Below are 430,282 nucleotides of genomic sequence, written 5' to 3'. Positions count from 1 at the left end.
GTAAAGAGTACAAACCCGATTCTGCTACTTAACTGGCTTTGTGTTCTTGCACCCATCACCTTCTTAAGCCTTTGGATTTCCTCATTTATAAAAGGAGGAAAAAACTCTAATTTGAGTTGGAGATCAAACACCCTAGTTTCTGGCCCCTGGAATGATAGAGGGTCAATCTCTGTTGAACACAATAACGTGCAGCCCAAACAGAAGTAATTAAAATAAAGGGTTCCTACATAAAGCAAAACCAAATGCCATCTTAAGAGCTCTGTGTAAAATGCATTTATTTTCCAAAGTTCCCTTGATAAAAATAGGATACGTAACAAACACAAAATGCAAGAACAAAGGGCCTCACTTCGACACACAGCCCATACGCAGCCAGATGTTGCAGGAGTATGAACCATGGGTTAGGGTTGCCCTCCAGACCCGCAGAGATGAGACTGAAGGCAACAAGGGTTCAAGGCTGGTCCTGATGCTGAGGAGAGTGGACTCTCTGGAAATTCATGAGATCAGATGAAACTGAGTCCTTGAGAATCGTAGGTGTCTGCGTCTTCTCCACGTGCAACTTATATCTACTCATTATACACTATAAACACACACACACGTGGGCGAGAGAAAAATATCTATCTTCAGACTCCCTGGAGCTTTCCTTGGGACTAGTCCATGCCCAAGGCCCAAGTGGCCTTTTTAGCATTCAGAAAGTTCTTCTTCTTTCTCCTGGGAGGAACATGCAATGAGATCTCTGGTTCCTTTGGATTTCTGAATATGAAGAGCTTCTCGCCTGTGTTTAATAAATCAATGGTTTCTGCCCCTACAATGGGCACAGCAGCTGGTTCTCCGATGGACTCCAGGGACAGGTGTGGCCAGCTTCCTATTCCAGGCAATATCACTCTCTCTCTGAGAGGGGTACATGTCTTCTTTAATATACTAAGAAAGAAGAGAAGATCAGATGTGACATTTTTGGCAACTGACCCTCCTGAGTATCCTAATGGGAGCCTTACAGGAGAATCCATTTTGGGTCCTTAGCTCTCAATCAGGTGTCATTTTAATGAAAGATTTTTTCCCTGTGGTCGTCAGATTGCCCCTAAAATTAGCTGAAGCCTACAGCAAGTGGTGTCTACAGACCACTCTTCCTGACTTGTGACTTAAATGTGCAGTTTTGCAAACCTGTTGTCATCATGTTGTTAGCTTGAAATAGGCTCTGGTCAGAGTAGGTACACCATGGAAACTGGTAAATGCTACAAATCAGACCATTTCTGTCTCTCTCCCCACCAACCAATGCTCAACATTTACCAGGACATCATTGCCTGTGAACCTCATACCAAAAAAGCAGGCTGATGAGATCTGATTACAAAGCATGAGTTAGAAGTCAGGCAAACTGAAACAGAAGAGCAACACTCTTGGGGGATGTCCCATAAAAGGATTGCTGGACTCCTGTCCATGAGTGGTCCAGCCCTAAATCCCTGGATGCTCTTGGTCATGGCCAGGACTACTTCTAAGAGCCATATACAACCTAAAAGCCACAGGGTTCTCTGTGTCCAATCTGGGCATGATGAGGTCATGTCAGTGGGGGTCACCTCCTGGAAGTCCCGACGGGATCACTGGTCCTTCTGGGGCAAGATGTGGCAGATGGGGCACCACCATCTCCTGCTCTTGCAGCTGGTCTGAATCTGAGCAAGGATTCCATTGCAGCTCTGTGTGATTCAGAGTCTCCTCTTCCTGCATCACTGCACAGTGCCTCCAGGCAGGGTAAAGGCTAGCAGGGTGAGCCAGGGGAGTGGGGCCAGTTCTCCTTCTCACCTGCTCACTCGGCTCACAATCTGCGAGTGCCGTCGCTCCCCCAGCCTGGGGGAACTGATATCTGCTCCTCCGTGGAGGACTTTACAATTTATACAGCTCGAAATTAATTTTCTTGGTTTGGGCTCAGAATCCTGATCTAATTTCTTTGGGACTAAATTCTGACATCCAGACTATTATCGATGGCTCCAGGATTTTTAACACGGACAATTCACGAAGCGTGGCCTCAGCACCTTTACCTTAGCTGAGAATTTATGGAAGGGGCAGGATTCAGGTTACACGCCTCGCTTGGACATGGATTGCTTCCAGAGCACACAGTGGATATTATCACTTCCTACCCTGTTATGAACCTACCTGACCTCACTTTTCCTCCAAAGCTTTTCCAGTGGGAAACACTGGACGCACTTGGTCGACCATGTGTAGCAATCTAAAACCATCCTGGCCTTAGCTCTCTTTGACCTCCAGCTGTGCAAAAACCACAGCTAAAAGAGAAAGGTGCTCGATGGAGTGGAAAGATTACTGGCCTGGAAGTCTAAGGAAAGAAAGGGGTTCGTTCGTCAGATGGTCCCAAATCCCATGGCCGCCATTTCCCAGCTGCAGGCTTGGCGCCTCTTCCTGTGACCTACCGGAGCTGGAGTGTCAGCATCCCTACTTTCTGAAAGGTTGGGAGACTCAGGGCAGTAGATGCCAAATGACTTTGTAAACTATAAACTCCAAATAGAGATACAGATTTACTCTCCCTCTAATGACATCCCTTTTGAAAACAGCCACTAATTAAAATAAATAAAGTGCTAACAAATGATCAAGAATATTCTCCCACTGACAGCAAGAGGCCTATCTTCAGCTCCTAAACTAAGTCCACTGTGAGTAAAGACTGCGGTCTGTCAGGAAGGAATGTGGAGATGCCAGCAGTCACCCTCCCCCAGGTTCCTGGGCCTCTCGCCTCCCGTCCCACTCCCAGGCAGCCAGGCTGACCCTCTTGCCCGGACCACCTGAGCAGGTGCTCAGCATTACCTCTCCTTCCTCTCTCGGGCCCAGAGCATTTTTTCCAGTCCTCTGCTTATCAGTTCTCCTCGCAGTCGGCTTTCCAGGGCTTGCCACCAGGCTTGGTGCTTCCTGAAGGCAAGAAGGGAGGCTCTTGTATTTCCTAGAATAGACTCTTCCTGAAAAGCACGATGGCACTCCATCCCTCAACACGACCTTGGGCTGACAGGAAGAACTCGTTTTCATGGTCTCTCACTCGAGGCACACTGACTGAGCACCTGCTCTGATCAAGACACAGTCTCTGCCCCCAACGGGTTCCCAGTCCAGGGGTCAAAGCCGGGAAACAGGTGACATCAGTCAAGCAGCAGAAGGCTGCCTGCTAGAGGTGGGACACTTGAGGTGAGTCTTGCCTCCCCACAGCAGGGGACCCAGAGCACGTATGGTGGAATGCACCCTGTGTGTTAACTTACGGACTTTCCACCACCCTCCACCCCCAGTGTATGCTCCATGCAGCAGGACTTTGTCTCTTATTCTCTCCCACACACTACTGTCTGTAACAGTGGACATGCAAGAAGCTCAGCAGGGTTTTATGAATATATTAAGAAAGTTGGAATGGCACAGCAGAAGCTTGGAAGGTGGGCTAGGCCGGGAACCCCAATGCTACGTGAAGGACCATGATTCTCTGCTATTGGGGAAGGACACTGCAGTGTCACATAAGGGAGTCAGGGGCTCAGGTCAGTTCAGTAAAGGACAGTGTGGAACCCAGAGTCCTGTCTGTGCTGTGCTCATTCCACACCCTTGCTTCCCGCCTCTCCTTATAAAGAGCCTTTGCTGACCAAATTCACACCTGGAACCTGCTCCCAAAGGAACGTATCTATGCAGCATTATCTATAATTGAGGAAAAAAATGAATCCAAACCAAACGTCCAGTTAGAGGGCACAAGCTGCATACACTAGGCTACACACCTCTGGGGAATGTCACATGGTTGTTAATAATAATACCTATGAAGGGGTTTCAATAACGGTGAAAAGTATGAATTTTAAATTAATAAAACAGCTGAGAATATGGCCTAAATGGCGTGATAATTATTGCATAGGAAGACATCTGCCCATGAACAAGAGTCAGAAGGAAATAAGCAAACTCGCCTGTGCTGTAAAGTTCTGAGGAGCAGGACACAAGGTTGCATCTGCCGGGATTACTACACACGCAGAGACACTCACACATATTTCACACACTCGCATACACTGAACACACTCATAAAGCCCAGTAAGGAAACACCTTCTGGACAAAGAATTGTAAAAAAAATGATCACAGCCCTTTTCTCCAGGTAACAGAACCAGGACATTTCTTTTTCTTCTTTTTCTTTGTATGTACTTTTTACACTTCCTCTAACGTGTGTGTACAGCATTCGTGGCTGGGGAAACATTTTCTTAAGATGCTACTTGAAAAATAAACTGGTGGGGATCCCTGGGTGGCGCAGCGGTTTGGCGCCTGCCTTTGGCCCAGGGCGCGATCCTGGAGACCCGGGATCGAATTCCATGTCGGGCTCCCGGAGCATGGAGCCTGATTCTCCTTCTGCCTGTGTATCTGCCTCTCTCTCTCTCTCTCTCTCTCTCTCTCTCTCTCTCTCTGTGTGTGACTATCATAAATAAATAAAAATTTAAAAAAATATATTAAAAAAAAGAAAAAGAAACTGGTGATGAAGATAAAAGATTGGACAAAATACTCAGGCCTCCCATGACATATCAAGGGTTCATGGCCACCAGTGTGGACGTCCTCTGCTCCCAGAGCCATAAAGTGACGGCCAGGGGAGGTGCGTGTGCCCGGGGCCCACAGGCGTCCTGCTTCGTCCCTGCGTGTGTTCCCCTCATGGAATCTCACTCAAGTGCTCCAATGCAGCCCGGATGCCGCACTCACCTCCTCCTGGCCAGGTCGGCCTGCTCCCCGCCTCCGTCGTTCTCCACCGTGTGGTCAGGATGCTTCTGGGTGCCCGGATTGAGCGCCACCAGGAGCTCAGACTGCAAGGTGGTGGGCAGAGCCACGCTCAGGAGCCGGCGCAGCGTGGCCCCTGGCACCATCGCCAGCCTGGACAGGTACGATGCCAGTCTCAGCTCCTAGAGGGGTGACGGGGAAGCTCATGACCTCACTGCCCTGACCTTGATGAACAACCCGTTTAAATGGATGACAGTCTTAGGACGTTTTGTCCATGGAGAGAACTATCTTAGCATCTTGGTCTTGAAAACACGTCCCCAAATTCACAGAACTGTCAAGAAGAAATCTACTTGGTCAGCAACCCTGGCAAACCGTGACACACCAGAAACCTTCATCCATCCTCCCAACTGCTCCCAACTCATGCAGGATGGCCGCATCTCTGGCCTGCAGTGGGGTGAGCTGGTGACACTTCTCTCCTGCTCATGCACCCTGACGCAGCGTGGCTCAGAGCAAACAGCACAGGATCAGGAAAGAACTGGAATGTCCCCAAACCAGCAGATGGTTGAAGAAGCTGTGTGCTGGGCACACCTGGATGGATGCCACGTGAAAAGAGCCTGTATCCTCAAGTCCCTCCTATAAGATTTCATGTGTCTTTCTTTCCAGAACTGACAAAATGTGGACATGGAGAAGAGTGTAGTGGTTGCCGGGGGTGAAGGATGGGAGAGGGGTGGGTGCACCTGAAAAGGGGTGGCACGAGGCGGGTCTCTGTGCCGATGGAATGGTTCTGTATCTCGATTGTGGAACTGATTACGTGAATTGACACAGAACTTATACACACATTTTGTAATATGTAACCACGGGGGGAAACTGAGTGAAACATGGGGTGGGGTACTGGAACTCTCTACACTAGCTTCAACTTTATGTGAATTTAAAATTGTTTCAAAAGAAAAAGTTAAAGGCGGGGGACTGTCTAGGTTCTGCACTCGGGAAACCCTGGGCTGGCCTCCAGCCCCACTGCACAGAACGGACCCTGTGTGTCCTGGGGCAACCCCCTTCTTTCTCTTTGTGCTCGGGCTTCCTTATTTGTAAACTGGGGTAACTGTAACCCCTCCAGCAGATGTTTCTGTGAGGTCAGAAGGACCTGCCAAGTGGAGAACCATTCGCACCCCATGGAGATCCAGACAGCAGCTCCAAGCAACATGCTTTTCTTCCCCTGCAGTCTGGGGGATGAAAGTCTGAAGTCACTTCCACTGAGCTCAAGTCAACAGAGCTCGTTCCTGCTCAGGCTCAGGGGACAATGCATCTTCCTGTCTCTTTCAGCTTCAGCTGCCACCTGCCTGCCTTGGCTCATGGCCCTTCCTGCATCTTCAAAGCGTGTCCCTCCAACTTCTGCTTTTGTCGCCATCACACGGCCCTCCCTCCTGTGCCTGCTGCTGCCTCCCTAATACCAGGACCCTTTTTCTCCTTCCTGTGTGGATTTCTACTCTTTGTGGGTTTTTGGCGTATTTCATCCTTATCTGTTTTTTGTTGTTGTTGTTGCTGTTAGTCTTTTTGTTTGTTTTTTGTTTTTTACAGATTTTATTTATTTGACAGAGAGAAAGAGAGAGAGTACAAGCAGGGGGAGCGGCAGGCAAAGGGAGAGGGAGAAGCAGGCTCCCCACTAAGCAGGAAGCCTGACAGGGGCCTCGATCCCAGGACCCTGAAATCATGACCTGAGCTGAAGGCAGGTGCTTAACGAACTGAGCTGCCCAGGTGCCCCCTTGTCTTTGTTTTTAAGAAATGTTGCCTATTTTAAGGAATTTAAGCAATGTGATAAAGCACAAAGGTTAATGTTAAAATAATTATCCCAAATGCCATTATCCAGAAGTGATTATCAGTAACATTAGGCAAGCACTGTTCCAAGCATCTTTCTAGACATATACGTGGATGATGGATGGATGGATAGGGGATGGGGGATGAGGGAATGGATGAGTGGATGAATGGATGGGTAAGTGGATGGATAGATGGACAGAACTACAAAAATGAGATCATAATGCACACAAAATACAATTCCATTTATGTATGTATTTTCTTGATTGCCTACTCTCCACACTAGAATATCAGCTCCTGAGGGCATGACATTATCTCTTGTGTTTACTGCTGAAATCCCAGTGGCCAAGACAGCCCCTGTTGCTTACTTTGAAGCATGGTGAGTATTTATTCACGAACAAAGCCTCTTTAGAGGATGTCAGGGTCTTTGAAGTCAAGGGGACTCGAAGTCACACCTTATGTGGTTAAGACAGTATTCCACTTTGTCTACAAACGGCCACAGTCATGCTGGAAACCTCTCGGGGGTAAAGAGAGGAGTTCAGTGAGGAATATGGATGGGGTCCCGGGCTCACCACTGCACGGGGAAGCTTCCTGATGCGCTGGGTCAGTGCCATTCATTTCTTAAGCACCCCTTTCCCATTTTAGTCATGAAGCAACAAGGAAGTCTCTTGCTTTAAAAGGAATGTGCAGTAGCATGAAATGGAATGGCTACAGCATTTAAATAGAGCAAAAGCTGATTTCAGTGGCTAGCTTTGTTTGTAGTGGAACCTCCTGTGTGTTAAACTTGTGCCAGAGAAGAGAAGCATGTCTGGATACCTGGTGAGTCTCAGAAAAGAAGCTGACCAGGGCGGTTACTACTGTCACCATTGCCACCGCTGTGCCTGACAGGAACATCTCCTGCCTGCTGGCCTGGGGCCAGGTGCTTGTCATAAATCCACTCAGCCATCCCCAGGTCCTGTTGCCACCCCGCCCGTGCTACAGGTGAGGACACGTGCACTCTGAGGAACAGGTGACATGACATGTGCTGATGAGGGCTGACCCACAACATGGCTAACGGGTCCTCACCTGGCTGTACAGGGTCGCAAAGGTGTCGAACTCCATGTTCTCCAGCAAATCTTCGAGCACAATGCCATGGTCTCGCTCCTCCCTCCAACTAGCATGCAGACAAAATCTAGGTGAGTCCACTTTAATTACAACATGACCTTAGAAGACCATGTAGTTATTTAAATAACAATCACAAAGGAAGAAGTTTTGTGGCAGCTGTATGGAGACTTTTCTGTACCTTTGCTGGGCCAGCTGTGGTCCTAGTTGGAAAACATTGGTATCAGTAGTCATGCTCAAGAAGACCAAGACCATGTGCCTCATGTGGAAGCAGACCCGGAACCACGTTCCCAGCTTGGTCCTGGCTCTGGCCACAGAGGCTTGGGGGTGCCTTTCCACATGAGGGTTCCCCTCAGGCTCTCTGACTTCCACATGGGAGGATCTGCCTACCTGGTCCCTTAGCTGATGGAGGTGGCACTGTGGGTGATACACCCTGCACTCTTGTTAGCTAACACAACCCCAAATTTATGTCAGAAGCTTTTTTCATGAGTGATCTCCTCCATAAAGCATAAGGCAGACGAGGGTGTCCTATACCCGAAAATCCTGGTGTAAACCAGGTCCTCGTCTCCAAGGGCCGGGCCTTACCCTCTGATCACATACATCCAGCCTCTCCTACGATTAGTTCAGTGGAACAGAACTGCACTTTGATATTGTGTTTCTAGGAAAGCATAACCAAATACATTAAAATAACCCGTAACCTCGCCACCCAGAAGTCACATCTGTTACAACTGGGTCTCAGCACAAACAAATTAGTTTGTGCGCATGTGTTTTAAAAAATGGAATCACACTATGTCTCTAGTTTGTACCCCGTCCTTCCCACATCAACATTATAGTCACAGTGGAACACCATAAAGCTGTTAAAAAGTACATTTGCCAAGAGTTCTTAATGTCTTGGGCAAAGGCTAATTGTTTTTTTTTTTTATAAATTAATTTTTATTGGTGTTCAATTTACCAACATACAGAATAACACCCAGTGCTCATCCCGTCAAGTGTCCCCCTCCGTGCCCGTCACCCATTCACCCCCACCCCCCGCCCTCCTCCCCTTCCACCACCCCTAGTTCATTTCCCAGAGTTAGAAGTCTTTATGTTCTGTGTCCCTTTCTGATATCTCCCACACATTTATTCTCCCTTCCCTTATATTCCCCTTCACTATTATTCATATTCCCCAAATAAGTGAGAACATACACTGTTTGTCCTTCTCCGATTGACTTACTTCACTCAGCATAATACCCTCCAGTTCCATCCACGTTGAAGCAAATGGTGGGTATTTGTTGTTTCTAATGGCTGAGTAATATTCCATTGTATACATAAACCACATCTTCTTTATCCATTCATCTTTCGATGGGCACCGAGGCTCCTTCCACAGTTTGGCTATTGTGGACATGGCTGCTAGAAACATCGGGGTGCAGGTGCCCCGGCGTTTCATTGCATCTGAATCTTCGGGGTAAATCCCTAACAGTGCAATTGCTGGGTCGTAGGGCAGGTCTATTTTTAATTCTTTGAGGAACCTCCACACAGTTTTCCAGAGTGGCTGCACCAGTTCACATTCCCACCAACAGTGTAAGAGGGTTCCCTTTTCTCCGCATCCTCTCCAACATTTGTTGTTTCCTGCCTTGTTAATTTTCCCCATTCTCACTGGTGTGAGGTGGTATCTCATTGTGGTTTTGATTTGTATTTCCCTGATGGCAAGTGATGCAGAGCATTTTCTCATGTGCATGTTGGCCATGTCTATGTCTTCCTCTGTGAGATTTCTCTTCATGTCTTTTGCCCATTTCATGATTGGATTGTTTGTTTCTTTGGTGTTGAGTTTAATAAGTTCTTTATAGATTTTGGAAACTAGCCCTTTATCTGATATGTTATTTGCAAATATCTTCTCCCATTCTGTAGGTTGTCTTTGAGTTTTGTTGACTGTATCCTTTGCTGTGCAAAAGCTTCTTATCTTGATGAAGTCCCAATAGTTCATTTTTGCTTTTGTTTCTTTTGTTTTCGTGGATGTATCTTGCAAGAAGTTACTGTGGCCAAGTTCAAAAAGGGTGTTGCCTGTGTTCTCCTCTAGGATTTTGATGGAGTCTTGTCTCACATTTAAATCTTTCATCCATTTTGAGTTTATCTTTGTGTATGGTGCAAGAGAGTGGTCTAGTTTCATTCTTCTGCATGTGGATGACCAATTTTCCCAGCACCATTTATTGAAGAGACTGTCTTTCTTCCAGTGGATCGTCTTTCCTCCTTTGTCGAATATTAGTTGACCATAAAGTTCAGGGTCCATTTCTGGATTCTCTATTCTGTTCCATTGGTCTATGTGTCTGTTTTTGTGCCAGTACCACACTGTCTTGATGACCACAGCTTTGTAGTACAACCTGAAATCTGGCATTGTGATGCCCCCAGCTATGGTTTTCTTTTTTAAAATTCCCCTGGCTATTCGGGGTCTTTTCTGATTCCACACAAATCTTAAAATAATTTGTTCTAAGTCTCTGAAAAAAGTCCATGGTATTTTGATAGGGATTGCATTGAACGTGTAAATTGCCCTGGGTAGCATTGACATTTTCACAATATTAATTCTGCCAATCCATGAGCATGGAATATTTTTCCATCTCTTTGTGTCTTCCTCAATTTCTTTCAGAAGTGTTCTATAGTTTTTAGGGTATAGATCCTTTACCTCTTTGGTTAGGTTTATTCCTAGGTATCTTATGCTTTTGGGTGCAATTGTAAATGGGATTGACTCCTTAATTTCTCTTTCTTCAGTCTCATTGTTAGTGTATAGGAATGCCATTGATTTCTGGGCATTGATTTTGTATCCTGCCACGCTACCAAATTGCTGTATGAGTTCTAGCAATCTTGGGGTGGAGGCTTTTGGGTTTTCTATGTAGAGTATCATGTCATCGGCGAAGAGGGAGAGTTTGACTTCTTCTTTGCCAATTTGAATGCCTTTAATGTCTTTTTGTTGTCTGATTGCTGAGGCTAGGACTTCCAATACTATGTTGAATAGCAGTGGTGAGAGTGGACATCCCTGTCTGGTTCCTGATCTTAGGGGAAAGGCTCCCAGTGCTTCCCCATTGAGAATGATATTTGCTGTGGGCTTTTCGTAGATGGCTTTTAAGATATCGAGGAAAGTTCCCTCTATCCCTACACTCTGAAGAGTTTTAATCAGGAATGGATGCTGTATTTTGTCAAATGCTTTCTCTGCATCTAATGAGAGGATCATATGGTTCTTGGTTTTTCTCTTGCTGATATGATGAATCACATTGATTGTTTTACGAGTGTTGAACCAGCCTTGCGTCCCGGGGATAAATCCTACTTGGTCATGGTGAATAATTTTCTTAATGTGTTGTTGGATCCTATTGGCTAGTATCTTGTTGAGAATTTTTGCATCCATGTTCATCAGGGATATTGGTCTGTAATTCTCCTTTTTGGTGGGGTCTTTGTCTGGTTTTGGAATTAAGGTGATGCTGGCCTCATAGAATGAGTTTGGAAGTACTCCATCTCTTTCTATCTTTCCAAACAGCTTTAGTAGAATAGGTATGATTTCTTCTTTAAACGTTTGATAGAATTCCCCTGGGAAGCCATCTGGCCCTGGACTCTTGTGTCTTGGGAGGTTTTTGATGACTGCTTCAATTTCCTCCCTGGTTATTGGCCTGTTCAGGTTTTCTATTTCTTCCTGCTCCAGTTTTGGTAGTTTGTGGCTTTCCAGGAATGCGTCCATTTCTTCTAGATTGCCTAATTTATTGGCGTAGAGCTGTTCATAATATGTTTTTAAAATCGTTTGTATTTCCTTAGTGTTGGTAGTGATCTCTCCTTTCTCATTCATGATTTTATTAATTTGAGTCTTCTCTCTCTTCTTTTTAATAAGGTTGGCTAATGGTTTATCTATCTTATTAATTCTTTCAAAGAACCAACTCCTGGTTCTATTGATCTGTTCCACAGTTCTTCTGGTCTCAAATTCGTTGAGTTCTGCTCGAATTTTAATTAACTCTCTTCTTCTGCTGGGCGTCGGGTCGATTTGCTGCTTCTTCTCTAGCTCCTTTATGTGTAAGGTTAGCTTTTGTATTTGAGTTCTTTCCAGTTTTTGAATGGATGCTTGTATTGCGATGTATTTCCCCCTCAGGACTGCTTTTGCTGCATCCCAAAGATTTTGAACAGTTGTATCTTCATTCTCATTAGTTTCCATGAATCTTTTTAATTCTTCCTTAATTTCCTGGTTGACCCTTTTATCTTTTAGCAGGATGGTCCTTAACCTCCACGTGTTTGAGGTCCTTCCAAACTTCTTCTTGTGATTGAGTTCTAATTTCAAGGCGTTATGGTCTGAGAATATGCAGGGGACGATCCCAATCTTTTGGTATCGGTTCAGACCCGATTTGTGACCCAGTATGTGGTCTATTCTGGAAAAAGTTCCATGTGCACTTGAGAAGAATGTGTATTCAGTTGAGTTTGGATGTAAAGTTCTGTAGATATCTGTGAAATCTATCTGGTCCAGTGTATCATTTAAAGCTCTCGTTTCTTTGGAGATGTTGTGTTTAGAAGACCTATCAAGGGTAGAGAGAGCTAGATTGAAGTCACCAAGTATAAGTGTATTATTATCTAAGTATTTCTTTACTTTGGTTAATAATTCGTTTAAGTATTTGGCAGCTCCCACATTCGGGGCATATATATTGAGGATTGTTAAGTCCTCTTGTTGGATAGATCCTTTAAGTATGATATAGTGTCCCTCTTCGTCTCTCACTACTGTCTTCGGAGTGAATTTTAGTTTATCTGATACAAGGATGGCTACCCCTGCTTTCTTTTGAGAACCATTTGAATGGTAAATGGTTCTCCAACCTTTTATTTTCAGGTTGTAGGTGTCCTTCTGTCTAAAATGAGTCTCTTGTAGACAGCAAATAGATGGGTCCTGCTTTTTTATCCAGTCTGAAACCCTGCGCCTTTTGATGGGGTCATTAAGCCCGTTCACGTTCAGAGTTACTATTGACAGATATGAGTTTAGTGTCATCATGATATCTATTTAGTCCTTGTTTTTGTGGATTGTTCCACTGAACTTCTTCTTAAAGGGGAATTTTAAGAGTCCCCCTTAAAATTTCTTGCAGAGCTGGTTTGGAGGTCACATATTCTTTCAGTTCCTGCCTGTCTTGGAAGCTCTTTATCTCTCCTTCCATTTTGAATGAGAGCCTTGCTGGATAAAGTATTCTTGGTTGCATGTTCTTCTCATTTAGGACCCTGAATATATCCTGCCAGCCCTTTCTGGCCTGCCAGGTCTCTGTGGAGAGGTCTGCTGTTACCCTAATATTCCTCCCCATGAAAGTCAGGGACTTCTTGTCTCTTGCTGCTTTAAGGATCTTCTCTTTATCTTTGGAATTTGCAAGCTTCACTATTAGATGTCGAGGTGTTGAACGGTTTTTATTGATTTTAGGGGGGGATCTCTCTATTTCCTGGATCTGAATGCCTGTTTCCCTTCCCAGATTGGGAAAGTTTTCAGCTAGGATTTGTTCAAATACATATTCTGGCCCTCTGGCCCTTTCGGCGCCCTCGGGAACCCCAATTAAACGTAGATTTTTCTTCCTTAGAGTGTCATTTATTTCCCTTAATCTGTCTTCATGGTTCTTTAATTGTTTATCTCTTTTTTCCTCAGTTTCCCTCTTTGCCATTAACTTGTCTTCTATGTCACTCACTCGTTCTTCCACCTCGTTAACCCTCGTCGTTAGGACTTCTAGTTTGGATTGCATCTCATTCAGTTGATTTTTAATTTCTGCCTGATTGGATCTAAATTCTGCAGTCATGAAGTCTCGTGAGTCCTTAATGCTTTTTTCTAGAGCCACCAGTAGCTGTATAATGGTGCTTCTGAATTGGCTTTCTGACATTGAATTGTAATCCAGATTTTGTAGCTCTGTGGGAGAGAGGGCTGTTTCTGATTCTTTCTTTTGAGGTGAGGTTTTCCTTCTAGTCATTTTGCTCAGTGCGGAGTGGCCAAAAACAAGTTGTATTGGGAGAATGAGAGAAAGAGAGAGAAGGAAAGAAAAGAGAAAAAGAAAAAAGAAAAAGAAAAGAAAAAGGAAAGAAGAGAAGAAAAAGGGAAAGAAAAAGAAAGAAAGGTAAAAAAAAAAGGGGGTGGGGGAAGCAATCAGAAATCAAAAAGAAAAGAAAAAAGAAAAGAAAAAAAAAACACGGGGGAGTATTTCTGTAGAGTTTAAGTCCCTTGACTTCCCCTGGAACTGGTCCGTCCAGCTGGTCTTCTGGGGGAGGGGCCTGTTGCGCTGATTTTCAGGTGTTAGCACTTGGGGGAGCTGCTCTGCCCCTGCCTGCTGCAGGGCTCAGCGGGGGTTGTTTACCCCGTGAGGTCTCAGGAGGATCAGCGGCAGTTGCTATGGCAACTCTGGAAGCCTGGATTCAGCCTCCGCAGGAACTACGGGGCTCGGGGCTCTCGGTTCTCCGTCCGCAGGGCCTGGAGGCTCCGGGGCGGGGCCGCTGATCTGCTCAGCTCGGGGCAGGAGCGTCCTTGCTGTCCTGGGCCCTCCCGGCCTCTGCCTGTCCCGGGGGGAGGCCGGATCCTGGGCTGTGTCCCGGCGCCCTGTGCTCCCGGGCCTGTGTTGTTGGATTTGCGCTCCCGCCCCGCAGCTCCCTCCCTGGAGCCGCTCCCGAGCCCCTCCGAACTGCTCCGGTGCGCGCTGCAGCCCTTAGGGAGCTCGGCGCACTCTCCTGCGCTCGCAGGTGTCTGTTAGTGTCCCCGGGAGCCCGAGGGCATCCCCGCCCTCCTGGGTCCTGCTCCAACTCCCTGCGAGCCCCTTTCCGCCCGCCCGGGAAGGTTGGTGCAGCTCCTGCTCCTCCGGGACGGGGCTCTCCTGTCCTGGGGACACTCGCCCCGGCCTCAGCCCGGCTCCTCCGGGGCCCCTCCCCCTCGGAGGCCTTTTGTTCCTTTATTTCTTTTTCCCCGTCTTCCTACCTTGATAGAAGCGTGAACTCCTCTCACTGTAGCATTCCAGCTGGTCTCTCTTTAAATCTCAGGCCGAATTCGTAGATTTTCAGGATGGTTTGAAGGTTATCTAGGTAATTTGTTGGGGACAGGTGATTTGGGGACCCTACTCCTCCGCCATCTTGCCCCTCCTCCAACAGAAAGAATATTTAAATAAAAAGAGAAGAGTCTACCATGTTGTTGGAAAAAATAGAGACCTGATAGAAGCGCGAACTCTTCTCACTGGAGCGTTCCAGGTGGTCTCTCTTTACATCTCAGGCCGAATTCGTAGGTTTTCAGGATGATTTGAAGGTTATCCAGGTAATTTTTTGGGGACAGGTGATTTGGGGACCCTACTCTTCCGCCATCTTGCCCTCCTCAAGGCTAATTGTTAATTAAGAAGAATGCAAAGAACAGCCCTAACAGAAGGTAAGGGCTCTGTCTTGTTTTCTAATTTTATAAAAGCAGGATATGAACTGTTACATTCAAGGTGAGATCTGAGTGAGGCCGGTATTCACTGCATCACACCCCTGTCTGGATAAAGTGCTGTGATTATGTGCGATGCTGGCACCAGGTAAGGCTGGGTGAGGGTGGGGCATGGAATTTCCCTGCACTATTTCTGCAACTTCTTATGAGTCTACAATTATTTGAAAATAAAAAGTTTAAAAAATATGTTCAGCAAAAACCTCAATGATACCAAAAAGAAAATAAATCAAGGCAGGGGTGATGTCAGGGAAGAAGAACATCCCCTCCTAAGTCAGCAGCTGGTGTCTAGGCACTGGGAGGACACCTCAGCCAGCAGGGTGACAGCCGGGGGGCCGGGTCCAGATGAGCCAAGAGGCCAGGTGCCCCCAGGCCTGCAGGGGACCGATACCATACTGTGCCACCACTGGGCAATGGGCTCACCTCTGCTGGTGGCGCTCCAGTAGCTTCCGGCCCTGGCTCAGGGCTTGCTGCAGGACAGCAGACATCTGCCTTTCAGAACCCGTGTCCTCGGGCTCGCCCAGAAGCCCGGGCCCATCGCCAGCCCACTGCTGCCGGCTTGTCAGAGCCCGCTGTAGCTGAGACGCCTCCTGGTGGGCCAGCTTGTCTTCCAGCTTCCTCTCCAGCTCCTGGAGCTCCTGCACACAGAAGGGCAAGGGGTCCACAGATTAAATCAGAGCTCCTGGGCCTGGCATGATCTGTTCTTGCTCACCTCCCCGCTCTAGACGGGCCGAACAGCACAAGGAGGCCACACGAGGACCTCTCACACCTCCCTGCCTTTGCACACACTGCTCCTGCCACCTACAGGGCCCTCCTCTGGTTGCCTGGCCAGTTCTGAGTCTCCTTTCAAGCCCTCAAGGACATCCTCAGTGAGGGGTTCCTCGGGTCCCTGGGACGACACGACACCCACTCCAAAGGTGCCCGCTCGCTTTCCCCTGTCTGTGCCCATTAAAGGCGGAAAGTCTGTGGTCCCTCACACTTCCTATATTGGGGCTTTTATTCACAATGGGATGGTACTTAGGGGAGTGAGTGAGGCTTTGGGGAGGCAAATGAGTTTAGATGAGGTGCCGAAGGTGGAGCCCCAGGATAGGATCAGCATCCTTGTAAGACTGGAAAAGAGACACCTGAGCCCCGGCTCTCTGCCATGTGAGGATTCAACAGGGAAGTGGCCATCTGAAGCCAGGAAAGAAGCTCTCAGCAATGAATGATCAAGGCTGGTACCTTGATCTTGGATTTCCAGCCTCCAGACCTCTGAGAGAAACGTCTGTTGTTTCAGCCCCCCAGGCTCTGGTGTTTGTTATGGAAGCCCAAGCAGGCTGAGACTACCCCATCTCTGTACTGTCTAAAGTCGCCGTACCTTTCTGTTACAGTGTGAGCTCCGGGGGGCAGGGCTGGATCTCCAGCTCACTGTCTGCAGCGCTCAGCACCATGCCTGGAAGCTGGCACCTGTCATCGCTGATGTACAGGACATCAGCACACATTTATCCACCTGGTGGGAAGCCTGTGCCGGAGCACAACAACCAGGGTGGACACCGATGGGACCCACAGCATGCTGGGTGCCCTTCTAAGTGTTCACATATATTAATCTCATGGAGTCCTTGAAACCACCCTATGGAATACATACTCTTATTTCCCCCACTACAGAGGAGGAGATTAAGGCAAAAGAGTTAAAGTAATTTTCTGTCTCATGCAGCTCTTAAGTGGTAGAGCCAGAGCTTGAGGCCAGGCCAGGTCACACTACACTGTCTCTTGTTGGCGAAGGAGAAGAAAGCTGCATTCTTAGGCCACCAGAGTCAGATAATCTGGCTACAGGATTCTGTCCACAGCTGGCTCAGGTTTAAGGAGAGACGGGGGCTGGAAGGTCCCAAGCCTCATAGAATGTAGACACAGACAGGCCAGGACTCTAAGTGGGGGTGGAAGGTGAAGCTGGGACTCAGTCCAGGGGCTTCAGATGGGCTCCAGAGAGGACGGTGGTCCATCATCCTCCTAAAATAAGTGCAAAAGAGCCTGCCGTTCTGAGCGGAGCCATCTAACACACTGAAGTTTCCAATTACGGCCATCCATCTCCTTGCAGCATCCCAAATGTAAACATAACCAAACACAGAGCTTCTAACAGCGCTAATGAGTTTCTGACAGCATGTGCTGTCAGCATGCCTGGAGCCTGCTCGTGGACCAGGCTCTCACTGATCCCACACTCACGCTGGCCAGCCCCAGCCACGGTGTGGGGAACGAAGGCCAGAACCCACAGCTGCCAGTGTCTCCAAAGCAGGAGGAGAGCACAGAGAGTGTCACACTTGTTTTCCAAGACTTGGTGAGCCGTGACTGGGAACAGAAGTGAAATGGGAATGTGTCCTGCAGGTTGTAGCTGCTGATGGCACATCCTTCCAGAGGCCAGCCTGTCCCCCAAATTCCTTCCGCACCCTGACAACCACCTGCCACTTTGCACAACTGGAATCCAAGGCCTGGTTCTGGAACTATCTTCCTTAATACCTGTTCTCCTCCCTAGAGTTTAACTGCTGAGGGTGGAGAGCCAGGGACTGCAGCTGGCCTGTTTACCCTTCTGCCTAGCAGGGACCACAGGGCCTGGCTCGCAGAAGAAAGAACAGTCATGGTCAGCAGCAGCATCTCAATTATTCCTAATAATAATAATGTCAGCTAGCATGTACTGTCAGACTCGATCCAGCACAAAGGAGAAATGTGTTATTATGGGACACCTGGGTGGTTTAGCAGTTAAGCATCTGCCTTCGGCCCAGGGCGTGATCCTGGAGTCCTGGGATTGAGTCTCACATTAGGCTCCCTGCAGGGAGCCTGCTTCTTCCTCTGCCTGTGTCTCTGCCTCTCTCTCTGTGTCTCTCATGAATAAATAAATAAAATCTTTAAAAAAACCCAAATGTGTTATTATGCAATAATATAGATAAGGTGGCTAAGGCATAGAGAGTATTGGTCAATCTCCTGAAGTCACAGAACAGCACAAGTGCCATGAGTGAGGAGGGATTTCAGGTTTCTCGGGCTCTGGGCCCCATGCCTCGGCTCTGTTGTCTCTGGCAAGCACTCTGTAGGTATCAGTTGAATGAATGGTTAGACAGATAGACAATGAGATGAAAGACAGATTGACAGCTCCAGGCCTTTTATTGGGCAGAAGGGGTCAGGGGTGAATGAGATGCAGCCCCTGGACTCTGGGAACTCACAGTCTAGTGTGGATGACAGCTGTGCAGTTACAGTGACAGTAACAGCCACCATCTGCTGTTGCAGAGATTTGGGAGGGACAGGATGTAAACATGAAGCTGAAAGAGACCAACTCTGCCCGAGGGAATCATGGAGGGCTTCACAGAGGAGGCAACATTTGGCTTGACTCAGACTATGGATATGAGCTTGCAAAGGGGTCAAACAGAAGCCAAGCCCATTCAGAGGAATGGGAGTAATTCAGAGGAATGAATTCAGAGCCTGAATGGAATGGATGCTCAAGTGTGCGGAGCAGCAAAGGTCCAGGTTGAAATGCGGGGTCCCTCCGACAGTAGTGAAGGCAGAGATTTGAAATCTAGAGTAGAGGCAGGCTGAGGTTGTCAATGATCATTTCTGTTTTTCAGAGACATCTCAGGCCACAGTGTAGAGGGGACCAGAGTAGGCGGAGGGATGCAGGTGGAAACACATGTGAGGACAGGAGCCAGGCTTTGCGGGAGAAGGTGCAAGCCCTGCTTTCCAGCTGCGGGAGCTTGGGGCAATGCTGTAACCTTCCTGAGCCTCATTCCTGCATCTATAGAATGGGTATAGAAGCATCATGGGCTTGACAGAAGGTTCAAACACTTCTCATGATGCTCTGGACTTACGGAGAGCCCGATTCACATGAGCAAATTACTGTTAGTGTTATTTTTCTTTTTCATGTCTAGATTTGTCCTAGCAGTGAAGCTGGGCACCAAAGTCAGAATCAACAGACTGGGTGATTAGCAGCAAGTGGGCAGAATCAACAGACTGGGTGATTAGCAGCAAGTGGGCAGTAAGCCAGAGGAAGAACAGAGGAAGACACCGGGTTCAGGCTTGGAACAGTGGATCTAGAGCAATCGAACTATGGTGCAGATATAGTGGGTATGGTTGGTCTGGGGTCCCAGGATCTGTTAGGGGGAAGTCCATCCTCTGCAGATTTGCCCATCATGCCTCATGGTCCCGTGATTCAACTGTGCCTTGCCTATGTTCCCATCTCACAAGATGCGTTGGAATCTTTTATCCAAGGTGGTGCCCTTGATATAGTTCTCTTCCAAGTCCTTCCTTCCAAAGGATTTCATTTCATGGTTTTTTAATTCCTCTGAATGTTTAACAGCTTAAGAGCCCATTCACAATGGGAAAGCAGTTTTCACGGAATGATCAAATTGTGGAATGAAAGTCTAGTATCTGGAGCAAAACAACAGGTTTGTCTTCCCTTCAAATGCAAATCAAGAAAACCCTGGCATCTTCACGTTCACTGCCTTTCCACCAGCTGGATAATACATCATGTGACTTATGAGCAGTTGCTTCCATTTCAGGACACATAACTCTTCCAAACACATTCAAGAAGATGGAAACTTTGATGTTACGCAAAAAGGCCGTGAGATGAAACTGAAAATGTAAGCGTCATACTACCCAATGACTAGAGAAGTCAGGGCAGTCTCAAGGTGTCTCAGGGCTGAGCTGAGCGGTTGCCCAGGGCACTCAGGGGGCAGCAGGTGAAATGTGAGCTGAAGGCCACAGGCTCCTAGTGTCTACTCTGCACCTAATCAATACACAACCTTGACTTGTCCCTCCTCTGTAGGCCTCACATCCTTCACCTGTAATTTGGGGCCATGCATACCCCTGCACCCATCATCTCTCTCATTCTTGCTGGGATTTTGGGTAAATACCCAGTGTTGGTTTCCTCCTGACATGAATTTGCTAAGAAATTTTTATCTTAGGTGGGTGTTGAACTTGACAAAATACTTATTCTGTTATACCGAAATGATCATATAAGTTTTTTTCTTTTCTCCTTTAATCCGTTAACCTGGCAAACTTTGTAAATGGATATTTTAAAGTTCAACCAACCTTATATTTCTGGGAAAAACTCAACCTGGCCATGCTGTGCTAATTATTTTATGGATGGCTGGATTAGGTTAGTGGTATTTTGTTTACAAGTTGTATGTCTATGCTCACAAGTAAGGGTGAACTAGAATTGTTCTTATACTACTCCTGTCTGGTTTTCATGTCAGGGTTGTCTAAGCTTCATAAAATGAGGAATATTCCCTATTTTTCTAACATCAGAAATAATTTGTATATGAGATTGGAAAAATTTGTTGGAGCTCACCTATAAAACTATCAGGGTTGGTGCCTTTTTGTGTCAGATTTCCTGACTACTGAATCAATTTCTTTTATGGTAATAAGGCTTTCTACTTGAGTCCATTTTGACAAATTTTCTAGGAAACTTTCCATTTCCTTTCAGTTTTCAAATTCATCTACACGAAATTATTCACAGAGTTTTATTTTCTAAAACTCTATTGCATGTATAGTTAATGATGCTTTTTATTATTTATTAACGCCATATCTCTTTTTCAAATGGTCACTCATATCAGAGCTTTGTGTATTTTATTAGCCTTTTTTCAGAAAATTCAAATTTTCACATTACTGATCCTTTCTGTCATAGTTTGGTTGGTTTTGGGTAGGTTTTTTTCTTATTTTACTTATGTGATCTTCCTTCCTTCTTTCCAGATTTATTTCTCATCATTCTCCTCTAGTTTTTCATATGATCTTAATCATAAGCCTTTCGCCTTTCTTTTTAAATATAAGTTTAGAGCATTAATTTCCCTTAGAGCTAAAAAACTACTTCGGCAAAATTCCACAAATTTTAATATGTTGTATTTATATTATTTTTCTGTTCTACATTAAAAAAAATTTCCATTATCATTTCTTTGACTAATGAATTATTCAGAAGTAAGTTTTAAAACTTTCCAAGCATGGACTGTGAGTAATAATCTTTTCTTAAATGGATTTAAACTTAATTTTCTTTTTCAAAAATTTTCAAATAATATTGTATAACTTAATTGTAACAGTTCCAATGTGTGCACAAGAATAATATGTATTTGTTAATTGCTGGCTGTAAGATTCTGTGGACATACATTAAATACAGGTTGACTGGTTAATCAACTCATTGGTATCTTCACATGTCTTATCTGATCAACCACAGAAAAGGGGTGTGCTGCAATCTCCCACTGCAGTGACAGATTTACCAACTTCTCCCTGCTGTTTTGTCAATTGCTTTTCGTTATTTTGAGTCTTTTATCACATACATGCAAGTTTAGAATCACTCTGCTGTGCTCGTGAATGAAAACTCTAAAGTCATTTCGGTATTACCTTTAATTTTTAAAATAATTTCATAAATCATTATTTTATATTCTATGCTGATCATCTGAGCATCTAACATCTTTAGAGATTTCAGTCTGTTGGGTCTTTATTTATTTATTTTTTGGTTTCTCCCACATATACATCATTTTGTCTTGCTTATGTGTTTGGGGACTTCTAATTTTAACTGAGAACTTATATTTGGCTGGAATTAATCTGTGAAAATCTGGAGATGCCCAGATGGAAAATATTTCCCTCTGGAGAGGATTTGTTTTTGCTCTGGCCAAGCACTAGAGTAGTCAGCCATCCCAGAACCATTGTAATTTAATTTATTGCTTTGGGAGATTTCCTGACTGGAGAGCTGAAGTACTTTTGGATTCCTTCAAACCAGCAGAAGCCTTTGAAAACAAATTCACAGGGGAGAGTCCCCTCCCCTTTCCCCCTCCCCCCACCCCCAGCCCTGGGGAATGGACAGGTCTTCCCAAGAAGGGTGACTCCTTTGACAGCAGGTGGCTTTCTCCTCCCACCCCCTCACTGGGGGTTTTACCTCCTCAGGACACCCCAGCCTCATATCCTATCCCCCCAGATGAACCCCAAATCCCTGGGTTGCAGATCTCAGTTCTTGCCCTGGGATTGGAGCCTTTGGATTGGCCTTCCCTGGGATATCCTTGGCCTCTGGTAATTTTCCACATTCTTTTGTGCACTAACAAAGCATTGCGATGTATGTTTATTTTTACTTATCCACCATCTGAATGTTTTGTTTTGGAATACCAACATTTCCACTTCTTTCTATCCTGAAAAACATCTGACATAATGCAGGCTGCATGATGTTTATGGGAGAAACAGCTCAGGACTCTAATGTTATTCACGACTAATGTTATTTACGACTTCAGAATCTAATGTTATTTACGACTTTAAAAAAGGAATGATGGGAACCCCCACTGGCAAGATCAACAAGGAAGTCCATGAACGTGACCTGGTGGGTTGAAGTCAAAAACAGATTGCGTTCCACTCCTGGCATTTATCAGCCACATGGAGACCTGCCACCTGCCCGAATCTCAATTTCTCCCTGAGAACTGAACATAATAGCAGTGCCCACTTCACAACACAGCTCAATAGTTAAGTAATATAATGTGTGATAGAGGGCATAAAGGTGGAGCAGCATAAGATTGTAACTTATAATCAGTCGTGCTTAAAGGGGCATTTTGAGATGTGTGATTAAGAATGATTAATGCTTACACCAGAGTGTGTCCATTCACAGCCTGTTCGTGCTTGCCTGCACATACCTGGCACCCAGTGAGCAGGGTTCCTTTTCCTCTCTAGCGGTATTATAATAACATATGTAGTTCTAAAATCTTCTCATAAAGGACCTAAAATCAGTCCACAAAACAGCTAATTCCATTACTTCCATTTTATGAATATACCTCCCACACCTTGACACAAAGGCAGCACATAGGCATAATGGTAATAAATGTAATTATAAAAATAAACAACAATCCAGGATTTCATCACGTCTAAGGCCCGTTAACTGAAAGCTATGCTGGTTCCACAGCTCTAGAAGTGATGATCCCGCAACCCGGCTCTTGATGCAAAGTGCATCCCCGTTTCAGAAATGTTAAAAATGTTAAGATTCAAAACATTTGCTCCCCAGGGGGACAATGCAATCCAGCAAGCTTGAGGCCTTTAGGTCACCTCACTTAGCCCTCCCTGCAACCCTGCAGTGTAGACAGGGCAGGCAACCACCTACTGGACAGGGAGGGAGCCAGGGGAGGGCACCGAGATGAACCCATGAGCCTGTGGATGTGGCACAGGCTCCAACCCCCTTCCTTGGCGAGCCCCACACTCACCGGGCTGTGGGACCCCAGGATCTGCTCACAGGCCAACTTTGTCAGGGTCTCAGACTCGCGCAGCTCCTCCAGGAGCAGGTCCTGGGTGCTCAGGAGGGCGGTGTATGCCCACAGGGTCTTGGCCATCCTGGCTGCCTTCTGGAACTGCAGGGAGACCAGCGACTCCGCGAAGCGAGCCTCCTGCTCCTCAAGCCGCTGTACACGTTCCCGGAGGAGCTCTCCACGGACCTGGGGAGCGGGGGCAGGCCAGAAGCCAGGCAGGTAAGTGGAGCACGGTTGGGGCCAGTGGGGAGGACAGCAACGGGGCGGGCAGAGAGGACGTCCCAGCAGCACCCTGCTTGGCTGTGCTCGGTCATTCACTCAAATTGGGAGTATTGGGAAGGTCTCAAATACTCGCATAGAAGCAGCCCTGGAACCTGCAGGGTGCAATTTAGGACCACAGGGCAGCTCTGCTTATTAAGACCCTCTGGGGCTTCTGGACTCTGGCCATTCACTCCACACTGACCACTCTCGAAGGTACAGGGGACTGTGTTCCTACCTGGGGGGAATCCTTCAAGGTATCCCATGGGGAGGATGAAAGTTCAAAGTTTCTAACACGGGCTCTGAGCCCTTCCCACCGTGATCCCAGCTGAAGTATGCCTGGAAGGTCCCATCTGATCCTCTTCCACCAACTCCCTTCCCCCTCCACCCCTCCTGGCCACTCTGGGCATGCTCCTGAGCCTACTGTCAGGGTCCCCCTGTGACTGGCATTCCCTGGCACCCTTGTCTTCCTGAAGGTCTCCTGTTTGTCCTTCGGGTCCCTGGTCCTCACTACTCTCTTTGAAGTGTCCCTATGGGGCATTTGTTTGTCACTTACTCCTCTGTCCTTTGTTCAATGCTCTTCTCCTGTGCTGGCCTTTGCGACACTGTGGACCCCGCAAGGACATGAGCCCTTCCAGGGGAGGGCAGGCCCAGGCACCCAAGGGGCTCTGAATATTCCACAGAAGGGAATCCATCCACTTTACTCAGTCACATGTCCAAGCTGTTCATTCTGTCATCCATGCATCTGCTCTACAACCACTACCTCTTATACTTTCTCCAGAAATGCTGTCATGTGGGGATCCCCGGGTGGCTCAGCGGTTTAGCGCCTGCCTTTGGCCCAGGGCGCAATCCTGGAGTCCCAGGATTGAGTCCCATGTCGGGCTCCCAGCATGGAGCCTGCCTCTCCCTCTGCCTCTCTCTCTCTCTACGTCCATCATAAATAAATAGAATCTTTAAAAAAAAAAAAAAAAAAGAAATGCTGTCATGTGAACAATGGGGTCTAAAGCTTCTCAGGTACCACCCCCTACCTGAGCCCTTGAAGGCAGGTCCTTGTAGATGAGTACATCCTCCCTTCACAGAGAGCTCCAGAAACCACAAGCCTGCTCAAGCATACATCTTGGGAAAGCTTTTCGTTCAATCTTTAGATGTGTGTGGAATCTCACTCACAAAACCAAAGGTAAGAGCAACCCAAGTAACCATTGACAGACGAATGAATAAACACAATGTGGTCTGCCCAGATAGCAGAATATTACACAGCCTTAAAACAGGAGGAGGTTATGACACCTGCTACCATATAGATGAATCTTGAGGACACTCTGCTAAAAGGGAAATAAGCCAGTCCCAAAAGGACAGACATTGTGGCATTCTACTTATATGAGGTACTTGGCGCAGCTGAATTCACACAGACGGAAAGCCATGGTGGGTACTGAGGGGCTGGGGGCCACAGAGGGTGAGTGCTTCATGGGGATGGAGTTCCAGCTTGGAAAGATGAAAGATCTGGAGATGGGGTGGGGATGGTTGCCCAACAGCATCACTGTACTTCACACCTCTGTTACTGTACACACAAGAGTGCTGAAGATGGTAAATGTCATGTTATATATATTTCACCACAATAAAAAAATATTGAAAAAGTTTGTGGAATTTTGTTTTCTGCCATGTAACCATTTTTTAAAAGATTTTATTTATTTATTCATGAAAGACACACAGAGAGAGAGAGAGAGAGAGAGAGAGAGGCAGGGACACAGGCAGAGGGAGAAGCAGGCTCCATGCAGGGAGCCTGATGTGGGACTAGATCCCGGGTCTCCAGGATCACACCCTGGGCTGAAAGCAGGGCTAAACCGCTGAGCCACCCGGACTGCCCAATGTAACCTATTTTTAATCCTGTTTGTATTCAGGGGTTTGGAAATGATTGACATAAGAAAGAATATTTAAATGAATAGGAGGCTGGCAGAGGATGATGACCCTGTTTCTCCCCTGGTGGCACTGCCTTCCTGTCTGGCCATGTGTCCCTTGGAAGAATTGCAAGTCCCAGTTTGAAAAGCTCTGATTTCTTCTCTACAACTTGACCTTCAGGAAAAACTCTGATGGCGGGAAGACAGAAGTGCCCCAAAGAAACAGATGGCTTGTTGGCTGGGGAAGAAAATTTGGTCTAGGGCAAGGTGGGGGGTAGACCTACTAGCGCTTTTTGGAGAGTGGTGCCTTCAACAAGCTTTGAAGAACAAAGAAGAGAGCCAAATGGAATGTAGGGTCTGCAAAAATATAACATATGAGTACTTATGTTTGGTTCACAGGAAAGCTCATAAACCTCAGGGCCAGAGGCCACAATGCACAGAACTGTGGTGAGGAACACAGATACTCTGGAAGACATAGGTTCATTTCCCTGCTTGAATGGGAAAAAGAAGCCTTGTTCTCAAAAGGATGCTATTAGACCCCAGTTTTTTCCCAGCTTGCAGAACCAGGTGACAGCCACCTGCCCACGGATGGGTTTCCATGGTAACTGTGGATCACACCTGGGCCTCCGGCCAGTCACATTCTCTGCACCACTCCAACAGTGGTCCCATGTCCTTCCAAGACTCAGCAGAGCCTCATGAGAGTGGGACCCCAAAAGCGGTGTCTGATGGCTTCCTCCTGGGGATGCAGGGACGCAAGTCTCTAAAGTATTTCCAGGATCTTAGCTGTTTTCCCACAGTTGCTCTCTCACCCCAAGTTTACAAAAAGTATATTTATGCTGCATTCATCCACCCAAAAAATAATTAATGAGCACCAAATATGTATAATATACAGGAATATGTGATGCACCTAGGCGTTGGGGGGTGTAAAGAAGAGGCAAAGATGGATGAGACACACTGAGGACCTTGGGCAAGATCAATGTGCTACCTAGAACTATATTTTCTCATCTGTAAAATGGGAGTAATAATGCTTCCTAACACACGGAATTTTTAAAGAAAGCCTTTTGGGGTTTAATTGCCATACAATAACCTGCACATATTTCAAGGCTACCATCTGATGACTGTGACATATTCACAGACCCTGAGGCAATGGGAACGGCCATGACAAACCTAGGCAAACCCTCAAGGAAAAACGGGAGTACAGGCAGGTAGCCAAGAAAAGGATGCATGGTCCCCTTATCATGCACCTGCCATGAGCTCAGATTTCCACGAGCTCAGATTTCCACGTCACCTCCCCAGGGCTGGATGGGTGGTGGCCCAAATACCCTGTAAAGCTGAGCCCCCTGCAGAGTGCGGGGCAGATCTCAAGTGTCATTTCTGCAAATTCACATCTAAAACATGCGGGCAACGCACGGCAGGGACCGACCGGAGCAGCTCGGAGGGGCTCGGGAGCGGCTCCAGGGAGGGAGCTGCGGGGCGGGAGCGCGAATCCCACAGCGCAGGCCCCGGAGCACAGGGCGCCGGGACACAGCCCAGGATCCGGCCTCCCCCGGGACAGGCAGAGGCCGGGAGGGCCCAGGACAGCGAGGACGCTCCTGCCCCAGGCTGAGATCAGCGGCCCCGCCCCGGAGCCTCCAGGCCCTGCGGACGGAGAACCGAGAGCCCCGAGCCCCGTAGTTCCTGCGGAGGCTGAATCCAGGCTTCCAGAGCTGCCATAGCCACTGCGGCTGTTCCTCCTGAGACCTCACGGGGTAAACAACCCCCGCTGAGCCCTGCAGCAGGCAGGGGCAGAGCAGCTCCCCCAAGTGCTAACACCTGAAAATCAGCACAGCAGGCCCTTCCCCCAGAAGACCAGCTGGACGGACCAGTGATACTCCCCCGTGTTCCAATACAACTTGTTTTTGGCCACTCTGCACTGAGCAAAATGACTAGAAGGAAAACCTCACCTCAAAAGAAAGAATCAGAAACAGCCCTCTCTCCCGCAGAGTTACAAAATCTGGATTACACTTTAATGTCAGAAAGCCAATTCAGAAGCACCATTATACAGCTACTGGTGGCTCTAGAAAAAAGCATTAAGGCCTCACGAGACTTCATGACTGCAGAATTTAGATCCAATCAGGCAGAAATTAAAAATCAATTGAATGAGATGCAATCCAAACTAGAAGTCCTAACGACGAGGGTTAACGAGGTGGAAGAACGAGTGAGTGACATAGAAGACAAGTTAATGGCAAAGAGGGAAACTGAGGAAAAAAGAGATAAACAATTAAAGAACCATGAAGACAGATTAAGGCAAATAAATGACACTCTAAGGAAGAAAAACCTACGTTTAATTGGGGTTCCCGAGGGCGCCGAAAGGGACAGAGGGCCAGAATATGTATTTGAACAAATCCTAGCTGAAAACTTTCCCAACCTGGGAAGGGAAACAGGCATTCAGATCCAGGAAATAGAGAGATCCCCCCCTAAAATCAATAAAAACCGTTCAACACCTCGACATCTAATAGTGAAGCTTGCAAATTCCAAAGATAAAGAGAAGATCCTTAAAGCAGCAAGAGACAAGAAGTCCCTGACTTTCATGGGGAGGAATATTAGGGTAACAGCAGACCTCTCCACAGAGACCTGGCAGGCCAGAAAGGGCTGGCAGGATATATTCAGGGTCCTAAATGAGAAGAACCTGCAACCAAGAATACTTTATCCAGCAAGGCTCTCATTCAAAATGGAAGGAGAGATAAAGAGCTTCCAAGACAGGCAGGAACTGAAAGAATATGTGACCTCCAAACCAGCTCTGCAAGAAATTTTAAGGGGGACTCTTAAAACTCCCCTTTAAGAAGAAGTTCAGTGGAACAATCCACAAAAACAAGGACTAAATAGATATCATGATGACACTAAACTCATATCTGTCAATAGTAACTCTGAACGTGAATGGGCTTAATGACCCCATCAAAAGGCGCAGAGTTTCAGACTGGATAAAAAAACAGGACCCATCTATTTGCTGTCTACAAGAGACTCATTTTAGACAGAAGGACACCTACAACCTGAAAATAAAAGGTTGGAGAACCATTTACCATTCAAATGGGTCTCAAAATATACCCTAAAAACTACAGAACACTTCTGAAAGAAATTGAGGAAGACACAAAGAGATGGAAAAATATTCCATGCTCATGGATTGGCAGAATTAATATTGTGAAAATGTCAATGTTACCCAGGGCAATTTACACGTATAATGCAATCCCTATCAAAATACCATGGACTTTCTTCAGAGACTTAGAACAAATTATTTTAAGATTTGTGTGGAATCAGAAAAGACCCCAAACAGCCAGGGGAATTTTAAAAAAAGAAAACCATATCTGGGGGCATCACAATGCCAGATTTCAGGTTGTACTACAAAGCTGTGTTCATCAAGACAGTGTGGTACTGGCACAAAAACAGACACATAGATCAATGGAACAGAACAGAGAACCCAGAAGTGGACCCTGAACTTTATGCTCAACTAATATACGATAAAGGAGGAAAGACGATCCACTAGAAGAAAGACAGTCTCTTCAATAAATGGTGCTGGGAAAATTGGACATCCACATGCAGAAGAATGAAACTGGACCACTCTCTTGCACCATACACAAAGATAAACTCAAAATAGATGAAAGATCTAAATGTGAGACAAGATTCCATCAAAATCCCAGAGAAGAACTCAGGCAACACCCTTTTTGAACTTGGCCACAGTAACCGGAGAAGGACAAACAGTGTATGTTCTCATTCATTCGGGGAATATGAATAATAGCGAAAGGGAATATAAGGGAAGGGAGAAGAAATGTGTGAGAAATATCAGAAAGGGAGACAGAACATAAAGACTTCTAACTCTGGGAAATGAACTAGGGGTGGTGGAGGGGGAGGAGAGTGGGGGGTGGGGTGAATGGGTGACGGGCACTGAGGGGTACACTTGACGGGATGAACACTGGGTGTTATTCTGTATGTTGGTAAATTGAACACCAATAAAAATTAATTTATAATAAAAAAATAAAAAAAATAAATAAATAAAAAAATAAAAAATAAAAAAAAAATAAAACATGCAGGCAAGCGTGCAGCCTTTCCTATGTCCTGTAAGAATCACGTGGCTAGTGAAATTAAGAAAAGAAAGTTTCTCCAAAATCCTTTTCTTCTTTGGAAAGTTTGATTTATTAATTTCAGCACAGTAAGAATATGCCTCTGGCGAGGGTTTCCATCCTTGTCTAAAAAGAGCCCTGGGAAAGGGTTCAGATTAGCATTTTTGTGACAGGCTTCATTAAATATTCAAGTTATCTAAAGTAATAAAAATTCACTTTCAAAATAATATGCTGTTAAACACTCTTATTTTAAATGGGAAATTCAAACCACTGCCTTACTAATTTCTGACTTGCTTCCCAGTACATTTAAAAAAAAAAAGTTTCTTCTAGGTTCGGTGATGTCCTTTAAATACAAATTAAAATCAACCTCTGTCAGCCAGCAAGAATTACTGGCGCTGAAGCAGTTCAAGACACCGTAGCCTTCCTGCCTAGGTTTGGAAACAAACAACTAGAAACACGAGACAGAGACCAACATTAGCTTTAACAGTGATGAAATCTATGCTAGAGAAGGCAGCTAGGGGTGAGAGGAGTGGGGGACATCCAGAAGAATACACACTCCCCCAAGCAGCGGGTCTCTCCACGGATGGAGAATGGGGGCCTCTTGCAGGCTGCCTGGCTTTGGAAGAGAGCTGAGGGAGCCTCACTGAGCACGCCCAATGCCCTCTTTAATCCCACCAGTCAGAAACGTCCTCCTTGGAGAAAAGTGAGCAAGGCATGGAGAGCAGCCAGGAGGTGGCTAGCCAAGAGCACAGGGAGAGACAGTGGTTACATCAAGAACCTCACCACCTTAATGCCTGTGATGGGATGAGCACTGGGTGATATATGCAACTGATGAATTATGGAACACTACATCAGAGACTAAGTATATAATATACATTGGCTAACTGAATTTAAATTAAAAAATAAAAAATAAAAAAAATCTCATGTCCAAAGGCTGGGAGAGAGGGCTAATGAAATGCTCTTTACATAAAAGCATGCCCTTGCATCCTAGTGGCTGGCCCTGGGAAACCCAGATCAGTTTCACCAATGCTTTGCAGGATGGGTTCAAAACTGATGACTCTCTCCTTCATCTTGCAGCAGACTCAGCAAAGGGGTGTTATTATTTACTAAATGAAATACAACACTGCTAGATAAAAATTATTAGTGCTTACATTTAGACACAGGAAAATTGATTTCTATGATGGTAAAGACACTACCACCCATCATATCAGCTAGATAATCACAGTGCAAAAATCTCAAATATATCAAGGGTACTGCCTTAAACTAGTCAGCACAGTTTTGTTTATGGTTGATCTGTTATCTCTTACACATATATTTTTCATTTAACTAGCTGTGTGACCTAGACAGGTTGTTTAACCTCTCTGAGTCTTAGTTTTGTCTGTGAAAAGAGATAAGATATCTGTTCATCTGGATGCTCCCCAGCCCCCCGTGTGGCTCAGTTGGTTAAGCATCTAACTCTTGATTTTAGCTCAGATCATGATATCAGGGTTCTGGGATCAAGACCCGCATTGGGCTCTGCACTAAGTGGGGAGTCTGCTTCTCCCTCTGCCCCCACAAGTTCACATGCTCTCTCTGAAAAAAAAAATGCACAAGGTAGAAAAATATTAGTAATAAGCTTCCTGGCAAAAGATGGTAGATTTGTAGCATGCATCTACTGTTTTCCTTGAGGTAGAACTGAAAGGTGGGGAAAATGAGAGGAGACAATAGCAGTAAAATTCCAGAAATCTGGAAAGGAGATGACTGAGTAGCAAAGGACTCCACAGACCCCCAAAGGCTGAATTCTAAGCCAGAAATGGGGCTAGCCAAGAAGCAACATAATTTGTGCTGCAAGTTCCCACTAAGTATCACAGAACATAGACACCTCTGGAAGTTAGAGGTAAAAGCTGAAGGTAAACAAGAGGAGAGGTGGAGCCTCTAGAACTCTATACACCCAACTTGCCCCAGCAACAGCTGGAGATTTATTCTCCAGAAGAGTCTATGAACTTGGAGAAACCAGGCTCTATATAGAAGACAGAGGACTCAAGTGAAACTTTACATCCAGACTACAAATATCTCAGTTTTCTTTCTCTGTTTGGTTCCTCAGATAGTGGGCAACCAGGCCTTTACCAAATAGGCAGGAGAATGGTCTTCTCTGGGGATGCCAATCAACCTTAAATAAAGGTCCTAACATTGGGGTTCCCCAAGTAAATGGTCTAGCCTCATCACACCAGGGTGAAAGTCACCATCCACAGGCCCCACTTATAGGCTCAGAGCTTCTGAGGAGCTTTTGAGTACTTCACTCTTAAATACGAGCAGACCAAGGGTGACCACACACTGGGGAAAGCCTCTAAGGAATATACAGGTAACAGTAAATATGCAGAATTAAAAAAAAAAACTTTAAAAAAATGTTCTCAGAGATACAAAAAGTTATAGTAGCCTATATATAATTTCTTTAAGAAGAGAGCATTCAGAGAGGAAAAGAAGCTCTTGATAAATTAGAAGTTAAAAAACTTAAATGAAAATTCAATTAATGGTTTGGAAGATAAAACCTAGGATACAAATACGCCCAGTAAAGTAAAACAAACAAAAAGCAAAAACAAAAACAAACAACTCAAAAAAACAAAACAAAACAAAAAAACAAACTTAAAAAATAAATAATGAAAACAAGAAAACTAATAGATAAGAGGTCTAATTTCTGAATAATTAGAGACTAGAAAAAGTGATTAGAGACGAGAAAGGGTGTTCATAATCAATATAACTCAAGAAAATTTTCCAAAATGCCAAAATTGGTCAAACTACCCATCAACTGTGGGAGCAGAATGAAAACATTTTCAGTCTTACAAAATTTTAAAATACTAAATCTATGTGCCCTTTCCTAAGAAACAAGAAGGTGTGTCTTATTAAAACAAGGAACAGATCAGGCAAGAGAAGAGTGAAAGAAATTCATAGCATGATCCCAAGATGGCAGCTGTACATAAGATGTAAAGTACAACGTCCAGATTGGGGCACAGGAGATGTACAGAGAGGGACATCCTAAAGATTATGAAATTAATAGAAGACATGATTTGTGTGGTGGTCCTCACAGGATAGTTGGTCAACTGTCAAAAAGTGTGTTGAATTAGTGGTAAGTACATAGAAAAGTAACCAAAAAATAAACCAAAGGATAGCATTAACTCCTGGAAAAACAAATAGTTATACAGAAAAGAAAAATGAAATCTGTTTTATATGGCTTGGATGTGAATAACATGTAAATAATCATAATAACAGAAATTGCAAAAATAGATCTAATATACTGAGGAAAATAGAAAAGGCTCATGTGTGTTGCAGATTGAAAGAAGAAAGACAGCTAAATCATATCTTCCATAAAGGTGAATAGATGATACCCAAAGTAAAGAAATCAAGAAATAGCAAGACAAGCATGTTATTTGGAAATATGGAGGTAAATGCCAAAAGATCTAGCTAAAAAATTAGAAGTTTTTACCTCTGGAGATTTGAAAATATATATGTGTGTGATTATAGGGAGTTGCTCTTTTTTTTTTTTAAAGATTGTATTTATTTATTCATGAGAGACACACACACAGAGAGGCAGAGACACAGGCAGAGGGAGAAGCAGGCTCCATGCAGGGAGCCCGACGTGGGACTCAATCCCAGGTCTCCAGGATCACACCCTGGGCTGCAGGCGGCGCTAAACCATTGAGCCACCCAGGCTGCCCAGAGTTGCTCTTTCTTAGCACAAGCTAAGCTTAGCACAAGCATTGTAGAATTATTTGACACTAAAAGAATATGCATTTTATAAAAATGAAGAGTACAATTTAAAAAAATGGACAATGTCAACAAAAGTTAGTACATTCAAACCATCCAAAGACAACTGTGGTAAGCCTTTGGTGTGTGAAAAGCAGAAGTGGAATAGATTAGAAAGGTAAGCTGGAGACAAATTGTGAGGCCTTGAATGCCATATCCAGGAATCTGGATTCTCTTTGGGGATGGTGGGAAGCTATGAAACCTCCCTTAGTATAGTGCTTCGGGAGATGACTTTGACAGAGACTGCCTCAAGGGATAAAACAGGGGCAAGAGTAGACATAAAGAGAACCATCTTCTCAGTCTTTGTGGATGGATAGATTTTCTCTCCCCTTCCTAAAATGCCTTCCTTGTCAATGCACCTTCTCTTCTAAGCTTTATAAGAACCTGTGCCATCAGTATTCTCTCTTTTCAGGTCATCAGAAAACGGGGACATTATTCTCATACTCTAGTCACTTCTGAAATGACAGAGTGTGGAGAGCTATTTCTGACAGAAGTGCCAGCCACCTCTGCATAACTACTGCTGCAGAAACATAATAGGATGCATGGTTGATTGCAGTGTGGGAGTTCCACTCCTGAATGAAGGGACTGCTAATGAACCGTGTGTGCATGGCATGGCAGGAAACCTGGAAGCAGTGAATAAATAATAAATGGGTGAATGGATATATGTGGTAGACATGCCACCCAGACGGAGGATAACATCATTAAAATAACACCAGAAATAATGGGTAAGCAGGAAATAGGATCATGTCACTTTCATTCATATTTAAATGTTTCTACAGAATATTTATGAGAAATTTATTATATACTGTGTGCCAAAACAGCAGTAGAGCACATCAAAGATTAGCTGAAACATTACCTTCATTTCTGGATACATCAAACAGATCTGCTACTGTGACACAGGGATGGCAATCAAGAAGCCTGTGCTTGAGGCTCCACTCTACCACATGCCGGCAGTATGACCTTGGACAAGTCTCTCAACTTTTCAGTCTCAATATTCTCATCTGTGAAATAGGGATCATAATTATTGCTCCATGTGTCTCACTACAGAGTGGAATAGGATATATGAAGAGGATCCAAGGTTGTTTGAAATATCAAGGGATTGAAAAGAACCTACATGTCTATTAGTTGAGGGCTGGGTACATCATTTAAGGGTCACACATACCATAAATGTTATGCTGCTGTAAAAAGCCATGAGGAAACTCTTATGTACCGATATGGAAGGTCTTCAAGTTTCAATGTTAGGTAAAAAGCAGAGACAGGTGAGATAGATAGATAGATAGATAGATAGATAGATAGATAGATAGATAGACAGACAGATAGATACAGATACAGGTGAGACAGGGGAATAGATATATAGGTAGGTAGACAGACAGACAGACAGACCTATCTCTACTAGTTGGAAAATAAAAAAGTGAGTCCCATAATTTGTGCTTTGTGGATTGGCCTAAGCACTGGGGCAGGAGGAACAGATACATTATCAGTCCTGGTCAAGGCATTCAGCAGGTAAGACCTCGGCCAAACACCATGTTGAGTGGCAGCCCTACAGTCCTACAGATCTGATCAACTGCCCCAAGCTGGTGAGAGTTGCCTGGAGGTCAGGGAAGAAGCCCAAATGTCCCTTCATCAATCAGGCACCACCTCTGAGCAGCCCTCCTAGGCTGTCCTCTAGGAGAGGACAGTGTGATTGACATAACTGACCCTTGTAAGGCAACTCTGGCTGTCAAGCCCATGCTGGACCCTTTGCTTGCTGAGGTGTCTAGCCTCAGGGCCCTCCAGTTCACAGAAATCAAGCCATTTCTTAGGGGTGAGGACTACAACCCTAGCTTCTACCTCACCCTCACAGGCAGAAGGAAAAGAGCAGATCAGACTAAGACAAAGCCCACATCCCCTACAGCTACAGAGAGCAGACATCAGGGAAGGAAGAGCAGCCAACAGAGACTTCCTTATAGAACGAGAAATGAATACATCCCCCAAAACATTCTCTACAAAGTTCCTAAATCTTACCAATCTTTCCCCAACAGCTGAGCTCCTCAGTGCAGCCTCCAGGCCTCCCATCCCCTGGCTCCTAGCTGCCTCCTAGGGCTCCCTTCTCTATACCTAACAAAAATAGCCTTTCTGAGGACAGATGAAATATCTTTCAAAACAGACCTGGTATAAAAACAACAGGTAAGCCACAATAAATTCCCAAACATCATTATCATATACACTTACTTTATTCTCTAACTAAAATATAACAAAATTAGAAACCAGTAACCAAAAAAGTTTTCTAAAAGGATAAGTTAAAATTCAAAATCCATGACAAAAAAATAGATAAAAAATTTCTACTTCTGGCCGTGATGGAAGAACTGGGAGCAGATTTACTCTTCAACCAAGAGGCAGCGTAGGACTGGGCTACCTGAAAAAGGAAATAGACAAGGTGACCCCACAGCCGCCCCAGTTTTCTGCTTGAATGCAGCTCTTACGATGTGACATTGGATGAGGACCCAGGGGAAGCCCAACAGGTGCAAAAGGTTAAGTCAGTTTGGGAGGCCACTGTGTCTAGAATTTGTGGGGCAGGGCCCCAAGGAGGAGGGAGCTGCAGAGACAGAGACAGAGACAGCATTTCAAAGGGCTATGGGGTGTCCTCATGGATTTGGCTGCCAGGCATGCTTGGATTTAAAAAAAAAAAAAAAACTATGCCAGACCAGGACAAGAACCACCAAAAATCATAGGCAGAAAGATTGTTGGAGCTCACACAGAGCTGGGAAGTGTCAGTGTTCTCCGTAGCCAGAGTGAACAAAGTACATAGGCCTCAGCAATAGGGATACATTAGCTCTCAACTAAAGGCAGCTCTTGATCTAACCTAACAAAACTTAAAGGAATATCTCAAAAGGGTAAACTTAATCCCAGACAATTTAACCTCCTGTCCAAACTCCTATCCTATTAAAGAAAACACAACAAAATCCAGTACCCAGGATATAAATCCTTCAATGCCCAGCACCTGATCAAAAATTACCATGCACACAAAGAAGCAGGAAAATAGGGTCCACAGCCCAGAGAGCAATCCATCTGTGGAAATGAGAGAGATGATGGATCCAGCAGATAAAGACATGGAAACAGTGCTAAGAAACAGAAATGAGGCAGTGGCTTGGAAGAGAACAAAACAATTGTCTGTGGATATGATGACTATGTAGAAAAGGAAAAAACCCAACAGACAAATCCTCACAACAATCCTAAATGTCGGGTGCTTCTATTATCCACATTTGAAGGATGCCCACACCAGGGCACAAAACAGTTAAGAAGCTTCATCAATGTCACACAGCTGGCAAGAGGCACAATTAGGACTTGACCCAGATGTCTGGTTCCAGGGATAGAATAAGACAGTCTGGAAAGACTTATAAATAAAAACTCATAACATTGCTTTACACCAGTAGCAAGTCAAAAACATAATTGAAAATAGGTTACCATTCACAACTGCAAGAAAACCTACAGTGTATCTAGGAATCACCAGAGAGAGAAATATCTTATGTATAAGGTGACCCTATGGTTTATCACCAGGTCTAGAGTGAAAAGGAGCTAATGGGAGAGATGCTGGGACCATCCCAAGCAAATTGAGATCTATGGTCACCCTACTTATGGAAACAGCTGTTCCAAATAAAGAGACATTCTGCTTTTGGGGGGATGGAATGATAATTTTCAAGTGAATCTGTAAATTTCAAGCAGTCACAACAGAAATTTATTTAGGAATTTAACTTCTAAATGTGGATGCCTTCCAGAGTCTCCCAGGAGTAAAACAATGCTTCTGAGAGCTTACACTGAGCCCATCAGAAGGCCTGGCTGTCCCTGGCTGAGTGTCCTATTTCTGATCACCGGGATACCCCAGCCCCTCAGGCAGCTGCCAGGGACCAGAGCAGATGCCTCACTCCATTCACCTCTCAGCTCTACAGAGAAAGAGGTCAGGCAGGAAGCCCACCCTCGTCTGTCGGTCTCCCTGAATCAGTCACACGACTCTGTGAGTAAGTCACAGAGCCATTTGTCCAAGGTGGAGCTCGGATCAGCCAGGTGGATTTTCCATCTGAAAGCAGGAGGCGAACTTCCAAATGGCTGATGTGCAAAGTGGCTGCTCATCTGAAACTGTGACCATCTCACGAGCAGAAACAGAGACCAGGACCTGGCTCAGAGAAGACAGTCCAAAAAACCATTCCTTAAAGGAGGAAGTGGAAGGAGACAGGAAGACAGGAGAAGAACAATAAAGGCAAGGGAATAAGTCAAAGAAAGGCGATGGGATGTGGGAAGGGCACCAGAGAGCCACCTCGGGAGGCTGAGCCTTCTCATTGTCCCAGCTTGCTGGATCACAACGTCGTGGCAGAAGGACATGGGTGATGGAAGCAGACATGCCTCCTTCCATCCCAGGCTCTAGTATATACGGACGGTGTGACTTTGGGAAATTTTCCCGACCTCTTCAGATGGAACAGTCCACCTGAGGCACATATCAATCCGGAGTTGAGGGTGGCAGGGATCACTGGTGCCTTCTAGTAAAGAAAGGAGGCACCCCATAGGTGCCTCCAGTATGCCTGGCAGCCCCAGCACTGGAGCCAGAGTCCCTCTGGGGACACCACACTGCCAGCGAGATGGAGGCTCTGCCGTGGGTCTCTGACCCAGTCCCTCTCTCCAGCTACACGAGCCTCGAGGGACTTCCAAATCCTGGAACGTGATCACATCATTCTCAGCCACTGGCACACAAACCCAGGGCTGTCATTTATCTCTGCAATTACTCTGCAAATGAAAAATCTGAACAACTGCAGCTCAGATGCTAAGAGACGCAATGGATCAATTTTGGGAGGCACATCAAAGCCGCTGACTTGAGAGTGTGTATTCTATCGGCACTTGCCACGGTGAGATAGCCAGTTGTGAGGATGGCCTGTCATTAAAAGGTTAGAGCTGACAAATGCCTCTTGTCTGCCTTTCTCTGGGTTCTGGCACAGGCACACGGAGCCGCTAGCATGGTAGCCCATTCAAAGCTCAAAAACCCTGCCACCAGTGGATTATCATTGTCACAATCCTCATTTTATCAATGTGGGAGCCAACACCTGTGTGTCCCACGTGGCACGATCACGAGAGATAACCACATTCAGGGAGAACATTCCCTCACTCCCAACCAGGGCACTGGAGATGCAGAGGCAGCCTGGTGACGAGGAGCAGAGGGAGAGCCTTCAGGTTCAGGTGCTGGAGCCATGGCCGCCTGGCTGCAGGAGGCTGGGGACATTTATTAAGCTCTCAGGGCTCAGTTTCCACATCTGTAAAATTAGGGACGTTGGCCGCTCCTACTTTCTAGGGCGATTGGGAGGGTCTGAGCACCTGGATTGCAGGAGAGACTGACGGCCTGGGTGTGACTCCAGAGCTACTTCTTTGTGCTTCAGACTCTTTCTCTAACATAGGGACAGGAGTAAGATACCTTTTACAGGATATGTGATGACAAAGGGCATGAACATGTGTGAGGAACCTGACTCTCAGACTGCTTCAGCTCTTAGTTATCCAACTATAAAATATAGATGTGATATATGTGCCATGTGCCTGTTACACATATGTAATACATATGTGTGTATAAAGTACTGAACCAGGTGCCTGAAGCCACAGGCTGACTCAAAAGCAAACAAAATAAATGAGCACTATTCTTAATAAAGTGCTATTACATCTTAAAGGGGGAGTGATGTTCTTAAATCAGTGCACAGCACAATGAAACGTACACCGCCCCCGAAAATGCCAGTGCTTCCTCCAGAGCTGAGTGGAGGGCTGGCCTTCCACCCTCCCTTGTGAAGGGTCCAGCTCCTGCTCAGGACAAATGCACGCCTCCCACGGAAATGACAGAGGTGAACTCGGGGCAGGAGGGGCTGCTGAGCATGGCTCAGGGAGCTGTGGGGACAGGATGTCATCTGTCACCACTCACTGTCACCTAGCCATTCAGCCTGTCCCACTCCTTCATTGATGGGACCCGCGAGACTCAGCTGGCCTTCGCAGCCTGGCATGTGAGCCCCTTCCACCACAGATGGCTGTTCCTCCCTTGGGACACCCTGCATTCCAGTGAAGCAGCCTTTTCACGGGGCTGCCAATTCTCTGGGCTCCTTTCTTTTTTCTTTTTTTATAAATATTTCATTTATTTATTCATAAGAAAGACAGAGAGAAAGGCAGAGACATAGGCAGAGGGACAAGCAGGCTCCCCACTGGGAGCCTAATGCGGGACCCGATCCCAGGAACCTGGGATCATGACCTGAGCCAAAGGCTGAGCCATCCAGGTGTCCCTCTCTGGGCTCCCCCTGAACCTGCACCGTGCCCCTGGCTGTGGCTTGGGATGCCCATTATCTCTGCTAACACCAATCCCAAGATCCCCCTAAAGTCTGAGGGATTTGGGTCACAAACCGGCACGTGTGGGAGAAAACACCCCACCTGGCCCCCAGGTGGCCATCCTCCTCTGCATCTCTCTCTTCTACACAGCAGGCACCCAGGCAGCGGTAACACGGTGTCAAGGGGGAAGAACACGGATGACACTGTGTTCACGCGTGGTGCCCGCAGCAATGTGAAGTGCATGAGTGTGAGCACTGCAGCGCAGAGCCAGGCACAGAGGTGGTGGCCCCTAGGGCAGCACAGGTGGGGCAGGATGTGGGTCCTGCAGGACGATCCCCAGCTCCGGAGGGGAAGTGCAGGGGTGGGGAGGGTTGTAGGCAGGATCCAGTGGAGAGCCCTGAGGGGCACAGTGGGTTCAGGCTGCAGGATCCCCAACGGAGATGGGCAGTCACGGTCCCGGGGACTATGCACCCTGGGAATGGGGTGGCGTCACTGCTGTGTGGGCAATGAGAACAAATGAAGCAGAGGGACTGACCTTTTCAACCAGGTCTTCGGGGGCCTGTTCCTCAAAGAGCTGAATTTTATCTTCGATGCACTTCCTCAAAAGGTCTATCTTGCTTTTACTCTTGGAGCGCGGCTTTCTCGCCTTGGACTGTTGCTAGAGGGGCAAGAGAACACAGGGCAGGTTTGCACAGCCCCCATGTCTCCCAGAGCCAAGAGGACATCCTGCAGCCCCCAGAGCTGCACGGTGGTCTTAGGTGGACAGAGGGGGTAGGGGTCTGCTTTCCTGAGCAAGCTCAGGTCATGGACCTTCAGTCCACCAAAGGCAGAAGGAGGACTCCGGCTGGCAGAGCCAAAGCTTTGCAGTCAGACAGCACGGCCAGCTCCAGTCCTCCTCCCAGCTGTGGGGCTTCCACCCGTCAGCCTCTTGGAGCCGGGACTTGACAGAAGGGGGCCCCGTCCTAATGACGCTACGTGGAGCGGCTCCCTGCTGGCCGCCAGCAGGCTCCACCACCACCTGCACCTCTGCTTTCCCGGGATGGTCCCCGGGAAGGGAGCCAGGCTCAGCCAATCAGATACCAACCCCTGTCCGCCCAGCCATGTGTTTCTTCTGCAGGGTATTTTGTTTTTATTTGTGTGTGTTGAGAGAGAGAGAGAGAGAGAGAGAGAGAGAGAGACTGAGCAGGGGACAGGCAGAGGGAGAGGGAGAAGCAGACACTCCCCACTGAGCAGGGAGCCCAATGCAGAGATTGATCCCAGGACCCTAAGATCACCCCTGAGCCACCCATGCACCCCTCTTCTGCAGGGTATCAAGCGAGTACATTTCATGCTGGAGGCAGGTGTATCTGACCCTCTGAGGCAGAGTGCAGGGCCAAGTCTATTTCCAAACAGAGCACCTTGAACAATGTTACAATCAGATACTTTTTTAAAAAAAATTGTATTTATCTGATAGAGAGAGAGAGCGCACATGCACACATGCAAGCAGGAAAGTGGCAGAGGGAGAGGGAGATGTAGGCTCCCCACTACCCAGGCAGCCCCATGCAGGATTCGATCCCAGGACCCCAATATCATGACCTTAGCTGAAGGCAAACACTCAACCAGGTGCCCCTGGAATTGGAAACTTAATGCCTGCCAGGATTGGCCCTCAGTCAGCTCAAAAGCAGGGGAAACACACCTCAGTTCACTTTGACGGAAATGTCTTTATTCATGTTCCAAAATTTAAAAAACAAAAAACAAAAACTTTGCTATTTTGTCCCTTACTCTCTAACTACCATCATCTTATAAATCCTGCACTTTTCTAAGAACAGAAATAGAAAAAAAAACCCACTTTTTTAATGTGAAAAAATATAAAAGCTTCTAAGTTGTTTCTGCATCACACTGTTTTTTATTCAGTAAGAAGACGTCTGAAATTTTTTTCTTCCTCTAACGGAAGAGCAGTCAAAAAATACCAGCCCCAAGCCCAATTCTCCTGTCCCCTGCCTGTCTCATTGGTTCGCTTTTCCTGTGCTGGTTGGTTTCTCTTCTGTAAAACTAGCACAGAAACCTCGCTCCTGACACTGCTGTGAACGTGCACGAGATCACGCCAGCTTACGTGCTTCGGATGCGTAACAGAACATCACCTCCAGAGAAGCCCGACACTTTGCATACATTTGGCATTTGGTGGCTGGCTGGCTCTGTCAAGCATACTGCCCACCTACTATGTGCCAGGTACTTTCTAGGTGCTGGGGTCAGGGAGCTTGTCTGCAGTGGGGACACAGAGTGTAAGCAGGCGAAGCAACCAGGACATTTCAGTGACCAATCACGTGAAGACATGGACCACAGCCTCGTGATGAAAGACTGCAGAGGGGGGTCTTCTGGACGGGTGCTCAGGGTAGACCTCTGCAGGGGTCAGTTAAGTAGAGCCTCGAATAGGCCATAAAGATGGCCCTGGATGTTCTGGGGGAAGCGTGTTCCTGGTAGAAGAAATGGCAAGTTCCAAAGGCCTTGTCTTAGGTCGGGTGCCCCAGAGGCAGAAGCAGAGATGGGGATGGGGTGCACATGGTCTCCTAAGAGAGGAGCTCGGAGCAACACGTGGGGAGTGAGGGAACCAGGTGAGGAAGGGGACAAAGGCCATGCAGGGCTGGGGAGGGGGCGCTCAGGTAGGTCTAGCCTTGACTGTTCCATGGGAGGCTCCAGAGCAAACATGGCACCCAAGAATGGTCTGCCTCTCAGGCACCTGATAGGTACTAAAAAAAAAAAACAGCTGTCCATCTTCATGCTACAAGGCCCAGTGTGAGAGGTTCCCTTTCCTGACCCACCTGAGTTGAGGTGAGCATCCTCCTCGTACTACTTACAGAAGGGCCCAGGCTTCTGTATCCAGACTGGGTCACTGGGCATGGCTGAGGGAGCAGGAGGGAAAGAGACCTCTCAGGCCAGGTGGTGCTCATCTGCCTGGGGCCAGGCCCAGGAGGAGGGTGCAGGTGTGAGCTGGGAGCGGCTGAAGTGCAGGGCCTGGGCAGGGGGGTCTGGGCTGGTTAGGACAAGCTTGGCAGTTCCAAGAGTAGCTGGCTGCAGAGCAGAGTGAGAAGAGAGGAGCCCAGGGTGGGCGGCAGGGCCAGAGCCCACAGCGTCAGGGGCAGGGAAATGCCCATGTCTATAATCACTAGCAGCCGGGACGCCCTTCTTACCTGCAGCCCAGGGGCAGCCAGGGCCTGGTCCAGCCTCAGGAACTCTGCTTCTCGCCAGGCAGTCTGAAACTGTTGCAGCAGGACTCGGGCCCGGATTTTGGGCAGAGCCAAGCTCCTGTCCATCTGAGCAAAGCAGCCATGAACTTCCTGCCTCATCCTGAGCAGCTCCTCTTCAGACAGGGAGAAGGCCGAGGAGCAGAGCTTCCTGGACAAACAAGAAAGAGAGGGAGACAAACTATAAGAGACTCTTAATTCTGGGAACACACTAAGAGTCCCTGGAGGGGAGGTGGGTAGGGGATGGGATAACTGGGTGATGGGCATGAAGGAGGGTATGTGATGTGATGAGCACTGGGTGTTATATGCAATTGATGAATCCTTGACTTCTACTTCTGAAACTAATAACGTACTATGTTAACTAAATTGAATTTAAATTAAAAAAATTTCTTTTAATTTAAAAAGGGGTGCCTAGGTGGCTCAGTAGGTTAAGCATCTGCTTTCAGCTCAAATCATGATCCTGGGGTCCTGGGACCAAGCCCCACATTGGGCTTCCAGCTCAGCAGGGACTCTGCTTCTCCCTCTCCCTCTGCCCCTTCCCCCAACTCATACTTACTCTCTCTCTCTCTCTCTCTCTCTCTCAAATAAATAAAATTAAAAAATAAAAATGATGGGACACCTGGGTGGCTCAGCAGTTGAGCGTCTGCCTTGGGCTCAGGGTGTGATCCCAGAGTTCTGGGATCGAGTCCCACATCAGGCTCCCTGCAAGGAGCCCGCTCTGCCTCTGCCTATGTCTTTGCCTTCTCTCTGTGTCTCTCATGAGTAAATAAATAAAAATCTTAAAAAATAAATAAATAAAAAATTAAGATGAAAAATAAAAAGAGGAAACGGGTGGTGGGCAGGGGGTGCCGGGGGTGGAGAAACTGGGAATTCAAAGAGCAAACTCCATTCATTAAATCTACATCTGGAAAAACCCATCATGTCTTTAACCATGATTCCACAGGAATCCCCAGAGCACCTAACGTATCCTGCAAGGGACGCACCACCATGCTGGAGCAAAGTTGCAGCTGGAGGGACGCCTGGGTCGCTCAGCAGTTAAGTGTCTGCCTTTGGCTCAGGGCGTGATCCTGGACTCCCAGGATCGAGTCTCACATCGAGCTCCCTGCATGGAGCCTTCTTCTCCCTCTGCCTATGTTTCTGCCTCTTTCTCTGTGTCTCTCATGAATAAATAAATAAAGTCTTTAAAAAAAAAAGTTGCAGCTGGATGAAACAGGGCTGTGAGGGGGTCTGTGGGCAGGCAAGAGGCCTCCCAGCTGCCCTGACCTGGGAGAGAGCCCACGTTCGCTTTAGACACAGACATGCAAACAAAGCATCATCTACCTAGCCTGCCCAGCACACACTATGTAAGGGCCAGTGGCCTGGAGGAGAGATGCCCGACTCAGCTCAGGAGGACAAGGAGTCAGGGGGGCCTGGCACTGGGTCTTAACGGATCATGACTGACAGCCATCGCTCAGAGAAAACCCATTCCACCCTGGGCATGAGCCAAACGATTTATCGGTAAAGGCTGACCTGTGTCCCCCGAGAGCCCTCAAGTCCTAACACCCAGTACCTGTGGAATGTGATCCTATTTGGAAACAGGGTCTTTGCTGATGTGAAAGTAAGATAAGATGAGATCATAATGGAGTAGGATGAGCCCTTAATCCAACTCATCAGGAGCAAAGACAGACCCAGACACAGGGGACCAGAGAAGCACAGTGTGGGGTGAGGGAGTTGATGGATGCCAAGGCTGGGGGCAGCCCCAGAAGCTAAAAGAGGGACAAGGAACAGATCCTGTCTGAGTGTCTTCAGAGGGAGCCTGGCCCTGTGGACGCCTTGATTTCAGACTTCGGGCCTCCAGAGCATCACGAGAATACTTTCCTGTCATGTGAAGCATCCCTGTTCGTGCTACTTTGTGGTGGCAGCCCCAGGAAACAGATTGCATTTACCTACATCATTGCCGATCCTTTCTGCAACTCGGTCCTCAGTTTACAAATGAGGAGACTGAAGGATCCTCCCACTCTTCCTTTCTGACAAGGTCCACAGCCCACTCTACGGGGGCGGCTGGCACAGGCTCACTGTCCCACCTGTCCAGAGAGATGTAAGGGGACATCTGCTGGGGATCCCTGCACAGAAGTTCCCGCCCGGAGTCAGGAGCAGAGCAAGTCAGGGAGAAGCCCCCTCTCCCCCTCCTGCTTTGGGCCACACGTGTCTGTTCACTTGTTCATCTGACAAATACTCTCTGTAGACAGACACAGATTTGCTTGGTCATTCTGGCAATGTCCAGAATAACAGCATAAAATATGCCCTGTGGCTGCTTTAAATGCAGACATACCTGCAGGATGACCATGGGAGGCCATGGCCAGACCTGTCACGCCCAAATCTCAACATGGGAGTGTGGGACTGGAGCTGAGCTAGAATGTTCTTCCCTGGAAATAGAATAGGACCTTCCAGCTGACAGGACCTCCAGCTAGACATGGTCTGAAGGCCCCAGGCCCATGTCCTGACACCCCATCTTGGGTTTCTCATTATGTGGGGTCCACCAATATTTTTAAAAGAACCTCAGCAAACAGCAGCTGCTCCTTTGTACTTGACCTCTTGGAGAACCATTGCCCCTGTGTTTGCAGGTATGGGGAATCCTATGAGAGCCACTCTGAAATGACTAAGTCATCCTTCCTGCCCATCTTCAAGCCGATGGGCCCTGTGTGGTCTGGCCTCAATCTTCTGCTGGGCAGGCAACCAGGTAAGCCAGAAACACAGAAGATGGGCAGGGTCTTGGCCCCCAAGGAGTTTAAAATCTAGGTAGGAGTTCAGGAAAGAAATCTCAAAGACATGCTTTCCCTAGCAAAAAACATGCATCCCTATTAATTCCTACTTTACCCAATCAGGTTTATAGCAACTCCATCCTGCTTGAAGTCGGAAAGCTTCTAGAAATGTGTTTCAAAAGGACTGTGAAAAGCCATTTTTACCTAATGCCTCAAAAATAAAGGCTGCAACCTTTTGGAATCTCAAATCAGCAAAGTATACGAGCAGATGTACATCGTGGGGATCGTTGCCTGAGCCTCTTTGACCCTTAGAAAAATCACAAAGAGTTTTCTGATAGCAAGATGAGAGCTCTCTTTTCTCGGTGAATGACTAAATCAGCGGCAGCTCTGGTAATATTCTTTGCAAAACGGATCCAAATGGAGTTGCAGAAAATGACCATCTGGTAATGGGAATGTCAAGTCTAATTCACATGCTTCGAAGCAATCCAAAGTGTGTAAAGAGAGACTTTGGTGGAATGTGGGTTGCGCCGAGTCATTACTGCTGAGAACAATTCGTGGGAATAAGAAGTGGTGATGAAGGATCTGATTTTTACGGAAAGAAGATGCATCCTGTGCGCTCAAGAAAACCGAACAGTAACAAAGACCAGGAAGTGAATGACAGAGCCATAAAGACAGAGATGAGAAAGAGCCCAGAGGTGGCACCTTCTCTGCAAACAGAGGGGGACCTGTTCTCCCCGGCGGCCAGCTCAGTCCCGGGGAAGAGCCCTGTGCAGGAGGAGAGGAAATGGTTGAAGCCAGGCAGCTCCTATTCCACCAGAGGTCACTGCCAAGGAAGAGTGCATGTAGCAGGAAGAGGCTCTGGCACCGGTGTCCCCAAAGGGGGCAGGTGGGAGGGACCACCGATGCCCGGCACCCAGCGTGCTGGCCCAGCAGAGAGGGGAGGTGGACCGGCTGGGTGGATAGGCTGGAAAGGACTCACTCTCCTCCTGCTGCCCCTGCCCCGTCCCCCAACATCCCCTGCACACTCCTGTCCATGCAACCTGTGCCAAGAAACAGGGCTCTGGGTTGGTTCAGGATTACGCTGTGCCGAAGGTTCAGCTTAAACTGTGAAGGTGTCTATACCCAGAACAGGATACTAAATGGGCTGCTGTTTTGTTTGCTTCTTTGTTTGAACGGGTTGTTCAGGTCTGTCTGTTTGCTTACATTTCTGGGTTGGCTGGCTGGTTGGTTTGTTGAAGGGAAAAGCAATTTTAAGGGATACTGATTGGAAGGTCTGTTTGGGAAAGGGAGCAGAGGCTCTCTGTCATTGCCAAAGGGGTACAACCGTGTCCTTGGAAGGACTCAGTGACTTCGCTGCTCTAAATAAACAGACTGAGTAGATGGTGGTTATTGGTTACTTCCCCTGTGTTACTCGCAATGGCTCTCAACTTTGTTCCTTCACACCAGTCACACTGGTCTCCCCATGTCACACCCAGATAAGGACCAGGACCTCCTATCAAGGCTGCTCCTCCCTGGGTCTTGCCCCCTTTCAGCAGAGCACCAATGCCCTGTGCCCGCTCATCTCTGGCTCCCAGCACCAGGTTGGTGGCTGGCACACACACAGTGTACGTCCCTGGGAGCCCGGCAATGATCCGGACCCTCCGCTGTACCTGGTACGGTGACCTGCCTGTGTTTCCTTTGTCATGATCACCTCCTTAGGTGTCTGCTCTCCTTCTGATCATCTGAGCTCTCCAGCACAGGAATGATGGCGGTGATGGCAGCAGCTACTACTTATGAACCACATCAAGGGTCATGTTAAAAGATTTAAATATATTAACTCATGCACTCTCTCATCGATGCTGCGAAGGTGGCATCTTGTTAGACATGGCCGACGACCTAACCCAGAGCTACTTCCTTACTCCTAGTAGCTCAGTGCTTGTGTAGAGGGGTTGCCCTCCGACAATGTTGGGGGCAGGACCATCCCTCACAGTCCCGGGGGATGCCACAACTGGTATAAGGCAGGAATTGGCAAACTATGGCCTACAGACCAAATCCAGTCCCCGGCCTGTTTTTGTTAATAAAGTTTTATTGGAACACAGTCAAGTTCATTAGTTTATAGACCGTCTATAGCTGCTTTCTCACTACCATGGCAGAGCTGAGTAGTTTCAAGAGAAACCCTGTAGCCCTCAGAGATTACACTTATCTGCACTTCATTTACTAAGTGTACAGCCCTCTGGTCTGGACAGTCATGGTCCTTTGTTCTCCTTGCTGGTGAATAGTTTATGTAGGGGCCTGTGGTTTAGTCCCAACCAATGGTATCAGATGAGATGATGCCTCAGATGTTAAAAAGAGATGATGAGTGTGATACCTGGAGCCACAGCAGCCATCCTAAAACCATGAGGGGATGAGCCCAAACACCAAGGGGGCACACTGAGGATACTGGAGCAGAAAGACCGTCAGGACTGGTTCCTTGATGGAATCACCAAGCCACTGAATCAAGACTAGAAGCACTTACCCCTTGACCCCTTCTTATAAAATATTTTATTCACCTGTCACCAACCTGACAGTATGGCGTGATGCTAGAAGCACCCTAAATGATTTAGTTCTGTCATTTAAAGCAAGACACATGAGGCTCAAAAGTTAAGTAACTCTCCTATACTCGGACAGTCGGCAGTGACACTGGGATTCAAATCTAGGCGTTCTGGTCAATACTGGCCACATCTCACTCCTCCCTAGAGCCCCATACTAGCCCTGTTTGGAGCTCCTTCAGCTTCCAATCTGATCAGCCAGCCTCAGCTGACTGCCAAAAGCTTTGTCGGTCTCTGTTACACCACAAAAGGTGTCCCATTTGGGCCACACCAATCTCATCCACACAAGAGCTGAGAAATGCTGCCAGGAAGGGCAGGGCTGTGGAGCTCTGGCATGTGACTTCAGCTGTGCCTCACTACTTCCACAGCATGCTTCTATCGTTTTTTCTTTAAGATGTTATTTATTTATATTCATGATAGACATAGAGAGAGTCAGAGAGACACAGGCAGAGGGAGAAGCAGGCTCCCTTCAGGGAACCTGATGTGGGACTTGATCCCAGGATCCCGGGATCACATCCTGAGCCAAAGGCAGATGCTCAACCACTGAGCCACCCAGATGCCCCACCCCTCTGTCTTTAAAAACAGTAGCTGTGCCACTTATCCAATGTTTCCTTGTCACAACACCAGGACAGTTAGCCAGCTGTGGCCCACACATCCTACTCAGAGACAGATGTCATTATGTGGTTCTCTAATCAAAAAAGAAACAATGAGCCCAAGCACCAGATCAGTGAATGAGGGAAGGGGCCAGTGAAGAGAGGGCAAGGGTAAGGCCTCACACTATGGCCCAACATCACATGGTGCTGACAGCTGCGTGGGCTCGGAATGGCCTCACTGCTAGTTCTCCTCCCCACTCTGCTCCCAGGGATAAGGCCCCTCATCAGCTGAACTTCTGATGGCAGGGACCAGACACAGTTTCTGCTGATGCAGGAGCAGCAGGTCCCAGCTCCCCACCAGTCACATCCTCCCGTGGGACCCAGGGCCCCTCCCTGTCTTCTTGCTACAAAGGAAGTAGAGGCTGGACCCCTCCCTGTCTTCTTGCTACAAAGGAAGAGGCTCCCTGCCTCCCACCAGCCCTGGCTGCTCACAGTGACCCTAGGTGGCCCCCTCCCCTGGGCTGTCAGTTCATGGGGCTAAGGAACTGCCATCAACCTCCGCTGGTGCAGTGCCCGCCGTCCCCACAGGTGAGGCCAGGACCCTCCCTCGGGGCAGGCAGGGAGCGTTAGGGCACACGCAGGGTGCTCACGTGAAGATCAGGTGCTCCCAGCGTCTCAGCTCGGCCTGTTCCTCTGTGGAGACCTCCAGAGCATCATCCTTCAGTCTCTGCCGCACGCTCTGGACGCCTTCCTGGTCCCTGTCCCTCTCCTCAGACTCTAGCTGCCGGGCCCGGGCTGCCAGCTCCCGGCTGTGCTCTTCCAGGATCTGCTGCAGGAAGAGCCAGGGCACGCTGCGCTTGAGCAACTCCTGGGTCATCCCCGAGTTCTGCAGGCGCCGCAGCTCCTCCGTGGCCTTCTCGGACAACGAGAGGGTCAGGGTCCTGAGGTCGTCCAGGGCGGCCTGGTCCAGACGCTCCTGCAGCTCCTCCAGCGCAGCGCCATGCTCCGCTAGCAGGTGCCCCCACTGGCCCAGGTACTGGCTAGCGTCCTCAGCGGCTCGGAGGGCCTCCCCAAGGGACAGCTGCTCCTTCCTCTGTTCCTTGTGCTGAGGGGTTTCAGAGAGGACAAGTCAGTGGGGACAGCCCCTGCATGCACAGGCCTCTGGGAAACCCCATGGAAACCTGCGGCGGAGGCAGAGTGCTAGCGGTCTTCTCCCAACCACCTCACACTTAGAAAACTATCCTTAAGAAAGTAACCCAAAATAGGGCTGCTGGGGGGCTCAGCCAGTGGAGCGCGCACCATCTCTTGATTTCGGCTTAGGTCATGATCTCAGGGTCGTGAGCTCCAGCCCCATGTTGGGCTTCCTGCTTAGCGAGGAGTCTGCTTGGGATGCTCTCTCTCCCTCTGCCCACCCCCCCTCTGCTCACACTTGCTTTCGAAAGAAAGAAAGAAAGAAAGAAAGAAAGAAAGAAAGAAAGAAAGAAAGAAAGGAAGGAAAAATAACCCAAAAAAAAGTGAGGGCTCCATTTGTTGAATGTGTATTGAACACACATTTATTGGGCAGGAAAAGCCCAAGAACAGACCACCTGGGTTCCAGCCCTGGCTCCTCCGTGGACAAGATGAGGAACATCTAGCCCTCATCCATAAAACGGGGCCAATGATAGGATCTACCCCACAGAGCAGCTGTGAGGATTGCATGAGTCATTTAGCATGTGTGTAGCTGTGAGAGGAGGGCCCAGTACAGCGTTCATGTCAATGAATGTCTGCAATCATTCTGTGTCCTGGGCACCAAGGACCTGGGGCTTATGAGCTTATAAGGGGAAAAAACATCCTGAGATCTGTGACAGACAATTTAAATGAGAAGGTCAGAGGAGGCCTTTCAGGAAGGAGATCCAGTGAGACCCAAGGGGGAGGTCACACCTCAGGCCAGGCGGGTTGAGATATGGGGAGAGAACACAGGCAGAGGAGGAAATGTGGACACGCATAAAGATATCCATTGCGCTGGTATTTATCATAGCATTTGCAGACAGTCTCTGTTCTGTTCTGTGAGGACATGGGATGGTCCAGGTGGCCAAAGAGTGTCACCATTCTAGCACCATTCATCAGGCACCTACCAGTTGTCCTCCATGCCAGGGAGATGGCGGAAACCTCCGCCTTTGTGGAGCTACACCCTACATCTGTGCTACTCACAGACTGATCAGAAGCAGGAGCAAGAAACGATACTCACAGAGCTGCTAGAGTCTCTGCCGTTCACCCATCCTCCTAGATCTTAACCTTGAATCAGGCCAGATCATAAAAGAAAGGTGGCCTTGGGCCCCACTGATGTCATCCTTCAGCCGGGGGAGATGGACAAGGTGATGGTCAAGGATTGGGTGGTCAGTGGTCAAGGTGAGAATCCTGGCTTTATGTTGGGATCAAAACTTAATCATAAAAAGCAGAGTTTCTAGGGATCAAATTAAAATGTGAATCTGCATCCCTTTCCCTCCATCTGGAATGGGGCCAGACAATACGAAGTATTAGTGCATACACCCCAGAAATCCTCTGGACCTGTCCTGCCATGTTCAGGGCAGTGCTGACGCTCTGGTCAGGTCCCACACCCCAAGCACTAGGGCCTCCCATGGGTTTGGACCTCCAGGCTCCTCCATCTCTACCCCACAGGCTGCTCCTAAATGAGCTTCCTACATCCCACATCTGATTGTTTCCCTCTCTTCCTGAAGACCCTTTACTGTCCCCCACTGAACCCTCAGCCTGGCATGATGGGTCCCCTCGGACCAGCTCCCTCCAGCCCCCACCCCCTTCATCCATTCTAGTTGGTCAAGGCCTCGGTGTCACCCAGCACAGCAGTGGACTCTTGCAAGAGCACTTCCCTTTAAACAAGATGCCTCTCTACCACCTGTGACACCCATCCCAGCCTCCTACACATCAGAGCAGATCAGTTCTTCAGGACTCAGTTTATGGGTGAAGTGAGCCCATGAGCATGCATGTTCATATCTCCCTGTTGGTCTAGCCTCTCCCAAGGTGGGCAAATAGCAGAGGGGGTTAGGGATTGAAGTCACATGGGCTTGGGCTCAACCCCATGTCTACCACTTCCTAGATATTTGGCCAATGGCCATACAGCTTAACACCACAATATGAATATTGGCATCCCTCCCAGGGTTCACACCTTGAAACCTAACACCTGATGTGATGGCATCAGGAGGTGGGGCCTTTGGGGAGGGGGTGTCTGGGTTATAAGAGTGGAGCCCTTGTAGATGGGATTAGTGCCCTTACAACGGAGGCCCCACAGAGCTCCCTCACCCCTTCTACCATGTGTGGACATGGCAGGGAGCCGGCCGTCTGCAGCCCAGAATAGGGTCCTCACGGAGCCCACCATGCTGGCACCCTGACCTCTGGCTTCCAGCCTCCTGAGCTATGGCAGATAAATCTGTTCTTCAGAAGCCCCCAGTCACCTCAAACTGACACACATAATCTCTCTAAACTTCAGTGTCTTCAACAAAACAAAAAAAAAGAAAGGAGAAAACAGTAATAGTGACCTCATGAGGTTAACGTAAGGATAAATGAGACACTGGCTGCAGGGGTGAGTAGGCCCTCTGTGGGCATCAGGGTTCCCCCTGTGGTCATTCTACACTTCCACCTCCCCCTCGCTCCCAGCGCAGACAGACGGGACCAGCGCACCACCACTTGCTGCTTTGCCGAGGCCAGACAGGACCCACGGAACCTTCTGGAGGGTGTGTTCTAGCAACCTCTGCTACTCTCCGTATGTGGCTTGGGGTGACCCTGCCCAGCACCGCTCTGGATCCCAGCTCTCCCAGGGAGAGTCCCGGTGGTGCCAGGCGCCTGGTGGCAGCTCAGGATGATCACCCAAAGCATTGATGGCACCATGGCTTACATACTTTTTGCAGCATCTCTCGTCTTCTCTTAAGGATTAATTTTTGGTGCAGCTTCTTCTTCTCCTGCTTTAAGTCATTGTCCAGCTTCTGTTTGATGGAAAAGACTTCCGTCTGAGCGCGCTCCAGCAGCGCCTCCATCTGCTCTTCATCCAGGTACCCTGCTCTAGGAGAGACATGGGGGCGTTGACACACTCTCCAAACCCTCCCTCAGCCCGATGGCTGCTGTGGCTGGACATTCACCTCTCTATTCCTTTGGTCTGGTCAGAAAGTCTTTCCCCTGAAGGAGCAGGAGCAGAACGGGCAGCTAAGACGTTCCCAGAACACGGTAAGTGTGTCGGCATCACTCCAGACATGCACAGAAAGATTGTCCGAAGCTGCCTGTTTGGGCAGACTGGGCAAGAGTTTTGGGAAAAAGTGGCGCTCCAGGTGTGGCTTGCCAAGAGGAGATGGGTTTGGAATTCCTGGTGACGGGCTTGTCAAAATCCGTCAAAATCCAAGAAGTAAGTGCAGGAAATACTGTGTAGGGTTCATCTCTCACGTTAAGCTGGCTAGCCACAGGGTACCCACATTAAACACTGTGTCTGTTGTGTGTGCCTGAGAGGGTATTTCCAGGAGAGGTGAGCACTTCAATCAGGGGGATTCGGTAAAGCAGACCATCCTCCTCAGTGGGGACCAGGCACCAGGCAATCCAGTAGGGGCCCAAATAGAACAAAAGGTTTTCCTTTTTCTTGTCTCATTTCACCTTCTCCTGCTCTCAGACTGGGATCCCCTGGTTCTCAAGCCTTTGGCCTGAGACTGAACGATACTGCTGGCTTCCCAGAGTCTCTATTATGCACATGGCAGGTGGTGGGAGTCCTCAGCCTCTGTAATTACCTGCACCAATCCCTCCTCTCTACCTTTTTGGTTGTTTTTCTGGACAATCCTGACTGACACAGTCTGGTATTACCACAATTACCACTGCTATTCCCAGTCTGTCTGCATCGAGGGGCTGGGTGGGCCCCCTGCTCGGCATAGAGTAAATGTCCACGGAAGCTTCTTGAAGGAATGAATAAGTAAATGAATGAATGGTGGATATGTGCTTTAGAAATATAAGTCTGTGCCAACTCCTAATTTATTTGATTTTTTAAAGTATTTATTTGAGAGAGAGAGTGAGCACATGGGTGGGTAGAGGGGCGGGGGGGGTCTGAGGGGGAAAGGGAGAGAATCTCAAGCAGATTCTGAGCTGAGCACAGAGCCTAACATAGGGCTTGATCTCACAGCCCCAAGATCACAATTTGGGCCAAAATCAAGAGTCGGATGCTTAACCGACTGAGCCCCCAGGTATCCCTGTACTAACTTTTAAAAATAGAATTTAAAAATGGGAAGTAAACCACACATCCCTGGTAACTGCTCACAACAGTACAACCAGCTGTCGGGTGCTTCAATTCAAGTCAAGGAACTGTTTCTTTCACTTGAGTGAAAATTAATCAGGAATGTCAAAGCAACTGCAGTGACAAATTCATTAGCATCTTTGGGTAGCAAGCGTTCACATAATTTGCACCTCACAGAATCCTCATTAAATAGGGCAAGAGAGCCGCAGAGTCCTAATAAAATTACCAAGGTAGCACAATCAACTCACAAAACCACAGACTGTCCTGGGAAAGACAATGTTGGAGTCATGTATCTATTTATTTAAGAGCTTCTCATAACTGAAAAGAATAAATGTCATTGTCTGCAATTAAGTGCCTCCAAGACAATCTGGGAAGAAATGTCTTAGAGGGGTGGAGGCTGCCCTGATGCCAACCTGCATCACCACCACCCACGTGGTACCCTGGGGCTGCAGAGAAAAACCATGGACAATGCAAGTCAAGAGTCGGTGTATTTAGGCTTCACTCCCAAGGTGAATAAAAGAGCCAGCAGAGTGGCCAAGCTCAAGGAGAAGCGGGCTCTCTCATTACACAGCTCACCTAAGCCTCACCACTGATCTCTCAGTGAAACGCTGGCTATTTGCTTTAAAATAACTCCGGGTGAGGATGTCGAGTGACATCAGGATTGGCCACTGAGGTTGAATGATGGGCACATGGAAGGTTCAATGGATGGCTATCTCAACTATTACGTATGTTTTTAAGATTCTGCAAACACAAAGGGTGCTTACAACTAGAGAATTCTTCTTTTTTTAGGAAATATTTTATTTATTTGACAGAGAGAGAGTGAGTGAGCACAAGCAGGGGGAGCAGCAGAGGGAGAGGGAGAAGCAGACTCCCCCCTGATCATGACCTGAGCTGAAGGCAGACGCTTAACTAACTGAGCCACCCAGGCACCCCTAGAGAATTCTTCTTAAGGAGAAAGTAAGGAGTGACCAGTGCACTCACTGACCGAATGGTAATAGATGGTCTCTGATGAGGACAGTGGGGTAAGGTGGTTCATGTGCAACATCAGGGATGGCTTTTGGGTCTTACCTCTCATGTTTCTGGATGAACAGGGTCAGCTGAGCATCAGCGGCACTCAGAAGGCCTTGTACACGGATCTCTGATGATTGCATGTTCTGAACCAAGTACTCCCTGTGGCCAAACCTTTTACTTAGATGGTATCTCTTACTAGCCTGGAAAAAATCCATCAGCTCTTCTAATTTCTCCTGTTTAAAAAAAAATCAAGAAAATATGCCTAATTAAAATTTAGAGAATATTCTTTTTAGACATATAAAATAATACATTTCCTTCCTAAAGAAAACTCTTAGGCACAGAAGCACGAGGATTAGCACCCAAACAGGCCTACCCTTAACAAAGGCTTAGAAGAAAATTATATACTAATATGAAATGAGAGCTTGGAAAAGTGGATTCTAGACCTAGAGAGTGAGGAGTTGTTCAAACAATTTTACTGCCCTAGGAAAGGGGATGCAAACTTCACGCAGCTGCTCAGCCTTTGCCCATGGGGTTCTTAAAACACAGCACCAGCACAGGTGGTGACATTCTGGGATAAATCAGCCATCAGCCCTGACCCCCAAACTTTCACACTTGTGGAAGGGACAGACGACAAGATGACAAAACCCAACCAAACACAAGACAGTAATAACTTACCTTACCCTGGGTGTATTCTCTGGGCCTGGCATTGGGCTCAGAGTGTTTCTCCCCTTATTTAACTTAATCTAGAGAGACAGTACTGTTATCCCCATTTCACAGATGAGGAAACTGAGTCTGCATTGCACGGCTGGTAGACGGCCGAGCAGGGATTTGAACTCAGTAATCTAATTCCAGGACCTGTGGCTAACATCATAGTAAGCTGCTCCAAAGTGCAGCTGTAACCAGTGGCATAATAATTAGAGCAGCAGTAAATAAAACATTAGCCTAAGTGGCATTATCCCACTGACTGGCTCTGCTGTCTTCTCCCATCCGTGAGAATACCGTCCCTGCAATGGGTCACCAAAAAGATCGATGCTCTGTTCAACAAGATACAGGTGATGCCACAGAGAGTTTTCTCTCCAACCAAAGCTGTGATACCTCCAGTTCTTGACACCTGGGAATGTGCCCTGTCTAGACAGAGAAAGGCGGAATGGTCAGTCAGATGTGGCTGAATGATGGTGTGTCCCTGACTCACTGGCAACAGAAACCATACAACAGGAACACTGAGGCAATACTTGTATTCTCCACGAAACAGTCCATGTGAACTGCTGGCCGACTTGGCGCCCATGACATAAGGAGATGCACAGCTGACATCTTCTAATACTCCAGCAGCTAGAGTCCAAGACACCTGTGCCGGGCTACCATTATCACCCACGCAAGTCTCATTCTTGACTCCATTATTACTAACAATCCACGTACTTCCTAGCTCGCATGCCTGGCATTGAGAGCCAGCCACTGCCCATCATGAGGAGAAAAAACTGACTGCAAAATCCATCAATACCTACGTGATACCTTGGGGTGTGGATGCCTAACTAGGGATAGATTAGGATTCTTCCTCTATTCACTCTCACTGAGGTTTGAGTAGGAAAAACCTAGAGCAAAAGGGAAAGGCTGGCTTATCCTCTTCATGCTCGGGGCGTCCCGAGAGTTGCGCTCTCACCCTGGAAGGCTCACATGCAAGAGGCTTTTGGGGATGGTCGCTTTGTCTCCTCTGGCACCGCCCTGCTCCTCACAGCCCTCACCCACCAGGCCTGTGCCAGGACCAGAGGTCTGCTGCAGGTCTGCACACCAGCAATTTCACTCTGGGTGTGCACATGTGCGTATAAAGTACCCCATGCAGGGCTGAGAAATCCCACAGCAATGGTGATGGCCTCGGATAAACTTTTGGCTGTCATTAACGACATTTATTCCATTTGGATTAATAATCTTCACACTTGGGCTGACACACAAGAACACACACAGGGTCACCGGGGCATATCCAGATGCAGATGCCCACCCCAGGGATATGCTGATGCACACACACACACACACACATACGTATTTTTCATTGCTATGTGTATTAAAGGTATATCGTGCCAAACACAGGCTTTCCTTGCCTCAGCTCTATTATACCCATTTTACAGGAGAGGAACCTGGGGCTGCAGGAAGGCAGGCAGTTTGCCTACATTCACAGAGCTGACATCTGGGGGAACTGGAACTCAAATCCAAGTCGGCTTGAATCCCAGGACTGTGCTTCACACTTCACACTTCAAGGGCAGAAGGAAAAGGTGATTAGCTCACAGGTCCACAACGAGAGGAAGAGAGAACTGACTCCAGGAGAGGAGAACTCACTGGCACCACCCAGGAAAGTTAGGTTCCCGCTGCCGCTGGCCTGATCTGAGGCCTCACCTGGACGTCAGAGTAATCCTGCAGCAGCATTTTAGCAGCTTCTGGCTTCAGTTCCCCTTGGCAAACAGCACTTTTTATCTGGGTAAAGAAGATATTGTGCAGTTCATTTCTCTGGAAGATGGCCAGCTGCCTGTGTGCCTTGGCAAAGTCTTCTTCCTGTTGCAGAGCCAGAGATCGCCTCAAATGCACCTGCTCCAGGCCATGGAGGGTCCTCAGGAGGCCGCTACACTCCACAGCAGACTGCAGGAAGAGGAGGTGGTACATGAGAGATGATACACCCAGGGCATATGCAAGTGCACACACACGCATACATGTGCACACACATGCATACATGCACACAGCAACACAGTGCATACACATGTGTGCACAGGCATACATGCACACATGCATGCACACACTTGCACATGCACACAGCAACACAGTGCATGCACACATGTGCACATGCATATACATCCATGTGCACATGCACACAAATGAACATCCACATACCCACACAGAGCAACATAGAGCATATACACATGCACACATGCACACATATGCATGTGCACAGATGCACATGCACACAGCACCACCAGTGCATATACATACATGCACACACATACGCTCAATGCACACAGTAACAGTGCATATATACATGCACTGTATACATGCACACATGTGCATATATATACATGTAATACACACAGCAAATATAAAAGCACACAGCAACATGGTGCATGCACACATATGCACATGCACACTCATGCATGAACATGTGCACATATACACACACATGCACACAGCAACACAACAGTGCATACACGCACGTGCACACAGCAAATACGCATGCACACAGCAACACAGTGCATACACATGCATGCACACATGTGCACACATATACTATACACAGTAATATACACATTGCACAGTGTATACACATATGCATAACACCACACGCAGAACATGCAAGCACAATGATGTGTACTCACATGGAACACACACACACATGCACACAGGCACACACATGTCCTAAGCTGGCAATAATAAAGCTGCTAAACTCTGGGAGATACTGTTGCAACCTGTCCTTCCCTGTTAATGTTTTCCAGAGCAGTCTCAAACCAGAAAATTCACAGGGATGGAAATTTGCAAATCAAACTGCCTGAAAATAGCCTGCAAAATGGAAACAATAATGGATTGTGCTGTTATACTCTCCTGCTTATTTCCAACATCTTTTGCTCTTAACTTAGTTGAAGAGAAAAATACCAGCAATCAGGCCAAAGTTGAGATGATTTGAGTAAGAAAGGACACAGAGTAGTTAAGAAATGGCTACTGGGTGCCTGCGCTTCACGGCGCTCAGCATGAAGGCAGGAAGGAGGAGACACGTGCACCGAGTTCCCATTGGCGCAGAAGACTCTTCTTGTGACCCAGGAGGGGGAATGTAATTACTTGCACCTGGGGAGGCAGAATTAATTCCAAGACGGCCCCTAGATTCCTGGCCTGTGGTGCACACATCATATAAATCTTCCCTCCTTGAGTGTGGCCATAAAGTCTGAATGTGACAGGTCTGTTGCCCATGATCTGGTTATTTCACAGCAAACGTGAAGAGGTCTTGATGATGGAATTGAGGTACCTAATCAGTTAACTTTGTTAACTGGAGGGGAAATGATCCTGGGCGGGTCTGACTCAAGGAGGACCTGGACCTTCCTTCCTGACCACAGACACCCTCTCCTGCCAGCCTTGAAAAAATGAGCCTCCTCCTGTGAAGAGTCTACAGAGAAGGGATGCCTATAGGAGCTGAGGTCTTGGTGGCAGGAGGGCATAGGCTCGTGGCTGTGTAGGCTAAGTGGGGACCCAGGAAAGGCAAAGGAGAGGGCTGTACCTCCTCCAGCTAATGAGGGACCAGAGCACCACACACCCACTGATGCTCAGTGTTGTCAGTGCCCCACATCGCCAAGTGCGACCTACCACCTCCACCTCCAATCACTCGCAAAAGCTCTAGAAAGGCGACATATGAATTTCCAACTTTCCAGCTCCTTTGTTTTACATTTCAATTTGTCCAGATTCTGGCCCAGAAAAAAGACTGTTACTTTTATAGCCCCTCCCCCCCCGCCCCCCTGGCAAAAGCCCAGCAGCCAACACATCATAGTCCCTGCCCTTGGGGTGCAGCGCAGCCTCACATTTGGGGAGAGCAGCGGCCACAGCACCCAAGACAAGGATTTCCTCCTGGTCACATCCCCAGGGGCCACCCCTCAACATCTATGGATTACCTCAGTCACCAGAAAACAACAGAGTGTTTTTTAAAAGCTGATTTTATAAAAAAGGCCTGGACCAGACTTGTGAGTCACTCTTCTGGAGAGAAGTGGTTGCTCATAGCTTTTATCTGAATTACTGAATGCGGTTCACTCACAGCCAGGTGGGTTCCGGGCCCCTGACTCAGGGACCGCAGGAATGTTCAGCTGCCGGGGGTGGAGCTGGTGCCCAGTTAGGCTGATTCATTCATCTAAGTGACCTTCTTTCTGACAGTATGGAATTTGACAAGCCTCAAACCACCATCTATTTTAATTAAAAGAAATAAAAGATGGGATGAAATCCATATAGATTCTCACAGCCGGGACAAAAAGCTCATGCGCACACAGGGAACTCCCAAAATAAAGTTATCTGTCCTTGTTCAGAATTACATTTCTGAAGAATAAGGCATGAGGCAATGAAATACTTGTGTCATAGTGAAACACTCCCTAAAATGAATCTATGATGGGATCCCCCCACACTTCCATCTACATTGGCCTCTTGAGGGGTCCAGAGACCTGCAGAAACATGTTCAATCCTCCTGGCTTAGTTCAATCCTCCAGGGGCACAGATGAGAAGGCTACACTGTAGAGCAGGGGTGTTCCCTACCAAGGGCCCGCTGGGCAGGGCAGCTCAGGGATGGAAGTGAGTGAAGTGCCCTGGTATGAGAGGCACTAGGGAGTGGTGGGGAGTGGGGTGAAGTGGAGAAGAAGGCCTGCCTATAGGGCCAGCCACCACTCAGCCACCAAAGGGGGGTGCTCTGCAGGAACATAAACACAGTGCAGCACATCTCCCCATGTTTCATGAGAAGCTGGAAGTCAACATTTTTATATGAAGTTTTGTATTTTATTTATTGGCAACAAATGTGCACTTTTAAAGGTATGTTAGAGTCATGGTCACCCACTCCAACTCCGCACTGAACTTTCCACCACAGTGGACTTACTCTGCAAGGGAAATGAGGTATGTTTATCCCATGGTTTTAAGCACCCCCTAAAAAGGAACTTGCCCTGTGGAGAGAACTGGGGGGTGCGGAACATGGACCCATGGAAGACAGCACTTCAATTCTGGTTTGAGAATTGCAGGTCTGGGCCAGGCTCCAGAGCAAGTGCCATTCATAATGTTGACTCTGCACCATCAAAAATGTGAAACCGGGGATCCCTGGGTGGCGCAGCAGTTTGGCGCCTGCCTTTGGCCCAGGGCGCGATCCTGGAGACCCGGGATCGAATCCCACATCGGGCTTCCGGTGCATGGAGCCTGCTTCTCCCTCTGCCTGTGTCTCTGCCTCTCTCTCTCTCTCTCTCTCTCTCTCTCTCTCTGTGACTATCATAAATAAATAAATAAATAAATAAATGTGAAACTGTGACAGAAAATCATGTCTGTACTAAATTATACTCCCTGCCCGCACTTGGTTTAGCAAGATGGGCAAATTGTAAAAATGTTTTATGGAAACAAATCCATCAGAGATGGGTACAATGCACTTAGGGAATCTTTGCCTTTAAGATGCTGATGTGAGGGGCGCCTGGGTGGCTCAGTGGTTGAGCATCTGCCTTTGGCTCAGGGCGTGATCCTGGGGTCCTGGGATGGAGTCCTGCATTGGGATCCTCAGAGGGAGCCTGCTTCTCCTCTGCCTGTGTCTCTGCCTCTCTCTGTGTGTCTCTCATGAATAAATATCCAAAATCTTAAAAAAAAAAAAAAGTAAGAGATTACACAGATGTTTTTGTTTTGTTTTTTTTTCAAGATTTTACTTATTTATTCATGAGATAGAGAGGCAGAGACACAGGCAGAGGAAGAAGCAGGCTCCATGCAGGGAGCCTGATGTGGGACTCGTTCCCAGGACTCCAGGATCACACCCTGGGCCAAAGGCAGGCATTAAACCGCTGAGCCACCCAGGGATCCCCTGGTTACACAGATGTTTAAACGTGAATGGATTTTGCCTCTAATTACTGGAATTCCTAACTTCTACTCAAAAAACCCAACTCTGTTCAGTTTTCTTTTTAAAAAAAACCAATGCTTTGCAGAGTAAGAGTCCAAAATATTGTCATGGATTTTAAAGATGACAGTGATACATGTACAGATAAGTTATGAGGTCATCGGTAGTTCTGTAAGATGGACTGGCTTGCACGGGCTGGAAGAGATAATAGCTCTATTGACTTTTGCCGTTCAGATGCTATTTTTGGAAGCACACTGACTCAAAGAAGGTGACTGATCTCTGATCAGGGGACCCATGGGCCCCAGAGCGATAGTGGCTTCCTGCTGCAAGCTAGCAGACTGGGGAGTGGGGGCAGGTACAGAAGGAAGCAGGAGCACTGTATCCCAGCATCCCTTCTCAAGGCCCTAACTACATGTGCCAACACTGAGGAAATACTTAAAACTATATTGTTCCGGGCAGCCTTTCAGTAGCTAAAGGTAGAAGCTCGGCAGGATGGGCTAACCTGGCCCACAGCAGCGAGGGTGTATGACATGTCATTGCACCACGTGGGTAGGGAGGTGTGGGGTCGGTGCGTGCTCTCTGGGTCCACGTTTTGGCCCCCCTCTGTGTCTTTGGGCAGGGGACCCACTGGGAATCTGCTTCCTCAGCTATAAAAGTGGGATCCTATCAACTCCCACCTCACCAAGGTGGTGTGAAGGTTGGATGAGAAGGTCTGCGTGATGTGCTTAGAACAACGCCTGCATGTGTGTGATGCGTGAGAGTCCTCAATACAATCAGAATATTTATACTATGATATTAAGTGAGAACGAGCAAGATATCCAATTCTCTGAACCGCATACACACACTTGACTTTGTTTTAAAAACATATATAAAGCAAAAGGTCAAAATGTGTGCTGAAACCCAGGGACAAAAGTGGGAGCCACTCAGCATCACTTATCTCCAGAGGCAGGTGCATAGTAGGAACTCAGAAAACAGACCAGATGAATGTCTGTCTGCCTTGGTTGGTGACTGGTTCCACTGATTATTTTTTTTTCTACTGATTATTTTTTCAAGATTTTTCTTTCTATGCTTTGGAGCTAGAGCTGACAATTTTTTCTGCAGAGGGACAGATAAATATTTTAAGGTTTGCAGGCCACCTAAGGTTTGCTGTCACATATTTTTCTACTTTTTTAGTTTTTATTTTTTACAATCCTTTAAAAATCTAAAAACCATTCTAGACCCACGGGTCAGCTCAGGTTCATAGGTCTAGGTTGCTGACTCCCTATTTTCTAGTACTTTCCAAGCATGCACTGTGTTCATAGGAACCAAACATATAACAAATTAAGAAGGGAAAGAAAGAGCATGAGTGGTTTAGGGGCTGAATCACTGCACAGTGAACTCAGCACAGTTTCTGAAGTGCTGGCTCAGGGAGACTCCACATAGACCAGGATAGTCACAGATGGAGACCAGAGAGTGGGGTTTGCCGGCAGAACTCTGGTGGGGGAAGAGTGCCCCCCCCACCTCGAGAGACATAACCACATCCTAACCCAGAGCCTGCAAACGTGCCTCTTTTTAGAATGAGGATCCTTGTGGATGTAATTAAGTTAAAGATCTTATGAGATCACCCTGGATTATCTGGGTGGGCCCTAACTCTAAAGATAAGTGTCCTTATAAGAGACAAAAGAGATGATGGTCCTAGAATGGAGGATGGCCATGTGAAGACAAGAAGTCAAGACCAGAGTGATGCAGCCACAGGCCAAGGAATGCCTGAAGCCAGCAGGAGCCGGAAAAGACAAGAAAGGGCCCTCCCCTAGAGACTTTGGAAGGGGTATGCCCAGTTGACACTTTGATTTAGGACTTCTGGCCCCCAGAATTGTAAAAGAATAAAAATCTGTTGCTTTAAGCCACTAAATCTGTGGTCATTTGTTACAACAGCCACAGAAATGCATATGGGAGTCAAGAAGAACACTAGCCTCCCCCAACATGAGAGATGCATGTTAAGGTGAGGGGGACCAGATGCAAGGGAGTAGATGGGGCCGAGACAGCATGAATCTTGCCTCTTTTTGTCACTGCCCAGTATGCGTGCGGGCTGATGGCAGATGACCACCCGAGAGCCCCGAGCTGTCAGACCTGTGTGGTCAGTAATCTGGGGAATGGATGTTCCTGAACAAGTATTAAGCTCCCCAGGATGACAGATTTCCAGACCAGAAAATGTGGGCTCAAGCGAGGGGGACTGGACAAGCCAGCTCGCTCACAGAGGAAGACAGAAATCAGGCTTGATTTGAAATACTCAGGAAAACACTCTGGCGCAATTCCCTCAAGACAGAAACTGACACATCTCTTAGAAAACTGAGAATTGATCTCTGGTAAACAGAGGTCAGCTCTGGGAAGGCTGTGGGATCAGAACTTTCAGAGCTGAGCACTGTACGCTGAGCCTGGTGCAGCCCACATCCCACGGCTGCTTTTCTTGCACTACCTCTCCTAGCCAGCTGAGAGGGGGCCCCCTCAGCCTTGTGGGTCAGTCGGGCTAATCACAGCTTTCAGAAGAACTGGAATATACTGGACTGGGAGCCCAGGTTTGTTGGATGGGAGCTGGTGCTGGAGGGCTCCTCAATCTAGCACAGTGCAGCCCAGATGGATGGACACACACACACACACACACACACACACACACACACACATTGATATCACAACCTCCCTGAGCCAGGCTCTCTGTGGGTGCACTCTTCCATGAATGAAGCCTTTTCTACTCTTCCCATGATGTCCCACAGCACTGTGAACATATCTTTATTCTAAAATAGTTGAATGAGGTCACATCTTCTATATGTGAAGATCCTTGATTAAAAACTTCTTGAACCCAAGAACCATGTCTCATTTCCTCTGTGCTTCACTGCCTAGCCCAGTGACCTAGAGACAATAAGTGATAAATAAATGCTTTCTAAGTAAATTCTGGATGGATGGATGGATGGATGGATGGATGGATGGATGGATGGATGGACTGTAGATGGATGGACAAGTATATGGAAGGGTGGTATGTGGATAGATAGATGGGTGGATGTATGATGGACAGAAGAGTGGTGGGTAGGCAGATGGATGAGTGAATGGACAGAGGAGTGGTACATAGATGGATGATGGATGTATAGATGGACAGGTGGATGAAAGAGTGGTGGATGAGTGGATGGCTAGATGTGTGGGTGAAAGGACAGGTGGATGAATAGATAGATGGGTGGATGGAAGAGTGGTAGGTAGATGGATGGATAGATGTAGATGGAAGAGTGGTGGGTGAGTGGATGGCTAGGTAGATGGGTGAACGGGTGGGTGAATGGACAGGTAGATGGCTAGATAGGCAGGTGGGTGGAAGAGTGGTAGACGGATGGATAGATGTATAGATGGACAGATAATGGAAAGGTGGTGGGTGGGTAAATGGATGGACTGTAGATGGACAAGTAGATGGAAGAGTGTTGGTAGATGGATGGATGGATGGATGGATGGATGGATGGATGGATGGAGGGACAGGTGGATGGAAGGGTCGTCTGTGGGTAGATGGATAGATGGGTGGTGATGATGGGTGGAAGGATGGGCAGTTGGATAGATAAATGATGAATCCCTGAGAGAAACCAGAGAGGCAAGCCCTCCTTTTGAAGCTGCCTTACCCTCTCACTGACACGTTTCAGCAACTCTTCTGCTTCCTCCATTGCCGCCATCTCCCTCTGATACTGGCTTTCTGTCTTCTTTCTCATTTCTAGGTCACATTCAGCCGTCAAGGCCACCATCTTCCGATCATACTCCTCTTGTATTTCTTTCTCCAGCAAGAGAAACTGCTTTTTGAAAACAGCACTCATCTTCCTCTCTACCTGAGGGGAGAGGTGGCCAGAGCTGGACAGGTTCTTCAGCAGAAGGGCAATGATGTCTCTGCTGATTTGGGTTCGACAAGCCTCCAAGTCTGAGTCTGCCCGATTCAGGGTTGCAATCTCCAGCCTGGGAGACACAAAAGCCAAGAGTATTCCTCTACATGAAGTCACAGCAGAAACTGAAGGTCACTCAGAGATCTGTGGTTTTACATTATTTGTAGGTAAAGGCTTTCTTTTTCCCTCTTCCCTCCTCCTCTTCTTCCCTCCCTCCTGCTCCAGCCAGTTATTGACAACCAGCAACTAAATCAGAAGATTCTTCATCAGTCCATTTGCAGAGTGTCATGCTGGAAACTGTAAGGAATTTAACTAATATAAGGCCTGGTCTTTGTCAACAAGTAACAGTGATGAGGAGGAGGCCAAGGGAAAATGGATAGTTAGTATATTTGGAGGATTTTAAACTAAAATTTATTTTTACTTCTTTCTGATTAAAAAGTAACTTGTCGATATAACAACTAAACATAATATGGTATCCTGGATGGGATCCTGGAACACAAAAAGGACATTAGAAAAACCAGGAAAATCTGAATGAAGGATAGGGTTTGATTAATCATTATGTACCAACACTGGTTCACTGATTGTAATAAGTGCACCATCGTTATATAGCGTGAACAACAGGGGAAACTGAGTACAGGGCACATGAGACCTCTCCACACTAGCTTCTCAGTTTTTCTGTAAATCTGAAACTGTTCTAAAAATAAAATGTACTCAAGAAATATCAGTGAGATGCTTTATAGGGTACCAGGTTCCAGAACTTGATTGTGATGGTGGTTGCACCCCTATACATTTACAATAATGTATCAGACTATACTCTTCAGATGGGTGAATTTTACAGTATGCTAATTATACCTCTATATAGCTATAAAATGAGGTACAGAAAAAATTTATGTTCATGATTTTTTTTAAATCTAGAAAATTCACTGTAAGGCCAACATTTCAACAGAACCAATGAAGGCATTTGGTTGTATTTGCTTCCGGTTTGTTTCTCTATGCCTCCACTTTTCCACAGATGCACACCATTTACACAGATGCAAGGACAATTTTGTCCTTTCCTTTTCAATTAGCAGTGTGACAGGCATCTTCAGGGAGTGTTTAAAAACTGTAAAGGTCGGGCTCCTGGCTGGCTCAGTTAGTTAAGCATCTGCCTTCAGCTCAGGTCATGTTCTCAGGGTCATGAGATCAAGCCCCACGTTGGGCTCCCTGCTCAGCAGGGAGTCTGCTTCTCCCTCTCCCTCTGTCCCTCCCCTCTGCTTGTGTGCACGCATTCTTTCTCTCTCAAATAAATAAATAAATAATTTCCAAAAAACCCTGTAAAGGTTTCCTTTACAGTGGTTGCAAAATGGTTTGCCTTGTGATGTATCATGATTCATTTAAACCATTTTTCTAGTGTTGCATATTTGGGTTACTTGCAAAACTCAAAACCTAAAATAATTCTGCAGTATCTTTGTAAAGAGTTTCTGATATTCACAATGATATGCTCAGTACAATATCCACAAATGAAGTCACTGGATCAAATGTTAGCAACATTTCTAGGCCTTCTAGAACAGCCTGCCAAACTGCTTTCCAGGAAAACTCCCCCAGCAAAGCAGTAGGACCCTTATATCACCCCTCCCTCTGCAATGCTTAAAAATCTTTGATAATTTGATAGGAGAAAGTGGCATCTAATTGAAAAAATATATGGATATTAAGAAAGAATATACGGATATCAGCGGTTTAGTGCCGCCTTCGGCCCAGGGAGTGATCCTGAAGACCCGGAATTGAGCCCCACGTCGGGCTCCCTGCATGGAGCCTGCTTCTCCCTTTGCCTCTCTCTCTCTCTGTCTGTCTCTAATAAATAAATAAAATCTTTAAAAAAATAAAAAATAAAAGTAGAGAGAAAAAAAAAGTAAAGAGAAGTCTCAGACGTAGAGGTCAGTGATGCATCAATAGCATGTAACATCCAGCGCTCATTACATCACGTGCCCTCCTTAATGCCTATCACCCAGTTACCCCATCTCCCCACCCACCTACATGTTAATTGACTTTAAATAAAATTTTTAAAAAATGAGAGAATATGACTCCCAATGTACTTGGTACTCAACCTCAAAAATTGTCACTTGTTAGCAAACTTGTTTTACTCTCTTAATGTTTGCTTGAGCATTTTATGTATTTTTTAAAAGATTATTTATTTGTTTGAAAAAACAGAGAGTGAGTGAGCACAGGAGGAGGGCTAGAGGGAGAAGTAGATTCCCCACCGAGCAGGGAGCCCGACTCTGGGCTCGATTCCAGGACTCTGGGATCATGATCTAAGCCAAAGGAAGACACTTAACAGACTCAGTCACCCAGGCGCCCGGGCTTGAGCATTTTAAAAAGCAAATCCCATGTTTTTCATTTTACTTGTAAACTACTCAGTGTGCATCTTTAATTGTCAAGGATATATGCCTATATACGTATGTGCACATGCATATCTATGTCTGTATATGTCTATTTTATCTAACCTTGATGTCATTATCATATTTAAAATATTAACAATAATTCCAATAATTAATATTAGTCATCAGTCAATAGACTATTTCAAGTATGTCAAATGATTTTTACAATTGGAAGTTTCATTCAAGAACCAAATGAAATCCCCCATGTCAGTTAAGTTCACTTTATCCTGCTCCCCCTCCATTTTTCTTTTATGCCATTGATCTGCTGGGGAAGCCAGGTTATTTATACTGCAGAATGCCTCACATTCTGGATTTGGCAGATTCCTTCTATGGGGTGTCACTGCCCCTCTATCCTCTGTATTTCCTGTAAAGTACTAGTAAGATTGTGTCTTGATTAGAATCAGACTTAATTTGCTTTCCAAAATACCCCATAAGTGGTACCATGTGCTTCCTAAAAGGTCAGACAATGGGTCACTGCTAGGACAGATCAGTAGGCTCACGTGGTACCAACATGATCCCTGCATCAGTAAAATCTATCAACTCTCACCTAATGGTTTTAGCATCCATGTGTAACTATCACTTAGATTCATGATTTCATTAGGAGTTAGAAAATGTACATTTTCTATCACTTCCACATCCTTAAAGCTTAAAGAGATTCTTCAACAATCCAGTTACTTTGACATAAAGTCTGCAGTTGGAATGGATGTTTGACTCTATGCTAATTACCATTGGTTGCCATAGCAACTTCCAGTGATGATAAATGAGTGTGGGGCTATTATTTTGTTGTTATTTATTGCTTTGTTTTATTTTGTTTTGGTATGAGAGCAAAACGTTGATAAAACTTGCCAAATCCCTGAGAGTCTGAGCTCTGGATACCTGGAAAATGCATAAGGGGACAAACATCAAATATGTTACCAGGAAACATGGCTTAGGGGGAAAATGATACCTGATTGGTAGATCACAGCTGGATGGGAGGACCTGTAAACAAACCATGGATATCTGGGGTGCCTGGTGGCTCAGTCTGTTAAGTGTCTGCCTTCGGCTCAGGTCATGATCTCAGGGCCCTGGGATCGAGCCCTGCATCAGGCTCCCTGCATAGCATGGAGTCTGCTTCTCCCTCTCTCTCTCCCCCTCTCCTTGCTCATGCTCTCTCTCTCTCTCTCTCTCTCTCCTCTCTCCTCCAAATGAATCAAATCTTAAAAACAACAACAACAAAAACCATGGGGAAGTTCCTCGAATGAGGTGACTCTGGGAACTGGGCATGTCCCTTCTGGGGACCCTGGATGCTCTGCCTGTGAGTTGTTACAGAACAATCTGTCACCTGTGGGGTAGGAAGCTTTTAAGACAGGAAGCCTCCCACGCCTGCCTGATGGGGATTACATCTCCTTGCACCTGAGTTGTGTCACCTGGGGGAAAAACATGTGCAGTGTGACCTGGGGCAAGGACACCCTTATGGAAGAATGCCTGATGTCCTCACAGCAAACTGTGTTCCTGTCCTTCAGCCATGTGCATACACGGAGTCAAGTGGGGCTCATGGGAGTCTTCCAAGTCCAAGTGTTAAGCTGGACCTAGGAACATTCCCTGCCACTGCACAATATCACTATGAAATTACAGATTTTTATGTATTTGGTGGGTTTCAATCAAATTCAGTCATTATTCTTTTCAGTACCCAAACTTTTCCATCTTAGGTCAGATGAGCTTGTGTGTCCTTTAGACACAACCCAATTAGTCTACTTTTAAGTAACAGCTCATGCATTTTGTCTTTCATTTTCTCAGCAAGTACTTACTGAACACTGCGTGTGCAGAGCATCCTGGGTCACAAAGCAAGAAAGAAGCATAAGAGATGCTCTGGGCAGAGCGTGTTTGGTTAAAACTATCTAATGAACCATATGAGCCCATGTTCCATGGGCTTGGGGGGAAAAATGACTTCTCTGCTGAAACCGACAAAGTAGATTTCACATCTTTAATGATGCTTCTGGGGGCAGGCAAAACAATGGTCCCCTATGTCCACATCCTAATCCCCAGAACCTATGACTATGCTGAGTAACACAGCAAAGGAGAAACAAGGTTGCTGGTTAGCTGACCTTAACCTAACCACACAGTAATGAGTAACAAGGGTCTTTAAAAGTGGGAAGAGGGAGCAGAAGACACGTGGGATGGGAAGAAGTGAGGGAGGAAGCAGGGGTGAGAGGGATGGGATCATCAGCTTCTGAGAGGGAGGCAGAGCCAGGAGCCAGGTGTGGAGGGAGGCAGTCCCCAGGAGCTGGAAGAGACAAGGAAACGGACTGTCTCCTAGAGCTGACATCCTGATTTTTCTTGGTGAGGCCCGTCTTGGACTATGACCTCTACAACTGTAAGATGACGCATTTGGGTTATTTTAAGCCACCAAGTTTGTGGTTATGTGTGACTGCTGAATATGAGACTCATACACCTTGCCCTCCCACCTCCCTCCTTCATCCATTAATTGATTCATTGATTGACTTGCACAAGAAACTCTTGTGGCTGCCCGTTAGGAAAACTGCAAGTGCTTCACCAGGTGCACGGGGATTGGAATGAAAAGAGGGACATCTCCAGAGATCTCTGTTGTCAAACCACCTACTAGCTAAGGGCTCTGGGGAAAGGACTTAGGTCCCCAGCAGCATAAAGGGGAACCACCCTCACAGGGTAATGTTCATGGTTAAAAGAGATAAGAAATATAAAATGCACAGTGTAGACGAGCCTGGATGGCTTAGTTGGTTGAGCATCTGACTCTTGGTTTTGCCTCAGGCAGGTCGTGATCTCGGGGTCATGAGATTAAACTCTGTGCTGGGTTCCGTGTTGGTGCGAAGTCCGCTTGGGATTCTCTCTCTCCCTGTGCCCCTCCTTGCCATGCACGCTCTCGCTCTCTCTCAGATAAATAAATAAATGTTTAAAACACACAGTATAGTGTCTCAAATTTTATCTGTTCTAAGTCATCCCAGTTTCCCTGTTCTAGGCTATCCTCATCCTAGGAGACCGGCTGCAGACTAGAGTATCTTGCACGGCTTGCCCTTCCCAACTGCCTGGGAAGACAATCTCATAAGCACTTTCTGTTTAAACAGTTTTAATGTTAATCACCAGGGATAAACTGTCAGAAGCCACAACAATGAAAACTGCCAGGGCATCCCAAAGCCACAAAAGAAAGAAAAATGTCCCTTTAAACCAATTAAAATATCATGCAGTTAATGAGGCTAACTCTCATCTATTAATTTCCCAAATGACCACAGGAGAGGAAAATAAGTGTTAGGAATTCATTGTCAACCCACACGTCGGGGTCCGTGGCTATGGCAGTAACTCCCACCATCTCCTATGGCATTTTAAATTGTTTATAGTGAAATGCACGTATTTTCCACCTGCACCCCCCCGCCCCCCAAGGCTCTAATGGCTTCATGAGACAGACAAGGCCACTGTGAGTCACACACACTGGGCTGAGACTCTTACTGCAAGTTGGCAGAGTTGGCAGGATTCAAACACTGCTTTCCTAGGGGCTATCCACTTTTTTTCAGGTCACAGGAATGTCCTCTTGTCACCACACTGTGAGATGAGTGTATTTTCTCAGGCCAGTTCTGTGGCACAGACGTCCCCATGCCAACCATATGCCTCTTGTAAATCAGGGCCTTCACACAGGAGTGCAGAACAATGTCCAGCACATAGGAAGCATTTAATAAACAGAAGCCATTCAAGTTTAGTAACAGACTTGCTTATGATAACACATTTCTAAAAGAAAGTGCACAGGGATCCTGGTGGCTCAGTGGTTGAGCGTCTGCCTTTGGCTCAGGTTGTGATCCCAGAGTCCCAAGATCCAGTGCTGCATGGGGCTCCACGCAGGGAGCCCCCTCTGCCTATGTCTCTACCTCTCTCTATATATCCCTCATGAATAAATAAATAAAATCTTTAAAAATAAATAAAAGAAACTGCACAGCTTAAATTACCCCAGATCTGATTTGTACTTTGATTAGCTACTGATGATAAAGAAGAAGGAATGACATTAGTGTCATTTTCCTTATTTATTTCATGTAAAAACTAATCGGGTTCTCATCAGATGGCAAGTAAGGTATCAGAACAAAATTAGGAGAGGGTTTGACACACAAGGCAGAAAATGTTCCCTTGAATGTGAAAAAAACTTCATTAGCATGGAGAATAATTAATTCAGAAGGAATAAGAAGTCTCCCCATCCATTTTTCACAACAGAAGTCTGGCATCTTCCAATTAGCTGGGGTAAGCATAACAGTCCCACAAAAAACAATCAGTAGTAGGGAAACTGAGATTTTCCTCCGAGGAGCCACTGTCCACGGACTGCTGGGGGATTCCATGCCAGGACTGTAAATCATACTTGTACGTGGATTTCAGGGCCTAAGCAATGCAAATTTAGTGGGGAAGATACTTTCTGAATATCTTCACCATCAAAACTGTAGTGAGAGCTTAGATCAGAGTGAAAGTAGTCACCGTCTGTGAATGAGACATTAGTATAAGTTATGCTAAACCATACACTTCTAGTTTGGTATAAACTCAAACACACTGTATGATACAAGAGGCCTGCAAGTGGTCTCCAACCTTCCTCTATGACATTCTTCCTCCTATAGATCCCTTTGTTCAGAAGTTGGTGGGAACTGCCCTCTCCTGGCCTCATGCTGAGGGCGGGGTGGTGGACAACTGAGGCCACCAGCTCCTCATCATTGCCTGCTCCCCGCCCACTTGATGGCCATCCATCAAGTGCAGATGACACATACACTAGTCATCTGCAAAAGACAGAAGAAGTGAGCATCCTTTTGCTCACTTCTAATCTTCCTGGAACGTTCCTCCCAGCTCCCCTTCAGGCACAGAAGGTGTTTCATCATGTCTGAAAGCCCAATGAACTTGGGAGACACAGCAAAGCAGCTCCCAATCTCATCACCCCCCTTCACAGCTGGGTGACTCAGGTGAGTTACCTGACATCTCTGAGCCTACTTTCCAGGTTGGTTAATGAGTCATCCGTGTCCAATGAAAGTCATTAAGAAGATTAATAGCAGTGCCTCTTTTATACAAACTTTGTTTCAATAGCTTTACAAATATCAACCCAGGTAATCCTCACGACAATCTTGTTAGATAGGTGATTAACCTTTTTTATTTTTACAGGTGAAGAAACTGAGGCACAGAAAATTTAGAATACCTTGTTGAAAGCAGCACAGCTATTAAGTGGCAGAGTAGGGATTGGAAGCCATGGCATGTGGCTCCAGAGTCTTCCCTCTACCCTCTGTTTACTGCCTTAGGCACACCAACATGCTCAAAGCACCTAGCTAGTGCCCAGCGCTAAAGAGATGTTAGAAAATGCTATTTCACATTGCTGTTGCTGTGGATACATCTGTAATGGTCTTCCTTGATATCATTCTTTACGGCAGAGAAAAGAAGATGTGAAGGACACATAACATAGAAATGGGTGAATGGATGGATGATGGGTGGATGGATGAGAGAGTAGGTGGATGGAAGGACATATGTATGGATGAATGGATGGATGGGTAGATAGGTGGATGGGTGGGTGGATGGATGGATATGCAGGTAGACGAAGGGTGTGTGTGTGTATAAATAAAAGGATGGATGGCTGGACAGATGGATGGATCAATGGATGAGTGGACAGATGGTTAGATAGACCGATAACTCTTGAAACTCTTATTTGGAAAGGTAGATTTTGTTCTACCTGAAGAGGAACTGAAAGAAACTGTAGGGTGAAACATTTAAAGATGAAATAAACCCTGGATGTCAGCTAAGTCATCTTTCCAACCAATGCTCAGATCTCCTCAACAGCTTCCCACCAGAGTCCCCCAGCTTTTGCTTTGCATATACACACAGTGATGGGGACCTAACCACTTCTCCAGGCAGGCTTCCATCATCAGAGAGCTCGGACAGAAAGATCTTCCTCTTACTCACCTGATATCTGCTTCCTTACGGCCCCCATCATTGTCCTAGTGCCTCTGTCTTCTTCATGACCACCTCACAGAATTCTGGGAATTGTGATCACATGCACACAAAATATCTCCAATCCAGCCTTACCACCTTGGGCAGAGGACCCAGAGCCTTTCAGGCTGTGGTGAGGATTAGGGTTTTACCAAGATCATGCCAGCAAGGGGTTTCCAGCAAATGTCCTAGTCAGGGTCACACTGGATTAGGGCCCGCCTGAATGACCTCACCTCAGCTTGATCACATCTGCAAAGATGCTACTTCCAAATAAGGCCATATTCACTGGTAACTGGAGCTTAGAACTCCAATGTATCTTTTTGGAAGGACACAATTTAACTCATAACAACCTTCAAGGGATGGCGGTCCCTCATGATTAAGGGGATATCCAAGTAGAAACGGACTAGCCACCTATAAGGTGTGCTAGAGAGAATATTTCTGCTCTGACCAATAATTTAGACCAAATGACCTCCAGGATTCTTTTTAGCATCAAGCCTTTGATGTTGTCACTCTTCTCCCAGGGAGGAAGGGACCATCCTCATAGCACCTTCCAGAGCATCCTGCTCCAATGCCACCTTGTCGGGAAAGCTGCTCCCAACATACTGACTTAACACAGAATTCCCTGCTCCCTACTTGGTTATAATCCATCACCTCCTTATATTTCATATTTATTTATTTTATGTCCCCCAACCATGGACAGCGTGTAAACACAAAGACTCTACTATGGTCCCTGCTATATCTAGAGAGAGCCTAGCAAAAGGAATTGCTCCTCAAATGTCTCCTGGATGGATAAAACTGAAATCCTAAATTCACAGGGCCACATCTATCTGGGAGCCTGACTCCCTCCCGATTCCTCTAGCCCCTCTGCCTCCCCGAGCCTACGCCTTCCTGGTGAAGTTTCTTATTTCCCATTTAAGAGCCAGAGTCCGCCCCTCACCCTGTGCAGGGCCCCATCCCATGCCACCTGTACCCCATACCATCTTGCCAGGACTGTCTGAGTCTGTCTTCTCTGTGAACTGTGAGTTTCTGGAGGGTATGGAGCACTCCTGACCCATCTCAGCATCCACGGTGCCCAGAAAATGGCTCTGAGTGAGAAAGTGCTCAGGAAACTGGTTCCATGAGGGAGTAAGTGAGCAAAAGCAGGATCGAGGGCTGTGAAGGGCTAACCTGTCAGCTGGTCTTCTAAACTGCATACTGTGATCACTGCTAATCCAGAATCTTCGGTGACAACCCATCTCCTAGACAGCTGACATCCCCCAGCACCGAAATACTCATGACATTTAGGAATCTCAGGCCAATGCCCCCCTCCAACACCCCCCTGCACAGACCACAGCGATCAGGAGGGAATATCCTCCCTAAGAGATCTGTGTACATGAGTGTCAACTGAGTGTTTTGGGTATTTTCATGTTTGTGAAAAAATAGACAAAAATAGCAAAAACAACAAAGCAAAGATTTTCAAAGTCAAGTCTGAATTAAATCCCTGGGTAAGCAGCACGACACCAAATCAATGAATGCTTGGAAAGAAAGGCACTTTGTAATTCCCACTGAAATTGAACTGGCAAGGGGGCAGGACGTAATTCTGGTGTCAGTGTTGACCTTCTCAAAGGCCAATGGACCCCAATCCAAATCCAAGCTTGAAGCCCACGCCCCAGTCCAGTCTCCACAACCTGTCCAGCCTCCCTCTCCATCCAAACGTCCCCAGCATGCCACCCAGCCACAGGTCAACAACCTGGGATAATCTGATGGCCCGGCGTTTCTGAAGCTCATGCCCCTGCCTGAGTCACTGCTGTGTCCCCAGGTAGTCTCCCTAGTGACTGACCACACACCAAACCTCCAGCCCACAAGCCTCTCTTCACAAGAAGGGCTCTACACGAGGTTGTCAGAGCCCCAGGATCACCTTCATGATGCCCAGCATGGTGTGTAATCATGTATTTTCCCATGTGATTCTCTCATGAAGGCCTGTCCCCCTACCCCACACTACACTATGAGCTCCAGGGGGCCAGGACCCTGCCTGTTGGACTCACAGTAGCATTTCCAGCCTCCCCACTCCACACCCCATGGACTGAACAAGTGCATGACATGCTCGGGTAGAGCAAGGAATTAGACGCTGGGAGTCACTGAGTCACTGTAGCCCATTTCTGCAATATCTCTGAGGCTGAGTCACAGAAAGAAGCCACGGAGTCCAATATGCAGAACAGAGCCAAGAACTAAAGGGTCTGGAAACAGGTGAATCACTTACTGCGAGCCTGGCCAGAGTGCTTATTCTCAGCCCTGGGCAGACACGAGCTCGTTAAACCCTCACCTCCTGCGGGGCACATATCATCACCACCCTGTGTTCAGATGAGGCCCTGGAGGTAACAGACTGTGCTCAAGGTCATCTGATGATTAAATGACAGATCAGGAGTGGAGGGCTAGTACTGCCACTCACGTGGTCCAGCCTAGCCCAGGCCACTAGCTCTGTGTACCAGACATGGGATGCAAACACCTCTTCCATGGGCCAAAGATGGCCAACCTCATACGTTAGAAGGGATTAGAGCTACAGGAAAGTGCCTTGATTTCCTATCAGACTGGCATGGGCAGAATGATCCTGGGGTGGCTGTGACTAGGGTATGTGACAAAGGGATTCTCCTATGCTGGATGGTAAACTGGCCTGCCCTCGATGGAGCCAATCCGACAGCATCTATGAAAAGTATACAATAAGGCAATTCCACTTCAAAGAATTCAAGCTGCAGTTAACTTTGCATGCATGCACAGAGCCCTTGGTTAACTGCCCTATGACCACTGGGGGCTGTGGAGCATGGGGTGACCACGTGGGCTCTGCACTCAGACCACCTGGGCTCACATCTTCCTACTTGCCGTGGGCCTCTGGGCAAGTGACTCACACTCCAAGCTTTAGTCTCCTCATCTGTAAACAGTCCTTAGAATAGAGGCCGCTCTGAGGAGTAGACAGGTTAATGCACATAAAACAGTTAGAAGTGTACTAGCTGATAAGATCCAACAGTACGGGAAAAGGATTATTCACCACAACCAGGTGGGATTTATCCCTGGGCTGCAGGGGTGCTTCAACCTCCACAAATTAATCACATGATAGATCACAATAATAAAAGAAAAGACAAGAGCCATAGGATCCTTTTGATAGGTGCAGAAAAAGCATTTGATAGAATACAGCATCCTTTATCAATTAAAACTCTCCACAGTGTAGGGATAAAAGGAACATACCTCAATATCGTAAAAGTTATATTCAAAAGACCCACAGTGAATATCCTCAATGGGGAAAAACTGAGAGCTTTCCCCTAAGGTCAGGAACATGACAGGGATGTCCACTCTCACCAGTGTTGTTCAACATAGTACTGGAAGTCCTAGCCTCAGCAATCAGACAACAAAAAGAAAGAAAAAGCATTCAAATCAGCAAACACGTCAAACTTTCACTCTTCTCAGACAAGAAATACTCTGTAGAAAACACAGATTCTACCAAAAAATTGCTAGAACTCATATAGGAATTCAGCAAAGTCACAGGATACAAAAACAATGCACAGAAGTCAGTTGCATTTCTATACAGTGATAATGAGATAGAATAAGGAGAAATCAAGGAATCAATCCCATTTACAATTGCACCAAAACTCCATAAGAAACCTAGGAATAAACCTAACCAAGGAGGTAAAAGATCAGTACTCTGAAAACTATCGAACACTTATGAAAGAAACTGAGGAAGACACAAAGAAATGAAAAAACATCCCATGCTCATGGATTAGAAGAACAAGTATTGTGAAAATGTCTATGCTATCCAAAGCAATCTACACATTCAATGCAGTCCCTATCAAAATATCATCAGCATTTTTGAGAAGTGGAACAGTTTTAAATTTGTATGGAACCAAAGACCCCAAACAGCCAGAAGAATGTTGAAAAAGAAAACCAAAGCTGGAGGCATCACAATTCCAGACTTCAAACTGTATTACAAAGCTGTGATAATCAAGACAGTATGGTACTGGCACAAAAACAGACACATAGATCAATGGGACAAAACAGAGAACTCAGAAATGGACCCTCAACTCTATGGTCAACTAATTTTCGACAAAGCAGGAAAGAATATCCAATGGAAAAACGGCAGTCTCTTCAACAAATGACGTTGGGAAAATTGGACAGCCACATGCAGAAGAATGAAACTGGACCACTTTCTTAGACCATACACAAAGATAAATTAAAAATGGATGAAAGACCTAAATGTGAGACAGGGATCCATCAAAATCCTAGAGGAGAACACAGGCAGCAACCTCTGTGACGTTGGCCACCATAACTTCTTGCTAGACACATCTTCAAAGGCAAGGGAAACATAGGCAAAAATGAACTATTAGGACTTCACCCAGATAAAAAGCTTTTGCACAGCAAAGCAAATAGTCAATAAAACTAAAAGAAAACCTACAGAAGGGAGAAGATATTTGCAAGTGACCTATCAGAAGGGGGTAGTATCCAAAAAGGCTAGTATCCAAAATCCATAAAGACTTTACCAACTCAACATCCAAAAAACAAAGAATCCAGTCAAGAAATGAGCAGGAGATGTGAAAAGACATTTCTCCAAAGAAGACGTACAAATGTCTAAAAGACATAAAGAAATGCTCAATATTACTGGGCATCAGGGGTATACAAATCAAAACCACAATAAGGTATCACCTCACATCAGTCAGAATGGCTAAAATAAACAACTAAGAAACAAGAGATGTTGGCAAGGATGCAAAGAAAGGAGAACTCTCTTACACTGTTGGTGGGAATACAAAGTGGTGCAGCCCCTCTGAAAAACAGTATGGAGGTTCCTCAAAAAGTTAATATAGAGCTACCCTATGATCCAGCAGTTGCACTTCCAGGTATTTATTCGAAGGTTACAAACATAGTGATTTGAAGAGGCACCTGCACCCCAGTCTTGATAGCACAATAGCCAAACTGTGGAAAGAGCCCAGATGTTCATCGGCAGATGAATGGATAAAGGAGACGTGGTGTATACATGCAATGGAATATTACTCAGCCATCAAAAAGAACGACATCTTGCCATTTGCAATGATGTGGATGGAACTAGAGTGTTTTATGCTAAGTGAAATAAGCCAGTCAGCAAAGACTGATTGATTTCACTATAAGTGGAATTTAAGAAACAAAACATGAACATAGGGGAAGGGAAGGAAAAATAAAGATGAAATCAGAGAGGGAGACAAACCAGAAGAGATGCTAAATTCTAGGAAACAAACTGAGGGTTGCTGGCGGGGAGGTGAGTGGGGGGATAGGGTAACTGGGTGATGGGCATTAAGGAGGGCACGTGATGGGATGGGATGAGTCCTGAGTGTTCTATGCAACTGATGAATCACTGAACTCTACCTCTGAAACTAATAATACACTATATGTTAACTAAATTGGATTTAATGGCACTTGGGTGGCTCAGTGGTTAGCATCTGCCTTTGGCTCAGGTCGTGATCCTGCATCTTGGGATTGAATCCTGCATTGAGGCTCCCCACAGGGAGCCTGCTATGTCTCTGCCTCTCTCTGTGTCTCTCATGCATAAATAAATAAAATATTTAAAAATAAACAGTTTAAATAAATAATAAATAAAACAATTAGAGCTGCCTCTCACTTATATTGAACTCTCAGTAAATTCAGTAATCATTACTATTATTAGGATATTATGCAGCCACTTAAAGTTAAGAACAGGCTGTTCTATTGTTATAGATGTTGAACAATCTCCAAGACTGCTGAAAAGTGGGGAAAAAGAAGCAAAACAATGTGTAACGTATGCTATTATTTTATGTTTTAGAACAGGAGGATATGTGTATATGCATATGTCCATAAACGATCTCCAAAGATACATGGCATGAGGAATGGATGCCTTCAGGTGCAGGCATGAGAAGACAATTTGATTTTCACAGTACAGCCTTTTATGCCACTCTAATTCTTTGCGACATTCACTATTTAGTATTCAAAAAATTGGCTAAGAGACAGAAAACAAAACACAACAAAATGTGGGCATTAATCAGAGTCGGGGACTATGCGTGTGCTCTTCCCTGGGACACAGGGAGTTTCTTGGTTGCTTTTGACAACCTGTCTCCAGGCCTATCTGTGGCTGGTGCTAGACCTACTATGTATAATAGCAGAGTCAGGGTAGTGGTCCAGGGCAGGACCCCAAAAGTCTGCTAGAAGCACTGCCATCCCCAGAAAAGCTGGCTCTAGTCCTGCCTGCATGCATGGACTTCCTGTTTGTGACTCCTTTCCATGTGGTTGGACTGGCTAATCAAACTGGCCAGTGCTGGCAAGGGCCCATGCATATCTCCCTCTCCTCAGGGCCCCTTCTGGTGGAGGAGCTCTCTGAGGGAATTGATGGGGTCCAGGGGTTGGCACTCGGCACAAGCAGCCACAGCACCTGGTGACTGGGAGCAGGAAGTCTCTGAAATTGGCTTTATTGAGCAGGAATGCAGAGTCTCACTGTGGGGCTCATTATGCCGCACAGAGAGCCACATCCTCCGACCTAGCTTTTCGATGTAATGAAAGTGATGGGCGATTTATTTTTTTGGCCAGGTTGGAGAACATGCCTGATATAGGTCTTATTTCCCAACTGGCTCAGGATTCAATGTTTAAAGGAGATAAGGAGCTCTTTATCGACCCCCTCAGATACTCCAACAGTTGAGGGGATTCCTTTCATCTCCAAGAAACCCCCAAGAGGATGCATGAACCTCATGGCCTGGATGGGGTGGTGTGGATTAGGAGAGATGCTAAGTCAGGGATAATATCACATCATACCCTGCAAAGGTTCACCGGATCAGGTGTAAACCACTTGCACCCGGCAGAGGTGCTTTCATGATTATTCCAGCTTGCACAGTCTCACTGTGCTGTATTTATTCACGTGTGAGTTCTTTCCCTCATAGACGGTGGGCATCTTGGGGGTGCTTGCTTTTCTTGGCTTCCTCTCCAGCACCTCACCTAGCAGAGTGCCAGGCGCTCAGCAGGAACTCAGAAAACACCTGCTGGAAGAAGGAAAGCGTCTCCTCCAAGAAACCCTCACCTTGCTGGGAAGAGGACAGCGAGGGTTGCCATGGAAACCAGATGGAGCATGACTGCTGCGCTGCTCTACCGCAGCTCCTGTTTGGTCCTCCATAAAAATCCCACTCTGGCTTGTCAGCCGCTGGCAAGCACCCAGCACCTCAGGGGAATGGGGCAGCAGGGCACAGGTGTGCGGGCGGGGCTTCGCCTCAGCTGGCCTGGGGTGCTTGCCAGTCGAGCGAGGCTCTAGGTAAATGAACCCTGACATCATCCTTCTGGAAGTCCAGGACTGGTCTAGACATGGGTCACCTGTACAGTGGGTTGGGGTGAGAGGGAGTCATGGGGGCTAGGAGTCCCCTCTTTTGGACACTAAGGCCTTTTCCAGACACCTTTCCATGTGTCCAGGTTTCTGAAACCTCTGCACTTTTTGAGGACATCAGGAGGCCCTATCAGGCTCCCAAGCCCCATACACATGGGGTCCCCTTGCCAAGAATGCCCCCATTCCTTTCCCATCGGTGTCCTAAAGACCTCCCAATACCCAGTGCAAATTTCACCCACAGATTCACTCACAAGGCATTGCTAACACTTAGCTAGTGCTGCTGGACTCGGTCCAAACAAGGGCTTGGGAGTCTAATGTGGGCAACACACACATGGAGCATTACAAAACCACTCAGTGAGGGACCTGACGGAGGCCCAAGGGCAGAGAGCTTACCCGAGTCTGGTTTGTGTCTTTACTGTGTAAATGCCCAGTGCTTGGCATCTACGAAATGCTTTGGTGCTTGATCCAACAGGAAGCAAAAGAAGCAGGCAGCGGGGCACGTGCATGAGAGGGCAGGGGAGGGGGTTGTTTAGAATCTGAGTACATTATCATCAGCTTCCTAAAACCCACATCCACCCCCATGAGAACTTCAGTAGAATATCTGGCAATATGTCATGAGTGCAATTATTCGAGGCCCTACTATGTGCAAGGAGCCCCATGGAGAGATGAGGGACTATGGAACTAGTCACAGAAAGAGCTGCCCCACCTGGACTATGCGCCCTCTCCCTCCCGATGAGCCTCCTCTTACAATCCAAGACGGATCTCCATCCATGGGCTTGGACAGCGAGGAAGCACCAGAGGGTCTTGCTCAGAAGACCCAGCTTTGAGCTCTGCACCAACCACTTCTGAATGGAGAGAAGTGACCATTTCTAATGGCCCTGGTCTGAAAACAACCCTCAGGAATGTTCCAGAAACAACTGTATGACTTACCCAGTCCACAGACCCCCTCAAATCTCTCCTTCTCTCTCATTCTTTTGAGATTTTTCTTTTTTTTTTTTTTTAATGCTTTTTAAAAAAGACTGTGTTTTTTTGAGAGAGAAAGAGATAGGACAGCACAAGCAGGGAAGAGATGGAGAAGGAGACTCCCCCCTAAGCAGGGAGCCTGACATGAGGCTCGATCCCAGGACCCTGGGATCATGACTTGAGCCAAAGGCAGACACTAAACCGACTGAGCCACCCAGGTGCCCCATCTTTTCAGATTTTTCTGATCATTTCCTTAAATAATGGCCACCCAGGTATACCAGGTCCAAATCCCTGGAATCTGGAAATGTGGTCTTATAAAAACAAAGGACCTTTGGAAGTGTAATTAAGTGAAAGATCATGAGGTGTGGAGATCACCTTGGCTTATCTGTGGGCCCTAAACCCGATCACAAATGTCTCCCTAAGGCAGAGGCAGAGGAGACTGGATACGTACTGATGGGGAGGAGTCCACCTAGAGGTGGAGACCGGAGGGACATGGCCACAAGTTGAGGACTGCTGCTAGCAGCCCCAGAAGCTGGAAGAAGAGGGAAGGACTCCACCCTGGAGTGTCTGAAGGGAGGCGGCCCTGCCAACAGCTTGTCTTTAGCCCAGTGAAACCAACTCTGGGCCTCTGGCCTCCAGCCCCATGAGAGAATAACTCTGTTCCTTGGGGCTCCCAAGTGTGTAGTGAGTTATTAGAGCGGCCACAGGAAATACTCCTCCAGCTCACCTACAATGCAGCGTGCGGCCAGCTTCTGTCCTAGCACCCTATGAGGCAGCCACAGTTATCCGTACGTGATAGATATGGCACCTAGAGTCACCTGCTAGTAAGTGGCACTGCTGGGACCCAATCCAGGTAGTCGTGTGTCTCAACCCTATCTCTTAACCCCTGGGCTCTACCACTTGACCTCCAGCAGCCTCTACCTCCCACCAGAGCACCTGCAGAAACGAGTCCTGCATCCAGGCCGCCGGACCTCCAGCCTTGTGTGGGCACTCTCCCTACCTGCTAATTCTTTGGGGTTCTGCTAGAAGCCACCTCCCCCACTCTGGCAGGACTATCCCATACCTTCCTACAGTCCTCCTCTCTTCTTCCCCATGTCATCACCTCGCACTTCATTGGGAAGCATCATATAGGGACGTGCCATGTTCACACCTCCCATCATGCACCTGCAGGCATCTCTGCATGCTCTGGACTTCCCTTCCCAGGACGATGGCCCCGGCCTCTCTCTGGTGCTGACACCAGAGCTCTGGCTTCCAGCCTCTCAGTACCATTTCCTGCAATTGTCCCTGAGCCTCCCCTGTCTGTGGAGGACCATCCCCAGCAGAGCATTCAGAGCCTCTGGCATCACCGTAACTGTCCTTCTCGTGACCCCGGGTTCTCTTTACTCTGATGCTTCCCTGCACAGCAGGCTGGCCGCCCCTTCTTCTAGGACTCCTTTTCTCTCCTGCTCTCACTCCCCTGGTTTCCTGTCACTTTGCTGAGGGTGTAAAGGCTATGGTTCCTGAGGCGCCTTCCCATTCCCCTCCACACCCCTCTCCACTTTCTGGGGTTTTCCCCCTCCTTCCCTGTCCTGCCACCTGTAGTCCCCACTCCTACCCCGCCTGCATCTGAACAGACCTTCGGGCTCCTCCTGACACATCCATCTGGTGTCTGTAGGTATCTCCAACTCGCCCAGCTCAGAAAGGCCTCTAGATCTTTTCCTCAAAACTCAGTCTCCCTCTTTCCTCATCTTAGGAAGCAGCAGCACCTTCCCCCTGGGTGCCGACAGCTCTTCTCCCACAGACCCCACTCCCAAGCCATCAGTGGGTGCTGCTGCTCCTCCTCCCTCATCCATTCCTTGATTCTGCGGACCTCTGTGAGCCTGTGGGAGGGACATCACACAGACCTACCCCCTGGAGGTCCTCCTGGGACATCAGCCCTGAGTGAGAGGCCAGGTGCAGCCCAGCCAAGGGACTAGTGGCTGCCAACCGAGTGTTGCTCTGCGAGGGTGTCCCACCACAGCCCAACCCCCTGGGGCCAACTCTGGGCAGCCTATGAGGCCACGTCAAACCTGAACCTACAGCGCTAACTTCTGGTTGGAGTAACCCTGCCCCTTCTCACCATCTTTCCTGTCCAATTAACCAGAGAGACCCCAATCTACCTGCTGGTGACTCTCCATCAAGCTTGCCACTGTTGTATGGCCCCACCTCCACAAGCACCTACTGTGTGCCAGGCAGTGCTTGAAGCACTCAGAATAAATCAGCACACAAGACAGAAAGTCCCCACCTTTGTGAACTTCCTGCCTAGCTGGGAAGACAGAGTCCAACATTAAAGACAAGACAAGACACCTAAGGTGGCTTCTGACAGCCTTGAGTGACAGGAAGAAAGTCAAGGGCAGGATGAATAATGGAAGCTGCTCCAGGTCATGCTCACACTGGCTCTGCGTGACCCTCCAGCCCACTTCCGTGTGCTACTGCCACGCTGGCCTCATCCCCTTCTAGACCCTAAGTGCCCACGTATGTCCCTCCCTGAGCTCCATCCATGCAGCCCCCACGGGGTGCTCACCACTCAAGTCTCAGCTCTCCTGAGCCTCCCCTAGAGGGCCTCCCGGTACCCCCAGGGGAAAGTGAGCCCCTGCTATTCTGCAACAGAGCATTTTGCTGCTTTATAGCCCCTCCACACCATGGAACTGCAGGGTTATCCACACAGGCCTTCATATTCCGCTTGTGTGCATCCCACGAGGACCACCACCCGGACGATTTGCCAGTGTCGAGCCAGGGCCTCCTGTGTTTTAAAAATGATTGCACACAGGAGCAAATTACCCAGAAAGAACAAACAAACTACCAGAATTTGGGGTGAGCTGCTCCATTACGCTGAGTTCCGGAAATGAGAAACAAAATCACATCTCAACAGCGTTAATATAGAATAAAAATGGTGCAGTTGTAAAAAAATCCTACTACATGGTGGGTGCAGGAAACCACTCCAGGCATGGATCTAAAAGCCTCAATTCAACCAATACTCACCGAATGCCTACTCTGTTCTCCTAGAAACCACAATTTAGAGACAGTCTAGAACAGGATGCTGGCAACATCAAAAGATAGCAATGTGTTGGGGATCCCTGGGTGGCTCAGCAGTTAGCGTCTGCCTTCGGCCCAGGGTGTGATCCTGGAGTCCCGGGATCGAGTCCCACGTCAGGCTCCCAGTGAAGAGCCTGCTTCTCCCTCTGCCTGTGTCTCTGCCTCTCTCTTTCTGTGTCTCATGAATAAATAAAATCTTAAAAAAAAAAAAAAAAAGATAGCTATGAGCTTCCTTTAAATAACAGGAAATAAACACTGGCCTAGACTTAACTTTCTTCTTTCCCTTTGTGTTTCTGGAAAATTCTAAGTGCCAACTTTTTTAAAAGCTGTTTTGTCAATAGAACAGTGGATCTGAAAGGATATGGGCCTGGGGGCAAACCCATCACCGGTCACTTGTGTGACCTTAGGCAAAACCAATCAAACTTTTTAAACATCAGCTTCCCTTCCAGAGCCATTGTGAGAATTACCTAAGGTCACAGGCAAGAGGTGCCTGGCGGTGATCTGGGCCAGAACAATGCTAGAGCTAAGACACTGTGGGGCTCTCTGTGCTTCTAGAAACTTCCAGGAGCAGACAGAGGTACCCAGTTCTCCCAGTTCCTCCTCCCTCTGTCCAGAGCTAAGCTGCCTCCATTATGACAACTGTCTAAGAGCCTGACACAAATCCAAGGAAACCCCTCTCCCTCAGATACTCTCGGTGAGACAGCCCATGAAGAAATGATGTAAAAGATAAACCACCACGCAAACCAGGGAGATGCTCTTTATCAAAGGTAAATCAGCAAAAGAGACCAAGGTCAGGGCTCTGATGGGTCTGAGAAACGAGGCAGCAATCAAGTCACATAATGACATATTTAGAAGCCCAGCTAAACTTTAAACTTCACATAAGAATTATAAATGGGATAAATTATTTGTTAGAGGGAAAAAAAGCTTTTTTTTTTTTTTTTTTTTTGGTGGAGAGACAATCACAGACTTCCATGCATACTAAGCCCCTGACATTCTGAGTGACATTTTCTTTCTGGAAGCTCCAAAGCCCAACTTTAAGTCAAGATGGAAAGATTAAAAGTAACTGACAATGCTATGATTGAAAAAAAAAACAAACAAACAAACACCAGGTCCCTAAAACGAGCATTCAACCACGGAGTCTGAAACACAGCGAATGTTCAATAAATAATGAATGTTGGGATGGGGATGGTGGGGGAGGGGGCGGGGGAAGAGAGGGGGAAGGGAGGAGACCAGGACAAATGCAGCTCTCCAGCTGAGCACTCTCAGGTCATGCTCCACAATCAATGTTAAACACTCCAGGCAAAACAAGAGGGGCTCCCAAGGAGAAATAAATATAAAAGTCCAGAGCTCTGAGGGGATTTACAAGAATAAAATCTTGGTAACCTCAATGTCCTCTGAGCACTCTACACACCAGGACCAGCACATCGCAGCCTGTTCACTTCGTAGAATGTGGGGCTCAAGGAAGCCTGTGCTCCTTATACACCATCACTTCTTGAACTAACAACAAAGACAGGATGATTGATACCTTCCATATGATACTAATGCCGTTCACGTTATACGCTGTTACTATGATATGTTATCACATGTACTGTTGCATATTAGTACACACGTACTGTGTGTGTATGTAATACACACGTATTACATATACACCTATGCTAATTATAACCCTAATTCCTTTGGCCAGAGGTTGCAAAGTACAACCTACCTGCAAATTAAATTTCTAGGTGCTGATCACATGAGCCAAGTCATCTCACTCTACTTTTCCTTTCCATGTTTTGGAAGACAACAGACTTTTAGCTAGGCAACACTTTTATAATCACCTGCGCCTACCATTTAATGTAATGAGAGACATTCATGAATCTAAGCCAGTTGCCAGCCACCCTTCTCTCCACTACCCATCCACTCTTCCCCTCCCTCTTTCCTCTTGGGTAGTGTGGCAAATTCTAATTTGTTGCCCTTGGCATTCTGATTAGGGAATTAAGCTAAAATGAAGGATCACACCTGAATGGCTGTGCAAAGCGCAGTTAGCCACGCCACATGAGCCCAGACCCAGAAACAGATGAACAAGGCCCAATGCCCAGCTGGGTGCAAGGACAGCCCAGCAGGTATAGGCCTGAAGGTCTGACACTGCAGGATGGCACTCGGCTGGGAAGGGACAACCCTCAGGCAGGATGGAAGTCCCTCTGTGCTCAGAACCCCCATAGCTCACAAAGTGCCAAGAATTGGACACGAGAGAGTACTTCTCTCAGACCAGTGACCAGTCACTCTTAAGGAAGTAGAGACAGTGCTCTCCATTTCTTGTGCTCTCTTGAGTCCGTCTCTGCCCGCCACGGGACAGTTTCCAGGCCCCAGGGAGACAGGACCAGAGCTGTTAGATCTTGCTCCCAGGCTCTCCCACAATCAGTTGCTGTTTGCACCGCTCTTAAGACTCCTAGAAGGGATGAGCATCTTGAGTGCTTCTCTTTACCATCTGCTCCTCTCCTGTTAAGTCAGGTCCCAACTCAGAGATGTAAACTCCAGGGAAGACTCTGCCACCAAGTCCCTTTCCCATCATGAAACTTTACAGTATCCCCTGGCACTTCTGGTTTCCCCCACCCAGAGATGAAGAAACCGGGACTCAGAGAATATTTGTGAAACATAACATGGCTGAGATTCTACAGAGAAAGCTCCAGTCCTGTCCTGTCACTTAATAAATGTGTGGCTGTTCTATACCTCTTCACTTAGAAGAGCATCAGATCCTTCAACTAGCAAATAGGAAAAAGAGGATGCCTTACTGAAGAGTATTAGTATGGGGACCAAAGGCACACAATCAAAATGACCCAGGCATACCTCATCAAGATAAAAAGCTTCTGCACAGCAAAAGAAACAGTCAACAAAACTAAAAGACACCCTACAGGATGGGAGAAGATATCTGCAAATGACCTATCAGATAAAGGGCTAGTATCCAAGATCTATAAAAAACTTATCAAACTCAACAGCAAAGAAACAAACAATCCAATCATGAAATGGGCAAAACACATGAGCAGAAATCTCACAGAGGAAGACATAGACATGGCCAACAAGCACATGAGAAAATGCTCCGCACCATTGGCCATCAGGGAAATACAAATCAAAACCACAATGAGATACCACCTCACACCAGTGAGAATGGGGAAAATTAACAAGGCAGGAAACCACAAATGTTGGAGAGGATGTGGAGAAAGGGGAACCCTCTTGCACTGTTGGTGGGAATGTGAACTGGTGCAGCCACTCTGGAAAACCGTGTGGAGGTTCCTCAAAGAGTTAAAAATAGATCTGCCCTATGACTCAGCAATTGCACTATTGAGGATTTACCCCAAAGATACAGATGCAGTGAAACACCAAGACACCTGCACCCCAATGTTTCTAGCAGCCATGTCCACAAAAGCCAAACTGTGGAATGAGCCTTGGTGTCCATCGAAAGATGAACGGATAAAGAAGATGTAGTCTATGTGTACAATGGAATATTACTCAACCATTAGAAACGACAAATACTCACCATTTGCTTCGATGTCGATGGAACTGGAGGGTATTATGCTGAGTGAAATAAGTCAATTGGAGGACAAACATTATACGGTCTCATTCATTTGGGGAATATAAAAATTAGTGAAAGGGAATAAAAGGAAAGGAGAGAAAATGAGTGAGAATATCAGTGAGGGTGACAAAACACGAGAGACACCTAACTCTGGGAAATGAACAAGGAGTGATGGAGTGGTGAAAAGGGAGGTGGGCAGGGGTGGGGTGGGGTGACTGGGTGACGGGCACTGAGGGGGGCACTTGACAGGATGAGCACTGGGTGTTTTTTTTTTTTTTTTTTTTTTTTAGCACTGGGTGTTATGCTACATGTTGGCAAACTGAACTCCAATAAAACAAAACTAAACTAAACTAAAAACTAAAAAACAAAATGACCCAGGCATAGGACAAGACCAGAGCTAGGACCACAACCTAGGAGCAACAATAGAGAGCAGGCACAGGATATGGGAGATAATAAAATTTCAGAAACTTTAAGATAATTATGCTTTATATGTTTTAAGAAGTAAAAGATGAGACAGCATTTTAGAAGACAACTGGAGAAAGGACACGTATAAAGAAGCCCTCTGCAAATATTTGCAAAAGGGACAGGAGGAAAGGCCATGCTGATGAGCCTCATCGAGTGAGTCACTGTGGCCAGTGCAGCAGCATCCTGATCGCAAGCATGCGCCCTGCAGCCAGACTGCCTGGGCTGGAGCCTGGCTCTCTGTTTTCAAGTGTGTGCCCTGGGGCAAGCTCCACAGCCTCTCTCAAATCCTCATCCATGAGGATGAGCAGCATATAAGAGCAGCATAAGAGCAGCAATACCTGCTCCATAGGGTGGCTAAGAGGATTACAAGTTAGTATTCACGAAGTGTTTGGAACTGGGTCTGGCTCTACGTTCTACTGTACACAGGAGGTACATTGTTAAGTATTCGTTAAATAAATAAAAAGAATGGAATTCAGTTCGGCAAACACACTGCCTGGCCTGGCCCCTCTCTCCAGCCTCTTCCTTAATTTCTCTGTACTCAATACCTCAATCCACACGTCAGTTGAACCGAGTTACTGTGCTTCACCAAATGCATCTTGCTCATTTCTTGTCCTCTCATCTGCCCTTTCTTCCCTCTGCCTGAAGTCTTCCTTCTCTTAGTCCACCTGGAAAGCCTCCTTTTAGCAGCATGGTGTTCATCAAACTTTTATGGTCACTTTCGTTTATGTGACTGTCTTTCCCATTAGATCATAGCACAAACTATGTCTTATTCATCCCTTTTCCCAAATACTAAGCATAGCTGTAGTTCCACAATGACCACTGGGTAACACATGAATGAGTAACTGAATGAATGAATGAGTGAATGAATGCAACATACTCAGTGTTTGCTCTCAGGCCAGTGCAGTTAAGCAGTCATCATATCCAAGCAAGTATAATGTGATTGAGAATTCTTACTCTTCTAAGGCTTGAAGCATGCTCCCAGGGTCCTCTGAAGACAGAATGTCAATCATTTGGTCATTCAGCGCAAGGTCCTCATTGACACCATCAGCTGAGGTAAACTGGGAGTGCTCCAACTTGCTCTCATGATGCTGAACCTGCAGGGAAATTTCAAGAACAATGGAGTGGGCCTTCTTATGAATGTCCTGTGCTGAGAAAATCATGGGGGAAAAGCAGGGACCTGCAGTCAGAGAAACTTGCTGGCCCCATCACCTGTGAGGAGGGTAAACTCAGACAAGACACTGCATTGCCCTGGGCCTCCATTTTCTCATCAAAGAAATGGGATCATAATTCCAGTAGCCCTGCATAGGGTTACTGTACATATAAGCAAAACAATGTATGGAAAGGCCTCTGCAACTTGTAAAGACCTATAAAAATATTTCACTCAACAAAAAAATAAAAAATAAAAATAAAAATAAAAATATTTCACCATCATCACCATCACCACCACCATCCTCATAATCATCATTATCACCATCATCACCACCATCATCATCATCACCATTGTCATTATCACTATCACCATCATCACCATCATCATCACCACCATCACCATCATCAAAACCATCATCGTCACCATCATCACCATCATCATAATCATCATCGTACAGAGGGAATTTCCAGTTGGCAGACAGACTTCGACATGCATCTGGCTGGTTTCTAATTAGAATATAGAATTGTCAGATGGAAGTGACATGGAAGATAACTAAGCCCAACCCAATGATTGGATCGTTTTGTCCTTATTATTAATTCTTCAAAGAGGTAATAACTATAGCAAATATTTAAGAATTCCTCTCCCTGTGCCTTGGATATGTTATCATCATGAAACTGTCACCACAAAATAAGTGCTGTTGCCCCCACATTACATACAAGAAACCACAGCTCAGAGGGGTTATCTGCATTCACATAGCCCATGAAGAGTCAGGGTTGGCATCTGGTCCCAAGTCGATCTAACTCATAAGATGGACGGAGCGAAGTGCTAAAAAAGGTGAAGAAGGCTGTCTTGTGTTTTATAGCACACTGTCTCACTGGTGGCCTCGGGCTGGCAAAAATAAAGAAAAATGTGAAAAGAGTTCATTCTGTGAACTTCAAGGGTCTTCAGGCCTTAAATCAACACTTTGCTTTCCTCTCTGCAGGTGTAATGATCAGCCTTTCATCTCCAGGAAATGATTCCTGCTCCTTCATCATAGCAGCAGGGAAGTTTTGTTCTGTGATTGATAGTGGCTCTGGGAGACAAGCTGAAGGTCTGTTAAGAGGGGCCCTTTGTCTCCTCCCTTTCGCCTGCCATAGACACTGTGGGTCCATATCACTTTGAAATGACCAACCTCTCCTCTGGGAAGCAGACACCAAGAGAGCGATGAGACAGGCCCTCCAGCCTCCAGAAATGGCCCCCAGAAGCCAAGTCCAGCCTACATGTGGCCACTTGACCCAAGTGTTTCAACTTCATGGACCTCAGTTTCCTCAATATAGAGTGAAGGGGAGGGATGGCTGATGTTCCCTTCAAGGTGCTGGGCCCCTGGGTGACACTGGGTCACAGCAGCTCCAGCCCTCCATGGCCCTGGAGGGACCAACAACATGCCATGATGCTTATTGCCTCAAGCGTCTTCTCATGGAGCTCATTGCACTCTATGAACTGCGGCTCTGATTTCCTTCCTGTCTGTCCAACCACTGATGGGCTGAAGGCTCGTTCATTCCCACACATTTATTCAGGGCCTTCCAAGCACCAGGTTCTGTACTAAGTAGTGGGGATGGTGGCAGATACCACCTGTTATCTACCCATGTCCCCAAGCCCTTACTGCTCCAGTGTCCACTAGCCCAATATCTCTAAACCAATACCCTCACTTCTTTTCCTAAAGGCTTTTGCTGGCCCTCAGGGCCCATGCCAGGGAAATAAGGTCCCCCTGTGTCCGGCCTCTGCAGGAGCACTGGCAATACTGACTCTATCTGTGGCCCTCCATTTCATTCATGTCGTCTCTTGGGACTATGTGTTCTGGACCCTTGGAGATTAATATACATTCCTTAGAAATGCCCAGGAAGGCCAGAAGTAAGAGGTTTGTTTAGGCCTTCCATAAATTTTTTAAAGATAACATAGTCTTTCCCCCTCCTGATGCACAGATGGTGCCATGAGATCTAATGAAAGGGCAGCTGTCAGTGAGGTGCTCTTGAACCCATGAAGGTGTCAGCGGACCCTTTGATCTCACTACAGTGCCCTCTGCATGTCTCCTCACTCTATAAAATCTGTGGAGTAAGGTCTGGACTCTGTAAGAATAGCTGTTCAGCCCCTGGATCGCCCCTCACCTGATCACCTACCAATTAAGTTACCCTGAATAAAACTCTGTGTAAATAGTATGCAGTGGCCTGCTCTGTTCTCTGGTCTCAAAGTGCCTTCTCAGTGGGAAGGACAGGCCTTCCTCCCCTACCTTCTAACAGTCCCTATGCCCCCATGTCCTTGACTGATGACTAGCGGGGTAGATACTCAGCTCCTTCCCTCCTTGGGTGGAATGATTCTGAGACAAGTTACATACTGTCCCCAGAGGTCCCAGGCAGGGTGAAGCTCTAGGGGCCCACAGCAGTAATCTGACCAGCGGCCTTCCTTCCTGCCTCACTTCCCAACCCCACACCACTACCTCCTGGGATCACTTCCCATACAGGCTACTTGTGTTTGGGTCCTGGCCCTGGGGTGTGCTTCTGTGGGAATCCAGACCAAGGCAGGAATAGAGAGAATAAGACATTCACAGGTGGGCCCAACAGATTAGGAGGTGTGCTGGGTGGGGTCTATAGAAGCTAGTGCGGGAACCCAGAGAAAGGGCCCCCACCCCAGCCAGCACTACACTCACGAAGGGCAGAGAGGATGGGAAAGCATCCAGGGTGAGTATGGTGAGCTGATGATCTCAGGGAACGCTGAGTTACTGCCTCGACTGGGGCTGAGGAGTGAAGTAGAAAATGGCAGCAGAGGTGGGCAGAAGCTGGCCCCGGGGGGCTTCCCACCCAGGCTGACAGATCCACTCTCTCCCTGAGGAGGAAGTGAGTGTGGACCATTGAGGAGTATGGACCAGGACCTGAGTCAGTGTGGCAGGAACACAGAGCCAGCCACCCAGATGGGGGCTCCGTTATTCAGTCAGATCACAAGGGGCCCTCAGCCCTGGCCACTTGCTGGAATCATCCAGAAAGCTTTAAAAACGATGAATGAGGGACGCCTGGGTGGCTCAGAGGTTGGGTGCCTGTGCCTGCCTTCAATTCAGGTCTGATCCCAGGATGTGGGATCAAGTCCCACATCGGACTCCCTGCAGGGAGCCTGCTTCTCCCTCTGCCTATGTCTCTGCCTCTCTCTCTCAGTCTGTGTCTATCATGAATAAATAAATAAATCTTTAAAAATAAATAAATAAAAACGATGAATGACAAGGACACATCCTGGCATGGTTGTTAGAGTCTCTGCAGCTGAGCCCGGACATGAGCATGTGTCTGTCATCTCCCTGGGGATGGGGACATTCATCCAGGGCAGAGACTCACCTAGCTGGAGGATAAACTTCAACCTCACATCTCCTGCCAACCGATCCCCCTCCAGGTACAAAACACATGTGGAGACTCACCTGATGCCTGGCAAACGGGCCTCCCTTTAAACACTGGTATCGAGCCATGAAGAAAAGTGTGACCCAGGTCAGCACAAAGGAGATGACAGAGGCTGTGAAGAATCCTGCTGCATGGAGGCCGTGATTTGGGACAACCTACAGGACGAGAGGAAGAGAAGGGCTTGTCCATGGTCACGCTTCATATCTTTCAGTCAGGTCATAACTAAGAGTTACAACAGAATAAGTACAGAGTCAGCGAGAATGGCCTGGGTTTGGACCCAACTGTCCCCACTGGCTGGTGGTCTGAGACCATCACTGGACCTCTCTGAGCCTGTTTCCTCACAGCGTGGCTTCCACACAGTGCGTCGGAAGCCCTGAGCAGGATGACCACTGCCAGGAAGTCAGTAGGGCCACCCCCCTGCCGAGCCTGGTGTACCACAGGCACTCAAGAACATTAAATTCCCAAACCCACACGTAAGAAACCTAAGGCAGCACTAGGGACCCGTGAGTTGTTTTGAGTCGGGGGCATTTCTGAAGAGGCCAGAGGAAGAATCTGTAATGCCCTTCCCTTCTCCCCATGCTGTCTGCACCCCTCTTCCCAAAAACATCAGAAAGGCAACCCCCCCAGCCCTCTCTGGACTTTAGGACCAGGCTAGAGGATGCACAGGGCAGGGAAGCATCCCACAGCACGAGGTGGCTGGCTGCCAAGCAATCCAAAGACCTGGCTTAACATGCCCAGCCCTCTCTCTCCTCAGAGGCTTTCTCTGGACTCCAGCCAGTGAGAACCTGGGACAAATGTGCATCCGTGACAGGCCAGGAGTGGCTGGCATCAAACAACTGGGAGAAGCTAGTATGTCCTAGACACTCCACCCTGAGCCCCTCCCTCCACCCGTTCCCTAGGTCCTAGACCACAGCAGCAGCTGGCATCTGACAAGCACTCACAATGGGCTGAGACTGCTTGCCGCACACTTATGCATGCATCAGAACCAGGACAGCCTGTGGAAACATGCATCACTGTGCCCCACCTCGAGCTTCCAATTCACAAGACCTGGGGACAGGGCCTCAGGAGAGCCTTTCCAAGTTCCCAGGGGCTGCTGCTGTGCTATTGGTTTGAAAAACACCCTTTGAGAACTGCTGGGCTAAGGGTTTCACAAGACTTAACTCCTTGAATTCTCCCAAAAACACTTTGAACAAGATACGGAGCTCTGGATTTTTAATCCTACAGATCTGGATGGAAATGTCACCTCTGTCAAAACAGCTGTGATACCCCGGATGAGCAACTTGACTTCCGGCAACCTCACTTCTCTCATCTGTAAAATGGGGTAAAATCTCCTCATAGAATGAAGATTAAATAAAGTAGTAATATGGAGATTAGTGCAAAGTTTGGCTCATTTATCAATCAGCAATTATTTATTGAGTATTTACTGTGTACCAGGCTGTAAGCTGGGGTTCTTTGTGTGGTTATACTCTTTGTGTGGGCACTGACTGGGTCTGACCCAGGTCTGCCTCCTATTCACAGGTAAGGCGGACCTGTAAACAGCAGAGTAGGTGAAGCTTGGGCTCAGGACTCAGACACCTGATGTGGCACCATCTCGGCCTTACTGGCCATGTAGTATTGGGCAGATGAGTTCATCTCTCTGCCTCTGCTCCTTCCCTTATAAATTAAGACAGTAGCCCTCCAAGGGTCATACTGAGGATTACACAAGAATGTGAATGAAGGTGAATGTAGTCATTAAAAGAGTGCCTGGCTTTAGTATGTGCTTACTAAACACCAGTGATTCTTGCTGTATCTTCCTTTGTGGGCTGTGTAAAATAAAGGCAAACACCTTTAGTATAGTAATAGAGAAGCTATATGGTGGCCATTAATGAGTCATTTTATCACAAGATGGACTCAAAAACAAACCTGGTCTGAGAGCCTCACATTCTGGTAATACTTTCATCCGTTGGAGTGTTTTCACCAAAATGTCTATACTCAAAAATAAGAGGGACAAAATGTGTGTGTCCATAATATGAGGCTTTATAATGGTCAGCTCTTTAGCTCAGCAACTTCATGCCTAGGATTCTCTCCTTAGGAAATAATTCAAAAATATGCATAAAAGCTTATATACAAGGTTGGTTTGGCCTAGAAATATACACAAAGATTTATTTATTTATATATGACTGTTTTTGCCGAGCACCGTATAAAGTAACACAACTGTGTATGGATCCTAAATGTTCCCAAAACAAAGAATGATTATATTTTAAGTTTCTATAAATTATTCAATCCATATAATGAGCAATAATGTAGCCATTTTGTTACTCTTCAAAAGCACAGTAATGTATGTGTACTAGGGAAAAGGGTTCTTAACAGAGGTCTGTTTAAAAGAAAAGCAAATTTCCTGTTACCTTCCCCTACCCACTCTAACCCAGCTTCCCTGAGGCAAATGTTTAAACAGATACTGTTTTTAGTTTTTATGGCTTCGTTAACCAAAATGGTTAGTTAACTTAAATACTCTAAAAATTAAGCATGTATCTTTATTTCTTGATTCATCAAATTACATATTATTAACTGAATTCCTGCTTTGACAGATGTGGATTTAGGTCATGAATTTTTACCTTACAAATTTATAGGATTTGTAACCTATAAATCTCTCTCTCTCCACACTTCCAATTTTAATGACTATTTTTAGTTTTTCAATTAGCTACCTTTGTAACTTCAAATTAAAAAATTAAACTTCAACTTTCACAGCACTTAGAGACTATTTTTTGTTTTATGCCTTCTTACTAAAAAAGATAATGAAATTAGTGTCCTACACTTGCCTCCAACTTGCCTTTCCTACTTCTTTCTTCCAGCATTTGTTAGACTTATAACATATATATTTCGTTCTGCAACCATAATTCTTTGTGGTTGTTTATAGGTTAATTCCAGAAACTAAAAGTAAAAAAAAATTAAAAGACTTTATTATAATGATGATTAGGAAAATGTTATTCTCTGAAGAATAAAGTAAAAAATATAATCCTACATCTCTATCCATCTGCTCCTCAAAGCAGTATGTTTCTAATTCAGTCCCTTTTCTTATAGTTTATCAATTATTCAAAATCATGCCATATTTTTAGTTTGCTTCAATTTGGACTAGCATTCCTTTTTGTGCAACTTTTTTTTCCTGAGGTTTCTCATTGCCCTTCTTTTTTCTTCCTGTCATATACCATTTCCTTAATGATAGTATCTGTTGCAGGGAGTGGTTTCTTTCTTCTTAAAGTTGTCATTCCCAGAACTCTGCTCTAATCAGGACTGGTTACTTTCCAGGCTTGCTGCACTGCTGTCATTTGGAGCCCTCTCTTTACAGCTTTCAGTATTGTTACACATTATTCCTTAAAGCAAAACTATGTTTCTTAGATCCCATTTCTTTCTATTTCTTGGATGCTTTTTTTTTTTTAAGTTCCATGGAGTATTTTCAGTATTTATTTATTCTCAAGTTAATCTGTTTAGAAATTTTTTTATTTTATAAGTCTTAAAAGTGTTGTTACTTTGTCCTCATTTGATTGATAATCTGGCTAAATCTATAACTCAAGGTCCAAAATCATTTTTCTTCAGCACTGGAGGTACCATCTCACTGCCTTCTGGCATAAAAGTGTCTGATGACTTCTTATAAGGATCTTTTTTTGCTTTTTAGGAATTTTAAGTTTTCCCTTTCCCTCAGAGTTCTGATTATTTAACCATTAAATTTTTTTTTTAGATTTTATTTATTTATTCATGAGAGATACACAGAGAGAGGCAGAGATATAGGCAGATATAGGCAGGCTCCTCTTAGGGAGCCCAATGTGGGATGTGGGACTCGATCCCAGATTCTGGGATCATGCCCTGAGCCAAAGGCAGATAGATGCTCGACTGCTGAGCCACCCAGGCGTCCCACCATTAGAACTCTTTTCCGCATGCTGGTAAACCTATTACACCCCAAATTCTATGACTATCATCATCACCATCACTGGAGAAGCCAGTCTGTGACCAGTTTAATCAGGAATGGCTGCAGATTATGAGAGCATTGAATGTATTACTCAGAGGCTAAAAACACAATAAAGCCAGTCCTTGTCCCTGTGGTAACAATGCGGGCTGTAGTCAAGTTAAATTTTTCTCACAGACCAACAAGGCCAACTTGACCTTCAAGACAGCTAATGTCAAGGTAGGGCAGAAACGGGGGCTTCGGTCCAGACATTTATTGGAACCTGAATCAAAGAGCAATGCCACATATGACTTTTTTGGCTACTGATCAATCAACCTCAATCCAAAGATGCTGTTATCAGAGACAGTCAGGGAACCAGTTCTGTTTCCATATTTGAATATCCTCCTGACTCTAAATCTTACATTTTAATTAACACGAAAATGACATGCAAGTTGTCTATTTGTGCTGGAAATAGTCCTCTGTGCTCTGATATGTATGCTTACTGGATAAGAAAAAAAATCAATACACTGTATAAACATGAACAGCATTGCACAGAGGTTACATTAAATACTAATGGAAAGGAAATAAAAAATCTGTGTCTAAAGAGGACAAAGGGGATATTGATTAGCAATTTGTTTTCAAGATTCTTCTTTCATAGAAGACAAATGCTTTTTTTTTCTTTCAGTTTTAAGAAGAATGGGGAGATAGGGAATTAATGGTATCTGATCACCATCAACTGCCAGTCCCTAGTTTGGATGCATGTAATAGGTTCAATAGTGTCTTCCAAAAGGATATAACAAAGTCTTAATGCCCAGTACCTATAAATGTGATCATATTTGGAAATAAGGTCTTTGCAAACATAATCATGTTGAGTTGGATACTGGTTTAGGGTGGTCCTAAATCTAATGAACGTTCCTTATAAGGACAGAGAAATGCAGAGACAGATTCACACAGAGAGGGCCATGTGGCCATGGAGGCAGAGATTAGAGTGATAGATACAACCATAGATTTTCAGGAGCCACCAGAAGCTAGAAAGAGAGAAGGATTCTTCCCTACAGCCATCAAAGGGAGCACAGCTCTGCCAACACCTTAATTTCAGACTTCCAGCCTTCAGAACTGTGACAGAATAAGATTCTGTTATTCTAAGCTCCCCAGTTTGTGATAACTGCTATGGCATCCCCAGGAAACTAATAAGGTGTGATATATGCTTTATATTATTCAATCTTCAGCAATTCTATTGGGGATGTATTATCCCCATTCTATTTATAATTGGTAAATGTAGATGGAAAGAGATTAAATAATCAAAGTCCACAGCTGAAAAACAGTCCTAACCCTGCTTGGCTCCAAAGTGCGTGTTCCCTCTAATAGATCAAACTGCTTTTGTCCAGGGAGTTGTGTGGTTTTCTAAAAGCATTTTTAGTTCCAACTTCCCATACCATGGTAGAAGTTAACCTGCCTGCTTAATGAAAACCAGAAACAAAGACTAGGACAGAACTACATGCAGGCAGGGTCACTGTACTGCAAAAGGCAGCAACAGATCTGTCTTCTCCTTTCCTACTTCATGAAGTAAAACTGGTCAACTGGATCAGGCCACCATGCTTTTCTTCCTCTTCCCACCTCTACCTTCTCTGAATATCCACCTGGTGTCTTGCCCTCCTTTGGCCATTCACATGGCCAAGAAGAGTCGAGGCAGCATTGCAGGGCATGGGAGCAGGACCTAATACCAATGCAGGAATGAATGCCTATATCTAGGAAGAAGGCAAGGGATAAGGTAAGCTCTACAGATCCTACCATCTTTCTCTCTTCTCTCTTGCAATTCCTACTTTCAGATACCAAGTGATAAGTGCATATAGGTAGAGACTGTCTGCTTGGGACAGGCCCACTCACAACTCACTTTCTTCTTTCATCCTTCATTTCTCAGTGTTGCTAAATTAAGCTAGGTCTTGCTCCCCTGATCTACCCAAAATGCCTCTGCTCTTCAACTTTCCTCCTCCATGTAAATAACTGAGACTAAAATCTCAAGATGTAGCTTTATGGGAAAAGATAGGCTCCACATAATTACTACCTACCACCTTTATCACCATCATTATACTCACCATGATTGCCGTTATGATTATCACCAACATTCTCACCATCACATCACTATCATCACTATCACCATCAGTAGCAGCAGCACTGTCACTATCATCATCATCATCACTTTATCATCACCATGACTATCATCATCACCATCACTATCACCATCATCACTATCATCCATCATCAACCATGCCACTACCATCATCATCACCGTCATTACCATTGTCAGAACCATCATCAGTAACACCATCATCATAGCTGACATGTACTGAGCAGACACTACTCCAGAGATGGTTCCAAGTGCTTTACATGCATTCTTACAATAATACCATAAAATGGACACTGTTTTAGTCTGTGTTTTACAAATTAGAATACAAAAGTACTAGTAAGTTAAATAAGTCACCCAAGATCACAGCACTGGTCAATAGTGAGTGAACCTGGGATTCACATCCAGCAGTCAGGGCTAGTAGCCTTCATTCACAGTGGCCTCTCCAGGGCTCAGGCTCCAGCCTGGCCTTTTACCAGGAGCCCTGCCTTGGGTCATGAGGATCTTGGGTCACTGTGAATGTTGAGATTCCTATTATGAGTATACAGCTCACTCTTCTGGACTGACTGGTAGGGCAGGATTTTCAAAATCTCCCAGTAGCTGGCCAAAATCTGTCACAATCCATTCTTCAAAACTACACTTAACCATCAGTATCTTTATTGAACTGTTTGCCAGTGGCCAGGGCTTACTCCTTTTCTAGTCTTTGAAACCATACTTTAAACTCAGAATTCTTACATCCACTTCATATGTGCTGAAACCAAGCTTTGCTATACCTGTGTTTGCTGAAATTCTCTATTTAAGTGGGCTACCAGGGGTGACTCAGTGTTTGGATGTGGTGATAAACTTTCTTGACATCTAGTTTATTCAGTGGGCCCAGGCTGCATGCTGGAAGGACAAGGGAGAAACAGATACAGGCCCTGCTCTGAGGCCCTCACAATCCTGCAGAAAAACACACAAGCAAGCAGGCTGAAGTGACACGGTGTGACTAGGTTGAAGCTAGAGATGCCTGGAGGAGTGGGGCTGGGAGGAGGGGCAGCCCTTAACCTAGCTCAAAAGACAAAGGAGGCTTTCCATGAGGGGACCCATGGGCAGGGGAGAATGAACCAGGAGGAGATCAAGCCAGGCAGAGAGAACAGCATGAGCAGGATGTGCAGATGGAAGAGATGCAGCTCAGGTCCCAAAGGGCCTTCAAGAGCAGGTTAGTGATTCACGACATCATTCTAAGGGCTTGTGGGGGAATCAATACAGGGTTTTAGGCAAGGAAGTAACATGGTCAGATCAGTGTTTCAGAAAGATAAATCTGGCCACTGCATGACATCAGGCTGGAGGAGCACAAACTGGACATGACGGCCAAGGGAGTGAGGATGAAGACATGAAACAAGGCTGCAGGAAGCAGTAGAATATGCTAGTAAAGACCACGGCCCTAGTTGGGAATTCCGCTCTCAGCTCTATACCCTATCACACTGTGGGACCCTGGGCCTCCCCTTCTGTAAGCTACAATTTCCCCAACTGTAAAATGAGTATTAAAACAGTGCCTATGGTTCCTCGCTAAGTTAAATGCAGAATTGCCATACAACCCAGCAATTCTGCTCCTGGGTGTATACCCCAAAGAACTGAAAACAGGTGCTCAAACAAAAATCTGTACCTGAATATTCACGGTGGCACTATTTACAATAGCCAAAAGATGGGTAAATCCCAGACGTCCACCACTTGAAGAAGAGATAAACAAAATGTGGTCCAGCCACACATGGAATAGGATTCAGCCATAAAAAGGAATGAAGTAGCTACAACATGGATGGAACTCGAAAATATTATGCTAAGGAAAGAAGCTGGACACAAAAGGCCACATTTCATTATATGAAATGGCTGGAACAGACAAATCTATAGAGACAGAAAGCGGATTAGTGGTTGCCAGGGGCTGGGGGTGGAGGGGAGATTGAAGAGCAACTGCTCAATGGGAACAGAGTTCCCTTTTGGGGTGATGGAAATATTCCAGACCTAGATAGTGCTATTGTCTGCTCAACATTGAACATACTAAATATCAATAACGGTAGATTTTACGTATGTGTACTTTACTACACACACAAAATAGGGCCTACTGGCTAGGGATGCAGCACACAGAGGTCAGTCAGTAAATCTGAACTGCTAGTACTACTACTTCCAGCAGCCTGGAGAGAAGGGCAAAAATTAGGGGAATATTTAGGAGACAGAGTCCACAGGATACAGTGAGTGATCACAGAACAAATGTGTGGGATGCCAGAGATAGAGTCAAAAATATCCCTGGATATCTCTCTTGGGAGACTGGGTACTGGTGGGACCCACCACCGCAGTGACAGGTGCAGAAATTTAAGCACTCAGAGCACTAGAAATCAGCCCCAAGTTAATCATACTTTTGAGATTTCCTCCAGAAATCCTGCAGCCAAATTCCACTGATAATCATTAGCAAGTACATATTTCAAAGAGCCTATTTACCATAAACTTCATTAACAAAGAATAGGGAAAGAGAAGCCAGCTCAGTGATCCCAGCCTCCTCATCCCCGGGCCCTAACTTTCTCACTTGTCTGACAAAACTCATGTGCTATTACCATCTCTTTAATCATGTATTAGCTGAGAGCAGATTCCTTTGATGAGTCCCACCGCTGCATTTATGAAGAGCAATGCTGCGTGCGCGCACACACACACACACACACACACAAAAGCCTTTCAAAAGGAATGATTTAAATGCTTTTAATCTAACAGAAGTTACAAAAGCATGAGGAGGAATTGTTTATAGAGTTTGACTTCAATCATGTAATAAATCCACAGATTATAGAAGCAAGAAACCAACATGTTAGCAATAGTCCTCTGACTATGGGATTATGAGGTAATATTATTTTATGCTTCCAACTTTCTCTGTGTGTGTCTATGTGATAGAGAGGGGGCATTTCCTCTAAATGTCCCAATGGACACATATTAAATCCTACCCACCTATCCCCCAAAAGACAGAAAAAGTTTGGAGAAAAGAGAAGATCATACAGAATTTCTCTGGAAGAGATTTTAGGGGTAACTTATTTGGAATCCTTCACTTTGAGCTAAAGATCCAAGAAGCAGAAGGGATTCAGTGACTTGGGGAACTTTGCCCCACAGCTCTTGAAGAACAGCTCTGAGGGCAAAGAGTCTGTGGGGTTCCCAGCTGACAATTCTGAAGAGTGAGAGTTTAGGAGTCATCACTGGTAGAGGGAATAATACTTAAAAATGGAGCTTTGCTAAGGTACCCGTCTAGTGAAGAAGTGGATTTGAGAACAGATTGCACAGCTGGTCTCTGTTCCTTAACATAGGCTTCAAGCTTCAGGACCTCGGCCAGTTCCCACAGCCTCTCCACACCTGATTTTTTTTTTTTTTTTAATCTCAAACGAGAAAGTGAAACTAAATCATCTGTAAATCATTTGCTCTTCCAGGGCAAAAATTCTATTCTGATGTCACAAAAATGTATTAGATGCCAACCAGGAGAATAATCTCAAGAATAATCTCAATGTCACAGAATGACAAGGTTTATCAGATGTCCTGGTGTCATGGGATCCCAGCCAAGGGTGCTATACCAGCATGCCTGGGGGAAGGTTTAGGAATCACAGAGGTGCAGAATTGGTCAGGCTCCTGCAGGATGTTTATGAGTTGTCCAAAGCACAGGTAAGGAAAGAACAGCATATGCAAAACTGGAGCAGCGTGGAAAACCCAGGGACCCAGCAGCACCAGGTGATGGCAGAGGCCAGCTTTTCTGATGGCTCCTGAATATTAACCTGAACTAATTGGGCTTAATCCAGCAGGGAATAGTGAGTCCCTCCAGAAAGAGAAAAGCAAGCAGGTTTGTTTTTTAGAAACATCACTATAGTGAGGACGATGGGCTGGAGGTGAGTAGGATTGGACAGTGGGAGTAGGCTGGTTGGTAATCCACCCAAGAGATGACACAGAGAAGGTAGACATGATGATGTGTGACTGCACAACCTCATCCTCTAAGTGCAACTCAGTGCCATGTGACTCTGCTAACAGTCACAAGCTCCACCCACTGTGGTTGATCAAGGGCACTCACTGTAAATTCCTCTATTTGAGAAATTCTCATGTTGCATATAGCTATCCAAAGACACTTTCTTTTTCTTATTAATAGAAACTCTTTATGTATCAAAGGGTTAATCCTTTTTCATGTCTGTGACAAGCATTTTCCCAAATTTGTCACTTAACCTTTCTTAATGCTGTTTTTTACAGATATTTATTTATTTACTTATTTATTTACTTACTTATTTATTTGAGAGGGAAAGCATGAGCAGGGGGAGCGGCAGGCAGAGGGAGAGGGAGGAGCAGGCTCCCCACTGAGCAGGGAGCCAGATAAGGGGCTCAATCCTAAGACCTAGAGATCATGACCTGAGCTGAAGGCAAATACTTAACCAACTGAGCCACCCCAGGTGCCCCCTCTTAATGCTGTTTTTAAATGTATAATTTTGGGGATGCCTGGTGGCTCAGTGGCTGAATGTCTGCCTTCGACTCAGGGTGTGATCCTGGATCCTGGAATCCCAGGATCGAGTCCCACATCAGGATCCCCACAGGGAAGCCTGCTTCTCCCTTCGCCTGTGTCTCTGCCTCTCTCTGGTCACTCATGAATAAATAAAATCTTTTAAAAAATAAATAAATGTAAATTTTTCAACTATTTGGGCACTTAAATTTATGGTCTTCCTTCATGGTTCTCTTCATATCATATAATAGTAACTATATTTAGCTTTTACAAATTGTTTTACTGAGATTTTAATCTGATGCAGGAATTCATCTTTATTTTTTGTCCAAAAGATCCAACCAGTTGCCCACAAATTTAGGAAAGATATTCTTTTCCCATTGATTTGAAATACCCATCTTACTATAAGTATGTCTGTAGAGTATTACATACTCTATTCTGTTCCATTGGTCTGGCTTTTCTGGAAGAGTGGCATACTACATTAATGTAGCTTTATAATTTTTTAATATCTCCTAGGGCAAATCCTCCCACATCACTTCATTGTCACAATGTTCTCATCTAGTTTCACAAATTTATAGTTTCAGGTGAAACTGATGAATTTGATCACATATCTCCCCCCAAAGCCTGTTGAAATTATTATTGGAACATGCATTTTACATGAATTTGGGGTGATACAACAGTGGTTTTATTTTTTTTTATTTTTTTTAAAATTTTTTTAAATTTTATTTATTTATGATAGGCACACAGTGAGAGAGAGAGAGAGAGAGAGAGAGGCAGAGACATAGGCAGAGGGAGAAGCAGGCTCCATGCACCGGGAGCCCGACGTGGGATTCGATCCCGGGTCTCCAGGATCACGCCCTGGGCCAAAGGCAGGCGCTAAACCACTGCGCCACCCAAGGATCCCACAACAGTTGTTTTAAATGGCTCTCTCTTGATTAGATCTGAGATCCTCATTCTCTGGGTCCCGGCCCTGGCACCCAGCCCTTTTGAGGACACATGGAATCAACACAAGAAGCTGTAGGGAGATCCAGCACAATCTGAACACCAATGTCCAGCACGTACAGTGTGATTTTTCTTTTTCCTCCCAGACACTCGTCAGGCAGCAGACAGAAGGGACAAGAGGATCTCATGATATGAAATGAGAAGCAATTTCCTGGGGCCTTACTTTCCTTGGCTGACACCTGCTAGTTTCACCCTCAGGAACGTAACAGAAAATAAATGAGCCGATGGGGTCTCCTAGGGTTGCAGAGTCTCCCAACCTACATGACGGATACTCTTAATGCCTTTATTTTATGTTTTAGCCGCATGATGGAGTGCCAGGGGAGCCTCTACCCCCACTGCCCTGCTCTTCCTACTCACTCTGGTACTTTCCTAGTGTAATGATGTCACCTCGCAGGTGCCTGAGTAGGCCTGCTAGAACACAAGGTAACTGGCAAGGGACTTGCCTCATCCACATACGTGTATCCATTGGTGCCAGGCACTGGGCTTGCACCCAGGAGACCTGGGTTCACATCCAACCAACAGTCCAACTGGTTCAACTTCAATGTCAGATCCTCAGTGGCATATTTTAGAACACACTTCCTCTATCTTTAACTGTCTTTCCTTTAACTACATCCAGCTGAATTCTTACCTCCTCCATGAAGCCTGCCATCTACCCACCACTCTTTACTGTCACTATCCACAGCATGTGTGGCCTGGATTTTCATAACCTCGCAATTCAATCATGGTATTTGTGTGTTGCTTGACCTTTTTTTTTGTTTGTTTTTCTCATTTAATGTCTCGGTGAGGGCAGGGGGACAGTGGGAGGCGAGTGATCTGAGTCTCCAGGCTGCCCCAGACATCACTACACCCTGAAATTTGCACTGGGCCTGACTCACACACATCTGTATGATCCCCATGGGCATCTGGGCACAAGACCCTGATACTTGAGGTCCATTCATGATTATCACAGGACACCTGCAGGGGGTGGTGTCTGCTTGTACATATAATAATAATACCAGGGACACCTGGATGGCTCAGCAGTTGAGTGTCTGCCTTTGGCTCAGGGTGTGATCCCAGGATTCTGGGACCGAGTCCTGCATTGGGCTCCCCATGGGAAGCCTGCTTCTCCCTCTGCCTATGTCTCTGTCTCTCTCTGTGTATCTCTGTCTCTGTCTCTCTCTCATGAATAAATTCTTTAAAATAATAATAATAAATAATAATAATTCCAAAGACAGTGGCTGGTGTTAACTGAGCACTTATAAAACGCCAGGCACTGTGCCGAGTGCTTTACACACATCAATCCATTTACTCTGATGACCACCCAATGAAGTGGGTACTATCATCACCCATTTCACAGCTAGGAAACTGTGAATAGGGAGGTAACAAACACACCCACAGACATATACAATCAGTAGACAGACAGGGACTCAAAACTGGACCCTTGGCCCAAGAACCTGGTGTCCCCACAATGCTGTAGGGCTGCCACATTTGTATACCTCATCTTCCCACTCAATGGTCATCTCCCTGAACGTGGTCCACAGTGTAGAGTCAGTCACCCGGACCAGGGCAAAGGGTGGAAATCCAACCCAGTGCTCTGCTGCCAAACTGTGCATCCAGGGGCCTGCACCCCAGAACAAGCACCTACTCCTGTTGCCCTTAAAGGTAATGTGTGGGCTGGAGGCTGCCCCAAAGACGTGGGTATGGCTTATTTCCATCCACATAAGAGGGCCTGGGGTGTGGAGCAACGGCTCATAAACATCAATTAAGTGAACGTTCTCTGACTTCTATTACAATCATGCAGGGACCAGACACCCACTCCACCGAGTGGCAATCACCAGCATTGATGACAATCAGCAATCTGCTCAATCAAGGCTATTTACCTATTGAGTGCCCTGCAGAATGTAAGGTACAGGGTAGGGCACAAGGATGAAGCAGACATGGCCCCACCCTCCAGGAGCTCCCAGACCAGCCAGGAGATGTGGCACTTGTCTTCTGGACTCCCCTCTCTCCTGCCTGCCCCCATCCCCCAAAGACCCTTCCTTTGCCATAGCCGACTTGGATTTTTGTCTCCATCTCTTTGGGGCAGGGATTCAGCTCCTTAGGAGGCAGTGTGGCCCAGTGCCCAATAACAGGGCTCTGGAATAAAGTGCCTGTGTTCAAATCCCAGTTCCAACCCCTATGAGAAAAGCACACACACAGCACCCCCAAGACTGCTGCCCTCAGAGGGGCCGTGGCTGGTATCTAGAAACTTGGATTTGGGGAGAGTTCCCACCATGCTCTGATAAGAGTGGCTCACTGCACCTAAGCTGTCAAGCAAACAACGTGGCTTACACACTGGACACATTTCTCCTGGGAGTCCGGAACCATGGTATATGCCAGCCCAAGGGTATCTGTGTGCCCAGGCCCCAAAAAAACCCTGGTGTGGGTCTCTGATGAGCTTTCTTGGTGACAACATGTCACAAAACAGTCACACTGTTTTCTGGTGAACACTGCATCCTGTGTGACTCTGCTGGAGGAGGATTCTGGAAGCTGGTGCCCAGTGTCCTCCAGATTTCACCCTGTGCACCTCTGCCCTTTGCTGATTTTACTTTGCATCCTTCTTGGTAATAAATCAGCCGCAAGTATGACTATGTGGAGTCCTGTGCCCTCTTGGTGAATCACTGAGCCTGGGAGTGATCCTGGGAACCCTGGTACACTAGCTGGGTGACCCTGGGCAAATTACTTGACCTATATGTGCCTCAGTTTCCCCATCTATGAAATGAGGGTAATTTTAAAATAGAATCTGTCCCCCAGGATTGCCCACACAATTCATCATATGTAAATTGCTCAGAATGTCTTCAGTCCCCAGCAGGTGCTGAAGCGATGCAAAGTGTGGTTATACGGTGAGCAAACACTATATTGCCCAGATGGAGGGGCCATCCAGGAAACCAGACTGACAGCCTCTGGCCACACTTGGGGACCCCACACTGCACGGTATGTCTGGGCCAGCAGCCGCCCCCTCCCTTTGGCTCTGAGGACAGCCAGACACCAAGACATCAGAGGGTGAGAAGACACACTGGGGTGTCAGGTGGCTGTCCAGCTCAAGTATTTTCTCTTACCTTTATCTTTTCTTCTGCTGTTATGGTGAAAAGGGCTTTTAGTTGGGTCTTGTTCTAGAAAAATAAGAGAAGAAAACACTTCCGTCAACAGGTTTTGGAATGTGACATATGGGGTATCATTTGGTATTATTTGCAACCTGCCCTGCCTGGAGCTGCAGCAGGCCCCTCCCTGACTGTGGGGGACTCGGTCCTGTGGGGGTCTTAAAGTCCCTTCAGGGGGAAGAGCAGAGCCTTCCCTAACTGGGGAGAAAGCTCAGGCAGTGTGCGCTCTGGTGAAACACCAGGGTTGGAGTCAGGCCGGATGGGAGCTGAGGATGGACTCCAAAGTTCAGCAGCCCCCAACACAGCAGCCCCTCGTCCTCTCCAGCATGCTTCTTGCAGGAAAGGTGCAGACAACAGTGAGGGGTCCTGCTCTGCTGAGGCCACCTGCCAATGTGATGTGCCCCACCCCCAAGGTTCCATGGGGTCTGTTCCTCCTGACTTCGAACCATCTCTGGTTGGCAGCTAGGGGAAAACTGAAGGGTGTCAGGCCAGCCATCTGTCCGAGCCCGTGGTATCTCAGGAGATGTGCCATGAGAACACGCTTCCTCCTGGGGACACAGGCACTGCCGAAAGGCAGTTCAGGGTGGTGAGTGGTTCATGCCGGCCTGCCTGGGCTCACACCTGGCTCCATCGCTCACAGCAGACTGACTTCAGGCAAGGCACTGACTTCTCTATGTCCCATTTGTGCCACCTGCAAAATGGGAATCCTATTCAACTCATACAGTTGCTGTGGTAATTAAATTAGCTAATAGAGAGTCCAGGAGTGTGCCTGGCACACGGAGTGACCACCAAAAGTATTCTAGCCGTTGGCTAGAGTTGGTGGTGGTGATAATTGGCGTGGATAACCTGGCCTTGAGGCTTGGAGCTTGAAGACCAGGGAGCAAGGCAACCCTGGTGTCATTCCATCATGGCTGTTTGAATTGCCTCTGGGGAATATCCCAACGCCCTGCTTCGTGAATATCCTGATGGCCTGTGAGTTGCAGGGTCCGGCCCTGGACACCTGAGGCTGCATTCAGAAGCCCACACTCAAGATCACAGTTTTTTATTCTCTTCCCACTTTTGGCCCCTCCACCCTGTGTTTTCCGACACCCAAAGTCTAAGCAGAGAAAAGCTTCAAGTGTGCTATGAAGCTTGACCTCATCTCTTTGCAAAATGTAAATCCTCACCTCTGTGCTTACTACAGAAACTTCAAGGCTTGCGAAACCTGTTTTAGATCACAGCACGAAGTCAGAAAACACAGGCCAAGCAGAGTACAGGGGTGACTGTGTAAGCGGGCAGGATGTTTACATAATCCCTTATAAGAGGCTTGACATGATTGCTCTAGGTCCTCCCCTCTCCACCATGTACCATGTAGGGCCTGTTTCATCTAACTCTCTGATGCTGGGGGACGTGTGCGTGTTTGAGAAAGCAGCTTCCAGCTCCAAACACAATGCACCTCTGTCAATACCACCTCCTGCTGGAGAATTTGTGAGTGGGAATGACAGCTGGCACCCCTTACCTGCCGGGGATGCATTCCAGGAAGCCCAGTGGATGCCTGAACTCCCAGACAGTAGTGACCCTTAGATACGGTGTTATTTCCTATACACGCATCCAATTTAATTGATAAATTGGGCACAGTAAGAACCTGATGACAATAACTAGAAATAGAACAATTACTACAATGCACCATGGTAAGAGCTATGTGAACGTGGGCTCTCTCTCTCTCAAAATGCCTTTTGTCCTGTACCCACTCGCCCTTCTGTTTGTGATGACGTGAAACCGCCTGCTCTCACCATCGCCGCTATTACCCTCACGCAATTCTAACAAGTGAACAGGAGAACAGAGCCAGGGGAGAAGCTTCCTGCTCCTCTCGTTGTTGGGGAGGGGACTCTGAACCCCTCTCTGGGGTTCAGCACCACTTGTGAAGCACAGCTGAGCAATGGTTCTCAGGCGCAGCTGTGTCAGAGGTCACCTCCTCTCCACTGGAGGATTCCATCCTGTTGGGCACCTGCCTGTTTAATAAATAACTGTTACTGTTTTTTCCTTTGTCTTAGAAAACATCTTGGGAATGACTGACCAGCAGAGCAAACCACTGCTCTCACGTGCAGCTGATAAAAGTCTCACTGAGCCCTAAATACACTTGACCTTCTATGGATGGTCATGGATGGTCTATGGATGGTCATGGACAAAAGCCTTGCAGTCACCCGAGGGTCAGGCAACCCTGGTGCCTGGTTCCAACCAGGTGAAGTAACTTGAGAACAAGGTACGGGAGCTCCTTGTCAACTTCCAGCACATATTCCCTCAGCAAACACTGGTCTCCCAGGACTCTTCTCTATGGTAGGATCTACGTCATGGCGATGCTGTTGGTCGACCAGGGCTAGCAGGCAGGGGCCCAGAACACAGACCAGTGAAGCTCAGAACTCTGGAATCTTTAGGAGGGCAGGTGCGCGCTTCACTCTCCACCTTCAGAATGGCCCAGAGATCCCCAGACAGTTTGGAGGGAGTAGAAAATTACAGGCTACTGTAGACCGACACATCTCACTTGTCCCCACATAAGGGAGACACTGGTGTATGATCATTGCCTTTTTGTAGACAAGGAAACTGAGCTTCAGAGAAGTTAAGAAAGAAAACTTGCCCAAGATTCATTAGTTTACTGTTCATTCATTTATTTAACATTTACTGCACATTTACTGTGCATGGCTCTATTTTTGGCACAGAGAACACAGGTGTCAATAGGAAAGACAAGGTTCCTGGTCTCATAGAGTGAGTAGGGGTGGGGGTTTCCTAAGGAAATAAAGTCAGTATGATGGGCAGACAAGGCACCAAGCAAGGGAACAGATGGGTGGCCCTGGAGTGAGTGAGGAGCCCCTCCATTCCACCCTCCCATCATTCCCTTCCTCCTCCCATCCTTCTCCTACCTCCCCATCCTCCCCCTCCATCCCTCCCTCCCATCCTCCCCTACATCCTTCCATCTCATCCTCCCCTCCATTCCCTCCCTCCCATCCTTCCCCTCCATCCCTCCCCCCATCCTCCTCCTTCATCCCCTCCATCCCCCCTCCATCCCCTCCCACTCCACTCCTCCATCCTCACCCCACCTCCCTTCCCCAGGTGCTTCCAGGGGCTTGAGGTCCTAAAGCTCTGGCAGGAGGAGGTGGAGACTTTCAGTTTTGTTGAGGTTCTGAATTTCCACTGCTGGTTTCTGTCACCTTCTTCAATTCTGATTTTAACTTACTCGGTTTCCTGTACTCCGAAATTGGGGCGGTATTTCTTCTGGGCGATTTTATCTCTATTTTTGTATCTTTCTTTGTCCTCTGTTCCTGACTTTGTACCTAATTATTTTCTGAGACATTTGTCTCTTCTGACAGTTTGATTTAATAGTTTCCTTGTAGCTGGTCTTTACCTTTTTGGAATCTTCCTTTTTATCTCATTGTCTCAGATTTTTTTTTTTTTCTTATTGCAGCAGCAAAGCTACACACAGGCCCTTGAGCTTCGGGTGGAAGGGGCCACAGCTGTGTGGGCCAATTCGGATTCTGTCCCGTGACCTGGGCTGTCACACTCAGAGCCTCACCCTCCCCATCTAGTCAAAGGTCCTTTCTCCAGAGGCTGAAGTCAGAACCGAATGACCAAAGTAACTAGAGCATGAGCTTCTTGATGGCAAGGACGCCATCTCCTACTCCCGCATCTCCAGGATGCGCATGGCACCCAGCACGGCACCCAGCACAGCACCCAGCATGGCATACAACCAACCATGTTCGCTGCCTACACAGATTAAAAGGTGAAGGAACCATGAAGATACTAACAGTAATGGTGTCACAGGCTGAATCATGTCCCCTCAGAATCCATATGCTGAAGCCCTGGCCACCTAAGCACTTCACGTGTATTTGGAGGTGGGGACTCTTGTTATTTATTAATGTTTTTAGTAAGTTTTTAAATTTTTATTTAAATTCAATTAATTAACATATAACATATTATTGGTTTCAGAGATAGAGGTCAGTGATTCATCTGTTGCATACAACACTCAGTGCTCATCCTATCACTCAGCTACCCCACCGACCACGCCTCCCCTCCAGGGCCCCTCTGTTTATTTCCTACAGTGAAGAGTCCCTCATGATTTGTCTCCCTCTCTAATTTTATCTTGATTTTTTTTCTCTCTTCCCTTATGACTTTACAGAGGAGAGTAACCTGAAATAAGGTCATTATGGTGGTCCTGATCCCATCTGACTGGTGTCCTTGGAATAAGAGGGCATTAGGACACACTGAGGGACACCTGCGTGAGGACATGGGGAGGAGAGGCTGTCTATGCACTGTGTAGGGAGGCCTCGGGAGAAACCGACCCTGCTCACACCTTGATCTCAGAATTCCAGCCTCCGGGATCATGAAAAAACTGACTTCTTTTGCTGTTAAAGCTATCTAGCTTGTGGAACTTTGTTAAGGCAGCTCATTGCAAACTCATACAAATAGGAACTACTGGTTGAATGCTTACTATATGCAAGACACAGTGAAAATAACTTAAATCTGATTGCTTATCTTCATAATAACCCTATGTCAGACCCACAGAAGTTAAGTAATTACTAGAGGTCCCAATGATATGCTAAGGGAGCCAGGTTCACAGCAGAGCGTGTGAGATTCCAGGGCCTACACACTCATCTGGAATTTAGTATCACAGAGGGAGACAAGGAGGAAGGAAGGAAACAGGGAAGGAAGGGAGGAAGGAGGGAGGGAGGGAGGGAGGGAGGAGGAAGGAAGGAAGGAAGGAAGGAAGGAAGGAAGGAAGGAAGGAAGGAAGGAGAGGGAAGGAAGGAGGTGAGGAAGGAAGGAAGGAAGGAAGGAAGGAAGGAAGGAAGGAAGGAAGGAAGGAAAGAAGGAGGGGAGGAGGGAAGGGAGAGGGGAGGAAGGAAGGAAGGGAGAGGGGAGGGAGGAAGGGAGGAGGGGGAGGAGGGGAGGAAGGAAGGAAGGAGGAAGGAAGCAGGGGAGGAAGGAAGGAGGAAGGAGAGAGGGAAGGAAGGAGGGGAGGAGGGAAGGAAGGGAGAGAGGAGGAAGGAAGGGAGAGGGGGGAGGAAGGAAGGAAGGAGGGGAGGAGGGAAGGGAGAGGGGAGGAAGGAAGGAAGGAAGGAAGGAAGGAAGGAAGGAAGGAAGGAAGAGGGGAGGAAGGGAGAGGGGAGGAAGGAAGGGAGAGGGGGAAGGAAGGAAGGAAGGAAGGAAGGAAGGAAGGAAGGAAGGAAGGAGGGAAGGGAGAGGGGAGGAAGGAAGGAAGCAGGGGAGGAAGGAAGGAGAGAGGGAAAGAAGGAGAGAGGGAAGGAAGGAGGGAAAGAGGGAAGGAAGGAAGGGAGGAGGGGGAGGAAGGAAGGAAGGAGGAAGGAAGCAGGGGAGGAAGGAAGGAGGAAGGAGAGAGGGAAGGAAGGAGGGAAGGAGGGAAGAAGGCAGAAGGAAGGAGGGGAGGAAGGGAGGAGGGGGAGGAAGGAAGGAAGGAGGAAGGAAGGAAGGAGCTACCAGACACCGTGCTCTAAGTGTCAAAGCTTCTAAAACAACAGTGAGGACACAGAAAGCAAAGGGAGGAGGACATACCTGTGCGGAGCTCTGAAAGGTGAGCTGGGCAGGAAGCAGGAGGACCTCTCCGCCGCCCACTTCCCCGGCCTTGATGGAGGCTGTGTAGCTGACAGAGAAGGAGTCTCCCACTGCTCAGAGAGAAAGCAGGCGTGAGTGGAGAGGGGCCCATGGGTCCGCCGTGCCCCAGAGGAGCCCCACGTCAATGGAGGCCGCCAACACAACCACTCTCACAGCCGCCGTGGACAGCAGGGGCACCGCTCGGGGCGCAGGGGCCAGCGGTGGGGACGGTGAGGTGTGCGTGCCCGCTCACAGGGCCCCTCTTTTTCACCTGAAGAGGCTGTCAGCGGGTGCGAGGAGCCGGGTGGCCCCCTTCTGCCCCTGTGCTGTCTCACCTGGGGACCCCCTGCCCCATCCAGCACTGCCTGGGACTGGGTGGCTCAGTCTTCCTAACCCGGGCACATTTAACTCCCACATTTGGGAAATCCAGAATCAAGGCAGGAATCTATTTATTCCCCCAAATTCCTGTTCACACAACTAAAGAAAAGTGTCTTCATGGGACTTTTGGGCCTCGGTGGGCAGATGGACACCAAGTACTACTCTGACTCCTCCGGGCAGTGGGTTCTGTGAGCACAGCAAGGGGCTCCAGGAGGCGGGATGTGGCACTGTGGGTTCACGTGGGGCCCCCTCCAGCTCCGTGGTCTCTATCTAGCTGGCCCTCGATTGCTTCACTACAAAATGGAACTTTGTATTTAAGGGGAAGCTTCCCTGGGGCACAGGGTTTGCAGCTCTAAGCTCTCCGAAAACCCCCGCTCTCCAGAGAAGGCAGCTCTGCTCCCAGACACAGGCTGCACTCAGGGCCCAAAGTGAACAAAGAGCTGGGAAAGAGAGGAACCCCAAGCGAGGGTGGCCGGGGACGGAGGGGTCACCACTATAGGTTTCTTGTTTTGCAAGAGGCAGCACGCTCTCAGCCCCGCCTTCTAGAGGGACCCTCCCATCTGATGTTGGAGACATCCTGCCCACCTCCTACTGAGCTGACCTTCCCAGGTGGGCTCCAGGCACCCAGCTGAGCCCGAAGGCACTTCATAAACTCTCACCCAAAGGCACATCTCTGTCCTGGTTCTGACAGACGCCTCCAAACCTCAGCCACGGCGCATGGAAGCGTGGAGTGCTGGGCCTAGGGACACGGCTGTGCCCTGCCAGAGCTGACACCGGCTTCTTGTCTGGACGGGGTGGTGATGGGGCTGAGGCTATGATACTTTTTTTTTTTTTAACAGCTTTGAGATATGTATCACCCAGTTCATCTGTTTTAAGTGTGCAATTCAAGGAATTTCGTGTATTCAAAGTTGTGCAACCATCACCACAATCTGATTTCAGAACATCCCCGTCACCCTAACAGGAAACCTCATGCCCAAAGGCAGTCACTTTCCACAGCCACCCTAAGGCCTAGGCAACCACTAATCTGGTTTGGGGGTAAGGGGGATAATGATTTGTCTTTCAGGACACCTCCTAGAAATGGAACCGTATAATACATGTTGTTCGTGTTCAAGTTATTTCACCGAGCAGATTTTTATTAAGGTTCATCTATGTCATACATGAATCAGTACTTCTTTCCTTCTTACTGTGAGTCCTAGTCCATTGTGGGGACAGACACAGGATGCTCTCCTGTGTCCCCTTAACTCTGCAATGTGGTTTATGTATACCATGGAATATTACTCAGCCATTAGAAACGACAAATACCCACCATTTGCTTCAACGTGGATGGAACTGGAGGATATTATGCTGAGTGAAATGAGTCAATCGGAGAAGGACAAACATTATATGTTCTCATTCATTTGGGGAATATAAATAATAGTGAAGGGGAATATAAGGGAAGGGAGAAGAAATGTGTGGGAAATATCAGAAAGGGAGACAGAACATAAAGACTCCTAACTCTGGGAAGCGAACTAGGGGTGGTGGAAGGGGAGGAGGGCAGGGGGTGGGGGTGAATGGGTGACGGGCACTGAGGGGGGCACTTGACGGGATGAGCACTGGGTTTTATTCTGTATGTTGGCAAATTGAACACCAATAAAAAATAAATTTATTATTAAAAAAAAAAAAAAAGTAAGGCACAGGGATGTCTGGATGGCTCAGTGGTTGAGCGCCTGCCTTCAGCCCGGGGCATGATCCTGGAGTCCCAGGATTGAGTCCCACATCGGGCTCCCTGTGTGGGGCCTGCTTCTCCCTCTGCCTGTGACTCTGCCTCTCTCTCTCTCTGTGTCTCTCACGAATAAATAAAATCTTAAAAAAAAAAAAAAAAAAAGAAGTAAGGCACATGAGAAACCTGGTGTTCAATTTATTCAGCTCCCAAGACAAAGGAGCTACACCACTCTGCTGCTGCAGGAACCACAACCCCTTCCTGACAGCTACAAACCTCTGGGCAGTGGCGGGGAGTGGTGTATATGTGTGTGTGTGTGGGGGGGGTGGATAGGATAAAATATTGGGAAGAGAGAGTATGGGGAATTTTAATTTAATTTGAAAATATTGGACTTCAAACTTACAAGAGCAAATATTTTGATCTCAGATTTTAATTCCTTATAGCCTCAAATATATTTGGGTTTCAATTTGTAGGGGATTCGTTTAAGACCTTTCACTTTTCCCTGAGAATCTGCAAAAGGGAGGTGCTGGCAGGTCACTGCTGGAGGATCTTCCTGCAGATGAAGTCAGGGTTGTCCCCTGAGGTCACTGCAAAACTCTTGACATAGGGCACCCCTTCCTCACGCGGCAGGGCACCCCACCCGCTGGGAGGTCTGGGTGGGCACTGCAGGTCAGCCCATCTGACCCTGGGAGTGGGCTGCTGGCTGAGAGTGCCCGCCGGCAGTGGCCAGTGGGTGACAACGCCCACCCTGCTCTGCCGGCCTGTGAGCAGGACCACCTGACTGCCCTAAGCCTGTGCTCCAGCTCTGCCTACACCTGCCACAGAGCTCAGGGTTAGCCCCTCATAGGCTATCAGGTGCTTCATTGTTCAACGTGCTGAGACCTCAAACAAACGTAAAGGCAGAAGAAAAATGAGAGCTGAGCCTATGGAACCACCTGGATTTTTATTTTAAAAATCCTCAACACCTTCATTTTATTTTTACGCAATGGTAAATCGTGAGACTCACAAAGACAGCGTGACCGAAATGACTGAGATGATACCACAGTGAAGGTCCCTCACCCTGGCGCAGTGGCTTATTGCCCGCACAGCGTGCCGCCATGTGCCAGCCCTACAGGGGGGACCCTACAGTGTGCCCCGAGGCAGACAGAGGAGACTTCATGGCCTGCGATGCCCAGAGCAGGAGGCTGAGGATGAGGGGGTGCCTTGCACCCGCTCCCCCGGGGAATGAACAGGATGCCACTTCCGCTGGGGCCATCACCTGTGCTCCACATGACACCCCCCCAAACACACACACACATGCAGAATAAAAACAATCACCACAAAATCGCTACTGGCATGGGGAACGCTTCTGTAGGTCAGGCTTTCCATGCATTAACCCCCTCCTCCTTACAGCCGTATCCTGAAGCAGGCATTGTCACTGTCCCAAGTCACAGAGAGGAGGCTGGTGTCGGGGACACGTGGCAGGCAAAAGTCAGGGTTGGTGGGGTTCAGAACGCAGTGTGGACAGGCACGCGGCCCCAAGCTGGGCAAAGCACGGGAGGGCAGGTAAGTGAGGTGCAGGGGAGGGGAGGGGGACCTCCCGAGCAGACACAGGGGCACAGGGGATGCCGAGCTAACAGGCGGGGGAAAGTGACGAGTGTGGTCTGTCCGGCAGGAGCACAGATGCTGGAAGCTGCTGGGGAACTGAGAGGAGAGAGGCAGGCCTGCTGGACCAGGGGCTGGGAGGGTGAGAGGAGGGACCCAGGCAGAGCCAGGGCACATCACCTCACTTGGTCTCTGCTCCGACTCTGCTCATGGCCCCATGTCCTGGTCTCTCAACACTAGCTTAAGGACTGGCGGGATTTATTTTTATATCTTAGAGGGAAGGCACAGAGGATCACTTGGTTGGGAAACATCCTAACAGTTTTTATGACATTGCTGAAACCACGGCCAGCAAAGAGGTGGCTGCTTGTGGGCCAACTCTGCTGGCAGCTTCTGTCAATAGTCAAGGTCAAGAAGGGCTCTGAGGCCCTGTCTAGGCTCAGTGGGAGCGTGTGGCATGACTGGTGAGCAATATGGGCCATCACAGGGAAGCGGAGAGGTGAGTCCTGAGCACATGACGGGCACTACAGCGTAATGGGTACAGGGTGCACAGTCTTCCTCTGTAAAATGAGATAGGTACCCAGAGTCAAAGATATTTTACCCTCCCAAGAAAATGGACAGTCCTGAAGTCATGGTAACAACCAATCCCAGAATTCACTTAAATCTGCTTAATAAACCAATGATAACTTTCCTCAGGAAACATACCTCTAAAGCCATCCAGTGACGGTGCTCTGAAAGCCAGCCCATTAGCGGGGAGGTACTCCGGTGGACACACTAGAACGTGCAGGAAGGTCTCGTGCACATGCTTCCAGGGCTGGTGTCAAACCACTCCCACCTGGACCCAGCACACCCCAACAGAAGCTGTGCATTTCCCTGAGGGATAACTCTCATCATCTGGCAAGGGATAGACTTGAACTCTATCTTTGGTTACGTCTGAAATTTTTCATAATAAAAATTAATATATAATAAAAATACCTACTTCTTAAAAACTCTTCCCCTAAATCCCACCTCTCTCTCTAACCTAAATTATAAGTCCAGCTTTTTGGGTGCAGGTATTGAGTGGTGTCTCCTCTTTCAATACCTGATCATAAAGTCCATTGTGAGTGAACACACGTCACGTGTTTAAGAACACGTCTGCTATGCATCACACGCTCTGTCAGTATCTACGTTCCTTTTCCCTCCTTGACTTGATACACTGCTATCACTGCTATTACCTTGCAGAAACTTCTTTCTGAAAGCCTGGAATCCTGCCGAGGTCTTGTTTCCGGTCGACCCCCTAATGGAGAGGCCAGTGATGTTGTCGAGCAGGAGCAGGTCTGAGAGGTTGGTGGCCGCAGGGGTCCTGGTGTTGTCCACGAGCAGTCTCACCTGAGCTGTCTGCAATTCGCTCTGCCCGGACACCTAGGACAGGAGATGACAGGAGGGTTGTCATTTGCTGCTAAGTCCAACCTCCTAACGTGACCCCCAGCTCAGCTTCAGGCAGAAGGAGTGCCTGAGAATTTATCCGATGGGATTTCAAAGGCCCCAGGACTATTTTGACTCATTCTCACTAAGCTGTTGCTTGGTGACAGTTTCAAAGTAACTGGGACCCTAAAACGCAGTGAGATTATTCCTACAGAGAAACAGAAGAAAAAATATTGAAGCACAGAACCACAGTCAGGCTGGGGAGACTGTGGCGATTGGTGTCACCAAGAAATGCAGACAAAGGCTCCTTGTGCTGTCATTTTGTAGGTTGAGCCCGGCCCCAGTGCCCTACCCAGGGCATCTGCCTGCCATGTGACCTAGAGGATTGAGCAAGTCAGTGTCCAACCTCCAGGCCAGCCTCCCTCAGGTGGGCTCTGCTTGGTCATGGGTTTGAACGGCTTGGCTGCTGCAAGTGGTCTGGTGGCCCAAGCAGCTCAGCTCTCCGCCTGGCCTCTGCAACCGTGCCCTGTTCCCACTCTCTGATAAGCTTTTCCCACTACCCCTGCCCCACCTTCATCCAGCCCTGCCAGAAGGGATGCAGGAGCTGGGGAAAGAGGGAAACAATGTCTATATATGCAGGTACACATGTACACACACTCACACATATGGCAGAAACATCCCTAGGAGGACACAGGAGTAACTGGTAGCACCAGTTTCCGGCACTGTATCTAGGGAGGGGAACAGGACGGCTGAAGGCCTGAGATAAATCGAGGGCTGTACAGCAGAGGGTTAACTCTGCAGGTGTGCACTGCCCAGACCCTGCACACCTCAAAGAAAGAACTGATCCTTGGCCAACTCCTGGGAGGTAAAGCCCTTGGACTATCTTGTGTGAGAAGAGCACCTTATACACCTGTGGCCTTGGGCCCCAACAGGCCGTCTGTGCTAACAGGATGCTTAGAGGTGGGGGCCATGAGCCAAGCTGTGTCAAGGTGACCTCTGGAGAGGCTGGAGACCAGTTACTGAGGCCAGCTGCATGGACACAGCATGCCTCCATGATGGGCTGCACCAAAACCCCCAGACATCAAGGTTTGAGTACGCGTCCCTGGTGGACAATACTTGGTACGTGAAGTTACACGTCAGTGCTCCAGAAAATGAAACACCAGCCTCACTACTCTGCCAGGGCAGGACAAGGGGAAGCTTGCGCCTGGTCTCACACAACTCCATCCGAGGTGCCTTTTACTTCGCTGACCTTAATATGCACCCTCTGCTGTAATAAATCGTAACTGTGAGACCACCAGCTTTCCTGAGTCGTGTGAGTCCTGTCAGCGAATCATGGAACCCGAGGGCGGTCTCCAGGACCCCCAACACAATGATAATGTGAAATGCCATCTCACAGGATGAGTAAGGATCAGAGGCTTTAAAGACAAGAATAAAATTTTTAAACTGTAAAGCACCGTATCAATAATGAAAGAAAATGCATCATTCCTACTTTCCTGTTCAAAATGATCACAGTGCATTTTCACAAATGGGAGTTTAATTGCTACCAAAACTCTTGGCCCTGGTGCCATGATTTGAAACAGAAAATCCCTTGTACATCACTTTATCCCTCGTATGTCTGGACATGGGTGGATAACTCCATGACTTGCCAGTCCTAAATATATAACTCTACCAAGACATGATTTGGTCAAAATCCAACTATTTTCTCTCCAACTATAAGCTGCCTATGAATACTTACCACTGCACATTTCTGAAAAATCACTCCATCCTCAGCAGTTCCTTGCACATCTCTTGAGATGTCGCCATACTACAAAAAATACAGAAATGATTAAATGATTAAAAATGAAATGCGTGCTACCCATGTTTCATAAAAGCATTTGATCTAAAAAAAAGTAAAAGATACATAAATACACACGAACTTTTAAAGGAAGGATACAGATTTACTTCTTCTAGTTTAATAACTGCCTTAAGTAATCTTGAATGTTTTAAGAGACTACTGAAAGGATTAGAACATAAAGCCCATGAGGAACAAAGGATGTGGGCATGTGGTCATACCGGAGGTCTCTCCTAGTCTGGGGGATGCATGGGGACCCAGCATGCTGGAGATGATGCTTTGACAAAAGGAATGTGAGCAAGGGCCTGGGAAAATCCCACAGCAATGGCTCATGTGCCCTGCGTGGCCCTGGGGCACCAGCTGATGGGGTCCACTTGCCACACAGAGCAGTGGCCAAGCCAGCTCGGATCATGGTGCACTGGAGCTGCTGATACACCATCTGTGCAGGGGATCCCCCCAGGTCTGGCCTCCTCCATCTCTGCTGTGCTCCCCTGTAACATCCCAGAGGAAAGCCAGGGCCCACTCACCGGATGCCACCCCCCACTGCCCCTCATAATCACAACCCATATCTGCTGGTCTCTCCCTTGCCACCTCCCCCCCTCGTCCCCCACCCCCCGACCCCAGGGCATGGTCCTCATGCTACGGACATATCCTTTAAACTGAATCGGACTCTGACCCCTCACACCAGGGAAGCTGTCCTTGGCCACACCTCCCACCCTCTGCCCTGCCCACCTAGTTCCCTCAGTGGGACATTATGTGCCAACAAAGGCAGCCCTTAGTGATACAATCATCATAACAGTGGCTGTTACTTCCCAAATCCAGCCATATGTCCATCCCTTTACATACGTGGGTTCTATTGCTCCCATTTTACAGATAAGGAAACTTAAGGCTAAAAAAAAAAAAAAAAGGAAACTTAAGGCTCAGGAAGGTTAACTCACTTGCCCAAAGTCACACGGGCAGGAAGTTAGACTCTGCTCTGGCTGTGTGACTCCATGTACTATGATTCTTCCACACATCCCCTCTCCAGAGCATGACCCTCTTATTGCACAGAAATAAGGCAGCAGAGAAGGGAAGCCATGTTCCTAGGACAGTGCAGACAATGTACATGCAACATCATACCAGCATTAGCCTGGTGCCCAGGCCCTGGACCCCAGTGTGCTCTCCAGCCACCACCTCCCCAATGCTTCTGACATGCCAGCACCCTGAGTCCAAGAGCCCTTGGGCAGGCACCTGGCTTTCTGTTCTTCTGAGCATTACTAAACACAGCTTTTGAGCAAATACACACAGGACGGGTGACAGAGCATCAAGTGTGATAGGAAAGGCCACAAGTCACCTGTCCTTGCCACAGGGGACTGTAAAGACCAAGAGTGATCACGGGGTGGGGGGGGTGGGGGGTGGAGGGGGAGAGCTGCATGGTGGGTCCCAAAAAAGAGAGGTCCCCATCCTGACCTCTGGACCCAGCAAATGCGATCTTACTTGGAAAAGGGGTCTCTGAAGACATACCTAAGCTAAGGATCTCAAGATGAGGTCATTCTAGATTTCAGCCACCCCTGGATCCAATGACACATGTCCTTATGAGTGACGGAAAAGGAAAAGACAAACACACAAGAAGCCCATGTGAAGATAGAAAGAGCGTGATTGTAAACTTTATGTGCAGGTTTGGCTGAGACACCCAGATATTTAACCAAACACACCTGGATGCTAATGTGAGGGCATTTGTTGGATGAGATTAGCATTGAGATCCAAGGACTGTGAGTGAAGCAGATGAGCCTGCATGATGTGGGTGGGCCTCCCCCAATCAACTGAGGCCTTAACCAAAAAAGACTAACCTCCTGAGATGAAGAGGAATTCTGTAGCATCAGCTCATCCCAGGGTTTCCAGCTGGTCCTGCAGATTTTGAACTTGCCAGCCCCACAACCACGAGCCAATTCCCTCCCTCCCACACACATAACTCCGATTGGGTCTGTTTCTCTGGAGAGTCCCAATGCAGAGATTGAAATGATGTGACCACAAACTAAGGAAGTTACCAGAAGGTAGAAGACACAAGAAAAAATTCTCCCCTTTGGAGAGAGTCTTTGGAGGGTGCATGGCTCTGCCAGCACCCTAATTTTGGACTCCTAGCCTCCAGACCCGTGATAAAATGGATCTCACTCTTTTAAGCCGCCAAGTTGGTGGTTCCTTGTTATAGCAGCTCTAAGAAACTAATTCAACCACCCAGCAGGCAGTCAAGCAGGGGCTCGTGGCCACGGCAGCCTGCTGGCCGCGCTCAGTGGCTCTCACACCATCTTAGGTCACGAAATTGTAAGTGAAAGCCAGCTCTACATGATGCAACACATAAAACAGAACAGAACACAAGAGCAGGACGTCGAGCCACAGCAAAGGGCAGGGGCTTGGCATCCTGGCTCTGCCGCTTCACCTGCAGGACTCTCAACACATTTGGCCATCTCTCTAACCTGGTCCCTGTCTGCAAAATGGGAATAAAAATCATACCTGTTGCGGGAATCTGTATTGAGGCCTCCCAAGATCGTGCAAAGCAAGTGTTAAGCCCAGCGCCTGGCTCAGGGGAAATACTTGGTCAGCGCTCCCCGTTGCTGTCACCGCAGCGTGTTTACGACCACTGGCAGCACATGGGGCCAGGTGGACCAGAACCCAGAGCCGTGGGACTCCTGGGTGGCTCAGTGGTTGAGCATCTGCCTTTGGCTCAGGTCGTGATCCCAAGGTCCTGGGATGGTACCTCACTTCGGGCTCCCTGCAGGGAGCCTGCTTCTCCCTCTGGCTGTCTCTCTCTCTCTCTCTCTCTGTGTGTGTGTGTGTGTGTGTGTGTCTCATGAATAAATAAATAAAATCTTAAAAAAAATAATAAAAAGAACCCGGAGCCCTGCTTCAGAACCAGCAGCCCACTGCTCAGGTTCACACCTCCTGTCCATCTTAAATACTAGATGTCATACAGAAGAGAAAGCTCTTTGGAATAATAGCTGTACTTTGCGCAAGAGAAGGAACAGGCTCTTCTAAAGAATCAAAGCCTGTGGCATGGTGTACACAGTTGGCCCCACACCGGTTTCTTTCCAACTTCTGAGAATTCTGTTAAAGTACCAAACGTGTCACTTACCAGGTGGTATGTTATAGGAGACTCTCTTTTAAACAAAGTCTTCTTGGGCCACGAGGGAGTAAAAGCAACCATGGATTGAGTCTCTGGCCCACTGGACGCTGCAGAAGTTGGGAGTGGGCTAAAGACTCCACTTTTCCTGCTGAATTTCCTTCCAAGGGGTGCTCCCCCTACAAAACAGCAAAAACATGTTGCAGGAAGGCAGTAAGACATCGGGGTGAACGCGGGAGGCAGGTCGCATGTATGCAGAAGGCCCCCACATGGTGTTTGCTGAAAATAACCAAGTGAAGGAATAAATGAACGAAGGACCTATCATCTCTTTGCCAGGAAGATGTGACATGCTCACGTGGTGGGAGGCTAGGGAGCCTTAAGGAGAGGGCTTCTCAAGGTGTGCGCTGCTCTTTGTGGCTGTGGGCTAAAAGGCACTTTACTGGACCCCCTCTCAGATATACTAAATCAGACCACCTGGGTGATTCCTACACACAGGGCATCAGATGGTGCTGGGTTCAAATCCTGACTCTGCCACTAGGTGGGTCCTTGGGCAAGTCATCTAATCTCCCTGTGCCTCAGTTTCCCTAACCCAACAGGACAGAAAAATAGGTCTCCCTCCACTGGGTCCTTCTGACGAACTGTCTCAAGCAGAATGGGCCCTGGGTGAGTGTCCTGATGGCTCCTATGAGGATGATGGGTCCACTGCCAGACACAGTGCCTGTAGAGCCACCCAACGGGAACAGCTCCCTCTAGAATTTGCTCTATGTCAATATATGTCAAAAAATCATGAGCACCATGGGTAACACAGAAACAGTACTGGCAGGGCTGTCAGGAGTGGGTGCTGACGGACTATGTAGCCCCAGACATTCTGAGCCTCAGGTTCCCTCACTCGAGAATGTGGCTAAAATATCCCTGAGACGGGGTTGCCGCAGGAGTAAAGGAGATGTCAGGCCACACGTGAACATGCTGCGGAGTTCTCAGTGCTCGCAGCCAGAAATTCAAATGTTTCAAATGACTTGGATTGTACAGTTGTATGTTTTTCAACATTTACCTTCTATCCAGACACAAACCGTAATTTAATTAAGAATGACTTTATTGGCGACAGGGCATGATCCCGGGTCCTGGGATCGAGTCCCGCATCGGGCTCCCCACAGGGAGCCTGCTTCTCCCTCTGCCTATGTCTCTGCCTATCTCTATGTGTCTCTCATGAATAAATAAATAAAATCATTTTTGTTTTTAAGCACAAGCGTTCCATCAGCGGTTAATTTTATATATATATATATATATATATATATATATATATATATATATATATATATATTTTATTGGAATTCAATTTGCCAACATACAGCATAACACCCAGCGCTCATCCCATCAAGTGCCCCCCTCAGTGCCCATCACCCAGTCACCCCCACCCCCTGCCCACCTCCCCTTCCACCACCCCTTGTTCATTTCCCAGAGTTAGGAGTCTCTCATGTTCTGTCTCCCTCTCTGATATTTCTCACTCATTTTCTCTCCTTTCCCCTTTATTCCCTTTCATTATTTTTTATATTCCCCAAATGAATGAGACCATATAATGTTTGTCCTTCTCCGACTGACTTATAAATAAATAAAATCTTAAAAAAAAAGAACGACTTCATTTTTCAGTCTTTGCTATGGTGTATTGATACCATAACATATACCAGAAGTGCTTTTGAAAACTCTTATAATTTTAAAATCAAGGTTGGAAGAAATAAAAACTTGGGGGAAAAAAAAAGAAAAAAAAGATGTAGAACTGGATAAAATTAGTATCCTGTCTTTGGATTAGTGTCTGTGGTTGAGCCAGGTCATGACGTTGGACTGGGAATAACGGCGAGCACACCGGGACTCTCCATGGAAGCAAGTGGGCGCCTTCCCAGGCTGGCTGCTAACTCAAGAACGTATTGACTAAATTACATGGGTGCCAAGGAGACGGGACGCCCATCTCTGGACCCTTGCCTGGCCCCTCAGCCTATGTGACACGTGCTTTCTCAGAAGACTTGCTGGACATAAAACCATAAGGCCACACCGGGTTTTATCTCTGGTGACCTGTTTATGGCCCCCGGTCCTCAAAAGGCCTGGCCACGGGCTCTAAGGAAGACTCAAATAAGGGCAGGTGTTGACAGTACAGAAGAAATTCATGCTACGAAGTGACTATAACCACGCAGCATATCATCGGTCCATTCCTGCCATCAGCACAAGGGCCCATGTGTACCATCTGTGCAGTTCTTTGGCTACACCCTCACTCTCCTGCCTCTGGTTGCCATGTGCCTGGAAGCCTCTCCTTCCATCCCCTTTGCCCTGCTAAACTCAGTTCTCAGGACTCTGTGAGGAGTACCTCCTCCAGGAAGCCCTCCCTGAAGCCCCTCCTAGTGGCCCTAATGCCCGTCCCCTGCTCTTAATGCAGTCACAGAGTAGCACATTGGGCTCCCTTTCACCAACGAGTTTGGCTACTGAATGAATAAAAGGTCTCTATGAATGCAGTAAGATCACCTCAATCTATTTTACTCAAAAGAAAATACTGGATTTTGTAAAATGTAAAGTGTGCAGAGAGTAGCAAAAGACAAAGGAAACACTTTTTAATTCTCCAAGTAAGTGAGATCTGTCTATCCCTGGCATAAATCAGGATCTTTGAGGAAGGTGTACCACAATCTGTACCAAGCAGACTCTGGGTGGAAAGATGGTTTTGTGGCACCTCCTCTACTCAGTAAGCATCCTGCTCCGCCTCTGCAGACAAGCAGGCCAGCCTGGACCCCAGCCCATCCCGGTCCCCAGGAGGCAGAATGAGGCACAGAACCCAGAATACTCCTCCCCCCATCCCTAGTGACAGGCTTGGGGACAGGGAGAGGCCTCAGGCCGAGCCCACCGGTCTTCCCTAGAACTCCTGCCAAGCTACTGGGAAATCTTCCTCTGTACTGCTCCCAAAGGCTCCCAGGAATGAGGGAACCACAGGAGAGCAGGGCTGAGATGGAAAGAGAAAGACGTAGCCCCGGCAGGCCGAGCCCCTGGAGCCAGCAGTGCCCAAACCTAGTGGCTCAGGTGTAAGATGAGCAAGTTCTGTTTTTCGTAGGTGAGTTTCAGCTCAATTTCCATCACCTGGCTGGTTGGCTGAGTGATCCCAGACGCCAGTCCAGGGAACCAGTAAATATGTCACCTTGTATGCAACAGGGGCTTCCCAAACGTGATTACACTAAGGTTGTTGATCAGAGGAAATCGCCTAGATCATCTAGGGGGGTGGGAAATGTAATCCCAGGTATCCCTATGAGACGGAGGCAGAGGGAGGGCCGACAGGCAGAAGAGAAGGCGGCCACTTGACCACTGAGGCAAGACGCTGGCCTGCTGGCTCCAGGATGGAGGAAGGGGCCGGGATCCAAGGAAGGTGAGGAGCGCAGCCACGGATGCTGGAAAAGCAGCAAACATTCTCCCCAGAGCCTCGGAGCGAGTGCGGCCTCGCCCACACCTTGACTTCAGCCCAGCTATACGGGTTCCACACTTCTGCCCTCCAGAACACTAAGAGAGTTAAGTCTGCATTGTTTTAAGCCACAAAGTTTGTGATTTGTGAAAACAGCCGCAGGAAACTCATTCTGTAGTCTTTGCACATTCTGTATTCATCAGACTCCTTCGGGGGAGAATAGGGACAGGCCACCTTACTGGGAATCCTGTTCCGCACACTACAGCTCCAGCCAGCTGCTGGAGGGGCAACACACTGCCCTTGCTCTGTAGGGTCCCGGGATGATAGGCCATATTCGCCCAAGGGAGGCAGAGCAGTGGAGTGTGAAGGAGGTGGAGGCAGGAGGGTTTTGGCTTTAGGGTCCAATTTTCCTTTGCAGTCAAAGCAACGAAAAACCAAGCAGAAGAAAAACTTACCTTCAGTTTTAAAGCGAGAGCTTTCCACGCTGGGCCAAATCGAACGGGGTAAGTCCTAAAAAATTCAGAAGGCAAAAGTCACTAATGAAGAAATGCTCCTAAGAAGTGATTGAAAGTCTTCTCGTAAATGGCTCACACAGAGATGAGTTGCGCTTTTATCCAGAAATCTGAAATTAATTTTTCTAGGTGGACCATCCCCACCAGGAATACAGGATTACCTCCTCTTTCCCACAATGGCCAGCAACTTGGTCGTAACTGCATTTGGGAAGCTGTCCGGGAAGGCAACACTGTGTGGTCAAAATTTCATGTTCTCAGACCTGAGTTCGAATCCCAGCTCAGCTTCTTTCTAACCCTGTGACACTGGTTGAACCCCCAGCCTCTGAATTCCCCAGACCTTGCAAGTTCCTATGGAGTGACTCATAAAATACCAGATAAGGAGTCCAGAGAACTAGGTTGTGGGTGGAACCATTCCCTTGCTGTGTGTCCTTGGCCAAGTCTCTCAGCCTGAGTCTCAGACCCTCATCTAAAAAAGTAAAGACCCCAAAGCCTCCTCCTAGCTTGCTTCACCTTGCTCAGTGATGACACATGTCCAAACGGGGCTGGGCCAACTCTCCCAGCCCACCTTGGTAAAATAGCAGCTTCCAGAAAGGCCCAGATATTTCTACTAGAAAATAATACAATAATAATAATTATTAAAAAAAAAAAACTGCCCTGGCTGGAGCACTCTAAATGAGCTGGGTCCCCTGCTGCGTACTCTAATATATGAATAGTCTTTATGATAAGCCAGGGAAATATCATTCTCTCTTTACAGTAAGATCCCCACACACAGATAACTCCCTGCAGGTCCCACAACAAGCGTTGAACGCACGCAGCCCAGCTCTGGATGTGCTAGTTTGCACATAATGGAGTGAGAAAGGATATGTGCAGGCAGTGAAGACCACAAGAGCTGAGTGGGACATTCTGGCCCCAGTTAGTTCCTATGGCTGGGAGAGCCCTCACTTGGGCAGGAGAGCATGGGGTTGAGAGGAAACTGTGCGGCCACTGTCTGCCCACTTGGAAGGCTTTCCCTATATCCTTTGCTTGTGGTCACACAAGCCCGGGCCCTTGGCCACTGAGAGCCGTGTGTTTCAGACTCACTCTGTAGAGACCCCAGGCTGAAGCAGCTCTCCTGGGATGGCATACACCAGCTTTCCCGGCTACAAGGAAGAGGCCGGTCCACAGGGCTGGAATATGACATCCACTCATGGAGGGACAAAGAGGGCGTGATGGGAAATGCAGGGACAGGTGAGGACACAGGCAGAGAAAGCAGAGAAGCCAGACCTGGCCAGCCTTGCATGAGACCCAGCCCCGAGCTCTTCCTGCCTCTCTCCTGCCATCCCGTGACCTCATGGTACTCAAATCACCAGTGAAACCCCTTCTTCCCTGGATCCCCGCAGAGACACTTGCCCAAGGATCCTCTCTCCCTCTGCCCATGTGGCCCCCGAGCAGCGTGCTTCCCTCCTCCAGAACCCGTGCAAGCAGCCCCCTCCTCTTTCCCATGCTTTTCCTATTCCATGTCCACACCAGACTCATCACCAAAAAAAACCATTTTAAGCAACACAACACACAGGGGCACACCCTAAAGGGCTGAAAGTGGGATCGCAATGAGGTATCACAGCACCATGAGTCACAAGAGTCAAGATGTGGAAGCAGCCCAAGTGTCCACAGATGGACAGAACAGTGGAGAGGCAAAATACAGTTCATCCAGACGAAGGAAAGTTATTCAGCCTCAAAGGAAGGACATTCTGACACCTGCTACCACACGGACGAACCCTGATGACATCGTGCTCGGTGAAATAAGCCAGCCACAAAAAGACAAATGATGTAGGATTCCCCTTATAGGAGGTCCCTGAGGCAGTCAGATCCACAGAGACAGAAAGAAGGGTGGTGGTGCTGCTAGGGGAGGGGGCCGTGGGAGGGGGGCCGTGGGAGGGGGACTGGGGGAGGTAGTGTTTCACCAGCACAGAGTTCTAGCTTTGCTGAGACAAAGAGTTCTGGAGACGGAGGTTCGTGGTGGCTGCACAACAGCGTGAATGCACTTAATGTCACTGAACCATATACTGAATGATGTTTAAAATGGTCAATTTTAGGTGATGTGCATTTTATCAGCATTACAAACATGAATAAATGGAATCAATAAATAAAGCAGATCTATGTTGACCTAGTAAAAACATTAAGATTCAAGCGAAATCACTAGGTTGCAAAACTATATGATCCCACTTAATAAAAATGGATTTTTATCCTTTAAGTCTTATTGTGTATCTACTAATCGTGTTTACATACTCATTTAAAGATATATTTATTCATATACAGTAATTTTTACTTGTATGCCTATTTATCTACACATATTTATTTCTATGTTTAACATACAAAGTATATGTGATGTTTAATAAAACAGTTCATATTAATTACATATTTAATGAATAATTATATGATTAACAGCACACGACTTAATATGCCATGACCATATATTATGTTGAAAAATCTAGAAAGATGTACTGAAGTGTCAGCCTTGGTGGCCTTGGGGAGGGGAGTGGTGTCCCCACGGGCAGGGCAGGGACAGTCTCTGGTCTCTCCAAGCCACCTGTGCTCTTTCATCTCTTCCAAGCAGAAGCACACGTCTCTGCATCACACCAAAGTAACAGAGACCGGGCAGCGGGAGCCATGCCTCGGAGCTGCTTTGCAGGTCTTCCCAGCCCCTCATACCTAATGTGAGGGGACCCAAGTCTTTTTACACAGCAGTGTGTGGCCAGCAGGGCCACCACATCCAGAAAGTGCCTTCCACAAGGCAGAAAGAGGCACCTCTTCCTCAAGAGTAGTCTCTGCTGCCATCTGGCAGGAGAAAAATCTCATGATAACAGCACAGAGCCAGGCTGTGCCCTCCTCCTAAGAAGCATAGCACAGAAACAGGGAAAAGGGGGCATTTCCCAGTGGAGAAACCCGGCCACCACCCTCCAGCCAGGAGACCATGGTCAAGGCCAACAGCTATGAACCATGATGAGAGGATGCACCCAGGCAAACCCTGGGATGCAGCAGCCAATGAAGCACCCAACAGGCTCTGTAAAACTGCAAAGTTCATCAGAAATAAAGAAAGTCTGAAGCTCCAAGAGGAGCCTAAAGGGTGTGAGGTACGAGGTATGAAGACCAAAAGTAACTGCGTGTCCTGGATGCACTCCTAGAACAGATAAAGGGCATTAGGTTAAAAACAAAAACAAAAACAAGCTAAGAAGTCTGAATACACTATGGCCTTTAACAATAATCTATCAATCTGAGTGATTAACTGCCACAAATGTACCATCCTAGTGTAAGAAGTTAGTAAGGGGGGGCAGGGAAGGGGGCCGCCTGGGTGGCTTGGTCAGTTAAGCTTCTGCCTTGGGCTCAGGTCATGATCCCAGGGTCCTAGGATTGAGTCCTGCTTCGGGCTCCCTGCTCAGCGGGGAGTCTGCTTGTCCCTCTCCCTCTGCCTGCTGCTCCCCCTCCTTTGTGAGCTCATTCTCTTTCTCTCTCTGTCAAATAAATAAATAAATAAAATCTCAAAAAAAAAAAAAGTAAGAGGGAAAACTGTATGTGGGAACTGAGGCAGATGCATGGGAACCTTCTGTCCTATGTGCTCAATTTTTCTAAAATCCAAAACTCTTCTAAAAAAGAAAGCCAGTTAACTCACACAATATGTACTTGTGAGGTCTCTGGAGTGCTCGGTGGCTCCAAGGTGCACCCCACACCCACACAACTGCACGTCTGTACACGGCCTGCCCTCTGGAATTTCCCACCCACCCTTTCAACCTGCATTTGCTGTATGGCAGGCTCCACACCACCAGGTGAGCAAAGCAGATGTGATCCCTGACCTCGCCGAGGGCTGGTGGTCTCCTTCCCAACAAACATTTCCACCACGCGAGAGGCAGGGGCAGGTTCCAAAGGAGCAAACAATCCACAAAGGCCTTCGGTAGCCCCAGGTGCCAGGGGCCCTTTGCCATACTCTCAGAGGTCTCCCTGGTTTCTGGGTGTCGCCAGCCCGGGGGTGCCTCTCTGGGGGCCCCTCGGCCATGTGAAGCAGCCTGCTCTCACAGAGACCATGCTCAGGTGTCAGTCCATGGCCCCTTTCAATGCTGGGCCTTCCCCTCCCTGGTTATCCCTCTCTCCAAAATAGCAGCCCCCTGTCAAGGTCACCATGACCTCTGCAAGGCCCTGTTCAATGGCCAAGTCTCCATCCTCTCTGCACACAACGTCAAGAGCAGCATCCTCACCCCACATCACTGTGACCTTCTTCCACCCTCTCTTCCACGCTCCTGGCCCCTTGTGATTACATCGGGACCACCCAGATAATCACTCCTTTAAGGTCTGCCGACTGGCAACTGGAACTCCACCTTGGATGTTAATTCCCCTTGGCCAGGTAACCTGACACATTCACTGGTTCTGGGGATTGGGATGCAGATGGCTTGGGGGGGGGGCATTAGTCTGCCCACACTGGGCCTTCTCCTCCCTAGGCCTCTGGGTCACAGTCTGGGTTCCCTTCCTGTCACACCTGCTGCTTGCTCTCATCTCCTCCTCCTGGCCATGGGCTCTGGGCTCTGCCCTCAGGCTTCCATCTCCCCGAGCCATACTCACTCCCCTGGTGAGCTCAGCCACTCCTACGCTGACTGCCACCCGGTGTAAAGCTCCAGCTCCGATCCCTCACCCAAATCCAGGCTTGCTCGCCCCACGCTCTAGTGTACACAGCCACCTGGTCAAACTCAGCAAGACCAGAGCAGAAATCCCAATGGCCCCGTGAGGCTTCAGCGTATTAGCCACTGGTGTCCCTATTCTTCCACTTGCTCAGGCTGAAAGCCTTGGCTTCCCCTTGACTCCTCTCTTTCTCTCTGTCAATTCATAGCCAATCCCAGCAAATCCCACTGGCTTCACCTTCAAAATACATCAGAAACCCCACAGCTAGCAGCCCACCGTTAACAACCACCCTGGTCCAGTACTCCTCCGTCTTGGCCTGGTCTCCCACCTGCCTCCTCTCTTGCTGACACTTCTGCCTTTGTCCTTTATCCTCACCCCTGCCACCGGGGTGCTTTAAAAAGATGAGCCACAGTATGCTGCTTTCTGGCTCAAAACCCACAAGGCTTCCATCTTACTCAGAATAACAGCCGGGATCCTGAGCAAAAGCCACAGGGCCTTTCCTGATCTGGCCCCTCCTCACCCTTCTGGCCTCACCTCTTCCACCCCTGTCCTCCCTCTGGCGGGCCCCCAGGCCTCCTTGCTGGTCCTGGACGACACCAAGCACACTTGACCTCTGGCTTCACTATCACAGCACTTAGGAAAGCGCTTCTCCTGGACATGACCTTGCCCTTCTCATTCCACTCAGGGCTCGGCTCACCTATCACCTCCTCAGAGGAGCCTCCCTGGCCACTCGACTAGAGAGCGCGCATCCCCATCTCTCCCAGTCCACTCTATGTCTCTCTGCATCCTAAATCACGACTGGTTACGTTATAGACTGGCACCACTGTCTACTGCCCTAAGAATGCTGATGTCTTAAGGAGAGAGGCTGTCTTGTTCTCTTATATCCCGGGCACCCAGAACTGAGCCTGGCACCTGGAAAGCCGTCCATGAGCACTGGAAGTGAATGGATGACTCAGAACCTCTTGTCCACTCAACCCTTCACGGGCCTTCTCTCCTTCCAACAAACTTCTGATAGAACTTTCCACCACGGTGAGGATATTCCATAGTCTGGGCTGTCCAATATAGCAGCCTCTAACACATGTGGCCATCAAGCTCTTGAAATGTGTAATTTAAATTTAAAGCTCAGTAAATTGACATAGTGTTATTACTTAGTCTTCTTCAATGAAAACCTAATAATAGAAAATGAAAAGAATCTCCTTTAAGAGATTTACAGCTTTAAAACGTGTAGCAAGTGTAGCAAGCACCTTGGGGCCTGCAGGTAGAGAACCCAACAGGATCAGAGGAGCTGGGCCCTGGGGAAGGATAAGGAGGACCCCAAGGCAGTGAATGAGGGGAGAGGCCACTGAACAGGGCAGGCCTAAGAACAGAATCCTAGCTCTGCCAGGGGTCGGTGGGAGGGGGTGCGGACTGGGAAGGGAAGTGGTCACCGGTACACCATGGGCAGATCACCCATCCAGGACACCAGCCATGGGGGGAAATGGGTGATGGAGAACACAAATTAGAGGGTGGAGGAGAACCAGAAGAAGCGGTCACCAAAGGCGAGAGGCTAAGGGGTGAGGATGAATCTCGGGGCTGAGATGGGGGTTGCAGGCATCCCGGAGCATCCAGAAAACTGGTGGCCAGCTTTGGAGGAATCTAGGGAGACAGCCAGGGCTCTGTGCCTCCCCAAATTTAGGGCCACAGAGGGAGGGGCTGATGGGAAGTGGAGAAATTCAGCGACCAAGATGGGGCTGTCAGTAAAACTCCAGCCAATAATCCCAACTGTTCTTCCAACAAACCGCTTACACTCGGGGACGTGCTCACCTCTGCAGGCACGGTGCCTCCAGGAAGGCGCGGTGCCTCCAGGAAGGCGCGGAGCCTCCACCCACCTGCGGGGTAGACGCACCCACCTGTGGGGTAGAAGCTGCAAAGGCTTAGGGCCCAGGAATCGGAGGCACAAGAAGAGAACAGACTCGCCCTGCACAGGTCACAGCCCCGCGTGGGGCTCCACCTTCCCTGGGGCGCTGCGGGCCTGCGCGCCACGCACTAAGGCACACCCGAAGCATCCCGCTCCGACCCTGCCCACCCCCCCAATCTCCCTAACTCGAAGGGGCCTCCCGCCGCCGCGGGTGTAGACGAAGCAGCGACTCCAGTGCCACAGGAGGAGGTGGGGCGGCCTTCCTTACCTGCGCGGTCGGCTGGGGCCCCGCACCGGCAGCCGCTGGGGGGTCCGGGGGGCGCTGCCCGCCCAGGGGGCGCTCGAGGAGCCCCGGGCCCGCGGGGAACCCGCCTCCTGGGGCCCCGGGCCCTGCGGGCAGCGCCAGGGCGGCCGCCAGGAGGCCCCCGGCCAGCACCCACGTGGCCCGCCCCGCGGCGCCCCCCGAGCCCATCGCCCCTCGGCACCTGGGACCCCGCAGCGGCGGGCGCGCCGGAGCCTCCGGAGCTTCCGGACCCCAGGCCCGCCCCGCCGCGGAGCATGCTCAGTGCGAGCCGCCCCGGAAAGTTTTCTGGAACGGACTCGGGCATCTGCGGCTGGAGGGCGGGGAGGCGGCGGGGAGGGGACGGGCGTGAGAGGGAGGGAGCGCGGCCCGGCCACTGGGGTTTGCTCGCGCCCCGCCCAGGAGCCTCAGCTCCACCCAGATCCGAGGCACTGGGATTGCTCCAGTTTGCGTCACTCCTTTGCTCCCAAAGAGCTCAGGGATTCCAAGCGCTCCTCCACGGATGCCTGCCCGAGTTCTCAGCTCAGAACCGCCTCCTCCAGGAAGCCTTCCCTGACGCACGCACACACCGGGCTGAACCCGGAGGCTGCTCCAGACCCTCCAGCCCCTTATTAGAGAACCGAGAAGCGTTCGGAGAGGCAGAGAGCCTTGTGTGCTGGAGAGCCCGGAGGGGACAGGACAGCACGGGTGGGCTGGGAGGGAGCCTGGCCCATCAGGAGCCAGAGGGAAAGGCCACTCTCACTTCCTATTGGATTTAGTTCAGCCGCTTTCGCCTCCTGCTGCCTGAGCGCTTGCTGTGGATCAGCCCCTGCACCTGGCCAGGTACCCACCAACTTCCAGGGCAGGCAGATTGTCAGGCCAGCCACTCTGGGACGTCTCCGGGGAACCAGAGGGGATTTGGCGTCTGGAGCCAGGGCTCAGCAGCTGAGCAAACTCCTTGGACTCTCATGGGGATAGGGTTGTGCCTTGCCAAGGGAGGCAAGGAGGTGAGGAGACAGATCCTGGGAGAGGACCAGGGAGAGCAGTTTCTCTGCTTCCTCCTGCGTCCCCTGAGTCGTCAGGGACCTCTCCTTGAGGAGAAGGCTCCTCTTCTGCAGGGCACCTGGTCATGCAGGCTCAGGCCAGGAAGCCTGGCATCTGTGAGTTCCTTCACCCCCAACCCCTCCAAGGACAGGCCCTCCCTCCCTCAACATGGACAAGGCAGTGAGGTTTGAGACTCTGAAAATGTATTAGCCAGGCTTCCCACAAGAGGTACACTGCTCTGGGAGTACCTGGCAGAGTGCCAGGAGTGAGACAAGGTCAAAGGCTAGATGCTAGCATATTGCTGGAGCGTCAGTTCTATTTGACATGGGCCATTCAAAGGATGATTTTAATATACAAACAACTTTATAATGAAGTAAAATGCAAAGAACACTACATTCTGAGTATCCAAAGAAATAGCATAAAAAGCAAGAGCTTCAGGCTATTATCCCATACACATTCCCAGAAGCCTTGGAGATGCTTTGAAGGAAGCATGAAACAGCCCTGTGTAGCAGAGGGTGTGAGCCCTGTAGCCAACCAGACACAGCTGTTCATACACCTGTCTCATTTCCTAGTTGCCAGACCTTGAATGAGCAACTTCTCTTCTCTCGCTGTCCATTTCTTCTTCTATAAAAATTAAGTCTGGATAATAGGCCCTGTCTTGCCCACCCAGAAGGTTGATGAGGTGATGATTTAAAAACTAGAAACTTAAGCCGAACATCCAGATTAAAGATACAAAAGGCCCTTTTCCGTTGAAGTGGATCCCTGTGGTACTCCTGCCTTGGCAGTCATGGGGAATTAAGCCCCAAAGGTGTGTGTGTGTGTGTGTGTGTGTGTGTGTGTGTGTGTGTGTGTGTGTATGAGTGTGTGTGTTCACTGCCATATCCCCAGGACACGCAGGACCAGAGCTAGCATCCCGTAGCTGCTCAGTAATGTTTGCTCCAGGAGAGAACAGATGCTGAATTCACCTGGTTGCTTATCTCCCCGCACAGCCACGAGATCCTCGATATCAGGACCTTGTCTGGCTCCTTGCTGGCCCGTGCTGGTTCCATCAGCAGGTCCTCTGTAAAGGCTGAGCGAACGAGGCTGAACCACGCAATGTCTCCTTCCTTCCTAGCGGGGGCTGCGGGTAACCATCTCTCTACGTAGCATCATAGAAGAAAGGGTCGACTCTCCATGGAAGAATGGGATTAAAAGAGGAGTCGTCAGGCTAACAAGTTCAGAGGTGGTGGCGCACTGTGTGGTGCAGGAGTCGGACCCTCAGGAGGTCACCTGGCCGCTCCGACCCGGAGCTTCCTCACCCTCACCCGGAGGATGGGCAGAGATCAGAACCGTCTAAGAGGGCTGTTTGAGAAAGTTAGTGACCTCAGCAGGCTACACGCGCAGCACATGCTAAACGCTCAAGGCACTGCACTTACCCTAGGGACCTACCAGCGGCTGGGCCCCCCTTCCCTCCGCGGAAGCCTGGAGGCCAGGAGACTCCTCGGGAGGTCCCGGCGGGCGGAGAGCGCGCCTCTCCAGGCCTGCCCAGTGCGAGGGCCCGCCCGCGCGGGGGCGCCTCCAAGGGGCGGGCGGCCGGTGCAGGCTCCTCCCTCCGGCGGGGCGGCGCGGGGCGGCGCGGGGCGGGGCGGCGCCGGGGAGGGGACCCGGCGGGAGGAGGGAGAGCGCGTTGTCGGGGCGGGCGGCCGTGCTGCTCCTCCGCCGCCTCGTTTGCTCGTGGCCGCGGGCCCGCCGGCGCCGAGCTGGCGGGGACGGCGGCCCGGACGGCGGGCCGGGGCGGCGCGCGGCGGCGGGGACGATGCGGCCGGGCCGCCGCCTGAGCGCCCCCGATGGCCCGGGGCGCGGCGGCCTGCGAGAGCGACGCGCGGCTGCCGCTGGGCCGGGACGCGGGGCGGCCGCTGCCCGCGCTGCTGGCCCCCGCCGTGCTGCTGGGCGCCGCGCTCGGCCTGGGCCTCGGGCTCTGGCTGGGCCGCCGCGCCGTCCGGCCGCGCCCGCGGCGCCAGGTGGGTCCGGGCCGGGGGCGCGCGGGGGGCGGGCGACAGGGGCGCGCGCGCGGGTCTCCAGCGCCCCGTCGGCGCTGCAGCGACCTCGCTGGCGCTGGGCGCACCGGCTCCTGCCCCGCTTCCCTTCTGGCCCAGGAAGGGGCTGCAGACCCAGTGCAGAGGGGGAGCAGCGCAGCGACAGGAGCGCACCGGCCTGGGGTCCCCGGGAAGTGGCCGCTCCGTGCGACTCCGCTGTGCGCGGTCACAGAAGCCTCGCAAGCCCTCCGAGGCCCCAGGCTCCTCATCCGCAGCCTGAAGGGCCTGGACTCGCTGCTGGCCCAGGGGCCCGGCCGGGCGAGGTGGACCGGAGGGCTGGGATCCCCACCCCTGCGCATCTGCTGCTTGCCTGCCCGGGGCTACCCAGCTGCCACCCTGGCGTGCATTCACGCCTTCATTCGCTCATCCATCCCTGCGGTGAAAGTGCGACGAGTGTGCCAGCGCACACCGTCCTCGGGCCGGAGACACCTCGGGCCTGCTCTTGCTGCTGGAGGTTCACAGCCTCCCGAAAATGGTGGCTCTCAAGTGAACTTGTAATCGTAGCACAACCTGGTGAGTCGGGTGACGGGAAAGAATAGCGCCCATAAAGCTAGCACTTGGGGGTTGCTGACTGTGTGCAGCTCATTGAGCTGGACCCTCTACCCGAATTATCTCATCAATCCCCAGAACAGCTTTGTGAGTTTGTTCTGTTGATGACCCCATCTTGCATTTGAGGAAACTGAGGCACAGTGCGGTTTCTTAGTGACTTGCCAAAGTGACAGATGTATGGCTCAGCCCAAAGTCACTGCATTCTCCATGGGTGTCAGTGGTCACAGAAGGGGGGATTCATGGATGCTTCCTGTGACCCTTGTGACGGAATTGGATGCTGTGTGGAGATGGCAGGCATACAGCAGTCGTGGTGTGATCACTTTCTTGGGTCTTTGCTCCTTTGATCTTGTTGAGAGATAAAGTCTGGTAGGATCTGAGATGAAGTGTTTGCTCTTTTTTCCCTGGATTCCTGGCCCATGCAAGAAGGAGGCAAGTCCAGCAGGGGTCTTTTTTATTGCCGCTGATTTCAGGGGAGTGTTTTGCTGGAAAGGCGTGATGAAGGTTGCATGAAAGTAGTATAGTGCAAGATGCTTGCAGGTCCGTGTGAGGTTGTCCCATCCCACTGATGATTGAAGGACATTGTGAGACACTGGCTTCTTGTGTGAAGAGGGAAGTAATACGTGCAAGACCTTTCTTGGGTGCGCTGAGGGTTTGTGGGCTTTTGGTTCTGTATTCCCACAACAAATCTGTGAGTGGGGGAAGCTGTCATTATCCTCACTTTCCAGGTACGGAGGTCAAAGCTCCCCAACATTGTTCTTGGTCCAGGGTCACGTGATGAATAAACAGAGGGGCTGGATTTCAACCCCAGTGTGTCGGAATGCCTGAATCATAGCATTTAGTCAGCTGCCACCTGGTGAGGTAGATGGTGGTATCTGTCTTGGTCTGTTCAGACCGCTATAAGAAAAATACCATAAGCTGTGTGACATAGAAACAACAGAAACTTCTTCTCACAGTTCTGGAAGCCAAAAACAGGTGTTAGTACGGCTGGATTCTGGTGAGGGCCCACTTCCAGGCTGCAGACTTCTCACTGTGTCCTCAGAGAGTAGAAGGGTCCTGAAATAATGATGCTCCCCTGTGAGGTGGATGAGGTTTATCTCTTGGAGTCTTTCTTATAGGATGATCTGATTGGGTCCTTCCCTGCAGAACTCTTATACTGACCAGGTATAACTGCTAAACAAACAATGCTTAAATCCTTAATATCATCATCTGCCCCTCTCCACTGCACCCCAGACTGGTACAGCCACAAGGGCTTCTTCCCTGGACATGCTGTGTGTGCTCCTGCCACAGGGCCTTTGCACTTGCTGTGCCCTCTCTTGGAAAGCTTGTCCCTGACATATCTGAGAGGCTTGCTCTCTCACTTCCTTCACATTTCTTCTCAAATACCATCTTGCCCAAGAGGCCTTCCCCTCCCATTGCCATCTATTCTCCTGTCCTACATCTTTTTTTTTTCTATAGCACTTACCACCCATGACTTACTACATGTTTACTTACATCTCTCTTCTGTCAGTGGAATGTAAACTCCACAAAGGTGGGGGCTTTGTTTATTTTGTTTGTTATTCCATTCCCAGTGACTGGAATAAACCTTGACACTTAGTGTTGCTTTGTAACAGTTGCTGACTAACTGGATGACAAAAGGCTGTATTTCATCAGTGTAAAGATTATATCCATGAGCAGCCATAAGAGGGGCTTCATCAGGGTCTCTGGTATCATTATGATCTACAAAGTCATGGAAAACAGAGAATTCGCAAATGCCAAATCATTGCTCCTAGGGGAAACACAGCTGGCCAATACGTAACCTTGTTTTGTGTGTGTTTCTGTTTATAGACACCCTGTGTAATACATATTGTTGATGCACTAACAGTGAATGCGCAGCCAACAGTGCCATACCTTGTGTCCGAATGAAGCTTATCACACACAAACATTTTTCCATGAGGCGCACGCCAGCCTTTTTGGTCCTAAGAACACCACACATCACTTAGCGCTATGCCTTGGGCTCATTTTAAATAACCACATTAGCAACAGAAAGCACAGAAATGTGGGGAAATAATGGCATTAACAGAACATGGAAGGGACACTTGTCTGCGATGCAAGACCTGACACAGAAAGGTACGGGGTGCCCTTGCTCAGTCTCTGTTGGACATGGCACGTCAAGCAGCTCGAATTTTCGCCACTCTGCACATGCTCAGGAGTGACCACAAAAGTACCACAAGTGTAGATTTTGGGGTTACAAATACATTTCGGCAAGTGAGCAAATTTACAAGCACAGAGTCTACCGATAACAAAGATCAGGGTTCCCGATACAAACCATTCTATAATTTAAGGGTACCTAAAGTCATCCAATGGTGTTATGGGAAAGAGCAAGAAAATTAAGATTTATGTACCATTTCCTGTGTTCAGCTGTAACCCCCCCCCCATCAGGCTACCCAGGAGCCACCAGCTCAGAAGAAACAATGGAGTGACCTTTGATCCAAGTATGACCTCCAGGTCCTGAGGACATCCTGAGGCAGGGAGCCAGGGGGGCTTCTCAGGAAGCTGACTCCTGGATGGTCTCTAGGGCTGTGTAGCTGGCCCCAGGGGGGTGGGAGGCAGGAGGCCGCACACAGAGGGAGGGCCAGGTGGAGGCACAGAGATGAGCATGTGTCGGGTCGGGGGTGGATGGCTCAAGTCATGGGGTGCAAGGCTGACCAGCTTTCCTGTGTTTTCCCCACCTCCACCTTTGGATTTTAGAAAGACGATACTCAGAGTCTGCTCAAGAATTTAGAGTCTCACATACAGGACCCGTCGGAAACCGGCTCCCCATCCAGGAGGAGGAGGAGAGAAGCACAGATGTCAAAGGAGGAGGCTGTGGACGTAAGCTGCACGTTTGGGTTTCTTTGCTGTGTCACATGTTGGGGGTCATATGCCGCACCTAGCAGCACAGATGCCATCCAGATGAGCCTCTGACAGATGTCGTGTCCCAAGAGGCTGCTTTTCTGCAGTATCATTTGCATACGGCAAAATACACAAATTTTAAGTTTATAGTTTGATGAGCATATCCACTCTGGTAGCCAATACCCTGATCTGGAATGTTCCATCACCCCAGAAAGTTCCCAGTGCCTCTTTCTGGTTTACCCTCCCCTCATCTCCCCGGTCCCACACCTTGCCTCTTCCAGAAGTAGCCACTGCTGTGATTCCCATCACCATGGTGGTTTTACTGTTCTAGAATTTCACGTGCACTTTCTTGTGCCGACCTTGCCTCAACAAACTGCTTTTGAGACTGCTCATGTTGTTGCACTCATCAGTAATCCATCCCTTTTAATTGCTCAGCCCACTGTGGTATTACAGTGGAGGTTCTTTCCCATGTCTGGCTACACTGAGTAGGGCTTCTGCGAATGTTTGTGTATAAGTTTACTTGTTTCCGTTTTGTTTTATTTATTCTAAATGAATGTTAAGTAAATATGCAGGAGTGCGGGCTGTGAGCCTCTTGATGGACATGTTAAAGGTGGGATTCTCCTTGTCCCTTCCTCACTGGCCCCTACCTTGTCCAGCCTGAGCCCACCCATAGGGCATCACTCTGTGTGTGAGCTCTGTGGAGAGAGAAAGGGCATTTCTTCCAAAAGTGTGCTATTACCGTGGATCCTGGTCATGTAGCCTCAATTATCTAAAGGTAAATATAGATATTTAGGCAGGTAGAGAGAGAGAGAGACCACTAGAGGGTTCCTGAGAAATTGGGAAAGGTTTTATTTTATTTTTTTAGCACTTACTGAGTGCCAGGCATTTTCACATGTGTCACTTTTGAGTGATGTGCACACTCAGGTGAATTACCCCCTGCATCTCTCCCAGCAGCCCCACGGGGTAGATCTTATTTATATCTTCTTCTTGAGGATTCTGGAGGCAGGCTTCCCTTATGCAGCCTGGTGGAAAGATTGGCTGCCCTCATGGGAGCTGGAGCTGGAGCAGGAGCAAGCCCCAGGCACCAAGGAGGTGCTATGTATCCAGCTCGTGCTCCCTGCCTCTGTCCCTAAGTGCCTGTCTCCCCCTATGTGTCTGCAGTGTGTGTGTGTTGGGGCGGCTCTGTGTATCTCTCTCTCTCTCTCTCTCTCTCTCTCTCTCTCTCTCTCTCGTCTCTCTCCACGGGCATCTCTGTGTGTTCATGTGACAGGTGGGTGTGTGATGTCTCTCTTTCTCTCATCTGTCTCCTTCTGTCCCTTTTATCCTGTGTTATCAAAACCCTACTCACAGCATTGGAAACATACAGCTACAGAAAAACATAAACATGCACACTGTGTTCCTAACAGCCCTCTTCAGCCAAAACATGGAAACTCAAATGTCCATCAGCTGATGAGTGGCTAAACGTAACGTGCTCTATCCATTTGACTGAATACTCTTTGACCATAAAAAGGAAAGAAGTCCTGAAACATGCTACCACATGTAGGGACCCTGAACATCTCACACAAACTCAAAGAAGCCGATTACAAAAGGCCACGTATTATAGAATCGCATTCATGTGGCATGTTTGCAACAGGTGCATTTACAGAGACGGAGTAGACTGGGGCTTGCTTGGGTAGGGATGATAGAGGAGAGATAGAGGGGACAGCTAACAGGTGTGGGGTTTCTTTCTGAGACGATAGAAGTTTTCTACAATTGATTGCGGGAATAGCTGCACTTATCTGGGAATAGACCGGAAATTACTAAATTGCATGCTTTACATGGTAAAGCATGGACACAACCCCGCTCACACAGAGGGCGGCCCTGGAGATGGTGAAAAGACACTGGCTTGGGGTGGGGGGGTGGCCCTGGAGATGGTGAAAAGACACTGGCTTGGGGTGGGGGGGCACGGCTGTCCCCTGGATCCCAGGAACCCAGCCCTGTCACCTGTTTGCTATGTGATGGTGGGTGAGAGACAACCTATCTGAGCCTCTGGCTTCTCGGCTTCACGGTGACAGTAATGATGCTGTCCCCAGGGTCGCCCACAGCTTGGCCAACTATAGGACAAGTGTTTGTCAGTGCCCACAGGGGAGCCGAGTTCTGCTTCCCCACCAGCCCCACTCGTGTGTTTACCTAGTAATGTTTTACCTGTTAACCGTTTAGCTATGCCAACTGATGCCCCTGACCAAGCTAATGATTGCCAAGAGTTAAGTTGAAGATCTGCCTATTCCAGTGACTTGCTTGCCAAAATGCCCTGCCTTCTGCACACCCAGCTTGTCAAGGAATGTTGGCCAGGCCCGATTCGGACAGGGTGAGCTGAGCTCCAACTCTGATGCCCCAAAATGCATGGAAAACTGAGGCATTCGTGGTTCACACCGCTCCTTGCATGAACTTTATCTTGATAAATAGCTCATGTCAGTCGAAAGCACACAGAATGTTCCAGAAGGCTCTTCAGCGTGCCACGACACAGCCTTGGCTCTCTTCATCCCTGTCCTTTTGCTCTGGCATCTGGCGGTTGGAGAGGGGATGGTTCCTCTGTGGACGCATCTGTGCGCTCACTGAAAGAACACCTCTGTGTCAGCTAGTGACAGGCCTTTTCTTTTCCTGCAATTATGCTTTCACTAATTTTCTGAATAAATGCATCAAGTCAGCTGAAGAAGTTCTACATTGTAGACTTGCGCTACAACCAATTTTCTGTATAATTGTATTGCTACGGTTGAGAATATTATCTGAATTTGGAAGGCATCTGAACTTAATAAGAAAAGCTGGAAAAAAAACAAAAACAAAAAACCTAAGAACAGCAGAAGTCTATTCATTCGCAGATTCTATGTGCCAAGTGCTTCCAGGTCCTTCTTCCTGACAAACACCATGACCATCAGAGTGTCAGTCCTCAGTCCTTCACTGGCTTGCAGTCTGCAGGTGGACGGGCTGGAAACGCATATGCGGCCACAGGCTCCTCATAACACTGCAGTACTGTGTCAGCTGGGCTCATGCTTTGACGTGCATGGCCGGGTTCTGCTTCCACACATCCCAGGTGGACCCAGCATCTACATCCTGTTCTTCTAATTATGTTTTCCACATGAAGTGCAGTTTTTGTTTTCTATCTCCCCTAGAGGGTAGAGACCACATCTTCCTCTCATTTTCTGCTCCTTCCATGCTATGCTCTCTCTTCACCTCTGTTTGTAAGGTTAGCAAGATACATTGCCCTCTGCTTTCCCAGCTTTGCTCGAGCAGGTGAGTCTCCACTGGAAAGCAACCAGGGCTGGCATCCCAGGCGTCCCGCCTGCACAGCCGCACAGGATGTATGCTCAGTCAGGGCCCCACCTCTGGTTTCTGGACTCTGCTGTCCCGAAAATCTTTTTTTTAACTTATTCATGAGAGACACAGAGAGAGAGAGAGTCAGAAACTAAGGCAGAGGGAGAAGCAAGCTCCCAGGGGGAGCCTGATGGGGGGCTCAATCCCAGAATCACAACTTGAACCAAAGGCAGGCATCAACCACTGAGCCACCTAGGTGCCCCATGTCCCAAAATTCTTAATCATATTTTAATCAGATGCAACCCCCCCCCCTTTTTATTTTGTATTGGGTCTCACAAATTATATAACCTGTTCTGAAGGCAACCTTTTTGTCTTACCACCACCCTTTGCTTTTTGTACCCACACAGCTTCAAGCAGAGATTAGAACTAGGTGCTGGGGGTTGGGACAGGCCATGTTCTCCTCCCTTGAGTCACAGCAAAGCCAAGAAGGGTTTGAAGCTGGCCATTATGGGGATTTCATGTTTCAAAGACCATCCGGTTGCCATATAGAGAACAAATTGGAAGATGTTAACTGGGTGAGCCTTGATCCCTGAAATAGGATGGAAATCATATGGATCTCCCTGAGCTGGCTGTTGTGTGATGATTACATGAACAAGAGTGCAGAAAGAGCCCAGCATACAGTAGGCACTCAGTGCACAGATGGAAGCCAGCTTGGGGGCTCTGCAGCCCTGTGTGGTGGCTTAGTCCAGCACGATGGGTGTGAGTGACATTTAGGAATTGAAGCTGGTGGGATTTGTGGTTGACTTTACATGGAAGGTTGGGGTATGGGAGCGACACTGGATCTGACCTGTGTTCTCAGGAGCATGGTATGGCCAGTCCAGGAGTCTTCTCAACCAAACACCCACTCCCCGTTTAACTTCCTTGCTCTCACCCCCGTTCTTATTTGCACAATCTTGAAGGACACAGAAAGGTGTCAGCTAAAGAGGAGGGACTCTGGAGTCAGGGAATCTGAGCTCAAATCCCAGTTCTGGCATTTGTGAGCTATGTGACCTTGGGCACATGGCTTAACTGCTCTGTGTCACCTGTCCCCTCTTGGGAAATGGAGACAGTAGCCTCTGTGATGGAGCCCTCAGAAGTGGAAGGAGGTGGCACATGTTGGTGGTCTGCCCCATTCTTGACATCTAGGTCTGTTTTTGTGAGTCATAAAGTACAGAAGGAAGTGACAAGACCTAGCCTTTGCCATGTGGCATCCATGTCCTGTTCAGAAGGGCATCGTGGTGAAACCCCCTCTGGAGATGTCCCTGGGCCACACGCTGGCTCTGTCATGTGCTGCTTCAATGTCTGCATCAAGAGGAAGTGATAAATCCTTCTGTAGTGCCCCCATCTTATGCCAAGTTGGCAACTGGATATAGCCATTTGTGGTGGAGCTCTTTCTTCAGAAAGGTGTGGTTGAAAAGTATTGAAGTAGACGTGGGTGCAATTTTCATCCATCAGTTTGCTCAGAACTGATGAGGAGGGATTTCCCATGGTCTGGAGTGCCAGGTTCCTGACTTGTCTGCCTGTTTGCCATCATCACTTGCAGGTTGTTCCCAGAACATTCATTCAACACCCACCTGGCAAAGTGCAGGGGTGGCCGTGGCAAGAGAGAGATACAGGAAGGATGGAATGTAGAGCAGTTGTGAATAAGTCTGTCCAGCTGTGGTCAGAGGAGGCTCCTTCCTACCATTCCTTTGAGCTGCCCATTGTTTTGCTTCTCTTCTGTTCCAGCTACTCTGCTGGGTGCTTTACGCGGTCTGGGGGCAGTATGGTGCCTGTTTTCTGTCTGGGAAGACTGAGGCTCAGAGAAGTGAAAAGACTTGCCCAACTGCTTTTCCTTTAAGGGTCTGATCCAGGGTCTTGTGTGAATGAGTATTGCCTTGTGGAAGTGTTCACACCTTTGGCAATGCTAAAACTATTCTGTGTTTCCTTTTTTCCACTAAAGTGGTTCGCAATTTTTAGGAGAACTCATTAATTATTGTCATGCTATTTAATTACTTATTTCTTCCAAAGCTGGAGACTTGGAATTAAATAATGTGCTGTCCAACCATCCAACCATCCATTCATTCATCCACCTTTCCATCATCCTCCCATCCATTCATTCGTCCATCCATCCATCCATCTACCCATTTGTCCATCTGTCCATCTATCATACATCCACCTCTCCATCTACCTATCCACTCATCTATCCATCCATTTTCCTCTCCATCCATCCATCCACCCCTCCCACCCTCCATCCCTCCACTCATTCACCCATCCATCTAGCAAGTGAGTACCTTGGACCTAAATGTGCCTGTTATGGTCCCTTCCTGAGGCCACTGTTACAAATGGATGTGGCATTTTGGTAACTCTTAGTGGTGTATCCTTCATTTTACAGAAAGCACCCATGCCATTTGTTCTTTCTTCCCAGGAATATGAGCCATCTTTCAACAGTAACATCACAGCATTTGCACTGAAGGCAAAAGTCATCTATCCCATCAATCAGAAGTTCCGGGTAAGAGTCCTCAGCTCCATCTTAGAAATACAATCATTCAATACTGTTCCTAGTGATTGGGGTATGAGTGGGCAGATTAAGTGTGTGATTTTTGGTTCTGCCTGAGGGTTTTACAGCAAGTCATCTTAAGAGGGATAACTTTGAGGCTTCCTGATGGAGCAAGACTTTAGGATGAATCCACTTTATGACAGCATTGTCATAAAAGGTATTTTATGGGACAGGGTATAGCAAGGTATTCCCAGAACCCCAGGTGACAGCACAGTTGGGCTGTGTCCTTCTGTTCTAGACAAATACAAATACCAGCACTGACACGGTTTTAGCATTGCTCCTCATTCACCGACCCCCCTTCCACCTTACTGAACACATCCTGCGAGGCTGGCACAGTGCTAGGCATTTCTCGTGTGTTGGGCATTTTATATCAGGTAAATCACCCTGTCATTGCCTCGTTACACATAAGGAAATTGAGGCACAGGGAGGCTAATGACCTGCCAGAGGTCCCCTGGTGGGTCTTCCCCCTGAAGCCGGGAATTCATTCCTATGATCAGGAGTTCTGCAGACAGCAGTAGATCCCATGGTGCTTTGAGGAGCCATTGGCCTGTGAGACTCTCCATGAAGGAAAGAGTCCCTGGTCTGGTACTTGAGGGATGTGCTGTCCACTCCTCCTGGCCATCGAGAGGACAGGCTCTGGAGTCACGCAGACTCTGTCCTAATTCCCATCTCTACCATATTCTGTGGGCCATTTCCTGACTCGGCCTCTATTTCTTCATCTGGAAATGGAGGTGATGGGCCCTCCTGCCTCCCCCAGGTCTTTGAGGGTCAAAGGGGATAATAGACATAGGGTTTAGAATGGTGTGTGACATCCGAGCACTCAGTGTTCATTCAGTTTTTTCAATTATCATTTGCTTCTGAAGGGACCGGAGCCAGGCTCTGCAAAGTCCTGCACCAAAGAAATTATTTCAGCTTGCTTAACACAGACTTTCCCAAATGAATTTTTCTGTGGAACCCTTATTACGGGGAGCAGTAACTGGAACGGTTCCTGGGAACATGTACTGGGGACCACTCCATTCACTTAGCGATCTGGTGGGTGGTTGAAGGGACAAAACCACCAGACTGAGTATATTATTCCTTATCCACACCCCTTGCCAGGCAGGCTCCTGGTGGGCACTGGAGATTATCCAGTGGTCAGGACAGCATCGTCCTTACCCTGGACGCCCTCACGGTCTGGGCAGAGATTGTGGGATGATATGTGAGAACGGGCAAGATAGAAATAACCAGAGGCCCATGGAGCTGCCAGTGGGCTGGGCCCAGCTACAAGGGAGGGAAGGCTCTGGGTCTGTCCGGAGGGAGAGACGCTTCAGCCCGGTGGACAGTGAGTGAGGGCTGTTCCAGGCAAGGGGACCAGAGTTTCAAAAGGCCCAGAAGTTTGAAATGCCAGGGGAGGCTTAGAGCTGGCAGCCAGCTGAGTACTACTTGGGCAGGCATATCCTGGAACAGCAGGACAGGCTGGATGGAGGTGGCAGTTGATGTTTCTTGAGCCTTCCAGATGTGGCAGGCGCTAGGCTGTGACCTCGCGTGGGCATGGTAGTGTGTGGGGCTTGAGCTCCTTGATAAGGAGCTTGGGGCCTGTGCTAGGGCAGTGGGGAGCCAGCTGGCAGGCCTGGGGTCAGGAAGGTGATGTGGGGTCAGTGTAGTGGTCAGCAGGTGGGCAGAGAAGCACACGCAGAGGTCTGAGATGGTGGGGGGAGAGGTGGGGAGGCAGGTGGACTGTGGGGAGCAGGTAGGCCTGCAGGGAACAGGCCATGGTGATCAGCTAAGAGGTAGGTACCTGTTGCACAGGGCCTGGCCTCCTGGGGACAGGGGCCATGACATGGGACCCTGGGGCATGGGTGGGACCCTGGGACAGAAACTCTATCTGTTCACCTGCCCCACCCTGTCTGCCCCTGCCTGGGCCCCCCTGGGACCACTGTCCCAGATCACTGGTGGGATCACTGAAGCAAAGTCACACAGTAGGTCACACAGACTGAGTGGGTTTTCTCTCCTGCCGCTCAGCCGCTGGCCGATGGTTCCTCCAACCCTTCTCTGCACGAGAACTTAAAGCAGGCTGTCTTGCCAAACCAGCCAGTGGAGGCGTCCCCCTCCAGCAGCCTGGGGAGCCTGAGCCAGGCGGAGAAGGAGGACTGCAGCTCCTCGTCCAGCATCCACTCGGCCACCAGCTACGACAGGTTCTTGAGCCGCACCTTCGTCCAGGTCAACAGCTTCCCCGAGGTGCTGATCTGTGAGAGGTGAGGAGGGGGAGGCACAGGGAAGCCGACCAGTGGTCCACAGCACTGTCTGTGCTGGGAATGGAGGCCCAGAGAGCCTAAGTGAGTCAGCCATGGACACACAGCCACAGGGCATCCAAGCTGGAGCTTGCCAGCTACCAAGTCATTTTGACCAATGTGAGGGTTTTGGAGTCAAGCTTGAGCCCTGGGGAGAGACCCATTAGGGGGCCTTCTTGAATCACTGATGTGCCCTGGGTACTGCATAGGAGTAGCTTGCACTGATTAGGTGTCTTCTGTGTACTGGGGAGAGTACTGAGCACTTTGCAGGGATTAATTATCTCCTGAGTATGACGGAGTCTGTGTTGTTCCCTGCTGTGTCCTCATTGCACAGTAGGAGCCTAAGACAAGTGCAGTGACAGAGGCATAAAAATTAATCGATCAATGAATTAATTCCATTTATCGACCATATGCAGTAGGTCTATTATTGCCCTCATCTTACAAAGAGTGAAAAGAGACAGAGAGGCTGAGTAACTTGCCCAAGGTCACAGAGCAGATGAATGATGGAGCTTGTCTGACCTTATCTCCAAAGCCCATTCTCTAAAGCACTGTACCACTCAGCACACTGGAGAGGTCTGAGAAACTGAGTCCGCACATCTATGCGTCAGTCCTCAGACCTCTGCTCAGTGGAGTTTGGTGAGTCCAAGTGGCCCTGCCTCAGCTCAGGGCTATGGAAGGAGAGGGCCCTAAGCTCGGTGCTGGCCCTGATGGTGGCTCAGCCTGCTGGCTGGGAAGGGCTGTCAATGAGCTTTGGAACTTAGTGAACTTGTCACAGTTTGGGTGGGAGCGAAGCCATTCAAAGTGCATTTGCCCACACAGGACAAATGGTCAAGTCCGCCCTGCCACTTACCTGCCCTGTGACCGTGCCACCACTTCTTGACTTCCTAAGTCAGTTTCTGCATCTGTGAAATGGGCATGACATGTGACACAGACACAACAATGCTGGGAAGGGGTGTTAACTCTCTTTTCTCCCACCTTCGACTCTTGCTGCCCCCTGCCCTTCATGTCTCGGGCAGCTGCTCCCTCCTGGTCACAAGTGAGTTTCAAATAGTTGCCTTGATTCCTTCGTATGAACTTGGGGCGGCTGTTGGGCATCTCTGCACATCTGGAGTCAGGGTGCACTGATGTCTGTACTGAGAAGACTTTGCAACCCCACTCCCTGCCTCGAGGACTCTCAATGGCTTTCTGTTTCTCTTTCGACTTTTCAGTGTGGACCTTGACTTATGTATCTACAACCTTCACCTAAAAGATCTGCTGCATCTGGACACGGCACTGCGGCAAGAGAAGCACATGGTAGGTGGTCAAAGTGTCTGGCTCTCCCTTCCCTGGGTTCCAAATGCTGCCCTCTGTGGGCGCTGAGTCCTGCGTGCCTTCAGGAAATGGGTGCCAATGACATTGGAGCCAATGTGACAGGAACGGTCAGGGCATTAGGCATCAGGAAGCAAAACAGAAGCAATTTGTGCCTGTGGATGGGGCACAGGCTCTACTTTACTGAAAGCTGTGGGCTTAGGCAGAAAAATGAGAGCCTCCTTCCAGGGTTCACCTCCTGATGGAGACAGGTGGAAGGTACTGTGAAAAAAAGACAGCATTTTTATTATTTTTTTGTTTAAATTCAGTTTAACATATAGCATATTATTAGTTTCAGAGGTAAAATTTAGTGATTTATCAGCTGCATAGAACACTCAGTGCTCATCACATTATGTACCCTCCTTCATGCCCATCACCCAGTTACCCCATCCTCCCAGCCACCTCCCCTCCAGCGACCCTCAGTTTGCTTCCTAGAGTCCAGCATCTCTTACGGTTTATCCCCTCTGATGTATCTATTTTATTTTTCCTTCCCTTCCCCTATGTTCATGTGTTTTGTTTCTTAAATTTCACTTGTGAGTAAGATCATATAATTTTCTTTCTCTGACTGACTCATTTTGCTTAGCATAATACTCTCTAGTTCCACCCATGTCATTGCAAAGAGCAAGATTTTATTCTTTCTGATGACTAATATTCCATTGTATATATACATCATATATTACGTAGTATATATTAATAATATATGTTATATATTATATATATTCACATTCATCTGTGGATGGAAATCTGGGCTCTTTCCACAGTTTGGCTATTGTGGACACTGCCGTTATTAACATTGGGGTGCAGGTGCCACTTTGGATCACTACATTTGTATCTTTGGGGTAAATACCTAGTAGTGCAATTGCTGGGTTGTAGGGTAGCTCTAGTTTTAACTTCTTGAGGAACCTCTGTACTGTTTCCCAGAGGGTCTACACCAGCTTGCATTCCCACCAACAGTATAGGAGGGTTCCCCTTTCTCTGCATCCTCACCAACATTTTTATTTTTAAAGATTTTATTTATTAAAGAGAGAGAGACAGAGACAGAGATAGCCACAGAGATAGTGAGAAAGGGCACAAGTGGAAAGGAGAGGGAGAAGTAGGCTCCCCAATGAGCAGGGAGCCTAACGTGGGACTCGATCCCAGGACCCGGGGATTGAGACCTGAGTCAAAGGCAGATGCTTCATTGACTGAGCCACCCAGGCGCCCCTTGCCAACATTTTTAAAGGAATGATAACAGCGACAACAATAGCACTAACTTTGTTGATTGCTTCCTGAGTACAGGCCCTGGGAGTGTCCCACAGGTGGCTAGTTTTGAACCTCACCACACTCTGGAGAGGCAGGTGTCGCCATCCTTCCACATTACAGACGAGGAAAGAGGCACAGAGAGGACTCGCCCAGAGTCATAAGGCCCTAGGTGGGAGCCGAGGTAGGCAGCCTGGTACCTTTTTATGGGTGTGTGTTCCCTGAGTGGATGAAGGAGCAGTTGAAACCGAAGACGGCAGCAGAACAAGACTGTTCTCTGCCAGATGCATGTGGTCTCTGGGTGAATCGTCGTCACTGGATTGACGTGGTGAGGGGGGCAGCCTGAGAGATGTGTCTCAGTACAGCTGCGGAACCCCCGGCAGGGCCAGCTGGGCATCATTTCTTCCAGATTATTGGAAAAGGGATGAAACCTATAGAGGGGAAGACCATTGGAAAGAGCAAGGGAGAAGGGCCGCTGGACAGAGTGACAGACACAGACAGACATGCCCACCAGGTGCTTCGTTATGAACTGGAAATATAAACATCCAGTTGCAGATGCAGTAAAGAGAAATTAGGGCTCTGTGAGAGCAGGGGCCCCTCCTAAACAGGGGCCAGTGCTAGAAACCAGAAGTCCCAGCAGGACTCCAGAAACAGAGCCTGATCCGGGGGCCCCAGCGTACCACCTGCAGCTACAGCCTGCTTCCTTTCGGCCCCATCCCGACCCGCTTGCAGGCAGGTGGCCCTGGCAGTCCTCTCAGAGGCTCTGCGCTCCCGAGGGTCGATGGTTTCTGTGCTCAGAGCCCCATCCAGCTGGCGAGTGACATGGTGCTGGCTGCCTCGCCCCTGGAACAGCCAGCAGATACCCGCAGGGAAGCAGCCTGCTGTCATGGAGAAAGCGTCCACCATCACTCATCTGCCCATCTGGTCTGTGGCAGCCTCTCCTCCCTGGCAGGCACAATCCCAGGGATGGCCCCCACCTGTCTGGAGCCCACTCTCCGGGGGTAGGGGGACGGGAGAGATGGCACAAATGCGCCACGACAGACAGCAGGACCTAGCAAACAATTCGGTGCCGTAAGCATGTGTAAGGGGAGACCGAGTGAGAGTGGGGGAGATGACCAGGCTTCCCGGAGGGAGACACATAAGCTGGAACCTGGGGAAGGAGCTCTAGACCAGGAGTCAGAGACTTGGGTTCTAGTCCAGCCTCCCACACGTATGAGCTGTGTGACCTTAGGTAAGTCACTTCCCCTCTCTGGGCCACTTTCCGAAAGGAATAAAGATAATGTTTTTCAGCTTTTATCCCATAGAGTTACTAGGAAGTGAAATTGTCCTACTTCGAAGGGTCTCCATAGGCAGAGCTCCAGGATCTGCTGGGCTGCGCTGTGTGACCAGCATCATCACAGCACCACTTGTTAAGCACACATACTCTCCGAGGCTAAGACTCTAACTATCTGATCTCAATTAAGCCTTACAGCTATTTTTCAATCACAAAATACCAGAGACTGAGAGAGGTTGAGTCAGTTGTCCAAAATTGCACAGCTGGTGAGTGGCAGACACAGAACCCGAGTGAGGTCTGTCCGAGTGCAAGGTCTGTGTGCCTGAACATACAGCAGGCACTCCATAGACATGTGCCCCCTGCCTACTGACGCCACCGCACCGTGGGGCCTGCTCTCCCTGGGTGGCCTTTCCCTCCCTGCGGGGTGTATCTTCACTATGCAGGACCTGTCGAAACACACAAGCTCTCATGGAGACCTTAAGATCCATTTCTCTGGTAGATATCTGTCACCACAGGTCAGTTCAGATGTGACTCAGATTGCAGATGGCATCACACGCAGACCTGTGGGATTGCTGTGCTGTACAGCCAAAACTACCCTAATACTGTGTGTCCACTATACATTGATAACAAATTAAAAAATAAAAGTGACTCAGACCAGATGTGACCGTCATGCAGCCCAGGAGCTCAGAGCTCCCTGGTGGCCTTGGAGGGAGAAGCTGGCACTGGGCTTGTCAGGAGGTGGAGAGAAGCTGCATTTGACAGCATTGGAAGCAGAATGATAGAGATGAGAACAGATTAGGGGATGTGTGTGTTGAGGGAGGTGTCAAGAGAAGGATCATTAGGCCTAGGGGATTCTCCTGGTGCCGGGACATTCTCCATCTTGATTGTGGCAGTGATTGCATGAATCCATACTTGGGGTAAAGTTGCACAGAAATGCACATGCACATGCACACCAGTACATGTGACAATCAGTGGAACTGAGTGAAGTCTGTAGTAAACTGCATCAGCCCAATGTCAGTGACGGTTTTGGGATTTGATATTATACTAAAGTGATATCCCAGGTCACCCAGGGAAAGAACACATGGGACTCTGTACTGGTTTGATACTTTCCTGAGCTTGTAATTTTTCCAAATGAAAAATTTTTTAAATTGAAGATTGAGACAAGACCTGTGCACATCACTGATTCAGTCTGGGGTCAAAAAGAAAATGGGTTTGAGACCAACATCTCGAGATACGAATGTTACCTTACGTGGTCTCAACTTCAGTGAGTAGAAAGCCAGGATGTCATTGTGTTCCTAGAGCTCGTTAGCACTGACAAGCATAAGGAAAGTTCTGGGTTCTGTCGCTCATGGGCCAGTTACCCAGATTTCTCAGCTAAAGAGTTCCTTGTCTGTAAAGTGGGGAAGATTGTACCAATGTCCTGTGTGCTGTAAAAACCAAATGAGATTTTTTAAAAGGATTTTATTTATTCATGAGAGACACAGGGAGAGAGGCAGAGACACAGGCAGAGGGAGAAGCAGGCTCCCCCATGGGGAGCCCAATGCGGGGCTTGATCCCAGGGCCCTGGGATCACACCCTGAGCCAGCAGCACTCAACCACTGAGCCACCCAGGTATCCCCCAAATGAGATTATATATATGTAAATCCAGCCATGCCTGTTCTTGACTCTTGCCCACGGCTGCCTCCAGGCTGTAACAGCAAAATCCAATGGTTGCAAAAGTGATAGTATGGCCTGCAAACCCAGGAACTGTTATGATGTGGCCATCTACAGGAAAACATCTACTGAGCCCTGTACTAAAGTGCCTTACCACACAAATATGTCTGACCTCTGAAGCAGTTCAATGGAGGAGTGATATGCTTTTCGGGAAATGGTACTGCAGCAATTAGATGTCCAGAAGCAGACACAGACGAACCTTAAGCTGAACCTCTGCGTCATGCAAAAATGAACTCAAAATGCATCACAGACTTAAATGTTAGATGCAAGACTATACATCTTCTAGAAAAAAAAAAAAAACAAGAGAAAATCTTCAGGATCTCGAACTAGGCAAAGAGTTCTTTCTTCGACTTAACACTGAGGGGGTGACCCACACAAGGGAAAACTAATAAAATACAGTTTTTAAATAATATATAATTATTATTATAATATATAATATATGTAATTATATATTATATATAGCATATGTAATTATATATAATATAGCCATCAAAATATAAAACTTCTGGTCTACAAAAGACCCTGTTAAGAGGATGGGGAGAAAGGGGGTTTGCAAGCCGTGTATCAACAGAGAACTCCCACCTAGAACATATAAAGAACACTCAAACCTCACAAAGAAGTAAACAATCCAATCAGAAAAATGGCAAAAGCCATGAACAGTCATTTCACCAAAAAGGATATACAGCCGGGAGGAAAATGCACACACAAAATCAGATCAAAAATGTTCCACAGCATTAGCCATCAGGGAAATGCAAATTAAAACAATGAGGTATGTTTTAAAAAAATGAGATATGACTATACACCTATCGGAGTGGCCAAAATAACAAATGGTGACACCACCAGATGCTGGTGAGGGTGGGAGGAAACTGGATCCTGCATGCATTGCTGGCGGGAATGTAGCATGCCACACTGAAAAACAGTCCATTTCTCTCAAAACCCGGCAGTTGCACTCTTGTGCATTTACCTTAGAGAAACTTATGTTCACACAGAAACCTGTATGTGGATATTCTTAGCAGTTTTTTTAAAAGATTTATTTATTTATGATAGAGAGAGAGAGAATGAGGCAGAGACACAGGCAGAGGGAGAAGCAGGCTCCATGCCGGGAGCCCGACGCAGGACTCGATCCCAGGACTCCAGGATCGCGCCCTGGGCCAAAGGCAGGCGCTAAACCACTGAGCCACCCAGGGATCCCTATTCTTAGCAGTTTTATTCGTAAAAGCCCCCTAACTGGAAACACCTAGATGTCCTGCAGTAGGCGAATGGTAGGTGTGGAGACAGCACCCTTGGACGTTCCTAGGTGTCCTGGCTCATGGGAGGACCCTTTCTGGTTCAGAGGATGACACCATCCATCGAGACAGGAGGCTGGAATGGACAACTTTATACATCTCAGTTCCCAACAACCCTCCCTCTGATTCTTCCCCATGAAGAAGCATCACCCCTTTGCCTTTTAGGTTTCCTTGACTCCTGTAGGGAACACAGAAGGAATGGCAGAGTAGGCACTTAATGAAGATTTCTTGAATAAATAGACAAAAAGCAAAAGAAGTGAAGCATTTTTCCTTAGAGGCTTCATGAAAATACAGTCCATTATAGGCTATTGTCATGATTTATAATGATATATTTTCCTATAGCAAAAATGTATGTGCATGTGAATAGATAGGGAGGGAGGGAGGGAAGGGGAGATACCCATTTCTAAGCGTTTCTCTTTGTTATGTCTCCTTCCGTGGCAGTAGATGTTTATTCAGATTTTTAAAATGTGCCTCCTGGATCTTCTTCCTAAAAAGAAGTCGGATGATGAATTATACCAGAGGATTCTTTCGAAACAAGAAAATGTAAGTCTTCAAGCTATATTTCAAAGTCACTTAAAAATAGTTTATCACAACATATAAAACATAGTAGTATAAGAAACTATTTTTGCTTTCATGTGTGAAAATTATTGCAATACATGCTTTTGAACAAATGTAACTGTAGAAATATGTGTACATGTATAAAAATGACCATAGGTATTAATAATTCTGGAAAAATATTGAAAGCAAGGAAAAAGAGAAGAATGTTGATCATACCTGCTACTCACAGAGAACAAGTAACCGTTATCTTCTCCACAAGGTTGGATATTTTTACTTATTCATCTTTAAAGATTTATTAGAGAAAGCAAGAGAGAGTGTGGGGAGGGGCTGAATGAGAGGGAAAGAGAATCTCAAGCAGACTCCATGCTGAGCGCAGAGCCTGACTTGGGGCTCCATCCCAGGACCCAGAGATCATGACCTGGGCCGAAATCAAGAGTCAGACACCCACCCGACTGTGCCAACCAGGCACCCCTAGGTTGTTTTTTTTTTTTTTCTTAAATATTTTATTTATTGATTTAAGAGAGAGAGAGAGAGAGAGAGAGCCCACAAGTGGGGGAGGGGCGTGGGGGCAGGCGGAGGGGGACCTCTGAAACCTCCCTGCTGAGCAGGGCGTCCAACATGGGGCTCGATCCCAGAACCCTGGGATCATGACCTGAGCCAAAATCAAGATTCAGATACCAACCAACCAAGCCACTTTGGCGCCCCAAGTTGGGTATTTCTAAATACCTAATTGGTCTATTGGTTTTAATGATGCTACTACTGTACATTCTCCTCCTCCCGGGTCTTCTATACGGAGCTGACGTTGCTTTCTGTGCAGTGAAACAAGCCAGGTTTTGCCATCTGACTGGGAGAGGCTGGTGTCCTGGTCCTTCACTTCTCAAACGCCCAGAATCCCAGTGCCTCCTGCGCCAGGGGATCATGACTCCCACCCTGCAGGGCCGTGGGGGCGCCAAGAGAAATGTGCAAGAGACGCGGAGCAGAGTGACGGGCAGAGTGACTCGTGATCGCCGCGCACATCCTGAGAGCCACGGCCATCATCTGCATCGTGTCCGTCATCAGCCTCCTCGCCAGCACCGCTGCCGTCTTCCCCACCGCCGTGAGGTCGTTTGTCCCCCACTCCTCCGGATCCCACGCGGAAGAATGAGTCCCCGCGCACGAGGAGGAGGTGGTGCGTGGGCTCGGCCCCGTCCGCATCCTCAGGGCCGCTGCTACCAGGCCGCCTCCAGCAGCCCGTGCACACGGCGCGCCTCACACCTGCTTTTACTCCATCTTCATGGCAGCTCAGGCAGTGGCCGTCGTCGTTTCTGTTTACAGCCGAGGAAGCGGAGTCCCAGTGACTCCCCAACGAATAAACAAGGAGGATCGTCCTGGTGGTGCTGCACCTACGGACGAGGCGGGGCCGCAGGGGCGGGTCAGGGCTTCCTTAGAACGCTCGAGGAGGGGTGGCACGCTCGGAGGAGGGCGCGTCGCGGGCGGCGGGGCTCAGGGACTCCGTGCACAGGGTCCCGGGCCAGGCCGGCGCCCCCGGAGGCGGGCCCTACGTCGCCCAGCGCACCCGGGCGGAGGCCCCACGGCAGCCATGACCTCCCCAGCAGCGCTGCACGCGGAAGAGGAAGAGGCGGGACAAGCTACAGGGACGCACTTCCTGCTGCCGAGCCCACCAATCACGTCGCATCCCACCCTCCCTGGGGTGTAGGGAGTAATCCTTCCCCCACGGAAACCAGAGGAGTGGAGGAGAAGCGTTCCGTCACCCCCATCCAGGTCATGGCATGTTTCAGGACTTCCTAAGAAATAAAGGACACCAATGCACCATGTTTTTTTTTTTTTTTGAAGATTCTATTCATCCATTCATTCATTCATTCATTCATGAGACACACAGAGAGAAGGAGAGACATAGGCAGAGGGAGAAGCAGGGAGACTGATGTTAATTTACCATGTTTAAAAGCATGTTCTGGTTTGTTTGGTTTGGTTTTGTTGTTTTTGTTTGTGTGTGTGTGTTTTTTGTTTTGCTTTGTTTTGTTTTGTTTTGTATTGTTTTTTTAGCAGGGAGGGAAAACTATAGAAGAATCTGGTATTCTTAAGACTCTATGTTTAAGGAGGAAAATACCTTTCTATCATCAAGCCTTAAGTAGGACCATGCCTAGAGCAGTTAATCATGGTTAAGAAATATTTTGTGGGGATCCCTGGGTGGCACAGCGGTTTGGCGCCTGCCTTTGGCCCAGGGCGCGATCCTGGAGACCCGGGATTGAATCCCACGTCGGGCTCCCGGTGCATGGAGCCTGCTTCTCCCTCTGCCTGTGTCTCTGCCTCTCTCTCTCTGTGTGTGTGACTATCATAAATAAATAAATAAAAATTAAAAAAAAAAGAAATATTTTGTGATAATGTGGTGAAAGATAAAAGGGTCTCTCTTCTAGAATTTAAGATATGTTGGATTTTTCCTTTGTTTATTTGCTTTTTTTTTTTTCTTTCCCCTCTGTTTCCCCCAGGATTTGGCGGAATTAGAAAAGGGACTTCAGGTCAAACTGTCAAACACAGCAATGTTAGGAGCTGGTGATTCTGAATACATCACTCTGGCAGATGTGGAAAAGAAGGAGCGAGAATACTCTGAGCAGCTAATAGATAATGTACGTGATGGTTTTTTCTCCTTTTTCCATATAAAAACCATGGTTTCTGGGACAGTTAAATTGGTGAGATTAAAGAGATGGCACCTGGAAGCATGTTTGAAATCCCTAACGTGTTCTACCCCAGAGCTCAGGATCCAGGGTTGGAAATTACTTAATAGAGAAAGTATAATCAAAGGGCCAAGATTTACGGAGGTTTTTTTCTTTTTAAATGAATTCTCCTTTTTTAAATTTTAGATTGATTTTTTTGTCATTCAGAGAAAAGATTGTTCTCACCCTGTATGTCTAATCCATGGTAACCCCATGGATTAGAGCAGATGCTAGCTTCTAACTTCTCCAACCCCAGACATCACCACTCATAAAAGCCTACTTTAAATTTCAGAGAGGGTGGCTTTCCTCAAATATCCCTTTTTTGCTTTTCAGTTCCACTACCCCCGTTCCTATATTAGGTATGAAACAAAGAGGGTGTTTTGTTTTGTTTTGTTTTTTGCATTTTGTTTTGTTTGTTTGGCACTCAAGCACTGGACTGCACACTGGAAATTAAGAACTACCTTAGATCTGGCCCTGCTGGGGAGATGCATAGGCTAGCATAGTAGGGGGACCCACAGGTGAGCAGATGAAGACTTTATTTTTTTAAGATTTTATTTATTAATGAGAGACACACACACACACAGAGAGAGAGAGAAGCAGAGACACAAGCAGAGGGAGAACCAGGCTCCATGCAGGTAGTCCGACGTGGGACTCGATCCCGGGTCTCCAGGATCAGACCCTGGGCTGAAGGTGGCTCTAAACTGCTGAGCCACCCGGAATGCCCAGATGAGGATTTTAGCTCACAAGTGTCATGATAGATGAAAACACTGGAAGGCAGAGGCACAGTGGTGAGAGGAGGAGTCTGTTTTATCCTAGGGTTAGGAAAGTCTTCATAGAATAAAGGATACATTGAAAGGCCTTTTGGGAGAGTGTGGGTGGATGCTGGCCAGTGGGCAGGCAAAGAAGGGAGCCAGGGAGAACTAAGGATCAAGCAGAGCAAGATAAAACCAGAGATCTGGCCCGAGGATTTTCATCTCATGCCCAGGAGATGGGAGTCACTGCAGGTTGGTAGCAGAGGGTGCCTGGATCCATTTCTGTTTTAGAAGGACTGCTCCAGCTACTCAGTGAAGGATAGGTGTGTGCTCTCTGGCTAGGGCAGTAGGGAAATCTCGTGAAGACAATTGCAGTAGGAGCAGAGAGGTGAGAAAGAGTGGGAGAGCTGATAGGGTAGCAGATAATGAGGTTGAGGAGAAGAGGATGTTAAAGATTAGTTCTGTGGAAATAAGGATCCCAGAACAAGAAGCAAGTTGGGAGGGGAGCTGGTGAGTCCTAGCTTGACATCTTAAGATGGAGATGCCAGAGGATGGAGAGTGTCCACTAAGCTTGTGTCAAAGGACATAGGAAGCGAGGATGTTCATGGCGTGAGTGGCAGAGAGAGGGTGCTCAGCCTGGATTCCTGGGTCCACGGGCTCCCCAGAGCAGGAATATCTGCTGAAATACCTGTCTGTATATTTCAGGCAGATGATTCATAGTAAGCCCATGATTCTCTGACGTATGGTGACCTCCCATAGTGGAGATGCCCCAGCCTAGGGTGTGTGTAGAATGGATAGGGAAAGGAGCCTGGAGCCCAGTCTTGGATCCTGCCAACACTTAAGGAGGAGGAGCCAAGGAGAACTGAGACAAGAAGGGAGAATATGGACTTTGAGGGATCAGGATGAAATCATGTCACAGACTCCAAGGGAATCAAGAGTTTTTAAGAACAGAGTGGGTGTCCTGGCTCTCTGGGGCTGGAGTAGAAGTGGCAAAGCCAGCTGGAATCGGACTCTGTTTGGAGGTGTGCAGGGTGCCACAGGTGATAGTCACGTTTTCTTAGTGCAGTCTGGAAGGAGGTCATCTGGTGGGAAAGCAAGAGGGAGGCCGGAGGTTTAATGGATGGGCTATTGCCCACCAGGACACACAGCAAGTCCTGAGGGCATGAGGTCCACACTGGCCTGGGCTTCCTCTCATCCATGTGCAGCCCGTGTGGTGGCTGGTCAGAATGACTCAGTGTTTCAGGGTGCGTTTGTCTCCACCTTTTGCCAGTGCAACAAGGTCAGGGTGGGCTTCTGGTGCCGCTAAGACCCGAGCCCTCCTACGCCCTGTGCAGCAAGAGGTGGCCAGATGAATTCAGAGTTGGAGAGGCAGAGCCATGGTGGAGAAAACCACAGCTGGGGGAGTTCAGTGAGCCTGCACCACCTCTGCCCCTGCCTCCCAGCCCTGTGACCTTTCACCAGTGACCTAACTTTCTCAGCCTGTTGCTGCAGGCGCCAATACACATTTTACCCGGACATAAAACGCGTGAGCCTGGCCCCTACCTGCATGCCGCAAGGGGAGGTTGTCACGACCACTGGTATCCTCGTCCTCAGTGTTCCAGGAGGCTGGATGAGCCCCAACGTTCCAAGCCACTCAGTGATTTCCACGTCTCCTCCTGATAAGATGAGGGGGTAGAAAAAAGATTTTAGAGCAGATTGTTTTCATGGTCAGCATTGTCTCTGCCATATTGCTCTTTTGTACTTTTAGGGCAATAACTAAAATTTAAACAGCCATTTGTGCTTTTATTTCCAGAACATGTTTAATCCCTCTTAGAGATATGGAGCCTCCAGGAGCACACTGTCGAATTTCATGCACTCCCCAGGCAGCAATCCTGGCCTGTTTAAGGGTCTTTAAGCTGTTTACTCTGGGTGATCTCATTGTGCTTGACTTCTTTATCAGCAGAGCACTGGTGTTTGCTGAAAAGCCACCTCGAAGCTGACTGGCACCTACAATATGCCAAGGAGGAACCTCTCTGTAGAACTTGATTATTGCCAAGATAAACTCGCTCCGAATTGCAGAAGTATTTAGAACGTCAGTGTGTGATGAGGAATGAATTGTAATTCTCAAGAATGAACCACCTAGCTTTATGGCTTTCTTAAATACGTTTTCTGCACCTACCTCTTGCTTTTCATTCTCATTTCACAGATGGAAGCTTTCTGGAAACAGATGGAAAACATCCAGCACTTTCTTATGGACCAATTTAAGTGTTCCAGCTCCAAAGCCCGACAGCTCATGATGACGCTCACGGAAAGAATGATTACAGCCGAAGGGTTATTGCGTGATTCTCAGGATTTGCAGGCTCTGGTATGCTGGAGGGGGCAGGGAGGGAATCTGAAGATACTCACACTAGAGATGTGGAATCCATAAGCTTGATATGCCATAGACATCCAGTCGAACTTGATGGGGATATAGAGTCCCGAGATGGAGACATAGAGGCCAGAGATGAGGATATAGAGCCCAGAGAAAGGCAGTGAAGCAAGCCAAACAGCGAGCCATCTATCTGTCTGTCCATCTATCCATTCACCCATGTATCCATCTGTCTTTCTATGCATCCATTTATCCATCTGTCCATCCATCTTTCCATCCATCTGTGCAGCCATCCATCCATTCCTTAAGTGGGGATGCTGGCCAGCTTTGTTTTGTGACAGTATAGAGCACTGGCTCCCAGTCCTGCATGCACACTTAAATTATCTGGAAGCTTTAAAAAGTACCGATGCTAGAGTCCCAGATGGGACCCCACCCCAGAGATTCTGACTAATAAGTCTGGATTTTTTTGGAGCTCCCAGTGACCACAATGAGTAGTCATAGTTGACACCCACTTATGTGGATGGAGCTTCATTTGCTCTCCTGATGGCTCCATGAATCACCTGAGGAGCTCTCAGAAATTGCCTGTGCCCAGACCTTATGCCCAGAGATCCAATCTCACTGATCTAAAGTGAAGCCCTGGTATTGCTGGTTTTAAAGCTCCCCAAACATTTCTGATATATTGTTGGAGATGCAACCCACTGATACAGAGGAATCCACAAATCTGACTTGGAACCTAGGCTCGGCCACTTGAAGATGTGTCATCTTGAACCAGTTAACCCCCCAGAGCTTCAGTTACTCTCTTTATAAAAGAGTGGTCCAAGGAACTTCTGCAGACAGGGCCTGGGGAAGTGCTCTGCGACCCATAGCCCTAGTCACCACGGGGTTTCTCAGCAGTACTTTTGGCCTTGACCTGCCTTGTACAAGGCCCAGGGCTCACTATGAACCCATTTCCCCTTCTGACCTTGGAAACTCATGAAACTCCATTTCAGAGTTTCTGAAACTCTGCACCCACCTGGGTTATACCCAGCTCAGAGACCTGCAGTGGCTGCCCTGCCTTTGGCTCAGAGCCTTCGTGGCTTACATCCAGGGAGCAGTTCGTGCTGCTTCTCCACAACCACTGTGGTCCGTGGAGCAGTGGCATCAGTAGCCCCCAAGAGTTTGTTAGAAATGCAGAACCTCCCTACCAGAATCAGGATATGCATTTTAACAAACCCCCTGGGTGCAACAGCTGTTTGGGAACTTGATGTTTGCTCATTGTGTAAACACAGTCTCCTTTTCCTTCTTGGCACTGCTAGAAGGTAGGCATGGCAGATATTTTATTCCCAATGAGCAGAGTGAGAGACAACTAAGTGACTCACCTAGAATTCGTGTGCTGTCTAATAACACCGCTGGGCCCAGATTCGCCGTCCAAACCCTGTGAATGGGATTTTAATTTGATAAGGCTGCTGTTATTAATGCTTATCAAAAGAGATTTTTTTCCCTTTTTTTTTCTTTTTATTATTATTCTGACAGCAGGATATTGATGCAGGAAAAAAAAATGTATCCTTAGCTGAATTCATTCCAAGTATTAGCCAGTAACTTCCAAATAGAATGAAGGGAAAGAATTATCCAGGTTATCATTATGCCCTTCTCTTAACCAACATTTGATGAGTACCTACTTATGGGCCACGTTCTGTTATAGAAACAGTATTACAGACTCGAGCCAGAGACCTGAGTTCAAACCCACAGTCTTCCTGCTTATTAGCTGGATGACCTTGAGCATTTTACTTAACCTCTCTGTGCCTCAGTTTCGTCATCTAAGTGGGGATCAGAATAGCACCTGCTCTGAGAATATTAGAGAATGGACAATATGTAAGGCCTTTGGAAGAGATCCTGGCACAGGGGAAGCAATCAGTGTGTTAGTGACTAGACTTCTGTGGGCCATGTGTCCAGGCAAATCAGACATTAACAAATCATCACGGTGATACAGGCAAAACGCTGTAATCTGTGTTTGTATAGAAGACGGATGCTGTGCCTGCACCCTAGGTAGCCATATATATTTTTTTTCCATATCTAGTAACACGTTGCTGATAAACTCCAGAAGGCTGTAAGTTTTGGGTCAGTGTCTGAGCATTCTGGCCTGGGCCGTTGGACCCATAATGTTCACATGGCGTCACTGAATATCAAACTGGCAAGGTTCTGGAAAGGGCCCCAGAGGCTGTGAGAATCATTCTCCTGGGATGTTTGACAAAAAGCCATCCCAAGAGCGATGCCAGGGGCTTGTAGATAATTATGACAGCAGCTTGCATTCATGAGTGATGACTATGTTCTGGCTGCTATTTTAAGTGCTTTATGCATTTTAACTTAATTTTCACAGCAACTCTGTAAGGTTGATGTCCGAGGAGAACACCGTACCCAAAGTCTGCAGCTCTGACAGGTGGAGCCAGGTTCTAGCCCAGGCGCTGCTGAGGACCTTCTGCACTCAGAGCAAGGGGGCCTCACCTCCCATCTGATATCCCTCTGCCTATGCTCACCTCTTTCCACTCCTGTCTGCCTTTGAATGTAAATCTGGAGGTTGTGCGGTCACTCCTGAGCCAGGAACGCCTCCCTATGCTACATGAGAGGTGGGGGCAGCAGGCGGTTTGGGAGAGCTTCTCCCCAGTGAGGCCTGGTCTGGGTCCCTTGTGAGCAGAGACTTTCCCCTAGGTTGCAGGGCCCCCCAGCGCTTATCCTCTTGCACCCCCTAGTGGTTGTGAGCCTGCTGACCGTGGTCGGGTGTCTAACTGAAGAAGATTCGAAGCCGTGGTCCTTGGGCTGGTCATGTGGCCTTCCGGAACAAACCTCAGCATTCTTGTCTGTAACTGAGGGGTCCTGATCCTTGCCCTGCTCACACGTTGTCGGAACACAAACCAGTGCAGCTCAGCAAACAGTGAGGCCCAGGCTGGGCAGTGGGTGACCCACCTGGAATGGTCCCTCGTGATTAGCTCCTTAAAGACAGAAGCACATAGGGCCCACTGGGGGTGAGGACGAGCAGGGAAGGCACCGCACCCCACAGCCCAGCAGGACAAGGATGAGTAGGACTAGCAGGCAGAGGAACAAGAGGAACAGGAGAATGCTCCAGGTGGAGGACTCCGAGTGTGCAAGGGCCCAGCAGAGCTGAGAGCCAGGCATGCTGGGCGGCCCTGAGCACGAATGTGTGTGGACAAGGCTGGGGCAAAGCCAGGCCGGGTCCTCAGGGCCTTGAGCGCCATGCCCTAACGTTCAGACTTGGTTTGAAGGCAGTGACTGGAGGGTTTGGGCTATTAGGACAGCCACGTGTCTGCCTCTGAGAGAGGCCCCTGTCTGCCATGTGGGGGCAGGGGGAAGGCTGGGACAGCAGGGCAGGAGTGAGCAGGGTCTGCACCCCTATGACTGGGCCCGGCAGGAGGGAAAAGGGGGGCTCTGAAGATGCAAGATTACAGGCGTAGAGGATGAGAAGGGGGCTAGGGGATGAGAAGAGGGCTGAGGCTGACTTTGGCCCTCTGCTGGTGCCGGGCCCAGCTGGGAGTGGCATCTTTCCTCTGGGACGAGGGGCCTCCTGGACACAACGGTGCTCCCCTCGTTCCATGTTCCTCACACTCATTCTGCAGGACGAGCAGCTGCCCTCTGAGGCTTCCGGACCCACAGGGCCCTGTCTGCCTCTGGTCAACATTTCCTGCCCCAGGGAGGTGTCTTTTCCAGGAGTCTTGTCCTAAGTGTTGATGCCTTGGTGGGGCAGGGAGGGAGCATGTTCTAAAGTCTGACCTCCAGGGAACCACTCATAAAATCAGTCTCACCTTGGAAAATCTTTTCAAACCCTGTGTCCCAGGCTTTCTGAGGCTCAAAAGCCAAGAGCTCCTATAACTTTTGTCGTTGTTTGCCTTTCTCTTCCAGGGCTGTGGAGGCCAAAGGCCCCAGCGGCTGGGGAGGGATGACTGTAGAACAGTGGCTTTCCCTCCTTGGCCACGTGCTGGTACTGAATCCCTTCCTGGAAGATCAGGCCCCTGAGAAGTGCTCACTGTGTACTAAGTGCTCTATATCCGTTATCCTGTGTCAGGCTCGCCCCCTCCCCACAAGGGGCAATTTTGTCCGTAGCCAAGGGGCAGAGCCTGTTGGTCTGCACTCTGCTCACAGGGAGTCGGGGCACCAGGAGGGAGCCCACTGCCCTGGGCAGACCCTTGCTGCTGGGCGCTGACCAAGGTGTTTCCCTTCCCAGGACACCCTGGAGAGAACAATGGGGCGGGCGCACATGGCCAAAATGATCGAGTCACTGAAGCTGCAAATCCAGGAGGAGACCAAATGCCGGCTGGCTGCACTGTCCCGCAGCCTGGAGCTGCTGACTGTGGAGGGGAAGCTCTCCGGGCGGCAAAAGGAGGAGCTGCTCACCCAGCAGCACAAGGCCTTCTGGGGGGAGGCAGAGCGCTTCAGCAGGGGTGAGTGAGCCGGGGCCCGATCTGGGGTGAATAGCCCTCCTGTGCTGGGGGTGGGGGACCCTGGGGGCAGTCAGAGACATGGAGCAGTGCATGGGAAACAAGCTCCGGCTGTGACCCCCTCTCTGCCCTTGGGGACCGTGTCACTTAGCTTCTCCAAGCTTTGCTTGCTTCCCCATAAGGCTGTCCCTAGGCTGGGGGATGGCCCACTGGATTTAGCTGTCAGTGATCCAGGCTGATGGAGGCCCCAGTGTCCTGCAGCAAAAGCACCTGAACTCTGCAGAGGACAGAAGGGCCGAAATGCCCAGAAAAGACACATATCACTCGGCTGCAGCGCATGGCCCTACCCAAGTCACAGGGGCCTGCTTAGCAGCAAGTACACAATGACTGACCATATGGGGCAGGAGAGGGAACCCCATGTGGGTATTTTCCGTACCCTAGCTCCTGGGGTGGACCCTGAGAGGTGGGCAGCTCAAGGTTCAAGACCCTGAGGGCATCTGAGACTTAGTCCAGGTCACATCATTAGAAAGAAGAAACCCACATCTTTCAACTGCAGGGCAGGTGCCACTTCTGCCACCAGCACTGGCTGCCCTGGGCCCTTGGGAGGAGAGCTCACCGGGGGTCCCTGTGTTGGTCCGAGGCCGCATGTTTGCCTGGGGCCATGAGTGGAGGCACTGAGGTGGGGAGCAGGAGGCCCCTCCGGGTCTCAGAACATCTGCAGGGCACGGAGTCTGTGTGCTTCAGTTTCCCCAGTGGCTCCTGATGCCCACACGGGTGTGGACACTATAGGACCAGGGAGTCTCCAGGTGTCTTGTCAGCTCGGGCCACCATATGAAGATAACACAGACCGGGGGCTTACACAACAAGCTTCTCTTTTCTCCCAGTTCTGAAGGCAGTAAAGTCCAAGATCAGAGCACCAAGCCGATTCGGTTCTTGGCAGGAAACCTGCTTTCAGACAGCCACCTTCTCTGTGTGTGTGTACTCACATGGCAGAGAATGAGCTTTCTTACACCTCTTCCTCTTCTTATAAGGCACCAGCCTTATGGGATGAGGATCCCAGCCTCATAAATTCATTTAGCTTCCAAATATAGTCCCGCGGGGGTTAGGGCTTTAGTGTTTCAGTTTGGGCAGATGGGGTCCAATCCACAACACCAGGTGTTCGTTGCAGCCAGTGGCCTGGTGCTGCATCTGCAGTGGCTCACGGCCCCTCCACCAGACCTGCCCGCTGCCTTTCAGAGATGGGGTCAGAGGGCAGGCACTCGGACCTAGGACCTCAGGACTCCAGTCAGGCCATTCCAGGAGGCCCTTGTCACTTGGCGTCACGGCTTCTGTGACCGGTGGGAGCCTGCTGTTGGCTGGCACTCCAGCCCATGTAGAACCTGAGCACATCTTACCTGGGGGTCATCACACCAGGGCCTGGGCTTTACCAGTGGGAAGGGGCCCCCACAGCAGACAGAGGCGGGGACAGGATGCCCAGGCAGCCCCCATGGATCAGGGATCAGGCTCTGTTGAACTTGGATAAGACAGAGGAAGCAAGGAGACAGTCAGGGGGTGGAGGGAGGACTCAGGTCTCGATGGATACCTGGTCATACTCTTTTCTTTTGGTTTTGATTTTTTTTTAAGATTTTATTTATTAGAGAATGGGGGGCGGGAAGGAGAGCAGGAGCAGGGGAGGGGGTAGAGAGAGAGAGAAGCAGACTCCCCGCTGAGCAGGGAGCCAGGGACCCTGAGACCATGACCTGAGCCAAAGGCAGACACTTAACTGACTGACCCCCCAGGTGCCTCCTGGTCACACTCTTTTCTTTGGTGCCAAGGGCTAAACAGATTCTCACACAAAACCCAAGGAAGCGTGCTTGTGTTACAAATGTGGAATGCACGTGTGTGTGTGTGTGTGTGTGTGTGTGTGTGTGTGTGTGTGTGTGTGTGTGAAGTGCTGAAACAAACATCTCCAGACCTGCAGACCCCTGGCAGTCTGGCCCTCATTGACTTCTCCAGCCTCTCACTCAGCATTTAGGATCTGGCTAACTTCTTGGTCTCCTCTCCCAGAAGCCTTCTCTGGGGTCCCACCCTGCCCATGACCCCTCATCCTTCTCATCCCACCACCCCATCCCTCATCTGGCATGGCATTGACTCTCCTTTCCCCTTCTCTTGAATTCCCTGGACCAGGAGCAGACCGGGAGCAAGGCTGGGTCCTGCTCACAGCCAGGCCCCAGTGCCCAGTGCTGACCTGGGCACACTGCTGGCCTGGTGATGCAGGCGGGGTGAGGGGTGGGTTTAGACCCCAGCCTTTCTCCTCGCCTCCACCCTCGCCACCAGGCAGAGGGCATTGCCCTTGGGCTCCCCTCCTTCCTGCAAACCAGGCTCCTCTGTCCTGTCCCATCACCCGTCCCTCCCTGTGTCACCACACCTCCCTCATTTTTCCTCCTAAAAGTGCCTCTTCTTTATCTCCTGGTGAGGTTGGCCAGCTGCCCTGCACAACCCCTAGATGAAGCCCCTTGTGGTGTCCTGAGCCCTGGGCTCGAGGGGCAGTAGGGGCCCCTTCAGATAATGTGTGGCTGTGGGCTCCTGACGCTGGCTTTCTGGAAGCACACGTGCCTGAAAGATAAAGCCATGTTTCTCATCCTTAGTGTAGGCAGGAGCTGGTGAAGGTCAGGGGAGTCATCTGCGACATGCTGTGACTCACTTTAATTTCAGAGTTCGTCCAGCGAGGCAAGGACCTGGTGAAGGCATCACTGGCTCACCAAGCAGAGGAGATGGCAAGGCTCACGCTGGCCCAGGAAGAGGAACAGAGGAGCTTCCTGGCCGAGGCACAGCCGACCACTGACCTGGGCACATTCCTCCAGGTGACCCTGCTCCCGACTCACCCCCATGTCCATGGCTGCTCTGTGCCAGGAGCAGCCACACAGGCTGAGTGCTGTGGCTTAGTCCTCGTCACTGTGCAGGGAAAGCCAGAGGCTTTGGCACCTGCCAGACTTGAGGTCAACTGCTCACCTCCATGTGTCAGTGCAGTGACCTTAGCTGGTCCAGGGGAAGGGAGGGCTGGGCATGGGAGGCTCAGTGGGCAGGACCAGGGAGGCAACGGAGCCAGAATATGCCTTTGTCTTGACCTGGAAGGGGGACAAGGAGACAAGAGGCCACCCTCCTTGAGGGCAAAGAAATGAGGTGGTGCCAGCACAGGCTGGAATGGCCAGGCTTGTGGTTCTCAGAGAGAGAGAGAACCCTGCCTTTGCCCCCATATTTCCCTGCTAACGACGGGGCGGGGGGCCTGCTTGTCTGTCCTGCACATGGTCAAGCATTTGGGCACTGGGGCCCTCTGGAAGCATGTTGGAATGTGGACTTTGCTGCTAAGGAGCTGGGTGACCTCAGGTGCATTGCTCACAGCACACCCCACCCCACCCGAGGCCTCACCCCACCCCTGACCAGGCCTTTCTTCATCTGCACAATGGGAATATAGGAACCTAACTTATGGGTTGTGAGGCTTCAGGGAGACTCAGCACAGGCCGGGCACACACTGATGCCCAGGAGACTTGGACAAAGGAAGAACAGTTGAGCAGATGCATGCAAGAATGGACGAATGAGTGAATGAATAAATAAATGAACAAAGGGATGATGAATGAGTGATGAGTGAATGATCCAGTGCCCTCCCTCTAGCCCTGCAGTTCCCTCTCAGCCTATCTCTCCCTCCACCTCCCCCTGGGGGCAACGGATCCTTACTGCCTGGTCTCTACTGCTGTGGCTCCTTGAACCCCAGCTGCATGGGCTCCCCATCTTCCCTCCAGGGAACCTTCCTTGTTGATAAAGCCTCTACTTACAGGGAGAGTTCCCCCCCACCCCGTGCATGCTCCCTAAGAAGAGTCCATCCCTCTGTCCTGTGACCCGCCATGCCTCTGGGTCTGCTCCATCTCCCCTCCACTCCCTGGGCTCCTCAGGGCAGGGTGCAGCCACGTGGTCAGGGTGGCCTGGCTGGTTCACCGACCTCACTGACTCACTAGGTGGTGGCCTCCCCTGGGTGGTCTCTGGGGCCTGGGCGGTGGTCCCCAGCAATCCAGTCACTGAATGTGGCTTGTGGCCAGGAGGTCAGGTGTGCAGTTTGCAGCCACATGATATCCCTGTGCCTCAGTTTCTTCCTATATAAATCAGGGACAGACATCCTTCAGATCTGAGAGCGGCCCTTTGGTGGAATTCTTCTAGTGAAAGATGGGGCATATTTGCATGAGATTCAGCTCCTGTTTTAACTCACAGGCTTTTCATGCGGTCCTAGAGAGGCAGAGGTTGGTCCGGAGTCACCTGGAGGAGGAGGACAGTGTCAGAACCACCCAGGCCATGGCTGTGCTTTGCCAGGTATGTGGCCTCCTAGTGGGACCTGCAGAGAACCTCAGGATCTGCGCGTGTGTGGGTATCTCACCTCAGGGCTGGGACCCCAAAGATGCAGGTCCAGGTCTGACCCTGGCCCTCTAGCTGGGCAGCCGGCAAGCCACACACCCTCCGTGTCACACACCAGGGTCCTGCCTGAAGCATCTTCCATTTTTGGGGTGCTCAGGCCTCTAACCTCCAAATGTCCCCAGAGGCCAAGGCTTTTGGAAGTGAGTTCACCCAGGATGGATCTGTAGGAGTCAGCAGGGCAGTGATGAGGAGGGAGTGCTGGCCCTGAAATAGGGAGGCCTGGGTCTGAGTGCCAGCATCATCGCTTTCTCCCTGGGCAAACCTTGTTCAAGTCCAGAATGGGGAGGAAGACTCCATACTGGCCTTGAGGACTGGCTTGGAGAGAATAGAGGAGACCACCTGTGCCCCCCAGAGTGACAGGGCCCTCCCAGGAAGTAACAATAACCGAGACATAGAGCCCTTGCCTCTGGTGGCACCCAGAGCTGCTGCGAAGCAGAAATGCAGACATCTCCATGCGAGGGAAGCTGACGTGCCGTTGTGATGGGCAGCAGGTGCAGAGTCCACCCCAGACTCCAAGGACCTGAGGGTCAGTGTCCTGGCTCTGCCCCTTCCTCACTGTGCAGCATCCAGATTGTACTGGACCTCAGTTTCCCTATCTGTGAAATGGAGACAATGATGGGCCTTCCCATTTTAACATCCCTGTTTCTGGGTACAGAGGAGAGGTGTGAGGGATGTCCTGGGGTTAAGACCAGGTCAGAGACAGCTGTCAGCGGGAAGTGATGCCTGAGCCAAGCTTTGAAGGGGGAGATGGGCCCTGTGGACAAGGAGCCAGGGGGATTCCCAGGCCCAGAAAAACATGTGAAGGTGGGAAGTGCAAACCCTCAGTGCTGTAGCCACTGTACTGGTTAAATGCTATCTGTATCAGTCAGCTCACCTGCTGTAACAAAGCGCCCTAGACAGGGGGCTTAAACAGAGACATTTATCATCTCTTGCTGTTCTGGAGACCAGAAGCCTAAGGCCGGGATGCGGCAGGGTTGGGTTCTCCTGAGGATCCACCCTCTTCCCGGCTTGCAGATGTCCACCTCCTCACTGTCTTCACTTGGCCTTTCCCATGGGCTCATGGAGAGAAAGAGCTCTGGGATCTTCCTCTTATTAGGACACTAGCCCTGTTAGCTTTAGGCTCCACCATACGACCTTACTTGCCCCCAGCCATCTCCATGAAGGCCCCATCCCCAAAAACTGTCATATTGGGGCTAAAGACTTCAGAATTTGAATTTGGAGGCACAATTCCATTCATAGCAGTACCCCTCAAGATGTCCCCTGGAACCTCAGAATGTGACCTTACTTGGAAGTCAGGTCTTTAAAGATGAAATTGGTTAAAGTGAGGTCATCCTGAATTAGGAGAGGCCCTAAGTCCAATGACTGACATCCACATAAGAAGACCAGAGGCTGGGGATGCCAGAGTGACTCAATGGTTGAGCGTCTGCCATCGGCTCAGGTAGTGATCCCAGGTCCTGGGATCAAGTCCCACATCAGTCTCCCTGCAGGGAGCCTGTTTCTCCCTCTGCCTGTGTGTCTGCCTCTCTCCCTGTGTCTCTCATGAATAAATACATTTTTTAAAAATCTTAAAAAAAAAAAAAGAAAAGAAAAGAAGACTAGAGGCTGCTTAGTGTGGGCTGTGTGGCAGAGCAGTGACATCCTGGCTCTGAAGTCAGACGTCTGGGTTCTAATCCCAGCCAGGCCATTTACCAGTTACGGGCTCAGGAGCGGCTTAGCTGACTTGGGCTTCAGTGTCCCCATCTGAGCATTCTGATGCACCGCCGAGTTTGAGAACCACTGTCTTGGAGGGCATGGGGTAGGTCAAGTGAGCTCATACTCATGGGGCAGATGCTCTGGTTGCCCTGCCCCATGACCCCTGAGGCCTCCAGAGCCCACCTCTAGCAGTCCACTGTTCTCCTCTGCAAAGCAAGGCTGAAACAGCCCATCAGGTATTGTCACGAGAGGAATGAGTGGCACGTGTAAAAGTGCCAGGCCAGTCTCATTGGGTGGCAGTAAATACATCAGTTTTAGTAAAGGATTGTGGTGATGCTGAAGTGACTACAGCCTCGTCCGTCCTGTGATGTCCTTAGGATGTTATGCATTTGGATTCCTGTGCCTGGGTCTAGTTGCCGGGCCTGTGAGAGCTTGGGCCACAAGGGGAAAGACCCTGTTTTCTCTAACATGAGGAGAGGCTGTCAGGTGTGAATGAGGAGTGACACCTGCTGGAGTGTGTATCTTAGGAGGAGAGGCTCGGAAATGCACTGCGTGAGATGGTGTGAGGGGTGAGGTGAAGGTGTGCTTGTGATTCTGTGCACCTGCATTGGTGCTTCTGAAGCAGAGAACCAAAGGCTGGTGCCTGCTTGTCTCCCAGAATCAGTCCAGAGGCATTTCCTTAGATTTATTTTACTGTTTCACATAGAACCCTTTGGTTTCAGGTGACTTTGGTTTCTTTTATGTCTTTCAACTATGGAAATCATTGCCTTTGGTTATTGGGGACTGCTTTACGGGTATGAACAGCAGGAGGTGGTTGAAATCCTCTCGTGTAGGAGAAGGGAGGTGATTGGAAAGCTGGTGGTGCCACACCTGGCTAGGCGACCTCGGACAAGCCTTAACTTCTCTGAGCTCGTTTGCTTCTCTGCACGATGGAGCCCAAGAACCTTCTTGACCATCATGGCAGCGTGTGGAGCGTGGGAGATCAGGGCTGGCACCCAGGGCCCAGCACACAGTAGGTGCTCACTAAATCCCTCCCTGGTGGCCCTGCTGCTGAGCACATTGCCCCAAAGGTCCTGAGCCCCGGGGGTGATGAGCACAGCTCTGGACATCTGACCTCCTCACTGACTAGCTGGAGGCTGGGAGGAGTCCATTCGTTGATTCTTTCATTCAATAATTTTTAGCTCTCCTTTGTACAACCTATGGTCAGCCCCTGACCAAACAGATAAAGCACTGAGCAGGGTGTGAGAAGTGTGGGGCCGGGGTCTCTTTTCATGGTTGACACCTCATCTCCTTTGTTAAAATGGAGATACTAAGCCTTCCTCGTGGGGCTGTCCAGAGGCATACCTGTGTTCACACGTGCAAAGCAGCTAGAGTTGCGTCAGGCACCTGGTGAGCATTCAGAATACACCGTCACGATCACTGTCATCATCACCCCCTGTCTGGCAGGGTGTATATGCGGAGAAATGCACTCAAGATAACTTGTCTCACAGCCTGGCTGGCTCTTTCGCAGAGCCAGGCACCTAGAGCTGTCATCCCCCCTCTTTGGGTGGGACGCCGATCACGGTGTTGTGGGCATGGAGCCTGTGAGAGAAGTTTGATGGCCATCTAAGGGTTCTCAGGCTGCAGAGAAAAGTGCATTTTTCTAAATTTGTACCATCTCTTGGCCTTTAAACAAACAGTAAATTCTCAGCGTGTTGGGACAGATGCCGCTACATCACCCATCTCAGTGCTTCGTAGAGAGGTTCCTGAAATGAGCACAGAGCCATCCTGGTGATGGTGGATGCACAGCTGAGTCACCCCATTGTGTCCAGGGTACCACATAGGCCCACTGGCTTGTGCGGACCTCACTCTAGTCCTACCCATGCTGTGTCTGCCGAAGGGCCCATAGCAGAGTGCAGTGGGGTAGCAACCCACCCAGCCTGAACCTTCTCGGCTCCCGATTCTCACAGTGAATTGGGACTGAAACAGAAGTGAAACTGGCCTCAGAGATCACAGCACTAATAATTATCAGTGCCCAGGAAGTGTTGGGGAGTAATCCTGGACACCCTCACTCCTGACACCAAGTATAAGCTTGAGGGTCCCCAAGATGACCCTCAGGTCCTTTAATTCTCCAGAAGGACTCACCCTGAAAGTGCTGTGGGTTCCAGCACAAGCCGTACAGATGACAGTTAGAATGAGGGGCGGAAGGGCAGCCCGCGTGGCGCAGCGGTTTAGCGCCGCCTTCAGCCCAGGGCGTGATCCTAGAGACCCGGGATCGAGTCCCATGTTGCGCTCCCTGCTTGCAGCCTGCTCCTCCCTCTGCCTGTGTCTCTGCCTCCCTCTCTCTCTCTCTGTGTGTGTGTTTCTCATAAATAAAAAAATAAAATCTTAAAAAAAAAGAATGAGGGGCGGAGCCCAGGGCTCCATCCCGCAGATTCCAAGTGTCCTCTCCCGCCGAGTGTGGACTACATGAACTCTTCCCAGCCGTGACACGTGACATGGCACACCAGGCATGGCCAGCCACGGAACCGCGCCCAAGCTGTGGTCCACGGTATTTCCTGGGGCTCAGCCTCAGAGACCGGGCTGACTTCCAGGATCCCTGACTCAGGCCCCGGCCCCACTGGAGGATGAGCCGACACCACATGGCCAGCTCTTTGTCTTAAAGCTTCTGAGCGGCTTTGAACGTCATGCCTTAGTGAGCATCGGAAGTTCAAAGTCCAGGTCTTGTGATTACACTCTCGCGAGTACCTGAGGGCTTGTTTCATGTCTGTTGCTTGTGTGGGCCTCTGCTAATGTTGCCTTGTCTCCTGGTGAGCCTGTTTACTCCTTATTTTATGCCTTATTCCAAATTTTTATATTTACTTGTGAAAGTGTGTTCAGACAGACAGTCGTGTCCTTCAAAGAGGATTTTCCTTCGCTTCTGGCAGATGACTGGGGCTCTGGGGCCCAGGGTGACCATTCAAGGTCAGGACCTGAAACATCGCAGGCCCTCTCCATGAGCTGACTCTGGGTTGTAGCTGTTTGAACCAGTTTGAAGTCCGTTTCCTTCTACTACATTGCAGTGCAGCTTTCTGGCTTCCGGCGCTATGCGCGGAATGGCTTAGCAGGCCTCAGCCCCGTCCATCTTTCGTCTCTTTGGCACTAGTAGCCATCAGAAGTCCCATCAGCTGTTCAGCCACCACCTCTGGATTGGTCCACTCCCTGTGCGAAAGTGCATCCCCAAGGGGCTGGGCATGCATCCCTGACTGCCTTCTCCCTGACCTCAGCTCGAGCTACCTTGCTGGCTCACTTGGGATTTTCATGATCACATAATAAGCATTTTGTCCAGCTTTGTTTATCATTTGTCCTCAGAGGGAGAGTTGGCCCAGATGACCTGGTTGGCTGTTATCCTTAGGCTCTCTAAATCTTTGAAAAGGATGTGGGTCACGTATGCCCCTGTCATGATTGCTTATTCTGAACAAAGTCCAGCTTGGCCATGAGCTTCTTAAAGCAGGACACTCACTGGTTTAATTAACATTGACTTGAATTAAATTTCACTTCTGTTCATTAAGCACAGCAAGCGTGACCTAGGTGCACCATGTCAGGTGCTGTAAATATGTTTATTTTTCTATCAAAACCCCAACTATCCACGTAGCATACTGGTTATGAGTATGAGTTCAGTAATCTGATGGCCAGGACCCACCCTCCACAAATCCTGTGCCATTACTTATCTGATCTGTGCCTTAGTTTCCTAATCAGTGAAATGATAGTAGTTATAATAGAGCATCATCACTGGACTACTCTAAGGATCGAATGAGATTATACAGGAAAGGTGTTTGTGGCACCCTCTCATATATGGTAAGAATCCATAATTATTACCAATTACACCATCATTGCCAGCTATTTGCCAGATGCTGTGTGAGGCCCTGCAAATGGTTGGGTAGTAAGATAAGACTTTGTTGTTAAGAAACCTCCTGGTCTCATCCTTGAGGACCAAGACACAGCCAATGACCACGAAGGTGAGTGCTGGGTGGGGGGGTAGTAGGAAAGGATGAGCACCTCATTGGACTCTAAGGACTTCACAGATAGCCCCCACCAATGCCAAGACTTACGGCACTGAAGGGAATCTAAGCAGAATCCATGAAGGGAAAAGGCATGTAGGGCAAAGTCCAGGAGAAACCAAGAGCAAGCTTCCAGAGTCCTCTCGCAGTGGGGCTGTGTGTAATCCCACCCCTGCAATGAGTGCAACAACTTGTGTGAAGTGGATAACTCCCCTGAGCTTAGGAGTCCAAGGATTTTGCTGGGAGTCAGTCCCATGGGCACACCTTGCTGGCATGCACCAAGGTTTCAGACTCCTAGAAGGAAGCCAGATATTTAGTCTAAACTATACTGTGTCCAATCAAACCCCGCAGCCAGGTCTTCCCAGAAGAGGAGACCCTGACTTGAGTTTTGAAACATGTATGGGGAGTTCCTAGACAGAAAAGGGAGAATGGACATTCTACATCATGTCTGTGAGTCATGTATTGGGACTGAACGGACTGAAGCTGAGGGCTTGGTCCAGGAGGATGTAAGATGTGGGCACAGATCTGAGTATTGTGTAGCCTCTGCTCTCAGCAAGCTGTGGTTCAGGGGAGAGGTGACAAATAAGTTGTAGTTTCAGTGACCTGGTGTGGCTGACCAAAGAGCTGTGGGAACCCAGGGTCAGATACCCATGTTGGTCTGAGCCTCCTGAGGAAGGCTTCACAGAAAAGGGATTATTTTGCAGGGGTGTTGAAGGATGAATAGAAGTTCACTCCAGGTATGAAAGTGTCTGAATTTGGGATGAGGGGGAGTGGCTTGAAAAAGCCTCTGTGTAAAGAAACGTGCAACAAGACACCATTTATGTGGCTAACACAGTCACCAAAAGGCACATTTGTGGATATAATATACAGTGAAAGTATAGAAGTCTAAGCTCAAAGAGAGATGCCAAGTTCATGGTGATGGCCGTCTCTGAGGATGCTGGGAGGGAGCAGAAGGGAACTGTAGGAAGAGCGTAAGGAATTCCAGTATCACCTGTCAATTTTAGTGTTTTTAATCTAAAAAGAGGATCTGAGTGGTGGAATCACAAGCATTTATTTTTTAAAATATTTTATTTATTTATTTATTCATGAGAGACACACAGAGAGAGAAGCAGAGACATAGGCAGAGGGAGAAGCAGGCTCCATGAAGGGAGCCCGATGTGGCACTCGATCTTGGGAATTCGGGATCATGCCCTGAGCCAAAGGCAGATGCTCAACCACTGAGCTACCCAGGCATCCCTAATATATTACTGTATGTGGGGTTTTTGTTTTCCTCAATTTAAAAAAGTACATATCCAGTAAGACTGGAGTGGGTGAGCTCGGCTGAAGGGAACAGAACAGTGGAAACTGAGGCAGGACCTCCCAGCAGCCCTACCAGGGAACCTTGAGAGTGAGGGGAAGAGAGGCCTTCCACGTTCTTCCAGCTGAAAATACAGTAAGATCTGTGCTTTATGCAGATAACTGGCCTAAGCTTGGAGGGTTGAGGGAGGCAGAGAGCCCAGGAGTGATGAAAATAATCTGGAGGGAGGTTTTGAGGGGTCACCTGAGATTAAGAGCTTGTGGGTCAGAGGGCAGGACAGGGTGGCAGGGAAAGGACCAGAAGGCAGTGGGTGTTTTCCATATGTGTGTAGGGTATGTGTGTATACGTGTGTGTGTGTGTGTGTGTGTGTGACTGGAGAGCTCCCTTCACTGGGTTTCCTCTGTGGTTTGTGGAAAGCCCATAGCCCTGGCCCAGATGAGAACATGACTTATAGCTCCATCACGTGCTCTCATCTTCAGGAGCTGTACTGCAGCACCATGGAAACGTTCCAGAAATTTGTGGAGGTCCTGTTCCTTCAGACGCTCCCAGGTGTGACCAGCCTCTCCCGGGCAGAGTGTGAGTACTTGAGGCAGGAGGTCCAGGAGAACGCAGCCCAGCAGCTGGGGAAGTCGGATCGCTTCCGCAAACAGCAGTGGAAACTCTTCCAAGATCTCCTGGAGCAAGACAGGCAGGTGGGCATTTTGGAAAACCAGGCCTGAGGTCTACCTCTGTTTACATTTAGGAAGAATATAGAGAGATCTCATTCAGGGAGCATCCCCTAGTGCCAGCGCTGGGCACCTTACCGACCCAGTGCCTGCCGGCCATTCCCAGCCAGGGTGGGCGGGAGAAGAGAGCAGAGGGTGGGAAGTTGCTAGATAATGCATACGGCTGGTCTGTCCAGAAAGACCAGCAGTGCCTGTTCTTTAGAATGACAGAAGGTAGATCCTAGGGGGGTGGACTTGGTGGGGGGCTGAGCTGCACACCTGGGACTCCTACTTTCCAGTGAGAGTCTGTTGCATTATGAAAACCAGGTCTACATGTGGTAGATGGGGCAGTGGCCCCAAAGCTGTCCACATCCTAATTCCCCGAACCTGTGAATCATCACCTAACATGGCAGAAGGGACCTTGCTGAAGTGATTATATTAAGAACGTGGAAATGGAGGGGTTGTCCTGAAGGATCCAGGTGGCCCCAGTGCAGTCACAGGGTCCTTCTGAAAGGGAAGGGGGAGAGTCAGGGTCAGAGAAGGAACAGTGATGACCTGAGCAGCGGATAGCATGATGTGGCCAGGAGCCGAGGCATGCAGGTGCCTCAGGCAGCAGGAGAGGGCAGGGTGCAGATTCCCCCCTGGGGCCTCCAAAGGGATCATAACTCTGTCAGCACCTGATTTTAGCTGATAAGACCCATTTCGGACTTCTGACCTCCAGAATTGTAAGATAATGAATTTGTGTGGCTGTAAGCCACAGAATTTGTAGTAATGTGTTATGGCAGCAATAGGAAACTATATACATTAATTTCGTTTAATACAAATAATTTTTATTTAATATTACATTGATTTTATTTTTTAAAAAATGAAATATGTCAAATAAAGGAGGCATTTCCAAATGGGCCAGGCACTGGAACACTTGCATTTCCTTTCTCTCTTGCCTTCTTTCACATTGTAGGCTGTAACACTAATGTGTCAATATCCCAGTATCTAGCAGTGACCAGGTGACAGAGTCCTGGCCTATGAGACAAAGTGTGGCCCAGCAAAGAGCTTCCCTTCTAATACAAAAGCCAAGTGCGGCTAGGAGAAATCCCCTGCTTTGGTACTCCCTGTTCTTCCTGCCCAGAGCATGTGCAAGAGGCCTGGGGCACACCAGCCTTCTCTTGACTTACAGGCAGATTTCAGGAGAATGGAGGCAGATGTGCTCAGGATGGTGGAGCAGAGAGTGAACACCACTGTCCCAGCCCTGGTCTGCCCTGTTATAAGAATCAGCTTGTCTCTTTACCATGGGTGTCCTATTAGTTACAGAAGAGCACTGGGCTGATGCATGGAAGAAAGGTTTTCCAAATCAACTACCTGGAGCTATCCAGTGTACCAAGTAAGGAAAGTGGGGTGTCGTGCAAGCACGTGTCCACTCAGAGCCACAGGGCAGCACAGGGCCTAGCTTCCTGTTAAACCTTTATATTTAGTTCACTCCTCCGTCAGCTGCATCTTGTACTGATGAGAGATGGTTTCCTCTCATCAGTAACTGTGTCTTGCACTTGGCTCTAAGTTCCTGCAGGACAACATTTCTGCTTTTTTATTTCTTTATCCCCCCCTTATTCAAAGTCTGGGGCCTGGGACACAGCGTGGCCTCAGGAAAACTTGACTGCATTACCAACAAGGATAGTGCAGCTTTGGAAATTATCACAGGGTCACCTTACTATTATTCCAGGGGATGTAGATGAAGCTGAATCCATCGGATTCACACCAGTGCTGGGCCCAGACCACTTAATTTACAATCTCTGGGGAGGGAGGAGGACAGGCTGGCCACATGAGTCTAATTGTGCCTCTGGTGAAAGCTCCCCAAATGGGAGGGAAGGCCTCTGAGAGGCAGCTGTAGCGCAGATGGGTCCCTAACCTTGGAAACTGGATATGTGGGTTGAAGCCAGTGCAGCGCCACCAACAGCTGGGTGACCTCATCTGGTTAGCGGACGCCTCACCGCTCTGGGGTTTTGCACAACTTGATAAGTGTCTCAGGATCTCTGCTTCTGAGTGAAAAGTAGAGATCAAAATACCCAACAGGGTTGCTGTGAGATAATACAAGATAAGACCTTTCACACAGTGTCTGTCTCCTTAGGTAATAATACTGACATAAAAAAAAAAAATCCAGAACTTCTTTTCTGATAAATTATTAGGGCAACACCCATGATGCATCTGTTACGAGTCTTGAGTTATTTTAAGCAAATATTAGACAAAGCATAGGTTCCGCTTTTTATGTCCCATTTATTTACTTTCTATATACATGCATATGAATTTTCCGTGGCTTTTGTGGAAGGGTTTCAAGAGGAGTTTTGCATGCAAGAAGCAAGCAGGGTGGTTAATGACCTTATCAGCTGATTAAGTAAGTATGACTCAAGGCTGTTTTCTCAACGCATATATGTCATAATTAATTTACTGATTGATTGTTTAATTGCCTTAAATTACCATAAGATATTTAGAGGTCCATGTCGCACTCCCGCTTACCATATTTTTTCCTTGATGATAAAAATGAGTGATGAGCTTTCTATAATTCAGATGAATATTTAGTCATAAGAGGAAAGCACCAACAAAACTATTCGTGGAAAATGAAACACACCCAGACTTTGAAATGCATTTTCCACATGGTCTTCTACCCAAAGGCCCTTGATAATTTCGTGTCCTATTACTCATGGAAGTGGTTAAATATTATGGAATCTGTTGACTGCCCAGTTGGAACAGGTTGTAGAATGGTAGTTCTCAAAACGTGATCTGTTCTAATGTTGCTTTCTAGGTTTTACCCCAGTCCACTGCGTTAGGTCTGCCCACAGATGTCCCCATCCTAATTCTCCCCATCCTAATAGCTCTGAACATGGGACCTCACATGGCACAAGGGACTTTGCAAACGTGATTCAGTTCAGGATCTTGAGACAGGGAGAGTCTCCTGGACTACTCAGGTGGACCCAATGTAATTACCGGGGTTCTTATAAATAGTGAAAGAGGTGGTGCAGGAGAGTCAGCATGATGTGGTTGGTGTGAGAAAGTCTTGGGTCTCGTGGCTGCAATGCAGCCTGTGGCTGAGGTCTCATCCGGAGACTCAGCTGGAAGAGAATCACTTCCAAGCTCACTTACGCGGTTCTTGGCAAGATTCTGTCCCTCAGGTTTTGGACTGAGGCTGACAACTGCCTCTTTTATGTGTGCAGCACAGAATGTGTTCCAGACTCTGTCCTCTGCCTGTGCACTCCCTGGATGTGATGAGTAGGCATGGATGTGTCGTGTGCCCAAAACAACTGCCGGTCTTCCTGCCCAACCTGCTCCATCCACATCTTCCTCCATCTTCCCATCAACTGGGCCAAAATCCTTGGAGTTGTCTTGACTCGTCTTTCTTTCACCCCCGACATCTACCTAACAGGAGGTCGCATAGGCTCTGCCTTCTGTCTGGTCCAGAATGGAGCCACTCCATCATGTCTGTTCTTGCACCTGGTCACAGCTGCCCCACCTCTCAGCAGGTCACCATGACAGCCAGCCCCCTGGGCTCCCGGAATCCGCCTCCCCCCTACTATGGTCTATTCTCAACTCCCAGCCAGAGAGACACTTTAAAAACCTACCACATGACACTAACTTTTAAGATGTGCATTTCAAAAAATATTTTAACAGCCTAGATGCTGAGATGCATAATAATTTAATTGGCAGTGATTTGTCTCCCTTAGTGATACTTAAAATAATTGTGCATCTTATAATTTCCAGCACATCAGGTTTGCTAAAAGACACTGCCATGTCGTGTCACTTGTTTGCTCCCAACTCCCAGTGGCTTCTCTTTTCATGCATCGTAAAGCCAGCATCCTCATTGTGCCCAATGAGCATTCCACTTCAGGGCCTGGGCTTCCCTCTAACCTCGTCCTTCTCTCCCCAGCTCGTTCCACTCCAGCCATGCTGGCTGCCTTGCGTTCTCCAGCTCACTGGCTGTGCTCCTGCCTTGCTCTTGTCTGCTGCAGGTCTTTGCTCCCACGGTACCCTCACACGAGGCCACCCTCACAATAAGGCCTGCCCTGACTGTGCTTTCTAAAATGGCAGTGCCCCCTCCCTCAGCACTACAACATTTGCCTGAGGTGTTGGGCTTTAGAACCTACCCACCTGTAAGTAAGCCCACCCCATTTATGGGAGAACACTTTGAGACTCTTAGTATGTTCCAGGCATCCCTGACTGCTAGTTCCTTCCCCCTATCTCTCCATGGTAATTCTGCACTTGAAACAAACAGTAAACTTGTCCAAAGCCACAAAATTACCAGGTAGCAGTGACCAGGGTCAGCGCTCTAGCCCACCAAAGCAACTTGTCGCTCTGGATTTAAGCATTCATGAGCCAGCGTTTGATAGCTTTGGAGCAGTTGGTGGGACACCTGCAGGCACAATGTAGTCCAATGCCTTGGTCCCCTCAGCTATGTTTGAGTCTGATGCTGGCTTTACCTACATTCTGAAGTGCCCACCAAAGATCCCCATATACTTTAGTAACTACGTACACTTACCACTTAGAGAAGCAAGGCTGTAAAGAATTTTCTTTTTTTTTCTTTTGAGAAGAGAGAGAGCACAAGTTGGGGGAGGGGCAGAGGAAGTGGGGGAGAATCTCAAACAGACTCCCCACTGAGTGTTAAATGTTTTAAGATTTAGATACAAATTAGAAATTTTAAAAATCCTTAGAAGGAACCATAAGAGAAAATTTTAATGAAATCAGGGGAGAAAAGGATCTCTTAAACAAGAAACAAAAGGCATGTTCCAACAAAGCAGTGATGGGTACAGTGAACTTGAGTTGACCCCTGTTCCTCTGTGCGGATTTAGGTGTGGATGGAGGAGCATGCCCTGTCCTCCGTGCTGCAGACACACCTGCAAGATGACCATGAGAGCATCGTCCACCAAGTCTTGGGCCGACTTGGTGGTCTCACTGAAGAGTAAGTACAGCTTTCTGAAGGGTGGAGGTCTGTGTCCTGTGTGACCTCCATGCTAACTTCAGTGTTCTCATCTGTTAAGTGGACACATTAACTATCCCCTGCCATTCTTATGGTATGGTTTTGAGTCCAACCGAACTGTAAATGTACATGTGGAGAAGAATGGTAGCAGAGTGCTACAGGTAAAGGCTTGGAGTCAGAATTGATCTGGGCAAATGACTTACCATTTATTGTCCTCAATTTCCTCACCCATAAAATGGGCTCATAATACCTACTTCATAGAGCTGTCTTGCATAGGAACCTTTTAAAACATTTTTTTGGAAAGTATTTACATATATTGAGTGTATAATTCAATGATTTTTGGTAAATTTACAGAGTTCTTCACCTATAGCCATGATCCAAAGTTAGGCATTTCTATCACTTAAAAAGACTCTTTGTGCCCATTTTCAACCATTCCCAATTTATTAATAAATCTGTATTCTTTTCTGTTTTTTCATTTTTTAAAGATTTTATTTATTTGTTTGAGAGAGTGGGGGGCAGAAGGGGAGGGAGAAGCAGACTCCCCATTTAGCAGGGAACCCGATGAGGGGTCCAGTCCCAGGACCCTGAGATCATGACCTGAGCCAAAGGCAGATGCTTAACTGAGCCACCCAGGCACCCTTCTTTTCTACTTTAATACCTGTTAGTGTAGTACTATATTTCCTCTTTTTAAAATAATTTATTTATTCATGAGAGACACACACACACAGAGGGGCAGAGACACAGGCAGAGGGAGAAGCAGGCTGCATACAGGGAGCCGAATATGGGACTTGGTCCCAGGAGTCTGGGATCACATCCTAAGCCGAAGGCAAACACTCAACCACGGAGCCACTCAGGCATCCCTAGTACCATATTTTCAACTTACTCTAGAATACTCTTTTTCCTTGTTTTACATGATAAAAATTATTTTGATAAAGTACTTTTTCTAGTTGCAAGCCTTTTTCAGGGCACTAGTGTGTATACGTCAAGAAGTAGGTGGATAGCTATATTGGATAATATAGGGGAAGGAGGTGACAACAAGTAGGAAAACTTTGTGAGCCACTAAGACAATAGAGGGTGATTGGAAGATTTGTCCAGCCCGAAAACCTGTGTCTTTTAATTGTACTAATATTTAGTCCACTTATATTTAATGTAAATCTTAATTTTAGCATATTTGGATTTTTAATCTATCATCTTACTGTTTGTTTTATGTTTGCTCTGCTGCTCTGTGTTCCTTTCTGTCTCCTTTCTCACCTTCTTTTGGATTAGGTGTTTTTTTTATTTTAATTTATCTTTTTTGGCATGTATTCTTTTACTGTGCTTTTAATGGTTCACAGATTTTAACTTGCATCTTTAATGTGTCCAAATCTGATATACACTAATATATTCCTTCCTCCAGGCAATGTGGACACCTTAGAACACCTTAACTCCATTTATTCTTCTCTCATAGAGAGAGTATCCTTTTCTTGGTGGGTATTTTGCTTCTCTGTTTTCAACCCTATGAGATATTATCATTCTTATTTTTATGATATATCATAAAAAGATAAAAAAGATCTATCATTCTTTATTTTTATGATATATCTTAAAATATAGATATATATTAAGATATATCATATATTAAGATATAGCATTCTTTATTTTTATGATATATCATAAAAAGATAAAAAGATATATCATTCTTTATTGTTATTATCATTCTTATTTTATTCTTATATTTTATGCAGTCAATACTTATTTATATTTGCTCACATATGTACCCTTTCTGTTGCTCTTGATTCTTTTCTGTATCTTTATGATTCTTTCTGTATCTGGGGTTATATTCCTTTGTATTAATGTTCTCTGGATTTCAGATCTGCTAGTGAGAAATTCTCTTAGGTTTTGTTTGTCTGAAAAGGTCTATCTCATTTTTATTTTGGGGGAATGTTTTCATTGGGTATAGAATCCTAGTTTGGTTACTATTTTTTAAATGCTTTTTAAGGATAATCTTTTGTTTTCTTACTTCAATTAGTTCTGACTGCTTTTAAGATTTTCTTTTGTTCTTTGGTTTTCATCAGTTTATTATGATATGCCTAACCATGTATGTGGTTTTTGTGGGTATTTCTTGTTTGTTTGTTTGTTTGTTTGTTTAATAAATCTGTAGTATTTCTTTTTTTTCTTTTTTAAAAAATTTTGTTTAAATTCAGTTTGCCAACATGTGTTTCTTGAATCTCCAGTAGTTTGCTATCTTTCATCAGTTTTTGAAAATTTTCAGCCATTATCTCTTTAAAATTCCTTTTGCCTGTTCTTTCCCTACTTTTCTGGGGCTCCAGTCACACAATTATTAGAATTTTTCACCTTATCCCACATACATCTTATATGCTATCCTGTATTTTTCATTCTTTTGTTCTTTGTGGTTCAGACTAGACACTTATTTTGAGTTATCTTCCAGTTCGCGCTCTCTTAGGCAAGTTCTCATCTGCTGTTAAATCCCTCTACTGTTCTTAATGTTGGTACTGAATTTTCAGTTCTAGAATTTCCATTTGATTCTTTTCGTAGAGGTTTTCAGTTGTCTCCTGAAATTTTTCATCTTATCATTTAATTTATTAAACATATTCATCATAACTATTGTAAAGGCTTTGTCTGATTATCTCACATATCTTTTGGTATATTTCTATTATCTGTTTTTTCCCTTTGTTTTAGGGAAATAAATCTGTTTGCAAGTCTGGTGATTTTTGTTGAATGCTGGACACTGTTGCTGAACATTGCAGAGATAATTTAAGATTTTGAATAATGGGATCTTCGTCCAGAGAGGATTTATATTACTTCTAGCAGGGATTTCACATAGTGGCAGATCTGCTACCCCATTTGTGAATGCAGCTGATTCAAAATTAAGCCTCTGTATAGGATGATTCCTTATTCTTAGGACAAAAGCTCCCAGATGAAAGCCTAGAGTGCTTGTCAGGTCTCTCCTCCTTGGTAGGTTGACTGCCAAAACTCTGTTCAGCTTTTCAAGCTGTCAGAAAATACCAAATAATGGGCCTCTCTGGTATACCAAGGTTTTTCACTTGAGTCATTGAGATGGGAACTCAAAAATAGCCCACAATTCCAGTTTTGGAAAGTTATGTAAGATTGATTTTGAAACTTGATTTTGAAAGTTATGTAAGAAATTCAGGTGAATGTGTCCTGAAGAGAGCTGCGCATATGTATCAGAAACTTGGGGCAGGATATGATAAAGTTGAAAAGATGAATGAAAGAACAAATGGCTGAATACAAGTGAGCAATTGTGTCTAAGAGAACAGGCAGCAGGAGATGGGATGATTCCTTTAAAAAAAAAAGATTTTATTTATCTATTTCACAGAGAGAGAGCACAAACATGAGCACAAGCAAGGGGAGCAGCAGGCAGAGGAAGAGGAAGAAGCAGGCTCCCCACTGAGCAGAGAGCTCAATGGGGCTTGATCCCAGGACTCTGGGATTGTGGCCTGACCCAAAGGCAGATGCTTAACTAACTGAGCCACCCAGATGTCCTGAGATGGGATAATTTGAACCTACTGCCTTCTGAAAAGGATCCCTGGGGAACTTGGCTACTTGAGGCATTTCTTGGTAGTTCAATATATTAGAGACACAGAACAAACAGGAGATGTATATTTAGGTCATGAGGTCCCAAGACCTGGAGTTGGCAAGCTGGAGATCAAGGAAAGACAATGGTGTATTTCCAGTCCTGAGTCTGAAGGCTTGACATTCAGGAAGAGCTGATAATCTCAGTTTAAGTCCAAAGGCAGGGAAAAAAAAATAACCCATATTCCAGGCCAAAGAAACCCATGGGAGAGTCAGCCTTTTCTTATTTTCAGGACTTCTACCCACTAGATGAGGCCCACCTGCATTAGGAAGCTTACTGACTCATGTTAATCTCATCCAGAAGCACCTTCACAGAAACACTCAGAATAACGTTTGATCAGATGTTTGGGCACCTTGTAGACATTCTGGCTGACAAAGTTAACTGTCACATTCAGTAAAGCCAAGAGCACTGACTTGTAGCCCCCTGCCTGCCCACTTTCCTCAAAGGTCCACGTGGTGCATCCTTCAGGGCCATGGCCTGCTACTACGCTCCGCGCTCCGGAGGCTGGCTCTCCGGGGCAGCACTATCACCACCCTGACCCACATGAGACTTTCTGGCAAGAAGAGCCTTCTCCAGGAACTGCGCGAGCAGCACGCCCTTGAGCAGAGCTCCTCCCAGTGTCTGGATGAGCATCAGTGGCAGCTGCTCAGAGCCTTGGTAAGATCAGTTTGTCAGGCCCCCTACCCAGCCCAGCCAGGCAGTGCCATTCCATCAGGTTCCAGATTCAGTCATGCTTGCCAAAGCCCAAATCTCACCACCCCTATTGTTCCAGTGTGCGACTATGGCAGCCTTTGGGGAGGCACCCAGTGTGTGGGAGGGCTTTAGGGCTGTATTGAGAATTATGCTAATGTGCATATATAATCAGAAAACAGATCTGTCATTGTCATCAGAGTGCTGGGAGGAAGGGGCCCTGAATCTATCTTAAGGTTTTAACAAGTTGAAAGAAGGGATTTGTAAATTGTGGGACTGAGATTTAATCCCAAGCAGGCTGACTGCAGGTCTTACGGAGCTGCTGAGCTATTGGAGCAGCTGGTGCTTTGACCCATTAGTGAAGGACAAGGTCATGGTCACTTTTCTTCTACCCAGGAGAGCTCAGTGGGAAGCAGGCAGGACTAGCCCTTCTAGCTCTGGTTCACCCTTCTCCTTTTCCATAAGAAAGGGCAGTCCCTAAGGCCTCATATGCCCTGCCTTGGCTTCCATGATGCCCCAGAATATGCTCAGACTCAGGTCTGGCTTTGGAACCTACCTCTGCTGTGCGACTTTTACAAAGTTACTTAGTGTCTCTGAGCCTCTATGTCCTTATCACTCCTAGTATTCAGGCCTCATGGTATTTGGGAAGAACAAGGAAGTTCTTGCATGTGTGAGAGGCCACAGATGACACTGGGCACACAGCCAGTGCTCAATAAATGGTTGCAGAGTTCCCCAACAGACACCCTGGCTCATCCATTGTTGGTTTTGCAAGCCCAGAAGTGCCCACTTTCTGCCCCTTCTCAGTCCTTTCCTGGGGCCCTGGGCTGGTCCTGGACCTGGCCAGAGCTTCTGTGTGGGGCAGCAGTGTGGGCTCCTCTCTATCCTGTCCTTTCTAGGAGGCACGAGTCACTGAGGAGGCCAGCAGGCTGGAGGAGGAGGCGCAGCAGACCCGGCTGCAGCTTCAGCAGCAGCTCCTGGCCGAGGCCCAGGAGGTTGGGCGGCTTCTGCAGCAGCACACAGAGCGAGCCATTGGGCAGGTGCTCCTGGCGCATGCTCGGAATGCCGCAACCAAGAGCCGGACCAAGGACAGGGATGACTTCAAGGTGTGAGCCCAGGGAACCCGAGGGGCAAGAGGGATTGGGATGGGGTGGGTGAGCAGGGAAGGCAAGGAGAAGGATTTGGGCAGAGCAGTGGCTCGGGCACTGGCCCTGCCATGTCCTGCCCAGGAGCTTCTTGTCCTCGCCGAGATGACCTGGCTTCTCTGAGCCTCCTTTCCCTCAACTGTGAGAGGGAATCACCACCCTCATAGAATGGTGAGGTTTTCTCTCTGTTCCCGGGCCCTGGCTCAGCCCTCACAGCAGCTCTGACAGGGGCGTGGGCTCACCCAGAGCCTCCCAGCCGGGCAGTGGCAGACGCAGGATCCTAAGTCAGCCTCCCTCAGAGAGAGACGTGGGCCTCTCCTGCCCCTGACTGGCTCTGCAGACACAAGAGGTAGACCTCTTGCAGAGTTGACCCTGACAGCTGAGCAGTGCAACGAAAATCAGATCAGTTTGCCCTGAGCGGGCAGTGGTTTCCTCCTTGTACCAACGATGATGACGAGAAGCCATAGGAATAAAAATAACAATGAGGAGGAGTAATAAGCACTGTACTTCTAAGTCCACCTGCCACCCTTCTCATCAGGCTCACCCTGAAACCTTGCACAGAAAGGTTAGCTTTCTTTCCTTTGTTCGGTGGAGAGAACTGAGGCCTATAGCCTTTCAGATTTAAGAAGGGGCAGAGCTGGGACTGGAACCCAGTCTTGCCCCCAAGGCCAGCACATGCTCTGCTTCCCCATGGCTGCCTCTCACCTCCAACCAAAGGAAAGGCGAGACGCCTCCGCTTTTGCAGAAGTCTGCAGAGAGTGTACATGGCCAGCTCGCGCGTAGGTGAGGCAGAGCTGAAGCTAGCAGCGACTGGCGTTGCCGTGCGCCGGACGCTGCGGGACTTCTTTCCCAACCCTGTTCATTCAAATAAAATCACTTATACGCACGGCCAAGAAGTTGGACACACATTGCCGGGATGCCCCATCTTGTCCCAAATATCGCACGTCTGCGGCATGTCATCCAGACCTCAGGGCCAAGTTGGTGACATTGGGAGAGTCACTTCCTTTCCCTAAAATTCTACAGCTTTTACCTGATAAGTGCTCACAACATGAAAATGGAATGAAGTGTAAACCTGGGGTCCCTTCCCAGAGGGACTCTGAGTCAGGATAGGGTGGGAGTGTGCCCCATACCCCCCCCCCACACACACACACCCCTACAGGAAAGAACAGGTGTTCAGTTTCTGGAAGAAGGTTCATTTATTCAAGCTCCAGTCATGGAGCTTCTTGGCCCCAAGCCCTGTGGCAGACCCTGGGCCAGTGATGCAGGCGGGCAACATCTCCCCTCCATGGGATCTACCAGCTACCAGGAGAGGGGGCAGGTCACAGAGGGGGGCAGACAGCGCCTCCCTGTGGCAGGAAGACAGGCAGCAGAAGGCCTGGTGCTGCAAGTGGGTCCTCTGGCTGACGTGGGAGGAAGAGGGACTTCCTGTCTCCTGGGGGTTCTAACTGTGTCCTAAATCAAAGTGCAGGCAGGCCACAGCCTCAGTGGCAGAAAACGCAAGGTCAGGTCCAGGGTCCTTGGAGGAGTGGAGTCAGAGTCCCTCGGTGAGGCTTCCCGACCCTCTTCACCTCCACAGCCTCTCTGCACACCTGCAGAGTCTCTCAGGAGGTGCTGTAACAAGATGTGGACAGCACAGCTCTAGAAACTGTATAGCATAACCAACCACGCAGCAGGTAGGAACTGCCTAATAATAAATGGGTTGTTTTTTTTCCTTGTCCAAAGTCTGGAACCATTAGAAAAACATTTGTTGAAATGAGGACTCTTGAGTCTGACCTTTTCTGACTTTTGCCCATCATCTTAAAGTAAAGGTGGGTGACTTTGCCGGTGCATAGCCAACACGTCCCCGATGATGGGGTGTCTCAGCATTTCCTCTCCACTTTGGGCTGAAGGCATATCACTTAAGAATGTATACTGCTAAAAAAAAAAAAAAAGAATGTATACTGCTGCTGGGAACAAAGACATGCCAAAATGGCAAGTAAATAGAAGTTCTTCATCCCACGTAACAAGTAATGTGGAGGTCGGTGGTTCCAGACTGGCACAGAGGCTCTGCAACGTGACTGACCAAGGACCAGCTCTATCTTTCCAATCCACCGTTCTTGGTGTTAGTTCTCTGCCTCATAGTCTCAAAATGGGGCCACTGCCCCTCCAGACATCAGATCTGCGTTCCAGGCAGGAAGAAGAAAACAGAAAAACCTTCCCCCTACACTAAGCTTTGCCTTAATGTTCGTGAAGGGAAGGTCCCCCAGTGGTCTCTTCCTAACATTGGGTCCCATTGGCCAGAACTGGGTCATACAGCCAGCCTCACGCCACCCCTGACCATGGAAATAAGATCACTGAGACTGTGTAAGCCAAGCACACGCCCTGTCTGCTACCCGGCCAGTCAAGGTTGGGAGTGGTGGAAGCTAAGAAGCAGGACGAGGGGAGGCAGGGGACCCCCTGTGACTTCTTTGCTGAGTCTTTCTCCTCCTGCCACAGAGGACACTGATGGAGGCAGCTGTGGAGAGCGTCTACGTGACCAGCGCTGGAGTCAGCAGGCTCATGCAAGCATATTCCCAGCAGATCGGGAGGGTCATGCAGGACCACGAGGAGAGGAAACTGGAGCATCTGAAGGCCCTGCAGGGTACGGCCCCCTCCTCAGGGAAGCCCGCAGGCCGCGGGCCACACATGCGCTGAGTTTGGGACACACGATGGCATGTCATCTTTTTCAAATGTTATTTAAGGGAATTTCATTTTGTTTCATTTTCTTTCTTTCCTACTTTGCCCCCTAAAAGGGGCTTTTTAAAAAGCTATTTAAAGAGCTATACACGTGGTACAATAGAATTATTCAAAAGCAGATGAACCGGGACGACGGGACGGTGGGAGGGAGTCCCAGTGAGGTCGTGATCTAGGACATAGGCCATCAGATCCTTCCCTAGCATGACAAGATTTTGGCGCTGGGCTTACTGGTGGCCAGAGAGATGGGAACCTCATCCATCAGAGTTGTGTAGTGACAGCAAGTGACAACAGGCCAGTGGCCCCTACGGTGTTCCTGAGACCCAGAGAATTCCCCCATGGGCTCTCATAAGAGGCCACCCAGGTGACGAAATGGATGGTATCCCCAAGGCCACCAGTAATATGCCTAAAATAATAGACAAAAGCCAGTTTCCTCAGGGCCTCTGCTTGTAATGGTCCCTCCTCATCCTGGCTTCAGGGTAGAAACCCACTGTCTCAGATGGGTTTTGCCTCAGTTGCCCAGGAATCAGTGTTGGGATCGACCCCTAGACCAACGATGGGCAGCAGGTCCTGGGAGTGGTCTTCTGGGAATATTCATTCCCTCTGTGGGCTCAGCCACATGTCTTCCCCTTGTTGTGAGGAATCTGGTTCCTAGACTCAAGTAAAATCTGGGCACCTGCCTGGAAATCAGCTTGGCAGTGATAGACACATCATCGTTTTCCAAAGGAAGGGTTGGGTGAGGCCAGCAGGAGACAGACGAGATAGTCACTGCAGAGTGTCCAGGAGCCAGGGTGTTCATTTCCCCTGTAGGTCTCGGTTTCCCCATCTGTGGGGTAGGGTTCGCCCTCTACACATCGTCTCAGCTCTGATTTCCTGCTTCCTTGATACCCCAGCTCTAATGGGAGGACTTTTTCAGTAAATGCATTGAAATGATAGAACTTAATTGAGCAACTTTTGCCTCACTCAGTAATTGAAGAGCTAGAGAATGTGACATCCCTAGAGATCATCCAGGTTAGAGACCATCCATTTAAACTTCTCTCTGTGTTCTAGAAGGCTCAGGTCCAGCGGGGTTGGTGGCCTGCTGGCCATCTCACAGCTGGGTCAGTGGAAGTATGACCTGATATGCAGTCCATGCACCTCGGACTCAGAGGCCAGACTGCCTCGGCCCTCAGAGAGCACTCACATGCGTGAGGCTGGCTGCACACCAGCAGCTCTGTCCATCGAATCCTTTCTCCTTTTCAGTGTGCATTTTATTTGTGGTGGCCCCTTTATGCTAAGTCTTCCGTATTTGCCACCCTAGCTCCTGGTGCTTAAAAGAAAGGAGGGGCTGAGCAGTTGCAGGGAGAGCAGGGGTCATATTCCTCTTGGGCACAAGGTCTATGATGGAAGCTGAGCTTTCTCATGCACATGGAGCCTCTCCCAGGGAAGCATGGGTGCTGGGTAAACCGCACACTCTGAGGTCAGGTGCCCCACTGACCTCTGAGCCCCAGCCCCTCTCCAAACCTGGCACAGAGGCTATCCCCAGGCATCCCCCTGATATCTTGTGTGCTGAATGGTTTAGGTGAGAGAGCAGAGAATTACAAGCTGCGGACAAAGCAGGGACTCGGGGAGCCTTCATCCAGGAGCCAGATGGCAGGTGGAGCTGGCGAAGCCTGCGAGGCTGTCCACCAGAGGTGAGCTCTCCTCTTCTGACGTCTCTGCTGCACACTCAGCATCTGATGGCATGTGTCTCTGTCTGGCTTCCTGCTGGACACACGGCCCCTAGAAGGGGCCTGGCACGAGGGAATGAGTGAGTTCAGATGGTGGTGGGGTCCCTCGACAATGGGGGTCAGGCTGTTTACTCTGGAGGTAACCCCAGGAAGCACAGTGAGGGCAAGGGATGCGAGGCCCATGGGTGTCTCGCACTGCGGCGTAACCACAGCCAGCTACAAACCACACGGCTCTGTAGCTCAGAGGCCCTGGCAGGTGCTGCTGGGTTTTCTGGGCCTCATACGGCCTAAATCAGGGTGCCAGCTGGCTGGGCTCTTGTCTAGGCTCTGGGAAGAATCTTTTCAGGCTTGCTCAGGCTGTCGGTTCTGTCTAGTTCCTGGTAGAACTGAGGTCCCGCTGCGTGGTGGCTGTCAGTTGGTGGCCACCCCTTCCTCCTAGAGGCCTGTCTCTGGTCCTTGCTCACGGCCTCTATGGTGCTTGGAAATCCTCTGCCTTCCTCTCCTGCTACATCTCTCTGGCTCCAGTTAGAGAAACTGCTCTGCTTGTAGCATTCCTGTGATTAAGACCCACCCAAATAATCCAGGACAATCTCCAAGTCTTAAAGTTGGTGACTCTGATCAAGCCTGCAAAGACCTGATTGCCATGGAATGTAACATCTTCATGGGTTCCAGGCATGAGGGACGCCTCTCGGCACTGTGTGGCCTACCACAACAGGAAAAAAGCAAACAAACCCCAGGGCAATGAGGTGTTTCCACAGCACCTGAGGCCCAATCCCACCCTGGACCTTCTGAGAGACTGTGTACAATTCTACTTCCAATTATGCCAGCAAGGGATGCAGAAAATAAGGACGTGTCTACCAACACCTGCTCCACATTGGTTGAAGGTCCTCCCTGGAGGTGTTAGACCACCAGCCCTCCAGCCCACCCCTGAGCTGGCCAAACACACTCCTGGGGCTAGAGAAAGCCATGAGGCATAGACCCAGGTGCTCGACGTAAGAAGCCAAAGGGCAGACAAGCACTCGGTGATCTAGGGGTGTGGATGCTGTACCCACATGACCCTGTAAGCATCTACTCTTCCTACGCCCTGAGCTAGCCCCTGGGGACAACACCTGTCACCCCCGAGCTCACAGTCTGAAGGGGGAGACAGGCAGGTAAACAGCAAGAAATGGGCACAGGTACTCTGCTGGGGGAGGGGAGAGGCCCTGCAGGATGACGGGTTGGGGATGCAGGTCCCTTGTCTTGACAGAGCAGCAGCAGGACGACCACAGCCCTGCACGATGGCAGTGTGGGCTCTGTGCCATGCCCCACAGGAAATCCCAGCCCCACATCTGACAACTGTTAAGGAAACAAGAACCACAGGGCCATCCCCTCGGTCAGACTGCACCCTCCATCCCTTCTCCATAAATCTCCATTAGCTGTGGTCCTGCCATGGGTTTGCAAGGCATGATCAATAGTTGTATCTCCATTGAACTATAGGCCGGCAGTTCTCAGGTGCAGGGAACATCAGCTCACTTGGGTCTCCCACTGGAGAACATGCAGATCCCTGGCCCCACACCTGGACAGTCAGACTCAGAGGCTTTGAAGGGTACCCAGGAACCTCAGTTGTTAACACACTCCTCTCCCGGGATTCTGATGGATGTAGTTCAAGGGCCGTACTTTGACCCCAGTGACCCAGGAAGAGGAGCCTCAGCCACCCCCAGCCCAACCTCCGCCAGGTTTGTGGAAGATGGAAGCAGGGCCCAGTGGGGATGCGGGTGACTGAATCTCACTGTGACTTAGAGGCTCATCTGTGGCCATTGGTGCCCTTCCCGTCTTTCCCGAACTCACAGAGAAAGTCGGCCAGAACACCCAGGGACCGAGCTGTGTCGTGACAACAGATAATTGATTAAAAGGAGCAGCAACAAGAATAAGCCCATGAAGCAATTGTCAGTCCACAGGCAAATTCCAAATGGCATCTCTGGCGAGCCATGGGATTGTGGGAGAGCCTGTCTCGGGTGCCAGCGACACTGGTGGGATGGCCCCTTCCAACAGCCACACGCTGGCCAGGTCCCCTCCTGCCCTGAACCTCAGGCTCCCCGTCTGTGACGTGAGGTTGCAGTAGCTCCTGCCTCACAGACATGTTACGGTCAGAGAGCACACATAGAGCGAGCAGCGCCCACGGCGAGGGGGCATAGGGCCCGTGCCCTGAAGTCCCTCACCACCGGCAGAGTCGTCACAGCTGTGCCTTCTGCACTGTGCACGGTGCCACTAGAGATCGAAACAGCTCTGCGACCAGAACTCTTTCAGAAGGGATGTCTTTTCAGTATCCATTTCCATAATCAAGTATGAGTCTAAGAGGTTTAGGAGCTTGCATGCCTGTCTAGGTGCCTCAGACCCTCCGCCAGGCCTACAGCCAGGGCATTCCCTTCTTCCAGAAGGTGCTGGAGGATCAGCAGTGCTGAGGGTGCTCGTGCTCTGGAGCCAGGGTACATGCAGCTGTCCCCCTTCGGGCAGGATTGTCCAGAGCATGGCTCCTCTCTCGGCCACTGTCTTGTCTCACGTCCTCGCCACTCCCCTCCTGGCTGAGAGCTGTGGCCTCTGGCCTCCTGTCTCGTCCTGCTGTCCGCTCCACAGCCCGGGCACCCCATAACCATGAGGCAGCTGAGCCTGGGTCTCTCCTGGGCCCTTCCATGGCTCCCTGGGCCTCGCAGGGTGAAGCCCCACCCTGACCCCTCCCTGTGTAGTACTGTCACCGCCGGCCATTCCCGTTAGCCCAGTCCACAGGCTGTTGGCAGATGGGCACAGGGTGGGCTGCTCCCAGCAAAAAGCTACCTAAGCCTCTGCATGGGGGCCCCCAAGAGAGGGTCCGTGTCCTAATCCGTGGAGCCTGTGCATGCGACCTATTTGGAAGGAAGATCTCTGCAGATGCCATTAAGTGAAAGATCTCGAGACAAGATCATCCTGGATCGTCCCAGCGGGCCCTGAATCCAATGGCAGGTGGGATAGAGGGAGACTCGATCACTCACAGAGAGGACCATGTGAAGACGGAGGCGGAGATTGGGATGCAGCAGACACCAGCCAAGGAACCCCAGCAGCCACCGGGAGAGGGAGAGGGGAGAGGCAGGGAAGGGGCTCCCCTCTAGAACCTTTGGAGGGAGCCCTTCTGGCCACCATTGCCGTGAGAGAAGAGACTTCACTTGTGTTAAGTCGCCCGCTTCAGCTTGTGGCCATGTGTCAGAGCAGCCCGCGGGAAATTAACGCAGCTCCCTTGAGGGTGTGGGAGAGGGGAGAGGCTGTCCCGCAGGGCACCGACCTCTGCTCTTCCAACGACATTTCCCCCCCAGCCCCAGCTCACACCATGCAGCTTTGTGCACTCAGGGACCGTGAGTCTCATATTGGCACCTGTATCTACCTGGCAGGCCTGAGGTGTCTCTCTGTATAAGTGAAGGAGTGGATGGGTGGATTAATGATGGGGTCTGGTAGGATGAGTAGGAGCTCACCAGGCCAATACAAAGAAGAGGGGAAAGAGATTACTGGGGGACAGAAGAGCATGAAGCAAAAGCCAGGTGCAATGTTGTGCCTTTGGGCAAACTCCCCGAACAGCTACCTGCCTACCTGCCAAGGCCAGAAACCGCTTCTGTCTTCAGGTCCAGACAGTTAGCCCTTTGAGAAAAGCAGTCACAAAAGGTCTGAAAGAAATGGTTCAGCCACTCTGGAAAACTGTGTGGAGGTTCCTCAAAGAGTTAAAAATAGACCTGCCCTACGACCCAGCAATTGCACTGCTGGGGATTACCCCAAAGATTCAGATGCAATGAAACGCCGGGACACCTGCACCCCGATGTTTCTAGCAGCAATGTCCACAATAGCCAAACTGGGGAGGGAGCCTCAGTGTCCATCGAAATATGAATGGATAAAGAAGATGTGGTCTATGTATACAATGGAATATTGCTCAGCCATTAGAAACGACAAATACCCACCATTTGCTTCAACATGGATGGAACTGGAGGGTATTATGCTGAGTGAAGTAAGTCAATCAGAGAAGGACAAACAGTGTATGTTCTCATTCATTTGGGGAATATAAATAAAAAGGGAATAGAGGGGAAAGGAGAAGAAATGGGTAGGAAATATCAGAAAGGGAGACAGAACATGGAAGACTCCTAACTCTGGGAAACGAACTAGGGGTGGTGGAAGGGGAGGAGGGTGGGGGGTGGGGGTGACTGGGTGGCAGGCACTGAGGGGGGCACTTGACGGGATGAGCACTGGGTGTTATTCTGTATGTTGGCAAATTGAACACCAATAAAAAATAAATTTATTATTACAAAAATAAATAAATAGAAAGAAAGAAAGAAAGAAAGAAAGAAAGAAAGAAAGAAAGAAAGAAAGAAAGAAAGAAAGAAAATACTTTAAAAAAAAAAAAGGTCTAAAAGAATAAAAGCCTGGGTGGCTCGGTCCATTAAGCATCGGGCTCTTGATCTAGGGTAGAGAGTTCCAAGCCCTGTGCTGGGTTCTCCACGGGGCGTGGAATCTACTTTAAATACAAAACAAAAAAGGTCAGAAAGCAAAAAGCAGAGAGCTGTTATGCAAACCAGGAGGGTGGGGTGGAATGTTCCTGTTTGCTGAGGGTCAGAGGAAGGTCAGCCCAGGAAGGGAGTGATTCAGAGCCGGAGGGGAGGGGTCTCTGCCCCTGAAAGCCAGGAGGGCTGCCTGGGTGTCAGGGGCCCGGCTGCTGCCTCTGCTCAGAGCACTGCCACACAGAAGCCTCGGGTGGGGGGAGCAGGGGAGGGGTGCTCCCATATTTGGGATTTGTCAGATGCCTGCTTGGACATGAACCTTCTGTTTTAGGTTTTCAGGATGGATGGGTAGCTAGGGAGACCTCTGGTCCTCAGGAGCATGTCCCCCTGCCCCTGGGTTCAGATTATTTTCTCATATGAAGATGCCACTTGCTGTCCAGTCACTTGGCAGCCGCGGGACCCCAGGGATGCCCCCACCCCTCTGAGCTGCTCCCATAAATCGTGCCAACAAAGGCCACTCTTGTCTCATGGCTCTGAGGGCCCAAGGGCAGCTGCTGGCCACCAACTCCCATGACTCAGCAGGCCCCTGGGAAACCGTTGTGCTGGGCCTCTGATTAACCGGCTGCCAAGGGCAGCTGATGGCCTTTGCTCCTTCTGCCAGGATGGTGGCACAGCAGAAGAAGTTTCTGGCCCAGTTCACCGCGCACCAGCAGATCCGCCTGGATGCTTGGAAGCAGAAGGCGAGGGCTATGGATCACCTGGAAGCCCAGCTTGAGACCCAACTGCAGGTACAAGTATCAGAAAAGTGCCTTCACCATGTGGGCAGAGGTTTAAAGAGGAATGGGAATAGCAAGAGGCCACTCTCATGATCACAGGTCAGCAGAGAGACCTCAGCCCTGGCTCAGTGAGGTCATCATGGGCGGATGGCTTGACCGTGAGCCTGGGGGTCAGCAGGGCCACGTTGTCTCCCCAGAGTGTCTGCAGCGCCCAGCCCGGGGCCAGGCCCGGAGCACTCATTGGCTCATGTCTGTGGCGCTGGAGAAGTGAGCTCCTCTGTGTGCGTGGATGGCCACCACATGGGCCTGTCAGTGTCACGTAGGCGGTGATGCTCTTTATCTAGGACATACAGAGGGCTCAGCCCTCTCGAAATAAATGGTTGCTTCATCACAGGGAAGTCTCATCAGTGTGAGATTATAAAGTGTGGCAATAAAGCAAAGTGGCTGCCTTTAAAAAAAAAAAATCAAATATTAGGGTGCCTGGGTGGCTCAGTCGGTTAGGTATCCAACACCTGGTTTTGGCTCAGGTCGTGATCTCAGGGTAGTGGGATGGAGCCTGGTGTCGGGCTCCAAACTGAGCGTGGAGCCAGCTTAAGATCCTCTCTCTCCCTCTGCCCCTCCCTCACTCGCATGCATGTGCAGGCATGTGCTCGCTCACTGTCTCTCCCTCTCTCAAAAAAAAAAAAAAATTCCAGAATGGAAGCACTTAACAGCATTGGGTCTTTCAGGGTATTTACCCCCAGTGCGTCACGCAAAAAACGACAGCAATGGTGGTTAACCCCTAGTAACCGAGGACCTGTCACTGAGCCGGGAGTGGTACATAAACCATCTGATGTCATCCTCCGATAGAGGATGGGGTCACTGCTGTGTTCCAGTTACAGATGGGGACACTGAGGCTCTGAGAGGTTAGGTCACCATCTAGCATCACAGTTAATAAATCACGGAAGCCAGGTCTGTGGTTAAACCACAGTGTCGGCAGTTAAGAACTCAGGCTCTGGAAGCGGGCAGAAGCAGGTTCGACCCCGGCTCTGCTGCTCCCCCTCTGTGGCCCTCACCGGGCCCTCACTGGGCCCTCACTTCAATGTTCTCATCTGTAAAAGGGGGGGGTGGTCCCTGGCTGGCGTGAGTGAGGATGGACAGTTCTCTGGCAGGAGCTGGAACACGCCAGCTCCCTCCCTTGCACATGCATCTGCCTCACTCCTGCCGCCTCTGGGGTGCTGCTGGGAGACCTGTCTGCACCCCAGGACACAGCCCCGTCAGCCACCCTCGGGAGCGCCAGCCTCGCTGTGGCGGGGAGGCGGGACTGGGCTGAGGACACCCCGATGAACCCGCCTCCTTGCCTTCAGGAGGCCGAGCAGAGCTTCATGTCTGAGCTGGCAGCGCTGGCCCGGGTGCCCCTTGCCCAAAGCAGACCATTGCCAAGTAAGCGTGGAGTGTCAGGTAAGTCATGGGGGGGTGTGAGCATGGCGGGAGGCTCTCCAGGCTGGGAATGTGGATTCTAGTCCCGTGTCTGCCACTCACCATGTGTGTATCTGTGTTGTGCTTGTCTGTGAATGAGCGGCTCGGTTAGGGTGGCGCTTGGGCCCCCGGCTCCCCACCATCCAGCACTTTCGATTCTTAGGTCTGCAGCTCACCAGCTGAGTCTCTGTGTCCCCGTCCATAAGATGGGAATGATTCCCCCTCCACGAATTATCTGGTTGCCCATAGCAACTTCAGGGATTTCACAGGTGTAGTGTGCTCACGGGGAAGAGCGGGGAGGTGCCTAAGAACACAGGGGTGTGCTAAAACAAAGGCTACCGTACAGGTGCTGTGTTCTCCAATGTTCAGGTCAGCTCAGTGTGGCTGAAACAGCGGGAGCCTGACAGCCCTGGGCTCCTGTCCCAGCTCTGCCGTTTAATGGCTGTGGGGCCTTGGGAAAGCGCCTCACTCCCGGCCTCAGTTTCCCTACAAGTTCAATGGGTATAAGAGCATACTTGACCGCAGAGGTACCCAGAAAGTGCCTGGCTGCCTGGCCACAGAGGTACCCAGAAAATGCCCAGAGAGTACCCAGAAAGTGCCAGCAGTCATGTGCTGGGGTCACAGAGCCAATGCCTGGCTTTCTGCATCTTCCGCAGAGAAGCCCGTAAGGACGAGAAGAAAGAAGCCCCCACCCCGGGAGAGAGGGGACCCTGGGGAGCCCACCGACGATGACCCTGCCTTGGGGGCCCACCCCTCGGGATCACTCAGGTACAGCGGGGGCCCTGGCGTACTGCCTGTGGATGCTTACTGACCACCCAAAGCAGGAAAACGGGCTCCTTTCTCAGAGGTGTTAGCCAGAGGGTCCCAGAAATGATAGGCGAAGGTGGGGGGTGTTGGTACCCTTGTCATTATTCGTGTCCGATTTGGCTGGGTCAGGCCACAGCCTAGCTCCACGTCCCACCAGCACCCAGCCTGTATGGCTTGGCAGTCACCCCCCCCCCCCACGCCAGGCCCTCACGGGCCACAGTTGCCTTGGGATTTGCTGTACGGTAAATGTGGCCTGGGCACCCAGTCATCTGAGTGGGGGCGGGTCTTCCTTTCCCTGTGGCCCTCAGGTGAGCCCCCCACCAAGCAGAGGGAAGCTGGGAGCTGTGCTTGTCTCCTCACAACCCCGGTCGAAGGAAACTGGTTTAGATCACCTGTCACTGCCTCTTCCTCTGATGTGACTGGGTGAGTTTTGCCTCCGACAGATCTGGAATCCGAGTTCTGACCGCTGCTTGCTTTGCTTCCATGTCTTAAACAGCAGAAGGCTGAACCAGCAAGAAAATGAAGCTGGTGACGGCGAGAGCCCCAAGAAGCTGCTAAGGGAGAAAACCAATTTGTAGTTTTCAGGGATCGGGGCCAAAGCGGAGGACCTGGCCTGCAGGCCGCCTGCCCGCCCCACCCGGGTGAGATGGTGAGGGCCACCGGGGGGACGGGGGTCCCCCTCTGCCTCCCAGGCTCACTGTGAGGCGGCTGGATGGAGACGGCTGGACAGTACCTGACAAAGCCTCAATGAGAAAGGTGGACCCTACCGCCTGTGAATTAGAAGCCCCTGTGGAACACCTGTGTGCGCTTCTCTCCCTCTCTGGCTTCCAGACGTGGCTCCCTTCCTCAGCGACCTCTTCCTCTGGCTGCCTAAGCCGTCCACCCCACCGTGTCCTGCTGCCCCCCAAAGCTGCCTGCCCAGCGTGAGGCCGACTCACACCAGCCCAGGGCCCCCCTGTACCCCGGACGCTCCGAGGAGTTCTGCTGGGAGTGCAGGGGTCTCTGGAGGGCTGGGGTCTTCCAGCCTGAAGCCTCTTCACCATTTATTTCTGTCACCTCGTGCTCTCTGTCCTGTGTGCCATGTCCCATGCACCTGGCCACTCATCTGGATCCATTCCCCCTTGGCTCAGCCAGCAGCTAACTCCCGGTCACTTTGGGGGGTGAGTCTCAGGGCCCTGTGACCCTGACACAGACCATGGAATCACTGGCCTGCAGGCCTACATCACCCCCACTGGGGTCCTGAGGCCCCACGGATGCATAGTGACACCTGCAGTGGGGCCTTCCCCCGGGAGGGGACAGCAGTTCACCACCAGGAGACCTGTTCCCCAGGGGGCTCTGCTGCTCGCCTGGTCAGGGAGAGAATCCAGAACCTTCCAGACTGGCCATATTTAAACCACAGCTAGGAGAGGCCTTTCCCACCTGGACAGAAAATTATTATTTCCATTGAAATCAGAGATTCTCACCCTCTGCACCATGGACACTTTGGGTGAGATCATTCCTCGTTTGGGGGCAGGAGCTGTTCTGTGCGTCGTGGGATGTTTAGCAGCAACCCTGAACCAGCAGATTCCAGGAGCACCCCCCCAGGTGTGGCAACTAAAGGTGTCTCCAGACGTGGCCAGAGGTCCCCCTGGGGGCATCACTCACTGACCTGAGTCAAAGTGTGTCGGCTCCCAGCAAGTCTGGACAGAGGGCTCTGTGATTCCACAGATTTCCAGAATGCAGTGGGCGCCGGGCTCCAGGAACCCCTGTCACGGGGATTTCCTGGCCCGTCTGTGGCTTGAATTTTTATTTCTTAAAATCTAAATAACACTATTAGGAGAGCGTGGCTCTGGGACAGAAGAAGTCATCCGCGACGGTTACCTGGCGCGTTAAGGATGCTTCCTGTCAGAGCATCAGGTCCTGACCCAGCAGCTGCGGAATTTCCAGAGTTGGCCAGCAGCCCCCTCTCGTGGCTAAATAAAGCATTCCGTCACTATGCCGGGTCTGCTGACAAGCTGTGGGTTCCTTCTTGCCCTATTTTGAGAACCTGGTTGACACAGAAACCGCTTTTGTCCCATGGGTCCCCTCACAGGGGCATCCTGGAGCCGGGAGTGAGTGTCTGATCCGGTGACTTGAACTTGGGAAATGCAGACCCCTGGCGGTACCAGCCTCTCTGCGGGATAGAAGGCAGCTCAGCTTCCGCAGCTCTTGCGTGAAGATGGTTTTGCTCCTGGAGCGTGGCCTCCTAGCCCAAGGGACTGTGTCACACGCCGGGCCCTCCTTCAGCCCTGCTGTGCAGCCGTGTGCTCGGCACAGTCTGGGCACAGTGAACTGTCTGCGATGGACTCTTGGGGCTCCCGGCGGGAGCGTGGAGGTGCCTTCCATCATGCAACTGCCTCCCGGTCGGAAGCCAGCGTGGACGCCAGAAGCCACGGGACTCTCTGCGGCGTCTGGCCCAGGCTCTGGGATGCCCGGGCGGGGTTGGCAAGCACAGCACGCCCAGTGCAGGGCAGGTGGACGCATCGCGGCCCACCGCCCCCCCATCCATTCCTGTCCCGGCCGTGTTACAGGCTGTGTTATGGGGTGTCACGGAGGTGGAGGGAGGTGGACCAGGAGGGGACGGCGGATGAATTCACGAATTCATTCTGTCACGCGCACCGCCCGTGCAGCCTGAGCTCAGCAAGGAGGAAGCCGTAGACTCTGTGGCCCCCTCTGGCCGCCCGGGGTCTGTCCTGACCCTCCCTCGGTGCTGATCTAGAGGCTGCTGCTGCTGCAGGACCCCCCTAACCGCCCGGCCCGGCCTGCTGCCCTGCCCCACCTCCCCTGCCCGGCCCACACGGCCCAGAGCCCTCTGGCTGGGGCGCTTCGGCGGTATTCTTTGCTCTCAGGAGAAAAGGCAAAATTACATGGACCGCCGTTCCCTCCCGGTCCACCTCCGTGACTACCCACCACCCAGATGGGATGGATGGAGGAGGTGGGCCGCGATGTGTCCACACCCCTGCGCTGGGCGTGCTGTGCTTGTGAACCTGCCCCGGGGGTCCCAGAGCCTGGGCCCGCAATGCCCTCGCCCTCACCCAGCCAGTCTCCACTCGCGGCCTCCTGTGTGCCTGCCCCTCCCCCCCGCCACTGGGCTTTTGCATAAGACATTCCCGCTGCCCCCCTGGAACCGCCCTACCCCCACCCCTCGTCGCTGCCTCACGAGCCCATAAACCTCACCCACACCTCAGCAGCAGGACTCCTGTCAGGAGCCTTCCCCGCGGCCCTCAGACAAGATCAGAGCCTCCCCTTAGGCTCTTAGCACCCTGTATTTTGCCGCTTAATTAACATGCCTTTATTTCCCATGCACATTTGGAACCAGTTGGGACATTGGCAGAGCAGTCGGGGAGATGGGCACCCGGGCTTGGTATCTGATGGAGCCACGTTGGAGGGCTGCGATTGACCCTGAGGCCACAAAGGCTCGTTCTCTTCCTACCTGGCCACACACATGGCTCCAGACACAAGCCTCTGCCATGGGAACAACCCCGAAACATGGCAAGATCAGAAGAGCAGAGAGACCCAGATCTGGGGCGGGGCTGCTGGAATCTGTACATTTGGGGGAGAAGAGCATGAAAAGCAAATGAAACTACAGGGGGGATGAGAGTGAATATTCAGAATGAGGAAGGAGATGAGGATGAGTGATACATTTTTTAAAAGCCTGATGAATTCCACAAAATCACAAATCCGAAAGTAAAATAATTTTGTAAATCAGCGGATGGCCTAATCCCCTCTGCAGTCCACTTAGTTCTAATGTTTCCCCCCTTCTCGAAATTCAACACATGTGACAGCTGGGAGATTGTGGACCTCCATCCCTCCCCTTGTGCCACACAGCTTCTGGTGCCGGGTGCCACGGGACTACAGGCTCTGTGTCGTGATGCAGGAGAGGTGGCACAGCAGCAGCCATTTGTGCCGGGCCAGCCAGCGTTACCTCAGCTGCACACAGAAACAGGCCCACCGAACCCCAGTCAACCTGCCCTCACCTGACCCTGGAAATGCCCACAGCCTCCCCACTGTCACCTGATCCTCAGGGATGTGCAGTTCAAACCTCTGGCTGTGGAAACTGTACAGAAACTATGACTGGAGATATCGCCAAGCCCACCCCCGGGGCTGGGGAGGGGTCTGTGCATACATCACTGACTTCATGGTAAACCGCGTCCAAGGAGTAGTGTGTGTCCTGAGGTCCATCATCTCCTTGGAGACAGCAAAAGGCACCACTTGGCACACTCATTTCCTTCTTCCCAGAGCAAGCAGGTGCATCTCCTTCTCTGGGGAAGGAGTGAGAAAGGCCAGGAGAGCCCCTGTACCTTCCTCCCCCCAAGAGAGTGGGCGCCCCTCCCTGTGTGGGAACACCAGGAGCTGGCGATACGCTTCTGCTACTCTTCCTGGGAGTGGGCAAAGTGCGCAGTTAGATGTTTGGGGTAATAATTTCATACCTGACCTTCCCCCGGAATGCATTTCCCTCGCATCCCCTCTGATGAGCACAGTGTCTGGCAATCCAGTCACTTGGTGGGAAGGAAAAGAAAGGAAGAGGGGAATGGGGAAGGAAACTTCAATTTGGTAAAAGTCCTTTTAGTTCAGAATACTCTTCTTGCGCCTCTGCTCCAGAAGTTGATGTCATGGGAGAGAAACGCAGGGCCAGTGACACTGCAAATGTGCATCATCAGGACTCACGCCTTGTGCTGCAGAGTCATGACCACATGCACTTTGATCCAAAGAACAACCCCCGGGTGTGCAGAGGTCTGACAGGCCTTGGGAGCAGCCTTCTCTGGTCCACTCACCTTAACCAAGTGGCCACACGGACTCTGGGGCCAGAATACGCCAGGCAGTGCAGAGGGTAGCAGAAAATGGCTGGGGCTTTACATGGATGGGGAGACCTTGGCTGTAGTCTTATGTTTTAGAGTCAAAATGAGATACTGGTGCAAAAATAGGCCAACGGATATAGCGGGGTCAGGCCAGCCCTTACTGGGACACCAGAGCCCACTTAAACTATGAGTTATAAGCTCACTAGCTTCATGGTGGTAGTTTGAAGCTGGCTACACTCAGTCCAGCCCAGCCCAGGGTTTAGTATTCATTTTGCAGGGTACCTCGGGACCAAAGACTCATATGCTATGATCGCCTGATTTACAATAAAGCCATCGCTGCAGCCCTAACGAGGAAATGATGGTGTTTTCAATAAATGGTGCTGGGTCATCTGGATATTATATAAGAAGAAGTGAGTCTTGAGCCTTCCCTTTCCTTAAACACAAAGATTAGAGAAATATGGATCATATACCTGAATGTGGCAAGATAAAAAGTTTCTGGAAGGAGACTTAGAAGACTTGTGGATAGAAAAATGCCCCTCCACCCAAGATGTCTACATCCTAATTCCTGGAACCTGGGACTAGACTATGACGTGGTAAAGGACAAGCACAGGTGTAGATAGATGGATGCGAGAAGAGATAGCTTTCCGCTAAAGCTTTCCGAGAAACACTCCCTACCTCTTGCTACCATCTCAGGACACAAAAGAGAAGCATGTGCCTTACAAAGAATGTTGTGGCACAGCTTCCAAAACTTAAGATTTGTCTGTCTTGCACCACCAGGACCGGTGACTGTGACTCTTGGAAGTCACAGAAGCTGGGGAACCTCACGTGGGACAGTGGGGGGCTGGTGACCTCAGTCGGTTATGCAGCCAGGCAGTAGTTCCACCAGTCAGTCTTAGAGAGAGGGTGTTAGGGCTGCTTCTGCTTGCACCCCGGATGGGTTAGGGGATGGTGCAGAAGAGGAATGCTTTCCGGAGAGTGGGGTAACACTGCTGCCACCTTTACTCTTCTGGAAGTTTCTGTGTTGCCCTTTAATAATCTGAATGAGCCACAGCCAAACATCTAAAGGCCTTATCGTTCATTCCTGACCTTTCCGTGTATTTAGCCTTGTTTCAGGAAAGTCCGTGACAGACTGTGAGCCAACACCATGTTGGACCTTAAGGTGTCTTAGCCCAACCAGGCAGATGGAGAATACACTAAAACAATTAAGTAGATGTAGAACCATCCACAGCCATCCTGCCTTGAGTGACAGGAAAACTTAGTCATCAGGAGAAAGGAACTTTGGACTTTGAGCCAACTTCAAGAGTCCTGGATTCAAATACTGGATTGGCCTCTTCCTCACTGTGTGATCTTGGAAAAGTCACTGAACTCTCTAGGATTCATCTCTAAAAGGGGGATAGTAATAGAGCCCACATCACAGAGCACCTAACATGTAGCCAGTACCACACAGATACTGCCTGCCTCATCACCACCACTATCATCATTACATCATCATCACCGCCATCACCACCACCTCCACCACCATCATCACCATCATCATCATCACCACCACCACCACCACCAGCATCACCATCATTCTCACCATCATCACCACCTCCACCACCATCATCAAGATCGTCAGCATCACCATCACCACCATTATTATCCGCCACCATCATGACCACCAACATCACCATCATCACCACTATCACTACTACTAGTGGCAAATTGGGACACGCAACTTTGAGTTTTTACTCCTCATGATGTGCATCTGCTCCTGGAACCAGAGGGAAGAAATGTGATGTTTAGAAGGTTGGAGTTCTCAGTCTGAGGTAGACTGTAACCTACAAGAAGACAGTGCACCAAGGATGGGCCAGGCAGGAGGGAATGGACGTGTGCTTTCAAACCATGTTATAGAAGCCACCTACTAAAATAAAATATAAAATAAAATAAAAAATTAAAATAAAATAAATTGAAAAAATAAAATAAAATAAAATAATAAAATAAATAAAATTTAAAAAATTTAAAAATAAAAAATAAAAAATAAAATAAAATAAATAAATAAAAAATAGAAGCCACCTACTTTTCCCACCATGACCTCTGGGACTGAGATCAACACTCCACACCTCATGACTGGCTCCCTCTCCTTTCTCCCCTGCTTCCCCCAGTGTCTACCGAGAGTGAGTCCTGGGAAGCAACTCCAATCATTACGAGGAAGAGTGCTGAGCATTTGCACCTCACCAAGCAGCCACCCTTAAATGAAAGTACTCAAGTTGGGCCAGCAGGCTGTTTATTTTCTTTATTTTTTCACAAGCTTTGAATTCAGAAATAAGAGCCACAATAAGTCAGTTGTTAAGTAAAAATGGGGGTGATTACAAAGGAAAACTTTGTACAAAACTTTAAAAATCTGACTGCCCCGTCAACCACCTCGAAGGGACCAGGAGTGGGGCAACAGGGAGCAGCTGTCACCCCACTGTTGTCAGCCCTGATGGGGGTGGGGAGACCCCTTTCTGAGTGTGAACCTGGCTAGGCCCGAAGTCGGAGCTGGCTGGAAGGACACACAGACCAGAAGACGTCATGGCAAGTCACAAGTGCCACGGAGACCAGGGTTTCTGACACAGGACGTGGATGATGCTTCTCTGCAAGCACTGGAAGGCTCCCCTGCCTCTGAGAATTCACAGAAGGTTCTCTCAATGGGAGTGGGGTGGGGAGGGGTGGGGCAGGCTGCCTTCTAAGCATGGACCTGGGGTGGGGGCAATGAGTAAACATCTTCGCATTGAGTTTTGGAGTTGCCCCTGAGGGCTTGAGGTCTCGGCATTGTGTCTACATTGGTCCTCGGCGATGTTCCGTCAGATGCACTCACAGACTTGCATACATAATTCAGTAACATGCATCAACTATCCTAGAACAGCTACAAGGGTGCAAAGGAACCACCCCGAGAATCATGGAGCCTGTGGAGTCAGAAGTGGAGGGGACAGTACAAGACGATGCTAGAACCTGTGTTCACTAAGGAGGGAAATGGAGACCCCATGCTCTGAGGTGGAGTCGGCATGAACACACAACTGTGGGGCAAGGAGTTTCCAAGCAAACACACCACACTAGTACCACTTCTTCCTAAACAAAAGAGGAAAGAACATCATTCAATTTTCCCCCCATCAGTACCAAATTAAACTGCGGGTTTCCCAGACCCTGACAGGGAAAGGAATGGACATTATTCCTAGCTCATCCATCCACTCGTCCGCCTTCAGCCGAGGCTGGTGATGTTGGAGCGGCCTCCGGGGGGCGCCACGATGCGGTGGCCAGTGCGTCTGGGATTGTTGTCATCTATCTGGGCACCTGAAAGAGACGGAGCCCATCACTTCTGACAGGTTCCACCTGCTGCCCCGGAGGGCAGGGATGCCGAGCCCTTGTCCGGACACGCCCTCCAGCCTCTCCACCCAGGCTCACCTCTGGGACGGCTCCCCAACATCCATGGGTTCACTGCTCTCAGGCCCTGGGGTCACCCTCTTGCAGCCCTGACTACCCTGCACTATTTCTTGCCTGGTTCCATGTTCTTGAGACACATGAACAGAGTGCCCTACTGTGTGCAGGCACAGAGTTGATGCTTTAACATACAAGGTTGAGTTTAGGGTATACAGCAGTACTATGAAGGGGGTGCTTTTACCCCAAATTTACAGATGAGGAATCGGATACTCAGGTCATGCACCCTGGGGGACAGAGCTGGAGGGTGGGCGGGCCAGGATTCCAGCCCCAACTGGTTTGTCTCCATAGCCCCTGCTTCTCCAGGAGTCAGAACAACACACAGCAGAGCCTGATGCTCCAAAGGTGTTTATGTACGGTATGCATGGGAGTGCACGTATGTGTGCGTGTGCGTGTGTGTGTGTGTGTGTGTGTGTGTGCGTATGAACTACTCAGAGCTCAGAACTACCCACCTGGTTTGCAATGGCCAGATCTGCGTGGAGGAGAGACATCACTTTTTTTGTTTTAAATCTGCAAAGCCAACCATTTGTTCCAATCTTACACATTCTTTTGCAGTTAAAGATTTAAAGCTCCAGCACCAAGCCCAGGGCCCGGTGCTCAATAAAATATGTCTTCAGTGAATAACTAGTGACTGATGGACAAAGGTAAAAAGGAGAGCTAGCGTGAGAGGGCTCCGGGGTCCAGTCCGAAGATAGGTTCCAGTACAAGTCATGTCTGGAATCCGGATGATCTGGAATCAGACCCACCCTTCCCGTGGCCTTCACTTCCTTTTCTGTAAAGTGAGAGTAGCGCAGGTGGAGTACCTTCCATCTCTGCCACTGTCTGATCCCTGAAAGCCACTATGGACGTGGTGTCGTGTGCTGATTTTCTCATGGTCCCCTTGGAAGATACCACGTCTTTCTGGTAAACCAGGAACTTCCTTAAGTTCCAGAACCAGAAGTCAGGCCTAGTGCTTAGTGCCCATTTCTCTCATAATCTCCCCATCTTGCTGGTTACAGGTCAGCTACTTCGCAAACACCTGTCGGGCAAAAGGACACTAGTGCAGTAAATCACGCTGCACCTCTATAAAGGGACATCATGCGGATATTTAAAAGGCATCTGTGAAATCATTCCTGATGTCAGAAAGCCTACGGTGCTGGTAGCGAGCAAAGTCACCTGTTAACTTGCCCTGAAGCTGGCCAGAGAGGTACAGTGGGTCTGGGAGAGACGGAGCACCAACCAGGGCACTGGGTGGCAGTGGTGGGACCCTTCCAGCAGACTTTCTATTCAGTGTTTCTGTAGTTCTACGATAGAGGGGCTTGCCCTCTGTATTTAATAGCAATGGTGAATCGCATGTCTTGAGAAGAGAGGCCTAGTCTGCAAACTCCATGCAACCCCACCCAGGGGCCTTGTCCTGGGACTGCGTCCAGTCTCTGTTCTGTCGACTGAGCATCAGATGAGCTACTTGAGTTGTGTTGTGGGTCCATTTGTGGAAAAATTACTAGTTATCTTTAAAGACTGGAATCACACTCAGTGTGTGAGAAAGTCTTGCATGTAGTCTCATGGAAAGTAAAATGAGCTGCACTGGGGACCCACGCCCCACCACAGCTTATGTGCCCCCACTGCATAATCGCTGAGACAGACACTCCTCCGATATATGCTCCCACAATTTAAATGGATATTCATCTCTTTCTGCCCCTCCACTCTCTTTTGCCAAACATACCAGCTTTTGTTTAAATGGCTCTCACTCCTGTTAGATCAGAGTCTGCAAACCATGGACGATTGACAAAGCTTGGCCATCACCTGTTTTTGTATAGTCCATGAGCTAAGAATAGTTTTTTACGTTTTTTAAGAGTATTTTTCAATGCTGCATTTGAAATGGCTACTTAATACCCTCAATTTTGCCTCTTGGCTGACAAAACCTAGACTATTTATGATCAGGTCCTTTAAGACATTTGCTGACCCCGGAGCAAAAGTGGGGGCAGCCCAGCTGTGTCTCATTCATCACGGTACTCCTAGCTCCTAGCCCAGGGTATATAAACATGCCTCGAATACTCTGGGGGACAGAATTCCAGTTCAGCCTCCCAGGCATGTGCGTGTCTGCCCTCCTGTGACGAGCTGATGAAACTGCAGCATCCCTGGGGCCGAGGGACCACGGTCAGCTTCACAGGGAAGGTGTGCTTAAGGATGAGCTCGGCCAATTTTTGTGCAGACTTCATAGCCAGGGTCAGGTATCTCTGTGTAGCCCCTGTGGGCTCCCTCTGTTTCCTGACCTCCCCCGCCCACTCTGCCGCTCCCAGGAGGAGAGGTGATGGGGCTCCCCACCAGCCCCTTGCTTTCTCAGCTAGTGCCTGCGGGGTCCGCTGGGAAGCGCCGTGGGCGTGGGGAGCCTCTTACCTGATAAACTGAAGTTGGACTGGTGGAGGTTTCTGATGGGCGGGGGCTGGTGTTTGGAAGGCGAGGACTTGGCAGAGGGAGCAGGAGTTGCATATTTGGGTGTGGCTGGCACCTCGTACACAGGACCGTCGTACATGCCCCTGGGAACACCTTGCAACCCCGAAACCTACACAGAGGGAGGGGAGGGGGACCGATGGGCAAGATGCACCTGTGCCTTCCCTTTCAGGCAGGCTGGAGCCCTGCAGCCAGTGACCCGAGGTCAGCTCGGGGACACACGGGTGCATTCACCCAGACACATGCATACATATGTGTGCACACATACCCCTCATGCATGCACCCATTTACTATACACACACACATGCACACACACACCCAACATGTGTGCACCCACTTACTCCACATACACACACACGCCCATACATGTGTGCACACATGCCCTGCATGCACGCACCCTTACTCCATATACACACATGTACAAACGTGTACACATGTGCACACCCTGCATGCACCCACTTACTCCACATACACACACGTACATAGACACATGCATACACATGTGCACACACCCTGCGTGCATGCCCCCACTTACTCCACATACATATACAGACACACATGCATTCACATGTGTACGCATACCACATACATGCACTCACTCCACGTAATGCATGCACACGTGAGCATACACATGTGCACACACACCCTGTATGCATGTACCCACTTGCTCCACATATACATCTGTACACACGTAATTCACACATATCCCCCATGTATATAACCCAACACACATATAAAGACATGCACATACATGCATATACGCACACACACTCAGAGCTTCATACAGGTGGACCCTAAACCCATTTTCAAGAGGAGAACACTTTCCCTGACATGCCCCACCATCCCCCTCAAGAACCACTGAATTGTCTATGGTCTTGCAGAAGGTGAGCCCAAGACAAGGATCTGGAGACAGATAGTTTATTTGGGAGGTGATTCCAGAAAGGAGGAGGGGGAGAAGAAGGAAGAAAATTGGGCACATGGTAGGGTGACGGGGCCACCTCTGAGGGCGGCCAGCTCAGGGAAACTTGGAAATGCACATCTGCATTGACCCTCTGGGGGACAGGGCATGGACCAGGCTCTCTATCCCACGGGTTGAGCATTGCCACAGGGGAGCCCTCCATCCCAGACTACTGTGTCTGGCCACCTTTCTGGTCTATTTTTCATAATACCTGCTTCCTGCACCTCTGGGGCTTCCCTCAGTGCCGGCTGGTTCAAAGTTTGCCTCCCCACCTCCCCACACCCTTCAGGGACCTACTCCAGGCTCAGCTCAACTCAGCTAGTTCTGGGGCATATCCTGTCCCTCACATGGTGTGGCTCCTATCCTCTTCCCCCAGGCATGTGGGGAAGGAGAGCCCTGGGTGGGGACCCGGCCTTCTGGCTACTGCAGGTGACAGCCTCACACAGGTACCAGGTACCTGCTCTCACAGACATGGCTGCTAACTACAGGCCTCAGGTCCAAACCCATGTAAAGGAAATGAAGCTGGCCAACATGTGTTTGGGCCCCTTAGCAGGTGTCCAGCTGGGAGTTTACACAAGTCTCCTGTCTCTAGCAGCCGCTGTGGTTTCTCAGCCCCCTCGGCCTTCCATGGCCATCTCTCAGATCTGACTTGCTTATTCTTTGTGTCCGTCCTTTCCCCATCTGACGTGCAACGTCTGAACAATTTGTAATGTCTGACCCAGGGTGCTACACCTTACAGGACATGGAAAGACATTAAGCATTATAATGTGAGCCTGAGAGAGTCTGGGGGTGCCAGGTTTCTGGGCTTTTCCATCAAAATTGGTGGTGGTGGCAGCGGCATTTAAGAAGTACAGGAAGAGTGGGACCATACACAGCAGGTGGGCACATGTACATGTGTACACACACATCCATACACACACATGTGCATGTACACGCAGGCATATACACACTATGCATAACATGTACACATACATCTATGCATGCACACATGTGCACACATGCAGGCATATACACAGCTACACATTGCATGCACACACATGCACATACATCTATGTACACACATGCGCACACACATGGCGGCAAATACAACACCGACACACTGCATGTACACACATGTACACATGCATCTATGCACACACACATCTGCATACACATGCAGGCATATACACACGGCATGCATACATATGTACACATACATCTATGCACACACATGTGCACATGCACACAGACATGTACCCACCTACACAGTGTGTACACATGTACACATACATCTATGTGTGCACACAAAGGCATATGCACACATGACATGCACACATCTATGTACACGCACACATGTGGACACATGTAGGCATGCACATACATCTATGCATGCACACACATGTACACACTCATGCGCACACACATGCAGGCATATACACACACCTACAGACATGGCATGCAGACACGTACACATACATCTATGCACACACACACACACATACACACACTTGCTGGCCTTTCCAGCAAACATCAGCCATTTAGTGTGGGAAGCAGCTGGTCATGGTGACAGGAGGGACCCAATGAGGGAAGACGATGGGCCCAGAGGTGGGAGTTTATCTAAAGCGTGAGCAAGCTCCCTCTGAGCTGGGCCGGAGAAGGGCTGGCGCCTGCTAGAGGCCTGCCAGGGTCTCCCACGTCCCTGCCAAGACTCTTCAGAGAAAGAGATGCAGAACGGAAGGGTAGGGAGGGCAGGGAGAGAAGAGGGAAGGTTTGAAGGGCATGAGATGCAGTTTTGCCATCCCTCTGGTGTGCTGGGGGTTGTTTGTTTTTACCAGAAGGACAAAGCCTAATAGGTTCTGGCTTTCCCAGCTGTGTGATGCTGGCCAGTCCACTGCTCCAAGCACTGCAGTCTGATCCGCAGGAAGGTCCTGACACTCAAAGATCAGGAGGTGAGGCCCCTGAGATGATGTGGGATGTGCACCCTGGAGCAGCTCAGTGTTACCCCCACCACCCTCCCATCCCTCACGTGCACACCCCTTTACAGCCTGCAAAATCCTGGCACCTGCACTCCAGCGCCGAGACACGGGCAGGGCAGTGTCACGGCTCACTGGACACAAGAGGAAAGGGATGCTGACGTGGCCGTGACTCGTGAACTCTGCACACACCGGACGCTGGACCCGCTCACCTTGCTCCTGATCCTGACACGCTGGTAGAGATACTCGGGGAAAGGCTTCCGGGGGATGAAGCGGCCCATGCCCTTGTTGACATTAATGTTGCCGTCCTCAAAGACGATCTTGCCCTGGCTGATGACCACCAGCGGGGAGCCGTGGCACTCCATGCCCTCGAAGATGTTGTACTCCACCGCCTGCACGGCAAGAAACACAGCTGTGCCCTTGCCGCTTTCTGCATGGGCCCTGAGGCTCCCCACGGCTTCCCGGGGCACTTGCAGCACTTGCCCCCTGCAAACCTCTCCTTTGGGGCCATGCAATGGTCCATTCTCCGTGTCTTCATTAGCATAACCGACCCTCGCCCTTGGGCATTAGGCTAAGGGTGGTTTCATAGACCCAACTAATGTCTGAGGCATCACAAACATGAACGGGTGCCCCCTGTTGTCTGGCAATGTGGCTGCTCTGACTACAATGGGCATTTTTGTGTCTTAAAAAAAACTATCTTCTTGGGCAGTCCAGATGGCTTAGCGGTTTAGCACCGCCTTCAGCCCAGGGTGTGATCCTGGAGACCTGGGATCGGGTCCCACATCAGGCTCCCTGCATGGAGCCTGCTTTCCCCTCTGCCTGTGTCTCTGCCTCTCTCTCTCTCTCCCTGTGTGTCTGTGATGTGTTTAATGAATGAATAAATAAAATCTTAAAAAAATATATATTCTTTAGGGTAGTTTTCTATAATTAAGTTACTGGGTCATGAGCTTTTTCAGGGTACTTGTTGCATATTGCCAAGTGACTTCCCAAAGGCATCAGACCAACTGAAATTATGGCAATGGGGGAGAGCGATACCTCATTGATTTCATGTCCATGGATTCCCTTCCAGCTCTGAGTGTGGTCACTTTTATCCTTCCTTCCTTCTTCCCTCTTTCCTTCCTTCCCTCCTTCCTTCCTTCCTTCCTTCCTTCCTCCCTCCCTCCCTCCCTTCTCTCACTCCTTCCCACCCTCCCTTCCTCTCTCCCTTCTTTCCCTCCTCCCTCACTCTCTTTTTGCTAATTTGAATGACAAAACACGTTCTTAAAAACACACATTCCCTTCATAATCCCTAAAGGGAATGTAACTACCACTAGCCAGCTGTTTCTTATTATTTAAAAAGTAGGTCATCTACACGATAGAAGAAAAATAAAAAAGCACAAACGATTTTTGATTTTAAAAAGTAGGTCTCTCTTCTACCTTAGACTGAAATATCTGCCTTAAAGACATTCTTCTGAGCCCCCAGATATTTTCTGAGCATGAATAACTGTCTCAACATTGCAGGAGCTCTGTACTGATGGCTTTCACCTGAATTTTTTCTCCTGAGCTCAGAGACTGTTCCATATGGGCACAGGTACCTGGATTAAAAAATCTTAACACTCTAAACCACGGAACCATATTCCCTCCTATGGCAGTGTAGTATCATTTCCAGAGATTGATAACTGGATTGTTTCCTTGCTTTTGCTAAAACCCATACTGAACCAAGCTTCTGTGTGTCCACACTGGCATGTGTTAACATCTTTCTAGATGTAGAGTTTGGGGCTAAAGAGTAAATGGATTTTTATTTACTTATTTATGATAGTCACACACACAGAGAGAGAGAGAGAGAGAGAGAGGCAGAGACACAGGCAGAGGGAGAAGCAGGCTCCATGCACCCAGAGCCCGACGTGGGATTCGATCCCGGGTCTCTAGGATTGCGCCCTGGGCCAAAGGCAGGCGCTAAACCACTGTGCCACCCAGGGATCCCGAGTAAGTGGATTTTAACTTTGATAGACTTGTCTTCCCTTGCCTGTGCCCCATGACCTGACCCCACCTGCATCCCATTAACCACCAGCATCTCAATCGCTGCATGGGTGAGAAATAGCATCATACTCTTGAGATTTGGATTTGGTTAATTATAAGTGAGACTGGGTCTGTTTTTAAAGGTATATAAGTTGTTTGTATATTTCTTCTTGTGTAAATGTGTCTCTGTACACTGTTTATTTATTAGGCACTTGGTATTTTTCTTACTAGTTTCTTAGACGTTTGATGTTAAGGAATTTATCTGTTTGTCCTGAGTATCATCTGGCTGGCTGTCCTCTGCCTTGTGATCTCATATAAGATAATAATAATAATTATTATTATTATTATTGCATATTATTTTATGCCATACAGAGGGGTTTTTAATTTGTAAAATTAAAACAGGCCAATCTTCCCCTTTACACTTTCTTAAGTTTTGTGTCTAGCTTAGAAAGATCTTCTCCCCTTCAAAACTATCATTTCTAAAAACATACTTTATTCTAGTCCTTTGGTAACTTTCATTTCAACCTTTGATCCATTCTGAGGTAAATAGCACAGCAGAGGTCAGGCCATCGGGGCCAGATGTTGGGACCCACCGGCTGATAACCACCTCTGTCCAGCTAATCTGAATGGTCTCCACATTGTAAACCAAATTCTAACGTGTGGTCAGGCTACTGCCTGGCTATCCCCCTGCCATGCCAACAGCAAACTGCCCTAATGGTTGTAGCTCTACAACCAGTTTTAAGAACTGGGATGAGCAGGGCTTACCCCTTAGCTTTCTAGAAATGTTTGACTATCCTCACATTTAGCACCTAGGACCTCTGTTTTCTAGCTAAACAACAATTCCATTGAGTTTTCTGATGGGAATACTTCAAACTTGTAGATTAAATTAGCAAGAATTGCTATGTTCACTCTACTGAATCATGTTAGCATAAAAGAACTTGTGTTTATATGTCTTTAGTTTTTATTGTTACTAGAAACAAGATATTGATTTCCATTCTATTTTTTCAAAGTGTTTTTGAATTACTTCAGAGAAAAGCTATTGCTTCTTTACATTGATTTGTAATCAACCAATGGGTTCTCTTATCACTTCTGATGGGTTTTAGGAGTATCCTTGGGGTTTCAGGAAATAATTAGATCCACACACAGCTGCTAATACTGAGCCACACTCTTGGTTTGTAGCTGCCTCCCAGGATCCAGGCATATGGTGTGCTCTCAGTTATAACATTTCCTAATCTAATGCTTCCAGTATCACCCTAAAGTGACCCACTGCATGGTGACTTACAGCCCAAAGCCCAAATATGGGGTATGTGATGCCCAAAAGGTGGTGAGGAAGCAAGCCCTACCAGTTGAAACTGGCCAACCTCCCAGCTCAGCTTACTCAGTCCTGCACGGCCCGCAACTCCTCATGCTGAAAGAACATGGCGTGTGCCATGTGGCGCTCCTAACTGGGGAGTTCTTATGTGGCTCAGGCTTATCCCCTACAGATGCTACATTCGATGTCTCACAACTACATGGAGATTTAAAAACTTTCATTTCTGAAAGGTAATATGTGAACGATGTAATAATTCAAACAGTACAAAGGACAACAATCAAACAAAACTGCTGCCCCCATCTGGGAGCCCCAGGTCCCTTAGTCCCCACCCCAGAAGGCAGTTATTATTCTTCAGTTCTTTTTTATCCTGGAAAAGACAAACTGACACTGACAAATGGAGAACGTGTTAATATCCATGAAGAGATAATCCTGGACCTAATACTTCTCCTCTGAGCCTGTGAATGCATGCATCTAGGGCAGGCCCACTGAGAGAGAGAAACTGAGGCAGAGAGAGGGAGAGAGAGAACACATTCAGTTGCACATCAGCAGCTTAGCTGCGTCTGCTGGAAGCCAGTCCCTCCAACTGGCAGAGCAATGTGAATGACTGAGTCATGCCAGATATCAGATCACATCCTGGTTGGAAACTTCATAAATCATCTCTAACTAGAGGCTTCTAAGGTGGTTGCAAAGCAAAGGTCGTATATCCAAATCAGGAGCATCTCGGACAAGCCAGGACTTACCGACTTGTGACTCTTGGCTGTTATGGTCTTCACCTTATCAGGATCCCAGATGACCACATCAGCATCTGAGCCCACTGCAATCCGCCCTTTCCTGGGGTACAGGTTAAAGATCTTGGCTGCGTTGGTGCTGGTGATAGCAACAAACTGGTTCTCGTCCATTTTGCCAGTAGCCTAAAGGCAAGATCCACAGATGAGGAGAATGTCCCATAACAGGGCTGGGGGAAGAGCAGACAGGCACAAATCTAGACCTGCCGACAGGAGTCCTTGAGAGAAGTCTGGATTTTTCTCTTCCCCCGCTGCAAATAGGCCATCATGAAAGGGCACAAAGGCCTGGCCCCATCAGAACGGAAGTGCAAATTGACCACTCAGAGGTATATTGACATCTGCTCAATAACCACTGCGCCATCTTGTCAGTCCCACTGGGTCCAAGTTTAATAGAAAATAAAAATCTTAGGTTCAAGTCAGGGGCCAGAGTGTGACCTGGGGCTTCCTATTGTGACACGACAAGCACCCTCTGTATTCAACCCCAAACACACACACACGGTTTACAAAGTCATCTTTACAGGAACTGTAATGTGGTTACACAAAAGATGTGGTCAAAACAAAGCTAAAGAAAATATTTTGCATCCTTAAAGAATAAAGGGGAGCTGTCATGTCTGTGCTGCTTTGTTAAGAGACACGTTTCCTCGCATGCCCTCCTAGTGTGTTCTGCACCTGCATCAAAGCAAGGAAGGGAGGAGCTTTAAGAATCAGCAGTGCAGAGGCACCTGGGTGGCTCAGTTGGTTGAGCGTCTGATTCTTGGTTTCAGCTCAGGTCATGATCTCACAGGTGGTGGGACTGGGCCCCACACTGGGCTCCATGCTCAGAGGGAAGTCTGCTTCAAGATTCTCTCCCTCTGCCCCTCCCTCTACTCACTCTTCTCACTCTCTCTCAAATAGATAAATCTTAAAATAAAAGACAACCAGCAATGCGCAAAGTGCTAGCTTTTGAGGGGCCAGGCAGGGAGCTTCTAGAATGTTCCTGGGGATAGAAAAACAAGGAACACCTTACCACTGCTTTGTCCCAGACAACAGTCATCCGCTCTTCTATCCCATTGACCCCCTCTGGGATCAGAGTGAAGTTATCCTTGCCTACTGCTTTCTGGGCAGTGCTGTAGGGACAGTGGCCGCTACCTGTGACCTGCAGGTCTCCACTGCAAGGATGAAAACAAGGTGGGGATCAGACTTGAGTTTTAGGTTGAATTTCAGGCACCCAATGTACGCTGTGAAATGAAAACCCCAAAAGATTCTGGGGAAGGGATTTGGGGCACTTCATGGGTATCAGTGAGTGACACTGGAAGGCCCTTTGGGGGCCTGTATCTTATTGGGAAAAGGCTCTGTCAGTGTGGGCTCTGGGCTCTCTGAATAAGACTCCCCAGGTGGGCCTCCTCTTCCTCACCTGGAAGAGTGGGCATCCACCCAAACAAGGTGCCAAGTGAGGTTCAATGGGGGGTGAGGCCATATCAGGCTTGGCTTTGGGGGATGTTGTGGAGACTTGTGTTCAATGCTAAGAGAAGAGGATCCTGGGAATCTCCAGGCAGAGGAGTGGCTTGGTCTGATTTGGGTTTTAAAATCTGGGTGCTTGTTGGGTATAGACTGTATCATGTTAGGGGCATGGAAGGAAGAGCACAGAAACAGGCCTATTGGCGATAAGCCATGACGGTCATCGCCAAGGGGGCAAAATGTGGTCAGACCCTGGGGCCTTTGGCCTGTTTCCTGCCATCTTCAGATATGGGCAAGACTGTGGGAGCAGCAGCTTTGTGGAGATGGGGAGTCTGTCTGGACGTGGATCTGCCCACCAGACATCAGTTTGCAGACAGTGAGTAAGCCTGTGGATAGTCAAGTCAAGGGTTTCTGCACCATTTGGGAGAAAGAAATCTCCATGGTAGGTTCACATCCTCACCCCCGTGGGGCTCCTCCAAGGCTAAGACCAGAAGCCTGGACTTATCCCCAATCCAGCGAATTCCTACTAATCCTCTAGCTCCTGGCCTGATGTTGCCTCCCCCATGAAGCCTTCTACAAGTTTCCTGGTTCTGAGCATGTACCTCTGCTTCCAGAGCAGCCTGCACACCTCACCACTTAGCCTTCTCTTACGGCTTAAGTGTTCTTCCCTCATGGTGGCCAATAGCAGGGAAGGGACCAAGGTGGCTGTGCTCCTACTGTGTGCAGGTACCCAGGAGGTGTTTTGCAAGTAACAGTAGCCACTTACCGAACCCTAGATTCTAGGCCATTTTCTTACACTGTCACACATAATCAGCTCCACAGTAGGTACTATGTTCTCCTCTCCATTTTGCCAATGAGTAAACCAAAGCAAAAAGCCATTCTGGGTTATGTGACAAATACAGGGTGAATCTGGATTCTTGTTTCTAATCCTGGGTGCTTCCCAATATCCCACACTATACCCAGTATCTCCCAGCCACCCCCTCGGCTCTCACCAGGCCAATAGGGAGGTCAAGTAGTCAGGTGTGGTAGGGTCTGGGCTCAGGGGAGGGGAGGTCACGAAGGCCGCTGCCTTGGCCCAGTTCTTGCTCCAGTAGTGGGTGCCATCAGTCCCCAGGCTGGCAGCGATGGGCTCGCCGAACACGAGGGGGCCTGCAGGGACAAACACACAGTCAAAGGTGATGGTCTTTTGAGGAGTGTCTGGGGGCACGAAAGTCAGAGGATCAGAGACAGGAGAACGATGCTCTGAGGAGCAATAGGTTGTCTGCCCTTCTTCCCTGCATCACCACACAGCCCAGTGACCCCCCCGCTGCTAGGCGCTGGGCACCGGCTGACCCCAGCAACCTCCCGGACTGGTAATGCTTTTTAGATTTGAAAAGGACCATTATGCCCTTTGGCAGATCTGTCAGTCCAGGCACAGAGATGGGATGTGCTGTCTCAGTGTGGAGTCTACCAGAAGCAGATCTTCAAACTCAGGAGTCAAGTTCAAGTGTCTTACTTGGGAGGTGATTCCAGGCGGCACTGGCGGGGGATTGAGGAGGTGACAGAGAAAGACGTTAAGAACAGGTGAGTTATGACCAAGTCACGGCCATGGGCACCTGCAGGTCGGGGTCGGGGCCACTGGGGCCTCGGGGAGACTGCTGACCGCACCTCGGGACCGTGCCACCCCCAGGGCGAGGGAGCCGGGCGGTGCATCCACCAACCCACTGCGGGAGGGCTGCCGCCAGAGCATTCACTCTCGGAATCCCAGGCTTCCTTCCGGGGAGCAGGCCAGAACAAAGCCCACAGGCAGAGCCTCAGATCCCCCCGCAGACAGATGCTGCCCGACACAGGCCAGCAGCACTGCCACAGCTGTGCAAGGCCACCTTGCTGCGGCAGCTTTGAGCTCCGGCGATCTGGCTGTCCGGGAGCACGTCCTGCAGCGCTGGGCATGTTCTGTACCCGTGCTGCCCAGGACGGCGGCCACTAGCCTTCCGTGCCTCTCGAGATGTGCAATGTGGCTAGCACAACCAAGGAAGGCGTTTAAAAGTGTATTTAATTTTACTTAATTCAAATTGAAACAGGGCACCTGGGTGGCTCAGTGGGTTAAGCGTCTGCTTTCAACTCAGGTCATGATCCCTGGGTCCTGGGATCAAGTCCCCCTCGGGCTCCCTCCTGGCAGGGAGTCTGCTTTTCCCTCTCCCTCTGCCCCTCCCAACCCCCCGGCTTGTGTTCTCCCTCTCTCTCTCTCCCTCTCTCTCTCGTAAATAAATAAACAAATAAATTCTTCTTAAAAAAATTTAAATCGAAACAGCCACACATGACTGGTGTTCACCATATCCCTCCATGCAGCTGGGACCTGCATGCTAAGCCCCCTGCGTGCTCACGACTACTTCAAGATTCCTGTCACTGCTCTGAGCCTCCGTTTCCTTATCCTTAAAATGGAGCCAGTCCTAAGCAAGCTGCGTTATACGAGAGCACTCTCTTTTAATGCCTCTGTTTGTCAGTTTTCCCTTAAAAACACCAGAACAAGGGTCAAAGCTGCTCTGTCCAACATGGTCACCAGGAGCCACATGTGGCTGTCAGGCACCGGACGCTGGGGTTGGTCTGAATTGAGATGTGCTCTAACAGTGGCAGACACACTGGATTTCAAAGACAGCACACAGAAAATAACACAAAATATCTGATATTTATATATAATTACATGTTGAAACAACAGTTTGGATATATTACATTAAAATATATTATTTAAGATTTTTTTTTCTTATTTATGATAGTCACAGAGAGAGAGAGAGAGAGAGAGAGAGAGAGAGAGAGGCAGAGACACAGGCAGAGGGAGAAGCAGGCTCCATGCACCGGGAGCCCAACGTGGGATTCAATCCCGGGTCTCCAGGATCACGCCCTGGGCCAAAGGCAGGCGCTAAACCGCTGTGCCACCCAGGGATCCCTTAAGATATTTTTTAAAATACAGTTAGTAATACTTTGCATATAGGGCTCCCGGGAGAAATAAGAAGCATGACGTATGCAGTGGATGCTCAATTATGGTTGTTGTGTTGTTGCTGACTTCTGTCTGGCCCTCCGCACTGACCCACAACTCCCTGGTCAGCCTCCCATGACACAGAGAGGGAACAGTCCGGCCTCGTCCAGGTGGTGAACGTCCTTGGCGAATGTCCACCAGGATAAGGACTCCAGCCACTGTCTTTGTATAACATGCTCTACCCCTCTTCTGTCTGTCATTCTCTCTCCCCTTGAGTTTGGGAAGGAAGCTGCTCTGGGGACCTTCTTCATTCTTGGTCTGGTGACTGTTTGGGGACTGTGCACCTGTCAAGAAGTCCTGAGGCCTGCACTCTGGCCCCTGCTCTGAGCCTCCTGCAGATAGAACACACCCACTGAGGCCTTCACAACAGTCCTCAGCACAGCAGGCAGCCTGGTACTGGGACCCCACTAGGAAGGAGAGGGTACCAAGGTAGGATGTGAATGGCCAACCTGGAGCTGAGAAGGGTATCAGCCAACACTCACGGAGCCCTGGGGTTTATCCAAGGACTTTACAGCAATGAGCCCATGAGGTCCATTCAGAGACAAAGCAGCAGATGCTCAAGCGGTTAAGTATTGCATCCATCTTTGAGCTGGGTGGCTGGCTCCCTGGTCCACACTCACCTGATGTCCAGCACGGGGCTATGCCCAGACCCTCTGGCTCTCAAAAACCTTCTTTCTTCCCAACCCACAGCCAAGACTGTGCAGACCCCACAGTTGGCCCTGGATGCAGGCACCAACCATGGGGCCCTAGACAAGAGACCCAGGATGAAGTAAGTACCCAGAGGGGACCAGAAAAAGGGTGGGAAGGATCCCAGAGCTGACACAGCCCGGCCCCATCACTGACTTGAAGTGACACCCAGAACAGAACTGGAACCATGCAGAGCTCTTTAAAATACATGGTCTCAGGGGTATGTGGGTGGCTTAGTTGGTTGAGCATCCAACTCTTGATTTCGGCTCAGGTCATATCTGGGTCTTTAGATCAAGCCCTGCATCAGGCTCCATGCTGGGTGTGGAGCCTGCTTAAGATTCTGTCTCAGTAAATTAATTAAAATAAAATAAATAATAAAATAAAATACATGGTCTCATCTGATCCCACAAGGTGGGATAATTCACCTATGGAGCTCAGAATGCAGGTGTCCGGCAGGGTGTCTCTGCCCTGGGCAGGGACCCCACCAGTGAACTTGACCCTGCTGGACAACGGACAATTCCCTTCCTTATGGCCCAGCTGCCCCACAGGAAGCCCAGGGGCTGGGCTGCCTACCTTTCTTCCTGGCCAGGGTGATGATGTCCGCTGCGCTCTTGCTCATCACCTTCGTGATGTACACCGGGCAGTTGATCCGGCCAGCGATGGTGATGGCCCGAAACACGGCCTCAGCCTCTAGCTGGGGACACGGCAATACACGGGTCACAGAAGGGAGGGGCAGAGGCAGTACCACTCCCCAGGGCTCTCCCTAAATCAAGGTCCTTCAGTTTTCTTTAATTAAGTATGGCCAGAAGCAAATCTATTGCATCAAAGGAGAAAAATATTAATTTCTAAAAAGAAAAGAAAAACTAAGTCAAAACGTATCTGGTTAGAGGGCTGGAAGGCAGTTATATTATGCTTGCTTGGGAGAATGCTGCATGGTCTGTTAGAAGGGGACAGGCCAGGCAGGATAAAGCATCAAAAGGCCCATAAAATCGCCCATTACTTATAAACGCCTGAGGTAAGTGAACGCATGTGTCCAACATACGTTCCTTCGTGCATTCAACAGCCACGAGAAACCGCTTGCTGTTTGGCTTGGTCTCTGCTCCCTCTAGACCTGTGCTTCTCAAACAAAAGGAGCAGACACACGTTTTGTATTGCTTTGTTTTTAATTTCCAGTCTGGTGATGGTCCCACTGCTGGGGACTGGCACTGAGTCTGAGTGCAGCCAAGGGGGTTCCCACCCCTCTCTCCCAGGTGGACACACTGGTCACACGCCTGGAGACAGGGCAATGTCCACGTGCTAGAAGGGTTTGTAAACGCTGCCTCAGGTCTGTCCTGATCTCACAAGGGACCAGGAACACCCCTCAGGGGTCGTGGAGCTCCCGTGCAGAGCAATGCACCAGATCAGGGTAAAGAGTCTATCAACTCATGTGTTGTGTCCTCAGCATCCAGCACAAGGCCAGACCCACAGAAGACACACAGACACACACAGGTACACTCTCTGCCCATCACTCCCAGGGAAATTCATCCATGCTCTGGTCTTAGAACACAGTGGGCAACTTGCAGGGGAAGTTGTTTTGTCAGTTCTAAGTCTTGAACATGCAGCTTCATTTTCCCATCACCAAATATACAAGGTCCTTGGTGAGGATCCTTCTATCCAGTTATGACACTGAACTGTTTGTAGGGCCTTGAGGTGAAGCTCCTGGGCCCTGGGATAAGCCTTTCCCTGGCTTCTCTGATTGATCCCCAGGCTCCAGGGCTCCCAAATCAGAGGGCAGACCCCAGGAAAGGCCATGTGTGCTGGGATGTTCATGTCAGGGGAATGGGGATGGAGACGAGGGCTCTGGCCCGGCTGTTCCAGCTGGAACAGCATCTGGGGGGCCTTCAGAGAGGTCAGTCACACCCCGGGGGAGGCTCTGTTACCTCCTCAGGTCTGCTCAGGGCATGGCCCTCAGGACCCGTGATGCCCATCTCCAAGATCCGCTTCTGTTCCTGTAAGACAAGAGCGCTGAGTCAGAGATTGTAGAATGTCAGCTCGGAGAGGCCAGTCTTCCAGCCCCCTGGTTAGGCAGATGGACAGCTGAGTCCCAGGAGGGTGAGTGGTCTGCAGGAGTCCAACTTGGGCTGCGGGGTGATCCAGTGCTTCTCGACACCTCCACTACACCTGCCCCATTCCGCCCTTGCAACTCTGGATATCTACACCTACACCTGCTCTCTATTCAGTGCCCCAACACCAGTGACAGGTGGGGGTGGAAAGAGATGAGCTCTAAAGACCACCTACTGCCTTGCCAGTCTCTGAATCTGCTGCAGGCCTCTCCTGGGGGAAGAAAGGTAGTGTTTGGGTATTGCAAGAATGTTGAAATCAAAATTCCTAAACTGGAGTCCAGCCACAGAACTGGCCATCTCTGGGACTTTGGGCAGGTTGGTCAAACTCTCTAGCCTCAGCCTCCTCTCCTTCATGCTGGGGACAAGAGTGCCTGCATGTTACAGCTTCTACAATGAGGCAGTGAGGGCGCATGTGTAAGATGCCCGCACAGGACCTGTGTACAGCAGAGCTCGCTAACCGGCAGCGGGCTCTCATTACCCCTCTTCCTGGCGCCGGTCATTCTAGCAGGAAGCCTCTCCCTCAAGCTTGTCATATAGCCTGGAAATTATTCCCTGTGCTAATGCCCCAGATTCAAACCCACTTGCTTCATGCTGTCCTTGCCAAAGGAATACTATAATTTCTCAAAAAAATTTTTTTTATATTGCCCAGATGTCAGCTGTGCTAATTGTCACTGGTGCAGTTTCTGTAGTGTTCTTGGGCACATCTCTACCACGAGCCCCCAGCCCTATCAGCCATGAAAAAAACCCGACATAATTTCAACTGCACCTCTGGTTATTAAGTTTGAGTGAATTTTAAGAATGTAAACTGGAAGCAACTTCAAGGTCTAAGAGCTGGGCTGGATTTCAGCTACAGAAGATGCTGTTTACAGAGCATTTCTGCACACTGTTTACACCATGGCTTCACAATATGGAGAGGCATCCCCCTGCAAGATTGTTTAACCGTCTGTTACTATTTCTGTTGGAAACAAGGCAGGAAACAAAGAAGGGAGGAGGGAGGAAGGACACAAGATGCTATCATGGAGAAACGCACAGATCACAGAAAAGACTGGAGCCGGGTTTCCAGTTAGAGATAGTGGACTGAGCACATGCGTTCTTTTTGCTCCCTTCTGAAAACCCCACAGAAATGACAGGAAAGGTCTGCAAAAGCCACAAGAATGCAGAGAAGACAGTAAGAACAAAATTTTGGAAACTGGAAAGCAGATGAGCAAAAGGTAACAGATTTATTGGAGCTCAGAAAGCTAAATCCTACGTGGGCAGTAAGGAACGCTGAGACACCCCTGATGTAGAGCCCAGGAGCTGGGGGCTCCCGGCTGGACGTCTCACACGCTGCTCATGGGCGTGTAGGGTTGGTTCATTCTAGAGAATGGTTTAGCAGTTACAACCGAAGCTGAATATACAGGTACCCGCCAGCCAGCAATTCCATTCCTGGGTAGACACACACAATGCCAACACAGGTTTAACAAAAGACTGAACAAGAATGTTCACAAAAGTTTTTTTTTAAGATTTTAGTTATTTATTCATGAGAGACAGAGAGAGAAAGAGAGGCAGAGACACAGGCAGAGAGAGAAGCAGGCTCCACGCAAAGAGCCCAATGTTGGACTCGATCCCAGGACCCCAGGATCACGTCCTTCATCAAAGGCAGACGCTCAATTGCTAAGCCACCTAGGTGTCCCTCACAGAAGCTTTTTATACTAATAGTCCCAAAGCTGAAACTATCCCAATATCCATCAATTAGAGAATACACTATGACATATTCCTGCACTGGAATTCTACAGGGATGAAAAAAGAAAAAAATTGTTGTTTTGTGGACAACAGGGAGGAATCTCACAGACCCTGTTTTGAGCAAAAGAAGCCAGACATAAAAGAACAAATACCATATTGTTCCATTTTTATGAAGTTCAAAACTAGGCAAAACAGATGCATATGGTGGGCGATTTCTAAGAGGCCCCCAACGGGCCCACCTCCTGGCTCCCATACCCTGTGTCACCCCTTGCAGGTGGGCTGGATCTAGCACCTTGGTTCTGATGAACAGAACATGGACTAAAAAGATGGTATCACTACCAAGAGGAGGTCACGAAGGACTCTCACCTCCACCTTGCTCATCCTCCCCTTGTTCTCCCACTTGCTCACTTGGAAGGAAGCCAGTTGCCCCACTGGAGCTGCCCGCACGACAAGGAACCAAGCAAACTGTTGGGTAATGGTTAGCCACCAAGAGCAGAGGCTATCAGTCTGAGAGCTTGCAAAGAACTGAATCCTGAGGACCAGCACTTGAGTGGGACTGGAAGTCCTGCCTGACATCTTCACTGCAGCCTGTGATAGACCCCACTAAGCCACATCTGGACTCCAGACCCATGGAACCATAAGATAATAAATGGTTATTGCTTTCAGATGTTATGTTTTGGGGTACGTTGTTATACAGAGAACTAATGTAGATGGTGGTACCCAGAAGTAGGTGTTACCATAACAACCACCTGGAGCTGTGGGAGTGGCCCTGGGTCCAGGCAGTGAATGGAGACTGGAAGAATTTCAAGGTGTGTGTTGGAGAAAAGCCCAAAGTAGCCTGGAATGAACTGTCAGTAGAAAGTCGGACTTTGAGCAGCTTGGCAGTGAGAGCTCAAATGGGAGCTAGGATGTTACTGAAGCTGGAGCTTGCTGTGTCAGAGCAGAAGGCTCAGCGGTGCTGCCCTCTGCAGTGATGTGGGAACAGAAACAGGCCTACTGAGCCAGGGGGACAGCCCAGTGAGCTGCTGGGGGTTCTGGCTGGTTCCTTGCTGCTGCTTAGAATATAATGTGAGAAGAAGAGTAATGGAAGCAAGGGATATTAAAAAGGAATCAGGACAGGGGTGCCTGGTAATTCAGTAGGTTAAACGTCCAACTCTTGATGTCAGCTTGGGTCTTGATCTCAGGGTCATGAGTTCAAGCCCCACACTGGGCTCCACACTGGGCATGGAGTCTACTTTAAAAAAAAAAAAAAAAAGAAGGAACTAGGTCATGATAGCCTTGAAAATTCTCTGGCTCTCCAAAGAGCAAAAGATAATGCAACTAAGACACGCCTTCACGGGGCACACGGGTGGCTCAGTTGAGCGTCCCAACTCTTGACTGGCTCAGCTCATGATCTCAGTCCTGGGATCAAACCTCGTGTCAGGCTCAGCATGGAATTTGCTTGAGAGTCTCTCTCTCCCTTTCCATCTGTTCCTCAACCCACTCATTCTCTCTCTCTCTCTCTCATTCTTTCTCTCCAATAAATAAATAAATCTTTTTTAAAAATCTAAAATAAATGTCTTCTGAGAAAATATCAAATCCAGGACATAAGCCGCAGATAGTAGTCCAGAGACAAAGCTGGGGTGTGGCCCAACATTGGTGAATAACTGGAAAGAGAGGCTAGTGCCTCCAAGGTCAATCAGTCACAGAAAGGCCCTTTAGAGAGGCTGACAGAGAACCCCAAGAGCCTCTCTAACAAGAGCTCAGGGCGTGAGCAGGGTAGGAGTGAGTGGGCTTACCTGGAAGAAATCTGTGGGTGTCTTTTATCTGATGGATTCCCAAGGAGCAAATAAAAGCTGAGAGGACCACCTTAGGAAAACACTGTCAGCCTGGGCTGAATGGTATGAAAGGAGGCAGTGGGACCTCCAAACTCCACTGGGCAGGAAGCAGGTTCGGTGACAAGCATGTGCTATCTTTCACGGAAAGGATGGATGATGGAAGTGGGTGGACAGAACCAAGAGTCCAGAAGGTGGAGCCAAGAGCCATGCAGAACTATTCTCAGGCTCCAAGACCTAATCGGGGACTTGCCAACATGTACCCAATAGGATTTCAGAACAGCTTTGGGCCAATCCTGAAGCCTTCTGTTTCCCCTCTTGAAAAGGAATGTCCACCCATTGCTGTATGCTGTATGTTGAGGGGAGGCAGATAACTAGCCTCTTTGTCTCCGGAGACCTCCAGATTGTAGGAACCCAAGGAGCCTCATCTACATACACCTAGATCTGACTTAGACACTTCCAGACTTTGGGGCTGTGATGGCTCTGGAGGACCCTGGAAGGGGATGGATGTGCTCTGCATGTGAGCGGGACACTAATCACTGGTCAGAGGACAGACTGGCAGACAGCCTCTGAGAGGGCCCCCAGTGATCCTCACTTCCTGGCATTCACACCCTTGTATAATCCCAACTAAGAAGTTAAGCCAGTAGCTAACGTTCATAGTGAAGCATTAGAGCTCATGCTTAGCCATCCTGGCGCAGCCCTGCTGTGCTCCAGAAAGGCCTTTCATCCCGGCTCTGTGCCCCATGTTATAGTGAGCAAACTTTTCACATCTGAGCCCCGGTTTCCCTATCTATAAAATGGGGATGTCTGTGTCATGGAGTAGTTGTGAACATCACTATATAAAGTCCATAGCATCATGCCTCATATTCACTACTCTAATTAGATGCATCCAAATGTTCTCCTGTATCTTGCCTGATCTTGCTTTGTGACATCATGACCAACCCATGCCCCTGGACCAGAGGCCAAGTGGCCGTCCCTGACCTCCCCCTCTTCTTCTCCATCCAGTCAATCAATGAGACCTGTGGACTGTGCTCCTTCCCTCGCACACTTCACTCCTTCCACTTCCTCTATCTCCCGTCTCCATTTCTTCTAAGAATTGCAGGAGCACAACCTAGCTGGTCACCCTGAGTCTATTTCTTTTCCCATCAAATTCTCCATCCTGCAGCCAGACTGATCAAAATGGGGTCATGTCTCTCCCTCTCCAAAATTTTGTATGGCTACAGCCTACTGTGTAACAGACACTGGATTTCACATACATGATATCATTTCATTTTCATGAGGCAGGTGCTTCTGGGTGAAGAGCAGGAGCCCTCGCAGGGTAAAGTTCCCTGCCTAAGGTCAGAGGGCTGGGAGGAGAAGGGGCCTGGGCTCTGGCCATTATACCTGCTCCCCAGGCCTATGAGATAATGAGCAATACCAGCTTCCACATGCTTCACCTCTGGCCTCCCCCAGGTTTGCAAAGCGTCTCCATCCAATCCTTTTCTGTCCCTCATGCAAGCCCCAAGAGGGTCACAGGGCAGTTATGCCAACCCTACCACACACGTGAGGAAGCTGAGCCAATAGGCAACACGGCCTGCAGAAAGCCCCCCGTGGATGGTGTGAGTGTGACTCACCCTCAGTGTCTGATGTGCCATTCAGTTCTCGGCTGGACCCTTCACGGCCTAGCCACCTCGCTGATCGACGCCCCCACCCCTCTGATCACACAGTGAGAGCGCCGGGGACGTGGACCGGAATGGCAACGGTGGACAGCCATGCCACTCACCTGAGCTATCAAGTCTCCATTTTCGGCGTGGACCAAGATCACAGCTCCCAGACCCTTCAGGAAGGTGAAGGCTTCATAGAGCTGAGGGAGAAGAAACGGGGTGTGGGGGGGTAAAAATATCATAGGCTGAGCATTTGCAAAGACAGCTCTTCTGCTCACAGCGTCACCGGCCCACCGGCCCCTGCAGAGGCAGCACGGCTGCTCCGTTCATACCGATGGAATGCTTGCTCAACCAGGTAAGCCTGGGAAAGGCTCTCCCCTTGACCCTGACGCGCTCTGGATCCCAAAGCAGGAGGCTGGGGGTAGAGCAGAACCAGGCCGAAATGCCCTCAGCCTTGGTGCGCGTTGTGCCTTTTGCTTTGGTGGTGGCTCTGCCCCACTGAAGTGCCTGCATTACCGCTGGGAACAGTGTGCTGGGAAGCTGGCTTCAGCTCCGCCGACACTGGGTAACTGAGCGTGCTCAGCCTGTGCTGTGGGCGGAGTTCTGTAATAGCTCTAACACTCAGATGATACACACCCTGCCAGCCATCGGCTTATTTAGGCAACGCAGGCCCTGCCTGTTGCCCATGCCCTCTTCCCACCTGCAGAGGATCTGCACTCAGGTGCCCGAGGTGAGGACCAAAGCCACCACGTTCCTTCTCCTGGGCTTCTTGCATTTTACCCTGGTTCTGTATGCATGCGAGACAGCACCCCACCCTCGGGACGTGTGCTTTTAGACGTGGACAGCAGGTGGTGATGGGGGGGGGCCTTGGGGGCAGGAAACACCTTCCAGGATCCCCCCTGGCTCAACTCCATCTATCCCTGGGGCTTTGGTGGTTAGAATGAAACAGGTGAAGACCTCAAGTACCCTAGACAGACAGAGTCATGAGACTGAACCAACTTTAGCCTTTTGGTGTCAAATCAAAGTCCTCCAGGGCATCTTGGCGCAAGTTAGTCTCTGTAACTCCAAGCATTTATTTTGAGAGGCAAGACCTAGATATGTCTCCCACTGATATCAAAGTGCACTGATAACAGCTTATCGATGCCCATATCTGTGCCTGGCACTGTCCTAGAGTCTTGTATTAGCTCATTGAGTCCTCTGACACCCTGTAGGAGGCAAGTGCTCTAACAAGCCCTAAGGCACAGAGAGGTTGGGAAAGCTGCCTCAGGGGGCACAGCAAGTTGAGGATTGCAGCCAGTCTGGCTAGAGCACCCACGCCCTTTGCCACCACACTGCCCCCACCATTTTAACCAGCAGAGGGCAGGGCAATGATAATAAACACAAACCAGGAGTCCCAGTGGTGTGAGGAGGCCAGGTGCCCGCAGACAGTAACCCCGACACCCACATCACTACAGCATCACCTTCTCAAGCTCCTCTTGCCCACATGACAATTGTTTGAAGCTGGCACAGCCAGAGGTGACCACACTACATGGATGAGAAAACTGAGGGAGGGAGTAACCTCAGCCACTCAACTAGCTGGAGAGACAGCCAGGGCTCCCCCCTGGGTCAGAGCTAATGACTTGATGCCCGAATTTGCTACATCTCCAGAATGAACTGCCGAGATTTTGGAAAAGTACAGTTTCCTGAGCCCTACCAATAAGCATCTGTCCCAGGATCTAGGAGTCTGTCTTTTTTTTATTATTATTTTATTTACTTATTTGAGAGAGAGAGAGGGAGGAAGAGGGAAAGGGAGCAAGAATCTGAAACAGAGCACAGAGCCTGACATGGGACTTGATCCCATAACCATGATTTCATGACCTGAGCTAAAGAGTCAGATACTTTACCAATTGAGCCACCCAGACACCCCTAAACGTCTGTCTTTTTAAGGAACTTTTTAGATGTTACTAAGGATGAGATGGGTTTGGGAACCACCAAGCAACCAACTTGACCTCACACTAGTAGCCAGAAAGGAATGCAGGCCCAGCAGAGGTGGGGACCACCATAGGTCACACAGCAATTTAGTGTCAGAACCAGGACTTGAACCCAGAACTCTCCCCAGCCTGTTCTGACAGCTCCTTTGCCCTGTGCTGCCTTATGCAACAGAGTGGCCTATTCCTGCCCCAGAGAGGAGGTGTGCAGGAGGACCTACCTGGCTATCAGACATTTGATAGAGATCCTTATATGCCATGTAGACTTGGAAGGAATTGACACCTGTTTCAAGATAAAAAAAGAAAACAGAAAAATGCATTTAAGAAAAAAAAAAAAAAACGTTCCTTTCCAGTAAATCAATGATCATAGTACAGAGCGGTAACCACAAATATAGGTGTCACTAGAACTCACAGAGGGGGCATCAAAACCAGCCTGGGCCTGTGGGTGAGGCGGGTCAAAGGAGGCTTCCAGAGAAGTCACACAAGCTGGATCTGAAGGAAAAGAAGGGAGGAAGAAGAGGAAGAGGGGGAGGCAGAAGAGGAGGGAGGAAACTGGACCGAGAGGAGGGTGAGCATGGATGGTAAGGTGGACGAAAAGACAGAGTGTGAAGGTACTAGAAGTGTGCCTTGGCTGGATTCAAAGGACCATGTGCTTTTTTTTTTAATCCTCTACTTTTTTTTATTATGGTAAAATACATATAACAAAATTCACCATCATAGCCATTCTGAAGTGTACAATTCAGTGGCATTTAGTGCATTCAAAATGTTGTGCAACCATCACCATGATCTACTCGAGCATGTGTTTTTAAAGCAAGGAGTGACATGATCAGAATTTTTTGTCTCAGGAAGACTATTTTGGAAGGAGTGTGGAGGATGGGTCTACAGAGCATCATAGGGAAATGGCAGATGGTAAGAGGATGCAGAAGGCCAATAGGACAGGTGTGCTGAGGCTCTGAGTCAGGGCAGGAGCTGCAGGGGTGAGGTGGGGTGGGGGATTCAAGAAGGTTGAAATGACAGGACTTCACGGGCTGTGTGGACAGGCCAGGAGGGAGCAGGGGACGTAGGAGATTCTTTCCTAACACACCTTCCAGTTGCTTGAGGACAGGGACCATGTCTTATACACTCTTTCAATTTGCACACCCACTATATGTGCTGTGCCATTAATGTTTGTTCATGGAATCCAGAAATGTTTGGGTAAGAATACGAATTTAGGGCAAAGTATTAAGTGGAATTGATACTTTATACTAAAACAATAGTGAAGACAATTCTAAAGTCTTTTCTTGTGCAGAGAACCCTAGCCACAAAAATTCCCCATCCAAATTATCAGAAAAAAATTTAAAGAGAAAAATAACATTCAGAAATTAACATTAAAAGCATCAGTTTTGAATTCATCAAGTATACTTAAAAATAGGCAATTACTTGATAGTGTATTCCTTGTAAAGACAAGCCCTTTTTAAATATAAAAACAAAAACTCATATATGCAGAGACACAGATCAATTATCAGTGAGAAAACAGGTAACACTACAGTGAGAGATAAGTTCATAACCTTAAATGCTTCCTTACTTCTTTAACATAAAGGGAAGCAAATATTAACCTAGTAAGCTTCCATGATAAGAATTTTTTTTCATGCTAAGAAATTTTTAAAAGGACAATTCACCAGAAATTAGAAGTAAATGACAAATAAAAGCAGAAATAATGAATTAGCAAACATGGTAAGATTAATAAATACACCCTAGAACTCCATCGTGGGGGTGAGTGGACTGAGTCAAGTCATCTCATATTGAAAGCTGTCTCAAAAAAATCATGACAGATTTGAATTGTTATCATTGGAAATCTTCTGTAGGGTAATTCTTAAAACCTCAAAACAAAAAGCAAACAACCAACACGATAAATACATATGCAACAAATTTAACAGAGGTTTTAAAAAAGATCCTCTGATTTAGAAAACACCAGACAGCAGTTATTTTGGAGGGAGGAGGGTGTTATGAGGGGCCCATGGTGATTCCACTGGGGGGTATCTGGCAAAGTCCTACTGTTTGCCTGAGTGGGATAGCCTTGTAATAATTCATAAAGTCACAGGTTTTTTTTAAGGTTTTTTTTAAGATTTATTTATTTATTTATTCATGATAGACACAGAGATTGAGAGAGAGGCAGAGACACAGGAGGAAAGAGAAGCAGACTCCATGCCGGTAGCCTGACGCGGGACTCGATCCCGGGACTCCAAGATCGCGCCCTGGGCCAAAGGCAGGCGCTAAACCGCTGAGCCACCCAGGGATCCCCAAGCCACAGTTTTTAATTTGTGTGGTTTTTCTGCTCCTGCTTTATGCTAAAAATATTAAAATAAAAACGAAGAAGCCAAAAACCCCAAAGGTAAACAGTACTTTCAGATAATTTAAGAAAAAAAAAAGTGGCTAATAAAGATAAAAATATTTGCTCTTTATAATCAAAGTAATTCGAATTAAAACCTCAGGACTATACCACATTTTAAAATATGTTGCCCAGTGCTAGTCAAAGTGCATCAAAATGAGTCCCTCCTATATACCAATTTGCACCTGCTTAAAAAACCAATTAAGCAATGCATATCAAGAGTAGCAAATGTTCTCATATCTTTGGCCTGAAAACTCCACTCCTAGCAATAGAGCCTTGGAAACACAGTGAGCTCTGGAACTCCCAAAACCTCCCAAATTCACATATGCCATCATCATAGTTTTTCTCCAAGGAAGCGGCATGGAACACCAATTCTCAAAGATTGTGCTGAGCCCTTACTGGACTGTCCACCCATTGATGATACACGCCAGTTCTCAGAAACCCCTTACTCTATCCACCCCATACCCTTGGAAGCAGCCATGTCCATACCAGGTGACCCCAGACCACAGAGGTTAGTGCAGGGCTGGGCACCCGGCAGATGTTGAGCAGAGCCAGGAGGAGGGACAGAGTCCACCTAACACCCAGAAACTGGCTGGTCTCCGAAACAGATGTACAGATACATGGCAGGCTGCTGCCTTCCAGCCTGGTGGCTACAGAAGCAGAGAATGCAGGTCAAGGGTGAGGGGAGAACAGAGTTGGCTCAAAGACCAAAGCACAGATGAGCACGGGGCAAGGCTCCCTGGCGTGGAATCCTTGGATACATGTCATTATCACTAAGGCAAATCTGCTTCATTAAACTTAAGCCAAGCTCTAGGGGGATTCTGTTGTTTGCAATCAAACCTGGAGATGCTAGTATCTAGATTGGTGAAGAAAAATGGATTCATCAACAGAAAACAGTTGTTTTTTGTTTGTTTGTTTGTTTTGTTTTTTTACCGTAGGGCTTCTCACAGATTTTAACATGATCATGTGCATTAAGAATATTCAAGAACAGAATAAACAGAGAGCATTTCCCAAACTTATTGGACCTCAGATGCCCTTTTTCATGAAATATTTATTTCCTCACTTATCAAATATTTACTAAGTACTTACTATGCATGAGCACCGTTCTAGAAGTTAGAGATACAGCTGTGAATAAGGAAGGAAGAATGCCTGTCTACATTCTACTAGGAATAAGCCATAAGCAAACAAGTAAGTAAGGTAATTTCATGCAGAGAGGGGAGCTAGGAACAAATTAAACAGGCTGGTAAAATTTTTAAAGTTTCACAGAAGTTTTACAGTGACTCTGTCTCTCCCAAGAGGCAGATCTATTTCTCCACTCCTTGATCGCTGGCTGGTCTGGAGACTTGCCCTGAGCAAGGGCATGAAGCAGAAGTGGTGCCATATTGGCTCGAGCCGTGCCTTGGGACTTCATGTTCACCTTGGAGCCCCATGTGAAGAGGTTCAGGAGAACCTTCTGGAAGACAGGTCATGGAGATGTACGTTTTGTTTATCCATTCACCCACCAGCGGACATTTGGGTTGCCTCCTCCTTATGGCTGATGTGCCTAACGCTGCTATGAACATGGGAGTACAAATCTCTCTTCAAATCCCTGCCTTCAAGTCTTCTGGATAAATACCCAGAAGTGGAATTGCTGGATCATAGGGTAGCTCTATTTTTAATTTTTTGAAGACCCTCCATATTGTTTCCCACAGCAGCCACACCAGTGTACATTCCCACCAATGGGGCCCCAGGGCTGCCATTTCCCCACATCCTTGTCAACGCTATTTATTTTCAGTTTTTTCAATTACAGCCCTTCTAATGGGGATGAGGTGGTATCTCATTGTGGTTTTAAAAGTGGCTATTTTCAACCACTGGGTTTTGGAGTGGTTTGTCACAAAACAAAGGCTAACTGGTCTAGAAATCAATGCCTAGAGGTCAGGGGCCATAGTGGCCAAAACCTAACATGTGTGGCACTGGCCTTGGGACTGTGTAGAGGGTGGAGGTCAGAACAGTCCTGTGGAAACTGTACACCAGAGGCTAGGGAAAAACCGCCAACAAACTGTTAGTGGAAGGTGGGAAAGGGGCCACTCATATTAGGCAGCGGCAACACAAAAGGAAAAAACTGCCACTTGTGGTAACATGGAGAAAAATGTACCCCCAAGAATATGCATATCTGCCTGAAGTGATTTCCGTGAAGAGCGCAGTTACATGCTTAAGGGCCAATTGGTTTCTTTAAGCCAAGTATGATGAAATGCCAGAAGGAAGACATCAAAGAGGACCAGAGAGACAAGGAAGGGTTCAGTTTGCAAGCAGGATTCAGTGGACACACAGGGCTGCTTCTCGTCTCTATTCTTTCCAACCTACAAATAGTTAAAGGAAAAAATGGACCTCAGGGTAAAGATTAAATCAATGATGTGCCCAGAACTCTTTGTTAAGACCTCCTAAAAACTCAAGGTGGTGCCTAGAAAACTTCCCTGGGCAGACAAAAGAGCTTCCAAGAATCTTAAAGGCATCATCACATGGCACACACCAACAGCCACCTAATGTAGAGGGAAGCTCGTCTCAAAAAAAGATTTGTTCAGTAGACTGAGCTATAATGTGATCCATCAAAAAACCCACAATGGTTTTTTAAAAAAACAAACAAACAAACAAACAAAAAAACATATGCTCTTTGATGAAAAGAGTCAGCCTTTTCAAAATGAAAGGGGTCTCTGGCCACCAACTTTCTATGGGTAGGAAAGGGCTGAGAAAGGCACTTTGCTGCAAACATGGGCCATTTTTATGGAAAGAGAACTATATCTCCAAGGGCCAAGCCAAGAGTCCAAAGGACAGAGCCTGAGCTATGCAAACAATGGCCTAGGGCAGGGGGCAGGAAGTTTTTCTAGAAAGGGCCAGAGAGTAAATCTTATAGACTTTGTAGGTCACATGTAGTTTCTGTCACATACTCTTTGTTTTTTGGTGATTGTTTTGTTTGTTTAAAAAAAAAAACTTAATGTAAAACCATTCTTGGGTGATAGGCTACAGAGAAACAGGCAATGGAGCTATATTAGGCCACAGATTGGGGTTTGCCAAGCCTTGAACTTGGGTACTACTCCCAAGAAGGACTGGCCCCAATGAAGTACTATTCTCTACTCCCAGAGAAGATCTTCCCAGCAGTATGTGTCCAAATGGATTCCAGAATTTCTATGAAGTTATGACTGTGCACCACTAGTTTTCTCTCTTTTCAAATGGGAGTGTTTGTTGCGGTTGTCCTGTCCATGCGCCACCACCGTAATGTGGGGTGCATGGGGTGGGGAGGCACACAACTCATCTCTTAGGTTCTTTGGATCAAGAGAAGCCACACCCAAGGAACCTCATCTAGATCCTACATAGATGCTCATAATGAGATCCTGGACTCTGAACCTGATGCCAAAACCAGATGGCATTTTGGAGTGGCTGAGGGGGGTGAGTGAGAATATTCTGAATGTAAGAGAACTATACTAATTGTGGCCAGATGAGACACAATTTAGATTAAAGTGGCCACAAATTCTTCCAGGTTCCTTCCATCAGAGGTGGAATCTTTTTCCCCATCCCTCAAATCTGGGATACTCTTGTGACTTGACTTGACCAACAGGACGTAATTGAAATGATGATGTATAAGTTCAAAGCTTAATCCTCTAGGCCTTTCAGCTTTCACACTCACCTCTTAGAATGCTATCACCAAGCAAAGAGGTCCAGAGAGCCCATTAGAGGATGAAGGATCACGTGCAGAACATCCCCCAGCCATCCCAGTTGATGCCCAAATGTCTGAGTGAGCCCATGTGAGATCAGTAGAGAAGCTGCTCAACTGAGCCCAGATGCAATTGTCACCCAATAGTGTCACAAGGTAATTAATGATTATTGTTTTAAGTCCCAGTTTTGGAGTGGTTTGTTACACGGCAAAAGCTAGCTGATACACAGGGCCATGTGATAAAAAGACAGTGGAAGTTCCTGCAGAAAGATCCAGAAGGTTCATACCAATGGTGGAATGACACAATTGTCCTTGCATTGTTATTTTTAGAACATAGCCAAGTGACACAGGCTAAATATTTGACCCAAGTAACACAGCCCAGCAATGAGCCAATGTGAGTTCTTCTCCTCTTTACGGGGCTTGTTTTTTTTTTTTTTTCCTCTCTCTTCTTTTCAATGATTTCTAAATTAAAGTTTCTATTTTGAGAGTGAAACACTGCTGGCATCCATCAAAACTAATAAGTACTATTAATAGTGTCTGGGGTCTGTGGCTTAGAAAACACAGGCAGGACTCCCCTGTCGGTGGTTTATAAAAAATCCCATCCTAGTCATTCTCCCCTGCCAAGTCCACACACTTGCTGGCACCACCGTTTTCTAGAATAACTTCCTCTTGTATTTTGAGATTTCTAAAATAAGCCATAAACTGCTTGATCTAAAGATGGATCCAAGTGCTGAGCGATGGCTCTCATGCCACACAGGCTGAGCCTGTACTTAGGAGAGGCACTGTGGGCCTGTTCTTTTGGCAGTCTGAATGCAGTGTGAAGAGCACCTGGCAACAAGGAGGTCGGAGGCTGGCAGCAGCTTTAAGGAGCTGCAATCTGTGTCCTGGATAAGGGCTCCCAGCAAAGGGAGCACCCAAGGGAGTTAAATCCAGCCTGAGCCCCAGCTGCCAAGCCTGTGCCCTGAGAGAAAGGCACGTTCTTCCGAGGCACCAAGAGGGTAACTTTTTGAAATTCTCACAAAGACACCAAAGTGCTAGCAGCAGCTCTGTCAGGGAGCCGAGTCCAGGTGCTAGCTGCTGTGTGACACTGGGGAAGTGACTGCACCTCTCTGGGTTTCCATTTCCATTTCTAAAACAGGCAGACGGAACTATATGAGCTCTACCTTGATTTCTTGTCCTGAAAATTTCCTGCCCTTATTTTTACAGTCCAATGATGATGGCCATCCAGATTCCTGAGCCAGCCCTCTACTTAGAGAGGGCTGTGCTAAAAATGCTTTAGGAAAGGAGACCAGGTGTGTTCCTCCCTCCCTCTCTTCCTTCCCTAACTTATTCATTCATGCATTAAGTATTTACTGAGAGCTTACTCTATGCAAGACGTGTGCTAAAAACACCTGGGGTACAGGAGTCGGTAAGAGCATCTTTCAGGAACTTAGCTCTCCAATATTTGCTGTACCTCTCCTAGGTGTAAGAATCTGAGGAAAAACCCTTGAAAGCCACATAAGCAACTTGACACTGACCCTGGGGATACTGTGGAGTCACTGCAGGTGTTCACACTAATTGCTTTTTTATATCCCCTATCTACGCTGGGAGAATAATGCACTGGAGGAGTAAGACTGGGTGCAGAGACCAGGGATGAGGCCAAGGAGGAATCTGGACAAGACACAGTGAGCCCCCCTACTAGGAAAGGGACTTGGGTGGAAACCCATAGTCAGAGCTGAGCTACTGCAGACACAAAGTCAAGGATCCAGTGACGGATGGGGAGGGGAGAGAGTGGGAAAGGCACATGGAGAATGACCACTGACATGGTTCCCATGCCTTGAGTGAATGGCTAGACAGGGGTTCCCCTCACAGAGACGGGGACCCAGTGTGACAGCAGAGTTTACTGGAAAGGGTAATGGGTTTGGGAGAACCTGGTAAGTCTGAGCCCCCAGGGGGCATCCTGGAAGCCATATCCTACATGAGCTGGGGCCAGGGCCACAGGGGGATGGATGGTGAGGACACTATGGAAACTGAAGGCCCCTCAGGAAGGTGAGCCTGGAGCCCTGAGGTCACCACCATTCACTGAATACCTTGGGAAGGAGAAAGAAGACCAGGCAGGGCTGGGTGGGGCTTGTAAATGATCCCACCTGTGTTTTAATGGAGCGACAGGTGTATAGAGAAGGGGAAGTGGCTTCAGCCAAGGCTCATGACAGTGCTGCTTGCCTTGAGGATGAGAAGGAATCCATGCACTTGGGAGCCCTGATAACAACATCCTTTATAACCATCCACCCAACTTCAGACACAGGACTGGCCAACAGGAAGGAAAAGGCAAGAACAATTGTTCTGGACAGGGGCCAGCCTCTACTGAGGAGCCTCGAATTTCTTATCTTGTTTCCCCTCCAGACCCTCTGGTCCTAGCAACACCTATAGTCCATCTGTGTTAACCCTCTGGGTGCCAGAGGAGGGCACTTTGCTGGCCCATCCACCCTAGAGCAGAGGGTTCAGGTCATCTCCTTCAGGGGATGTGAGGTAGAGCCTGTGACCCATCCTTGGGCCAGGGGGTCATAGGAGGCTGATGTTCCTTTGGGTCACTGCTAAAACCCTGACACAGGGGTGGATACAGGGCAGGCCCTGAGCAGCCATCTGGCCAGGGATCCTGACTCTGCTTTGCATCAGAACACCTGAGCTTTGCAAACACATCCCTCTGGGAATTTGGGTTCAGCTGTCTGGGGGCCAGGCTCTGTTCAGTTTCCACGAGCTCCTGGCCTGGGAGAACTAGCGATCGAATCCAAGCGCCTCCTTCTCCCAATGAGACAACTAAGCAGGAAGTCACTGTGTGCCAGGAACAGAGAGGAGAAAAACCCACTCCTACCGGAGTACTTTCTGCAGATGAGGGCAGCGAGAGCCCTGAGCCCCACAACCCTGCTGGAGAAGCCCCCTCTGGGGCTGTGAGAGCTCCAGGGGGACACCAGCCTGGAGCACAGAGCAAGCAGGAAAGGCTTCCAGGAGGTGTGGTTGCTTGAGCCCATCTACAAGGATGAACCTCCAACATTGGACTGGTTTAGGGCCTCCCTGCATGTCTCAGAGGCACCACAATTAAGCATCCCAGGGGCCACAAAACAATGAACAAGGCTGAAGTCCCTGGCAGGAGAAGGGGTAAGTGTTGAGGATCCTGCCTAAGGGACCACACTGCCTCAGGTTCCTGGGAGGGGGGAGACAGGTGGTGGGTGTGAGGCCCCAGAGATGACAGGCTGCTTCCTGACCAAAGCTCTATTATTGAGGGCACTGCCTCTGTGGGTGGCTGTATAAACACCAGCCCTTCTCACTGCAGTCTGCTGTCCTGCCAGAGCCCATCAAGTGTGGACGCGGGCCCCTGGCCCTGGCAGCACTACTTCCTCCTGCATCACCAAGGCAGGTCAGCATAGGACCTCTCTCCACAGAGGGCACCCCTTTTATTTCACTCCATGGGGAGTATCAAGGGACATATGGAGCAGCAAGCTCTGCATGAGGTCCCCAACGCCTGGGTTCCAGTTGGGCTTAGTAGCTCACCATCCATAGTACCTAAGTAAAGCAATCCCCACCATGTACTATGTACCTCTGGGGTTGCTGTGACAACAAACACCTGGCATCCGGGTGGAGATTTAACACTGAGCTCAGACTGTGGGTTTTGCACCCAGTAACAGAGCCCTAGTGCTATGGATGAGGGGCCACTGTGCAACCTCAGAGAGAGTCAGCTAGGAGACTCGCCCAGCATCACATGGCCAGGAAGTGGAAGGGTAGGATTTGAACCCAGGCAGCCCGACTGCTGGGATCATCCTACACCCTGCTGGTTCCTGTAAGGCACGTGACACAAGTCATTTCAATGGGACTTGTCTGAGAGAAAACAGTAATGCTGCCCAATTGTAGAAACGAAGCCAAGTTAGAGACAGACCCAGCAGCTTTCTCACCGGGCTCAGGTCAATGGAGCTGCCAAACCTGCTCCTGGAAACCACTCCCCCTTCACCCACTCCCCCTTCATTGGTGTTGGCTCCCCAGCCCAACACCAATAGGCCCACACAGATGGAGGGTGGAGAGCACCCAATGTCCACTTGCAGAGCTATTCGCCCTATGAAATCTTTGCACAGACAAGCATGAATATCTTTACAAAAATGTTTTCCCATAACACTATTTGAAATAGCAATTGGAAATAGGCTGAAGTGGATGCTATCATGAGCCCCTTCAGAATGAAGGACTTCTCCCCCTCGTCCAGCTGCTGGGAGAGCTGTAGGCAGATGACCCTCAGCTGTCAGCCCTGTTTGAACCATCCTCCATGTACAGAGTAGCCCAGCTCAAGGCCATGCCCCATCCCAGGGGGGCCATACGCAGTGTCTGGCTGATGGGAGCTATGAAGTCCCCAGCCCCCTTGGCCTCCTCAGGATCCCTTGCCAGGGTGTCCAGGTCTCAGAGCTCCCTGCAGCCAATCTTATTTCCTGGGCTTCACTCACAGGTGCTTATCCAATGATCACTCTGGGAGAGGCAAAATAACAGCCCCCACCCCAACCAAGATGTCCCCACCCTAATCCTCAGAACCTTTGAATATGGTGCCCCCACAATAAAGGGAACCTGCAGATGGGATTAAATTAAGGAGCCTGAGAGAAAAGAACATCCTGTATTACCTGAAAGGGCCTAGTGTGATCACCAGAATCCTTTTTAGTGAAAGAAGCAGGGGGAGAAGTCAGAGTCAATGTTGGGGGAGGCAGTGGCTAGAAGGATCAGAGGTCATGAGCCAAGGCATATGGGCAGCCTGTTGGGGGCAGAAAAGGCAAGGAAGGGTTTTCCCCAGGGCCCCCAGGAGGAACCCGCCCCGCCAGCACCTTGACTTGAGCCCTAAGGCCCAGGTCCACTTCAGACTTCCTGCCTCCAGAACTGCCATTTGGGTTGTTTTACACCACAAGCTGGGGGTGCTTATTATAGTAGCAATAGGAAACTAATCCACACTCATTTCCTGCAGACTAATGTCTAGAGTTTGCTCCCTGGGAGCCCTGACAACACAATTTTTAAATATTTTCCAATAGGAAGTAGATCAACCCAGTACATCCATAAAATTGAATACTCTGGAGGTCTTATCAGAAATGATGGAATGATGATAAAAGAAATAACTAAAAACACAGAAGCCACTGGATGTTATGCTATATGTTGGCAAATTGAACTCCAATTTAAAAAAAAATATGTAATAAAAAAATAAAATAAATAAAATAAAATAAAAACACAGAAGCCTTACCAGGGGCCAGCGGTATTCTAAGTACTTTCTGTATTTCCTTTCACTTGATCTTCGAAACAACCTTTTTATGACCTCTATTTTCCAGATAGGGAAACTGAGATATACAGATATTGAATGATTGGCTCAAGGTCACACAGTTGCTAAGTGGAAGGGCCTGGTGATCTACAGCATTTTATTGAGTGAAAAAAGCATGATGCAAGATGATGCACATTACAGTTGCACTCATATAAGGGTGATGTATATGTAAGTGTGTATACACTTACACAAATAGGAAAGATGCCTGGGAAGATGACACAAATTATCACTTTTTACTTTAGACACTTCCAAATTGTTGTTTCTCAATAAACACGCACTAATTCTGAAACTTAAATCAATAAAAAATATTCTATATTAGGAGTTGGACACTTAAAACCATGAATGCTCCTAAAAACTTCCCCAAATCACTTCTGTGCAGGTATCTGGCCAAGAGAAGAAAAATCCTCTGTCCTCTTCTATAACAATGTAATAAATACAACCCCACAAAGTCCCCCTCCTGACAGAGCTGTGACACTCTCCTGTGACCGGGTGTTCCATCTGACCTTCTTCCACATCCCCACATGCAGTCAGGCTGCTAATACTGATGTGATGCAGCCAACAGGGTAAAGTGGGAAACTACTCAGGATTTAACACTAGGTGAGAAGGGCAAGACACAACATGGTAAATTTCCTTGGATTATGATTCTGTACAAGAGTGTGATTCACAACAACTGCAATGAACAGACATTGCCTTCTCGATATGGAGAACTCAGACATACAAAACCCAAACTCATAAGTGGGCAAAGAACATAACTGGACATTGACATAAAGACATGCAAAATGTCTACCATAATTAATGATAAAAGAACTGCAGTGTATAGTGGTAGATTGAATTTGGCTCATCGAATTTGCAAGCATTTTATAAAGGAAAGAATACCCAAAGGTGCAAACATGCAAAGAGCCAAAGACCTGGGGATTGTGGGCATGTAAGTGTGTGCACCTTTCAGGAAAGCAATTTGGCTAAAAGTGTCATGATCTTGTAAAACGTTAAAACCTTGACCCTGTACTTCCAGTTCTGGAAATCTAAGGAAACAATTAGAGATGCAAACAAATGTTTATATACGATGATGTTCACCATAACACTATTTACAATAAAGCAAACAGCACCTAAGTGCCCAATAAAAAGAAAATAACTAAGCAAGTTAACCATTGCATTGTACATTACAAGTCATTAAGAAGTTATTAATGAAAAGTAATGATTATTCATAAAATGTTAAGTGAAAACAGATTCCAAATAACTACTTTCGTCTAACTATATAAGGAGAAAATCATCTAAATAGAGAACGGAAAGCAATAATCCTTAACATGAATGTAAGTGGTAACTGGGGGTAGGGCCAGAAGAGAAACATTTTTTTTCCTTCTCTTGATTTTCTGACTTTCTTATATTGTGGCAAATATACTTTTATAATGAGAAATCAGAATATCTTACAAATTGAAAACACCCCTGAGCTCTCCTTGAAGCATTTCCTTCATCCGAGGCTGCCTCTTCAGAGAGCCTCCAAAACTGCTCCTCTCCCAGACTGAGCGCTCCTGCCCTGGTTCATCCTGTTCTCTTATTCTTTGCTTCATGTACCTTCAGTTCAAGTCACCTCAACACGATGCACATTGTAGTGTCCACACTGTGCAGGGATGCCCAGTATGAGCCCAAACAGAAGTGAGCTGGGGTGGGATAGAGATAGATAGACTCCCTCCCCATAGAGCCCAGGGTTTAACAGAAGAGCCAGACAGAGAACCAGTGTCCCATAATCCAAGAACAATGGAGAAGGTGCCCCCTCAAAAGGCCAGAGTAACCTGATATGGATATTTAAGGTATGAGCAATTCCGATTGGGGAAATTGAAGAATGTGCTAGTTGATCTTGGGCAGCAGGGTAGAAGAAAGGGCATTCCTGGCAGGGGGATACAGCCTGAGCACAGGCCCAGCAGTGGAGCAGGTTTCAGGGGATGGCATCCAGGATAACAAGTACCCCAGATGCGTTTAGGTAGAGAAAGAGAAATGAGCCTAGATCAGCAAGAGCCTTGCATGTTAAGCTAAGGAAATCAGGCTTTCTTCTGTGAACCCAGGGATACCACCAAAGGGCTTGAAAAGAAGAGGACGGATTCCTTAAGGAGGATCCTGTTTTTCCATTGTTTATGTGGCAGTGTGTAGCTCACAGCTGGGCTCACAGCAAATGCAGATAAAGGGATTTTTTAACTCTTACATAATGAGACCCAACAAAGAACCAGGGATTCCAGAACTGTACCCCCATTCTGAGGCTTTAACTGACCTTTGTCCTGCACCAGCACCTCCAACTCCTCCCGAACACCATCGTACCAGCTTGTGATGTCCACATGGAGGGAATAGTCGCAGCAGGATTTGGTGTCAGCTGCTTCATGCCATTTCTCGAAAGAGGTCAGCAGGCTAGACCCAGGTTCAGGGACAACATGGTCAACTATGAAAGAAAAATATAAAAAAAAGAAAAATATGTATCAATATTGTAAAACGGGACTCAAGCTGTTCCAATGGTAGCCTCAAGTAGCTTCTTCATCCCATCATCACCATCACCATCATCATCATCACCACCTTAAATATCATGATCACTATAATCATCACTATCATCATCATCACCATCATTATCATCAGCATCACCACCACCTTAATCACCACTATCACCCCATCATGACACCATCACCATCATCATCAACACCATCACCACCACCATTACAATCATCAGCATCACCACCATCATCATCATCACCATCGCCACCCTCTTCATCATCACTCTTATCATCATCATTGTCAATACTACCATCACTGTGACTATCGTTACCATAACCATCAACAGTGACATCATCATCACCATTGTCATTGTCATCTTCAGCAGCAGCAGCATCACCATTATTTGCTGAATGCTAACTATGCTTCAGACACTGCCACAAGGCTTTCTATAAATTATCTCATTAAATCCTCCCAACCATCCTGTGAAGTGACTATTAATATCTCCCTTTGCAGAAGAAGAAACTGAGGCTCAAAGAGGGTAAGGAACTTGTCTAAAGTCACCACAACTAGGTAAGTCCTGGGAGGAAGCTCCAAAGAGTCCCATCAGCTGCACTGAACTCTTTCCCACTACTCCATACTGATGTAGCTAAAAAGGTGAACAAGACCTTATAGGCTAAAAGAATGTTAACTTCATCACCCCTTTTTAAAAATAAGATCTTAAAAAATATAAACCAAACCAAAGGGGAGACACCTGACTTTTAAACCTCACTTGACTTTGCATATCCCTCCAGCTACAGCCCTGTTTCCCTATCAAGAGTAGTCCTTATTCTCCACCCACTCACCCCTCCACCCATCTAAAGCATCGGCCTCTGCTAATTCAATCTCCATGTCTCCAGTCCTGACTCCGCGGGACCTCTCAGGGCACAGTGAATCAATCCCTCTTCTTGGCTTCCGTGACAACATGGATTTCTGGCTTTTATTCTACTACTGTGGCCATTTTTCCTGTCTCTTTTTTTTTTTAATTTTTTTAAATTTTTATTTATTATTATTTATGATAGTCACAGAGAGAGAAGAGAGAGAGAGGCAGAGACATAGGCAGAGGGAGAAGCAGGCTCCATGCACCGGGATCCCGACATGGAATTCGATCCGGGTCTCCAGGATCGCGCCCTGGGCCAAAGGCAGGCGCCAAACCGCTGCGCCACCCAGGGATCCCTTCCTGTCTCTTTATAGACTCTTCTGCCTCTACTTGGCCATTAAATGGTCAGATTCCTTACGGATTGGTCCTGGAATATCCTTCAATAGAGCTGCTCATTAAAATGTACCACTCCCTCTTAGCTGCAGAACTCTGAAACCAGCTGTTTCCCTGACCTCTCCATCAGGCTGACTCAAAAGCTCTTCGAGAATAAAATGTCCCAAACCTCATGCAACATTGCCCTCCCTTGCAAATCTGATCGCCGCCATTTCCTCAGCTGTGAAGATACCACCTTAGTTCCACAGCTGGGATCCAAAGGGTCATTCCTGACACTTCCTTTCTCTCAGGTATTCCCATGTCTGACCCATCACCAAGTACTTAGATTTCCATCCCACATTTCCCTGGAGCTGTCCGCCTCTGTCCACTTCCATGGCCACACTCCTAGGCCTAGTCACCCTCTTGTGTCAGCTCAGCTACTGCGATCCCTCGCCTCAGGTCCAGCCACATCCAACCTAGGCCACTCTATTCTGGTCTCTTTAAAACTCAAAGCAGATCACATCATTCCTTGCTTAAAATCCTTCAATGTCTGCCTATCATCCATTTAGAAAAGTCCAAACTTCCTGCCTCAGTCACTAAGTACCACTGGTACCATCCTCACCTTCCTGTCTAATCTCACATGATCTCATCCATAAGTCTCTACACTCATGCCTCATGGGCCTTTATCGTCTCTTAAATGCAAGCAGTGTTCTCCTATCACAGGGTGCTCCCTCTCCCTGGAGCCGCTCTCCTCCACCCTCTTCACTCAGCTAATTCACACTCATCTTTTAGATCCCTGCATGAATGCTGCTTCTCCAGGGACACCTTCCCTGAGCACTTTGTCCCTCAGTTCAAAGCTCTGTGCACAGCTTTCTGTTGTAGCCTTAGTCACAGATTATAGACACGTGTGTACAATCGTGTAGGATTCACAACTCCCCACAAGACTGTAACCATTGGAGGATCAGCACCATGTCTGCTTTGTTTATTCCCTCTCACAACACTCAGCATAGTGTCTGGCACAGAGCAACCCACCCTCAGTAAACACCTGTTGAATGAAAACATGGGGTGGGGACTCAGAACCTCCCTGCCCCTCACTATGGTCCTCCTGGTGCTTTCATTGGTTTTTGGTGTTCAATGAAACACATTGTGAAAGCCACTCTTTTCCAGATGGGGTGGGTGGATGAGGGTGGATGAGGCCCAAGGATGGGTGGGGGGCCTCCCCTAAGAGTCTCAAAGCTGATGATGGGAAAAAAAACAAACAAATAAGGATCCTAGAGGTCCTGACTCCTCATCTAGGGCTCTGTCCTATACTCACTCCACACAAGTCACTGGAGCCTGCAACTTCCATCTCTATCTCTCAGAACCATCCAAGCTCCTATATCCAAGTACTTGCCACATGCCATGTACTACACTCAGGAACCTCATGTACGTATGTCTTTCAGCAAGACCATGGTTGGGGGAGGCTCATATAATAAAGCCCATCCTACAGATGAGGAAGCTGAGGTACAGAGAGGCTAAATACTGCCCATAATCATGCAGTGCTGAGTGGCAACAATCAGGATTAAACCTAGACAGCTTGGGCAGCCCGGGTGGCTCAGCGGTTTAGTGCCACCTTCAGCCCTGGGCATGATCCTGGAGACCCGGGATCGAGTCCCCACGTTGCGCTCCCTGCATGGAGCCTGCTTCTCCCTCTGCCTGTGTCTCTGCCTCTCTCTCTCTCATGAATAAATAAATAAATAAAATCTTTAAAAATAAATAAATAAAAACCTGGACAGCTAAGATCCAAGTCCAAAACCATCCAGGTCCAACATCTGGGCTTCTCTCACTTTCCCAATGAGCAGATACAAAGGCTGCTTTGTGGAGAAGGGATGAGGACCATGCTTGTCTCATGAGCTGGGCCATCCCCTCCTGGTTCAGGAGGACGAGGCAGCTCTGACACATGAGTTCCACCCACACTAGCCAGCTCCAGCCCAGTGTACTTCCAAAGGGGAGGGAGAGAGATGGGCTGGGTTGTAGCCAGCTCAGGGATGAGCCACTTGGACCCAAAGAGCCTAGCAGTTGAAAGAATACTGAAAATCAACTGTTGTTTATTTAAATAAAATTATTTATTAAAATGGAATCCAAGAGGGGCACCTGGGTGGCTAAGTAGGTTAAGCATCTGACTTCAGCTCAGGTCATGATCTTGGGGTCCTGGGACAGAGCCCCGTGTCAGGCTCTGCCCTCAGCAGGGAGTCTGCTTCTCCATCTCCCTCTCTTTCTGTCCCTATCTCTGCTCATGCTCTCTCTCTCTCTGTCAAATAAATAAATACAATCTTTAAGAAAATTAAAGCCACCTGGGTGGCTCAGTGGTTGAGCATCTGCCTTTGTCTCAGGGCATGATCCCGGGGTCCTGGGATCAAGTCCTGCCTCAGGCTCATCATAGGGAGCCTGCTTCTCCCTCTGCCTATGTCTCTGCCTCTCTTTGTGTGTCTCTCATTAATAAGTAAATAAAATCTAAAAAATAAAATAAAATTCAAAACTTAAAATAAAAATGGAATCCAAGAAAGACAAACTACTTCAAAAAATACAGGAGACTACAAAATGCTGTAGAAGAATCCAGCATCCCAAGAAGCCCCTGTGGTAATGGCTTGTACGTTTGTATACAATGCTTCCTCCCCTCTCCATGTTCACCACGGTTCATGGTGGGCAGAGTGCAATCCCAGGGACTTTGGCCTTGGCCATGCACTTGCTTTGGCCAACAGAACTTCAGCGTGTAAGTGAAGACAAAAGGTGGCAAGAGGGGTGGCAAGTTTCTACTAGACCCTTCTTGTACTTCTGCCATCTGCCAGGAGAAGGGCATGGTTGAGCTGATCGTTGGCTCCAGGGTGGGAAATCCATGGTGCCTGTCCAAACCCAGCCCACATCCTGAAGCAGAGTCACTCCAGTCCTGCTCCTAGTCCCTCAGACATTTGACCAAGAAAAACAAGTGATGCTTGAAGTTTGGGGATTGTTCATTATGCAGCATTATCAAGCATTGCAGCATCAAAGCCAACTAGTACAACCACTTCCCCACTGCATAGCCTTCAGCAACTTGTCTCAGCCTCTACTTCCCTATCTTTCACCGAAACACCTATAGCACTGGTTTCAGAACTTTAGCCATGTGCACACCAGGTGCAAGAACTTTTTTATTTATCTCCCTACAACCCATATCATTCTTTCCTTAATACTTTTCTTTAAATGAGCTCATAGTTTCTAAAAATGCAAATGTGAATTTCAATCTCACCCTAAGCAATAATACCCATGATATGCTAGTTATTTAACTTCAAATGCATTAAAATAATTCAAACTTTCAAATGTCTGTATAAAATTCTCTGTGTACCACCAGTGGCACAGCCTCTATGGGAGGTTGTGGTAAGAATTACATTAATTGGTCCTCTAAGCAAAGTGCCTGGTGTAGCTTGGGCATTATGCTGCTGCTGCTGCTGCTGCCAGCAATGATGAGCCAAAGTCACTGTCCATGTGCGTAAGGCAGGGGTGCAACTCACTGATCATTGTGGTCCCGCCTGCCAGTGCTGCCCTGGTGCCTTGGAAGAAGTCATCAGCAGCAGTCATCCCCTGGGAGGGCTTCTGCAGGTACGTGTTGACATCGATACCTCCGGGAATCACCATCCGCCCATTGGCCTCAATGGTCTTCACTCCACCAGGAACTATTAAGTTCTCTCCTATTTGTCTGGAAACAAACAACAGAAATGGCCTTTGGGTCTTAAAAGACAAACAAGATGGCAGTCAACTGTGTGGCTTCAGTTCCATTAGGTAAACATTTCTGAGCCAGATCCTACGTAGGACACTGGGTAGACAGAGAATGCTCAGGGAGGGCTCCTGGCCTTGTGGGGCTCACGGTAAATAAGGAGGAGAGGCATGCGGGCAGATGATCACAGTGCAGTAAAGCTGAGGGGTGGGGGAGTATATGGGGCTGCTTCACCAGCCCAGGAATCTGGGAAGACTTCCAGGGGGAGGTGGTGACAAAGGGTTCTCAGAATAGCCTGTCATTCCAGAGTAACTCGCACACTTTTGTCAACCACTTGAGGACAGACAGTGACTATAGGAGACAGAGTCTAAAGTCCCCTTAGCTCTGCAAACTGTGAGAGGTAGTGCTATGGGCTGAAGTGCAACCCTCCCAAACGCTCTATGTTGAAGCCCTAACCCCAAGGACTGTATTTGAGGATGGGGCCTTTACAGAGACAATTAAGGTAAAATAAGGGTGTTAGGGTGGGCCCCAATCCAATAGGATTGGTGTCTTCATAAGAAGAGAAGACAAGAACACAGACCCGCAAGGAGAGTTGATCATGTGAGGACATGGGGAGAAGACAGCCGTCTACACACCAAGAAGAGAGGCCTCGAAGAAACCAACCCTGCTGACATCAGACTTTCAGCCTCCAGACCCATGAGAGAATCAATGTCTTTTGCTTAGACTGCCCGGTGTGGGGTGCTCTGTCACGCCAGCCACTCAGGCTAACATAGACAGGCAACCAGGATTCTCCTTTTAGGTCTCCTGAGCACTGACCTCAGGAAAGCTGCCTAACTTCTCAGTACCCGCGAGAAAAAGCCACTAACATCGTAACACCTCCCTAGAGAGAATCATGCTGGAGATAGCAGACTTTTTCTGAACATGCTGACCATCACGTCTTGCCCTGCGTGGCGGCGGCTGTGTTTCATCTGTTGGAACCAGAATCAGGAGACATACGGGGGGTGGAGGGGAGGCTCAGCCAGAACCAGGGCAGATACATCAGCCTCCAAGGTCGGTTCCTGATGAAGACCACTAGATCTGAATATGAGCAATTTTTATTTTAAAAAAATATATAGTTGTTCTGAACTCATCGTCTTAGGCAACAATATTCTAAGTCACATAAAAACACCAGTAATGAAGATACAAGACAGTGTCGCTTTGGGAACGTAACTTGAAGTCCCAAACAGAACCCACACTCAAGTGGCAGAAGCAGATGCTCCTGGCTCCTCTGGCCCGCTGGGCAGGACTGGTCTAGGCAAGAGGGGTTGGGGAATAGAGGGATCCCCATGGGGCTCTTCCACAGAATCAGGGCATTGCACCCTGTCCTGAAACCGGGAATACGTCTAGCAAAAGCACAGTGCCAGGAACCACTACCGTGACCCCTCCCACAACCAAGGCGCTGCTGCCTCTGAGGCCAATGTCCTTCCCTCCATCATTTGCATCTCAATTTGCAGACTCCTGCCTTGCCCCATCCTCCCACTGTCCAGCTCCAAACACACGGCAACATGTCAGGAGCTGAAGGGCGGGGGTCCAGGAGGAGATGCCCCACACCCTACAGCAGAAGATCACCCCTGAGCACTGGCTCTTCTAAGCACTTCTCAGATCATCTCATTTAATGCTTCAACTGGCTTTTAAAGACGACAGGCTAATGTTCAAACATTTGATGCCGGCAAAGCCCTGGGCATGACCCAGAGTGGGCACGAGCTGTACACACCAGCACAGCCCTACTTGTGGGTACCTGGGGTCTGACTGGGTGTGTGACTCAGTCACCATGCTGCGGTGCCAACAAGTACTACTGTTCTGAGTCTATCTGAAAGGCCTGACAGTCACCTCTCTTTATAGAAGTATTCACAGTCTGCAAAAGAGAAAACAGAATTCAAAGAGGTACGGTGACTTGTCCAAGGCCACACAGAAAATCAGTGGTGGTCTGGACTCAAGCCAGGTCCCCCCAGGCCTAATATAGGCTCGGCCCACCAGCCTGAACTGTCTTCCTGCTTCCCTTACATAGAAGGAGCAGATTCTTCCCAAACTTGGATTAAACCGGATGGAACCCCCAGAGCATCAGGAAGAAGAACCCAAATGGTTCTCAATGGGAGCGTGTGTGGAAAAGGAGCGAGGGAACAGGAGGCTCTGTGAGTTGGCCAGGCACCTCCCTTCCCGCACCCCCAACACCACCCTCGCCCCACTCACATGCGCTTGGCGGCCAACGTCTGAGTCACCAGTGCTTGCAAATCGGACAAAATCCTCAATGAATCATAACACAGCTGAAGAGCTTCTAGGAAAACTTGGCAAAATGGCCACAAGAGAAAGAAATTCTTGGGGTTCAAAGTGAAGGAACACAACTGGGCCTCCCCATGCTAGGAGGTGCTGCCTGGGGTCAGTGCAGGTCGTCCCCCTCTGGGTCCCAGTCCTCCCACACCTACTTCCCTGCCAGCCAGGGACTCATGCTCCAAAGGACCATCTGGAGACTCGCTCTGCTTAGTGAGGTGACGTGGAGAAACAAGAGAGTCCAATAAAAAGGGGTTTCTGACTAAGAGGAGCTGACAAATTGTGAATCTGTAGACACCGCATATTTCCTGGACATGGCCCGCCGCCGTTCCATGACTCTAGGTGTTCACTCATACAGCAAGCACTTAATAAGTGCAGCTTGACCCATGAGCTCTTGTTCCATGTATACACATCCTGAACTGCAAGGCTCTTGGGGAACTAACCTCAGTCTCCTGCGACTGGTGGATAGGTAGTCCCGCAAAAGTGTCAGCATCCTTTACCCCTCCTGCCCCAGAATCCTGAGGCCCAAAAACCAGAGTTCATCCCGGAATGGTTATCTACTTATCCAAGCAGGGGACTGACCTAGAAACCTCACTCCCCACCACCATCACCTCTGCCTTTCTCCCTCTGGTTCCAGGCTGTACCGTGGCTAAGACCAAGGTCCTGCCACCTGACAGGTCGGGGTTCCTCTGCTACACTTGTGGTCAATACTCCTGGTACGTCTCTGTATCCGGCACTGTGCCAGGCCCCGGGCAGGGAGGCCCTAAGGCAACGTCCCTAGTCAGGGGCAAGAGCAGCATGAGGAGTGTGGGGACTGGCACACAGGCCAGCCAGCAGAAGAAAACTGCCAGCACGGGGGTCAGGGAAGGCTTCCTGAAGGAGGAGCCACACGAGCTGGACCCACAGGGCAAAGAGTGGTTGGGGAAACAGGGGTCAGAATGAGAATGAGCAGAGGGGCAAGGCATTCCAGGCAGAGGATTTATGGATGCAAGGTTCTGGGTGAGAGCTGCTGGGCTAGCTCCGTGGGTACCATGTTTTCAGTGTGGCTGGGAAGAAGTGAGAGGAAGGAATCCACCGGAGGAAGTGAGGCCCGGGCTGCACTTAAAATGGTCGGAGTCTGGGACTGGAGGTGGGGCAGGCAGAGGGAGACAGGGAAGGGCTCCGCACTCCCTGAGCTCTCTGATGGGCACTTGGCAGGCATGGTCTCTCAGTGCTCACAGCCATCTATGGCCCTTCTCTCCCTTCCTCTTCCCTCCCCTCCTCCTCCCCCTCCTCTTCCTCCTCATCAAAGCCTACATGGGCACCAGACGGTCCTGCTAATACACCCCATTCCTGTTTGACCTTCACCTTGCTCACATTCCCCTCTGCCTCTGGGCTGGAGACTGACACAGTCTCTGGCTCCTACTCTCCCAGACTCCAGAGGAAGATGCTGAGCAGCCAGCGAATCCAGGGCACTAGTTATGTGAAAGAGAGTTGAACCTCTCCATCACTAGCTGGTAAAATGTGGAGGCCACATCAAAGCCACTATGGACTGAGCTGTGCTTCCCCAAACTTCTATGTTGAAGCCCTGACCCCCAGCATCTCAGAATGCAACTGTATTTGGAGATTGGGTTTTTAAAGAAGTGACTAAGTTAAAATAAGGCCATTAGGATGGGGCCCCTGATCCAACAGGACTGGTGTCCTGTGCACATGCGTGCAGAGGGACAACCACGTGAGCACACAGCAAGAGGACACCCTCCGTAAGCCAAGGAGAGAGATCTTAGAAGCAATCATCTCTGCCAGCACCTTGATCCAGGACTTGCAGCCTCCAGCCTGGGAGAAGTAAATTTCTATGGTTTCAGTTGCCCAGTCTGGGCTTTTTTAATGCAGTGACCGAGCGGATGAGGACTCGGGATGTTACAGCCAGAGAAGAAGCCAATAGGGACAAAGTGAGTGTCTTTTACTTAAGTGCCATGGCTCTGTCCTAACATTCTTCCTTTCTCTCCTGGCTCCCAACACCTAATCCAAAAATTGTGGGCAGGTAGAAGAAAGAGCTGTGAATTCAGTTCTACATACTAGGTGGACATCTACGCCTGTCCCTAGCTGACAACATGCAGCAGCTGTTTTATCTCCCTGGCCCTCCACTTCCTGCAACAGAGTAGGGGCCGGCCGTGCACATGTCACTGCCTCCTGTGCATCTGATGGCCTGCATGAGGCTGGCAGGGCAGGGGCACTCCAGAACCACTTCCCCCTCCCCACCTGTAGTTTGGACCTCCCTGAATCTCTCCATCCCTGATGTTATTTTTAAAGATTTTATTTCTTGAGAGAGAGAGAGAGAGAGACCAGGAGAGCACAAGCATTGGAGAGGGAGAAGCAGGCTGCCCATCCAGGAGGGAGCCTGATGCGGAGCTCAATAGGACCCTGGGATCGTGACCTGAGCCAACGGTGGGCGTTGAACTGACTGAGCCACCCAGGCGCCCCTCCATCCCTGATATTCATAGCACAGTCATCCTGGGACAGAACTTTAAGGGTCTGGCAGCCTAGGAAGACTGGCTTCTTTTTTTGTTTTCAAGTTTTATTTATTATTTGAGAGAGACGGAGAGAGCGAGCAGATGGAGACTCCTTGATGAGCAGGGAGCCCAATGTGGGGCTGGATTCCAGTTCCCCGAGGTGGTGACCTGAGCCAAAATGAAGAGTTGGACACTCAACCGACTGAGCCACCCAGGTGCCACGAGACTAGCTTCTTAATAGGTGTGTTCTGGGGAAGCCTGGCAGGTTCAAGTCAGTGGAGCATGTGACTCTTGATCTCAAGGTTGTAAGTCTAAGCCCCATATTGGGTGTAGAGATTACTTTAAAATTAAAATCTTTAAAAAGAAGAAAAAAAGGTGCGTTTTGGTCAACCCACTTTATAAGTCCATCTTCCAGGTAGACGTCAGCATAGAAGGACTGGTCATCATTGATGATTCGTCCGCCTTTGATGAGGAGTCGGTCACTCTGAAAAGCCAAGCAAAGTATTTAAGTGTCACTGGGGAAAAGCCAAAAATGTTTTTAAACTTTTATTTTTTTTAATTTTTTTTTTATTTATGACAGGCACACAGTGAGAGAGAGAGAGGTAGAGACACAGGCAGAGGGAGAAGCAGGCTCCATGCACCAGGAGCCCGATGTGGGATTCGATCCCGGGTCCCCAGGATCGCGCCCCGGGCCAAAGGCAGGCGCCAAACCGCTGCGCCACCCAGGGATCCCTAAACTTTTAATATAAAAATATCCAAATATATTCAAAAGTAAAGAAATGGCATAAAAAAGCCCACTCAGGTCCATCACCCAGACTCAAAAATCTTCAATACCCAGCCATTCACATTGCACCCGTCCTACTCCCCTCACCAACACTTCTGTTTTGTTTTTGCTGAGGTATTTTAAAATAAATCCCAAACACTGTTCCCCATACAGATCACTTCAGTATGTATCTCCAACCATTAAGGGGTTTTTAAATAAATGTAACCACAACTCATCATCCCAATGGACCCAATTAACAGTAAATCCTTCATACGAGTTAATAATCAGACCATGTTCAATTTTGTTTGGTTTTACAGTGGGCGGGTCGATGGGGAATCCATCCTTGCTCTCCACTCCGCAACTGGCTCTCTGCAATTTGCTGGGATCTCTACCAGCCTTCCTCCCTCTCTGATCCCATTCATTTGTTGAAGAAACTAGGCCATTCATAGAACAGGGGTTTATTAAGGAATTATTATTTGTAACAAACCTTAATTTAGAGACATTTTAAAAGTTAGCAGAAAGACTATAGGGTAAACGCAACTCCCCCAGAACAACCTCCAGGCAAAATGCTGAGGTTTCTCTCCACCTTTTTCTGCTTTCCTTGATTCCCTGTGGTTATGATCACTGTGCACATATCCATCCACTCCTCTGTGCCCCCATCACATGCTGCCTCACTGCCTCGGCTCCCAGCCCAAGGCCAGGCCATGATGAGCCAGGAGGAACCAGGGACAGAGTGGAATGTGCTCTCCTGGAGCTGATGGAGGAAGTGGCAGAGGCTTCCCAAGCCATAGGCTTACAGGGTTACCAGAGGAGAAGGGGAGGGTGCCCGTCATGGGAGCAAAGTAAAGGCCTGCTGCCCTTACTGGGGGCCAGGCAAAGCCAGCTCACACCTAGAAAATAAGTCGAGATGAGTTGTTCCAAACAAGTGGCAGGGAAGAAGGCCAGGGAAGGTGAACATTCAGTGTCTTCTGGACAGAGAGGACTGGTAGCCAGGGCCCAGAGGCAGCAAAAAAACCCAGCAAATTCTAGGAGCCAAAAAGAACACAACTTTTTTGCCTTGTACCATAAGGGTGCCCCCAAGTTATGACATGTTTGTTCTCCATGAGCATCAGTAAGTGGCTATAAAATATTCCATCTTACAGATACACAATAAACTGTTTAATTATCCTCCTACTGTTGGACACCAAGTTACTTTCAATTTTTCACAATGGTACTTATTGCTGCAATGAAGGTCTCAGCACACAAGGCTTTTCCCTCGGCTTGAATTGTTAGGCTAATTCTCAGAAGCCTAATAACTGGGTCAAACTGTATGAACCTCGTTTATGGCCCTTGATAAATCTGACCAGATAGCTTCCCAAAAGTATTGCCCCAATTGCCATATATAAATCACCAAGCATCCTTGGTTATCATGAATATTTATTAATTTGCATTTCTTGGAGGCTGAAAATTGTTTTTCCCTGTGTTTATTTATACTTGTACTATCTCCTAGCTGGAGATGCAGTGATGAATAAAACACAGCCTCTTCCTTAAGCCCCAGCTGTTGGGTAGGGAAAGAGTCAGTAAACAGACAATACAATTCAGGGTAGCCACTTCCAAGGGAGTGTCTTCCATGGGTTTCCCTGAAAGTAGAACCTGAGACAGGGACTGAAGGCAGATAGTGTATATGGGAATCAACTGCATAAACCAGAGTGAAGAAGGAGGGAGAGGCAGGCAGCCAGGCAGGCAGGCATGCAAATCCCATACAGAGTGCTCACTAAGGTTAACTGAGGCTTGATCCCACCAGGATCCTCTGAGGAAATGCACCCCAGAGCCCCCACAATGGTCCATGGCATCAGCCATGAGAGGAAGGCAGAGGATACTGTACAAGCCTAGAAAAAAAGCGTCAACCCAAACTAAAGAATCAGGAAAGCTTGCTGAGCAGAAACAGGGCATGCAGCCTGCTCAGGACCCTCTGTTGGCATCATGCATCAGCACCGTATTTCCTTCAGAGTAAGAGTCAAGGTCAGTGAGACCCTATGTTATTTGGAATCCCACTACCAAGGAAAAGTTCACTTTCTCATTTGCTTCAGGTCTCTATTCAGCATCACTTAACTCAGATCCCCTCCCACCCCCACTGGCTGCCCTGTCTAGAATACTGTACGCCTCTGTCCTACCAGCAAACCCCACACCTCTACCCACTTTGTTTCACAGTACTGACTACAGTACATCCCACACACTATATATTCAGGTTTGTCTAAAAGGTGACTTGCCCACTGACATCAGAGTTATGGTACTCCCCCACTGACTGCGTCAGACATGACTCACGGAGGACACAGCATACACATCGATGTGGATAATGGTGCCAACTGCAATTATGACCTGCAACTGTCCTTACAAGACCATAAGCTTCATGGGGGTAAAGATTTCATCTATTTTCTTCAGTGCTATATCTCCAATACTTGGACACAGCCTGGCTGGCTGGACGGATGGACAAATGATGGATGGATGGATGGATGGATGGACGGACGGACAGAGGGATGGATGGATGCATACATGAATGCATGGAAGAATGAACAGACAGGTGGATCCCTGAACTGATTCTTGACGGATGAATAGCTTAAGATGCAGAGCAAAGTTAGCACAGCCATGAGACAAGAAACTATAAGCCATGAATCAAGGAAGACAAGTATGGGGGATCCCTGGGTGGCTCAGGGGTTTAGCACCTGCCTTTGGCCCAGGGTGCGATCCTGGAGTCCCGGGATCGAGTCCCACATCGGGCTCCCAGCATGGAGCCTGCTTCTCCCTCCTCTTGTGTCTCTGCCTCTCTCTCTCTCTCTCTCTCTCTCTCTCTCTCTCTCTCTCTGTCTATCATAAATAAATAAATAAATCTTTAAAAAAAAAAAAGGAAGACAAGTATGAACCAGCACATTCTGCTCCCCAGCAGAAGGTCTCTTGCTTCAAGCTTAACCACTCCCAGGCTCTACAACCTGCCTCTTAGCCCTCACATAGAAGCCCTGCACAATTTGCCATTCCCAGGGAGGATACTCCAGGACCAAGGGAAAGAAGAGGTGCGGGCTCTACATATCCAAAGCAGAGACAAGCTGGTGCACAGGTTTTCCTGGGCACCAAGAAGCAAGAAAATGTGAGTCATCAGCAGCTGTTGGTGCACAGCTTCCAGAACATGGCCTCCCTCAGGCAGCTGTCTGCCCTGTCACATTTAATAGAGGGTTTTTCAGGCTCAGCTTGAAAGGTGGTATTTAATGTACTGTGCACCAGAAGATCAGCCCCACCCTGCTCTTCCTAGAATCAGATGGTGCATCCTGTGTTCAAATCCACCTCCTCCCCAACTACCAGCAGACAGCGTGTGTAGCTACTGCAAGGGGTCCCTTCTGGTGTTCTCAGGGGCAAGTATATTTCTAAAACAGCATGTCAATAATAAGGCAAGGGCTGATGTGACTTTTTCCTTTTCTCCTTAAAATTAGCAGTGCCTTTGTCTTTTAACTGGCATTTTCAGAATCACGTTCTCTGGAACTCTAGCTCAGAGGTTTAAGTAGATACTACTCCCAAAGGGGATTCCCACGTGTAGGGAGTTTAGAAAATTCTGGATTAAGCAGAAAAGATTATCTATATAACAGGAATTCCCAGGCTCTTCACTTTATGGATATGTAATGTGAATATGCAAGAGGGGAACTGAATTTCCATCTTTTCCAAACATTGATTCTTTTTAGTATGGAAAATTTGACAAGGATACTTTGCCCAGACAACCCGTTTAGAATTGCGCTTTATGAGAGTTATGCCCTACAGACCTGTTGGCATGGAGTGGCTCTTGTGGAATGATAGGTCTGATCTGACCTCATACGGAAATGGGGTGGCCTCCTATGTTCACATAACTAACAGGGGTGTAGGGTAGACCCAAGGTTCCCTAACTTCCTGCCTAGCATTGGCTCCATCAAACATCCTTCTGTCACATCTTAAAACATTTCCACATTCTAGAGTCCATGAACACCCATGATCAGATGCAATTTAGAAAGAACCAGAGGTCTGTGACCCAAGGACCTAGCGTTCCAGGGCTCCCTTTCTTCATGCAGGAAATCTGTGTAAGATCTCACACCAAGAAGAGTGAATTTAATGTTCTATAATTTTTAAGAATTTAACAAAGTAAAAATCACACATTTAAAAGAAAATTAATGATACCCTCCTTCTCACAAGTAGCAGATATGAATAATGACAAGCTCTATATAACAACCACTGTTTAAACACTTGGAAGAAAATGTAATATCTAATCAAAAATTCAACAAAAGTCTAACAGCAGGTTATGCCAGAGACTGCCACTCATTCTGTGGTAATAGCGGTGATCTAAAGTGTATTATGCTCCGCATGGCTCATATCCTTGGATCAGTGATACGTAAGAACAGAATGTCCAGACTCAGATACAAGTTCCAATCTCTACCCGCTTATTCTCCATGTGATTTAACCTCTTCTAGATTTAGTTTCTCCATCTGCAAATGGGGACAAATGTTCCTGCCTCATAAGGCTGTTGGGGAGAAGTGCAAGGGGCATATATACATAAAGCGCTTAGCACAGGCCTGGCACATGTAAATACTCAGTGGAGTTATGTATTGTTCATTCTTTGCTATCTTCTATAGCAGGAACTGCACTCAATAAATATTTAAGGAAGGAATGTGTGTAGCTGAAAGAAATAGTGTATGCCTTTAAGGATTTCTCAGGCCAGTGGGGGAGACTGGGAAGGGCTGAGGCGGAGAGAAGAGCAGAGACTGGGGGAGGAGCACAGAGCACCCCTACACACACACCTTCCAGATCTTTCCAGGGGGAGAAATGCTTATCTGAGCTGGAAAAATGAGTAGGAATTAGCCACATGGCAAAAGAAAAAAGAAAAAAGACACTACAGAAAGAGGCAGCTGGTGCGCTTGGGGATCTGTATGTGGTTTTATATGGCTGAATTATGACCTCAGAGTGGGGATCTGGAGAGGTATGCAGGTGCCAGCTCGTGGGAACTCTAACACCATGTGTGGAAGGGAGTCCAGGCTTGTCACCATGATAATGAGAGGGCTTTCATCAAATAAGAATTCCAACATACAAAAGCTTCTGAGCCAAGACATCAAACACAATACCAGGCAGATGTATAAAACAGGAAACTGATAATATTTATATTTTTTTCAGAGCTGGTGTTTCTCAATAAGATCGAGAACCAGACAATTTTGCAAAATATAGCAAGGGCCTTAAAGCCGTTCATGACCTTTGATCTAAAAACTTATAGCAATCTGTCCTCAGGAAAAAAAAAAATCCCCAAACAAGGCTACAGAATATGCACAAAGGTGTGATCCAGTATTAATTACAATCATATAACTACACCACTAGTGAAGCATCATTCATCAACTAAAATATTTCTCAGAAATTTTTAAGGGCAGATGAAAGTTCTGGAAAATAAAACATTAGGTGAAAAAGCAAAATACCCAACTCTCTATATGGTAGTAATTTCGGGGGGTAGTACATCCTTCTGGTAGTAACTGACTCCTCCCAGCAGAGACTGTGGGGAGCCCCCATATCTCACTGCCCCTTGAACACCCCTTTGCCATAACACTGAGCACAGTCAAGATCATTGTTCACGTGTCCATCTCCTGCAGGGCTGGACATCCTTTTGTGGCCAGTAGTGCCTGGGGTAAGTCATCTCTAGGTCCCAAGGAACCAGTCAGGAATGTTCAGTAAATGTGTGCTGAAAGCTGCAGTAGAGGGAATGACATACAGGAGGCAAGGAGAAGGGGAGGAAAAAGAAAAGAATGCTTTAAAAAAGGGAGGAAGGGAGAAGGAGAAGATAGGAGTAGGAAATAAAGATGGAGAGAAATGGACAAGAGGAAAGAATGGAAGGGAGGAAGCAGAGGTGGGGAGAGAGACAGGGAACAGGAGAAAAGAGCAGATGGACACATCAGAAATCCCTTTTCCTACCTCTAAAAATTCTCTAAAAGCCTAAGCCTGCTGCCTGCAGAAGAGAAGCTGACTTAATGCAAAGCCAGCACAACATGGATGATGCTGAAAGCTCCTCAGGAGGGGCCCACCTAAACCTTGGTTCTGGGCAATAATTATGCCCCTACCAAAGGTCCTGTGAGTCAGAGGAGAAGCCCAGGGAAGGCTTGTCTGCAAACCCACTATCATCTTCCATCCAGCCCCAACTGGGAGAGAGCTGGTGTTGGTAGGACGCCTTCATCCTCTTCACAAACACTAAGTACTATGTTGAGTGCTGATTACAAAAATTAGCCCTTAAACCTTCAGACATCCTTATCCATATAGCAGCAGAGTAAACAACGGTCAGCCTCTGCTCAGAGGGGAGGTCTGGGTCACAGTGAAATTTTTGCATCATTGTCTATCCCTGAGTGAAGCATTAAGCCTCCCTGCATTCTGCATTCTCCCTCCTGGTGGGTGGGAATTATATCTGTCGTCTCCACCGCGAAGTCAGGAGGATGGAAAACCCATTAAGGACTAGGGGGATTTGGAAGAAAAGAGAGGTACAGTTCTAATCAAATCAACACTTACCCAAAAACCCTGACTATCTGGAAAACAGCAGAAAACCAAAGCTGTTATTACAGTGACAGGGAAAGACAGTGCCTATGTCATCAAGGAGGGGACATCTGAGCTGGGTTCTGTAATATGAGAAGTTCAAGAAGCCAAAGAAAGGGAAAGAAGCAGAGCATTCTAGCAAAATAAATAGTATACACATACATGGTGATTTCAAAGTTCCAGGTTTTAGGGATCCCTGGGTGGCGCAGTGGTTTAGCGCCTGCCTTTGGCCCAGGGCGCGATCCTGGAGACCGGGGATCGAATCCCACGTCGGGCTCCCAGTGCATGGAGCCTGCTTCTCCCTCTGCCTATGTCTCTGCCTCTTTCTCTCTCTCTCTCTCTCTCTCTCTCTCTCTCTCTCTCTCTCTCTCTGTGTGTGTGTGTGTGTGTGACTATCATAAATAAATAAAAATTAAAAGAAAATTAAAAAAACAAAGTTCCAGGTTTTAGGCATCAAATAAGGAATGGAGAGTGGAAGTGGTGTGCTGTCCGTGGTCCTGAAACATCACTGAGCATTAGGACAGCAAGGTTTCTCCAAACCCGGGGATGCTAAAGATCCCTCTCCCTCATCGAGCTTTGTAGTTTTACTGCACTTCTTTCCTGGCTCACTGTTATTCTGTAATCTTTACATTTCGTAATCTTTACATTCCTAGAGAACAAAAACAGAGGACCTATGTTTCACAATGTATGTAAATTGGTTACCTTAGTACTAAGGCTTAGTACCACCCTTTCTATACTTTAATTCCTCCACTCCAGGAAGCTGGAGGGTGGTCCCTCTCCTTTAATGCTTCACTAATGCACAATACTTCACTAATATTCTAAATCAGAGTAACTAAATGACCAGTCACTCCTTGGGAAAATGAAGAATACCTTCCTCCAAAGGGTTAGCATGGAAATGAGTCTCAAAAAGATCAGGGAATCCTCATTTTGATGTGCTTGACCATACATCGAACTGCACTCTCTTAAGACAAAAGAAACGTCAAGGTAAATTTTGAAAGTTACCAGTCCTTCAGACTCTACAAACCACTAATATTGAAGCTTATGTCTACAACTCAAACATTCAACAGGACAGGTAGGCATACCTCATTCATGCATGTACAATTTATAACATGGCACCTGAGCCTAGATGATCCTCAAAATCCACTGGGACTTCCTGCTAAAAATTCCAATCCATGTACTTTTGTCAAGATTTTCACTTAACCCCAATGTAGCTAGGGCCAAGAATTTATGTTACTAACAAACATTTCCAGATAATCTTGATGTAGACCCTATGTGGTGGGTTGTGCTATTTGTTTTACAATTCTTCCTGCTGCCCCACTCTTGCCATGCTCCAATGAAGGTGCAGTGCTCTCCTGCCCCACCAGCTGAGGGGACACCCACATGACTTGCTTTGACCAACAGAATTAGAGTGAATGTGAGCACACCAGTCTGAGCACAAGCTTTAAGAAGCAGGTGGGACTCAACTCGATCTTGACAGTCCACCCTCCACCATGAAAACCATATGACCCAAGATGGAGCCTCCTTCATTCTGAGTCTCAGAAAGAGGTGACATGAGGAGAACACATGAAGAAGCCTGAAGACAAATCTAGCTGAGCTCTGCTAAGCCTCTGCCACCCACAGACCTATAAGCAATAAATATGTGGGGCTATAAGCCAGAATTACAAGGTTGTTTGTGATGTGGCATTAGTGTATCAAAGTGAACTGATAGCACCATCAAGATTCTGTGTTGAGAGCCATCTGAGGGATTTCCTAGCTCAAATACTTCAGAATTCCATGACTCAGTTCCTACCTTTAATAACCAGAATCCCCTTCCTCCCAGGCTCCCCCTGTAGATTTCCCATTCGACCTCCCTGCAGCAGCAAGTACTGCCATACAGTGCAGCTGTACATCCTATTTATTCACAGAAAACCAGCACATTTGCCTTTGCTTTTGCCTCAGGGGACAGCCTGTCAACCTGCAGCCCTCTGCCACACTTTCCAGGAAGGCAGCCCTGGAAGTGGCAACAGGCCTGAGACCAAATCTAATTAACACACATTTGTTCTCCCCTCGCATGGGCAGAGAGCACAGCAGCATCTTCCTCCTTCATGAATTAGAAATACCAGTAGTCCCCATGGATTACACAGCTTCTCTGGAAGCTCAGCCCCATTTCCATGACAACTGCAGTTTTAACAGTAAGATCTCAGGTCCCATGATACCAGCAGACATTCAGGAAATAATCCCTTGTGGACAAAAAAATCTGGGTTTAAAATAACACAGCTGTATGATGACCCCAGGAGTGGACAGGGGCTTCAGGCTGCCCATAGGAGGATGACGCTAGCTACATCTGTTTCTATGTTGAAACCCATTTCTGTGCTGCCTTGTATCTGCTTTTTACCTCATACAAAGCAATCTGAACAGAAATCCTTTACCTTTAAGGAAATCACATTCCTAAGTGCATACTAAGTATTGTTTCTGTATTACATGGGTTTTCATTTTTAATTAAGTCACCTGAAGAAGTGGGTAGGATTGGGGTGCCTGGGTGGCTCAGTTGGTTGAATGTTTGACCCTTGATCGTGGTTCAGGTCATGATCTCCGGGCCCTTCACTGGATATGGAGCCAGCTTAAGATTGTCTCTCTCCCTCCACTTCTGTGGCCCCCCACCACCCACCCGCACTGTCTCTTTCTCAAAAAAAAAAAAAAGAAAAAGAAAAGAAAAGAAAAAAGAAATAAAGTAGAAATAAAAAAAGAAGTGGGTATGAATGCTACAAGCAAGGAAGCTCAGAGAAGTGAAGTAATCTCTGGAGGTTACACAGCCAGGAGTCGGTGCTGCCAGATTTGAACCTAGTTCTTCCCAGTACCTACAAAATGACAGCCGCATTGCTCCCAAGTGGTTATCCTGTGTTCTCTTCACTATACCTGGTTAACATGTCTGAGCCTTAGTTCCCACCTCTACAAAATGGGAACAAGCAAGAACCAACCACATATACCCATTCAGCTATTTATTAAGCACAAACCTGATGCCATATGCTCACCTGCCCTCCTGATAGGATTGCTGCCATTGTGGCCAGAAGGGAGTAAGGCAGATTAAAGGGCTCTAAAAGTTGTTAAGAGCTCTCTGGTGGGTAGATGTTAAATGCAGAGACCTACTTGTCTCCTGTAAGCCAGATGCTTTCACACCCATTATCTCATTTGACAAAGAGGCAGAGTGGCCTGCTGGGTGCCAAGCAGACTGCCTGAGCTCTGACCTGCCCCACCCTTGCAAAAGCCTGTGCCCCAGGCAAGTTCTCCTCAGTCTGTGTCACATTCCCACCAGTAATGCAGAGAGCTCTTTTGAAAGACAAATGAATTAACACGTGGACAAGCACTTAGACCTGTGCCTGTTTTTGTTTTTGTTTTTAAACCTTTGCAACATGGAGAATTAGATCTCATGGAGATGTTCAGTTTTATCTTCGACTCTTCTCTAAATTCTCACTTCAGACCCAACCCTTTCCTTGATCTTGTTGTATCTGGTCCAGAAAGTCCTCACATACACCTGCTAATTCCACCTCCCACTGCACCTGTCCCAATTCAGGCCCCGCCACCTGTCTCCCTACTGCCTGTCTCGTTCCCTCCACATGACAGCCAGTGACCTTTCTGAAACACAAATGCAACCATGTCACGCCTCCCCTTTAAACCTTTCATCAGCCTGTCCTCATGCACAGGACAAAGGACACACTCCTGGGTAATTTCTTGTCTGACCCCTCCCCTCCCCCAGCCTTGTGTTCCCACATTCTGCTACTCACCACACACTGGCTCCCTAACTGCAACTTCACACCCCCATGCCTTCCTATGACCTTCCTGCCAAACCTGCTCTACACATTGATTTCCAACTCACCCTGTGAGCCCAGTGTCCTAACCCCAGGAACATGTGGTCACCCCTTGCAGTTCCCACAACATGAGGCACACACTGCATGGTTAGTATTGCTTCATGATGTTTCATCTTCCAGCTCATTTTTGTCTATTTCTCCCATGAGACTGTGAGATCCTTCACAGAGACTACAGCTTATTCCTACACTGCTTCTTGGCTGAGTGACCTGGGACAAGATACTTAACCTCTCTGCTTCCATCTCCTCATCTGTAAACAATTAATCAAAGTACCAACTCACAGGATTACTAAAGATAATGTGTAAAAGCCCTCTGTACATTTCATATGCTGAATGTATATCTATGTAGTCCAATATTTTATGCCAAATGTCCCGTGTTCAAGCATTGAGGAAGCAGGAAAAAGTTTCCATTGCTTTCAATATCTTCTCAAAGATGTCTATTACCCTAAAAAGTTTTTAAGCCAGTTTGAAAAGTGCCCAATGATTAAAGTTCTATTTTGAATCTATGTTGTTCTGCATGCCCGGAAATAAAGGACAGCAAAAGAGAAAAGAAGAAAATGAAAGGAAGAACAAGGAACAAAAAATCCTAACATTTTGGAAGGTGTGCTCCATGACAAATAGAGCACTGGGGCCATTCTTGGAAAGAGAGGGTCTTGGGTAATGAGAAATGCCTAAGAAATGCCTTCTGGAGCCTCCAAGAATGTCCATATGGAAGAAAAGGAGACCTTTGAAAACTCTGGGGGCAAGTAGAGCAAGAGACAGACTGTCAGTCCACACACACAAGAGGTTTCCAACAACACCCAAGAATAAAGCAAGCTGCTGAATAAAGTAGTGATCTCCCTGTCATTAGAGGTATGCAAGGAGAATTTGAATTCCTACACTAGAGATGGGGGTGTCAGGGAGAAGCAACAGACACTACTTCCTGCGTTCTTAACTATACAAACACTGAACATTTTGCGTAACTTCAAAGGTTCCTTTTGACTTTAAGGTTGTATAAATCAAATATTTGCTGAGATATTATTAGGACTTCAGCCCTAAGGGTTATGGTATGGTACAAAATACAGGGCAGCATAATTTGGGAACAGGTACAAAATCTAAAACAGCTACCTGTTTGTCCTATACAATTCTGTATCAGACCCACTGAGGCATGGAACTGACCGCAAGTCATTATTCACTCAAGGCCTAGGGGATATGTGTGCTATAATGCTCCAACTGATACAGATGGCCCTTATTGTAAAATCTTGCTTTTCAGTGGGAAATGCAATGAATCCCATTAATAAATCAGCTCTGTTCTCTCCCTGCTGACAAAGTACCACTTGGGAGGCCCTTTGTTTTTTTGAGCTCCAAAAACCCTTCACGCCTCCCTCATCATCTTCTGGATGGTAACTACCTAAATACTAAATACACAGATAGGATATTTGTTAAGGAAAGTCAAATGCAGGAGTGGCTAAAACCTCACTCAGCAAAGCAACACCGTTTGCAACCTGGTTTCATTCATCTGCCCACACAGTATGAGGCCCCTCCGTGAGTCACCAGTGTGCAAGTGCACTCCTGAGATGCCAAAGAGAATGAGATGCTGTTCCAGCCTTCCAGGGTTTAATCAAATAGACAAACCAAAGTCACTGACGTGGGAGTGTTCCCACATTCCTCAGCTCCTGGGGGGAAGATCCTCCATGGAGAGTGGGCACAGTTTATACAAGAGCAAAGGGCCAGAGAGGGTAAGCCTGGTCAGGGAGAATGTTCCAGGTGCCCAGCACAGGCCCAAGGAAGTGAGGAGCAGCAGCTTCATATGTCCACAGCCATAACTTTCTACCTTTTACTTGCTTGCTTTAGTTTTGTAGACCAGTGTTTCTATGAAACACCCTGGATCCCACTCCTCCTAAAGCCAACAACACCAATTCAGAGTTGTCTTTTCTCAGAGCAAAGTTAGGATTTCATTATTGCATCTCTCCAGGGTCAGGGATCTCAACCTGTGTTCAGAACACATGTTCAAACAGTATAAAAAACTGCACCGTTCTTAAAGTAATTAAAGACCTACACAACACTAAGACAGTCAGCATTCATTCACATGCCATCCCTACTAGGGCGTGACTGCCTATCTCAGGACGGCTTCAATAGCTCCCCTGCTTACACTTCAGTACCAGGGAACTGTCCACTGCCCTGACCCTGTCCTTTTATATGCTCAAGGGCAAAGTCCTCTTGATGCTTTCTTCCAAGGGCAGGAACCTCCTTTGATTCACACACACACACAAATTAGACTCATTCAATACCTCCCTGCTTGTTGTGAGTGCCTAGGATTCCACTTGATACATGTTACTAGGACAATTTGTAGATTTGGTTGCAAAAAAATATAAACTTTAAATGCTGATCAAAATTTAGCAGCACATCTGCAGAGGATTTTTTTTAATACACCAGTCTGCTCACAGCACATGGGCTGAGAACCACTGGTTGCCTGAATATCTCACATTTCATATCTTCTACTAGTGCTTCCTAATCTCCATATCTGGCCCTTGGCTCTCAACCCCCACCCCTGTACCAATCTGGAGTTCCAACTGCCCACTGAGACAGCTCAGCTTGGTGCTCATTCCCAACTTAATTCAACCTATGAACCAGTGCAAACCTTTTATTCCAAACTCACCTCATACACTTCCAGAATACCTCATCTTGGCCCTAACAGGTATTAGTAACTCTTACATGGCATAATTTTTTTCATAACTTTCACACTTAATCTTCACATCTCCTTAAGAAAGTTCATCATCAGGCTTCTTTCCATTGATTTAGGTCTGGATCCTGTGACTTGCTTTGGCCATGTGACTATAAGCCATAACTGAGCACAAGTTCTTTTTTTTTTTTTTATGATAGTCACACAGAATGAGAGAGAGAGAGAGGCAGAGACATAGGCAGAGGGAGAAGCAGGCTCCATGCACCGGGAGCCCGACGTGGGATTCGATCCTGGGTCTTCAGGATCGCGCCCTGGGCCAAAGGCAGGCGCTAAACCGCTGCGCCACCCAGGGATCCCGAGCACAAGTTCTTAAAGGCATTTCAGGTTGCTACCAATCTCTTGTGCCTCCCTCTTCTACTCCTTCTGCCTGAGTCTCAAAGTGAAGAAATACAAAGAACAGACCCATTGTTCACCAGCACCGAGGTAAAGCTACAGCCAATCCAAAGCCCTCATATAGCGTGAACAAGAATTCAATGTGTTGAAAACCAGACTTGGTGGTTGTTTGCTACAGAACAAAGCTGACTAATACGTCTTCCCACAATAAGAATAATAGTAACTAACCTATAGAGGATATACCATGTGCAGGCACTAGTCTAAGCATTTTACACACAGTAAGTTATTTAATTCTCAATAAAAAAAATACTATGCAACATTATTAATCCCATTTTACAAGGGAAAATTGGTGCATAGACAGAATAAGACACTTGCCCAAAGTACACAGCTAGTCAGTGGAACAGCTAGAACCCAAACCCAAATTATCTGGTTTCAGAATCCACACTCTTACATGCTGCCTTTATCATACCAGCCTCCTAGCTCACAAACTTCCAGTGGCTTCCTATTGCCCACCCAAAATAAACTCAGAGGGTCCTAAACTTGGAATTAATCACCTACTCCAACTCTATAAAGAAAAGGAATCCAGGGGTACCTGGGTGGCTTAGCTGGTTTAGCATCTGAAATCTGAATCTGTTTCTTTCTTTTTTTTTTTTTTTTTTTTTTTTTTGAATCTCAGTTTCGGTTCAGGTCATGATCTCAGGAGGGTCATGAAGTTGAGCCCCATGCTGGACTCCGTTCTCAGGGCAGTCTGCTCCTCCCCCTGCTTATGCATGCTCTCTCTCTCTCTCTCTCTCTCTCTCTATGCTCTCTCCCCCTCCCCTCAAATAAATACAATCTTTAAAAAAGAAAAGAATAGGAATCTGAAGCCCAGGGAAAGGAAGTGACTTGCCTTAGATCAAATATCCTACTGGCATTTGAGCCGGACTTAGAACCATATGCTATTTCCATCACAGTGGGTACATTCTACCCAGCTTCCAAAGTGTTACAGAATCCTCCCATACCTGCACCCCTTCCCATTTATTTCACGTTCCTCACCACTTGATCCATCTGCTTCTAACTATATTCATATTCTGACCATATTCATCCCCCAGCCCAAGTCTTGTATAGGCTGTTCTACCTGCCTTGCAAGCTCTTCCCATGTTTCCACCAATCAAATCCTTCAGCATCTAGCTCGTGCTGCCCCCCCTAAGTCCCAGGAAGCCACCTCCTAGAGCATCCACCAACACTAGTCCCCTCCCCAAGCCCCTCTAACACCTGTGCTCTGTCATTCTTAATTGCTGTGTGTATACTTTGTCCCTTAGGCGGTAAGCTTGTTAAGGTCACAGATCATGAAATATGTATTTTTAGCTGCCATCACACCTTGCACTGTTCCAAGAACAGAACAGAGACGTGGTGAACACGTGCCTGCTCACCTGCCATTCTGAGTTTTCGTATCCTCAAAGAGGGAGCCTGGATTGGAGAAAGAAACGATCATCTGTCAGCCACTGCAATGTGCCAGGCACATTCACATATGTCCTGTCACGTGTGTTCCATATATTCAGTCTTGGCCAAGTTCACCACGAGAAAGAGACATGCAGGGCTAAGTTAGCATAGCTAGGTTTTAGAAGAAGTCCTCATAACTATCATGATTACCCTCTCTGAAATGTTTTTTAAGAATTTAATTTAGGGGCACCTGGGTGGCTCAGTGGTTGAGCATCTGCCTTCAGCTCAGGGCCTGATCCCGGGGTCCTGGGATCGAGTCCTGCATCAGGCTCCCAATAGGGAGCCTGCTTCTCCCTTTGCCTGTGTCTCTGCCTCTCTCTGTGTCTCTCATGAATAAATAAATAAAATCTTTAAAAAATTTTAAAAAAAGAATTTAAACAAAATAATTTTTCCCCTAGGAATATGGCCCACTTCCCCCTCTCTGGTCATAAACTTGACATAACTGAGGGTGTTTGCTTCTCTGCCCTGGATGACAGATGCTCTGAATCAGTAGCAGACATCCAGCTGCACACCTCTGGTGACCTGAAACACTGGCTGGTCTATTCCCAGCTCTTCCTCAATCCTCAGCTCTGGTATACCACATGATTTCACTATGTGCGTGACAAATTACTGAGGGCATCTCAAACCCTTTGTGTAAAAAACGGGGCGGAGGCTGGTAAATAAACTGAATGTCATCCTCGGGAAGAAGTGTAACAGGCCTCACATGTGTTTTGCATATTTGCACATTAGAGACTACGTGAGTCTGATATGAGTTACACTTACGGATCTTTCTTCCCTGCTCAGCTTCACTGTTTGATGGAACACATGCTCGCACACAGATGCACACAGATTTCAATCAGATAGTAATTTTCATCACAGGCAGACCAGCCCTCCTACCCGCTCTGCTTGCATCTGGCTCTTCCTTCCTTCACAGGCCACTGCAAGAACTTTTACGTGCTACTGAAGTCTCTGTGAACCTTCGCTTACTCTTTGGGGAACAAGCATGATATCACTAGCCTGTCTCCCTCATAGGACTGCTCTGTAAACCAAGTGAGAGATCACAGAGGTCATGTCAAATGCTGTAACAGCCTTCAAACCCACAAATGATCGGTACTTGTGAGGTCCTACTTTTAATAATAATATTGCTTCGCCACTGTGGTGGATGCTCTGGTCTCCTCCCACAACTGAGCAGACCTCCCCCTCCGGTGGCTCTGCTGGGAGCCTAGAGCTTCTGCAGGGCCAGGAAGCCATGTGCCTTTGTTTGCTCAGAGCCACGCCCAGGATGTTCTAACACTTTACCACTGCAGTGGGCTCCAGAAACAGCTTTAGCTAAATTAATCCCTGGCTGTGCCATTAATTTTTTAAAAAGCCACACATGAAAGAGTGCTTTGTAAATATTTTAAACAATCCTCAGGGGCCGAAGCTAAGTGTTTCTGCTTTTTCCCTCCTCTCTGTCGGGTACTCTCTTATCTCACAAGAAGGCCGAGGTGGAAAATGGAAGGAAAGTTGCCCCATCACAGTCAACACGGGTGGGATATTTTCCTAACTCAGCCATGCCCCGCCTGGAATGTCCCTTCTCTTCTGCTCAAGTACCCTCTGCCCTATCTCCGGATGCTCTGGGATCTGGGACCTTATCCTGATTGTTCTGACAACGCTGAGGCTCACAGGGGCACAGAGTGACCCAACACTGAGCAGGTGGAGATGCGCTGAGAGTTGTATCTTGGTTCTTTTCAACCCCCAAAGTCTCTCCACAGGCCAAGCACACCATGGCTACCAAAACCATCCAGGATTGTTCTCATTGCACAGAGCAGCCACATTTGGAAGCAGAGGTTGGGTTCCCATAATGCTGACTTGCCTTCAGTTTCTCCACCACCCCACACTCATTTGCCTCTGGGCCGCTCCACTCACACAGAACCTCCCCTCCTCCCCAACCTCCCTCCAGGACTGGGGTGGGTGTCCCTGCTCTACTTTCCACCAGCCTCCTATGTGTCCTCTTAGGATACCTCCCACACTTGGATGCAACTTCAGGCAGAAATGTTGATCTTTGTCAAACTCTGGGAAGGAACGCACAAACCCACTTCATTCCAACTTTCCCTAGCAGCCAGCACAGTGCCCAGCACAGAGCAGTGCTTATTATGACCTTACCAGATGAGCACTGTCACACAAACAAAGGGTGCAGCATTTGGAAAGCCACAGCACCCTTCCACACATGTAATGGCACTCTGGTTCCTGTCACGACATGTACATTATCAACAAAAGATCCCCCAGGAAGCTGAGGGTCCTACAAAGGAGCTTAATCCAATCCATCCTTTCTGTTTTGCTGTTTCTTTAAACCACAAATTTTTCTGGGTGGAGTGGGCTTATGTGGACCAAATGAAACACAAATGCTCAAGAGCCTCCTTCCCAGGAATTAAGTATACTTTTCAGCATCTCATCCCCACTTGTCCATGCTATTGAAGCTGCTACAGCCACTCCATTTGGTTCTCTTTTACACACAGGTTGACTACTGGCTTCGCGCAAAGACTAAAGCAGCAGAGTCAGCCACCAGTTCTACTGCCCTTATTACGCACCTAACACACACTAAGTGCTTTGCCAGAGTCCTCTTGGATGTTCGTTGGTCCTGGGAATCGGCCAGTGTTGGCCCACTGGGGATATCAGAGCACAGAGGCTAGGAGGTGGCAGAGGGAGGATGAGCACCCAGATCCATTTGGTGCAAAAGCCTGGGCAGCCATCTCGGTTCCAGAGGGTCACAGCAGGAGGGCAGGGTGGCTGCTATGTCTGTTGACACTGACAGCTGTTCAAGTCTGGGACACCATTCTTACACATCTGCCTCAAACACCACTGGGCCAAATCGCCTTCTTGGAAACTGGGGTCCTGAGAGGGGGACACAGGTGCCATGGGCCACAGCCACAATGGGACCCAAGGCTCCAGACTCATCAGTCACTGCATCACCCCCACTCCCATCACTTGCCCTGGTTCCCCTGAGGGGGCAAGGTGAGAGAGTCACAAGGCAGGGACCTGCTCAAACAAAACCCACTTTCCTCCTGCACTGCCTTACCTGGGGCAACCACACCTCTTCTGTTGATTCTTAGGCAACCAGAGTGTTCTAGGACTGGTCACTCATACCCTCACATCTCAGAAGGCAGGGATTACAGATGGGTTAGAGATGGTCTCTACCCTCAGGGGTCACACCTCGAGACAGGACCTCACCAAAGGTCTGCTGGCAAGACCTGAAGCTGGGCCCAGGAGGGGTTTCCCAAGGGAAGACTCAGCCCACAGTTGGAGAGGAGGCGCATGGGTGGGGGGTAGGGGAGCTCTGTCTCAACCTGCCTCTCACTTACGCCCCAGCCAGTGCTCCAGCCTCTGGGAGGTAGACAATGCTTCCTTCAAAGGATTTACTATGAAGACTCAAAAGAGGATTTACCATAGACTGGGCAGGCAACTGGGAAACGTCAGCTCCCTCCCCCACCCAGGGCTGCCTTCCCATGGGAAGGCATGGGGCTCCCTTGGGGCTCCCAAAGCCAGGATTCTGGATAAATAAGTATGCTGGGTCTCCTGTCCTCAAACCTCAGGTGCCATGCTGGAGAATTAGGGCACACCCAGAATCCCACCTCCCAGCACCTGCCCACTCCAGCACCGGCCACCAAAGGCCCAGAGGCTTCCCTAGCGCCTGTGAGCCACATCCTTCAGGACGGGTTTGGCTCAACTCGGGTGCCAGGGCGGGAATGGGGTGGAGGCCAGGTCTCCCCATCGCTGCGCCCTCAGGCCTCAGCTCCCCACCGAGACAAAGCAGGGATCCTTTGTTTCCGGCCACACCCAGGGACGACGGACGGCTCAGCCCCCCCCCACCCTCCTACCCCCCAGCGTTAACCCTTCTGGGGCCACAGCTGCCAAGGCCACCCCAGTAGGTTTATTTTTAGCTGCGGTGAGAGATGGGAGGGGCGCTCCATGATGGCGCAGTCCCTAGGTCCAGACTTCCACTCCATCGGCGTGGGCGGGGAGCGGGCGGCGGAGGACCGCATTTTCCCTTCCTCCCGCAGGGGAGGAACTCGGCTGCGAGGTGCCGGGGCCGGACCGGGCGGAGGCCAGGCGCAGGACGCTCGGCACTCCCCGCCCCATCCGCGCTCCCGGGCCCGAGGGAGGGGTCCGGCCCCCCGCGCCCCTCCCTCTTTTGTTCAGCTCCGCATCCTCCCGCTCCACGCCATCCTCCTGCACTTCCCGTGGGTGGGGGTGGGGTGGGGTGGGGTGGGGTGGGGGCGGCGAGCCCGCGGGGAGAGGGGCCCGAGGCTCCGGCCCCGCCTAGCCTTGCGGGGCTCCCCCCATCGCCACCATTGTCCCCAGAGGCTGGGGGGAGGGGGCCGCAGAGCCGAGGCCAGCCCCGCCCCACCCGCCGCCACGCAGGAAGCCTCGGGGGCCGCCCCCGCCGTCCCCCCGCGGATCCCGACCCCCGCGGCGACCCCCCCCCACAAAGAACGGCGGGGCGGGGGCGGGGCGGGGCGGGGGCCCGGCTCACCGTGATGTGCGGAATGCTCTTCTTGCCTTGGTAAGACATGGCCCCGCTGGCGCCCTCGGCCCGGCCGGCGGACCCGTGGGGCGGTGGTTCGCTCGGCCCGACTCTCCGCCGGCCCCGCTCCCCGCGGGCGCGGTGGCAAAGGCCCGGGAGGACAGCAGAGAGGGACGCAGCCTCGGCGCCCACGGCTGCCCGCACGCCCGCCGCCCCGGTGCTCGGCCCGCCGCCGCCGCTCCGGCTGCAGCACCTCCCGGCTCGGTGCGGAGGGCGGGAGGAGGAGGGAGAGGCGAGGGCGGGAGGAGGGGGCTACAGACAGCTCCTCCCGGCGGCGCGGAGCCGAGCCCGATTCGCCCCTCTCGGCTCGAACCAGGAAGCTCTTCCCTTCCGATCCCCCCACTCCGCCCCCCGCCCCCCGCGCCGCCCAGCCCCGCCGACCCCCGCCCCGCGCGCACGCCCTGGGCTGCGCCCCGGCCGCGCTCTCGCGATTGGGAAGGTCCGGTTCTCAGGGTGCTTTGAAATGCGGGAGACGGCCCTGCGCGGCGCAGCAGGGCCCGCCGCAGCGCCACAGGTGCGCAGCACCGCATCTGCGGGCCTCCCCGCCACAGCTGCGCGGCGCGGAGCGAGCGCGGGGCGGGCGCGGGGCGGGCGCGGGGCGGGCGCGAGGCAGGCGCGGGGCGGGCGCGGGGCCGGCCCCTCCGGCCGCTCTCGCCGCGGCCTCCGTTCGTCCGCTGGTCCGTCCGCTGTGCACACGCCCTGAACGCACCAAGCGCTTTTCCATCTCCGAGGACTCCGAGCCTTTATTCAAGCTGTACCGTCTTCCTTAACATCTAACCCCAAACAAAAGGTTACCCATCTCCCCGACCCCTCGTCAGCGGCCTCCCCAGAAAGCCTTTCCCGCCACCTCCCCACTGCCATCGTTGAACCAGCTTCCGCGAGGGCTCAGCAGTCTTACTGCCAGGCAGTTAGGGATGAGAGTGCAGGGATGGGAGAGGCAAGGCCCTAACCTAATGAATGGCTGACCCGCTCTACCCCCTGCTGCAGGGTCTCATCACACAACAGCCTGGCTGGTGAGGGGGAGGACGGGGGGGACCAAGTCACCCCCACAGTCTTGCCCACCAGTGATGGTTTGGAGGGCCAGACCACTGGCACTAAGGTCCCCACAGACCCCAGGACAGGCTGGGGGACAACAGAATAGGATGCCCTGCCTCCCAGTGTATAGTGGACCACAGCCCCAGCACCCCCACCCATATGTTGCTCTAGGGAGAGGGGTCAGGAGGCCAGGGCATAGCTTGATAAACTTCTAGACAGGAAAGGAGAAAAGAGGGAACGGGGGAAGGGGGAGTCCTAGCAAGCCCCCCAATCCTGGAAGGCGCCCCAAATCTCCAGACAGAATAACATGTTAACAACCTTCTCTGCCATTCACTTTCTGCCTGCAAAATACAAACTCACAGTATCTTTTAAAAGATCCATCTTCTTTACTTTCAAATTGCCACCCAGGGGGAGGGTGTCCTAGGGGTGGTGAGGAACCCCACTCTGCAAACTGAGGCCTGAGGTCCTTACCTCCACAGCCACCTAGAGGCCAGTCACCCTGACCAGGACGGGAGGCCAGAGATGCTTTGGGCTTGAAATAGGTTTGTAGGTTCGCAAAAGAGAAGCAATTTAGGATTCCAGGGGCCCTAGGGGCCATAATATCCTCCTTTATACTTACTGGTGGGTATACTGGTTGGGGCTTACAGAAATAAAATGGTATCTCAGGTGCAAAGTATGTTAGCTACAATCAGAACAGTTCCTGGAAGCCAGGTTCCTCCCGCACCCCTTATCTAGAGCTCATTCTCCTGCACTCGTTCATTCAACCTGGCCTCTGGGGGCTGAGCTGGGTCTTAAATCCTCGTCGATGACCGGAATTTGCAAGTCTCGGGTCCCATGCCGCCCCCATTCCCTTCCTCAGCGTGGTTAAGTCCTGGGTTCCGCACCAGGACGTCCCCGGGGGTCAGTCTGGGCAGGAAAGCTCCAGAGCTGGGGACAAGACCACGTGCGTATCGGGGGAGGGGCACCGGCCCGCGATTGGCCACACAGATCGCTGCTCCCATGCAGACTTCCCGGGTACAAAGCGCCGCAGTCGCTGGGCCTCCGGCCTCAGCAAAGGCTGCGCCTGCGCCGCAGAAACTCCTCCTCCCTCACCGGGAGAGAGCTTTCTGGGCGGGGGGAGGACCCCCGCTCCCGCCCCCACCCCACCCCCGGCCCCGTGCCCTCTGCAAAGCTCTGGAGCCGCGAAGCCCGCCCCGGAACCCGAGCCCCGTGGCCGCTTGGTCCGCAGAAAGTAAAAGGCTTCCCCTTGGGAGACCGTGAGCCCCTCGTGTCCGCAGTCCCAAACCTCCAGGGCTTCCGGAGCCCTAGGCGCGCCGCAGGCGCCGCCTTTTGTCCAGTCCCCGGGAAGCCATGGAGAAAGGGAAGAGAGGGCCAGAAGGGGAGAGGAAAGAGTGGAAGAGGTGAAGCGACCACGGCCCCCAAGTGCCTAGGCGCGGCTGCGGAGCCGTCGCAGGCAGAGCCGGGGGCGATGCTGGCTCCGGGGCCGCTGGCCGTAGCTCCGTCAGGGACGCACTTCCAGACAGCTTCCCGACGTGCACAAAGCGCTCTCGCCTCCCTGATCCTCCACCACGCCTTGTGGGTGGCTGGGAGGAAAATGCCATCCCCATTTCACAGGTGGAGAAGCTGAGGTTCGAGAGGGCAAAGGGCCTCGGCTGGAAACAGGGGTTACCGGTACCGACCCCGGCATCTGGATCCGCAGCCCTGAAGTCTCCCGCTCGGGCTCAGAAGCCTGAACCCCAAACAGGGTCGACCACGAGGGAAGCAAGTGGTCAAGGGAGAATAAGAAGGGGTAGGGACAAGGAGATGACTCCCGATAGCCCCCTCCCTTGGCCTCCCCCCACCCCCACCGCCATCAGTGTAGACCTCCCCCCTCTCAGGGCGCCGACTTCAGGACCACGGAGAGTTCCCGAGCTCCCGGGGCGGAAGGCCGGGAGCCCGAGGATGGGAGCCGGAGATCCCGTACTGCGTCCAAGCAGCCGCAGGCCGGCCCAGCCCCCCACTCCTCCAGGAAGCCCTCCCAGATTTCCATCTGGATCGAGCTCTGCTTCCTCCCGCTCACTTTATGCCTCTCATAGTATTTAAGGGGAGAAGGGGTAATAAAAAATGATAGTAAAATCCAACAACGAACATTTATTGCTCACTGCGTACCGGCATTAACTGATTTGATTCTCACCATGAATCTATCGCCCACCCTGGCCTGGGGTGGGGCCAGCGTGCTAAGTCGGGACCCCAGCGTGTACTGGGGGGGGGGGGCTGGAACCTGAGCAGTGCTCAGACTTCGAGTTCTGGGCTAAGCTGACAGCTCGCTGGTCCTCAAGTGCTCCAACTTCCGTTGTCCTAGCATCTGGCCCCGACCCTTACGCACACATCCCAAAGCTGTGCTGTCTACCCATCCATCTTCGTCCAATTCCCTGGCGACCTCTAGCTTAAGGGAGAAGAGCCGTAGGGCCCACGGCCTGGCATTCCCTCTCTCTGACGCCCCTTCACTTTCGGAGGGTAAAAACCTCCAAGTCTAGGAAGCTGGAGAGCCGGGTTCAAGTCTCCGCTCTGCCTCCAACTTGCTCTGTGAAGGGAGCCCACTGGCGTCGTGCTGTGCGACTCAGCAGCATCCCCTGAAAATGTCGGTGCCTGGGGATAGCAGGTTCTAGTTCTATGTGCCCGACCCATCCAAATCTTTAAGCAAATCTCTCCCCCAGAAAGCACAGAGGGAGCACACAGGAAAGGCTTCTTTGAGCATTAACCTGTGTGACCACAGGCGGTTCACTGAACCTTTCCCAGAGCCTGGTACACCGCAGGGGCCTCTATAATCACTAATGAGTGCGTGAATAAATGAACGGACTAATGCGGAAAGCAGTTCCCCTTCTTTTCGAAAGGCAAAGAACGGGGATCCTTGGATCAAACTTCACCCCAGAGGTCCCCTCGCTGTGAAGGCTCCATGTGGCAGCTGTGGCCAACTTACTTTCCTGCTCAGAGCCTTGCTCCCCCTTTCTGCAGAAGAGCAGCAGGGGGGCTGGATCGCGAAGGACCCTCTGGAGTCTCCCGGGCTGGGCTGACCAAGCCCGACCAAAGGGTAGCACCGCTCCGGGCCTCCAGTGGGATGGAGTGGGGGAGGGGCCTTCCGCGGCCCTCTCGAGCCCGAGGGCAGCGGCCCGGCCCGGGCGCAGCGGCCCGGGCGCTGGGCTGCGGCGGCTCCACGCCCCGCTGCCCCGAGGGTCCCGCCCCCCCGTCCGGTCGGCGCGCGCCCTGGGGTACCTGGCCATTGTCCCGGCCGAGCGGCAGGTCGCGGGGCGCGGGGCAACGGATGCGCAGCGCGGGCGGCCGCTCCTCGCGCTCGCCCGGCGAGCTGACTGCCGAGCCCGAGAGCTCGCTCCCGTCGCTGGCCGTGTCTTCGCTGCCGCCGGGCCCCGGCAGCCCCACGGCGTCGGGCCGGCCCGCGCTGCGAGGTGTGCGCGCCGAGCCGCGGCGGCCCACGCTGTAGGCGTCGAAGTCGATGGTCTTGTTCTCGTAGGCGCCCTCCACCGCCGCGAACATGCCGCCGTACTTCTGGCGCGGGGTCTGCGCCGCGCTGCCCGGCCGCGCCAGGTACACGGGCAGGTCGTCCTCCGTGTTCCACGCGCGCCGCCGGTCCGCCATGCCCGCCGCCCGCCGCCCGCCGCCCGCCGCCCGCCGCCGCGGCCTGGCCACCGCCGTGCGCCGCGCTCCGCGCTCCGCGCTCGCTGCGGGCCCGCGGCGGCCCAGGCGCGACTGCGGCCCGGGGAGGGGCGGGGCGGGCGGGGCGGGGCGGGGCGGGGCGCGCGGGGCGGGGCGCGCGGGGCGGGGCCGGGGCGGGGCCTCCGGGCGGCTGCGAGCGCGCTGGGCGGCCGGCTACAAAGGACCGGGGGGCGGGGCGGGGCGGGGCGGGGCGGGCGGGCCGGGCCGGGCCGGTGACGCGCCGGAGCCGCAGCGCCGGGGGCGGGCAGCCGAGCCGCAGTGCCCTCGCCCCGCCCCCGCTCCCCGCCCCCAGGCCGAGCGCGGGGCGCGCGGGGCGCGCGGAGGGCGAGGAGTGCGAGCCTCGAGTGCGCGCACACACATCCCCAGGCACGCACGGGTTCAGGTTCGCACCAGCACACCAAATACGCCGTGACACACGTGAGAAATGCACCAACGTGCTAGCCAGCGCGCGCACACACGCGCACACGGAGTCGATTACCCCCAGGCTTCCCAGGCACACGCAGGCTCATTCAGTCACATAGTAGACACTTCTGCACACACGTACAAGCTTGTATGTATCATGAGCCAATTACACACACCCACGCCAGAAGTTCTCCTAGTCCCCCCAACCCCACCAATCCAGCATCACACCGAGATTAATCGCACAACCGGAGAAACACTCACACACTGCACGCAGCAACCATTCAGTCAACCGTGTTATATTGAGCGCCCGCTGGTGCCCAGCACGCTGTGGGTACTGGGGACAGTGCTGTGAACACAATGACACCAAGTCCTGCCCTCTGGGAGCTGACATTCTGAGGAGGGAGGAAACAAACACATGTACGATGTACCCGGCGTGCTGAGCGCTGGGAAAGATGAGACAGCAAGGCAAGAGGGACATGCCAGGACCACAGTCACTCAGGCAGACAAGAGAAATACACCCCTGCACGCCAACGAATGACTCACACACACACACACACACACACACACACACACACACACACACCGTGCTCGCTCCTACAACACTCACACAACAAAGAGATTGTCACACACTCCTATCAAAGGCAAACTCACAGGGTGACTCCACACGGATGCACTGGCAAACCCAGTCAGGATACCCACATGGAAATGCACACGGAAATCAGGAGACTCTGAAGCTTAAATAGGAACTCTCCAGAGAAAAACACACAGAGATAGATGAACACATAGGTACACACTTGTCAGTCACCAGACAGGAATATTTCTCTTTCTAGGGTCACCTCCCACGGCCCCTGGTACAGCATACCCTTGATGTGCTGGCAGCTTGGAGTCGAGGGTCCCAGGCTTCCTCTGACTTGGGCCAGGTGAAAGACATGGGTGCCTGGGGTCATTCTTCTGGGGCTCCCCTCAATCCTTCTTTCAAGGCCAGGCTCCATGTGCCTCCTCTAGACACCATCCCTCATTTCTCCATGATTATTACCAGGCAGAGGGTCCTAAGAGTCTCCGGGGATATGGAAACTCCAGCTGCTCTTTCTGGATGGATGGAATCACCAGCTGCCGACCTTCTCTGCCAGAGAGTCCAGACAGGCGGCACCTGGGACTCGGTGGGGACCGCAGAAGGGAGCCTGAGTGCCTGGCCTTGCACCCTCACCCTCACCCCTCCCCATCCTGAGAGCTGTCCCTTCAGCACCAGGCCTTTCCCCAGTTCTGGGGTCCCAGACAGACAGCCAGATTCACATTTTCGTTCTTGTGACTGCTGGAACACATAGGCTGATAACTCCAGGGATACTGACTTCAGAGTAGCTGATACGTCTCTGTATTTCTGTCTTGCAACCCTAGAACAAACCACCCACTGAGCAGATGAGGAAACAAGAGAGGAGCAGTGAAACAGATACCTAGTGCCTCAGATCTTATTGCTGTTTGGCCAGGCTTGGAGCTCGGTGGGCATTTAGCAAGTCCCTTTCCTGTGCTGGGAACATAGTGATGAATATTTATAAAGCTCCTTCCTTCAAGAAGCGTATATCATAGTAGGGGAGAGAGTACTGGCCATAAAGAACGTAAGAACCCCCCCACACACACACACACACACAAACTCTCTCTCTCTCTTCTATCCACCCCATCCTCCATCCTGGCCTCCCTACTCCTTTGTCCTTGAACATCCTGCACAGATTTCTGTCACAAATACTCCTCTTGTGCTCTGGAGAACTCTAGGCTTCATTGCAAGTGTTTTCAATGAAAACTTCTATCTGTCCTGGGAAATACTATTCCAAGGATATCTCAGGCTAGGAAATTTCATGTTTAAGACCACCTAGACTTCAAAAGCTCCACAAATATTCATAGTAACTAAACCCATAGAAACAGCAGAGAATCCAAGAATCTGAGTTAGACAGAACTCTTGAGGTCAATCCTCTATGACTGAATCTGCTTTCAACATTTTTAGGAGCTCATCTCCCCGGCTTTGCTTAAATACCACTGGTGATGGAAATCCCACTGCTTTCCAAGAAATCCTTTTCTGCTGTGAGAAAGGGCTAGACAATTGTCAAGACTAGGAGGGAGTATCATGGGGAAGAAGGAGGGAAAGAGTCACCTTTGTGCAGAAGCAAGAAAGGAAAAGCAGAGTTGCCATTTACAGAGATTTACTACATTCCAAGGACCACTGTGGGCACTGTACGTATAGTAACTCTTTTTAGGCGTCACAGCAACCTTTGACATAGATACCATTTTAGCTTCATTTTACAGATGAGAAAACTAAGGCTCAGAGATCTAGGTAATTGCCCAGGGTCACAGCTGGTAAGTGATGCTGCTGATGATTTAAACACAGTAGTCTTGTCCCAGAGTCTACATCTTAATCTATACTCTACACTCAAGAAGTGTGGCTGAAGAAGTCCCTTTGGAAGAGGAGAGATAAAGAAAAAGGTCTGTGATTGTCAGAAGAGTCCAGATTTTTTACTTAGAATCCTGTCTTCCCTGCAACCTGGGGTAACTAATCATTCAGACTTCATCCAATATACATTTGTGCACCTACTGTATGTCACAGGCTTTATGTTACTTCTCAGGACTCCTCTGTTTCCCTAAAGACAAGGGAGGGGGTTCTGATTTTTATGGAATTCCTGCCATGTGTACATAAGGGTCTTTGCACACGCTATCCATCTCTACATACTACACTCTGCTTTACGTGTCACTTTATATGCCACGGTTTCTCTCAGCAGTCCCATGTGGCAGACAACACCATCTCCATATTCAGTCTTCACTGCTGAGGGGTACATACTTTAAACTTACAGCTCCAGTTATCTGCCAGGAGGTGATCATGCTGGAGCTCAGCTCAGGTTTTTCTGAGTACTTCCTACAGCATCCCCTTGTTCAAGGTCATAACCCAAGGGTAGCAAAGAAAGGGAAGCCAGAAACAAAGCTGGGGGCTTAAGTCAGGAAATGCACCCACCAGCCTGCAGGGAGCCCAAGGGAGCAGGATTTGGCGGAGGCCAGCAGAGGAAAGCCCAGAAAACCTGAGCAAACTGCATTCGGGCCAGAGGATGGCTATGACCTTCTCCATCCTGTCCTCTGATTGCTTTCAGTCCTCCAGGGAAGGAGTGCTCACAAGTGAATTAAACCATGACATTTGGTGAAGGACAAGCCAGGAGCTCATGCTGTCAGGCCATGAAGCCTTCCAGGGTAATGGCAGAGAACAGAGAGGGCCATGTCACATGGCAGCAGGGAGCGAACAGGAGAGGCCACTTGGTTCCAATGCACGTTCTGCATCAGGGCCCTTTTTTGGGCAAACAAACAAACAAAAATATATTTTTAAAAAGCATCAGTTATAAAAAGAATGCCTTCCAAAAAATAAGGGAAAGGGAATCGTAGTTTATTGTTAGGTCTGAATCTGTAAGGCAAGTAATGGGTTATTGCAATCGGTTTGTGTATAAGAAACGAGGTTCCAAGAAGTTAAACAAGCTGCCTAAAGTTATGTGGCCATAAAGTAGCAGAAAAATGGTTCGACTTCAGGCCTGTTTGATTCTGAAATCTCTGCTTTTCCCCAGCAGTCTCCAAAGCAGTTCATAGGTGATTCTGGTAGGCAGACTAATAGCCCAGTCTCAGTGACCATCTCCTAATCGCTGGGATGTGTGTATATGTTATCTTACGTGGCAAAAAGGAAAAGGGAATTTGCAGATGTGGTAAAGTTTGGGATCTTGTGACGGGGGAAAGTATCCTGGATCATCCAGTTTGGCTTAATATAATCACAAGCATCCTTATAAGTGAAAAGAGGGAGGCAGGAGAATCAGAGTTAGAGAAGATGTGACAACAGAAGCCGGTGTCAGAGTCAGAGAGAGATTTGATGCTACAATGTTGGTTTTCAAGATAGAGGATGAGAGCATAAGAATGCAGGAAGCTTCTAGGAGCTGGAAAAGGCAAGGAAGTGAATTCTCCTGGGAGCCTCCTGAAGGATTACGGCCCTGACAAGACCTTTCAGTCTGAAGCTCAATTCAAACTTCTAATCTCCAGAGCTTTAATATTGTTTTGAGCCACTAGGTTGGTGGTAACTTGTTACAGCAACAACAGTAAACTAATACAGGCAATAAAGGGCCATAAAGGAAGTCACTTCATTATTTGTGCAAAGTGGATTTGAGCTCACTACTGCTCACCTAAAATCAAGATTCTTGGATTCATTGCCTTTTCATATTGTGTCAAGGTCTGCAACGTTTTGTAATAAACCATCAGTAAGTTAGACATTCAAAAGGGAGAAAAAAAACTTTAATTGTGAAAAAAGCATACATTTTAATGTACAAAATTACACAAATTATACATTTAACTAACATAGAAAAATACATCTTGGTAACAAGAGAAAATGCCAGCCTAGTTTACACAAGATTGAACAATCATTACAAATCTTGAAAACCCAAGAAGGGAGTTTTGAGCCTGATTTGCAACTGATCGGGAATCCGATGAGCATTTCCAGGGACTGAGCACACTCTGTTCATTCACTGAAGGCAGGAGCTGGGGGAGAGCCACTGCTCCTGGGTGCAAGGGAGAGTCCTGCTGAAGAGCATCCAAAGGGAAGGGGGCTCTGCTCCTGTTGCCACATCGCTCCCATGTGAACCTCTGCTTCTAACTGAGGGGAGGGACAGAACTCTGACTGCCAAAATTCTGACCCTTCTGTTCATTAATGACCATATATAATATAAATTTCCTTTAATGTTCAAGCAACAGCAAGGTGTAGAAGTATTATACATTTGAGACCCAGTGGGAAAGTGTGCAATTTCCAAACTACCATCTGGGCTTCACGGCTTTCACATGATACCCTACCCTCCCAGGAGTCAACCTGAAAGACTGAGGAGACCAGGAGGGGTTCTGCCAAAATCAATTCACAAGCCTTGTTCATCACCTTTGCCAGGGACACCCAGGTTCCTTCTCTACGTCATTATCAAAAGTTGGTTGTGCAAACCTGAACTTTGGGATCCAACGGAGTCACCCAACTCAGATTGGTGGCACATGCCCAACCATTACACTGCAATGCATCTGGGCATATCCAGACAGGCAAAGAAAGGTCCTCAATATCTACAGAGCACTAACATGTGCAGGTGCTTTAGAGAAGACCTGCTATCTCATCAAGGCTCACACCTTCTCTGTCATTTCCATGGAAGACACTGAGATTTACAGAGGTAAGTACACTATCCAAGCTTGTACAACCAGTTGGAGGCAGAGTTACGGTCCAAACCCAGTGTGTCTGGCCCATAACTCATTCTGTGATCTCTATTAGAGGCAGGCTTGTCTTCACCCCAGTGAAAAGTCTAAGTTAGTGGTTCTAACATCACTGAATACACATTTGTCCCCCATCACGTTCAATGTCATATTCACAAACATTGTGTTATTTACTTTACCTTACACAAGAAAACATTAATACAAAGTTGATATCAAAATTTCAGGCATACGTAACAATCCCATTAATTTATGTTTCTCTTCCTTTGTTGTACCATCATATAGAGGTATTATCAATCTACCTTTGGACATAGCCTGATGATATTTTTCAAAGACAAAAAAATAATTGTGTTGGAGCAAACCTATTTTGATCCTATTGATATTCCTGTTAGTCTTTCTATGACTCTGTAATACATTTGTACCATGGGTGCAAAAGTCAGGTTTGGATGGGAGCTATGCTGGCTGAAACCAGAGTAGGATTTGGGGAAGATCAAATGGGATAAAGAAAACTCAATCCTTCCATTCTAAGCCTACCAACTTCTTAAAAACAGGTTTTGGTCCAAGACACACACTCTTTTTCTAGAAATTCTTCTCAAACAGGGAAGAGGACTAAATATATGACCACCTCCCAGGAGTCTTCCTTTTCTACCTCCTTAAGGCATCAAGAATTCCCAAAGAATTTATTTCAAAGCCAGGTAGGAACACAGTTGGCCATGGGCACAAATGCTGAATAGAAATCAGCTTCTATTTGCTTACGCAACTGATAAATCTATATATAGTGGTGGATTTGAAATATTTCTGGAAGATTTTGGGATGTAAGCAACTATGTGCGCGAGGTTCATTTTCAGTGCCTATTGCATCACCCGACTGTGTTCTGTGAGCTTCCATGTCAGTGTGCTGTGATCAGCCACCAAGAGCTCAGCATTAGGTTCTGCTACAGTGGAGCTGAATGCTGTAGCACCACACATTTCATTTTCAAAAGGATCATTAGCTGCTTAAGAGGCCCTCTAAAGGTGAACTTACAAAGCCAACTCATGGTCAGAAATATTCCAAAGATGAGAAGTTTCCTTACAACTCTGGAGTACACATTTCTTTCCTAGCGAGGAACAAAAATAAATATATATCTAACATAAAAGACATCCCCAGGGGCATGTTGGAATTTAATTAACCCAGGAACGTGGGAGAACTGAAAGGGAGGGTCTGATACTTCACCCCATCTCCATTCAGGCCACCCATTAGAATCACCAGAGGCCTTTCTAAAGATCCCTGCCTAGGTCCCACCCAAGACAAGCTGATTTCATGACCTGGAGAGAGGCCTGTGCATTGAGCATTTAAAGAGTTCTGCAGGTGAGTCTAACATGCAACCATGGCAAAGAATTACCACTACCTAGTACAATCTTTATGGCCTACAAAGAACTCATGCTACAGCCTCCCCCCCACCACCTCCCTGCTCCCAGCCCAGGAGCCCTTTCCACTGCAAGGCACTGTCTGCATGAAGAAAGGTGGAGTATCTAAAACATGTCACAAATGTCTAGCACCCTATTCTCAGAAGTTGACAGTGCTCAAAAAGTTTCACATTCCAGTCCTGGAATTTCACCCTGGAATTAAACAAGAGTTGTGAATCTCTTAAAAGCAACTCACCAGCCTGAAAGGGGGAAAAGAAATCTTCTCAAGTTTATAAAGTTTGCTAGGTAAATTACTGACTAACACAAATGGAAAAAAGGAACTCATCTTTTAAAGACTTTGGCTTCCTCATCCTCCTCTGCAATGAGAGGTCAGGAACTCATACAATAATCTCCTCGCAAAGCAGCTTATAAACTTTTGATCAACATCGCTGCTTGATTTTCACATTGGGAAACTAGGGTAAGGAAGGCTGGGGAGGGAGGGACTTAAACCACAGTCATCTCAGCCTGACCAAGAAGTAGATGAGCTTCCGTGACATCTTGAGATTCAAGGCTTCCCCAGGGAGAAACACAGGCATGGATTCTACACAAAAGGAAAGAATGCCTTGACCTAATACATGTTGCTAAGTGATGCCATATGGATTGTAATCCATTAGGAAATGAATTGCATCAGGCTCACATCTAGAATTCCGAATCAGAAGAGCATGCATCATAGCATGGTTGGAGAATCCTCCATAAAGTCCCAACCAGATTCAGTCACATCAGCAATCAAGTGACTGTGTGACCATGGGTATGCCATTGCACCCCTCTGGGCTCCAGTTTCCTCACCTCACCTGTAAAATGGGGAAAGCCAGTGGTATTTAATACCAAATCAAGTCTCTAGTTCCCACAATGGATGCTTCCAGATTTAATTACTGTACCACTGGTCTGCTTGGGAAGGGGAGTGGCCTGGCCACTCTGAGCACACAGGTAGCAGTGCAGCCTATAGTGGTCTGCAGAGCCATCAGACCACACCGCCTCTGCGTGTCTCCACTGCTGCCACACCTCTGGCGAACCTATTTTAAGAACACTGCCTAGCAGTTTGTGGGGAAACGTTGCCATGCCAACTCCCTGGCTGTTGCTAATCATAATCTATGAATGCACAGTACAACCATCTGACAAGCAATTCTTTTCTTCCTTAGCCTGGGGACCTTCTCCAAATTGTCATAAGACAGACCACCTTGTTCATAATGGCACACAGTAGGTGCCTAATAGATATGCATTGAATTAATGACACGAACAAAGTGTATGCACCACACTGAAGTCTGCAAAGTGCTCTCCCATCTCGTTTACCTGTCAATGCTCACAGCAAATGCTGAGGCAGGTATCTTATTATCCCATTTGACAGGTAAGTAAACTGAGGAGGAGAAGTGCCTTTCCCATGGTCTTGGAGCTAAGAAGTTGCAGAACCTGGACTCCAGCCCAGTGATTCTGGTTTAAGCCCTCATTTCTCTCTCCTACACCAGGTGGTCTCTCAACCCTCTAGCTTATGAAAGTCAAATCCTTAGATATATGCAGAACTTGAGACTTCACAAAGTTCTTTTTCTGGTCATGTTTCCATTTCACTCAAAGCCTAAAGGTAATGAGGCAGGGCTCTACCAGGGTCCATACCTGGCCTCTACAGATCTCCTGTGGGCAGTGGGATGGTCTGTTCCCCCAGGGATGCCTCACTGGTCCCAACGTGGCTCAGAAACTTCTGGGATCTGGAAGGGACAAAGGCAATGAAACCCCACAAGTGGGCAGAAAGACCAGTGGTAGGTGACCAGGGGCCCAGGACAAGCGTGCCACATGGGGCTGCCAGAGAAGCAGGCAGGGCCCAGAAATGGAGGTAGCCCACAGCCAGCAACAGAGATGAGCCTTGAAGGTGAAGCCAGAGTCCCACATAAAGCCCACTCGGAGGACGCACTTACTGAGCATTTATCCATCAACTGGCCAACTGACAGATATGAACTGACCCCAAATAGCAGGGATTTGGTCTGTTTTGTTCTTTTCTGTAACCCCAGGTAGGCTTGTAATGGTGCTTGGCATTTAGTGGTGCTCAATAAATGCTTCCTGGTTGGATGAATGAATGAATCCCAGTGAGCAACATACCTTAGCCCTAAGAACATGTGAGCCCTGAAGCACTCCAGTGGGAGGCTAGAAACCACATTTTTCCTTCCCCTCCTTGTCCTCCTCTTTCCCCCCTCCCCCTCCTCTTCCTCCTCCTCCTCCTTCTTCTTCCTCTTCTTCTCTCCCTCTCTTCCTTCTCCTTCTTCTAATATTCATTTTGAAAGTATGCCATCATTTCAACCTCAGAGGCAGACTTCTGCTTGGGAAAGGGGAGGAGAGGAATTAAACTTCGTTGAGCATCTAGTGGGTGCCAGGCACCTGACGCTCGTCATTTCCCCTTGTGCTGTCAAAGACAGTGATTCAACCCTCTCCAACAGTGGAGAGTCTGCAGCTCAGGAAGGCAGCTGGCTTGCTCCAGCACCAGAAGTAAAAGGCAGAGGGTAGACACTGAGATCAGGTTGATAGATTCTGCGGCCAGGCTTTTCCACAACATCAGTACATCAAGTCTCTTGCTGGATTGTGCTTTGCTGCCAAGAGGGATCTAGAGCCCTCCAACATACCCTCTCTTGTTACAAAGTAACATATCATGCACCTGCTGTGTGTCAAGCCCTCTGCTGGATGCTTTACCTTCCCTGTCTCCGTCCTCAGAATAATCCTATGGGGAGGCATGGGCCCTTTTCTAATTTTGCAGACTAGGAAATGAACCCCCAAACTTTAGGTTGCCAGACTCAGGCTATGCTGTTAATAACACCGCCTCCATGATCCAGTCACCACCCACCTTGCTTCTTCACAGCAAGTCACTCACTATCCCACCTGTGAGAACACGGCCCAGCTTGCTGTGCCTCTCTCTGTATTTCCAGCCATCTTCTGAAAGTGTTGGGCAGACCAGGCAGGTTAAGTGGTCAGCAGAAGACACTGTAGGAGGGAGCAGGTGCCTGCAGCCCACCAGGCTGGGTGTGCCTGTCAGCCTGGGGATGGAGTGTGTTGGCTTCATCCATCTCTGAGTGTGGTCGTGAAGATAGAAGCCTTGAGTTTGCAGATCCACTGCTCTTCCAAGAGAACCCAGAAATTCAGATTTTGATAAGAAGTCTTATTTGTAAATGTCATCTGCTAATTCCAAGATGAACAAATACAACACAGGTATTTGTAGCCCTGTGATTATAGCAGTATTATTCACCCTAGCCAAAAGGTGGAGGCAATCCAAGTGTCTGTGGACAGGTGGATGGGTAATCAAAATAAGATCTCTGGAATATTATTCGGCCTTAGAAAGGAAGGGAGTTCTGATACCTGCTACAATATGGATGAACCTTGAGGATATTATACTGAGTGAAATAAGCCAGTCCCAAAGGGACAAATCTTGTCTGACTCCACTTACATGAAGTTTCCAGGGCAGTCATAGTCATCAAAATGGAAAATACAGTGGTGGTCACCAGGGGCTGGGGGCTGGGGGCTGAGGGCTGAGGCAGGGGAGATTATGGGACTAGTGTTTAATGAGGACAGAGTTTCAGTTTGGGAAGGTGGAAAAGTTCTGGAAATGGATGGTGGTTATGGTTGCCCAACATGTGAATGTACTAAACTGGGCATTTAAAAATGGTTAAGATGGTAAATTTTCCATTGTATGTATTTTACCACCATTTTTTAAAACAAATCTAAACCAAATGAGATGTGTTTGTGAGCCAGATCTGACTCAAGGGCCACCTGATTGCCTGCTGCAGACTGAGAGCTCTCGGAGATCTGCCCCGTGGGTCGTGGGGCCTACTTGTGGCTTACTCTTCACTGAGCTGGCCCAGGTTCTGCTGAAGCCAAAGATTTTGGGGGCAGATCCTGTCCACCAGCCTGTCTCCCTGCTGTCAACCTCCGCCAGCAGCAGGGCAGGAAAGAATCCGGCTCACAGAGGTTGTACCATGCTGCAGCCTGCTTTTCTCTCTGCGTTCCTGGGGAATGATTTCCTTGTCCCTGTTATCTGCCTGCCTGCCCAAGGAAGTCAGCCCCACAGTCCTGCGATTTACAGGGAATTTTTTGCAGAGGGAGCAAACTCCTCAGTCTGCACACAGTGGCTAGGCCATAATGCTCTTTAATTAACTGCCTGGCAAAATGAGCTGAGCGGGACTGCAGTCGTTTGAGCATTTTGGGGTGCTGTGGTTATTTGGGGGACAATCCGTGGATATAGTTGCCTGAAGTGACATATGGCTAGACAAGAACTCCCTACTTACTCAGAAAGCAAGAAGACTAGATGCACGATCTTCCTGCCAGCCAGAGTTTGCCACACGGTAGGGGCCCAGCAAGTATTTTCAATAGCAGGAAGAGTCTCCTCTCTGATGGGGGATGCATGTAGGGAGGGGCTACAGACTCACCCACTGTCAAGCTGAGAGGCATGTGGCTGCACCCATTTTACAGATCAGGAACAGAGACCTCAAAGTCGCCAGCTGATTAGAGGCACAGGTGGGCCTCTGGGTTCCCTATTGGAGCCCTTTCCTCCCAGACTAGGGGTGCTTGACCTTAGGGGTTCCAGTTTCATTTGAGAATCTGCTGAAATGCGTGGCCCCTCTTTTTAGGGAAGTGCTCAGGTGCATATAATTTTTCATACAGGTTAGAACCTCTACCTTAGCCCAAGCTTCTGCAGGAACGCTATAATATCAAGATGACTACTAAGATTTTTAAAAGACTATCTGAGGTGGTAGCCATCAGTGTCATGAATAAGAGAAAATAGAATCACATTTACAGACAACAATGATCCCTGACATATGGGAAGCATCTTACAGTATTCAGAACTTTCGTAGCCATTAGATCATTTGGTCATCAAAAAAAAAAAATCTGTCGAGTAGGTGTTAAGATCCTCAAACAGATAAAGAAATGGAAGTTCAAAGAAATCTGTGCAAGATGACACAGCTTAGGAGTGACAAAGCCAGCCAACACCTTGGGACTCCAGACCCCTGGTTCCTTACCACCCTGTGCCAATACGTACGGGCTTCTGACAGTCAAGAGCCATCCTTTGGTCCCCTTGTTGGTATTGTACAAAAAGGAGATATTCGCCTGAATGACTTGGAGTAGGAAGACAGTCCTTTGGCTTGTATCGCAGCTCCCTCGAACGGACTGCAAATCCTGGCACTGCCACTGCTGTGTTGGTCAGTCGGGGTGGGGGGATATAAATATTTTCCAGCTTGCCTCTGTGCTATCTTCTTTCCTGCAACAACAAAAGCACAGAGATGAGCTCTTAAAGGGGACATAGCAGCCAGTGTGGCACCAGCATGAAGCTGTCTGAATGCACAAGCCTTCAAGACGCTGGGAGGCCCATTTTCATCTCTAAATGTGGTGGGCTTAAATCATGATATCAATATGCAATCCACCAGCTGCTCTCTCAAGAAAAGAATCTTAGCTTGGAATTAATAGACAATGGCCTCTTTATTTGGGGTGGTTTTCAGTTGCAAAATAATATGGAAGAAGCGTTCATGTGTATTTGTGCAGAGAGAGTTTCTAGCCTTCGACTCTCAAAGGGACCAATGGCCAAAAGAAGGTTAAAAATTGGGCAGCTCTGGTGGCCCAGCAGTTTAGCGCCACCTTCAGCCCAGGGCGTGATCCTGGAGACCTGGAGACCTGGGATCAAGTTCCTTATCAGGCTCCCTGCATGGAGACTGCTTCTCCCTCTGCCTGTGTCTCTGCCTCTCTCTCTCTCTCTCTCTCTCTCTCTCTCTCTCTCTCTCTCTGTCTCTCATGAATAAATAAATAAAATACTTTTTTAAAAGAAGGCTAAAAATTGATCCAAAAGAGGAGAGGGATTGAGGTTCTTGAGGCTGTCTTCATCCATCGGTTCAACATTTGGTACCTGTTAGATGTCAGGCTTGATGCTAGGCACTGAGGTTACACTCTGCCCTTTTGAGTTTACAGTGTGGCCAAGGAGACAAAGGGTAATCTAGGAATCACAAAAGGGCAGAAATGAAGAAGAAAGGCAGAGTGAGAAACTGCAGAGGGCCAGGAAATAACAATCAAGATGGGGATAGCAGGAGTGTGGGGGAAGGAACTTACCAGGCAGAGAAGGGTGCAGCCTGTGCAAAGGCCCTGCGGGGGGGGGGGGAGCCAGAGTGGGATAGCAGAGAAGGGAGGGGTAGCATGGCAGTGGATGAGGCTGGGAAGGCCTGCAGTGCAACAGATGCTGGGATGGAGGGAAGTTAGGGAGCTCCAGTGTAATGCTGGGACATGTTATGGGCTCAATTAAAAAGGAATGAAAGTAAGGGAGGAAATGAAGGAGATGGAGGAGAAAGACTGCCTTGAGATAGTGATAATTGAATGGAGTCTTAGAGATGCACAAGCGTTTTCTGGGCAGAGGAAACAGCTTGGGCAGAAGCCTAGAGGTGCAAGAGAACACAGCTCAGCAAGGCATATCAGTTGCTAAGAGGAGGCTTCATTGCCCAGACAAAAGGTAATCTAGGAAACAAAGGGGGCTGCCAGTCAATAAATTAATTTGGGCAACCTGAAGGTTTGCAGAAGGGGACCCTGGATACAGCAAAGCCCTATCAGAGAGCAGGACTGCTTTGCAGTTCCACAATTACCCCATAACTGATTATTTGAGGTTGGCTTTGGAGCAATGTCCAGGGTCTCCAGAGATGAATAGGATGGGGCATACACAGCTCAGAGCCACATCCATGATACCATCCATGGTTGAAGAGCATGACAACCACAGCACCCCCAGTGTGCCCCCAGCACTGGAGCAAATAAAATCAGATCTCACCCACTTAGATGATCTGTTTGTGTAGGTGTTTTCTGTCTGCCTTTCTTTTTTTTAATATTTTATTTATTTATTCATGAGAGGTGCAGAAAGAGGCAGAGACACAGGCAGAGGGAGAAGCAGGCTCCACGCAGGGAACCTGATGTGGGACTTGATCCCAGGCCGCCAGGATCACACCTTGAGCCAAAGGCAGCCGCTCAACCATTGAGTCAGGCAGGCACCCCTCTGCCTTTCAAAATGGATTTGCATATAACTTATAAGCTGCTTTAAATCTTCTCATTTGAAGGAAATAAGAGGAAAAAAAATTGCAATTCCAATCCTCAAAGCTTATAGGATCAATGGTACTCAAACTTCACTATATATACCAGAATCACTTGCAGAATTTTATAGGAATTCAGATTCCTGGGCTCAACCCCAGACTTAGGGAATCAGTATCCAGTAGGCAATCTCAGAAATCTGTTTCCAGTGAGTTCCATGCTCATGCATTAAGCTGGGTGATTTTTATGCATTAAGCACATGCTTGAAGCACCAAGCATCTGGGCACTGCTGCACTGGGTGACGCTTCTGTGTGAGTCTCTCAGTGTAAAGTCTTCTTTACTGGAATCAGGTGAGTGAAACCAAACATAAGAAATCATCATCTCTTGCCTACATCATGCATGAGGCTGGTGCCCAAATCCTTGTATTGATCTTGCATTCAACAAGAAATTAATGTGACAACTCTTCTAGGATTAATAAACATGCTAGGATCATCCCCATAACTCCTGTGGGTCACTTATAGATGATAATTCCTGATAAAGTTACATTTAAAACATTATAACAATAAAAATATAATCAACTCCTGAGAGATGGCTGGAAGATGCCATAAAGAGGATAAATCACTGTGGGGGAATCACATGTAACGGGAACTCTAAAAAGAATTTTATTTTTTTAAAAGAACTTTAAAATGAGAATGTTTACAATATGCACAAATATATTCTATAAATAAAAAAATAGAATAACTGATATCAGACCTCAACAGGCAGGGTAAACACCAGACTAGACACAGATAAAGAAAGATTCTGTGAACTAGAAGACAGATCTGAAGAAATGACCCAGGATCTGGCACAGAGAGATAAAACGGGGTGGGGACAGAGGTTACTCTAGACTAAGTGGTTAGAAACAGCTTTTCTGAGGAGGTGACATATGAGCTAAGACTTAAATGACAAGGGACATCCAGCCATGAAAAGAAATGTGAGTCAGGTGTCCGGGGCAGAAGGGCCAGGCATGCAAAAGGCTTAAGATGGGAACAAACCTGGCAGGACCAGGTTGGCATGTTTGAAAACATGGCTCCACTTTGTGAGCTGCCCCCATAGGGAGGAGGAGAGTGTGATCTTGTGAATCCTTACCCAGTGACTAAGTGGACTTCTGCTCAGAAAGTTGTGGTTAGCAGGAGGCATGTTTTAGGAAGGGTAAAAAACCTCCTAACAGTGAGAGCTAACATTCACTCACTCTCTTACTCACATACTTACTCATTCATTCTTTCATTCATTAACTCATTAACTCCATACATTCATTAACACATTCATTAACTCATTCATTCACTCACTTATTCATTCATTGACTCATTCAGTCATTCATTCACTCACTCATTTACTCACTCATACATTCATTAATTCATTAATTCATTCACTCATTCGTTTTTTTCATTCATCACTCATTTACTCATTATCACGTACCTCCTATATGTCAGACATATGGGAAGATATTGGGAATATTGAACAGGACTCCTGCATCTGGAGGAAAATTTCACCAGTGGCCAGTAAGATCCCTTCTCACCATGTGACTCAATGTTTTCATATAACCATGGCAGGTGTTTACAAGCCCCAGGGAGCTGGAGAGGTCTAAACTCTCCAGAAGCAAATGCATGAGGTAACAGTGGAGATTGCAGGCAGGGAGATAACCACATGATGTGGAGGGGGAAGCCCTTGGGTATCAGAAAATGAGGGCAAAAATGGGGACACTAGTCCATGCCCTACTTAGTTTCAGACCTTTGTGAAGACAAGATCTCCTCTATGAGAAAAGGCGCTCTGACAGGAGGGGCCCACACAGGTGTGACTGTCCTTGACACCATTCACTTAACCCCGAAGGTCAGGCAGCCTTCGGTGAGGATGCAGAATGGAGATGAGAAGGTCAGACTTGGGAAACACTTCATCAGTGCCCTTGCTCTCACTCTGATGTGTAATTCAAAGCAGTGCCGCCGACCTGACCTACTTCATAGACTATAAATGCCCAGAAAGTACAGAACCCATATTCTCTGCTCCGTTTCCTCCTTCCTCTGCACTGCCATAGTCCCAGCCAGACCACCACTGTCTATTACCTGGTCCCCCAGGATAGCTTCCTAACCAGGCTCCCTGCTTCCAGGTGGGCCCCACCCCAATCCATGCTCCACACAGCAGTCAGAATTGCTGGAAAGCTATACAAGTGATACAAGTGAGTGTATCACTCCCTTGCTTCCACTCCCCATCTCTCTCTGCCCTTAGAATAAAGACAAGTTCCTTAGCAAGATTTCCAGGACCCTGCAATGTCTAGCCCCACCCACCTCTCTTATCTCATCACTTGAAATTTAAGCCCTTCCACCTAACGCAGCAGCCACTTGAACTCCTTGCGTACTGAGCATGCTTACCATGGTCATATATATAGCAGTGCTAGGTGTCTGGGGTGGAATGAGCAGTGCTTGACGGCAAGTGCTCCTGGCACTGAGGGGCACATTCAGTGCATTCTCTCTTCACTTTATTCTCTTCTTGGTGCTTAGGGATTATTATTTTCTTCCTCCATTAACACCTTATCAGGAGCAGTTCCTGAGGCAGAAATAGTTTCCCTTTTCATGTGTCCCTCACCTGAATGTGAAGTCCAGCTCAGTTAGTAAAGAGGCTCCCTGCACACTGGACTGGGCTGAGCACTCAGGATTTGCACAAATGCAAGATTTGTGCTGCTGAGAGCTTGCAGGACAGGATAGAAGGACCAGCAGTCTCCATGGGGTGATCAGGACCCTAAGCAGGAGAACCTGTGTAAATGGGGGTGAGGAGGGTTACCTGGGAGCACTTATCCTGGGAGACCTAGTGCTCTGAGTGGGAGGATCAGCAGGAACAAAATCTGATAATCCAAGAATTACAGGGACAGCAACCCTGGACCACACCTGCTATGCATCAGCCACTGCCCTGAGCCCTTGACAGGTTTTGTGACACTGAATCCTCATGACTCTCCATGATGTGTGTTTATCATTTTCCTGGTTTACAGAGGAGGACAGTGAGGCTTGGCAAGAAATTTCCCCAAGGTCCCACAACCAGTGAGTGGTGCAGCTGGGATTCTTAAAGGAGACCCATCAGACTCCGGGACCCACAGTGAAACGCAAGTGAAAATGGCTCCAAGCAGAGGAGAAACAGCCTCTGAAGGGGGATGCTGACAAAGGACAGATTAAACCTCGATCAATTTAATGTGATTCTTATTGAAAGCAACCCCGTTCCTACATATTTCCTCAGGGAATATTCGGCATTTTCTCGCAGGTAAAGGGAATCAAATGCAAAATTCATGATTGTGTGTGTGTGTGTGTTTCAAACAAAAGCCGTCAACATTTGAGAATCTATTCAGTTGGCTCCATCTGGCCACTAATTTTTATGTTTTAAATGATGTGTGTTTGTGATCCACATGATGCTATAAACAGGTTTGGTGTGAATCACGGTGTTTTAATTAGAATATTAGTTATTCCAAAGAAGCCATCTAAAATAAGTCCTCATAGAATTAGTTGAGAAAACTGATCCCCAGAGAGAAAGTGGCCCCCCAGTAATCACCCAGCTTGATAAAGGCTGAGCTTGGAATAGCTTCCCAGTCTTCCAATCAATGCCCTCTCGGCCTCACCCCCACCAGCATTCAAGAACCCAGCCTCCTCCAGCGCTGGGCAAGAAGCTGTTTTGGTGTTTAGGTGAAATAGGGATGAAGTCCGTGTCCCCAAGCTGCCCACATTTTTGGGGAGGAGTGTGACTCCCTCATGAACTTGAAAGTGGTACCATGTCCCTATTTCCATAACAGACATTTCACCAGAGCTAATGGGTTTCTTCCCCCCTTCCATGCCTTCTGAACATGTGGGCTTCTCCAGCCCTTCTCAAAGCCAGAACCATTCCCCTGCCTCAAGCATCTAGGATAGATTTTGCTCAAATTCTTCTTGGATGTATCCTCTCATGGGAAGCTCACTCTCTGTGCCAGGAATGTGGTTCCATTGGGCAGCTCTGACTGGTGGGAGACTCCAGTGTGTGATTTTCCAACAGCACCAAGCAATTCTCCGACTCTCAGAGGACACTAGCCAGGTGTCTTACAATTTAACTCAACTCTGTACCTGGAGATAGTATCAGACCCCACAGGGTAAGGGCTCAGTCCCACAAGACTGCCCCCTCTTTGGATGCCAATCCTAGGTCCATCCAGGTTGTCACCTGTCCTTCTGATGGCCAGCTATAAATTGGAGGTACTTATGATCCTTTCCTCAGGTTCCATTAACTTGCAAGAGGGGATCATGGAACTCAGAGAAATGGTTACTCACATTTACCAGTGTGTCATAAAGAGTTTTATAAACATCAGAGAGATGAAGAGGAACAGTGATGGAGGTCCAGAAGCATCCTGAGCATGGGAGCTTTTGGGATGGGCTGCCCTTCAGTAGATGGATGTATTCTGGTTCGTCAACTTGGAAACTCTCTGTACCCCATCCTCTTGGAGTTTTATGGAGGCTTCATTGCATAGGTATGATTGATGAAATCATTGGCCATTGGCAGTTGACCTGTCTCCAGCCCTCTGCCCTATCCCGTAGCTCTGGGGAGGGACTGAAAGTCCAATCTTTAATCCCAGGGTTGGTTCCCCTGACAATAAGCATCTACCCTCAGGTTATTCAGGGGCTTCCAGAAAGTCATCAACCTCACATAACCAAAGCCATCTATCTTTATCACTCTCAACACTTAGGAAATTCCAAAAGTTTAAGGAGGTATGTGCCAGGAACAGGAATAAGGTAAATCACAGTATCATAGAAATTTGTCCATGAATGGAGTTAAAATGAGACTTACTAGAAGTGCATGAAGCCACCAAAGGTGTGTTTCATGCACATGTAAACACAGCACAGGGTCCACTCACAGAGATGGGCCTCTCTTCAGACACATGGAGTCTGGTTTCAGGTGACCCCTGGATATGTCATGTTTCCTCAGAGTGGTGGAAAAATATGAAGAAAGGCCCAACTCTGCCTGCTTCACCTGCCCAGAGGAGCCTGATCCAGGCTGTCTGCTACATGGTGAGAAGGCAAGGAGTGACTTGCTGCTCTCAGGCCCTGGCGAGTACAGAGAGAGACAACCACAGTGCTGAGCTGGTAAATATTAATAACTGGGACTCAGGGGGAGAAAAAGACCTGACGTTTGGCTTTTGCCAATTTCTGTGGCACAAATACCCCAACCATGGCTGATTTCAAGCTGCTAGTGAGATGTCACTGAATAGTTGATAGGAGATGCTCATTATCAGCTCTCATGAGCCAGAATGAGCCATCTCCAGCATACCAGTGTGTGTGTGTGTGTGTGTGTGTGTGTGTGTGTGTGTATTTGGGAAGACAGGACACACCCGTGAATGAATGAGAGAGGGATTGCAATTTTGTAAAAGCAATAGGAGAGAAGTAGAATGAGCAGAATGTGTTTATAACTGCAGTAGATGCAACTTCACAAGTAAAACAGGCCAGAATCAGTGTAAAAAGTGTTTTGGGCAGCTTCTTCAAATTGTTTTCAGAGTCCTGCCTCTGTGTTTTTATAAAGAGGAATGATGACAAAGGACATGGCTTTATAACTGCCTTCCTACCTTTGAGACCCTGGGACACATTACTTAATCTCTCTCTCTCTTTCCTCATTGGTAACATGAATGTTACCAAGTGTAACATGGTACCTCATGTTACCTAGTGTGAAGAGGGCAGTGCTCAGAGGCCTTGGCAAACGGCAGAGCTAGTATCTGAGCTTTGGCAAATAATGGAGACGCCAGACTGCAGCTCCTTGAGGATGACCACGTCCCCAGTGCCTGGCACGATTCCTGGAGCATGGCAGACATGCAACGGTTATTTTTGAAAATAAATTTGAGTAAGGATAGTGGGGGTCAGTGTGCTCGTGGGTAATGCAGAAAGAGCACATACCAGGAAACAGATGAGCCTCTATTCAGTTTCCATGAGCTTCCTACTTGCCTGGAATACAGAAAATATGGATAAAGATAACATGCTTTTTTCCCCCAAAATGCCCTAATCTGTGTTTCAATATTAAGATTCACTGGGGCCATTTTCACTTTCACTGTTCTTAACATTCTGGTCTAATTGACGGATGCGTTCATGAATGGAGGCCCCTCTGAATCTCATTACACTGGGGCTCCTGGGTGTATCGATCCTATTTAGAAATAAGGCAATAAATTGTCCACAGACATAATGACCAAACCCAAAGGCTGCTGAGGGAGAGAGTCCAGAAAGCAGGGCTTTCTCACACACTGTCTTTAACTTTTATTCCAAGTGTGGATTTCTGAATCGGTGATAGGTACCAATGGCTTTAAAAATGCTTGTTCCCTCTGAGACAGTAATGCCACTTCTGAGAATCCGTCTCCAGGAAATAGTCTTCTATGAAGACTAAAACTTGTACACAGTGATAATCACCACATTATTAATTACAGAAAAAAAGAAAGCCACTCAAATGTTCCATAACAGGAGTCAAGAGAGTTTTGTGTTATATAAACCATGAAAAGTGAAGTTTATGAAGACTGCTACCAGGGGGGAAATGTCTACAAGATGAGATCAGATGAAAAAGCAACATATAAGATTATACATTGATTATGATTATGAATATTGTAAGGGAAACCTACCCAGAGGGATAAAAAGGGACATGTGGTGAGATATTAACAGTGATTTGGTTTTTAATATTTTCTTCTTAACAGTGGTTAATTTTCGTAACTTGAACTTTTCAGTAGGTATATAGGCATACGATGGCCTCTCCTACAAAGCCAGTACATCTATATGAAAGAATGTGTATTACGGCGCTCTTCATTTTTCACTTGTTAGACATACTTAGGGAGTCTAATGTCCTATTCTATAGTGTTAAAATAATTTGCACTCACTCTCCTTTGGATGTAACCTTGAGCTTGCTTTACACGGCTGAGTCAGTAATTCAACGTGGCCTAGAAGTTGCCATGTACACAGAAATGCAGAGAAAAGTCACCTCCATCAGATCAAACATGGGATGTAGGTGCCATATCATGGTCTATTTCCCCATGAGGATGCATTCTCCTATATCTCTCTTAAACATTAATCTAGTCTTATTTATTTGTCTGGTCAATTCCTTGATCCAAGATGCAGCTCAGAAAGGTGCTGAGTTATTCTAAATTCTGTGCCTGCATATACTGTCTTGAATTCATAAGATGGGCACTGCAAATGCTTCCTACCTCCTTCCAGTCTGATTTCACTCCAAACCAGTCTCTAGGAAATAGCCAGAGTGGTCTTTCTAGGGTGCAAATTTCATCCTGACAGTCTCCCACCAGGCTTAAGAGCCTTCAGTGGCTCCCACCTACCACATCAGACCCTCTTTCATCTTCACATCATTTTCCCCCACCCAGCCCATGTACTCAAACATCCACTTATATCTGGTTCCTACCATTCCCAGACACAGCATGCTCTTCATACCATTATGTGTGCTCAGCTATGGAAAGACACAAATTGTTGCCCAATCCACAGCCATTCCCAATCCTTTTATCCCTTGTCACCAACCGACCTAGAGTTTGGGAACGTGAAAATTGGCTTTCAATTAGAAATGGTCATGCGGCATACTTTGGGGCAAATCTGTCCAATATGATACAAAACAAAGGTGGCTAGAGGCATCTGGGAAAGTTTTCCTCTTCCTTTACTCTTGGGATATAGATGTGAAGTCTGAGGTTACAGCAGCCCCCTTGTGACCATGAGGCAGTAATCAATCACTAGGAATAAAAACAAGCTGAAGACAGTGAATCTGGCAAATGGAAAGCCACTGAGAGGTTGATGGTTATCTGTGAAATGACAGACCAGCCTTGAGGCCATGCAGCTCTATCTCCTTAATAAGTAAGGTGATGTGTTCTATTGCTAGCAGCTACATGTCTTATACTGGACTCACTTCTTCCCTCATATTAGGCAAAGTACACAAAACAGTGAGTTCAGTGGCTGGAACATTCCAGATGCTCAATCCATGTTAGTTCGTTTTCCTTTTCCTTTTTTAAGCACTCTTTTTTGGGCCAAACTTACTCATCTGCTGGGACTGCACTATACCCAGAACTACGTATTATACTGAGATATACCAGGTTGTCTGGCATACAATTTGGTTTACACTTTGACTGTTACAGCAACCAAATTGAAGTGGTTTAGGCAAAAACGAGACTTTATGGCAAGGATATCTCCCATAAATGGAAGGATGAGTAGCCATCCTCAGGGGTAAATGAGCTCAACACACAGCTATGACCAATGACCCAAGCACTACCGGGAAGTTCTCTCCACCTTTCGGTTTCTCCTTAGCTGGTATTTGTTTCTTTCTTACTCTGCATAGGCTTCCTTCACTGGACAGGGAACAGACACATTGACAGCTCCTGAAATGACAGGGCAACCCTAATCAGAAAGAATCCTTCACAATTTCAGAATGGAAAAATCCTAGAATTCTGATTGGCTGGCTTGTGTCAGGTGGCCAGCTATGGTGGAGCAGAGCCCGGGAGGTCAGCCCCTACGGAACAGGTGTGGAGAGAGGTCTATGCCTAGCTAGACCCCCAGGGCTTGTTGGTCTCCCTCCTGAGTACACACAATCCAGTCGCGCCTAGAGCAGTGTGACTCTCAAGGGCAAAAGCCTTTACTCTGCAGGTTCATGAAAACTGTCTTGGTTTGTGTTCCCCTAAAATCAGAGCCTGAGATACAAGAAGTTCACAGAAGGCCCTTTTCTACCTAGAGGACGGGAACCCATGCCTGAGATGGGCATAGGGTGGTCTAAGCTCTCTGGGAACCAGTCACTGCTGCAGAGAGCAGAGGCAGGCTCAGGGGAGGTGGCATCATGCCCTAAACGGGTCTACTGCACAGACCAAGAAGGGTGTGGCCTAGAGCTTCCTTTTCTTGGAAGTTGGAAGGACCTTGGTTCCTTATGAAATTGGCCTGAACTAGAGGTTCCTGGGTGGCTCAGTTGGTTAAGCACTCTTGATTTCAGCCCAGATCATGATCTCAGGGTTGAGGGATTGAGCCCCCAGTGGGGCTCTGCACTCAGTGGGAAGTCTGCTTGAGATTCTCTTTCTCCCTCTGTCTCCCCCCAACACATTCTATCTATCTCTCTCTCTCAAAATAAATTAAAAAAAAAGAAAGAAGAAAGAAAGAAAGAAAGAAAGAAAGAAAGAAAGAAAGAAAGAAAGAAACTAGCCTGACCTAAATAAGGGTGTGGCTGAACAGAGTGAACCCAGGACCTCTAGATCACCTGCATGAAATCTCCCCACCAGATAACCCCAACATTTTTTCGATGTAATTCTCTAATCCTGTAACTACTGTATTCATCCCCTTATTACAGGTGGCTCAGAGATGCCAAGTAACTTGCCCAAAGTCACCCAGATGGAAAGTGAGCAAAATCACACAGCTGGAATCCATATCTGCCTCACTGTCAGGTCGGTGGGACTCCCACAGAGCACCCCACTGCCCCCAGAATTTCAACATAAAGGGAGAGCTGGATGAGAGCCAATTCCTGAGAGCCTCTGAGAATGTGGCCTTGTTCACATAGCCCTGATCAGCCAGCCTGAGATTGCAAAAGCTAGACATTTTTAACATTTACCTAAAATAAAATAAAACAAGCAGGAAAGTATAACCTAAACATATCTGTGAACTTTCTTTAAAAAATAACAATAGCATTGGGCCAGTTGTGCAGGGGACTTGGAGGGCTTCTATTCCTTGATTTCTACTGAAAGCTTTGGCACATCTCCTCCTTGAGTCTTCAGGCACACCCCAAGCCCAGAAGACATTTCATTACTGAGTATTGCAGGTCTCTGTTTGCATAGGTCATCTGGAGACATCCAGTTGATGACATCCATAAATCATTGCAGGCCAAGCAGGGGCCCAGGGCAAGGTGGCATGATCAGCTCACAGTACAATGACATGTGGCCAGTCATTCATCAGAGAGCCCAGGGACCAGACAGACGCAAATGGTGACTGAGAAGAATAATTCCAGGGCCCAGAGCAAGAGGCATTTAATGAAAGGGCAACATTTGAGAAAGAAACCACACTGTCATTTCTGTCACCACAAAACTCCGAGAAGCTCCACAAAGACAGGAGACCCCCAAAACTCAACTGCAAGAAGCAAAAGAGGAGAGGTTCCCTGGCATGACCACCTCCCCTGCAGCAAGGATGTCAAGCATCAGTAACAGAAAGGGTGCTTGGCTCTGGGTTAAAGCCCCTTCATGACTGACGTGAAAATTCAGACGAAGCAATGCACGTGACCATGACACACAACATGTGTCCAATGGTATGGGCTGCTTTCTCCTCCCTCCTTCCCCAACCATCACCCCTGGCCCCAATTCTACTGGAATGTGATGACTTTGTCATTTGGCCTTCTGAGCTTCTTGGTGACACTCACAGCACCATGGGGCTTCATAACTGGTCCTTCCCTTTCTCCCATCCACTTGTGACCTTGCTAACAATCTCCGAACAGTGGGGTATTTCGCATCTCTGCTTTAAAAATCTCTAATAGCTTCCTACTGCAGCTCCTAATGCAAATTCCCACCCTGGCCCACAGGACATGAATGACCAGCTCATGTCTGCCTCTGATCACATCTCCTAACACTCCCTCCCATGCTCACTGCCCTTCCAGGATTTGGGCCCCTTCACTGTCTCCTGAGTAGCCAGGTTCTCTCCTGCCTCGGAGACTTGCATGTGGTCTTCCTTCTGCTGGAATTCTCTTCCCCTCAACACGCAGAGAGCTTCTACTCAACCTTTAGATCTTAGCTTACTTGTCACTTCCTCTAGAAATTTCCCCTTCCAGACCCCCCTCCCCCCGCACCATTACAGACTCTCACGTTCCTCTTCATAGCAATTACAATTACTGGAAGTGATTTATTGCTTATGTACATATTTATGAACCATCTGAGATGACTGTTAACTCTATGTGGACAGGATGGTTGTATCTCTGTCACGCATTGCTGGGGCTCTGAACTGAGCCCAGTGCCTGGCAAACAAGAAATATATGATAAATACTTGATGGGGCACCTGGGTGGCTCAGTAGTTGAGCATCTGCCTTTGGCTCAGGTCTTGATCCCAGAGTTCTGGGATCGAGTCCCACATCAGGGTCCCCGCAGGGAGGCTGCTTCTCCCTCTGCCTATGTCTGCCTTTCTCTGTGTGTCTCTCATGAATAAATAAATAATATATTTTTTAAAAAAAGGAAAAAAGAAGAAATGAATGGCACCTATCCTGAACTGATGCCACCCTGGTTAAAATTCCTTCAAATGAATTCTCCATTCTTCACTCATTTTTGGATTTTAACGTATAACCATCTTTTCAAAGAAACAACCAACCAAAAACGAAATAAAGCAAAGAATTTGCACTTTTCACTGACAATAAACACCCATGTTTATCTCTCTTTTAAAAAACGACATAAGAATCTTAAAGTCGTAAGCATGTAATGATCGCTGGTATTTATAGCGTGCTGTGTGGGGCGCTATACCTAGTTATTCTTTATGACCACCTAGGAGCTGGGCCTCCCCCACAGATGAGGACCTGGAGTAATAGGGTGCTGAATGCCTTGCCTGAGGTTACCCATCCAGAACATGGTGTTGCTAGAGTTCAAATCTGGGTCATTTTGCTCCTGAGCCACACTCGCAATTGGCTCACACTGCTAACTTTGGGAGGAAAAATGATAACAGCCCATCTCTTCCCACAGTGAGGTCTTTGCAAATGATTCAAGCAGGCTTCATCTCATGGGTAATGAACTATGTTGGGCCCCACAGGCTGGTGCCACGGAGAGGAGAGGCACTTGGGCTGTGCCATGTGATTCCAGAAGGAAGCTCTAAGGGGGAAGGATAGAGCAAATTACACCTTAGCCAGTTGCTGGTAAATTGACTTTCACTGCCTCCACATCTCAAAAGCTCATGAGGAAACTGCATAGTGTCTATGGCCCTTCTGCATTCAAGTCTCCTGCAAGAAGCAGCTAGGGTTCCCCACTGGCCAAGTAGGCGCCCACCCTGGGGGAGGTCACCTGGGCCTGGGCTTCTGTTAAGACCACTTGGGGACCTTTCAAAAGTGTGAATCCCTACACATCCGTGGGCCGAGCAGGTGGAGTCTTTGGGCCTGTGGCTGAGGCATCACAGAGTTTAAAGTCCCCCCCCCCCACCGCCCCACACACACATGGTTCTAATGTGTAGCCTGGGGTTGAGGGTCATGGGTCCAGAGCATGTTCCTCTCCAATCAGGGGTAGAATCTGAGACTAGAGATGCAGAAGCTTCACTCGAGGCCCCACGGGGCTTGGTGAGTTTCAGAGAGTTTGCTGATACGACCGCTAGTCACGACAGATATTACTATCTCTCTCCCAGAGGACAACACTGACCATGAGTGGCAGGGTGGGGGCTGACATCAGATTTTAGGACCCCTCCTCTTCATTCACTGTATCTCAGCTGTCTCATTTCTAGAGCTGGATGTGCTGCTCCTGACTCAGGGACCTGTTTCCAGCTCAGAGAAAGTCCCAGCTTTGCAAGCTGGCAGATCCAGTCCCAGTCCCCATGGATACTGTAGTTCAGGAAGGTTCTGGAAGTCTGGATGGGCTAACCCGGGGTGACACATCACGTGTGCCTCCCTTAATCCGCAGAAGCAGTGGGCTGAGGCAGGTACAGGTGGGCGTGGTAGCAGGGGCCACACACTTTCTCCGGTACCTTAGTGCCTGAAGGAGCCCTTCCTTCTCAGCCCCTGTAGGGAGGCTGGGCTGAGGATGCCCCTGGAGGGCTTCTCTGAGCACCCAGCAACAGAACCATGAATGACAAGGAGCACTGCTCTGTCTCCAATGTTACCACCCTGACAGGGTCGTGTCGTGAAACCAGGATCAGCAAACACCACGCTGACCGGGATTGCCTTTGCAAGGTCCAGCACTACAAGCAAGGGCAACACAGGCTCGCACCCAGCACGCCCTGGGAGCACCAAGCCAATAAAATTGCTGGTGGAGTGGAGGTGGGTAGTGAAGAAAATGCCCACTCACTGAGCTTCACCAAAGCACAAGCTGTAGGACGTTTTACCCAAATCAACTCTGGATTCAGGATTTCTTATGACAGGATCATTATTATTTATTACATAGCAATCATGAACTTGGGCCCTGGCATCAGACTGCCAGGGTTCAAATCCTACCTCTGCCATTCATTAGCTGTGTGATCTCGGGCAGGTTAATTAACCTCTCTGTTTCCGCATCTATAAAGAGGTAGATAGTAATATCTACTTGATAGTGTTAGTCATTATGATTAAGTGGATTGATGTATGCAAAGTGCTTAAAACAGGGCCTGGAACATGATAAGCTCTTAGTATATGCTAGATGTTATTATAGTCCATTCCAGCTGTTATAACAAAACACTATAGACTCAGTGGTTCAGAAACGACAGAAATGTAAGGCAACAAAAGCAAAAATAAACAAGCGGGACTATATCAAGCTAAAAAGCTTCTGCACAGCAAAGGACACCATCAACAAAATGAAAAAGCAAACTACCAAACGGGAGAAAATATTTGCAAATCATGTATCAGTTAAGGCTAATATCCAAAATATATAATGAACTCACACAACCCAATGGCAAAAAACCAAAGGATCCAATTAAAAAGTGGGCAGACGATCTGAATAGATGTTTTTCCAAAGAAGATATCCAGATGGCCAGCAGACACACGAAAAGATGTTCAACATCACTCATCATCAGTGAGTGATGATGCAAATCAAAACCATACTGAGATGTCACCTCATACCTCTCAGACTGACTATTCTCAAAAAGACTATTATCAAAAAGTCCCACCAACAGTTGTTGTTGAGGATGCGGAGAAAGGGGAACCCTTGTGCACTGCTGGTGGGAATGCAACCTAGTGGGACGGCCACTCTGGGAAACAGTATGGAAGTTCCTCAAAATATTAAAAATAGAATAACTGGGGATGCCTGGGTGGCTCAGTTGTTGAGTGTCTGCCCTCAGCTCAGGGTGTGATCCTGGACTCCCAGGATCGAGTTTCGCTTCGGGTTCCCTGCATGGAGCCTGCTTCTCCCCCCCGCCTGTGTCTCTGCCTCTCTCTGTGTCTCTCATGAATAATAAATAAAATATTTTAAAATTTTTTAAAATTAAAAAAAATAGAATTACTATATGATCCAGCAATTCTCTCGGATATTTTTGAAGAAAATGAAAACATTTACTTGAAAGGAAATGTGTCCTACTGTATTCATTGCAGCACTATTCACAACAGTCCAAACATAGAAATAACCTAAGTGTCCATTGATGGATGAGTGGACAAACAAGATGTGGTATGAATATACCATGGAATATTACTCAGCTGTGAAAAAGAAATGAAATCTTACCATTTGCAACAACATGAATGGAACTTAAGGGCATTATTCTAAATAAAATAAGTCAGTCAGAGAAAAACAAATACTGTATGACCTCGCTTACATGTGGAATCTGAAAAAATAAGAATAATTTTACAAAACGAACTCACAGTTACAGAGAACAGATAGGTGATTGCAGGGGTCCCACCTCCTAACACCATCACATTGGGGATTGGGGCTTCAACATGTGGATTCTGGGGCTGGTTGCGGTTCCCAGTCTCCACGAATCTTCAATCTCCCTTGCTCAGTATAGTGTTGGGTGAGTGTATTCTTTTGGGGGCTCAAAGAGAAGCCAAAGGCTGCATCTCTGGATGGCAGTTGGAGAAAATAGATATGATTCAGGTCACAGGAACCTAAGGCCCTGGGACAAATGACAGGTGGGTCGTGTACATACATGTGTGTCTGTGTATTACATGATGACACATGTTTTTCTGGGCGCACATGGAGAATGGGATGCATGCTATAAGACAGGCCAGGGAAGGCAAGGGAATGCAGAGTGAGAAACTGTGTTCAGCTGATGGAAACCGCTGGAGACTATGGAAGAAGCAGCTCTTGAGGCAGCATCATAGGGCAGGAGGGCTTAGCCATGGGGAAGCCGTGAGAAAGCCATGGGATGGGGAAAAGCAGAATGCATGTCGGGAAGAGCCACTGAGTTGGCCGTGTTGGCAAGTAGGGCTGGAGATGGAAGAGGAGGAAGGACAACTAGAGAGAAGCTTTGAATGTCAAGTTAGGGAGTCAGGACTTTTCTTTTCTTTTCTTTTCTTTTTTTTTTTTTTTTGAGTCAGGACTTTTCCTTGAGATAATAGGGAGGCAGATTCCAGAAGTATTTTTGCACAGGAGTGATATAGAAAGCACTGCTCTTCTAAAGAACAATCAGTCTGATGGCTGGTGCTGGGAGGTGAGAAAATGCAGACAGGAGAGCTGGTCTGAGAGTATGCACACAGGGTGGGCGTGGGGTGGGGGGAAGGTTCAGCTCCTCCATCAGAAAGAGGGTCTGAGCTCCTGCATCAGACACAAAGGCAACTGAACAGCTCTCTGATGCCACTTGGAAAGTCCCCACTGGAGCCAAATAACTGGAAGCAACAACAGCCCAGCAATTTGCCCCCAGCAAGTTGGTCTTCAGACAAAATGGAGAAATGATGGGAACCCAGAGAAAAAGCAAACTTGAAAGATCTCAGTATGGCTGTCCCGCTCAGACCCAGCTCAGATGGAAGACAAATGAATAACCTGTGGGCTGGGGCGTGCATGCGTGGTCCCTGGTGGCTCAGACGCCAGCTTTCATTAACTCAGTTCCGCTCCATGCCCATCTATCCACACCATCCAAGTGCCAGCCCCTGTGCCAAGTGTCAGGAGCAAGACAGAGTCCTTAGCCTGAGGGAACTGGTGCTCTGGGGGTCCCAGTGAGGAATGAGCCCCCAAAAGGGGCTGGCACTGCACGTGATGGGTGAATCTGTAGAGTAGAAGAGGTCTTTCAGGGAAGGTTTCTTACAAATTGCTTTTCTAACTGTGTTGCCCGAGGACTGTCAGTCTTCAGCAGGGCGGGCACAGAACAAACACTTGACACATGTTCCAAGGATAGGTGCAAATGAGCTGAAGCTGTGGAAGGACCCAGGGAGTTTGCAGGACTGCACCCCCCACACTCTAAGTGACACACAACCCACGGCCTCTTCATTAGTTATGTTTTCTCTCTCTGTGTCTCTAAAAGACCCTCTGAAGGCAGGAGGATAGAGCTTTATCTCACACCAGGCTTCTCTCCTGGCTGCCCTAAATTTTAATTAGTCATAATCATTATAAACATGTTTATAGCACTTTAGCATTTACAGATCTCTTTACACACATTATCTCCCTGGAATCTCATATGACTCCATGAGGAGGGACAGATGATCAACTTTACTGCGGGTGTTCATGACTTTCCCTGTTATAGGAGGGAGGGGGAGTGACCCCATGTGCTGGTTGTCTTACACATGCTGTTATTTTGTTCATTTTTACATGCAATTTATTAAATTATCTCAGCAACAATGCCAGGTAATTATTACCATTCCTGTTTCATGTGACAAATTGATATTCTGAGAGGTTGAGCATCTTGCCCGAGGATATACGGCTAGCGAGGTGGGATTCAAATCACAATCTGTCTCACTCCCAAGCTAGTTAATCATGACAACAAAGCCAGTGACGACGATGGTGGTGGTGGTAGGCAACCGTTGAGTGCTAACTTTGGGCCATGCACTGAGCCTGGCACTCTGAATTTTGTTAATTCAATACTCATTTAATATTAACCTGGCAAATGCAAGCTGGTACGGTCACTCTGGAAAATAGTATGGAGGTTCCTCAGGAAGTTGAAAATAGAGCTACTACCACCCAGAAATTACACTACTAAGATACAAGTGTAGTGATCCAAAGGGGCACCTGCACCCCAACGTTAACAATGGCAATGTCCACAATAGCCAAACTGTGGAAAGAGCCTGGATACCCATCGACAGATGAATTGATAAGAGAAGATGTGATATATATATATATCTACAATGGAATATTACTCAGCCATCAGAAAGGATGAAATCTTAGCATTTGTAAAGACATAGATGAAACTAGAGGGTATTATGCTAAGCGAAATAGGTCAATCAGAGAAAGACAATTATCATATGATTTCACTCACATGGAATTTAAGAAACAAAACAGAGGCTCATAGGGAAAGGGAGGGAAAAATAAAACAAATCAGAGAGGGAGAAAAGCCATAAGAGACTCTTAATCACAGGAAACAAACTGAGGGTTCCCTCCAAGGCCTGAGATCTAGGACACACTTGACTCGAGGCCACAGGGCCAGGCGGGCCAGTGGCCGCCCCTAGGGGAAGGCTGCATTGTGGAAGGTTCTGGCATGCACGATGCCACAGGCAACCAGTCTGTCACAGGAGACGTGGAGAGAAGGGTGGCTGCATCAAACAGACGGGTCCCAGTCCTAGACATCCAAAAATTGAGTTTCTATGGCAACCTGCCTCTGACCTGCATATCCCACAAATGTTCCGCTTCAGAAAAGCACTTTCTGAGCACCAGGCCCTGCATGGCTCTGGCCCCAGGGAGGGAGTCCATGATCTTGTAAGGGAGACATACTCACACCAGGGTTTGGGGTGAGGATGGGGCTAGGCCACTCAGGACTCATCTGTGGGAAGCAGGGATGACTTCTGGGATGGCAGCACCACTGGGAGCTGACCCAGGGGCTGGGAAGAGCTGCAGCCTCCGGGGTGTTGTCAGTAACAGAGAGAAAAAACCTAGGGCGGCTGGGAGAATTGCAAAGCAGAGCTGCTCACAGGTCACTGGTGGTGACTGCTATGAGGTGGGGCTCCAGGGAATCTTCCCTCCACTGGGTGTGTGTATTTCTGTAAGGTTTAAATTTATATCACAAACACTATTAATTTGGTAACTTACATTTTCGCAATAGCCAGATAACAGAAACAACTCAAATGTCCATCAATGGATGGATGGATAAACAAAATGTGTCCTATCCATACAAAGGACAATTATTCGACCATAAAAGGGAATGGACTACTGCCATGTTGCTGACCCTTGAAACCTCATACTAAGTGAAAGAAGCCAGACACAAAAGGCCACATGCTGTATGATTCCATTTATATGAAATGTCCAGAAGAGGCAAATCCATAGAGACAGAAAGAAGATTAGTGGCGTCTAGGAGCTGCAGGAGGAGGGAGGGAGTGGCCCCCGATGCTTAATGGGTACTAGGATTTCCTTTTAGGATGATGAAAATGTTCTGAAACTAACTAGCGGTGATAAAGGTACGAAAAGCCATGGAATTGTAAACTTTAAAATGGGTAGAATGGTGAATTTTATATTGTGTGAATTTTACCTCAATGTTTACAAAAATGGATGAGTCAGCTGAGCACTTGTGCCCTCTGACCTGTAGACCTCAATTCTGAGCCAGAGGAAGAGCAAAATAAGCTGGTCGAAATAAACCAGTTTATAATTAGAAAAAAAACACTCCACCTTCCCACCTCGCCCATTCTTCTAGCAACAAGGACACCTGCTCTCTGGCCTTAGGGAGAACCATAGTGTCCCCGTAGCCCATTCATACCACACCATTCACTCACTCACTCATTCATTCAGTATTTTCATATTCACCAGAAATGGTGAAAGGCGTGCAGGTCCTGCTCTCACGGCTCTCCACTCTGAAAGGGGAAGGAGGACAAGGAGCAGATGCACATCTGCCAGATGGCCACAGCGCTGTAAAAAGAGTAGGATGAGGGAAGGTAGAGAAGATTTGGCTGTGTATTCTCCCCCTGAAGCCAGCTGTTGCTGGGAACCAAAGGACTGGTCAACCCGGGGATGGCTCACCAATTGGGGCCCAGGATCAGATGTCATATGGCTGCAGATGTGATGTCTGCATGTGTCTAGGGCCACCACTGAGACCCTGATGGCTTGAGAGCAGTCCTCCAGACCCTGCCCTTTCCCCAGCCCATTGCTGACCACTGGCCACTCTCCCTCCAACCACCTTCTACCCATCCAGTCTTTCTAGCCTCTGGCCCTTGTCCATTGTGTCCCCTCTGCCTGGAGCTTTCTCACTTTCTACCCCTGCCTGCTGCCTGATAACTCCTACCCAGTCTCCAGGTTTCAGCTTCCCTGTGGCTTTCTCCAGAAACTCCTCCTCAACTACACTGCGGATCCCTGCCAGCCTCTGCGGGACCAGCTGCCTCCTCTGGGCATCCCAGCACTAACCGCAAAACGTCGCCAGGGTCTGAGTCAGGTACGCGTTCCCAGTGCGCCCTGAGCCATCAGGACAGGACACCGCCTCGGTCACCTCTGAGTCCCAGCGATGGCTCGCTCGAGGGTCTCAAATGAGGAGCTGAAATTAACACGTGGAACTGGCAATATTAAGGAACATAAAGTTTATCGTCTTCCATAAATGTTAAACGTTCATAATACACCTGATAATTTAATTGAGGTAAAACTCATTAAGTCAAAGATAGAAATAAAAGTCTTTCACAAAACTCTCCTGAATAATATGTTTTAGTTCGTTTCATATTCGGGGACTGCCTGCCATATGCGGGGCCCCGGAACACATACTGCGAGGTACTTAATTATACAAGGTCAAAGGCAAAATCAGTAAACAAAGCCCTTTGGTGGGCTGGCTCTTTCTCTCCTTCGTGTGCGCGCGTACACACACACACACACACACACACACACACATGCACAAGCAGGCATGCAGCTACCTCAGACAGCCTCCGGGAGTGTTGGTCACCAGGCAGCGTGTGGAGCAGATGATGAAGTACCTTTGTTTGCTCTGACCAAGTGCTGTGCGGAAGCTGAAGCCAGCAGGCTGGTCTGCGTGCTGATGGACAGGACGGGAGAAGGCAAGACTCCCTGGAGGTGCTGGAGGAAGGGGTGGGTGCAAGCACGAGGTGGGGGCGCAGATGCCCTGCATGCCTCCCAGGGACATAACATCTCCCCCAGGCCTGGGAGCCATTCCTACCGGGGAGGACACCTTCTCGTGTCACTTCCAAAGGGGCAGCGACTTCCAACATACAGACACAATTGCTAATAGCGGCACCTCAAAATGCTTTTTAAGGGAACCCCGGGTGGCTCAACGGTTTAGTGCCGCCTTCAGACCAGGGTGTGATCCTGGAGACCCAGGATCGAGTCCTGTGTCGGGCTCCCTGCATGGAGCCTGCTTGTCCCTCTGCCTGTGTCTCTGCCTCTCTCTCTCTCTCTCTCTCTCTTTGTGTGTGTCTCTCTCTCTGTCTCTCATGAATAAATAAATAAAATAGTCTTTAAAAAAACAAAAGAACAAAAAAACAAAAAATGTTTTTTGAAAATATGGTCCCCCCATTATTGAAGTTTTATGTGCATCTTAAAGATATTTGGAGAAATAGGTAAATACAAAAAATAAGTCAGTTTCCCAGACACCACAGATCTGTGTGTGTTTTTAACAGAATTGAGATCATAACATTTCACAGGGGCTTTTACTGAGCATTATAAGATTTCCTCAAAGCACCGTGTTCATAGCAGCCAGTGCTAACAGCTGCATGATTTGCAGCTTCATTGTATCCCCACCTAGGGGCACTGTCCTTGGGACACAGTGGGTGCTCAGTAAATGGGTGTTGCATGAATGTTAAACGGCCAGTATTTCACGGAGGGGATATATCATTATCTACTTGACCATTTCCTGCAGTTGGACCTGTAGGTTGTTGCTAATAGCCAGCTATTATAAATCATACTGTGATAAATTGTGCAATTAGTTATATCTGCGTCTCAGTGATCAAGCAAGTAGAGAATCCCCAAAAGGGGCTGTTACTCAGTCAAAGGGTGTGAACATTTTTCAGGCTCCTGGCTCCTCTGCCAGCAGGAGTGGTTTGTTTGTTTAAGCTAGTATCTGCATTATTCTAAAAGCTGGAGGTTATGTAAATATTCCTTTATCCCAACCCCAATAGCCAAAGCAGCTAGACTTTACATTTTGTTTTGCAAAAGCGAGTGCATTCTCCTTTAGGAATGACATTAAATCTTGACATTTATGCACAATATGAAATATACACCTTTGAGCGGCCCAGGAGAACCGACTCTGATGTGAAGTGTATTTGAATAGCAGTGACTCATATTGGAAACAAAAGCACAGAAGGGAAGGAGAGGGGAGGAAGTTCACAGTTTACTACTTAAACACAGAAAAATGAAATTGAGAAACTCTGGGAAATGAAGCTCCCGTACATTAAGCGTTTCTTGAGTAAATACAGTGGCAGTGAGCTATCCACTGCCCACAGCTCTGCTGGCATCAACCCCAAAGGTACTTAAGAAATTCTCAGTCTGGGGATCCCTGGGTGGCGCAGCGGTTTAGCGCCTGCCTTTGGCCCAGGGCGCGATCCTGGAGACCCGGGATCGGATCCCACGTCGGGCTCCTGGTGCATGGAGCCTGCTTCTCCCTCTGCCTGTGTCTCTGCCTCTCTCTCTCTCTGTGACTATCATAAATAAATAAAAATTAAAAAAAAAAGAAATTCTCAGTCTGTATATACCCCCATATAAATGGGAGAGAGCTAAGAGTTCAAGTGCTTGATCCAATTACCTAATTCTGCTATCATCTAATAAAGTGTAATTAAGTCTTGAAGATGCTAGATCATTAAGGACCATTGTGACAACAAGCAGCTTAAATACGAGCCACCCCACAGAGAGCAAGCTTGATTGGGCCATGCCAGAGAAGGGAAGTTTCAGGTGGCTTTTACACGAGAGGTTTATAGCCTCATGACTGTCTATGGTCTCTAAATTTTGCTCCTGTGTTCCTAGGACTCTGATGACACCTCCGGGCATGATGGTGACCAGTGTTGATATGGAAATCACTGGGCCCCCGGCAGAGACTGTCCTCTGTTGTGAAGGCAAAACTGAGAATTGGGGAGCTGGGCTCTGGGGTGGCTTCCAAACCCCATTCAAGGCACTGCCTCTCTCCTAGTCTCAGATTCACCTCCTTTAAGTGAGGACATTAGATTGGATGGTCTCTGTGCACCTTCCATTTCGACTAGCATGAGGGGCCAACATTATTGGCTGTAAATTATGTACCAGGTGCTGTTTCAAAAGCTCTATGGGGACAACCCTCCATACTTCGATCCTGCCCTGGGCTTCAGACTGAACTTCAAGTCTTGGTTGAAACCCTCATCAAACTTTTCTCAATTTTTTTTGCTGTTGGCCACCTCGCTGTTGAGCTTTTTGTGAACTTTAAATATTAAATAAATTAAATCTAATTAAAATATTAGACCATTTTAACAATTTTAATTGACATATCTGGGCACCTCCCAGCCCCACCCCCACCCAGCATCACACTTTGGAGACAGGTGCAGCAGCTTGGTATACTGGGTGCACAGAGCAAGACCCCCCCGAATACCCATCCCATGTGGGAAGGTCTGATAGCCCCCTCCAGAAGCTGAGTCACTCTCCCATAAGGGGTGCAAGCGTGTCCACAGTTTGACAGGCTGCAACCAACTCCCGTGCCTCTCCCCTGGGAGCCAGGGAACCCCTGGGGGCAGGGACCACGTTTAGATTCAATTCTGCTATCCATCATGCCTGGCCCTGAGACTCATAGTTGCTCAAAACAATGTTGAAAGGCATAAAGGGGGGCACCTGGGTGACTCAGTGGTTGAGTGTCTGCCTTTGGCTCAGGTTGTGATCCCAGAGTCCTGGGATGGAGTACTGCACTGGGCTCCCCACAGGGAGCCTGCTTCTCCCTCTGCCTATGTCTCTGCTTTTTTGTGTGTCTCTCATGAATAACTAAATAAACTCTTTTTTAAAAGGGCATAAATGGAAGGAGAGAGGTGGCAAGGGGTCAAGGAAAGGAAGGAGGGAGCGACAGCCCCGGACAGAATGAATCGATGCCCTATGCATAAGAGAGTAAATGATTCAGGCCCGCCTGGCACCCTGGCAATGAGCGCAACAGTGCCTGGCTCTCTCCCAATGAGCCCAGAGTTAAAGCGCCATCCCCAGGTCCCAAGGTGGCTGGAATCCATCTCCGTCAGTCTGGCTGCAAAGACACTGCCGGACTGAGCTGCAAACTGCCAGGGAACGAGCCCCCGGGGCCTCACCGTCCTGGCCGCGTGGCTGCTCTATTCCCATGACCTCAGTTTGTTTCCAGGGCAAAGGCAGGAGACACAGAGGCAGCCTCCGAACCCCCCGGGCAGGGGTCTCTCTTCGGGGGCCTGCACCATCCTACAAGGAACGGTGCTCGGTTTCCTGCCTAGAGAAATACATCCTCACCCGGCCAGACTTTTCTCTGTGGATCTCCCTTGGGGCAAGATGAAATAATTTATCATTATCTCATTTCACAGAAGAAACAAAAGGTTTCGAAACAAAGAGCCATTTCCCCAGAGGTTGTACAGCTCTTGTGAGGCCACACACACACACACACACAGTTAAACGCCTGCCTCTCAGAGTTCCCCAGGGCTCTCCCCTCCAAACACCATGCTCTGGCTTGGCTGTGATGCTCTCCATCCTTCTAAAACAGAAGCCCTCTCCTGCTTGTGGGAGGACCCTGCTCCACTCACTCTGCAGGAGGAATCCCCACGCCACTTCCTCCAGGAAGTCTCAAATCACTCACGTTCCCTCCATCACACCCATCCCGGCTGGATCCACGCCTCTCCTGTGGACTTTAATGCAGAATTCACCACCCCACATGGTCACCATCTCCTCAATGTCATTTCCCCCTTAATTTATTCTAGACAATTTATTGAGCACCTCGAGAAGGGGAGACAGAGTCTGGGAAGTGGGTCAAATTGTGCGAGGCCACACAGAAAGCTAGATTAGAAGCCCGGTACCAACATATTCGCTCAGTGACTATTTAGAGAGAGTTGCTGCAGGACCCCCAAAGGTTAAGCTCTTTCCAATGCCCCTCCTTCTGGGGGCTCACTTGTGCACAGTGTCTGGACCTCTGCCCATCAGGGTCAGGATGGCAGGTGTAACTCAGTAGCCTGCCAGGTACGAGCCCAACAGCCACCTGTCTTCCCAGGCAGATGCACCACAGTTCTTGGCTGACTGCCCCCAAGAGCAGAAGAATATAACATTTCCACTCTAGCACCTTCCTTCATTGGTCTGTTTACGGAGCACCCACATGAACAAGTAGGCTGGGCTCCTTTTGAGAACCCAGCCATCCAAGAGGGGGCACTGAACTGCCAGATATGCCACCAAAGAGAAAGTAGTTTAACTCTCTGGAGCCTCAGTTTCCCCAGCTGCGACATCAGAGTATTACCAGTTCGTAGGTCCTTATACGTGCACTTGGGACATGGAGCACGGCTCCTGGCCTGCAGCCGGCACTCAATCAATAGCCCAAATATTATCCTCACTATTGTTACATGTTCTTTTTTTTTTTTAGATTTTATTTATTTATTCATGAGAGAGAGAGAGAGAGAGAGAGGCAGAGACAAAGGCAGAGGGAGAAGCAGGCTCCATGCAGGGAGCCCAACACGGGACTCGATCCTGAGACTCCAGGATCACGCCCTGGGTCGAAGGCGGTGCTAAACCGCTGAGCCACAGGGGCTGCCCTTGTTACGTGTTCTCATCATGATCTCTGCTCTACAGCTTTTGTAACTAAGTCTCCGTTTAGAAGAGCTACCCTCAAAACAAGGCAGGGGAGCCCTGGGGCCAGGAGCCCCATGCAGAAGCTTGGTTCTGCGCATCCATTGTAAGCGACCCCACAAGTCCCTCTGTGCTTCTGCAGCTCAGTATTCTCATCTGTAACATGGGGACTGTCCTACCTGCCCTACGCTCCCACAGATGCAGTGATGTGCATGAAAACGCCTTTAAAAAAAATACGCCTCGCAGAATAAAAATACATGTTGTTACTGCTCTGCTTAAAGTCTCCGGATGGCTCCCTACTGATTCTGGGAGAAGATCCAAATTCCCAGGGCACTGTTCACAGAACTTTGTGTGATGAGGCTTCTTTCTGCTTCTCCAGCCTCCTTGAACGCCTGCCACCTCCCACCCAACCCCCACGTTCTCCATGTGCGGGAAGGAGGGGGGCACTTCTCCCAACACGCATCCATCACATCAGGCTACACTCCAGTGACTTGCTTATGTGCCTGGAGTCCCCGAGGGCTGGCACTGCCGCGCTCATCCCTGCGTCCCCAGCGCCAGCACTCGGCCAGCCCAGACTCGCTCAGTGTCTGGCACAAGAATGAATTGGGGGGGGGGGGGCGGGGGGCGGAGCTGTCTCAGGCAGAGCTGTTCCTGTCCTGTCCAAACTGGCTCTTCCCGGTGGGCTCAGGCATTCGTGGGAAGTGGGCTGGGGCAACAACGACGTCCTCTCGGGGCTGGACCCACTCCGAGGACACCATTCTAGAGGCTGGCGCTCAGGCAGCCCTAGGAGGCCTGGAAGTGAGCCAGAGCTGGGGGGGGGGGGAGCCCCCTTTTGGCCAGAAAACAGCCAAAACACTGGGATGCTGGCAACAAGCCTGCAGTGCGGAAGGGTGGGGAAGTGAGAGGAGGAAAGAAAGAGGAGGAGAGGAGGGAAGAGGGATGACTCCAGGACTGAGACCGCCTCCTTGCTTCTCCCTCTAAAACTAGGGACGCACCTGGTGTAGGGGTTGAGAATGCTCTCCAGAACCAAGCCCCGGGACAATTTTCATAGCCCCTCTGTGCCTCAGTTTCCTCATCAGTAGAAAGGGATAATCAAGGTGAAGTGACCACTGGATGGTATGTATGACCATGAGATGACTCTATGTCGTGAGTGCCGGGAACAGCGCCTGCACCCCAAGGTGTCAGCTGGTTTTAACCTCCATGAACCTCCAGCAGCAGCATTGTCAAGCACATGGATCCTTCCCATGTCTCCCTGCCTCCATTATCTTTCTGCTAAAATATCACCAATACATTTCTCTACATATTTCCTTTTATGGGAAAACAACACAGAACTCAGCTTTTTAAACAAATCGATTGCCATGCTTTCACATGGATGCCTCATAGCTCCTCATTCTCTGCAGGAGGAATTCCACACTCCTTGGCCTGGCCTCCAGCGCCCACATTATCTGGACCCAGCCGCCCTTTCTTGGTGTCCTGCTGCCCCTCCGCCTCCTCCTCCCAGTCACACTGACCTCTGGCACTTGCTTGCCATGCCTCAGCTTCAACGTCGCCTGCCCCTAACCCAAGGCCCTGCCTCCCAGCTCCGCGGGATCCTCTAAGGCAGATCTTTGTGGCACTTCCTCCCATAGCATCTCTAGATCTCCTGAGCCATGAGCTCCCGAGGTCTGGGAACAGGATTTACTTGTAAATAATAGCAGTAGTCGTCATAGAAGGAATAACAATATGATCTTTACTATAATAATGCTAATGGCTAATATCATGTACTCCCTTTTATGGGCCAGAGACCACACAAAGTGTCTTCCCATAACCTGGAGGGCAGCACTGTGTTGGCTTAACAGCATGGATCTGGATGTAAACTGCTTGGGTTCAAATCCCAGCTTCCACTTTCTGGTTGGGTGATCCCCTGCCAGTTATGTAATAGCCCTGTGCCTCATTTTCCCACCTGCAGACAGGGTTGGCTGTTGTGTGCACATATGGCTGCTGAGAGGGCTCTGAGTAGCTGCAAATGCTGGGAAGGGTGGTTGGCACACAGGAAGCTCTAGATGTGTGTTGCTATTACTGAAGCCTGTCCCATGGATTCTTCACATCTTACATACAAGGGAACGAAGGCTCAGGGGTGAGAGAATTGATGGAGGCCCCAGGTGGGAGAGGCACCCTGCAGGACTAGCCCCAGTTGCTCAAGGTCAAAGCTTGTCCTCTCTACTCCACACTGCCAGCACTGACCGGATTCTAGTTCTGGCATTTTCTCAGAGTTAGTGTGGAATCATAGGAAACACGGAATCACAGGCCCAGACCTCCTGCTCTATCTGCCCATTGACAAGATCCCCAGGTGATCCTACATGCTTTGACCTTTGAGAAGCACTGCCCCACTCATGACTGTGTCAGCTCTGGGAAGGGCTGGGCCCCAGTCTGCCATTGTCGTTGCTGTGCTCAGGGTTCAGACAGCATTGGGCACGTAGGAAGTGTATAAGAAACACCGTTAGCTGACTTTGGGAGGGAATACCACAGTCTCCAATTAAATCCTTGTTGTCTTTCTTTCAGGCATAGTCTTCTGTGCTTAGGACAGGACTCCTGACAAGGTGGAGATATGGCTCTGAGTGCTGCTCAACACTCTGAACTGAAGACCTAAGCCCTTTTATGTCCTGCCTTCCAGTTTATCCTTCAACAAATATTTCCTGAGACCAGCCGTAAGCTGGGCTCCATGCAAGGTGTGCAATTATGAAGACCAAGGAAAGCTTCAGCCTCCTGCAATATGGTGGATAGGACCACTTCTGCATTGCTGGAGAAAGTGTCTTCTACAGGAAAGGTTGAACTCACAAGCCGGTAAGGAAGATCTGCATGAGAGACAATGTCACAGCTTCTCCTGGAAGGCCATGCTGGTCTCTGCAAATGAGGGAAATGGGATTTGACACATATGCAGAGAGAGTCAGTGACCTGGAACTGAGACCACCACAAAAAAGCCAGCATCCTGGAAGGTTGATTTCCTCCACAGAGTAGGTTGGGTGGAAAAACTCCACTTGAGCACTAGAGATCATGAAGAGGCTGTCTTTCTTAGCCAGAGCCCTGGGTGGGGGAAAAAAGTCTCCCCTGAGAATGTGTGACTACTGGCCTATACCCTATGGGAATTTGGGGTTGAATTTCTGTTATTCAAATGGCCCACAAACCTCCAGTCAGTTAATGAATGGAAAAAGGTGCCCTGAGCCAGTGATACTCCAATATCCTTGATATCCCAGACCAGGGATACTCCTGATTCTCCTGGGCTATAATATCCCTGATATCCTTGAGCCTATAATACCGTAGGGGCTAGCGCTGAGACACACAGGATTCCTACAGACAAAGCCCCGGGCGTCAAATGCTACAGAACACTCAAGAGAATAGTATTTCATGAATGAAGACATAAGACATATAATGAGGAGGGTTAAGTTTCCCAAGAATACCAAATAACAGAACTATTGAATAAAGACCATAAAGTAGATTCTTAAAATAATTAAAACAAGTTCTAACCTGTATACAGGACTTATTTTTTTTAAAGATTTTATATATTTATTCATGAGAGACAGAGAGAGAGAGGCAGAGACAGAGCCAGAGGGAGAAGCAGACTCCATGCAGGGAGCCCGGTGTGGGACTCGATCCCAGGACTCCGGGATCACACCCTGGGCCGAAGGCAGGTGCTAAACCACAGAGCCACCCAGGCATCCCTGTATACAGGCCTTATTAAGGCCCAGGTTCTGTTCTAAGAGTTTGATATATATTGACTCATTTAACCCCAAAATAATTTTAGATGAGTAGGCATTACTATAACTCTCCCTTTAAAGATGACAAAACTGGGCACATAAAGGTCTTATTGTCTAAATCAGAACCCTAAAAGTCTAGCTACAGAGTCTTCACGCTGCAGTACATACATACATACATACATACATACATACATACATACAAACAGTGAACTTGAAGATTGATTTGAGGAGATGGCATGGTGTGTTACTTGGAGAGACCATTAGAAAACATGACAGTGATTATGAGCCCCTGAGGAAAAGCATGGGGCACTCCAACAATGTTACTATGAGTTCCAGAAGGAAAGAGAGGAGAAGGGGGGAAGGTAATATTAAAATAAATAATTACAGAATGTTCCAGAAATGCTGAAAGATGTAACTACTCAGATTCAGGAATCACAAGTTCCAAGTAGGATAAATAAAAATAAACATGTCTTGTAGCAGAGTTCTGGAATCCCAAAGACAAAAAGAAGATCCTAAAAGCAACCAGAAAGAAAGACAGATTACCTAAAAGTATATGGTAATTACACCAATAGCAAGCATATTGATGGAAACCAGCAAATAGTGAAATAACATTGTCACCTTACCAAGAAGAAGTAACTGGGGATCTAGAATTCTGTGTCTACCTAAACAATCACTCAGTAATGAAAATAAGATAAACATATTTTCAGGCAAAGAGTAAGAAGCTTACTGATAAAATGCCTTGCTAATAAAATACTAGTAAAGAATGTGTTCCAGGGGGATCCCTGGGTGGCGCAGTGGTTTGGCGCCTGCCTTTGGCCCAGGGCGCGATCCTGGAGACCCGGGATCGAATCCCACATCGGGCTCCCGGTGCATGGAGCCTGCTTCTCCCTCTGCCTGTGTCTCTGCCTCTCTCTCTCTGTGTGTGTGACTATCATAAAATAAATAAAAATTTAAAAAAAAAAAAAGAATGTGTTCCAGGGAGAGCTAAATTAAACTGCTCCTCCTACCCCCTGATATATAAGATGGAATCATAAACAAAGAAATTGGTAAAATATATGATAATGACTAATTTGAAAAGTATAAAGGTACAGAGTAGAAATATACTTCTGGGCAATATGAATGACACAAAAAGAGTTTTAATTCAGAATTAAAGCCATATTATATAGAGGATCTTATGTAGAGGAGGGTAGTAGAGATCTTAAACTCAGAATTACACTGAAATTCTAAAGAGTTGCCACTAAAAGAATGGAAATGTGCTTAGGATGAAAGGAGTAATAAGAAAACTTAATCCGTTCTATAGAGAGGTGGAAAAGAGAAAAACAAGAAGTATGGCAAAGGCAGGGTAGACAATAGGCACAAAATAAGATGATGGAAATAAACACACACACACACACACACACACACACACACATATATATATCAGTTATCATAATAATTATAAATGGACTAAACTCTCCATTAAAAAGATAGGGATCTTCCTAGTGGATTTCCAAAATACAGCCTCAGCCTCATGCTGTTACCAGAGACATCCCTAAAATATAAGGGCAGAAAAAGACGGACTTTAAAAGAATAGGAAAAGTTGTACCAAGCAAACACTAACTGAAACAAACTCAACATCACTATATTAACATTAAACAAAATAGACTCAAAAGTAGAAAGAAGGTCACTACCTCTTTGTAAAACAAAAATTCATAGCATAATAGAAGAATACTAGACTTGCATGTACTGAATAATATAGCCTCAAAATACATAAAACAAATTTAAGAAAATTAGAAAGAGAAGGTGCTCTATCTGCCACCATAGTTGGAGGATTAAACTCATCTTCTTCAGAACTCAACAGATTGAGCATATAAACATGCCAGTCTGGACAAATAAAACTTTGAAGAACATAACTAACAAGCTTGATATAATGACATACCTAAAGAAGTTCGAAACCAATGATAACTAAATATGTATTATATTCAAACATATATGAGACATTTGCAAGAATTGATCACCATCTGGGAAATAGAGCAAGCCCACACAAAGAAAAAAAAAACAAAAAAAAAAAACCCAAAAAACAAACAAACAAACAAACAAAAAAAACTTGTGGGTTCCTTGAACAAAATGGTGCCATTTTCTTGCCTGGGCCTTGGCTTCCTCAAATGAAGTAATTGAGCTGATTCATCTGCATGTCTCAGAGAACTGCTTTATTGTTTTTTTCAACATAATTTTGATCCATCCCTAGTTTCAATTCTGCTTAATATCACAAGGATGAGGACAAATTCTTCTCTTGCGTTGCAAAAACCTGTCAAACCCCTGTCATAATATAATGTCAGTTTTCTTTTCTTTCTTATCACTTAAGACAAATGATGCCTCTTTTTTGCCTTGGCTTCACCCTCATCTTCCCAAGTTTGCTGCTAAGACAGATGGTCCATTCATCAAGTGGCTTGCCTTCCTCTTTCTGCTCATGTTTATCTGCTCCCTTGATTTATGAAAGAAATGGAGCAAATCAATCATCATGCAGCTCTTCAGTTATTGTCCACCAGGCAGCACCTTCTCACACCCCTCTGCTGTCTCCTCCCATCCCTTCTCCACACTGAGTCCAGAATGGTCTTCCCAAAGTATACAGCCATTCCCCTGCTGGAAGCATCACTGGGGCTGGAAGGGGCCCCGAGCTCAAACACTTATAGCAGCCAGATGGGAGTCCAGTTAGCTCACTGGGTCCTGTCCATAGTAGAGCCTAAACATGGATCCTCTGCTTCTCAGAATCTAGATTAGGAAAACTCTGCTTTGCTATTCAGAGCTTTTCGTGTTGGTCTATCTACGCCCTATCCAGCAAGCTTTAGAATCTGGCAAATATCTAGAGGAGGAAATCAACCAGATGTTTGAAGAGTCCCCACCCCAAACACCCCAGTCTCTACTTTTGTCTCTTTGGCCCCAGGAGAAAAATATCTTTCTGTCCCCAGCAGTGTCATCTACTGGACCAGCTTGGACTCACAACCAACCCCCAGGTCACAAAAGACCCCAGAAAAAAGCCACAGTTGGCTCTAAGTTTCTCCCCTCCCCAGAAACAGGTTCCTCCAGCTCTTACCACTTTGGCTGTTCCCTGGGGATTTAAATGGATAATTTTTATATTTTATAAAACATAGACTTTCTCATTGTTCTTGGCAAGAGTGGTTGTCTCCTGCCAAGAAACCATCCTATCCAGAATTATATCTCACTTTCTAGTAAAAAAAATTCACCAGCTTCAAAAGACCAAGGCAAGAGCAATAAGCACGCTGATGAAGAAGTGATGTGTCCACACCCATCTTGCTTTATGTGGTCAGGACATTAAAGTGACCCCACCAGAGCTCCTACAAGACTGACTAGATAATTCTATTCTCCTTTATCAACTAACGCCCTTCAAAAATCATGTACCTCTCTCTTCCTTAATGCCCGGGGAGAACCACACACCTCTGCTGATATTCACAATTCTTCTCAGCAAAATCAACAGTCCTTTGCAATCCTACTGTTCAATAGAAATCCTACCTCTCATCCATAATTCAGTTTGATAGTGTGCATTTTCTTCAAACCCTGAAACACTTGCTAACAGAAAGAGCCTTAGTGCCCCTCTCCCAGTCCCTACTCTGCAGCCTAGAGCCACCATCTCTGTCATTTTAACATTGCTTCTGACTTGACTTGAATAATCCTAGTACAGTGGGATCTTTCCATCACCAGGGAGATAATGGCTATGGATGTTGATGTGCCTAGAAGGTCAGCAGTGCCTCAAAAATATTAGCTCCCCCCCCCCAAAAAAAAAAGGTAGCTCCCTCTGTAGAGGACTATTTGCAAAGCTGGTCACAAGAGCTGTCCTATCTCTGTGTACACATGCATTTGCAAAATGACTCCCCTACTCCTCCTACCAAGGGAGTCTGGCTCCCCACTCCTTGGGTTGGCCTTGAAACAGACTTAGATCAGTAGAAAGAGAGCAGATGTGACATTATGGGCATTCTGAGCCTGGATCACAGGGGCCTTCAAGGTTCTGCTCTTTTTGAACACTGCCTGTAGACCAGAAGATGTAGAATGAGAATCCACATGAATCAGAATGGAGTATCCTCAGAACAGACCTGCCACCTAAGGGCTGGCACCAACTACAGGACGTGAGGCCATCTGATAACCCAGTCTCAGTTGAGCATGGCCACATGAATGACCCAGGTGAGACCAGCAAAAAACCACCCTGTGGAGCCGATCCAACCTGCTAACCCAGATGAATGGATACATAAAATAGTGGTGGTTTTAAGCCAGTAAGCTTTGGGGTGGTTTATTGCCCAAAAATAGCTAACACACTTTCTTTCTGCCAATTAATAGACTGTTATGATGATGATGATTTGCATTAAGTAGGTGCTTCCTTTGTGCCAGGCTTTATACACTTCTTACAACAACCCTATGAGTTAAGGACCATTATTGTTAATGAGGAGACTGTGGACCCAATGAGGCACTTTGCCTAAAGCTCCACAGCCAGCAGGAGGCAGAGCAGGCACTGGAACGCAGGTGTGCTGGCCCCAGTTCTGGCCCCTTGCCTCTGCTCTCATGCTTCTCTCTCATCTGGCCATCCTCTTCCCCACTCCCCCCACCCCTCACCCCACCTCCCTGTAACACCCCCCTGGGACTCATTCAGAATGAGTATTCATTTATGCAATAACATGTCCTCACACATTTTTTTAATTAAAAATATTCATTTCTAGGGGGATCCCTGAGTGGCTCAGTGGTTTAGCGCCTGTCTTGGGCCGGGGGTATGATCCTGGAGTTCCAGGATCAAGTCCCACATTGGGCTCCCTGCATGGAGCCTGCTTCTTCCTCTCTCTCTCTCTCTCTCTCTCTCATGAATAAATAAATAAAATCTTTAAAAAAAATAAAAAAATAAAAAATGTTCATTTCTAGAGCAAAGCAGATAAGATCTCTGCTCTTAAGGGTCTAAGCACATGCCCAGCACACAGAACCACTCTGAGCACATTCACTCACATGGTCCTCCTTTCTAGCAGCATCAGCCCCATCTTACAGATGGGGCCAAGGGAAATGAGAACACTTGCTCAAGGTCACTCAGGGGTGGAACCCAGGTTGGCCTGACCCCAGACCTAAGCTTTCCCCAATTTACTACTGGATGCCCCCCTTTTACTCCACAGCTCATTGGGTATGGTTGTCCTGAGTCTTCTCCAAACTAAAGGCCCCATTTCCTTTCTTTATCCTTCTTAGGTCTTTAGTACCAAGACCTTTCACTTGTCAATGTTCATGTTTAAAGAGTGGCTTCCAACTTGATTGTGTGCACATTTATGGAGCACTGGCATCTGCCAGGCCCTGGGGGAAAGGACTGGCTCTCAGGGGGAGTCCCAGTCCCAGCTGCCTAAGAAAAGTGCAGAGAGAAGTGGCAGCTGGCTTGAAATCACAGGGGAAAAGGGGTGGGTGAGAAATGGGATGTAAAGGCCTCCCTTTGTGCACGCACTGCCCTGGGAAGCAGCAATCATCAATGCTGGACAAATCAATAGTAGTATCTACAATGCCAATCTGGTTTGCTCAGAGCTAAGATAGACAACAGGGTGGTCTGTAAGCAGACCAGGGGCTTGTGGGTCAGACTGTACTCATCACTATGTGACATGGCAAGTCACTTGCCTGCTGTTAACATCTGTGAAATGGGAGACAATACCAATTTCTTAGCATCATTACAGAAACTAAGTGCAGCAACATGATCAACAAAACTAAGGCAGCCTATAGAATGGGAGAAGATGGGATGCCTGGTAGCTCACTGGTTGAGTACCTGCCTTCTGTTCATGGTGTGATCCCAGGGTCTGGGATCTAGTCCTGCATCAGACTCCCCACAGGGAGTCTGCTTCTCCTTTTGCCTGTGTCTCTGCCTCTCTCTCTCTCTCTCTCTCTGTCTTTCATGAGTAAATAAATAAAATCTTTTAAAAAATAGAATGGGAGGGCAGCCCGGGGGGCACAGCGGTTTAGTGCCGCCTTCAGCTCAGGGAGTGATCCTGGGGACCTGGGATCGAATTCCACGTCAGGCTCCCTGCGTGAAGCCTTCTTCTCCCTCTGCCTGTGTCTCTGCCTCTCTTGCTCTCTCTGTGTTTCTCATGAATAAATAAATAAAATCTTTAAAAAAAATAGAATGGGAGAAGACATTTGCAAATGACATATCTGATAAAGGGTCAGTATTCAAAATATATAAAGAAGTTATAAAACTCAACACCCTCAAAACAAATAATCCAGTTAAAAAAATGGGCAGAAGACATGAATAGGTATGTTTCCAAAGGAGACATCCAGATGAATAACAGACACATGAAAGTATGTTCATTATCACTCATCATCAGGGAGATGCAAATCAAATCCACAATAAAACATCACCTCACACCTGTCAGAATGGCTAAAATCAACAACACAGGAAACAAAGATATGGGCAAAGATGTGGGCAAAGATGTGGAGGGGAGAAACCTTTCCACACTGTTGGTGGGAATGCAAACTGGTGCAGCCACTTTGGAAAGCAGTATGGGAGTTTCCTCAAAGAGTGAAAAATAGAACAACCCTATGACCCAGCAATTGCACTACTAGGTATTTACCCAAAGGATACAAAAATACTAATTTGAAGGGACACATGCACCCTGATGTTTATAGCAGCATTATCAACAATAGCCAAATTATAGAAGCAGTCCAAGGTTCCTTCAGCTGATGAATGGATAAAGAAAAAATATATATAATGGAATATTACTCAGCCATCAGTGAGAATGAAATCTTGCCATTTGCAACAACGTAGATAGAACTAGAGAGTACTACACTAGGTGAAATAAGAGAAAAACAAATGCCATAGGATTTCATTCATATGTGAACTTTAAGAAACAGAATAAATGAGCAAAGAGGAAAAAAGAGGGAGAATGGCAAACCAAGAAACAGATTCTGAACTCTAGAGACCATACTTATCTTGCCAGAGGGGAGGTGGATGGAGAATGGAGAAAACAGGTGATGGGGATTAAAGAGAGCACCTACTGGGCAGCCCCGGTGGCTCAGCGGTTTAGCGCCGCCTTCAGCCCAGGGCATGATCCTGGAGACCTGGGATCAAGTCCCATGTTAGGCTCCCTACATGGAGCCTGTTTCTCCCTCTGCCTGTGTCTGCCTCTCTCTCTGTGTGTCTCTCATAAATAAATAAAATTTAAAAAAATAAAGAGAGCACCTATTGTGATGAGCACCTGTCGATGTATGGAAGTGTTGAATCACTAAATTCTACACCTGAAACTAATATTACACTAACTGGAATTTAAATAAACACTTGGGAGAAAAAAAGTAAAGAACAAAATGTAGCATCCGGTGCGAGAAGGCTCTGGAAAATGCCCAGCACTTATACAGTAATACAGAGAATATGCTCAGAGTGGTTGTGTGTGCTGGACACATGTGTAGATCCTTAAAAACAGATGTCTTATCTCCTGTGTCCTAGACATAGAGATCCTTCATGTTTAGAAGAGTATTGGGCACACAGCAGGTGTGAGGAAATGTTGTTGAATAAATGAATAAAATAAGCAGCTGGAGTGTCTTAACTAATTTTATTGAGAATAAGAACACTATCAAATACTTAGAGCTTGCTCTATGCCAGGCTGGTTCTAAACACATTACATATTTAATTAATTGCTCCCATGAGCAGGTGAGATAGGTTCTGTGCTTATCCCTATTTTATTTGTGGAAATGAAGACCCAAGGGAATTAAGTAAAGTTGTCACAGCTAGCAAGCGGTTGAGACTTGCTCCGGAATCCATTACCTTAACCAGCCGGCTCTCCTGCCCCTCTGAAATCACATGACAAGAAAGCATTGTTGAATGGGAAATACTACTAAATACCACTATACACAGTATGATCCCAGGTTGTGGAAAGTCTGGCTGAATAAGGATAAATGTCAAAATGTTGAAAGCAAACATCTCTTAATGGTGGGATTCCATGTGTTTTTATTTTTTGTATTTCCCAAACTTACTCAAATAAACATATATTAATTTTTATAAGCAGGGGAAAATGTTATTTAAAATATGTTTCTTAAGGTCCCAGGATGGCTCAGTTGGTTAAGCATCTGAACCTTGATTTCAGCTCAGGTCATGATATCAGGGTCTTGAGACTAAGCCCTACGTCGGGATCCACGCTGAGTGTGGAGCCTGCTTAAGATTCTCTCTCTCCCTCTCCCTCTTCCCTCCCTCCTCCAAAAAAATAATAAAATAAATATGTTTCTTAGTATCTGCTCTGCCAGGCTTAGTTAGGCACTAGGCATATATTAAAGGCTATGATATTGTCCTGGTTTTTCAGGCAATATCTGGAAGGCTTCTAGCCGGACCCAGAATAGATGCTCAGTAATACTTAGCATCTGTTCCCACAGCAGCAAAAGCTATTCTGTGCCCTCTGGGCCCCACACGGCACTTTACAGTAGATGTCTTCTTCAAGTGGTCACATCCTCCCCAAAACAATTCTGAACTCAGCAGAACCTAACAACATCTTAATTATTTTATTTTTTTTACATTCACTCTAAAGGTTAAGTTTCCCTTGGGATTCTTATTTTTGGGTCCCTACAGTTAATTTTTGAATTTTACTAGAGGGTGCCCTTTTGGGTGGCTGTCCAAGCACCAGCAGGTGTCCACCCAGGATAACACAGAGGTATGTGCCGTCCTTTCCAGATCCCTTGTGGAGAGTCAGAGTAAAGTGGACCTCTGCCTCTCAGCTGTACTGTGTGGTCTTGGGCAGACATAACCACCCCCCACCCCAAGCTTCAGTGTCCAGCTCTGTGGAGTTGGTCGATAATTGCTGGGAAACAAAAGAGCACATGCAGAGAAGCACTTTACAACCTGTAAAGAGTCCCACCCAGAAACTAGTGGTGGGAAATACTTTTGAGGACCTCAGGCATGCAAGCACTAAGACACCTACTATTTGTCTGAATGTTTGTGGCCTCCCAAATTCACATGTTGAAATCCTAATGCCCAATGTGATGGTATTCGGAGGTGGGACCTCCATGAAGTGCTTGGGCCATGAGGGTGGTGCCCCATGATGGCATTCATACCCTTATAAAATGATGACACAGAGCTTCCTCGCCACTTCCACTGTGTGCAGACACAGCCAGAAGTTAGCAACCCCCTCAGAGCCTAACTATGTTGGCACCCTGATCTCAGATTCCAGAATGATGAGAAATACACCTCTCTTGTTTATAAGCCCCCAACCCATGAAATTCTGTTAGAGCGGCCCCCATGGACTCAGACAACACAGGGTTTGGAAGATGGGCAGGAAATTGAGAACCTGGCATTAATTCCTTTTTGAGTCAGGAAGGTATATTTCATTAGGAATCACTTTCCTATATAATATACTCATACAAAGTTCAGTTTATTTCTCAAATAGCAACTTCCTTTTGAGAGGAGGGCAGACCACTCTAGATGCCTGGATGTGAGGATGGGTTCTAGGAGGGTGAGGTCAGACCATGAGGGGTCAAAGTGCCCCCGCGTCCTGGGAGGGGTGCCTAACAGGCCAGCTGTCTCTTCAGGAGGCCACTCAAGCAACCCTGGAGCTCCTGTATCCCTCCTGCAGAAAGCTCTGTGTCCCATCCCTCCTGCAGAAAGCTCTGTGTCCCACAGCCTTGGACAGGAAGTCACAAGCCCTACTATGCTGCAGTCACCACATGCCCCTGATTTCCAATTCCCTCATCTGTTCACTGGACAATCACAGTGGGCAGCATCTAAGTTCTAGGTTCTCAGACTGTCCAGGTCCCTCCTGTTGTCCCCATAGCCCATAGCAGGGGGCTGGCCTGCTTATAGGGCCATTTCTGCCCCAGGGCTCCTCTCTTCCTCTTCTCTGCTCCCTGGCACCTTGGAGGCACTGTGTAAAAGTTTGGGGAATGAACAAGGGACTGAACAAACAAGAGTGACAGATGGAGTGAACTTTGACACAGAACATGTGACACAGACCGGCTTGGTTCACCCTCTACTCTGATTTGTGAGTAAAAGCCACAGCCTAGTTAATACCTGGGAAAATCTCCTGGAAGCCTCCAGTGGAAGAAGGACCTCCACCCTCCTCAGGCATGCAGGGGTGGAGGATGAAGAGATGAGCAGGGTGGATCCACGCCCTTGAAGAGCACATGGCCTGGCAGGGAAATGGACTGGTGACAAGCAGCAGAGCAAGGTGGCTGGGGCAAGGCTCATCAATGCAGTGGGAAACAGAGACTGGGAAGCTGAGTGCATGGGGTGGCAGGGTCTGGGAAGACTTCTCCCTAATTCGCTTACTCCTTATGAAAACCTAGTTTGCCAGGAGGGGACCTGAGACACCTGCCCAAGGCCCCACAGCTTGTAAATGATGGTGGCTAGAATTCACACCCAGGCATATCTGGCCCCATAACCTGTTCTCAGATTTATAAGATAAATCTTGATAAAAGACTAGTGGCTCCATCACCTCAGTCTGTATGACGAGGGGCTCAGGGCTGAGAATTCTGAAGCCCTTTTGATGAAACAGAAGGATCTTCCTGAGTCGTTGGAGCACCCAGCCCCCTCTGCATAAGGGAGCCAAAGCAGAGAGCAGAAAGTTCCCTTAGTAAGCAGCCCTCTGGTGAGACAGCCTGGCAATGGCATGACATCTTAATTTTCCTTCCAGTGCCATTTGTGATTCAGCTCATCACACGGATTCCCCAGGGGCCAAGCCAGCTGCTGGTCCCCAGGTCCCAGCTAAGGCCAAACCCTAAAGACTCATATCACCTTTCTCCACTTCCTTTTCCCCAGCATTTGATCAGCCTCCAGACAGAGCCCCGAAGGAAAGGAAAACCCCACAGTGCATTCACAGATGTGCTTCATGGCTACGAGGGCTGAGCATCTGTATACTCAGTGACTCACAGAGTGGCCCAATGAGCAAAATGAGCCCTGGAATGTTCTGGAGCAGCCTGCCCAAGGAGGCACAGTCCAGCTTTGCCCAGGCCTCCCGACTCCTTACCAGCCTCTTCTTCTCCATCTCAGTGGCTCTTCTTAATCATGGAGGGAAATTCAAATTTTTGTTGAGCATCTACTATGTGCCTTGGCCGTGATTGACCTTGGTCAGTTGAATCTCCTGTCTGTGTTTTCATGTGCTCCGCTGGTTATTCTGCCTTCCTGGTCACATTCTCTGGGCCCCAGGAGATCAACTCCTAAGGATGAGCTTGAGAGGCCCAGGCTTAAGGATGACCCCAAAGGTTGACTCAAGAATAATTTTTCCCTTGGTCTCTGGCTTCCTGCCAATGAGAGATGCAGGCAGGAGTCTGGAGAGAGGGAAGAAAGAGGGTTTATTCTCTGTCCAATCAAAAGGTTGGGCAGGGGCAGGGAGGGCTCCTCCACCTGGCTCTTACTAGGTTCTGGGGTAGCACCACCCTCTCCTTGTTCTGCAGCCCTTGGATGGTAATGGCTTCCTGCTCTTGCCCTCCTCTCTCCACTCACCCCACATCCTAACAACAAATACACCCCCTTCAATCACCCACTTGGGGATGTCGCCTCTTTCCTGCTAGAACCAGAGTATGAGATGAAGAAGCTGCACTATGTAACGTCCAGGACTTGGTCTTCTTTTCCTCTTGATCCAAGTTCGACCAGCCAGAGATTTTTGTGGTCAGGCCCCTTTTGGGGGTGCAGAGATGGAGGGAGGAACTCCATGCCCATCGCCTCCAGCTCCTTGGAGTAGGTGAGTACAGCTAAGGGAGAAACATGGATGGAACAAGCAGTTCTCTGGAGGACAAGACCTAAGGAGTCATGTGACTGCAGAGAGGGAGGGGTAGCTGAGTCTATGGAGGCCAGGCCCTCCCACAGCCCATCCCTGGGGTATCCCATATCTGACAGCCACTGGCTCCTGCAGCAAAGCAGGTTCCTCCTATGTCCTCCGAGGTCCTGGTCACTCCCACTGGAGCCATTGCATGCAGCTGTGTCCAGACTCTAACTAACACGCCTCTGATTCCAGATGGGAAACACACCAGAGGAATGCCAGCTGGATCTGTCCTTCTGGAAACCCAATAGTGCCAGGACTGCTTTATAGGCATTCTAGCTTTAAAAACCCAATTTAGAAAGTCTAAAAGTTTTAGTTGTCACCCAAGCCAGCAGGGACACACATCTGCCAGTTGACCTCCACCATCTGCTAATCCTAGCACAAGATGATGTGCATCCAGGTGTTGCCATTAAAGTACTTCTTCCAGGCTCCCTCACCTCTGTGCACCATTGGGACCTTAATTCTTCTATTATCCTGGTCACTCATCTCCCCTTTAGGTGTGTGACTTCCCAATATTTCATCTTTCTAACCTCAGTGAGCACCCAGACCAGGCAGTCAGTAAAAGTCAGTAAATAGGTGTGTGGATGAGTGAGCAAGTTAGTAGATGGATGAGTGAGTGAATGAGTGAATGGGTGTGTGAATGAATTACTATGAGACTGAGAAATGAGTGTGTGAGAGAATGAATGAATTAATGAGTCAGTGAGTAAATGAGTGAGTGAATGGGTGTGTGAATAAGTTAATGAATGAGAGTGAGAAATGAGTGTGTGAATAAGTGTGTTGATGAGTATGTGAATGAGTGAATGAGTCAATAAGTGAATGCATGAGTCAATGAGTGAGTGAATGAATGAAGGAGTAAGTAAATGAATGAATAAGTGAGTGAATAAGTTAGTGAGTGGATGAGTGAGTAAATGGATGAGTGAATGGGTGTGTGAATGGTTAGTGAATGAGAGCGAGAAATGAATGGGTGTGTGAATGAATGAATGAGTGAATGCATGAATGAATGAACGAGTGGAACAAGTGAATGAATGACTGAGTAAATGAATGAGGAGTGAATGTGCGCTCCTCCAGCTTGCAAACTTTGGAGGCAGATAAAAAGCAAATAACCAGAATAGCTCACCTGCAGGGGAACCCCCCCTTGGTACAAGGGTCGCAGCTCACACAGGAAGGAGGGACCTGTCAGTTTGCACGGTAATGAATCCATGAATCTGAGTCCTGGGCCGAAGCAGATGCCGACGCCCCGAAAGGCGAGGCAGCAGACACACGCCCCCATGAAGAACGAACGTAACACCACCCTGAATTGTCTAGGAGAAAACCCAGCTGAGCCTGGATCATACCAAACCTCTAGGGTCTTTAACTTAGGCCCAGTCATGGACGCGGAGGACAGAGCCACATGAACAACAGCACCGTGGGGACATGGCCAGTAAGAGTCCCTGTGGGAAACTACAGGACGAGCCGCCCGCTCTGCCAACAGATTGGTCCAAGAAAAGAAAGACAAGGTGAGTCCAAAAGACATACCGCAAGTGCCCACTGATGGACAAACGGACAAAAGAAATGTGCCCACGCAGTGGACCATGACTCAGCCTTCCACGGGAAGGGCATTCACGCACCACACGGATGAACCTGTGGACACGGTCACTAAAGCACAAACACTGTATGATCCCGTGCATATGGGGTCCCCGGGGTAGTCACGGACAGGGGGCCAGGGGCAGGCAGGGCCTGGGGGTTGGGTGTTTCACGGGGACGGAGCTTCAGTTCGGGAAGATGAGAAAGTTCTGGAGGTGGCGCGGAGAAGGTTGCACGACAATACTGAGACTTACAGGCTCAAATGCTAAATTGTACCACAAAGAGAGACATACCAGTCAACCACAGTGGAAAGACGTGATCCAAAGAAACTACAAAAAAAAAATGTTAACTATTTATTCATAAGACAATTAGAAACTTGAAGAGCGGAGGTTTGACAAAATCAAGGGATTATTTGAGGTATGATGGCTCTTTAAAATATTTATGAATTCAGTGATAAATTGCCTAGTTTTACTTCAAAAGAATACGTGTGGGGAGTGTGGGCGGTGTACAGAGGAAACGAGCTTGCTCTTGAATGAACTAGCGTTGACGCTGAGTGACATCTACGTGGGGGCTCCTTTTATTATTTCTGTCTGCTTTTGTAAATGTTTGTATTTTCCTGTGGAAAAAAATACATATCTTCCAAAATGATGCCAATGAATTTCTCTGTGCAGATGAGCATCTGCTTCACAAAATACAAATATCCCTAGAAACTATCAGCCATTCACCGCATAGTGTGAAATAGTTATACCAGATGACTGTCCCAGTCACAGGACAGCAAAGCCACCTGCACTGAGAAGTGACCACTCTGATGGAGAGGGGAGGTGGAGGGAAGTAAGATAAGCAAACAGGAATGGGAAGCTGAGTGCAGAGGGTCTGGGTGTAGGAGGCGTGGGGGTGGGGAGGGGGCGCGGTGAGACGCCAGCTCCTACTCTGGCTCTTTCTTCCCTGAGTCCTTTCCTTCTTATCCCTCCCCTAAAGCGAAAAGGAAAACAAAATTAATGCTTTCTCATCTGACAGGATTTGCTCTACAGGTAACCAGATGCAATAAAAATATGTGCTTGGGCTGGGGGTTGGGGGGGGCATTGAAAGAAGATTGAGCAACTAGTTCATGCATTCATTCAACAAACATGGAGTCAGGGTTCTAGGCCCTGGGACTATGTCCACAGGACAACCAGTGCTGGGGGTGGTCACATGTGGTTGGCTCCCGGACACATTCTGAATATCTGGGGATCCTCACACTCACACACAGGAGGAGTGAGAAACGGGGCAAGTGGAGCTTTTCAGCTTGCTTTGCCCTCCTGAATTCCCGCAGGAAGCCCTGAACTCACTCCACAGAACCCTGGCAAAGCTGGCGATGGCCCAGACCACCGGGATCCTCTCTGACGGCGGAGGTGGAGGGGGACACAGGCCCGGCTGACACCCATCCAGGACCCAGGACACAGGATTCCAAGATGTCCAAGGAGAACATGGTGACAGGCAGAGCCGGCCTGAACCCCGGCCCTCAGCCCAAAGCCAGCCTGGTTGGCCGAACCCTAGTCAACCTCCAGCCCCGAGTGTGGGAGCCCAGATGGTTGAGGTGGCTGGGTTTGGGCTGGTTTGGTAGGAGGTCATGTTGAAGCTACGGCCAATTAACACAGAGAGGTCAGGTGACTCACCTAGGGACACACAGGTATTAAGAGCAGCCTGTGAGCAGGCCCAGGTCCATTGGCTCCTGCTCCAGGGCTCCTTCTCTCCCCTCAGCTTGGTGCTGGGAGGAGCAGCAAGTTCCCAACACGGGTCAAGGATGCCAGGGCCCAGACCACTTGGGGGTAAAAGGAAGGAATCGGTGGCTCTGGGGGGCAGCAGTGTCCTGTGATGCCTGTGGGCAGAGAGAACCGTCCTGTCTCAGGACCGCTCCAAGCCAGGCCCAAAGGTGTGCGGGGCCAGAACATGGCCCTGTAGTGCTTCCCAGGCTGGAGGGCTGCACCGGGGTGGGGAGGCATCTTGTCTCCTCCACGACCCACTGGCCTCTGCCTGCTGACTTGGCACCTCTGGGTCTGGGTCTGCAAATCATGGCATGTGGGCTACACGGACCCTTTGTGTGGACTCAAAGATACCCCTCCCCAGAGGGTTGCAGCCTACAGGCCTCTGCGTGAACTTGTAGAGGGCACCACCACTCCCTCCGGACAGGCACAGCCTTCGGGCAAGGAGAGTAGGGCTGGGCCAGATGCCTTGTTCAGCATCCAACCTGAACAACCAGACGCAGCAGCCCTGGAAGAGTGGGGAGGGTGGCTGGCTGGCTGATTCCTGCCACCGGGCTGTGAACCCTGACTCCAACCCCTGTGGGCACTGTCTGATCCAGCTCTGTCCACCCCGAATCCGGGACAGCACCAACACAACAGACTAACAGCACAGATGGCACCTCAAGGCGTGTACGCAATAGTGAACCATGGTTAACAACAGGCAGCTGGTTCCCTAAGGCCCCGGGATGCAACCATCAGCTTCCGCCGCAGGCTTCCCCTTGCGTGCGTGGGGGCAGAGGAGATTGATTCTTGGGTCTGGTCCAGGGTGAGGCAAACCGCAGGGTGCCCCAGGCCGGTGATGGGGATGAGGGACGCAGCAGCATCTGGAGCAGCCTGAGCCCGGCGCCCCGCTCCACACACCACTCCCCACACCCCCCACCTCACACCTGCGTCCCAGCCCCAGCAGGCGGAGCTGCCAGGCCTGGAGCTGGGCTCCGGAGGGCTTGGGAGCCCAGGGGAGCACTTAGCTGAGATTTATAGCTGACGGGAGAGTTGCTGTGCGTGTGCGCGCACATGGAGGGGAGAGGGAGGAGGGGAAGGAAGAGACTGGGAGGAGGGGGAGAAGGAGGGAGGGATTAGCTCCCCGCAGGACATCCACCACGGACCCCCCTGAGCGGAGCAGTGCAGCAGAGGGGCAGGGCTTTGGCGCCCGGCAGGCCTGCGCTGGTGCTGGGGGCTCCCCACCCCACGGGCGCAGTGGACTCAGGACACAGCCCAGGCTTCTCCACGGGCCTCATCCATAAAGGGCAAGGGACGCTGCTCAGCCCCAGGAGCCATTGAGCCCCACAAAGCCTGGTGTGTGCCCCTGGGAAAGGGAGAGGGGGAGCACAGCATCAACCAGATGTGCCTTGCCTCGCCTGAGATGTGGAGGCTTGCTGCCAGGGATGCGAGTCACCACTTGTCCTGTTCACAGAATACAGACCCTCAGGATGACCTCCTGCAGAGCTCAGAGCTGGAAGGAACCTTCTTCAGACCTGTTTCCTTGTATCCGAAAGTCAGCACCGTGAACCCCGTGCTATTCCCCTTTTCACCTGGACTACCAGGGAGCTCAGAACTCACTTTTCCATTCAGTTTTCCATTATTTTCTTTTTTTTTTTTTTTTTTTTTTTTTTTTTTTTTGCCCGGAGCCTCAGGACCTGGTGTGGTTATCCTCTTAATACAAATAACTCTTCAGCTCTTCTTTGGCCCTCTTTTTCCTCTTCTGGGATATAGATTCTTTTTATTGTCTCCATGTCTTTTACTCCAGGTGTCTCTAGCTCCTTCCTGGAAGCAGGCAGGAACAAGTGTGGCATGCACGGGGTGGGGGTGGATTACAAGGGTACAGACGTGAGGACCTGTGTGCCAGAGGGAAGGAAGTCAGGTTCAGAGCCCTACACAATGGGACTCAAATCCTGGCTCTAGCAGGCTGGACCTCCGGGATCCTCAGTTTTCTCAGCCACAAAATGGGCAGGCTGCTGCTTTTGGGACTAGATTCACCAGCCGGTTTGCATGGGCTGCACCAGCACATGTAGGACCCACCTGGTGACTCTGTCCCAGTCTCCCTTGCCACCTGCCCACCTTGATCAGCTTTAGGTCCTGAGCATCAGCTGATCCGTGTCCCAGGGCCACCCTCTCTCCTGCTCTTGTCTCCCTATCACCCTGCCCGAAGGGGTTTTCATTCTGGTTTTCAAAAATCACACGCACAGAGATAAAGGAGTGGCAGCATTTCCACAGCCCCCACCATGCTCCAGGGCCCATTTTCAGCGCTCCTGGGACATGGCTTCACTTGCCCCTCAAGCCCTCCCTGGGAGGTAGGGGTCCCCATCTGACAGGTCAAAAAACTGAGGCACATAGAATTGAGCTGAGGCAGGGTATTTGCCAGGCTGCTGGGACTCCCGCCTGCCAGCATTAGAAGGAGGGAAGGAGGGATACCCAGGGGCTGAGCAACGCAGACAGGGCACTTGTCACAGACACCAGACACCTGGCAAGGCTCTGATGAGGTGGAACAATGTTAGGCGACATCACCTCCTTTTTACAGGAGGAAACCAAGCCTCTGTGGGGCTGGGAGCAGTGGAGCTGGGTAGTGACCGCAGGTGTCTGCAGCAGCTGCTACATGGGATCATCTGCCCCAGCTCCTCCGGCCACCTCTCGTTTCCTAGGCTCCAGCCAGGGGCTTCTACCCTGGGAACTGGGGTGTCAGCCACCAAGCATGGTGCCCAGCACAGAGCATAGCTCAGAGGCCCTAGGTCTCTTCCTGCTGGTCTCACCTGGGCCTCCACCTCTGCCCTGGAGACTCTAACACCCTCTGTGGCTCAGCCTAAATGCCACCTTCTCTGCTCCAAGTCCCCAGGGCCGTATTGCCATCTGTCCCTGGTGGCCAGACCCCAGCTCCCCTGCACTGAGGTCACTCATGCCACACATCACATCCCAGCCAGGCTGTGGGCATCTGTGAGATGGAAACCTGGACCAGTCCCTCATTGGGGTTGGGAAGCAAGCACCTGCTTACAAACTCCCATCTCCCCACTCCAGAGTTCCCCAGGGAGGGCAGGGTCCCCCCTTGGTCTGTGGTCTGGTTCACCATCTCCAACATATCCCCTGGCACATCTGGGGCTCCAAGGTAGATGCCGAGTTGAAAGGACACATCTCAGAGTGATCACAGGGCTATGTGCAACCAGGATGCCCCAGCATTGCAAGTGGGGCCTCCAGGTAAGGCGGGGAGTAGGGCTGGCCGGGGCTCTCAAAGGGACCGATCCTTCTCTGCTTCGAGGCAGCAACTCCTTCTCCAGGAATTTACCCTCAGATATACTCACACATGTGCAAAGAGGTACATGTATGAGCATTTTCATGACTACACGGGTCATGAAACAAAAGATCAGAAACAATTCAAATGCCCATCAAGAGGACTGGTAGTATCCAGACAGCAGAAAGCAACTGCAACAGAAACTCAACTGTTTTAAAAAAATGAATGAGAAATACATGCTCTGATGCAGGATGATCACCAAGATATATTAAATGAAAAAGCCAGGGTGCAGAACAGCGCAGCGTGCCTCCGCCAGGGCATCTATGCGGCCACCTGTGTGCTACCGCGGACAATCCATCAGCATCTCTGGAAGCATTCAGAAAAAACTGGGGCCTATTTGTGCAGAAGGGAACTGGGGAAAAGGGAGAAACTTGCACTGTGCACACACCTCTGTGCCTTCCAAATTTTGAAGAATGAAAACGTCTTACTCATACTAACAAGTATAAGTAAACAAGAAGAAGTCACAATAGGATAGCAAAAAAGGCAGCACCTTCTTTCCAGCACCTTCCAGCCCAGGATTACAGAAACACAAGTACGCCCACCCCGTGTCCCACCCCTGATCCCACCCCAGACCTTTGCACAGGTGGTTGTCCAGGTCTGCCTGTCCTTCCTCCCTGGCTGATGGCTGCTCATCTCCAGGACCCATCGTAGTTGACACTTCCTCCAGGAAGTCCTCACTGACTGTTGGCTGGTTAGCCACAGCTTTGTGCCCCAGGACCCTGTGTTCCCCCCGCGGCACCTGGCCCATGCCATCATGCATATCTGTCCACCAGGAGCCTGGAGCATGGGAACCTGGAATGAGACCCCCCTGCCCCAGCAGTTGCCCAGGGAAGTATCTGCTGAGCAGAACCTCTGCCACTCGAGCAAAATGCCTCCCAGGAGATCAGGACAATGAATCAGGCAGCGGGGAGACACATTGCCCTTAACATTTCCTGCTGCTTGGCCACGGGCCAGGCCAACCCTCTCATCTGATTTGCTTAAAAGCCCCAGGTGGGGCCCTTTTGCAGTAGTGAGGGGGCGGGGGGTGTGCATTACCTTGCTTGGGTTCGGGGCTTCCCCTCTGCAGAGCCTGGCCAGGCGATCCATAGAAGGCCACCGTTGTTGCTTGCTGACAGCCCATCTGACAAATGGTTTTCTGTCTCGGCAGCCTGGGCTGGTCCATCCGGCTGCTCCCCAGAGGCCTCAGGCCACTCACAGTGGTGTTCCCGGGATGACACCAACTCCTGCATGCCGAGTTCCTGTCTGACCCCGCTCAGCCACCAAAGCAGATACAGCCTCCACGCCCAGGGGGACTGACCAGACTGGGCCCTGGACACATTGGGGCCACCCGGAATAGGGGGGTGGCCCTGTCCAAGGGCTGGGGTCTATGGTTGAGGTGAAGAAAATGCCAGAGTCCTCCATCTGCCAACACAAAAGCGCCATCAGGGAATCACAGCACAAAGCAACGACTAAGCTTGAGGTGCCCAGAAGTGCCAGCCCCAGGCAGGAACTCATGGCTGGGTTAAGAAGTGGTTTCTGGCTTCGGAACATGATTTATGATGGAATCACCATGTTATGCTGCAAAGGTTGCCTGGGCTTCCCGTAAGGGACTTCCCCAGCTACCTCTTCCACCGAGGCCCCGAATATGAGCAGAAGGTGGGGGAGGAAGGGGAGCACTCCAGTGATAGAACGCAGAGCACCCGGACCTGGTGGGAGCATCCTGAAGACCAGGCACGGCTCCAGGCATCCGGCGGCTGGGCAGTGCGGTGCAGCTGGCTGTGTCCTGGCTTCCCCTGGGTGTAAACTCTCTTCATCATATTCCCAAAGCTCCGAGCTGATGGTGGCCTTGGCCCAAAATAAAGGTGGGAAAAGTGCCAAAGGAGGAGGTGACACACTAATGTTAGCCACCAGCTCTGCAGGACGCCGTGCTGCTGGAGATCCCCAGGGGGTGGGGGTGGTGGGGTGGTGGTTGACTCGCAGTGATCTTACAATAGTGTTTTCCAACACTGGGGTTTCTTGAGCGCTGATGTTGGGGCCACAGAGCTGCCAGGAGGTCCCAGAGGTTAGACACTGACCACATGTTCTCTGTTCCTGCTTCCCAGCGCCTCGCCGAGGACCTGGCCCTCACGGGACCGTTACCACTGGATGCTAACTGAACAAATGGATGGTGTGATGACCCATCGCACAGCCCCTTGGGCTAATCAAGATGGTAGCAGCTCAGTGTGCCAACACTTGCCTGATAGCCCTGCTTTTCTTACAAATCAGTGCCCACACCTCCAGCATCCCTCAAAATAAATCCATTTGTTTCTGTCACTGCAATGTGATTAGGTATATAAGATGTCAACATTATGGGAAGCTAGGTGAAAGGGTGTATGGGGACTCTCTGCACTTTTTAACATCAGAGTTAAACTACATTAAAATAAAATCTGTGGGCTTTGACTGCTGCCCCGGGTGCCCTAGGTTTCTTGCCCTGGAACTTCCTTGTCCCTAAGTGACAAGAGCTTCCAGGAAGCTCCAGCTCCAGCCCTACAAAGGTAAAGCTCCAGCTCCAGCCCTGGAAAGGTAATCCGGATCTTTCCCTCAAACTCTCACCAGCTCTTTCTAAAGACAGAAACGAAGTCTCTGACTGGTGAACCTGGGGACACGATCTGGGCATATGTATTTCAAGCTCCCTTGATTCTCCTGTTGAGTAGACTGCCCTCAGGATGGATGCATTTTCCTTCTACCCCTGAGTCCTATGCCCGGGTCAGGGCATGAGTCCTGTTCTCAGGGGAAAGGGAGAGGGTGCTGGACGGGATGAGGCGGTGAACCCCTTGCAGCTGGCTTGGCAAGGAGCTGCTTTGCACACTTCTCCTTCGGTGACACATCCAAAGTTCAGTTTCATGCCTTAAAGACTTGCACCTGCTGTTCCCATTGACTGTAACACCCTTACCCACTTCACCCAGGTGTACACTTCACTGGGTTTAGGGGCTCTGCTCAGCCCTTCCCTCCTGAATGACCTCCATTCTCCAGAAGGAGCCCTTCCCTTCATCTTGCATCTCATGGCACACTTAACCATGGGCTGCACAGTGCTCAGTTCATTCGTGTGTCCCCCGTTGCCATGTGAGCTCCTGGGGCGAGAACCAAAGCTGGCTCACCTCCTTCACCCTCACATTGTATTTCCTGGCATTTATTGCATGTCAGCAAGTATAAGTTGAAGGAATGGGCTTATTAGAAAGTTCTGATTGGTTGTAATGTTTTAAAATGTAAAATATATAATTACTGAAGTCAAGCATTTCATGTAGTAGACAAAAATCTTTTAAATCATGGGGAAGAGCCCTGAGGCCAGGAGCATAACAAAACAGGTCTCTGTGGCTGACCATGTTAGGAGCTATCAGACCAGTGCGGGGCTTCCCCAACCCCGGCACTGTTGGCATTTGAGGCTGGATAATCTTTGTTGTAGGATGCTGTCTTGTGCATTGTGAGATGTTTAACAGCATCCCTGGACTCTACCCATTAGAAGCCAGGAGCACTACCCCATTGTGATGACAAAAATGTCTCTGGACGTTGCCAAATTTCTCCCTGGTTAGGAAAAATCATGCCCAGCTGAGAACCACTGGACCCATCACTCAATAGGTTTTGGTACAGTAAGTATTCTCTTTGCTGCCTTGACATTAGCCAAAGCCAAAGCCCTCAGAATGTGCAAGCAGAGTCCAGTATTTCTCCCAAGCTCTGACAACCAACACAGAGCTCTGAGCCAGAGGCAAAACCACTTGCCACTGAATGAGGGCTTTGATTGCTACCAATTTCTTAAAGCAGTGTCTGAAGGTTCTGCTTCAAATATTTATGGAGTCTATGAAATGGCCCCGGAGCATGAGTGGTTCCATTAAATTTAGAACTCCAGCGGTGATTTATTGACCTGCGAATTGCTGCAAATGCTTTGTCTAAGCTCTTTGTGGAGAGCCAGGATCCTCGCAGGACTCAGGAGCTCAGGGGGTGGCGGGAGGCCATCGGCTTGGAGGAGGATGGGACAGGATGGTCCGCCTTCTTCTCGCCAGGATTGTGCAGAGAGTGCTGTCTCCACGGTGGCGGTAGCCGGGCACACTCCAGGAGCAGGCGTCAGCCCTGAGGGCAGGGGAAGCTGGAGGCAAGAGCAGAATCAAATGGTCTTTGCTTCTATTTGTTCATAAAAGCCCCCTGATCCCACATTTATCCAGGGAGGAGACGGCTATGATAAGGAACACTCATTGAGCACTTCCCGTACCCCACGCCAGGGCTCCTCCTTCATTGCTCAGTTCCTTCTATTACACTTCAATGAGGCGTACAACGTCATCGTGGTGCCATGGGTGGGGAGCTGGGGATGGGGGGCGGCTCCCACCATGCCATCCAGTAAGTGTCTGCCAAGATAATCACTGATGGGTGTCCCTATACAGCAAGTGTCCGCTCGACAGTTTCTTGTTCGCAGGGTTGAGAGATGGTGACCATCCCATCAAAAGGAGATTGGTGTTAACTGGACGCCGACCTCATGCCCAGCACTGCCCACGGCTCTTGTCAACGAGCTGGTTCACCTGTCTCCACGGAATCCTCCCACCAGGTGGTCATCAGGCCTGCACGACGGATGAGCAACCCGGAGCCTGTTTCACAGACTCTAAATAGCTTACTTAAATCTATGTAGCTCTGAAGCGACCAGCTCAATGCCCAAACCCAAGCCCACCTGACCTCAAAACCCCTTTCTGGAGCTCCACCAGGGGCTACTGTACGGTGCCAGCCCTCCTCACCCAGCATCCCACATTTAGCATGCACCTTCCCTACAAATGACAGGGAGGGAGGACCATTGTGCTCAGCAGTGTGAGTCCCACTTACGTCCCTGCTCAGTAGTCCTCTGGGAGGGTGACTAGCGGGTCTGTGCTTCACCAGTCAGACAGAGTCAGGTGGAGCAAGCTCCTCCAGTGACCCCAGGGGCAATGATGCACGCTCACTGCCCTCTCAGCACCACCCAAGGAGGATGGCTGAGAAAGGCAGAGCAAGACAGGAAAGGGGGGGGACGGTCACTGAGCACTGCCCTGTGTGCCCTGCCTAGACCAGCCCCTCCCCCGGGGTGCTCCCCACCCAGCAGCACAGGCAGGCAGACATACATGCAGGTCCCACTGCAGAGATGGAGCTGGAAGAGAGGCCCACACAGCTGCCAGGGGAGCACCCAAGAGGGAAGCACCCACAGCACACTCATGAGCAGGAAGGCTTCCTGTGGGAGGCAGTGTCTGAGCCAGACTTTTTGGGAAAGAGCAGGATTCTGCGGCGTTAAAAGCTGAAGGTAGAGAAATGCACACATAGAATGCAAACCGCGACTTAAGGAATCTGGACTTGTCATATTGACAATAATAGTTTAAACCTTATGAAAGCACAGACTTTGAGGGAAGGGGGAGTAGAATATTTCATACGGTTCAACCTAGAGCGACAGTGGACATTTATTGAGCTCCTGTGCTGTGCCAGGTATCATGCTAAGCAATTTATACACATTGATTCATTCAGTCTGTAACCCAAAGAGGCAACAATATTATTATCTCATTACACAGATGAAGAAGGAGTCTCAGAGAGGTTAAGTGACTTGCTGATGGCCACACAGCTAATAAGAAGCAAAGTCAAGATTCAAGCCCAGGCCTCATGACCCTTGAGCCTGCCCTGTTCACTACTACAGTCGGCTGTTAAAACAGGACAGATGAAGGGTCTTCTGTGACAGAGTGACATTATCAAGGTGATGTGACATAGGGACAAATATTTCTTCAATCACCAAAGATTTACCAGCCTTCTCAGGATATTTTTGTGTATTTTTAGGCTTCCCCCTGCTTTGTTTTCTAAGCTCAACCATAAAATAATAGAATTGTAACATATGACAAATTTTGTTACTATCCTTCAAAAAGGACCTCATTTTGCTGATAGGTCACTGATCCCCTGGAGCAGTTATCGAACAAACTCATTTCACCCCAGGAATCCCTTACCCTGAGCCAGCCAGGATCGACGGCTTGCAATCTGTTTTTCCGCAAGGCAGAGGGCTCTGTTCCTTGATGTCCTTTACAACAGAGCAGGACCAAGACTGGGCAGGGGTGTGACGGTGCAGTGCTGGGGGCTGGGAACGAGGTGCCGTGTGACCCTCTAGAGAAAGAGCTCACCAGCCCCCCCCCCCCAATTATTCATGAAGGCCTCCCTCCGCCAGGTGCTGGGTAAAGCCTGGGAACAGAGATATCGACAGTGACATTCTATCATCTTGCTGCAGAGGTGGAAGACATCCTGTGGGCTTGAAATTACATCCACTTGAAGAAGGGTTTTGATCCAGTGGCATTCTACATGTATGGCCATGACTTGGAAACTTGGAAAGATAAAGAACAATTGAGAAATTCAGAGCCCTACGAGTGTGAAGGTGCTCTTTTAGTTCATTCATTCATTCCATTTCTGTTCTAACCACCCCCTCAAGAGGGTTACTCTCAGTTTCTGGCCAGCACCACCTACATGACACCTCTGAGGGGTTTTTCCTCACACTGAGGTCCAGACTGGGCTGCACAGGAGGCAGGAGGGACTGCTCCCATTCCTCCGGTGAAGGCCTTGCATGATCTGGTCACTGAGCTGCCACCGCCGCAGCTCCAGAGCCAGGCTGCCTGGGGTGGACCCTAGCTCGGCCGCTTACTAACTGTATGACCCAGGGCTGGTGGTTTACCTCCTCTGCTCCTCACCTTTTCTCATAGGAAAGGGGCTAATGCTGATACCTACTTTGAAGGCCCCTCGTGAGAATGGGAAAGTCAGTGTATTGCACATAGCAAGCAAGCATCGAAGAAGCGGGAGTGGGGGTTTTCTTTTCCCATTGTTCTCATCCACATCATCACTGGGATCCCCTAGACTCCACTCTACACCTTCTAACTTTGTGCCACAGTCACGTTCAACTGCCTGCGGTTCCCCAACCCCGGGGGAGCACTCACCCCTCTGTCTCTACAGGCATCACTCTCTTTGTCTAGGATGCCTCCTGCCTGCTTGTGATAAGCCAGGCCAACCAAAGATCAAAAGTCAGAGGGAATTTTACTAGATAAAGACCAGAGCTGGAAGAAAGTTCTCCTTGCTAGGGAATAAACCTGTAGACGAGGAATGTAAAATGAAAGTCATCAGTCAAGACAAAAAAAAAAAAAAGGTTTAAGAAGGTCAGTAGCAACAGCTAGCATTTATTGAACACCTCTCTTGTACTCAGTAGAATAGCAAGTACCTTACGTGTATGATTTTGTGAAACAGTCCCAACAATTCCAAGAGGGAAATATTATCTCCGGGTTTTATTTATATATTTTAAAAGATTTTATTTATTTATTTGAGGGAGAGAGAAAGCACAAGTGGGGTGGGGGAGGAGCAGAGGGAGAGGAAGAAGCAGACTCCCAGCTGAGCAGGGAGCCTGATGAGGACTTGATCCTAGGACCCCAGGATCACGACCTGAGCTGAAGGCAAATGTTTAACTGACTGAGCCACCCAGGCGCCCCTGTCTCCAGGCTTTAGATAAAAAATTTTATATAACCATGGAGACAGGAGAGAAGCCACAGGAATAACAGGTAGAAAGAAACCAACTACAGGCTGAGATAAAATGCTAAGAATAAGATCAGTTGCCTCCTGAGCATCCCTCTTGTCCAGACACATATTCAGCCCGGCTTCCCTGGTTTTGCGCCTCCTACTAGCCGCAGGCGCTATTATCCTATGTTACAGATGAAGAGGTGGAGACATAGACACGTTAAATAATCTGCCAAACATCACACAGAATCACAGCTGGAACTTGAACTTAGGCCTCTCAGGCTCTACTTCTCCTGGGTATAATGGGTTTTCTCTGGGAAAAGAAAGGGCTGCTCTGGCTCCAACTGATTAGGACATTTTGGACCAAACCTCCAGTAAGTACTAGAAACGCAGGACGGAATATAACACAGTGTCTATTTAAACCATCCAAGAGCCTCCAAGATGGTCAGGATCTGAGGTACTAAAACTAGAAACAGGAGACATGCCGGGAGTAGTTGGTGCAGCCATGGAAGCTGTATTTCCCTCCAGGTGAGGACAGGGCAGGTGGCAGTGGAGAGGTGGAAGGATAAGCAGAGCTTTTGAGAGACTCATGGATTGACAAGGGCCAAAGACGGAAGACACTGATAAACACTATAGGCTTCTAGTTGGGACCCCTAAAGGCTATGCCCGTGAGTAAGAGTGAATAGGAAGGGATGCCTGAGTGTGGCTCAGTTGGTTAAGCAACTGGCTTCAGCTCAGGTTATGATCCAATGGTCCTGGGATCAAGTCCTGCATCAGGCTCTCTGCTCAGTGGGGAGTCTGCTTCTCCCTCTCCCTCTGCCCCTCTCCTGAATCATGCTCGCTTGCTCTCTCTCTCTCTCTCTCAAAAATAAATAAAATATTTTTATAAAACAGAGCAAACAGGAAAGAAAGCAGACCTCACAAATACTGAAACTCATCTCTGAACCAGGTATGATGTAAGGAATGGTCTGCCCTGGCCTTGCTGCTTGTCATAAGCAAAAGGAAGCCCTCTCTGGATGAAGAACCTCAAATTATGTCTGTAAGTTTTCACATGTGATGTCCAGCACTCAATGAAAAATAACCAGACACAGAACACAGGACTTGACCAAATATACAAATTAAAAAATAGATAATAGAGACTAGGAGAGGTTTCTGTAGGGCTGTGTATTTCCCAGTTCTCGACCTGGTGACAACTTTTTGGGTATCATTCCATGATAATTCATTGATCTGTACACTTACAAGTGGTGTCTTTTCCCACATGTGTGTCATACTTTTAATGAAAAAAACATCTAAGAAATTAGATGACTGATATCTTCTCACCTTCGGAGAATCCAGTCGAGCCATCTGTGCTGGCCACTCAGCCTCAGGAACAGGCCGGGATTCTGAATGCAAAGGTCTTTGGATGCTGACACTGTCCATTTTGAGATTCAGGAGGGATTTCTGAGCTAGAAAAGAGTATTCTCAGTCAGGCCTCAACCCAGAAATCTATTCTAAAAATCAACAGAGCCTTAGAATAACCTTTACCAGTCTCTGCCATTCCAAGATCCCCATGTCCCCTGATGGAGTCCCTCTCAGGTGCCCTCAAATCCTTGAGTGCTTCATCTATACCCCTTGATGGTCCCATCATTGTCGTGAGTATCCTAGAAAACTGCCTGTCTGCCTTAGCTTTCCCTCACCAGCTGCCAGCTCATTCAACACGGGGACCACCACATCTGCAAAATCCGACCCATTTTTGCAAACCCTGCAACACCTACCTTGGCTCTGGTACATGGCAGCCTTCCAGAAATGTTGACTGAACAAGCAACTCAATCAGTCTAGCATTTCCTTCCTTTAAAGGTGAGGAACCTGAGCCCAGAGAAGGAAGGACACTTGTACAAATCAGTGGCATATGCAGGACCAAGTGGAATTTATAACCTTCCAACAGTGAAAGCAGATGCCAACTCAGACTGCAAGGAGAGGAGAGGAAGGTACAGGAGGACAGGCCCAGCTGACCAGATAAAGACAGAGGAAAGATTTCTCTTTTGGGGTCAGGCATTAGACACTCCTGAGAAAGGTCCTCTCAGCCTCCTTTAGAAGATAAGACTCTGGGGCTCAGAGAGGTTAATTAACTCATCCAAGATTACACAGCTGGTAAGTACAGGATCCTGTAATAAGGATTGCTAGATGAGGGACCCCTGGGTGGCTCAGCAGTGGAGCATCTGCCTTTGGCTCAGGGCATGATCCCGGGGTCTGGGGATCAAGTCCCGCATCAGGCTCCCCTAGGGGAGCCTCCTTCTCCCTCTGCCTATGTCTCTGCGCCTGTGTTTCTCATGAATAAATAAATAAAATCTTCTTAAAAAAAAAAAGAATTGCTGGATGAGCAGATCTCAAGAGCAGTTTGGTCACCTAAAAGCAACACCCCCATGCATTCTCCATGCTTCTATTGAGCCCCTGATATGAACATAGCCCTAAACGATCCTTAGAAGCCTCCCTTCCCCCACACTGAGAGCCTGCTGCACTTCACCGGGAAAATTCTGCCCACCTGGGTGCATCTTCATTTCCTTTTTTAAATTTTTTTTATTTATTTATGATAGGCACACAGTGAGAGAGAGAGAGAGAGAGAGAGAGAGAGAGAGAGAGGCAGAGACTCAGGCAGAGGGAGAAGCAGGCTCCATGCACCGGGAGCCCGACGTGGGACTCGATCCCGGGTCTCTAGGATCGCGCCCTGGGCCAAAGGCAGGCGCCAAACCGCTGCGCCACCCAGGGATCCCCATTTCCTTTTTTATAATAAAAGTAACAGAGCAAAAGCCATCACCCCTATTACCATCTTTCTAAGTAACCACTGGAAGAACCTGAGTTTACCTGCTAGTGTGAGCTGTCAATAACCCAGATGTGCTTATATAGCTTTATCACTATAATCAGCCCACACATTCCATTCCCTATCTTTTCAGAATTTAAGAGAATATCATCATTCCTATGGTTTCACATGGTGCTTAGCAGCATGATTCTAGTGACCAACATCTCATCGAGTCTATGGGTTATTTAACAATGTTGGAGGATGCACCCCCACTTTCAGCCCCCACCACCAGTTTTTCATTATTAGAAATGCCCTGGCAAGTCCATTGAACTTCTCCACACAGAGAATTATTTACTTAGGATGAATTTCCAGGAGTAAAACCACAGGGCTGAGGAGTTCAGCTGCTTCTGCAGAGACAGTAGTTTTCCTACTGTGTTCTGCTTATGCTGGGAAGCGAGAAGGCAGGGGAATGGGAGTCCCATTCCTCACAGCCTGCGCTTGACCCTGGCCCACCTGTCAGGTCGTCCTGCTGGTTTGGACAGTGTCTGAGCACACAGATATTCCTTTATTTTATTTTTTAACATATTTTATTTATTTATTCATGAAAGACACACACACACACAGAGAGAGAGAGAGAGAGAGAGAGAGAGAGAGAGAGAGGCAGAGACACAGGTGGAGGGAGAAGCAGGTTCCGTGCAGGGAGCCTGTCGTGGGACTTGATCCCGGGTCTCCAGGATTAGGCCCTGGGCTGAAGTGGCGCTAAACTGCTGAGCCACCCGGGGCTGCCCTACACAGATATTCCTAATTGAATATTGCACTGACCTCCTACGACTCCTGCCTTCTCAGACTCGACATCCAGATGGTGGCTGGTCTGGAAGAAAAGACACCTCAGCAGTTATTCTGCATGGCCCAGGAGTAAAAGCCTCACGCAGGTGGCTGCAATGGAATGAAGCAGGCCCCCCACCCCTCCCTGCAGAAAGCACATTCTCTGGTCAATCCACCCATCCCTCCTCTGCCCACGACCCACCAAGGAGGAGGCTTTGCTCTTAGGGAATACAGGTGCAGGAAAACGATTGCATTTCCTTTACCCAAATTAAATCTCCAAACTGAGCTTGTGATTAATGTGTTTTAGAAACTGCTGTTAAAAGTGGAAAAATTGAGGGCAGCTGGATGGCAGGGTTTCCAGGGGGAATAGTCTTTCTCCACGGAGGTCCTGCTGACACCTTGCAAGAGCCAATTGCTGAGCTGTGCCTGGGGTCCCTGGCTCAGTCACCCGGTAATTTGAGTCATGCTGGGAGTCGAGTCCCCCACACCACCCCATCTGCTGGGTGGGTATTCTGCTGGATCCCATGACTGCACCGGGTCCGCAAGAGGTGGTGAGGCAATGGCACCTCAGCTGCTCAGACTGGCAGCCCCCGATCGGGGTCACAAGAGCAGTGCTGACCTTCAAAGCAGGTCAGATTCCAGCCCAGCAGCCCAGACCTCACTTCCTCATGGAAGATTCCGGTGGGGCAGGGGCTCTGTGTGAGATATTGCTGGGATACCTCCCTCCCCCAGCACCATGTGTACAAGTATTGGCATCAGCTGGCCCCCTGCCTGAAGGCCCCGACACACGCTGTCTTTCTTTGATGAACTTCCATGTGTATGTCATGACCTAATTCAGATGTCCGCTCCTGGATGAGGTCTTCCCTGACTTCCCCGGGAGAGTTCAGCCACCTGCCTCTCACATAGCCCCTCCATGCTGTGCTGTGACATCTGGGCCATTTGTCCCCTCTAAAATGGATTGACGAATCCAGAGCTAATGCACAGGGGCACCGATTATGGCCTGACCGCAATCCACACCACTCTTACTGGAGCCTTTGGCACTAGGCACACTGCCTCTTCTCCACCAAGCTCTTAGCCTGCTGCACTTATATCCCCCCGGACGACGCGTGTATTCTAGTACCGTCACCATTCACACCCCCGTGTCCTCCCTCCTGGAGGTCTCCAGGCCTAGGGCACCTTCGCTCCGTCCTTCCAGCTATTTCTACCCCTCTATATCCTTCCAGGCCTGGTGTGTATGCCTCCTCCTGCAGGAAGCCTAGTCCCCATCAAATCTCTCCTCTCTGCTCCCTGCCAGTGCTCCAAATGCACCCGGCTTAGAGTTAGTCTCATTCGATGCAGACTCCTTCAACATGAGAACAAGGTTTCCTTGACCTTCCTATCCAGAGCAGCCTCGGATCCATTCAACTGGCTTCCAGGTGGCACTGCATTCAGCACGTGATCGAGGTTCTAGAGATCCTCCTCTGCTTTCTGCTCCTCATTTATCATACCAGCCTGGAGGGACTCAGAGCCAGGCGCTTGCAGGCTGAATCCTGTCACTTCCTGATTCCAAGGTCGTGGCCAAGTTAGTGGAACTCCCTGAGCCCTGTCCTGTCCATCTGTAGAATGGGCATACTAGTCTGTTCCTGACACGGTTTGTCGGGATACAATGAGAATGGATGCCTACTGGACGCTCCACACAGGGTAGCAAAGATCCGCCCTACATGCTCTGCCCACACCGCCACCCCCACCCCACCTCTCTCTTCTTGTAAACTTTTGGGTGGGAGAATATTCTAAACTTCGTAAAAGGCAAAAGCTAAATAGAAAATAATTGCCTGGATCCTTGGAGGCCCAGGCTTGGGGTCATTGATTTTAATGAATTAGGGGAGTTTAGGGCTCCGAGTCAGTCTCTCTGCTTCTTTTTAAGATGAGATTCTATTTCTGAAGGCCCATATATAGACGTGGTTGACAATACCCAGAGGAAAGCAAGGCCTTTTCAGGAGGTGGAGAGTAGAGGAAAAAAGCAAGGCAAGAGGAAGAGAAATTAGCAGCTCCCTTGCTGGGGCGCCTGCATCTTCCCAAGGCTGCGGTCCAGGGGACTCTCCACTGCTGGCACCCCAAGCCCTGGCCTCCCCCTGGGACCGCAGAACTGGGATTCTGCTTAAAGGGACCACATTGCTCTGTGAGCATCTGCAGGTGACAGTTCTGTGCTGGACATTTGAAGAGGTCTTGCTCGAACTTAGAGCCCTACAGAGGGACTGCAAGGTCCCTGCCCTAGAGCACAGGGAGGTGAATGGTGAGTGCTATGGTCTTAGGATGGCAATCCCTCAGGGTCTTGGGTGTCTTCATCTGCCAAGTAAACATGTGCTTAGAGTCCCAGGAACTGCAGGGCGCCAGGAAGGGCCAACTCATCAATTCTCTGATGGGACTTTCTATTTGTTGAGCTGACCTTGGGCCAGAACCTGGGGGAGGTGGTTCAGGCTTGGGTGGGAGGGCATGGCACCACCCTAACCAAGGCCATCTCCCAGGTGAGCCCTGGCACCCCTTCTCTACCTCTTCTTTGGCACCTGGGCATCTGCCTCTAAGGAGGAGATAATACCTGAGTATAAACGACAAAGAAAGGTGTCTCATTCTCGGCTTTAGAATGTCAACAGCCTAGGTCCTGGTAGAAGCCAGAAAAAATAGGTGTCCTGGGACTGGGGGTGTGGGGGTAGTGAGAGGTCCCTGAGAGGGTGTTTTGAGCCCCACCCACTTAAACCGAGTTTGGGGTATGTGTGTGGAATTGAGAATCCCCTGAGAGATTTTAGGAATCCAAAGAAGGGAAGCCTTTTTTTGCAAGGAGACTTCCCCTTGCTCCCATCTCCAGATAAAGACAGGGAGGGGCCAAGATCCCAGTGTTCCCCACTATAAGATCATGGGAAAGCTGGCCACGCTGGCCACCAGGAATTCCTCCTGCTTTAGAACCGATGCCTGAGCTGCAGAGAACTAGCAGAGCTGCAGGAAAGACACCAGGGTCCGTCCAAGGCCTAAGACGTCAAGGGCAGGACGGCGGGTCAGTGGACACCAGCACAGCAGATGGGAGGTCCCCACCCCATCCCTGTGTCTGTCTTGGTCCCTCAGTGCCATGCACTGAATGTCTGGGCTTACCCAGAATTCATATCCCGCAATCCTAACCCCCATGTGATGGTATTCAGAGGGCATCAGGTCTTGAGGAGGGAGCACTCAGGATGGGATTAGTGCCCTTATAACAAGAGACACCTGGCCGCTCTCTCCACCACATGAGGACACAGAGAGAAGGCAGTCGTCTGCAGCCAGGAGGGGGCTCCTGAAGGTACCTACTGACCCGAGTGACCTGTTCTAGGCATGAGCACCCTCTCCAAGGGCGGGAGTGTAGATGGTCGTAGCCCTGCACCCCAGCCTGCCAACCCCAGGTGTGACCCTGACCAGCCCTTTGACTGCTCCAAGCCTCAGTTTGGGCTTTGGGGGGATGAAGTGAGCTAATCCATGGAGAATGCTGGCCCAGGGGAAGGGCTGAGCCTTGACCATCATCACCACTTCCAGTGAATAAACGAACGGTGGACTATCTGATTGGATCCCAGCCCAGTCCACACCTCGTACCCCTTGGATGCCTGTGGTCAGTGTGGGTCTCCTCCCAAGGGCAGGGGCCAGACAACCGGAGCCCCCAGGGTCCAGGCCCTCCCAGAGATGTTTCTGCAAGGCGTCACCTGGTACATACAGCACCCCCGATGCCCGGCCACAGTGTATCCTCTGCTCTGGCACATGCCACCCCGAGCTCACCAGTGTCTCCCCAGCCAGCTGGGCAGCACTCCCAGGCTGCAAGCCAGAGTCCAAAGCCTCCATCGGGAATTCCATCTGTGTCCTCTGAAATGAGAGCCAGAGCCCATAAAACCCACCTCCTGCCCAGCTGCCAGCAGGAGGAGCTGCCACCACCCTCACCCCCCGGGGCTTTGCTTCGCCACCTGGCCCTTGGTCCTCACAGCCCAAGTCATCCGCTGTTGAACTAACAGAGCTGCTATGCACAGCCCGGCCTGGCTCTCACACCTGCTGGATCTGCCTTCCCGAAGCCCAGGGATGCCCTCTCCCACACCAGCTCTAGTCCCCACTCACTACAAGTGACCTCCCACCCGCTGCAGTCTCCCACCACTGCTCCCTTCAGCACCTGGCCCTCTGGCCAGCCTGGAGCTCCCTGGTTTCTTAGACACGTCACTGCCTTATAGCTGCCCACTGGGGGCTGGCCTTCTGGCAGCAAGAGGGCCCGATTCAATGAGGACCTGGGATGCACCAGACCCCATGCTGCTACTCTGATTCCCAACAGGCCACATGCACCCACTACGCCCCCCTTCCCACAGGCCTGTGATGGCAATGGCTGGGCACAGAAGCCACCCCGCCAGGATCAAACCCCAGCTCGGCTCAGGCAAGCAGCTTCACGCAGAGAAGGCCAAGCTGGAAAGCTACTCACAGATATGCCTTCAAGCAAGACTTGTAGCCTCTGAGCCTCGGGCTTCTCAACTGGGGAAGAGATGGTGATGCACCTTCCCCGAGAGGACCTCCGGAGTGAGCTCCGTAAAGCACGTGGGAAAGCCCCCGTGCGCTCTAAGGGGTACATGGAAGTGTCCCCTCCTGAGGCCACAGAGCTACGCACTGGTGGAGCTCCCCGATGCCAGGGCGCACCCTCTTGAAAACTGCCCACAAGAGGACCAAGTTCCTACCCAGTGGGACCCCTGTACGGCGTGCTTAGCGGATTATCAGTCTTCACGTCAACTCTGCTATGTAGGCTGTACTGTTCCCATTTTACAGATGAGGCTCAGAACACGTCAGAGTCTTCTTGCCCAAAGACATGCACATAGTCAGTCTCCCTCCTGTTTCTGCTTCTTTCACGACACTCACTATGACTTGTGATTATCCACTCCGTGGGGGCTTGCACATTTGGTCTGTCCCCTTCATCCTTTCTGCCCAGCGCTCGGCACCAGGCCTGGGTCATGGCCGTAGGTGCTCAATAAGTACGTAGCATGCGATGGGAGAGCTGAGATTTTGTGGTCTGTACAGGGAACAGTAAGGCATCGCCCCCGATCATGAACGTGGGGGTGTTCCTGGAGAACAGAATTATAAAGTAATGCAAAATGAGTCAGGGCAGGGACGCCTGTGTGGCTCAGCAGTTGAGCACCTGCCTTCGGCCCAGGGCATGATCCTGGAGTCCCAGGAACGAGTCCCGCATTGGGCTCCCTGCATGGAGCCTGCCTTTCCCTCTGCCTAGGTCTTTGTGTCTCTCATGAATAAATAAATAAAATCTTTAAAAAAAAAAAAAAGAGTCAGGGCAGGTTCAAAGCCACCTGAAAACAGAAGCTTATAACTGGCCCAGCGGGAGGCACATCCAGGCCCAGGAGCAATCCTTACAGGAAATGAACGAATCAGGCTCCATTAATTCTCCCTGTTCTCATCTCGGCCTCCAAAAGGATCTTCTGATCATAAATGTTTAGTGATTAACAAATGAACAAAGGCATGAATGAATGAACTTGACTTTCCAGACAACTCCACCCTTCGGGGAAGGATATGCTGACATGTTTTTCATCCATCCATCCCATATGTCAGCCCACACATGGTTCTAGTTCTCATAAGAAATTGATAAAGTCGCGTTCTGGTTTATACATCTGTCTCTGTGCATTTGGTCATTGTAAGTCAGCCTCTCCAACACCAGCCAACATCTCAGCTCTAGTTTCGGAGCAGCCCTTGGAGGCGGGGGCGCTCCCTGCTGTGATGCCCGCTCAGCACACAGCCCGCCGGCCCTTTCCTGTGACACCTACTGCATCGCACACCCTGGATATGCAGAGATGGTTCCAAGCACCTCAACAAGCTGCTGACCTCTTTCTTCAGCCCTATGCTGGCTCTGAAGAGGCGTGAACCATTCACACAAAGAGATGAGCACTGGACTGGGAGTCTGGGACTCTGGATTCAAATTCTGGCTCTGAACCAAGTCACCATGTGGCCCTGAGCAGACCCTCTGGCCTCCAGGTCTCCACCTCCTGGGACCAGGGGACCTCTGACAGTTGTGGGGGAACAGAAGGGACACAGAAGACCGGCCTTGCAGAGCTGGGCTGGGAAGGGCCGAGGAGTGGAGGAACAGAGCTGGCCCTAAGCTGCCGAGTGAGCATGTGGAAAACAGAGCCTGCTACGTCCACAGCAGGAGCTGCATCTCGCCCTCACACCATCAGGAGCTGCGTTTGGTTGGGGGTATTGCTGGCTGGTCCCCCGTGTGTGGGGTTGGGGGCAGCCTCAGCTGGGCACCCTCATACCACAAGCATAGACCCTGGCGCTACTGTTCACAGCCAGACCTGGGGTGAGAGCACACACCCCAGACCGTCCACACTGCCTGGGGGCTGTGTGACCTCGAGTGAGCCTCCCAACCTCTCTGGGCCTGTTTCCTCTTCAAATGACAGTGAGGAGAGGAGATCCTCATGCCATTAGTTCCTGATTCCATTCATTCAACAATTATTCCCTGAACAGCTTCTCTGTGCCCGGCACTAGGGAGACAGAGATGGTTACGGAGCCACTCTGTTGGTTACGGAGCCCCAACAGAGAGGTGCCCACAAAGCTCCCGCAGCAGCAGGGGAGGATCCCTCTGACGTGCCACGGAGGACCGAGGATGTGCTAACTCTGTGGTCCCTGGGAGTCAGGGAACGCTGCCTGGACAAGGTCACACGGGAACGGTGTCCAGAAGTATGTGTAGGAGGCTGCGGGACAGGCAAGAATCCTGCCAGAGGAAGCAGTGCGTGCTAAGGCCCTGAGGCACATGTGAAAGAACCATCTGGTGAAACAAATGTCACGGTGCTTGTAGGACCTGGAACTAACAGTGTGTGAATGTGTGTGTGTGTGTGTGTGTGTGTGTGTGTGTGTGTCCTGCACTGTGTCGTGAACACTTGGAGGGTAAGGATGCCCGCCCGGATCGCCTTCCTGCACCAGCCAGGACACGGTGCCAGCACAGAGCAGGGGTCTTGGGCATGTCCTGAGTGGGGTCAGCGGACAGAGGGAGGGAGGGACAATTCAGGTCAGGCAGGGGGACAGGAAGCCCATGTGCCCACAGCACCCTCAGGAAAAGGGACAGCGCAAGCCCGTGGAAACTACCTCTGGGAGCCCCGGAGCCAGGAAGGTGGCCGCGTACTCGGCCAGTGCCACGTCGTCAACCATGCTCTGCGCCGTCTCAGAGAGCAGGTGATTCGCCAGCCCGTGTCTACGCAGCTCCTGCAGTAGGTGTGTGATCAGGTGGTTCCTCTCCCGGCACTTCTGAACCAGGGAAGCCAGCTTGGCCTGACAGGGCGGGAGTGGAGACACAGCAGGTGGGTCCGTGGATGGAGGGCACCCTCGGGGGCTGGACGGCTGAGCCGGGCTCTGGGCAGTGGGTTCCTGCTCTGCGTCCCCCAGCACTGCCTTCACTCAGCCCCCTCCCTGCACCCAGAAGCCAGAACCAGCTTTGAAAACAAGTAGCTGGGGCCCCTGGGTGGCTCAGTGGTTGAGCATCTACCTTTGGCTCAGGTCATGATCCCGGGTCCTGGGATGAGTCCCCCATCAGGCTCTTCTCAGGGAACCTGCTTCTCCCCTAGCCTGTGTTTCTGCCTCTCTGTGTTTCTCATGAATGAATAAATAAAATCAGAAAGAAAGAAAGAAAGAAAGAAAGAAAGAAAGAAAGAAAGAAAGAAAGAAAGAAAGAGAGAGAGAAAGAGAGAAAGAGAGAAAGAGAGAAAGAGAGAAAGAAGAGAGAAAGAGAGAAAGAGAGAAAGAGAGAAAAAGAAAGAGAAAGAAAGAAAGAAAGAAAGAAAGAAAGAAAGAAAGAAAGAAAGAAAGAAAGAAAGAAAACAAGTAGCCACACTGCTGCACATCCCCAGGGACTCTGGATACGGGGCCCAGGATCAGAGGTCAAGAGTGTGGACTCCACCACTGACCAGCTCTGTGACCAAGCTCCCCTCTACACCTCCACTTGCTCATCTGCACAGTGGACGTTGTTAAGGGCACCAGGATAAAAGGCGTTGGTGTCCCTCTGTGCCCGGCTCCCAGTTTCTTTCTATCCTGATGGATAATTTTTATATTTGTGGGTCTGTCTCCCGTACAGCCTGAGAACTCCTCAGGTCAAAGCTGACACTGCCCTGGACCCCTGCACCATCACTGTGCCACCACTGGGCACAGCATGACCCTGGGGAGGGATTTGTTACCTGAATGGTATGAGTGAGCAACCCTCCCACCATGAAATGACCTCCCACGTCTGTGCATGTCGGGAGGGGGTGGCGGACTCTCATCATTCAAGGGTGGCCCCGGGCGAGTCTCCTTCCTTCCTGGTGTGCCCTTCTGCTCCACCAGAGGAAGAGGTGAGGATCCCTTCCTGCCAGGGCTTCCTGCCCAGCCCAACCCAGAGGTGGGGGAGCATCCCCTAGGCAGTGGTGCTTGGGTGCCCAGTCCTGGCAGGCAGGCAGGGCAGGAGGGCGGTCTGACTCAGAGGCTGGGCTCTCAGCGCACTTAGGTGGGGCTCTCCAGGTCCCCTGGATCACACCACCCCAAAACATCAGGGCCTCATGCATTCAGCCAGCATCAGTTGAACATCGTATGTGCAGCTCCCCACGGAGAGGGAGTTCTCTCCCCACAGAGAAGAAGGCCTTGTTGATGGTGACGGTGACTCTACCGGGCTCTTCATGCACCTGACCTCCTGGAGGGACAGCGTGGCTGAGGGGAGGCTTTGGCATCAGACAGAGCTGGGTGCAATCATGGCTCTGCTACCGAGTAGCTCTGTGTGACCATGGGTAGGTCACTTCCTCCGTGAGCCTCAGTTTCCCCATCTGTCAAGTGGGGCTCATGCTCCCCCTTCCTGACATGTTGCTTGTGGACCTTAGAGCAAAATTTGTGTGGAGGATCTGGCATATGGCAGGCTTTGTAGTTACAGGAGATTATGGTCCTGTCATCCTTTAAGTAAAGGTACAAGGAATTGACAAAAACAAGAGTGCGGAGCTTGGAAGCTTCACGTTTTCATAGGACGTTACAGTTTATGTTTCCACCGCCGATGTCCATGCAGTGTCGGAACAAGCTGTGATGGGAATGACTGACGCTTCAAGTCACAGCCTTGGACACCTGAACCTCGGACAGACATGGGAACTCTGGGTGGGAGAGGGATTGCATGGCTCATGCTTCTAACTTAACATCTAAGGAAACTGAGGCCCCTCAGGGTACCTGAGTGGCTCAGTCGTTAAGCACCTGCCTTCACTTCAGGTCATGATCCCAGAGTCCCAGGATTGAGCCCAGTCAGCATTGGGCTCCCTGCTGAGCAGGGAGCCCCTCACCCCTCACCCGGCTTGTGCTCTCTCTCACTCACTCTCTCTCAAATAAATAAATAATTTTTTAAAAACAACAACAACAACAAAAAAAAAAAAACAAATGGAAACCAAGGCCCCAGAGCGGGTAAGGTCAGTGAGTTAGTAGGGCCCATGGCCCCCTCTACACCTTGCCCAGGGAGGGACTGGACAGGAAAGGCAGGCCCTCTAGGTCCACTTCCCAAATCCAGGTGCCATGTCTGAGGTGAAATGTGTCATCTCAAAGAAAGTACACGTCTGAATGGCAAAGGATATTTGGGCCTGTAATGCCACTTCTGGGAGTCTGGCCTAAAGAGATCTCTGGCTATGTGGGGGAAAGCTTTCTAATAAAAAATGTGCATCACAGTTTTGTTTTGTTTTGTTTTGTTTTTTTGCTTTGTTTTTTTTAAAAATATTTTATCTATTTATTTATGAGAGACCCAGAGAGAGGCAGAGACACAGGCAGAGGGAGAAGCAGGCTCCCCGCAGGGAGCTGGAAGCGGGACTTGATCCCAGGACCCCAGGCTCACGCCCTGAACCGAAGGCAGATGCTCAACCGCTGAGCCACCCAGGCGTCCCCATTAGGGCGTTCATATACAAGATGCAAAAGACGGAAGGAGGGGGCAGGACGGGCAGCCGACCTGACCGAGCAAGGGCACTTCTGGGCTATTCTCGGGAGGAAAAGCAGGACATGGACATGTAGGGGTGGTGGGATCTCAGACACACGCGAAATACTCTGGAAGAAAACACGTGAAAACGCTAGATTCAAATGGGAATTTGGGATGCAATTGCTCTTCTTCCCAGGTTTTTTTTTGTTTTTTTTTTTTTAAATAATAAAGATGGACTACGTGTAGAATAGGGAAAACGCGAGCTCTAGTTGTTCGAAAGAGACATTTCACATTGATCTCACGGACACGTTACCTTCAAAGGAGCCACAGCGAAATTTGCCTCGTGTTGCTTTTTCCGAAGTTCATGCAGCTGAAAGAGAACCAACGTGTCTGACAAAGCTGGGCCCCCGGTCACAGCCCCGGTCACAGCCAGCGCCTCCCCAGGCCAGTGGGCTCGGAGGCGTTGGCTCCAGGGCCCTTTTCCCACAGGAGGTGCTCAGGGGGGAACAGAGGCCTTCCCCATCACTGGCTGAGCAACACCAGGGGAGGAAGGATGCTCTGAGCACAAAGAATGAGCTGCCGGACTGCAGCTGTGGGGCCTGCTCTCTTGCCTCTTGCCTCAGGAAGGACCCCCCTGAGGAGTTTTTTGTGTTGTTTTTTTTTTTTTCCTGTGGAGTTTTTTTAAGTGCTGTGTTAAACCTCTGGGGAATCCGAGCCAGACACCCTGGCTCCTAACCCTGGCTCAGCCACTCACTAGAACTTGACCTTGTGCAAATCACTTCTCTTTCTGCCTCAGTCTTCTCATCTGCAAAGTGGGGGTAATATTAGTGTCCACCCAGTTAGCAGAGGATTATAGCGAGGACTCTGTGAATTGTTTTCCTATAAAGTGCTGGGAAGGTCCAGTTAACGCTCCTCGAATGTGAACCCTTGTTGCTATCTGGCAGAGGCACCAGGCATGTGCATGTGAGTAAAGCCACCCTGGACCTTCCAGCCGAGCCCCACACGCAGCTCAACACCAGCGAGTCACCCCGTGATGCTTTGTGGAGCGCGGCTCCCCAGCCCAGTCCTGCCTGAATTGCTGACCCTAGAATAAGGCGGCCGTTCTAGGAATACTTCTCCTTCACTCTCATTTCCCCTGTCATCAGTACAAGAAAGCTACACCAACAAAAATCCTCCTTCCTCCTCCCCATCTCTTCTGATCTCTAACACAGGTTTCACCCTACATCTTCACAATCGAAAGCCTACACATGTTTACACACAGACGAAACTGCACTATTTGAATGTTTTTACATCTTGGTTTTGTCATTAAATTTACAATCGTGGTGTTGTTTCTATGCCAATACATATAAACTGATCACGTCCTTTTAAAATCTTGTATATTTCAGCAGGAGGCTGAAATATAATGTTTCACTGATTCTTTACGAAAATGTATATTGTTTCTTTGCTTTCCGAACAAGGCTTCGACGCACATTCCTATACAGCTATTTTGGCATACCTTTCTGAATGTATTCAAAGTGTAAAATGCCAGCTCCAAGCAGACTGTCTTCTATTCAAAAGGCACTCAATAATATTTGCAGGCTTGGATTCAAACTTCTCTCTGCTTCGGTTTAGGAAACAGCACGAATGTGTTGCTACGCCCTGAGTGCCGGGGCATTTGCAATGAAAAAGTGAATGAGGAGAACGTGAAAAGACAACAGATGGGAGAAAATATTTGGCAACCACATATCTAATATGGGATTCGTATCTAGAATGCATATAGACTCTTCCCTCTTGAAAACAAAGAAATAAACCACCCAGTTGCAAATGGACAAAGAAATGAATGGTCATTTCTCCAAAGGAAGATAGATAAATGGCCAGTAAGCACAGGAAAAGATGCTCAATACCATCAGCCACCAGGGAAAAGCAAACCAAACCCCACAGAGCTCCCAACTTCATGTTCACTGAGATGGTTATCTCTAGTCGGTAGTGGATGTTGGCAAGCTCATGGAGAGGTTGGGGCCTCTGTCCAAGCCTGTGGGAATGGAGAACGGAGCTATCGGAGACCGGCCTTCATGTAACTATGGTTGATATGCTCCCTCATTATATTACAAGAATTTCATCAGAGAATGGAAACCTATAAAAAAAGAACCAAATGGCAAGTGGTGGGAATTGCCTCGCTGGCTCAGTTGGTTAAGTGTCTGACTCTTGATTTTGGCTCAGGTCATGATGTTAGGGTTGTGAGACTGAGCCCCACGTTGGGCTCCATGTCAGCAAGGAGTCTGCTTGAGATTCTCTCTCTCTCCCTCTGCTTCACTCCTCCCCAACTTATGTTCTCACTTGCTCTCAATCTACAAAAAAAAAAAAAAAAAGGTAAAATAAAATGAAAATGAAAAAGGAACCAAATGGAGGGATGCGTGGGTGGCTCATGGCTCAGTCAGTGAAGGATCTACCTTTGGCTCAGATCGTGATCTGGGGTCCTGGGATAAGGCCCTGCATGGGGCTCTCTGCTCAGCGGGGAGCCTGCTTCTCCCTCTCCCTTTGTCCCTGCCCCTACTTGTGTGTGTGTTCTTTCTCTTTCTCTTGCTCTCTCTCTCTCTAATAAGTAAATAAATTCTCTTTAAAAAAGAGCCAAGTGGAAATTCTAGGACTGCAAAATACATTACCTGGAATCAAGAACAAAAACAATGAGTTTATAAGTAAATCTGACTCCCCTGGAGAGTATTAACTGGAAGATGGGTTAGAAAGAAATATCCAAACTGAAGAACAGAAAGAAAGAAAAAACATTGAAAATAACGAAAAACAGATTTCAGAAGATATTGGGTATGGTTAAAAAGCCCTAACATGTGCAACTGGAGTTATATTTTTCACAAATCAGTGACAGACAGGAGAAAAAAGTCCTAACAGCCCCCTTGCTGGCTGAGGGCATGGTGAGGAACATTCCCTGTTCACTGCCTGGGCTTTGGAAGTGGGTGCCAGCACTGGGAAGGCACTCTGCAATATGTATTCAGAATCCACTCTGGATCAGTAATCCCATAAAAAATAATATATAAATTAATGGAAATGACCCCAGATCCAACAACAGGTGAATGAAAACCATATCCACTTAAAAGATTACCATATAGGCAAAAAAATACTGGGCACAAAGTCTAGAAAGCAACACAGACATGAAACTCTTAAGTAAAGTGCATCTGATTATACAAAGAATGCACGGGAAAGGAGCCAGAGATTACATCACAATGTTGGTGGTGTAGTTTTCATCCATCAGCTTGTCAAAAACATGTAAAATGTGATAACATTCAGGGTAACAAGCACAGGCAAACATGTACACTCATTTATTCCCGGAGGAAGCATAAATGATGCAGCCATTCTGGAGGGTTATTTGCCGTTATGTATCAAAGTTAATTACACACATATCCTTTGACCCAGTAATTATTTTCTAGAATTTTACCCTTTGACTATGTAGCAGAAACATATCCCAATACAGAGACATAGAAATGTTCATTAAGCTTTGTTTATAAAGCAAAGAAACAGAAGCAATAATCTTTAAAAAAAAATAAATAAAAGGGATGTCTGGGTGGCTTGGCCATTGAGCATCTGCCTTTGGCTTAGGGTGTGATCCCAGGATCCTGGATCGAGTCCCACACGGGGCTCCCTGCATGGAGCCTGCTTCTCCCTCTGCCTAGGTCTCTGCCTCTCTCTCTCTCTCTCATGAATAAATAAGTAAATAAAATCTTTTAAAAAGAGAGAGAGAAAGAAACAGAAACAATTTGGATTTTCACAAAGAACTGATTAAGTAAGTTATGTTTTGGCCTTATGAAAAAATAATAGGAAGATTTTTTAAAAATGAGGTCAGTTTGTATGTGTTGATATGGAAACAGATTTTCTGTTAAATGAGAAAATCAACGGGGTCCTTCAGTGGCTCAGTTGGTGAAGTGTCTGCCTTTGGCTCAGGTCATGATCCCAGGGTCTAGGGATTGAGTCCTGCATGTGGTTCCCTGCTTGCAGAGAACTTGTTTCTCCTTCTCTCCACTTATGTTCTCTCTAGCTCTTTCTCTCTCTCTTAAATGAATAAATAAAATCTTTGGTTTTTTTATGTTCATGAGAGACACAGAGAGAGAGGCAGAGACACAGGCAGAGACACAGGCAGGCTCCCTGCGGGGAGCCCAATGAGGAACTTGATCCCAGGCCCCCAGGGTTAACGACCTGAGTCAAAGGCAGATGCTCAACCACTGAGCCACCCAGGTGTCCTGAATAAATAAAATCTTAAAAAAAATATATTTTTAAATGAGAAAATCAAGATGCAGAATATTTTTGTATGGTATAACTTCAAATCTGCATACACATCCACAGATACACTGAATGCGAGTAGATAGGGTTGAAAAAAATGCTGGAGCTCAGAAGGGGTTGGGGTCAAAGGGAGAAGGGATTATTATTCTTTTTTTTTTTTTTTTGCATTTTAAAAAATGAGATAGTTATAGATCTACATGTAGTTGTAAGAAAAGACACAAAGAAATCCCTTGTATCCTTTGCCCTGTTTCCCCCAAGGGGAACATTTTGCAAAACTATAGTATATTACAACTCTATAATATCAATTTTATTGATACAATCTACCAACCTTACTCAGATATCTCTAGTTCTACTCTTAGTGTGTTCACTATGTTCTGTGCAATTTTATCACCCACGAAAGTTCACGTCTCCATCATCACAGATAAGGTAATGGACACTTTCTCAAATCTACAAGGATCTTTCTGCCCTTTGATAAAATCACACTCACTTCACTCCTACAGAGGAAGGACTTTTATTTATGTAACATTTGAAAACTAGTTAGACTTTCTAGAAAACCACATGTATTCCTAGCTTCAGATGGAAGAGAATTTAGCTGAGGGGAGGGATTACAAGCCTCCCTTCTTTCCCCATACTGCTCTTTACTCTGGAAATCTAATAAATACTACCAAATCACAGGGAATGGTGAGAGCTTGCCTGATTCTTTTTTCCATTCCCACAACTCCCTGGAGCGTGGGAACATTTCATTAGGCGGGAAAGGAAGTGTGGCTCCAGCCTACCTCGCTCTTGAGCTGGTCCCGGAGGCAGGTGGCTTCCCGGTAGGCTGACGTCAGGTCTCTGAGCTGACATTGCAGGGTCAGCCCCTGGTGCCGGAGCTGCTGGACTTGCAGCCTCAGGTCCTCCCTGGGGGTGTCCGCCTCCAGGTCCTGCAGCTGTGGAAATCACCAATTGAAATGAAACGCTTAGGTTACCTTATTTTGCAAGTAATTTGCCTTAGCAAACCAGAGGACCCATTTTCCTTCTTAATTTTTTTTACCTTACATTTTTTCTCAAGTCAAAAATTCTAGAAAATAAAGTCACAGAAATAAGTCACCCCAAATCCTAGTAGCCAGAATAATTGTTGTTATTATCCGTATGTTTTTTCCAGTCTCTTTGCTGTGCCCTTATGTATGGGCACGTGTGAGCATGTGGCCCATGTTGGCTTTTTTGAGTGTGTTGGTGTTGGGGAGGGTCTGGGGAATCATAGAATAACAGTCTAGAATGTGATTTTCATATATATATATGAAATATATATATGTATTCAGATATATATATATCTTTGGCACATATTTTCAAAAATATGCAAAATGGCATGGCATTCTAGAATCTGTTTCAATAGATTTCGGTCACCATTCTGCTAAAAAAAGTAGAATGAATGGAACTTAAGGTTCAAATCCAATTATGAGATGCTTATTACATTAAAGCATGATCTGTTTATATAAAACAGAAGATATTGCATTTTCCCCTGAGCATTTTTCTTAAATCAGTTAAAAATAGTCACTCACTCTTTTTGGGTCAGACATGAGTGGGTTTCATATGAATGTCATGGGGAATTTCCGGGAGGCGGAAAGATGGGAAGAAGTGATTTGGCACTTCGGGAGGGGTGGTTAAATAGGAGTGATGTTACTGCCCCCAGTGGTTCTGTATTCTAAAGTTCTATTTTTTAATAACTTCTATACACACTTGCACACAGGCGTGCATATATACACATACATACACACATGTATTTTCTCTATATAACATTTAACATATAGTTTATATCTTTGGTATCCAGTTTTTATCCCTTAATACCATGTCAGGAACATTTTTCCATATTGCAAAATAATGTTGAAAACACCGTTGTTAGCATACATGGAGCATTCTGTGGCATGCTGAATGCTCAGGTCATTCTAAAACTTCGCTGCTGTAATTGGGGCTGTCATAAACACCCTTCCACAGAACTCCCGGACAGACCTCTGAGTTCTTCCCTGAGATTAGCAGAGGGGGAGTTTCTGCAGCCAGGGCCTGAGAATCATTAAACAACCAATTCATATGCTAAGGTGGCCTACAAAGGAGCAGTACTGCTAATGCTCAGGCTCTGGGCTCTGGTTTGCCGGAGCCCAGAAGCTCAGAGGCTTCTCAGATTCCCTTCCTCTGCTATGGCAAACCACCCTTCATTTAAAGCAGCTGCTTGGGAATTTGAGGCCTGTGAAGGTCATCTCTGCTCATGCTCTTGGCCTGGGTGTGAGCTGGGAGGCAGGGCCTGAGCCATTCTGCTGGGAGAGGAGAGAGAGGATGGTGTAAGGACAGAATCAACGTGGTTCGCGGCTGAAGAGGCCTCCTCCTCGTTAGTAAAGAAATCCGAGAGCAGAATGTGGCTTTCTTCTAATTAATAGAAATTCACAGAGCGTGGGCCTGAGATACACAGGCCGGGCGCTGTCAAGAACAGATGGGTGCTCCGGATGGTTTCATGAAATCCAGCTCTAAGACTTGCAAAACAAGTTGGCCTTTCTGGGAAGTTTGGTGTCTTCACTGCATCCCCTCCCCAGTGACTTAGATGAAGAGTTCGCCCCAAATATCCTACGAGAGTACCCCCAGTACATTTCTAAAGAGAATGAACATATGGGATGAGGGCCAGCCCTGCCTGCCTCATGGGACCACCCAATGGTCTTGTGAATGGCCCCATAATCCACTTGCTCCCAAACATGCATGATTGGCACAGGCTCTGGCCACACGCTCCACCTGGGCTGAGAGACATGGTGCATATGGACCTCAGGGAATTCTATCTGGTGGGGAACATTGACAGAGAAATAGGCAGCACGGCACAGCATGGTGAGGGGAAGCTGGAAGGCGCTAAACCAGGCATCCATGGCCATGGGGGTGGTGGGTGGCAAATGTATCACAACTGCTCTCTGGGCTGGTGGATGGGCACCAGAATCTGTACCATTTGCTGATTCCCATGGTGTAAATGTTCCCACCATGATCAATGACAAGCTATGGAAATGGCGTCACATCTCTGCACTGAGCCCATCCAGCAAGACTGGGAGGAGCTGCCCTGCAAAAGGAGACCCCAAGGATGAGCTGCAGTTCCCAGGAGAACACTGGGGTAGAGGGGGAGCAGAGCAAGGATGCCGATGGGTGGAGGAGGGTGGGACGTAAACAGCAATAGCTAAGGCTCCCTGGGCCTGGATTAGAATTCACCAGACGGAATTGGGATGGATTTCACATCATGTACAAGAGGAAGAGACAGACGGATTTTAAGTAAAATAGCAACATGATCAAGTTTGTGACTTGGGATGATGGAAAGGGGAAGCTTTCTTGTTTCTGCCTCCTGTCATCAACAAACCTCATTTCTTTGAACCCTGGTTTTTATCTGGAATCCTCCCTTCTTTTAGTTCCAAATTCCTCCACTTTGGCTTCATCCCTTGGCATCATCCCTTGACTATAAAGTTGTTTTGACTGTTCCTCTGCACCCCCCTCCAGCCCTTTTCCTCACAGGAGACAGTGATCTTTTTACAAAAGAAATTGAACCATGTTGTTCTCCTATTTAAAAGCCCCCTTGCTGCATTTAGATGGGGTCATAACTGGGACCTACAGGCCATCTGAGCCCTACCTCATCTCACAACATACCCTACCCTTGCCCATGTGATCCCAACACACTGGCTACTTTCTATTTTTCCAACAAACCAGGCTCAGGACCTGGCCATGTGCTTCCCTCTCTGCCTGAAAAGCTCTTCATCCACCATCCCCTTCCCACCTTGAAATGCTCAGCTCAGTATTCCTCTCCTCAGAGTCCAGTTTCTACTAGGTCTGACTAGCTGAGATCGGACAACAATAAAATATGGAGAAATGCACAATTCTTTGCAAACACTGAATGGCAGCCAAGGCAGGGCCACAGTCCTTGAGGAAAAGAATGCACATCAAGTTGAGCTCCACACCCTTCCTCGATTTCTCTCTGGAGCATTTTTCCAAACCATGGGTCAGAAGTGGAACCCAAGCTGAGAGTGGTGTTCCTGCTAGATGGGGTACTCAAAGGCTGGAATTCAGAGGTGCTCTGATATCTGGGTCTGTGGAACAAAATAACAGAAAGGAGAGAGCCAGGTACTGCCCTAGAAATGCCCCCTTGGGTCCTTGGCTGAGTCCTAAGCTGGGCAGCACAGTGCAGGACTCAGAGTCCTAAGCGAAGAGAAGCTGGCCTGCCTATTGCTGAAGAGACTTCAGAGGTCACCCACTGCTGCCAAGATGGCAGATTTCTGGCTGAGCCCAAATTGGGTGTCCTCAGTGAATGCTCAGGGGAGTGAGCCGCTGTCATGGAAAGGTCATGCCCTGGAAGCAAGGTCCACACTTTAGGAGGAAAATCAGACTCTAGGACTAGGCCAAAACTAACATATCCCTGCACAGGAATGACACCATCTGCTGATTATTCCACTACCTGCCAGAACAAAAGGCACTCAGCATTCTCTGGTGAAGATAATAACCAGGAGTCTCTGCAACATATCTACATGATGTCCAACATAGAATTTTTTTTTAATTACTGGACATGTGAAGAAGCTGGAAAATGGGACTTAACCAAGAAATAAAACAGCCAATAAAAACAGACCCAGGGATAATACAGATATTGGCATTAGCAGACAAGACCTTCAAAATAACTCTGATTATATATTTTTAAAAATATAGGAAAGATCGACAAAGTGAGTGAAAAGACAGAGTATTTCAGTAAAGAATCTGAATCTCTTAGAAAGGATAAAAATGGATATTCTAGAGTCACAAAAGATAACAAATGAAATTCAGAACTCATTGGATGGAATTATCAGCAGATAAGACAACAGAACAGAAGTGAACTAAACAACAGGTTGATAGACAATTCAAACTAATGCACAAAGATGAAAAACTAATGCACTTTTTTTATGATCAAAAAGTCTAGATTCTAGGAAACAAGAGAAAAATAGGACAGAACAAAATATCTGAATAAATAATGACAAAAAATTCTCCAAATATGATACAAGACTTGAATATACAATTTTAAGAAGCTCAGAAAAATCCAAGCAGGATCAATACAAATAAAATCACACCAGGCACATCACAGTCAAATTGCCAAAAACCAAAGATAACAAGGAAATCTTAAAAGCAGTCAGAGATAAAATAACATACTTATTTCATGAAAACAAAACCAAACAAAAAAATCATGATAAAAACAACCAATTTTGAACAGAAACTATGGGAGCCAGAAGGTAAACGCAATGAGATCTGCAAAGTGCCAAAAGAGGGGGAAATACCTGCCTACCTAAAATTCTGAATCTAGCTAGGGGAAAAAAATCTCTTAAAAATAGAAGTTGAAGTTTGTTTTCATAAAAAGAAATATGAGAGAATTCATCACCAGCAGATCCTTACTATGAGAAATGGCAAAGCTCTTTAGGCAGAAGGAAAACAGATCCCCAGGGGTGGGAGCAAGAATGCACAGCTCAGGAGCATGAGGAGATCTGGATAAATGCAGAAGATCATTGCTTGTTTGGAATAACAATAGTAACAATGCCTTATGAAGTTTATCATATATAGATGTAATATGTATGACAAAAATGAGGAAAAGAAGAAAGAGTGAGGATAAACTATTAAAATTTTTGCATTATTTATTAATAATTATTAATGTATTTGGAATTTCCATATTACATGGTAAAAGCACTAATTTAATGTACATTTAAATAATTAATAGGTACATTTTGAAATCTCTAGGGTAAGCACTGAGGGAATGATACTAAAATGTATAGCAGAATGAGCTAATGGAGCAGAAAAAGGAATAATAGAAAATATTTATTTATACCAAAAACAAAGGTAAGAAAGGAGAAATAGAACAGAACAAAGAAAACATATAGTACGAAGGGAGACAAACACTTAATTCTATCATCACGCGTACAAAATGTACGTGAACCAAACACCTCAACTGCAAAGCAGAGGTTGTAAAATTCAGCCAAGTAAACCAACCACATGCTGTTTCAAAGAAACACACTTTCAATATAAAGATGCCCATAAGTTGAACGCAAAAGGGTAGATGGTATAAAAGAAGTTGGATTCCATGAAAACACAAAGGGAACAAAACTGGTGTGATCCCTTCAATATCAGACAAAGTGCAATTTGGGCAAGAAGCGTGAGAGGTAATGAGGGACATTTCATCACGATCAAAGAGTCAAGTCAGTAAAACATAATTGTAAGTCTGCATGTGCCTCATAAATAACTTCCAGATACATGAATCAAAAGTAACATAACCAAAAAAGAAATACACAAATGCACACTCAAGAGATTGTAAACATAATCTGGGTAAAGAACAATGTGAATAGATGGCCTGTTGGTAAAGATACAGAAGATGATCGGCACAATTAACCAGCTTGGCCCAATCCCCATACTCAACAACGGCCAACTATTTATTTTTCACAAGGACCTGCAGGATATTTACCCAAATAGACCATAACCTGGTCAATAGAACAAATCTCACATCTAAAAAAATCAAAATAGCATAGTATACGTTTTCTGACAACAATGAAATAAAACTACAAATCAGAAACAAAACTAGAACTACAAAATTTGGCAGGTGCTTGGAAATTCAGCAACACACTTCCACATAACCCATGGGCAAGGAGAGACACACAAATGGAAACTGGAAAGTCCTTTGAAGTGAACGGACATAAAAGCACAACACATCAAAATGTGCGGGACGTAGTTGAAACCGTGCTCAGAGAGAAATGCGTAGATGGGAGCGCACAGATCACAGAAGAACAGCTCAACATCAATGATTTAAGCTTCCAACGCGAGAAGCAAGAAAAAAGGACAGCCAACCAAAAAGTGAGTGAAAGAAATCGAACAATCAAGGTATAAACAGAATCCAGGGAAATAAAATACAGACATACAATGAGGAAAATTGACAAAACCCAAAGAGATCCTCTGAAGCGATTGATAAAATTGCTACGGGGAGAGGGAAAGAATGAACATGAGTGGATACAAAGGACTCCACACTAAATGTCTTTCAGACATGCAAGACCCCGTGAGAATATCACGAACATTTCATCCTGGGATTCCTGAACATCGGGTACCCTCCACACGTGTGACAGTGACGCAGGAAACCCTGTGTCTTGGCCAAATCACAGATGTGCTAAGTGCAGAGCTGGCTTTGACCTCCAATTACATCCTATGGTCCTTGCTCCTTTCATTGTCCCTTTTGAGACCCAATGTGGAGTTTAATTGAGGTGTTGGCCAACCTACGGTGTCATCATATTGAAATACATAAACGTGCCAAGTCAACACGTGGTACACCTTAGGCTTATACAATGTTATATGTCAGTAATATCTTTCAAAGGGGGTGGAGAGAGAGAGAGAGAGAGAGAGAGAGAGATGCAATGCGCAGAATTAGGACCTGGACTGCTTGATAAACCCCTGGATCTGAAAACACGAGCTCTGATCTTGCAGCATCAACACCACCCGGACCGCAGTCCCACCTGATACCCATGGGAACAGGCTAAGAGGAGGGGCAGGTTTGCATCTCAGGTTGTGGGCAGGAAGGGACAGCCCAGGTGGCCGTGCCAGCCCCCTCCCTCCTGCCACATGACTGCCTCTTACTTAGTGGGGATGATGACGGACCTCCTCTGAGGGCTGCCGGAGGAAGGAGGAAAGCGGGTGGTCAGCACTCTAGAAAGCTAGCGAGATGGCGCGTAAGCCGCTCTGTGTGATGAGCCTACCTGGGGGCCATGGCTCAGGGCCCTCGGAGCTCGCCCTGGGTCTGTAGGGCACCGTGGTCTCTTCTCCTCCTCTCCCAAATGTGCTTCCTTTGCTCCTGCTCCACTGATGCTTCCGTGTGGGGACACTTCGGCGCTTCCCCAGGCCAATGACGGAGCTGCAGAATTGGCATCGTATCTGGAATTCTCCGTGCCTAAGGCAGGCCCCATCCACCGGCCGGCCACACCTGATTTCGCCACCGAGGGCGGCCCGTGGGCTCTTGTAGTCAATTGCCCGGAAAGTGGAGTCACCTGCACCCCCCTGTCCACAGCGTTCCCCTTGTCCCCGGGCATCTTGCCTTCCCCCTGCAGACCCTCCTCTGCTCCTACTGAGCGACCCACGGCTGTGCTCGCCCCCAACATGACCTCCGTCTCCAGGACGCAGACCCTGCGCAGAAGGTGGGCATGTTCCCCCCTGAAGGCCCGGACCGAGTCTTCTATCCCCAGCACCACGCCCTTCATCAGCTCCTCGTGGCTGACCCCGAGCTCCGAGATCAGCGCCTTGAGCTCCCGGTTTTCCAGCGTGACGTGCTCCATCACACCTTTGGATTTTCTGACGCTCTCCAGTGCGGCTTTCTGGAGCTGGGCCAGGTGCCCTTTCAGCTTCTCGTTCTCCTCTTCGAGCTCAGAAATCTTGCCGTAACTTTTTGCATTGCAGTCTTCCAGGTCAGAGATGACCTGCCAACTTTGGTCCAGCTCCCCCTTAAAGTCAGTGATGTCCCCTAACAGCATGCTGTTTTCCCGTTCGAGTGTGGCTATCCTTGTCACATTCCTGTCCCTCTCTTTTTCGAGGATGCACAGTTTTCTATGGCATCTCTCTCGGTCAGCCCGAAGCTCAGCGTTGTCATGTAAAAATTGGCTTCTCTCTATCTTCAGTCCAGAAATGAGCTGATGAAACCTCCTCCTCTGTCTCTCAAAGGCTCTCGGTGCCTGGTTCTGGCCCAGCTCTGAGGGCCACTCTGGGCCCGGACTCATGTGATCCAAATCGGTCACCATCCCTGGAAGGCCCGCGCTGGCTCCCACAGCCTCCATCTCTCCTGGTCTACCCCCTGCTCTAGTCTCCCCGGGTTTGACTTCCCTGGCCAAACACATCTCCAAGCCCTGGTTGCCCAAACCCTGCCAGGAGTAAGCGTTCCCCTGGCAGCTGTGCCATTTCAGAGCCACGCTCCTGCTCTCTCCTGCCAGCCTGGAGGCTTGCTGCCACCGTCCCCCGCCCCCAAGCTCCAGGATGGAGAGTTGCTGGAAACAAGCTTCCATCTCCTTTTCAAATTCATCTATTCTGAGCTCAGAACCGCCAGATCCTTTGCTCAGCACCCACGGGCTACTGATGGGCTCGGTCCCCTTGGGTGAAAAGGCCAATCTGGGGGACAGTGTCAGACCTCCCTCTGCCGCTGGGAAGAGTGTATCGCGGCCTGCACATTCCATGGGACCAGGCTCCTCCAGGATGTCGCTGTGGCCCAGACTGGACCCTTCTAGAGGCCATGCCTCCTCCTCCTTCTCTTTTTGCCCTTCATCCCCAGGGCTTTCCTCTTGCAGATGCAGAGCATTTCCAGACCACACAAGAGTTTCTTCCTTGGCTGGCCCTGCAAGGAGCTGAGCACCTGCTGGAGACGGCCTCTGGGCACCGAGGGCCCTGGCTGTGGGGTGCTCTTTCTCCTTCTCCTCCTCCTCTGATGAAAGCCCTCCCTCCCTCCCCCTCCCACTCAGGGCTGTGGGTCCCTCGGTTGACATTGAGGCCTCCTGCTGCAGAAGAGGCAGTGGGGACTGTGGGCCGGGCCCGGGGCAGGAGGCAGAGGCCTGGGTTTCTAAAGCCCCGTTCTCGATCAGCACGCCCTCTGGGGCTCCAACGCCAGCCCACAAGCTCGGGTTTTCTCTGCTTTCCTGACTTAGCTTACTCTTGCCACCAAGGTCTTCCTCCTTCCTGCCCGCAGCCTTCCTCACCCCCTGCTCCTCAGTTCTCCACTCTGGTCCTCCTCCCTCCTTCCAAGGGTCTTTTAGATCTCTGGGCCCTCTCCTGGGAAATCGCTGACTTGAAGTCTCTGGGGACTCCTGGCAGAGCGAGGCTTTGTGGCTCTTTTCCCAGTGACGATCTTGACCGGGTTGTCCTGAGGCTCTGGGAGCAGGCGACGGCCTGGCATCCAGCACCTGCTCCATTTGGGATTCTTGTGGCGAAGTCTCTTGGAGCAGCAGTGGCGGCGGCAGGGAAGGGGGGTCCCCAGCTGGCCCCCAGGGAGGGAGTGTGGACGTCTGCACCAGGAGAAAGGATCCCTGGGCCTGGGCGGCTGCTAGCCTCTGCTCTGAAATCCAGGCCAGCTCCACGGGAAGGAGTGAGCTGTCCCTGTACTGTCCGGAGGGGCAGCCGCAGACGAGGAGGAGAGCCTGTTCATCCATGCTGGGTTCAGACGGAATCGGCTAAGGACGCGAACAGAAGAGAAGATATGAAGCAGCCCCTTCCTCCACTTAGCCCCCCACACCTCTCTGACCTCATCTCCTGATGCTCCCTCACCCAGCCATATAGGCCTCCTCAACATGCTGAGCCTGATACTACCCCAGGGCCTTTGCACTTGCTCTTCCCTCTACCCAGAACATCCTTCCCCAGATCCCTTCATGGCTCACTCCCCATCCATTCACATCTCCGCTCAGATATTACTTCCTCAAGAAGCCCCCTGACCATGTCACTGCACTGATTGTATCCCCTTTACTGTGCCCCCACCCTCCTCTCATATCCTCTGCATATCTGTGTGTGCACAGATATGTGATGGGACAACTGGGCCTGGACACACGGTTGTGGGCTCCCCACCTGCCCACTCCCCACCTAGGTCTCAGGGTGTTACATTCAGTCTTCCCAAGTCTCCTTCTCAGTTATTTCCAGAATGTCCTTCCAAACACTTCTGCAGTCCCTTCTCCCACCTTCCACACGCAGTAGGGCTGATCAGACCTGGCCGGCATCCTGGGCATGCAGAAAGCCTCTGGCCTCACCTGTCCACGGTCAGATCCTGTGATGTCTTCCAGGGACCCGTCTCTGGTCTCCAGGCCTGGCACCACAACCAAAGGGCCTTGTCCTGCTCCAATGCAGCCCCAGGAGCAGCGCCCCTCAGAGGGCTGGCCTGGGAGGCAAGAGGACCCCACAGTTAAAGAGACCCTCCTAGCAGTTTTGTCACAACTGCCACTAGCGACTAAGCCACCTGCTCTTGGGATGACCTGGCGCTGCTCACTGACTCAAGTCCTTTGAGCCAGAGGTGGCCTGATGATCACCACTACCTGCCAGGGAAGGAAACCAAGGCTTGGAGATGTGAATGACTGTCTGCTGACAAGCAGCAGATTGGGTCTGGAAGCCACGTTGGCTGACCACGAAGCTCATGCAGGTGACAAAACCCATGATACCTCCATCAACCCGGGCACCCTCATGGTCACACAGGGTCATAATCCCCTGCTCCCAACCCCACAAGGCTGGCGTGCAGATAAAGGAGCCGGGCCTTGGCTTCACCACCAGACAGGCCCCTCCTTCTCTGAGGACAAATTTGACCATTGATTTGCCAGCTCTGCTCCCCAGAAAAGGAATGAAGGGGATGGCAGCTGTGTGGGTCAGTGGCACCCCTGGGTATAAATAACCCCCTCATCTGTAACCCCATCTGGCCTTGGAAGACTGCAAATAACCACAGTGGGACATGGTGGCTTTGAGGCTCCCCAAGTGCAGTGGCTTTGCAGCAGGGCATTTAGAAACCCAGTCTGAGACTGTGATCAGAGACATTGGTCCCCATTAGGGACAAGTTGGGGACAAGTGGGTCCTTAGCCCAGCAGCTCCCAGACCTTGCACCTATCTCACATCTGAGCTGTCAAGTGGTCGGCTGGCGATAGGAGAGTCATTTCATGGTCTTCTGCAAAGACTCCTCCTCCTGAGACCCCTCCTCCTGAGACACTTGCTGCCCTGTGCTGGCACCAGCGTTGCCTAGCCGGCCCCCTCCTGAAGGCTGAAGGAGTGAGCCTAAATGTCTGGTTGAGCCTAAGTCAAGGACGTTGTCCTGGACATCGCAGACTCTAATCCCACCTCTTCTGGCTGTGTGACATCAAGCAAGCAACACTACCTCTCTGAGCTTCAGCTTCCTGTCTGTAGAGCAGTAACCCCCCACCCCCGGACACACTGGCACATCCTAGGGGACTTGGCCCATCAGCGGGCGACCCTACAGGCACCCCACAAACCTGCTGAGCCTCTCGGTCCAGGGGCGCCGGTGGAGCCAAGGGTGGCCTGCGGATCTTGCCTTTTGGGAGCATCCGGTGGGTCCTCCCTGGGCGGGGACAGTGGTTCATCCTGGATTCGGCTCAGAGTGACCTTGAGGAAGACACAGGAGGAGAGCCGTGAGTGTCCCCACAGCAGGAGGGGTCCCTCCAAGGCCATCCCAGGGACTCCGGCGGGGAGCCAGGTCCCTGCCCCTGCTGAGGAGAGCAGAGGGCACGTGGCCCACCCCCCTGGCCTTGTGCTCCAGGTCCCGCGGACCAAACCCCCTGCTGCTAGCAGACAGCCAGGTGTGGCAGAGGAGCTTGTCTGTCCAGCCGAGATACCTCTGCCCCCCCCACTCCCGAGCAGCACCAAAGTCTCCCAGGCCCCTCTCCTTCCCATGCAAAAGGTCCCTCTGCGTCCCACACAGCAGGGGCAGGCACCTGCCCAGGGGCTCTGGGCGGACCCGTCCTTCAACTGTCAACAAGTCCCAGATGCTGCAGCTGGGTGTCCCTGGGCAGCACCCTCACCCCTCGGCCTCTCCCAAAAGGCAAGCCGAGTGTGCAGGGAGGAGCTTCCCGAGCCAGCACCCACCCTGCAGGGCAGTATTTAGAGAGAGCCCAGCTCTGACTCCCCACCGCCCGCCCTGTCCACAAGGGGGGGGACAAGTCCTCTCCAGCTTTCCACTGTCCCCCCGCTACTTCTAGCCAAGTTCGAATGGATGCTATTTGCTTCCCCCGCTGCCTCCCCCACTAGACCACGAGTCCTTTGAGCCGTCAACTTGGCTTCACCTGGTCTGCACCCCCACCTGAGTCTGCCACACCGTCGGTGTGTAATAAATGTTTGATAGATACATATAGTCAGAACCGGCAGAACGATGGGTGCTCAGCACCTATTCAGCAAGCACTTATTAGGCTCCGACTGTGTAAGATGCTATTCTAGGTGAAGGGGAAGCACGAGTGAACAGATAACACTGGTCCCTTTGTCACTGCCCCCCAGGTCCTCACCTGCTCTCAGCAGAGCCCTGCATGGACTCCCAGCTGGGCCTCCCTCTTCGCCCCCCCACATCCTGCTCACGGTGCCAGGGAGCCCCCCTCCCCTGGCATGCACTCTCCCACCTACAGGGCCTCCCTTGTAAGGATGAGTTCAGGGCTGCGGTCAGGTGCAGTAGGACCATCCACCAGCTGTCAGGGGTGCCCCCGATGCTCCTCACTCTGGTTTCTGCTCATGGCAGCAGCCTCCCTGCCCGTCCTGACCCTGGTTCTCGCCTGCCTCTGCACCTCCGCATATGCTCTTCCTTCTGCCTGGCTGGCACGTCTTCCTAGGAAGGGTGTGGGTGGCCTGCACCTCTCTCTGCCCCCTCCCTTCCACCGCCCCCCAGCATGAGAGCAATCCCCCTGAAACAGAAACAGGAACAGACTGTTGTCTTGTCTCCAACTTTCTGTGCTTCCCACTGCGCAGAAAGAGAAAACCCCTGCCCAGCAGCGCCACCCCCACCCTCATTCTGCTCCTTAAGGGCACCCAGCTCCTGCCCTGTGTCAGAGCCCCACACCCCCAGAGCCTGCTGCCGGCCTCTCCTTCTGCTCCTCTGCCCAGCCGACCTGCTCCCCTCTGGGATCAGCCTCAGCAAGGCCTTCCCTGGCCACCCCCCACGTTAAGTCCATTCCCTCCTCAAGCATCTCCCCCTCACGCTCTGAGTTTGGGACCTCCCGCTGTCTGTGGGCTGGTCCATGGCACATCCAGCATCCTCACAAACCAGGATTCCCACCCCTGGCTGCACCTTAGAACCACCCAGAGACTTTTAACAGTCATGATGCAGGACCTCGGCGCGAAGCAACGAAAGCCAGGGGCGCCTGGGCACCAGTCACCTCTTGCCTTTCTCCACCTGCCTCCTGCCTGAGCAGGACGGGGTGCTGTGGGCGGGGGCTGAAGGTCACGGCTGGAAAGAGGCGAGAGAGAGACAGAGAGAGAGACAGAGAGACAAAGAGACAGAGAAAGACACACACAGGAACTCCAGGGGGAGCCAGCAGGAGAGCGGCAGAAAGGAGGAGAAAGGAACCGGCCACGCAGAGCCGGGAGGCCAGCGCCGAACGCCAGCGCTGCTGCACGGTCCATTCTGCTTGGATTTCCTTCCCACACCCGAGCTGACTTCAGGGCGGCCCCACAAATTCTTCCTAGGCATCAGCTGAGTGCCAGGCCCTGCTCTGGGGCCGGGGACGCCGCCGTGGATCAAACTCACACACCCCTGCCTCCGGGAGGTGACTTGAGGGCGAGGAGGGGGCCTCCTAGAAGACGATGCTGTCCCCTAACCACCACCACCCCGCCACAGCTTCATTCCACAAGTGACAAAATCACTGCTCAGAGTGGGAGAGTGACTTGTCCAAGACCACACAGCACACGGGATGAGAGCACAGAACCAGAGCTCAGGTCCTGAATCCGATCTGACTTTCTCTCCCCCTCCCTGCCCCTCTCTGCTCAGTCTGGTCAATCCTTCCTGTTCCTCGGTACTCACGGGAGCTGGGAACCCCAATTGGACGGGACTTTAGCTTTCATGTGCAACTATTTTGAAAAAATAAGCAAAAAAAGAAGGAAAGAAAGAAAGAAAGAAAGAAAGAAAGAAAGAAGAAAACAGAGCTATCCAGACACAAACATGATCCATGTGTTAGAATATATCCTTCTGGGCTTTCTTCTAACAGAGACATTTAAATCCTTCCAAAAGTCTGTTTCTACAGAATGTCCATTTTTGCTCCATGCATTTCTCCTCTGATGGTATCAAAGGATTATCCCCCCACAAATTCTTCTATAACGGTTTACGTTTCACAGCCGCCTAATAACCTCTGACATGAGGAAAGCCTTCACTTACCAAGGCAGCTCCTTCTTATTGAACATTAAGGTTGTTTCCAATTTTCACCAACTATCCACAGTGCTGAGGTGCTTGTAATATCTGACAACTCTTCAGAATAGAATGGAATCTCAAGCCTCGTGTATTTGTCTTATTATGTAAACAACAGACTTGATATCTTTGTGCAAGACCACTCGCCATTCCTATTTCCTTTTACATTACTCGTGTGTTCGTGGCTTTGTTACACTTTATTATTATTATTATTATTATTGATTATAATAATTATTATTATTTGCATTCCCGACCTGTGTTTGAAAGCCCTCGCTTGCTGCTGCCAGGGCACCAAATGTGCAATCGGCACTTTTGCACGAATGTGAATGTGGGCAGTGAGCAAGGTGGGCGCCGCCTAGGACTGTGGAAGGAGGAAACGATTCTTGTAACCGTCACCAGGGGTCGCTCTACACGCACTGCCAGCGCAGAGAGGCTCGAGGAGAGGAGGGTCCAGCATTCCTGAGGCTGGTGTCGCCTCGAGCTCCATCTCTGCTGGGGCGTGACAGCCTGACACTGACATTTTTAATTGTGTGACTCCCCACCTCCCTGCACAAGCCTCCCTCTAGGCCAGGCCACAACCTCTGTGCTGTCCCCGGCTGTCACAGTCTACAGACCCCGTCTCCACTGTCTGCACCTGTGTCTGCCTCCCCTCTAAATTTTCACCGAGCAGGGTCGTCTTTCCAGACCCGGTGCCCGCACAGTGCCTGGGGCATGGCAGGTACTCAGGGCACACTCCCTAAAAAGCAGACGCAGCTGCGGATAGGCCTTTCTTGTCTTGCAAACCACAGTCCTTTTAAATTTCCTTTCACCCACGCCCTGAGCAGAAACCTCCTCCCCAAACACCTCCCCAGGCCAGGGTTTGTCCTTGCTGTGGCCCGTTGCTTCAGGGACCTGGGTCCCAAGTGATTTGCTCTGGAAACTGGCAAGTGTGAGATCCCAGGCTGGTCATGTGCCTCCTCTGGACTGTGGGGTTGGGTATAAGGCTGCGGATCCCTGCCTGGCTACCTCCCAGAGCTGAGGAGATCCTGTTTGGAGAAGTAAATACAAAGTGAGTAAAACATCTTCCCGAGATGATTAACATCACCATAATTCACACTTTGATGCCCAGAGCACATCAGAGGTAACAGTGGGTTGTTGGGGGCGGGGCTCCCTGATGACTTGGAATGGTTTTCTATCTGATGTGTGCTTTCGCGGGGCCAGACACTGCTCCTACTTTCCCAATTTCTATGCCTCCCTCCTGGCACTGCCATTGTGAGGCTGTCCCTCCTGCTAGAAGTTTCCATTTGCCAAGGAGAGTGGAGTAAATATCTTCCCAGGTATCTTATCCAATGAGCCACTAGCTTACCCAGAGCTCCTGGATGTGGCCAAAGCCTAGGGTTGACTCAGACAAGGAGCAAACACCAGCCAGGCCCTGCACAGTAAGAATTAGGGCCTCCAGAGGCAGGGCACAAGGAGGGGACGAGCTGGCATGAGATCAGGAAAGTCTTAAAGGAAGCGGCATTCCCACTCAATGGAGAGAGAGTAGCAGGGGTGCATTAAGTAGCTGAGGGGAGCAGGCAATAGAAGTTTCTAGACACAGCGAAGGCTGCAGGACAGAGAAGTCTGGAGTATTTGGGGGCTTGTGGGAGCTCAATGTAGCCAGGGCAGGGTCAGCGGAGGGAGCCCAGCCTAGAGCAGCAGAGGCCCTGAATGCCACGCATAGGAGGTTGAACTTGATCCCAGAGTAATAGCAGATGGGAGGTTTACAAAAGGAGATCACTTGGGGGTCACCACAGTTATCCAGAGAAAGGCACTGAACACCTGCCTGTAGCTCTTCAGCCCTCCAGGTCCCAGCCCCTTTGGAAACACACCGTCATTGGCTTTGGGAAGTCACATCCCCATGCAATGTCCCCAGAACTCTGCCTACAATTTCATAGATGCGCCACCACAGTCCGCTGAAGTTGATACAACTCTACACCAAGACCCTGAAGGGCTGGCAGTTTTGTTATCAATAGGCTCCAGCACTCAAATGTTAGGTCTTAGCTACACTCCCCTGCAAGCTGGTAACTGGCTGGCACTTTACATCTCCCCAGCGGGCCCTCTCAGGAGCACTTCTTCCTCTCAAGATGGCCCTTTGTGACTCCTATATGCTCCACTTCGGGGTTGCCATTGCCCTTGGAGAGTAAGACAGAGCCTGGCAGACTGTCACACCCCGTGGCCCTGGGTCCAGCCCCTGGCCTAAATGCCAGGACCACCAGCAGTGCCCCACAGACTGTCAGGCCCCTCCCTCAGCCCCACGGTCCTCACTCAGATGATTTGTCATCCTGCACAGGTGGGGGTCTGTCTTGGACACTTTGCATCCCCTGTACTGAGCTAAGGCCCAAGCCAAGCATCCGCACCAACTGGGTGCCCGTTAGATACTGATTACGAAGCCACCGAGCAGTCTGCGCTGGAGGAGCGGAGCATGGCGTGCAGGAGCTCGTGGGGGCACAACTCCTGCCCCACCACTGAGTACCTCTGCAACCCGGGGCAGGTCATGAGCCCCTCTGTGCCTCCACTTCCTCATCCGTGAAATGAGGATAAAATAGTGCCTCCCTCTGAAGATCGTGGGTGCACGACACGAGTGATAGAGAGCACGGGAAACAGAGCCCAGCACGAAGATGCTCTAGTAGGTGCTGGGGATCATCGACATCCACCCGCACAAAGCTGGCAAAGCTTCCTGCCATCGAGGAAGAGGAACCAGCAGTCTCACACCTCACAGGTCTTCACCACTGTTCCTCCAGGGGAACGCATGTCAGGGGCTGAACAGCGTGCCCCCGAATTTGTAAGTTAAAGCCTTAATCTCCAGTATCTCAGAATGTGACCTGATTTGGAAATCGGGAAGCACTTAGTTACGATGAGGTCCATTAGGGTGATCCATGACTTTATAAAAAGGGGATGTTTGGGTGCCGAGATAGACATGCAGACAGGGAAGGCGCTGGGAAGACACAGCGAGAAGGCCCAGGAGACGGGCTGGAACAGACCCTCCCCACAGCCTCAGAGGGAACCAACCCTGCCCACACCTTGACCTGGGACTTCCAAGTTCCAGAACTCCTGTTTAGACCACTCGGCTCACGGTCCTTCGTTATGGCAGCCCCAATAAATGACAATTTCCATCTATAGATGATTTATTTTCCAGAATTACAATAAGGTGCCAATAGTAAATGTACACTGGTTTCCTTTTATCTGATGGATATAACAGAGGAAGAATGAACAGAACACACAGAAAAGAGACGAGAGCATGAAGTAGTAATTTGTTTTAAATGGCCACAGGGAAACTCATTATTAAAATGATCTAAGCAGAGAGAAAATATAGAGCATTTAAAGTTTTAGTTAATTTGAAGTAGATTTATCCAAAGAAAACTTTGGGTTTGTTGTTGTTGTCAGTTTAACAAGTAGTCTTCTTCGAGTAAGGTGGCTCACTGATTTTTCCTTAAATGTAAATTGACCTGGTGGAGAGAAGCAGGATCTCCATCTTTTGAAAAGAGCTGAGTTAACTCTTTCCAGGGAGGCAGGGCTGGTGCAGGAGACACAGAGCCCTTTGGACTCCCATCAAATCTGGATCAAGTTCCAGTTCTGCTCCGTACTAGCTGTGTGACCATCGATCAATGCATTACCTCTCTGAGCCTCAGTTTCCCTATACATGGGGTGGGGATACCAGTCGTACCCACCCCACAGCCTGCCTGAGCATTAAATGAAACCATGCCTTTGGAAACTCTCAGGAGGGTGCTGAGCACAGGACAGGAATATATATATATATTTTAGGACAGGAATATATTAAACTAAGTTTTTACTCTTCTGTCAGTCAAATGAATAAATAAATGTCCAATCTGCCCTTGTTTGCAGCTCTTAAGAAACTTGCCCAGGATCACACAGCTACTAAATAAGAGAACCAGAAAGGGACCCAATCCTGTGTTCTCCGCTGCTAGTCCCGGGGACCTTCTGTGTGCTGCTGCGGGAGTGAGGCTACATCAGACCCAGACCCTGCCCTCAAGGAGCTCACAGTCTAACGGAGGAGAAATGAAGATGCACACCTAACACCACTAGCAGGTGGTGCAGGAGCTGTGCAGGAGGTGGGAGAGGCTGTGCAGGAGCTGTGCAGGAGGTAGGAGAGGCATCATCACCTTTGGAAAGAAGGGATGGATTGGGAAGACTTCACTTCACGGGCACATGGCAGTTACATAATAGTGCACACCCAAAGGGGCTCATCTGGCACACAGATTCATGAACTGCTGGATAGATGAATGGACAGGGGGGGACAGATGATGGGGGATAAAGGGTAGCTGGTTGGCTCCCTGTGGAGTCGCTGGATGGAGGGATGGACAAGCAGGTGGTAGGATGAATGAGACGGTGGAGGGTAGGTAGACACGTTGATGGATGGATGTGCAATCAAGTGGGTGGTACATGGGTGGACAGGCGGATGGGTGGATGAGAAGGAGGACCGATGGGTAGTGGGGTGGCCGTGCTGAAGGACGGGTGGGTGAAGGTGAAGGACGGGTGGGTGCAGGCTGTGCATTTTGGAGGGTGGGTGACTGTTGGAACCAGGATGGATGGATGGGGCTGGTGGGGTTGGTGAGTAGATGAAGAGGAAGACTAGGGAATGAGGGAGCTGGTGACTCATACACATGGCTGCAGGATAAAGTTAGAGGAGAACTGCAACATCATTGGTGCCCTGGCTTGAGGCCACTTACCGGGCTGCAGTGACCAGCAGCGGCGGGGCTGCGCGCGCTCTCCCCCGGGGCCCGGGCCCCCAGCGCCTGGCGAAGGCTCTGGTTTTGCTGGGCGAGGTCCTCCACCTGGCCCTGCAGGCCGATCTCCGACAGCTTGAGCTCGTAGATGCAGCAGCGCAGGTCCTCCAGCTGCCCGCGGAGCCTGCGCTCGGTGTCGCGCTGCTCCCGCAGCCTGCGCGCCGCCTCGGCCCGCTCCCGCTCCCGCTCCCGCTCCCGCTCGGCCTGCAGGGCGCGCAGCTCCGCGGCCTCCCCGGAGACGCCCCGGGCTCCGGCCGGGCCGGGAGGGCAGGGGCTGCCCGGGGCCGGGGCCGGGGCGTCCAGCTCGGCCAGCAGGAGGCCAGCCGCCCGGCACAGGCGCCGCACGTCCCGCTCCAGCCGCCGCACCTGCTCCCGCAGGCCGCGCTCCTGCTCGCGCACCAGGCCCAGCTGGCGCCGCTGCGTCCGCCGGCAGCGCTCCAGGGCCTCCGCCTGCCGCCCCAGAGCCTCGTCCTGGCGCCGCAGCCGCTCCCGCAGCCGCCGCAGCCGACACCGCTGCCGCCGGGCCGCGCGCTCCTTCTCCAGGACCTGCAGGTTGGCGGTGGAGCAGGGCGTCAGGACGCGGCGCGGGCAACCACCGTCGCTCTCACGGTCTTTGTCTTAAACTTCCATATTGGGGGCATCAGGGTTTTGTTGTTTGTTTTTCTCGTGCATTAGTCTTAGAAATTAAACTATTGCATCCAATATTACTGATTTCATCACTGAGGATTTTTTGGTGTCCCTGCAGATTTTGCAGAGGAGGAGTGCCTCCCTCGGTGCCCCCCAGTAGGAGCCCTGCACACCAGGAGCTCCCTGGGGCCCTGGATGGAAACTGCGCTGGTAGGCATGGGCATCAGCTGCTGCAGGCAGAGAGGGCGGCGCCAGTGGTTCCAATACTGAGTACCTCCACACCAGTGTGTACAGGGCTGCCGCCCGGACCCACTTGAGCTTCCCCATTTCCACCCAGGACCTCCCCGATCTCTCCATGTCCCTAATGCTAAAGGGGTAATGCCTGGCCCTGCAGAAGTCGGCCTGCCCTGGCTCCCGGCTCGTGAGACACAGCTGGGCAGCTGTTCCTTATTGTGAATACCTCCAAGCACTAGGTACTGTCACTATCCCCTTGGGACCCTCAGAAGCCGCTAACACAATATCACGGTGCTACATGTCACCATGGCCAGGACTCGAACTTCTGTGTATCTGACTCAAGGTGTGTAGAAACAACTCTCTGCTCTTGGGCCTAGCCCTCCCTGCACCGGTCCTGGAGCTGTGAGCTAGACTGGGGCCACTGCGAAAACGGGAGTCCTGGCCCAATTTCCAGGATGAATTGAAGCACACGGGTGGCACTGCCTCCGTGTTAAGCTCTCTGGCAGCCACCAGTGACTGCTGGCAGCCGGCCACTGCTGTCGGCCAGGAGAGCTTGCCGAAGACAGCACAGAGCACGTGTGGACAAGGGAAGCTGGGGGCGGCTCTGCAGGCTTTGGCTGACAGCTTGTTCTTGGGGGACGTGGAACAGATGAAGCTGGACTCTGATTCCCTGGGAAGAAAACTGCTCCCAATCATCCCGTAATCAGCAATGCTCCATCCCCTGGGTTGGACAGCCTCTATCAACCCTCAGAATGACGACACGTCACTACAGAAACGAGGTGATTTTGCATGCAAATGCTTAACTGGGAACAGTGACAAGGACAGGGCAAAACCGCCCTTCGGCATATATCAGGTACAAAGCGCAGAGGAAACTCATCTGTGCGCTCCTACAAAACTTGCTCCCAAATGCGGACATCACTGGGGGGAGGTTCGGGGTTGTAGCTGGGTCAAGTGGTCACGGAGGGACCCTGAGCAAGCACCCCCACCGCTCTGAACCTGTGCCCCCCATCTGGAAGTGGGGTTTCCTGACAGGTCTTCCCAGGGGCATACAGATCACATGACAAGCTAATAAGGACGTGTGTGTAGAAGAGGCCATAGTATCCCATAGGACTGCTGGCCCCGCAGTGCCTCTGAGCCCCCTGACAGCACTGTCCCTGCTCGCACCCTCATCCTCTGTCTCCCCAGTGCACTGGGAACAGGTGACTGTAGGGCAGTGGCTAATTCCCTTTGGAAATCCTGCATGGATACAGGGCATGGCCCAAAACATCTTGAGTGAAGTAGTTTCCATGGAGAGATCACATTGTTTGTGGCGGGATCGCACACACCACCCTGCATTTCACGCGACAGCTCCCCCGGGGACACTGACGAGGACGTGCTAGCGGAGCAGAGGAGGACCGGAACTGGACTTCCTGCCCCTGCCGTTCAATGCAGAGGGGGAAATGCCACTTGCATGTCTCCCTGGCGCCTCAAAGATGAATTTCAATTTAAACGAGCTCCTTATCTTTCCGTGTCTGTCTCAGTTCATGCCTCAGTCAGGGCTTTCAAGCCGTTTTGGCTGCTCCCCACACTGAGAAGCACACTTCCACCCCGTGCCCCCTTGCATGCGCCAGGTACCGCTGAAACAGAAGCTTCACCAAACAGCACTCCTTGTACACATAATGCCCTTTCTTATTTCCTAGTTCATTCCGGTTTTTTAAAAATGCTGGTTGCGACACAGACCACAAGCGGGAGTCCACCTGCAGTTTGACAGTCGCTGCTGGGCTGTACGGTGCATGGCGGGGGCTCCGAGAGCCACACGCGGTTGTCCTGGAAGCCTGTCACTTCTGCCTCTGCAGTATTCCCGAAGTGTGCCCTACCTCCAGCCTTCATCATCGCCCCTGGAATATTGCAATAAAGGCTAATATTTACAAAAGCAGCTGGTGTCGTTTACGGTTACCACTGTGAGTGTTTTACACATACTCACTCGCTTGGCCCACATAACAACCCAAGACGGTTGGTACTGTTATCATTCCCAGTTCCCAGATGAGGAAACCGAGACCCAGAGAGGTTACATCACTTGCCCCAGGTCACACAGCCAGGGAGCGGCAGAGCCAGGGTTTGGCACCAGGTGTCTGCCTCCCAAGTCCACCTCCTTAACCACCCACTGCTTGTCCAGAGCACTAACTTGTCCTCCTGCCTCTACCATCTCTTTCTCTCTCTCTTTCTCTCTGTCTCCCCCTGCCACCCCTGCAATTAGAATAATTTCTCCAGAACCCTGTCTTGAGCCTCTCCTGCTAAAGTTCCCTAAAGCTTGCTCCTCATTGCAGTCAATATTTGGACCATACCGTGGTCCTGGCAACCTGGCCTCTCTGGAGCCTTCCTCCCTCGCCAATGCCCTCTCTGCACCCAGACCTTCTGCTCTGGCCCCACATGTCCCCCCACACTCCTGTGCCTATACGTAGGCTGTTATGCACACCTCGTGTGCTTTTCTTCCAAGGACCAACTCAGTTGGCTCAGCTGTCTGGAGCGCCCCCTCCCCCCACCGACTCCAAGGACACACACTGTGCCTGCACCTTCCCCTGGCACCTGGCATCGAATTTGGAAGTTATATGTCTCCTATCCGTGTTTCCACCTGCATGCCAGCTCCTGAGAGCAGAGACCCTACGTCAGTCCTCAGCTTGTCCAAGAGCCACAGAAATGAACCTCTGACCAAAGCTCCCAGTGATTACATGGCTCCTGCAGGTCACCCAGTGCTTCACCAGCTCCCCATTCCCCCCAGCGGATCCCAGCCAGAACCCTGGTGAGGAGGGCAAGGTGGAATGAGGATCACATTTTATGGACAGGGCAGCTGAGGCCCAGAGAAACCATGTGAACTTGCCCTGGACCTCACAGCCCCTGCCTGCACCATTGGAATCAGGACCCCTCTAAGTCCCCTGGCTGGGCTCTCCCAACATCCCCACCACCCACCACTGTCTTTGCTCAATGCACCTGCTGCCTCCTCCCAGCACAGGGGGCCATCCTGCTAGATCAAGAAACAAGTACTGGAAAGAAGAGGGAAAGTTGTACCTGGCTGGCAAACTCCCCCTGCAGGGCTTGCAGCTTCTCCTGGGCCCGGACAGCAGCGCTCTGTTCCTGCTTCACACGGGCGCTCAGCTGGTCCACCTTGTGCAGCAGTTGTCTCTCCGACAGCTCCAGCTCCTGGATTCTGCAGCATTGAAGCAGGAAGATGCTTACTCAGGATGTAGTAAACGTGGCCTAAGATTTTCACCAACACCAACCTTTTCTTTTTTTGGTCATTTGGCCAAATTGACATTCTGACCAAATCACATTTTGTGAAACATTCATACATATTTAAGATGATTTAGAACACTTCAGAAATGTCTATCCAGTAATAATGCACCATGCATCAGGAATCTTCAGAGTGTTTTCATCCCTAAACCAGTAATCCCAAATTCACCAAAGAAGGGCTGAGCCAGAGCCACGCGGCCTAAGAGCTTTATCTGTCTTGTTTCAATCAATCCTCATATTACCAGCCTGCAGGTGAGTTCCCTTATGCCTACTCCACACACAGGAAAACTGATGATCAGAGAGGCCAGGCAACTTGTCCTAGGTCACACAGCATTGTAGAGCCCAGGTGGTCTTACTCCCAAACTCAGACTTTTAACCCTATGTCCATTGCCTCCCATTTGAACTACACTCCTTCCAATCTCTTCTAAGAAAATGAAATTCAGAAAACATGTTCCTGCAACTGAAATCATTAATCTTTGTATTACTTACAGAAGAGAAAAGGTGGAAACGGCCTACTAGTTAGGGACGGCTAAGCCACGTGAAGCCTTTTCTTATTATCCTGGGGGAAGGTGGAGGAGCTTGTATCACGTGGCAAGCAACACGGAGGCTCAAAGTGAGCCCTGACCACAGCTACATTGAAAGGAGACTCGCCCAAGAATGTAGGGAAGCCTGAAGGAACAGTCTGGTCCCACTGGGACAGGTGCCACCCCAAAGACTTGCCTGTCTCCTGTTTGTGCCTGGTTCCAAGTCCCCTCCATGTGCCAGTCTTACCTCTATAATGAAAAACCAGGAAACACACGGAAAATGCATTCACAGCCTACAGGGGCAAGCTCTGCACACCTTCACTCCCCTGCCCAAGCCCACTAGGGTGTCCTGATCCTTCAAGACACCCTCTGGCTCCCTGGGAGAGGACCCAGCTCTGCTTCCCGACTCTGCTACTGACCCACCATGAGGCTTAACTGCATTGGCTCCCCACCCCGATCCATAGTCTCTTTATCTGTGAAACAGAGGCAGTTGTGCCTCTGCTCCAAGTGTTAATGTGGAGATTGGATGAAACGTTGCATTAAGACCAATAATTAAATCAAGAGTCCCCTCTCCTGCTCTGCTTCTGAGGCCCTGGGGAAGGCTTGTGCAGGTGACTGAGGGAGTATGCCCCTTATGATCAAGTTCCTTCCAAGCTGAACCGAGGAGTGGCCCCAGGTTAATCAGTCAGAGTCAGGCTGAGCACCTGCTTGCTTATAAAATATGGTGACATCTGAAAGGGACAAGGAAAGCCTCTCTTTTCAGTTTTTGAGATCAACCTGCAAGCGCTAAATATGAAACAACATTTAATTCTGACAGTATCTTTATACTTGAAGCAGAAATGACTAATCGTCATGGCAGATCAAATGTTGGCCCCCAAATATATCCAGGCTCTAATCCCTGGCACCCACGAATGTTGCATAAAATGCAAGAGACTGTGGATGTGGTTTAGTTAAAGACCTGAAGATGGGGAGATGCCCCGGACCGCCTGGGTGGGCCCTGCCTGCTGTCACAGGTGTCCTTAGGATGGGGAGGCAGAGGGAGATTTGACAGCAGGTGGAGGCCAAGGGAGCCCTGGAGAAAGATGTGACCCTGCTGGCTCTGCAGGTGGAGGCAGGGGCGGGGAACCAAGGAATGCAACTGTCCCTGCTGGAAAAGACAAGGAAACAGATTCCCCTACAGCCTCTGGAGAGGGCACAGCCCTCCCGACAGCCTTGGCTTTAGCCCCAGGATGTTGCTTTAGGGCTTCGGCCTCCAGCACTGTCAGACGATGTACATGCGTTGCTTTAAGGCTCCAAGTCTGCAGTAGTTTGTCCTAGCAGCCCTCAGGAGCTAGCACTAGCACGCTCACAAATAGGAAACAGACGATGAGGTGCTGTTTATCACGGATTAATGACCAGTTAAACAAATACTACTATGCAGTGCTGCAGAGTGCTAGGAAACCTGGAGACCCCCGTCCAGGGCAGCAGGAGATATGGGTGGCTGCCATTACCCCCCTATGCGGGCCACCTGGGTTCAAGTTCCAGCCCCCCTCCAATACGGCTGGATGCGTGGGTGACTGTGGAGACGTCACTTAACCGTACTGTGCCTTCATTTCCCCATCTGTAAACTGAGGATAACGCTACCACCTGATTTTTGGTATTGTTTTAAGGATCATACATCTGAAAATTTAAACAGACATGTAAAGCAGTGCCTGGAACAGAATAAATACTCAACGAGTGTATAGCTACTGATAATTTTGTGCCATTCGGGTTGCAGGTGAATATGCATTATTGATAAGGTAATGAGGATGGAAGTGAGTTTTCTTTCTCAAATTTCTAACTATACTGTTTATTATTTTTATAATACTTTTTAAAAGATTTTAATTTATTTCTTGCAGAGAGAGAGAGAGAGAGAGCAGGGGCGAGGAGGAGCAGAGGGACAGAGAAACTCAAGCAGACTCTATGCAGAGCATAGAGCCCCACGTGGGGCTCGATCTCACGCCCCTGAGATCACAACCTGAGCTGAAACCAAGAGTCAGACATTTAACCGCCTGAGCCACCCAGGCACTCCTATAATAAATACTTTTAATTTTAATTTTTTCATCAAAGCAAAAGCCATTGTACACTACCAACCTTTACCATACCCTAGAGAGATGACACCCATGGTGAAATTAACCCATCACGCATCCAAACCCTGCTCAGCTACTAGTGACCCTGGGTCACATCATTCATCTTCTCCACCTCAGCTCCACCTCACACAGGTGGGGTGACCCACCTCCCAATAACAGAGGTCACAGCCCACATTTCCCCACGGGGGGTCCAGGATGCCCCCTCCAGAGTGGCCTCACCCCGGGGCCCCAGCCACAGAGGCCCCCTCCCCTCCATCACTCACGGTATCCTCAGGGCTCTCCTTGCATGGAGGGGTCTCCTTTGGTAGAGGTTTCCCAGCATTTCCCCCGGGACCCAAGGACTTTCTGGTTTTCACTGCCAACCTCTCCAGAGAAAGACTGGAATCCATAACCATGTGTGGGTTACACTGCAGCTCTCTCCAGTGCTGGGGCCCTATCTTTGCTGGCTCTCAACCACCCGTCCCTCCCCCAGGATTTACGTTATGGGCTAATTTGTGTCCCCTCAAACTCATTATGTTGAAATCCTAACCTCTAGCACCTCAGAATGTGACTGTTATTTGGAGGCGGGGCCTTTACAAAGGTAGTTGAGTTAAAGTGAGGTCATCTGGCTGCCTCGAGTCCAATCTGAGTGGGGTCCTTGTAAGAGGAGGGGATCAGGATGCAGGCACACAAAGAGGGAAGACCATGTGAGGACACCGGGAGAAGACGCCATCCACATGCCACTGAGAGCAGCCTCGGGAGGAACCAATCCTGCCCGTCCTTGACCGTCCTGGACTGTGAGCCTCCAGGACCGTGAGATGGTACCTTTCTATTAAGTCCCCAGGCTGTGGTACTTTCTTAGAGCAGCCTGAGCAAACCAACACAACTTAGCCCGTGACTCTGGGTGGGCCAGTGCAGGGTGTAGGATGAGAGAGCCATGAATGAGTGAATGAATGAATGATCACAGAAGTAACAAAACAATTTTTCTGATATGTGAATTTCTTCATGTAAAAAGTTCTACAAAGAGGAAAGAAGATAAAAGCACATGTAAATACATATTTAATGACTTGCCTTTATTAAAATGAAGGAACATACAAGAAGATGGTGAGGTCTCAGATAAATCCAAGACGCTGGGCTACTGAGATGGTGGTAAACCTGTTGGGATGGACCCCAGCCACTACCGTCTTGCATTTCCGTGCTGGGTTTCTCCACTGATACGCACGCAGGGCCCCACCTCACTCTGCTGGCCTAGGTATTAGATAACGGTCAGGAAAGATCACGGGCTTTGAGAAGGACCCGGGTTCACATCCCAACCTCTGGACCACGTTGGCTCCACCAGGAAAACAGAGCCCTGGCTGGGAAGGTCAGCAGTGAGTAACAAGTGCAGAGAGTCTGCTATGAAGATGACGGAAGAGCTAAAAGGCCAGGCAGAGAGGAGAGGCAACCCAGAGATGAGCAACTGCCAGGAGCCACTCCTGCCCCTGTGGATGGAGGGACACGCGGGGAGGAGGAGGCGGCGTTACTGGGCCCAGGAGTCAGGAGGACAGAGGAGGGACCCAAAAGCATGGCTGGGTCGCTGTGGGATGTCACCCAAAGCAGGAGAGGGGGAAGTACCCTGGCCTCTCCCTTCCCACTCCCTCCAGTCTCCCCCATTGGGTGGCTGGGCCCCTAGGAAAGCCCGAGCGCAGGAGCCTGGGGAGCCGTGTGGGCTCAGCCCCCCAACACTCGGAACACAGGGTGGGACAGGGGAGGAACCAGAGCTGGGGCCGCCCCTGGCGTCCGAGTCCTCAGCCCCAGGAGCCACCCGACACACCGATCTAGCACGATCGGGACCCAGGATTTGTTAAACACACAAGAAGAGGTCCCCACGCCCTACTTACCTGCTCCTCAGCCCGGACTCGGACATCACGTACTTGTCCATGGCGGCCAGCAGCTTCTGCTCCGAGGATTCCAGCTGCTTCCTGAGCGTGCCTGGGTCCGCGCGTGGGCTTCGGGCTTCCTGCTCCCCATCGCTGTCTTCTACGTCCTGGAACACCCAGGACGTGTCGATCTTCACATCAACGTTCATGACATCAAACCCATCGCTGCTGGGGGCTCTGACAACGTAGCTGAAATTTTTCTCGGTCCGTCCTTTAGCTGTGGGCTCCATCCTGTACGGAGGTCACGGGTCAGGCCTTAATAACGTTAAGTGGATTTGCAACATTGACTTTCTGGAGATTTCGAGATGGCTGCAGGGCCTTCAGATTGTGCCGAATACCCTTGGAGGAGGGCAAGAACAGGTGAATTATTCGTGAGCGGGCCTTGGGTTTCATTCACACGCGTCATATGATACGAACCAACGCCTCTCGGTTTACAAGCTGGCACGTCAGAACTCACCCAGAGCAAGAAGCCACTGCGGGAAAGTCACCTGGGATTAAATGCATAATGATGCACACAGAAAGGTAAAATGAGATTTCCAGGCAGAGCCATCAGAAATATAAATTCTTGGTGGTGCTGCTCCCTTCCACCTCCTCTATGAGGGAGTGAAGCTCTGTGCCTCCTCTCTGGGGACAGCAAACAATTGGGGACCAAGAGCTCACCCGGCGGAGGGGACGCGTGCTAGTGCTGCCCTGGGCAGATCGCCTGAGATCTCGGCCACGTCACCCTAGCTGGTCCAACTGTGCCGTAACCCTAGGACGTGGACGTTATCATACCTATTTTGTAGTTGGTGAGACAGAGGTTCCAGAAGGTGGAGGAGCTTGTCCAGGCCTCACATATAGGAAGGGCCAGAGTCAGGATTCAAACCCAGGTCTAAATCCAAAACTCAGAGAAGTGACAAATGGATGTACCAGGACCCCGACAGGAGAAAACATGTCCTGCTGGGGTTGGGCGGGCGGGGGGAGCCAGGGCCTGCAGGGATGCAGAATGGTGGACTTCAGCTGGCAGAGGCAGGCACAGGAGGCTCCCAGGCTGGGGCAGCCTTGGGGTCCCCGGGCTGCAGAAGTGTCGGGACACATGGAGGGAGTGGCCGGGACTGTGGGAGCTCGGAGGGGGAAGGAGGAAGGAGAACAGAAGGTGGCTTGGGGCCCTGAGCTCCGGGGCAAAGGCTTTGGCATCTCTCTGTGGACGGTGTGTCCTGGGAGTTTGGGGGGCAGGGAGGGCCCGGCCAGGCGTTGCTTTGAGGACAGAGGTGACGAGGAGGCCACTGGCCATGGAGGAGGAGCCACTGTGCTCAGTTTGCTGCAGAGCCGCACAAGGTTAGTAGAAGTTAAAAATACCAGGCTTACCGGCCCCTGTTAAAGCAAGAACTTTAGAAAACTTGTAAGTTCCTTGTCATCTCTTTGAAACACACGTAACACTTTTTCAAAGCTAAATAAACCTTTTGCCAGCTCTCTGACCCAGGGATGTCTTTCCGAAGGGCCATCTGGGAACCATCTCTTTGGAATGGAAACATCCAAGGAAAACAGAATCCTGTCTCCCAGACCCTGGGGGACACGAGGGGCCTAGCTTCAGGGGAGCCTGGATCCACACTCCACAGCCACCCTGTCATAAAAGATGAGAAGAGTTTCATTCTCCTTTGTATAAAAAAATAAAATAAGGGATGCCTGGGTGGCTCAGTGGTAGAGCGTCTGACTTCGGCCCAGGGTGTGATCCTGGAGGCCTGGGATCAAGTCCAGCATCAGGCTCCCTTCCTCCTCTACGTACATCTCTGCCTCTGTGTGTGTCTCATGAATAAATAAATAAAATCTTGAAAAAATAAATAAATAAGATAAAAATTCAGAGGGAGACAATCCTTAAAAGACTCTTAACTCTAGGAAACAAACTGAGGGTCGTCGAAGGGGAGGTGGGTGAGGGGATGGGGTAACAGGGTGATGGGCATGAAGGAGGGCAGATGATGGGATGAGCACTGGATGTTATATGCAACTGATGAATCACTAAATTCTACCTCTGAAACTAATAAAAACAAAACCCCATATTAACGAACACAGGGGGTCACCCAATGGCGAGGTGAATTTAGGGTGACCTACGTGTAACAGCTGGTGCTGTCAAGTCCTCTTATTGGAGAACTGATTACTCTTATCCTGAGGACATGTACAGAGTGGATTGTATCTGCTTGGCTGAAAAGGAATGAGATTTCTTTCTGTCTCTGCAAATCTCTGAGCAGAGCACCTGTGATGCACATCATGTTCTGGTTTGATGCTCATTCAAGAATTAACACGCTTTCTTTCTTGTTTACCTCTATGGAGGGGTTTTCCAGGTTGGGACAAGATTTTGTTTTTAATTATATTGCTCTAGCAGTGGCCAGCATGCTGGGGTGACCCACAGGGCTTGCAACAGACTCAGAGTGGCCAGAAGCAGTGGGGTGGAGTGTTGGCTGAAAGGGGATATAGTGGGGCAACCTGGACCTCAGTCTCCAGGGCCACACTGCCTGGGGTTGAATCTCATCTCTATTCTCAGATAGAATTCTGGGCCAATTACTTAACTGCTGGGCGTAGTCTTGGGGGGTAGGGTGGGGTAGGGCATCGTTTGGGGTCTGCAGAAGCCCTGCAGAGCTCTCAGATAACCTCAGGGAGGAGCACCCCGAATTGGCAGGCCTCTAGCAGGTTCTGGTTAAATGTGAGAAAACAGGCAAAAACAAACATGTCATTGTTTGTACTGGGACCATCCCGCAGGATTCCACGGGTCATCAACTGGCTACGGAAGGTGAGGGAAAAGCAGGAGCCAGAGACCTTGAGACTCTCAGCCACAGGATGGAAGGATGGGGAAGAAAAGAGGGGAGGAGTGGCCGGTGGGAGGAAAGATAATCAGTTTGCTCAGATAGGTGTTGAGCTCATGCTAAAGCACAGCGTGCATCTCTCCAAGGTAACCCTGACATGGGGCAGGTGTACACGCCCAGGGCACCTGCACCTGCAGCTAGCTCCTTGCACAGGGTCTCAAACAGTGCTGGGTGCATCAGTAAACCTCGGGCCTTTCTGATGAGCTAACGCCAGCAGCATCAGCAGAGCACACCCACCCACCCCCCCTTTTGCATTTCACAGAAGTCCAGGTTGGGGATGTCTGGGTGGCTCAGTGGCTGAGCATCTGCCTTCGGCTCTGGTCGTGATCCCAGGATCCTGGGATCGAGTCCTGCATTGGGCTCCCTGCATGGAGCCTGCTTCTCCCTTTGCCTGTGCCTCTGCCTCTCTCTGTGTGTCTCTCATGAATAAATAAATAATCTTAAAAAGAAGAAGAAGTAGTAGTCCATCTCAGGACACACAGCAGAGGGAGACAAAGTGAAGTAGGGCTGGCAGTCAAGTCCTCACGCTGCAGACAGACTCGCTCATCCCGGCTTGCCTGGGACTTGTCCCATCTTAAAACTGGAAATCCCACATCCCAGACAAATGAGGATGGTTTGTCACCCGGCATGGCTGGCCTCCTGGCCCACAACGCCACCGGAACAGCAGCGACAGGACACAGGCGTGACCCCTGGACTTCTCTGCCCAGCTCCTCAGGGGTTGTCACTGGCCACAGAGGAGCCAGGAATTGGGGTGAGGGCTTGTGTCATGTGCCAGGAACTTGACAGGGCTCTCCCTTCATCCTCCCAGCAGATCTGTGAGGAGGGTGGTGGTAAAGGGTGGACCCAACCCTTCTCCTTCCTGCCTGAGACACTGACCTGAGGTTCAGCTGTTCTTGTAGCTCTGCTGCCCTGGGAACCGCACTACGTGGAACCTCGACTGTGCTACTAGGCCACAACACCCACAACAACCGTGAGGGGTATACACCCTCTCCTGGGAGCGGAGGGCTGTGGATGAAGTCCAGGGAAGCGTCCAGGAGGCCACCAGGGTTGTGTGGTCCCCTGAGTACAATGGTTCTTGGAACTGGCCTGTCCCTGGCAGGGACTTTGGAAGCAATGCCCAGGACTTTCACAGATACTGGAGACTTTGGGTTTCTGAGCCAGGGCCACTCCCATACCTGCTCGTGTGGGTCTCATTCCCTTGCACCTGAGCTGTCTCAGAGAACGGGCTCCTGGTCCCCCACGGGTTGGATGGTCTCCTTTGCCGACGAGTCCCACCGAGGGAGCCGTGGCTGCTGTCCGCTCCATCTCCTGCCAGTACCCGGGAGTCCTGCAGGTCTAACTGCCTAGTTATGCCCAAGTTGATGCGAAGTGAGGTGTTGCATGGGAAACATCACCCCCATCCCACTAAGAAGAAATCAAGATTCAGAGCAGCAAGTCCTTGGCCAGTGTCCATTGCAGGAGAGGGGTCAGGCTGGGAGCAGACCCACATGGGCCTGACTTCAGAGCCAACACTATTCCTGTCCTTTTGTCTGAGTGGGAGAGCTGAGCAAACAGAAGGGCAGGCCCAGGAGGGCCTGAGGGCCACACTCCTGGATGCTCCTGCAATGGGGAGACAATAGAGACTCAGTGTCACAGAAATGCTTCCCAGAGACCCGTGTGCACCCGCCGGACTTCTGTCTCTTGGGTTAGCAAAGCAATGGCTCTGTGCCTGCTTGGGCCCTGGGGAAAGCCAACGGGTGTTCATGTGCACTCCCTGCGTGGTTGCACACTCCCATCCCCACCCGGATGCCCAGATGCCTGTCTTCAAACAAAGACATAAATTCCTTCACATTTGGATACCAAATGATGGCAAGTCGGAAGGGCTGGTGTGGCAGGTGCTTTGGGTTTATATTTCAAAACAGAATGGTCACTTCCCAGCTGTCTTGGTGTGCGTTTGCGTAGACCCCCCACCCAGTTCTTCGGTTTGGCTTGGGTGCCCCTCTCCAGCTGGCTGGGGCTCCCCTCTGCACCCACCACAACCTCCTTCTCCATCCTTGGCTTTGCCCTTCTGAGAACATTCAGCTCCTCTGCTGGGCTCCTCTTCCACGGGTCCCCTCAGCAGCCTGAGTCTCAGTCACTTGTTTTCTCCAAAGGTTCTTCTTACTAGAAATCCCAGGATTGTTCTCCCCGTCCAGCAAACACAGAGCAGCAGGCCTTCCCATCCATAGCATCAGCCTGTCCCTCTTCTAGGGTGGTAGTCCTCTCCTTCACATCCACCACCTTTGGTTTCACTTTATCCATCCTAATTCCACATGTCTTCTTCTAGAAGTTTAGTGGAGAAAGGTCACGTGGGCAGGGGCTTCTTCTGGAGATGCTCACCCGCCGACCCCACTCACCCTAGAATAAGAACAGCAGCTACATCCCAAAGTCACTTCCTTCTTAAGGGCTCCTTCCGGGGTGGACTCTCACCAGCTCCTGCCTGCCCCCTCCTTGACTGCCCTACTCTGTCTTCTAGGAGGTCCCATTCAGGGGCCAGTCTCCCGGATGTCAGGAAGGGCTCCCTCCTCCACGACTGTGAGAGAGCGGCCCTGGTGTCAGAGCATTGCAGAAGGAGGCTCGCTCCCCATGGATGCTCCTCAGAACCCTCCACCTTCCAGCATTTTCCCTTGGTAGTGCCTTGCAAATTACAGCCAAGATGCAAGACAGCCCAGGAATGGTGTAATCGGGGACCGTGTCCACCTTCTCAGTCCTCATTCCACATGACCCAGGGACAGTCAAGCTCTGGGACTTCCACTGTGTCACACCCACCAGAGTGATGGAGATGTGGCTTCTTTCACGGAAATCTGAGGTCCTTGGATCTGCCCTCCACAGTGGGTGAGTCATCAGCTCCTCATCAGAGTTCTGCTCTCTCTCTCTCTCTTGCTCTTTCTCCCTGGTTGCCACCTGCCGAATCAGCTGCACAGGGATCTGAAGGGTTTTGTTGACCGGGGCTTGATTTGGGTTCAGATCACAGGGACATTTGCGAGTCACTCCGGCTGACAGATTCTGGGATACACGGAGCACAGTTCATGGAGACATATGTACAGAGGTCTGCCCAGCCAGACACACCACCGTGGCCAGGGGAGGCATGCAGTGCAGGGACGAGGATTCTGGCCTGGCCCCTGGCAGCGCAGTGGCTCTCCAGTGACTCAGTTTCTAGTAATTGCACTTAGTTTCCTGGTGTTCAGGTCTCTGCCCCTGGGGCTGTGAGGCCAGAGTGGGGATTCCGATGGGCCCCGAGCTTGACAGGTCCCCCACCATCTCTGGGGCTCCTGCAGCTCGGCCCAGCCAGGGCCCAGCCAGAGACCCAAAAGTCCTCCTTATCAAGGACATGTGAATTCCGTTTTCAATCTCTGGCTTGAAGTAGCTTGTTTCGCTGTTAGGTTTTGGTTTGAGTGGGGTTGGGGTTGTCGTGGGGATTCAATTTATTCCATAAGCTCTTTTTCTATCCTGTGAGATTATAAAATAATGTGAAATGCTGTAAGAATCAAGGGTTAAAGTGGTCGGAGAGGCCCCTGGCTTACCTGCCCCACCCCCCACCCCCCCCCACGGCTGTCCCAAACTCTCCAACTGAGCCGACTGAGGGACCTTTCCCGACAATGTAGGGTAAGAGAAAACAGGACTCAGATGGCCTGTCCTCCAGTACTTACCCCGACCCCCCCGTGGCTACCCCCACTCCCCATCTGATCAGACCTGGGATCATTCCTTTACTCACTACACAAACACTGCTCTGCTCCGCTATTACTCATTTGGACCATGTGCCAGGCACTGCCCCCAGCCTTAAGACACAGAAAATACAAGCAAAGCCCTTGCATTCAGGGGCCAGGCTCAGGGTTTCCATGAGGACACGAGGGAGGGAAAGAACCATCAGCAGAGCTCGGCCTGGGGGTCAGGACAGCTAGGCACCCCCAGAGCTCACAGGGCTCTCAGCCAGTGCTGGATTCAGGGGCAGAACTGTAGCTCCTAGGGGCCCTGGCAGACTGTCTCCCTCCCAACCCAGCCTCAAGGTGGGTGCTCGGAGCAAAGAGAGTGGGGAAGGACAGGATGCCCAAGCAGGAAATCAGGTGAGAGCTGGGTCCTAGAGGTGCAAAGGGCCGGTGGAGCAGGACCAGCTGTCCCGGGTGGCTTCTGTCCAAGGTCCCTGAACACAGCACAGGCATCAGAACCAGGCACAGGGGGATCCCTGGGTGGCGCAGCAGTTTGGCGCCTGCCTTTGGCCCGGGGCGCGATCCTGGAGACCCGGGATCGAATCCCACGTCAGGCTCCCGGTGCATGGAGCCTGCTTCTCCCTCTGCCTATGTCTCTGCCTCTCTCTCTCTCTCTCTCTCTCTCTCTCTCTCTCTCTGTAACTATCATAAATAAATAAAAAATAAAAATAAAAAAAAATCAGAACCAGGCACAGGGTTCAGGGCTGGGGGCGGGTGGGGCGCAGGGTGCTGGGGGCTCTTCACTCAGGCTTTCTGGGTATTTTATATGCAGGTCATGGGCTTGCATGTCAGCCTCCTGCTTCTGAAGACCCCTGACCCCAGAAACCGCTCTGATCTGGTCCACAGGCACACTAACGCCAAAATAGAAAGAAACTTTGGAAAAAACTACACACGCACCCACTTTTGAAGAACTACAGCAGGGTGGCAACCAGGTCCCCACTGCCCCTCCTTCTTCCCAAAGAGCTCCCCCAACCTACCTCCCTGGGGTGGGACTGGCCAGCAACCCCCGGTCGTCCCCACCCCCACCCTCTGCCCAGGGAGCCACGGGGCTGAGCGACCTGTCACAGGCCACCTTCCACGGAGCCTCCTTGCTCAAGGAATGTTATGGTCAGAAATGGGAGAAATTGTCCTTTTCAGACAACCATCATTTTTATCTGTGAAATCAAAAGGATACCAACCCGAGTTCTTTGCTCACTGAAGTCATCAAGGCCACAGAATGAATGCTAGTGAGAAAAACAAAAAAAGGAACAAAAACTATAAAATAAGACCAAAAGAAAATGGGGGGGGGGGGAGAAAAGAAAAGAAAAGAAAAGAAGATGTAAGATATGTAGTATGGGATTCAGTGACACATTTCACAAGAACTACTGTACCCGGTTCAGGGTCAGAAGGAGGGCTGGAAAGTGAGCAGACCTGGGCAGCGGACCTCACGGGGAGCCCACCCTCAGGAATTCCTCTGTACCCCTCAACTGCTCTCCCCAAACCCCTGGCTTGATTCAGACAAATCAGGATGTTTTTGCTGCTGAGGTGTGGCTTTCCTGTAGACCTTGGTAGGACACATTACAGAGGAAGGACCCTCTGATGGTTGCAACCTGGGGCTCCCACCAAAGCCCGGGCATGGTGTGTGGACAGTGACCAGGCGGGGTCTCCCCAGGCCACAGATGCCCCAGAGCCACCTGCCCAGGAGCAGAAGCCCTCCCCCAGCACCATCCTTGCCAGGGCCCTCTCTCCCAAGAGACCATTATTTAAAATCTTTGGTGTCATTCAATTAGTCTGCTTTAAAAAGAAAAGAAAAAAAAAAACAGGGAGGAAAAAAAAGGCCTTAAAAGGAAGGAAAAATTATACAGCTAGTTTGAAAGTAGACTTCTCTTTCTGAACTGAATTCACAACTTGCTTTGCTCCACAAGAATTATTGCTCATCAGTAGAACCTGTCGGAGCATCATCTGGGGCTTTTGAAAGTCATTCTTTCCCCCCTTCGCCTCCAAAATGAGGTAATAACTCCCCTAATGTATTGATTGAAAAATTAAAATCCAAACAGACAGCCACCAACTTTTATACAAGTTTTAGAATCACTGGAGGTTGGAGCCAGACGGCGCCTATGTGGAGTCATCTAGAGCTCTCATTTCTCACATGGAGAAACTGAGGCCCAGGTGGGCGGCAGGGACTTGCCAAGAGCACCCGGTGGGGAGTAGCAAGGAAGGGGTCCTGGCCACTGACATGAGCCACTGGTAATGTGGCTGCAGCCCCTTCCCACTAGTGGCCGCAGGGAAACGATGCTGATTCGAGCGCATCTGTCGTTTCTCATCCTACTGGCCCGACCAGGAGTCCGCCTGCTGTTTGCCAGCCTCGGCCACTCCTTTGGGACAAAAGGAGCCAGGCCAACCCACACATGCTTGCTTTGAGGAAAGAGTCAAACAGAGGGAGAGAGGGGCTTCACACGTAGCCCAGTAGGCTTCCTCACTAAAATGCCACCGGCCTTATTTCCTGTGGGTGCCTTCCCACCTTTAAAAACTTTAAATCAGGAAGACCACTATGGCGTGTTTGGAGTCTCTTTGCTGCCCTTTCTTGCTCTGAGACCCACTGTGCCAACTCAGGCCCTAAAGCCCAGTTGGGGGTCTAAGAAGCAGAACCAGCCTGGTGGTCCATGGACCTCTTCTGGGCCAGGGGTTCAGAACGTCACACCCCAACGCTCATGGAATCCTCACAACCATCCCAGAAGAGGGGAGAGATGCGAGCCCCCAGGCCCAGGCAGAGGAGTAAATCCCCCAGGGTCCCAGGGTCCCAGGGCCCCCCTGGAGCAAAGCCCAGACACACCTGCCTGCAAAGTCAGGTTATCCCTGGAGACTCTTGGGTGGAATTATACTTGGGATTCCTTCGGGACCTCAAAATAACCCTATAAGGTTGCAGGGTGGGCATCTGGCAGACAGAGACACTAGAAATCTGCTTAAACCAGAATCCCCCAGGGGTTCCCAGGTTCTCTGGCATGAGAACTGTCCCCAATGTCTGGGCCAAGCCTATGGCAGTGACCCTCTGCTGCCCCAGGGGGACGTGCCGGTTGTGCGGCCAGAGGCAAGGAGACTCTACATGGAGAAGGGATGATGCGGGAGGGTGACTCCTGCTTCCTCTCATCCTCTTGGGAGACAAAGCAGAGGAAGCTTCTAAATTGGCATCATCTGAAGAGCTGCCTGTCTCTTTGGGCCTGATCCCCTCCAGGCTGGGGAGGGGCTGTTTCCCCATTTTTAGATATCTGCCCTGAGATCTGCCCTCTGGGGACTTCTGTGACTCTGGCCGGACTTTGTGGAGGTGGGGGGAGGGGAGGATTTGGCTTCCTCTCTCCCAAGACCCGCCTCAGGCAACTGAAACCCACAGATGCCCTTTCTTCCTCTTCCTCTTTCTCCTCCTGGGGTGACCAAGGTTCAGGCAGGGATCCCCTCCTGGGTCACACTGTCTCCGCCGACCCCCGGCCAGGGTGGAGCCTTCATGTGGCTCCCACTGTGAGCTTACCCCTGTGACACAGAATGTGCAATTACAGGTTTTGCTCTACTCGTCTATACTCGTTTGGCAAACACGTGAGGTGCCCTATTCCATGGTGGGAACTGTCTTGGATACATTGATGCATACAAGCTGGTCCCTGAGCTCAAGGACTCCATGGTCACAGGGTGAATGCGCAGCAGCGGGGGCAGGACCCGACAGAGATGCCACACACGTGGTTCTGAGTGGCACTTGTTTGTCTGCCTGGACCAAGGAGACGTTCCAGAGGGGCTGAGCGGGTGGCTGCGGCACCCAGGAGACCAGCTACCCCTTCCCAGCTACAGGATCAGGGTCCAGTGTCTGAATCTATCTCAGGCCCAGCCTCTCCACCCATAAAGTGATACTAACACAAAGAGACAAACGGGCCAGGCGTCAGCATGTGGCAGGCCAACCTTGCTTCCCGCTAGGAGAGGAGAAAGACGCCCAAGAACACGTAACTGGTGTTGGCACAGAGCACAGAGGAGTCATCTAAGGTGAAGAGGTCCGGGGGACCAACCAAGGTCCTTGCTGGTGACATCACCAACCTAGTAGGCCCGACCTCACTTATCACTCCAGAGAGGGTCACCTTGTCCTTCCTAGGTCAGGTTTAGAGGAAGGTCTTTGGTGGAAAAAAATAAAGGCACCCCACCCCCATTCCACACACACACAAAGTGGGCCCCAAACTGAACTTTTCTTCCCTGGAAAAGCATTGGAAGGAGCTACTTATTGCAGAGATGTGCCCACCTTGGGGGGACGGGGCAGAGAAGGGCGGCGGGAGGCAGAGCCTGTTCTTGCACTACAGAAATGGCAGTGCAGAAGGAAACAGCCCCTGATGACCGGTCACAGAAAGAAGCCCCAGGGCCGGGCACCCCGCCTACCTTTTCTTCAAGCTCCTTCAGATGTCTCTTCTGGATCTCCAGCTTAGCCTCCAATTCTCGGATTCTCTGAAACACACGACCTCTTGCATCAGAAAAGGTAAAACCTCCAGGTTCAAAACTTCTTTACACTTTATCATGGTGTAGCATACAAGCAGAGAAGCATGCGAGTACGAGAGGGCAGCGTGCCTGGCTTTGTGCGTGTGCAGGGCTGTACCCCCACCGCCCGAATCCAGATAGAGGACCAGCGCCAGGAGGCTCCTTGGGCCCCCGACCTCTGCCACTGAAGGCCGGTTTTCCTGTTCTTGAGGTGCATGGACATGGAATCACGGTGTGTACTCTTGAGGCAGGATCTCTTTAAAACAGAAGCATCGCGCCTGGACCAAGATACAGAGGCGCCCGGTGCAGGCTAGTGAAGATCATGGGTTTGAGTGGCACCAGGGGATGCACTTGTGCAAGACCCACCTAGCTGGACCCGGGAGCTGGGGCAGAGGAAGCGAGTCTGGGCAGTGCCTCCACTGCCACATGCACCCCAGCCCCTTAGAAGCCCAATGAGCACAGGTGCTAGGATGGCCAAGCATCCCGGTTTGCTCATGACATTTCTGGTTTTGCAACTGAAAGTCAGAGATCCCAGGAGACTCCCCCCGCCACCACCGCCCGCCCCTGCCGAGTTCTGGGAACCAGGAACAGCTGGTCACCCTGCCTGATGCCCCCTGGGGTGCTCACCCTCCCTCCGTGGTTTACCAGCCCATTCCTTCCAGCTCCACGCAGTGTCTCACACCCAGGGGGACACTTTCACAGATTGTCACATGCCCAAGGGTCACCCCTCAGAGTGCTGACCGCTACTCGGCCGGCTGCAGCCTTGCCAGGCCTGAATGTAGAGGGAGAGCTCACTCTTGGCAAGGGTGCTCAGGCTGCAGGGCGGGTGATCCAGGGCAGGCCGCATTAGGACGCGGACCCTTAGGCTGGAGAAGCCTTCTGTGCATTCTGTAGGACAGTGTTCTCGAATCCGGGTCAGTGTCTCTTGGGCTTGCAGATCACTGGGCCCCCCACTAGAGTTTTTGACTTGGTTTTGGGGGCTTGGGCCTGAGCAGTTGCACTTCCAGCAAGTTCCTGAGTGACGCAGTGGCTGCTTGTCTTGGGACTTTGAGAACCACCTCTATGGACACCCTCACCTATTTAACAAATATAGGTCAATATGCCTGGGACCCTAAGGGTTTTGTGGTCCAGCCAAGTTTCAGACAAAAGCATTTACACGGGAACCCAGATGGTGCCCTGGGTGAATACAAACACAGAGAAAATCAAGCAGGAGTAGGGATGGGGGCGGGATGCTGTTTTACGTGGGTGCTCCGGGCAGGTGGCGCTGGACCCCAGAGGGGAAAAAGGTGGAGCATCGAGCCAAGGGGTGGGGACCCAGAGGAGTCAGAGCCCAACCCAGCACCCACAGTGGTTTGCCAGACTCAGGATGGGGAAGGGAATTCCAAGCAGAGGAACAGAGTATGCAGAGACGCAGGGATGGGGGGAACGGGGGCAGAGCTCAGAGGGCCTGGAATGTCCTGATGAGGAGCTCACAGATTTGGGGGTGTCATGGGGAGCCTGTGAAGGGTTTTAAGCAGGGAAATGATGAAGAGTTTGGTTTTGGAAAGATCACACTGGCAGAAACAGAACAGATTGGCACAGAGGACACAAGGAAAATACTTATCCTCAGATGTGAGGTGTTGGGCAAGTGATTCAGCCCATCGGGGCCCTGGTTTCCTTGTCTGTGGATTGTGGGTAATTGTGTTGGCCACATCTGAGGATCTAACAGGTGAGTCTGCACAAAGGGCTCAGAGCAGAGTCGGCATAGAGCGCACCCTATAAAGGATCAGGAGTCCCTAACTTTCTAATTCTCTTCCACTTGAGGGAGGCTGTGCATACCTCAGTGAGGCCGTGATCGTCACCCAAAGCCCCCCTTGCAAGGTGAGGAGGCAGAGAGCACCCGAGAATGAGCACAGAACTCGGCTGGACCCCGGGCTGGGTCCCGCACCCCAAGCTTTCCAGCTGGTGAGTGCTGGGGAGTCGCATAATCGCTTATACCTGAACATCTGCACAGGGACCCCATGCCCCGAGGTGAAATGGGGGCCCTGGGGATGCAGGGGGGAGGCCCTTGTACACTATAGGGTCACGTGGAGGGGAGGGTGACACTTTACAGCCTTCAGAGGACTTGTGAGAATTCCCCAGGAACAACACAGAGCTTCTACTCTGGGGGGAGGGGGGAGCCCAGTTCCACAGGGCTGGGGGGCAGGCGGCTCTCCAGGCTGCATCTACATGGAAGCTGTAGCACAGAGGGGCCTGTCCCAGGCAGGGGCCCAGCAGGTGGCAGGTTGGGTCAGGGCAGGGAGGGGACACGGTAACGAGGGCCAGACCACACACAGCCTTGGATTCTATTCCAAGGGTGAAGGGATGACTGGAGGGTTTCAAGTAGGGAACAGCTCCTTTCTGCTTTTCAAGGGCGGGGGGCAGCGTCCCCTCCCCAGCAGAGCTCGCCCGGGTCCCCAGCTGCCCACTGTCACGTCTCCCTGTTGATCATGGCCAGGTGTGACTCCACAAGGTTCTCCCCTCTCCACGTTCTTGAACAGGGCCTGGCACCCGACACCTGCCCGGTCAGCACGTGTGCATGAGTGCCTGGCAGGGATTATTGTGACAAAGTGACAGAGTACAGAGTAAAGGTCGTGCCTGGTGGGAAAGGTCAAAGGGGCAAATATTAACTCACGTGTGTTCAGGGCTTACTTTGTGGCAGGTGCCCTCCCAGCACTTTATATAAATTCTCCACCAACCCCAGATGGAGATGCGGCTATGACTGACCCCATTCTACAGGTCAGGAAACTGAGGCTCGGGCTCAGGATACACTATAAGTCAGGACGGGATTCGAATCCAAACTTACCTGACCCAAAAACCTGTGTCCCTAATGCCACCCCATAGCTTTCCGTCTATAACCAAAATGCTGCTTTTTATGGTCCCGGAAGGGAAAAAAAAAATCACTGTGATGTGTGTTGGACATTCTTGGGTCCTTGAGCCTCTATTCCTGTTGAAGGGGGGAAAATGTGTTTTTTTTTTTTCAATATCCCTTTTTTAAATGCCAAATTTCTGAGGATTCTATCGAATGAGAACAGAACAGATGATTGCAAAGAGCAAAGAGGAAACCTCAGGGAATTAATCCAATGTGGAGGCCGGGACACTGGCTGTGAACTCAGCTGGCCACGATGGGAAGAGCCACTGCTTCCTGGGCGGCTGGCTGGCTGTTCCTCAGCTCTTGTGGCCTCTGTGCCTCTGTCTCCCCATCTCCTAAACCAGGTCGAAGGCTTAATTAAATAGTTGAGGGCTTTACAAACCGTGGCATAATCTACTAGCTGGTGTTTGAATGATGCCCATGACCACTGTGTCAGGTTCTTAGAAATCCTATATTCAGGGGGATCCCTGGTGGCTCAGCAGTTTGGCGCCTGCCTTTGGCCCAGGGCGCAATCCTGGAGTCCCAGGATCGAGTCCCACGTCAGGCTCCTGGCATGGAGCCTGCTTCTCCTTCCTCCTGTGTCTCTGCCTCTCTCTGTGTCTATCATAAATAAATAAAAAATAAAACTTAAAAAAAAATCCTATATTCAGTGGCTACTACTTTTGAAAATTACAGCTTACAGACAAGCGCAGTAAACCCATTACTGCCACAGGGCCTTTGTACTTGCTGCTTTTTGCGCAGACCCCAACGATTCACCCCCTCACATCATTTCACGCCCTCTTACCCTTTCTGACATCCGGGGTGCTTATATGTGTTATGAGTCTCCTCACTGGTTTCTAAGACCCTGCTCTCCAGGAAAGCAGGGACTTGGCTCACTGCCCCAGCGCCAGGGGCCAGACCGGTGCCTGGCACATGAGAGGTACTTGACTGGTAAATAACCATTGAAGGAAAGCAGGAAGCCACAAAACCTCGCTTTTGCCAACACCTGGTTGTTTCTGGGCTTGTGGGCAGGAAACTCTCCCCTCTGCCTGGGCATCAAACCCAAATGACCAACTCCAGAAAATTCTGTTACAGGGAACAGATGTGCTCTGAAGTCTGAGTGTCTTTTACATTTTTGTAAATCTCGGAGCCCCGAGATGCCAACTGGGGCTCCCACGCCTGCTGCTGTCACACGTGTGGTGCTCAACAGGGACCGGGAGCAGCCAGCACCGAGCGCCGTGGTGTCCAGATACCCCTGTGCCACGTTGGGAGAGTCTGGCCAAGCACTTTCACCTGCAGGGGGCACGGGACCCTCGAGGCACAGCCTGGAGGTGGAGCTGCTCCACACCGCCCAGAGTACAGATGAAGAAGCACGGAGTCCAGAGCAAGGAGGCATGGGGGGGCCCGTCCTCAGAATTCTATGGCACGGTGCGACAGAGGAGAGGCTCATCTGGTCTGAGTCAGGGCAGCGGGGTGAGGGAAAGAGGGCAAGGAGGAATGAGAGCTCATTCCCTTCCAGAACCAAAAAGGCAAGGAGACCCTGCTGTGGAGAACAATCTCCACCCACCCTCTCCCCCCCCATCCTTCCCTTTCCCTTCTCCCCCCCACCCCCCTGGCCATTTGAGGGCCCAGACAGGAGACCGTCTGCAAGCCAGGAAGAGCCCTCCCCAGCAACCAGATCCCAGATCGGCCAGTCCCTTGCTCTTGGGCTTCCAGCCACTAGAGCCGTGACCCACAGATGTCTGTTGTTGAAACCCCAAAATGTGGCATTTTGTTACGGTGCCTGAGCAGACGGAGACAGGCCCTTCCTGCCCTCCGGAACCCACAGCCACGAATCTCCATTTACAACTCCCCAAAACGGAGCAACTGTAAACTGCACAGAAACCACTTCTGAACCGTGTTACGTGCAGATTCCGATTCTGTAGGTCTGGGGTGGGGCCCGAGAGTCCGCGTTTCCAGCAGCTCCCAGGTGATGCCGCTGCCACACTTTGAGCAGCAGGAGCGGACATCCATCGGGCTTGTCATATAGGAGAGTCCTCCTTTCATTGACCGCCCACCGTGCTCCGGGCACAAGCTAATCGATTTGTATGTCTTGTCTCATCAAAGCCTCGGAGGGCACGTCATTCAGTGACTCGTCAGCGTGGGCTGATGCACGCATCTCCCTCTATTTTAACAGACGTGAGGACAGTTTTCATATCCGGAGGGGAAGGGTGCCTACCGTGGACCTTCAGCAGAACTTTCAACTAATTTGAAAATGATCCAGAGATACAGGAGAAGCGATTTCCAGCCTTGGGTCAAGCCATTAACTCTCCCCACGCTTAGGTACGTGAGCAAATGTAAAAGGAAGTGACTGGTCCCACGTGATCTTCACTAACACTCCAAAACCTTCGTATTTTAAGTGATTTTTCTCTCTTTAAGAGGTCCTTGTCCCCAATCTCCCCACACAAGCAGCTTGGCTTGCAGCTTTTTTTTGTCTCTCTTTCTTTCTGTTTTCTTTCTTTCTCTCTTTCTTCTTTTTTAAATCACCCCACTCCCTTCCTTTCTTAGCACTTGGGACACGGTGCTTTCCCAGGAGTCACGGCCGAAAGCCACATTGCCCTGTGTCTTTGGGGTGTGCTCCCTGCCTTATCATATATTCCAGACTTAGACCATAAGAAGCACCTTCGTGCATGAGATTTGAACTCTTGAGTCGGGTAATGGCTTTTTGGTTTAAACACACAAATTTCGTTCTGCTTTGAGCTGGATTTTCTGAACAATCCCTCCATCCCCTGCACATTCAGCCAGCACCCCCACAAAGGAGGCACAGTGCTGGCCATCAGATACAGGTCAGCACCCAGCTGCCTTGTCTGGTCTTACTGCTGCTACACCTACCTAGTCATGGTCTACACTTGGCAATACAAATAGCTGTCTACACTTGCTGGGAGCACTTCACATGTAAGAGTTCATATAAACCCTACAACATCCGAGTAAGTAGGCATTATTCCCATCCTCACAAGGAAACCGAGGCCCAGGGCGGTTTGGCCTGGCCAAATCACTTGGCCAAGTCCACACAGCTAACAACCAGGAGAATAGGGTTCAAAGCCACACCATCTGATCTCAGTGTTTGTGTTTTGCAACCCCTCTGCCACCCCAAACTGGCCACACCACGCTGAGCTACTGTCTGAAATGCTAGTCCCCTTTGGCAGCCACCTGGCATCTTCCTATTTATCTTCAAAACCTGGTTCAGCTGGGTCCTCCACTGGGCACCTTCCCAGCCTCCGGGAAGGAGACCCTCCCCTGCATGTCTTTGCAGGTGCATTCTGGCACGAGAGCCTCAGCCACATGGGTTGGTCCGGATCTGTGCTGTGTTTGGGCTCCCCACCAGGCTGGGGGTGCCCCCAGGCCACTCTTCACTCTCCATGTGACTGTCACAGAGGTGGCTGAGAGGCAGTGTCCTTGAAGGCAAATGCCCACGCCTATATCCCTGTGCCAAGATCTTGATGGTACCCGTCAGAAGCCCCTCTTCCCTGCTTCCCTCCCTGCTCCATCCTGCAATGCCCCTCCCGGCAAGGCTGACCATCACTCTGGTCACTGTCACTGCAGATTCTTGGGCTGCATCCTCAGTGGCTTGCCCTGAGCCAGCAACTTGCCCACCCACCTGCCACAAGGATTCCAAGACCTCCCCTCTCCCTTTTATCACCCCCGGCCCCCTGCTGTGCCTCCTCATGAACAGCGTGGCCAGAGCTCCCTCAGATCTCGAGGTGGGGTGGGCACAAAGCTGCAGCTTCACCACTGTCACCTCCTTCCCCTCTCCCATCCCCACCTCCTCCCCCCCCTGCTCAGAAGCCTGAGCCTGGGCCTCACCTCCCCACTGGCCTCACTCATCCCTTCTGCACATCAGACCTCCTCAATCAATGGACTGATGCCTTTCTCTTCACCTCTCTCTAACCTCTCGCCCCCCTTCACCCCTCGCTGTTCCAATCTGCTCAGGAATCTCCCCAGTAATGGAAGCTCTCCCTCCCTCTACACGGGGTGTGTGTGCACACACCTGTGCCCTCTGGCTGTGCACACATTGCTTCAGAGCCCGGGTGCTGGGAAGCAGATGAGCAGATGCCACCAGCACAGAGAGGGCAGTGCGGGGACGGAGGGGACAGCCAGGCTGGGGTCACGGGGGCTGCCTGCCTGTCTTGTCAACCAAACCAAGCCTTGAATGAGGAGCCCTTACAGTCTGATGGTGCCCCCTCCCCTTCACCATCTCTTTTCACTCCTGCACCGTATGGCGTCTGGCTGTGCCCCCCCCCACCAGGTGCTTTCCTCCAATCCCCAGTGGGGGGCTGTGCTGTCTTCAGACAGGACTGTCCCCTGCCCCTTCTTGATGTCGCCTCCCCGCTGCTCACCCGGGTCCTTCCTCACCGGTGGGACTCCCTACCAGCTGTGTGACCTTCAGGCATGTGCCTTAACCTTCTTGAGCTCCAGTGTTCTCATCAGAATGGACATCACGATCCGCCCCCTGCAGGGGGACACCTCCCACCGCCGCAAGTGTTGGAGCGTCTGCTGCTGCCTCTTCATGCACATTATCACCCTGGAGTCCTGGCAGCCTGGTTCCCTGTGTGCCAGGCAGCACATGACACTCACACGGGGCCCCAAACCTTGGAATACGTTTAGGTTTTCAGAGTTAACAACTAACGCGGCTACCAGGTCCAGTCTTCGGATTGGCCGTCATCACAAAATACAGCAAAAGAAAGCAAAGCTGTTCAGCTATGCCTCCTGGTTTGATGAACCTGACGTTCAAATAGAACACAGATGCTTGAGGGAGAGGCCCCGGGGGACACCGGCCCTGGTTTGAGCGACCACTCAGCAGGGGGTGGGCCCTACCGCTGAAATGTGTACCAGAAAACCGGTTTGCATATGCCACGCCCCTCTGCCGAGAATGCACCTGCTGCATTGTGAGGACACCCAGGAGAGGACATGCCCTGCTTCACGGGAACCGCGCTCTGCTGCCAGCTGGCCATCAAACATGCCTGGAACACCCAGGTGCCCGTCAGAGGGGTCAGAGGCTGGGGAGAGGGCAAGAGGCACCTTGTGCCCGCCACCCGCCCCTCACCTGCTGGGCCTGCTGCAGCAGCTCCATGCGCTCCCGCAGGACCTGGCTGTCGAACTCCCGGCTCTGCCTCAGGATCTGCCGGCGCACCTTCTCCACGGCGGCCTGCAGGTCCTCCCGCTGGCCCTCGCTCAGCGCCTCGCTGGCCCTCCGCCCTGGCTCTTGCTGCAGCGCGTTGTACAGCGTGGCCTCCAGCTCCTGGATTTTCTGAGTGGCCCAAATCACAGACAGTGGAAGATCACAAATGGGTGGACGGTAGCGGCCAGGACACTGCAGCTGCGGGGGGCAGAGCTGGCCATCTCAGGCAGGGAGGGGAGCGTGCAGGGGCCTAGCAGAGCAGCCAGCAGGCACGGGTGGGGGGGTGGGGAGCGGGAGGAGCGGGGGAGCCCCTTGCAGCCCCGTGCACACTCTTTTGAGAACATGTCTAACTCTATTCAATCAAGATGCCCTACTCTGTGCAGGACAGGACAAGGGCTATAAGAAGAAATCATCAGAACTGCCCCTTGAAACGTGCGATTCAAAGAGAGGTTTGGCTCTGCCAGTTTTCAGTCCCCATTTCTTCCACCCACCCCCACCTTGGGAACAGATCTCCCCTTTTATCGTGGGCACCAGTGGGAAAATATGTCTCAAATCGCACACACACATGGTTTTCAGCCAGCTGGTTGGGAATGCCACTGTAATCTAGAGCGAGTGGTGACAATGTTCTAACCGTGCCCTCCCTTTGTTAGCAAAGCAGATGAGAGATTAGTGGCCAACCGAAGGCTCCTTGTGAAAGGCGAGAGTTTTAATCGTTAGAGGAAGTTATTTCTTTTCTACTTCACCCCCAAGACACTTAAATATAGTTACCTCATGGGAATATCTAGGGACAAAAGAGAAAATTATCTCCTTTTCTGCTTCCCTAAGTCCCCACCCACATCTTCCTCAAACACAAACCCCGTCCTGGGCCAGGCTAACTGTCCCTCTGATCGTTGTCACTGCAAATTCTTGGTCTCCACCCTCCGCAGCCAGTCCTACACCAGCAACCTCTGCACTACAGGGCTTCCGGCTGAAAGATCTAGGAACTAGGGAATGGCTCCCTGTCTTCCTAAGACCATTTGACCAATGTTCAGTTTGGATGGAAACTGCCAAGAAGAGGTGAGAGGTGGCTTGAAGCAGGAGTGGGGGGTGAGGGGGATGCTATTCTGGCAAGCCTCTGCAGCAGTCTGGCACCACCCCCACCCTGTCCAGACCCATCAGGCCAGAGCCAGTCTTGACCTACAGGCATCATCACCGCCCCTCTCCTGACCCCAAAGGACCCCCCTTGGGAAATGAGAGGGTGGAATTCTGTCCCCTGGCACAGCCCAGGGGTCCCCATATGGGCTCCGCACAGAGCCAGAGCTTGCCAGTACCCACTGGCTCACCCGTTCCCCATTCAGCGGCTGAGCTTCCAGGACACCTGAGGCCAACAGCTTCCAGCAAGAACCCTGCCACCCAATTCCAGAAGACCCACTGTGGACCTGCCCCATCTCACTCAGTGCGATGATGAAGGAACGCCAGCTTGCATGCGGCACCTGCCATCCTCATTCCTGCCTAGGCACAGGGCACCACCACCGTGTTATTCCCTGACCGTTCAAGCCGATCCAGCACGGCATCAGAACGCAATCACACCTCAGGCCTCCAAGCCCCCCTGAGGCTTTGGAAGGAACGCAGTTTCTACATGGTGGCACGATCTGCTCTCCCAGGGGCCTCTTCTGCAGAACCAGGACTCGGAGGGGGGCCCCCCCCAGGGCCTTCCTGCAGACTGTACTCCAACAGCAAAGGGTGGACACCAAGCTTTTCCAAAATGTGTTGAAAATCACCAATCCTGTCAGATGTGCCTTGAAAAGACAGCCCATGACCCAGTGAGCTTGGCCAAGTACTTGCTTACATCCCTCTCAGAGCCCCAGCCCATCCTTCAACCTTCATCAGATTAAGGGCCCAAGAAACCCTTCAGAGTTTTCCAAACTTGGCCCATTGCCTTCGATGCCTATGGATCTCCTTAAATCACGTTCCTCATAACTTTCTGGGAAATGCTAGGGAGACAGATGAGGCCTGGTGTGAGAAAGGTGTTCACAAAAAATAGTCAAGACAAAACCAGCGAGGGAACAGTTGAGTGTGAGCAATCCTCCCAGAGAAGGAGGAGACATTTCTATCTTTAAATTGCCCTCTGCACCGTTAGAACATCTTGTGCCCAAAAGGAAGCGCTAGGAGGGTAAATGCGTGGTCCCGGTGAGGCTCGGTTCCCGGGACCTGTGACTTCTCTGGCCCAGGGCTCAGAACCCAGATGCCGATGGTCTTGGGGAGGTGGGCAAGCCCCCGTGTCCAGGCTACTACTGGCTCTCCATCTTCCCAGACATGCTCATGGAAAACGAGGGTTTGCGATCTTTTTTTCAGTTGTTGACTCTGCATGATTTAGGTACAAACCATTCCATAAAATGATTTTTAACTACAGATGACCAGGACAAAGACTTGCTAGAGACTTTGTGGACTGTGCTGCTTCTTCCTGCAAGAAGGGACGCTGAACTCTCCATTCTCTGTGCTGTGGGGACACCTGGTGGGGCCTGTATTATCTCCCTGTCTCACTTGGTGGCCAGAGAGTCCTCAAAGTCGTATGACACGTGAACTAGGATTGGATCTCAGTTTTAGCTCATCACCAGGAAGCCCGGGACAAATTTCTGACCCAAACGCAGTATGACATAGGACCTCACAACAAGTCAGTTTTATTCTGATGACCGCCGGCCCCTGCTTTCAATGTTTTGCTTCCCTGTTCCTTGGCAACTTACCCTCGTTCTTGTTCACAGGAAAACTTGCTTTGGAGTTTTATGCACAAACAAGCATTTAAGTATAACAAACACCTAAGAAAGACAGCTTCTTCTCACTTGTCTCAAACAATTACTAGAGTTGAATAAGCATGCCTAAAGAGACCATACAGCTAAGTGATTTTTTGGAAAATCATGATTGATTTGGACAAAAGTGACAATTTCCCTTGAAATGAAGTACAGTCATTCCGGGCAGAACAGAGACAGGGCATTTTGATGGCACCCACATGGCACCGGTGGGGCCCCTAAACATGGCATGAGCCCCAAAGGGAAACATAGCCTCTGAGGTCGAGTCTAACAAGCCAAAGTGACCAACCCACTCCTGGTCCTACCAGGTAAGCCTGGTCGAGGGCTTCCTTCCTGTAGTCCAGCTCCTCCTCCAGGTAGCCCTTCTGCCTGCTGAACAGGTCCTGAAAAAGAGGAGGCCCCCCCAAGATCAAGATCAGCATGAGAAGCTGTCCCAGCGAGGCTCTTCAGAGCCCACCTACTCACCTCTGCTAGAGAGTGACAGTCCCACCAAGCTGAGGACCCACCAGGTGCTCAAGTGGAGTGATGGTCTGCCCTCCCCGACCCTTGCATGAGTCTTCCTGCAGGAGCCTTGCAGACCCAGGGAGACATGATCAAGCCTGTCCCACCTCCTCTTGGCTTCCCTTCCTCATGGGTGCCTGACTGCACCAAAGCGACACCCCTCCAACCCAGTGCCCAAGCAGGAATCCTTTTCAGTTCCTCTTGTCTCATCCTGATGGGCCCTGAAGACCCATCTCAAGAGTTCTCAGATGTGGCTCTTCCTCCTCACATGGACGGCATCCCCCACCTCTTGACTAGTCTCACTGCTGTGTGCCTCCTTCCCACACCCAGTCACTCCTCCAGTCCCTGCAAACATGGTCCATCCAGAATGCAAATCTCTATTACTGATTGGAAGGATCCCAAGGCAGGAGCTCATCTACTGCAAGCCCTTGGCTTCACAGATGAGGAAACAGGACCGGAGAAGATCAGTGCCTTGCCCTAGATGCCACAGTGTCCTGGTGGCAGAGGAGGGACTAGATTCCAAGCCAGGGCTCTCTCACACCCTCATGCTTCCAGGCTGTAAGCGATTCCTTCTCCCTTCTGTTTTCACCTCCCACTTCTATCTGCAAAACTTGAATTGGTCTTTGAAGACTCAAGAACCATTTCTTCTGGGAAACCCTCTCTGACATCCTCAGGCTGGGTAAAAGAGACCCCCTCTATGCCATAGCCCTCTGGTGAATAACCACCGCCGCCGCCATTTATCAGGTACCTGGACGTACCAAGCACTGTGCAAAACTGACTGTGCATCTCACATCTCTCATCCATTTGCTTACTCCCTTACTCACTTACTCATTCGCTCACTCATCCTTACAGCCCAGCAGGTGGAACTCGGAATCCCCCACCTAGCAATGAGGAAATGAAGGGCCAATGTATCTTCCCAAACTCTCATGACCATTAAGGAGGCCAGCAAAGCTGGGAGGACCATCTGGGTGTCTCTAGAGCCACTGGGCCAAGTGCTCAGCATTGCCCACATGTTACTCTAACGTCCTCAGGCTGCATGGGGCTGTTGGCTCATGAGCACACATTCCCACAGCCTTGTGGGCAGCTATAGCTCCTCAAGGCAGGGACCCTGCATATTCATCACCAGACCAGTAACCCTGGCATGGCACTGGGATAACAGAGGTTCCAAGAATATATATTAAGTGAATGAGTGAGTGAGTGTAAGAGTAAGTGAATGGATGACAATTACCTGGAACAGCCATTACGGAAAAAGCAAAATTTCAAAATGCAAGCAAATAAATGCATACAAAAGTACACGCAAGGAAGCACCTGGGTGGCTCAGTTGGCTGAGCATCCAACTCTTGATTTTGGCTCAGGTCATGATCTCAGAGTCGGGAGATCTGTGCTGGGCGTGGAGTCTGCTTGAGATTCTCTCTCTCTCCCTCTCCCTCTGCCCCTCCCCCTGCTCATTCTCTCTCTCTCTGTCTCTCCCAAATAAATAAAAAAATAAAATCTTAAAAAAAATAATACATGCAAGACCTCCCTGGGAAGGAAAGTGCACCCTTTCGACCCTCCTGCCTCCCAGAGGGCTTTTACCTTTTCCCTCTCCAGGTCCAGCATCTTCTGAGTCAGGGCCGCCTCAGTTCCCTCTATTTGCTTCAGCCACTGGAAAACAGCAGGGACAGAGGGCCAGGGCATGAGAACCCATGCCGGCCGGGGGCCTCCCACCAAAGCTGAGTGCACAGGGGCCTCCTCCTCAACGAGGCTCCTGGCCTCCCCAGCCCATCTCAGCATGGCCTTCAGGGCCATGAAACAGGGCCATTGTCTGTACAGGTGTTCAGCTTTGACAGATGTTTGCTCAGGGATCAATCAGGTCTTGGATATACATGCATGTGTGCGTGTGTGCGTGCATGTACCTGTGCAAGAGTGTCAGTATGTGTGTCCCATTGCATCTGCGTGTCCAGGAGGGAGTTGGTGTGCATGCTGTGGGAGCCTGACTCAGCACACAGTGGGCCCCTGGGTGCATCTGGGGGCTCTGTGGCTGGGTGGCTGAGTGTCACTGAGGTCTACCGCTGAGTGCTGTGATGGTGGCTTCATGCTGGGGACCTCATCCAGCCCTTCACTCCCACCCCATGGCATAAGCAGCATCACCCGCTTTATAGGTGAAGACATGGATGCCTAGTTAAATCACTTGTCCAAGGTCACACAGGTGGGCAATGGGGATTTCTAACCCAGCCTGCAAAACTGCAACCCCTGCAGTGGCACCCCCGATCGGCCAGGTGCACCGTGGAGTGAGGGGTGTGCTGAGTCCCAGGGCACGAGGGTGCTGAAGTAGGCCAGCGAGCACCCGCCAAGGGCAGGTGACAGGGACAGTCTGCCTCTTCCTGCGTCTGGGCTGGTGGTGAGCAGGAGGCGGGCAGCTGTTTCTCAGGATGGAGGTATGTAGGTGTGTCTTTATGAGGAGCCCACCCAAGAGATGGGCTGGTGGGTGGACCTGTGGGGGGGTTGGAGGGGGTGTCCGAGGGCAGGGGTGTGTCCATGCTTGACAGTGTGTGTGAATGTGTGCATTCAGCACAGTACACAGACTCCTTGCCTCCAGCCTGGGGACCGCGCCCCCCTTTCCTAGCCTCCCAGCCCCGCTTAGCAGCCCCATGATCCTCCTGGCTTTTCTTCTCCTCCCCTGCCTGAGGCTCCCCCTCCCCTTGCAGCCCTGCCCTCGCTTCCCCCCTCACTCCTCCCCCGCCCCATGGGTTCTGCGTGCCTCTGTGCTCCCTTAGCTCTCTGCAGTATCTCCCTGCAGCTCAGACAGCCCCCACGTCTCCCTTGATGCCTCCCGAGCCTCCCTGGTCCCTCTGATGGGGAAGAGGCCACTATCACCCAAACCAGGACGCAGGGAGCAGCCTTGATTTCTCCATCCCCTCCCCTTTCCCTTCCCCCTTCCACATGTTGGTCCCACCTGCTCCTGTTTCAAACACCCACCTGCTGCACACCACGGCCGCCACCCCTCCAGGCTGCTGTCTGGACCAAAGCCCTCTCTGCTTTCAAGCGCAGGTCCTCTCAAAAACCCTCAAACCCAATTGTGCTGAAAGCCCTCAGGGACACCCCATCACTCCTGACACTGCTGGCCCCCGAGCCAAGCCAGCTTCGCCTCAGGGCCTCTGCACATGCTACTGTCCCTACCTGGAATGCCACTACCTCTCCCACCCCGGCCTCCACCCCAGGCCTTCTCTGAGCTAACAGCTATTCAGCCTTCAGGTCTGAGTTGGCTGTCGCCTCCTCCAGGAAGCCCGCCCTGCTTCCTGAGTGTCCGTGGGGTCAGGTGCCCTCCAGCATCCCTCCAGCATCCTACCAATGGCTCTCACAGCACTCACCTGACCAATTGCTGTTGTCTGTTTCCCTCCCACAGAAGCCCGAAGGCAGGGACCATATCTGACATGTTGTTACACCTCCTTACCCAGCACAGGCCTGGGATGAAGCATGTGCCCAGCAAACGTTTACTGAACGAGGGCAGAACATAAGAGTGTGGAGGTCTGGTGGGAGGGACGGGGTGGATGCTGGTTCCATGGAGGGAACGAGACTAGATAAAGCCGTGATCACACAGCTTCCCCCAACATCAGAGTGAGCTTGGCTCCAAGAGTGGACCCTCTGAGCCAGCAGCAGAAGCATGTGCCCAAAATAGAGCATTTCGTTAGATGTTGTTGAGGATGCACAATGCCTTACTAATAGATAAGCATATTTTTGGCGGGAAATGAAAAGTGTTTCATTTTTAATATCCTAAGACAAGCAGTCCTAAAATGATTAAAACTTAAGTGGAAAAAAATCAAAACTCAGTTTTGAATCATTACAACAAGGTGCTCTTAGAATAGGTTTAGAATATGGTGTCCAGTTTCTTCCTACTGTTAAAAAAAAAAAGATTGACATGCATCTTATGCATAGAAAGAAAAAAATTGACAAGTGCTTCTTGGCAATTGAAAGAGTAAAATGAGGGCAGAAAACACTGGCCATGAGCATCCTGTGCTTGTGAGGTCATGAATTTTGTATCGAGGAGAGTCTACCAGGTAGACCCCGGGCCACACCCGGAGAGTAAGCACCCAAATGCAAATGGTTTGCACCATCCTCCAGGAGGGAGAGGTGTGGGGACACCTGTCCCCCCAAGCCCTCTGGGGAGGAGTGAGACAGCCTACAGGGGTACAGGGAGGACATTCTGTAGGAAGCCAGGTCTTTGCCCACAGGTGCAGGGCCCCAGAGCTGGGGGCTCTCTCCTCTAAGACCCAACTCTCCCTTGGAGACAGTCCTGAGACCTTAATCCCAGGCCAACTATTGGAAAGCTTGACTGTGGCCACAGGCCTACGCTGAATTCACTCACCCATTGCAACCAGCGAGAACACAATTTTTTCTAAAAAAATCTTCTATCTGTCTGATTGGTTTTGACTGTTTCTCAACTAGTTTTGAACTTGAAGGAGCTTCATAAAGAAGAAGTGTGACTCGGGCTCCTGGCTGGCTCAGTTGGTTAGGCATCGGACTCTTGATTTCAGCTCAGGTCATGATCTCAGGGTCATGGGATTGGGCCCCATGTTGGGATCTGCACTAGGGGTGGAACCTTGAGATTCTTGGGATCCTCTCTCTCCCTATCCCTCTGCCCCTCCCATCACTTCTCTCTCTACATCTCTAAAAATAAATAAATAAAACTAAAAAAAAAAAAGGCAGTGTGATTCATGACCACCTGTAAACCCTCAGATGTCCTAGGTTCAAGTTCCTTTGCTGGGCATGTGCTGTGGGCAGAGGACATAGGGTAAGGACAGATGTGGCTCTGACCTTGGACTCTGCTAACCATCAAGAGGGAATGGGGCTTCCCCAGGCAAGGATAGGAGCAAGATAAGCCCCCAGAGTAAGATGCCCTGGCAAAGTCATCCAGGAGCACCGTGTGACATTCCTAATTAGAGTTGCACCTCACGTACATGCTACAAAAACAGCACTGTGCCTCCAAATAATACCTCAGTTTAGTCAGATACTGACACCGAGTGACAATTTTTAAAACAACATGCATTTGGGGAATGCCTGGGTGGCTCAGTGATTGGGCACCTGCCTTCGGCACAGGTTGTAATCCTGGAGTCCTGGATTGAGTCCTGCATCAGGGTCCCCAGAGGGAGCCTGCTTCTCCCTCTGCCTGTGTCTCTGCCTCTCTTTCTGTGTCTCTCATGAATAAATAAATAAAATCTTAAAAAAAAAATCATGCATTTGGTGTGTGCGTGGGGGGTGGGGCTCCAATCCCACTGTCAGCTCAAGAGCTCCAACTCATGCGTGCTTGCTCAAGACTGTCCCCATTCCAGCGTTGATGTCCCCACATCCCAGGCACCCTAGTCCCAGGCAAACTGGGCAGTCTGTTTTGGCCGGGGCGGGGGTCCTGTCAGGGCTCTCAGCTGGCCCTGCAGCTGGTCCCACCTTTCCTCTTGGGGCCACTCTCAGCACCGACATTCCCTGTAGGGGGACATCTAGCACTCCCAAACCTACAAGATCTTTAGACACAAACCTGTGGCAGGGCTGGCATCTCCTAGACCCAATTTGAGAAAATGGGAAAATTCTGGTGTAAGCCAGTGCTCAAGGATTGTCCCAACTGGGGAGTGGGCCCCTCTCATCTGCACCCAGTTGGCTGGTGAAGCTGGGGGTGGGGTGACGGGTCAAAGAAGACAGTTGCTGTGGGCCACACAGGGGCTTGAAGGGGGTGCATCGCTAATCTCACACAGTTGCTGAGAGGAAAAGGGGCAGATCTGAGGTGGGGGACCTGAGGCTGCAGGTCTGGACACCCACTATTTGCCAGGCTGTGGAGCAGAATGTATCAGGGAGGGTCTGGGTGGGAGAAGGAAGTGGGGGCTACTCTCAGCAAGGCTGTGAACTCCCTACAGTGTATGGCCTTCCAAGAGACTCTGGGGGTTGAAGAGAGGGAGGCCCCCAGGCCTGCTGCCCAACCCCACCCCAAACCAGCCACTCAAGTCACAGATGATTCCTGCTCTTGATTCACCATCTACCATTGTTGGCTAAACCCCCTTTGCCCTGGATGCTTAGTAGCAATATTTGGTTCTGCTTAAAAATACCATGTCCTGGAGTCCCAACTCTAGCCCTGCAAGGTCTGTAGACTCAGTTTTGTGGCTCTGAGTGATCCAGAGACCAATCTGTGAAGGCCCCTGCAGTCGGCAAGTGGTGGGCCAGGAGTCCACCCAGGAGGGGCCTCCCAGGGGATGAAGAAGGAATTGCTGGGCCTGACATCACCATATCCTCCAGGGAGTGCTCAGTGCTAAACTGAGTCATAAGTGTTTACTAGGGACTCGATGTAACACTCCCCAGAGCACTGCTAGCGGAGGCTAGGCCGTCACGTTTGGATACGTTGGTGAGAGGGAGGTTTACTGAATGTGAACCATGTGCCTAATGCTGTACGGTCACCTGCCGCTAATGGGCCAGCAGCCAGCCAGATGTGAGTCAGCATCACCCCCTGTCCACCTGGGGACGTAGGCTCAGCCAGGTGAAGTGACTTGGGAAGTAACTTACCTCCTGTGTGACCTCGGGCAAGGCTTTGCCTAAGTCTGTTCCCAAAACCTAGTATCCTTCGCATGACTAGGGAGGAAGGACAGTAGTCCAGGGAAGAAAACTATTTCTATTTTCAGTGACCTTCCAAAAATTCTGGAAAGAATCTTGATTATGATCACTAAAGACTTCATTGGGACTAAACTAGTATTTTAAAGTTTAACTCCTGTGCTTTGAAAGGAAAAGCTCTCCAGATGGGACTGCACAAAATTTATGTGTACCTAAAATATCCTAAACAAAAGGAAAAGGTAAACAAACCAGGAATGTATTTTTAACAAGCACAACAAAAAGCTATTAAGCTTTTTATATGTAAAGCACACAGAGAAGTCAGGAAGAAACACCGTACTCATGACAAACATGTATTGAATAAATGTATGAATATACGAATGAATTAATGAATTAATGAACGGACGAAGAACAAACAAACCGAATGGAAATCGTCAAAAGAAATGTAATTACAATTCACAAAGAAGGAAGAAAACAGATAATACACAATAAAACCCCAATATCACTAGCACTCAAATCAATGCAAAAGGAAACATGACCATCATGTAATTTTAGCCTATGGAACTGGCAGGGGTCTTTAGTGGCGACACACTGGGGTGAACGTGGAACCAGCAATGTGGTCACACTCAGGTGGTATTTGTACCAGAGGAACTGGTACCACTTTTCTCGAATTTTGACAACATTCAATCTCTGAGAAGCCTCCCTACCAGTTGGCCCAGTGATTCCACACCTAGAATTTATCCTGAAGAACTGTTTTCAAAGACGAGCAGGAATCTACGGTAAAGACATTCACCGCTGCGTAAGGATAAATGGGGGGGGGGGGGATGGAAAGGACCTAAATATCTAATAGCTGAGGACTAATTAGCTTACGGTTTAACCGCAGGGTAGAAGGATGGAGGGGGGGGGAGCCTAGGAGGCAGGGTGAAAAATTGGAAGCCAGGTACCATTTCAACTAAGTCTAAAAAATAGAAAACCTGGTAGGAAATGCACCCCAGCGAGGCAGATGCTTTCCTGGGCGGGGCTTTCCTTTGCTCGGGAGCTAAGCTCTCCAGGTAAGCAGGTGCGGCTCCGGGCGGGAAAGGAAGAGCATGCGCGTGCACATGCAGACGCGGACGAGGGGGGCAGGCCCCGGAGCCAAGCGAGACACCCGCGTGCAGGTTCCTGCGGGGCGCCGGGAAGCTCGCACACGGTGCACGGACAGCAGTGCCGCGGGGCTCTCTACCTTTTCACACAGGGCAAGCACAGTTCCAGCCTGGATTATTGCAACCTGTTCTTCGTTTCTCAAATTCTACAACACAAAAATGGGGGAAGGGCGTTTTACACTGGACCCCACATCCACGCGCAGGCAGCGCTGACCGGCTCTGATGCCCGGCCCGAGAGGCGACCCCGGGCCCGGCCTCCACTCTCTGAAGGCGCCGGCCTTGAAACGCAGCCGTGTCCTACCTGGGGCCAGGCCTTTTGGAGAGAAGGGCCTGTCTGAGCCAGTCTTTAAATGAGGGCAAAAAGACCACGATCTGATGTCGGGAATCTTGAGGGATCCCGGTCTCCCTCTGGGTGCTTGTTTGTGTGCCCTTGCAGGAGCAAGGGAGGAGCTAAATCCAGAAGCTAAGTCTGGAAGACCCCCCCCATCCCGCCCCGAGACACCGCGACCCCCCTGTGCCAGCGTGACCCACCCCTGCCCCTGACAGCGCCACCCGCCCGTGACAGCACCATCCACCAGTGACAGCGTGATCCACCCGTGACAGCGCGAGCCACTCGTGACTGTGTGATCCACACATGGCAGCGCGACCCCCCCCACCACCCCGTGACAGCGTGGCCCGCCCAGCCCGCAGGGGCACGGCCACACAGAAGCCTTACACTGCTTATGTCAGATCTCTTCAGTTAGGAAGAAACCAAACCAAAAGGGAAGAAAAGGCACACACAGCACACCCAGGTGGAGACAAGAGCGCGAGCAGAAGCCGACCGGCATAGTTACCCCGTTATCGCCAAGGATATCTAGCTTCTTCATAAGTTCAGAAACATTCACATCCTGGAAAAGATTGCCAACGTTCACTTTGCGGGAGCTGCCAAGCCCGTGCAGACCGGTCTCTAAGCGCCGCGGCCTCGTCCGTCCCTCTCGCCCCGCGCCGCGGGGGCCAAGCGCTCCTGGCAGCTCCTTCGGGGGTCGAGGGAGAGAAGGCAGGGACTGCCACTCATCCGCTGAGCTTTCCAGAAAGGCCCGAGGACTTGCGGGGTCAGGAGGACCCCAGCCCACAGCTGCGTCTCCCGCCCCCTCACTGCGCCAGGCTGCTGTGCTCAGCGCGGTTCTGATGTCACCCCCACGTCACGCCAGGTCACGTCTCGGGGTGGGTGCTGCCATTCAGACCTCACACGCGTGAGACCGCGGCTCCGAGAGCTCGCAGCCCGGAGCTGGGAAGTGGCCGAGCTGGGGTGCGCCCTCAGAGCTGCGTCCCACGGCTCTGCCCTTTTAGCACGGGTACAAATGGAGTGACATTTGGTGACACTCTGAAAAATGAACTCTGGCTTTCAAAATACGGTGGGGGTGGGTGGGTTGGGCTGTCTCCTGACCATCGGTTCTATGTCTGGCACAAAGGCACAATCCCCCTTTACTAAAGGCCGAGCCTGGCATTGGAGTGGGCCCCTGGCGGTGGGTTTAGTGGAGGCACCCCCCAAGCACGCTACCTTCACTCCTTCCTGGTGACAGAACAGTTGGAGAGCGCTGCTGTTGTTCTCGGGGAAGGTGGTGATTTGGAGGTTAAATGCTGGCGACCTCCGCTCTCTCTCCTGGAGAAAAGATTTGGTTTAAAAACAGAACTTTATTGGATTATTTACCACTTGCCATTTTTCCCACGTTACGCAGCAAAAACCAAGGCATTCCAGTTGGCAAAGGTGTTACTAAAAGGCGCACAATTCAGACTCCCATCTCCTGGTCTGCGAAGGCCCACGCCGTGGTCCCGGCCTCTGCCACACACTGGATCTCCTGTAGAAATGTGTCTACTTCTTACCTACTCAGCTAGGAAGAAATGGTTAACAAGGTGTCTGGTGTTCACCTGCTGCAAGATGGAAGCCCACGGAACCACAGATCATCATTCAGTTCTCCATTAGAACAAGCGCGTGAAATCTCAACAGACAACACAGGTACCAGCTACCGTGTGTCCCCTGTGGCACATCACTCTCTCATTGAATCCTTACACAAACCCACGAGACAGGCATTATCGCTTTCATTTGGTAGACAGGGAGGCTCGAGGGGGGCCCGTCCTGGTCCCTCACTACTGGGCGGCAGGACAAGGACACAAACCCTGGATCCACTTTTTTTTTTTTTTCAATAGAATCTGCTGACTTTGTTCACAATTTTTTTTTTGAAACATACTAATACATCAGTGATCATTCTATCCCTTCCTGAGGCTGATAGTCAGATTTCCACTCCTGAGGAAGGAAAAAGCAAGAATTTTCCCAGAAGAGGTGCTTATTAATCATACATAAAGCGACACGTTTAAAAAAAAAAAAAGGACAGGAGAAGCCCAGTGAATTATAGGGATATATTACATAGACCTGCCTTTAAAACTTGAGCGACAGACAGGCTAGCTTTATGGCAAGGCCAGCAGAGAAGAGCTTTCCACATTATACCTTCAGATCAAATTGCTTTTATTTTCTCAAAATGACAGTAAGACAAGTAAGCATGCTTTGGACCATTCCTACAAAACCTAGTGACAGCTTCCATGGGTCTCTTTAGTCACTCCACTAAGAAATGTAACCAAATGAGCACTAGCTTGGATGGTGGGACCTAGCTCTTGATGAGGCTAACGGAGAGAGGAAGGGGAGCCAGTCACTCAGTTAACTCCCCCAAAGCCCCACCTGGCTAACCTGGTTTGAAGCTACTCAGGGGGAATAGTTTATTCCTCTTATTAGCCAAAAAGACCAAAATTCACCGTGGCTTCCTTCCGTGGATGCCTTTCTACCTACAATCCTTAGATGGAGTCTTCATAGAAAAGGTGACAATGGAAAGCTCATATTTGATACGAACAAAAGTCAGAAAATTGGTTTCTCACGGCTCTGAAAGATGGTGGAGACAAAGAAAACTCTAGCATACTGAGCAATACTCATGGAAATCTCATGAGAAAGACACGTGACAAAGTCCTGTGAAAGGCTTCCTCGCTGGCCCAGGTGGGCACAGTGACCTCGCTTGGCTTCCGACTCCTGCTGCGTGAACGGAAGAGCCCGTTTGCACCTAAGCAAGAGTTGAGTAGCAGGGTAATACTTGGTTTGGAGACATTCAGGCCATAGGCCATGCCAACATGACAAACGACAGGATGGTAAATTCTAGTGCAAACAAGTGTAACGGAAGCCAGGAGGAGGAAACAGACCCAGAGGGACACTGGTGTTGCAAGGGTGCTCGCTTTTTCCTGCGGGATCCGTGCATGCAAAGGCTTTAGCAGAGGGACAGCGGGGCCGTGACAGGTGCTCAGAGAAACGGGTCACAAACGTAGCTGATGTTTCAAATGTGGATGGTTTTTAAATGACAACAAACAAACAAAAAGAGTATGAAGTAACGTGGTAGCAACGCAAGGCAGTAACACACCCGAGGCAAGGTCTCAGTGGGAAGCAGGAAAACCATCACTATTCATAACGCTGGATCCAGCTCTGTACTGGGGATGTCACTAAAGGTGTGGAACGTGATTGCTACCCGCGAACACCGTTCAGTCTCCCTCTGGGCTAAAGAGCGGTTTTGAGTTGCAGGTCGAGCTACAAATAGCAAGTTTTCAGCGCAACCCTGCCGTGACAGCCAGGCCTGCATTCGCTGGACAGGGAGCTGGAGCGGCCGTACGGGTTTTCTCAGACACCTATGCAAATAGCTCCCGTCCCCCTGCTTCCTTACTTACCTGTGTTTACCTGGACAAACAGAAAATG

At 49.4% G+C, this 430,282-nt stretch overlaps 4 protein-coding genes across 11 annotated transcripts; 1 reads left to right on the top strand and 3 right to left on the bottom strand.

Annotated features, from left to right (window-relative positions):
- Nucleotides 1–250: 250 nt before the first annotated feature.
- Nucleotides 251–137,248, bottom strand: EVC2 (EvC ciliary complex subunit 2). Of its 3 annotated transcripts, none has more exons than XM_055326573.1 (22): nucleotides 137,199–137,248; nucleotides 127,862–127,916; nucleotides 123,989–124,155; nucleotides 120,784–120,852; nucleotides 118,859–119,045; nucleotides 113,948–114,057; nucleotides 108,362–108,415; nucleotides 93,779–93,913; nucleotides 90,147–90,286; nucleotides 65,210–65,534; nucleotides 57,383–57,622; nucleotides 55,055–55,230; nucleotides 52,620–52,779; nucleotides 49,377–49,831; nucleotides 42,772–42,976; nucleotides 40,140–40,262; nucleotides 23,218–23,445; nucleotides 15,455–15,669; nucleotides 7,579–7,666; nucleotides 4,690–4,886; nucleotides 2,803–2,904; nucleotides 251–918 (listed from the first exon to the last, which is right to left on the bottom strand). In XM_055326573.1, the coding sequence occupies exons 3-22, from the start codon at nucleotides 124,058–124,060 to the stop codon at nucleotides 648–650; spliced, it is 3,552 nt and encodes a 1,183-aa protein (XP_055182548.1). In that variant the 5' UTR covers nucleotides 124,061–124,155; nucleotides 127,862–127,916; nucleotides 137,199–137,248; the 3' UTR covers nucleotides 251–647. The 3 variants fall into 3 exon arrangements, with proteins under 3 accessions (XP_055182548.1, XP_055182547.1, XP_055182549.1); XM_055326572.1 differs by lacking the exon at nucleotides 137,199–137,248 and adding an exon at nucleotides 134,728–134,993; XM_055326574.1 differs by lacking the exons at nucleotides 49,377–49,831; nucleotides 52,620–52,779; nucleotides 137,199–137,248 and adding an exon at nucleotides 134,728–134,993.
- A 361-nt stretch (nucleotides 137,249–137,609) lies between these two features.
- On the top strand, nucleotides 137,610–206,731 carry EVC (EvC ciliary complex subunit 1). 4 transcript variants are annotated; one of them, XM_055326233.1, is made up of 21 exons: nucleotides 137,610–137,783; nucleotides 141,135–141,257; nucleotides 147,016–147,099; nucleotides 149,149–149,381; nucleotides 150,626–150,710; nucleotides 156,720–156,818; nucleotides 159,320–159,457; nucleotides 162,482–162,640; nucleotides 166,857–167,073; nucleotides 169,765–169,913; nucleotides 171,313–171,411; nucleotides 179,001–179,213; nucleotides 184,055–184,164; nucleotides 188,221–188,431; nucleotides 189,361–189,567; nucleotides 192,082–192,226; nucleotides 193,880–193,991; nucleotides 199,179–199,305; nucleotides 200,640–200,733; nucleotides 201,408–201,519; nucleotides 202,058–206,731. In XM_055326233.1, exons 1-21 carry the CDS (start codon nucleotides 137,610–137,612, stop codon nucleotides 202,134–202,136), a joined length of 2,970 nt encoding a protein of 989 aa, XP_055182208.1. In that variant the 3' UTR covers nucleotides 202,137–206,731. The 4 variants fall into 4 exon arrangements, with proteins under 4 accessions (XP_055182208.1, XP_055182207.1, XP_055182209.1 ...); XM_055326232.1 differs by having other exon boundaries at nucleotides 202,055–206,731; XM_055326235.1 differs by lacking the exon at nucleotides 137,610–137,783 and adding an exon at nucleotides 138,284–138,371 and having other exon boundaries at nucleotides 202,055–206,731.
- Nucleotides 206,732–208,270: 1,539 nt separating this feature from the next.
- On the bottom strand, nucleotides 208,271–282,152 carry CRMP1 (collapsin response mediator protein 1). 3 transcript variants are annotated; one of them, XM_055326236.1, is made up of 14 exons: nucleotides 281,772–282,152; nucleotides 257,643–257,731; nucleotides 252,249–252,433; nucleotides 247,285–247,449; nucleotides 233,873–233,934; nucleotides 231,804–231,884; nucleotides 226,323–226,391; nucleotides 224,977–225,097; nucleotides 221,696–221,852; nucleotides 220,273–220,414; nucleotides 219,222–219,392; nucleotides 215,384–215,563; nucleotides 212,208–212,373; nucleotides 208,271–209,687 (listed from the first exon to the last, which is right to left on the bottom strand). In XM_055326236.1, exons 1-14 carry the CDS (start codon nucleotides 282,150–282,152, stop codon nucleotides 209,596–209,598), a joined length of 2,061 nt encoding a protein of 686 aa, XP_055182211.1. In that variant the 3' UTR covers nucleotides 208,271–209,595. The 3 variants fall into 3 exon arrangements, with proteins under 3 accessions (XP_055182211.1, XP_055182212.1, XP_055182213.1); XM_055326237.1 differs by lacking the exon at nucleotides 281,772–282,152 and adding an exon at nucleotides 277,434–277,654; XM_055326238.1 differs by lacking the exons at nucleotides 208,271–209,687; nucleotides 212,208–212,373; nucleotides 281,772–282,152 and adding an exon at nucleotides 277,434–277,654 and having other exon boundaries at nucleotides 215,141–215,563.
- A 64,550-nt stretch (nucleotides 282,153–346,702) lies between these two features.
- On the bottom strand, nucleotides 346,703–396,682 carry CUNH4orf50 (chromosome unknown C4orf50 homolog). Its single transcript, XM_055326166.1, has 13 exons — nucleotides 396,414–396,682; nucleotides 391,701–391,839; nucleotides 387,738–388,340; nucleotides 379,181–379,349; nucleotides 378,899–379,026; nucleotides 377,623–378,331; nucleotides 375,884–377,502; nucleotides 368,921–369,073; nucleotides 364,192–364,248; nucleotides 361,064–361,246; nucleotides 353,945–353,993; nucleotides 351,667–351,791; nucleotides 346,703–346,951 (listed from the first exon to the last, which is right to left on the bottom strand). The coding sequence occupies exons 1-13, from the start codon at nucleotides 396,680–396,682 to the stop codon at nucleotides 346,703–346,705; spliced, it is 4,452 nt and encodes a 1,483-aa protein (XP_055182141.1).
- Between the last annotated feature and the right edge of the window lie 33,600 nt (nucleotides 396,683–430,282).

The sequence above is a fragment of the Nyctereutes procyonoides genome, unplaced genomic scaffold (genome assembly GCF_905146905.1).
Source record: "Nyctereutes procyonoides isolate TBG_1078 unplaced genomic scaffold, NYPRO_anot_genome, whole genome shotgun sequence".
NCBI classification, from domain to species: Eukaryota; Metazoa; Chordata; class Mammalia; order Carnivora; family Canidae; genus Nyctereutes; species Nyctereutes procyonoides.
This window is presented reverse-complemented; position numbering and strand designations above follow the sequence as displayed.

Coding starts and splice junctions, on each gene's coding strand:
- EVC2 (XM_055326572.1), bottom strand. CDS start 134,931: ATGGGCTCGGGGGGCGCCGCGGGGCGGGCCACGTGGGTGCTGGCCGGG. Junction 124,156..127,861: donor CTCTCGCTTTAAAACTGAAG/GTAAGTTTTTCT, acceptor GCTGTTTTGTAG/GGGGAGCACCCCTTGGAAGG. Junction 108,416..113,947: donor CCTTTCAGAGCTCCGCACAG/GTATGTCCTCCT, acceptor TTATTTTTCTAG/AACAAGACCCAACTAAAAGC.
- EVC (XM_055326232.1), top strand. CDS start 137,610: ATGGCCCGGGGCGCGGCGGCCTGCGAGAGCGACGCGCGGCTGCCGCTG. Junction 141,258..147,015: donor CAAAGGAGGAGGCTGTGGAC/GTAAGCTGCACG, acceptor CTTTCTTCCCAG/GAATATGAGCCATCTTTCAA. Junction 189,568..192,081: donor AGGACAGGGATGACTTCAAG/GTGTGAGCCCAG, acceptor CTCCTGCCACAG/AGGACACTGATGGAGGCAGC.
- CRMP1 (XM_055326236.1), bottom strand. CDS start 282,152: ATGGCGGACCGGCGGCGCGCGTGGAACACGGAGGACGACCTGCCCGTG. Junction 252,434..257,642: donor CTGGAAGATGGACTTATAAA/GTGGGTTGACCA, acceptor GTTTGTTTCCAG/ACAAATAGGAGAGAACTTAA. Junction 231,885..233,872: donor ATCAAATGTCTGATAGCCAG/GTAGGTCCTCCT, acceptor CTTCTCCCTCAG/CTCTATGAAGCCTTCACCTT.
- CUNH4orf50 (XM_055326166.1), bottom strand. CDS start 396,682: ATGGAGCCCACAGCTAAAGGACGGACCGAGAAAAATTTCAGCTACGTT. Junction 391,840..396,413: donor GAGTCCGGGCTGAGGAGCAG/GTAAGTAGGGCG, acceptor TCAATGCTGCAG/AATCCAGGAGCTGGAGCTGT. Junction 364,249..368,920: donor GGGACCAGCTCAAGAGCGAG/GTAGGCTGGAGC, acceptor GTTCTCTTTCAG/CTGCATGAACTTCGGAAAAA.